A 576,716-nucleotide genomic window follows, 5' to 3' on the forward strand; every position below is an offset into this window, starting at 1 on the left:
TTGGCGTGGAGAAACAAAGGTCTTTCCTGGAGGAGTCTGTCTGATGGAGGCAGGAGAAGTGGAGATCAGGCAGTCAGGTGGAATGATGTGTTGCGGAGGGAGATCAACTTCTGAGGCATCCGAGGAACGAGAGAGAGCATCGGCTCTAATGTTCTTATCGGCAGGACGAAAGTGAATCTCAAAATTAAATCGGGCAAAGAACAGAGACCACCGGGCCTGGCGAGGATTCAGCCGTTGGGCCGACTGGAGGTAGGAGAGGTTCTTGTGGTCGGTGTAGATAATAACAGGAAATCTTGATCCCTCCAGCAGATGCCTCCATTCCTCAAGTGCTAATTTAATGGCTAGAAGTTCCCGATCCCCGATGGAGTAGTTCCTCTCCGCTGGAGAGAAGGTCCTAGAGAAAAAACCACAAGTGACAGCATGCCCGGAAGGATTTTTTTGTAGAAGAACAGCTCCAGCTCCTACTGAGGAGGCATCAACCTCCAATAGGAAGGGTTTGGAAGGGTCAGGTCTGGAGAGCACGGGAGCCGAAGAAAAGGCAGACTTGAGTTGTTTAAAGGAGTCTTCTGCTTGAGGAGGCCAGGACTTGGGATCAGCATTTTTCTTGGTTAAAGCCACGATAGGAGCCACAATGGTAGAAAAATGTGGAATAAATTGCCTGTAATAATTGGCGAACCCCAAAAAGCGTTGGATAGCACGGAGTCCGGAGGGGCGTGGCCAATTTAAGACGGCAGAGAGTTTGTCTGGATCCATCTGTAGTCCCTGGCCAGAGACCAAATATCCTAGAAAAGGAAGAGATTGGCATTCAAACAGACATTTCTCAATTTTGGCATAGAGTTGGTTGTCACGAAGTCTCTGAAGAACCATACGGACATGCCGGCGGTGTTCCTCTAGATTGGCAGAAAAAATTAGGATATCGTCCAGATATACCACAACACAGGAGTATAATAGATCACGAAAAATTTCATTGACAAAGTCTTGGAAGACGGCAGGGGCATTGCACAGTCCAAAGGGCATGACCAGATACTCAAAGTGTCCATCTCTGGTGTTAAATGCCGTTTTCCACTCGTCCCCCTCTCTGATGCGGATGAGGTTATAGGCGCCTCTTAAGTCCAATTTAGTGAAGATGTGGGCACCTTGGAGGCGATCAAAGAGTTCAGAGATGAGGGGTAAGGGGTAGCGGTTCTTAACCGTGATTTTATTAAGACCGCGGTAGTCAATGCAAGGACGTAGGGAGCCATCTTTTTTGGAGACAAAGAAAAATCCGGCTCCGGCAGGAGAGGAGGATTTACGGATAAAGCCCCTTTTTAGATTCTCCTGGACGTATTCGGACATGGCAAGAGTCTCTGGGGCAGAGAGAGGATAAATTCTGCCCCGGGGTGGAGTAGTACCCGGGAGGAGGTCGATAGGGCAATCATAAGGCCTGTGAGGAGGTAGAGTCTCAGCTTGTTTTTTGCAGAAAACATCCGCGAAGTCCATATAGGCCTTGGGGAGACCGGTTACTGGAGGAACCACAGAGTTACGGCAAGGGTTACTGGGAACCGGTTTTAGACAGTTCTTGGAACAAGAGGACCCCCAACTCTTGATCTCCCCAGTGGACCAATCCAGGGTTGGGGAATGAAGTTGAAGCCAGGGAAGTCCAAGGAGAATCTCCGAGGTGCAATTGGGGAGGACCAAAAGTTCAATCCTCTCATGATGAGATCCGATGCTCATAAGAAGGGGCTCCGTGCGGAAACGTATGGTACAGTCCAATCTTTCATTATTTACACAATTGATGTAGAGGGGTCTGGCGAGACTGGTCACTGGGATGTTGAACCTGTTGACGAGAGAGGCCAAAATAAAATTTCCTGCAGAACCAGAGTCCAAGAAGGCCACTGTAGAGAAGGAGAAGGCAGAAGCAGACATCCGCACAGGCACAGTAAGACGTGGAGAAGCAGAGTAGACATCAAGGACTGTCTCACGTTTGTGCGGAGTCAGCGTACGTCTTTCCAGGCGGGGAGGACGGATAGGACAATCCCTCAGGAAGTGTTCGGTACTAGCACAGTACAGGCAGAGGTTCTCCATACGGCGTCGTGTCCTCTCTTGAGGTGTCAGGCGAGACCGGTCGACCTGCATAGCCTCCACGGCGGGAGGCACAGGAACAGATTGCAGGGGACCAGAGGAGAGAGGAGCCGAGGAGACGAAACGCCTCGTGCGAACAGAGTCCATATCTTGGCGGAGTTCCTGACGCCTTTCAGAAAAACGCATGTCAATGCGAGTGGCTAGGTGAATAAGTTCATGTAGATTAGCAGGAATTTCTCGTGCGGCCAGAACATCTTTAATGTTGCTGGATAGACCCTTTTTGAAGGTCGCGCAGAGGGCCTCATTATTCCAGGACAATTCTGAAGCAAGTGTACGGAATTGTACGGCATACTCGCCAACGGAAGAATTACCCTGGACCAGGTTCAACAGGGCAGTCTCAGCAGAAGAGGCTCGGGCAGGTTCCTCAAAGACACTTCGGATTTCCGAGAAGAAGGAGTGTACTGAGGCAGTGACGGGGTCATTGCGGTCCCAGAGCGGTGTGGCCCATGACAGGGCTTTTCCGGACAGAAGACTGACTACGAAAGCCACCTTAGACCTTTCAGTGGGAAACAGGTCCGACATCATCTCCAGATGCAGGGAACATTGGGAAAGGAAGCCACGGCAAAACTTAGAGTCCCCATCAAACTTATCCGGCAAGGATAAGCGTATCCCAGGAGCGGCCACTCGCTGCGGAGGAGGTGCAGGAGCTGGCGGAGGAGATGACTGCTGAAGCTGTGGTAGCAACTGTTGTAGCATAACGGTCAGTTGAGACAGCTGTTGGCCTTGTTGCGCAATCTGTTGTGACTGCTGGGCGACCACCGTGGTGAGGTCAGCGACAACTGGCAGAGGAACTTCAGCGGGATCCATGGCCGGATCTACTGTCACGATGCCGGCTGGCAGGTAGTGGACCCTCTGTGCCAGAGAGGGATTGGCGTGGACCGTGCTAGTGGACCGGTTCTAAGCCACTACTGGTTTTCACCAGAGCCCGCCGCAAAGCGGGATGGTCTTGCTGCGGCGGTAGTGACCAGGTCGTATCCACTAGCAACGGCTCACCTCTCTGGCTGCTGAAGATAGGCGCGGTACAAGGGAGTAGGCAGAAGCAAGGTCGGACGTAGCAGAAGGTCGGGGCAGGCAGCAAGGATCGTAGTCAGGGGCAACGGCAGAAGGTCTGGAAACACTGGCAAGGGACACTCAAGGAACGCTTTCACTGGCACTAAGGCAACAAGATCCGGCAAGGGAGTGCAAGGGAAGTGAGGTAATATAGGGAGTGCACAGGTGATAACTCTAATTGGAACCACTGCGCCAATCAGCGGCGCAGTGGCCCTTTAAATCGCAGAGACCCGGCGCGCGCGCGCCCTAGGGAGCGGGGCCGCGCGCGCCGGGACAGAACAGACGGGGAGCGAGTCAGGTAGGAGAGCCGGGGTGCGCATCGCGAGCGGGCGCTACCCGCATCGCGAATCGCATCCCGGCTAGCAGCAGGATCGCAGCGCCCCGGGTCAGAGGACGTGACCGGGGCGCTGCAGCGGAGGAGGTGAAGCGAGCGCTCCGGGGAGGAGCGGGAACCCGGAGCGCTCGGCGTAACATATACATTCTCATTATGCGGTATTGAGTGCAGAATGATGAACATTTTTAATGTTATCTTAGCACAAAGCCACAAAATAACAAAATGTGAATAAAGTAGAAGGGTTTAAAAAATTTCCAGGTGCATTTCATTATCTTCAGCTTGGCAGATAGGTTGAAAAAGAGTCAGAATAGCAATATATGGTGTTATTATAATGGGTACCTGAGGAAACCTGGCATCTATTTGCTCTGGTGTTCAGCTGCAAAATACCTAGATGTAAAGGGCTTCTTATGCAGTATACAGTAAACCCCATCACACTAATTTATTAAACAGCACAAGAAAGAAACAATGTTTAATGGCCACTTTTACAGCAGGCCCAAGGCTTATTCAGCCTAATGTTTCATCTCCATATTCTCAAGAGAGCAGAGCTTCACTGCTGAAATGGACTGATGGCATTGAGTGAATACAATCCAGCAAATGTAGAGTACTGGTGATCAGCTGGATAACATTAGAGCAGCATGCACCAATATATTACACAGATAAATGGAAAGTCAAGTCTTGCATCTTAGGCCCTGTAGATTCCCTAAATATAACGTTTGTGAGACAGTGATAGAAATGGATGTTAGGGATTGCTATATTTTCCCACCTGTTGTATGTGGATACCAGGTTTAAGGAAGTGCATATCTCATCCAGGTAAAGCTGGCTGAGAAATGAAAAATCCAGAAAGAGTTAAAGGAAAATGGTCATCCTGTTTACCCAGACTAAACCCAATATACCGGGTTATAGTGTGTGTGAACAGGAGCCCGTTGAGGGGTCACTTACTAACATACATACCTTATGTACCACTCAAATGCGCACTGGAGGCTGGCCCTGTTGGCTGTATTTGCATATTCATCGGCTCTGGTCTGCACGTCCTAGTGCTGGTCACGTGAGCGCATGTGCCGGCTGAGTGCTCACATGACCAGCACTAGAACGAGGAGACCAGCGCAGATGAATATGCAAATACAGCCGACGAGGCCTGCCTCCAGTGCGCAATTCAGTGAAGATAGAAGAGGATCTTGGGTGGGACATAACTCCGGACCTAAGGTACGTATGTTAGTAAGTGACCCCTCAACAGACTCCTGTTCACTCACACTATAACCCAGTGAATTAGGTGTAGTGTGGGTGAACAGGCTGACTGTTTTCCTTTAAATCCCTTGTAACATAGTAACATAGTTCATAAGGTTGAAAAAAGACCAGAGTCCATCAAGTTCAACTTATAACTCTAATGAGTCCCTACTGAGTTGTGAGACTTATTGAAAGAGTGTGGGTGACCATTCAGTCGTTATTACAAATCATACAATAAATTACAATCCTACATAGCATGACAGTGCAATATACAGCACAGGTTCCCTAAACTATACACTGTACCACATGCTGCACTAACATTCGGCTCCATCACTCATTATAAAAGAAACTAACAATAGATTACAGTCTGTGATCAGGGAGGGGCTTGGGATCTATAGGGAAAGGGAGGGGCAGATCAGAGGGACAAACATGTGGGGGTCCTGACGGTCCAAGATGGAATAGTCCCTAAGCAAGCTGTGGATCAGCCTGCAGCAGTCCCAGATGGACATGTCCTCCCTGTTGAAGATGAGGCGGTTCCTGGCCAGCCATATAGCGTCCTTAGTTCATAAGGTCAAAAATATAAAATTTTATTAGTGCATAAGTGCACAAAAGACAAACATCTAAAATCCATTTAAAATATGCAGAAGGTATATAATCTGAGATACAACTCAATAACCACAGAAGCAAGGAAAGGAGGGTCTGATGTAGGCTCAAGCTGCTACAGTGAAATATGGTTATGCAAAAATAAGAACAAGGATCCCCATAGATTGTTGCCCAAAGTAAATGTAAAGTATGTTGGGGGAAAAAAATACAAAAGCCCCCAATCTGTGTATAATAAAGTACAGTGCAGTAAGGGTATCCTAATAGCTAACAGTGAGATGCCATATACAGAGAGAGCCAACAAAATGCTTTGGAAGAAGCCTTCAGTGGTGAAACATTGGGTGACGGAGGTCTGGTGTACACTTTCACCTTGTCCACTTGGTAATTATGTTTATGCACTCCTATGGGGGGGGGGGGGCTTTTGTATTTTTTTTTTTCCCCCCAACATACTTTACATTAACTTTGGGCAACAATCGATAGGGATCCTTGTTCTTATTTTTCTATACCCATATTTCACTGTACCAGCTTGAGTCCACACCAGACCCCCCTCATTTCCTTGACTCTGTGGTCTGAGTTGTATCTAGGATTATTTACCTTCTGCATATTTTAAATGGATTTTAGATGTTTGCCTTTTGTGCATTTATGTACTAACACATTTTGATATTTTTGAATTGATGGATCTACATACGCTTCTTTTTCATGTTTATACTTCTTATTGGCATAGGATCATGTACACACTTCCTTAGGGGACTTGAGTGTATTAGTTCATAAGGTGCCAGGCCTCCTGGATGACCTCCACGTCGTAAACTTCAGGAAAAAGTCCATAAAGCACTGCATGGTACGATAGGTTGTTCCTTGGTACAGAATCTCTAAGTTCAAGTTCCAGGGAATTCAATTGACCCTGTGCAAAGGGGCACTGCCAAAAGACATTCATATGAAGTGAGGGTGTGATGGGGGCAGATGGAATTACTCTAGGGGCAGATGGCATTAACCCCTTGTGTTCATGACACCAGAGTGTGGTTTATCCTCTACACCACCCGAAGGAATACCGCTGGATCCTGGGCTAGGCATGGGGGCAATTAATGACTCCGACGCCAAGTTACGGAACAACAGCAGTTTTACTGAGTCAGACAGATATAACAGTCTATACAGTTTGGCTAGGCCCAAGGAAGTGACCAGTGACTTCAGAGACCTTAGGGCTTGCTGGGACTTATAGTGGACTTGGACAATTTGGATGCAGACCACGCTGACTTGAGAAAGGATGACTTGGACCGACTTGACTATGACAGACTATGACTGGCTTCACCCCTTCTGTAGTTTACCAGGCTTCTACTTGACCTGTGGGGCAATGGACTTGAGAATCCGTGGCTGCTTGATGGACTCTAGGCCTCCTCTGGACTCCAGACACACACTTAGGACTTGACCTTGCTGCACTCAGCTAAGCAGGAACTAAGAGCATAAGAGACTCTGGGAATTATAGACCTGTTAGTTTAACCTTGGTTGTATGTAAATTGTTTGAGGGTTTCCTAAGAGATGCTATTTTGGAATATCTTTATAAAAATAAATGTATAACTCCGTATTAGCATGGATTTATGAGGGATCTATTCTGTCAAACTAACCTGATCAGCTTTTATGCGGAGGTGAGCTCCAGACTGGACCAGGGGCAATCGCTGGATGTCGTATATCTGGATTTTTCCAAAGCATTTGATGCGGTTCCACATAAAAGGTTGGTGCATAAAATGAGAAGGTTTGGGCTGGGGGAGAATGTGTGCAAGTAACTGGCTCAATGATAGGAAACAGAGGGTGGTTATTAATGGTACTTATTCTGATTGGGTGACTATTACTAATGGGGTACCACAGGGGTCCGTCTTGGGTCCTGCCCTATTTAATATATTCATTAATGACCTTGCAGAGGGGTTGATAGTAAAGTAGCAATCTTTGCAGATGACACTGAACTCTGTAAAGCGGTAAACACTATAGAGGACAGTGCACTGTTACAAATGGATCTGGATAGGTTGGAGGTTTGGGCTGGGAAGTGGCAGATGAGGTTCAACACTGATAAATGTAAGGTAATGCACATGGGGAAGAAAAATCCGGCCTGGGATTATGTATTAAATGGGAGAACACTTGGGACGACTGACATGGAAAAGGACTTAGGAGTCTTAGTTAACACTAAATTTAGCTGTAGTGACCAGTGTCGGCAGCTGCTGCCAAGGCTAATAAAATCATGGGTTGCATCAATAGGGGCATAGATGCCCACGACAAGGAAATAATTCTACCGCTGTACAAATCACTAGTCAGACCACACATAGAATACTGTGTACAGTACTGGGCACCAGTGTACAAGAAATATATAGGGGAGCTGGAGAGGGTTCAAAGACCGGCAACCAGGGTAATACAGGGAATGGGAGGACTACAGTACCCAGAAAGATTATCAGAATTAGGGTTATTTAGTTTAGAAAAAAGAAGGCTTAGGGGAGACCTAATAACTATGTATAAATATATCAGGGGACAGTACAGAGATCTCTCCCATGATCTATTTATACCCAGGACTGTATCAATAACAAGGGGGCATCCTCTACGTCTAGAGGAAAGAAGGTTTCTACACCAGCACAGACGGGGGTTCTTTACTGTAAGAGCAGTGCGACTGTGGAATTCTCTCCCGGAGGAGATGGTCATGGTGAACTCTGAAATAGAGTTCAAAAAGGGTCTGGATGCATTTTTGGAGAGTAATAGCATTACTGGTTATGTATACTAGATTTATAGGGACAGAACGTTGATCCAGGGATTTATTCTGACTGCCATATTGGAGTCGGGAAGGAATTTTTACCTCTAGTATGAGGGTTTTTTGCCTTCCTCTGGATCAACTCAACTCAATAGGGACTTATTAGGTTATAGGTTGAACTTGATGGACTCTGGTCTTTTTTCAACCTTGTGAACTATGTAACTATGTAACTGTATATGTATATGTAAGACTAAGCTAGCTCCATCCAGGGCTTATATGGGGGAGATTAGGAACGGTCACATAGGTCACCCTTAGGTCACTGACACCTCACTGGGTTATAATCACATGTCAACTGTTCTTAAAGCTAGAACACATTTTATATACAATACACAGCATAACATAGGCATAGAAGTACAGGAACAAGGGGAACAGGTGCAAGCGGCCCAGGGGACACTGTATGGAGGCTGCCTGACAGGGCAGCAAGGGTACAGGGGTGCAACTCCTGTAATGGGTCACCACACATAGATGTATCCTCCACACAGGGGCACCTGGGACAGTATCTGGATCTGCTCAGGCCACGGGCATGCATGAATCACCTTAGAGACAGACCTCCCTTAATGGCCATCCACGACAAGTCCTTGTGTCCATTGGTTAGCCTTGTAGAAACCACATTGTCCCAAATAATCTTTGCAGTGGCCCTAGGGAGCCCTGGAAGGAGCTTTAGAAAGTTCTTAGCTCTGATGAGCTTGTAAACCGACTAAGCTTGCCAAGTCTTTTTATTGGGCCTAAATTTTTATGGGATGAAAGACAGGTTGGGGAGTGGGATCCTTTATCCCCTTCCTGGGCCACTCAAGGTTTTCAGACCAGCCAGATCAGCACAGGTGCTGAAGGCAGCTTGCCACTGACAGCCAGTTCACCTACATTAAACCCTATACACAAGGCTATAGTTCAGACATACCTGTGCTATTATCCTCCATTGCTAATAGTCGACTTTGCACAATGGAGAGGGGACTTGACATGCTGGGTATACCAGGTCCCGCCTCCACTGCACAAAGCTGGCTATTAGCAATGGAGTCTAATACAACAGATATCTTCAGAACTGGTGATATCTCATTGTAATCCAGTTCACCCGCACCATAACACTGAGTGCAGGTGAACTGGATGTCAGTTTCCTTTTAACAGTAAGTGACAAACAGTCTGCAACTGAGGCTGTAAAAAAAAAAACACAGAAAAAAGGGACATAAATCACTCAAAAAATTCACAGAAAAAAGGCCACACTTACTGATTAAAGGGCAGGTTAGGCTCCTATTCCCATTATGATGCAGATCAGCCACAATGCTATATAATGGGAGGTTGCACAGGTGTAAAATACTGATGAAAATTACACACGCCTCCTATTCATGAGGGGGTAATTGCCTATTATTACACAGATAAGGCATATATAGGGGTGGCAGTGACATGATAATGTGTAGTGCACCATACCGGCCTAAAACCATACTATTCGTTCAGGCAGGTTGCCCAGCATTTTCTATAGGTGCGGGTGAACTGGATTTCAGTTTCCTTTTAACAAAGTAAAAGAAAACTTGGCACTCAAGGTAGATGAAGTATAAGTGAATTTTTATTAGCAATCTTTTATATACAAGCTGATGTTTCGGTCCAAATTGCGGACATTCCTCAGAGTTCTGCGAAACTAACATATATACAAAAATGAGTGTGACAAAAAACATAATAAATAATACTAGAAATGCTGCTTATATATATCTCACAAATTGACTAAGTGAATATGGGCATTGCAGAGATGGGATGCCAACAGTAGGTAAAGAAATTGTTACGCCGAGCGCTCCGGGTCCCTCTCCTCCCCCAGAGCCCTTGCGGTGTTCGGCTCCTGTTCGCAGCGCCCCGGTCAGACTCGCTGACCGGGACCGCTGCTCTGATTCCCCCGGCGGGGATGCAATCCGCGCGGCGGGACGTGCCTGCCCGCGGGTCGCATCCCGTTCTACTCACCTGCCCTGTCCTCCGTCTGCTCAGTCCCGACACACGCGGTCCCGCTCTCTAGGGCGCGCGCGCGCCGAATCTCTCAGATTTAAAAGCCCAGTGCACCATTAATTGGTGTCTGGCCCAATCAGTTCCTAATCACTCCCTACACTTAAAAACCCACTTCCCCTTCCTGTCCTCGCCGGATCTTGTTGCCCTTGTGCCAATGAAAGCCTTTATTGTGAGCCTATTGCCTGTGTATCTAGACCCTTTGCTGTTGCCCCTGACTACAAACCGTTGCCACCTGCCCTGACCTTCTGCTACGTCTGACCTTGCCTTTTTCTTGTCCTTGTGTCCCGCACCTGTCTTAGCTGCCAGAGAGGTTGAGTCGCTACCGGGTGGAACGACCTAGGGGTTACCAGCCGCAGCAAGTCCATCCCACTTTGCGGCGGGCTCTGGTGAAAACCAGTAATCCCTTAGATTCCGTTCCCCTGGTACGGCCCACGCCATCGCCTGTCTGGCACAGAGGATCCACTACCCGTGTCCTCCCCGCATACCAGTCCAGATCCTGACAGAAATGTACATTTTATACCAGTATCAATCTATGTAAATAGGATCATATACCTCTGTATTTCTCATGGGCATAGGGTATATAGCATTGGTATAAGGTCTGCTGTAGAACAGACAGTGGTTTCCCAGAACACATACTTTAGAAATGTTTACAACTCCATACCCCTAAAAACAAGCACCTCAACAATAAACACATACCTTTCATACATACTTATCACCCATTTGCCTATCATGTCCATGGAATCATTCGCAAACACTGGCCTTTACTTATTTCAGCACATCCTGACATACCAGAGTTTCAACAACCTTTGATGCCTTGTTTCAAGAGACTGACAAACATACAAGACCAATTGATAAGGGCGGACATAGTCAGTGCTTCCCAATTGAGACAACGTACATTTAGTTCTCAGAAAAATTGTACTTTCCCTTGTTTTGCATGGCATTCAATGTAATTGTTACGCCGAGCGCTCCGGGTTCCCGCTCCTCCCCGGAGCGCTCGCTTCACCTCCTCCGCTGCAGCGCCCCGGTCACGTCCTCTGACCCGGGGCGCTGCGATCCTGCTGCTAGCCGGGATGCGATTCGCGATGCGGGTAGCGCCCGCTCGCGATGCGCACCCCGGCTCTCCTACCTGACTCGCTCCCCGTCTGTTCTGTCCCGGCGCGCGCGGCCCCGCTCCCTAGGGCGCGCGCGCGCCGGGTCTCTGCGATTTAAAGGGCCACTGCGCCGCTGATTGGCGCAGTGGTTCCAATTAGAGTTATCACCTGTGCACTCCCTATATTACCTCACTTCCCTTGCACTCCCTTGCCGGATCTTGTTGCCTTAGTGCCAGTGAAAGCGTTCCTTGTGTGTCCCTTGCCAGTGTTTCCAGACCTTCTGCCGTTGCCCCTGACTACGATCCTTGCTGCCTGCCCCGACCTTCTGCTACGTCCGACCTTGCTTCTGCCTACTCCCTTGTACCGCGCCTATCTTCAGCAGCCAGAGAGGTGAGCCGTTGCTAGTGGATACGACCTGGTCACTACCGCCGCAGCAAGACCATCCCGCTTTGCGGCGGGCTCTGGTGAAAACCAGTAGTGGCTTAGAACCGGTCCACTAGCACGGTCCACGCCAATCCCTCTCTGGCACAGAGGGTCCACTACCTGCCAGCCGGCATCGTGACAGTAGATCCGGCCATGGATCCCGCTGAAGTTCCTCTGCCAGTTGTCGCTGACCTCACCACGGTGGTCGCCCAGCAGTCACAACAGATTGCGCAACAAGGCCAACAGCTGTCTCAACTGACCGTTATGCTACAACAGTTGCTACCACAGCTTCAGCAGTCATCTCCTCCGCCAGCTCCTGCACCTCCTCCGCAGCGAGTGGCCGCTCCTGGGATACGCTTATCCTTGCCGGATAAGTTTGATGGGGACTCTAAGTTTTGCCGTGGCTTCCTTTCCCAATGTTCCCTGCATCTGGAGATGATGTCGGACCTGTTTCCCACTGAAAGGTCTAAGGTGGCGTTCGTAGTCAGTCTTCTGTCCGGAAAAGCCCTGTCATGGGCCACACCGCTCTGGGACCGCAATGACCCCGTCACTGCCTCAGTACACTCCTTCTTCTCGGAAATCCGAAGTATCTTTGAGGAACCTGCCCGAGCCTCTTCTGCTGAGACTGCCCTGTTGAACCTGGTCCAGGGTAATTCTTCCGTTGGCGAGTATGCCGTACAATTCCGTACACTTGCTTCAGAATTGTCCTGGAATAATGAGGCCCTCTGCGCGACCTTCAAAAAAGGCCTATCCAGCAACATTAAAGATGTTCTGGCCGCACGAGAAATTCCTGCTAATCTACATGAACTTATTCACCTAGCCACTCGCATTGACATGCGTTTTTCTGAAAGGCGTCAGGAACTCCGCCAAGATATGGACTCTGTTCGCACGAGGCGTTTCGTCTCCTCGGCTCCTCTCTCCTCTGGTCCCCTGCAATCTGTTCCTGTGCCTCCCGCCGTGGAGGCTATGCAGGTCGACCGGTCTCGCCTGACACCTCAAGAGAGGACACGATGCCGTATGGAGAACCTCTGCCTGTACTGTGCTAGTACCGAACACTTCCTGAGGGATTGTCCTATCCGTCCTCCCCGCCTGGAAAGACGTACGCTGACTCCGCACAAAGGTGAGACAGTCCTTGATGTCTACTCTGCTTCTCCACGTCTTACTGTGCCTGTGCGGATGTCTGCTTCTGCCTTCTCCTTCTCTACAGTGGCCTTCTTGGACTCTGGTTCTGCAGGAAATTTTATTTTGGCCTCTCTCGTCAACAGGTTCAACATCCCAGTGACCAGTCTCGCCAGACCCCTCTACATCAATTGTGTAAATAATGAAAGATTGGACTGTACCATACGTTTCCGCACGGAGCCCCTTCTTATGAGCATCGGATCTCATCATGAGAGGATTGAACTTTTGGTCCTCCCCAATTGCACCTCGGAGATTCTCCTTGGACTTCCCTGGCTTCAACTTCATTCCCCAACCCTGGATTGGTCCACTGGGGAGATCAAGAGTTGGGGGTCCTCTTGTTCCAAGAACTGTCTAAAACCGGTTCCCAGTAACCCTTGCCGTAACTCTGTGGTTCCTCCAGTAACCGGTCTCCCCAAGGCCTATATGGACTTCGCGGATGTTTTCTGCAAAAAACAAGCTGAGACTCTACCTCCTCACAGGCCTTATGATTGCCCTATCGACCTCCTCCCGGGTACTACTCCACCCCGGGGCAGAATTTATCCTCTCTCTGCCCCAGAGACTCTTGCCATGTCCGAATACGTCCAGGAGAATCTAAAAAGGGGCTTTATCCGTAAATCCTCCTCTCCTGCCGGAGCCGGATTTTTCTTTGTCTCCAAAAAAGATGGCTCCCTACGTCCTTGCATTGACTACCGCGGTCTTAATAAAATCACGGTTAAGAACCGCTACCCCTTACCCCTCATCTCTGAACTCTTTGATCGCCTCCAAGGTGCCCACATCTTCACTAAATTGGACTTAAGAGGCGCCTATAACCTCATCCGCATCAGAGAGGGGGACGAGTGGAAAACGGCATTTAACACCAGAGATGGACACTTTGAGTATCTGGTCATGCCCTTTGGACTGTGCAATGCCCCTGCCGTCTTCCAAGACTTTGTCAATGAAATTTTTCGTGATCTATTATACTCCTGTGTTGTGGTATATCTGGACGATATCCTAATTTTTTCTGCCAATCTAGAGGAACACCGCCGGCATGTCCGTATGGTTCTTCAGAGACTTCGTGACAACCAACTCTATGCCAAAATTGAGAAATGTCTGTTTGAATGCCAATCTCTTCCTTTTCTAGGATATTTGGTCTCTGGCCAGGGACTACAGATGGATCCAGACAAACTCTCTGCCGTCTTAAATTGGCCACGCCCCTCCGGACTCCGTGCTATCCAACGCTTTTTGGGGTTCGCCAATTATTACAGGCAATTTATTCCACATTTTTCTACCATTGTGGCTCCTATCGTGGCTTTAACCAAGAAAAATGCTGATCCCAAGTCCTGGCCTCCTCAAGCAGAAGACTCCTTTAAACAACTCAAGTCTGCCTTTTCTTCGGCTCCCGTGCTCTCCAGACCTGACCCTTCCAAACCCTTCCTATTGGAGGTTGATGCCTCCTCAGTAGGAGCTGGAGCTGTTCTTCTACAAAAAAATCCTTCCGGGCATGCTGTCACTTGTGGTTTTTTCTCTAGGACCTTCTCTCCAGCGGAGAGGAACTACTCCATCGGGGATCGAGAACTTCTAGCCATTAAATTAGCACTTGAGGAATGGAGGCATCTGCTGGAGGGATCAAGATTTCCTGTTATTATCTACACCGACCACAAGAACCTCTCCTACCTCCAGTCGGCCCAACGGCTGAATCCTCGCCAGGCCCGGTGGTCTCTGTTCTTTGCCCGATTTAATTTTGAGATCCACTTTCGTCCTGCCGATAAGAACATTAGAGCCGATGCTCTCTCTCGTTCCTCGGATGCCTCAGAAGTTGATCTCCCTCCGCAACACATCATTCCACCTGACTGCCTGATCTCCACTTCTCCTGCCTCCATCAGACAGACTCCTCCAGGAAAGACCTTTGTTTCTCCACGCCAACGCCTCGGAATCCTCAAATGGGGTCACTCCTCCCATCTCGCAGGTCATGCGGGCATCAAGAAATCTGTGCAACTCATCTCCCGCTTCTATTGGTGGCCAACTCTGGAGACGGATGTTGGGGACTTTGTGCGAGCCTGCACTATCTGTGCCCGGGATAAGACTCCTCGCCAGAAGCCCGCTGGTTTTCTTCATCCTCTGCCTGTCCCCGAACAGCCTTGGTCTCTGATTGGTATGGATTTTATTACTGATTTACCCCCTTCCCGTGGCAACACCGTTATTTGGGTGGTCGTTGATCGATTCTCCAAAATGGCACATTTCATTCCTCTTCCTGGTCTTCCTTCTGCGCCTCAGTTGGCTAAACAATTTTTTGTACACATTTTTCGTCTTCACGGGTTGCCTACGCAGATTGTCTCGGATAGAGGGGTCCAATTCGTGTCTAAATTCTGGAGAGCTCTCTGTAAACAACTCAAGATTAAATTAAATTTTTCCTCTGCATATCATCCCCAGTCCAATGGACAAGTAGAAAGAATTAACCAGATCCTGGGTGATTATTTGCGACATTTTGTTTCCTCCCGCCAGGATGACTGGGCAGATCTCCTTCCATGGGCCGAATTCTCGTATAACTTCAGGGTCTCTGAATCTTCCTCCAAATCCCCATTTTTCGTGGTGTACGGCCGTCACCCTCTTCCCCCCCTCCCTACCCCCTTGCCCTCTGGTCTGCCCGCTGTGGATGAAATTTCTCGTGACCTTTCCATTATATGGAGAGAGACCCAAAATTCTCTCTTACAGGCTTCTTCACGCATGAAGAGGTTCGCGGATAAGAAAAGAAGAGCTCCCCCCGTTTTTTCCCCTGGAGACAAGGTATGGCTCTCCGCTAAATATGTCCGCTTCCGTGTCCCTAGCTACAAGTTGGGACCACGCTATCTTGGTCCTTTCAAAATTCTGTGTCAAATTAATCCTGTCTCTTATAAACTTCTTCTTCCTCCTTCTCTTCGTATCCCTAATGCCTTTCACGTCTCTCTTCTCAAACCACTCATCCTCAACCGTTTTTCTCCCAAATCTGTTCCTCCCACTCCTGTTTCCGGCTCCTCGGACGTCTTCTCGGTCAAGGAGATTTTGGCTGCCAAAAAGGTCAGAGGAAAAAATTTTTTTTTAGTAGACTGGGAGGGTTGTGGTCCTGAAGAGAGATCCTGGGAACCTGAGGACAACATCCTTGACAAAAGTCTGCTCCTCAGGTTCTCAGGCTCCAAGAAGAGGGGGAGACCCAAGGGGGGGGGTACTGTTACGCCGAGCGCTCCGGGTTCCCGCTCCTCCCCGGAGCGCTCGCTTCACCTCCTCCGCTGCAGCGCCCCGGTCACGTCCTCTGACCCGGGGCGCTGCGATCCTGCTGCTAGCCGGGATGCGATTCGCGATGCGGGTAGCGCCCGCTCGCGATGCGCACCCCGGCTCTCCTACCTGACTCGCTCCCCGTCTGTTCTGTCCCGGCGCGCGCGGCCCCGCTCCCTAGGGCGCGCGCGCGCCGGGTCTCTGCGATTTAAAGGGCCACTGCGCCGCTGATTGGCGCAGTGGTTCCAATTAGAGTTATCACCTGTGCACTCCCTATATTACCTCACTTCCCTTGCACTCCCTTGCCGGATCTTGTTGCCTTAGTGCCAGTGAAAGCGTTCCTTGTGTGTCCCTTGCCAGTGTTTCCAGACCTTCTGCCGTTGCCCCTGACTACGATCCTTGCTGCCTGCCCCGACCTTCTGCTACGTCCGACCTTGCTTCTGCCTACTCCCTTGTACCGCGCCTATCTTCAGCAGCCAGAGAGGTGAGCCGTTGCTAGTGGATACGACCTGGTCACTACCGCCGCAGCAAGACCATCCCGCTTTGCGGCGGGCTCTGGTGAAAACCAGTAGTGGCTTAGAACCGGTCCACTAGCACGGTCCACGCCAATCCCTCTCTGGCACAGAGGGTCCACTACCTGCCAGCCGGCATCGTGACAGTAATAATGTCACTAAAGGGGACAAAGTGTACCAGATATTGAATGGAAAACCGTATCCCATCAAAGGCTACCATACATGCAATTCATCATATGTGGAATACTGGATCAAGTGCCCCTGTGGTCTCGCATATGTAGGTGAGACCCCCCATCATGTGCGAGACCGCATCTCACAACATAAGTCCATAATCCGGAGAAAGAATGACCTTATACCAATTACCCACCACTTTTTGAAAGCAGGACATACCATAGCACAATTGAGGTTTGTGGTACTGGAATATATACCCAGACCCAGACGAGGGGGCGACAGGATTAAGACTCTTAAGACACGTGAGGCGTACTAGATACACACTCTCCAAACTCTCGAGAGGACTGAAAATGACATCATGCAACTGTAAAAATTATGCTGTACTTTAATCTAATTTGATGTTCTCTTTTATGTCAACTGACCAGCGGATTCACTGTGGAGGTCTTATTTTCGACACATGTATCATTTTTGTATTCACCTATACCCACTTCTGTTAGCTCCTCTCCCTTTCTTTCACTATTTATTTCATAACTTATTCCTTCATCTAAACTTTCTCCCTTTTTCTGGTCCTGGCTTCCCCTTCCCGAAACGTCAGCTTGTATATAAAAGATTGCTAAAAAAAAAATTCACCTATACTTCATCTACCTTGAGTGCCAAGTTTTCTTCTACTTTGATACAACAGTTTGGGAACCTACTTGAGCGCCAAGAAATTGGAGAGTGCCATATTTCTCTCTTAAGGCTACTTTTACACTGCCGTTGTGCCTTGTCCAGAACGTCCGATAAGCCCTATTTTTTTCCTATAACAGCCGTTATCTGGACAGGGCACAACGGGCAAAAAACGGGTCCCAATGTATCCCATTATAGTCAATGAGGTCCGTGGGGCGACTGTTGTTTTGAAGTGGGAGTAGCTTGCAGTATTTTTTCTCCTGCAATTCTCCCCGGGTTCCCTGACAGCCGTCACACTACCGTGTGACAGACAGTCTGCAACTGAGGCTGGGGGGGGGACCTGCACCACTGATCTGAGTTTGAATCCGGAGGTTTGCAGCCTCCATAATGGGACATTGTAACTTGTATGAGTTACACATTTGATATTTATTTTAGGGGACGTGAACGGTAATTATTTTGATCGTCAGTATTTCAGTTCATTTTCCACTCCTCCAGTGCATACTGCAAACGTCTATTATTAAAATTGATTAGGAGCAAGTTATATTGATCAGTGGACTGTGATCTGTGGTTTTAACTATTTGAGGAACCAATTTTAATGCATATCAATAAATCTTATTTATTGTTTCACAATATACACAAGTAGGTTTAAAGGACATCGTTAGCAAAATACAACAGGATAGGGGAGAATCGTTTGATCGCGAGGGGGGTATGACCATTGGGACCTCCCGCAATCTCCTGCACGGGAGCCACTTCTCTGCCATAGCTCTCCCATGCAGTAGGCGTGCCGGCCACAGCGTGACATCGCGGACGACACATCTCCTCCATGTATTTCTATGGGAGAGATGGCATGAACACTGTCTCCCCCCCCCCCCTCCCATAGAACTGTATGGGGAGGGGGCATACTGTCGACCTCAGAGAGGTCGACGCTACGCACATTAGCCGCGCACATACAGCGGCAATGCTGGGCCCCGTGCAGAAGATCGTGGAGGGTCCCAGCAGTCGGATCCCCCGCGATCAGACACTTATCCCCTATCCCCTAGGGGATAAGTTGTATTTTGACGCAGATGTCCTTTAAAGATAAGGGCTTTTATACCTCGTAATCCGAGAGAGTCAGTCTCTCTGTAAGACTCAGGGATATATATATATAACGTTATTTATCCCAGTCCTACCCTGGGGCACTGTTGTGTTTATATTAACACATTTGTTGACTGCTCTGTTGGGTGGCTGGTAGTAAGCCACCTGTATAGACAGGCATTTTTTTTGTAAAGTCTGTGCTGGACAAGCAGGGTTAATTTTGTGCATTTTTATGCCTGAGTGTAAAAAGGCTGTATTTTTTGTTTGCTGGAAAATAAATAAATAAATAAAAAAATAAAACAGGAGAAGCCCTATTTAAACTTTACTTTCATGTCCCTGTCTCTGACTACTATTTTGCCAATATTTGTCTGACTCAAAGGAACTAATCTCGCATACTATAAATTCCTGCTGTTTGCTCATCACTGGTCCAAATATATTCAGGTCCACATTTTGAAAGGAAGGGAGCAGCATGCAGAAAATATATCTAGATCCCCGTTTTAGGGTATTTTAACACTTTAAATACTGATTATTAGAAAGGAGTTGGCACTGTACATGTATCATGTATATCTCCTTCATTGTGAACACCCCATATTATCATTATGAAGATGACACTATACATGTATGTTTATCTTCTTCATTGTGAACACCCCATAGGATCATTTAGAAGATGAAACTGTACATGTATCATGTATATCTCATTCATTGTGAACATCCTATAGGATCATTATAAAGGAGATAACATTGTACATGTATCATGTATATATCCTCCATTGTGATGTCCCCCATTGGATGATTATGAAAGAGATGACACTGTACATGTTTCATGTATACCTCCTCCATTGTAATCACCCCTTTGGATCATTATGAAAAAGATCTCACTGTACATGTATCATGTATATCTCCTCCATTGTCATCACTCCATAGGATCATTATAAAGTAGATGGCACTGTACATGTATCATGTATATCTCCTCCATTGTTATCACCCCCTTTGGATCATTATAAAGTAGACGGCACTGTACATGTATCATGTATATCTCCTCCATTGTCATCACCTCCGTTGGATCATTATAAAGTAGACGGCACTGTACATGTATCATGTATATCTCCTCCATTGTCATCACCCCCTTTAGATCATTATAAAGTAGACGGCACTGTACATGTATCATGTATATCTCCTCCATTGTGATCATCCCCTTTGGATCATTATAAAGTAGACGGCACTGTACATGTATCATGTATATCTCCTCCATTGTGATCACCCCCTTTGGATCATTATAAAGTAGACGGCACTGTACATGTATCATGTATATCTCCTCCATTGTGATCACCCCCTTTGGGTCATTATAAAGTAGACGGCACTGTACATGTATCATGTATATCTCCTCCATTGTGATCATCCCCTTTGGATCATTATAAAGTAGACGGCACTGTACATGTATCATGTATATCTCCTCCATTGTGATCACCCCCTTTGGGTCATTATAAAGTAGACGGCACTGTACATGTATCATGTATACCTCCTCCATTGTCATCACCCCCGTTGGATCATTATAAAGTAGACGGCACTGTACATGTATCATATATATATATATATATATCTCCTTTATTGTGATCACCCCATAGAATCATTATAAAGTAGACAGCACTGTGCATGTATCATGTATACCTCCTCCATTGTCATCACCTCCGTTGGATCATTATAAAGTAGACGGCACTGTACATGTATCATATATATATATATATATATATATATATATATCTCCTTTATTGTGATCACCCCATAGAATCATTATAAAGTAGACGGCACTGTACATGTATCATATATATATCTCCTCCATTGTGATCACCCCCTTTGGATCATTATAAAGTAGACGGCACTGTACATGTATCATGTATATCTCCTCCATTGTCATCACCTCCGTTGGATCATTATAAAGTAGACGGCACTGTACATGTATCATGTATATCTCCTCCATTGTCATCACCCCCTTTGGATCATTATAAAGTAGACGGCACTGTACATGTATCATGTATATCTCCTCCATTGTGATCACCCCCTTTGGATCATTATAAAGTAGACGGCACTGTACATGTATCATGTATATCTCCTCCATTGTGATCACCCCCTTTGGATCATTATAAAGTAGACGGCACTGTACATGTATCACGTATATCTCCTCCATTGTGATCACCCCCGTTGGATCATTATAAAGTAGATGGCACTGTACATGATCTCCTCCATTGTGATCACCCCATAGGATCATTATAAAGTAGATGGCACTGTACATGTATCATGTATATCTCCTCCATTGTGATCACCCCATAGGATCATTATAAAGTAGATGGCACTGTACATGTATCATGTATGCCTCCTCCATTGTGATCACCCCATAGGATCATTATAAAGTAGATGGCACTGTACATGTATCATGTATGCCTCCTCCATTGTGATCACCCCCGTTGGATCATTATAAAGTAGATGGCACTGTACATGTATATCTCCTCCATTGTGATCACCCCATAGGATCATTATAAAGTAGACGGCACTGTACATGGATCATGTATATCTCCTCCATTGTGATCACCCCCGTTGGATCATTATAAAGTAGATGGCACTGTACATGTATATCTCCTCCATTGTGATCACCCCCGTTGGATCATTATAAAGTAGATGGCACTGTACATGGATCATGTATATCTCCTCCATTGTCATCACCTCCGTTGGATCATTATAAAGTAGACGGCACTGTACATGTATCATGTATATCTCCTCCATTGTCATCACCCCCTTTGGATCATTATAAAGTAGATGGCACTGTACATGTATCATGTATATCTCCTCCATTGTGATCATCCCCTTTGGATCATTATAAAGTAGACGGCACTGTACATGTATCATGTATATCTCCTCCATTGTGATCACCCCCTTTGGATCATTATAAAGTAGACGGCACTGTACATGTATCATGTATATCTCCTCCATTGTGATCACCCCCTTTGGGTCATTATAAAGTAGACGGCACTGTACATGTATCATGTATATCTCCTCCATTGTGATCACCCCCTTTGGATCATTATAAAGTAGACGGCACTGTACATGTATCATGTATATCTCCTCCATTGTGATCATCCCCTTTGGATCATTATAAAGTAGACGGCACTGTACATGTATCATGTATATCTCCTCCATTGTGATCACCCCCTTTGGGTCATTATAAAGTAGACGGCACTGTACATGTATCATGTATACCTCCTCCATTGTCATCACCCCCGTTGGATCATTATAAAGTAGACGGCACTGTACATGTATCATATATATATATATCTCCTTTATTGTGATCACCCCATAGAATCATTATAAAGTAGACGGCACTGTGCATGTATCATGTATACCTCCTCCATTGTCATCACCTCCGTTGGATCATTATAAAGTAGACGGCACTGTACATGTATCATATATATATATATATATATATATATATCTCCTTTATTGTGATCACCCCATAGAATCATTATAAAGTAGACGGAACTGTACATGTATCATATATATATATCTCCTTTATTGTGATAACCCCATAGAATCATTATAAAGTAGATGGCACTGTACATGTATCATGTATATCTCCTCCATTGTCATCACTCCATAGGATCATTATAAAGTAGACGGCACTGTACATGTATCATGTATATCTCCTCCATTGTGATCACCCCCTTTGGATCATTATAAAGTAGACGGCACTGTACATGTATCATGTATATCTCCTCCATTGTCATCACCTCCGTTGGATCATTATAAAGTAGACGGCACTGTACATGTATCATGTATATCTCCTCCATTGTGATCACCCCCGTTGGATCATTATAAAGTAGATGGCACTGTACATGTATATCTCCTCCATTGTGATCACCCCATAGGATCATTATAAAGTAGATGGCACTGTACATGTATCATGTATATCTCCTCCATTGTGATCACCCCATAGGATCATTATAAAGTAGATGGCACTGTACATGTATCATGTATGCCTCCTCCATTGTGATCACCCCATAGGATCATTATAAAGTAGATGGCACTGTACATGTATCATGTATGCCTCCTCCATTGTGATCACCCCCGTTGGATCATTATAAAGTAGATGGCACTGTACATGTATATCTCCTCCATTGTGATCACCCCATAGGATCATTATAAAGTAGACGGCACTGTACATGGATCATGTATATCTCCTCCATTGTGATCACCCCCGTTGGATCATTATAAAGTAGATGGCACTGTACATGTATATCTCCTCCATTGTGATCACCCCCGTTGGATCATTATAAAGTAGATGGCACTGTACATGGATCATGTATATCTCCTCCATTGTCATCACCTCCGTTGGATCATTATAAAGTAGACGGCACTGTACATGTATCATGTATATCTCCTCCATTGTCATCACCCCCTTTGGATCATTATAAAGTAGACGGCACTGTACATGTATCATGTATATCTCCTCCATTGTGATCATCCCCTTTGGATCATTATAAAGTAGACGGCACTGTACATGTATCATGTATATCTCCTCCATTGTGATCACCCCCTTTGGATCATTATAAAGTAGACGGCACTGTACATGTATCATGTATATCTCCTCCATTGTGATCACCCCCTTTGGGTCATTATAAAGTAGACGGCACTGTACATGTATCATGTATATCTCCTCCATTGTGATCACCCCCTTTGGATCATTATAAAGTAGACGGCACTGTACATGTATCATGTATATCTCCTCCATTGTGATCATCCCCTTTGGATCATTATAAAGTAGACGGCACTGTACATGTATCATGTATATCTCCTCCATTGTGATCACCCCCTTTGGGTCATTATAAAGTAGACGGCACTGTACATGTATCATGTATACCTCCTCCATTGTCATCACCCCCGTTGGATCATTATAAAGTAGACGGCACTGTACATGTATCATATATATATATATCTCTTTATTGTGATCACCCCATAGAATCATTATAAAGTAGACGGCACTGTGCATGTATCATGTATACCTCCTCCATTGTCATCACCTCCGTTGGATCATTATAAAGTAGACGGCACTGTACATGTATCATATATATATATATATATATATATATATCTCCTTTATTGTGATCACCCCATAGAATCATTATAAAGTAGACGGAACTGTACATGTATCATATATATATATCTCCTTTATTGTGATAACCCCATAGAATCATTATAAAGTAGATGGCACTGTACATGTATCATGTATATCTCCTCCATTGTGATCACCCCCGTTGGATCATTATAAAGTAGACGGCACTGTACATGTATCATGTATGCCTCCTCCATTGTGATCACCCCCGTTGGATCATTATAAAGTAGATGGCACTGTACATGTATATCTCCTCCATTGTGATCACCCCATAGGATCATTATAAAGTAGACGGCACTGTACATGGATCATGTATATCTCCTCCATTGTGATCACCCCCGTTGGATCATTATAAAGTAGATGGCACTGTACATGTATATCTCCTCCATTGTGATCACCCCCGTTGGATCATTATAAAGTAGATGGCACTGTACATGTATATCTCCTCCATTGTGATCACCCCATAGGATCATTATAAAGTAGATGGCACTGTACATGTATCATGTATGCCTCCTCCATTGTGATCACCCCATAGGATCATTATAAAGTAGATGGCACTGTACATGTATCATGTATGCCTCCTCCATTGTGATCACCCCCGTTGGATCATTATAAAGTAGATGGCACTGTACATGTATATCTCCTCCATTGTGATCACCCCATAGGATCATTATAAAGTAGACGGCACTGTACATGGATCATGTATATCTCCTCCATTGTGATCACCCCCGTTGGATCATTATAAAGTAGATGGCACTGTACATGTATATCTCCTCCATTGTGATCACCCCATAGGATCATTATAAAGTAGATGGCACTGTACATGTATCATGTATATCTCCTCCATTGTCATCACCCCATAGGATCATTATAAAGTAGATGGCACTGTACATGTATCATGTATATCTCCTCCATTGTGATCACCCCATAGGATCATTAAAAAGTAGATGGCACTGTACATGTATATCTCCTCCATTGTGATCACCCCATAGGATCATTATAAAGTAGATGGCACTGTACATGTATATCTCCTCCATTGTGATCACCCCATAGGATAATTATAAAGTAGATGGCACTGTACATGTATCATGTATGCCTCCTCCATTGTGATCACCCCATAGGATCATTATAAAGTAGATGGCACTGTACATGTATCATGTATGCCTCCTCCATTGTGATCACCCCATAGGATCATTATAAAGTAGACGGCACTGTACATGTATCATGTATGCCTCCCTCATTGTGATCACCCCATAGGATCATTATAAAGTAGATGGCACTGTACATGTATATCTCCTCCATTGTGATCACCCCATAGGATCATTATAAAGTAGATGGCACTGTACATGTATATCTCCTCCATTGTGATCACCCCATAGGATCATTATAAAGTAGACGACACTGTACATGGATCATGTATATCTCCTCCATTGTGATCACCCCATAGGATCATTATAAAGTAGACGGCACTGTACATGTATCATGTATGCCTCCTCCATTGTGATCACCCCATTGGATCATTATAAAGTAGATGGCACTGTACATGTATCATGTATATCTCCTCCATTGTGATCACCCCATAGGATCATTATAAAGTAGATGGCACTGTACATGTATCATGTATATCTCCTCTATTGTGATCACCCCATAGGATCATTATAAAGTAGATGGCACTGTACATGTATCATGTATGCCTCCTCCATTGTGATCACCCCATAGGATCATTATAAAGTAGACGGCACTGTACATGTATCATGTATGCCTCCTCCATTGTGATCACCCCATAGGATCATTATAAAGTAGACGGCACTGTACATGTATCATGTATATCTCCTCCATTGTGATCACCCCATAGGATCATTATAAAGTAGATGGCACTGTACATGTATCATGTATGCCTCCTCCATTGTGATCACCTCCGTTGGATCATTATAAAGTAGATGGCACTGTACATGTATCATGTATATCTCCTCTATTGTGATCACCCCATAGGATCATTATAAAGTAGATGGCACTGTACATGTATCATGTATATCTCCTCTATTGTGATCACCCCATAGGATCATTATAAAGTAGATGGCACTGTACATGTATCATGTATGCCTCCTCCATTGTGATCACCCCATAGGATCATTATAAAGTAGACGGCACTGTACATGTATCATGTATGCCTCCTCCATTGTGATCACCCCATAGGATCATTATAAAGTAGACGGCACTGTACATGTATCATGTATATCTCCTCCATTGTGATCACCCCATAGGATCATTATAAAGTAGATGGCACTGTACATGTATCATGTATGCCTCCTCCATTGTGATCACCTCCGTTGGATCATTATAAAGTAGATGGCACTGTACATGTATCATGTATATCTCCTCTATTGTGATCACCCCATAGGATCATTATAAAGTAGATGGCACTGTACATGTATCATGTATATCTCCTCTATTGTGATCACCCCATAGGATCATTATAAAGTAGATGGCACTGTACATGGCATGCCTCCTCCATTGTGATCACTCTTAGGGGGTCTCCAGGACAGAGCACCAGTATGTGTTATCACTCCTATCCCTTGTTGCATGTCTAATGTTAGTGGAGAGGCAGAAGCCCACCAGTGGGTGTCTGGGGCTATGAAGGTGGTGTGAGGGGAGGAGACAAGAGGTGCCCTCCCTCCCCTAGAGCAGCTGCTGTTGTGTTGTAGCTCGCCACACTAGCCTCACAGACCTGGCATGTGCCACCTTGCAGCGCTGATCCCTGGGAGGAGTGGTGCCTATGGGGTGTGAGCTGCAGCCTGCACTGCACTAGGAGGAGGAGGAGAGAAGGAAGGAAGAAGTGAGGGAGGAGGAGGTGGGATTGTGCGGGATGCCAGATGCTGCTGCCTTGTGTTGTTGATCTGCTGCTGCTGCTGTGATCCCTGGATATACTCGGGTGGCACCTCCATGTAAACCCATTACAATGTGGCAGATCCCCGAGCAGTGCTGCTGCCCTCTAGACCCGCTCCCGTCCCGACACTGAGGCATCTTCTGCAGCACAAGCCTGGCACAGATGGTGAGGAGCCTGAGGTGGGTACAGTGTTGTCAGCTGTGGTAGATCGGTGTGTGGGTACAGGGCAGACATGTACATACAGATCTGTTATTATTCTCCGCTATAACCACGCCTTGCATGCTACTGGTGTGCGATCGCAGCTCAGAGCAGAGCGGCTCCCAGCAGACTAGTGGGAGGGGCCGGCAGGTGGGCGGGGCTTTACTGTGTGCAGCGCAGATGAGGGGAGATCTATAGGCTCCAGCTGTTGTGGAGGATGTCTTCATGGGATGTCACGGGAATTATTGGGACACTAGGTGCTAGGTTATGGGGTCCACACATCCCTCTGGACCCAGTGTATTATTACGTCTGATGCCCATCTGCTTTATGACTAAATAACTTACAGTAAGGGCTCAGGGAGGTGACGTCACTAGTGCTAGTAATCTTTAATAAATTATGATCACTTAGTGCAGTGTTTCCAAACCAGAGCGCCTCCAGCTGTTGCAAAACTACAACTCTCAGCATGCCCGGACAGCCAAAGGCTGTCCGTGCACGCTGGGAGTTGTAGTTTTGCAACAGCTGAAGGCACCGTGGTTGGGAAACACTGACTTAGGCTGCATTCACATCTCATTTTGGCAATACGGTTCCCGTATCCGATTTCAGTGAAAAAAAACGTGTAGGAACCATATTGCAAACCGTATGTATAGACATTTCATAGAAAACCGTATGCTAACCGTAGCATCCGGCCGTGTACGTTTTGCATCATTTACGGTTTTATCCGTTTGTTTCCTGTCTCCAAAACCGTAGTCAACTACGGTTTTATGTCCGGGTGAAAAACCGGATACAACCCGTATACGTTTTTGTTGTTTTTGATGGGGGTCTTTTAATGGGGGTCTATGGGAACCGCACTGAACCGTATGTGCGTACGGTTCTATCCGGTTGCACAATATGATTTTGCAGTTTGCACATGTGAAAGTTCTTCCCACAAATAGAACAAGAAGAACTTTATTTAATTAAAAACAAACATAAAACCGTATCTGTTTTAAAAAAACAAAAACTTATTAAACCTTATGCAACCGGACATCCGTTTTCAAACTGTATACTAGGGATCGACCGATATCGATTTTTTAGGGCCGATACCGATAATCTGTGGAGCTTAAGGCCGATAGCCCATAACTTATACCGATATTCTGGTATAAAATATCGTCTATTTCTCTCTAACACCCCCCCCCCCCCCAGAAGCCGCTGTAGATCATTGATTTAAAGCGGGTGCTTTAAATCTTTAAATCAATGAACTGCAGTGGCTTTTGCGGTGCCAGAGACCGCCGCCGCCACCCACTTCTCTAACCCTGCCTGTATAATGCCCCCCTGACTTATAATACCACCTGTCCTGTGCCCTTCATATATAATGCCCCATGTCCTGTGCCCCTCACATATAATGCCCCCTGAGGGGGCAGAACAGGGGGCATTATATGTGAGGGGCACAGAAAATGGGGCATTATATGTGGGAGCACATGACGGGGGCATTATATGTGAGGAAGACAAGACATGGGGCATTATATGTGGGGGTCACAGGACGGGGGTATTATATATGAGGGGCACATGACAGGGGGGGGGGATTATATGTGGGGGCACATGACGGGGGATTATATGTGGGGGCACATGACAGCCCCCCCCCCCTATATGTGCCCATATAATGCTCCCCTGACTTATACCCCATGTCCTGTGCCCCTCACATATATTGCCCCATGTCCTGTGCCCCTCACATACTGTGCCTTTCACATATAATGCCCCTTGTCCTGCCCCCTCAGGGGGCATTATATGTGAGGGGCACAGGACATGGGGCATTCTATGTGAGGGGCACAGGACATGGGGCATTATATGTGAGGGGCACAGGACATGGTGCATTATATGTAAGGGGCACAGGACAGGGGCTATTATAAGTCAGGGAAGCATTATATGGGCACATGACAGGGGGGGGGGCTGTCATGTGCCCCCCATATAATGCCCCATGTCCTGTGTTCCTCACATATAATACCCCACTGACGCATGCCCCTCACTTATATTTGCCCCCCTCACTTATAATTTGCCCGTCCATCCATACAGCGCCCGAGCAGTGCTCACCTTTCTCACACGCTGCTAAATTCTTGTACTGTGAGTGAGAGCTGCAGGGACGTGATCTCCGGGCGCCAGCGCGATGATGTGATGTCATCACGCCGGCCTGCCGTGGATGGCGTCCCTGCGGCTCTCACTGACAGTACAAGAATGAAGCAGCGTGAGAAAGGTGAGGGAGTGGAGGAGCGGGACAGCTGACAGCTCCCGCTCCACCATGCTGTCAGCTGTCAGGCAAAGGTCAGCTGTCGTATTTGCAAAGGGTTAATCTAAACTAGATTGCTCTGCACGGCAAAACAAGGCGTGCGCACGAATCGCGGGACTTCAGTCCCGGCCTGAAGTTCAGGGCCGGGACTGAAGTCCCGCGATTCGTGCGCACGCCTTGTTTTGCGCATTATCTGCATTATCGGCAGGTTAGAAGCCGATTCCGATAACGGCAAAAAATCGATAATCGGTCGATCCCTACGGTATACGGTTTAAAACCGTAGAGAGGTCTATACGGTTGTACACGGTTCGGTCCGGTTTTGAGACATACTTTTTTTTACAAAAAACTGATACGGGAACCGTATTGCAAAAACGAGATGTGAATGCAGCCGTAGCGAGAACATTTTGTATTACAAGACCAGGGAGGTGACATTTGAATGCATCTCCAGGTGTATATAGGATGCTATTATGTATCTAAGACGTGATGACTTATTGAGATCATTAGGGTGCATGCATACCACGTTTTTCCAATGCAGTTCCCGTATCAGGTTTTTGATGAAAAACGGATTCCTCAAAACAGGACTAAACTGTATCAAAACGTGTGTAAACATTTTAACCCACATACGGTTGAAAACCGTATACGGTTTGAAAAATTATGTCCGGTTGCATCCGTTTATTTAAGAAAAAAACGTATACGTTTTTAACTTTTCACTCCATTTTGAATAAAGTTTCACTTGTTTGATTGAAATTCCAAGAGAAAAAACTGTGCAAAGTCAAAAACCGGATGGTGAAAACCGGATGGAACCGTACGCGCAGACAGTTCTGTACGGTTCCCATTGACTCCCATGTTTAAAAAAAACATACGGTTTAATACAGTTTTTCACCTGGACCAAAAAACGTGGTAGACTATGATTTTGGGTATAGGTAAAAAAAAAATGGACAAAACCGTATAAGACGCAAAACGGACTTAAACAGATGATGCGTTTGACATATATGGTTTACAATGTTAAGTCAATGCATACGGTTTTCTATACAGTTCCATACGGTTTTTAACTTGAATCCGTATACGGGAACTGTATAGCAAAAACGTGTGCATGCACCCTTGTGCAGCCCTGCGTAGGACTGTTGTTTTGTTTTTTTAAGTCTGGCTCCTGCCCGCTCCCAGATGGATTTCTGACCACTACCGTCCACTCCCGCAAGATATGTTCTGCTCCCACAAACATTTTGTCACAGCTTTTAGAATTAGCAACCCCCCCCTAATTCCATTTCATTACTCCCTGGGCCATTTTTCTTCCACAAAAACTTTCAAACGGCTAAAGATATTAACATGAAACTTGCCACACATGTTACTTATATGTCAGCAACAAACATAGGATAGGTGATTTAACCCTTACTCACCCCCATTTGCCAGGGGCGGGGCTTATGTTTAAAGTCCCATGCAAGTCAATGGGAAATATATGTTACTGCATAACTTCCAAATGGCTGGAGATATTTCGATAATAATTGGTCACATGTTACTTATATGTCCACTTAAAATGCAGGATAGTTAATTTAACCCTTAACTACCCCCATTTGTGAGGGTCGGGTTTTTGTTTAAAGTCCCATGCAAATCAATGGAAAATGTATCTTCCCCCATAACTTCCGTACGGCTGGAGATATTTCAATACCTGGTACACATATTACGGGTCGGGATATGAGTACGGGATGGGAGGTCAGGTAGGAGGTCGGGATAGGAGGACGGGATATGAGGACGGGATAGGAGGTCTGGATAGGAGATCGAGATATGAGGACGGGAAAGGAGGATGGGAAAGGAGGACGGGATAGGAGGTTGAGATAGGAGGTCGAGAAAGGAGGACGGTATTGGAGGTCGGGATGGGAGCTCGAGATTGGAGGACAGGATAGGAGGTGGGGATAGGAGGACGGGATAGGAGGTCGGGATAGGAGGACGGGATAGGAGGTCGAGATAGGAGGATGGGATAGGAGGACGGGATAGGAGGACGTGATAGGAGATCGGGATAGGAGGTCGGGATTGGAGGACGGGATAGGAGGATGGTATAGGAGGTCAGGACAGGAGGTTGAGATAGGAGGACGGAATAGGAGGTACAGGTCGGGATATGAGGACGGGATGGGAGGTCGGGATAGGAGGTCAGGTAGGAGGACGGCATATGAGGACGGGATAGGAGGTCTGGATAGGAGGTCGAGATAGGAGGACGGGAAAGAAGGATGGGATAGGAGGACGGGATAGGAGGTTGACATAGGAGGTCGAGAAAGGAGGACGGGATAGGGGGTCGGGATAGGATCTCGAGATTGGAGGACGGGATAGGAGGACGGGATAGGAGGACGGGATAGGAGATCGGGATAGGAGGTCGGGATGTGGGGTTGGGATATGACAACAATATATGTTGTTGTCACAGCTGTCAATCAAGGAAGTGTGTCCATGACATAGGTGATGATGCATGGACACAGCAGGACTAGGATGTGTCCAAGCAGGCGGGGGGGGGGGGGGGGCAGTTGGTTGACTGGCTTTTTCAGTATGAAATAATGAAAATCTTCTAATGAAAGCAATTGCAAAACCTATTGGTTATACATGCTTTACAACATATCAAAAGTTTTTGTATCTTACAGTGCCCATTTAAGGTGAAAATGGGCAGAGTCCCTAAGAGGTTAAATACTGTACTAGGATCAGGGGTCAAGTGTGGGAACTCACCCAAGATTTCCTCTCAAGGGCTGGTCCTGCAGGACCCTTGCTAATGGGAACGGTGTTTCAGCTGTAGAAAAAGTGCAGAAACTCAGTTCCCAAGCATTCCTGCAGGACTTGAGCCCTGACTATGATGTTTTATTATAGGACAAGGCCAATAATTCAAATCAAAGGGCCTTTCCTGAAAGGGGTCTTTTTCCGTGTAAGAGTTGTAATGTACGCAGGAGCCTAAGATGACCAAGACCATTAAATTCTTTAGTAGTATGGATAGCACCTTCAGGGTTCACATCAAGGACCTTATCACGTGACATATTAAGAGGGTACTTTATTACATTACATTGTCCTGAGGAAGAAGAGCCTTTTAGAAATGTGTTGGGAGGTATGCACTGAACATGGATCTGTAGACAAGGTAGGTGACATCACTGAGTGTATGATGTAAGAGTGAGCTCAACCAAACAACAGGAGCAAGGCCACGGGCGGGGTATGGTCTGGACTACTTTTGTTAATCAAAGCAAGTGCGACTCAAGCATCCATACACAAGGCCATGTAAGTGTGATCTGGATAATTTTTTTTCTAATTCAATATACTTTTTATGGGAAAAGATTAATCTGTACTATGCTGGACAATATCGTAGAACACTATGGTCCCCATCCCAAGGCAGGGTTTCCCAACCAAGGTGCTTGCAGCTGTTGCAAAACTACAACTTCCAGCTGTCCGGGAATGCTGAAAGTTGTAGTTTTGCAACAGCTGGAGTCACCCTGGTTGGGAAACACTGTCCTAAGGTGATACAAGGAGGTAACAAACTCACAGAAGGGAAATGATTAGGTGGTTAGGTTCTAGAAGAGTATTGAGGCATGGTAGCACTGATTTTTCGTATATAAAATCGTATATCAGTAGCATTACCACCACAACCCCCATTCTCCACTTGAGTGGGAAGATAGGGGTAGTAGTTTTTGGCGGTTTTTCGCTATTTCCATATCATATATATCGTTTGTATACATCTGTATAATCGCTCCCAAAGCGCTCAGGTTGTGTTGATATGTTGTGACTTCTTTTTGTACATGGGCAGCCTGCCAACCATGCCCCTCAAACAATAGTTTAGACAATGGCATAAGCTATAATAACAATGTTATAAAAGTGGTTGCTCCTCCTGTTGTTGACAGCAGATTGCCAGATGGTACCCACGCTAAACCAGTCTCTGAATGAGGGCGCATTACAAAACATAAGCACAACATGTAATCATATGTAGCTGGCATCAGAGATGTGGCACCATAAATAGCATATCTGTTTTCTTTCTAAGACCTATAGCTATCTCAGGATCTTATTCCTAACATGTTTATGACTTGTTCAGAAATGAAGAAATCTAAAAAAAAATCTGAAATCTTTGCCTTATACATAAGTACAACTGTCATAAAAGTAAAGATGCCCACGAATGTTATCTTCATGTTGTGAGATGTACTATCTATAGCCTGGGTTCTTAACCTGAGATACGCATACCCCTAGGGGTACGCCAGGGGCTGTCAGGGGGTACGCCAAAGCGCTGACAAATACTGGCCATGCATTGGCCAATATTTGTTAGCGTATAGCCGCGGCAGCTCACTGTACAGTAGCGTGGCCCGAGTTGCGGCCGTGGCTACTGTAAGTGAGCTGCGTGGTTGCCGGGGAGACGTGTGACTTCCCCTTACGTTGTGCGGAGTTGCCGCACAGCGCAGGGGGACGTCACACTTCAGTGCGGCCCCACCGAACATCCCGTGAAGGAGCAGGCAACGGGACCGCAGGACACCAGGTAAACAACTGTATGGGACGAAGGGGGGACTGTATCGGACGGAGGGGGGACTGTATGGTACGGAGGGGGGACTGTATGGGACGTAGGGGAGACTGTATGGGACGGAGGGGGGACTGTATGGGAAGGATTGGGGACTGTATTGGACGGAGGGGGGACTGTATAGGACGGAGGGGGGACTGTATGGGACGGAGGGGGGACTGTATGGGACGGAGGGGGGACTGTATGGGAAGGAGGGGGACTGTATGGGAAGGAGGGGGACTGTATGGGACGGAGGGAGGACTGTATGGGACGGAGGGGGACTGTATGGGACGGAGTTGGACTGTATGGGACGGAAGGGGACTGTATGGGATGGAGGGGGAACTGTATGGGACAGAGGGGGGACTGCATGGAATGGAGGGGGGACTGTATGGGACGGAGAGGGATAATGGCGGAGGGGGGGGGGTGGGGAGTAATAAAGCACAAGGCATTAAAATTTAATGACTTGTGCTTTATTACCCCCCCCCCCCCACTCCGCCATTATCCCTCTCCCCTTCCATCTTAATCCCCTTGCACCATTCCCCCTCCCTCTGATCCCCTTTTGCCATATCGGATAATAATGGCACAAGGGGATTGATATGGAGGGGGGCATATGGCAAAAGGGGATCAGATGGAGAGGGGGAATATTGACACAAGGGGATTAATATGGAGGGGGGGGGGTTGATTATCCCTCCCTCCATCTTAATCCCCTTGTGCCAATATTCCCCCCTCCCTCTGATCCCCTTTTGCCATTTCCCCTCCCCTCCATATTAATCCCCTTGTGTCATTATTCCCCCTCCTCCATATTAATCCCGTTGTGTCATTATTCCCCCTCCTCCATATTAATCCCCTTGTGTCATTATTCCCCCTCCTCCATATTAATCCCCTTGTGTCATTATTCTCCCTCCTCCATATTAATCCCTTTGTGTCATTATTCTCCCTCCTCCATATTAGTCCCCTTGTGTCATTATTCTCGCTCCTCCATATTAACCTTGTGTCATTATTCTCGCTCCTCCATATTAATCCCCTTGTGTCATTATTCCCCCTCCTCCATATTAGTCCCCTTGTGTCATTATTCTCGCTCCTCCATATTAATCCCCTTGTGTCATTATTCCCCCTCCTCCATATTAATTCCCTTGTGTGATTTTTTCCTCCCTCCCTCTGATCCCCTTTTGCCATTTCCCCCCCCCCCTCCATCTTAATCCCCTTGTGCCATTATTATCAGAGGAAGGGGAATGGTGTAAGGGGATTAAAATGTAAGGGGGAATAATGGCACAAGGGGATTAAGATGGAGCGGGGAATAATAACACAAGGGGATTAAGATAGAGGGGGGAATAATGGCACAAGGGGATTAAGATGGAGGGGGGAATAATGGGACAAGGGGATAAAGATGGAGGTGGGAAAATGGCACAAGAGGATCAGAGGGAGGGAGGAATAATGGCACAAGAGATTAAGATGGGGGGGGGAATAGTGGGACATGGGGATTAAGACGGAGGGGGAATAATGGCACAAGGGGATTAAGATGGAGGAGGAATAATGACACAAGGGGATTAAGATGGAGGGGGGGGGTGCATTAGTATAAAGGTAAGAACACACCTTTTGTCCGCGGGTACCCCTCACACGCAAGTTCCGCGTGAGGGGGTAGCCGCGGACATACTTTCAGGCCTTGGGGGTACAGTCGCCGAAAAGTTTGAAAACCACTGATTTATAGGGTTGTGCAGACCATTACCTGTAGGTTGGCATAATAGAAATATATGACAAGTTTAGACAAACTGGGCTTTAATATTGTTTACTCAGTAGAGGAGTGGCATCTGGCCTTTACTTTATTGACACATTGAGGGAAATAGAGATAAGATCTGTTGGCCAACAGCTGTCTAGTGCCCATAGTCATAATACATAGTAACATAGTTCATAAAGTTTAAAAAGTCCAACCTATATCTCTACTGTAACCCTACTGTGTTGATCCAGAGGAAGGCAAACCCTTATAAGGCTGATGCCAATTGCCCCATTCTAGGAGTAAACATTATTCCCAACTCCAAATATGGCATCAATATAAATCCCTGGATCAATGTTCTATATCCATAAATCTAATATCTATAACCTGTAAGGTTATCACTGCCCAGAAATGTGTCCAGGCTCCTTTTGAACTTTTTTATTTTGTTCACCATGACCACTTCCTCTGGCAGAGAGTTTTATAGTCTCACTGCTCTTACAGTAAAGAACCCCTGTCTGTGCTGGTGTAAAAACCTACTTTACTCTAGACGTAGAGGATGTCCCTTGTTGTATATACAGTCCTGTGTATAAATAGGTCATGGGAGATGTCACGCCCCACACCTTAGTCAGTCTTATATAATAAATGATAATAAATGATTTTGAGATAGTTTTTCTGCTTTTAAAAAATATATAAACAATTTTTTTTGCGCCATGACTATAAGTCACATTTACAATATGTATACTTTATATTCGCATTGTTTTGGATGTGTTTCAAGTGACCACTCTAGTTTGATGTCCTGAACCAAATTAGATAATACGTGCACGGAGAAAACAGGCTCATACCGCATCATTTGGTAAACTAGAGGGCTCAGAAGTTTAGCAGTACATGTTTTATTTTTTTATAAAATTGTTCAAAATACATTTTTTTCAAAACCGGTTCATTTATAAAGTGGATTTAAGCGGCCTGTAAGCTAGAAACCCCCTTTTTAAAAACTGACCCCCCTCAAAGAATCCAAAATTGGATTTAGGAATGTTGTTAAAGGGGTATTCCAGGTAAAACCTTTTTTTTATATATATCAACTGGCTCCGGAAAGTTAAACAGATTTGTAAATTACTTCTATTAAAAATCTTAATCCTTCCAATAGTTATTAGCTTCTGAAGTTTTCTGTCTAACTGCTCAATGATGATGTCACGTCCCGGGAGCTGTGCATGATGGGAGAATATCCCCATAGGAACTGCACAGCTCCCGGGACGTGAGTCATCAGAGAGCAGTTTGACAGAAAACAACTCAACTTCAGAAGCTAATAACTATTGGAAGGATTAAGATTTTTTAATAGAAGTAATTTACAAATCTGTTTAACTTTCCGGAGCCTGTTGATGTATAAAAAAAAGTTTTGGCCTGGAATACCCCTTTAACCCTTTAGGTGGTTTATAGGAATCAAAGCAAAGTGGAGGTGAAATTAAAAAAAACTTACATTTTTTTAACCAATTCTTAATTCTAATAATTTTTTCTGTTATAAAGCAGGTAATAACATAAAAAGTTTACTCTATATTTATTACAATGATTCTGCAGTTTTTACAAGTATCTCATATGTGGCCCTAGTGCGAAGCTTGCCTTGCACACACAACTAAAAAATAACGGAGCACCAAATGGATTTTTGGGACCTTATTATTAGGGTACGTTCACACGGGCGGATTTATTTCAAGGAAACCTTTCAGCAGGAAACCTGCAAATAAATCCTCCCGTGTGAACGTACCCTTAGGGTGTTTTCAGGCACCATATTAAGTTTGCAAAGGAGGTGCCAAAACATAAGAAACGTCTCCCAAAGGACCCCATTTTGTAAACTACACCCCTTAAGGAATTTATCTGGGTGTGTAGTGTACATTTGACCCCTATGGATGTTTCATAAATATTAGAATTCGGTTATCAAAATAAAAAAAAATAAAAACCAAAAAACAAACACTGCTTCTCCATTCCTAAAAGGGCATGCAGGAACCCCATTTTTGTGATCAGCCTTGGTCACAGTAGTCGGATCCCCACTAATCATTTATCATCTATTCTGTGGATATGACATTGTAATTGTAATCGTGGGATAATCTGGTAAAAAAAAAATCCTTTCAGTGTTGCCATATTCTGGCATAAATTTTGTATTTTTTGAACGATGAATTGAGGCTTTGCGGAGATTAGAAGAGAAAAAATAATAATTTTGTCATGCTTTTTTTTATGGTGCCCTTATGTGGTACAAATTACATATTATCTTTATTCTTTACAGCGATACCAAATTTATATAGTTTTACTACTTTTCACTACAAGTCACTCAAAACAAAAAACATTTTTGTATAGCCCTATTCTGAACACCCAATTCTAAACTTTTTATTTTTATTTTTAATGGACATGTGGGGCCCTGTTTTTTTGTGAAACAAGCTATAGTTTTTATTGGTACAGTTTTTGTGGTACTTCCCACCTTCTGATCAATTGTATTTTACCTTTGGAGGCAAGGTAACCAAAATCATCAATTTTGTAAGTTTTGTTTTTCCTACAGCCTTCACCATGCAGCGTAATGGGGGTCGTTACGAACAGGGTGAAACCCACTATGTTTTTTTAAATAATTTTGCTATTTAAAAAATAAATAATAAATAAAGGGCTGATTGCTTGTATAGCCCACAGCAGTGCAGCCGTCTGACAGTTATTCTGTGAGACCCATCTTGTGGCTTCCATAGCTGGCCGACTGAAGGCCATGATTCGTGCTCTGGCTGCCATGGCAATCATCGCAACCAATGGGCTATAGGGGTAGCCCCCTCTCCCTTTAAATCCTGTAGATGTAGTGGGCGCTACATCTACAGGGTTAGTAGACAGTTGTGGCTGGACCCCATGGGCTCAGATCCTAAGCCCATAAACACTCTGTGACAGAAATATCCGTCACAGAGCATTACATATATATGCGTCATGGATTAAAGAGGATTTCATCCCAAAACATAAAAATTGCTATGGACCATTAAAGGGGTATTCCAATCTTGCAAAATGATTGCATATTACTAGCAAGTGCCATCACTTTATAAAACAGAAGGCTGGACCTCTTGGGCCACTGTAGATCCTGAGAAGGTAAGGCCCACATCACTAGTTCAGCGCTGCATTACTTGCTAAGTTTTCCTAGCACGGTGGTGCCACCTCACTGTTCAGGATACTGTAGCCTGTAGCATTCACTTAAATGGGGTAGCACTGCACTGTGGGGGGCATTGCACTGGAGACACAGATCTCAATAAAGGCTGTGGCCTCCTTCATTCTCAGTTTTTTTAGACTCCACACCCCCCACCAGTTATACAGTAATGGTATATCCTAGACATAACATCACTTTATGAGATGTGAATACAAATGCTAGAGCAGCAGATGAAGCTATGTTTTTTGTACAGGTTTCAACTTAATGTCAAACATACGGGATATGCCTTCTGTGCGCGCACTGTCTCTGTGGATCTTAGTGCATTCAAGTAAATGAAGCCGAACTGCAGTGCTCAACCTACCACAAAGACAAAGAGAGTAGTGCTGTGTCTGTGAAGACAGTAGTGTTGTGTCCGGAAAAATCTCAGAATGGACAACTTTATTCAGGTGGACCTCCACTGATCAAAAGATCCTTAACATATGGCATCAGTATATATGGTCAAACAACTTGTTTAAAGATAGAGGCAATTCAAGAGTTTGGTGCCTGCCAGTTACTAACAAAGAAATGCCCCTATTTGTTTTTTTTAGTAAATATGGTAATAGACTTTTTTCTTGACATATGTATTAAAATACTTATATCTTCATTTTGGCATGTTTAGAATACCGACGCTTTGCTTTGTAGAAAGTACTCTGTACTTAATAGTACTTTTACATTTGAAAGGATACTCCAGCTTTTAACTTTTGTTTTAAAACCTGGCCAGTCTGCCGGCAGTAAAACAAAAAAACTCTTCTTACCTTCCCCAGTGTCTCTAGTACCACTGCTTAGGTCCATTGTATGATCCTCTTCCTAGTGTCTGGGGTCGCTGCATCAGACGTTAGCTCAGAGAATAGCTTGCTGCATCGCTTTCCCGTCACTGACTGGCTGAGTGGCAGTGTGAAATATTAGGCCCCAGCACCAGGAAGAAGACCAGTGCTGGGGCTTAATACGTCACACCAGCTCTCAGCCAATTACTGAGGCAGGATATCTCTGTGGCCATCAATTGGCTAGAGCGTCAGTCTGACACTTCCACCCCAGGAAGAGGATGGCACCAACACTGGAGGAGCAGCAGGAGGTAGGTAGAGTTTTTTTTGTTTTGTTTTCATGCCAGCATTTAGGTTTTAAATACAAAAAAATGATACGCCGGTGTACCACTTTAACATTATGTCTACAAGACATCTACCCTCATTACAACATATGTAATAGCTTTACATAAGAATATGACATCAAAGATAAAAGGAAAAAAAGATGAGTGTAAGGATATGGGAGAATTCCTAGAATCTAAGCTGGGTGGAAAGGATCCCATAGAGGAAATGGTGGGTAAAGTATGGGAACAAATGAAAAAAAGTAATGAAGGTGAAAGGTTCATTTGTATATAAAAGATTATTTAATAACTCAAGATTTAAAGAATTAGAGTGTCAGGAATGGCGATTTTGGTGTAAATATAATTTGAAATTTGTAACACAATTTTTTGAAGAAGAGATCTGAGTGCACAGTATAAAATTCCTAATAATATGATGTCACTATTTAGGGATGCACAGTTAAGGGAGGCAGTCAAAAAATAGATAAGAAAGAGGAATTGAGAATTAATGACTGCCCTATAATGAAGGTGTTAAGGGAAGGCACGGATAAAAAAAATTATTTCTAAGATGTACAAAATAATGGTAGATGTTAAAAATAAGGGAGAAAAGCACTTTAGTATAAAAGAATGGGAGAAGGATATAGGACAAATAACAGAAAGGGAATGGAGGGGGATTTGGGAAGAGAACCTGAATATTATCAATATAACACATAGGTTATATTACACACCGCAACTTCTGGGAAAAATAAATAAACGTAAAAAATATAAATGCCCAAGATGTGGGAAAGAAGGAATGGGGTTCTTCCATATGTACTATGAGTGTCCTGTGCTTAAAGGATTCTGGATGAAGGTGATAAGGATGACAGAAGGAAGGCTAGAGTTGAAGGAATAAGATAAATTGATGTCTTGGTTATTAGGGGGAGAAAGAACGGAAGGAAGAAAGATGGACAAGATTCTAAGAGGGGAAAGTGCAATTTGCAACAAGACTATTGGTGGCAAGAAAATGGATGTCTAAAGAAGCTCCAAATATTGATGAATTTAAGGCAACAGTATGTAAGAAGAGGAATTTTGAGTTCTGTTGGGCAGCTAAGGCTGGGTGCTTGGCTAAGTTCCATGTAATTTGGGATAGGTGGATTGAAGAGAGAGACAGATGGAGTTTGGTGGAGAGTCTTAGATAAAGGTATAAGGTGGGAATATTATATAAATATATTTTTTTCCTTCTCCCACTTCTGCCATGGGGTGGGATAAGGGGGGGGGGGGGGGATTATATATATATTTGTAAGGAGTGGTGTCCTGTCCGACCGAAGCCAGTAACAACTGTCACGAACCGGCAGGACAGGTAGTGGATCCGCTAGACTAGAGATATCTAGACCAGAGACCATACTGAGGGATCGGTTCTAAGCAGTTACTGGTCTTCACCAGAGCCCGCCGCAAAGCGGGATGGACTTGCTGCGGCGGTAACTACCAGGTTGTGTCCCCCAGTAACAACTCGACCTCTCTGGCAGCTGATATGGCGTGGTACACAGGGAGCAAGCAAGAGCGTATTCGGACGTAGCAGAGGTCAGGGCAGGCGGCAAGGGTTCAAAGGCGAGTAGACGGTAGCATCGGGTTCGGCAACAGGCAAGGCAATACTAGGCTACAGGGAACGCTTTCTCAGAGGCACAAGGGCACAAAGATCCGGCAAGGGCAGGAAGGGGCAGGGTACTTTTATAATTTGGCCCTTAATTAACCATTTGGGCCAGGCACCAATCATTGGTGCGCTGGCCCTTTAAACTTAACCTAGCTAGCGCGCGCACGCCCCAGAGAGCAGGGACGCGCGCGCCGGGACACGTGGCCGGTGTACACAGGAACAGGGAGAGGTAAATGAGACGGATGCGGATCGCGTGCGGGGACGAGCCGCGACGCGACCCGCATCCCCGCCGGAGACCACAGGGACACTGCGCCCCCGGTCAGGGTGAAGAACCGGGGCGCGCATGGCTGCAGCAGGAGGCGAGCGCTCCAGTCCAGAGGCAGAGACAGGAGCGCTCGTCATGACAACAACTATAAGATGGGTAGATATTATTGTATTTTTCTCTATTCTATCTTTCTTTCTTGTTTGTCTGTCTTCTTTTATGGTTTTCTCTTTCCTGTTTCTTGGCTCTCCTCCTCCGCTCCCCTTTTCTCCAAGTTGGAATGAAAATTGAATGATCAAGAGCCCTTGCACTGGATCAAGTGAATTAATTAAATATGAGTAGTTTCGATAAAACAAAAAGCAAATAGGTGAGAGAGAGTAAATGAGTAATGCGTGAAAGTTGGATTCTGAGGGGGAGAGGAGATAAATGTTACTCTCCCATTTTTTATTTTTTTTTGTTGGTTCCAACTATAGGAAGGTTTATTTAGGGGGGGGAGGTGGGTGGGGAGGAGAGGCAGTATTAGATAAAGCAAAAGGTAAATTTAGATGGCGGGGGTTGGACAGGGCACTGGAACTGGATTGGAGACATTTATGGGGGGGGGGAGGGCTAAAGAGAATTTTTTTTCTGAATGATTGATAATAGACATAGGATATGACATCTAAATATTTGTCTTTCTAATGCATTAATGGGAATTTTGTATGCTCTTATATTTTGTAAACTGTTCGCACAGGACTTCCTTCTTGTTCCTTATTCAATGTGCCATTGTTTGCTTATAACTTTACTTTGTATATGGTATATTCTAACATGTTTTGAAGATCATGGTTATTAGGGATCGACCGATTATCAGTTTGGCTGATATTATCGGACGATATTCAGGATTTTGGACGTTATCGGTATTGGCAAGTCCACAGATTATCGGTATCGGCCCTAAAAAATCGATATCGGACGATCCCTAATGGTTATGTCATAATTTGGATATCTAAACCTTGTTTTAAATAAAACTTCTGTGAGATCACACTGTCCCTTCATGAAACAACACTTATTGACAATCAATTTCACATGTTGTTGTGTAAATGGAACAGACAACAGGTGGAAATTATAGGCAATTAGCAAGACACTCCCAATAAAGGTTTGGTACTGCAGGTGGTGACCACAGACCACTTCTCAGTTCCTATGCTGGCTATGATGTTGGCTGATGTTTTGGTCACTTTTGAATGCTGGCAGTGCTTTTACTCTAGTGGTAGCATGAGACTGAGTCTACAAACCACACAAGTGGCTCAGGTAGTTCAGCTCATCCAGGATGGCACATCAATGTGGGCTGTGGCAAGAAGGTTTGCTGTGTCTGTCAGCGTAGTGTCCAGAGCATGGAGGCAGTACCAGAAAACAGGCCAGTACATCAGGAGACGTGAAGGAGGCCGTAGGAGGGCAACAACCAAGCAGCAGGACCGCAACCTCTGCCTTTGTGCACGGAGGAGCAGGAGGAGCACTGCCAGAACCCTGCAAAATGACCTCCAGCAAGCCACAAATGTGCATGTGTGCACTCGACCGGTCAGAAACAGACTCCATAAAGGGTGGCATGAGGGCCCGACATCCACAGGTAGGGGTTGTGCTTACAGTCCAACACCGTGCAGAACGTTTGGCATTTGCCAGAGAACACCAAGATTGGCAAATTCGCCACTGGTGCCCTGTGCTCTTCACAGATGAAAGCAGGTTCACACTGAGCACATGTTTGGAGACGCAGTGGAGAATGTTATGCTGCCTGCAACATCCTCCAGCATGACCGGATTGGCAGTGGGTCAGTAATGGTGTGGGGTGGCATTTCTTTGGGGGGCCGCACAGCCCTCCATGTGCTTGCCAGAGGTAGCCTGACTGCCATTAGGTACCAAGATGAGATCCTCAGACCCCCTGTGAGACCATATGGTGGTGCGGTTGGCCCTGGGTTCCTCCTAATGCAAGACAATGCTAGACCTCATGTGGCTGGAGTGTGTCAGCAGTTCCTGCAAAAGGAAGACATTGATGCTATGTACTGGCCCGCCCGTTCCCCAGACCTGAATCCGATTGAGCACATCTGGGACATCATGTCTCGCTCCATCCACCAATGCCACATTGCACCACAGACTGTCCAGGAGTTGGTGGATGCCTTAGTCCAGGTCTGGGAGGACATCCCTCAGGAGACCATCCGCCACCTCATCAGGAGCATGCCCAGGTGTTGTAGGGAGGTCATACGGGCACGTGGAGGCCACACACACTACTGAGCCTCATTTTGACTTGTTTTAAGGACAATACATCAAAGTTGGATCAGCCTGTAGTGTGGTTTTCCATTTTGATTTTGAGTGTGACTCCATATCCAGACCTCCACGGGTTGATAAATGTGATTTCCATTGATAATTCCATCAATTTTGTGTGATTTTGTTGTCAGCGCATTCAACTATGTAAAGATGAAAGTATTTCATACGATTAGTTCATTCATTCAGATCTAGGATGTGTTATCTTAGTGTTCCCTTTATTTTTTGAGCAGTATATTACCTGATTTGTTAATTGCACAGTCCTCCATTATTAAAAACTCTTAAATAAAACTAATAAGTCATGACTTGACCCCACAAAATCTTACTTACCTGGAGTTCCCTGGTTCCAACTGCTTGTTTTGAAGCATGAAATGCTAATAGTATTATCATAACCTGCACAGATATCTGTGTAAAGAAATTTGATTTGCCCTGCAGGGTAGAACTTGTCATATATATATATATATATATATATATATATATATATATATATATATATATATATATATATATATACAGAGCCTAATGGTGTCAAACATTAACAAAGAGGCCCTGGACAATCCCCCAAATTGGTGGACATCTGATCTTGTGGGTTGGTATATTTCCAGACTGCTGTTGGGATTAGTTATGATATGGACATTAATGTGGATTGTGATTATGATGCAGCCATTGTCTCTATGACATCACTGAACATCAGAACCTGATGACAAACTGAATATTCATCAGGACCAGAGGAGACCACTTCAGCATGCGATTTCTCTGGTTCAAAATAACCAAAAATGTCTCCACCACTGGAGAGCATTTCAAAATAGTTTTATGGTGCTATACATCCCTCATCATAAGCGTCCTATATGTTGTGCTATGCTTTGTGTAGAGATTGCTTGTTTGACTGTCTGACAGCTAGAAATTCTGTTTCCCACCCTATGAACTGAAGACATCCCAGATGACTAAGATGATGTTAAATAATGTATAACAAACATCATTAAGACTCTTCTCTATATAAACCAATGCATTGTAGCTTGGAATCTCCAACCGCAGTTAAAGGGGTACTCCGGTGCTCCAGCATTCTGAATATTTTGTTCAGAATGCTTGGAGCCGGAGGCCGTGATCGTGACATCACGCCACCTCCATTCATGTATAAGGGATGGGGCGTTTGTTTATCTTTCGGATAGGGGATGAGATGTCTAGTAGTGGAGTACTCCTTTAACCTCTTAAGGACGCAGGGCGTATGGATACGCCCTGCATTCCGAGTCCTTAAGGACGCAGGGCGTATCCATACGCCCGTGGGAATTCCGGTCCCCACCGCTAGCCGGTTAGGGACCGGAGCCGGATGCCTGCTGAAATCGTTCAGCAGGCATCCCGGCATATCGCCCAGGGGGGTCATTATGCCCCCCCATATCGGCGATGGCCGCAGATCGCTGGACAATTCAGTCCAGCGATCTGTGGCGATTCCGGGTCAATCGGGTCTCCAGTGACCCGGAGACCCGGAATTACTGGCTGATCGGGGCCGTCTCTGACGGCCCCGAACAGCCAGAGCCCGCAGGGGTGAGGTGGCACTGGTGCCACCTCACGATCGCCCTGATTCGTCGGCCGGTTTACTGGCCGGCCAATCAGGGCGCCTGCTGCGGGTGTCACTCCCGCACCCGCTCCGCCCCTCTTCCGGAGGACGTGAGCAGGTGCAGGACGTGGACCCCGGGGGCTGGGGACCCCGATCCCCGGCGTCCATGTTGGGATCGGGGCCCCAGGAGCGACGGCGGCGGCGAGGGACAGTCCTGCGATGGAGCAGCAGCAGGAGGTGAGTTACAGCCTCCTGCTTTTGCTTAGCAACAGCTCCCAGCATGCAAAAAGGGCATGCTGGGAGCTGTAGTTATGCAACAGCAGGAGGCAGACCACCACAACTCCCAGCATTCCCTTATGGGCATGCTGGGACTTATGGTTTTGCAACAGCTGGAGGCACATTTTTTCTATGGAAAAGTGTACCTTCAGATGTTGTATAACTACAACTCCCAGCTTGCACAAACAGCTAAAGTGCATGCTGGGAGTTGTAGTGGTGCATCTGCTGGTTGCATAACTACAACTCCCAGCATGCCCATTGGCTGTCGGTGACTGCTTAGAGTTGTAGTTTTGCAACAGCTGAAGGCACACTGGTTGTGAAACTCAGTTTTTTTTTACCTAACTCAGTGTTTCACGACCGGTGTGCCTCCAGCTGTTGCAAACTACAACTCCCAGCAGTCACCTTACACCATGCACCGTACATGCTGGGAGTTGTAGTTTTGCAACAGCTGGAGGCACACTGGTTTTAAAACACTGAGTAAGGTCACAAACTCAGTGATACATAACCAGTGTGCCTACAGCTGTTGCAAAACTAAACTCTCAGCTTGTACAGTCTGTCAGCGCATGCTGGGAGTTGTAGTTTTGCAACAGCTGGATGCCCTCCCCCCCCAATGTGAATGTACAGGGTACACTCACATGGGCGGAGGCTTACAGTAAGTATCGGGCTGCAAGTTTGAGCTGCGGCAAATTTTCAGCAACAGCTCAAACTTCCAGTGAGAAACTACTGGGAACCCCCGCCCGTGCGACTGTACCCTAAAAACACTACACTACCACAAAAAATAAAATAAAAAGTAAAAAACACTACATATACACATACCCCTACACAGCCCCCTCCCCAATAAAAATGAAAAACGTTTGGTACGCCACGGTTTCCAAAACGGAGCCTCCAGCTGTTGCAAAACAACTACACCCAGTATTGCCAGATAGCTACTGACTGTCTAGGCATGCTGGGAGTTTTACAACAGCTGGAGGCACCCTGTTTGGGAATCACTGGCGTAGAATTCTCCTATGTCCACCCCTATGCAATCCCTAATTTAGGCCTCAAATGCGCATGGCGCTCTCACTTTGGAGCCCTGTCGTATTTCAAGGCAACAGTTTAGGGCCACATATGGGGTATCGCCGTACTCCGGAGAAATTGTGTTACAAATTTTGGGGGGTATTTTCTGCTTTTACCCTTTTTAAAAATGTAAAATTTTTGGGAAAAGAAGCATTTTAGGTAAAATTTTTTTTTTTTTTTTTTACATATGCAATAGTCGTGAAACGCCTGTGGGGTATTAAGGATCACTTAACCCCTTGTTACATTCCCCGAGGGCTCTAGTTTCCAAAATAGTATGCCACGTGTTTTTTTTTTTGCTGTCCTGGCACCATAGGGGCTTCCTAAATGCGGCATGCCCCCAGAGCAAAATTTGCTTTCAAAAAGCCAAATGTGACTCCTTCTCTTCTGAGACCTGTAGTGCGCCAGCAGAGCACTTTTCACCCCCATATGGGGTGTTTTCTGAATCGGGAGAAATTGGGCTTCAAATTTTGGGGGGTATTTTCTGCTTTAACCCTTTGTATAAATGTAAATTTTTTGGGAAACCAAGCATTTTAGGCAAATTTTTTTATTTTTTTTTACATATGCAAAAGTCGTGAAACACCTGTAGGGTATTAAGGTTCACTTTACCCCTTGTTACGTTCCCCAAGGGGTCTAGTTTCCAAAATAGTATGCCATGTGTTTTTTTTTTCTGTCCTGGCACCATAGGGGCTTCCTAAATGTGGCATGCCCCCAGAGCAAAATTTCCTTCAAAAAAGCCAAATGTGACTCCTTCTCTTCTGAGACCTGTAGTGCGCCAGCAGAGCACTTTTCACCCCCATATGGGGTGTTTTCTGAATTGGGAGAAATTGGGCTTCAAATTTTGGGGGGTATTTTCTGCTATTACCCTTTTTAAAAATGGAAAACTTTTGGGAAACTAAGCATTTTAGGTAAATGTTTTTTTTTTTTTTTTACATATGCAAAAGTCATGAATCACCTGTGGGGTATTAAGGTTCACATTACCCCTTGTTTCTAGTTTCCAAAATGGTATGCCATGTGGGGTTTTTTGCTGTTCTGGCACCATAGGGGCTTCCTAAAGGTGACATGCCCCCCAAAAACCATTTGACGCTCCTTCCCTTCTGAGCCCTCTACTGCGCCCGCCGAACAATTAACATAGACATATGAGGTATGTGCTTACTCGAGAGAAATTGGGTTTCAAATACAAGTAAAAATTTTCTCCTTTTTACCCCTTGTAAATATTCAAAAATTGAGTCTACAAGAACATGCGAGTGTAAAAAATGAAGATTGTGAATTTTCTCCTTCACTTTGCTGCTATTCCTGTGAAACCCTAAAGGGTTAAAACGCTTACTGAATGTCATTTTGAATACTTTGGGGGGTGTAGTTTTTATAATGGGGTCATTTTTGGGGTATTTCTAATATGAAGACCCTTCAAATCCACTTCAAACCTGAACTGGTCCCTGCAAAAAAGCGAGTTTCAAAATTTTGTGAAAAATTGGTAAATTGCTGCTGAACTTTGAAGCCCTCTGGTGTCTTCCAAAAGTAAAAACTCATCAATTTTATGATGCAAACATAAAGTAGACATATTGTATATGTGAATAAAAAAAAAATTATTTGGAATATCCATTTTCCTTACAAGCAGAGAGCTTCAAAGTTAGAAAAATGCTAAATTTTCTAATTTTTCATCAAATTTTGGGATTTTTCACCAAGAAAGGATGCAAGTTACCAAAAAATTTTACCACTAAGAATATGTCATGAAAAAACAGTCTCGAAATCAGAATGATAAGTAAAAGCATTCCAGAGTTATTAATGTTTAAAGTGACAGTGGTCAGATTTGCAAAAAATGGCCGAGTCCTTAAGGTGAAAAAGGGCTCAGTCCTTAAGGGGTTAAAGGGCTACTCCGGTCGAAAACTTTTATTTTATTTTTTTTTAAATCAACTGGTGCCAGAAAGTTAAACAGATTTGTAAATTACTTCCATAAAAAATTCTTAATCCTTCCAGTACTTATTAGCGGCTGTATACTATAGAGGAATTTATTTTCTTTTGGGATTTCTTTTCTGTCTCGACCACAGTGCTCTCTGCTGACACCTCTGTTTATTTTAGGAACTGTCCAGAGCAGCATATGTTTGCTATGGTAATTTTTTTAATAGAAGTAAGTTACAAATGTGTTTCTGGCATCAGTTGATTTAAAAAAAAAAAAAAAGGGTTCCCACCGGAGTACCCCTTTAAGATCTAAGAATTAGAGAGCATGCATGGGAGCCTTGGACGTCCGTTATGGCTTGAATGCTTTATTCATAAACATAAAATTAAATAAATTTTATGGTACAATGAAGGTATTGACACAAGTGAATCACCTTCTGCATTCTTATAGGTAAAATAAGTTTTACCATAAAAAGAGGGTTCATGACATATTGAGCACATCCTGGCTGTGAAAGTTACTATGACGTCTGTATGTTCACCTTATAAATGCCAAATTAAAACAATGAATGTCATAAGAAAGAGAGAATAAAGTTGTATATGTCACCATGCAAAAGTTCTGTTAGTCACTGACAATTTCACTACAAATACTTAGGAAAGCTAAACTACAGAACAAGCAGACGGGGCTAAAGGGCAGTTCATGGTTATTTATTTTACATTACTCATTCTGACTCAAACTATTCAGACAATGTCAGGGTCAATGTAAATCTTAGAAAACTATTCTCGAGTTTGCATTGCTTTATATCTTTTCAGCTTCCTCATAAAAAGTTGTTTACCCTGGGGAAAAAAGGTTGTTTGTAATCGGAGCAAGTACTTTTTATCAGTGAATATCAGTGTTTTTTCCTGTGCTATAAAAGCAAAGATTTTTTTAACCCCTTAAGGACCCAGCCATTTTACACCTCAGGACCCGGCCATTTTTTGCAATTCTGACCACTGTCACTTTAAACATTATTAACTCTGGAATGCTTATAGTTATCATTCTGATTCCGAGATTGTTTTTTCGTGACATATTCTACTTTAACATAGTGGTAAAATTTTGTGGTAACTTGCATCCTTTCTTGGTGAAAAATCCCAACATTTTATGAAAAATTTGAAAATTTAGCATTTTTTTAACTTTGAAGCTCTCTGCTTGTAAGGAAAATGGATATTCCAAATAATTATTTTTTTTTATTCACATATACAATATGTCTATTTTATGTTTGCATCATAAAATTTATGAGTTTTTACTTTTGGAAGACACCAGAGGGCTTCAAAGTTCAGCAGCAATTTTCCAATTTTTCACAAAATTTCCAAACTCACAATTTTTCATGGACCAGTTCAGGTTTGAAGTGGATTTGAAGGGTCTTCATATTAGAAATACCCCACAAATTACCCCATTATAAAAACTGCACCCCCCAGAGTATTCAAAATGACATTCAGTCCGCGTTTTAACCCTTTAGGTGTTTCACAGGAATAACAGCAAAGTGAAGGAGAAAATTCACAATCTCCATTTTTTACACTCGCATGTTCTTGTAGACCCAATTTTTGAATTTTTACAAGGGGAAAAAGGAGAAAATGTATACTTATATTTGTAGCCCAATTTTTCTCGAGTAAGCACATACCTCATATGTCTATGTAAAGTGTAGAGGGCTCAGTAGAGCCCAGTAGAGGGCTCAGAAGCGAAGGAGCGACAAGGGGATTTTGGAGAGTACGTTTTTTGGAAATGGTTTTTGGGAGGCATGTTGCATTTAGGAAGCCCCTATGGTGCCAGAACAGCAAAAATCCCCCACATGGCATACCATTTTGGAAACTAGACCCCTTGAGGTACGTAACAAGGAATAAAGTGAGCCTTAATACCCCACAGGGGTTTCACGACTTTTGCATATGTAAAAAAATAAAAATAAAATTTCACTAAAATGTGTGTTTCCCCCCAAATTTCACATTTTTGCAAGGGTTAATAGCAGAAAATACCCCCCAAACATTGTAACCCCATCTCTTCTGAGTATGGAGGTATCCCATAAGATGACCTGAGGTGTACTATGAGTGAACTACAATGCTCAGAAGAGAAGGAGTCATATTTGGCTTTTTGAGAGCAAATTTTGCTCGGGGGCATGTCGCATTTAGGAAGCCACTATGGTGCCAGAACAGCAAAAAAAAAAAACACATGGCATACCATTTTGGAAACTAGACCCCTTGTGGAACGTAACAAGAAATAAAGTGAGCCTTAATACCCCACAGGGGTTTCACGACTTTTGCATACGTAAAAAAAAAAATAAAAAAAATCACTAAAATGTGTGTTTCCCCCCAAATTTCACATTTTTACAAGGGTTAATAGCAGAAAATACCCCCCAAAATTTGTAACCACATCTCTTCTGAGTATGGAGGTACCCCATAAGTTGACCTGAAGTGCACTACGGGCGAACTACAATGCTCAGAAGAGAAGGAGTCATATTTGGCTTTTTGAGAGCAAATTTTGCTCGGGGGGCATGTCGCATTTAGGAAGCCCATATGGTGCCAGGACAGCAAAATAACCCCCACATGGCATACCATTTTGGAAACTAGACCCCTTGATGAACGTAACAAGGCATAAAATGAGCATTTACCCCCCACTGGTGTCTGTCAAATCTTTGGAACAGTGGGCTGTACAACATTTTTAATTTGCACAGCCCACTGTTCCAAAGATCTGTCAGACACCAGTGGGGTGTAAATTCTCACTGCACCCCTCATTACATTCCGTGAGGGGTCTAGTTTCCGAAATGGGGTCACATGTGGGGTTTTGTTTTTTTTGCGTTTGTCAAAACCGCTGTAACAATCAGCCACCCCTGTGCAAATCACCTCAAATGTACATGGCGCACTCTCCCTTCTGGGCCTTGTTGTGCGCCCGCAGAGCACTTTGTGCCCACATATGGGGTATCTCCGTAGTCGGGAGAAATTGTGTTACAAATTTTGTGGGGCTTTTTTCCCCTTTACCTCTTGTCAAAATGAAAAGTATAGGGCAACACCAGCATGTTAGTGTAAAAAGTTTATTTTTTTTACACTAACATGCTGGTGTAGACCCCAACTTCACCTTTTCATAAGGGGTGAAAGGAGAAAAAGACCCCCAAGATTTGTAAGGCAATTTCTCCCGAGTACGGCGATACCCCATATGTGACCCTAAACTGTTGCCTTGAAATACGACAGGGCTCCAAAGTGAGAGCGCCATGCGCATTTGAGGCCTGAATTAGGGATTTGCATAGGGGTGGACATAGGGGTATTCTACGCCAGTGATTCCCAAACAGGGTGCCTCCAGCTGTTGTAAAACTCCCAGCATGCCTGGACAGTCAACGGCTGTCCAGCAATACTGGGAGTTGTTGTTTTGCAACAGCTGGAGGCTCCATTTTGGAAAGAGTGGCGTACCAGACGTTTTTCATTTTTATTGGGGAGGGAGGCTGTGTAGGGGTATGTGTATATGTAGTGTTTTTTACTTTTTATTTTATTTTGTGTTAGTGTAGTGTAGTGTTTTTAGGGTACAGTCACACGGGCGGGGGGGTTACAGCGAGTTTGAGCTGCCGCGCAAAATTTGCTGCATCGCAAACTTGCAGCCCGATACTCACTGTAAGCCCCCTGCCCATGTGAATGTACCCTGTACATTCACAGGGGGGGGACCTCCAGCTGTTGCAAAACTACAACTCCCAGCATGCCTGAGAATGTTTGGGAGTTGTGGTTTTGCAACAGCTGGAGGCACACGGGTTGGGAAACACTGAGTTAGGAAACAATGTTTCCCAACCAGTGTGCCTCCAGCTGTTGCAAAACCACAACTCCCAAACATTCTCAGGCATGCTGGGAGTAGTAGTTCGGCAACATCTTTAGAGCCAGATGTTGCCGAACTACAACTCCCAGCATGCTTGGAGTTGTAGTTTTGCAACATCTGGAGGACTACAGTTTGCAGACCACTAATACAGTGGTTCCCAATCTGTGCCCTTCCAGATGTTGCAAAACTACAACTCCCAGTATGCCAAAACTGTCCAGGCATGCTGGGAGTTGTAGTTCTGCAACATCTGAAGGGCCAGATGTTACAGAACTACAACTCCCAGCATGCCAGGACAGTAAGGGCATGCTGAGGATGTGTAGTTTTGCAACATCTGGAAGGGCACAGTGGTCTCCAAACTGTTTACCTCCAGATGTTGCAAAACTGCAACTCCCAGCATGCCCAGACGCCAAGGGCTGTCTGGGCATGCTGGGAGTTGTAGTTTACAGGGTCCTATTACAGCAATGCATGTCGCTTTACGGCGACGTGCATTGCTGTAAAGGGCCCGACCGCGGCTGAAGATCTACTCACCTGTCGCCGCCGCCGCCGTCTTCATCGTCTGGATCCGGGTCTTCAGGGACGAGGTAAGTACCGGGGCCGGTCCCCAGCACTCCCCCGTCCCCCGCCGCGTCCTCCGGTCTTCCTCCCGTCCTCTCCGGACTTTCAGGGGCCGGGCAGGACGGGAGGAAGTAACCGCCCCCCCTCCTGCGATTGGTCGGTTAACTAACCGACAGATCGCAGGGGATCGGAGGAGGTGGCCGGCTTGCCACCTCGCTCCGATACTCCAGCATGGTCCTGGCTGTCTGCGACAGCCGGGATCATGCGAAATTACCGGGCGGTCGGGTCCCAGAGACCCGATCAGCCCGGTATCGCCGCAGATCGCAAGGGCGATTTCCCTTGCGATTTGCGGCGATCGCCGACATGGGGGGCCTACATGGCCCCCCTCGGCGTTTGCCCTGGATGCCTGCTGAAGGATTTTAGCAGGCATCCAGTTCCGATCTCTGCCCGGCGAGCGGCAGAGACCGGAAAACGCCATGACGTATGCATACGTCATGGGTCCTTAAGACCCAGGGTGTGAAGACGTATGCATACGTCATGGGTCCTGAACAGGTTAAACTAATCAGTTAAAGGGGTATTCCAGGCAAAACCTTTTTTTTATATATATCAACTGGCTCCGGAAACGTGAACAGATTTGTAAATTACTTCTTTTAAAAAATCTTAATCCTTCCAATAGTTATTAGCTTCTGAAGTTTTCTGTCTAACTGCTCAATGATGATGTCACGTCCCGGGAGCTGTGCATGATGGGAGAATATCCCCATAGGAACTGCACAGCTCCCGGGACGTGAGTCATCAGTGAGCAGTTAGACAGAAAACAACAACTCAACTTCAGAAGCTAATAACTATTGGAAGGATTGAGATTTTTAATAGAAGTCATTTACAAATCTGTTTAACTTTCCGGAGCCAGTTGATCTATAAAAAAAAGTTTTGGCCTGGAATACCCCTTTAAGTTCTATGAGGGAGATTTATCAAAACCTGTGGAGAGTTAAAGTTGCTGAGTTGCCCATAGCAACCAATCAGGTTCTTTCTCACATTCTTAACAAGGCCTATGAAAAATGAAAGAAGCGCTCTGATTGGTTGCTTTGGGCAACTTTGCCTCTCCACAGATTTTGATAAATCTCCCCCTATATGTTTTTCGGAAATGAATATGACTAGGATTACAGTTCCCATTTAGAAACAGATGTCCGACAAGCAGGATGCAGTAAAAATATGAATACTTCATTGCATCAAAACCAACAAATGATGATGCTGCTGCCGAACAGGTTTATGTTCTGGACCGTATGGGGACTACATATAAAAATGCTCATTTAAGAAATATATCTGCATAGATTTATCCTCTTGGCCGTACTTGTGCAGATCTAGGGAGAGATTTATGAAAACCTGTCCAAAGGAAAAGTTGCTGAGTTGCCCATAGCAACCAATCAGATCGCTTCTTTCATTTATAACAAGGCCTCTGCAAAATGAAAGAAGCAATCTGATTGGTTGTTATGGGCAACTCAGCAACTTTTCCTCTGAACAGGTTTTGATAAATCTCTCCCCTAGTCTCTGTGATTTCCATTTATTAAAGGTTAATGATTTACAGTAAAGTAGTTATTTGGAAAGCGCACAACAATCCATCTCCTCAGTGGTGATATGATCTGATATATGAGAAATAGCGGAAAATCTGTACGATGATTTCTATAACCAGTTTTACCAGCATGCTTTTCATGGGAAATGCTTGTTTGCTTCATAAGCATGGGGGTGTTTCCTAAAGGAAGAACAAAAGTTAGATGCAACTGGCTAAAAATGTTCACTATGGTTACATATTTCATACTCTATATTGTAGTTTTTATATGATTTTCTTGTGTGTATATATATATATATATATATATATATATATATATATATATATCGTGTATGTGTGTATGTTCCAGCATCACGTCTAAATGGCTAAAGATATTAACATAAACACATGCTACTTATATGTCAACAACAAACATAGGATAGGTAATTTTACCCTTACCCACCCCCATTTGCCAGGGTCGGGGTTTTTGTTTAAAGTCCCATACAAGTCAATGGAAAATATATGTTACTACATAACTGGAGCTGGAGATATTTCGATAATACTTGGTCACATGTTACTTATATGTAAACTAAAAATAATTTAACCATTAACTACCCTCATTTGTGAGGGTCAGGGTTTTTGTTTAATGTCCCATGCAAATCAATGAGAAATGTATGTTCCCATATAACTTCCGTACGGCTGGAGATATTTTAATAATACCTGGTATGATAATTAAATTAACCCTTACCTACACCCTTATATAAAACCCATACCTACACCCTTATATAAAAGATGGGTTTTTGTTTCAAGTCCCATGCAAGTATATGGGACTTCCAGTACCTTACTCCACAAGCTCCACTCTGCATCTCCTGGTGAATGTGACAGTCCACATCCCATCTCACAAAGACATGCCCACATTTTAACCCCACCCCTTTTGTTATCTTCCCTTTTTGTGCATCTGTCTGGCTTGCAAATCACGCCCAGTCCCACAAAGCCACGTCCCCTTTTATTTTCAGCTTACGATATCTTCATCACAAATCAGTCCCACAGGATATGAGAACGGGATATGAGGTTGGGATATGAGGATGGGATTTAAGAACAGTATATGAGGTCCGGATATGAAGACGGAATGTGAGGATGGGATATGAGGATGGGATATGAGGTCGGGATATGAGGTCGAGATAGGGGGACTGGAAATGAGGTTGAGCTAGGAGGTCGGGATATGAGGATGAGATATGAGGACGGGATAGGAGTTCGGGATAGGAGGTCGGGATAAGAGGACAGGATAAGAGGACGGGATAAGAGGACGGGATAGGAGGTCAGGATAGGAGGACGGGATTGGAGGTCGAGATATGAGGACGGGATAGGAGGTCAGGATATGAGGACGGGATAGGAGGTCAGGATAGGAGGTTGAGATAGGAGTTTGAGATATGGGGATGGGATATGTGGTTGGGATATGACAACAATATATGAAGTCAAAAGCTTCCTCCCTTGTTGATTTTCCTCCCCAATAAGGATTAGGAAGGAAAAACTGGGCAACGCCGGGTACTCAGCTAGTGTATAATAAAATATATATGTACTCCTGTGAGATACAGTATGTATGTTCTGGCACCACTTCCAAACAGCTGGAGATATTTCAATGAAAATTGGTACACATGTTACTTATATGTCAACTAAAAATATAGGATAGTTAAATTAACCCTAACCTATGTTACTCTCAGGCTTCAGAGATTGCTCAGGACTTTTATACATCCTGGGGACAGTCCGCCATGCAGGTGCAGAGAATAGTTAGTGCGGGGGGATGGGATATGAGGTTGGATACAAGCACAGGGTATTAGTACTGATTATGAGGTCGGGATATGAGGACAAGAGCGGCACTGTTGCCTTTCCTCTCCTGCAAGGTTTAAGCAGAAAGACTGGGCAATGCCGGGTACTAAACATGCTTGTAAATAAATATTGGCACCAATGTAACTCAATAGATGCTCATGTCATGTCATCATTTCTTTTAACACCTCATTTCTTTGTACTTTAGGCTGCTTAAGGGTTGTGCATGTGTAAACAAGTGCAGAACATTTATTTGGCCATGATCGCCTTGATCTCAGCGGAGCTACGGCTTTCACTTTAAATAAATATGCAGCATGCCATTAAAAAGTTGGGTTATAGGTTGAACGTGATGGACTCTGGTCTTTTTGCAACCTTATGAACTATGTAACTATAACATTTACTGTGCAGCCTCTGTAAGACTCTGTAAATAGCTGGACTGGTTGTTACTTTCTCATTTCTTGCTGGAATCAGTTTCCATATCAAGGACTACAACATGTAACTCAAACAGAAGCTAGTTAATGTAAAAAAAAATGCTGGTTTAGGCTAGTTTCACACCGCGGTGGTTTCTTTTAGATGAAGGTGGGATTCCTCCACATTTACTTCTGACTTATCCCTATAATGGATGTGCCCATGTAAGAAATAAAAAAAAAAAAAAGAATGCTACATGATTTTTTAAATTACTGTAATCTGCATTATTTCATACAGCAAACTCCGATTCATACCATTTGAACATCATGTCTCCACATATGGTAAACCAGCACTGTGAGTATTGTGTGGAATGTGGAAAGCTCTATTGTAATGGGAGGCATGCCGGGATAAATGGGAAAACATCTTGTGTTGATTATTTAAACAGTATATAATAAATAAATAGTGTAAAATAAACAGTTATATACATATACATGATGCTCGTGTGTTACTAAACAGTTAAATGTACTGTTATGTCATTGTCTTGCACGGGGGAGGACATCTATGTGTGGGCACAGTGACTTGTGACAATATCTGTTATGGGATCACTCTGGCTATTTGTTATGTAGACAGTGTTGCTTTCCCTGTTATGAGGACAGTGTGTGCAGTTCATAGAAGTGTTCCTGTTTTCCATTTCGAAAAGCTGTGAGGTATGCACATATAGGGCCTCATTTACTAGTGTCGGGTTTTTACTAGGATTCCTCTCTATTTACTATCGGGAACATTTTCAGACCAGCTTTTTCTAGGTGGATATTTCCAGCCATTTATCCACAGGATTTTCTGTGAATTCAATAGTAAATCGGTCGGGTTGGGAAACCACACCCCTGTAACAAACAGCTATGCGCCGATCTGCGTGAAGTTTGTATGTCCTGGGTTTCCTCTGGGTACTCTGGGCTTCTCCTACACAAAAACAAAAACGTATGGATTTGTGAATTTAGATTGTGAGTCCCAATGGGGACAGGGACCAATTCGAGTGCACAGCGCTGCGGAATCTATGTGCACTAATAAATAATTATTATATTTTTTTTTTTTCCAGACTCCATAGTTATCAATCCCAGAGCAGATAAGTAAATATATTTAGATCCCCAGATCATACCAGGACAGGAGCCTAATAATCATCTATAGTCATCAAGGTCTAGTGCACTGAAGGGTATTGTCTGCATTCCTGGTGGTCTAGGGCGGTGAAGGGATTGACTTAAAATAGGGTCATTCAGATTCTGTGTCCTGTATTTTGACAGGAAGTATAACAGGAAGAAACAACAATACAAGCTGTGCTATTCTTGTCATCAAATTTGACAGAATCTGCCACTAAGGCTTATGACAGTAGTGGGACTAGAACCTTGACATGTCTCTATGTAGAGATTTTTTTGTGATCATTGATGTGAATTTATTCCTCCATTATTGTTTCTGTAAAGTGCCAATTACTGTCCCTTTGGTGCAGTTCTGTTCGGTGCCAATTTGCCACAGCTTTCATGGAAGATTGGAGGCCTCCAACATTGTGGTCCTGCCCTATCTTGTGTCCTGACTTTTAAATGTTGATACAGACCGGCATGAAGATTTCATTGTGGTCTGTTTCTATCTTAAAAAGACAAGACACTACTGGGAGATGAACCACAATGAATCTGTGGTGGTCAGTGGCACATACCTCTTGATATATCCAGAAATATTTTTTTAGGGCATTGCATCTTTCCCTGACTTCACAAAAAGGGATATTGTATCAGCTCACCACTTGTAGTTCTGATCGTTCCCGATGGTATCACACAACACACCTCTCCAGCGGAAGCTACGGAGGAAACTTATGGGCCGAGTCCCCAGGTGCAGCAATCACAGAAGAAGGAGGAGATTCCGGCTCCCGAACTGGATAAAATTCAAACTTTATTCCTTACATGTTAAAATCCAGTGCACGAAAAATGTAAAAACATGAAAAAAGCAGGACACAAACGCACGGACGCGTTTCGACTTAACAGTAAGTCTTAGTCTTTGCCATGACTTACTGTTAAGTTGAAACACGTCGGTGCATTTGTGTCCTGCTTTTTTCATGTTTTTACATTTTTCGTGCACTGGATTTTAACATGTAAGGAATAACGTTTGAATTTTGTCCAGTTCTGGAGCCGGAATTTCCTCCTTCTTCTGTCTTTCCCTGACTGTCAAATAAAGTAATGTGATAACTTTCTGACACGACTGCTTATTGGTTATAGATGCAGTTTGGGTCTGCATCTTTAAGGCCCCATTCACATGGTTGAATTTCCAAGAGAACTTCTGCTACAAAATTCTGTTATAGCAGACTTCCATTGTTTTCAATGGGATTTAGCTGCACCGTGCACATGGCGGAATTTCCGTGGTGGAAACATCTGCAACATCTACGATTCCGCACTCAGCAGAAAGAATTGACGTGCTGTATATTTCACTGCAACAAAGCGGACTGGTGTTAATGTTAAAACAGGACATGTTTCAAAACACTTTTGCCTGCAATATCTACAATAGAGAGAAACTGTTATACAATAACAGAGTTTGGCAGGAAAAGTGGAATGTTATAAGGGTCAGCAATAGTGCAGTGGAGTCTGAGCTCAGTTCCAAAATACCATTTTTTTTTAACCTTTTTCTTTAAAAATTTCACACAGCAGGGGGTGTGGCTTGACTATGGAGCTGTAAATACGTGTTTGGAGTGAGCTCCTGGCCAGCACGCTTCATTAACCTAATTAAGGGCACCTATCTATGGGGAGAACAGCCAAAAAGGCAAAGAAGAAGGCCTTCTCGGGTCCCCCATCCCCTCAGTGTTACCTGCCTTCTTATTTCACACACTCCCAGCCTGCACGGAGCGGGCCCACATGGTGGCCGCCATAACAGCTCGGCCTGCTCCTTCCACCCTGATAGCTGTGCAATCACTGCCCGCGGCTTCTTCCCTGCCACCGAGGCTTCCCTCACCTATCTCTGCCTCTCCTGGCCAAGGACACGGGCCCCCAGCCTCCAAGTAAGCAGGCGCTCCCAAGTAAGCGGTGCCCAAGATGGTGGGCACACCTCTGGGACTCCCTCTGTGTGTGCGGCGGCTGCTGCTTCCCCCGCCACACGCTACTCAACCTCTCTGCCTGGCTCCCAGGGATGACAACGGCTCCCAGCTGCTTGCTTTTCGGCTGCCCCCACAGACCAGCGCTGGAACCTCTGCACCACCAACGAACTGTGAGGTGAGCACAGGGCTGCAGCCGTGCCATCAATCCCGGGCTCCCTCTCCAGCCCCTGCTCATAGCATTTATGATCCTCCTGCTGAGGAGGATGGCTACAGGGACACATTAATTGCACAGCAGGCTCCCATGCTGGAGCTCCTGCTGGTGGGGGACTCTGACCATCTTGCAGGCCCCCTCAATTTGCTCCTGGACTGCAGCCTGTTAGCTCTGGGGCTCCATGCTCTCCCTCCCCACAGGCTTGGTACCAGTCCCCCTGCAGGGGCACCCAGCCTCTACTGAGTTCCGCCATACCCCTCTGCCTCCTCAAGAGCACTCTCGAGTTCCTGCATCCTCATCCCCTCCATGGACCTCAGGCTTCTCCATGGGCACACACAACCCCTCAGCTACCGGCTCAACCACATCTCCCGGGGGCACCCTTTCTGGTGGCTGCCCCACAGTTCTCTCCTGGCCTGCACTCCTCACTTCCCTCCTCTCCTCATTGCCCACTCAGCCTGATGGGCACTCTGCCGGTGTTCAAGCACCAGTCTCAAACGGTGGGCCTATCCATCCCTGGTTCTGCTGGCACCCTCCCACAGGTGTCACGATTCGGCTTACAGGTAGTGGATCCTCTGTGTCAGCGAGGGATTGGCGTGGACCGTGCTGGTGGACCGGTTCTAAGAGGCTACTGGTGTTCACCAGAGCCCGCCGCAAAGCGGGATGGTCATGCTGCGGCAGTAGCAACCAGGTCGTATCCACTAGCAACGGCTCAACCTCACTGACTGCTGAGAAGGCGTGGGACAGAAGGACTAGGCAGAGGCAAGGTCAGACGTAGCAGAAGGTCGGGGCAGGCGGCAAGGTTCGTAGTCAAGATGGATAGCAAGAGTTCAGGTAACACAGGCTTGGACAACACTAAACGCTTTCACTGGCACAATGGCAACAAGATCCGGCAAGGGAGTGCAGGGGCAGTGAGCAGATATAGCCAGGGAGCAGGTGGAAGCCAATTAAGCTAATTGGGCCAGGCACCAATCATTGGTGCACTGGCCCTTTAAGTCTCAGAGAGCCGGCGCGCGCGCGCCCTAGAGAGCGGAGCCGTGCGCGCCAGCACATGACAGCAGGGGACCGGGACGGGTAAGTGACTTGGGATGCGATTCGCGAGCGGGCGCGTCCCGCTGTGCGAATCGCATCCCCGACGGCCATGTCAGTACAGCGCTCCCGGTCAGCGGGAGTGACCGGGGCGCTGCAGGGAGAGAGACGCCGTGAGCGCTCCGGGGAGGAGCAGGGACCCGGAGCGCTCGGCGTAACAACAGGTCTCGGCTCCTGGCACTTCTCCACCTCCTTCGGACAGTCGCCTAGTGACCCTTGCCGACTTGCTATCCCTGGTTGTCTCCTTGCTCACTAAAGAGGACTTTTCTTCATTAGCTAAGCAAGTGGTTGCTGAGTGCAAGCAGGAATTTGCATCCCTCCACTCTGACCTCTCAACTTTATCTACCAGAGTGGAGACAGTGGAATCCACACAGGACTCAACCTCAGTTTCTCTTCAGGCTCTGCAGAAAGTGGTTCAACAACATTCTGACCAGCTCTTTACACAACAGCAACATTTGGATGATGTGGAGAATCGCAATGACTGGAACAACATCCGCATTCATTGACTTCAAGAGATGCTGGGCCCTGAGGAACTGACGCCTGCCCTGTTTACTATCTTTAATGACCTCCTAGATCGAACACCTGGTGCTCACATCGAGTTTGACCGTGCACACAGGACTCTCCGACCACCTTCCTCTGATGATCAGCACCCCAGGGACGTCATATGTAGAGTTCACTTTTACGCAGTCAAGGAGGACATTCTTCGGCAGGCAGATTCTGCATCCGCTGTCAGACTCTGTACAAAGATGTCCCGGGCCAGCTTTTCCATGATCTGTCTAGGAACACCCTCGAGGGCTGCACTGAAACCTGTTGTTGAAGTTCTAAGAGCTCAGACATTCCATACCGCTGGGGTTTCCCCTTTGCTCTAATAGTTCGGAAGGACGGCCGCACTATCTCCCTCCGTTCACGAGACGATCTCCCTGGTTTCCTGCAGGACTTGGACATGCCCCCTCTCACTCTCCCGGACTGACCCGCCCTGTCCTCAGTTGCTCCGAAGCGCCCCTTGCAGCACTCCCCCCTCCAACCCTCTAAAGCAGCTCGCCCGGGTCTCCCCCCTCAGAATGCCTGATGCCAACGCCTGGTGACTCGCTGGGAATCGGTGCACTCCTCATCAGCAGGCACATCCACTACAACCTGATGTACCTGTGCCTGAGTATCTTTGTCTTCATTGGCCATTTAATATGTGACCTATGGGGTAACTTAGTAGCATGTTGGAGGTGGTGGGTCCTGGGGTCTTATGTTTGTGTTTTTATGTGACATGATGATTTTTCTCTTATCTCTTACATGCCTGCCCAGGTTGCGGCTGTTTGATGGGCCCCTACCCCCCTCTCCCTTTTCCTCCTGCTCCCTCTGCTCCAGCTGTCTTCCCCCCTCCCTTGTCTAAGTTTGTTCTATACCTTCTTTGGTGCCCTGCGATTGCCTCTTCGTGTTTTTCTTCTTTCTCTCATCACTATGTATGTTCCGGGAGTTCCCTTCCCAGTTGCTTGCCTTCCACCTTCCCCACGTAGTTTGGAGTTACCTCCAAGGCTAGCCTTGGTGAGTGCGTCCTGGTTGGACTTTTGTCCGCCTTAGTGTCTGCTTCGGCAGTACCCCCCTGCTGCTTAGTGTTTTTTCTCGCACCCCCCCCCCCTTTTCTTTTTCTTTCCGTCCCCCTTTCTTTTTTTGTCTACTTGCTCTCCTAGTTTTTTGTCTTTGTCCTGTCAGGTCCTTTGCCCTTGATTTTCCTTCCCTTCTCCTGTCTCCTTTCCTTTACTATCCTCTCTTTCCTCTCTTGCTTCCAACCCGTCCCCTTCTCCCTTTTCTTTCACCTCTGGCCGGGTGTGCCTGCAAGCCTCAGCGCTTGTGCTCTACCTAACTCTCCTCCTTCCATGGTGGACCTCAACGTGGCTTACTTCAACGCCAAGGGGCTTAATGTCCCTTCCAAACGGGCTCAGATTCTGCTTCACTTCCATAGGCGTAGGACGCACATCGTATGTTTCCAAGAGACGCACATTAAGGTAGGACACTTACCCTCCCTAAAAAACAAATTCTACCCCATCTGATTCTACGCTGACAATCATGACTCCTGCTCTAAGGGGGTAGCCATTGCCCTAAACAAGTCTCTGATGCACCAAGTCTTCTCGGTAACAGCTGACCCAGCTGCCCGCTATCTCATCCTATCACTCATGATAGGGGGTAGGGAATTCACTGTCATCAACTCTATGCTCCCAATCAGGGTCAGGTCGATTTCCTAGTCTCCTTTATTGACACCGCCCTTCCCCTGGCCCAAGGAACCATGATGTTCTGCAGTGTTTTTAACCTGACCCTTGACCCCACTATGGACAATTCCTCAGGCCGCTCCATGCTCGTGTATTGTTCTCTCAATGTTCCCTTCTTAACCCGCTCTGTGTGGTCCTGGAGGTTGAATTAATCTCTGCTCTGGGATACTGTGTGCGTCGCTGATCTCTCCCAGACTGTGACCAATTTTGCCAGTTACCAGATCCCACTCCACCGTCCCGTTCTCAGGGGCGTTCTCATGAAGCACAGCGCTCACTTCAAACGCCAGAAAGCTCACACCCTACATGCTGCTCTTTCCAAAGTTTCTTCCCTCTAACTAGCCCACAAGAGATCACTCTCCACTCCGGTTCTTCGAGACTTTGAAATTGCCAGATTGGAAGTGCCTCCTGGGGCCGCCTCATACAAGTTGGCCGGAGCAAATTTTATGAGTAAGGCAATAAGAATGGCCGCATGTTGGCTAGGGCTTTACGTTCTCGGCTTGCGCAATCTCATATCCCTTGCATTAAATCCCACTCTGGGTCCCTGGTTCACACCACTCCAGATATTCTTTCTGTATTTCACACCTTTTTTCTGACCTTTACAATCTCCCTCCCCACCTCCCCTCCTCCTCCTACCCCCCCCCCCCTCTTTTTTCTCTCTTTCTCCGACTCAAATAGGCCCCTTTTTTGGCCGAGGAACTGTCTCGGGTGATAAAGGACCTTCCAGGAGGCAAAAGCCTGGGCCCAGATGGTTATACAGCCCGGTTCTACAAAGTCCTGGAATCTTCTCTCTCCTCTCATGCTACTGGCCTTAAACTCTATATCCTCTTCTTCACCTTTCCCATTCAAGTCTACCTTGGCGCACGTGGTTGTCCTCCCCGAACCTCCCCAATATTGTCCTTCCTTCTCTCATCCATTTGGACCCGGTGGTCTTTGTAGCGGGGAGGGAAGCTAGAGACAACACGCTTAAAACTTTAGATCTTCTCCACCATGCCTGTTCACAATTGATTCCAATGATGGTCCTTTCTCTAGACGCCGAGAAGGCCTTTGATCGCGTGTCTTGGCCCTTCCTGGCACAAACTCTCCAACGTATTGGTCTCAGCCCTGTCTTTATAGCTAAAGTCTTGGCACTGTATCCCCATCTGCCCGTCTGAAGATCAATGGCTCCTTGTCAACCCCCTTCAGCATTCATAATGGCACTAGACAGTAATTCCCCATCTCACCCTGCTTTATGTCCTGGTGATGGAACATCTGCTCGCCTCCATTCACCCTGATCCCGATATTCGTGGTCTTACCAGTGGCGACCATGAATGAAGTGTTCGGCCTTCGCAGATGATGTACTGGTTTACCTCACAAATCCGTTTGTGTCTCTCCCGACCCTGATGACCAGACTTTCTGAGTTTGGCCACTGGTCTAACTTCAAAATCAATTATTCCAAATCAGAGGTGCTTGGTGCTGGGTGTTTCATTGTCAGACCATGAGCAGTTTACCCTTCTCTCCTCCTTTCCCTTCACGTGGCCCTCCCGGGGTATCTCCTATCTGGGGACTGTCATCCCAGCTGATCTGCTAACCTTGTTCTCCCTCAACTTCTCGCCTTTGCTATCTTGCATCCGCTCTGACTTAGCCTCTTGGAATCATGGGGAGTTCTCCTGGTTCGGCCGGATTGCCATACTGAAGATGACGATCATTCTACGGTTACTGTACTTGCTTCAAACGCTTCCAATACATATACCCAAAGTGTTTTGGGTACAACTCCAGCAATGTTTTGGCACTTTTGTGTGGTTGTCCTCCCGTCCCAGGATTAAACGGCTCATGTTAACCCGACACAAACTTTCCGGTGGGTTTGGGCTCCCTGACGGTAGGCTGTACTATCTTGCTTGTGCTCATGTGAGGGTTCTGGACTGGTTCCACAACTCTGACCGTAAACTCTGGGTACGGCTAGCCCAAGCCTTGTTTGCTCGCTCTCTCCCCACACTCCCCTGGACATGGTCTCCTTCTCTCATTGACTCACTTCCACTTTCATTCTCTACCCGACATACCCTAGCTTCCCTGCATACTGCTGGCAGTGGGGGTTCCCTTGTTGACCGAACTGGCCCCCTGATACCCGTCTCGGACCATCCTGATATCACTCCTGGCTAGACCTCAGAGGGTGGTTTCATGAGCGCTTCTCTTTCTCGCCCTATGCGCTTTTGCCATATTCTTATTGGTGTTATTCTCAAACCCCTAGACGTCCTCAGGGAGTCTTGGCCAGTGTCCTCTAGAGCTCTGTTCGAATATCTCCAGCTGAACCACTTTCATTCCTCATTACATGGCCCCTTAAACTTGCATCACTCCCTTACCCCCTTTGAGCAGCTCTGCGTGTCCTCGTCCTGTCCTCAGTACTCCATTTCCTTCCTATATGCCCTACTACTCTTGCCTAGATCGCAAGCCCTTCCCTCCTTCTGTGTGGCGTGGGAGGCCGAGCTTGGCTGACAATACTCTCCTGAACAATGGTCCCGCTGCTTCTATTTGACTCACAAAGCGGTCATGGCTACTAAAGCCCCGGAGACTAGCTTCAAAATCCTCTCCTGCTTGTACCGTGTGCCGACGGTACTTCACCGCTGGTACCCATCGGTCCCGTATTCTTGTTGGAGATGTGGAGCTGCCGAGGGCACGACACTTATATGGTGGAGTTGCCCGGCCCTGTTTCCTTTTTGGAATTCTGTCCTTTCAATTGTCCAGACTGTGACCGGAGTATCTATCCCTCGTGACCCTGGCACTGTGCTGCTGTTTATGCTCCCCGTGGCCATCTCTAAATACAAATGCTCCCTGTTGCGGTATTATTCAAGCATCCAAGATGGTCATCCCCCGGCACTGGCGCTCCCAGATGCTCCCACTGTAGGAACGTGGGTCACTCAAGTGGCCTTGACTCAACATGTGGAAGAGCTCATGGTTGTTGCCCCGTCTGACCTAACACGCTACACTTCCACCTTGTTACCCTGGTCTAGTTTCTGTTTCCTGGCTACATATCGCATAATATCTTGAATCCCTGGGGCCGTCCTTGTGTGGTCTCCCTATCTTTCCTCTTTTTTCCATTCTTTCTGGTCCCCTCTTTTCTTTATTCTTATCTTTCTTCTCTCCTTTTTCTTTTTACCCTCCCCCCCCCAACCTTCTGTCCTCTTCCTTCTCTAGTTTGTCTGTTTGTTGCTGTTCCATGTTGCTTGCATATGGTGATGCTTTGTAATAGTTTTTTGTGTATTCATTTTCTCTCACGAGCTGTCTTATTCTCTACCCTGTTCTCTCTCTTTGTGTTTTGTCCTATCCCCATCAGTTCCTGTGCCTTTATCATGAGCCTTTCCCTTGTTTCCCTCCCTCCCTCCTGAGATGGTTATTTCATTGCATTCATTTGTTTCAATGTTTGAGCATTATTTATGTTAATTGAACCTATAAGGTCACTTTGGTTATCTCATTCTCTCCGCATTGAATGCTCTCTGTAATCCTTCTGTGTTGTTTATTCAATAAAAATGTTTTTGAATCGAAAAATTTCACTCAACAGAAAAAAAAGTCTGGAAACAACCCCCGACAAGAAATGTGTATATGACATTTATAGACAGTACAGATGTATAGATGTATAACATAGAAAAAGTTTTAGAATCTAATAGTGCCCATTTAAGTGTAAAGGGCTTACATTTAAACTACCATGCACATGACTATGTTACAGCTCTGTATTCATAGAGTAGTAATGGGGCATGAAATTACATAATTCATGAGCCCTAGACAGAGATCAGAAACATCACCATGATCCCTACTTCCATCCATGCAGGCCCGCATTGGGGGGGGGGGGGGGGGGGCAACCTGGGCAATTGCCCAGAGCCCCCATCCCTAAAGGGTCCCCCAGAACAACTGAAGGACCACAGACTTATTACTGCATTATGCTGAAATATTACTTCATTATGCCAAAATATTCTACTACAATTGCAGCCTATATGTCTGCGTCAGGAGTATCAGTTGATGGAAACCAAGATAGACAAGCAATTTTAGACAAGTAAGTCTTTGTCTGTTGTGGAGTTTGCACATTCAACAGACCAAAGTATAAAGAGCTCCTGCATCGCCTGGAAAACAATACTCTGGTGAACAATGCCCCTAGTGGGATTCCAGCATTCTCAAACAGTACATTGAACGTGATATGATCCCTTATGGGTTATGGTTGAGGAAGAAACCCGCCACTATGTTTTTACCACAGTTTCTTGTCAAATACTGCTTAATCCAAATGTTCCAAGGAATTTAAGCAAAAAAATTTTAACAGAGGAACTCAAATTGCCAACACTAAAGGAGGAGATATCAGACTTGTTTGGACAATAGCATATAATAAAATGAAAAAGAAAACCTACATAAATAAGGTGGATTATGCTGTTTCTCAAGTGTAACATTCAAAATGTTAAAGAGACATGAAAGACTATTCAGATTATGCAGTTTACACATGGAAACACAAGGCCATATCTATTCTTGAGAAAATCTCTAAGGGGAAAATATATCAAAACCTGGGCAGAGGAAAAGGTGACCAATTGCCAATAGCAACCAATCAAATCGCTTCTTTTATCTTTCAGAAGCCTTTTTAAAAATGAAAGAAGCAATCTGATTGGTTGCTATAGGCAACTGATCAACTTTTCCTCAGCACCAGTTTTTATAAATCTCCCCCTAAGAGAGGAGAACAACGAAGGGGATCTACTACATTAGTTATCAGGGCAGACACAGGAGGGCAAGAGACCACTTCTGTTTGATATTCTTTTGGGAAGGAGGTTTGTGAACAGAGAGTTTGTAGACATGGGAAGATGAATTAAGGGCTGTGGAAGGTGTGGAAGATGCTACTTCCCCTTTCCAACTAATTTTACATAATTTTTTTAAAATTAATTCACATATACAGTACTAATCGTTTACGTCGAATATATCATAACCATTGGTAAGATTTAATGCATAACACCATTTTATTTTTTAATCGGGTATATAGGTATAATTATTATTACTTATTATTATTATGATAAAAATAAATTTGTGCTGTATGTGTATAATAACTCACCAATATTTTTGAAGAAAGGTATAAAATTCCCCAATAGTTAAATGAAAAACTAATATGAAATGAGATAACGTTAGAAAGTTCTATTGAGCATTCAAATTATATTTTGTTAAAATTGGAATGAAAAAGCCCTCTTTTGCAATAATGAGCCACTTCTCCTTCCCCATTGCTCTGGTCATTCACTCTCAATTCACTAAAATGTCAAGACAGGCAAGTCAGGTATCAAGTGACATGCTACATTTAGAAGTTTATTGATGGGGGGAGGAGGCAAGTGGCTAGTGAGATGGCTGCATCTTGAAATACATCTCAACCCATTGCTGGATTCAAAGCATATTACTGGTGTATAATGTCCTCCATGCTGCTGCTGCTCCTGGTATGGTACAGAGCAGGATCTCTGTCAGCTGTGTATGGGTGACATCATAGCAGCTAGTCTCCACATACTCTGGAGCTAAGCTCTGGGAGAACTGACAGTTGCCCACAGAAGAGAAAACTGGTGAAAAATACCAGATTTTAGTTACAGAATGGTTTATTATGAAAAGTAATCTGGATGGCATCTGAATGGCTACTTATGTAATTTGATTTTAAGCTTTGCTAATAGCATGTAGAGGACTGACCCCCTTGAAATAATTGTTGTTAGGACACTGATAGCATTAAATGACTGTGTCATTGTTGAGTTTACATATAACAGTGTAGTGTCTGGTTTTGTTGGTCATTTCTAGACAATTGTAGTTTGTTAGTTGTATTGAGAAACCCAATGGCAGTGAATCAAATATGACATGTAACGTTTTGAGTTGTCTTAAATAATGCTTATGGAAACTTGTTTTACTGTACTTTGTAATGCTAGTTATGAGATTCACTGTGTGACCTTTAAGGCTTTAAGCTTGCACTATTAATCACAATTACAGTCTAGATAATTAAAGGATTTGTCCGATTTTTTGGGTGGGACAATTTACTTTTATTGAATTAGATAAGTGTCACAGTTTTTATTTGTATTTTTTAGGTTTTTAGATATAATAAAGTTGTTTTAAATCAATCAAAATGAATGGCTTGATGAAACAGTATTAAGCTTTTCTTTGTAGGCCATTTTAGACATTTCTATTGTGAATAGGTTAAAATCTAGACAGTAACTTAGAATAGCTAGAGCTCTCCAGCATATCTGCCTTTAGTGCATGAATATAGTATGTGATTGTCATGTTTACTACTCTTCTTGGTATCTCTGGAGTCAGCACAGGAGGATTTCTTATGCAGAATCCCAGACAACTTATAAAAATTACATTCCAAGGGAGATGAGCTGGAAAACAGCAAACATCTTCTTGGCAGGAATTTATACACAATGCATTCAGAAAGTTTTCACGTTTTGTTATGTTGAGGCCTTGTTCTAAAATAAAAAATAAAAACGTTTTCCACCTATCATTTCACCAAAATAGCCAATGATCTGCTGTCCACAAATTTTACACCAATACTCTATGCTCCTTCTACTTGAGCTTTCCTCTGCCTTTGGCACAGTTAACCACTCCCTCCTGCTACAATCTCATCCCTCACCGTCAATAATTTGGTACTCTTCTGGATCTCCTCATACCTCACCAAATGTACTTTCAGTGTCTCTTACTCACATGCCCCTTTCTATATCATCCTCTGACTGTTGGAGTCTCCTAAGGCTCTGTCCTGGGGCCCCTACGTTATACATTTGGTCTGGATAGCAAGTCTCTGCTATCCAGAATCCCAAAGTGTCTATCAGCTATATCTTCCTTCTTCTCTTCCCACTTTCTAAAGCTTATCATGGAGAAAACAGAATTCATTAACTTTTCCCCATTTTGCTCAAACCACCCTTCACCAATATTGTGGACCCGCTGCATAGGGCAGGTATGCAATTAGGCAGAGACAGAGGAAGCGGGAGAGATCAGGGCTGCACTCTATCCCTGCCCGACGTCACACTCTGATCCTATCTGACCACCAACTCATTTGTTTTGGTTCTCTTTATCTACCTCTATAATAAGCTGCATATTTTGCTTCCTGTTAAATTCAGTGGGTAGGAAAATATGCAGCAGCAAATATGCAGCAAAATATGGCATGTGTAACCGTACCCTAAAGGTGTAGTCAGTTGAAAAACAACACAGGATAGTGGATAAGTGTTGGACCTTCTGAACGGGGCCTGGCTGTCTGAGAGGAGTGCGTGCTGCAGACAGCATGTGTTCTATTCATTTTCTATAGGAGTGCCAAAGAGACCTGAGTGCTGTATGCGGGCATCTTCGACACTTAAAAATGAATGGAGCCAGGCCCCGTTCTGGCGATCGTTAGAGAGTCCCAGGGGTTTGACCTCTCCCCGCAATCAGACACTAATACACTATTCTGTGTAGAGAGAGAAGTTATTTTTTACTGGTCCACCACTTTAATGGCAAAACCTCCTTAAAGGGGTACTACGCTGAAAACATCTTATTCCATATCCAAAGGATAGGGGATAAGATGTTAGATCTTGGGGATCCTGTCACTGGGCACCCCCTCGATTCGGGGCCAGCAGCGGCGGCGTCCAGAAGACGGAAACTTGCAGCTTCCTCGTTCGTGGCGTTATGCCACGCCCCCTCCATTCATGTCTATGGAAGGGGGCGTGATGGCTATTACATAGCCATCACGCCTCCTCCCATAGACATGAATGAACGGGGTGTGGCGGCTGGCATCACCAGCCATCAGGCATGGAGCGGAGTTTGCTCTGTGCATCGAATGGCAGGGGTGCTGCAGCAAAGAACACGGGGGTCCTCAGCGGCAAGACCCTGCAATCTAACACCTTATCCCTATCTTTTGGATAGGGGATAAGATGTTTTCAGCTGAGTACTTCTTTAAGCTAAAGATTACTCCTTGGCAGTTATTCTCCATTAAAGTTTTTGGAAGTTATGAGAATAGCTGAGTGCAATAGTGCAACATAGACAATACAAATGTGTTGTACAGCTCACCTCCAATGTTCCCGTGCACGGGTCCGCACTTGGCTCTGTGCTAGTAGGATCGTAAGAGAAGCAAAAGATGATCCAGCACTGGGTAAAAGTTGCAGCTTTATTAGGATTCGAATCCAACATTCAAACTTGACACAATAAAACCGACACCCTCCCTCGTCATACGCGTTTCAAGCGCATGCGCGCTCTTCCTCAGTGACGTCATGGGTCTGTTGGGCAAGGACTTATATCGTACTGGCTCAGGTGAGAATTAATTAATCCTAATTGCACCCTCCTAAATTTTCCTACTTGCCCACTAGACCACACGACTTGCGCTTGAAACGCGTATGACGAGGGAGGGTGTCGGTTTTATCATGTCAAGTTTGTATGTTGGATTCGAATCCTAATAAATCTGCAACTTTTACCCAGTGCTGGATCATCTTTCGCTTCTCTTACAATAGTGCAACATCCCTTCTCACTATGTTCCCTCTAAATAAAGCTTGGGCCTATAAGGCGGTAATGGTATTTGGTAAGATGAATTGTTTTTACATTTACTGAACATGTTCAAGACAAGAAGACTCCTATCTGAAGAAACAATTTAGGCCACAGAGATCCTTAGCATTGTAAATGCTGGTGCCATGAGGAATGTTGATAATTCACTTTATTTGATCAGGGAATTGCTGTAATTAAACTGTCAATAAAAAACAGTTATATGTATTACATAAAGGATCTAATATTCTAATATAGCGTCAAAGTGTTTTTAAATAGAACCATAAATCTTGTTTTTAGGATTATGTAAACTGCACCATTAGGCTAAGTTTCCACTTGGTTTTTTTCTGGCAGTTTTTGGATATCTGCCACTGCAGTTTTTGAGCCAAAGCCAGAAGTGTATTCAAAAGGAATAGGACATGTAAAGGAAGAACTTACACTTCTCCACCCTTATGGATCCACTTCTGACTTTGGCTCAAAAACTGCAGTGGCAGCTATCCAAAAACTGCCAGAAAAAAAAACAAGTGGAAACGTAGCCTTACATCTATCTGAGGGCTAGCCTCTTCTGATCCTAGAGTACAGCTGGTAAATTTAGTGCTTTGCATTTTGTTCATAGTAATGAATGGCTATTGTCTTCTGAGTTGTTGTCAGCATTTGAACCGGTCCCAATGGGTGAATGGAGAACGTTTCAACTAACCTAATTTTTTTTTTTTATCTCTTCCTTCTCCTTCAAACTTCTCATTACATTGTACCCCTTTTAAATCTGCATGTTTGGGGTCTGGTCTATCCCGTTATTCTTTCTCAGATTTTTATACGCTTCTGATTTCCCCTCCAGACGACATGTCCTAAATTGCAAGGGTCCTGAGATGGGGTGCATGCGACCATGAATACTGTTCTTCAAAAGCAGACTCCTAATTTTCCAATCTGTTTCCCCTACATGTTTCAGATACTTCCTTTAGGGTAGGGTCACACGTGATGTATTTTGCTGCTGCCTATTTTCCTTCCCATCAAAGTCAATGGCCCTTATTTACTAAGAGTGTTGTGTAGGTTTCTTTGTGGGTTTTAATTCCCTACAATTTATTTCCCATGGTATTTACTAAGCTTTCCCTACATTTTCCACTTTTCCCTACACTTAGCTTTTTTTTTTTACACATGCTCTGATCTGTAGGGTTTTCCTCAGCTGAAATCCACCACATTTTCTATGAAAACTTAAGTAAATATGTTGGGATTTTGTGAAAATGTCGGGAACACGCCCCTTTTCTGTGATCACGCCCCTTCCCCCCCTTTTCAATTCAGGCACAATTTCAGGCGCAAAATCAGGCACAGGCAACCCGCCAGTTGTTGGGTTTGCAATAGTAAATGAGGGCCAATATGTAGCAAAATCAGCTGCATATTTTCCTACCCATTGACTTCAACGGGTATGAAAATACGCAGCAGCAAACGTGCAGCAAAATGCAGCACTTGGGACCCTACCCTTAATGTGTACAGGAAATTGATTCTTAAATTTCTGATTAATGTTGCCCGGGCTTGCATTCCAGCCCAATGGAATGTCTCAATCCCCCCCCCCCCCCCTTTCTTATAGCATTGTGTACATAAAGTTGGGGAGATGGAGGATAGAATGGAGAGCCTGACCACATCACTCCTAAGTAGGTCAGATCTCTATACGGATGTGGGGATTTTAAGTACTCTGAGGCGTATAAAGCCCTGTTTTCTTCCAAATATATTTCTGGCAGGGGTCCAGATTTACTATTGTGGTGGGATCTTCAACTGGAACTGGCTTTCCCCTTTCCTGTGACCCCTTTTCCACTACCTTCCTCTTCCATATCAATGTATGGACTGAAAATCCTTCTGTTAAATTGGAAGTCATTCACTTGTGCGTGGGCACCGTCACAGTCAAATCCAGTATCATCACAGTCAAATCATAGAATCATTGAGTCACATCTAGTGTGTAGTGTAATGTACCCACAGTATACAATGTTTCAGAACTGTCCCTGTGCCCAGAAGTTGGGAAACTAAGTCTGGTCCTAACCAGACTGCATATCATAGACATTGTAGCAAAAATTCTGACTATTGTGTGCATGTTTGTATATGCAGAGTTATGTTTTCCTCTTGGCACATTTAATTTGCCATGTGACCCATTTTATGTCATCAAACTTTATTGCACCTTCTCTCAGCAGATGCAGTTGATGTCTGATCACTTGGCGAGCAGGTTGTCTGTCAAGGCCCCTAAATATACTTCTTTGTGTTGTTAAAGGAGGAAGAACAGCTTTGAAAATGAATCAGTGAAAGGAAAATAAATTGTCTACGGACTCAGGAACTTACTGTGGCTGCTCGTAATATTCAGCATGGACAACAAGGAAGAAAAGAAAGAGAGAAGACCAGGCTACTTTGCAAGGTTGGTTCTTTTATTGATCTTGGTGCTATTAGAGTGTATGCACTTAGTAGACTAGGGGGGAGATTTATTAAAACCTGTCTAGAGGAAAAGTTGCTGAGTTGCCCATAGCACCCAATCAGATCGCTTCTTTCATTTTCAACAAGGCCTCTGCAAAATGAAAGAAGCGATCTGATTGGTTGCTATGGGCAACTTTTCCTTTGCACAGGTTTTGATAAATCTCCCCCTTAGTGCTTTCCCTGTGGACTCTCCTGGTAAGCAGCCTAAAAGGTAAGTGTATCCTACATAGAATGAGGTAGATACAATACCTTAGAACATTTCTTTTATATATCATGTTACATTTTATTCAGTCTAATAAACAATAATAACATATATTATGATAATTGTATAATAGTGAAGGCTTGTTCTAGGATCAAGAAACCTATTCCTAAGGTAAGTTTTATTTTGCTACTATTGCATCGTAAAGGAGGCTATACATATAAGACAGCTGCCAGATGCAATTGACAACTATAACTCCTGATAAACAGGCACACTCGGCTGCCAGACACTTATTTTCCAGAAGAGCAAAGAATCCAATATGCTGATTCATGTTTGCCTGGCTTTTTTTTGTGGGGGGCAGTCTGGATGACCACTTACACATTAGATCAGAGGTGCAAAATCTTTGTTAAAGAAAGTTATAAACCCTTAGGGGTTTATTCCCAAGTACAGTGTTTGTTGCTTGGCATCTATATAGTGGAATAGTGGAGTTGGCTGCTTAGCATAGTTTAAAGGATTGAAAGGTAAAATGAAAAAATTACACTCTGTTACAATGTAAAGTAGTGCGCAGCCTGTATAACAGTGGTTAATATTATGTCTCCTCAAAATAACTTAACACACAGTCATTAATGTCTAAACCTTGGCAACAAAAGGGACTACACCCCTTACTGGAAATGTCCATATTGGGTCCCGTAAGCCATTTTCCCTTCTTGGTGTCATGTGACTCGTAAGGGTTACAAGGTCTCAGGTCTCCATACAGATTTGTACATTCTATTAGTAGCCCATTGCATGCATTGTATTATGTGCTTTACAGCCTACAGTTTCTTTATTAGTCAGTTTAGATTAATTAAATTAAAATGATCATAAAATACAGCAATGGGAAGTCTCTGGAGTAAGACTGTACACGTAAAAGCTTTCTGTGAACTTACACCTGTCTGTGACTGATTTACATCCAATGCTGTTAACAACTAAGAGGGAGTAGAGTCAGTTCACCTTATAACCCTCAAACAATAGGAAGGGGAAACATTTCCTGAGTCTTCTGGAGTGCCAGGGTGCGATGTTGAACAACAACACAGAATCTATAAGATCTGTGAGTAGAATCTATAAGATCTGTGAGGGGGGGGATACCTTTTGTCAAACCGCCCACCAGAAATAAAGTGACAGGTGTCACACCCCCTTTTCTAACAGAGCCTCACTAGGACACGTCCCCTTCCCATTACTAGGCCACGCCCCCTTCCCTGCATAGCTTCGCCCGCCCCCTTTCTCCCACATTTACTGGCGTAGTCTCCTAAATGGATGTGAATGTTTATAGTGTGGGCCCCTCTCACCCTGAGTAATATGTACCCCCTTCCCTGCATAGCTTCGACACCCTTTCTCCCACATTCACTGACGTAGTCTCCTAAATGGATGTGAATGTTTAAAGTGTGGGGCCCCAGTGTAATTGTTACGCTATGTGCTCCGGCCTCACACGCTGGCCGTGAGCGCATGGTCCCCTTACCTTCTGCTGCCGACGGGGCTGGGACTCGCACTGCGGGACGCACCCGCATGCAAGCCCCAGTCCATCACACTCCGGTTGTTTCCCCTGCTTCTGCTTCCACCTCTCTGCTATGGCGCATGTGTCCCCGTCCCTTAGGGCATGCGCGTGCCGGAACTTTAAGATTTAAAGGGCCAGTACGCTCATTAGTGTAACCACTTGTGTCTTGTTGATAAATTCCTCCACCCTCCTCAGTTCTCTGCCGGATCTTTGTTGCCTTGTGCCCTAGAGAAAGCATTCCTTTGTATTGCCTTGCCGTGTACCAGATCTCCTGCTCTTGTGACCTTGACCTTGCTTCTCTGCCGCCGGCCTACTGAACTTCTGCTATGTCCCGACTACGCTACTGTGCTGCCTGCCCTGACCTACAGCTATCCTGACTACGAGTTGTCTCATCCCTTCTGTGCTTCGCATCTCCTCAGCCGCCTGTGTGGTCGAGCCGTTGCCGGGGGTTTACGACCTGGGTGTCGCCTGCAGCAGCAAGCCCATCCTGCTTTGCGGCGGGCTCTGGTGAAGGCCAGCGGCACCTTAGACTCCATTCCCTGGCACGGTCCGAGTCATCTGCCACACAGGTCCAGCAGATCCACATACACCGGAGTTCCTGTCTTCAGAAACGTGAGTGTTACAGTAATATTTGGACATGTCCAGCAGCAGACAAAATTGCTTCTACGGCAGCTGTTCTCGCTTCTGTCATTTTTCACAGTATATAATGAATGCTTGATGCTTTACTACACACCTTGTGCTATAATTAACAAACATCTGGTATGCATTTAGCTCTGTCATTTCTTACCATACATTTTACAATATGCTCCATTCCTAAAACTAGATAAAAAGTTAAAGGAGGTAAACATTGCATTTATACTATAGAGCCCTACACACCTAATTGAAAAAATAGATTTGTGGCGTGTTGCATCCCTTGATTTCTAGAATATGTTTAGCTATATAAATAATTATTCTATGAAATGTGCTTGAATATATGATTAGTTCTATTAATAAAGCTTTATAAACCCATCAGACATAACATTAATTCCACCACCTAATATTGTGTCCCATCATCCATAACAGTAATACCACCCTCTAATATTGTGTCCCAGCAGCCATAACATTAATACCACCACCTAATATGTTTCATCAGCCATAACCTAATTACCAACTCCTAATATTGTGTTCCATGAGCTATAATATTAATACCACTGCCTAATATTGTGTCTCTTGGTTGAACTTGACAGCCTCTTGTCTTTTTTCAACCTTACAAACTGTTACTATGTTTCCCTTTGGAGCATTCTGGGTTATGTTTTTCTTTCTTTGTAAACCATGATATTCTCAAAGTTCACAACTTAAAGTTACAGTTATTTTACACTGCTCTATAAGTGCTTTAGGAACAATAATATACATTGCAACCAGGTATTGTTTCGAATGTAAGGAAAAGAAATATATCCAAACCAAGCTGTATAAACAGAGTTTTCCTGCAGAAGCACATTTTTTCTGTACAGAAGCCACACATTCCACAGAGTAGTGAAACGGGGTACAGGCAGTTTTTTTCTATTATACCTTTAAAAACTGTGCAAAAGCAGCGTACATAGCCGTATCCATGAACAGCTGTATAAACAAAGCAGTTTCCAACAGGCAATCCCCCTATTTCTCACATTAGACACTCATAAAAGTAACATATCTGTGTATGTAGGGGCTATATCAATGAATAGAAATGCCTCTATGTAAGGGATCTTGAATTATTTTAGTTTATAGTATCTTACATTGCATAACATGAATACCACCTCCTAATATTGTGTCCCATCATCCATAACAGCAATACCACCCTCTAATATTGTGTCCCAGCATCCATAACATTAATACCACCGCCTAATATGTTTCATCAGCCATAACATAATTACTAGTTCCAATTATCGTGTCCCATGAGCTGTAATATTAATACCACTGACTAATATTGTGTCTCTAGGTTGAACTCAAAAGCCTCTTGTCTTTTTTCAACCTTACAAACTGTTACTATGTTTCCCTTTGGAGCATTCTGGGTTTCATTTTTCTCTCTTTGTAAACCACAATATTCTCAAAGTTCAGAACTTAAAGTTACAGTTATTTTATACCGCTCTATAAGTGCTTTAGGTACTGTATACATGATATTACCCCCAATAATATACATTGCAACCAGGTATTGTTCCAAATGTAAGGAAAAAAATATATCCAATCATACAAATATTACTAACATATAAACTAAAAGAAAATACTATATTGATGATGTTATATAATTATAATACATAAATAATGCCATTTATTATTATCAGTGACAGTAATAATAATAATAACAGGGCCTGGCAGTGCTGAAAATCATTGTATATTCTTAGGCTCCCAGCAACATGTAATGTTGTGATGAATTATAAGGTTTCACAGGTTCAGTGTAACTACTTATGTCATGCGTGTTCAATTCGAACATACAAGGACTGAGAGTGTATATTTTAAAGGTAGACCAAGTGAGCTACATTGCTAGTGTTTCTCATTTTACAGCTGTAGTTTTAAGCTCCAATAGTAGAGTTTAATTTCTAAAATAAACATCACACAAATTTGCGGGGGTTTAGCAATGAATCTATTATTTTGAGCATTTTTCTGTTTTGTTTGCTTTATTTGTAAATTACAGTCAGGCTAATTCCACTCCTAATTTTGGCTAAAATAATAACCAAAATTGCAAGAATATTCCTAGGTACCATTTGAAGTTTGTCCCTAACTAGCTGATAGGAAAATAATACGAGAACAAAAAGGAATAAATGAATTGAAAAATGCACACAACATTCCATTAGATATTCCATTAGAGGCCTTATGGTATATTCACACATGTAGATAAATCTGATAATCCATCAATACAGCTAAATAGTTTGTTTATACAATACGTGCATGGATTTAACCATCACAGAGACAAAGTTCTGCAACACATTTCAAATTTGGACATACCCAAAGGTAAATACTTTCAAAGTGCACAATTTACAGTTACATTTATCATGCACCAACTCCAATAGTGTTTCAGGTACTATATACATAACAAAGATTCATGAAAATATGGTGCCATCCAAGTAATATCCAGGGTAAATGGGCACTGTGCCTATTTTAAGAAAATACTATAATAAAAAATAATAATAATGATGTTATATATTTATAGCACATGATAAATAATGGCATTAATCATTGTCAGTGACAGTAATATTAATAGGACATGTATTAACACATAGTAAATACTAGAGTAAAAGTATTTCAGGTTTTGCCAATCATTCTCACATGAGCGAACATCACAGGACCCGCCATACACCTCCAGAGATGTGAAGCAATTTCCTTCTCGTCATTTACACTGTAGCACTGAATTGACTCTAAACACTGCACAATTCTTTGGTATTCTCACAAAGGCTGGCCTTATACTTACTGCACTTTCACTAATAAACAGGCTGCATTCTCTAGAGGTGCTGAGACACGTGACTGTAAGCTAGTGGCTTCTCCCTACACATATGTAGTGACCCTCACCTCTGTAGCAATGTATAGTGCAAGAAACTGCAAGCAGTGTAAAAGTGGCTCTATAGCATTCCATTCCTGAAATAACCAATACAAATCTGTTTCGTATCACATGGAAATGTATAACTTTCCCTTATTATTGATATTTAATATGTATTTATTCAGCTTTTCCATTATTTGTTGTTGAATGATTTGTAAACACAACCAACTGTTCAGGGTTAAATTGAAAACTTTAAAATAACAATCAGGTCACATTTAGTTGTGGGCGCTTTAAAAAAAAAAAAAAAAAATGGTAACAGTCAGACGGTTATTTAGTCTTACATTTCTAGTGAGAGTAACAGATGACTCGCACAACACAGAGCTACAAGAAAAGATAGAGAGGTATTTTACGCCGCACTGTAGCACTTGAGTACTACTGTTGAAGAAGTATGTTTATATAGTGTCTTAGTATTTGTTTTGTGTTGGTGGATAGGTATTTTGTTGTGCACTGTGGGACTGTGCTGCACTGTAATATTTGGTGCTGCTGAAGTGGTAAATTGTGCTGCACTGTAATATTTGGTGTTGCTGGAGTGGTATTTTGTGCTGTATTATCGTGTTTATTTAGCATTTAGGGGGAAATATTTTGTACTGCACTGTGGTATTTGATGTTGGGGGTATTATGTGTGTTGCTTGGTGCTATTTAGTTGGCACAGATGAGTGTAACATGGGTGGGCACTATAGAACTTATTTAGTGTTGTGTGGTATTTGTTATTTGTTCATATGAGGGCGAAACTGAGAAGTCCTGCTATATAGTACATTACAGTGTTTTGGTACAATATTTCACCATTTAGGGCATACTTTTAGTTTTGCACAGGGTCTAAAATCTGGCATGCCTTGAGTGTTGTAAAAGATGAGACTGAGAGGGATCCCTAGAGGCACAAGGTGCAATGTAAAGGAGCAAATCTGAAACATATTGGTTATCTACCAAGTTAGGGTTTTGGAGAGGTCATGAGTCCTTAATGTGGTTGTTCCGCTGATGCCTCAAAAGTGTTTTTAAAGCACCAACAACTACCGTATTTATCGGGGTATACCACGCACCGGCCTATAACACGCACCCTCATTTTTCCAAGGATATTTGGTTAAAAAAGTTTTTTACCCAAATATCCTTGGTAAAATGAGGGTGCGTGTGTATGCATGTGTATACCCTGATAGACTGTTTCTGACCCCGCAGAAGCGTGGCTTTTGCGGGGTCAGAGACTGCCGTCGCTGCCCGCTTCTCTCCCCCTGCCTTTCCTGGGGTCTAGAGTCATGCTGCCGCCGCTTCTCTCCCCCTGTCTATCCAGAGACTGCCGCCGCTGCCCCATTAACTCCCCCATCCCCAGTTCTATAATTACCTGTTCCCGGGGTCCACGCTGCTTCTGGCTCCGGAAGCGTCCTTAGCTGTCACTGTGCGCCGGGCCTCTGACGGCGACGTCACGTTGAAGACCTCACTCGTCATTGCGCAGTTCAAAGCAACAACACAGGAGACCACCAGAGCCAGAAGCTGCGCGGACCCCGGGAACAGGTAATTATAAAACCGGGGATGGGGGAGGCAAAGGGGCAGTGGCGGCGGTGGTCTCTGGATCCCAGGATAGGCAGGGGCAGAGAAGCGGGCAGCGACGGCAGGTCTCTGGACCTGCAAAAGCCGCTGCAGTTCATTGATTTAAAGCGCCCGCTTTAAATCATTGAACTGCAGCGGCTTATCGGCGTATAAGCGGTAAATAAATACGGTAAATGTGACCTGATTGTTATTTTAAAGTTTTCAATTTATCCCTGAATAGTTGGTTTTGTTTACAAATCATTCAACAACAAATAGAAAAAGATTAATAAATACATATTAAAAATAAAAATTAAGGGAAAGTTATACATTTTCATGTAATACGAAACAGATTTGTGTTGGTTATTTCAGGAATGGAATGCTATAGAGCCACTACTGTAAACTTTTTCACTGCCTGCAGTTTCTTCATGGTGTGGCCCTACACATTGCTACAGAGGTGAGGGTCACTACATATGTGTAGGGAGAAGCCATTAGCTTACAGTCACGTGTCTCAGCACCTCTAGAGAATGCAGCCTGTTGTTTATTAGTGAAAGTGCAGTAACTATTTGTGAAAATACCAAAGAATTGTGCAGTGTTTAGAGTCAATTCAGTGCTACAGTGTAAATGACGAGAAGGAAATTCCTTCACATCTGTGGAGGTGTATGGCGGGTCCCGTGATGTTCGTTCATATGAGAATGATTGGCAAAACCTGAAATTCTTTTACTCTAGTATTTACTATGTGTTCATACATGTCCTATTAATATTACTGTCACTGACAATGATTAATGCCATTATTTATCATGTGCTATAAATATATAACATAATTTTTATTTTTACTATAGTATTTTCTTTAAGTTTATATGTTACTAAATCTTCTACGATTGGACACATTTCATTTACTTACAATAGGCACAGTGCCCATTTGCCCTGGATATTACTTGGTTAGCATAATATTTTCATGAATCTTTGTTATGTATATAGTACCTGAAACACTTATGGAGTGGGTGCATAATAAATGTAACTATAAATTGTGCACTTTGAAAGTATTTACCTTTGGGTATGTCCAAACATTGCAAATTTGAAATGTGTTGCAGGACTTTGATGGTTAAATCCATGCACATATTGTATAAACAAACTATTCAGCTGTATTTATGGATTATCAGATTATATCTACATGTGTGAATATACCATAAGGCCTCAAATATCTAATGGAATATTGTGTGCATTTTTCAATTAATTTATTCCTTTTTGTTCTCATATTGTTTTCAAATGGCACCTAGGAATATTCTTGGAATTTTGGTCATTATTTTAGCCAAAATTAGGAGTGGAATTAGCCTGACTGTAATTTAGAAATAAAGCAAACAAAACAGAAAAATGCTCAAATAGACTTATTGCTAAACCCCCACAAATTTGTGTGATGTTTATTTTAGAAATTAAACTCTACTATTGGAGTTTAAAACTACAGCTGTAAAATGAGAAACACTTGCAATGTAGCTCACTTGGTCTACCACTAAAATATACGCTCTCAGGCCTTGTATGTTTGAATTGACCCCGCCTGACATAGATTGCTACATAGATTGAACATGTGTAACCTTACAGTTCATCAGAACATTACATGTTAGCGGGATCCTAAGAATATACCATGATTTTCAGCACTGCCAGGCAATTACATTGGTAGTGCCTTCATTATAGAATGTGAGCTTGTATAATTCTTAGAGATGAGATCCTTGCCTCAGATTTATTTTGTCTATGTTACTTACTATGTTAACCCTTTTATTGTATAAAATCAGGATTTATATTAAATGAATGGTAGCTGTTCATGTAAATACTTTGACTCAGAAGCTTAAAATACATCTACTCTAGTATTTATTGTGTTCATGCATGTCCTGTTATTATTATTACTGCCACTGATAATAATAAGTGGCATTATTTATGTATTATAATTATATAGCATAATCAATATAGTATTTTCTTTTAGTTTATATGTTAGTAATATTTGTATGATTGGATATATTTTTTTCCTTACATTTGGAACAATACCTGGTTGCGATGTATATTATTGGGGGTACTGTTTTTCTGAATCTTTGTCATGTATACAGTACCTAAAGCGCTTATAGAGTGGTTTAAAATAACTGTAACTGTAAGTTGTGAACTTTAAGAATGTCATGGTTTACTAAGAAAGAAAAAGAAAACCCAGAATGCTCCAAAGGGAAACATAGTAACAGTTTGTAAGGTTGAAAAAAGACAAGAGGCCGTCAAGTTCAACCTAGAGACACAATATAAGACAGTGGTATTAATATTATAGCTCATGGGACACAATATTAGGAGATGGTAATTACCGTATTTATCGGGGTATACCACGCACCGGCCTATAACACGCACCCTCATTTTACCAAGGATATTTGGGTAAAAAAAGTTTTTTACCCAAATATCCATGGTAAAATGAGGGTGCGTGTGTGCGCGTGTATACCCCGATACACCCCCAGGAAAGGCAGGGGGAGAGAGACCGTCGCTGCCCGCTTCTCTCCCCCTGCCTTTCCTGGGGTCTAGAGCCCTGCTGCCGGCCCTTCTCTCCCCCTGACTATCGGTGCCGGCGCCCCATTGCCGGCGCCGATAGCCAGGGGGAGAGAAGCGGCGCCGACAGCCAGGGGGAGAGAAGGGGCAGCGGCACCCATTGCAGCGCATAGCAACGACGAAGGGGACACACGCCGGAGGCCTGCAGCAGCGCGGACCCGACCCAGGTAATTATGCCACCGGGGATGGGGGGAGGCAACGGGGCAGCGGCGCCGGCAATGGGTGCCGTTGCCCGTTCTCTCCCCCTGGCTGTCGGCGCCGCTTCTCTCCCCCTGGCTTTCAGTGCCGGCAATGGGGCGCCGGTACCGATAGTCAGGGGGACAGAACGGGCAGCGGCGCCGATAGCCAGGGGGAGAGAAGGGCCGGCAGCAGGGCTCTAGACCCCAGGAAAGGCAGGGGGAGAGAGGCGGGCAGCGACAGCCTCTCTCCCCCTGCCTTTCCTGGGGGTGTATCGGCGTATAACACGCATATAGACTTTAGGCTAAAATTTTAGCCTAAAAAGTGCGTGTTATACGCCGATAAATACGGTATGTTATGGCTGATGAAATATATTAGGCGGTGGTGTTAATGTTATGACTGCTGGGACATAATATTAGAGGGTGGTATTGCTGTTATAGTACCATAATAACATAGTTCATGAGGTTGAAAAAAGACCAGAGTCCATCAAGTTCAACCTATATCCCTAATGAGTCCCTACTGAGTTGATCTAGAGGAAGGCAAAAAACCCTCATACTAGAGGTAAAAATTCCTTCCCAACTCCAAATATGGCAGTCAGAATAAATCCCTGGATCAACGTTCTGTCCCTATAAATCTAGTATACATAACCAGCGATGTTATTACTCTCCAGGAATGCATTCAGACCCATTTTGAACTCTTTTACAGAGTTCACCATGACCACCTCCTCAGGCAGAGAATTCCACAGTCTCTCTGCTCTTACAGTAAAGAACCCCTGCCTGTGCTGGTGTAGAAACCTTCTTTCCTCTAGACATAGAGCATGCCCCCTTGTTATAGATACAGTCCTGGTGCTTTATTTCAGACAAAACGACATACAGGAAGATAGCAGTGACGCGTTTCGATCGGCTAAGCGATCGCTTAGCCGATCGAAACGCGTCACTGCTATCTTCCTGTATGTCGTTTTGTCTGAAATAAAGCACCAAGTATTCGAGCATTTGGCTGCGCTGGACATCGTTTCTTCTTTCTCTGGATTTACATCAGCAGTGTCCGGGCTGAGTCTGTGCCGCGGCTGGCAGACGCAGGAGGGGTGAGCTGGATTTACTCTTTGAGATACAGTCCTGGGTATAAATAGATCATGGGAGAGATCTCTGTATGGTCCCCTGATATATTTATACATAGTTATTAGGTCTCCCCTAAGCCTTCTTTTTTCTAAACTACCGTATTTATCGGCGTATAACACGCACTTTTTAGGCAAAATTTTTTTTGCCTAAAGTCTATGTGCGTGTTATACGCCGATACACCCCCAGGAAAGGCAGGGGGAGAGAGGCCGTCGCTGCCCGCTTCTCTCCCCCTGCCTTTCCTGGGGTCTAGAGCCCTGCTGCCAGCCCTTCTCTCCCCCTGGCTATCGGCGCCGCTGCCCGTTCTGTCCCCCTGACTATCGGTGCCGGCGCCCCACTGCCGGCGTCGATAGCCAGGGGGAGAGAAGCGGCGCCGACAGCCAGGGGGAGAGAAGGGGCAGCGGCACCCATTGCCGGCGCCGCTGCCCTGTTGCCTCCCCCCATCCCCGATGGCATAATTACCTGGGTCCGCGCTGCTGCAGGCCTCCGGCGTGCGTCCCCTGCGTCGTTGCTATGCACGGCGCGGCGCACTGACGTCATGCGCCGCGCTGTGCAGCGCATAGCAACGACGCAGGGGACGCACGCTGGAGGCCTGCAGCAGCGCGGACCCAACCCAGGTAATTATGCCACCGGGGATGGGGGGAGGCAACGGGGCAGCGGCGCCGGCAATGGGTGCCGCTGCCCCTTCTCTCCCCCTGGCTGTCGGCGCCGCTTCTCTCCCCTTGGCTATCAGCGCCGGCAATGGGGCGCCGGCACCGATAGTCAGGGGGACAGAACGGGCAGCGGCGCCGATAGCCAGCGGGAGAGAAGGGCCGGCAGCAGGGCTCTAGACCCCAGGAAAGGCAGGGGGAGAGAAGCGGGCAGCAACGGCCTCTCTCCCCCTGCCTTTCCTGGGGGTATATCGGGGTATACACGCGCACACACGCACCCTCATTTTACCATGGATATTTGGGTAAAAAACTTTTTTTACCCAAATATCCTTGGTAAAATGAGGGTGCGTGTTATAGGCCGGTGCGTGGTATACCCCGATAAATACGGTAAATAACCCTAATTCTGATAATCTTTCTGGGTACTGTAGTCCTCCCATTCCCCGAATTATCTGGGTGCCCGTCTTTGAACCCTCTCCAGCTCCACTACATCTTTCTTGTCCAACCTATCCAGATCCATTTGTAACAGTGCACTGTCCTCTATAGTGTTTACCACTTTACAGAGTTTAGTATCATCTGCAAAGATTGTTACTTTACTATTCAACCCCTCTACAAGGTCATTAATAAATATATTAAACAGAACAGGACCCAAGACTGACCCCCGTGGTACCCCATTAGTAACAGTCACCCAATCAGAATAAGTACCATTAATAACCACCCTCTGTTTCCTATCACTGAGCCAGTTACTTACCCACTTACACACATTCTCACCCAGCCCTATCCTTCTCATTTTATGCACCAACCTTTTATGAGGCACCGTATCAAATGCTTTGGAAAAATCCAGATATACAACATCCAGCGATTGCCCCTGGTCCAGCCTGGAGCTCACCTCCTCATAGAAGCTGATCAGGTTAGTTTGGCAGGACCGATCCCTCATAAACCCATGCGCATAGCAGATATGGATATGGATGAAGGGACACAATATTAGGCAGTAGTATTAATGTTATGCCTGATGGGTTTATAAAGCTTTATTAATAGAACTAATCATATATTCAAGCATTTTCATAGAATAATTGTTTATATAGGTAAACATATTATAGTAATCAAGAGATGCAACACGCCGCAAATCTCTTTTTCAATTAGGTGTGTAGGGCTCTATAGTATAAATGCAACGTTTACCTCCTTTAACTTTTTATCTAGTTTTAGGAATGGGGCATATTGTAAAATGTAAGGTAAGAGCTAAATGCATACCAGATGTTTGTTAATTATAGCACAAGGCGCGTAGTAAAGCATCAACCATTCACTGTATACTGTGAAAAATGACAGAAGCGAGAACATCTCCCTTAGAAGCATTTTGGTCTGCTGCTGGACATGTCCACATATTACACTGGGGCCCCACACTATAAACATTCACATCCATTTAGGAGACTATGTCAGTGAATGTGGGAGAAAGGGGGGCAAAGCTATGCAGGGAAGAGGGTACATATTACTCGGGGTGAGGGGGGCCCCACACTATAAACATTCACATCCATTTAGGAGACTAAGTCAGTGAATGTGGGAGTAAGGGGGGTGAAGCTATGCGGGGGAAGGGGGTGTGGCCTAGTGAAGCTCTATTAGAAAAGGGGGCGTGGTACCTGTCACTTTACTTCTGGTGGGTGGTTTAACGAAAGGTATCCCCTAGAAAAGGGGGCGTGGCACCTGTCACTATATTTTCGGTGGGCGGTTTGACGAAAGGTACCCCCCCCCCTCACTACGTCTGTGCTTGTAAGCAGGATTTATTCCATATTCAAATCTCTCAGCACATTTCCCTGTGAGAAAACAAATGTTAGTCCTGATTTTCCTGTTACCTACTTCACAGCTTCTCTCTGTATGTAGCTGCTGTAACTGAACCATACTAAATTATACTGCATAATTTCACTACTCCGTGGTCACACTGCATACAGTTGTTATAAGCCCCAGGAAATTGACCTGATGCATGGCAAAAGAGTGTATTTTTGGCATCTTGTGATTAGTATACATTGGCCTACTTTTATTTACTAAGGAAAGAAAGGATGTCCAGCGCAGTAGCGCTAATGTAGATGCAATCTTTATTCCAAACAGCAATTCTCATAGACACAGTGACACGTTTCGATGGTCTCAGTGATCTTAGTCGTACGGTTCATATCGCAGATTGCATCTACTGTGCTGGACATCCTTACTTAACTTGGTTGTCATAAACAGTGAAGTTTGCACTGGTCCGAGACACTGTGGGCGAAAGGGGGTGAGCTGGACTTTTCCACTTGTTACTTTTTTTTACTGTATGAAATGCTTAGTTGACTAAATTATGCAATACAGCATAGTATACATCTGTTTAAATGGAAGCTATGGACAATGTCTGTCACTATACCTATATATATATATATATACACACACACAGCGGCATTCGTTAAGGCTTTCCTTTTGAAGTATATGTTGGGAAATACATAGAATATATCCCTGACAGAAGACTGAAATTCAATGTGAACAGAGCTTAAAGTGGTACTTAATGCAGAGATTAATGCTGCCCTATTAAACTAGCACAAAAAAGTTATTAAAATAATACATATACTACTTTTTTTTCAAAAGTACTAGTTTTTACATGTTTTTCTAAGACTTCCCCACTGGAAGTTCTTATTTCACTTATTTGAAGTTTTATTCTTTGCATTTTTCTCATTACAAGTCATGTGATTCATACATCATTGGAAAAAAGGAAAGCCAGCTTACATGCACACACATGGGGAGATTTATCAAAACCTGTGCAGAGGAAAAGTTGACCAGTTGTCCATAGTAACTAATCAGATCACTTCTTTAATTTTTAAAAAGGCCTCTGAAAATGTAAGAAACAATCTGATTTTGCTACTATGGGCAACTGGTCAACTTTCCTTTTGTACTGATTTTGATAAATCTCCCCAATAGATTTTTTTTTTTTGGCATTTTTTTTCCTACACATAAAGTCTATCGGATGAAAAACTGACACTCCTGCACTGAAGGGTACCCTCATCCTCTCAGGCCTGCAAAGTATTGCACCATAAAACTTACTCATGTCATGCACTGGAAAGTTCCAACTTTTTGTGCATAGATCTGCTTCCAGCCTCCAAAACTCCAAATCTCCGTGCAGGCATTTCGGAGAGTTGAGGCGCTGGCATAATATGCACAGCACAGTAGAATCCCATTGAAATCAAGGGTACTCTGCTACCCCGGATTCTCCGGCAAAATTCCAATGCAGAATTTCGTGTGTGTGTGAACATGGCCTTAGCCTAATCTGATAATGTCCCGCAAGACCTCGGATATTTGGGAGGTATGTAAAAATACTGACCAAAACACAATGTGGAAAATTTTTGTGCAAAGTAGCCCATAGCAGCCAATCATATTCAAGCATTAATTCTTAAAAAAAGGCCTCTGAAAAATAAAAGAAGCAATCTAATTGGTTGCTATTGGCAACTGCTGCATTGTTTTTTTTTTGCACAAAGTTTGATAAATAGGCCTATGGTTTAGCCCAGTTTCACCCTGTTTTTGAGAAAAAAGCAGGATTATTTTTGTAATCTTGGAGAACCCCTTTAACACCTTAAGGACCAAGGGCGTACAGGTACACCTTTGCTCCCTGGTACTTAAGGACCAAGGGCGTACCTGTACGCCCGTGGGAATTTCGGTCCCCGCCGCACGCCGGGCGGGGACCAGGCCGGGGTGACTGCTGATATCTATCAGCAGGCACCCCGCGCAAATGCCCACGGGGGTCATTAGACCCCCCCCATGTCGGCGATCGGCGCAAATCGCAAGTGAATTCACACTTGCGATTTGCGCTGATTCCGGGTCATTACGGGTCTATGGTGACCCGGTGACCCGGAATAGAAGGGGGATCGCGGATGTCCTAGACATCCACGATCCCCCTGTAGCGAAAGGAGTGAGGTGGCAGACGCAACCACCAATAGCAGATCGGGGGCGGAGGGGTTTACTTTCGGTTTCCCCGTTCTGCCCACCCACAATAGGCGGAGCAGGACGGGGAAACCGACAGGGACCGGCGCCGAAGATCCTCTTACCCATCGGCGACGGCAGCGGGCGACGATCAGCGGCGGCAGCGGGCGACGATCGGCGGAAGAAAAGGACCGCGACGCAGCTTCCTGGATCCGACGGAAGCCGGTGAGTTACTTAGCAACATCTGGAGGGCTACAGTCTGAGACCACTATAGTGGTCTCTAAACTGTAACCCTCCAGATGTTGCAAAACTACAACTCCCAGCATGCCCAGAGAGCTGTTTAGGCTTGCTGGGAGTTGCAGTTTTGCAACAGCTGGAGGTCTACAGTTTGAGACAACTGCAAAGTGATCTCTATACTGTGCACCTCCAGATCTTGCAAAACTACAACTCCCAGCATGCCCACACAGCAGTTTACTGTCTGGGCATGCTGGGAGTTGTAGTTTTGCAACATCTGGAGGTCCACAGTTTGAAGACCACTATGCAGTGGTCTCTAAACTATAGCTCTCCAGATGTTGCAAAACTGCAACTCCCAGCATGCCTAAACAGCAAACAGCTGTCTCTGCATGCTGGGAGTTGTAGTTGCGATCCCTCCAGCTGTTGCATAACTACATCTCCCAGCATTGAAATAATAAAGGGGATAAATCAAATAAAATCCCAGGGGAGGTGCATGTAATACTTAACTTTTAATTTTACAAAGTTAAAATCGTCACCAAAAAATTAGTGCTCAAATAACCCAAACGAATAAATATAAATGTTCTGGTTACGATATGGATCTTACTCCAGAAACAATATCAAGCATACAGGGTGTCGCTCTCAACGCGTTTCTGCCACTAATGATCTGGCGTCATCAGGAGAGACAAAAGACAAAGCTTGAAATACCTTAGAATTGTGGTACTAAGAGCACCCTATAAATAAATAAACCAATGTGACTAAGAGATCACGGCAAAGACTGTCTGTATCAGGCCACGTGCAAAGAAAGCACAACAGAAAGGTACCGGTGTCATTTATGTGCTCCAAGCATAATAAAACACATGAGCAATTCATGCAGAGCATACACTCACTGTGCCGTGGATATTTTCCAGAAAACCTAAAGAGGAAAGCACATAGAGAAAAGCCCCTATCAGTAACTGTCCAGCTGGTACCTGTAAAGAAGAAACACTCTTCCGCAGTATGCGGCTACTCACAGTTCCAGTCTGCCGATATCCGTGATCCCAGGACGGTGCGCTATTACCCGCAGTGGCGGGGAGCCTTGCAGTAAGTGTCGGCTGCTAATGTACTTCCATACCTGGGATCACGGCGTGTGACGTCTTATGTGCTGGCCGAGCCGCGCGTCACTTCCGCCGCGCCCCTGATTGACGTCATGGGGGCCGGCGATTATCGTGCAGCGCGCGGTCAGGTGACTGCCGCAATGAAAACAAAAGAATCATGTGATTACGGCTATGGTAAACACTCTTATAACCTGGTATATTCATAATGGCTAGATGTTTGAAGCAAATTAAGGAGGAACTAGCGGGATAGAGGTTAAGTATGTAACCTAAAACTATTCATAAATATATATTTAATAAGCAATACTACGGAGATGCCTTATGCATATATAACAGGTGCATAGAAAAACCTGCCCATGCTTAAATCAGACCATAGGAGTGCATACATACATAATGAGAAGTCTAGGTACCCTAAATGACTGGGCACTATTGCCATAATTCATTGGTAACTCCCATAATTTATTAATACAAACTGGTCCGAGGCAACATATCAGCATACATATAGAGTTTTAGCATAGCCAAAGGCAAAGGGCATGGGTATAGATACCCTGGATGCTCGGAAGAGGTTAGACTCCGCGGACGAGGCCTAAATCATTGAACCTTATATTAACTGAGGCTCAATTATAGTATAGTATAATCTAATGGGGTACCCCCCGAAAGGGGGACACTAGATAGGCTACATGTAGCCTACATTTAGTTAGTAGATAACTACAACTCCCAGCATGCTCTGATACAGCCTATGGTTGTGTGGGTGTTGCAGCATGTTGCACTGTATAGTAGTACAGTTAAGGTTATTGTGTAACATGCTGGGAGTTGTAGTTTTGGTTTGTGTCAGCTGCAGAGCCATAGTCTGTGTCAAGGAATACTGGGAATTACAGTTAGTAACTACAACTCCCAGCATGCCCTGATGCAGCCTATGGCTCTGCAGCTGACCCGAACCAAAACTACAACTCCCAGCATGTTGCACTTTATAGTTCTACAGATTAGGTTATTGTCTAACATGCTGGGAGTTGTAGTTTTGGTTCGGGCGTGTTTGTGTGCATCCGTGGGGCTCTTGGTCGGCGGGTGAGTATGAAGGGGAGGGGATTCTGGGGGTGCAATTTACTGCGGGTGACCAGAAGCCACTAAAAATAAAATTAGATGGCACAACTGGCGGCGGCGGCAGCAGTGCCCCCCCCCCCACATCATACATTACATACATACACACATCACACATACACTCACACCATTCATACACACATCCTACATACACCCGCTGCTGCCCCCCCACATCATATACATACACACATCACACTTAGACAGACATCACACACACATCATACATTACATACCCACATACACTCACACCATACATATACATCATACATATGCACACATCATACATACACCCACCGCTGCCCCCCCCACATCATACATCACATGCATACACACAAACTTAGACAGACATCATACACATATTATACATTACATAGACATCATACACACATCATACATTACACACACATCACACATAGACAGACATCATACACACATTATACATTACACACACATAGACAGACATCATACACACATTATACATTACACACACATAGACAGACATCATACACACATTATACATTACACACACATAGACAGACATCATACACACATTATACATTACATACACATCACACATAGACATCATACACACATTATACATTACATACACATCACACACAGACATTATACACATCATACATTACATACACATCACACACAGACATTATACACATCATACATTACATACACATCACACACAGACATTATACACATCATACATTACATACACATCACACACAGACATTATACACATCATACATTACATACACATCACACACAGACATTATACACATCATACATTACATACACATCACACACAGACATTATACACATCATACATTGCATACACATCACACACAGACATTATACACATCATACATTACATACACATCACACATACACTCACACCATACATATACAACCACCCTTCCTGCCGCCGCCTGTATTCTCTGCCTCCTCACCTGAGCCGCCATGAGTGGACATCAGAGCTGTAGTCCCGGCCGGTGTGAGGTGAGATTTCCGTCCTCCCCCTCACCCCTGCTCTGTGTTTTCCCTGTGCAAACATGCAGCCTCCCCGTGGTGGATTAGGTCCTGTGGAGACAGGGGAGGGGGAGGGATAGAGCTGTGTGCGGGGGATGGAGCTGTCTATGTCCTTTCTCTCACCCTGCTGTGTCTTCTGAGCTCCGTCCATCCTCCAGGAGGGGAGATAAGGGGGCTCTGCAGTCAGCTGGAGGCCGCCGCCCCCTCCATACACTCTGAGCGCCGGTGTGAGGTGGAGACTTGCATCGGCTCCTGCGCCTCACACCGGCATTAAAGAAAAATAAGGGGGAAGTCTGTCTTTCCCTGCTCGCACGATACAGGGCTAAATCTATAAACAATTCACCTGCCCTGCGCCCAAAACTACTTGTCCCGGGCGTCGGGCGATAGAATTTCCACACCCCTGTAACCTCTATCCCGCTAGTTCCTCCTTAATTTGCTTCAAACATCTAGCCATTATGAATATACCAGGTTATAAGAGTGTTTACCATAGCCGTAATCACATGATTCTTTTGTTTTCATTGCGGCCGTCACCTGACCGCGCGCTGCACGATAATCGCCGGCCCCCATGACGTCAATCAGGGGCGCGGCGGAAGTGACGCGCGGCTCGGCCAGCACATAAGACGTCACACGCCGTGATCCCAGGTACGGAAGTACATTAGCAGCCGACACTTACTGCAAGGCTCCCCGCCACTGCGGGTAATAGCGCACCGTCCTGGGATCACGGATATCGGCAGACTGGAACTGTGAGTAGCCGCATACTGCGGAAGAGTGTTTCTTCTTTACAGGTACCAACTGGACAGTTACTGATAGGGGCTTTTCTCTATGTGCTTTCCTCTTTAGGTTTTCTGGAAAATATCCACGGCACAGTGAGTGTATGCTCTGCATGAATTGCTCATGTGTTTTATTATGCTTGGAGCACATAAATGACGCCGGTACCTTTCTGTTGTGCTTTCTTTGCAGGTGGCCTGATACAGACAGTCTTTGCCGTGATCTCTTAGTCACATTGGTTTATTTATTTATAGGGTGCTCTTAGTACCACAATTCTAAGGTATTTCAAGCTTTGTCTTTTGTCTCTCCTGATGATGCCAGATCATTAGTGGCAGAAACGCGTTGAGAGCGACACCCTGTATGCTTGATATTGTTTCTGGAGTAAGATCCATATCGTAACCAGAACATTTATATTTATTCGTTTGGGTTATTTGAGCACTAATTTTTTGGTGACGATTTTAACTTTGTAAAATTAAAAGTTAAGTATTACATGCACCTCCCCTGGGATTTTATTTGATTTATCCCCTTTATTATTTCATATATTGCTGGGAGTCTATTCTTGCCCCTTGCAGGCATTGCATTCTAATAGCAAGCTCTATGGTACATCTCCCAGCATGCCTTTCGGCGATCAGTACATGCTGGGAGTTGAAGTTTTGCAACAGCTGGAGGCACACTGGTTGGAAAATACTGAGTTAGGTAACAGAACCTAACTGAAGGTTTTCCAACCAGTGTGCCTCCAGCTGTTGCAAAAGTACAACTCCCAGCATGCACGGTCTGTCAGTACATGCTGGGAGTTGTAGTTTTGAAACAGCTGGAGGTTTGCCCCCCCATGTGAACGTACAGGGTACATTCACACTGGCGGGTTTACAGTAAGTTTTCTGCTTCAAGTATGAGCTGCGGCAAATTTTTCGCCGCAGCGCAAACTCCTAGCGGTAAATTCACTATAAACCTCCGCCAGTGTGAACGTACCCTAAAAACACTACACTACACTTACACATAATAAAGGGTAAAACACTACATATACACCCCCTTACACTGCCCCCCCCCCCCAATAAAAATTAAAAACGTATTGTACGGCAGTGTTTCCAAAACGGAGCCTCCAGCTGTTGCAAAACAACAACTCACAGCATTTCCGGACAGCCACTGACTGTCCAGGCATGCTGGAAGTTTAGCAACAGCTGGAGGCACCCTGTTTGGGAATCACTGGCGTAGAATACCCCTATGTCCACCCCTGTGCAATCCCTAATTTAGTCCTCAAATGCGCATGGCGCTCTCTCACTTCAGAGCCCTGTCGTATTTCAAGGAAACAGTTTAGTGCCACATATGGGGTATCTCCGTACTCGGGAGAAATTGCACTACTAATTTTGGGGGCTTTTTTTTCCTTTTACCCCTTATGAAAACGAAAAGTTGGGGTCTACACCAGCCTGTTAGTGTAAAAAAAAAAAATTTTTTTCACTGTCATGCTGGTGTTGTCCTTTACTTTTTATTTTCATGGGAGGTAAAAGGAAAAAAAGACCCCCAAAATTTGTAACGCAATTTCTCCTAAGTTCGGAAATTCCCCATATGTGGGCGTAAAATGCTCTGCAGACGCACAAGGCTCAGGATTGAGAGCGCACCATGTGCACTTGAGGCCTAAATTGGTGATTTGCACAGGGGTGGCTGATTTTACAGCGGTTCTGACATAAACCCAAAAAAATAAATACCCACATGTGACCCCATTTTGGAAACGACACCCCTCACGGAACATAACAAGGGGTATAGTGAGCCTGAACACCCCACAGGTGTTTGACAAATTTTCATTAAAGTTGGATGGGAAAATGAAAAGAAATTTTTTTTTTCACTAAAATGCTGATGTCACCCTAAATTTTTCATTTTCACAAGGGAAAAAAAAAAAAAAAAAAGCCCCCCAAAATTTGTAACCCAATTTCTTCTGAGTAAGAACATATCCCATATGTGGATGTAAAGTGCTCTATGGGTGCACTACAATGCTCAGAAGAGAAGTAGCGCCATTGGGATTTTGAAGAGAAAATGTGTCCGGAATTGAAGGCCACTTGTGTTTACAAAGCCCCCATGGTACCAGAACAATGGACCCCCCCATATGTGACCCCATTTTGGAAACTACACCCCTCATGTAATGTAATAAGGGATACAGTGAGCATTTATGCCCCACAGGTGTCTGACAGATTTTTGGAACAGTGATCCGTGAAAATGAAAATTTTTATTTTCCATTTGCACAGCCCACTGTTCCAAAGATCTGTCAAACGCCAGTGGGGTGTAAATGCTCACTGCACCCCTTATTAAATTCTGTGAGGGGTATAGTTTCCAAAATAGGGTCACATGTGGGGGGGTCCACTGTTCTGGCACCACGGGGGGCTTTGTAAATGCACATGGCCCCTGACTACCATTCCAAACGAATTCTCTTTCCAAAAGCTAAATGGTGCTCCTCCTCTTCTGAGCATTGTAGTTCGCCCGTAGTGCACTTCAGGTCAACTTATGGGGTACCTCCATACTCAGAAGAGATGGGGTTACAAATTTTGGGGGCTATTTTCTGCTATTAACCCTTGCAAAAATGTGAAATTTGGGGGGAAACACACATTTTAGTGAAAATTATTTTTTTTTTTTTTTTTTACATATGCAAAAGTCGTGAAACCCCTGTGGGATATTAAGGCTCACTTTATTCCTTGTTACGTTCCTCAAGGGGTCTAGTTTCCAAAATGGTATGCCATTTGTTTTTGTTTTTTTGCTGTTCTGGCACCATAGGGGCTTCCTAAATGCGACATGCCCCCCGAGCAAAATTTGCTCTTAAAAAGCAAAATATCACTCCTTCTCTTCTGAGCATTGTAGTTCGCCCGCAGTGCACTTCAGGCCAACTTATGGGGTACCTCCATACTCAGAAGAGATGGGGTTACAAATTTTAGGGGGTATTTTCTGCTATTAACCCTTGCAAAAAATGTGAAATTTGGGGGGAAACACACATTTTAGTGAAAAATGTTTTTTTTTTTTTTTTACATATGCAAAAGTCGTGAAACACCTGTGGGGTATTAAGGCTCACTTTATTCCTTGTTACGTTCCCCAAGGGGTCTAGTTTCCAAAATGGTATGCCATGTGTTTTGTTTTTTTTGCTGTTCTGGCACCATAGGGGCTTCCTAAATGCAACATGCCCCCCAAAAACTATTTCTGAAAAACGTACTCTCCAAAATCCCCTTGTCGCTCCTTCGCTTCTGAGCCCTCTACTGCGCCCGCCGAACAATTTACATAGACATATGAGGTATGTCCTTACTCGAGGGAAATTGGGCTACAAATATAAGTATACATTTTCTCCTTTTACCCCTTGTAAAAATTCAAAAATTGGGTTTACAAGAACATGCGAGTGTAAAAAATGAAGATTGTGAATTTTCTCCTTCACTTTGCTGCTATTGTGAAACACCTAAAGGGTTAAAACACTTACTGATTGTCATTTTGAATACTTTGGGGGGTGTAGTTTTTATAATGGGGTCATTTGTGGGGTATTTCTAATATGAAGACCCTTCAAATCCACTTCAAACCTGAACTGGTCCCTGGAAAAAAAGTGAGGTTCAAAATTTTGTGAAAAATTTGAAAATTGCTGCTGAACTTTGAAGCCCTCTGGTGTCTTCCAAAAGTAAAAACTTGCAAGACAAAAAGAAAAAAGGACACGCGCCCCTAGTGTAATACTTCAAAAACTTGGGGTAAGGGAAGGGGTTGGTATTCCACTTACCAGATGGTGTTGCGCTATGGGCACAACACCTAGATGAGCTTGAGTAATGATGCAGTGTGCTGAATGCAGCCTGGATCCTCCGGTATCAGCGTGGCTGGCCGGCTTGCAGAGATATCAGGAACAGGAAAGGGGAAAAAAGATCCTCAATAGGCGCAATGGACAGCAGTGAAGGAGAATTCAATGGTCATCCATCATTGATATAAAGATATTTATTGAGCACACAATGGCAACGCGTTTCTTGCCCGGATCGGGCACTTCCTCAGGCAAATGTGCATGTACAAACATAAAAATGGCAGCAACTTAAATAGGCATAGATACGCAACTATTCAAAGGTCAAATCAATTAGGCTATTCAGGAACACTAGTAACTAGACCAGCCGTAGTAAAAAGCACACGTATCTTCTTACTGATCTAGATAATTTACATAAAACAAACTTTATCATAAGGGACATTTGTCTCTAAAGGAAAGGGGCATATACAGTAGTTGTATTTAGTAGGTTTGTGGCTTATTGCGCTATAGTAACCTGATAGGAAAATATGGTTCAGTATTTGAAGACATCTGCTGAAAACCCACAGAACCAGTTGGGTGAATGATCAGCAGGAGCCCTGTGTTAGGTATCAATAAGTAGATCGCTATTTTGTTGTATGGTGAGTTTCACTCACCACCGCTGTCTGGATCGGCTCCGCTATCAGCAGGAGTGCTATGTATATCGTAGCGGAATCAGAGAGGGGCGGGTGCTCCTTTTGACAGCAGAGCGCTCTCTGTGAAGCGCTGTCTATCATAGTTAAATTTGAGCACCCGCCCCTCTCTGATTCCGCTACGATATACATAGCGCTCCTGCTGATAGCGGAGCCGATCCAGACAGCGGTGGTGAGTGAAACTCACCATACAACAAAATAGCGATCTACTTATTGATACCTAACACAGGGCTCCTGCTGATCATTCACCCAACTGGTTCTGTGGGTTTTCAGCAGATGTCTTCAAATACTGAACCATATTTTCCTATCAGGTTACTATAGCGCAATAAGCCACAAACCTACTAAATACAACTACTGTATATGCCCCTTTCCTTTAGAGACAAATGTCCCTTATGATAAAGTTTGTTTTATGTAAATTATCTAGATCAGTAAGAAGATACGTGTGCTTTTTACTACGGCTGGTCTAGTTACTAGTGTTCCTGAATAGCCTAATTGATTTGACCTTTGAATAGTTGCGTATCTATGCCTATTTAAGTTGCTGCCATTTTTATGTTTGTACATGCACATTTGCCTGAGGAAGTGCCCGATCCGGGCAAGAAACGCGTTGCCATTGTGTGCTCAATAAATATCTTTATATCAATGATGGATGACCATTGAATTCTCCTTCACTGCTGTCCATTGCGCCTATTGAGGATCTTTTTTCCCCTTTCCTGTTCCTGAAAAGTAAAAACTTGTCAATTTTATGATGCAAACATAAAGTAGACATATTGGAAATGTGAATAATAAAAAAAATATTTGGAATATCCATTTTCCTTACAAGCAGAGAGCTTCAAAGTTAGAAAAATGCTAAATTTTCAAATTTTTCATCAAATTTGGGGATTTTTCACCAAGAAAGGATGCAAGTTTCCACAATATTTTACCACTTTGTTAAAGTAGAATATGTCACGAAAAAACAGTCTCAGAATCAGAATGATAACTAAAAGCATTCCAGAGTTATTAATGTTTAAAGTGATAGTAGTCAGATGGGCAAAAAACGCTCTGGTCCTAAAGTGTAAAATGGCCTGGTCCTTAAGGGGTTAAACTGGGTTAAACTGGGAACACCCATACATAACTTAGAGTCTACTCTGACTAATATACCACGCAGTTTTATATTATAATGTAGAGGAAAGTATAGTGTCCCTTTCTTTAAAATTTAGGATTTTCAGAAACACAGAAGTTGAGGCACGCCAGGAATAGTGCCCTGTGTGCCTGTTCTATAGCAAACAACGGAGAAAACAGTATTTTCCAAACGTATCAAGGAGCCAACTCGATCAGGGAAACCAATTAGCTGTAGGTTGTCTCTTCTGGGGTGGTTTTCTAAGTCATCAGATTTAGAGATCAGCAGAGACACATTATGTTCAACCCTCCTCAGGTCTTTCTGTCAAGCTGGAAAATGGTTTTCAAGGTCACTAACCTTGACCTTAAATTAAGTCATATGCTCATTAGTTATTTTCAGGTATTGCCTTTTTGGAGCCGATCTCTGGACCTAGCACCAGTACAGTGGTATAGACATCACTCAAAGTGGGCTCAGGGAGGTAGAATGCACTGCAACTGCACAAGCTTCCACAGGCTGTGATCCTGCAGCAGCCAGCCATTGTGGGCTAGAGGGTAGCCAGCTCAGCCCTGTAACCAGAGGCATCCAAAGACATCTCCCAAGCAGCCCCTGCTTCATAGTCGGCATCAGCAGCATAAGGGGAAGTAGTGCTGGCAAATTTCTCTAGCTGGTTCCCAGTGATGAACTTATCAGCATCATGTTGTCTCTGTGGGGTGTCTGTCTCGGCATACTTGCCGGACTTATCCCGTTCTGATCTTATATTTGCCATGGCCAGAAATAGAATCAGAGAGGGCAGCAGGATTGAAGAGTTCTAAGCAGTAAAATTGCAGGGGGCAGGAGAGCTTACAGGAAGTATGCGTAGGAGCTCTCCGCCATGTGTCCGCTCATGTCTCTGGCGAACCACGCCCCCTCTTCATAGTATAATGCAACACAACCAGTTTAATGCCAATAATAATTTACAAAAGTGTGAGGAAGTATAAAGTTTCTGCCATTGCCCTGTATTATTGCACTGCACCACTCACAGACAATAACTTCTTAACAGTTGCAGTAAAATAGCTTTAGCTTAGTAGGCTTTCAGTCTACTAAGGCTTCAAAGTGTAGATTATTGGAGCAGAACAAACTGACTCTTAATTCTAGATAACTACAGAAGGTGAACCACCCCTATATTGTGTGTACATTTAAAAAGAGTAAAAAAGGCCTGCAATATTTTTATGTATATATATTTACATATTTAATATTGCAGGCCTTATTTACTCTTTTTAAATGAATCTATTATATTGCTGTGTACTGTACTGTGTGCCAGGATTGTGTCCTTTAAAATAACACTGCTTCATTCACAGATAACAATGGCAGCCTCAGACTGTTCGGGTTGGTCTTGTTTGCTCACTATCTATTTCAGTCAACCGTTTTTGTTGCATTTGTCTAATGATTACACAAAACATGTGTAGGGCATACGGACAATATAGGTCAGCCGGGAGTAGTAGTCCCATAGCAGGGTGGTGTAGCTTACCTGTGAACCCAACTATCTTTTGTCAGTTGACTTGTTCTTGTCTTGCAAAGCTCTGAAGTGAGACATCTGGACACTGGGATACTGTGGAATAACTTTTAGGTTAAGTTTCCACTTGTTTTTTTTTCTGGCAGTTTTTAGAAAACTGCCACTGCAGTTTTTGAGCCAAATAGGACATATAAAGGAAGAACTTATACTTCTCCTCCTTTATTGATCCACTTCTGACTTTGGCTCAAAAACTGCAGTGGCAGTTTTCCAAAAACTGCCAGAAAAAAAAAGTGGAAACTTAGCCTAAAGGAATTGTTTAGAAATTGAAAAACTCCCTAAACAGCACCACTCTTGTCCTCATATTGTGTGTGGTATTGCAGCTCAGTTCCATTAAAGTAAATGGAGTCAAGTAATAGGTAATAAAATCAATGAACTTGGGTCAATAATGGCATCTGAGAATGTAGATTTAGTGGCTGTTACTGAGACATGGTTTAATGAAAGTAATGACTGGGACATAACCATACCAGGGTACTCTTTATACAGAAGAGACAGAGAAGGCAAGAAAGGAGGAGGAGTGGCCCTATATGTGAAAGACAGCATAAAATCTAACCTAATACAAGTTAATGAGGCCAACATAGAATCAGTTTGGGTTACGGTACAGTTTGGTAATCAGAAAGTAACTTGTGTAGGTGTGATATACAGACCACCTGGCCAAGTTAAAGAATTAGATAATCTACTAGTTGAAAAAATAGCTAAAATGACAATGAAAGGAGAAGTTATCATTATGGGAGACTTCAATCTTCCAGATATAAACTGGAAAACCAAAATAGCTAGTTCTGCCAGGAGTACAGATATTCTAAATTCCCTACTGGGATTATATCTACAACAAGAGGTTGAGGAGCCAACCCAGAGGGAGGCCATTTTGGAATTGGTATTCACAAATGGGGATTTGGTATATGATGTTATTGTAGACGAAAGGTTGGGATCTAGTGTTCAACAGTCAGTGAGGTTTAATATAAGAACAGTGAAGGAGTCACACCACACAAAAACAAAAGTTTTAGATTTTAGAAAAACAGACTTTTCAAAAATGAGATTAGTCATAAATGAGTCCCTGTCAGACTTGATTGGATTACATGGAGTCCAGGAGAAATGGGACTACTTAAAAGATGCATTATTGAAGGCAACAGAAAACTGCATTAGACTTGTCAGTAAAAGCAGGAAAAGGAAGAGACCACTGTGGTCCTCAGCAGAAGTGGCCAAAATCATAAAATTAATTTAATTTTTAATAAAAATTTTTTTATTTAACTAATTTAAATAACCAATTAACCAATTTTTTTTATTTAACCAATCACTGGTAACAAGAGTCGTCCCGGAAGATTGGAAATTAGCAAATTTTGTGCCCATTCACAAGAAAGGTAGTAGGGAGGAATCAAGCAGCTATAGGCCAGTAAGTCTGACATCAATAGTGGAGAAATTAATGGAAACCCTACTAAAGGATAGGATTGTGGAACATCTAAAATCCTATGGATTGCAAGATGAAAAACAACATGGGTTTACTTCAGGCGGATCATGTCAAACAAATCTTATAGATTTTTTGACTAGGTGACTAAAATAATAGATGGCAGAGGGGCAGTAGACATCCCATATCTAGATTTTAGTAAGGCTTTTGACACTGTCCCACATAGTAGATTTATCAATAAACTACAGTCATTGAGCTTGGACTCCAATATTGTTGAGTGGATTAGGCAGTGGCTGAATGACAGACAATGGAGTATATTCAGAGCAAGGTCTTGTTATCAGTGGGGTACCTCAGGGATCTTTACTGGGACCAATATTGTTTAATATCTTCATTAGCGATGTTGCAAAAGGTCTCGATGGTAAGGTGTCTTTTGGCTGATGATACAAAGATATGTAACAGGGTTGATGTTCCTGGAGGGATATGCCAAATGGAAAAGAATTTAGGAAAACTAGAAGAATGGTCAGTCTGAAATTTAATGTGGACAAGTGCAAGATAATGCACCTGGGCATAAAAACCCTTGGGCAGAATATAGAATATTTGACACAGTCCTGACCTCAGTATCTGAGGAGAGGGATTTAGGAGTAATTATTTCAGAAGACTTAAAGGGGTTCTCCGGTGCTTAAACATCTTATCCCCTATCCAAAGGATAGGGGATAAGATGCCTGATCGCGGGAGTCCCGCCGCTGGGGACCCCCGGGATCATGCACGAGGCACCCCATTTGTAATCAGTCCCCGGAGCGTGTTCGCTCCGGGTCTGATTACGGGTGGCTACAGGGCGGGCGGCATGTGACGTCACGCCTGCGCCGGCGTGTGACATCATGCCCCGCAATGCCCCCTCCCGTAGGCTTGCATTGAGGGGCGGAGCGTGACGTCACACGCCGGCGCAGGACTCCCGCAATCAGGCATCTTATCCTCTATCCTTTGGATAGGGGATAAGATGTTTAACACCGGAGAACCCCTTTAAAGGTAGGCAGACAATGTAATAGAGCAATATGAAATGCTAGCAGAATGCTTGGATGTATAGGGAGAGGTATAAGCAGTAGAAAGAGAGAAGTGCACATGCCGCTGTACAGAACACTGGTGAGATCTCATTTGGAGTATTGTGCGCAGTACTGGAGGCCGTATCTCCAAAAGGATATAGATTCTTTAGAGAGAGTTCAGAGAAGAGCTACTAAACTAGTCCACGGGTTGCAGGATAAATCTTACCAGGAAAGGTTAAAGGACCTTAACATGTATAGCTTGGAAGAAAGAAGAGACAGATGGAATATGATAGAGACTTTTAAATACATAAAGGGAATCAACACGATAAAGGAGGAGAGCAACTACCACAAGAGGACATTGTTTTAAATTAGAGGGGCAAAGGTTTATGCAGTAATATGAGGAAGTATTACTTTACTGAGAGAGTAGTGGATGCATGGAATAGCCTTCCTGCAGAAGTGGTCGCTGCAAATACAGTGAAGGAGTTTAAGCATGAATGGGATAAGCATAAGGCTATCCTTCATATAAGATAGGGCCAGGGACTATTCATAGTATTCAGATTATTGGGCAGACTAGATGGGCCAAATGGTTCTTATCTGCCACATTCTATGTTTCTATGTTTCTTATACCACACACAACCTGAGAATAGGAGTGGTGCTGTTTTTTTCAGAAGAAATTAGCTAAGTTTTTCTATTACTGAATAACCTCTTTACTAAAAAAAATAAAAAATCCAATATAATACTTTTAGCACATCTTGGAATGCTACAGCTTTTTAGTCAGATAAGTGATTGTTTTGTTACTGTTCCTTATTGCTTTAATTCTGGGAAATTGACAGTTGTCAGCCACAAGGTATGATGCAGGATTTTTTTTTTACTTTTTTCTGTTACTTATTTTAATAATCAATCGCCCCCCTAATAATCATCATGCTGTAAACAAGTATGTTATAAGCCCCCCATAGCTATGTACAGGTTACTGCCACTCGTTTTTTTCAAAGTGATCACACATTCACTTTAACCCCATAGATGTGTCCAGGTGGAAAGTGCTCTCTCTGTCACTACTATCAACTTGACAACAGGGTGTAGACTGGGTTGTTGAGGCAAACATGGGTCTAAAAAAGATCACAAACTTTTCCTTTGCTGTTTGCCTTTTCAGTTGTAAAATAGGCACTGCCTAATATACAGCCTGTCTGTATACTATTATAGATAATGCTTTGGTATCAAAAGATGAAAAAGAGTGAATAAATAGAAAACAAAAAGTCAACTCAAATTCTCAAATTGTACTAATAAAAATGTCAACTTGTCCAACAAAGCAGGTCCTTACAGAGCTTTGTGGATAGAAAAAAAATATGCCTCTAAGAGTAGCAATATTAAAACCCATTTTTATTTTAAAAAAAAAAAAAAGGTTTATTATTGAGTAACAGTAGTAAAACCTAAACTTTATAAATTTAGCATGTCACCTAAAAATCAATATTGCAAAATCCATGCTCCAAAACTCAAATTGAAGCTCTGTGGTATATCCATGTATATCAGACTGGAGAACATATAAGAACCCACTTAAAGGGAACCAATCAGCAGATTTTAGCATGTATAACGCTTAACAACGCGTTATATATGCTAAAATCATTCTCCTCACCTTCCCCGGGGGACATTTGTGCCCCCCAGGGATGGTGAAGATATTAAGTTATAAAGTCCCCCCGGCAGCCGCAAACTGTCAATCAAGGTGAGGGGGCAGGACCACGGCTGCAGTGAACGGGGCTGGATTATAAATTAATGGTCCTCATTTACTTAGAAAATCGGGTTGTAAGTCTATGTTGCTTTCTTACCCGACTGCTTTTTTCCCCTGGTATTTATTATTATGTCTCATCCTGTTTGTCGCATGTGCATCTTTTTGCCTTGGTTTCCAACTCCTCTTAGTTGTCGGGAAAAAATCCACAACAATTGAACAAATTCGGGTTGGAAAGCTTTATAAATACGTGGGAAAGCTCAGAAATGTCGGGTTACGCCCCTTTTTCGGGTTTGGGAGAATCCACATCGGGTCCGTCGGGAAAAAATGTTGCATTGTGTCGCAGACTGGCGCACGATGTCTGCGACATGTCGCAGACAAAGATGCAACAAAAAAAAATGACAAAACAAGTCGGGTTTAGAATAGGAAATGAGGGCCAATATATTCACCATCACTGGGGCACAAACGTCCCCCGGGGATGGTGAGAAGAGTGATTTTAGCATATATAACGCGTTGTCTTCTTGCAAGCCAGTTCCAGGCCATCCCCAGTAATACAGAGCTCAGTGACAGCATGCTGTGCCGACATAACTCTGGGCAGGGTTTAGCTAGAGGTGAGGGATTCCGACAGCCTTGGAGAGTACATTAGGGCTGCTGAGATGTAGTCTCCTCCAAGCATGCGGCTATAAGCTACACATTGGGAGCGGAGCGACAAAAGTACCCCACTGGCCTATCGGGAAGCAGCTAAATTAGCAAGATGGATGAGAGGGGGCAATAGTGAGCGGCATCCTCCACGAGATGTGGAATACTTTTTTATTTTACTGTGGACTATCCCCTTTAAGTAGTCATAATGCTCTATTTAACTGCCTTAATTCTGTTCTTTTTCATTTCAAATGTGTTCATCCACATGCATGAGATAAAAGAAGCCATAATAATAGTGGTTGTTGTCGCCTCAGTGAAGCATGCAGAAGTTGTTTCCTGCCTATTAAACAGGCAGTGCCAATATCCATGGCAACCCTTGTGTCTGTCAGCGAGTTAGCATTAGCAGCTTTGTGTGCTTATATATTAGTACCCCTGCCCTTGTAAAGGGCTTAATGACACATGGGTGGAAAAGCAGTCACTATTGTAGTTACATTGGCTAAGACTCACAAAGCTGTCATAAGCTGAGATCTATGGGTCTGGTGTAAAGTGATCTCATGGACCATACGTAGACTTCTACTAAAGGGGTAACAAAGATTCCTTCATGAATGTGCTCTAAGCAGCAGTATCTGTATATTTTGTTTTAGTATAATTACTGCATTATAAGATGTGATAACCTTGTGATATTTCAGGAAACTGCTGTAGCCTTGTGCCTCCCTAAATAGAAGGGAAAGGCGGCACTACATCTAGTCTCCCCAATTGTATAAATGGTATCTGGCTATGCTGGTCTACTCATCACGCAAAGCTACAGTGGTGGTGCTCAGTCCGTACAAGTAGTAAAGATCCATGGAAGTCCATGGAATTCCACACTGGAAAATCCATAAGCATAATTCAGCTGCTGGAAGCCTGGTGGGAATGTGCTACATGTGACTCTACACCAAAGGTGTATAATACCACATCGTGTTATTATTGAAGCACAGGATATCCATTATATTCATTATTTTGGGAATACATTACCACATTATGCCTACATGTCAAAATATCATGAGCTGCCAGTAAAAACGTACAGTTCTTAGTTGTGTTAGCCCAGGTGTACGACATTAGAAGAAATTAAAATCAAAGGAAAAGTGTGCTTACCCTATGACCACCGTTTGGCACCGGCACAGAGATGTACTCTGTTATCCCAACACAGCATTGTGTGCAGTAAATATGACCTCATTAAACAGCTTTTTTTTGTCCGCTTGAACTATTTCAACAAAAGGAGGGTATAAAAATCGACCTTTTCCAGTTAATGGAATTCCTAAAAAATAGAAACTTGAATGACCCTTACATGGTTTATCTTTTATTTGCTTCTTAGTGGCAATCCCAGTGTGCTATAATTCCTTTCTGTCTCATTTCATATTCATCCAACATAATAAACCTATGGATGCCTTATTACAGGTAAAGTGTGGTCTGTCTAGTCACCTGCCTATTCTATGCAACTTAGGCACGGATAGTTTGGTCCTGCAGTTTCATTTATACAGCAGGTGAAATAAGTATTGAATCCTTCCCAATTTTTCTCACTAAATATATTTTCAAAGATGCTATTGACATGAAATTTCACCATATGTTGGTAACAACCTAAGTAATCCATACATACAAAGAAACCAAAACAAATAAGCTCAGAAATGAAGTTATGTGTCATAATGTGAAATGACACAGGAAAAAGTATTTAACACGCTAAGGCTGGGTTCACACCACATTTTTGCAACACATAACGTGTGTACAAATTTTAATCCGTATACGGTTCAAAACCGTGTACGGTTTGAAGAATGATGTCCGTTTGCATCCGTTTATTATGTCCGGTTGCATCTGTTTTTTAAGAAAATAAACGTATACGTTTTTAATGTTTCATTCCATTATGAATAAAGTTTCACTTGAAAACTGTTCAAAGTCAAAAACTGTATGGGGAAAACCGGATGGAACGCACATACAGTTCTGTACGGTTCCCATTGACTCCCATGTTAAAAAATAAATAAAAAAGTATACGTTTCAATATGGTTTTCCACCCGGACCAAAAACCATGGTAGGCTACTGTTTTGGGTACGGGAAAATAATATGGACAAAACCGTACAGGATGCAAAACTGACACAACCTGATGCATCTTTTGGCATACTGTTTTCAATGGAGAGTCAAAGCATACGGTTTTCAATACGGTTCCGTATGGTTTTCAAATTGAAAACGTATACGGGAACTGTATTGCAAAAACGTGGTGTGAACCCAGCCTTACTGATATTTATCTTATTTAATACTTTGTACACGAGCCTTTGTTGGTAATGACCGCTTCAAGAGGCCTCCTATATGGAGAAACTAGTTACATTGCTCTGGTGTAATTTTGGCCCATTCTTCTACACGGTCTTCAAATCTTGAAGGTTCTGTTGGCCTCTTCTATGAATCATGATCTTCAGTTCTTTCCATAGATTTTCAATAGGATTTAAGTCAGGTGATTGGCTGGGCCATTCTAGCAGCTTTATTTTCTTTCTTTGAAACCATTTGAGAGGTTCCTTGGCTGTATGTTTGGGATATTTGTCTTGCTCCTCCCTTGTTTCATCTTCATCATCCTGGTAGATGGCAGCAGATTTTTGTCAAGAATGTCTCGGTAAATTTTCCCCTTTAGCCTTCCTTCAATTATGTAAAGTTTATCAGTACCATTTCCTGAAAAGCAGCCCCACACGATAACGTTCCTACCTCCAAGCTTCACTGTTGGGATTGTGTTTTAGGGTGATGTGCAGTGCCATTTCACCTCCAAACATGGTGTGTATTATGGCCAACCGTTCCAGTTTGCTCTCATCTGACCACACTATATTCTTCCATTATTTCACTGGCTTTTCTAAATGTTTTTTTTTCAGCAATGGAGTCCTGTGTAGTAAGAGTGCATTACTGTTTTCTTTGAGACAACAGTTACCTTTTTGAAGCTCTGTGGTCCTTGGCTTTTGGACAACTCTTCTGATTATTCTTTTCATTCCTCTGTCAGGACAAATTTAAGATGAAGGCAAATTTAAGTTGAAATAATTTTCTTTCCGCTTTCGTATTATGGCCCCAACAATGCTCACTGGAACATTCAGAAGCTTAGAACTGCACCTTTAACATTTCATTTACAAATCTGTTTAACTTTCTGGAGCCAGTTGAAATAAAATAAAAAAAGTTTTTTCCTGGAATACCCCTTTAATGTCAATATGCATATACAGAGAGTAGTAAGCAGTATGGGTGTATGGGGCCTGAGAGGGTGGTGCATGACACAGGGATTATCTCTTAGGTGTTCCTTGAATACCTGTGTCTTACATTGCTCACTTTAGTTCTTTACTAGGCCTAACAAAGTATATACATTTTGCCCAGCATGTTCCTTTAACTGGCTACAGAAAGTTAAACAGATTTGTAAATGACTTCTATTAAAAAATCTTAACCCTTCCAATAATTATCAGCTGCTGAAGTTGAGTTGTTCTTTTCTGTCTGGCAACAGTGCTCCCTGCTGACATCTATGCTTGTCTTGGGAATTGCACAGAGTAGAAGAGGTTTTGAATGGGAATTTGCTTCTACTCTGGAAATTTCCCGAGACAGGTGTCATCAGAGAGCACTTAGAAAAGAGCAACTCAACTTCAGCAGCTCATAAGTACTGAAAGGATTACAATTTTTTAATGGAAGTAATTTACAAATCTGTTTAACTTTCTGGAGCCAGTTGATATAAAGTTTTTTTTTTTCCCTGGATAACCCCTGTAAAGTCTGTATACTAACAGAATGTCTGCTAACATGGCCCTGACAATAAGAGGCAAAATATTCTGCTTTCCCCTTTTATTCTTGCACTTGAAATAACCTCTGTCAGAATATTACATTGCTGATGAAGTTGCATAATTAATTTAGATTTAGTGATTACCTGTTCTGGAATTCACCTCGGCAGATAGATTCAGACATGACCGGTTGGCACAATACTGTCTGTGTTTTCAGTGATGTCAAAAACCGGTTACCTTAGTGTTCTGGGACAATGCAAAATACTAATGTAAAAGTTCCCCAAAAAACAGGTTAAAGGAGTACTTTATCATTTTGAAACCTGCAGGACAGGGAAGTCTGACCTCTCAGACCACTACAATCTCCAAAACAGGGCCCTGTCTCTCCCTGTGCATGGAGCAGCATGTCAGCACGCGCTCCATGAATTTTCTATGCGAGTGCCGGAGATCTCAAGCACTGTAATCTGGCATCTCCAGTACTCCTATAGACAGTGCATGGAGCGTGTGCCGACATGCCGTTTTATTCACAGGAGACGGGGCCCTATTCTGGAGATTACAGAGGTTGGACTCCCCACGATCAGACACTTCTCCACTATCATGCAAATAGGGGATATGTTTTTTAAGTCGTGGAGTACCCATTTAAAGGGGTACTCCGGTGGAATACTATTTTTTTAAATCAATAGTTAAACAGATTTGTAAATTACCTCTATTTAAAAATCGTAATCCTTCCAGTATTTATCAGCCGCTGTATGCTCCACGGGAGGTTGCATTTCTTTCTGAAGTTCTTTTCAGTCTGACCACAGTGCTCTCTGCTGACACCTCTGTTCATATCAGGAACTGTCTAGAGCTGGAGATGTTTGCTATGGGAATTTGCTTGTACTCTGGGCAGTTCTTGACATGGACAGAGGTGTCAGCAGAGAGCACTGTGGTCAGACAGAAAATAACTACTCAACTTCCTCTGTAGTATACAGCAGCTAATAAGTACTGGAAGGATTAAGATTTTAAAATAGAAGTAATTTACAAATCCGTTTAACTTTCTGCCACCAGTTGATTTAAAAAAAAAAAATAGTTTTTTCTCCAGAGTACCCCTTTAAAGGGGTATTCCAGGCAAAAACTTTTTTTTATATATCAACTGGCTCCGGAAAGTTAAACAGATTTGTAAATTACTTCTATTAAAAAATCTTAATCCTTCCAATAGTTATTAGCTTCTGAAGTTGAGTTGCTGTTTTCTGTCTAACTGCTTTCTGATGACTCACGTGTCGGGAGCTGTCCAGCTCCTATGGGGATATTCTCCCATCATGCAAGGGATATTCTCCCATCATGCACAGCTCCCGTGACGTGACATCATCATTGAGCAGTTAGACAGAAAACTTCAGAAGCTAATAACTATTGGAGGGATTAAGATTTTTTAATAGAAGTAATTTACAAATCTGTTTAACTTTCCGGAGCCAGTTGATATATATAAAAAAAAGTTTTTGCCTGGAATACCCCTTTAACCCCTTCATGACCTGGGCATTTTTTGAAAATCTGACCACTGTCACTTTAAACATTAATAACTTTAGAATGCTTTTACTTATCATTCTGATTCCGAGATTGTTTTTTCGTGACATATTCTACTTTATGTTATTGGTTGAATTTCACTGATTTGTATCCTTTCTTGGTAAAAAATCTAAAAATTTCATGAAAATTTTGAAAATTTAGCATTTTTCTAACTTTGAAAGTCTCTGCTTGAAAGGAAAATGGATATTCCAAATAAATGACATATTGATTCACATATACAATATGTCTACTTTGTGTTTGCATTAAAAAATTGACAAGTTTTTACTTTTGGAAGACACCAGAGGGCTTCAAAGTTCCGCAGCAATTTTCCAATTTTTCCTCAAGATTTTCAAAATCGTAATTTTTCAGGGCCCAGTTCAGGTTGGAAGTGGATTTTAAGGGTCTTCATATTAGAAATACCCCATAAATGACCCCATTATAAAAACTGCACCCCCCAAAGTATTCAAAATGACATTCAGTAAGTGTTTTAACCCTTTAGGTGTTTCACAGGAATAGCAGCAAAGTGAAGGAGAAAATTCTAAATCTTCATTTTTTACACTCGCATTTTCTTGTAGACCCAATTTTTGAATTTTTACAAGGGGTAAAAGGAGAGAAATCACCCTAAAATTGGTAACCAAATTTCTCTCGAGTAAGGAAATACCTCATATGCGTATGTAAAGTGTTCGGCGGGCGCAGTAGAGGGCTCAGAAGGGAAGGAGCGACAATGGGATTTTGGAGAGTGAGTTTTTCTGAAAGGGTTTTTGGGGGGCATGTCCCATTTAGGAAGCCCCTATGGTGCCAGAACAGTGGACCCCCCCCCACATGTGACCCCATTTTGGAAACTATACCCCTCATGGAATTTAATAAGGGGTGCAGTGAGCATTTACACCCCACTGGCGTTTGACAGATATTTGAAACAGTGGACTGTGCAAATCAAAAATTTTATTTTTCATTTTCACAGACCACTGTTCCAAAAATCTCATACACCAGTGGGGTGTAAATGCTCACTGCACCCCTCATTACATTCCGTGAGGGGTGTAGTTTCCAAAATGGGGTCACATATGGATATTTATTGTTTTGCGTTTGTCAGAACTGCTGTAACAATCAGCCACCCCTGTGCAAATCGCCTCAAATGTACATGGTGCACTCTCCCTTCTGAGCCTTGTTGTGCGCCCCCAGAGCACTTTGCGCCCACATATGGGGTATCTCCGTACTCGGGAGAAATTGCGTTACAAATTTTGGGGGTCTTTTTTCCCTTTTACCTCTTGTGAAAATGAAAAGTATAGGGCAACATCAGCATGTTAGTGTAAAAAATTAATTTTTTTACACTAACATGCTGGTGTAGACCCCAACTTCACCTTTTCATAAGGGGTTAAAGAAGAAAAAGCCCCCCAAAATTTGTAAGGCAATTTCTCCCGAGTACGGCGATACCCCATATGTGTCCCAAAACTGTTGCCCTGAAATACGACAGGGCTCCAAAGTGAGAGAGCGCCATGTGCATTTGAGGCCTGAATTAGGGATTTGCATAGGGGTGGACATAGGGGTATTCTACGCCAATGATTCCCAAACAGGGTGCCTCCAGCTGTTGCAAAACTCCCAGCATGCCTGGACAGTCAATGGCTGTCCAGCAATACTGGGAGTTATTATTTTGCAACAGCTGGAGGCTCCGTTTTGGAAACAGTAGCGTACCAGACGTTTTTCATTTTTTGGGCGGAGGGGGGCTGTGTAGGGGTATGTGTATATGTAGTGTTTTTTACTTTTTATTTTAGGTTAGTGTTAGTGTAGTGTAGTGTTTTTAGGGTACAGTCACATGGGCAGAGGTTCACAGCAAGTTTGCCGCTGGAAGTTTGAGCTGCAGCGCAAAATTTGCGCCATCTCAAACTTGCAGCACTCACTGTAAACCTCCGCCCATGTGAGTGTACCCTGTACATTCACATTGGGGGGAGGGGGCTAACATCCAGCTGTTGCAAACTCCGAGCATGCCCTTTGGCTGTCCGTGCATGCTGGGAGTTGTAGTTTTGCAACAGCTGGAGGAACACTGGTTTGGAAACACTAAGTTAAGTAATAAACTTTCAAGTGTTTTGCAACCAAACTTAGTGTTTCCAAACCAGTGTGCCTCCAGCTGTTGCAAAACTACAACTCCCAGCATGCATGGTCTGTCAGTGCATGCTGGGAGTTATAGTTTTGCAACAATTGCAACAGCTGGAGGCACTGAGGTAGGAAACGGACAATGTTTCCCAACTAGTGTGCCTCCAATTGTTGCAAAACTACAACTCCCAGCATGCCCAGACTGCCCAGGCATGCTGGAAGTTGTAGTTCGGCAATATCTGAAGGATCAGATGTTGCCGAACTACAACTTTCAGCATGCTTGGGCAGTCTGGGCATGCTGGGAGTTGTAGTTTTACAACATCTGGAGGTCCACAGTTTGGAGACCACTGTATAATGGTCTCCAATCTGTGCTCTTCCAGATGTTAGAGAACTACAACTCCCAGCATGCCTGGACAGACTGAGCATGCTGAGATTTGTAGTTTTGCAACATCTGGAAGAGCACAGATTGGAGACCATTATACAGTGGTCTCCAAACTGTGGGCCTCCAGATGTTGCAAAACTACAACTCCCAGCATGCCCAGAAAGCCAAAGGCTGTCTGGGCATGCTGGGAGTTGCAGTTTTGAAACTCTCAGAGGCAGCAGTGAGATCGCTTTACGGCGATCTCACTGCTGCCAATGAAGATGCCGCACTGCTGCCGGAAACTCACCTCCGGGACGCAGCGCAGCTGGGACCGCATGGAGGACGCCGGGACCGCTCGGGACACCGCTCGGACGGGTAAGTGACGCTGGTGGACGGGTCAGGGACACTTAGCAGAGCGGTGTGTGTCCCGATCCCCGTGATCCCGACTCACACACCGCGCTGCTAAGTATTTTCATAGCGAAACGCTGCTATCAGCTAGTCAGATTTGACCAGCTGATAGCAGCGATCGCTGGGGGTGGGGGTGGGGGGTGGGGGATGAAACCCCCCGTGGTCGCACGGTAAGATGGCTGGCTATCAGTGATAGCCACCATCTTTCCGGGCGCTGCGGGATGCTGCGAGTAGCGGCAGTAATGTTCATGACGTACCTGTATGTCATGGGTCGGGAACACCTTGCCACCCATGACGTACAGGTATGTCATAGGTCGGGAAGGGGTTAAGGGCTTCAGACAGGCATATTATACCCTTATTTCAGTCTTTGTCAATGACAGCACACAGAATATGTGTCTTATATCCTTGATATAGACTTAAAGGGGTACTCCGGTGGAAAACACAAGCACAGTGCTCTCTGCTGACATCTCTGTCCATTTAAGGAACTGTCCAGAGCAGCATATGTTTGCTATGGGGATTTTATCCTACTCTGGACAGTTCTTAAAATGGACAGAGGTGTCAGCAGAGAGCACTGTGCTTGTGATGCCAGCAGAGAGCTCTGTGTTCCCAAAAAGAAAAGAATTTCCTCTGTAGTATTCAGCAGCTAATAAGTACTGGAAGGATTAAGATCTTTTTAATAGAAATAATTTACAAATCTGTTTAACTTTCTGGCACCAGTTGATTTAAAGAACCCCTTTAATGTACAACCATATGGCCATTTAAATTGGTTTTAATGTAAAAATCTGCAGAAATGGAAGCAGACAATATTTCTTTCATATTTGTTTATATGAAAAAAATATAAATAGTCATAGTTTGTATGCTTTGCATTTCGGCTGTTAATGCCATCACTTTTTTATTTAAATGCAATAAAGGAATAAAGCATACATATAGATATAGTCACATGGAGCAGTAATGGTGTGGCATCATCAGCCCTGAATAGTAGCAGCAATGATATAGATAAGGATATAGGTAAAACTGTTGGGGGAAAAAACAACCATACATATTCACATGCAGTTTTGCTAAAAAAAAAAATTGGAAGTTCAATATGTGAAGTAATAATATCAAATCCAATTTAGTGCATTGCAGATCAATATAACATGTAAAGGAGTGTTTCCCAACAATGTGCCCCCAGCTGTTGCACAACTACAACTTCCAGCATGCCCAGGGAACCTTTGGCTGAAGGCACGCTGGTTGGGAAACATAAAGTATATTTCGTGATACCTTTCCTGGTGTGTTGAATTGTCTGTATCACCCCTGTTCAGTGCCTATCATGTCAACTACAAGTCAAGCACTTTGTACCTCTACACCCATTGTTGCCATTGGCAATAACAGTGTATTTCATGTCATTGCATTTGTTGGATATTCTATAGTATTTTATTAGAAGTTTACTGGTCACTGTTCTATTGCTGCCCTCCTGGCATACCTATGTCACTTTTAACTCTTGAACAGTGAACAGCCATCATAATAATATTATTTTTATTATCACTACTACTACTATTTATAATAATAATAATAGTCATCATAATGAAAATCCCAGCATATTGTTATAAAGCATTACATTGCCTCTTTCTACTTCAGCTAACTGATAAAGATTACTATGAAATGAACTGATAAAATGCTGTACAATATTAACCCCTTAAGGACTCAGGGTTTTTCAGTTTTTGCACTTTCGTTTTTTACTCCTTACCTTTAAAAAATCATAAGCCTTTCAATTTTCCACCTAAAAATCCATATTATAGCTTATTTTTTGTGCCACCAATTCTACTTTCCAGTGACATTAGTCATTTTACCCAAAAATGCACGGCGAAACGGAAAGAAAAATCATTGTGCGACAAAATCGAAGAAAAAACGCAATTTTGTAATTTTTGGGGGCTTCCGTTTCTACGCAGTGCATATTTCGGTAAAAATTACACCTTATCATTATTCTGTAGGTCCATACAGTTAAAATGATACCCTACTTATATAGGTTTGATTTTGTCGCACTTCTGGAAAAAATCATAACTACATGCAGGAAAATTTATATGTTTAAAATTGTCATTTTCTGACACCTATAACTTTTTATTTTTCCATGTACAGGGCGGTATGAGGGCTCATTTTTTGCGCCGTGATCTGAAGTTTTTATCGGTATGATTTTTGTTTTGATCCGACTTTTTGATCACTTTTTATTCATTTTTTAATGGTATAAAAAGTGACCAAAAATGCACTTTTTTTGACTTTGGAATTTTTTTGGCGCGTACGCCATTGACCGTGCGGTTTAATTAATGATATATTTTTATAGTTCGGACATTTACGCACGCGGCGATACCACATATGTTTATTTATTTATTTTTTTACACTGTTTTATTTTTTTTATGGGAAAAGGGGGGTGATTCAAACTTTTATTAGGGAAGGGGTTAAATGACATTTATTAACACTTTTTTTTACTTTTTTTTTGCAGAGTTATAGGTCCCATAGAGACCTATAACACTGCACACACTGATCTTCTACACAGATCACAGGCGTGTATTAACACGCCTGTGATCAGTGTTATCGGTGCTTGACTGCTCCTGCCTGGATCTCAGGCACGGAGCAGTCATTCGCCGATCGGACACCGAGGAGGCAGGTAAGGGCCCTCCCGGTGTCCGGTCAGCTGTTCGGGACGCCGCGATTTCACTGCGGCGGTCCCGAACAGCCCGAATGAGCAGCCGGGTCACTTTCACTTTAGAAGCGGCGGTCAGCTTTGACTGCCGCTTCTAAAGGGTTAATACCGCACATCGCCACGATCGGCGATGTATGGTATTAGCCACGGGTCCCGGCCGTTGATGAGCGCCGGGACCGACGCGATATGATGCGGGATCGCGGCGCGATCCCGCTTCATATCGCGGGAGCCGGCGCAGGACGTAAATATATGTCCTGCGGATATTCCAGACAGAATTTTTTTATTTTTTTAAATCAACTGGTGACAGAAAGTTAAACAGATTTGTAAATTACTTCTGTTTAAAAATCTTAATCCTTCCAGTACTTATCAGCTGCTGTATTTTCCACAGGAAGTTCCTTTCTTTTTTTTTCTTTTCAGTCGGACCACACTGCTCTCTGCTGACACCTGTGAGGAACTGTCCAGAGCAGGAGGAAATCCCCATTGCGAACCTCTCCTGCTCTGAATAATTCCTGACACAGACAGAGGTGTCAGCAGAGAGAATTGTGGTCAGATTGGAAAGAACTATGCAACGTCCTCTGGAGAATAAAGCAGCTAAGTACTGGAAGAACATTTTTACTTAGAAGTAATTTACAAATCTTATAACTTTCTGGCACCAGTTAATTTAATTTTTTTTTCCTTTGAAGTATCCTTTTAATTACAAATGAGGGTACAAGCAGGACCTCAAGTGGTAGTGTGAGGGGTGTAATACAAATTATTAGGCCTTATAGCCTGATAAGGATTTACTATGTGAAAGTTAGGATGGAAAAATGACCAACTTCTGTGAAAGTACAATTCCCAACATGAACTTTTGATGATTGATTATCATCAGGCCCATCAAAACAACAAAAAAGTATTCTAACTGTTGTGAAATTACAACTCCTCTGAGCTGACTGACAGTAACTTATTGTATATGGGGACAATGGCACCATACACCCTCAGCTACTATAAAAGGATAAAAAAATAGGATAGCAGGAGCCAGGAGATGGATAGTGTTCATGTAGTACAGAATATGGCAGTATACTTGTGTTAAAGCTGTCCATTAGTAATGTCTGTAAGTGATTGCTTGTCCTCTGGAGGGAAACATGAAATAACAAAGTGTGAGTATGGTGGTGGAGGGGTGGGGGTTGAGAAATATAAAATAACTAAGGGTGACTACTGGTGGTGGGGGGTAAAGAAACTTGAAATTGCTTATTAATGAGATTTCAGACCTTAATGTGATTATTACTGAGGGAATGAGATGTGAGCCCTGAATGTGATTACTGCTGGGGAGGGATGAGATGTGTGTGTCCTCGTTGTGATTGCTGCTGAGGGGGGGGGGGGGGATGAGAGGTGAGCCCTGAATGTGATTACACACACAATTCAATAAATTCACCCCACATGCGCTTAGCTGCAGCACGTACTGGTATGGACATTCACCATGATTTTCAGAATGTGGTTACTACTAAGAGGAGAAGGTTGTGACATGTGTGGCCTGAGTATTATTACTGCCAGTAATTTTAACCAGATTGGTTACTGAAATATCAGAAAACAATCCAAAATAGCTGAAAGAGCAACCTAGTGGACCCTATTGCCCAGACAGGTGAGATGGGGCGAAGGGCCCATAAAAACTTGGGCACAGGCTGCCCTTATGAGTGATTTGCGTGTAATGACTCTTTAAAAGGCTGGAAGCCGTAGTATTCATGTGACACACAACCAGGTTGGCCTGACCGAACAGGTGTGCAACTGGCAAAGGACACCATCGCAGTTAAGCAGGCAGAGTTTGACCAAATCTGTGAGGAGTGCAAAAGTTTAAAGGAGTACTCCAGTATAAGAAAACGTATCCCCTATCCTATGCATAGGGGATAAGTTTCAGATCGCAGGGGGTCCGACTGCTGGGGCCCCCACCCCTGCGATCTCCTATACGGGGCCCTGACAGTCAGCGACCAGAGGCTGTGTCCGACCACCGCATGACGCAGCAGCCGACACGCACCCTCAATACATCTCTATGGGAGAGCCGGAATGCTGCAATCAGCAGCCTCCGCCTCTGTCATAGAAATGTATTGAGGGGGCGTGTGGGACGCCGCATCATGTGGTGGTCGAAATGAGCTATTTCGGCAAAGAGCCGAGAGCCCCGTACAGGAGATCACGGGGGGCCCCAGCGGTCAGACCCCCCCGCGATCTGAAACTCATCCCCTATCCTTAGGATAGGTGATAAGTTTTCTTATCCTGGAGTACTCCTTTAAGCTCTATTTGGAGACCTTGAAATCCCCAAATAGAGTCGGTGGCAGGGCTGGACTCTGACCAAAAATTGGCTTAGGCATTTTAGAATAAGCAGCCCATTTGTTTTGTGGGAGTCCAAATGCTTGAAGACCCACCAATTACCTAATTTCAAGTGACTCTACAGTTGCTAAGCTAGAATTCCCATCAAGTCTGGAGAGCCTCAGGTATTATGGGAGTTGTAGTTTTGTAACAGCTGAAGAGTCAGATGTTGGGGTTCAGTGTCACCCATCATAACTGCAGAACTTACAAGTGACTACAGCTGATGGGACAGTCAGGAGAAAACATAATAATATCAGTGACCTGAGTGACGTCTTCTCTGTTGGTCCAGGCACCAGGACTTCTTCCAGCTACATCTTTTTTGCAGAGTCTGAAGCCTGAACATCATATGTTTCTCCCTTTGTCAGCATATCCTTATCCTCTATATTAAAAAATAGATCATTATAATGCTGCCAGACACTGTGCCACCTGAATATATTCCTAACACATATTGTAATACAATACAGGAATTTAGGTGCACTACTGTGGTAGATGTATACAATGACATTGGCTTTCTCTCAACACTGATGTTAAAATTGAGACATTCGCCAGTGTATCCTTATATGAAGGACATACCAGAGCCCGCACATCAACGCCAAGGTTTCTCAAATGGCACGGGACCTAACGCTAAACCTACCTGTGCGTAATAAGCAAAAACCAGGGGCCAGTGGGCAATTACAGCAGCACTAGGCCGACATGCAGCCTGCTCCCAGTTACCTCCAGCGTGACTGAGCACACACACAATGGGAGGAGGGAGAGACTCTACAAGCCCCACCCAAGTTGGCTGATATAGGTGCATGGCCTCACAGGTGCAATCTTAATGCTGCCTGGAAAATGTTCAAGGCGCATTAAGATATGGAGTTTACACACCTCCAAGTATACATTTTTAAACAACAACAAAAAACGTGGTCTCAAATGGCTGGAGGTGCTCAACCCCAAATGCAGTTGTGCATTTATACTGGGGGAGCAGATCCTGCCCTTGTAGTCCATTGCTAGGGGTGATCCCCAGCATAAAAATGCCTGCAGTGGACTACAAGTGCCACAATAGAATCCTATTGTGGCACTTGTAGTCCACTGCAGGCATAGGTTAGCGTTAGGTCCCGTGCCATTTGAGAAACCTTGGCGTTGGTGTGCGGGCTCTGGTGTGTCCTTCATATAAGGATACACTGGCGAATGTCTCAATTTTGACATCAGTGTTGAGGGATAGCCAACGTCATTGTATACATCTACTATAGTAGTGCACCTAAATTTCTGTATTGTATTATTCTAATTGTTACACATCCACACCGTCTATCTGGTGTAGGATTCTATTGTGGCACTTGTAGTCCGCTGCAGGCATCCTCCATTGTATGCATTTTTATGCTGGGGATCGCCCCTAGCAATGGACTACAAGGGCAGGATCTGCTCCCCCAGTATAAATGCACAACTGCATTTGGGGTTGAACACCTCCAGCCATTTGAGACCACGTTTTTTGTTGTTGTTTTAACACACATTGTACCCATATTGCTAATACTGCCATACATTTTTTTCCTCAGTTTGGCTGAATTCTACCCCTGCAATGTTCTCCTTCATCTCCCTCCTCCAGACCCTCTGTCCTCCTCCACCAGACCCCTTCTCCAACAGACATCTTCTTCCTGCTCCATCAGACCCCTCTGTTCTCCTTCAGACCCCTCTGTCCCCCTCCTCCAGATCCCTTTGTCCCCCTTCATCAGACCCCACTGTCCTCCTCCATCCCCCTCCTCCAGACACCTCTGTCCTTCACCATCCTCCTCCAGACCCCTCTGTACTCCTCCATCCTCCTTCTCCAGACACCTGGACATTCCGCCATTTGAACATACCCTAAGTCTTCATCCCAGCTCCTCTCTTACACCCCCCACCCCAACCTAAATGTCTGCCAGGCTTTTCTGAACTCCTCACCCAAACCCCTAAGTCTTCTCCAAGCTCCTCTGTCACCCTCCCCAGACCCCTAAGTATTGTAGATGTGTATATGACTGGTGTATGTATGATAGATGTGTGTATGATATACACATGTATCATACATACACACATCTATCATATACACATCAATCATACATACATGCACACATATTTTGTATTCATGTCATACATAAATACACACACATCTTTCGTATACACATCTATCTTACATAGATACATCTATTATATATACACACACTTATCATTCACACATCTATCATACATACACTTATCTATCTTACATACATCTATCATACATACGCACACATCTATCATACACATATCTATCATGCATTCACACAACATACGTACGCTTATCTATCACACAGACACATCTTTCACACATACATAATACATACACGCATTAAACACATTATGGATTCCTATCGCCTGACACATGGGACATGCAGTTCTGGGCGTCAGGCAGGTGAACTTCTCTAACATGTAGCCCTGCTTTGGGCGAGTAGAGCTGGCCAGACAACCCGGCGGCGCTCAGGGTGTATGGAGCAGGCTCCTGACTCAAGCCCACTCCATACCCAGTGGCCACCAGCTGATTAATGTAGCTGGGGGCCGCTGCTAATAGCCCGGCATGTGGCGTTCACCGTGGCCGGCTTTTAACCCTTTAGATCGCTGCTGTCAAAGTTGACGGTGGCGTCTAAACGGACCTTTTAACCATCCCTGGTGGTCTAGTGGGGTGGAAACTAAACATATTTGGTATTGCTGTAATCAGGCCGACCTAAAATATCAAAATACCATGTAAGCGTAAAAAATAAAAACCCCAACTTTTGCAATTTTATGTCACAAATATTTTTTTATTTGTTTCAGAGCATATGTTATAGAAAAATTTAAAGTGTCATTACAAAGTACAATTGGTCCCGCAAAAAACAAGCCTCATATGGGTCTGCAGATGGAACAATAGGAGTTATAGCTATTATAGAGGAGGAGGCGAGGCGAGGTGCAAAAATAAAATAAAATAATAAAGACCTTATTTACCTTATTATTATTTACAAAATTATTTTGTGTACCAGGACAAGTGTATCGTCATGAGGTACAAGTAGATTTTGCACCATTTTAGTGGGTTTGTATTACATTTCCACACCCCTGCACATACATACACACATCATACATATATAATACATAAAAAAGTTATTTCAGCTACCGAGTTGGATGCTAGGTCATTGTTGTAGTAGTTTTTTGTATATTTGCTGGTAGAAAAGCATGGACGGCAGAGAGCGGGCCGTGTCTTCATCTAAGTCACAACAATAGACAATCACAGTCTGCTTAAACTAATAACACAAAGAATTCAATGTTACCATGTTTTTATTGAACACACCATGTAAACATTCACAGTGCAGGTGGAAAAAGTCTGTGAACCCTGGATTCAATAACTGGTTGAACCTCCTTTGGCAGCAATAACTTCAACCAAACGTTTCCTATAGTTGCAAATCAGACGTGCACAATGGTCAGGAGTAATTTTTGACCATTCCGCTTTACAGAACAGTTTCAGTTAAGCAATATTCTTGGGATGTCTGGTGTGAATCGCTTTCTTGAGGTCATACCACAGCATCTCAATTGGGTTGAGGTCAGGACTCTGACTGGGTGAATCCAGAAGGCGTTTTTTCCTTTGATGATAGCAATCCGTCCAGGCCCTGACTGTTACGCCGAGCGCTCCGGGTCCCCGCTCCTCCCCGGAGCGCTCGCTACACTCTCCTCACTGCAGCGCTCCGGTCAGATCCACTGACCCGGGGCGCTGCGATACCGCCTCCAGCCGGGATGCGATTCGCGATGCGGGTAGCGCCCGCTCGCGATGCGCACCCCGGCTCCCGTACCTGACTCGCTCTCCGTCGGTCCTGTCCCGGCGCGCGCGGCCCCGCTCCTTAGGGCGCGCGCGCGCCGGGTCTTTGCGATTTAAAGGGCCACTGCGCCGCTGATTGGCGCAGTGGTTCCAATTAGTCTGATCACCTGTGCACTTCCCTATATCACCTCACTTCCCCTGCACTTCCTTGCCGGATCTTGTTGCCATCGTGCCAGTGAAAGCGTTTCCTTGTGTGTTCCTAGCCTGTGTTCCAGACCTCCTGCCGTTGCCCCTGACTACGATCCTTGCTGCCTGCCCCGACCTTCTGCTACGTCCGACCTTGCTTCTGTCTACTCCCTTGTACCGCGCCTATCTTCAGCAGCCAGAGAGGTGAGCCGTTGCTAGTGGATACGACCTGGTCACTACCGCCGCAGCAAGACCATCCCGCTTTGCGGCGGGCTCTGGTGAAAACCAGTAGTGACTTAGAACCGATCCACTAGCACGGTCCACGCCAATCCCTCTCCGGCACAGAGGATCCACTACCTGCCAGCCGGCATCGTGACAGTAGATCCGGCCATGGATCCCGCTGAAGTTCCTCTGCCAGTTGTCGCTGACCTCACCACGGTGGTCGCCCAGCAGTCACAACAGATAGCGCAACAAGGCCAACAGCTGTCTCAACTGACCGTTATGCTACAGCAGTTACTACCACAGCTTCAGCAATCATCTCCTCCGCCAGCTCCTGCACCTCCTCCGCAGCGAGTGGCCGCTTCTGGTCTACGCCTATCCTTGCCGGATAAATTTGATGGGGACTCTAAGTTTTGCCGTGGCTTTCTTTCCCAATGTTCCCTGCACTTGGAGATGATGTCGGACCAGTTTCCCACTGAAAGGTCTAAGGTGGCTTTCGTAGTCAGCCTTCTGTCTGGAAAAGCCCTGTCTTGGGCCACACCGCTCTGGGACCGCAATGACCCCGTCACTGCCTCTGTACACTCCTTCTTCTCGGAAATCCGAAGTGTCTTTGAGGAACCTGCCCGAGCCTCTTCTGCTGAGACTGCCCTGTTGAACCTGGTCCAGGGTAATTCTTCCGTTGGCGAGTATGCCGTACAATTCCGTACTCTTGCTTCAGAATTATCCTGGAATAATGAGGCCCTCTGCGCGACCTTTAAAAAAGGCCTATCCAGCAACATTAAAGATGTTCTGGCCGCACGAGAAATCCCTGCTAATCTACATGAACTCATTCACCTAGCCACTCGCATTGACATGCGTTTTTCCGAAAGGCGTCAGGAGCTCCGCCAGGATATGGACTCTGTTCGCACGAGGCGTTTCTTCTCCTCGGCTCCTCTCTCCTCTGGTCCCCTGCAATCTGTTCCTGTGCCTCCCGCCGTGGAGGCTATGCAGGTCGACCGGTCTCGCCTGACACCTCAAGAGAGGACACGACGCCGCATGGAGAATCTCTGCCTGTACTGTGCTAGTACCGAACACTTCCTGAAGGATTGTCCTATCCGTCCTCCCCGCCTGGAAAGATGTACGCTGACTCCGCACAAAGGTGAGACAGTCCTTGATGTCTACTCTGCTTCTCCACGTCTTACTGTGCCTGTGCGGATATCTGCCTCTGCCTTCTCCCTCTCTACTATGGCCTTCTTGGACTCCGGATCTGCAGGAAATTTTATTTTGGCCTCTCTCGTCAACAGGTTCAACATCCCAGTGACCAGTCTCGCCAGACCCCTCTACATCAATTGTGTAAACAATGAAAGATTGGACTGTACCATACGTTTCCGCACGGAGCCCCTTCTAATGTGCATCGGATCTCATCACGAGAGGATTGAACTTTTGGTCCTCCCCAATTGCACTTCTGAAATTCTCCTTGGACTTCCCTGGCTTCAACTTCATTCCCCAACCCTGGATTGGTCCACTGGGGAGATCAAGAGTTGGGGGCCCTCTTGTTCCAAGGACTGCCTAAAACCGGTTCCCAGTAACCCTTGCCGTGACTCTGTGGTTCCTCCTGTAACCGGTCTCCCTAAGGCCTATATGGACTTTGCGGATGTTTTTTGCAAAAAACAAGCTGAGACTCTACCTCCTCACAGGCCTTATGATTGTCCTATCGACCTCCTCCCGGGCACTACTCCACCCCGGGGCAGAATTTATCCTCTGTCCGCCCCAGAGACTCTTGCCATGTCTGAATACGTCCAGGAAAATTTAAAAAAGGGCTTTATCCGTAAATCCTCCTCTCCTGCCGGAGCCGGATTTTTCTTTGTGTCCAAAAAAGATGGCACCCTACGTCCTTGCATTGACTACCGCGGTCTTAATAAAATCACGGTTAAGAACCGCTACCCCCTACCCCTCATCTCTGAACTCTTTGATCGCCTCCAAGGTGCCCACATCTTTACCAAACTGGACTTAAGAGGTGCTTATAATCTCATCCGCATCAGAGAGGGGGATGAATGGAAAACGGCATTTAACACCAGAGATGGACACTTTGAGTATCTGGTCATGCCCTTTGGCCTGTGCAACGCCCCTGCCGTCTTCCAAGACTTTGTTAATGAAATTTTTCGTGATCTTTTATACTCCTGTGTTGTTGTATATCTGGACGATATCCTGATTTTTTCTGCCAATCTAGAAGAACACCGCCAGCATGTCCGTATGGTTCTTCAGAGACTTCGTGACAATCAACTCTATGCCAAAATAGAGAAATGTCTGTTTGAATGCCAATCTCTTCCTTTCCTAGGATACTTGGTCTCTGGCCAGGGACTACAAATGGATCCAGACAAACTCTCTGCCGTCTTAGATTGGCCACGCCCCTCCGGACTCCGTGCTATCCAACGCTTTTTGGGGTTCGCCAATTATTACAGGCAATTTATTCCACATTTTTCTACCGTTGTGGCTCCTATCGTGGCTTTAACCAAAAAAAATGCAGATCCCAAGTCTTGGCCTCCTCAAGCGGAAGACGCCTTTAAACGGCTCAAGTCTGCCTTTTCTTCGGCTCCCGTGCTCTCCAGACCTGACCCATCCAAACCCTTCCTATTGGAGGTTGATGCCTCCTCAGTGGGAGCTGGAGCTGTCCTTCTACAAAAAAATTCTTCCGGGCATGCTGTTACTTGTGGTTTTTTTTCTAGGACCTTCTCTCCGGCGGAGAGGAACTACTCCATCGGGGATCGAGAGCTTCTAGCCATTAAATTAGCACTTGAGGAATGGAGGCATCTGCTGGAGGGATCAAGATTTCCAGTTATTATTTACACCAATCACAAGAACCTCTCCTACCTCCAGTCTGCCCAACGGCTGAATCCTCGCCAGGCCAGGTGGTCTCTGTTCTTTGCCCGATTTAATTTTGAAATTCACTTTCGGCCTGCCGATAAGAACATTAGGGCCGATGCTCTCTCTCGTTCCTCGGATGCTTCTGAAGTTGAACTCTCTCCGCAACACATCATTCCTCCTGACTGCCTGATTTCCACTTCTCCAGCCTCCATCAGGCAAACTCCTCCAGGAAAGACCTTTGTTTCTCCACGCCAACGCCTCGGAATCCTCAAATGGGGTCACTCCTCCCATCTCGCAGGTCATGCGGGCATCAAGAAATCTGTGCAACTCATCTCTCGCTTCTATTGGTGGCCGACTCTGGAGACGGATGTTGTGGACTTTGTGCGAGCCTGCACTATCTGTGCCCGGGATAAGACTCCTCGCCAGAAGCCCGCTGGTTTTCTTCATCCTCTGCCTGTCCCCGAACAGCCTTGGTCTCTGATTGGTATGGATTTTATTACTGATTTACCCCCTTCCCGTGGCAACACTGTTATTTGGGTGGTCGTTGATCGATTCTCCAAAATGGCACATTTCATCCCTCTTCCTGGTCTTCCTTCAGCGCCTCAGTTGGCTAAACAATTTTTTGTACACATTTTTCGTCTTCACGGGTTGCCTACGCAGATCGTCTCGGATAGAGGCGTCCAATTCGTGTCTAAATTCTGGAGGGCTCTCTGTAAACAACTCAAGATTAAATTAAATTTTTCTTCTGCATATCATCCTCAATCCAATGGACAAGTAGAAAGAATTAACCAGGTCTTGGGTGATTATTTACGACATTTTGTTTCCTCCCGCCAGGATGACTGGGCAGATCTTCTTCCATGGGCCGAATTCTCGTATAACTTCAGAGTCTCTGAATCTTCCTCCAAATCCCCATTTTTCGTGGTGTACGGCCGTCACCCTCTTCCCCCCCTCCCTACCCCCTTGCCCTCTGGTCTGCCCGCTGTGGATGAAATTTCTCGTGACCTTTCCATTATATGGAGAGAGACCCAAAATTCTCTCTTACAGGCTTCATCACGCATGAAGAAGTTCGCGGATAAGAAAAGAAGAGCTCCTCCCATTTTTTCCCCTGGAGACAAGGTATGGCTCTCCGCTAAATATGTCCGCTTCCGTGTCCCTAGCTACAAGTTGGGACCACGCTATCTTGGTCCTTTCAAAATTTTGTGCCAGATTAATCCTGTCTCTTACAAACTTCTTCTTCCTCCTTCTCTTCGTATTCCTAATGCCTTTCACGTTTCTCTTCTTAAACCACTTATCATCAACCGTTTCTCTCCCAAATCTGTTCCTCCCACTCCTGTTTCCGGCTCCTCGGACATCTTCTCCGTCAAAGAGATTCTGGCATCCAAAAAGGTCAGAGGGAAAACCTTTTTTTTAGTGGATTGGGAGGGTTGTGGTCCAGAAGAGAGATCCTGGGAACCTGAGGACAATATCCTAGACAAAAGTCTGCTCCTCAGGTTCTCAGGCTCTAAGAAGAGGGGGAGACCCAAGGGGGGGGGTACTGTTACGCCGAGCGCTCCGGGTCCCCGCTCCTCCCCGGAGCGCTCGCTACACTCTCCTCACTGCAGCGCTCCGGTCAGATCCACTGACCCGGGGCGCTGCGATACCGCCTCCAGCCGGGATGCGATTCGCGATGCGGGTAGCGCCCGCTCGCGATGCGCACCCCGGCTCCCGTACCTGACTCGCTCTCCGTCGGTCCTGTCCCGGCGCGCGCGGCCCCGCTCCTTAGGGCGCGCGCGCGCCGGGTCTTTGCGATTTAAAGGGCCACTGCGCCGCTGATTGGCGCAGTGGTTCCAATTAGTCTGATCACCTGTGCACTTCCCTATATCACCTCACTTCCCCTGCACTTCCTTGCCGGATCTTGTTGCCATCGTGCCAGTGAAAGCGTTTCCTTGTGTGTTCCTAGCCTGTGTTCCAGACCTCCTGCCGTTGCCCCTGACTACGATCCTTGCTGCCTGCCCCGACCTTCTGCTACGTCCGACCTTGCTTCTGTCTACTCCCTTGTACCGCGCCTATCTTCAGCAGCCAGAGAGGTGAGCCGTTGCTAGTGGATACGACCTGGTCACTACCGCCGCAGCAAGACCATCCCGCTTTGCGGCGGGCTCTGGTGAAAACCAGTAGTGACTTAGAACCGATCCACTAGCACGGTCCACGCCAATCCCTCTCCGGCACAGAGGATCCACTACCTGCCAGCCGGCATCGTGACACTGACGCAGCAAAGCAGCCCCAAACCATGATGCCCCCACCACCATACTTCACAGTTGGGATGAGGTTTTGATGTTGGTGTGCTGTGCCTCTTTTTCTCCACACATAGTGTTGTGTGTTTCTTCCAAACAACTCAACTTTGGTTTCATCTGTCCACAAAATATTTTACCAGTACTGCTGTGGAACATTCAGGTGCTCTTGTGCAAACTGTAAACGTGCAGCAATGTTATTTTTGGACAGCAGTGGCTTCCTCTGTGGTATCCTCCCAAGAAATCCATTCTTGTAGATTCGCTAACAGGGATGTTAGCATATGCCAGAGACTTTTGTAACCCTTTAGCAGACACTCTAGGATTCTTCTTTACCTCATTTAGCAGTCTGCGCTGTGCTCTTGCAGTTATCTTTACAGGACGGCCACTCCTATGGAGAGTTGCAGCAGTGCTGAACTTTTTCCATTTATAGACAATTTGTCTTACCATGGACTGATGAACCGCAAGGCTTTTGGAGATACTTTTATGACCCTTTCCAGCTTTATGCAATTCAACAATTCTTAATCGTAGGTCTTCTGAGAGCTCTTTTGTGCGAGGCATCACTCACATCAGGCAGTGCTTCTTGTGAAAAGCAAACCCAGATCTGGTGGGTGTTTTTTATAGGGCAGGGTAGCTGTAACCAACATCTCCAATCTCATCTCATTGATTGGACTCCAGTTGTATTACACCTCATTCCAATTAGCTCTTGGAGATGTCATTAGTCTAGGGGTTCACATACTTTTTCCACCTGCACTGTGAATGTTTACATAGTGTGTTCAATAAAAACATGGTAATATTTAATTATTTGTGTGTTATTAGTTTAAGCAGACTGTGATTGTCTATTGTGACTTAGATGAAGATCAGATCACATTATATGACCAATTTGTGCAGAAATCCGTATAATTCCAAAGGGTTCACATACTTTTTCTTGCAACTGTATACATACACACATCATACATAAATACGTCATACATACATAATAAATGCATACATAATACACGCCATACATACATATTACACACATCATACATACATAATACACACCATACATACATATTACACACATCATACATACATACATACGTACAACCCCCCCTCCCGTCCTCGGTCGCCTTTTCTTACCTGCGGCTGCCATGTTGGAGTCAGAGGCCGGGCGCTTCCACTCCGATCTGCCTCACACTTTGCACCATCGCCCACTTCTTCCTCACACCAAGGAATGGACACTCGGCACTAAGAGTTGTGGCCAGGATCATCTCAGGAGGTGGAAACAGACGTGCGCCCCTGCGCCTGCCATAAGCGCAGCAGTGTGTGCGTCCGGGGAAGTGGGGGCAGAGCGGCCCTGAGGAAGGGGGAAAGAGAGGCCGCAGGAAGGGGGATAGAGCTGCCAGAGGAAGGGAGATAGAGCGGTAGGAGGAAGGGGTAAGGAGCAGCCAAAGGAAGGGGGATAGAGCGGCCGGAGGAAGGGGGGATAGAGCAGCCAAAGGAAGGAGTAAAGAGCGGCCGGAGCCGCAAACTAATTTTTTTTTATACATTTTTAAACATTCCGCCAAGACAAATGGCCCACTGGATGGCACGGCCCACCGGGCATATGCCCGGTGTGCCTGATGGCCAGTCCGGCCCTGGTCAGTGGAGTCAGTGGTGGTAAGAGATCACAAACTCAGATGGTGGACTTGTCATTCGCATCTTTAATGTATCAAATCATTTTTATTGGATTTGCCCTTAAAGGGGTATTCCCCCCCTAGACATTTTATCCCCTATCCAAAGGATAGGGGATAAGATGTCAGATCGCCGCGGTCCCGCTGCTGGGGACCCCCGGGATCCCCGCTGCGGCACCGTGCTATCATTACAGCACAGAGCGAGTTCGCTCTGTGCGTAATGACGGGCGATACAGGGGACGGAGCCGCGTGACGTCATGGCGCCGCCCCTCGTGACATCACGGCCCGTCCCCTTAATGCAAGTCTATGGGAGGGGGCGTGACGACCGCCACGCCCCCTCCCATAGACTTGTATTGAAAGGGGCGGGCCGTGACATCACGAGGGGCAGAGCCGTGACGTAACGATGCTCCGGCCCCTGTACCGCCCATCATTACGTGCAGAGCGAACTCGCTCTGTGCTGTAATGATTGCGCGGTGCCGCAGCGGGGATCCCTGGGCTCCCCAGCAGCGGGACCGCGGCGATCTGACATCTTATCCCCTATCCAAAGGATAGGGGATAAAATGTCTAGGGGCGGAATACCCCTTTAAAAGGAGAATTTCTTATCTCTGTCTATCTGTAAAGAAATAGCTGCAGTCACTGTAAAAAATGAAAATGTGCTGCATTGTGTGTGAGAGGACCCTGCTCATTATATACAGAATAGTAATTCTAATTAAGACATGGGACCTGCGAGTGACACCGAAATGGAGGGGGCTGTCCGGTCAACATATTAGGATCTTGTGTTGTCAGGCAATCCTAACCAAAGAACAGAATTTCATTCCATCACCTAGATGCATTGATTAAATCTTCATGTTTCTTATAAATCTTTAATAGGTGCATTCTTATTGCATACTATTCATCTTTTTATAACTGTTCAATGGTGGAATGTTTCAAAATGACAACAGGATAGGTTACAGATTTCTTATTAAGCTTTAGAAGCTTCAGGTTTTGTCTCTGTACATAACTCTGCACAGTATTTAAATAATTGTTCCAACTGTTCTGTATTTATTAGGAAGTATCAGGAAATGTTCTGATTGTTACTGATAAAGACTTGACATTCCAATAACAGATGGAAATGCTATTAGTTTTTTTTCCTGCAAGTGAGTGTTCTGACAGTTGGTAAGCCTGATGTAGATGCACTAAGGGGCCTAAGCCTGTGTTCACACAGGGATGATACAGTAGACACTCCACCTGAAGCAAGGATGCATTTGTTTTTTGTTTAACTGTGTCACTTAAAGGGGTACTCTGCCCCTAGACATCTTATCCCCTATCCAAAGGATAGGGGATAAGATGTCAGATCGCCGCGGTCCCGCTGCTGGGGACCCCTGGGATCCCCGATGCGGCACGCGCTCTCATTACAGCGAGTTCGCTCTGTGCGTAATGACGGGCGATACGGGGGATGGAGCAGCGTGACGTCATGGCTCTGCCCCTCGTGACATCACGGCCCGTCCCCTTAATGCAAGTCTATGGGAGGGGGCGTGACGACCGCCACGCCCCCTCCCATAGACTTGTATTGAAAGGGGCGGGCCGTGACGTCACGAGGGGCGGAGCCGTGACTTAACGATGCTCCGGCCCCTGTACTGCCCGTCATTACGTGCAGAGCGAACGCGCTCTGTGCTGTAATGAGAGCGCGGTGCCGCAGCGGGGATCCCTGGGCTCCCCAGCAGAGATACCGCGGCGATCTGACATCTTATGCCCTATCCTTTGGATAGGGGATAAGATGTCTAGGGGCGGAGTAGTACTCCTTTAATGAATCTGTAAAAACACATTGTACAATGTAAATAATTTTTAGTGCTCAGTCAAATAAGCTTTATTTACCTATGTAATTCTGCTTTGGAGCATAGCTTTAGAATAAAGGAAATACAGTCATGGCCGTAAATGTTGGCATCCCTGAAATTTTTCTAGAAAATGAAGTATTTTTCACAGAAAATGATTGCAGTAACACGTGTTTTGCTATACGCATGTTTATTCCCTTTGTGTGTATTGGAACTAAACCAAAAAAGGGAGGACAAAAAGCAAATAGGACATAATGTCACACCAAACTTCAAAAATGGTCCGGACAAAATTATTGGCACCCTTAACTTAATATTTGGTTGCACACCCTTTGGAAAAAATAACTGAAATCAGTTGCTTTCTATAACCATTAATAAGCTTCTTACACCTCTCAGCCGGAATATTGGACCTTTCTTCCTTTGCAAACTGCTCCAGGTCTCTCTTATTGGAAGGGCGCCTTTTCCCAACAGCAATTTTAAGATCTCTCCACAGGTGTTCAATGGGATTTAGATCTGAACACATTGCTGAACACTTCAGAACTCTCCAGTGCATTGTTACCATCCATTTCTGGGTGCTTTTTGACATATGTTTGGGGTCACTGTCCTGCTGGAAGACCCAAGATCTCGGATGCAAACTCAGCTTTCTGACACTGGGCTATAAAGTGCGACCCAAAATCTGTTGGTGATCCTCAGATTTCATGATGCCTTGCACACATTCAAGGCACCCAGTGCCAGAGGCAGCAAAACAACCCCAAAACATCATTGAACCTCCAGCATATTTCACTGTAGGCACTGTGTTCTTTTCTTTGTAGGCCTCATTCCGTTTTCGGTAAACAGTAGAATGAAAGCTATGAGTAAGGATCGATAGATCGGAAACGTGTCAGCTACTGCTTGGGACCTTTTTCTACGTGCTGTTTTTGTATTTTTACATGTCCATGTTTGTCTGCCACCTGAAGGTTTTTTAATGGAAGAATCCTGAATAAAGTCAAATTCCTTATATGCTTCTATTTGCTGGCCTTTTTTCTTATTTTTTTCCTGATGTCTGGAGGTAGCCGTGCAAGTCCCAGGTGAGCTGAGATTTTTTCTATTTTTAGAAGAATGATGTGCTTTACTAAAAAGCTCTATCTTGGTCTCATCTATCCACAAGACATTTTCACAGAAGGATTTTGGCTTACTCAAGTTCTTTTTAGCAAAATGTTGTCTTGCTTTTTTATGTCAGCAGTGGGGACCTCTTGGGTCTCCTGCCATAGAATTTCGTTTCATTTAATTGTCGACGGACAGTTCGCGCAGACACTAATGCTCCCTGAGCCTGCAGGACAGCTTGGATATCTTTATAACTTGTTTGGTGCTGCTTATCCACCATCCGGACTATCCTGCGTTGACACCTTTCATCAATTTTTCTCTTCCGTCCAAGCCCAGGGAGATTAGCTACAGTGCTACGGGTTGCAAACTTCTTGATAATGTTGTGCACTGTGGACAAAGGCAAATCTAGATCTCTGGAGATGGACTTGTATCCTTGAGATTGTTGATATTTTTCCACAATTTTGGTTCTCAAGTCCTCAGACAGTTCTCTTCTCCTCTTTCTGTTGTCCATGCTTAGTGTGGCACACACAGACACACAATGCAAAGACTAAGTGAACTTCTCTCCTTTTTATCTGCTTTCAGGTGTGATTTTTATTCTGCCCACACCTGTTACTTGCCCCAGGTGAGTTTAATGGTCTATTCACATGTACAGTATTTGGTGCAGATTTGACGCGCAGGATTTTCTGCTGCAGATTTCAATGTAAACTGAACACAGCTGGAAATCCTGCGCATCAAATCCGTGCAGAATACTGTACGTGTGAATAGACCCTAAAGGAGCATCACATGCTTGAAACAATCTTTGCCCCCCTTCCTCCGGCCTCACTTTCCCTTTGCCAATAATTTTGTCCAGCCCATTTTTGGAGTTTGGTGTGACATTATGTCCAATTTGCTTTTTTTCCTCCCTTTTTTGGTATAGTTCCAATACACACAAAGGGAATAAACGTGTGTATAGCAAAACATGTGTTACTGCAATCCTGTGCGAAATACTTCATTTTCTAGAAAAATGTCATGGGTGCCAACATTTACGAACATGACTGTAGATACATTTTAGGTTGTAGATTGTCCTTCCTGCACTGGTTTGTATACAGTACATGTATGACCTAGGACAGGGGTCTGCAACCTTTAAGACAAAAAGAGCCACTTGGACCCGTTTCCGAAGAAAAAAAAAAACCTGGGAGCCGCAAAACCGTTGCGACATTTAAAACAAATATAACACTGCATATATTGTTTCTTACCTTAATGCTATATATACAGGATCGTGCAGTCAGCTGTCAATCTGAAGAAAAAAAGGACTTTCACTTAACAATGTAAAATATATTTTTGCTTGGGTGGGCTTTTTTTGGGCCCAGGCTTGGGGTGGGCTTTTTTTGGGCCCAGGCCTGGGGTGGGCTTTTTTTGGGCCCAGGCCTGAGGTGGGCTTTTTTGGGGCCCAGGCCTGGGGTGGGCTTTTTTGGGGCCCAGGCCTGGGGTGGCCTGGGGAGAGGGGGGTTAATGCTGCCGCGGGGTGAGGGGTTAACGCTACCACTGCCATGGGGTGAGGGTTAACTTAACTAAGATAACTCTGCCGCTGCCATGGGGTGAGGGGTTAAGTTACCCCTCACCCCATGGCAGCGGCAGCGTTAACCTCTCACCCCGCGGCAGCGATAACGCTGCCGCTGCCATGGGGTGAGGGGTTAAGTTACCCCTCACCCCATGGCAGCGGTAGCGTTAACCCCTCACCCCGCGGCAGCATTAACGCTGCCGCGGGGTGAGGGGTTAATGCCCCGCTTTCAAGTGAGTAATGTACTTAACATACTGACCAGCTCCTCGCGTGGCGTCTTCCTCTCCCGGCGGCGCTCCTCGACTGAGGCGCAGGACGGCGACGTCACTGTCATGTGACGTTACATTGTCACATGACAGTGAGGATCCGTGCGGCCCCGGAAGAAGAGACTCCGCTCCGATGGCACCAGGGCAGGTAAGTTAACCGACGACGCCGTGACGGCGGCTCACGGGCTCAGATCATTCCGGGACACTGAATTGTCCCGGAATGAGGGTGACCGGGACAGACTCGCGGAGCCGCAGCAAAGGAGTAAAAGAGCCGCATGCGGCTCCGGAGCCGCGGGTTGCCGACCCCTGACCTAGGATATCTTCCTCCATTACTGTATATGTAATATTTAAATGTGGTCTGAGTGCCAACAAATTAGCAAGTGCCTAGTAGTTATATATAGAGGGCAGTAATATTTTATTTTTATAGTATATTTTTTTAACCCTCAATAGGTATATACTTGGTATATATTCATATTTCCTGCATTTTTTGCTATATTTAACTCCACATATCCTAAATATAAACAGAATAATTACTTAAAATTCCTCCTACACAACCATCCATAACAGTGAAAGCCACAGGACCCTAAAATACAGTGCCAGCCACACAACCCCTAAAACAGTGCCAGCAAGATGACACCTAAATTCAGTACTTGCCACTGGTTTCCTATAATAGTGAGAGCTCCCATAACAGTGACAACACAAGGATACTTCAGATCTAGTACTGGCTATAACTATAGAGAGTTCCTTAACAGTGATAATAAAAGAATACCTACGGAGTTGCTGACCCTTGGTTGAAGGATGTAGCCACTGTGACTGCACAACATTCTCATTACACCCGTGAACCTGAATTCCAGTGTCTCATTAGCAAGAAAGAACTACATGGTTCAATAAAATGTGCAAGTGGGAGTTGGTGCAGTCACTTTTAATAAATGTTTGGTGTCTCAGCCACTCACAATGATCACCTGTACCACCTCTGGCATATGGCATGTGGTTGTCTTTAAGGCTACTTTAACACTGCCGTTGTGTCCCGTCGGAGATCGTCTGTCAGGCCCTTTTTTTTTTTTTAGTGCCTTTAACAGACGGTAATCCGGGTTGGGCACAACAAACAACAACGGCTCCCGACGGCTCCCATTTATTATTATGGTGTCCGTCAGGCGCCGTTGTTTATTGACTAAAAGACATTGCATGATGTATTTTTTCTCCTGCTATTCTCCCCGAGTTTCCCAATAGACGTCACACTGCCATGTCACAACGGCAGGGTGAAAGAAGTCTAAGTATTTTTTCTGTTCAATTCAGAGCCAGAACATGCTGCTGTACAAGGGACTAAAATCACAGTTGTATGACAAGCAATTCCTATTCACTGACATGTCACATTTGGTCTATGTAAAATGATATTATAACACGAGTGAGGATACAGCCAAGCATAGGGAGGAAGACTGTGTAGTGTAATTATTCTCTATGTACATTGGGATTGGCCTTTTATTTGTTGATTTAGGATATTTTAAAACCGCATGACAAGTTGTGGTGCTGGTTTGACCTTTTAATAATTGGAAAAGGGTTTGACAATGGAACATATCTGGGATTATTATTTTTATAATTTATCATTATGCTTCTAAGTGCATGCCCTTTGCCTTTCTGAAGACATGATGTCCCATATCTAATTTAATTAGAGATAATTAGAAGCATCAAGATAAGATGATAACATTTGAGAAGCAATTTAGTTTGGTCATTAGTTCGGGGTTTTACTTTTGGAAACCTTAAAGTGTTTTTCTACAGTTTATGATACATTGTAATCATTGGTGGCAGCGGGTAAATCATTTATATGAAGCTGCAGCCTAAGATCCGAGGCCCTGGGATCGATCTAACAAGCAGGCTGTTACGCCGAGCGCTCCGGGTTCCCGCTCCTCCCCGGAGCGCTCACGGCGTCTCTCTCCCTGCAGCGCCCCGGTCAGTCCCGCTGACCGGGAGCGCTGCACTGACATGGCCGTCGGGGATGCGATTCGCACAGCGGGACGCGCCCGCTCGCGAATCGCGTCCCAAGTCACTTACCTGTCCCGGTCCCCGGCTGTCATGCTCTGGCGCGCGCGGCTCCGCTCTCTAGGGCGCGCGCGCGCCAGCTCTCTAGATTTAAAGGGCCAGTGCACCAATGATGGTGCCTGGCCCAATCTTCCCAATTAGCTTCATTAGTTTCCACCTGTGCACTCCCTACTTATACCTCACTTCCCCTGCACTCCCTTGCCGGATCTTGTTGCCCTTGTGCCAGAGAAAGCCTTTCCTTGTGTGTTCCTAGCCTGTGTTCCAGACCTCCTGCCGTTGCCCCTGACTACGATCCTTGCTGCCTGCCCTGACCTTCTGCTACGTCCGACCTTGCTCTTGCCTTATCCCTTGTACCATGCCTATCTCAGCAGTCAGAGAGGTTGAGCCGTTGCCGGTGGATACGACCTGGTTGCTACCGCCGCTGCAAGACCATCCCGCTTTGCGGCGGGCTCTGGTGAAAACCAGTAGCTACTTAGAACCGGTCCACCGACACGGTCCACGCCAAACCCTCTCTGACAACGAGGATCCACCTCCAGCCTGCCGATCCGTGACAGTAGATCCGGCCATGGATTCCGCTGAGGTGCCGCTGTCAAGTCTTGCCGACATTTCCACGGTGATTGCCCAGCAATCCCTAATGATCACCCAACGTAATCACCAGCTGGCATACTTGACCACCGTGACACAGCAACTTCAGTCACAGATACAGCAGCTGCTGCCGCAGATACAGCAACTTCAGTCACAGACACAGCAGCTGCAACAGCAACAACCATCTCCTCCGCCGGCTCCTGCAACTCCTCCGCAGCGACCGGCCGCTCCTAACCCCTGCTTGTCCCTGCCGGACAAATTTGATGGGGACTCTAGACTCTGCCGTGGTCTCCTGCCTGGCAAGGCCCTGCCATGTGCCACACTGCTCGGAGCACCTCTCTCACAGTATCCTTTGCAATCCACCCCTGTGCCTCCCGCCGAGGAGGCTATGCAAGTGGATCGGTCTCGCCTGACCCCTGAAGAGAGGATTCGCCGCAGAAAGAAAGAAGATTTACTTCTATACTGCACTGTGCGTTACCGCACAGAACCCCTGCTCTTGAGCATGGAACTTTTTGTTTTGCCCAAATGCTCCTCTGAAGTCCTCCTCGGTCTGCCATGGCTCCAACGCCACTCCTCTACCCTTGTCTGGACCACCAGGGAGATCATGAGCTGGGGTGCTTCTTGCCACAGAAAATGCCTCACGTCTGCTCCCAGTCCCGTCAGTCAAACCTCTGTGTCTCCTCCTTTACCTGGTCTCCCCAAGGCCTATCTGGACTATGCTGTGTCTCCTCCTCACAGCCCCCGTCCTGTTAACACTCTGCCCCGTGCCAAGCTTGACCCTCTTCCCTCCCTCCCCACCCCCACGCCTTCTTGTGTGCCCGCTGTTGATGTGGTTTCCCGGGGCTTCGCCACCATCTGGAAAAAGACTCTAAAGTCCCTCATACTAGCCTCATCCCGGGTAAAGAAGCTTGCCGAAGAAAAAAGAAGAACTCCTCCTGTTTTTGTGTGGCTCTCCACCAAGTATATCCGCTTCCGTGTCCCCAGTTTTAATCTCGGACCACGTTATCTTGGACCCTTTGTACTTGAGTGCTCAGAGGAGAGATCTTGGGAACCTGAGGACAACATCCTGGACAAAAGTCTTATCCTCAGGTTCTCAGGCTCCAAGAAGAGGGGGAGACCCAAGGGGGGGGTACTGTTACGCCGAGCGCTCCGGGTTCCCGCTCCTCCCCGGAGCGCTCACGGCGTCTCTCTCCCTGCAGCGCCCCGGTCAGTCCCGCTGACCGGGAGCGATGCACTGACATGGCCGTCGGGGATGCGATTCGCACAGCGGGACGCGCCCGCTCGCGAATCGCGTCCCAAGTCACTTACCTGTCCCGGTCCCCGGCTGTCATGCTCTGGCGCGCGCGGCTCCGCTCTCTAGGGCGCGCGCGCGCCAGCTCTCTAGATTTAAAGGGCCAGTGCACCAATGATGGTGCCTGGCCCAATCTTCCCAATTAGCTTGATTAGTTTCCACCTGTGCACTCCCTACTTATACCTCACTTCCCCTGCACTCCCTTGCCGGATCTTGTTGCCCTTGTGCCAGAGAAAGCCTTTCCTTGTGTGTTCCTAGCCTGTGTTCCAGACCTCCTGCCGTTGCCCCTGACTACGATCCTTGCTGCCTGCCCATCAGGCTTGTCTATATGTTCATTTGCAAAGTTCAAACACTGATTTTTGTGGTGAGGACGTAGAAGAGGTTTCTTTCGATGACTCTTCCATGAAGACCATATTTGTACAAGTATCTCTTTAGAGTGGAATAGTGAACCACAACTCCAGTGTCTGCCAGATCTTTCTTTAGGGGATTGTGCAGTTAAACATAGGTTTTGAATAGTTTTTTTCACAATCCTGCGAGCTGTTCTGTCTGATATTTTTCTTGGTCTTCCAGATCTTGCTTTAACTTCCACTGTTCCTGATGACTGCCATTTCTTAATTACATTCCGAACAGAGGATATTGACATCTGAAAACATTTTGCTATCTTCTTATATCCTTCTCCAGCTTTGTGAGCATCAACTATTTTCAGTTTCAGATTTCTAGACAGCTGCTTAGAAGAACCCATGGTTGTTACGCCGAGCGCTCCGGGTCCCCGCTCCTCCCCGGAGCGCTCGCTACACTCTCGCTACTGCAGCGCTCCGGTCAGATCCACTGACCCGGTGCGCTGCGATACCGCCTCCAGCCGGGATGCGATTCGCGATGCGGGTGGCGCCCGCTCGCGATGCGCACCCCGGCTCCCGTACCTGACTCGCTCTCCGTCGGTCCTGTCCCGGCGCGCGCGGCCCCGCTCCCTAGGGCGCGCGCGCGCCGGGTCTCTGCGATTTAAAGGGCCACTGCGCCGCTGATTGGCGCAAGTGGTTCTAATTAGTGTGTTCACCTGTGCACTCCCTATGTATACCTCACTTCCCCTGCACTCCCTCGCCGGATCTTGTTGCCATTGTGCCAGTGAAAGCGTTTCCTTGTGTGTTCCTAGCCTGTGTTCCAGACCTCCTGCCGTTGCCCCTGACTACGATCCTTGCTGCCTGCCCCGACCTTCTGCTACGTCCGACCTTGCTTCTGCCTACTCCCTTGTACCGCGCCTATCTTCAGCAGTCAGAGAGGTTGAGCCGTTGCTAGTGGATACGACCTGGTCACTACCGCCGCAGCAAGACCATCCCGCTTTGCGGCGGGCTCTGGTGAAAACCAGTAGTGACTTAGAACCGGTCCACTAGCACGGTCCACGCCAATCCCTCTCTGGCACAGAGGATCCACCTCCTGCCAGCCGGCATCGTGACAGTAGATCCGGCCATGGATCCCGCTGAAGTCCCTCTGCCAGTTGTCGCCGACCTCACCACGGTGGTCGCCCAGCAGTCACAACAGATAGCGCAACAAGGCCACCAGCTGTCTCAACTGACCGTGATGCTACAGCAGCTACTACCACAGCTTCAGCAATCATCTCCTCCGCCAGCTCCTGCACCTCCTCCGCAGCGAGTGGCCGCTTCAGGCCTACGACTATCCTTGCCGGATAAATTTGATGGGGACTCTAAATTTTGCCGTGGCTTTCTTTCTCAATGTTCCCTGCACTTGGAGATGATGTCGGACCAGTTTCCTACTGAAAGGTCTAAGGTGGCTTTCGTAGTCAGCCTTCTATCTGGAAAAGCTCTGTCATGGGCCACACCGCTCTGGGACCGCAATGACCCCGTCACTGCCTCTGTACACTCCTTCTTCTCGGAAATTCGAAGTGTCTTTGAGGAACCTGCCCGAGCCTCTTCTGCTGAGACTGCCCTGTTGAACCTGGTCCAGGGTAATTCTTCCGTTGGCGAGTACGCCGTACAATTCCGTACTCTTGCTTCTGAACTATCCTGGAATAATGAGGCCCTCTGCGCGACCTTTAAAAAAGGCCTATCCAGCAACATTAAAGATGTTCTGGCCGCACGAGAAATCCCTGCTAACCTACATGAACTCATTCATCTAGCCACTCGCATTGACATGCGTTTTTCCGAAAGGCGTCAGGAGCTCCGCCAGGATATGGACTTTGTTCGCACGAGGCGTTTTTTCTCCCCGGCTCCTCTCTCCTCTGGTCCCCTGCAATCCGTTCCTGTGCCTCCCGCCGTGGAGGCTATGCAGGTCGACCGGTCTCGCCTGACACCTCAAGAGAGGACACGACGCCGCATGGAGAATCTCTGCCTGTACTGTGCCGGTACCGAACACTTCCTGAAGGATTGTCCTATCCGTCCTCCCCGCCTGGAAAGATGTACGCTGACTCCGCACAAAGGTGAGACAGTCCTTGATGTCAACTCTGCTTCTCCACGTCTTACTGTGCCTGTGCGGATATCTGCCTCTACCTTCTCCTTCTCTACTATGGCCTTCTTGGATTCCGGATCTGCAGGAAATTTTATTTTAGCCTCTCTCATCAACAGGTTCAACATCCCGGTGACCAGTCTCGCCAGACCCCTCTACATCAATTGTGTTAACAATGAAAGATTGGACTGTACCATACGTTTCCGCACGGAGCCCCTCCTAATGTGCATCGGACCTCATCACGAGAAAATTGAGTTTTTGGTCCTCCCCAATTGCACTTCCGAAATTCTCCTCGGACTACCCTGGCTTCAACACCATTCCCCAACCCTGGATTGGTCCACTGGGGAGATCAAGAGTTGGGGTTCCTCTTGTTTCAAGGACTGCCTTAAACCGGTTCCCAGTTCTCCTTGCCGTGACCCTGTGGTTCCCCCTGTAACCGGTCTCCCTAAGGCCTATATGGACTTTGCGGATGTTTTTTGCAAAAAACAAGCTGAGACTCTACCTCCTCACAGGCCTTATGACTGTCCTATTGACCTCCTCCCGGGCACTACTCCACCCCGGGGCAGAATTTATCCTCTCTCTGCCCCAGAGACTCTTGCTATGTCTGAGTACATCCAGGAAAATTTAAAAAAGGGCTTTATCCGCAAATCCTCCTCTCCTGCCGGAGCCGGATTTTTCTTTGTGTCCAAAAAAGATGGCTCCCTACGTCCTTGCATTGACTACCGCGGTCTTAATAAAATCACGGTAAAGAACCGCTACCCCCTACCTCTCATCTCTGAACTCTTTGATCGCCTCCAAGGTGCCCACATCTTTACCAAACTGGACTTAAGAGGTGCTTATAATCTCATCCGCATCAGAGAGGGGGATGAATGGAAAACGGCATTTAACACTAGAGATGGACACTTTGAGTATCTGGTCATGCCCTTTGGCCTGTGCAACGCCCCTGCCGTCTTCCAAGACTTTGTTAATGAAATTTTTCGTGATCTCTTATATTCCTGTGTTGTTGTGTATCTGGACGATATCCTGATTTTTTCTGCCAACCTAGAAGAACACCGCCAGCATGTCCGCATGGTTCTTCAGAGACTTCGTGACAATCAACTTTATGCCAAAATGGAGAAATGTCTGTTTGAATGTCAATCTCTTCCTTTCCTAGGATACTTGGTCTCTGGCCAGGGACTACAAATGGATCCAGACAAACTCTCTGCCGTCTTAGATTGGCCACGCCCCTCCGGACTCCGTGCTATCCAACGTTTTTTGGGGTTCGCCAATTATTACAGACAATTTATTCCACATTTTTCTACCATTGTGGCTCCTATCGTGGCTTTAACCAAAAAGAATGCCAATCCTAAGTCATGGCCTCCTCAAGCGGAAGACGCCTTTAAACAGCTCAAGTCTGCCTTTTCTTCGGCTCCCGTGCTCTCCAGACCTGACCCATCTAAACCCTTCCTATTGGAGGTTGATGCCTCCTCAGTAGGAGCTGGAGCGGTCCTTCTACAAAAAAATTCTTCCGGGCATGCTGTTACTTGTGGTTTTTTTTCTAGGACCTTATCTCCGGCGGAGAGGAACTACTCCATCGGGGATCGAGAGCTACTAGCCATTAAATTAGCACTTGAGGAATGGAGGCATCTGCTGGAGGGATCAAGATTTCCAGTTATTATTTACACCGATCACAAGAACCTCTCCTATCTCCAGTCTGCCCAACGGCTGAATCCTCGCCAGGCCAGGTGGTCTCTGTTCTTTGCCCGATTTAATTTTGAAATTCACTTTCGGCCTGCCGATAAGAACATTAGGGCCGATGCTCTCTCTCGTTCCTCGGATGCCTCGGAAGTAGAGCTCTCTCCGCAACACATCATTCCTCCTGACTGCCTGATCTCCACTTCTCCAGCCTCCATCAGGCAAACTCCTCCAGGGAAGACCTTCGTCTCTCCACGCCAATGCCTCGGAATCCTCAAATGGGGTCACTCCTCCCATCTCGCAGGTCATGCGGGCATCAAGAAATCCGTGCAACTCATCTCTCGTTTCTATTGGTGGCCGACTCTGGAGACGGATGTTGTGGATTTTGTGCGAGCCTGCACTGTCTGTGCCCGGGATAAGACTCCTCGCCAGAAGCCCGCTGGTCTTCTTCATCCTCTGCCTGTCCCCGAACAGCCTTGGTCTCTGATTGGTATGGACTTTATTACAGACTTACCCCCATCCCGTGGCAACACTGTTGTTTGGGTGGTCGTTGATCGATTCTCCAAGATGGCACATTTCATCCCTCTTCCTGGTCTTCCTTCAGCGCCTCAGTTGGCAAAACAATTTTTTGTACACATTTTTCGTCTTCACGGGTTGCCCACGCAGATCGTCTCGGACAGAGGCGTCCAATTCGTGTCAAAATTCTGGAGGGCTCTCTGTAAACAACTCAAGATTAAATTAAACTTTTCTTCTGCCTATCATCCTCAATCCAATGGGCAAGTAGAAAGAATTAACCAGGTCCTGGGTGATTATTTACGGCATTTTGTTTCCTCCCGCCAGGATGACTGGGCAGATCTTCTACCATGGGCCGAATTCTCGTATAACTTCAGAGTCTCTGAATCTTCCTCCAAATCCCCATTTTTCGTGGTGTACGGCCGTCACCCTCTTCCCCCCCTCCCTACTCCCTTGCCCTCTGGTTTGCCCGCTGTGGATGAAATATCTCGTGATCTTTCCACCATTTGGAAAGAGACCCAAAATTCTCTCTTACAGGCTTCATCACGCATGAAGAAGTTTGCTGATAAGAAAAGAAGAGCTCCCCCCATTTTTTCTCCTGGAGACAAGGTATGGCTCTCCGCTAAATATGTCCGCTTCCGTGTCCCTAGCTACAAATTGGGACCACGCTATCTTGGTCCTTTCAAAATTTTGTGCCAGATTAATCCTGTCTCTTACAAACTTCTTCTTCCTCCTTCTCTTCGTATTCCTAATGCCTTTCACGTTTCTCTTCTTAAACCACTCATCATCAACCGTTTCTCTCCCAAACTTGTTTCTCCCACTCCTGTTTCCGGCTCCTCGGACATCTTCTCCGTAAAGGAGATACTGGCCTCCAAGAAGGTCAGAGGGAAAACTTTTTTTTTGGTCGATTGGGAGGGTTGTGGTCCTGAAGAGAGATCCTGGGAACCTGAGGACAATATCCTAGACAAAAGTCTGCTCCTCAGGTTCTCAGGCTCTAAGAAGAGGGGGAGACCCAAGGCGGGGGGTACTGTTATGCCGAGCGCTCCGGGTCCCCGCTCCTCCCCGGAGCGCTCGCTACACTCTCACTGACCCGGTGCGCTGCGATACCGCCTCCAGCCGGGATGCGATTCGCGATGCGGGTGGCGCCCGCTCGCGATGCGCACCCCGGCTCCCGTACCTGACTCGCTCTCCGTCGGTCCTGTCCCGGCGCGCGCGGCCCCGCTCCCTAGGGCGCGCGCGCGCCTGGTCTCTGCGATTTAAAGGGCCACTGCGCCGCTGATTGGCGCAAGTGGTTCTAATTAGTGTGTTCACCTGTGCACTCCCTATGTATACCTCACTTCCCCTGCACTCCCTCGCCGGATCTTGTTGCCATTGTGCCAGTGAAAGCGTTTCCTTGTGTGTTCCTAGCCTGTGTTCCAGACCTCCTGCCGTTGCCCCTGACTACGATCCTTGCTGCCTGCCCCGACCTTCTGCTACGTCCGACCTTGCTTCTGCCTACTCCCTTGTACCGCGCCTATCTTCAGCAGTCAGAGAGGTTGAGCCGTTGCTAGTGGATACGACCTGGTCACTACCGCCGCAGCAAGACCATCCCGCTTTGCGGCGGGCTCTGGTGAAAACCAGTAGTGACTTAGAACCGGTCCACTAGCACGGTCCACGCCAATCCCTCTCTGGCACAGAGGATCCACCTCCTGCCAGCCGGCATCGTGACAATGGTGCTGATTGTTGGGGCAAGGTCAGATGAGTCTGGGCATTTAAAACCTTTGAGATTGACATCACCTGGTCTTCCCAGATGATGATTGAGAACAATCCATGACACTGGCAGGTCTCAGCTTTGCAAAGGGGGCAGTGCATGCTATAAATTCTGCAGGGTGCCCAAACTTTTGCAGATGCCATTTTTTTGTTTTCTGTTATTTTGAAAGTGTAAATGATGGAAATAAAATCTAACTTTTGTTGACATATTATAAGAATGTCTAATCTGTAATTTGATGCCTTTTGGAGATTTTTCCATCTTTCCTTGGCTTCTTTATGCACATTAATACACATTTTTACCTGGGAGCCCAAACTTTTGATCCCCGCTGTACCTCTTCCTCATACACTACTTTCCTCTTGCATTTCTCTGACTCACACCCATTATGGATACACATCACTTAGTCTTTGGTTTTTCACAATTTGTGTTATTATCTTTATTGCGCATGCGTTGAAGGAGCCGGCCCTGGGGGTAATATGACTTCGCTTGGGCGAAGTACTGAGTTCAACGCAGTGCACGTGCGCCAGCCCTCGGCCCACGTGATTCCAGGTACACAGCGTCATGTGATCCGGTCAGCCGACAGGCCTGTGACATGGTACCCGGAAGTCAGTGTGCCAGGATGTGCGGCAATCAATAAAGTGATGTAGCACTACATGATTGGCCTGTGGGAACATAAATAGTAATGCCTACTGGAATCCTGTGCCTGTTTACTACCGGCTAAGTATATGATTCCCACCTTGATTTTTGCACTATATTCACCGTATTTATCGGGGTATACCACGCACCGGCCTATAACACGCACCCTCATTTTACCAAGGATATTTGGGTAAAAAAAGTTTTTTACCCAAATATCCATGGTAAAATAAGGGTGCGTGTATACCCTGATACACCCCCAGGAAAGGCAGGGGGAGACAGGCCGTCGCTGCCAGCTTCTCTCCCCCTTCCTTTCCTGGGGTCTAGAGCCCTGCTGCCGGCCCTTCTCTCCCCCTGGCTATCGGCACCGCTGCCCGTTCTGTCCCCCTGACTATCGGTGCCGGCACCCCATTGCCGGCGCCGCTGCCCCGTTGCCTCCCCCCATCCCCAGTTGCATAATTACCTGTTGCCGGGGTCGGGTCCGCGCTGCTTCAGGCCTCCGGTGTGCGTCCCCTGCGTCGTTGCTATGCACTGCACGGCGCGGCGCACTGACGTCATGCGCCGTGCAGCGCATAGCAACGACGCAGGGGACGCACACCGGAGGCCTGAAGCAGCGCGGACCAGACCCCGGCAACAGGTAATTATGCAACTGGGGATGGGGGGAGGCAACGGGGCAGCGGCGCCGGCAATGGGTGCCGCTGCTCCTTCTCTCCCCTTGGCTGTCGGCGCCGCTGCCCCATTGCCGGCACCGATAGTCAGGGGGACAGAACGGGCAGCGGCGCCGATAGCGAGGGGAGAGAAGGGCCGGCAGCAGGGCTCTAGACCCCAGGAAAGCAGGGGGAGAGAAGCGGGCAGCGACAGCCTCTTTCCCCCTGCCTTTCCTGGGGGTGTATCGGCATATAACACGCACATAGACTTTAGGCAAAAAAATTTAGCCTAAAAAGTGCGTGTTATACGCCGATAAATACGGTACGTTTACATTTATTTGCTGCTATTACTTTGCTGCATGTTAGCTCTGTTTCATACTATGCACTAAGGAACTTTTGTATGATATCTGAGTGATACCTGTATTTTATCATCATCCCCCTCCTGGGTGGATATCCTCCTATTTTAATGAAACTATATGTTAATAAAAATTATGTATTATCCTTTACAAAATGATAAATGACTCCAGTTTTTCTTTGTATGCCCATGTCCTATTTAAAGTATAGTTTTGCTTTTAACAACTCTGTTTACCACAGAAACATCATGCTGTCATGTGACATACAAGCTTTCTACTAACTGTGAACATTACAAATGTCTTGAATAACCCCCCCCCCCCAAAAAAAAAAAAAATTAATAAATGCATACAAGATTGTATGTATTAGAGCACAGCAGATTAATAATACATTACAAAAAACAAAAGGGCTTGGTAATTGCTTTTGTTTGGTATGTAGACACAATCAATGTTATCAGATTTCTCAGGCTTTATGTTCACTACTTGCCCTCACTGAGAAACGGGTGAAAGGGGACACAGTGACAAGAATGACATCCACCCGCGTATTGTTTGTGTATCTAGAGAAACTATTCTTTACCATTTTTATATTGTCAGCATTACACATTTTCCGACACTTTCCTGGCCAAATATTTTTGTTTGTCAGTCATTACACAACTTGGGTTTATTGTTCTCTGCTACTTTTCTGTGATGTTCCACCACTGAAAAATGATTATGAGTAGTATCATTCGGGCAGTAATGAAAGGTAAGCATACAGTATGTTTAGCTGTGGTTTAAAATTAACCTGGAATATGTCAGATAACCAACCCCCTATAAATATCCACACTCATTATGAAAAATGATGTATCAAGAGTTTTGATCGGTGGGGTCAGAGTGTCCAGACCTCTGCCGATCAGGAGAATAAGTCGGGAGAAATCTGTGCTGCCACGCACTCCTCTTCTTGCCTCCCACCTTGCGTGTGTCATGTGATCCAGACATGTTCATAGACTTACCATGACTATTTTGTCTTGATCACGTGACACAGAGCCGGGAGAGAACATGAATGAACTTTCACTTTACTGTTAAAGAGGGCCAAACTGTATGGAGAATGACAAACCAAATTCTATTTTTAGAAAGGCATAAGTCAAGAGCTCTTTCAAAGATTGTTGTGTCTCATTTAAGACTTTTTCTGTTGTTATAACGATACCGTAATGTAATCTGATGGACCCTATTATACAGCCCTGTTATATGTCAATGGGGTCCATCAGGCACTGGTGATATCAGGCATGCAACTGATCTGACTTTTGCTTGTAGTTTCCATAATAAGTGTATGGCCTTTTTTCATATAATTAATTTGCATAAAGGTTTATTAACTCTAATGGTATAATCTAGAACAGAGTCTATGGATATATTTCAAAAGAGCATGAAATGTGAGGTTAAGGAAAACTGTCATCTGTTCACCCACACTAAACCCAATACACTGGGTTATTGTGTGGCTGAACAGGAGACCGATGAGGGGGTTAATGGGTTAAATACATACCGGCACTCCGGAGATCTGTCCCTCTCAAGATCGGGCCTGCGTGCTGCAGGCGGGCCCAGCGCCTCAACTTGAATATTCATAGTCGCGAGTCACATGAGCGCTCAGTCGGCGCAGCGTTCACATGACCGGCAACAATGAACATTCATATTGAGCCAGCGGGCCCGCCTCCAGTGCGCAATTTTCTGAAGATGGATGCCAATCTTCGGAGGGACAGTGGAGTACCCCTTTAATACATCGCAGAAACAATAACTCATTGCCATTGATATTAAAATATATTCATTGTTGGTTCCCTGCTATATTCTATATGTAGGCTGATGTCTACAGTTACTCTGGTAACTGGAATGCGATGTATATCATAAGCAGCACCCTGCAGTTACTGGTAACACAGCAGCTTTAATATATGTCTTTTGCCTTCTCCTGTAGCTCAGTCTACTGTGTCTTCTGTTTCTTAGGTAACAAGAATTCAGCTTAATGTTAAATGCGCAGCCACAATTTAGGGCTAGTTTTATTACAATAGTTATTTGCTTGTTTTATTATTGTAATGAGTCACGGCAGGTGGTGGATCCTCTGGGCCTGTGTAGATGATGATGTGAGCTGTGCCAAGGAGCGGAGTCTAAGGTGCCACTGGTTTTCACCAGAGCCCACCACAAAGCGGGATGGTGTTGCTGCAGCAGGCAGCACCCAGGTCGCTACCCCTGGCACGACTCGTCCACACAGGTAGCTGGGATGTGGCAGGAAGCAGTAGGTTAGGGCAGGCTGCACAGGTGCAGGGTAAGGTAATGGAACTAGGATCAGGAACACAGATATCAGGAACACAGAAGCTTTCTCTAGGGCACAAAGGCAACAAAGATCCATCCAGGAAACAAGGGAGGAGCTGATATTTAAGGACAGGGGACCGTTGTAGACACTTGATTAATAGAGCACTGGTCCTTTAAGTAAAAGAGCTCTGGCGCGCGCGCTCCCTAGGAGGCGGGGGCACTCGCGCTGGGGCTGCGAGGACACAGAGAGGTGGAAGATGAGGGAGGTGAATGACGGGCTGGGATTCCCATGTAGGCGCATCCTGCGATACGAATCCCAGTCCCACCGTGGGGAAATAAGAAGATAGCGCTCCCGGCCGGCGTGTCCAGCCGGAGCGCAGGTATTAGTTATTTTAATATTAACCATAGAAGTTTGACAGTTAACTTTCTGGCACCAGTTGATTTATTTTTTTTTTTCCACCGGAGTACCCCTTATAGTATATAAGGTCTCACAGCTGACAATGCATTTCTGATCAAAAACCACTCGTTTAAGGGACAAATAACTGCCTGTACAACTCAGACAGGATAATGTGGATTTCCAAAAATTTTTTAACTAGGAACCCCCACCTAAAAAAAAAATCAAAAAAAAAAATCATTGGTATAGAGAACAATTGTTCAATTCAAAGCATACTACAGTAGATACACCGCTACTAGACAAACATTGTATGCCACATAACTATGCTTTAATCAAATTCTCTGTGCATGTATCTGGAAATTATACTGGACATTTTGGTTCCAATTGTGCATCAATAAATTGGAGGCTGGTCACCCTTATTCCAACTGAAAATATCAACAAAAAAGAGAACAGCGCATATATGAATCAAATAATAGCTTTATTAGTACATAAATGCAAAAAAACATACATTTTAAATATGTATCTTAAAAAAGAAAGGAAAACTCACTACTGAAACAATACAGACAAGGAGTAAGGGATGCCAAAGTGGAATAGACTAAAGATGAGGGCTCACCCAAATGACCAAAATATAGAATAGTAGGGAAAAGTTGCTTATGTAATACCTCAGAAAATGTACATAGTAGCACTAGCAGCAATTGCTGCTCAGCATTTAAACATGACCTAACCCATAGGAATAATGAAATCAAGTATAAAAAACACAATAATATTACCAAGTGGTAGAGAGGTAATCTGGTGAGCCGTCACCACCCAACGTTTCGCACAGAATGGCTTCTTCCAGGGCCTCAGACTGTAAGAAAGAAGATTCTCTTGTGTGATGAAACTGAGATTTATGGCCTAAATTCTAACCGTCATTTCTGTCCCAGTGGCTGGAACAGGAGTACTGGTCAGGGTTGAGGAAAAGCTGAATGGAGCAAAGTACAGAGATATTTTTAATAAAGACCTGACCTCAGACTGAGATGAAAGTTCACCTTCAAACAAGACAATGACCCTAAGCACACATGGCCAAAAGGACACCAGAGTAGCTTGCGGATAATTCTGTTAAAGGAGTATCTCCTGTCCGCACTTTGGGGGGGGGGGGGGGGTTGGGGCTGGTTCTCTGCTCGCTAGGGCCCCCATGTGATCTCCTGTATAGTACAGAGCCCCGGCTCACCCATATATCTCAATGAGAAAGCCGTTCCGCAGTCTTCAGCTCTCCCATAGAGATATATGGAGGTGGTGTGGCAGTATAGTTATTACATTACCTGTATCCTGGCTGTTCCCTATAAGCTTAATACACCAGATAAAGTCCCTCTCTTTTATGTTATGTTATGTTTCTATGTATAGAAATGCACTGTAGCAAATAAAAAATATCAAATATTTTGTATAGTATCTTAATAGTGTGGGTCCAAGAACAGATTCACTAAAATCCTGTAACCAGCATGATAGGACGAAGAAAGAAGAAAGCATGAAGAGTTTTTCTAAAGCTCTTACATTTAGATAAAATTGGATTTTCATAAATTGCTTCATAAGAGCGGAACTAATTCAGTTCTGCATTGCTGCAGGCACTTGGTGTTAGACATGGATTGTATGACATTAAAAAACACGTATTAGTGTACTCAATTCTTTAGTTTGGAAGCATTCACAGAATTTCACATTTTCATGTACAGTGTCTGTATATAAAACACTTCTGACCAATTCCTACTTTATTTATACAGTAATGGTTAATAAGGTTGAAAAAATGCCCATCTAATCCAACCTATAATACTATCGTGTTGATCCAATGAATGGTAAAAACCCAAAGAGGCATTTGCCAATTGCACCATAGCAGGGAAACATTTCCTCCCCGACTCAAAATATACTCAAAATATGGTAATAAGAATAACTCAGTGTCTTATCTCCAGAATCTAGAAACCCTAAAAGATTGGCAGAGAGTTCCATAGTCTCACTTCTCTTAAAGTACCCATACACACAAGCTTTTGACTGACAGCTATACTCTCCTGCTCACTCCATACACATGAACACTGAGTGTTCATACATTCTGAAAGGTGAGAGAAGGGTAAGCCACCATGCCTGATCTTTCTCTTCCCTCATGTCATCTGTCAAGGAAGAATCCCATTAGTCAGCTGGTCCAGGTTTGGCTCACTTTAGTCTAATATGTATGGTGGTGTGTGTGTGGTGGGGTCTATACAGTAAAGAATCCCCGTCTATGACCAGGCCTAGGTATAAAAGGACCACTAGAAATCTATGTACTGACAAAACTGATGTGCATCAAAAAAGAAGTTATACCTGCCCGATCCCCCGCTGCTGTTGTCCGATGATGACAGGCTGCTCTTGGCTGAGCAGTGCTTTCTGCTTTTGTTTCTCAGAAAATACTCATTCAGCCAATCACTGGCCAGGGCGGGTGCTCAGCGGTCAAAATGAAAGCAGATGGTGCTGCTCAGTTTCTAATGGAAGCCATGATGTTGTGATGACCCTATTGTCTGACATAACCAAACAGTCACCAACATTCCCACTGTTATAATGGCTCCTTTTGGAGTTCCAGTTTTTACTTGTAAAAACTGCATTAGTTATGGGATCAGCACTTGTTTACAGGGCCTTCACAAGGCTCCATCAGTTGTGCGTGCCATTCTTCCTGCACAATAATGCTCCACCATTCGGCACAGTTGGGACAAGCTTTTGGTGTGTAGCCTTCTTTTTCATCTCCAAATACAGAGTTGCACATTTGTGCTATAAAGTTACATTTTATCTGTTTGAAGAACATTTTTCCAGAAGCAATGTGGAACATCCAGGTGATCTCTGGCAAACTGGCCACAATGTTCTGTTTGGACAGCAGCACCTTTTTTGTAATGTCATTATATGAATATCATTCGAAGGTCTTTAGACCTTACCCTTGGGTTTCTTGTCACGTTTTTCAGGATTGGTGGTTGTACTACTGGAGTGATTTTGACAGGACATCAATTCCTAGGGAGAGCCATGTTCTCTCCAGTTGTAGACAGCTTGCCTAACCTTGGCTTCATGTACACACGGGTCTTTAGCAATGGTTTTATAGACCTGTATTGCTGTAACATATCTTCGGAAAGTTGTTTACAACAAAGCATAGCCCACACTATTCAATATTTATTGAGAAGAACAAATTTATCACTAACCAGGCTTTGTGTGCCTATATTTATTGAACAAAATACCTGTGATACCAACATTTCCAATCTGATCACCTTCACTTAAAGCCTGTCATATCACAGAAACAAATAATGGTTATATGTGTTATTCACTAGGTCATGCAAATGCTATACATGTCTTTTATATGTGTCTAGCTTCTGTATTTGGCTCACAAATCCCTCTTTTCTGCTGCTCACTCATTCTGACATCCACTTCTCAGGAAGGGGCGTATCCAAAATAAGCACTGAACTTGCCCTCACATGCATTCACTTCCTAGCTGAGTCTTTTCTGCTAGGTCTCTTCACTGTTATCAGTTAGAAGTCTGATAGGACAGGAGTACAAAGGAGTAATAGTCCCACCCTCACTTTTTGGACTTTGTCCCTGCCTGTGCTTTAGCTGGGACAAAGTTGATGCTGTAGCCAGACAGAATTATGTTCTGGATGGTATGGGGACCCAAAGTGCAATGATTACTATAACAAGGAGATACACATTTGGTTAAAGGGGTTATCCAGATTTTTTTTTTTACATTTTTGTATTCTGCCCAGGCTGCCATAATAAAAATTATAAACTTCAAATTACCTTCCACCGCTGGAATCGGTCTCCTGTCCTCCAGCCCCAGTCTTCTTTCGGCTTTTGCTGCCTGACACCTAACACTGCGTTGAGCTAATCAGCGACCACTGGTTTGGCCGGTGATAGACTGAGCGGCAGTGTCATGTAATGGGCTAATAATTGTAATAATGAAATTGTAAGATTGTTTCTGTTAGTCATTTAGTTTCATTGTTTTCATTGTGTTTGTTTTTAATTGTGTGTTAAATAATAAGACCACATTTTATTAGTAATCAATGCAAAAAAATTCTGATAATTTCAGGGGTTTATTCAATTATTCTTGTGCTGCCTCTTTACATCGGTGTTTATTAACTCTTTCTTTCTGCTTGTTTAGGTTGAAAAAGCGAAAGTCTGTGAAGCAGAATCCAGAGCTCACAGCCAGTAATTCACATGTTGACCCTCCACCCAGCAAAGACAGTAGTCTGAAGGTGATTCTAGGACAAGCTCCTCAGAAAGCACTCAGTCTTGAAGAAGAAAAGAAAAAGAAAAAAGGTCAAGGGAAGCAGCTTTGTCGTAATGAACATAAAAGACACAGCACAGGTATAAAAACTCATTGTGACATGTTTATCTTTTTTTTTTTTTTTTTTTTCACACCTTAAAGAGTTACTCCAGTGGGGAAAAAAATTCTAATCAACTGGTGCCAGAAAGTTAAACAGATTTGTAAATCACTTCTATTTAAAAATATTAATCCTTCCAGTACTTTTCAGCTGCTGTATGCTCCACAGGAAGTATTTTTTTTCTGGAGTTCTTTTCAGTCTGACCACAGTGCTCTCTGCTGACCATGTCAGGAACTGTCTAGAGAAGGAGAGGTTTGCTATGGTGATTTGCTTGTACTCTGGACAGTTCCTGACATGGGCAGAGGTGTCAGCAGAGAGCATTGTGGTCAGATAGAAAATAATTCCAGTAAGAAAAGAACTTCCTCTGTAGTATACAGCAGCTGATAAGTACTGGAAGGATTATGATGTTTAAATAGTAGTAATTTACAAATCTGTTTAACTTTCTGGCACCAGTTGATTAAAAAAAAAAAAAGTGTTTTCCACCTGTACCCCTTTAAGGGCAATAGGCATTTATGTCCTGTACATGAAGCGATCGCAGGACGTAGATTGCAGATTATACTGATTAGTGCTATGCCTATGCATAGCACTGAACAGTATTAGCAACCAAATATGGGGACATTAAAAGTATAAAATAAATAGTAAAAAAAAGTAAAACATTTTTTTTGTTAAATGTGAATAAACCCCTTCCCTAATAAAAATGTAAATCCTTTTTCATATTTGACAAAAAAAATTATTAAAAAGAAAATGCATAAATGGCTGAACTATTAAAATATAATGTTAATGATCCCGTATGGTGAATGGCGTAAACTAAGAAAAAGTCCAAAATTGCTGCTTTTTGGTCACATCACATCCCCCAAAAATTCAATAAAATATGATTAAAAAGTTACATGCAAAAGTGGTACCAATAAAAACTACAGATCATGGTTCAGAAATTGAGTCCTCATACAGCCCTGTATACTGTATAAGTTATAGGGGTCAGAGTAAGGCAATTTTAAACATACTTATTTTGTTTAAAAATATTTTTAAACAATCCCACCGGCTCAATTTGAATCAAAATTGTCGTGGGTTATGTGAGCGCTCAGTCGGCGCACCGCTCACATGATCCGTGACAATTGAGCCGGCAAGCCCGCCTCCAGCGCGCAATTCACTGAAGATGGATGCAGATCTTCGGGGGACAGCACTCCGGAGTGCAGGTACGTATTTAACCCGGTCATTGGTCTCCTGTTCACCCACACTATAACCCAGTGTATTGGATTTAGTTTGGGTGAACTGATGACGGTTTTCCTTTAAAAGAGTTTTACAGTATCAAGGAACTTATCCCCCTTCCAATCAAAGTTCTCCTACCTGTGGTCATGTAATGACATGTATCTTCTGTGGGAGAACTCCTTTAGGCTGTGTTCAGATGGTAGAATGTCCGGGGGGAAAAATTTTGTGCGGACATTCCACAGACAGAGTGCTAGGACTGCTAGGACTGCTCAGAAATGCGCCATCTCATAGATGCGTTTTGTTGTGGAATCCGCAGAAAGAATAGACATGACTATTCTTTCTGCAGATGCCAGAATCTGAATTACAGAAATATCTGGCATGTAAATTCTGCCATGTGAAGAGTGTAGCAGAATCCCATTGCAATCAAGGGGACTTTGCTGCTGCTGTACACACGGAAATTACATCATGTGAACATAGCCTTTGGGTAACATTAGAACTGGCACATTTGCATATCTCAGAATTCTGCAACGTCTTGATACTTTTAGCTTTTATGTGTAATTTGATCAAAACATCACATAAACAGCACCACAAAAGTACATAGTTGTGTCTGGTATTGCAGCTCAGTTCCATTGACGTGAATGAGTTGCAATTCTATAAACAACCTATAGAGAGTTATGGCATTGGTTTTAAAAGAAACCAGCTATGTGTTCCTTATCCTGGACAATGATAAAGAACTGCTCTCTCATGAAATATCATAAAATCTCCCACAATAAGGGGGATCCACTTATTGAATACAGGAAGGAAGTTCCCTGCTGAATTTCCGTAGTGTGCATTCAGCTTTTCCTCATTATTTTTCCTTGTCATTTCCTCAGTATGCAAGGAAGAAGGGAGGAAGGTGACCTATCAACCCAGGTGCTGCGGATGCTTATCTCAAGGATGGATGGAGACAGATTGGTACTATCACAGATCCCTCGGCAGGGACCACTTTATTGTTTTAAAAAAATAATAAAAATAAGCAGAGTACAGATTCATCAGATCTGATCAAGAGGGTGCTTCCCTTGAAACGCATAATCTGTACTCTGCTCATTTTTTATAATTTTTTCAAAACAATAAAGTGGTCCCTGCCGAGGGATCTGTTATAGTACCAATCTGTCTCCATCCATCCTTGGGATAAGCATCCGCAGCGCCTGGGTTGATAGGTCTCCTTCCTCCCCTCTTCCTTGCTACTTCACCAGGACTGGAACCTGCCTCCTGTAACCTCCTGGCTTCAGCAGCGGTTCTCATCGGATTGTACCCTATACATTAGGGTGATATGCGCATGTCCTATTGCTTTGAGGTGAGCGGCCACCCAGTAGACGTGTCGGTAGCCCCAACATCTAGTATTGTTCTTATTTGCTTGGGGTAATAGACGAGGCCAAACTCGTGCGGTCTCTATTTTTTTTCTCTACATTTCCTCAGTATGAACAGATTGCCAATCCACAAAGAAAATTCAGCTAGGAATTTCCTCGCTGAATTTCCTCAGTGTGCACGAGCCCTTAGGGATATCTTCCAGGTTCATGGCAGAGATAGGCTCTTGTAAATCTGCTGGTAGTTGCCACTAGGGGGAGCTTGAGCATGTGTATTGCTCCAAAAATATAGGATAGAAAATGAGAAAATCACAAGGTGCAAATATTCCTCCACACTTCAGTAACTTGCAACAGCTGGAGAGTCACAGATTAGGATAAAATGATTAAGAGCATAGTGGCACAGTTCATTTGGGTGGCATCGTAGTAAGGTTAATTAAGGGAGCAGTGGCACAGCTTATTAAGAGGGGCAGTGGCACAGTTTATTAGGAGGGCAGCATCATCCATTGTTTGAGGGGACCCAGAAACATCACTTACGGTTTCAACAAGGGGCACAGGATTGGCAATTTTATATTGGGGGGCAGTATTCAGGGTACAGCATGTGGCAGTATTATATTCATAGTGTGTGGTAGTATTATATTTAGGGGAACAGTGTGTGGCAGCATTCTTTTCAGGGGCACCGTATGTGGCAATGTTCAGGTCATACTAGATGCAACAGGCAGCACCTCTTTCTTGCATTGCAGTGTGGCTGCTAGGTGTGAAACAGGCTCTAGTGCTCAACTCAGACTTTTATTTCATGGCAGACCTAGATAAGCAGACCCTAACTATAAGTAGATGAGTACCACACTAATGAACTGTGCCACTATGTACTTATTCATTTTATCCCAGCCTATGACTCTCCAGCTGTTGCAAGCTACAACTCCCATCATGCACTGACAGAAAATAATCTATATATTTATATATCTTTATCTATATATCTTTTAACTGACTCCAGTTTTCTATAGTTTTTTCTGTGTAGTTTGGTTAGGAGTTCACTCATAGGCTTGTATGCATTGAGTGTTATATTGTGGGACCTAAGTCATTTAATTTGGTTAACATAGTAGGCACTTTAAAGTAAAAAGCCATTTAGTATCTTGTTTGCCATTATTGCTAATTTTCGATAGTACCTCTACACAGTAGTTACTCCATAGTAGTGTCCTGACAAAGTAGATACCCTCAATAGTACACCCACAAAGCAGTAAGCTGCCTTAATCGTACTGCACACAGTAGCTGGCCCCCAATAGTGTCACCACAGAAGTTCACCCCCTAACATTGCCAGCACACAGTAGTCACCTCTTTATGATGTCCCAACACAGTAGTTACCCGTATAGTGCCCCACACAGTAATTAGCCCCTTCTAATATTGCACCTTCACAGTAGTTTGTCCCCAGCAAAAAAGGTATCCTCCATAAAATAGTTAATTGTCACCTAATAGTGCTTCCCAAACAGTAGTTAGCCCTTATTAGTGCCCCACACAATATTTAGCCCCCACCAGTACCCCTACAAAGTAGTTAGAACCCTTTAAATCCCTACACAGTAGTTAGTCCCTCAAAAATGATCTGAAACGTAAATGCCCCACACAATATCGCCCCTTCCCACCTAACAGAGTCCCCTTTGTGCCAATTGAATGAAATAAATAAAAAAGTAACTTACCTTTTCCAACTTCCAACTTTACCTGCAGGTCGCGTCCCCTGTGCAGGCAGCTGGCATGATGATGTCACCAACCATACTGCCTGTGCTGGGGTGCGACATCTTTCTTCCGTCAAGGCCACAGGCATAAAGCTGCCTGCAGTTTAGAAAAGAGCAGCGGTGAGCCCATGGCCAATCAGAGGGAAGCCTTGGATCATAGCATTCATGTGGATGGAACTTTGAGGCATGCCACCTATCAAAATATTCTTGTAGACCAAGTACACAACTTCATTACGATAGTATTTCCGAATGGCAGTCGACTCTTTTAGTAGGTTAATGTGGCCTGCCATGGTGCAAAATTCTTCAATAATGGCTTGAGAAATATGGCAAACAGTTCATGTCAGGATACAATATCTGTACAATTTTAGCTTTCAGTATCTCTGGACACCAGTGTTATACCAATGTAAATGTTGTACAAAGGAAAGAAACAAGACCTGGCGGCACTACAAGTCCTCAGTTATCACCTAGATGCAATGTAATCCCCTGTAATACAGCATTGGGTATGAACATCCTGCTCTACTGTTATTATCTTTGTTGGATTAACGTGGCAAAGTGCAGAGTACAGATTTTATGCTGTGTAAACACACCTACAGAAATATTTGCTTTGTATTATTATATAATAAAAGAAATTAGTCTGCTTGTGATTATATGTTTGCTATCTGTTTATTAATCTTAATAACTTTTTGTCTGTTCCTGTAAAAAATATTGGAGTCAGAATTTCATTTTTTTCAACGTAACAATTGGACTGTATATATGTCATCTACAATACTGCCAATATGTGTAATCTACAATACTACTGCTAGTAAACCTTAAACATTCTTTGCCTGGATATAATGGTGAGTTACTCCATAAGGCTTGTGGAACACACAAACTTTTTTTATTTTTTTTAAGAAAACTACCACTGCAGTTTTTAATGCAGTTCTTTGAGCCAAAGAAAGAAGTGGCTGTAGGAGAAAGGAAAGGTATAACACCATCATTTATATTTCTTTTGAATTCACACCTGGTTCTGACTCAAAAAATGTACAAAACCCTGCAACAAAAACTACATTTTTTGTCTGAACAACGGTGTTGGTTCAGGGCCGGTGCCAACAATAGGCGAGGTAGGCGCTGGCCTAGAGTGCCCTGAGGATTCATGGCGCACATTCTGGACAAACCAAACTTTAAGTATGCCCTTAAGACACACACAGAGTTTAAAGAATACTGTGGCAGTAACTGGATGGAGCCTCGCGGCTCGCCCTGTCACTTCAGGCAATGCTTCCTGTGTGTGCAGCATCTCTGTATGCCACTGCCTGCACGAAAAAAATAGGAGCGGTGGGAGGGGAGCACCTGGAGCTTCAGGAGAACGATGGAGAGGTGAGTGGTGTTTTTCTTTCTTTATTGGGCAGTGTGAGTGAATAAGGGGGTACTGTGAGGAATATGGGGGCAATGTTAGGAATACGGGGGGGGGGGCAATGTGAGGAAAATGGGGGTAAAGTGAGGAATATGCGGGCAATGTGAGGAATATATTGGGGCACTATAAAAAATATGGGGGGGCAATGTTAGCAAGGTGGTGGGGCAATGTAAGGAATATAGGGGGCAAGCTGAGGAATATGGGGGGATGTGAGTATATATGGGGCAATGTAAGGAATATAGGGGGCAATATGAGAAACATGGGGGGAATGTGAGTGAATATGGGGGGCAATGTGAGGGAATATGGGGGGCAATGTGAGTGAATATGGGGGGCAATGTGAGTGAATACGGTGGGCAATGTGAGTGAGTGTGGGGAAATGTGCAGAAAATGTAATCGCAATGTATTGGCAATGTGAGAGGCCTGTTATATGGGGGGAAATGAGAAGCCTAATATATGGGGGTAATGTAAAGGGCCAGCAAAATGGGGGCAGAAAGTGGGCACTATTACTGTGTGGAGCAATACACATGGATAGTTTGTATAGAAGTGAGAATTGCGCTGGAATGAGGAGTCTAAAATGTTTGGCAGATTCCGTGAAGACAAGTCAAGCCTGGAGAATTCTTCATAATGGTTTGAGCCAGATGAAGAAGTAAAAGAAAAATGAATGACTCCGATCAGAGAAGACATCACTTGTGAGTCACTACATATAGTTGTAATAACTTATCCGGTCTGAAGCTGGTATCTACCACTATATGGTCTCTGTTTGTGAAAATGTTGATCTCTGTATAGATTTACTTTATTCAGTAACAGTATAGTGCAAAAAAAGGTGCAACCAAGGGGTAGGGCCAAAGGGTGACAAAATAAGGTTTGACCTAGGGTGGCAAATACCTGCACTAGCCCTGGTTAGTATTATATAGTATATGGTGGGCAACCTGTCTAAAGTTTATTATAGGGAATCTGTTAGGTCTATGTTATGCTCAGAACTCAAGTGTCAAGGAGGTGGTGCCAAGCTGCAGCATACATGCTCCAACCTCCCCCATCTGCCCTTGCTTTTACTGATTGACATACAAGGCTCAGTGCTGGAAAATGAGCCCTGTAAGCATTATATCTAGGACAGAATAACTCCTTACATGGGGATAAAATGGAATGCATAAGAGGTATAGTAAAGGTGCTTTGCACCAAACTGTACTGTAATATGGTCATGTGTATGAGGCTTTAGGCTGGATTCACATATGCAGTTTCTAGTGCATTTCTTTTCAAACAATTGAGTGAATGTAAAAAGAAAGGAATGTATGGATGCACTTTTTTTTGTAGTAATTCCTTAGTTTGGCTTAAAAAAAGGCAACATTAAAAAAAACTGCATGTGTGAAACTACCCTTATGCCATTTCATGCAGCATTTTATCAAAATTTTTGGGGGGTTTCATAGCTAACAACTCTGAAGCCAGATGCCTTTAAACTCTGAAAACATGCCTTATAGACTTCAGTGGGCTTCTTAAAAACCCTCAAAAACGCATATACAAAAAGATGCTAAAGTTTGTAGGTGTTATTCTAACAGCTTTAAATTAACCAAGAAACATGAAATTAACATTAAGAAATTTTAGATCGATATGGCTGGCCCCCAATCTGTATCGATATGTCTTGCCCATTATAGTCTAGCAAATGAAAGATAAAAAGACCCAAGCACATCCCCGAGACTTGTATCCTATGAATAAAGTATGCCATGCATATAACACAGATCCGCCATAGCATTTACCCCTTTCTGACATCCACCATACATGTTTGGTACCATTGGGAAGTATTAAAAATGCACAGATATTGATGCAAAAATACCCATGGTGTCAAAATCTACAAGGTTTTTACCTTGTGTAAACATACCGTATTTTTCGTCGTATAAGACGCACTTTTTCTTCCCCAAAAATGGGGGGAAAGAGTCGGTGCGTCTTATATGGCGAATACACCCCTATCGTGGCGGTCCCTGCAGCCATCAATGGCCGGGACCCGCGGCTAATACAGGACATCACCGATCGCTGTGATGCCCTGTATTAACCCTTCAGACGCGGCGATCAAAGCTGACCGCGGCGTCTGAAGGGAAAGTGACACTAACCCGGCTGTTCAGTTGGGCTGTTCGGGACCGCCGCGATTTCACTGCGGCGGTCCCGAACAGCCCGACTGAATAGCCGGGTTAGTTCTTACAGGACACCGGGAGGGACCTTACCTGCCTCCTCGGTGTCTTCTCCGTTCAGGGATCCCCTGTATCGCCGGCGCTCTCCTTCCTCGTCATCACATTGTCGCGTACATGCGTCGGCGTGAGTAACGACGTGATGGCGGCGACGGAGAGCGAGGATACCCGGCCAGCAGCAGAGACGTTCCGGAGCGATGGGGACAGCGATGGAGCGACATCCAGGGCAGCGGTGACGGGTCCGGAGCGGCGGGGACACGTGAATATTACCTCCTATACAGTGGTCTTCAATCTGCGGACCTCAAGATGTTGCAAAACTACAACTCCCAGCATGCCCTGACAGCCAACGGCTGTCCGGGCATGCTGGGAGTTGTAGTTTAGCAACATCTGGAGGTCCACAGGTTGAAGACCACTATTGGGTTCAAAATCTTTATTTTTCTAGATTTTGCACCTATAAATTGGGTGCGTCCTATAGGGCGAAAAATACGGTAATCTCAGACAGAAGGAGGGGGCAACCACTGTCAGCCCACTGCCATCATGGTTGCAGAGTTCTAAAACCTTGTCAAAGCAGCTAAAGATCAGGTAAAGCCCCAGTTCTGCCATCTCTGTATACCTATTAGGGCCTACCCTGATGTTTGTCAGTGTTATACAGAAGTATTGTACACCCATGGTGTAGTTCCCTAGTGGGACTAAAAATGCAAAGCAAAAATTATATACAATGTATGAAAAAACAAACCCCCATAAACTATTGTCTAATGCTTTCATTTATCAAAAATGTAAAAAAAAATGTATAGAAAGTATAAAGAAGGTTTATTTATTTATTTATATAGCGCCTACAGATTCCGCAGCGCTTACAATTATGGGGTACAAACAAAGACAACTATCAGACATAATATTACACAATAACTATTCAAACAAGAGGTGTGGGGATATATTGAGGATATGTTGGGGATATGTTGAGGCCAATTAGAGACTGTTATAGGCCTGTCTGAAGAGATGTGTTTTTAGGCCACGTTTGAAACTGTGGATGTTGTTGTTGAGTCTGAGGGATTGAGGGATAGCATTCCAGAGAACCGGTGCAGCACGAGTGAAGTCTTGGAGACGGGAGTGAGAAGTTCGGATTATAGAAGATGTTAGTGTGAGATTATTAGCAGATCGGAGAGAACAAGATGAGAGAGGAGATGTAGGGAGGTGCAGCATTGTGGAGAGCTTTGTGTGTGAGACTGAGGATTTTGTACTGTATTCTGGACTGAATTGGTAACCAGTGTAGTGACTGGCACAGGGAGGAGGCGTCGGTGTAGCGGCTGGAGAGGAAGATGAGTCTGGCTGCGGCATTAAGGATGGACTGGAGAGGAGAGAGTTTGGAGAAAGGAAGGCCTATTAGTAAAGAGTTACAGTAGTCGAGGTGGGAGTGAATCAAAGCAATAATGAGAGTTTTAGCAGTTTCAATAGTGAGAAACGGGCGGATTCTTGAAATGTTTTTGAGATGCACGTGACAAGAACGTGAAAGAGACTGAATATGGGGAGTGAAAGACAGATCAGAGTCAAGTATAACTCCAAGACAGCGAACCTGCTGCCCGGGAGTTATGGTAGTACCACATACCGAGATGGAAATGTCAGGGTTAGGTACAGTATCAGTTGATGGAGAAAAGACAAGAAGTTCTGTTTTCGAAAGATTTAGTTTCAGATATAAAGAGGACATGATGTCTGAGACGGCAGAGAGACAGTCACTGGTATTCTGTAGGAGTGCAGGGGTGATGTTGGAGGAAGAGGTATAGAGTTGGGTGTCATCAGCATAGAGGTGGTACTGGAAACCAAATCTACTGATTGTTTTTCCAATGGGGGATGTGTAGAGTGAAAAGAGTAGAGGACCCAGGACCGATCCCTGGGGAACCCCGACAGCAAGGGGAAGAGGAGAAGAAGAAGAGCCAGAAAACGAGACGCTAAAGAAGCGGCCAGAGAGATAGGAGGAAAACCAGGCGAGAGCAGAGTCCTTGAGACCGATGGAGCGGAGACTACTGAGGAGGAGTTGGTGATCCACAGTGTCAAAAGCCGCAGACAGGTCCAAGAGAATCAGTAAAGAGAAATTGCCATTTGATTTGGCCGTCAGAAGATCGTTAGTGACTTTGGTTAGGGACGTTTCTGTGGAGTGAAGGGAGCGGAAACCAGACTGTAAGGGGTCAAGGAAAGAGTTCTCGGAGAGATAGCGGATAAGGTGGGAGTAGACCAAGCGTTCCAGGAGTTTGGAGATAAAGGGGAGATTTGAGACTGGTCGATAGTTGGCTGCACAGGACGGGTCCAAAGATGGTTTTTTCAATAGTGGGGTTATGATAGAGTGTTTGAAGGAGGAGGGAAAGACCCCAGAAGAGAGGGAGAGGTTAAAGATTTTAGTTAGGTGACAGCTGATAGCTGGAGAGAGAGACTGGATGAGGTGTGAAGGCATGGGGTCACTAGAGCAGGTAGTGGGGCGTGCGGAGGAGAGGAGCCTGGAAACCTCATCCTCCGTTACAGGCTCAAAAACTGAGAGTGATGAAGAGGAGACGTGGCTGGGAATTGAATCAGAACTACATATTACTGATTAAAATGCAATCAAAAAGCTGTTTGTACCCCAATGGTACCAGTTATTTCACACCCTGCAAAAAAGAGAAACCCTTTGATGGAAAAGTAAACACATTTAGGCTCTCATGTACCTTTTTTTTTTTATAATGTAACTCAATGGAAATGGATGGCATACTGCAGTATCTGTTTTTAGCATCCATTAACCAAATGCATATATTAGAAATGATAACGTAGTGTGAACACACCCTAACAATTTTACTATTGTGGGAGAACGCATTATACTGCTGAAAGAGGCTACTATCATAAGACAAAACATTTGCCATTAAAGGGGTACTCCGATGCTCAGTGTTTGGAACAAAATGTTACGAATGCTTAGAGCCGGCGCTGGGAGCTCGTGATGTCGTAGCCCTGCCCCCTCATGATGTCACACCCCGCCCCCTCAATGCAAGTCTATGGTAGGGGGTGTGACGGCTGCGGATATACACAGGAAGCGGCACATGTGCAGTGGAGTCACATACCGAGCGGGGAGGAGAGGGAGAGCATGAATATTCATAAGCCGGCGGCGCTGCAGATGAGCGTCGCTGATATCACAGTGCCAGATGGATCCTTGTCAAGAATAATGAAGATAACGGGCGAACGGCATTACGGATCCGGGCATGGTAGGCAGCATATTGATCAATGTCCCCCGCACTACCAGCCAGTACCTCTGGTTAGTGCTGGGGCAGTTTAGTGACAGTTTTCCTTTAAAGGAGTACTCCAGGATCTAAAAACTTATCCCCTATCCTAAGGATAGAAGATAAGTGTCAGATCGGGCGTCCGACAGCTGGGACCCCTGCGATCCCCCTTCCAGCCTTGCCAGTCCACACGAAGCGGCGACCGACATGCCACCTCAATGCAGCACTGTGGCAGAGCCGGAGATTGCCGAATGCAGCTTGCCGGATCTCCCATAGTGTTGTATTGAGGGGACGTGTCAGCTCCCGCTTCGTGCGGTGTTTGACACGTGCCCTTTGTGCAGACTGCCAGGGCCCTGTACGGGGGGATCGCAGGGGACCCAGCAGTTGGACCCCCTTCGATTTGACACTTATATCCTATCCTTAGGACAGGGGATAAGTTTTTAGTTCCTGGAGTACTCCTTTAAAATGAGTAACCAAAAAAAATAAATGTAAGGAAAAAAAATGCTCTTGGACAGCAATACGTATGCCACTCCTGTCAAGGTATGTGCTGCCAGTGTCCAATGGACCCAGAGGGATCCATGGTAGAGCTGGCCCTGTTCGAGTGTTCGATAGTTTTTGTAAATAAGCATGAATAAATATTTGCTTATTTCTCCTGAAGGGCTGGACGGATTTACATAAGGTAAACATTGTTAGAAAGAGGGTCATATGGGCTCTGTATTTTCAGGTTAGGCTGCATTCACACTGTGGTTGGAGCATACAGCTGCCGGCTGGGGGAGTGGAAAACTGTGCGCTCCCGTACCCCAGGACTGGCGCCAAACTCTATTGACTTTAATGAGCTGACCGGAGTCAAACAATGACTCTAGTCGGCTCATTTCTGGCCCATATCCGGTTTTGTGACCCGGACCTAAAACCACAGTAAACTACGGTTTTAGGTCCGGTCACAAAAACGGATACGGGGCAAAAATGAGCTGACCAGAGTCACTGTTTGACTCGTTCGACTAATTTAAGTCAATGGAGTTTGGCGCTGGTCCGGCTGGGGTACTGGAGCGCACGGTTTTCCCCTCCCACAGCCGGATCCGGCAGCCGTACGCTCCAAACCGCAGTGTGAATGCAGCCTTAGTGTGGGTGACCCTCCTGTAAGGTTCCATTTAACCCCTTAAGGACCCAGACAATTTTCACTGTAGGACCCGGCCATTTTTTGCACATCTGACCACTGTCACTTTAAGCATTAATAACTCTGGGATGCTTTTACCTTTCATTCTGATTCCGAGATTGTTTTTTCGTGACATATTCTACTTTACGTTAGTGGTAAAATTTTGTTGATACTTGCATCATTTCTTGGTGAAAAATTCCAAAATGTTATGAAAAAATTGAAAATTTTGCAATTTTTTTTTTTTACTTTGAAGCTCTCTGCTTATAAGGAAAATGAATATTCCAAATAAATTATATATTGATTCACATATACAATATGTCTACTTTATGTTTGCATCATAAAGTTGACATGTTTTTACTTTTGGAAGAGATCAGAGGGCTTCAAAGTATAGCAGCAATTTTCCACAAAATTTTCTAAATCGAAATTTTTCAGGGACCAGTTCTGTTTTGAAGTGGATTTGAAGGGCCTTCATATTAGAAATACCCCATAAATGACCGCATTATAAAAACTGCACCCCTTAAAGTATTCAAAATGACATTCAAAAGGTTTGTTAACCCTTTAGGTGTTTCACAGAAATAGCAGCAAATTGAAGGAGAAAATTCAAAATCTTCATTTTTTACAATGGCATGTTTTTGTAGACCCAGTTTTTGAATTTTTACAAGGGGTAAAAGGAGAGAAATCTTCCTAAAATTTGTAACCCAATTTCTCTCGAGTAAGGAAATACCTCATATGTGTATGTCAAGTGTTCAGCGGGTGCACTAGAGGGCTCAGAAGGGAAGAAGCGACAGTGGGATTTTGGAGAGTGAGTTTTTCTGAAATGGTTTTTGGGGGGCATGTCACATTTAGGAAGCCCCTATGGTGCCAGAACAGCAAAAACACCCCACATAACATACCATTTTGGAAACTACACCCCTCAAGGCACGTAACAAGGGGTACAGTGAGCCTTAACACCCCACAGGTGTTTCACGACTTTTTGTTAAATTTGGATGTGTAAATAATTTTATTTATTTTTTCACTAAAATGCTAGTTTTCCACCAAATTTTACATTTTTACAAGGGGTAATAGGAGAAAAAGCCCCCCAAAATTTGTAACCCCATTTCTTCTGAGAAGGGAAACACCACATATGTGTACGCACTGCGGGCGCACTATAATGCTCAGAAGAGAAGGAGTCACATTTGGCTTTTGCAAAGCAAATTTTGCTGAAATGGTTTTTGGGGGACATGTCCCATTAAGGAAGCCCCTATGGTGCCAGGACAGAAAAAAAAATCCCCACATGGCATACTATTTTGGAAACTACACCCCTCAAGGAACGTAACAGTGGGTACAGTGAGCCTTAACACCCCACAGGTGTTTGACGACTTTGGATGTGTAAATGATTTTTTATTCTTATTTTCCACTAAAATACAGTTTTTTCCCCAAATTTTACATTTTTACAAGGGGCAATAGGAGCACTACAATGCTCAGAAGAGAAGGAGCCACATTTGCAAATTTTGCTGAAATGGGGGGGGGGGGGGGCATATCGCATTTAGGAAGCCCCTATGGTGCCAGAACAGCAACAAAAAAAAAAAAAGCCACATGGCATACTATTTTGGAAACTACACCCCTCAAGGAACGTTACAAGGGGTACGGTGAGCCTTAACACCCCACAGGTGATTGATAAATGTTCATTAAGCGGGATGTGGAAAGGAAATTTTTTATTTTTTTTACACTAAAGTGCTGGGAATACCCCAAATTTTTCATTTTCACAAGTGGTATTAGGAGAAAATGTCATTGTAAATTTGTAAATACATTTCTTTGGAGTAAGGACATACCTCATATCTTGGCGTAAACAGCGTGCACGCTGGTCTCAGAGGTGCTGGAGATCAGTCAGGGTCCTTGAGCTTTGCATTGCTGCCTATGGAGCCAAAACAGCGCCCCCCCCCCTCAAGGGGCATTACATGGGGTAAATAACTGGGGTACATTAAATAACTAACATGGGGTACAATGGGATATAAAATTATAAAACAGGTTATGTTCCCAGAATGATAACCCAGAGCATAGCCAAAACTAAAAAATATGCCCGCCCCAAACCCTATGCTCTGAATCATCATTCTGGAATGTGATGTGTGTGGCCGTCCCTAACCTCTTACCTCAAATGCGCACCACGCTTAGGTGGAGAGAGAGCGCTGCGCATTTGAGGCAACATAAAAAGTCTCCGATGTTAGTGACTCAGTTACCTATGACCCATTTTCTTGAAAAAATACCCCCAGAGGTCTTATGTTTTTTTTTTTTTTTTTTTGATGAAACATTATTTTGGGCAATTTAGTGGTTTATGGGGTTAAAACTTGGAATGTACTCTGGACTTGGTACATTGGGGTCAAATTATGGAAAATTAAAATGAGAAGGGAAAATGTAGTACTCCATGTAAGTGTGATACTCCCTGAAGCAGTTTTTAATGCAGAGGCCCAGATGATCGGGGCAAGTGTCACTTTGAGTGGTGGTGTCCTTCCGAATCCCCCTCCTGTGACACACTCTGCATCTTTTCTGGGTTCGTCCCTTCTTTCCAGTGTGGGGGACCTCACCTGGAAAGTGTTGGCCTGGGACGATCCTGGCACCTATATTTCCAGTTCCTTGGGAAGTCTGACCCGCTCTTTCCTGGTCGCCAAAGATCAGGACCTTTAGGACTTCTTCTTGGAACTGAAGGAATGTCCCTGTGTTGCCAGCGTAATGGGACAGTACAAAAGAGTTGTACATGGCAACCTGTACCAAGTAGACCCCAACTTTTTTGTCCCATACCCGTGTTTTCCGCATGGCCATGTATGGATTGAGGACTTGTTCAGAAAGATCAACTCCCTCCATATACCGATTGTAGTCCAGAATACAATCGGGCTTGAGGACCGGTGTTGTGGTACCTCGCACAGGGACAGGGGTGCTGCCGTTACCATGAATTGTGGTCAGCATAAGGACATTCCTCTTATCCTTATACCTGACAAGCAACAGGTTATCATGGGTAAGAGCACGGGACTCACCCTTGGGCATAGGCGTCTTAACAAAATTTAGAGGGAGGCCTCTCTGGTTTTTCTGCACAGTCCCACAAGCGGACGTGGATCTGGCGGCAAGGGATGTGAAAAGAGGGATGCTGGTATAAAAGTTGTCCACGTACACGTGGTAACCCTTATCCAGCAATGGGTGCACAAGCTCCCAAACGATTTTCCTGCTAACACAGAGTGGGGGAACAATCTGGGGGTTCAATACGGGAATCTCGTCCCTCATACACCCTAAACTTGCAAGTGTACCCGGAGGTACTCTCACAAAGTTTATAGAGCTTCACGCCATACCGCGCCCGCTTCGAGGGAATATACTGCCGGAAGATGAGTCTCCCCTTAAAACTGATGAGAGACTCATCAACCGAGAGCTCCCTGAGCGGTACATAGGCCTCCAAAAATTTGGCCCCAAAGTGATCGATGACCGGCCTCACTTTGTAAAGCCGGTCATAGGCGGGATCACCTCGGGGTGGACATGCCGCATTATCAGCGTAATGAAGGCATTTCCGAATGGCCTCGAACCGCTTCCGTGTCTTCGCCATACTGTAAAGTGGGGTCTTGTATAGGATGTCCCCGCTCCAGTACTGCCTGACACTTGGCTTTTTGACCAGGCCCATATGCAGCAAGAGGCCCCAAAATGTCTTCATTTCTGCTTCATCAATGGCGCACCATTCATTGGGCCTGGCCAAAACAGAATCAGGGTGGTGGGCGATGAACTGCCTGGCGTACAGATTCGTCTGCTCCACCATGTGATTGACAAAACTGTCACTGAAAAAATAACTGAAATAGTCAATTTCAGTGAACCCGGCCGTGTCAATCCGGATTCCGGAGTCGCCAACAAACTCCGGAACCCGTGGATGATAAGCCTCTGGGGGTCTCCAGACAGGTTCACTGGAAGGGGGCTCTGGTAAACTTGTCTGGGGGTCGGACTCCTAGCACCAGCGGCATTGTCGCTCGTACTAGTACTGGCCACTGGGCCACTATCATGGGGGGTGCGTGGCCTCGCCTGGCGGCGTCTCCGCCGCCGTATAGGTGACTCATCATCAGTACTAGATGATGAGGAGGACGAGGAAGAACACATGAATGTAGGATCTTCCTCGTCCTCACTGACAGATTCGGAGTCGGAGTCAAGAAAAGAGTATGCCTCCGCTGCCGAAAATGCCTGGCCATCGCCATCGCCTTTTTTCTACGGTGGTGCGGGGGGTGTTTGAGTATGTAGTGTATGTGCTTGGTGTGACTGTAAATGTATGGGGGGGGGGGGAAATTGCTGCGGCCAGTAAAAAATGGGCGGCCAAATGCAGCGCCCTGAACCCCTAATAGGGCCCGGGTCACGCTGAAAAATTGCGGCGGACCCTTGGGGACCTATTAGGGGGCCAGGGGGGGAACATTTTTTTAAACTTTTTTTTCACTTTTTACTCCTACCTTTCCCTGGGCTTTATTCTGTCCCTGCTCTATGGGGGCTTCTTCTCTTCTGAGGGGGCTCCGATCTCGGCAGAGGGGGGGGGTCAACGGCTCCTTCTCGCAGCTCTGAACTCAGCCAGCTGTCAGAGCTGCGATAAGATGCTGTTAACCCCTCCCCTGCCGGCTGCTATTGGCTGGACGATCGTTCAGCCAATAGCAGCGCTCCTGGGGAGGGGTGTCAAAGTCGCCATCTCCCCATAGATGCAGTGGGTGATTGGGGGTGTATCCTACACCCCCGATCACCATGTATCTCTGGGTCAGTGGGCCACATGTGACCCGCATCACCAGAATCGCAGCTAATCGCAGGTGTGAATTCGCCTGCGATTTGCGGCGATAGCCGACATGGGGGAGTCTGATGACCCCCCTAGGCATTTGAAATCATTCAGCAGGCATCCCGGTCCGATCCATGCCAAGCGCGTGGCTGGTACCGGAATTCTCGTTTACGTCATGGGTCCTTAAGTACCAGGATGTCATGACGTACGCGTACGTCAAGGGTCCTTAAGGGGTTAAAGGGGAACTATTTTTTTCAAATCAACAGGTGCCAGAAAGTTTAACAGATTTGTAAATTACTTCTATTAAAAAATCATAATCCTTCCAGTACTTATTAGCTGTTGAATACTACAGAGGAATCTGTATTTCTTTCTGGAGTTCTTTTCTGTCTGACCACAGTGCTCTCTGCTGACACCTTTGTCCATATCAGGACTTGTCCAGAGCAGGAGAGGTTTGGTGGGGATTTGCTTGAACTCTAGACAGTTCCTGATATGAACAGAGGTGTCAGCAGAGAGCACTGTGGTCAGACTGAAAAGAACTTCAGAAAGAAATACAACTTCCTGTTGAGCATACAGCAGCTGATAAGTACTGAAATGATTAAGGGGGAGATTTATCAAAACCTGTGCAGAGGAAAAGTTGCTGAGTTTCCCATAACAACCAATCAGATCGCTTCTTTCATTTTTTTTTTAAAAGGCCTGTGAAAAATGAAAGAAGCGATCTGATTGGTTGCTATGGGCAACTACACCACTCATTCTCTACACAAGCTTTGATAAATCTCCCCCTAAGATTTTTATATAGAAGTAATTTATATATCTGTAGAACTTTCTGGCACGTTGATTTGAAATTATTTCCCCCCCCCCCCCCCCCCCCCCCGCCGGAAGACCCCTTTAAGGTAACCTATGCCAAGAAGGGGTTAAACATTTTGTAATAAAAAAAAGCAGAGGACATGTATTTATGATGGGTATGGGCTCTGCTTTATGTATGACAATAAGTAGAGAGAATAGAGTAGTCCTATGTGTATTTGTACACAGTACTGTAGACATGTATCCATCCATCCATAGTGACCGGACATAATGGTTACCGATATGTAGGAGTTTTCCAGCCATAGTGACCGGACATCATAGTGACCGACATGTTCATTGTTGTCTCCATTCAATAAAGTTTTATGGTTTATAAAAAAAAAACATGTATGCCCCGGAGAAGAGCTCTGCTCGCCTGTGCCCCCTGTGTGGGGGAGGGGAGGGATAAGTGCAGGCCCGGTCTCCTGGTCTGTGTGTGAGGAAACAATGCGCTAGTGCAGCGCTCTCCATGAAGGAAGGAGCCGGCATGTCCTGGAGCAGCATTAATGTACCTGCCTGCACACAACCAGCGCCTTCTCCTCTATAGCAGGGGTCACCATGTTCGCCGTGGAGTGTATGCATGGCACTGACTACTGTGCACTATGCCCTGAGGGAGAGCTGCCCTGTGCCACGGGAGATGAGGAACAGCGGGCACCAGAGGCAAGTGAGCTCCCTGCAGCCAAAGCCCTGCCCTGCCACGGAGCCCCTCTGGGTGCCCCCTTATCCAACAGGTCCTACTGCTGGACTATTGACTGCAGCCAGCTTCCCTGCGGTGCCATTGGTAGGTGTGCTGGTAACTGTGGTACATGTATTGTGTGCTGCCATTCCTATGGGTCACTGGTCTCCAAACTGTGGGATGTCCAGGCATGCCAAGAGTTGTAGTTTTACAACAGCTGGGGGCACACATAAATAAAAAAAAAAACTTCTCAGTGTTGGCAACTATTTATAGAGATTCTCTTAACCCCTTGGGGACCGAGCCCATTTTGACCTTATGGACCAGAGCATTTTTTTTTACAATTCTGACCACTGTCACTTTAAGCATTAATAACTCTGGGATGCTTGTACTTATGAATTTGAATCTGAGAGTTTTTTCGTGATATTCTTCTTTTTGTTAGTGGTAAATTTTCGTCTATACTTGCATCATTTGTTGGTGAAAAATTCCAAAATTTCATGAAGAATTTGAAAATTTAGCTTTTTTTCTAGCTTTGAAGCTCTCTGCTTATAAGCAAAATGGATATTCCAAATAAATTTATATCTTGATTCACATGTACAATATGTCCACTTTATGTTTGCATCATAAAATTGAGATGTTTTTACTTTTTGAACACATCAGAGGGCTTCAAAGTTCAACAGCAATTTTCAAATTTTTAATTTAAAAATTTAAATTTTTTCAGGGACCAGTCCAGTTTTGAAGTGAATTTGAGGGTCTTTATATTATAAATACCCCATAATGGACCCTATTTTGAAAACTAAGCCCCTCAACTGATTCAAAATGACATTTAGAAAGTGTGTTAACCCTTTAGGTGTTTCACAGGAATAGCAGCAAAATTGAGGCTCAAATTCAAAATCTTCATTTTTTTTACACTAAGGGTATGTTCACACACCATTGACGGCTATGCAGTGCTCGCAGACTTCCACGCAAAGAATGAACATGTTCTTTCTTTGCGCGGTACAATTTCAGCGGCGGAATTGTCCACGGCTGAAATTCCGCAGTGTGAACGGGTCTCACGGAAGACCCATTCACACTAATGGTAACGTTCACTGTGCGGACTTTTACTCGCGGAATTCCGCGGGGATTCCGCAGTGTGAACATACCCTTACATGTTCTTGTAGACCCATATTTTAATTTTTACAAGGGGTATAAGGAGAAAAAGCCCCCAAAATCTCAAGTAAGGAAATACCTCATATGTGGATGTCAAGTGCTCTGTGGGTGCACTACAAGGCTCAGAAGGGAAGGAGCGACAATGTGATTTTGGAGAGCAAATTTTGCTGAAATGGTTTTTGCGGGGCAGGTCTCATTTAGGAAGCCCCTATGGTGCCAGAACAGCAAAAAAACACCCCACATGGCATACTATTTGGGAAACTACACCTCTCAAGGAATGTAACTAGGGGTACAGTGAGCCTTAACACCCCACAGGTGTTTGACAATTTTTTTAAAATAAAGTTGGACGTGAAAATGAAAAAAAAAAATTTGCAATAAAATGCTTGTGTTACCCCAAATTTTTCATTTTCACAAGGGGTAACAGGTGAAAATGTCCCCAAAAATTTGTAATCCCATTTCTCTCAAGTAAGGAAATACCTCATGTGGATGTAAAGTGATCTGCGGGTGCACAAGAGGGCTCAGAAGAGAAGGAGCGACAGTGGGATTCTGGAGGGAGTATTTATTTGGTTGGAATAGAAGTCAGGGGCCATGTGCATTTACAAAGCCCCCATGGTGCCAGAACAGTGGACCCCTCCCCATGTGACCCCATTTTGGAATCTACACCCCTCATGGAACTTAACAAGGGGTATATTGAGTATTTACACCCCACTGGCGTTTGACTGATCTTTGTAACAGTGGGCTGTGCAAATGAAAAATTTCATTTTTACGGACCACTGTTCCAAAAATCCGTCAGACACCTGTGGGGTGTTAAAGGGAATGTGCGCTGCCCTGCCTTTCGGAGCTCCGCACGCAGCGTCCGGAAGTTCATTACTCCGAACGCTGTGTGCGGGCTTCCGTGTTCGCGGCCGCCGGGCGTGACATCAGGCCCGGCCCCCTCGTGACAGCGGTCGCGCCCCCTTCCCATAGACTTTCGTTGAGGGGGCGGGCGGGCGTGACGTCACGAGGGGGCCGGGCGTGATGTCACGACCGGCGGCCGCGAACACGGAATCCCGCACACAGCGTGAGGGGTGTAGTTTCCAAAATGGGGTCACATGTGGGTATTTCTTTTTTAGCGTTTGTCAGAACCGCTCTAACCGTCAGCCACCCCTGTGCAAATCACCAGTTTAGGCCTCAAATGTACATAGTGCGCTCTCTGTCCTGAGCCTTGATGTGCGTCCGCAGAACATTTTACGTCCACATATGGGGTATTTCCTTACTTAGGGGAAATTGTGTAACAAATTTTGGGGGTCTTTTTTTTCCCTTTTACCTCTTATGAAAATGAAAAGTATGGGACACCACCAGCATGTTAGGGTAAAAAAAAATTTTTTTTTACGCTAACATGCTGGTGTAGACCCCCAACTTTACCTTTTCATAAGGGGTAAAAGGAAAAAAAAGCCACAAAAAATACCCCATGTGTAGTCCTAAACTGTTGCCTTGAAATACGACTGTGAGAGCGCCATGGCCTAATTTAGGGATTTTCTTAGGGGTGTACCCAGATGAAAGCGTTACACTTGCTTCCTCCACCAAAAATACTGTATGTCAGTTTTCCCCAAACATGGTACCTCCAGCTGTTGCGAAACTCCCAAAATGCCTGGACAGTCAATGGCTGTCCGGCAATACTGGGAGTTGTTTTGGAAAAAATAACGTACAAGACGTTTAACATTTTTATTGGGGGGGGGGGGGTGACAGTGTAAGAGTATAGTGTATATGTAGTGTTTTACTCTTTTATTTATTTAGGGTTAGTGTAGTGTTTTTAGGGTACATTTACACGGGCGGAGGTTTACAGTGAGGGGAAAATTTGCTGCATCTCAAACTTGAAGTGGGAAACTTGCTGTAAACCCCGCCCATTTGAATGTACACAGCGCATACTGGGAGTTGTAGTTATGCAACAGCTAGAGGCACACTGGTTGGGATTGGTAAAAACCGAGTTACGTAACAGACTACTGCAGTGTTTCCGCACCAATGTCTGTTTCCTAACTCAGTCTTTCCCAACCCCTGTGCCTTCAGCTGTTGCAAAACTACAACTCCCAGCATGCATGGTCTGTCAGTGCATGCTGGAAGTTATAGTTTTGCAATAGCGGGAGGCACAGGGTTTGAGAAACACTGAGTTAGGAAACAGGCAATGTTTCCCAACCAGTGTGCCTCCAGTTGTTGCAAAACTACAACTTCCAGCATGCCTAGACAGCTAAAGGGCATGTTGGGAGTTGTAGTTATGCAACATCTGGAGGAGAACAGTTTGGAGCCCACTGTGTAGTGGTCTCCAAACTGTAGCCCTCCAGATGTTGCCAAACTTCAACTCCACGCATGCCTAGGCATGCTGGGAGTTGTAGTTTGGCAACATCTGAAGGGCCAGATGTTACAGAACTACAACTCCCAGCATGCCTGGACAGTCAGTGGCTGTTGTTTGCAACAGCTGGAGGCTCCGTTTTGGAAACACTGCCGTATGATACGTTTTCCTTTTTATTGGGGGAACAGTGTAAGGGGGTGTATATGTAGTGTTTTACCGTTTATTATGTGTTAGTGTAGTGTTTTTAGGGTACATTCACACAGGTGGAGCTTTACAGTGAGTTTCCCGCTAGGAGTTTGCGCTGCACCGGAAAGTTTGCCGCAGCCCAAACTTGAAGCAGGAAACTCACTGTAAACCCTGTACATTCACATGGGGGGGGGGGGAACCTCCAGCTGTTTCAAAACTGCAACTCCCAGCATGTACTGACAGACCGTGCATGCTGGGAGTTGTACGTTTGCAACTGCTGGAGGCACACTGGTTGGAAAATCTTCAGTTAGGTTCTGTTACCTAATTCAGTATTTTCCAACCAGTGTGCCTCCAGCTGTTGCAAAACTACAACTCCCAGCATGTTCTGATCGCCAAAGGGCATGCTGGCAGATGTAGTTATGCAACAGCTGGAGATGCGTAACTGCAACTCCCATTATGCAGAGACTGCTGTTTGGGCATGCTGGGAGTTGCAGTTTTGCAAGATCTAGAGGGCCACAGTTTAGAGATCACTGCACAGTGATCTCCAAACTGTAGCCCTCCAGCTGTTGCAAAACTACAAATCCAAGCATGCCTGAACAGCAAATAGCAGTCTGGGCATGCTGGGAGTTGTAGTTTTGCAACATCTGGAGGACTACAGTTTAGAGACCACTGTATAGTGGTCTCAAACTGTAGCCCTCCAGATGTTGCTAGGCAACTCACCGGCTTCCATTGTTTGCACCAGGGAGCCGCATGTAAACGCCATCTGCTGCTGCCGCCGCCGCCGATCGTAGGTGACCTCTACTCGTAGGCAGTTCCCCTACTCTGCCCAGACAACACCAAACTTTAACCCCTCGCCCCCCGATCTGCTATTGGTCGGTCAACCGACCAATAGCAGGGATAGGAGGGGTGGCACCCCTGCCACCTCACTCCTATCCCTTCAGGGGAACCAGGGATGTCCAAGACCCCCCCCCCCCCCCCCCTTTATTTTCCGGGTCACTGGAGACCTGTATGACCTGAAATCGCCGGTGTGAATTCACCGGCGATTTGCTGCGACATGGGGGGGGGGGATAGATCTATCCGAAGTCATCCCGGTCCCCGTCCAGTGCGCGGCGGGTACCGAAATTCCCAGGTACACCCTTAGTCCTTAAGTGTAAGGGTGGTCCCCAACAGGTTAATAGACTGATTGATTTCTTCAAAAATCAGCACAACACCTGTCCTCAGGTATTGTGTGGAATTACTGCTTGGTTCCATTCGCTTCAATAGAACTGAGCTGCAGTACTACACACAATCTGTAAACAAATGTGGTGCTGTTTTTGGAAGAAATCTGCTCTTTTATTTTATTTTGTTTTAAACCCTGGATAACCCCTTAGGGTAGGGTCACATGTAGCGCATCCGCAGCAGGGATCTGCGAGTCGCAGTGTACTCAGACATTGCGGTCATTTCCCCTGCTCCCTGAGTAGCTGCGATGTCTGTGAGTAACGTGTGTGACTGGACTACTGATATAGTAAAATTGTACTAATAGTGCATGAAAGGCACACATCACTTGATTCTCGGCCTTCTGGCTAGGATTGGAGACATTTTATAGATCCGGCCGGATGTCCGGGCAGTATACCTGCGCTCATTCACTTATTTACTTTTTGTTCACTGTGTCACTTTTTGTGTGTTGTGTGTCCACAGGATTGTTAGGATGCGGTAGCCCCTCTGGGTGTCCCTCCTAGCAGTCTAGGGGAGGTGTGTCATTAGGTTCTGCACCACCCTGCAATAACCCCGGGTACTCCTGCATGGGCAGGGTACTGACCGTTAACGGCTCTATGGGCAGATATTTTGGCTAACGCCAAGGGGGATGCCAGGAGCATTTATGGTCCCTTAGTAGCTTCGGCAAAAAGGGACATTGAACCTGGAACCTCGCAGGTGCCTTTTGGTCTGGAGGTGAAGGGTAAGGTTTGTTGGGGGGCCTCTCTCCTATCGGAGAAGGGCTTGCGATAGACCGCATCCTTTGTGCACATTTTTTTTTTTAGTGTAACACGTTTGCACTTTTTCTTCCACTTTGGGTGATTCGAGAGCACGTTCCTCGGCCCTTTTAAAGGGGTACTCCAATATTATGTTATCAGAATGATACAGGCCTGCAGTGACTGCCTGGTCAGTTCATGTTACAACTAATAGTTTGTATGTAGACAGTACCAGACAGTTTTTTTCCTTGGACAGATTGATAAATCTACTCCAATGTGTGTTTTATGCTAGGAAGACTCTGCATTACTTTAGAGTGTCTGTCAGTGATATACAATTTTTACATTATCCAGACATCAACTATTTCACTATTTTTGATGCTGTCAGTGTTGCTCTTTTTTTGGATGTCGTCCAGACATGTCAAAAGTTTAGATGGCATTGGTTTCCGTCCTGAGACCCACTGCAATCATAAGTAATAACTGGGTGAAGCTTGTGGCAGTGTGCTTCACTCCCCCGCTGGCCATCAGATTTGTCTGATCCGCTCCATCATATTCCATGGAGCACATTAACTGGATCTGGCAGCCACTGTGATCTTAACTTTTAACATGTCTGAATGACAGATCAAAGTTTGTATAAATGACAGTAATGCTTCAGAAAACCCCTTTTAATTGTGCATTATTGCATTCAAGTTTAATGTATTTAAAGCAAAAAGATTAGAAGCTAAATTTATGTTTCTCTTTTTTTATTTTTTTTATATTTCAGGGGATATACAAAATAACAAAAATGAGAAGAGAGAGAAAAAAATGGTCACGAAAAAACCTCTGGGGACCATTGAATATACAGTAAGTCGCATGTTGTCAGTGAACAAACTCTATGGAGCAAATTTATTTTTGCAAGTAATGCAGTTTGCTCCAAAATATGGCTTGTATAACTTGGGCCACATTTGTTACAAGTTTTAGACACCTTTAAGAAAATTTTTGACCCTCGTTCTCTGAGTAGTTTTGCTTTCTTGGGAAAGGTGGCATGGCATGTGTGCGATTGTGACATGATTTGGCGTAACATAAGCCAAATGATATTTTGTGACCTAAACCAGACAATGTAAATCTGCAACAGATATACTAACTTCATGGTCTACTGATAAATCTGGCACATTCATAGACTGTCTAGTCCGTGTACACATTTATTTTTTTATTTTTTATTTCTAAAACATTGTCTATTGTTTAGTTTTTGTATCTATTTATTGATTTTGGTATAAGATTGTGGAGTTCCTGTGAGTTGTAAGGCTACTTTCACACTATAAAATTCATCCGTTTTAAAGATCCGTTTGATGTTCCGTTATGAAAACCCTGAAAATCGGCCATTAAACGTCCGTTAGAAAATCCCATACGTCCGTTAGAAAATCCCATTATAGTCTATGGGATTTTTACATTATCCGTTTTAACCCGTTATCGCCCGTTATTAATAACGGACGTTATTTTGTGACGGGAGAATGAACGGAAGAAATAGTGCATGTGCTGTTTCTCCCGTTACTATCTTCCATCACAAAATAACGGACTATAACGGATTAAAACAGATAATGTAAAAATCCCATAGACTATAATGGGATTTTCTAACGGACGTATGGGATTTTCTAACGGATGTTTAATGGCCGATTTTCAGGGTTTTCATAACGGAACATCAAACAGAACTTTAAAACAGATGAATTTTATAGTGTGAAAGCAGCCAAAAACAACTTCCCTTTGGGCAACAAAAAGAATAAATCACCAAGACCTGTTCTATATCGTAGTGCTTGTTCTCCTTCACTCATTATCCATTTAGGGCACATCACTTGTCAATGGCTGCCCCTACTCTTGCCATATTGTTAAAGGGGTATTACAGAGATTTTATCTGTTATCTATTTAACTGTGCTCAAGCACAGTTAAATAGAAAAAAACACCTATACCTTCAGCCTTTGCTTTGCATTTCCGTGTCAGTCCCCCACCGTGCTGTACTTTCATATGTCCCACCTTGGCCACTGATTGGATGAGTGGGAAGGTCCATGTGCGACACAGACACAAGGAAGTGCAGGATGGCAGGGGGCCAACACAGAGATTGGGGAAGGGAGTAAGTATATCGCTGTGCCCTGATTGGTTATTATATAGTAAAGGAACTATTGTAATTCAGATTCTCTGACTGTCAGCCAGTTAGTATACTATATGTTGCCTGCCTATTCACACTTTAGGTGACGTTATGCTGCAGCCTATAATCCATTGGGGATATACCCCCCGTATTGCTTTCCAGTAATAACATATTAAAGTATTACTGTCATTTCCCAGTGCTGAGACCCCCACAAATCCCTAAGTATATCCAGGAGAAACCTGGGGGCACCATAGATTATAACAGAGCCTGGCTATATCTAGGGATTGGAGGGTTCTTGGGACAGAGACCACAACCAATGGAATCTTTTGATGTGTCTGCATGACATGTCAAAAGTTTTTAGATATTACAGTAATGCTTTTAAGGAATTGTTGATAATGTGTTTTATCAGAGGTACATGCATACCAGAATAGCTTTTCCGATCTAGTCTACATACCCTGGGCTGTAATCACACCCATTTATTCTGTAATCCAGCCTATTTAAGTATGATTGACTGAATTTTCACACCAATGCTGTGCAAAAGAGATGTTGAACAGCGTCTGGACTTTCAGTGAGAAAAGCAGTGACATTGGTCTGATTTAAAGTATTCTAATGCCCCAATGATTAGTTAAGGTTAAATGATTTCTGTAGTGAAAGATGACCATTGGAACCCCCTGCGATCTCCTGAACGGGGCCCCAGTAGTCTGCTGGAAGGGGGCGTGCCGACACCCACACAGAGCGGCAGCCGACATTCCCCCTCCATGTATCCCATGGAGATCAGCCGCAGATTCGGAATCGGATAGTAATCTATCGGAATGGCCGCTTCCGGCAGACTGCCGGGACCCCGTTCAGGAGATCGCGGGAGTCGCAGTGGTCGGACCCCCCCCCCCCCCTGTGATATATAAACTATCTTTGTATAGGGGATAAGTTATTTATTCAATGCCCTACTCCTTTAATTTACATATGACATATTTACATATATATTTTTTTTTTTTTTTAAACACAGGATTTTCTAAGTAAAATGGAGAGCTGGTGTTTTCTTTATTTTTATTTTTTTCAGAATCTGGCACACAACCCGACCAAAACAGGTCAGGTTTACAATAGTAAATCAGGGCCATTGAGGAGGGAATCTATAAGACTGGTGTTTCACGCCCTGATCGTTAGTGCTGTCAGATTCTTATGCTAGTGATTTTTCTTTTACTTCAAGCCGAGACCACATTGCAAACAGTTTATGTACAAATCAACTTTGTATAAACATAAAGATAAAGCCCCCAATTATCTATGTTTCCATGCTGTCCCCGGAAACATATTACTGATAACAATAAGATCATTATATGATGGTTAACCGTGATCTGCTTACACAGATATGCAATGAAAAGTCTCCTTGTGATATCTCTGCATGTGTCCAAGAATAAAGAGCTCTGCTATCTTCCTCAGTCTAATAACACATTGAATGGAGCGACAATGTACATGTTGAATTGCTCCATTCATACAGTCATAATTGTGTGAAAGTCCCTTAAATGACATAAGCAGGTTCTCTAGGAAAGCCCTACTGTAGGTATTCTCTCTTCTGCTTTTAGCAAGTACTCCGTATGACAGTCTGATCCAGCGCCATATCCAAAATCGCACAGTGCCATCCTGTCTCCATTTAAAATAACTGATTCTTTGCACATAGATTTCTAACATTTTAGTAAATCAAATCTTCTAAGAAATCTCCTAATGAAATGATGTCCATCATGCATTATGGAAAAAAAGCCAATAAACATATAAGATAGGTCTGGGTATGCAGAGCAATACATTGTTGATTCTTGTAATATCATTATGAAGCTCCCCTATCTTCTTTACTGCTGCCTGTCAGTGATCTGTTGATCTGCAGTGGGGAGGTGAAGAAGCAGCCCCAGTACTGACAAACATCACTAAAGTGCAGTCTAGTCCATAGAGCAAAAAGGGGACATGGAATAGAAATGTAATGTAAAAATACGGTATTTATTTAAAATAAAACTGATAATAAAAAGAAAAGTTGGGCACAGTTCAATATTGCTTTTATGATTTAAAGTGCAACTGTCCTGAAGTTTGGGGCATATAAACCAACCATAGTCTGTGTATTGTGTGTAGACTATTAATTACTTTTACCTTCTTTATTCCAGTTGTAATTACCACAAAAAACACTTTTCTTTGCAGTCACTGACAGTCTGATAGGCGTGGCCAGGGGTTCACTATGCCCTCTTGCCACCACGCCTATCCCCTATACCTCAGCGCTGGGACTACTGTGTGATTGACACACAGGTCCCAGCGCATGCGCCCCCTTTGATTTTTATGTTTGCGCCGACCGACAGGAATTTACACAGCAAGCACAGGCTCCCCCGGCCAGCACTCGCTCCTGCTGTCTGACATCGCTGCCAGTACAATGCTAGAGCAGGGAGCGAGTGAGCTCTCTAGCACTGCACAGGCGCACAGAGATGTGAAACAGTGGGAGCAGGTACTTGGTGGGGAAGCGATAACAGCGCCCGTTCTCTGTGTGCCTGGATTCACTAGAGGCTGAGAGCTCACTCGCTCCCTGCTCTAGCATTGTACTGGCAGCGATGTCAGACAGCAGGAGCGAGTGCTGGCCGGGGGAGCCTGCGCTTGCTGTGTAAATTCCTGTCAGTTGGCGCAAACATAAAAATCAAAGGGGGCGCATGCGCTGGGACCTGTGTGTCAATCATACAGCAGTCCCAGCACTGTGGTATAGGGGATAGGCGTGGTGGCAGGAGGGCATAGCGAGCCCCTGGCCACGCCTATCAGACTGTCAGTGACTGCAAAGAAAAGTGTTTTCCATGGTAATTACAACTGGAATAAAGAAGGTAAAAGTAATGCTGGCTTAATAGTCCACACACAATACACAGACTATGGTTCGTTTACATGCCCCAAACTTCATGACAGTTGCGCTTTAATGACTTGTTGCTTTGAGTGACAGTGGTGTTATATTAGAACATTTTGCAAGGGAGAGAGACATTTTTAATGCAATTTACAGGTGTATGTATTGTTGTATTCATACCTACAAGTTTTTCTTTTTATTTAACTGGGATGTTATGCTTTTAGTATACATTTTTTTTTTTTTTTGGTCCTTTAGAGTTTAATGCAGTCTTCCCAGGACTGTAAAAAGCTGTACACCTAATACAGCCTAAGCTGTAGATTAAAGAATGTGTTTATTTGAGACCAAAGCTGTTCTCGGATTTATTCTTCTGTCAAGGCAGCTTTGTTTTCTGGTTCAGTGGCTAAAGATCCATTTTTCCTCTGTGGGGCATTCACAAGTAGTAAACAACATGGACATGTGCTGTTCACTGTTTGTACTGTTTCGCACCTGAACACCAATATGCTTTTTGATGTGGTCATTTAGGACCCTTTTATCTAGAGTGTGAAGCCTTGTTTTTCTGTTTTTGTTTTTGTCAGGGACAGCTTAATTCACAAGAGAGAAGACCAAAAAAACAATAATACACTGTTTTTGCCTTTTTGATCACTACAACCCTTTTAAAACCCCTGAACCACCATTGACAGATGTATCCATCATGTTTCATTAAGGGTGTATGAAGAGGGCTGACAGCCACCACTGTTGGTGGTATTTCTGAATTGCTGATTTCCAGTCACATCATATATCCGAAAAAATTTTGCAGGGAAAAAGTGTTCAGACCCCCAACCAACCATTAGAACAAACCAGGGGAACTGTGTGGCTCCATAGACTTCTCATTGAGGCAATCTTGATAGACTTATACTGGAACCTGCCTTGTGCCTTTGATCGTTTATGCAAAACATTGGAAATGTCTCTAAGACATATCAAGTGTTGTTTTTTTTTTTTTTTTTTTTTTTTTTTTGTAAAACGGAAACTCCGGTGGGAAAAAAGTTTTCAAATCAACTGGTGCCAGGAAGTCCTTTTTTCTTTTTTAATTTCTTTCCAGTCTGACCACAGTGCTCTCTGCTGACACCTCTGTCCATTTTAGGAACTGTGCAGGGTAGGAGCAAATTCCCATAGTAAACCTCTCCTGCTCTGGTCAGTTCCTAGAATGGACAGAGGTGTCAGCAGAGAGCCCTGTGGTCAGATAGAAAGGAAATTCAAAAAGAAAATAACTTCCTGTGGAGCATACAGCAGTGGATAAGTACTGGAAGGATTAAGATTTTTAAATAGAAGTAATTTACAAATCTGTTTAACTTTCTGGCATCAGTTGATAAAAAAAAAATTTTTTCCAGCGGAATACCTCTTTAAAAGTTTAGTTTGGTGACAGGTACTCTTTAAGCTCTTTAACCCCTTAACGACAATGGACGTAAATGTACGTCATGGTGACGTGGTACTTAACGCACCATGACGTACATTTACGTGCCACCAGCTATCAGCAGCCAGGGACCCGCCTGTGATGGCGGACATACGCGATCGTGCGGATGGCCGCCATTAACCTCTCAGATGCCATGATCAATACAGATCACGGCATGTGCGGCATGAAGATGAATGGATGATCAGATCGCCCGCAGCGCTGTCGCTGGGATCCGATCATCCAGCATGGCAGCCGGAGGTCCCCTCACCTGGCTCCGGCCGTCACCCAGGGTCATCTGCTCTGATCTGAGATCAAGTAGACTAGAGCAGAAGATCACTGATAATACTGAGCAGTGCTGTGTCCTATACATAGCACTGAACAGTATTAGCAATCAACAAATTGCTATGAATAGTCCCCTATGGGGACATAAAAAAGTGTTTAAAAAAAGTAAAAAAAAATGTGAAAAATCCCCTCCCAATAAAAAAGTAAAACGTCCATTTTCCCCCCAAAAAAGTGTAAAAAAAAATCTAATACACATTTGGTATCGCCGCGTGCGTAAAAGTCTGAACTATTGGAATATAGTGTTAATTATCACGTACGGTGAACAGCGTAAACGTTAAAAAAAGTCAAAAATTGCTGCTTTTTTGTCACATTTTATTCCAAAAAAAAATTTATAAAAAAATTATAAAAAGTAAAACCTAAGCAAAAGTGGTACTGATAAAAACTACAGATCATGGCGCAAAAAATGAGCCCTCATACCGCCCCATATACGGAAAAAGGAGAACGTTTATAGGTGGTCAAAATAGGCCAATTTCAAACATACTAATTTTGTTAAAATGGTTTGAGATTTTTTTTTTTAAGCGGTACAATTATAAAAAGGCATATAACATGGGTATAATTTTAATTGTATTGATCCACAGAATAAAGAAAACAGGTCATTTTGACCGTAAAGTGTACAGCGTGAGAACAAAACCTTCTAAAATTTGCTAAATTGCGGTTTTCTTTTCAATTTTCCCACATAAATAATTAATATTTGTTTGGTTGCGCCGTACATTTTATGGTAAAATAAGTGATGTAATTACAAAGTACAATTGGTAACGCAAAAAACAAGTCCTCATATGGGTCTGTGGATGGAAATAAAAGAGAGTTATGATTTTTAGAAGGCGAGGAGGAAAAAACGGAAATGCAAAAATAAAATTGGTCTGGTCCTTTAATGGGTTAAGTAGTCTTGGAGCCAGGGAAGACGCCAAGGACCAGGTCAGATTACATCTCGGGTGGGGGGGGCGATGGGACCTCTAGACACCAGGGAATAGCAGCATTTAATCTTTAAATGCTGTGATCTGTACAGATCACGGTATTTAACCAGTTAAATGATGGACATTTGAGCGATCTCTGATGTCTGTCATTACCGGCAGATGTCAGCTGCTAATAGCAGTGGGCATCTCCCAGTTATGACGCGGCCCCACGAATCGCTCGCCTGACCCATGACAAGGGGTTTAACTTCTGGCACCAGTTGATTTGAAAACACCTGGGGGAGATTTATCAAAACCTGTGTAGAGGAAAAGTGGTGCAGTTGTTCATAGCAACCAATCAGCTTGCTGCTTTCATTTTTAGAGAGGCCTGTGAAATATGAAAGAAGCGATCGGATTGGTTGCTATGGGTAACTGCACCACTCTTCCTCTACACAGATTTTGATAAATCTCCCCCTTGTTTTCCACCAGAGTACCCCTTTAAGATCTGAGTTTTCAGACCAATCAGTAGCATGAGCCTGGAGTGCACACTTAGCATGTGACCAAGATGGACTCATATTATAAGCCTGTGGGGATGCTTGCTCACATGTTTAGAGAGCGCTCTTTTTGCTCATTCTCCTAAACCTTAATATAAGTACACTTTAAAGGGAATCTGACCGCAAGATCATTCTAACTAACCAACCTATACAGGTTAGTGCTGGTGACCCTGATTCTAATGCTTTTTACCTTGTGAAAACCTGTGCAGCCATACCTAAGAAATTCTTATTGTTTTAACATGCTAATTACTTTGTGTGATATGGAGGCGGTCTCTGTCTGTGTTATCAATGCTTCTCCCGTCTGCTCCGGCCTGATATCCCCTCCCCCATCAGATGTGGGAGTGAAGCTAAAATGAATATTTATGATGAGGAAGGTGATCTCGGGCCACAGAAGATGCATGAAGCATTGCGAACACAGCTGGAGACCGCCTCCTATGCACAGAAAAGGATTAGCATATTATTAATAAGGGCTCATTCACACTATAAGAGAGTTATTCCTGGCAGAGACTACATCTGTAGCGGGCGCTGGTAGAACAAGCCATTGCCATATCCATAAATTGCAATGCTTTTCCGAGCATATTTGAGCAAAAGAATCAACATGTTCATTCTTTCAGTGGAATCTGGGGTCAGGAATTATGACTGCAAAACGTACATTGCAGAAATGCTGTAGTGTGAACAGTGCAGCCGAATCCCACTGAAACAATGGGAGGCTGCTGCACCATATTTTCCGCAGCAGAATTCCGCTCGGAAAACACGTAGTGTGAATGGGCTTTCTCGGTATAGCTGTATATGCAGGTTAGTGCAAAAGATCCTGCTGCCAGATTTCCTTTATCTATCTATCTAGATCATGGGGGTCTGAACAATCAGACTACGACTGATAAAAACTGCAACATGTCAAAAGGACAGGGACACTTTAAAAGAAGTTGATTGTATTCGGACATCCATTCATAATTCTACAAAAAATGGTGAAAGTGATGTTAGGCCTACCCATATAGGCGTATTACCAGAGATGGCTTTAGATAAACTATCAAATTTATCCAAATGTATTTGTTTTTCTAGGCCTCTAACACAGACACCTTAAACTGCATAGCACTGAGATTCAATGTTACTCCGAACAAACTGGTGGAACTGAACAGACTCTTCACACAAACCATTGTGCCGGGACAGGTAAACCCCTCTAGAATGCCTTCCTTGTTTATTTTAGCATTTATGATCTTATCTTCATTACCGTATCTTTTGTGATTTCCACTACCTCATGGTTATTGGGATTTTTCCCCTGAACAATAATGCTCGATTTCACAAATTAACAATGCTACCTATGTAGGACTACAACAGTATTGTTTGCACATCATTCATAAGCTTTGCAGAAGTTATTCATTGTTTAACTATTTTGGAAAAAAGGATGCAACTTAAAGGGGTATTCCAGGCAAAACCTTTTTTTATATATATCAACTGGCTCCGGAAAGTTAAACAGATTTGTAAATTACTTCTATTAAAAAATCTTAATCCTTCCAATAGTTATTAACTTCTGAAGTTCTCTGTCTAACTGCTCAATGATGATGTCACGTCCCGGGAGAATATCCCCATAGGAACTGCACAGCTCCCAGGACGTGAGTCATTAGAGAGCAGTTAGACAGAAAACAACAACTCAACTTCAGAAGCTAATAACTATTGGAAGGATTAAGATTTTTTAATAGAAGTAATTTACAAATCTGTTTAACTTTCCGGAGCCAGTTGATATATATAAAAAAAAATTGGCCTGGAATACCCCTTTAAAGCTCATTCTGTATGGTCTACTTTTTTTTTTTTTTTTTTTTTTTAAAGAAATTTATCAAAAGAAAATTACTTGTTATGCTTAAAATCTGTTCTGTAATAAAGTGTATATGTTTATTTAAAATAGAAAAAAAAAATATATGTATATGACCACAAAAGCATACACAATAAGCTGACATTTCTGGTAATGCAGCTCCGTTGTCAGCTTTGGTCTTTAGAATGGGACCGGTCTGGAAGAAGGCTTTAGCACATTGCGGTTTTATTCCAGCAATTTTTCTTTTTAATTTGGGCCAAAAAACCAAGTGGAAACCTAGCCTTATGGCAATTTTGCGGTTACCTGCACACTTTATTTGGCATTAAACTATTTAACATATTTATGAGGTTAAAGTTACAATGTAAACTAAGTTTTAATTGTACTAACAATGTTTTAACAGGTACTTTATGTTCCAGTCTGTGAACCTCATTCTAGTGTAAAAGATGCAAATACTGGCATTCTAGCGTCTCCATTGTCTTCAGATGCAGAGTATGATAAACTACCAGTGAGTATATTTTTAGTTCTACAAAAGCCCATGTAGATTTATTTAAATTTTTAATTTTTTTATTTTTTTTAAGGTAGTAAAAATGTAGTTGTTTGTCTTAAGTGGCCAAGTGTCTGTGTGGATCACTTGTTATAGGAAATTCTACCACCATTCATGAATAGTGATTTCAGAATCTTGTGATCACCCCTATTATCCATCATGAAAAGGCTTCACATAACACTGAAATCCCTTTGGCACTGTGCAGAGATTCTTTTACTGGCAGCTTTCCATAATGTTCTGAGCAAAGGATCACTGATTTCAATGAGTTGAATCATAGAGGTAATAGACTTTCTTCTCACTTGTATGTTCACCTTCAAGCAGTAACAACATAAACCTCAAATAGCTGGGAAAAAACCACGCCAACCTGATTGATGTTCGGCAGGCTTGTGCGCAAAGCCTGACCTCTCTTTAAGCAACCATCTGAGCTTGTGGTTGTTATTGGTTTAAGAAAGTAGGTGTTCTATATTTTTTGTTCCTTGAGTAAAATGCACGGAATTTCCATCTATTTGTACCTATATCATAGTGTGGGTGGTGTTCTTTTCCATTGAACAACTTGCCACCTCCCCTTACTGCATCATATACTGTATGAAGCAATTACCAAAAGAACTGTCATAATCTGAGACCATTTTTTTATTTATTTAAAATACTTTGGAAAAATGTTCTGCTAAGATAAAATCTTAAACTTCTCTGGGGGAGAATCTTTTTTTTTCAATTGTCATCTAAAAAAACCGCTTTTGACATGTCCTAGAGGCCTGTCAAAGTTTTGGTCAGTCTGTGTCTGGGTATTCAGTGCCTCACCAATCTCTAGAACCAGTGGGAAGGAGTCTGCGTCTGAGCGTTCTCTCCCCATTTAACTGTCTTGGAGTCCTATAGAACTCCTATGGAAGTCTGTCTCCTTTCTTAAAGGGGTACTCCGCCCCTAGATATCTTTATTCCCTAGCCAAAGTATAGACGATAAGATGTCTGATCACAGGGGGTCCAGCCGCTGGGACCGTCTGCTAGCTTTGGGCCAGCACCGCAGCATTCTGAACACAGGAGTTTGGAGCTTATGTGTTTGAGGTCACGCCACACCCTCTCCGTTCATGTCTGTGGGTGTCACTGCTAGTACATGGGTGGGACGGCTGTGGTCGCCCGTCATCCGGCATGGAGCGGAGTCTATGACTAGACTGTGATTCCACTCCGGAGATTGGCGGGGGGTCCCAACAGCCGGACCCCCGCAATTAGACATCTTATCCTCTATCCTTTGGAGAGAGGATAAGATGTTTAGTGGCGGAGAACCTCTTTAAGTACCAAGAGGGGAGAGAACACACTTGACGAGCACTTCAGTAAACACTCAAACCCCGAATGAACATAACTTTGACATGTCTGTAGGACGTGTGTGTTTTTTGTTTTTATAACTGACAGTGCCCATATAAAAGGTTATTCACAGTTTATGAAATAATATATCACTAGGATAAGCCGTCACTTTACAATCTCTGGGGGGTCTTACCTTTGGTTCCACACTAATCTTGAGAATAAAGAGGGCACAGCAGTGATTTATTTCTGCGTTCCCTTCACTGTTTTTGCCTGTTCAGTGGTGCCCTGGCCACTTGGAGTCCAGGTGTCTGCAGTTGACCGGCTCCAAGCTTAGACGGGGACGCACCACTAAATATACACCTCATTTCTTTTAAGTTTCAAATTGGGGGTGCCACAGATCGCACAGCATTCAATGAAAATGATCATATCCTAGCAATAAAATATATTTGATTCTGTATGTCTGAAAAGTCCAGAAGGTAAAGTAATAATAAAACTACTTTGGAGGACTGTTTGATTCAGTATTATAATGTGAAAAGTCATATAAATATTGTCTGCATTCACACTGGACTTTTGGCTTCCTGTTTCCCATATCTATAGAGTTAGTTCACAGCTTTTCCTTTTTATGGAAGCCCAATATATACAAGGTGTCTGTTCATATGCGGGAAGCTGGACTTACTCTATAACCATCATCTACATTAGCACTCCAAGCCAGGAGCTGTCCAGCACAGCTCCATTCAAATCCTGGGGAATCTTCAATGGAAGCAGTTAGAATGTGTTACAAAGTGGACCAATATACTTTACTACCCCTCATGTTAAGAATCCCTTTCACTTAGTAGGTCTGTTTATTTATTTTATTATAAAGGATGCAGACATTGCAAGAAAAGCTACAAAACCCATAGAAAGAGTTTTGTCATCTACATCTGAAGAGGAAGAACCCATTGTCGTGAAGTTTTTGAAAATGAACTGTAGATACATCACAGATGGGAAGGTGGGTTATGCCCCCGGTAGATATATATCTAAATCTCTATCTCTCAATGTGTGTGTGTGTGTGTGTGTGTGTGTATGTATGTATGTATGTATGTATGTGTGTATGTTCCAGCATAATGTCCAAACGGCTATAGGTGATTTAACCCTTACTCAACCCCATTTGCCAGAGTCGGGGTTTATGTTTAAAGTCCCATACAAGTCTATGGGAAATATATGTTACTGCATAACTTCCAAATGGCTGGAGATATTTCAATAATACTTGGTCACATGTTACTTATATGTCCACTTAAAATATAGTATAGTTAATCTACCCCCATTTGTGAGGGTCTGGGTTTTTGTTTAAAGTCCCATGCAAATCAATGGGAAATGTATGTTCCCACATAACTTCCCTACAGCTGGAGATATTTCATTCCTGGTACACATATTACTGGTTGGGATATGACAACAATATATGAGGATGGGATATGAAGTCAAAAGCTTCGTCCTTTGTTTATTTTCCTCCCCTACAAGGATTAGGAAGGAAAAACCGGGCAACGCTGGGTACCCAGCTAGTAAGTTTATAAATAGTGATAGCCCTCATCAGTTCTGTTAGATGCAGGTTTTGTAGTTCCACGTGAAGGGTTTTTGTTGTATAATGTTGCATTTTATAGGAACAGATGTCTATCTTTTGTAGATCAATTATATGGCTTTTACCTCCGTATACTTTTGACCCAAGTACCAAGTTCTAGTAATGATATAACATGGTGCCACTAGTACACAAAAGCTTGGGAGCCACATGCAGGTGGTGGTGTCACTTTGTAGCAGAGTTTAATAACCTCTTTTTTGTAAACTGTTTGCTGGGAAACCTAGTGATGTTGGCACATGTGATAAATTTGCATATAATGATGAATTCTATTCTGTATGTAATTTCTCCTTTTTGTACACAGGGTGTTGTTGGTGGAGTCATGATAGTCACTCCCAACAATGTCATGTTTGATCCCCATAAATCTGATCCACTGGTTATCGAGAATGGCTGTGAAGAATATGGACTTATTTGTCCCATGGAAGAAGTAATGTCTGTTGCACTTTATAGTGACATTTCACACATGAAGATTAAAGATGCATTGCCATCGTAAGTTGCAACTACAGTCGTGTAATATATTCAACACTATCTCTATCTAACTTATGTTCTGTGTTTTTTTTAATGCTACCACCATATTTAAATCAGTAGGAATGATTTTTTGTAAAATGCAGCAAACATCGGACATATATTATCGGACCTATACTCTTCTTTTTTTAACTTGTTTTTTTTACAGGAATCTGTCCGCTTTATTGGTTATTAAGAACTAAAAAGGAAAACTGTTCCTTTCCTAGAGCTGATGGTGGTTCCCAAACTTATACAATCACCTTTTTTTATTTTTCAGTCAAGGAAGCAAGCCTGAGCTGTTTGTGTCACAGCCTGGCACTTTCTTCTCACTTGCCCTCACCTTCCAACCCATTGTTAAATACATGGCTTTATACTTCATTCAAAGAAGGGTTAAGAGGTGAGGATGCATGCCAAGCCCCACCTTCTGCACACATGGTGAAAAAATTTAAAGATTTTATAAGTTTAGCAACAACAGTCAACCCCAGGAAAGGTTCAGTTTGTTTTCATACTTTAACAGGTATTATATGATGTCTGCTGACCGTAGCAGCAAATATAGCTGACTGATTCCCTTTAACCACAGGATCATGATCACCAACTTTATTAACAGATTATATAGATAAATAAATAAAAATCGACAACCCCTTTAAGGCTTTGCACCATAACCTCTGAGTTATAACTAATGATAAAAAAATGTCACTTTTTTTGCTCACAGTTATATTTATTACAGCAAAAGCTCCAGCAAATCCATATATGCATTTGAATGCAGCTGCCGGATTGTAATATGGTGTTTAGAGAGCTTTGCTAAATGGTACCTGTTATAATGTCTGACGATTTCTGTTTTAAAACCTTTGGGCAATCTCATAACCTGAGACTTGCCTTAGATGACATGGTCTGAAGACATAATGCTTGGAATTCCCATGCAATTATATGGAAATTCCAATCATATGTACAGTGTTAATTTTGTTGACTAATCATTTTTGTTATACTTTTAGTCAACAGCACTTTTTCAGTGAATAAAAACTAAATTAAAAAAAACTTTTTGATGTCTACAACTATAATTAAAATCTATTGAAGTTTAAGTCCGCTGACTAAATCATTACCTAGAGAAGATTACCGAATAGATCCCATCAGAACTAATCTTTTTGTCTGTAATTAATATTCAAACTTTAATTCCATAAATAACAGGTTAATAGCTATTTAACCTGTGATCTCCTGTACGGGGACCCGGCATTGCCGAGGTTGACGACACTCCCCCTCCATACAGCTCTATAAGAGAGGCGGGGATGCACAAATGCTGCATCTCCGACTCTCCCATAGAGACACATGGAGGGGGAGTGTCGGCCACGGCATCACGCTGTGGCCTACTTGCCTCCTGCACGGGAGAGCCGCGGCAATGCGTAACCGCACGGGAGATCGCGGGGGATCCCAGCATTTGGACACCCTAAGGCTGCAGATCTCCTTTAAACTACAATTCAGATGACTAAAATGGGACTTAAACTAAATGTCGTTTTTGTCAAAAAGACTGTGACTAAAACTCAATCATTTTGTTGTTAAAATTAACACTGCATAGGTCTCATAAACATGTCAAGTTCTGGGCTACAAGATTGCTCAGGAGTTTAACCCCTTAAGGACCAAGCCCATTTTAAGCTTAAGGACCAGGCCAATTTTATTTGAGCGTTTTCGTTTTTTTCACCTCGCCTTCTAAAATCCATAACTCTTTTATATTTCCATCTACAGACCCATATAAGGGCTTGTTTTTTGAGTGACTTTTGTAATGAAACCTCTCATTTTACCATAAAATGTACAGCGAACCCAAAAAAAATATTTTTTTAGGGAGGAAATTAAAATGAAAACCACAATTTTGCTAATTTTGGAAAGTTTTGTTTTCACACTGTACAATTTACGATAAAAATGACATGTGTTCTTTATTCTGTGGGTCAATATGATTAAAATGATACCCATGGCTAGATACTTATATTTTTGTACTGCTTAGAAAAATCTAAAACTTTTTGTACAAAATCAATCATCTAAAATCGCCCTATTTTGACCACCTATAACTTTTTCATTTTTCCGTATATAGGGCGGTATGAGGGCTCATTTTTTTGCGCCGTCATCTGTACTTTTCATCGATACCACATTTGCATATATAAAACTTTTAGATCATTTTTTTATAAATGTTTTTTGGAATAAAATGTGACAAAAAAAAGCAGCATTTTTTGAATTTTTACATTTACGCCATTCACCGTACGGGATCATTAACACTATATTTTGATAGTTTGGATATTTACGCACGCAGCAATACCAAATATGTTTATTAAAAAAAAAACATTTTACGCTTTTTGGGGGTAAAATGGGAAAAACTGACAATTTAAATTTTTATTGGGGAAGGGAATTTTTTACAATTTTTATGTCCCCATAGGGGACTATCTATAGCAATAATTTGATTGCTAATACTGTTCAGTGCTATGCATTGGACATAGCACTGATCAGTATTGTCGGTGATCTTCTGCTCTGGTCTGCTCGATCTCAGACCAGAGCAGAAGACCCCGGGAGACGACCGGAGCCAGGTGAGGGGACCTCCGGCCGCCATGCTGGATGATTGGATCGCCGCGGCAGCGCTGCAGGCGATCCAATCATCCATTCAATGTACCGTACTGCCGCAGATGACGTGATCTGTATTGATCATGGCACCTGAGGGGTTAATGGCGGACATCCGCACAGACATCCGCTGCTGTTAGCAGCATGAACCTGCCGTGTATGACGCAAGCACTGTTCCGATGCTCGCGGTCATACACAGGACGTAAATGTACATCCTGGTGCGCGTAGTTCCGCCAAACCATGACGTACATTTACGTCCATGGTCGTTAGGGGTTAAAACATATCCCGGTGCCAGACATCATGACAGGTGGTAAAAACTCCCTCTCCATGCATCTCTATGGGAGAGCCGAAGATACAACGCTCATGTATCTCTGGCTTTCCCATAGAGATTACATGGAGAGGGGCGTGTTGGGCACCACTTTGTTCAGTGGTTGGCAGTAATGCGTGCATGAAGCGGAGGTCACTCCTGTGGATAGGGGATAAGAACTTGTGTACCGGAGTTCCCCTTTCACATCTTTATTCAGTTTTAAACACTTGACCATTTATTTACCATTTAGTATTAATTACATGTACCATTTAGTATTAGTTGATTTAAAAAGATGTGTAGCTTTGTGACTACATTGTACTGGTGTAATACAGTGGCATTCCAGACTATGCAGGCTTCAGAACTGAAATCTGAAAGCAGAATTCTTTATTGTCTTGGTATCTGCCAATGAAGTAAAGTAAACCAATATAATGAAACTGAACTCTTCCCTACCATAATGGGTGTAAAATGCTGGGCTTTATTCACAGTCATGAAACTGTTGATTTTACAGTTTAACAGTGACTACAGTGATTTGTTCAACATTTTTCAATGTCAACTGTAATTCATTTTTGATGACTGACTTGGGACCCGATTTGCAAATCAGTAGAACTCAAATCTAGCGGAAATTTTTTTTTCTTATCGCTTAACATATTGTGTAACTTTTTGCGTGTTAAGTTATATTGTTGTGATCTGAATTTCTAAGGACACATTGACATCCTTTACAGTTTTGTTGGGTGTTTTACTGCGGCTTTTCCCCAACACAGTATTTGTTATGCAACCATGATTGATTTGCAGTTGTACTTTAAAGTTATCATCTGTACTTTATTACCACCAACCATGTCATTCACTACACATTTACCATATTTTCCTTTTTGACATTATTTGCATTTATATTTTTAATGTTGATATCATTTTACACTTGTGTACCGTTTTTATTTTAAAGTATCAGTATATTTTAGTTACATTTTAGTTTGTGCTTTTTGTTGTTTTTATTTTTTATTTTTAATTTGTATTTTCATTTCTACCATTCCACACCCATCCAACATTTTCCGTCAACAGCGATATACCCAAGGATCTTTGTCCTTTGTACAGGCCTGGAGAATGGGAAGATCTTTCATCTGAAAAAGACATCAATCCATTCAGCAAGTTCAAATCCCTCAACAAAGAAAAAAAGCAAAATGGGGTTACAGGTGTAGACCCCAAAGAGCAGAAAAAGACTGCAGAAGTAGCTACTGAACAAAAGCTGGATACAACACTAGATAACCTATCCAATGTGCATTTAAATATTGATAATACTGTCACAAAAGAAACTGAACAAAAATCCACTGACATTATTTTGGATTCTGAAACAAAAAAACCTTGTCATTCTCTAGGAGATGAGGACTTCATAGAGTTAGTAGATTCTTTATCACTACACAATGGTAATGATGTCTGTGAAGACTCAGAGGGACATACAGTAACTCTTCTGGTCAAAGATTCCAGGACTTCAAACTCTACTTCTCCTAGGGCAGATCTGAATTGCAATGGGACAGTAGAAATAACTTGTGAGACCCTAACCTCTGATTTGCTAGCTAGAGTAAATATTGGTGATATGAGTAGTGAAAAAGAAATTGATGAAGCCAAAAACATCGAAATTTGCTTGAGTCCTACTGCAGTGAATACTGAATGTGTCACTGGTAGTGATAAACCACGAGAAAAAGACTCCACTTGCATCCAGCTAAAATCTAAAGAGAAGAATAAGGAACCCACCCTGGTATCTTTAAATAATGAGAACGTGAAGCAGCAGTTAGGCCATGCTCCTGAGGAATCTCCTGATTCTCTGTCCCCTTGCTCTACTGAAGAGAACAGCCAAAAAGAAGCCCAAATGGACAGTGAATCTGAACTAAAACTGTGGCTTTTGAAAAGAATTCAGGGACCAATAGAAGGTGAGATTCTTGTATTCATGTCTTATCTGCTGTGATTGTATTAAAGGAAATTAATGAATTTAAAGGGGTACTCCGGTGGAAAACTTTTTTTTTTTTTTTTTTTTTTTATCAACTGGTGGCAGAAAGTTAGAGATTTTTATATTACTTCTATTAAAAAATATTAATCCTTCCAGTACTTATTAGCTGCTGAATACTACAGAGGAAATTCTTTTCTTTTTGGAACATAGCACGAGCACAGTGCTCTCGAACAGTTCCTAAAATGGACAGAGATGTCAACAGAGAGCACTGTGCTCGTGCAGTGGCGTCGCTAGGGGGGGGCCAGAGGGGGCCATGGCCCCCCCTAGATAAGGCCGTGCCCCCCCTTGGGCCCCCCCAATTTAAAATAAATAGGGATGTCCCAATACATTGATGGCTCCGCCCCCAGCACAGGAGAGGACGGGCCGAGAGCTGACAGGTCACACAGCAGAGCGGCCGCTTCATATGAGGTGAGTGATGTCCCGTGTCCTCCCTCTCTCCCCCTGATCAGCAGTCTATCCTGGGGCTGGGTGATGTGTATAGTAGCAGTCCAGTGGGGTCACTTTCCCTCCTCCAGTGTCCACAGGTCATCAACAGGCCACATTATCACAAAATTTTTTAGGAAAAATCGCGGCAAAAATTGCGCGATTTTACCGCGATTTTTCGTAAATCGCGGTAAAACAGCGCAATTTTTGCCGCGATTTTTACATAAATTGTTCTGGTAATGTGGCCTGTTGGTGACCTATGGACACTGGAGGAGGGAAAGTGACCCCTCTGGAAGGACAACATGTGAACACATTAACCCCTCATTAACCCCTCAAGGGTACATTCCCATGTACAGGATCTGCTGCATATTTTTGCTGCATATTTTTGCTGCATATTTTGTGCAGCTGATTTTGCAACCCATTAGCTTCAATAGGTAGCAAAATCAGCTGCAGAAAATATACAGCAGATCCTGTACGTGTGAACGTACCCTAAGGGCTCATTCAGGGGTGGATCCACAGTGTATTTTACACTGCGGATCCCCCGACAATGGACCCTACAGTGCTGCCTCCATCTGTGCCTGATCATAACGGCAATCCTCCGCTACGAGCAGACACACTTTGATGTGTATACTCGCACACATCATGGCCGCTCCTGCTCTCTGAGCTAGGCCGAGAACAGCCGCGATGTGTGCGAGTATACACTTAAAAGTGTGTCTGCTCGTAGTGGTGGATTGCCGTTTTGAGCAGGCACAGATGGAGGCAGCACTGTAGGGTCCATTGACGGGGGATCCGCAGCGTAAAATATGCTGGGGATCCATCCGTGTACATGAGCCCTAAGGACACAAGGCGTATGTGTACGCACAGTGCCTGCTCCCACTGTGTTGTATAAATCATTAGCTAGAACCCTCAGCTAATGCCAGACATCACCAATCAGGCTGATGTCTGACATTAACACTTTAGATGCCGCTATCAAAGTTGATGGTAGTGTCCAAAAGTTTTAACTCCTTAAGGACAGAGCTTTTTTCCATTTTTGCACTTTTGTTTTTTCCTCCTCATCTTTTAAAAATCCTAACCCTTTCAATTTTGCACCTAAAAGTCCATATGATGGCTTATTTTTTGCGCCACCAATTCTACTTTATAATGACATCAGTCATTTTACCCAAAAATCTATGGCAAAAATGGAAAAAAAAATCATTGTGTGTGTGTAATATATATATATATATATATATATATATATATATATATATATATATATATATATATATATATATATATATATAAATATCCAATAAGAACAGCACCTCCAGAAATGTCAAGAAAAAAAGAAATTGGGGTGTCCGCATATTCTGAACCTCGGTCCACTGGTTCCTCAATGCATACAAAAATATAGAAGCAGCACACCACAGGTAGAGTTCAAAGGAACGGTGAATTTATTCCATGATGTGAGAGACTACGTTTCTCCAGCCTCACGCTGGCTTTCTCACATATGTATATGTGTGTGTGTATATATATATATATATATATACACGCACACACGTTTTAAAATTGCCCCCCCACTTTTGTCACTGGCCCCCCATGTGCCCCCCCTAAATATGAATGCTGGAGACGCCACTGTGCTCGTGATGTCAGTCGAGAGCTCTGTGTTCCAAAAAGAAAAGAATTTCCTCTGTAGTATTCAGCAGCTAATAAGTACTGGAAGAATTCATTTTTTTTTTTTTAATAGAAGTAATTTACAAACTTGTTTAACTTTCTGGCACCAGTTGATTTTAAAAACAAAAAATAAGTTTTCCACTGGAGTACCCCTTTAGTGCCACCCCACAGTCAGCCTAGTGTTATAGCCATATGCACTGGCCAAATGGTTATGAGGGAGTCTTAGGTACAGTACAGTTTGTGATGCACTACATCACCAAATAACATGGTTCAAGCATGTAAATATTGTAAAAAAAAAAAAAAAGTGTGACGTAGTGTGCTTATGGCAAAGATTAGATACAGCAACAGAACCAAGCTTACTACTGTGTAAGAAAACAGTGCCATGCTCAATACATAGAGTACTTAAACCAAACTTGCTGTATGATGATGATGATGATGTGACACGTTTTTCAATAGGTGTGCATGCTTCTGGCAGTTTCTGGCAATTATATTACCAGCTTGTGAGCACACTTCAAATGCTGGTAACGGGACCAGGGTGTACAGATACGCCCTTGGTCCTTAAGTACCAGGATGTAGGCCCTTGATCCTTAACAGGTTAACAATTTTAAACTTGAAAAAGAAAAAAAAACTGTTAATTGCCGTGTTTTGACCCCTCTAACTTGATATTTTCACCTACAGAGCTATGTTAGGGTTTAATTTTTGCACGATGAGCTGTAGTTTTTAACTGTTCAACTTTTTTCTAGCTTTTTGATCACTTTTTATTCCATTATTTCTGGGATGTGATGTGACCAAAAATCAGCAATTTCGGTGTTTCGCTGTTATCGGAGCATGATGAGGAATGTAATATTCTAATAGTTTGACATTTACACATGCAGCGATACCAAATATGTTGTTTTTTTTTTCTTTTTGTTTGTTTACAAAGTTTTATTGGAAAATGGGAAAAGGTTGTGATTAAAATTTTTATTGGGTTTATATTTTTAAAAACATTTTTAAAACATGGCCCTCTCTAGGGGCCTATCATACATAGATCAATGTAATACTATTGCATTACATTGTTGAAGGCTGTTTTAGGCAGATTACATGGATCAGTCACCAAGCCAGCTAAGACTCAGAGGACCAGGTAAGGTAGCTATTGGACCTTAAGAAAAAATCCTGCGCATCAAATTTGCGTATGTGTGTGAACTAGGGATCGACCGATATCGTTTTTTTAGGGCCGATACCGATAATCGGTGCAGGTTAGGGCCGATAGCCGATAACTTATACCGATATTCCGGTATAAGTAATCGGCTATTTAACCCCCTGCGACACCGCTGCAGATCATTGATTTAAAGCGGGCGCTTTAAATCAATGATCTGCAGTGGCTTTTGCGGGGCCATAGGCCGCCGCCGCCACCACCCGCTTCTCTCCCCCTACCTGTCAGGGTGGTCCGGGCCATCCATCCATCGTTCATGTAGTGTCCGGGGGCGTTCCGGGTGGAGGGTGAACCGGTCCGGGCTGTCCTTCTTCTCGGGGGTCCTCTTCTCCACTCCGGGCAGGCTCCGGCCTAGTACGCTGCATAGACGCCGCTGCGCAGTGACGCCCGTGCGCAGCGACGCACCTGACGTCACGGCGTAGCGGCGTCTATGCAGTGTACTAGGCCGGAGCCTGCCCAGAGTGGAGAAGATGACCGCCGGAGAAGGACAGCCCGGACCGGTTCACTCTTCACCCGGAACGCCCCCGGACACTACAGGAAGGAACGATGGATGTCCCAGACCACGCCCATTACGGGTAAGTTTAATTTTTTTATTGACTCGGAGGGTGGGGGAGGGGCCCGACCGGTATAGCGGTATGGGCAAAAATCCATACCGGTATACCGCCCAGCATCACGGTGGGGGGTGCGACGCGGTGCGGCGGGTCGGGGGGGTGGCGGTCGCGGTGCGGGGGGCGGGGCATTATCGGCAAGATAATTGCCGATAATGCCCAAAATCGTGATTACCGGCCGATAATATCGGCCATACCAATAATCGGTCGATCCCTAGTGTGAACGTTCCATAATACTTATTTCTACCACTTGTATATACAGATCCACTATAAGGCTCCCAGTGTATACACCAGATTAGAAACCTTATGGCAGAGTGCAGTAAAAAAATTATTTCTTTCTCACCCAGATATGTTGCCATCTAAAGAAGAAAAAAGCAAGATCCCTCCCATGTTCTTATGTATCAAGGTGGGGAAACCTATGAGGAAGTCCTTTGCCACCCAAACTGCAGCAATGGTGCAACAGTATGCAAGGAAGAGAAAACAGCCTGAATACTGGTTTGCAGTTCCACAGGAGAGGTTAGTATTTTATGTACTAGGCTACTTACATAGACTTTTTATGTTTTAAAGGAAATTAGAAAAATCATTGAAAGGGAACGTGGTCACTCAAATGCGGATTCCTGCTAAGCACATTGAACATATAGATGCTGATGCTTACTGCTCTATTCATACGTACAGTATTCTGCGCAGATTTGATGTGCAGGATTTTCTGTTGCAGATTTCAATGTAAACTGAATCACTGAACACAGCTTGAAATTCTGTGCAGAATACTGTACGTGTGAATAGACCCTAAAAGTGAAATTGTCAGTAGACAAGATATTGAATACTATGTATAGTGTGAAGGGCCCCAATTGAAATTTGATTTTTAGTAGCTCATTTACATCAGTGAAATAGGATCTCTGTGAAGCAACATGAACTATGATGTAGTATATCAGTTTGTAAGGAAGAATGTTTGTCCAGCGCAAGGTATGCAGATAAAGTCTTGCTTAATTGAAATAGTCCAACAGAAGTCACTTACAGAGAACAGTGACGCGTTTTGCACCTAGGTGCTTAATTGTAAACTGACACAAAGTACAAACCACACAAGTTAAAATGCATGAAGCAGGGTCACATGACCCATTACGTCATTAATTGTAAAACACGCAAGGCCGCCTTTCAAAAACACGGAATGGAAATGTTCATTGAGTCCATCAGGATGATATTGCAACTTAACGAATTCTGTAGAGAAAATATTTTATTTTATTCTGTTCCAAGAAGTCACCTATTGGACGCAATGTTAACATCTTTACAATTTTATTGCATGGACCTTTCCGGAGCTAAGGGAACAAGAACCACAAATTTATGAATGATGAAGCAGGGCAAAGAAACCTACACATGGATATTTTCAAACCACAACTGTTTTGCTGCTGATGTCAATTATAATGGAGTAAAGAGATAAGAGATCACTCAGGGTGTCCGGTATAGAAAAAGTTAAATTGGGTCCCAGAGGAGGTGATCACAGGAGGAAATTATACAACCGAGAAACATTTTGTATATTTCTCCTTGAAACAAGATATCTGCGAGGCTTAAATAAAAGATTGGATTTATTTCTAACATGTCCATAAATTTTTGGTATATTTTGTTTCCCGTGTAAAAAAAACAGTTGTGGTTTGAAAATATCCATGTGTAGGTTTCTTTGCCCTGCTTCATCATTCATAAATTTGTGGTTCTTGTTCCCTTAGCTCCGGAAAGGTCCATGCAATAAAATTGTAAAGATGTTAACATTGCGTCCAATAGGTGGTAACCCGTAGCAACGGAAACAAGAAATGGGAGTTTGTCTGAAGTGCATTGGTGACCAGTTAAATTCCTATGAAGTTATCGCTGAGAATACCGGGGTGTCATGGTCTGTAGCCCTAAATCTTAAGCACAAACCATAAGGAATAAAATAAAATATTTTCTCTACAGAATTCGTTAAGTTGCAATATCATCCTGATGGACGCAAAGAACATTTCCATTCCGGGTTTTTGAAAGGCTGCCTTGCGTGTTTTACAATTAATGACGTAATGGGTCATGTGACCCTGCTTCATGTATTTTAACTTGTGTGGTTTGTACTTTGTGTCAGTCTACGATTAAGCACCTAGGTGCGAAACGCGTTAGACACTGTTCTCTGTAAGTGACTTCTGTTGGATTATTTCAGTTAAGCAAGACTTTATCTGCATACCTTACGCTGGACGAACTTTCTTCCTTATAAGCTTGCATACAGAGCCGAGGGCGGGACCGGTGCGTCCCTGCGCAGGTGTTCCAGTAATTGGCTGGGAGAGTGAGCGGTACTAGCTTTTACACTATGATGTATATCCTGCAAGTGCATACACATACAAAAAGTGGCTGTTTTGTATATTTCTTTCAACTGCATCCTGGTTGCATAGTAGTTATATTGGGGGAGATTTATCAAAAACTGTCAAGAGGAAAAGTTGTTGAGTTGCCCATAGCAACCAATCAGATTGCTTCTTTCATTTTTTTTTTTTAAACCTTTGAAAAATGAAAGATTGGTTGCTATGTGATTGGTTGCTGTGGACAACTTAGCAACTTTTCCTCTTGACAGATTTTGGTAAGTCTCCCCCTATACTGTTAGTGTTTTATAAGCAAGCATGTAGTCACTGTCTTGTGCATGCAATGGCTGAACAGTCGCAAATACAATTCCACTGAATGCTCAGGAGCAAACATGCCTTTACCTTTATGATGTTCATGTGCTGGCCTGTCGCATAATAGATAACTGATCCTAGCAGCAGTATTTTATAATGTGTTAAATGGAATGGTAAATCAGACTCTACACTAGTTTAGCTTTGATATAAGTTGAGAGGAACTAATCTAATGCTACAACACCACTAGTGCATGATTTCCACCCTGTATATTCTCTTTATAAGGTTATAAGTCTAAATGTACCTTGTTATATATAGGCACATTAACAGTCCAGTTAATATATAAACCTGAGTGTTCCCCATTCAGGTTACTAGCTTTGATCTGGTTTCTGGATTGGTTGATTGAAACAAAGTTAATACATAACTTTTAAAGTAGGTTGTACATATCAAGTTAATTCTGAAAACCTGGATACCATTGTATACTATTGTTATTCATATGTGTGTAGTGGGTCCATGGACTGACAAATTCATAGGTAACACCTTTTGGCTTCATGGTATAAGCTAAGCTTCTCTAGCTAAGGTTGATTTTAGCATTTCAAAAGTTATCTCATGTCTTTTAACCCCTTAAGGACGCAGCTCATTTTCACCTTAAAGGGGTACTCCAGTGAAAACCTTTTTTCTTTTAAATCAACTGGTGCCAGAAAGTTGAACATATTTATAAATTACTTCTATTTAAAAAATCTTAATCCTTCGTGTACTTATTAGCTGCTGAATACTACAGAGGAAATTCTTTTCTTTTTGGAATGCTCTCTGATGACATCACGAGCACAGTTCTCTCTGCTGACATTATTATAATAATAATAACTCATTATTTATTGTTGTCCTTAGTGGGATTTGAACCCAAGTCCCCAGCACTGCAAGGCAGCAGTGCTAACCACTGAGCCACCATGCTGCCCTTAACATACATCTGCTATGCATCTGCTATGCATGGTTGCTAAAATGGACAGAGATGTCAGCAAAGAGCACTGTGCTCGTGATGTCATCAGTGTTCCAAAAAGAAAGGAATTCCCTCTGTAGCATTCAGCAGCTTATAAGTACTGGAAGAATTAATATTTTTTAATAGAAGTAATTTACAAATATGTTTAACTTTCTGCTACCAGTTGATTTAAAAGAAAAAAGGTTTTCACCGGAGTACCCCTTTAGGACGGAGCCATTTTTTGCAATTCTGACCACTGTCACTTCAAGCATTAATAACTCTAAGATGCTTTAACCGATTATTCTGATTCTGAGATTTGTTTTTTCGTGACATATTCTACTTTATTTTAGTGGTAAATTTTCGTCGTTACTTGCATCCTTTCTTCATGAAAATTTAGCATTTTTCTAACTTTGAAACTCTCTGCTTGTAAGGAAAATGGATATTCCAAAGAAATTTTATATTGATTCACAAATACAATATGTCTACTTTATGTTGGCATCATAAAATTGACATATTTTTACTTTTTGAAAAAATTAGAGGGCTTCAAAGTATAGCAGCAATTTTCAACATTTTCATGAAAATTGCAAAATCTGAAGGGACAGATGTTACAGAACTTCAACTCCCAGCAATGCCATGGCAAAATGATTTCAGCAGGCATCCGGGTCCGGTCCCCAACCGGCTAGCGGCGGGGACCGGAATTCCCATGGGCGTATCCATACACCCTACGTCCTTAAGGACTCAGGATGCAGGGTGTATGCATACGCCCTGGGTCCTGAACAGGTTAATCCAGCTGAGTTTAGAGACACATGATCAGAGAAACTTTGGTAAATGTGTGAACAGTTCTCCATTTGGGGTAGTTAACATATCTGTGTTACTAAAAAGATGCATCTTTGCTGGGGTGGCAAATCAACACCTCTGTAGTCAGAAAGGCACCCACTAGAGCTTTTACTATCTAGAGATAATATGACTAGTTGTACCACCCCCCTGTGGAAAATAATAATAAATTTAAATGTACACTGCTAAAAAAAATAAAGGGAACACTTAAACAACACAATGTAACTCCAAGTCAATCACACTGTCCACTCAGGAAGCAACACTGATTGACAATCAATTTCACATGCTGTTGTGCAAATGGAACAGACAACAGGTGGAAATTAAAGGCAATTAGCAAGACATCCCCAATAAAAGAGTTGTTCTGCAGGTGGTGACCACAGACCTATTCTCAGTTCCTATGCTTCCTGGCTGATGTTTTGGTCACACTTGAATTATGGCAGTGTTTTCACTCTAGTGGTAGCATGAGACGGAGTCTACAACCCACACAAGTGGCTCAGGTAGTGCAGCTCATCCAGGATGGCACATCAATGCGAGCTGTGGCAAGAAGGTTTACTGTGTCTCAGTTTAGTGTCCAGAGCATGGAGGCACTACCAGGAGACAGGCCAGTACATCAGGAGACGTGGAGGAGGCTGTAGGAGGGCAACAACCCAGCAGCAGGACTACTACCTCCGCCTTTGTGCAAGGAGGAGCAGAAGAACTGCCAGAGCCCTGCAAAATGACCTCCAGCAGGCCACAAATGATGATGTGTCCACTCAAACGATCAGAAACAGGTTCCATGAGGGTGGTATGAGGGCCCGACGTCCACAGGTGGGGGTTGTGCTTACAGCTCAACACCATGCAGGACGTTTGGCATTTGCCAGAGAACACCAAGAAAGGAAATTTGCCACTGGCGCCTGTGCTCTTCAAAGATGAAAGCAGGTTCACACTGAGCACATGTGACAAAATCTGGAGACACTGTGGAGAATATTTCGGCCTGCAACATCCTCCAGCATGACCGGATTGGCAGTGGGTCAGTAATGGTGTGGGGTGGCATTTCTTTGGGGGGGCTGCACAGCCCTACATGTGCTTGCTAGAGGTAGCCTGACTGCCATTAGGTACCGAGATGAGATACTCAGACCCCTTGTGAGACCATATGCTGGTGCGGTTGGCAATGGGTTCCTCCTAATGCAATACATAGCTAGACCTCATGTGGCTGGAGTGTGTCAGCAGCTCCTGCAAGAGGAAGGCATTGATGCTATGGACTGGCCCGCCTTTTCCCCAAACCTGAATCCGATTGAGCACATCTAGGACATCATGTCTCGCTCCATCCACCAACGCCACATTGCACCACAGACTGTCCAGGAGTTGGCAGATACTTTAGTCCAGATCTGAGAGGACATCCCTCAGGAGACCATCCGCCACCTCATCAGGAGCATGCCCAGGCATTGTAGGGAGGTCATATGGGCACGTGGAGGCCACACACATTACTGAGCCTCATTTTGACTTGTTTTAAGGACATTACATCAAAGTTGGATCAGCCTGTAGTGTGGTTTTCTATTTTGATTTTGAGTGTGACTCCATATCCAGACCTTGATAGGTTGATAAATTTGATTTCCATTGATAATTTTTGTGTGATTTTGTTGTCAGCACATTCAACTATGTAAAGACTAAAGTATTTCATACGATTAGTTCATTCATTCAGATCTAGGATGTGTTATTTTAGTGTTCACTTTATTTTTTTGAGCAGTGTAGATTCAAGGAGGCATACCTGCAACTCCTGTCATATTTGGGTGGACTCCTCACCCTACTCCATTTAAAATGAGCCTACAAGCCTACACATGCCTTTTCTGTCTAGGCGTCCATACCCAGTTAAGCCTTGTACCAGATGGGCAAAACTAATTTCCCTTATGCAATAGGTGGATCATGACAGGTATCCATAGATAGGGCAATCAATGTGAACCCAAAAATAAAATAAATATTTGGGTATCTGATTCATAGTGGAAGATATAGATCTTTCCCATTTCCAAAAAAAGGTGTAAAAGAGAGGGGGCATCCACCTGAGAGCTCATATGCCCCTCCTATTCTTCTGCCTTACCCATCCTAGAGGCTGGCCTGGAATTCTGACCTGCAGTCAGAAGGTATTAAATATGCTGCCCTGGAAAGGCAATTCCTTCAACTTTATTTAATACCTAAAGATACATAAGCAACAAGCAGATGGGGCAACAGCTGCACAAAAATGCTGCAGCATAAAATTAGTGTAGGCAGTGTGATTCCAGGACACTATATGAATTTCTCTGATATGGTTATGCGTAATATAAAATAGTGTTTTAATAGTTTTAATTCATTTTAATCCTAGTTTTAAAATGCTGCACGGACCCAGTCATTGGGGTGGGTTCCTGAGGCGGGAGGCGGCTTCCCGCTTGGGCAGCCTGAATTATGAGTGTTTCTCTCTGTGTATAGATAGGTACCGGAGTCCCAGCAGAATTTTTAACCTCTTTACTACTTGGCCGGTTTTGACCTTAATGACCAAGCTCCATTTTTCAAATCTGATATGTGTCTCTGAAAATAGTAATAACTTTTAACTCCTTAAAGGGGTACTCCGCACCTAGACATCTTATCCCTCTATCCAATGGACAGTATGATTATGGCGATACCTAATTTATATACTTTTTATACTTTAGGTTTATTACATTTACACTATAAAATGTATTTAATTTTATTTTTTTATTCCAGGACGCATTGAGTTGACGAATTAAGGGGGACAATTTTTGGACACATGATATGTATATGTCAAAATATATATAATTTTTTTTTTTTTGACGTTTTTATTATATTATATTATATTATTTATTTATTTTTTTACACTTTTTTTTTTTAACTGATCACACATGAGTGCAGTAAACATTTCTATTGCACTGTTCTATGCCTATTCTTGTCAGTGTTACACTGACAGGCATAGTACGGCGAGGCAGGCTCTGCCTTAGATCGGCTTATGTAGCCATGACAATGGAGGCCATTGTTAGGTCTGTGGTTGCCATGGCTACCATCAGTGCTTTGTGACTGCATTGCTGCGAGGCGCCGATGAGGAACCAAGGGAGCCCTCCTTCTGTAACTCTTATAGATGCTGCGATCACAGTGACCGGAGCTTCTATAAGGTCAACTCAGGATTGGATTACAGCTCCGATCCTGATTGCTGCGGCTGGTCTCCTCTGACTGGGCCCCTCCTCTCCTCTGATTGCTTCACCTGCTGAGGCTCCGGAGTAGGGGAGGAGGAGGAGGAGACCTGGCGAAAGTCACTCCTATTGATCTGTCAGTACTGACGGTCCGCTGAGACAGTTTAGTGAGCTCGGCTGTACAGCACAGCCAAGCATCCCTAAAGCCGATCAGGGATAAATCGCAGTGGTCCCCGGCCAGCGACTGCTCCTATTGGTCCAATAGGAGCAGTCGCTGGCCGGGGACCACTGCGATTTATCCCTGATCGGCTTTAGGGATGCTTGGCTGTGCTGTACAGCCGAGCTCACTAAACTGTCTCAGCGCCCGGTGGCACTGTGACAGTTTAAAATCATCAGGTACTTGTATGTGGTGATGCTGTAAGTCATCCTTAATCACCACGTACATGTACCTGATTATGTGTTAAGGGGTTAAACTATGATTTAAACTCTGAAACACCCAAGCGTATTAGAGTAATTCATAGTGGAGTCCCAGTATAGCGCTGCCTACCCCAGTTTTATGCTGCATGAGGTTTGGGCAACATAAAACTGATGACAGGCTTCCTTTAACTTTCCTTTAAGGTATTGTTCCATGGAGAATATTTATTTCTAGCTAAATCCAGCCCCAAATTATGACCATTTTTGTTTTAGGAATAGTGTTTGCAAAGTGCCACCAACTAATTCTTTCCAATAGACTTACGGTGTCCAGTTAAAGCGCAACTGTCATGACATTTTGGTGCAATAACCTGCACACAGCCTTTGTACTGTGTGCAGGTGGTGGGTATAACAATGTTTTTACCTGAAATTTGGCGGCTTTCATGACTGCAAAAAAGGCTTTTATTCAAAGCCACTGACGGTCGGATAGGCGTGGTGCGAGGTACGCGATGCCCCGCCACCGCCACCCCCACGCCTACCCCGTATGTCGGCGCTGGGACCTCTGTGTGATTGACACACAGGTCCCAGCGCAGCACGCAATCAGGTTAGTTCTCAATACTAGTCAGAGAGGAAGCGCGCTCTCTGCACCTAGCACTGCGCAGGCTAACTGAGGAGGAAGACGGCGGCGGGAGCTAGAGTTTGCTGGATGACACACAGCAGATTTGCTGAAGCGCATGCGCTGGGACCTGTGTGTCAATCACACAGAGGTCCCACCGCGGACATATGGGGTAGGCGTGGCGACGGCGGGGCATCGCGTACCTCGCACCACGCCTATCCGACAGTCAGTGGCTTTGAATAAAAGCCTTTTTTGCAGTCATGAAAGCCGCCAAATTTCAGGTAAAAACATTGCTATACCCACCACCTGCACACAGTACAAAGGCTGTGTGCAGGTTATTGCACCAAAATGTCATGACAGTTGCACTTTAATTAAATGTACTAAGGTTGCCTTGCATTCTTAATCTTGCTTTTCTCTTTTCCCCTCCTGGTATGCATAGGGTGTGGTGAGGCAGATGCCTCTGAAGCTACTACATCTGTAAATGGTGGTCTAAGTATTCTAAAAGGGAGACTTTTATAGATGTCAAAGGGGACCCAGCTCCACATTAATGACCAATGGTCTTGAAATGAGCTGTCTAACAAGTTCATATAGATGGTCAGGTGTTGGCATTTTTGTTATATAGTATATTGTTTGAGCAAATATAAAAAGGTTTCCACATTTTATTTTGTGCACTTAGATTTTGGGGTGCTCAGAAAACTTTCTGAACGCCCGCTCACCCTGCATTTCAATATGCATTTTGAGACCAGGCTTCCCACTCTTGCTCCATAGTACCTGTCTCCAGAGCCAGATCCAGTGTAATGTAATTCTCCACGCTGGCTCTTGCACTGAGGATGGGCACCATAGATATGGAGCGTGAAGCTCCATCTCCTAATGCAGGTGAGAACAGGCACTCTATAGTGCAGCACTGTTTGATATAGCATTCAAACGTCATTCTGTCAAAGAAGTGAAGGAAGTATTGGAGGTACACTTTAAGCAATGCAGACTTTACGTTGAGGCAAAATCCCTGAGCACTGTGCAGTGAGATGGAACGTATTGTCTGAGACTAATTTTGATTAAGCCAGCAGAAATATTGGTATGCCAGACAGCTACCACTCTACTGCTTGCACAACTGTAAAATTGGCACAGTTAAGCTGCTAACCATCTGCTGAATAGACTAATAAAATATAAGTGGAATCTCATCTTTTTAATTATTGATAGTACTCTGGATAACAAGATCTTTGCGCATTCGGTTTCTTAACCCAACAATGACTAATCTCATGGATCTACAGCACTATAATAACTTTATTTTATATTCTACACAGTTTTATCTTACAAAAACCTTGTTTTAAGGGAATATCTCAGCTACAATTCATGCAGGGACAGTCCGGTGGGGAGGATTTGTCGTTGCGGGCTGTCCATTTTCACCGGGGGGCCTCTTCTCCGCGCCCGGCCCCAGACTACTGACGTCTCCTTGACGACGACGCACAGGGACGTTCATGCGCAATGTCCCTGTGCGTCGTCGTCAAGGCAATATCACTAGTCAGGGGTCGGGCCCGAAGTGCGGAGAAGAGGCCCCCCCCCCCCCCCCCCGGTGAAAATGGACAGCCCGATGGCTGTCCGGGCATGCTGGGAGTTGTAATTTTGCAACATCTGGAGGTCCGCAGGTTGAAGACCACTGATGAAGGGATTGACAGGCGGTGATGATGAGGGGGGTAGGGGGGGATAATGATGAAGGCCGCAGTGGTTTTCAACCTGCAGACCTCCAGAGGTTTCAAAACTACAAATCCCAGCATGCCTGGAAAGCCGATGGCTGTCCAGGCATGCTGGGAGTTGTAGTTTTGCAAAATCTGGAGGTCCGCAGGTCAAAGACCACTGATGAAGGGATTGAGGGGGGATAATGACGGGGTCTGGATGATTACATGGGGGGATGATGTATTTCCCACCCTAGGCTTATAGTCGAGTCAATAACTTTTCCTGGGTTTTTGGGGTAAAATTAGGGGCCTCGGCTTATATTCGGGTCGGCTTATACGCGAGTATATACGGTATATTGTTCCTTATGTAATTATAGGAGACTTATTTACTTGCTGTTAAAAATCTCAACCTTTATATGTGTTTAACCCCTTAAGGACTGAGCCCATTTTCACCTCTAGGACGAAGCCCTTTTTTGCAAATCTGACCACTGTCGCTTTAAACATTAATAACTCTGGAATGCTTTTACTTATCATTCTGATTCTGATAGTTTTTTCGTGACATATTCTACTTTAACATAGTGGTAAATTTTTCTGGTAACTTGCATCCTTTCTTGGTGAAAAATCCCCAAATTTGATGAAAAAAATAAACATTTTGCATTTTGCTAACTTAGAAGCTCTCTGCTTGTAAGGAAAATGGATATTCCCCCCCAAAAATTTTTTGGGGATTCACATATACAATATGTCTACTTTATGATTGCATCATAAAATTGACGAGTTTTTACTTTTGGAAGACACCAGAGGGCTTCAAAGTTCAGCAGCAATTTTCCAATTTTTCACAAAATTTTAAAACTCACAATTTTTCAGGGACCAGTTCAGATTTGAAGTGGATTTGAAGGGTCTTCATATTAGAAATACCCCATAAATTACCCCATTATAAAAACTGCACCCCCCAAAGTATTCAAAATGACATTCAGTAAATGTTTTAACCCTTTAGGTGTTTCACAGGAAAAGCAGCAAAGTGAAGGAGAAAATTCAAAATCTTCATTTTTTTTACACTCGCATGTTCTTGTAGACCCAATTTTTGAATTTTTACAAGGGGTAAAAGGAGAAAATGTATACTTGTATGTGTAACCCAATTTCTCTCGAGTAAGGACCTACCTCATATGTCTATGTAAAGTGTTCGGCGGCCGCAGTAGAGGGCTCAGAAGCGAAGGAGCGACAAGGGGATTTTAGAGAGTACGTTTTTCTGAAATGATTTTTGGGTGGCATGTCGCATTTAGGAAGCCCCTATGGTGCCAGAACAGCAAAAAAAAAAAACACATGGCATACCATTTTGGAAACTAGACCCCTTGAGGAACATAACAAGGAATAAAGTGAGCCTTAATACCCCACAGGTGTTTCACGACTTTTGCATATGTAAAAAAAAAAAAAAACTAAAATGTTGGTTTTCCCCCAAATTTCAAATTTTTTAAAGGGTTAATAGCAGAAAAGACCCCCAAAATTTGTAACCCCATCTCTTCTGAGTATGGAGATACCCCATAAGTGGACCTGAAGTGCACTGCGGACGAACTACAATGCTCAGAAGAGAAGGCGTCATATTTGGCTTTTTGAGAGCAAATTTTGCTCTGGGGGCATGTTGCATTTAGGAAGCCCCTATGGTGCCAGGACAGCAAAAAAAAAACACATGGCATGGAAATGATGTGATCCGCGGCAGCCTGTATCCTTCCGTTTCTCGAGATAGTCGAGGCGGTTCAGTCAAGATGCGTGTTCTGTGCCCATGGCAGAGGTCACAGAATGGAAAAATCAGATACTCCTCTGGCGCTCGCAGGATCCGTGTTGGTGGTCAATTAGGTGAGAGACTTCAGGTGTGGTAAAGAATTCAGTCTTTATTGCTTCATAAAGGACAGACAGGACAGACAACGCGTTTCGAGGGATCACCCCTCTTCCTCAGGTCATGGGTCTAAATTTGTAACCTCATTTCTTCTGAGTATGGAGGTACCCCATAAATGGACCTGAAGTGCACTGCGGGCGAACTACAATGCTCAGAAGAGAAGGCGTCATATTTGGGTTTTTGAGAGCAAATTTTGCTCGGGGGGGCATGTCGCATTTAGGAAGCCCCTATGGTGCCAGGACAGCAACAAAAAAAAAAAACACATGGCATGCCATTTTGGAAACTAGACCCCTCACAGAATGTAATGAGGGGTACAGTGAGCATTTACCCCCCCACTAGTGTCTGACAGATCTTTGGAACAGTGGGCTGTGCAAAATTTTTCATTTTCACGGACCACTGTTCCAAAGATCCGTCAGACACCTGTGGGGTGTAAATTCTCACTGCACCCCTTATTACATTCCGTTAGGGGTGTCGTTTCCAAAATGGGGTCACATGTGGGTGTGTGTTTTTTTTTTGCGTTTGTCAGAACCGCTGTAACAATCACCCACCCCTGTGCAAATCACCTCAAATGTACATGGCGCACACTCTCCCTTCTGAGCCTTGTTGTGCGCCCCCAGAGCACTTTGCGCCCACATATGGGGTATCTCCGTACTCGGGAGAAATTGCGTTACAAATTTTGGGGGGCGTTTTTCCCTTTTACCTCTTGTGAAAATGAAAAGTATAGGGCAACACCAGCATGTTAGTGTAAAAATGTTTATTTTTTTACATTAACATGCTGGTGTAGACCCCAACTGTTCCTTTTCATAAGGGGTAAAAGGAGAAAAAGCCCCCCAAAATTTGTTAGGCAATTTCTCCCGAGTACGGCGATACCCTATATGTGACCCTATTCTGTTGCCTTGAAATACGACAGGGCTCCAAAGTGAGAGCGCCATGCGCATTTGAGGCCTGAATTAGGGACTTGCATAGGGGTGGACATAGGGGTATTCTATGCCAGTGATTCCCAAACAGGGTGCCTCCAGCTGTTGCAAAACTCCCAGCGTGCTTGGACAGTCAATTGCTGTCCAGAAATGCTGGGAGTATTTGTTTTGCAACAGCTGGAGGCTCCATCTTAGAAACACTGCCATACAATACGTTTTTCATTTTTATTGGGGGGGGGGGGGGGGGGGGGGGCGGCAGTGTACGTGTGTGTATATGTAGTGTTTTACTCTTTATTTTATGTTAGTGTAGTGTAGTGTTTTTAGGTTACATTCACACTGACGACGGATTACACTGAGTCTCCCGCTAGGAGTTTGAGCTGCGGCGGAAAATTTGCGGCAGCTCAAATTTGTAGCGGGGAACTCGCTGTAATCTGCCGCCAGTGTGAATGTAGCCTGTACATTCACATGGGAGGGGGGGGGGGGTCAAAACTACAACTCCCAGCATGCACTGACAGACCATGCATGCTGGGAGTTGTAGTTTTGCAACAGCTGGAGGCACACTGGTTGGAAAACCTTGAGTTAGGTTCTATGACCTAACTCAGTATTTTTCAACCAGTGTGCCTCCAGCTGTTGCAAAACTACAACTCCCAGCATGTACTGATTGCTGAAGGGCATGCTGGGAAATGTAGTTATGCAATGGCTGGAGGCATGCAAGTACAACTCCCAGCATGCCAAGGCAGCCTTATGCTGTTCCTGAATGCTGGGAGTTGTAGTTTTGCAAGATTTAGAGGGGTTCAGGTTGTAAATCACTGTCCAGTGGTCTCAAAACTGTGGCCCTCCAGATGTTGCAAAACTACAACTCTCAGCATGCCCAGACAGCAAACTGCTGTCTGGGCATGCTGAGAGTTGTAGTTTTGCAACATCTGGAGGGCTACAGTTTGAGACCACTTAGTGATCTACAACCTGAACCCCTCTAAATATTGCAAAACTACAAGTCCCAGCATGCCCACACAGCAAACAGCTGTCTGGGCATGCTGGGAGTTGTAGTTTTGCAACATCTGGAGGGCCACGATGTAGAGACCACTGTAAACTGTGGCCCTCCGGATGCTGCTAGGCAACAACTCACCTAGCAGGACCCGGAAGTATTGCTGCCGCCGCACGTGGGGGAGGATCGCGATCCGGGATCCAGGTAAGGGACCTTTAGCGCCGACCTTCCCTGGACGGTTCCCCCGTTTTGCCCGGACACCGATAGGTGGGCAAAGCGGGGGAACCGAACTTTAACCCCCCCCCCCCCCCCCCCTCCCCCGGTCTGCTATCGGTCGGTCGCTGACCAATAGCAGGAATAGGAGAGGCGGCAACTCCTATCCCTTCAGGGGGATCGAGGGTGTCTCGGACACCCCCGATCCCTCTTATTTTCCGGGTCACCAGTGACCCGTATGACCCGGAATCGCGCAGATCGCAGGTCTGAATTGACCTGCGATTTGCGCGCATCGCGGTCATGGGGGGGTCTCGGGACCCCCCTCGGCGATGTGCCGGGATGCCTGCTGTTAGATAACAGCAGTCATCCTGGCCCGATCACCGCTATCGGTGACGCGGCGCTCCCGGAACCCTGCGACGTACATGTATGTCGCCGCGCGCCAAGTGACACTTCGCGGCGCCGTACATGTACGTCACTCGTCGTGAAGGGGTTAATGTAATTGAAAATAACGGGCAGTAGGTAGCGCTGTACTGTATGACATAGAGCTTTTTTAAAGCTTGGAGAAAAATTTAAGGGCAGGAGGGGTGTTAGGAGTAGTTAGGGAATATAATCTAAGTTAGTTTAGAAAATATGGTTTGATGACAGGTACTTTTCAGGGAATGTGAGTAAAGTTTGGATTATGGAAGATGTTACCCTTAGATCATTAGCAGAATGTTCACACAATCTTATATCAATATGTACAGAGCATAAACCTACCCAAAGAATGCCAGCCTTGGTCTAACAAAGATATTATAGCATACTATAGTGAAAAAACCTCTCTTCACACACCTCAATGGAGTGAAAAAGCTCTTATTTGATTTATTGGGCATTTTACACAACTTTTATAGCGATCCATTCAAAGTCAGTAACTTGAAAAATACATATAAAAAAGGGTTGTCCAGTGACATTTTTATTTAAATAAGTGCCAAGGCTGCCTAATAAAACTCTCCTTCCTCGTAGCCTGGGCACCCTGTCTGGGGACATGACTCTGCGCTTACCTGAGCTGCATATTGTAGCGTCTGCAGCTGAGGTAACTAACAGTGCCATTCACTGGCTGAGGCAGGACACCGCTGCGGCTGGTGATTGGCTGATCAAGGCTGTGAATTCCCATCTACAGCTCTGGGCAAGAAGTTCAGCTGAGACGGGCCGCAGACGGGGAACCCTAACACTGGAGGCTATGAGGGAATGTTTTATTGTTTTATCAGGCAGTCTGGGCACGTTGGTTAAATAAGTTTCACTCGACAACCATATTTAATGCATGATGTGTGAATAATATTATTACACATGACTATATTTCAGTTAGTATTAACTGCTATACATTCCACAGTGTTGCAGAAACGAAACAATGCCATCTATTAAAGCTAGAACCTGGATATATTCCCAAGCAGTAAGTTTCATTTCTGGTAAACCAGATACCAGAAGCTAAATAGAAACTTAACTCCTGTGTGTGCAAACAAGATGGAGACAAACATGTTTTATTGAGTAAACAACAAATATATTTAAAGCATTCCTGTCATAAGACAGAAAAAAAGAGAGCCTATAGGTGTTACTTACTAGGTCTTGTGGGTGCTTAAAAGCTCTTTTATATGTGTCTAGCTTCTGTATTTGGCTCACAAATTCCTCAATTCTGCTGCTCACTCATTCTGGCATCCACTGCTCAGGAAGGGTCATGTCTGAGGCAAGCACTGAGCCCGCCTTTCCTCACTATGCATTCACTTCCTCCCTAAGTCTGCTGTGCTGTGCTGAGTCTCATCATCCAATCACGGCAGATTGCTCTGTAACCCCTTCCTCTCTGTTACCATGCTGCAGTCTGATAGGACAGGACTGAACACAGAGGAGTGCTAGTCTTGTCCTCACTTACTGAACTTTGTCCCAGCCTGTGCTTCAGCTTGGACAAAGATGATGCTGCAGCCAGACATGATTATGTTCTGGATGTTCTGAGGACCCCACGATTTCTATAAAAAAGATGATAAAAAAAATGTATGAAATGTTTTCCCAAGATTTATAACATATAAAAAGTTTTAGATTCTGACAGTTTTTTTTTTTTTTTTATTAAGAGCCGAGGCGCATGCTCTCTATCACCCAAAGTGCAAGAAAAAGTGCAAAGGTGTCACACTAAAAAAAACGTGCACAAAGGATGCGGTCTATCACTAAGCCCTTCTCCAACAGGAGAGAGGCCCCCCACCAAACCTACCCTTCACCTCCGGGTCAAAAGGCACCTGCAAGGATCCAGGTTCAATGCCCCTTTTTCGCAGAAGCTACTAAGGGGCCGAAAATGCTCCTGGCTTAAACCTAGGCGCTAACCAAGGTATCAGCCGAGTAGCCGTAAACTGATGGCATCTTGACCGAAGCCAAGATGCCCAGGGGTTGCAGGGAGGGGAGGAACCTAATGGCCACACACGCCTCCCCTAGACTGCCAGGAGGGACACCCAGAAGGGGGACAGTGCCCATTTAATACCTACTTTAACAGGGAAAACAGAGCAAGGGTGAGATGATAGACAGAGATGTGGGAGAAGATGTAGGGAGGAGCAGCATTGTGGAGAGCTCTGCATAGATGACTAGCACACAGTGAAATCATTAGTGTTGCGGCTGGACATAAAGATTAGACTGCTGCTGCATTCAGGATGCACAGGAGAGGGGAGAGTCTGGAGAAGGAAAGACCGGTTAGTAAAGAATTATAGCAAGACATTTGAGTTTTCTGAGCTTGCTCTGTGACGTGAGCTATAAAGAAGAAAAAGGAAATTTGATGGTGGGGCCTGTGTTGTTTGTACTGTGATCCTGTACTTCCCCATGCTTAGTGTGAAAATGTATAAAATATTTCATGTTATTTTTTTTGTATAAATTGTGACATGGAAATCATTTATTTTAGCATGATTACCTTTTTAGCTGTACAGAGAAATGTCTCTATATTTAAAGAAACATCAAAGTCCTTTTACCCTGGTTTCATTTTTTAGTTCTTATTACTCTAGCAGAGTTTCCAATTGACCTACTTCTCTATTAACCAGTCTTTCTGCAGCTTAAGCGGATGCAATATTTTGAGTTTTCTGTAATTTAAGATCTGTAATAATTAACTACGTTCAGGACAGAACCCTGTATAAGTAGTTGTGCTGGTCCTGCGACCAGTGTGCAGGATCCAATTGGGATTAGTCTCCTCTCTCTTAACATGGGGGTATCCTACAGCATTCAGGAGTGAGTAATATGCAGATGGACAGAAATAATATTGTAGAAGTGATTTATTTCAATTTCCAGAGATGCTACAGTACAGCACTTCAGTCTCTTCAGCGCTCCCATAGAGAATTAACAGAGTACGTGCATGTGCTCTTCTCATAGAACCTGGTCCCGTTCAGGAGATCGTGTGATTGTGCAATCAGTCATTTATCCTGTGTCCTGTGGTCCTATCCACTTGACCACCCCCCCCCCCTTTAATGTTATGCTGTGAGGAGATTGCATCAATTTAGGGAGACCCAGGTGAACATTTTGCAGCCATTGATATCTTATTATTATGCTACAGATTTTGGTTATAATTATTGAATGTTTTATAGTTCCCTATATATTTGAATATATGTGTTCTGCTTGACCCCTATTTAAGAATACCTGATATTGATATGCAAGATGCTCTAATTTATGAGTGTCTACTATGAGGCTGTCTGAGTTTCAAATAAGTTTATATATTTCAAACATTTTAAATCTGCATTGTAATAAAGATTTTATACAATGTAGATAATATATGTATATTTGTAATATACATTTGTTAGAAAATGTGTGTATTTTGGGTAAAAAAATAAATAAATGCTCCATACCTCTTACTACTAGGGGTCCTTCCGCTGTATTGTCCCTGCAGCTATTGCCTGTGTGTCTTTTGTGCTGAGACAAAATACAGGAAGTTTAGGTGGCACAAGCAGGGCTCTGTACATGCTTCAGGCTTGTCAATCAGCCTGCTCTGTGAGCCGGGGCATGTCACAGAGCCTCAGTGCACAGCTAGTGGTCAACTCAGAGAAGTAAGGAAAAAAGTTCCCACATCAGATGTGAGAGGAAGCAGGGGAAATTCCCCTTCTCTTCAGTGAACTGCATGGAGTGTAAGCAACAGAAGCAAGGGAATTAGGAAACATTAGGTGAAAACCAGGATGTAAGCACACACAGGATCAGCACAGTTAGGGTATGTTCACATGTGCATATTTTTGTTGCAGATTTGCTCCTGCAGATTTTGTTGCCCATTGACAGCTGAACCAAATCTGCAGCAGAAAATGCACACGTGTGAATTGACCCTTAAAGAGTAACTCTGGAGCATTTTTTTTCTCTTGAGACACGTACACTTTAAGCATAACAAAAACTATAAAATGCTGTAAGAAGATAGGGGGAGATAAAACCAAAAATCGCTGCAGTGGCAAGAGTTAAAGGGGTACTGCAGCCAAACTTAACTTATCCCCTATCCACAGAATAGGGGATAAGTAGCTGATCAAGGAGGGGTCTGACTGGTGGGATCCCCCGTAATCTCCGGAACGTAACCCGGTTCTGAGTGGGGAGCGCGTGCTCCGAAGAGACCAGAGTCCAGCACTCTGGCATCATCGACGCTCTGATAGACTTCACGCGCTCCATTTATTTCTATTGGTAGATGACACACGCTCCTCATTGATTGAGATGGGGTCCCGTTCCGGAGATTGTGGAACGTCCCAGCTACTTTAGGTTAATTAAGGCTGTAGTACCCCTTTAATGGTTAATTCATTTTGATATGTATCTGAAATACCTACATCTGTACGTAGTGTATTCCTGACCCATTCTTTTCATACTTTATTTTGCAGAGTGGATCATCTGTACACTTTTTTTGTTCAATGGTCTCCTGAAGTTTATGGAAAAGATGCAAAAGAGCAAGGATTCGTGGTGGTGGAGAAAGATGAACTTGACATGATTGACAACTTCTTCAGTGAACCCTCTACTAAAAGCTGGGAGGTAAGACTATCAAGTCTTTGGAACTTTTAGCGACTCTTCTCCCAGCAAATGTGTACAAAAAATATGCATTAATATCAGAATTTCTATCAATAAGTAAAGATTCAAATTAATGTAGTGGGGAGTACAGATAATAAAAATTATTGGGTGCTGCGGAACAATCGTAACAATTAAAAAGTTCTTTGTGTTGGTTTTTTTAAATTTTTATTTTTATGTATGAGAACGTTCTTGCAGCGGGTAAGTTCCCACCACAGATAGTACATAAAAGTCCTACCTATTTCTTGCCCTGCGGGACACGCTGCAGGCAGAGACCAGCAATGGGAACCAGCTGTCATCCTGGAATGACAGCCGGCATCCTGCTGCAACTGGGGAATTCCAGATTGCAGCAGTTTTAACCCCATAGATTCTGTGGTCAGTACTGACCACTGCTTCTAAAGGATTTCCAGGGGGAGGGGGTTCCCCCTGTCCCCCATCAACAACCCTGTTATGCAGTTGAGGGGTCCCGATGAATGGCATGTCAGCAGGAGGCCAGATGATTGCTTTCTTCAGGCCAAGTGGACACCATATATCTGTACTGCAATATAGTGGAATAACGATCAGAAGTAAAAAGTGTCAAAATAACAAAATAAATGTTTTTTTTTTTCAATAAATTAAATAAATAAACAAAAATACCCCTTTCCAAATGAAGCCCTATATTCTCCTTAAAAAATATGTGATGGGTATTGCCACATTCGCAATGGTGAACGCTGTTAAAAAAGAAAAAAAAAATTTTGCTCGTTTTGGTCAACTTGTCTCTATAAATAATAAAAAATGATAAAAAGGTAGCATGTATTGGTGGTAACACTAAAAAGTACAGCTCGATATGCAAAAAAATAAACTCTCACACAATACAGTTGGACGAAAAAATAGTTATGGCTGTCAGAACATGGCAACACACAAATGGGGGGGAAAAATTCTGTTGTGAAAAGGGAAAAAAAAAAACCACACACTGTAAATTGGGTATAGCCATAATCTTACTGACCCACCAAATAAAGATAACATCATTTTTACAATGAACGCCATAAACATCATGTAGTTAATTTTAAATCTAGAAAAAATGCTAATCTAATTCCAATTTTTTCACAATATTTTGGAGTTTATCGCACAAACTGCTGCATGTATGATGATGTATCAACAAAAAATTATCGCAAATATAAAGTAGAATATATCACGAATAAACTGTTTCAGAATCTCTTTGATCAGTAAAAACATTCCAAATTCATTACCACATAAAGAGACATATGTCAGATAAAAAAAAAAAAAAAGCCTTTGTAGTCAAGTAGATTGCATACAGAATTATCTATATACCTTATAACAGCAGCTATACCACAGTAGAAAATCTCTGCAGTGCAGGACTTACCATATGTGGTGAAAAAAACATGGCACACATTAAGGTATTAAAGGGGTTATGTCAAGCTTAATATATATTCTCTCTCCACCAGATAAGCATCTGATCGATGTAAGTCAGACTACTGAAGGTAGCCAGTAGTGCCAGTCCTAAGTGAGTGGCGTGCTGCGGCTCCATTCATTCAGGGCATTGGGACCGTGTGATCTCTGCCAGTCAGAAAGTTAACATCTATCCTGTGGATAACCCCTTTAAGATTGTCTCCTTTTATTGTAAATGAAAATTAGGGTAACTTTGCATTGCATTACTTCTTTTGATTTGATGCAGAGTTACAGACAGTGTCATTGTGTACAATTTTTCTTTCTTTTCAATTCAGTTTTATTGAAAATGAAACATGTGATATCACGTAATGACAGTTTAAATGACATTTTAAGAACATATGAACATAAGGAAAAATGTCAAGGATACGAGTAATTTGACAGACCTGACATGTCAATGTTGCAAAGGGGTTAGTTGTTCATTTGGGATATAATGATACAATTTTTCTGTTCGTCATTGGAGGCAGTCCTCAAACTTGTCATCAGACAGGTCTATTAAAGATTTTTGGAGTTGCTGCAATATAGTGGGAATGTTCTCCAGGCACCAAGAGGCGATTATAAAATGAGTTTTTCTTAATCTAGACAACCCCCCCATAAGACTATACTTTTAGCAGGAGACTGCCCATGTACCGTAATGCTCTCTGCAGACATTATAAGCCACCAAGGAATGCTGGATAATTTCAGCTCTGAATTATATAGTGGACTGTAACACTGGATCAGTAATGTATTTTCAAAAAACATTTTTTGTTTTTGTTTTGTTTCAAACATATGGCAACCAACTATATGTTAGGCTGCAGTCAAACAAAGAAACAATGCCCTGCACTACTCACAGCCAAATGAAGTCCTGGATGTATAGCAGAGTTGATTCCAGCAGTCCCGTGCTCAGCAGAAGAAACAGCAGCGTTTAAAAATCTCAGAAAAGAAACAGACCGCGGAACTGGGTATATGATGCAAATAAAAAGGGTTCCTTTATTGCGGCATCGCAGGTAACAGGAGTGAACAGTCAGGCAGCCTCACTGTTCACTCCTGTTACCTGCAATGCCGCAATAAAGGAACCCTTTTTATTTGCATCATATACCCAGTTCCGTGGTCTGTTTCTTTTCTGAGATATGTTAGGCAGCATTCACATCACAATTTCTCCACCCGACTTGAGTACACTATTTTTATAGCTTAAAATCGTATGAAATCGCATATAAAGTCGGATCCATTGACCTCCATTAAAAAATCGAATAAATTACACACATCTGATTTGATCCGCATCCGATTTCACACTATTTTTGTTCGGGTCTGAAATCGGGGGTTGACCAAAAAAGAAAATAATTTCCTCTGTAGTATTCAGCAGCTAATAAGGAAGGATTTAGATTTTTTAATAGCAGTAATTTACAAATATGTTTAGCTTTCTGCCACCAGAAAGAAAAGAAAAAAAAAGGTTTTCCACTGGAGTACCCCTTTAACCTCCACAGCTCCTGAACAGATTTATGAATCTTTTTGGTTGTAATTTAGAGACCCAGCATGCAATGTTATCATACAGATTCATGTTATTGTCATCTACTTAATGGGAAACGGTCATCAGTGTCACCCACACTAACCTGTTGGTACAGGCGTGTAGTGCGAGTAACACTGATGATAACCATACTTGCCTATCCCTGATCTGTATTCTTGTTTGTCCATAATCTTCTTCGCTTGGGCAGCACTCCAGGAGCATGCTGACATCAGGTGCAGTGGTGGTGTCAGCATGCTCCTGGAGCTCGAACAAGGAGCATAACAAATGAATGGGACCACTGATTGGGGATAGATAAGTATCATTATCAGGGTTACCTGCACTACAGGCCTGTACTGTACTAAGGTTAGTTCGGGTGACACTGATGACAGCTTCCCTTTTAAAGTAGTATAGATTGAAGGACCAAATAAGACTTTTTATAGCAACTGAGCAATGAAAAAAAACACAATATGAAATACCCTAAAATAATTTAGGAACTGGTAGCAATTGTTCGGTGATACAGGAGCTGGAGCTGGTAATTTTCCCCCTATTAATTAGGTGCCCCTGGTAGGCAGGTAATTCTCCCCATTAAGTGGTTGCCCCTGGTAGGTAGATAATTTCCATTATTAGATAGATCCCCTATCACCAAAGGGGAACAAAAAATCTTCTCCCAGCTCCCACACAGCCGCTCGGTGAAGCCCTTCTCCCTTCTTTGCTCCACTTGGGGAAGACCACAATGAAAGAGGCTGGGAGCAAGTGGCAGAGTGAAATGTTAATGGCTCTCTGCTTCATCACACCTTCTAACTGCATTGCAGTTAACTTTACATACTTAGGGGCACAAGATTTTGCGTTCTTGATAGTTTTGCACCTGGGGCAACTGCCCCCTTTTTTCCCCCTCGCACTACAACACTGTCCCATTCCCAGCTCCCCTTTAAGGGGGTACTCCATTGGAAAACAATTTTTTTTTAAATCAACTGGTGCCAGAATGTTAAACAGATTTGTAAATTACTTCTATATGAAAATTTTAATCCTTCCAGTACTTATCAGCAGTATAGTTGGAAGTTGTATAATTATTTTCTGTCTGACCACAGTGCTCTCTGCTGACACCTCTGTACATGTAAGGAACTATCCATGTCAGGAACTGTCCAGAATAGATGCATATCCCCATAGCAAACCTATCCTGCTCTGGAGAGAGGTGTCAGCAGAGAGCATTGTGGTCAGACTGAAAAGAAATTCAAAAAGAAAAGAACTTCCTCTGTAGTATACAACAGCTGATAAGTACTGGAAGGATTACAATTTTACAATTTGTAATTAACGTTCAACTTTCTGGCACCAATTGATAAAAAGAAAAAAAAAAAATGTAATAAATAAAAATTTCCAGCGGAGTACCCCTTTAACCCCTTAAGGACCCAGGGCGTACCTGTAATCATTCATTCAGCAGGCACCCTGTGCAAAACCCCCCCAATGTGGATCAACTCAGATTGGCGATTTGTGGCGATTCCGGGTCAATCGGGTCCCCGGTGACCCAGAAAAAAAGGGTGATAGGTGCTGTGTTGGACGGCACCTATGACCCTTTAGCAACAGGAGAGAGGTGGCACTGGTGCCACCTCAGGATTGTCCTGATTCGTTGTCCGGAATCAGGATGCCTGCTGTGGGGGTGTCCCTAACAGCACCTGCTCCACCCCTACTCCGGAGGACGATAGCGGGTGCCAGGAGTGTGTACCTGTAGTGAAGGCCCCTGATCCCCGGCATCGGCAGCAGGTTTGGGGCCCCCGGAGCAGTGACAGCAGCGGCGGCAGGATGTTGGGCAGGACGTAAGACCGTGCCTCCTGCTGTTGCCTAGAAACAACTCCCAGCATGCACAAAAGGGCATGCCGGGGGTTGTTGTTATGCAACAGCAGAACGCACAACTACAACTCCCAGCATGCCCTTTGGTATTTTGTGCATGCTGGGGGTTGTAGTTATGCAACAGCTGGAGGCACATTTTTTCTATGAAAACCAAAGGGCATGATGGGATTTGCAGTCGTGTGCCTCCACCTGTTGCATAACTACAAGTCCCAGCATGCCCTTTGGCTGTAAGTGCATTCTGAGAGTTGTAGTTTTGCAACAGCTGAAGGCACACTGGTTGTGAAACACAGTTTACCTAACTCAGTTTCGCAACCTCCAGCTGTTGAAAATTACAACTCCCAGCATGCACTGGTAGACCGTACATGCTGGGAGTTATAGTTTAGCAACAGCTGGAGGCACACTGGTTGCGAAACACTGAGTTAAGTAACATACTCTGTTTTTCAACCAGTGTGCCTCCAGCTGTTGTATAACTACAACCCCCAGCATGCAGGGACAGCCAAAGATCATGCTGGGAGTTGTCGTTTTGCAACAGCTGGAGGCACCCTGCCGTAGGGTAATTTTGGTATCGGAGGCAAGTCTAATTCTTGTATCATGGTCTGTCCCTATGCAAATCCCTAATTTAGGCCTCAAATTGGCGCATGGCGCCCTGTCGTATTTCAAGGCAACAGTTTAGAGTACAGTTTCTGTACTTGGGAGAAATTGCCTAATAAATTTTTTATATATTTTTTTTCTCCTTTCACCCCTTATGAAAAGGTAAAGTTGGGGTCTACTCCAGCATGTTATTGTACATTTTTAAAAATGTTTACGCTAACATGCTGGTGTTGCCCCATACTTTTCATTTTCACATGAGGTAAAAGGAAAAAAAGACCCCCAAAATTTGTAACGCAATTTCTTCTGAGTACGGAAATACTCAATATGTGGACATAAAATGCTCTGCGAGCGCATAATAAGGCTCAGAAGTGAGAGCACCATGTACATTTGAGGTGATTTGCACAGGGGTGGCTGATCGTTACAGCAATTCTGACATAAACGCAAAAAAAAAAAACACCCACATGTGACCCCATTTTGGAAACAACACCCCTTACAAAACATAACAAGGGGTATAGTGAGCCTTAACACCCCACAGGTGTTTGAAGAATTTTCGTTAAAGTGGGATGTGAAAATGAGAAGAAAAAAAAAAATCACAAAAATGCTGGTGTTATCCCAAATTTTTCATTTTCACAAGGGGAAATAGGAAAAAAGCCCCCCATAATTTGTAACCCCAATTCTTCTAAATATATAAATACCTTATATGACGATGTAAAGTGCTCTGCAGGCGAACTACAATGCTCAGAAGAGAAGGAGTGCCAATGGGCTTTTGGAGAGAGAATGTGTCTTGCATTAAAGGCCATGTGCTTTTACAAAGCCCCCATGGTGCCAGAACAGTGGACCCCCCCCCCACATGTGACCCCATTTTGGAAACTACACCCCTCAAGGGGTGCAGTGAGCATTTACACCCCACTGGTTCAAAAACATTTTGAACAGTGGTCCATGAAAATAAAAATTTTTATATTTCATTTGCACAGCCCACTGTTCCAAAGATCTGTCAAAAGCCAGTGGGGTGTAAATGCTCACTGCACCCCTAATTACATTCTGTGAGGGGTGTAGTTTCTGAAATAGGGTCACATGTGGGGGGTCCACTGTTCTGGCAGCATGGGGGCTTTGTAAACACACATGGCCCCCGACTTCCATTCCAAGCAAATTCTCTCTCCAAAAGCCCAATGGCACTCCTCCTGTTCTGAACATTGTAGTTTGCCCACAGAGCACTTTACATCCACATATTGGGTATTTCCATACTCAGAAGAAATGGGCTTAAACATTTTGGGAGGCTTTTTCTCCTATTACCCCTTGTGAAAATGAAAAATTTGGGGTAACAACAGCATTTTAGTGAAAAAAATCTAATTTTTCATTCACGTCCAACTTTGGCGGAAATTTGTCAAACACCTGTGGGGTGTACCGCTTGTTACGTTCCTTGAGGGGTGTAGTTTTCCAAATAGTTTGCCATGTTTTCTGCTCTTCTGGCACCATAGGGGCTTCCTAAATGCAACATGCCCCCCAAAAACAATTTCAGCAAAATTTGCTTTCAAAAATCCAAATGTGACTCCTCCTCTTCTGAGCATTGTAGTTCGCCCGCAGTGCACTTGACGTTCACACATGGGGTATTTCCATACTCAGAAGAAATGGGGTTACAACTTTTGGGGGGCATTTTCTCCTATTACCTCTTGTAAAAATGGTTAATTTGGGGGGAAAACTGCATTTTAGTAAAAAAAAAAAAAAAAAAATATATATATATATATATATATATATATATATATATATAATAATTTATTTATTTATTTTTTTTTTTCATGTACACATCCGAAAAGTCATGTACACATCCGAAAAGTCAACAAACACCTGTGGGGTGTAGGCTCACCTGTGGGGTTAAGGCTCACTGTTTCAAAACAGTATTAACACTGTGATGTTAAAATATAATTCTCATGTTTCGTCGTAATCTTAATCTTCGTAATTCATAATACGTTATATGCACTCTGCCACTTCACTTGTTTTATCCTTTGTTTGTTTTGGGGCTCTCAGTCTGTGCAGTTTTCAGTCTGTGCAGCTTTCAATGAAGCTCTGTGCAACTTTACGTGAGGCTCTGTGCATATGTCATTCAAGCTCAGTGGAGCCAGAAGAAGCACTTCCTGAGTTTGGTCTCCTGCCAGGCCGGGAGGAGACCAAACTCACTGTATTAATTGCAGCAGGGACCAGAACAGCGAACCTAGGGCAGTAATGTTAAGGAGGGTGGAGAATGATAAATACTTTAGATTTATCTCTTGCCGGGAAATTTACCTGTAGATTTGCAGCCAAAGGACGCTCCTTATGTTGAGGCTTTGTAACTGACTGCACTAGTTTCTGTACATAGGGGTGAGATAAGGGGTGAGATTCACAAAGAGTCTGCAACAAAATCTGCACATAGCGCATGTGGTTTTTGCCGAGTATTTGTGACATATTTGCATGAAAAGTTTTGAGGCATGTAAAAATGCCTTAATGCGTCAACATACAGTAGGATAAATTAAGGGGTATACTATATGCTGGAGCGTGCATATGATACGTTGTAGTTTATGTTCACTGCATATGAAGGGGTTTTCCTATTTTTTTTATAATTTGTATATTGCTGCAGTTTGTTTTGAAATATCTGTGCAAGTATCTGAACAAATTCTGCAGCATGTGAAATGGTTTTGGATTTTTGGCTTCCTTTTTAAAAGTGATGAAGTTTAGAAAGTGATGGACATTCTAATAGAGAATAATGACTCTGTGCTAAGTGATTAACTATTGGATTGGGTGTGTGAGTATACCTGATTTACTACCCTTACACAGCTCTTCAGCAGCTGTAGGAGAAGAGTGGCAAGGGTTACAACATGGAAACATGGTTGGGAAGTCTGTAGATGAGTATCTCCTGTCCAAAGTAATTTATTCTAGTGTGGCTAGGACTTTATAAAGTCATAAAGTTCTTTTTTTTTTTTATGGTGAGTGCTCGGTAGAGGGCACAGTGTAGGGGTACTCACGGGCTGAAAGAGCCTCGCCAACCAATTGCATCAGAGCATCCACTTTTTGTAAATCCTGGTGGAAGTTGTTCCTTACCATTGCTTGTGACCCTGAGGGTCCATTGAGAGGTATTTCTGAGGACTGGATGATATGGATCAGAGATCTATCTGAGTAATCTTCACTAGAGAAGTTTGATTCAAAAACTTACCTAGAATACTATCAACACTACTTTTAACTCAGCCTGGGTAGTGAATTACCTTTTTATATATAAATTTGTATTTAATATGTGAATACCAGTAAGCCCTAGCCCTAAAGTGAATGTGTTGTCAGAAAATGATCTATTGTATTTATATGAAGTTTTTATTTTATTTATATGAAGTTTTATTAACTACAGTATATTTTTTTTTATGTTGTGATTGTTTTTGTTTTTCTGTTTTTTTGTTTTTGTTTTTTTTTTCTTTCTAATTTCCCATTGTTCTATATTTTAAATTAGGCTGGAATCTTGCAGTTTCAATTGATAACTGACAAAACGCTTAGATTTCCTGTTCTGTACAGATAACTTCCCAGTGTCCTCCTTATCACATTCAAGAGTACAGTGGAAGGTGACACCAGTGAATAGATAACAGAGGTACACACAATAGCTGTTGCTCACAGATCAGCCTCCCCTTCCTCTATGACCTCTGCAAAGGTCACCAAGCACACCTGACACCTTTTCAATTATTGCTAATGATAATAAATAAATATATATATATATATATATATATATATATATATATATATATATACACACACACACACACCAGTAAATCACTGGCTGCTGCAATTTCCCTATATTACTGTGAGTTGAACCATACGGTCACTTTATATACCATTAAAAAAAAAATTATAAAAAGCAAAAATGATACCGATAAACTACAGACCACGGTGCAAATAATTCACCCTCAAATAGCCCCATATGAGGAAAAATAAGTTATAGGGGTCAGAAGATGACAAATTTAAAAATACTCATTTTGGTATTAGTAAAGTAGTAAAATAAAATAAAACCTACATAAATTGAGTATCTTTGTAGCCGTATGGACCTACAGAATAAAGATAAGTATTCATTTTTACTGAAAAGTGCACTGTGTAGAAACAAAAGTCCCCAAAAGTTACAAAATGGCTTTTTTGTTTCTTTTTATTTCACCCCACGAGTAAATGTTCTCTTTGTTTTGCTGCAGATTTTGTTATAAAATAAGTAATGTCATTACAAAGTACAATTGGTAACGCAAAAAAAAAAAAAAAAAAAAACCTTATATGGGTCTGTAGGTGCAAAATTAAAAGCGTTATGATTTTTAGAAGGGGAGGAGGAAAAAACGAAACTTTGCTGGGTCCTTAAGGCCAAAATGGGCTGAGTCCTTTATGTGGTTCTAAGGACCTAACCTTCATATATAAACCTGGAAAATTTACATATTTTGCAAAATTTACCATGAATTTCACATTTTTTTCCAGGTATAGCAGAGCTCCATGTGGTGATCTAAAGGGTTGCCTGTATGCTGAAGAATTTGCACTGCTTGAATAACCCTACCTTTTGCTTTTACTGGCTGTATCTGTAAGAAAAAATACAAAGTCAGTTTTGCCTTTGGGTCTAGTATATGTTCCATTCACTATGCTCATTGGCTAGACCCGCCTCTGATGCTGCTCTGCAGAACAAAATAGGCCATACAAGAACAGACAGTAACTTGTGTGGGTAAAGTTCTCACTGTCTGCAAACACACTATTACATGTTCTGTGCTGCTGCCTCCTAAGCCCCTGTGTGGAAAGATTAAAAAAAAAAATCCCATTCCATGTGCCTTCAGAACTAAAGGTATCTTGGTAGATGGGTGGGCATCCCAATTTTGTCTTTGGAGTATGTTTCAAGAGTAAACTACCCTTATTTACACTATGGATTTGCCAAGCAGATTCTGCTCCGGAATTCTTAGAAAATATGGTACAGCAGCCTCCCATTTTTTTTCAATGAGATTCTGTTGCACCATTCACACTATGGAATTTCCACACTACAGGTGTTCTGCCGCGGAAATTGTGGACCCCGGACTTTGCCGTAAGAATGAACATGTTCATTCTTTAGGTGGAATCTCCTCTGAAATGCATGGTCGTCTATTGAGACGGCGCATTCCTGATCGGTCCTAGCGCCAGCTTGTTTTGCCAGTGCCAAGGGGCGGAGATTCCATAGTGTAAATGAGTAGTACTAGTAGCTGTAGTGGTAACAGATAGCTGGCTAAAAGTAGTGGTAAATAGTGTAAGAAATCAATATACTAGTAGTTATGTTTTACTAAATTTATACTTACCGTATATACTCGAGTATAAGCCGAGTTTTTCTGCACGATTTTTCGTGCTGAAAACACCCCCCTCGGCTTATACTCGAGTGAACTCTCCGCCCTCAGTGGTCTTCAACCTGCAGACCTCCAGATGTTTCAAAACTACAACTCCCAGCAAGCCCGGAAAGCCATCGGCTGTCCGGGCATCCTGGGAGTTTTAGTTTTGAAACATCTGGAGGTCCGCAGGTTGTAGACCACTGCCCGGGCCTTCGTCGTCATCCAGACCCCCTCCGGAAGGGGGGGATGATGACAGGTAATGAGGATGAAGGGGGGATGATGACAGGGTAATGATGATGAAGGGGGGATGATGACAGGTGATGATGATGAGGGTGTTAATGACGGGGGTCTGGATGATAACAGGGGGGGATGATGTATTTCGCACCCTAGGCTTATACTCGAGTCAATAACTTCCTGGGTTTTTGGGGTGAAATTAGGGGCCTCGGCTTATATTCGGGTCGGCTTATACTCGAGTATATACGGTAGTTATCCTTGACTTTAACAAAAAGTTGTAAAATAAATAAGGGGGATTCAAGGAGGAGAGATGTGGGGTACTGTACACAATCATATTTTATGATGTGGGAAGACCACCTTATACAGACCAAATTTCGGATGACTGACTTCAGTCCGTGTATTTTTACTGGCATATTGTGCCATCCAAGTAGTTTGTAAGTGTATGATCACATGTTACGAATATGCTGCAGTTATTATGATGTGTGAACATACCCTAAACGTTTTGTTTTTGATTATCTTGTTGGTAAGCTGGAGTATAATGCGGTTGCTGTACCTGATGATAAATCTGCATTCCAGAGATAAGGGACACGCTGTGGTGGTTAGAGGTGTCATCCGTGTGAGTTTCAGCTAGTATTTCTGCATCTAGGTGTTTTGGATACAAAGGGAAATAGATGGCAATGAACTTAACTGCAGCTCAATAGTCTAAACTTCAGAAGCCTGAAAATCAGGTGGGTCCACTGCCAGATCTAGTGAAGCCTTTTCCTGTAACACGCTAAACGTTGTGTTTGTAATATTCATTCCCCTTGTGTTCTTCACACAAGCACTAACTGAGGCAAGCTGCTTCCTGCACAGCTCCTCCTTTTCAGCAGGAAATAGAAACTTCATTTCATCAAGCTAAAGTGAAACCCCTGTGTGGTTTTAGGCTGGTCCTTCCTAGACTCTGCATGCTTGCCACGAGCATATAAAGGTCCCACATGGCTTCAGGTTTTCAGAGATCTTAAACGGCTACAATGCGGAGTACTAACAAACCACTGAACATCAAAATCCTCTACATTGCAAATGGGGTTCAAGAGCCTTATGTGCAGGTAGATTGCTTACATTTTATTCTACAGGTATTTTTGTGTGTTCTGCATTTTTATTGGAGACAAGGGTTAGGTACGGTGTTAAACATTTTGGGGACTTTTTATGCAAAATGTTATAGACTCAATTGATTGAGTATAATAGAACGAGTTTGAAAGGTAAGTACCGGTAGATATTTTGTTCCATATTATTTATGGAAGAATCTTCGGTTTGACAGCTGCAGAATTGAATTCCCTCCATCTGTGACTATTTATTAAGTAACCACTTCTATGATTATCAAGCATCTCTGACTTTATCATGCGCAAAAATAGAGTGCCACAGTAGTGTATGTTGATGTCAAGGGCCTTGTGGTGGAGGTTTTACATTCTTAAGCTCAGGAGTAAGTTTTCTTATTTGTCATTTATGTTCTCACGCTATGCTGTCAGCTAGTGTCATTTGAAGAACTTAAAAACCTCTGTTTCTTAGATCATCACCGTACAAGAGGCAAAACGTCGGAAAAGTAATTGCAGTTATGATGATGAGGAGGAAGAAGAGGCACATGAGGATTTTCTGCCTGATTTGAAACAAAAAAGCGATTTGCTGGATGATACACACATTGAGAAGGTAAAAACCGTAGACTTATAGCTGTCTCGCTGAATCTATTAATTGCACACTGTTGTGTAATACCATAAAAATCATAAGCTGTCATTTGTAGTAAAAGTGTATTTGCATCTGAAGGTTTTTCAGTAAGTTGGTAAGCTCTATATTACTATGGGACTGTCATTATTACTTAATAAGTATTGCATGCATTTTTCAAAGCCTTAAAGACAATCAATCAGCATTCCTGATCAGAAAGGCTGCTGCAATATTCATAACATGTGGATTCTATTTTTGAAATAAATCAGAATTGTGGATTCATTCCCCGATCCATCACGCTCATTCTAATGATCGGTGGTGGTCTAAGCACGGAGACTCAGACGGAACAAAACTTTTGACAGGTCTCTGACAGACTTAATGACAGATGCATTTAACACCTCTACTTTTAACTATTGTAGACAACATTAAATACGTTAAATGGTTTTGGGAACATTTATCCAGACTCTGGATATCAGCTTGAATCTCATAGGTTTTCTGCACAGTACGATAAAATATAGGTGCAGTTATTTATCATTCGTATACATCATTTGTATCTCCAGTGTGCCCTCAGTCAGCTTCTAGTGCATGTTACTACAAACCAGTTAGTCTGTTCCTGATGTCTTGGGATACAGGAAAGTTTTCTAAGATTTCTCTAAAGGAATTTTTCACACGATCCCTTACACCTGCATGCTATGTGGACATTATTTTCAATTGTTAAGAAACTGACATTGCGTTAGAGGTCACAATAGTTCTGGATATATCTTTACATTCTGTATTCGGACAAAGTAATGCCATGTTTACTCTACACATTAAACCTCTTTTTCTTCATGTTTCTACACATACTGCTTATTAGCAATCATAGCCTTACAGTGAACTTTTTGTTTTCTTCTAGTTAGCCCACAGACTGCCTGCAAGGGTTCAAGGATATCCTTGGCATCTGGTTTACAGTACACAACAGCATGGAACTAGCCTAAAGACCTTGTACAGGAATTTATGTTCTCTGGACAGTCCAGTACTCTTGGTAGTCAAAGACATGGACAACCAGGTGTGTGAATGATAAGTTTGTTCTGTTGTGCAGGAGATGTACAATACCACATTGGGGATCAGTATGATAGCAGCAAAGGAGTTTAAAAAAAAAAATAATAATTATCGCCAAATGCCATTTTCATGGTCCACATATTTTTGTCTACCTGTCCATAAACTGAAATGCTGCAGACCTCCTAGGGCACAATGGTAATGGTAATAATATTTATGCAGGTATGTAGAATGAGCGCTTTTTGTTTTGTCCTCACTGTCCTGATATTTTGATGTCCTGCACCGCAATTTTGTAATAAAACCTCCATGTTTGCACCGGTCATCAGGTGAGTGCTACGTTCATTCTACATACCTGCTTGTACAGTTTTGGTTTCACCACGGGAGCACCTCCACATCTGACCATAGCGATTCATCCTGCTGTTTCCAGTTTACCCCAGTGATACCTATGATATTTCATCATCAAGTGAAGCCTTGTTGATGCATGTATGAAGTTCGTCTATAAACCTTTGCAATAAAAAAAAAAAAAAAAAAAAAGGTTTTAGTTCGTTATTGTTGTAGAAAACAGCATAAGAAAATGTTTCAATAAGCATTCTCTTGTCAGTGGTCTGGACTGGTGTGACAACTGACACAGTGAATTCTAGGAACAACCCTATTGACAGCAATGTGGTTGGTTTTGACATAATTTTCAATCTGGTATTTTTGTGGCATATGGGAAAGAGCCCTAAGGGTCTTTTTACACTAAGGAATTGAAAAGGCTTTTACGTGAGTAATTCCGTGCCAATATTCAGCTCCAATTCCGCTTCCACTTTATTGGTCTTTCCGCCACTCTGTTTACAATTCCGATGCTGAATTGTATTCCATGAGAAGATTCACATATGAAGTAGCATTTTTTTTCTTGGAATTTTTAAAGGAGAATTGAGAAGGAGCCCATTGGTGGTTGTAGTACTGATCCTCCTCCAGATTTCCTCTTAAAAATTCAGTGTCAAATTAATTTTCAAATTCTGCACCAATTTCGCTCCAAGCTGAAGATAACAGATTGGCAAAATTTCCTGAACAAAATGATTCCTCGTCAATTCCTTACCAATTCCTCAGTGTGAACATACTCTCAGTGTAATTTAAAGGGTGTGGTTATGCAAAGGGAGATCATGGAAATATATTGCCTGATTTCTGTCATGTGCAGGTACAGGGATGTCTTGGTGTCAGGGCAGCCATTTTATGTTCTGAGTATGGACTGAATGGAAAGGTCGTAGGTGCCCAATAAACTTTATTTATTTTATTTTTTTGTATAGTAACATTTAAAAAAAAAAAAAAACCACATCAGAAACATGGCAACCCTACATTAACACTTCTGATTTTCTAAATCAATTAAACAATTTAGTTTTCTGTCTCTTTTGTACTTTTTGTTCTCATCCCCTTGATGCTACTTTTATGTATTGAGCTGAAGTCCAATTTAATTTTTTTCTTTTCTCGCAGTATTGCATTGTATTTACCTTGAATATTATTAAGTCTTGTTCCCATCTTTCCCTCTGCAAGAGGATAATTTTTCTATCTTTTCCTATGATGTTGTAACACATACCTATTTGGTTGTCAAGGAAACTTTTTTTTGTGGAAGAGCCACGATAAGTGCCAGGACAATGCCCTGGCAGCATGACCCTTCTGACCACAATTCTAAATAATCACAGTGTGATTTATATTTTCCCAGTTAATGCTTCCGTGAGTGTTACTTAGTAGAACATCTTATATCTCTGCACAATGTCTCTGTCTTTATTATGAAAATGACGGGTGTATATCTATCTGTAACTAAAATGATGAAGTTTAAAGTACATCTGTATGATCTTTTTTGCAACATTTAAAACAGGTATTTGGGGCATATGCAACACACCCTTTCAGACTCAGTGATCATTATTATGGCACAGGGGAAACGTTCCTGTTCACCTTCAATCCTGATTTTAAGGTAAGTGATTTCTTTTTCTTCCCTCTCCTTCCATTTTAGGATTATCAGAACTAAAGATATATTAGGTAGGACTGGAAATACCCCCAATAAAAATGCCTACCAGCAAGCGATCCTGCATGGATACACAATGCATGAAAAAACTGCCCCTAAAGCTACATAGTTTGATATAAGGCTTCTTTCACACTGCCGTTAGGACGTGGCAGTGTGACGGCTGTCAGGGGAGCCGGGGAGAGTAGCGGGAGAAAAAGTACTGCATGTGCCGTCTGTTTCCCCACTACAAAATAACAGCGCCCGATGGACCCCATTATAGTAAATGGGATCCATCGGGACCTGTTATTCCCCTTTTGTTCCCGTCTTAAAAATGTCCGTTAAAGGCTAAAAAAGAAAAGTGAGAAAGTAGCTTAAGCCAAAAGTATAGAATGATATTTAATGCATTAAAATTAAGTAATAACACCAGACTACAAAATGTCAGCTCATTGGGATGCATGGCAGCTTGTAGCATGTTTCTAAGTTGCACAACTTTAAAATGGCAAAGGCAGATTTCAGCATGACTGTATTATGTTAAATATCCAAGTGTGAATATTTGGCATAAACTATATAACTGGAAATTTACTCTTTAAGGGAAAAGGTCCCATGTGCCGTATTTTCCTGAAGTCAATGGGTAGCAAACTAAGCTGCAGAAAATACGCTGCAATATACGGCACGTGTGATCCTACCCTAACAGCATTTTTTATTTCGTCTTGTGTTTAGTTGCTGTCAAATGAGATATCTTGTGGTTTTCACCAGAATACTTTCTAATTGTTGTAGGCATTTAAATGGAGTGGAGATAATTCTTACTTCATCAATGGAGACACCACTTCCTTGCAGCTTGGTGGTGGAGGGTTAGTATTCAGTTTACTTGGTATTACTGATTACTTTTGGCAGTAATTGGTGTTGCATGTGCTATCACAAAAGCAGACAAAAACATATATATTGATATATATTGAATTCAAGTAATGTATATTAACTTTCTAAATCTCACGGGAAACCGTAAGTAGCTTTTTAACAAAAGTCTCATATGGTAAATTCATGACCCCTGCCGAAAAACAACTTTATTTTGACATACCTACACAATCACGAGAAAATAGCCTTTGCAAAAAGTCACAAAAAACTGCGCCAAACTTAAAGCAAGAATATAGACTACATATATTGATGATACATTTTCCACAATGTGTAGCACAAGTTATTGCACTTAATGCCCAAACAGTTAGAGAACATCTTAGTGTAATTGTGTCCTCATCACAGGACCCAGTAGACACGGCATTCAATAATAACATTCAGTTCTAGTTCTTTACCCTAATGTTTGTATTTTCTTCAGTGGTCGATTTGGACTGTGGCTGGACTCTGATCTATATCATGGACACAGTAACCCCTGCAGCACTTTCAACAATGATATCTTATCCAAGAAAGAAGACTTCATTGTGCAAGATCTAGAAGTGTGGGCCTTTGAGTAAAGGGATACTGGAGAATATAAGATGTACATTTCAGACATTTCAGGGGAGCAGATCCAGACAAGACGGGAAGTGGTCAAACACATGGCCCAATTATGGGTGCACTGAAGAATCTGCGTTTTTCCATGAATGCAATACTGTTATGGACACGTCATAACTGCTTCACACTGTTGGTGCAGGACTAGACATAGAACTTCAAATTTGTTAAAGGATTTTATTATTGAAGCTTTGTATGAAATGCTAATATCTATGGCTTGAGCATTCACATGATAATAGAGGGAACACAAGACAAAATGTCACATTCATACAGTAAGATTAAGAGGCTGCGTAATGAAGCAAATATTTAAGCAACGGCCTCAGTTATGTAAGATTATAAGGGAACTGCGTTACTATATATTGTCAAGTTTATTTTCCGAAAACTACTGTTGACCACACATTTCTAGACCTCCATTCAGAGCACTTTTTCCAAGGATTGTACTTCTAAAGTACATATTCACATATATTTACACTACAGTGACCAATCTATGATATAGTACTAAAGTCGGTGGATTAAGCCAAGCAGTGCTCCGCGCTATGGAGCATTGCTGCTCAACCATCATAGTCGGTGTGAACTGCTGTCTTGCTTAATAGCATAAGACCACAATATGGCGCAGAAAGCATTGCCATTTTTATATGTATATCTGGTTTTAGCTGAGCGAATGTGGACAGAAAAGCTTCCTGTGAAAAAGATTATATGGCATTTGACTTTGTTGTTGCAGGGATGAGTATTGTATTGAGGAACGCAGGTCGTTTCTGAAAGCTGCTTATTTTATTTTTGTAACTTTTAATTTTATCTCCTACAGATTTTTATTTGTTTTGCCTTGAAATGCAAAGTTTTAGCTGATCTAGTGTTTCATCCACTCTAGTGCGGGTGGGTTGTGCTGTACTTGATATGATTGTTAGTGTAATTGCCTGCCACTTATCAGAAATGCTGGGAGAATTCTTATAATAAAGTGGATATCCAGAATTACTGACTACAATCACTGCCTAACATATTTCATTTGGTACAAAGAATGCAAACTTAGAATATGAACATTCCTCAAAGGCTTGTTATTGGCCTGTAACACAAATATAACATTTTTATTACCTTATAACTAAAATTCTAGATGACCTAATATCATTGACACTTTTTATTCATAAACCTTGTATACACATACACACTGCAAATATTAGCCTGGGCTTATACTGTACAATGTACATATATCACAATGAGTAACCCACACTTGTGGTCTCTGTTCACATTAGTGTCATGCTTTCTATGCCACATTTGTTTTTGGACTGTTTGAGTGAATCCTTTTGACTATGCTTTACTTGGTGTCAAAAGTTTTTACTGAAATATGTAGGCATGTTTCTGCTAAAGGGGTTATTCAGGATTAGAAAACAGCTAATCTCCTCAGGTAGTGTGTAGTATTGCAGCTCAATTCCAATGAAGTGAAGTGAATGGAGCCAAGTTGTAATAATACAGACAACCTGAGGATGTGTGTGGTGCTGTCTTTGGAAGAAATTAGCTCTGATTTTCTATTCCTGGATAACCCTTTTAATACCCTGAATACCTTCCTCATGATTTGTTTTTCTAATGGCAAATGCCAATGAATGTTGCATAATAACAATGCACAATCTATCATTTATTCATTCATCAATGCAAAAAGTAAAATCTGCTTTGAAAACCAATTTCACTGTCCCCTAATATTATAATGAAATTGTGTGCAGCAGGGTATCAAACCGATTTTAAAAACAGGACAAAAAGAATTTTAGTTCCGTGCTGGACAGTGAGGGATAGCTTGGCACAAAGTAATAGCTTGGCCTAAAAGTTAGGCTAGAAAGTTATAAATACTGGCATTTTTTGTGGCAAATGTGTAATTCAGCTTTTTATTAAACAGGATTAATTGTTTGATATGAAATATATACACTATTATTGAACAGTACATTATACACATGAGCCTTATTTACCAAAACTGTGGAAATGAAAAACTCTGTTTTCCAAAGGAAACAATAAGAGCTCAGCTGTTATTCCTTAAAGACTTCTATAAGAGTTATTGTATCTGAAAAGAAACCAGGAAAATGTTAAACTTCAATTACCTTTTTGGTTTCTGTTGCTCGTTCTGCTTGTTTTGTCCATAGAACATCCCCAAGATGCCTTCTTCTGGAGCATCATATGACCTCTTCGTCCTTCAGAGAGATCTCTTGGTGCTTCTAGTCCCTGTGTCTCAGTGCTTCATGTTTCCTACCATGCATGGACTAGACTGTAATACATATCTTTTTGTAGGTTTTGTGGACGCTGTAGTGACATTCTGCACATTAGAAGATGGCAGGTATATCACTGCTGCTGATGCTTGGAAGGGCATTAACACCCCCTGACTTTATAATCCCACCCATCACCTTATATTCATTCCCATTATGAAAATAAGGTCACACCTATCTGACTGATTCCCTGAATTTTATAAACCCACATATCTTGGGAACGGAAAAGTATATCACGAAACTGTAAAAAGGGGTGCGTGATGTCAATGTCAAAAGTTTTGATCTGGGGGACATTTATCAAAACCTGTGCAGAGGAAAACTTGCCCAGTTCCCCATAGCAACCAATCAGCTGCTTTTATTTTTAAAAGGGCCTGTGCAAAATGAAAGCAGTGATCTGATTGGTTGCTATGGGCAACTGGGCAAGGTTTCCTTTGCACAAGTTTTGATAAATCTCCCCCTAAGTGTTCAGACCTCCACTGATCAGAAGAACGAGCCGGGGTACAGACTGCACCAATGCTCTGTCATGTGATTGAGACATGCTTCATAGACTTACAGTGTGAGTATGTGTCGATCATGGTAAAATAGAGCTGGTAGAGAATGCTTTGAGCGGACTTCTCCCAGCTCGTTCTTCTGATTGGTGGAGGTCTGAACATTCAGACTTCCAACAAATAAAACTTTTGACATGTCTCTAGGACTGAAAGCCAAGCGTGCGGTGTATGGACGCAGCGAACGTTTCATAGGTAAACAGGAGAATGGTTTGGGGATTCAAAAGTGGAAAGCTTCAAAAGAAATGAAAGATCTGACATAGTATAGTCATTTTGATCTTTTTATACCAAATTTTTAGGCATTCAGCAAAGTATCCATTTTTTTTTCTTTTTTTTGAAGGAAACCAGTCAAATACTTGAAAACAAGACTTGTATGTTAAATGGTAACAAAAAAAAACACTCCATTTGATATCATCCAGCACAGTCTGTCTTAGGCCATGTTCACACAATTAAATATCCGCATGGAGAATCTTAGTGTGGACATTCCGCAAACTGCAAATTAATCATTCCAAAAAATAACTACAGGTTATCATGTTACTGCCACCCCGTATATGCCTCAATTTAAAGGAAATCTGCAGCCCTTGACACTTATCCCCTACCTTGCGGATAAGGGCTAAGTGTCTGATTGCTTTGCCAACATGCCCCCTCCATGAATCTCTATGGGAGAGGTGGAGATGCGGCGTTCATGATTCCCAGCCTCTCCCATTGAGCTGTATGGAGGGGGCATGTCGTTGACCTCAGTGATGCCTTTTTTCTGTGATTTTATTTTATGACTGATTGTAACAGAAAGCAATGCATCCAGTTTATAGCTATTTTCCCTATCCTAAAAAAAAAAAAAAGTATTGAAAAATTGTACAGAGACATTATGGCCACACACTTTCTCGTGAAAGTCTATGCATTAATTAAATTAATATGTCACAATGGCCTTTATACTCCTGTAATGTATCTGCCCATGGAACAATGAATGAGAACACAGTATCCTCGGCTCACCTCCTCATCTGTAGAATTCTCAGATCTGCGTTAAGCTCAGCGCCCGTTATGACTGCAACAAGACAAAAGTCCTCTCAATCCAGCTCTTCAGTAAAACTTGTCCTTTATTGAATATGCATTAAAACACAATTCCATTCTATAGAAAGCTTCTCTGCTCACACAAAGTGCCCCATCCCATACACCCCAATGCATTTCCTGCGCATGCGCACTTTGTCAAAGATCGAGAGGACTTAATTATTGATGCAATCTGTTCATGGTTCCAGAATAACAGAATTTTCAAGCAGAATCTGGTAGTTCCGCTCGGAAATTTCATTGCAGCATAATCACATTAGGAGTTATTTAGTAATGTGTCGAATTTGTGCCTGATAACACCCTCAAACCTGACCATCACTCCATTTCTCAGGAAAAAAAACAATGAAAAAGGCGTGTGTCCCATATTTACTAAGGTTTACTAAGGAAATTCTGATTACATCCTTAGCAGAAAGAATTGACATGTCAATTCTTTTTGCGGAATCTGCTTGGAAATGCATTGCCGTCTAAACAGTCAGAATTTGGCACAATAACATGAAAAAATACTTTGTGTCAACTGTTTAGGCCAGTGGTGTAATGGTGTGGGGGGACATTTTCTTGGGGCACTTTAAGCCCCTTAGTACCAACTGAGAATTGTTTCAATGCAACAGCTTACCTGGGTATTGTTGTTGACCATGTTCATCCTTTTATGACTACAATGTATCCATCTACTAATGGCTACTTCCAGCAGGGTAATGCACCATGTCACAAGCCTTACATCATTTCTAACCTGTTTCTTGAACGAGGCAATGACTTTCACAGATTCACATCCCGGATGTGCGGCCGACAAATCTGCAGCAAGTGAGTGATGTCATCGTGTCCCTATGGACCAAAATCTCTGAGGAATGTTTCCAGCACATTGCAGTAAGTGTGCCACAAAAATGTACTAGCAAAGTATATGGAAAGCAAAAATGTCCGCTCACCCCTCCACAGTAATGTTGACGGAGGACTTATGACCAATTATGTGCTTAGGGCATGCAGCCGGTATGCAAGAATGACAACACAGAGTAAAATCCCAGCACATCCGATCCAGGCACAGAGAAATTCTTAAAATGCAACAGCTTTATTTAGGTCATTTTAAAAAATATAAAGAGACCATAAAATATGAACAATTTCTGACACATTTTTGGTAAAACACCTTTATCTAGCAAAGTATACCTAATAAAGTGGCCAGTAAGTGTATGCCCGAGTGGAGGAGAACTTAAAATACAGCCAACACTGAAAGAATTAAACACAGCCAAGCATTATCCCAAAAATAAATGTATACTATATGGACAAGTATTCAGACACATTAAAGGGGGGCGGAGTACAGATGTCCCTATGGACCAAAATCTCTGAGGAATGTTTCACCTGTACGGCTTCCACCTCACACCGGCAACGCTGGAGGCTTCGGAGCCCGATCACAATGGCGGACGAGCGTAATGTCACGACTCCGCCCCCGTGTGACATCACGCCCCGCCCCCTCAATGCAAGTCTATGGGAGGTCCGTCACACCCTCTCCCATAGACTTGCATTGAGAGGGCGGGGCGTGACGTCACGCTCGTCCGCCATTGTGGTCGGGCTCCGAAGCCTCCAGCGTTGCCGGTGTGAGGTGGAAGCCATACAGGTGGGTGCAGCAACCGAGATCCCGGGGGCCCACAGCAGCGGGACCCCGGCGATCTGACATCTTATCCCCTATCCTTTGGATATGGGATAAGAGGTCTAGGGGTGCAGAGTACCCTTTTAAACATTGAATTACGGTGTTTCCCATCAGTGCATAACATTGAGCCCTATTTTTTGACAGATGCAGTGGACATTTATTCATCAACTGTGACTTTTTTATTTATTTATTTGCATAATAGGGAAAATGTTTGTGCAAAGCTTCACCACCGAAGGACTACACTTACACACTTGTCTATTTCACAGGCACTTCTTTACCTAAACAGGCCCTGATTTACTAAGAGTGTAGGTTTCTGGCTGTCTTTTTTTTTTTTTTTTTTTCTCCTCTTCTTTTTTCATGTGTTATTTACTAAGATGTCCTTTTTTTGGCGCACAAGGGTTGTTGTTTTTTGTCCACACCAGAAAGTACACAAAAAATGTGGGAATAAACAACATTGGCTCTTCAGGTCTATGAAAATCAGAGGCAAGAGACAACACCCCAACAACCAGCCATGCAAAAGCAGGAAATTTCCAAAGCATTTGCCGAATTCCTGAGAAATTGAGTAGGGAGTAAAATCTGTTCTGTGAACTATAACGATTTTATTTAAGAAATAACACACTTTCACAATTTGGGAATACCATTTAAGCATGCATTTTGACACTGAGGCTGCGAACCATAGCGGCAATATTCTACAGACCATATGGAAGAAAAGGCTGAAAGTGGATTATGTTAGCAATCCTACAAATAAAGTTGTGCAATAGATATTGAATAAATCACAGATAAAGTTTAAAAGTACTACCATGCAACAATGCAAACATCAAAGTAAATAGTAAAATTTCCACACATTTAAGGTATGAAAATGTAATATTTGTCCGTCCATATATCTTTGTCCGTCCATATTTAACCCCCGCTGTGCCCATTCTCCGGTCCCGGTCTCTTCCACTTCCTGCGGGTCGGTGACTTCACTCTGCGCTCAGCCTATCAGCGGCCGCAGCAATGTCCCGTCGCGGCCGCTGATAGGCTGAGCGCAGAGTGAAGTCACCAAACCGCAGGAAGTGGAAGAGACCGGAGAACGGGACGGCGATATCGGAACAACGGGGGATCGTAGGCAGGTAAGTGAAAGTTTATTATGTATAGTTTTACAGCCCGGGCACAGTGGGGGTTAAAAGTTTTAGCTTAGAGAACTCCTTTAAGGCTGTTTGGTCCTTTATGCGTACCTACAAAAGTCACACAAAAAAGTGCTTAGCGTACACGCGTCAGCCAAAAAAAAGCTCAAAATGCAATGATAAATCTCCCCCATAGTGCACCTGTTTGATAAATTTGAGGAAAGTACATCAAATTCACCACAAAGAAAAACCGTACCAAAAAGCATCCACACAGCACACGCATTAGTAAATTCCCCCCATTGTGGCTGTGATGTGGTAATGCTTTTAAAAGGAAATCTAATCTGTCTGCCGAAACTGTTAGCTTGTTAACTGATAGTTGTTAGGGCAAGGAGACACATGGAACTTATATATCTGTCTGTTCTTCTATATGTAGAAAAATGCTTCTATTCTCTAGTTCCAAGTGTCAAAGGCTAAAATGCTTTCTCTCCCTGTACCTGCTTGATTGACAGTCAACTGAAAGCCAAGCCCTGTTTCCAAATCCCACACCTAAGCACAATTTGTATTCACAGTGAAGGAACAGATTTGCAATGGAAGTGACTGCCCGTCAGGGATGGTAGGGGGAGAGAAGTGGCATTCCAGCCCTCCGCACTTTCAGGGCTTGGAAATGCTGCTTTGACTGTGCAACAGACAATAGAACATTTTCCTGCAAACACATGGTTCTGTGTATCACAAAGGTACTATGTATCTCCCTGGCCTATATATTATTTAAAAATGACAGCAGTTTGTAGCATGAAATGCAGCTGAAAGATTCCCTTTTTAACCCCATAAGGACCCAGCCATTTTACACCTTAGGAACCGGCCATTTTTTGCAAATCTGACCACTGTCACTTTAAACATTAATAACTCTGGAATGCTTTTAGTTATCATTCTGATTCCGAGATTGTTTTTTCGTGACATATTCTACTTTATGTTAGTGGTAATATTTTGTGGTAACTTGCATTGGTGAAAAATCCCAAAATTTGATAAAAAATTTGAAAATTTTGCATTTTTCTAACTTTGAAGCTCTCTGCTTGTAAGGAAAATGGATATTCCAAATACATTTTTTTTATTCACATATACAATATGTATACTTTATGTTTGCATCATAAAATTGGCAAGTTTTTACTTTTGGAAGACACCAGAGGGCTTCAAAGAGGGCAGCAATTTTCCAAATTTTCACAAAATTTTCAAACTCACTATTTTTCAGGGACCAGTTCAGGTTTGAAGTGGATTTGAAGGGTCTTTATCTTAGAAATACCCCACAAATGACCCCATTTTAAAAACTGCACCCCCCAAAGTATTCAAAATTCAACATTCAGTCAGCGTTTTAACCTTTTAGGTGTTTCACAGGAATAGCAGCAAAGAGAAGGAGAAAATTCACAATCTTCATTTTTTGCACTCGCATGTTCTTGTAGACCCAATTTTTGAATTTTTACAAGGGGTAAAAGGAGAAAATTTATACTTATATTTGTTGCCCAATTTCTCTCAAGTATGCACATACCTCATATGTCTATGTAAAGTGTTCGGCGGGCGCAGTAGAGGACTCAGAAGCGAAGGAGCGACAAGGGGATTATGGAGAGTACGTTTTCCTGAAATGGTTTTTGGGGGGCATGTTGCATTTAGGAAGCCCCTATGGTGCCAGAACAGCAAAAAAAAACACATGCCATCACATTTTGGAAACTAGACCCCTTGAGGAACGTAACAAGGAATAAAGTGAGCCTTAATACCCCACAGGTGTTTCACGACTTCTGCATATGTAAAAAAAAAAAATTATGTTTCACTAAAATGTGTTTCCCCCCAAATTTCACATTTTTGCAAGGGTTAATAGCAGAAAAGACCCCCCAAAATTTGTAACCCCATCTCTTCTGAGTATGAAGGTACCCCATAAGTGGACCTGAAGTGCACTACGGGCGAACTACAATGCTCAGAAGAGAAGGAGTCACATTTGGCTTTTGGAGAGCAAATTTTGCTCTAGGGGCATGTCGCATTTAGGAAGCCCCTATGGTGCCAGAACAGCAAAATAACCCCCACATGGCATACCATTTTGGAAACTAGACCCCTTGAGGAACGTAACAAGGGGTACAGTGAGCATTTACCCCCCCCCCCCCCCCCCCACTGGTGTCTGTCAGATCTTTGGAACAGTGGGCTGTACAAAATTTTTAATTTGCACAGCCCACTGTTCCAAAGATCTGTCAGACACCAGTGGGGTGTAAATTCTCACTGCACCCCTCATTACATTCCGTGAAGGGTGTAGTTTCCGAAATGGGGTCACATGTGGGTTTTTTTTTTTTTGCGTTTTTCAAAACCGCTGTAACAATCAGCCACCCCTGTGCAAATCACCTCAAATGTACATGGTGCACTCTCCCTTCTGGGCCTTGTTGTGCGCCCCCAGAGCACTTTGCGCCCACATATGGGGTATCTCCGTAGTTGGGAGAAATTGCATTACAAATTTTGGGGGGCTTTTTTTTTCCCTTTTACCTCTTGTCAAAATGAAAAGTATAGGGCAACACCAGCATATTAGTGTAGACCCCAACTTCACCTTTTCATAAGGGGTGAAAGGAGGGAAAAAAAACACAAAATTTGTTAGGCAATTTCTCCCGAGTACGGCGATACCCCATATGTGGCCCTAAACTGTTGCCTTGAAACACGACAGGGCTCCAAAGTGAGAGCGCCATGTGCATTTGAGGCCTGAATTAGGGATTTGCATAGGGGTGGACATAGGGGTATTCTAAGCCAGTGATTCCCAAACAGGGTGCCTCCAGCTGTTGCAAAACTCCCAGCATGCTTGGACAGTCAACGGCTGTCCGGCAATGCTGGGAGTTGTTGTTTTGCAGCAGCTGGAGGCTCCATTTTGGAAAAACAGTGGCGTACCAGACGTTTTTAATTTTTATTGGGGAAGGGAGGGGAGCTGTGTAGGGGTATGTGTATATGTAGTGTTTTTTTACTTTTTATTTTATTTTGTGTTAGTGTAGTGTAGTGTTTTTAGGGTACAGTCACACGGGCGGGGGATAACAGCGAGTTTCCCGCTGAGCGTTTGAGCTGCCACGCAAAATTTGCTGCATCGCAAACTTGCAGCCTTACAGTGAGTATCAGGCTGCAAGTTTGCAAGTTTACATACCCTGTACATTCACAGGGGGGGGGGGGGGGGGGACCACCAGCTGTTGCAAAACTACAACTCCCAGCATGCACGGTCTATCAGTGCATGCTAGTAGTTATAGTTTTGCAACAGCTGGGGGCACACGGGTTGGGAAACACTGAGTTAGGAAACAGACAATGTTTCCCAACCAGTGTGCCTCCAGTTGTTGCAAGACCACAACTCCCAGCATGCCCAGACAGCCGAAGGGCATATTGGGAGTAGTAGTTCCGCAACAGCTGGAGGGGAACAGTTTGGGGACCACTGTGTAGTGGTGTCCAAGCTGTAGCCCTCCAGATGTTGCAAAACTACAACTCCCAGTATGCCAAAACTGTCCAGGCATGCTGGGAGTTGTTGTTCTGCAACATCTGAAGGGCCAGATGTTACAGAACTACAACTCCCAGCATGCCTGGACAGTAAGGGCATGCTGAGGATGTGTAGTTTTGCAACATCTGGAAGGGCACAGTGGTCTCCAAACTGTGGACCTCCAGATGTTGCAAAACTGCAACTCCCAGCATGCCCAGACGCCAAGGGCTGTCTGGGCATGCTGGGAGTTGTAGTGTAAGGGGACCAGATGGAGCAGTCCAGATCGCTTTACGGCAGTCTGGACTGCTGCAAAGGTCCCGCAACGCCGCCGAAGATCCACTCACCCGTCGCCACCGCTGCCATCTACGCCGCCGGGATCCGGGTCTTCAGGGACAAGGTAAGTACCGGGGCCGGGCCCCAGCACTCCCCCGTCCCCCGCCGTGTCCTCCGGTCTTCCTCCCGTTCTCTCCGGACTTCCAGGGGCCGGGCAGGGCGGGAGGAAGTAACCGCCCCCCCCCTGAGATTGGTGGTTAGTTCTAACAGAGGAATTGCAGGCTTGCCACCTCGCTCCTATACTTCAGCATGGTCCTGGCTGTCTGTGACAAACGAGATCATGCAAAATTACCGGGCGGTCGGGTCCCAGAGACCCGATCAGCCCGGTAACGCCGCAGATCGCAGGGGAGATTTCCCTCACGATTTGTGACGATCTCCGACATGGGGCCCCCCTTAGCGTTTGCCCTGGATTCCTGCTGAAGCATTTCAGCAGGCATCCGCTTCCGATCTCTGCCCGGCGCGGCAGGGACTGGAAAACGCCAGGACGTCCGGGGATGTCCTGGGTCCTAAAGCCCAGGGTGCCAGGATGTCCCCGGACGTCCTGGGTCCTTAAGGGGTTAAAAGGGAGGTGTCCCAATATTAATTACTTGTTGTCTACACAGCTGAAATAAAGACCAACAGTAATATAGAATTTAGATAGTCTTAGGTATGGCTTGTATCTTCTAGGTTGACAACTTGATACAATATGCAGGAATCACCATTGACTATTTCCAAACTGCTGCCAATTGTTTAATGACATCGTAGAATAGTTAATATATGCAATACAGTGATATTGTGTTTTCCAATAAATTAACAACACCATGCACCACTTGTACTAGGATTATGTTGTCAATCTAAATACTTAGAAAAAAGTATTCCCAGTATTCCTCTAATGGATGTAAAGTCCGTGTGTTTATTTTCTAGAATTCTGGGTGCCTTATTGCATCCTTAGTAATGGCACTGAGACAGCACTTAAACAGTAGGTGGGTGGTACGCGAAGCGATAAGCCCCTGCCCAGCACACATACATCACTGCTTTCTCTCTTTTGCAGTTCCTTGTAAACTGCTGTTCCTGGCTGTTATTCAGTTTCATCCCTGCCAATCTAAAAGATGCCCCTATAATAGGTATAATTCTTTATTTACATAGAGCATACAGATTGGGGATAAGTATCTAAAAGTTCAGCTCACTGGTCTACCACATAAATGTGATCTTAGGCTGGGTTCACATATATCAGGCGTCCGGCACAGTTTCCCTCTGGTGTGCACCGGAGGGAAACTGATGCTAGTACTGATCCCATTTATTTGAATGAAACAGTTCACAGTCATTCAGTGTCTCAATTTTGACGCCGGATGGTTGGACATGCCGGAGGGCACCGGACAGGGGAACACAGCTTGCTGCGTTCCCCTGTCCACTACCCAGAAACAATGGGTGCCGTATGCCATAAAACTGATGACAAGTTGTGGCATCAGTTGCGTTGAGATTTAGGCTGAGCTCACCTATGTCAGATGCCAGACATATGCAAACCCAGCCTTACATGGACCATTGCGGCTTTGATTTAGTGTTGTTTGCCAGGCAGCAAGTGGACTTGCAGCTCAAAACAATGGCAGGTCCACGTGCTAACCACCAATATGTGCTAAATCGTAAGGCAGTGTATGCTGTAACTACAGCCCTGAATACAATACATTTACAATTGAACCTTACTGATCACTATTATGTTGTATGACTTTTCTCCCCGCAGACATAGTTTACCTTGGAATACAATTTATGATATTATTTGTATTTACTTTAGCACTGCAGAGTTGTTCTCTCTTACATGAAGATAAACACTTCTACGTAGGAGGACATAGGTACAGCCTCTCCCATACTAAGTAAATCTCTATATATAGTAATGTAATCTGGGGGATGGAATAAAGCAGAGATTGGCTATACTGAGTCACATGACTGGTAATATCTGCTGCGAGTCAAGTGAGATAATAGCAGATCCTGCGCTGCAGCTGCAAAGGTTTCTGGTATGTTTAGCCAGTCTGTTCACTGTACTACTATTATTATTACTACTGTTATGATTTCTTTGTTACATTTACACATTCACATAAGCCTAGTAAGGACACAATATTCAGGGACTTTGAGTGAGTGGTCAGATTTATCTGATATGAAAGTCTGAAGGGCACAAAGTATGCTATATATGCATGGATGTAACAGAGCTGAATTCATTAACTCTTAAGACTGTACTGTGCATTATGAATTATAGAGATTATGCATGATTAAAATAGTGCAGCAGGTTTATTTGCAGTCCAGCTCAAAAAACGCCCCAAAGGGGGAATGAGGGGTCCTGAAACACAATCACTACAAACCCCAGGAGTCACTAACTCCCCTCTTAATTAATCCCCTAAAATATAACTTTTATTGGTATGATAAAATATTCCCACTCAATTGGTTAAAAATAAGTGTCAGAGTGTTGCTTGAACAATGAAAAGTAACCAGTGGGGGACCCCCTGTCTGATAATGTAACTGTTTTAGCGGCGCTGCAGCCTGCCGCAATGGCAACACTGTGACGTGCAACTTAAAATATAAGCACAGCCACCCCCAGGGGGTGGCTGTGCTTATATTTTAAGTTGCACGTCACAGCATTTATTTGCAGTCCCACACATTATACCACAATAAGCTGTGCCACAGTCCGGCTTTGCTGCAACTTGCTACGTATATTTACAGTTACTGGTTTGAAAGGAAAACAATGCCATGTTGCATTCCATAATACTCTTCTGCAGCATTACTACCTATTTATTTGCTGTATAAAGCCTTGTGATATATAAAGCATATGATGTCCACTCACGTGTCTATACACTGCCTCCTCATCAGATCTGTGAAATCTGGTTTTGCAAAGATGGTTGTGGTTGAAATACGCATTTGCGTTGAGATAGTTTTTTTTTTTTTTGCACATTTTTATCAGGTATACCATTAATGTCTCATGAATAGGATTAGAACCCCCTGGACCAGTACCCATGCCAAAGGGGCTGTATCTTAGTCTGTGGCAGAGTTGCTGGTGCCTCCATCAGGAGAATGATCATCATATTCCACACTTTACTTTTTGGGGTGGGTTAACACACAGCATTTCAGTCAGTATTTGGAAACAAATTTTGGTCAGTAGTTTTATCAAAACCAGGAGCAGCCTGATGCCGGAAAACACAATGGAACGATTTGTACCTTTTTCTGGTTTTGGTAAGAATACTGATCAAATACTGATGGAAACGGGGACCAAATACTGACCCAAAATACTTTGGCCCAAATGTATGAAGTCTGAGCCAGAGGCAAACCTGGCAACAAGTCTTCGATTTATGCACATACATATCGCTCGAGACAGTCTTCAATTTAGAATTGTCAATTTCTTCCTTTGCAACAATGGTACCCAACATCCATGTTCACATACACATCGATTGAATTTTCATGGGATTTTTCTAAACACTAAGGGGAAGATTTATCATTGTTTTGCGCAAGGACTTTAATAAATATTGAATAAATATTGCGCAAATTTTATTTCACCCCCGCAAAAGGCTGTGAGCTGCCAAATTGGAAGTTTGTTTTCGTTTTACATCAGACTGAGTTGCCTGTGCTCCGGAGACCTGTGTGCTCCGTACAGAAGGTGCTGTCATAGCAGGTCGCCCTACTTGTAAGTCTTTAATGTTAAAAAGTGTTTCTGCCGGTCTTATTTTTGAACAAAGCTAAAATAAAAGCTACAAAGAAGGCCAGATATTACCAGGGTAGAGACGGCCTTTTTTTTAAATGACAAAATTGTCATACAGAAAGTTCTTAATAGTCTGGCAACAGCTGGAGACACTACTACTGGTATTGGTTTTAACCCCTCAAAGCTGTAGATAATATGTAGGCATTTTGGTTGCTTCTGGTGCTTAATCACCAAAATTGATAAATAACATAACAACCTGGCAGGCACAACAGAATTTGTGTGCCCCAATTGGAATTACAGCTATCTTTCGCTATCTTATCGCTTCTGTCTGGTAAGGCACATGTACCAACCTTCAGACTAAACGCAGCTTACCTGTTACCGAGCTGTCTCCCCTGCAGCGTTTTCAACACCGAGGCCATTGTGACTAGGCTTGTCATAGCTCCCTGGTCTCAAAGCTTGGGGCTCTCACTTTACGCTCTCCAGTTTATTAGGAGAGTGACAATTTAAGGCGATTTGGCTCATGGAGCAACCCAAATGCTGGAATACTCTCTCCACCTGGTTGTCAGAAAGTACAAGGCCAGCAGTGGTGTCTCCAGCTGTTGCCAAATGGGCAATATAATGCAGCATGATAATACTAGCTTATCTGGCATGTCCAAATTGTATGTACTAATCTGTCCAAATATATTGCTCTTCATAATAATGTATTGCTTTTAAAAAAAAAACAATTCTGTCACACAACCCCGCTTGCTTAGTTGTTAGCTAATTTGTAGGGATGTCCCGATACCATTTTTTTAAGACCGAGTACCGATACTTTTATTTTAAAGGGAATCTGACAGCATGGTGACCCGGTTTCCGGTGCTGCTTACCGTGCTGAAATGTAGGTTCCTTGTTGTGTACAATGGAGGCGGCTGCTGTAGTATGAGCCAAGATTCCTCTCTTCTCCATTAGACAGAACAGAGAATTTGCATTGGCGGCGAAACCGATTACCACATGGTGCGCAGCGGTAGAAACCGGGTCACCTGCACTTTCTACCTAGAGCCTCAGGAGAGCCTCAGGCATTATGGAAGTTGTAGTTTTGCAACAGATGGAGAGCCACAGATTAGGGTACAGCGTCACCCATCATCTCTGCAGAACTTACAAGTGACTCCAGCTGATAGGACTGTCAGGAGAATACACAATATCTGTGACCTGAGTGATGTCTTCTCTGTTGTCTTTTCTTTTCTTCTTCATCTGGTCCAGACGTCAGGACATCTTCCAGCTCCATCTTCTCTGCAGAGTCTGACGCCCGGACATCATAGGCACTCACTTTGTCAGTAGATCCTCATCCTTTGTATGAAGACAATAATCATTATTATTCTGCTAAATACTGTACCCCCTGAATATAATACTGCCACACACTTTATCCCCTGAATATAAAACTATCATCCACTGTACCTCATGCATATAATACTGCCACCCACTGTACCCCCTGAATATAATACTGCCACCTACTGTACCCCCTGAATATAATACTGCCGACTACTGTACACCCTGAATATAATACTGCCGCCTAATGTACCCCCTGAAAATAATACTGCCACCCACTATACCCCTGAAAATACTTCCACCTACGGTACCCCCTGAATATAATACTGCCTCCTACTGTACCCCCTGAATATTATACTTCCACACACTGTATCCCCTGAATATAAAACTACCACCCACTGTACCACCTGAATATAATACTGCCACCTACTGTACCCCCTAAATATAATACTGCCACCTACTGTACACCCTGAATATAATACTGCCGCCTAATGTACCCCCTGAAAATAACTGCCACCCACTATACCCCCTGAAAATATTTCCACCTACGGTACCCCCTGAATATAATACTGCCTCCTACTGTACCCCCTGAATATTATACTTCCACACACTGTATCCCCTGAATATAAAACTACCACCCACTGTACCCCCTGAATATAATACTGCCACCCACTGTACCCCCTGAATATACATACGCCACATACAGTACATACACACACACCATTCATACATACAGTACATACACACATCATAGACACGCGGCCTCTGCCCCCCCCCACATATGTATAATACATACATACACACACATCATGTATACACAAATCATACATACACCCGCCGCCTCCAGATCCCCCCGCATAATACATCTCAACTCATCATACATCTTATTTACACACATCTATCATTCATACAGTACATACACACACATCATACATACAGTACACACACATTATTCATACATACACACATCATACATACAGTACATACACACATCATTCATACATACACACACATCATTCATACATACACACACATCATACATACACACGCTGCCTCCGAACCCCAAATTCTATGATCACCCCATGAACAAGCAGATACCATTCTTCAGGATGGCTGAACATGTGCAGCCCACAAATCCCCCCCCCCCCCCGCCCCGCCGATTCAATAAAAGTTCTGCTGCAGATTTGCTGTGGTAGATTTTGCTACCCATTGAAGTCAATGGGCAGCAAAATCTGCCGAAGCAAATCTGCAGCAAAAAAACGCACATGTGAATGCACCCTTAGGGTAGGGCCACATGTAACAGATCAGTAGTGTATGTTACTCTGCTGATCCATCAATGACCTGACCCTATAGTGTGCCTCCAGCTGTTTTCCCCCCGTGTCTTGCTTACAGCAGCAATCTGCCACTACTATCCGCCACACGATGTCTCAGAGTACACTGCATGTGCCCACGTGACTCGCAGGTCCCTGTGTTGCTGCTTGTTAGTGGCAGATTGCTGTTGAGAGCAGCACACAGGGGGGGGAAACAGCAGGAGGCACTCTATAGAGTACAGTCATCGGCGGATCCGCAGCGTAAAATACGCTACGGATCTGTTGCATGTAACCCTACCCTAATGTTAATCTGTACAGGATGATTTATGATAAGAAAGGTTTCCACAATATATATTTTTTTCTCTAACTTAAAGGAGTACTCCAGGATGCAAAAATAATCATTCAGACTGCCGGCAGTAAAATAATAAATATATATACTAGAGGTACACCGAAATGGAAATTTCAGAACCAAAACGAAACAAAAAAAAAAAATGTCCGGCCGAAACCGATACCGAAAATGACTTCTCCCTGTCTTCTGGTAAAATGCAGCGCTCCGCTCATTAGATTAGATTGGATTCCCCCACATTAGATTGCCAGCTCCCCCACATTAGGTCGGGAGTTCCCCCACATTAATAGGCAGCTCCCCCACAATAGTAGGCAGCTCCCCCACATTAATAGGCAGCTCCCCAACAATAGAAGGCAGCTCCCCCACAATAGTAGGCAGCTTCCCCACAATAGTAGGCAGCTCCCCCACAATAGTAGGCAGCTCCCCCACAATAGTAGGCAGCTCCCCCACATTAGGTCAGCAGTTCCCCCACAATAGTAGGCAGGTTCCCCACAATAGTAGGCAGTTCCCCCACAATATTAGGCAGCTCCCCCCAACAATATTAGGCAGCTCCCCCCACATTTGTAGGCAGTTTCCCCACAATATTAGGCAGCTCCCCCCCACAATATTAGGCAGCTCCCCCCCACATTAGGTCAGCAGTTCCCCCACAATAGTAGGCAGCTTCCCCCCACCCCACAGACATACAGCTTCCAGCCATATACAGTGTATGGCTGGAGGCTGTATGTCTGTACTGCTGCCCCCACAGTGTTCCGGTCACCGCTCCTCCGGCCCGGGGTCACATCTACTGCTATGGCCTATGGACCATAGCAGTAGGTGCTAGGACCGGAGGAGCGGTGACCGGAACACTCAAGAAGATGACGCGCTGCCGGTCACTTACCAGGCCCCGGCCAGCGCGCGTTCTCCTGCGACGATCCTGCGGTCCACCTGCGTCTCTATGGTTGTACGCACGGGACGTCAGTGACGTCCCGTGCATACTACCATAGAGGCGGAGAAGCAAGGGACCGAAGGAGGATCGCAGGAGGACGCCGGGGAATGGTGAGTGACCGGCGGACATCCTTCGGGACACAGGGATGTCCGGGATAGGAATACTTCTTTTAATGTGCCCGGGCCGGTTCCCGTGTGTGGCTGCAGGCGGGGGCCGACCAGAGCATATAAAAACTAATACTGTATACTAAAAACAGGGGGGCCTCCAGCTGTTGTGAAACTACAACTCCCAGCATGCCCGGACAGACTTTGCCAGTCCGGGCATGCTGGGAGTTGTAGTTTCACAACAGCTGGAGACCCCCTGGTTTTTAGTATACAGTATTAGGTTTTATATGCTCTGGCTGGCCCCCGCCTGCAGCCACACACGGGAGCCGGACCGGGCACATAAAAAGAAGTATTCCTATCCCGGAGAGCGCGCCCCCCAAGATGTTGCGCCTGGCCCCCCCCGGCACCCCCCACGCTATGCCTCTGCCACTGGCAGTGTTTGTAACTTGTGCTGTGGGCGGGCAGGGGAGGTGGGTCATTATGGGCACATTTTTTGTTGTTTCGGCATTTCCCCGAAATAGCTATTTTTGGCCGATATGTATCGGCCGCCGATATATCAGTGCATCCCTAATATATACCCGTTGTCGCTCCCCAGATGCCTCCAGTAACCCTCACTGGCCTCCGCCGCGATCTTCTTCCTGGTTGCCGGTGTTCGGTGATTCACATTGCCGGCCAAGGTGGGACTTCGCTGCGGCCGGCGATTGGCTGAGTGCAGTATGACTCACCGACCGCCACAACCAGGAAAAGGATCGCGGTGGAGGCCGGAGCGGGTTACTGGAGGCACCTGGGGAGCGACAACAGGTATGTATATTTATTATTTTACTGCCGGCAGTCTGAATGACAATTTTTGCATCCTGGAGTACTCCTTTAAGACATTTACTGTAAGCCAGTGTTTTCCAACCAGGGCACCTCCAGCTGTTGCAAAACTACAACTCCCAGCATGCCCAGACATACTTTGGCTTTCCGGGCATGCTGGGAGTTTTAGTTTTACATCAGCTGAAGGCACCATGGTTGGAAAACACTGGCTCCTGACGTCAGAGGATGTCACTATGCGCAACTACTATGAAGTGAGCGCAGGAGTGCAACATTTATAATGCACAGGGTTTACTCATACCGGGCGGGATGGCGGGGTCCGCTAGCCGGCTGGAAGGGAAGCGTCCTGCGGGCACCCGTGCATAAGGGTCCTTCGGGACGGAGCCCGTGCATAAGGGTCCTGCGGGTGGGCGGCCGAGCATATGGATAAGCGGGCAGTCACTGCAGAAGGAGAGAGGCAAGGCTTCCTGTTAGCGCCGTACGTGCCCTGCCCCTCCTCCTCCTCCACTCACTCAATGCGGCGGAAAGGCAGGGGTGGGATAGTTACTCAGGTCCCACCCCTGGTCCTCCTCATGTTGACTCCGCTGCTGCCGGACGGACAGGTTAATTAACTGATTACTTAACTTATTAATTAACATGATGGCGGTGACGGTCATCATGTGATTGTGGCAAGGACCCTGCGGGCCCCCTGGCTAAGGGGCCCGGTCGCCATGGCGACCGTTGCGACCTCTATAGCTACGCCACTGGCAGCCCCCCTTTAGACAGCCCCCCCTGTAGATATTAGTAGCAGCCCCTCCTTGCAGACAGCTCACCTATGGCTGTCCTCTGCCGGGTGCTGCCGCTCCACTGCCCCATTCTCCCGTCCGCATCATGGCGTCCTATGGAGGAGCATGTGACATATACGTCACTCTGCTTCCTCTGTAGCGTTACGCTGGGCGCAGGGGAGGAGGTGGACTGACGTGTGTGTCACATGCTCCTCCATGGAACACTATGATGCGGACGGGAGGAGGGGAGAACGGGGCAGCGGAGCGGCAGCAGGTATCGGATATGGTATCAGGGACATTAAACGAGTCCCCGATACCATGCAAATCGCTAGTATCGGCCCCGATACCGATACTAGTATCTGTATCGGGACATCCCTACTAATTTGGATTACTCTATTCTAAAAGATGACTCTTTTCTAAATAAGTGTTTCCCCATGCTTGAAAGTCTTTTTACTGTGGTCTGTCTTTTTTTTAAGCCAAGTTGGTCATGGTCTACATTTGCAGGTTTTTTAACATTTGAGCAAAAATGTTGCCCCTTTTTAACAAAGTGCAGTTGATAAATACTGTCCACTGCATGGGCAACTGCACAGCCCTGCAACTCACAGCCAGTTTTTCCAAAAATCACAAAACTGCGCCTTTTTACAGCCAATGATGGGAACAGCTTGATAAATCTCCCCCATAATGTTTAATGTACCCTAAAGGGATACAAATAAAACTACAGCTTTTCCCACAAAAACAAAAACAAAACTACAAGTCCTCACACAATTGTCAAAATTTTTTCGGAGTTCGGAGATTCAGAATTGTAGTTACACACAAGTTATTATTGTGCAAAAGTAGTAAAAAAGACCCCATAAATTTGGTTTTGCCTTATTCGTTCCAACCTGTAGAATAAAGCTAACATGTAATTTTTTTTACTACATGGTGAAAGCAATCATTTTATTTAATTTATTTTTTTTATACTTTTTCCAGGGTCTCACGTGCCATAATCACTCCCCCTTCCCCCACATTTATCCCCGAAACCATGACAACCTTTCATAGAACCTTTTAACTTTCCAACTCTGCCACAATATCAGATCTTCGATGACTTTACAATTCTTGTTCTTTTATTCTTATTTTTTCACCAGCATCGATCTCTCCAACTTTTTCATGATCAAACCCAGGATGTATATATTATCCAATCTGAGGATCCATGAGTGTGAGGATTACCAGGAAATTACTTTCTCTCCTCTTTAACTACAGGTTGGATCTTATCGTCCAATGTTGATCATCCTTCAGGACCAGAAATAGTTAACTAACCAACATATTTATTTTTATATCAAAGGATGTCCACCAAGAACTTGCATACCTAGACACTGTCATACCAGAAAAATGGAGGAGAGAGAGAGAGAGAGAGAGAGAGAGAGAGAGAAAGCCATACATTCTTTATAAATGTTATATTATTTTTTTCACCATGCCTTCCTAAAAAAATAAAAAATATACAGCTTATCTTGCAAAAAACAAGCCCTTACACAGCGCCATCGACGGAAAAATAATACTCTTGGCTGTCAGAATATGCCAACACAAAAAAACAGAAGAGAATAGGGGTCCTTAGTGATCCTTTTTAATGAAGCAACTGTCCAGTAAATATCCTGCTTCTACATTAACACTATAAGACTGTTTGAGATAGCTGATATTCTATGATCTCTGACAGTCACATAGAGTTTGAATGAGAAGGCATAGAGGGCATATATAACTACTTTTTTTTATTTTTTATTATTATTACTACTACTTTATTCAAACAGCACTCAGGACTTCCTTTCTTGTGATCGGTGGGATTCCAGCAGTTGAACCCTCCCTGATCACTAACCATCTATCTTGTGGATAGGTGGTAAGTTGTATCCTAAAAACACCTTTTAGCTCATAAAAAGGGCAGATGAAAAAAAAAAAAAGCAGAACCCACATTCAGATTGTCAAGGTACATGGCATAATCAGGTTATAGATTGATGATTTTGGCATCAAGTTTTTCCAAGCAATAAAAGGCTTAAATGTATTAGTGTTTGTCTCTGGTGGCACAAGTTGGCCACATGTACACTCAAATGGCATATCTAAGGAAAAATAGCTACTTTAATTTTTAATTATTTAACATTGATGTGGTGTCAAAATGCTCACTACACCCCTAAAAAAATTCTTCAAGGGATATGATTTTCAAAATGGGGTCACTTGTCAGGGGTTCCCACTATACTGGTACCTTTAGGGTTGTGCATATTCAACAATACACCCTAAAAGCATTCCAGAAAAATCTGCAATAACATTGTGCCCCTTTCATTCTAAGCCCTGCTGTTTGCCCATACAACAGATTATGGTCACATATGGTGTACTGCCACATATCACATTTTGGGGTGTTTATTCTATTATGTTCCTTGTGAAAATGGAAGCAAAATGTACATATTATTAGAAAAAAAGTCAATGTTCCTTATCCTGAGCAAATGCTACAAAACTTTCCTCAAACACTGGTGGGGTTTAAATGCTCACGTGAATTGCTTACATGAATTCTTTCAGTGGTGTATTTTCCAAATGGGGTAATTTCTGTGGGGTTTAAACTGTACTGGTACCACAGGGCCACTCCAAATGAGCAGGGTGCCCAAATACCACTCCAGTAAAATCTGTGCTAAAAATACAAAATGGCTATCTGAACCCTGCAGTATGTCCAAACAACAATGTATGGTCACATATGGGGCACTGCTGTACACAGAAAAAAATGTAAAACACATTTTGGGGTACTTTTATGTTCCATGTGAAAGTAAGACGTTTTATGAAGACATTATTTATTTTTGAGAATTTTTGTTTTTGTTTTCATTTTTATGGCCTAATTCAAATAGGTTCTAAGACACATCTATAGGGGTCAACCCCTTGATTTGGGTCTTTAGGGGGGTGTTTATCATGTTTTGGTATGTTAGTTCCAATTGCAAACCCAATATTTCCAGGATGAGCTGTCTAAACACCTAGACCTAGCATTTACTTTTTTTTTTCTTATAAATTATATTAACACATTAAGGATAAGCAAACATGAAACCCCCTGAGAATCCTAATAAACCATATACTTTAATACAACTGCTGTAGGTTATTTTATATTGCTTCAAATTCCTTTCTTACTCTATGGGTGAATAGGCAACAGACATTGCACTAGTGCCCTCTAGTGTTTTTTTTATATTATATTTTTTCTGTTCTATTTAAACCAGGGGTCTCAAACTCAAATTATGTGGGGGCCACTGGAGGTAGCGGCTGGATGAGGCTTGGCCGCATGCGCCCCTCACATAATGCCCCCATCATGTGCCCCTCACATATTATGCCCCATCATCATCCACCAGCAACAGCCCCCTATTCCCCCTACCCTGGTAATAGCATGAGCTGATGGGGGGTGCTACTGCTGGGGGGGGGGGGAGCATTAGGCAGGCAGCAGTCTCCCCACATTAGGAAGCATAGATTCCCCACATTAGGTAGCATGTTCCCCACATTAGGTAGCATAGTTTCCCCACATTAGGTAACATAGTTTCCCCACATTAAGTAGCATGTTCCCCACATTAGGTAGCAGTTTCCCCATAGTAGGTGGCATTGTTTCCCCACATTAGGTAGCATGCTCCCCACATTAGGTAGCATGTTCCCCATATTAGGTAGCATGTTCCCCACATTAGGTAGCAGTGTCCCCACAGTAGGTAGCATAGTTTCCCCACATTATGTAGCATGTTCCTGTTACGCCGAGCGCTCCGGGTCCCCGCTCCTCCCCGGAGCGCTCGCAACATCCTCGCAACTGCAGCGCCCCGGTCAGATCTGCTGACCGGGTGCGCTGCGATTCCTCTCCCAGCCGGGATGCGATTCGCGATGCGGGTGGCGCCCGCTCGCGATGCGCACCCCGGCTCCCGTACCTGACTCGCTCTCCGTCGGTCCTGTCCCGGCGCGCGCGGCCCCGCTCCCTAGGGCGCGCGCGCGCCGGGTCTCTGCGATTTAAAGGGCCACTGCGCCGCTGATTGGCGCAGTTGGTTCAATCAGTGTGTTCACCTGTGCACTCCCTATTTATACCTCACTTCCCCTGCACTCCCTCGCCGGATCTTGTTGCCATCGTGCCAGTGAAAGCGTTTCCTTGTGTGTTCCTAGCCTGTGTTCCAGACCTCCTGCCGTTGCCCCTGACTACGATCCTTGCTGCCTGCCCCGACCTTCTGCTACGTCCGACCTTGCTCTAGTCTACTCCCTTGTACCGCGCCTATCTTCAGCAGTCAGAGAGGTTGAGCCGTTGCTAGTGGATACGACCTGGTTACTACCGCCGCTGCAAGACCATCCCGCTTTGCGGCGGGCTCTGGTGAAAACCAGTAGTAACCGGTCCACTAGCACGGTCCACGCCAATCCCTCTCTGGCACAGAGGATCCACCTCCTGCCAGCCGAATCGTGACAGTAGATCCGGCCATGGATCCCGCTGAAGTTCCACTGCCAGTTGTCGCCGACCTCACCACGGTGGTCGCCCAGCAGTCGCAACAGATAGCGCAACAAGGCCACCAGCTGTCTCAACTGACCGTGATGCTACAGCAGCTACTACCACAGCTTCAGCAATCATCTCCTCCGCCAGCTCCTGCACCTCCTTCGCAGCGAGTGGCCGCGTCCGGCCTACGACTATCCTTGCCGGATAAATTTGATGGGGACTAAGTTTTGCCGTGGCTTTCTTTCACAATGTTCCCTGCACTTGGAGATGATGTCGGACCAGTTTCCTACTGAAAGGTCTAAGGTGGCTTTCGTAGTCAGCCTTCTGTCTGGGAAAGCTCTGTCATGGGCCACACCGCTCTGGGACCGCAATGACCCCGTCACTGCCTCTGTACACTCCTTCTTCTCGGAAATTCGAAGTGTCTTTGAGGAACCTGCCCGAGCCTCTTCTGCTGAGACTGCCCTGCTGAACCTGGTCCAGGGTAATTCTTCCGTTGGCGAGTACGCCATCCAATTCCGTACTCTTGCTTTCGAATTATCCTGGAATAATGAGGCCCTCTGCGCGACCTTTAAAAAAGGCCTATCCAGCAACATTAAAGATGTTCTGGCCGCACGAGAAATTCCTGCTAACCTGCATGAACTTATTCATCTAGCCACTCGCATTGACATGCGTTTTTCCGAAAGGCGTCAGGAGCTCCGCCAGGATATGGACTTTGTTCGCACGAGGCGTTTTTTCTCCCCGGCTCCTCTCTCCTCTGGTCCTCTGCAATCCGTTCCTGTGCCTCCCGCCGTGGAGGCTATGCAAGTTGACCGGTCTCGCTTGACACCTCAAGAGAGGACACGACGCCGCATGGAGAATCTTTGCCTGTACTGTGCCGGTACCGAACACTTCCTGAAGGATTGTCCTATCCGTCCTCCCCGCCTGGAAAGACGTACGCTGACTCCGCACAAGGGTGAGACAGTTCTTGGTGTCAACTCTGCTTCTCCACGCCTTACTGTGCCTGTACGGATATCTGCCTCTACCTTCTCCTTCTCTACTATGGCCTTCTTGGATTCCGGATCTGCAGGAAACTTTATTTTGGCCTCTCTCATCAACAGGTTCAACATCCCGGTGACCAGTCTCGCCAGACCCCTCTACATCAATTGTGTTAACAATGAAAGATTGGACTGTACCGTGCGTTACCGCACGGAACCCCTCCTAATGTGCATCGGACCTCATCACGAAAAAATTGAGTTTTTGGTCCTCTCCAATTGCACTTCCGAAATTCTCCTTGGATTACCGTGGCTTCAACGCCATTCCCCAACCCTTGATTGGTCCACAGGAGAGATCAAGAGCTGGGGTACTTCTTGTTTCAAGGACTGTCTTAAACCGGTTCCCAGTACTCCCTGCCGTGACCCTGTGGTTCCCCCTGCAACCGGTCTCCCTAAGGCTTATATGGACTATGCTGACGTGTTTTGCAAAAAGCAAGCTGAGACTTTACCTCCTCACAGGCCTTATGACTGTCCTATTGACCTCCTCCCGGGCACTACTCCACCCCGGGGCAGAATTTATCCTCTGTCCGCCCCAGAGACTCTTGCTATGTCTGAATACATCCAGGAAAATTTAAAAAAGGGGTTTATCCGCAAATCCTCCTCTCCTGCCGGAGCTGGATTTTTTTTTGTGTCCAAAAAAGATGGCTCCCTACGTCCTTGCATTGATTACCGCGGACTTAATAAAATCACGGTAAAGAACCGCTACCCCCTACCTCTTATCTCAGAACTCTTTGATCGCCTTCAAGGTGCCCACATCTTTACCAAACTGGACTTAAGAGGTGCTTATAATCTCATCCGCATCAGGGAGGGGGATGAATGGAAAACGGCATTTAACACCAGAGATGGCCACTTTGAGTATCTGGTCATGCCCTTTGGCCTGTGCAACGCCCCTGCCGTCTTCCAAGACTTTGTTAATGAAATTTTTTGTGATCTCTTATATTCCTGTGTTGTTGTGTATCTGGACGATATTCTGATTTTTTCTGCCAACTTAGAAGAACACCGCCAGCATGTCCGCATGGTTCTTCAGAGACTTCGAGACAATCAACTTTATGCCAAAATGGAGAAATGTCTGTTTGAATGTCAATCTCTTCCTTTCCTAGGATACTTGGTCTCTGGCCAGGGATTACAAATGGACCCGGATAAACTCTCTGCCGTCTTAGATTGGCCACGCCCCTCCGGACTCCGTGCTATCCAACGTTTTTTGGGGTTCGCCAATTATTACAGACAATTTATTCCACACTTTTCCACTATTGTGGCTCCTATCGTGGCTTTAACCAAGAAGAATGCCAATCCCAAGTCCTGGTCTCCCCAAGCGGAAGACGCATTTAAACGGCTCAAGTCTGCCTTTTCTTCTGCTCCCGTGCTCTCCAGACCTGACCCATCTAAACCCTTCCTATTGGAGGTTGATGCCTCCTCAGTGGGAGCTGGAGCGGTCCTTCTACAAAAAAATTCTTCCGGGCATGCTGTTACTTGTGGTTTTTTTTCTAGGACCTTCTCTCCGGCGGAGAGAAACTACTCCATCGGGGATCGAGAACTACTGGCCATTAAATTGGCACTTGAGGAATGGAGGCATCTGCTGGAGGGATCAAAATTTCCAGTTATCATTTACACCGATCACAAGAATCTCTCCTATCTCCAGTCTGCCCAACGGCTGAACCCTCGCCAGGCCAGGTGGTCGATGTTTTTTGCCTGTTTCAACTTTGAAATTCATTTTCGCCCTGCCGACAAGAACATTAGGGCCGATGCTCTCTCTCGTTCCTCGGATGCCTCGGAAGTAGAGGTCTCTCCGCAACACATCATTCCTCCTGACTGTCTGATCTCCACTTCTCCAGCCTCCATCAGGCAAACTCCTCCAGGGAAGACCTTCGTTTCTCCACGCCAACGTCTCGGGATTCTCAAATGGGGTCACTCCTCCCACCTCGCAGGCCATGTGGGCATCAAAAAGTCCCTGCAACTCATCTCTCGCTTCTATTGGTGGCCGACCCTGGAGACGGATGTTGTTGATTTTGTGCGGGCCTGCACTGTCTGTGCCCGGGATAAGACTCCTCGCCAGAAGCCTGCTGGTCTCCTTCATCCTCTGCCTGTCCCCGAACAGCCTTGGTCTCTGATTGGTATGGACTTTATTACAGACCTACCCCCTTCCCGTGGCAACACTGTTGTTTGGGTGGTCGTTGATCGATTTTCCAAGATGGCACATTTTATTCCTCTTCCTGGTCTTCCTTCAGCGCCTCAGTTGGCAAAACAATTTTTTGTACACATTTTTCGTCTTCACGGTTTGCCCACGCAGATCGTCTCGGATAGAGGCGTCCAATTCGTGTCAAAATTCTGGAGGGCTCTCTGTAAACAACTCAAGATTAAATTAAACTTCTCTTCTGCTTATCATCCTCAATCCAATGGGCAAGTAGAAAGAATTAACCAGGTCCTGGGTGACTATTTACGGCATTTTGTTTCCTCCCGCCAGGATGACTGGGCAGATCTTCTACCGTGGGCCGAATTCTCATACAACTTCAGAGTCTCTGAATCTTCTGCTAAATCCCCATTTTTTGTGGTGTACGGCCGTCACCCTCTTCCCCCCCTCCCTACTCCCTTGCCCTCTGGTTTGCCCGCTGTGGATGAAGTGACTCGTGATCTTTCCACCATATGGAAAGAGACCCAAAATTCTCTTCTACAGGCTTTATCTCGCATGAAAAGGTTTGCCGATAAGAAAAGAAGAACTCCCCCCATTTTTGCTCCCGGAGACAAGGTATGGCTCTCCGCTAAATATGTCCGCTTTCGTGTCCCCAGTTACAAACTGGGACCACGCTATCTTGGTCCTTTCAAAGTCTTGTGCCAGATCAATCCTGTCTCTTACAAACTCCTTCTTCCTCCTTCTCTTCGTATTCCCAATGCCTTCCATGTCTCTCTCCTCAAACCTCTCATCATCAACCGTTTCTCTCCCAAACTTGTTTCTCCCACTCCTGTTTCCGGCTCTTCTGACATCTTTTCCGTGAAGGAGATACTGGCCTCCAAGACGGTCAGAGGGAAAAAAATTTTTTGGGTTGATTGGGAGGGCTGTGGTCCAGAAGAGAGATCCTGGGAACCTGAGGACAACATCCTAGACAAAAGTCTGGTCCTCAGGTTCTCAGGCTCCAAGAAGAGGGGGAGACCCAAGGGGGGGGGGGGGTACTGTTACGCCGAGCGCTCCGGGTCCCCGCTCCTCCCCGGAGCGCTCGCAACATCCTCGCAACTGCAGCGCCCCGGTCAGATCTGCTGACCGGGTGCGCTGCGATTCCTCTCCCAGCCGGGATGCGATTCGCGATGCGGGTGGCGCCCGCTCGCGATGCGCACCCCGGCTCCCGTACCTGACTCGCTCTCCGTCGGTCCTGTCCCGGCGCGCGCGGCCCCGCTCCCTAGGGTGCGCGCGCGCCGGGTCTCTGTGATTTAAAGGGCCACTGCGCCGCTGATTGGCGCAGTTGGTTCAATCAGTGTGTTCACCTGTGCACTCCTTATTTATACCTCACTTCCCCTGCACTCCCTCGCCGGATCTTGTTGCCATCGTGCCAGTGAAAGCGTTTCCTTGTGTGTTCCTAGCCTGTGTTCCAGACCTCCTGCCGTTGCCCCTGACTACGATCCTTGCTGCCTGCCCCGACCTTCTGCTACGTCCGACCTTGCTCTAGTCTACTCCCTTGTACCGCGACTATCTTCAGCAGTCAGAGAGGTTGAGCCGTTGCTAGTGGATACGACCTGGTTACTACCGCGGCTGCAAGACCATCCCGCTTTGCGGCGGGCTCTGGTGAAAACCAGTAGTAACTTAGAACCGGTCCACTAGCACGGTCCACGCCAATCCCTCTCTGGCACAGAGGATCCACCTCCTGCCAGCCGAATTGTGACAGTTCCCAACATTAGGTAGCAGTTTCCCAACATTAGGTAGCACTGTGTCGCGCCAACCCCAGACAAACAGACACACACACAGACAGACACACTTACCTGTCCTGTAGAGCTTCTCCTCTTCGGCAGCGGCCTGACTAGTGACGTCACTGACATCCTCCTGCATGGGTCTGCCGAGGGACGTCACATGCGCGATGTCCCTCATCAGACTCAGGGCAGCCGACTATAGAGGAGGGGGGCTGAGTAACTTAAGGTAATGGGCTCTATTGGACGGGGCGGGTTTTGATCGCGGACGCAGATGAAGACCGGGAGGAGGGGTGTACTGTTGGCAGCGCGGATGCAGATGAAGACCGACCAGACACACACACAGGGGACGGAGATGCGCCCCCATCAAGTCTTGTGTGAAATCTTCCGGCATTTAGCGCTGCTTGGCCGAAGCAGGGCTAAATGCCTGAAGAAATCACCTGCCCGGCGCCCGGAACTGCATATCCCGGGTGTCGACAATACCACAAATGGCCCGCGGGCTGGGAGTTTGAGACCCCTGATTTAAATTAAGTTAAATCTTTGCATAATGAACAGCTACAAAAACTCAGAGATCTAATACTTCTCACAGCTGAAAGAGACACCCTAGAGCTAAAAAACATTGCTTCAAGTCAAGTACTTGTTTAAACATTGTTTAAAGTCAAGTGTGCTTTTGCTTTTTCACACAGAGTATCCAACATGTGTAAAGGCACCCTAAAGGGGTTGTCTGATATTATTAAAAAATGGTCTGCGCTACCCCTGTCCATGGTTGGTGTCCGATATTGCAGCTTTTCCTCATTCAAGTAAGCCCATGGACAAAAGTTGCAACTTTTTAGAGGGGACATACAGACTCTTCCTTCTAGCCCCTTGAGATGGCCTTTTTTGTTTTGTCTTTTTTTAATTCGACTTCAGTTATTGTGGCAATTTTCCATTACATTTTTTTTTGAGCCAGAAACAGATTCAGTAAGGAGGAGTGCATAGTATTGCCGCTGACTGATAAAGCGGAGCACTGGATGTCATGCTCCGGCAAGCGTGATGTACAGCTTTATTTATGCATAGGTTTGGATGTGGCATATCATAGTTAGATGGGAAATAGTACCATAGATAAATGGGATAAAGTCTTCAGGTGAGTGAATAAATACATGGAATGTAACGGAATAGACTACTATTAGTGCGGGACCTGACATAAAATAGACTACTGCTGTCGGAGCGGAGACTTGAATGTTCCGTTCCCGCATCTAGACATTCTGTAAAATGTGGGTATAAAATCCTGCATAAATCCAGATGTAGCTTCACACAATAATATAGTTTAGTTAAACGTTTATACAATGCAATGTGCATATTGGTTCAGCATAGATTGAAATGTAGCATTATTAAATTATCTGATGTAACATATCATAGAAAACATTTTGGGAGCACGCTTGCCGGAACATGACATCCAGCGCTCCGCTCTGTCAGTCAGCAGCAATACTATGTAACGTATCTTATGCTAGAATAACATATTGCATCCAGTGCTCCGAACTCACGGCTAGCGCTAATTTTATGTCACCTATGTTATTAATGTTCTTTTATCCATATATTCTATTTTATACAACTGAATAGTAGAATTAAAAAGGATGTTTTATTTGTATCTATGTTCAAAGCAGAGTCAGATCTGTATTTAAAGCAGCGTAAGATGCACATCATGCTATATACTGTTATCGGAGCGGGGTCATCCAGCACTCCGCTATGACAGTCAGCATCAATAGTATGCTACGTATCTTGTAAGATATTATATCCAACAAGATAGTTACGGACATCTGCCAATGACACGGACTGTCAATATGTGCATACGTCAAGTTGACAGCTACTATATCTATGTGTGTCCATGCCAACCATAGAACGATCTCTAGAACACATCACTTCCGCTAAAGTGACGTCACTGACTTTTTACCTGTGCAGATTCAAACTCCTCTATTTGTTTGTCTATATATACAGTCATGGCCGTAAATGTTGGCAGCCCTGAAATTTTTCAAGAAAATTAAGTATTTCTCACAATAATAAAAGGATTGCAGTAACACGTTTTGCTATACACGTTTATTCCCTTTGTGTGTATTGGAACTAAACTAAAAAAGGGAGGAAAAAAGCTAATTGGACATAATGTCACATCAAACTCCAAAAATGGGCTGGACAAAATTATTGGCACCCTTAACTTAATATTTGGTTGCAAACCCTTTGGAAAAAATAACTGAAATCAGTCGCATCCTATAACAATTAATAAGCTTCTCACACCTCTCAGCCGGAATGTTGGACCACACTTCCTTTGCAAACTGCTCCAGGTCTCTCTAATTGGAAGGGTGCCTTTTCCCAACAGCAATTTTAAGATCTCTCCACAGGTGTTCAATGGGATTTAGATCTGGACTCATTGCTGGCCACTTCAGAACTCTCCAGCGCTTTGTTGCCATCCATTTCTGGGTGCTTTTTGATGTTTGGGGTAATTTTCCTGCTGGAAGACCCAAGATCTCGGACACAAACCCAGCTTTCTGACACTGGGCTGTACAGTGCAACCCAAAATCTGTTGGTAATCCTCAGATTTCATGATACCTTGCATACATTCAAGGCACACAGAGCCAGAGGCTGCAAAACAACCCCAAAATATCATTGAACCTCCACCACCTTTCACTGTAGGTACTGTATTCTTTTCTTTGTAGGCCTCATTCCGTTTCCGGTAAGCAGTAGAATAATGTGATTTACCAAAAAGCTCTATCTTGGTCTCATCTGTCCACAAGACGTTTTCCCAGAAGGATTTTGGCTTACTCTAGTTCATTTTGCCAAAATGTAGTCTTGCTTGTTTATGTCTCTGTGTCAGCAGTGGGGTCCTCCTGGGTCTCCTGCCATAGCGTTTCAGTTCATTTAAATGTTGATGGATAGTGCGTGCTGACATTGATGCTCCCTGAGCCTTCAGGACATCTTGAATATCTTTGGAACTTGTTTGGGGCTGCTTATCCACCATCCGGACTATCCTGCATTGACACCTTTCATCAATTTTTCTCTTCCGTCCACGCCCAGGGAGGTCAGCTACAGTGCCATGGGTTGCAAACTGCACTGTGGACAAAGGCAAATGTAGATCTCTGGAGATGGACTTGTAACCTTGAGATTGTTGATATTTTTCCATAATTTTGGTTCTCAAGTCCTCAGACAGTTCTCTTCTCCTCTTTCTGTTGTCCATGCATAGTGTGGAGCACACAGACACACAATGCAAAGACTAAGTGAATTTCTCTCCTTTTTTTAAATCTGTTTTCAGGTGTGATTTTTACATTGTCCACACCTGTTACTTTCCCCAGGTGAGTTTAAAGGAGCATCACATGCTTGAAACAATCTTATTTTTCCACTATTTTGAAAGGGTGCCAATAATTTTGTCCAGACCATTCTTGGAGTTTGGTGTGATATTATGTCCAATTTGCTTTTCTCCTCCCTTTTTTGGTTTAGTTTCAATACACACAATAAACATGTATACACTATAAACATGTGTATAGCAAAACATGTGTTACTACAATCCTTTTCTGTGAGAAATACTTAATTTTCTAGAAAAAATTCAAGGGTGTCAACATTTAAGGCCAGGACTGTATACTAGATGTGCATACCCTCACTGTACTTGCCTGACGAAGCTGGGGTTACCTCACGAAACATGTTTTTTTTTATCCACAATAAACAAGTATCCGACAACAGCAGGACACTTGCATCATAGCCTCAAGGCGTCGCAGATACCATCCTTTTTTTTCTCTTGGAAACTACTGGAGCAGCCATCTCTGGGACCACTCTTTCCGATTGCAAAGACCGACACAAATTGATGATTGGGTTGGATGCTGGGCTGCCAGAGGATCGTTTAGAGCATAAAATACTCAGTACATGCGCTCAACAATGTTGTGCCTGTAGCGCAACACTAATAGGCGAGTGAGATACCCCCTTCCATTTATCACCTTTTCCACCTAATTCTTACCTTAAATCCCTCAAATGTGCAAATAGCGGCATATATAATATAATTTATAGTACTGTATATACTGTTTTACCATCATTTACAGCACTTGGATAGCGCCACCATATTCTGTTCCTCTTTTTTTCTGCATACAAAACTACATTTAAATTACAACCCAACCCACTTTACTGTGACCTATAAAATGGCTCCACTTTACCAGACTCTACATACAAGCTGCTGAGGAAGGGGTCAAGAGAACCCTGAAACATGTCCAGCTCTTTTTTTATTAATCACAATAAATATGATTGAATATAAACTCTGATACACACCATATTTGCAATCTCCTTGTTGAGGTCCTTGTACTCCAAATACATAGCCTATCCCACAGGAGTTACCTAGCTGATTGGAAGTATCAGAAGTGCAAGTTCCCACTAGAGACCCACTAGTAATTAGTATCTCCCCGGAGAGACAGTGCAGGTGTGTGCACCACCCTTAAGTGCAATACAGTGTAACTACCAACCAAAGGCAGCTTACACACATTGAATACCAAAGGGGTAAGAGATGTTTATGCACCAACCACTCGCACTTTATAAACTTTCTGTGAAATCAGTAAGCGATATAACTGATTTTTCAGTCTAAGCCGTTATTATAAAAGTGTTTTATGATGCCTATGTATACCCCATAGTTTGAAATTAATATACCCTTATTGTTTGTGAACATTCTTTTTGGCCCAATATCTAAATCTTCTCTTGTTGTAATCAGTTTGGACTTATTGGGTGCTTTCCCCATACTTCGTTATATCTATTTTATATTTGGTGGTACCATTTCTATGATATCATGAGTTTAGGATTTTATAGATTTTATGTATTTTAAAGGTCACATAGTTTCTTTTTAAATAAGAACAATCTAGATAGAATATTCGCAAGGGCCCTACAATATTGTTTGGTGTAATATGTTGTACAATTTTAATATAATCAAAGATGTTATCTAAAAGAACAATGTTGAACTCACATTAGTGGTTACATTAACTACTGTATATCCTAAATGATTTCTGAGGACTGTTTATTTATCATCATATTCATATTGACAAATCATACTTAAAAGGGTACTCCACCGCTAGACATGTTATCCCCTCGTCCAAAGGATCTGGCCACTGGAGACCCCTGCGATCTTTGCCTCAGTACCCCACTTTGGTACACAGAGCGAACTCCACTCCATGCCAGATGACTGGCGATCACAACCGGCACGTCCCCTCCATTCATATCTATGGGAGGAGGTGTGACGGCTGTTAATTAGCCGTCACGCCCCTCCCATAGACATGAATGGTAGGGGCGTGACATTTCCGTGACCACAATGCCACAGCACTGGCATGGAGATCATGAGGGATTCCAGCATCCGGGCCCTCCGTTATCAGACATGTTATCCCCTATCCTTTGGATAGGGGCTAACATGTCTAGGGGCGGAGTACCCCTTTAAATTGACATAGCATTTACACAGTATACAACCATTTAAATAGCCAACAGTTATTTGAATTAGGTATGTACACCAGCTATGATCTTGTGTATCCTTCCACTATAATTTATGCCAATTTCTGGTGACAATTGTAATAAATGTAATAATAGAAGAATGAATGGGCCGCACTGACCAGTCCCCCAACCCCCGAAACGATAGGTCTACCTGGGGTCAAGGTCTTGTGAACCTTTGGCAAGAAGTACCAGTGCAGGAAGGTAGGAAAAGGGGGAATTAATCTCTCTCCTTTCATTTTGGAAATAACGCCTTTTTCTACTGATTGTCTTAGCAATGTTTGCAGATTGGCCATGATCTTCTCCACTGGGTTACCCTGCAATCTCATAAGTGTTAGTATCACTTAATTGTGCTTCACTTTCATAGTATTTGCTTGTCATAACTACTATATTACCACCCTTATCGGACTTCTTAATTACAATATGGTTCCTCTTTTTTTTATTCATCTAAAGCGAATTGTTCATCTCTAGTAAGATTGCGGGGGTCAGTGGGGAAAGTCAGGGCTCTTACTTCCTCGACCACCTTTGTCTAAAATAGATCCAAATTCCCACCGGGTGTTATTGGTGGAAAAAAGGATGACTTCACCCCCCCACCCCCCCCCCCCCCCCGGTATATTCTTGTACCAGCAATAAATAACTATCAATGGACCCACTGGGGCAGGGATCTCTGTCCTCCAATAGATCCATTAGGTTATCCAAACATTCAAGTTCTCTCTCTGAGGCATTACTAAGCACACTGAAGCCTAGGGGACCAATACACACTGGTACCTCACCCTCCTGTCTCATTTGTGCGGTTTTTACACTACTCTTGTTTGCAAACATTTTCTTCAGATTGAGCTTACGTACAGCTTTAAAAACTTTAGTGCCCAGGGGGGAACGGGGTTAAATAAACCAAGAAAAACCTCCAAACCCCAGTCACCGGAGTGACGGGGTAAAAAACCCCTATTGAAAATTCCCTCCCTAATTATAATATATAAAACTTCACTTTTATTTCACTATTATTAAAAAGTCCCCTGTAGTGAATAAAATTAGCAGGCTATTCCCTCAACTAGTGTAACTTCTATCTGGAGTTCACAGTAATATGTACTTGACAGTGGCTGCAGACCACTGTCGATTGGGGAAAGTGCTGCAAATAAAATGTAATCAATCTGTCTCCCCTACATGTTTCGTGGTATGACCCACGTCCTCAGGGGTTAAGAGACAAATGGCCACGTGTATATGCAAGTGCTTCCTTTTATAATGTCCTCTGGACACTCCCCATACCTTAGAACCAATCATGATCACACATAAACTTACCTGTTCCTATGCCACCTATCACTTCACCGTTTATTGCAGGTAACTGGGGTTAAAGGATAACTTCCGGCGCTTGTTAATGACATACATCAGTCGCCGCACTTACCCGTGTTTTCCTTTTGTTTACATGTTCCGTTACGTAGATCGCGCATGCGCCCTATCTCCGGGCTCGCCGTTCAATGCGCGATCAGCGCTATGAGGACTCGCGCATGCGCGCGGACTTAGACCCAGGTCCGTAACTAAGAATGTCAATGCGCATCTGCACGGACTTAGAATCTGGCTGATAGAACGTTATCTGCCCAATAAAGGTGACATATATAGATCACTAGGATCTCTTACTCTATATGTTAGGGTTAAGGTATCAGATAGAGTAGACTTATAGGGATCTATAATAGACAACCCATATAATCATTAGCTGTACACTCTAATCTCTATTGTTGTATATCTAACAAGTGTATTCCACTATTGATGAAGCGGTGGTATAGTTTAATCCTAGATGGCTTAAAATTAATTATTTATTTATTTATTTATTAATCTATACACTTGCACTAAAAACAATCTATTTAGTTGTCTTCTATCTTTTTATGGGTTAGTTCTATGTCTATCCATATATACACGTTTTATGCCAAAACCAATGAAAAAATGGGGGAACGCATTAGTTGTATATCAATCAGAAAAAATATTAAATATGATAGTTAAATTTGCCCAGAATAATACCATTGCCAACTATAAATGAAAAAGATTTTTTTATATTATTATTAGAATTGTACCATTTCTACTCATAAAAATGCCGCGAAGGAGAAGCCTTCATTAAGGCCATAGGGACTACGTGTTCCCAGTCTGTAGATCCATCTGGATTCTTCTTGTAGCAATATTTTATCTATATTGCCTCTACGTGGGCCCAGTTGTTTCTGACAAATACCCCAAAATTCGATCTCAAATAAATTCTGACCATGAACTCCCCTCATTTGTCTAGCAAGTGGCGTATCACTGTTTGTACGTATAGTACTCAGGTGTTTGGAGATTCTCCTCCTAAATTCTTGTGTTGTCTTACCGACATAGAGTTTGTGACAATTACAGCGAGCTGCATAAATTATGTTTTTACTTGAGCAGTTAATGAATTGTCTAATCTGATATTGACGTCCATCAAGTGGATTAGAGAACTCTTGAGTCTTGGGTAAGTATTTGCAGAAACTACAATGGCCACATGGAAAAGATCCTGTAACCCCCATCCGAGGTCTATTATGGATCTCCTCCAATGAGGGTAAATGACTCCGGACTAGAATGTCCTTAATATTGGATCCTCTCCTAAAGGTTACTTGTGGTCTAACCCCTACTACTCCTCTCAGATCTGGATCTGAATATAGAATCGGCCAGAATCTGCGTAAGATATTGAAGATCCTAGTACTATATGCATCATATGTACCAATGCATCTGATTTTGTGTTCTGTAGCTACTCTATTTGAAGTTAGTAGTTGTCTCCTATCACTGTTGTTCGCTCTCCTGTGTGCCTTCTTGACATGGGCTAGAGGGTAACCCCTTGCTCTAAACCTCCTGGATAACTCTCCAGATTCTGCCTCAAAGGTTTCTTGAGTAGAGCAGTTACGCTTCGCCCTTAGGAACTGCCCTACAGGAATGCTTCTTCTCAGGGTGACAGGGTGACAGCTTTGCCAGTGTAATAGATTATTCGTCGATGTAGGTTTACGAAAAACTTTTGTTTGAATCGTGTTAGTCTCATCAATCATAATAGTAAGGTCTAAAAAGTTAATTAGTCTACCCCCAAACTCTGAAGTGAAATGCATACCAATATCATTGTGATTAAGAGCTTCTAAGAAGGATGTGAATAAGGTGCTCCCCCCATCCCACAAAATCAACACATCATCAATAAATCTACCCCAAAATATAATGTGACTAGTGTAGTGCTCAAAATCATCAGAGAAAACAAACTCACTCTCCCACCACCCTAAAAAAAGATTAGCATAATTTGGTGCACAAGTGGACCCCATAGCGGTGCCTTGTGTCTGGAAGAAGAAAGTATCATCAAATAAGAAATAGTTATGTGTCAAAACAAATGTGAGTAAATCAATGACAAATTCATTATGTGTCTTAAAGTGAATACTGCGTGTATTAAGAAATTTCTTTACCGCCCTGATCCCCAAATCGTGCCTAATATTAGTGTAAAGACTTTCAACGTCTATACTCGCTAACATGGTGGAATCAGTGACTGTTAAATCTTGTAGTTTAGTGACAGTGTCCTTAGTGTCCTTGAGATAAGATGGTAGAGAGGTGACTAGTGGTGCTAAAAACTGGTCTACATAGATGCTGGCACCCTGTGTGAGATTATCATTCCCCGAGATTATCGGTCGTCCTCTGAGTGGCTGTGTATTCTTATGCGTCTTCGGCAAAGAATAGAAGGTCGCAATTGTAGGATTTGAATTATATATAAAATTATATTCATCCATAGAAATTAGACTACTCTCTTTCGCTGAGGTCAAGAGGAATTTCAATTCCCTGAGGAAAGGAACTGTGGGGTCTGTTTTTAGTCTCCGATATTTAGTGTGATCCTCTAGCAAAGCCAGACACATACGGATGTATTCACTCCTATCCAAAAGAACCACATTACCGCCTTTGTCCGAGGCTTTTATTATAATGTCAGTGTTTGTTCTTAGATTTTCTAAAGCCTCTCTTTCACCTGCGGTTAGATTGGTGTGTACCATCTTCTGTGTTGGTCTAATTTTTTCAATTTCCTTCACTACTAGGTTTACAAATGTATCAATGCTGCCGTATTGTGAAAGAGATGGAGTCAATCTACTTTTCGGCTTAAGGTTAGTTAGGGGTCCTTCGCAACCTCTAGGTCCCTCTATATTCTCCAGAAGAAGATCCTCCAAGACCTCAATAGCCCTCAGTTCATTACTCTGTGGTCAGAATTTATTTGAGATCGAATTTTGGGGTATTTGTCAGAAACAACTGGGCCCACGTAGAGGCAATATAGATAAAATATTGCTACAAGAAGAATCCAGATGGATCTACAGACTGGGAACACGTAGTCCCTATGGCCTTAATGAAGGCTTCTCCTTCGCGGCATTTTTATGAGTAGAAATGGTACAATTCTAATAATAATATAAAAAAATCTTTTTCATTTATAGTTGGCAATGGTATTATTCTGGGCAAATTTAACTATCATATTTAATATTTTTTCTGATTGATATACAACTAATGCGTTCCCCCATTTTTTCATTGGTTTTGGCAGAAAACGTGTATATATGGATAGACATAGAACTAACCCATAAAAAGATAGAAGACAACTAAATAGATTGTTTTTAGTGCAAGTGTATAGATTAATAAATAAATAAATAATTAATTTTAAGCCATCTAGGATTAAACTATACCACCGCTTCATCAATAGTGGAATACACTTGTTAGATATACAACAATAGAGATTAGAGTGTACAGCTAATGATTATATGGGTTGTCTATTATAGATCCCTATAAGTCTACTCTATCTGATACCTTAACCCTAACATATAGAGTAAGAGATCCTAGTGATCTATATATGTCACCTTTATTGGGCAGATAACGTTCTATCAGCCAGATTCTAAGTCCGTGCAGATGCGCATTGACATTCTGAGTTACGGACCTGGGTCTAAGTCCGCGCGCATGCGCGAGTCCTCATAGCGCTGATCGCGCATTGAACGGCGAGCCCGGAGATAGGGCGCATGCGCGATCTACGTAACGGAACATGTAAACAAAAGGAAAACACGGGTAAGTGCGGCGACTGATGTATGTCATTAACAAGCGCCGGAAGTTATTCTTTAACCCCAGTTACCTGCAATAAACGGTGAAGTGATAGGTGGCATAGGAACAGGTAAGTTTATGTGTGATCATGATTGGTTCTAAGGTATGGGGAGTGTCCAGAGGACATTATAAAAGGAAGCACTTGCATATACACGTGGCCATTTGTCTCTTAACCCCTGAGGACGTGGGTCATACCACGAAACATGTAGGGGAGACAGATTGATTACATTTTATTTGCAGCACTTTCCCCAATCGACAGTGGTCTGCAGCCACTGTCAAGTACATATTACTGTGAACTCCAGATAGGAGAAGTTACACTAGTTGAGGGAATAGCCTGCTAATTTTATTCACTACAGGGGACTTTTTAATAATAGTGAAATAAAAGTGAAGTTTTATATATTATAATTAGGGAGGGAATTTTCAATAGGGGTTTTTTACCCCGTCACTCTGGTGACTGGGGTTTGGAGGTTTTTCTTGGTTTATTTAACCCCGTTCCCCCCTGGGCACTAAAGTTTTTGTTGTTTTCTAGGGCTCTCGCCCTTTTTTTTGCCCGTTTAGGTCTCATGACACTGCATGATGGCAGGTTTCTTATCACAAAAATTTAGCCTAGATCAATTTAATACTGAAGCCACTCATGTTTTTTCTACTCAACATCTTCCATTAAACCAGATTGACATTCAGCAAGCGTTTCGCAATCTAACAAAGACCTATAAAAACTGTGTTAGGTCCTGGTGGGAAGTCACCAGTTTTGAAACATATTTGCAACAAAAGATCGTGTATAGAGGCTTGAGAATACCTATTACACCTAACTCACACAGGGACGACTCAGCGTTCCTACAAGGCTGGGAACAACTCCTAACCGAAAATTCATTGCGTATGATAAATTATCTGTGTGAATACGAAAAAAGACATCTGGAATCTACGAATATCCAACTAGAAAAGGAAATTAAAGAAATTCAGGCCTTTATTAATAATCCAGAATACGCATCTCTGGAAGTAAAACTCCAAAAAAACTTGGAAAGTTTAAAAAACGAATTAAAAGAAAAGAAACACAGCAAATATATAAGGGACTACACAGATTTTGCAAACGGCAAGGCATATACATACAGAGGTGAGAGGAAGGGTCATTTTACTCATTACAAGTCACAACCATATAGGTCACATCAGGACACTGATACTTCAGGCACAGAAGAATATCTCTCAGATAATAGCAGCTCACGTGGGAGCACCAAAAGGAAATATAAAGGAGGCAAAAATAAGACATACGTTCCTCAATACAAAAAGCCTCCGTATACGAACAACCCTAGAAGTAGTCAAACATGGTCGGAGTCATCCAGACCAGTACCCAATGGTTCTGGATCGTCTATGGTCTCCTGTGTGCCGTATCCCCCCCCAATACAGGGAAATATGGGCACTATACAAGGAACAAATCCTCAATTCCCCAATACATCACAGGCGAATATGACATACCATCCTGTGGCATCAGGCAATACAGTGAGACAATTGGGTCCTCAGTCCATGTCACAAACAACAATTACGCGTTTTTTAGGCCCAACAGTGCCTCAGGCACTTCCAACATTTTTGGGCAACACAGGGAGTGTATCAACTCTGAATACCCCAGTGACTGCACATATGTAGGATTGGGAAGAGTAGAGGAGAATTCTGATCATGGGGATGATATAGGAATCGGAGATATAGATGAATTACAAATCATCAATCTCTCCTCTTACTCCTTATCCACTAATGAGATGTCATTACTCAAAAGGGGTTTGTCCTTCACCCCGACACCAAGATTTGACACCTTTACATGGGTGAAGGACATTAATCTTTTTGCCCGTAAGTTATGTCTCCATAAATGGCACCAGCTACATAATGATCCAGTACTTACTGCACAGAGTAATGAACTGAGGGCTATTGAGGTCTTGGAGGATCTTCTTCTGGAGAATATAGAGGGACCTAGAGGTTGCGAAGGACCCCTAACTAACCTTAAGCCGAAAAGTAGATTGACTCCATCTCTTTCACAATACGGCAGCATTGATACATTTGTAAACCTAGTAGTGAAGGAAATTGAAAAAATTAGACCAACACAGAAGATGGTACACACCAATCTAACCGCAGGTGAAAGAGAGGCTTTAGAAAATCTAAGAACAAACACTGACATTATAATAAAAGCCTCGGACAAAGGCGGTAATGTGGTTCTTTTGGATAGGAGTGAATACATCCGTATGTGTCTGGCTTTGCTAGAGGATCACACTAAATATTGGAGACTAAAAACAGACCCCACAGTTCCTTTCCTCAGGGAATTGAAATCCCTCTTGACCTCAGCGAAAGAGAGTAGTCTAATTTCTATGGATGAATATAATTTTATATATAATTCAAATCCTACAATTGCGACCTTCTATTCTTAGCCGAAGACGCATAAGAATACACAGCCACTCAGAGGACGACCGATAATCTCGGGGAATGATAATCTCACACAGGGTGCCAGCATCTATGTAGACCAGTTTTTAGCACCACTAGTCACCTCTCTACCATCTTATCTCAAGGACACTAAGGACACTGTCACTAAACTACAAGATTTAACAGTCACTGATTCCACCATGTTAGCGAGTATAGACGTTGAAAGTCTTTACACTAATATTAGGCACGATTTGGGGATCACGGCGGTAAAGAAATTTCTTAATACACGCAGTATTCACTTTAAGACACATAATGAATTTGTCATTGATTTACTCACATTTGTTTTGACACATAACTATTTCTTATTTGATGATACTTTCTTCTTCCAGACACAAGGCACCGCTATGGGGTCCACTTGTGCACCAAATTATGCTAATCTTTTTTTAGGGTGGTGGGAGAGTGAGTTTGTTTTCTCTGATGATTTTGAGCACTACACTAGTCACATTATATTTTTGGGTAGATTTATTGATGATGTGTTGATTTTGTGGGATGGGGGGAGAACCTTATTCACATCCTTCTTAGAAGCTCTTAATCACAATGATATTGGTATGCATTTCACTTCAGAGTTTGGGGGTAGACTAATTAACTTTTTAGACCTTACTATTATGATTGATGAGACTAACACGATTCAAACAAAAGTTTTTCGTAAACCTACATCGACGAATAATCTCTTACACTGGCAAAGCTGGCACCCTGTCACCCTGAGAAGAAGCATTCCTGTAGGGCAGTTCCTAAGGGCGAAGCGTAACTGCTCTACTCAAGAAACCTTTGAGGCGGAATCTGGAGAGTTATCCAGGAGGTTTAGAGCAAGGGGTTACCCTCTAGCCCATGTCAAGAAGGCACACAGGAGAGCGAACAACAGTGATAGGAGACAACTACTAACTTCAAATAGAGTAGCTACAGAACACAAAATCAGATGCATTGGTACATATGATGCATATAGTACTAGGATCTTCAATATCTTACGCAGATTCTGGCCGATTCTATATTCAGATCCAGATCTGAGAGGAGTAGTAGGGGTTAGACCACAAGTAACCTTTAGGAGAGGATCCAATATTAAGGACATTCTAGTCCGGAGTCATTTACCCTCATTGGAGGAGATCCATAATAGACCTCGGATGGGGGTTACAGGATCTTTTCCATGTGGCCATTGTAGTTTCTGCAAATACTTACCCAAGACTCAAGAGTTCTCTAATCCACTTGATGGACGTCAATATCAGATTAGACAATTCATTAACTGCTCAAGTAAAAACATAATTTATGCAGCTCGCTGTAATTGTCACAAACTCTATGTCGGTAAGACAACACAAGAATTTAGGAGGAGAATCTCCAAACACCTGAGTACTATACGTACAAACAGTGATACGCCACTTGCTAGACACATGAGGGCAGTTCATGGTCAGAATTTATTTGAGATCGAATTTTGGGGTATTTGTCAGAAACAACTGGGCCCACGTAGAGGCAATATAGATAAAATATTGCTACAAGAAGAATCCAGATGGATCTACAGACTGGGAACACGTAGTCCCTATGGCCTTAATGAAGGCTTCTCCTTCGCGGCATTTTTATGAGTAGAAATGGTACAATTCTAATAATAATATAAAAAAATCTTTTTCATTTATAGTTGGCAATGGTATTATTCTGGGCAAATTTAACTATCATATTTAATATTTTTTCTGATTGATATACAACTAATGCGTTCCCCCATTTTTTCATTGGTTTTGGCAGAAAACGTGTATATATGGATAGACATAGAACTAACCCATAAAAAGATAGAAGACAACTAAATAGATTGTTTTTAGTGCAAGTGTATAGATTAATAAATAAATAAATAATTAATTTTAAGCCATCTAGGATTAAACTATACCACCGCTTCATCAATAGTGGAATACACTTGTTAGATATACAACAATAGAGATTAGAGTGTACAGCTAATGATTATATGGGTTGTCTATTATAGATCCCTATAAGTCTACTCTATCTGATACCTTAACCCTAACATATAGAGTAAGAGATCCTAGTGATCTATATATGTCACCTTTATTGGGCAGATAACGTTCTATCAGCCAGATTCTAAGTCCGTGCAGATGCGCATTGACATTCTGAGTTACGGACCTGGGTCTAAGTCCGCGCGCATGCGCGAGTCCTCATAGCGCTGATCGCGCATTGAACGGCGAGCCCGGAGATAGGGCGCATGCGCGATCTACGTAACGGAACATGTAAACAAAAGGAAAACACGGGTAAGTGCGGCGACTGATGTATGTCATTAACAAGCGCCGGAAGTTATCCTTTAACCCCAGTTACCTGCAATAAACGGTGAAGTGATAGGTGGCATAGGAACAGGTAAGTTTATGTGTGATCATGATTGGTTCTAAGGTATGGGGAGTGTCCAGAGGACATTATAAAAGGAAGCACTTGCATATACACGTGGCCATTTGTCTCTTAACCCCTGAGGACGTGGGTCATACCACGAAACATGTAGGGGAGACAGATTGATTACATTTTATTTGCAGCACTTTCCCCAATCGACAGTGGTCTGCAGCCACTGTCAAGTACATATTACTGTGAACTCCAGATAGGAGAAGTTACACTAGTTGAGGGAATAGCCTGCTAATTTTATTCACTACAGGGGACTTTTTAATAATAGTGAAATAAAAGTGAAGTTTTATATATTATAATTAGGGAGGGAATTTTCAATAGGGGTTTTTTACCCCGTCACTCCGGTGACTGGGGTTTGGAGGTTTTTCTACGTACAGCTTTAAACATATCTATTTCTCAATCAACTACATCAAAGTTTTCTACCACACAAAAATGTAATCCTTTCTTCAGCACAGATATAGAAGCACTATCCAAACGTGAATGGGTCAGGTTAATAACAGTAATGTCTTCAGAATAAGTAGTTACTCCTGCCACGTGACTTTTGTCCTTTTGAATTGCTCCTTCTTTCTGTAGTGCTCTATATTTCTTCCTCCTTGACCCCCTCATATTCCTTCTCCTAAAGGGACACACCCTGAACTTAATGTATTTACAGTAGCAGACATTTTGATATTATCAATGGCCTCACCTTTGGGGCTATGACTACCTTTTTTCACATTACTGATACGGACTCTTCTGTCCCACTTGACTTGGAATCTGAAGTCCAGTAATCTGAACTTTTTTTCTTGCCTTTAAAGCACCTACGGTGCTGCTGTCTTTTACTACTATTAACAGAAAAATCATGGTTAAAATCATAGTCCATTTTGTCGCTTATGAATTTGTCCTTTTTCTGATCTTTGACGATAGACTGGATAGCTCCTAAGTTTTTATCAAACAAAGAAAAATTGTTCCACAGTCATATGGGCACGTAACACCGTTTTAGTCTTTAACAGTTCCTTTGCGATAGTATTGTATTCCTGTTTGTTGCGTTTGATGATAGCATGTAAGATGTTCACAGAGTACTCTTGGTGGATTTCTTGCCATGTATTCAAGAACACCGGATCCTCGGTAAATTGAGACAGCTCTTTAAAGTTCCTGAGACCTCTTGGCACCCATTCACATTAGTGTTATACGATTTTAATGAACTAAAAGTCCAAAACAGACGGGTTTCTATTTCTGCCAATGAGGTTACTTTGAACTCTAGATTTTTGATACTTAAAATTTGTAAAGTGTCTCTTGCTTTGCATTAAAAAAAAAGCCTCTGCATTTTTTCGTCCAGCACTTATTGCACCGTCTGTTCCCTCCATTGTAGATACCGCGGAGTTGGAAGACTCCATATTGGCTGCTCCATTGTTCATCCTGGCTCAAGGGGCGTGCTCTGACTAACCACAAAGAAAGTTAATGCTGTTACTCAATTCATGTGCCGAGGAGTGTTTGAATCGTCTTGCTTGTGATGTGATTGTATGCACCGTTGAAGTAAAGTGACAGCACTGCTTTGCGCCCTTAAGACCGGTGAGTGTGGCTCATTCATTCTTCTATAATTACATATGTGAGACATCTACCTTTTCCTGGGCTTTTTTGCACCACGGCAGTGGTATTGCATGTGGACCACGATCCCCGCTTGTATGACTGCTAGTGCTGGCTCGGTGTCCGGTCAGAACAAGATATAAGGGGTTGGAGTGCCGACTTCTGTCTCTTTTGGATTATAATTGTAATAAATGTGTTGGACTGTGGCAACTTCAACCCCTTAAACACTAAACCCCAACCAATAGAACAGCATGAAAAAAGTTGCATATTTTTGTGGAAACGTGATTTGTGTAAACATTTGTTACTTTTGTAGGCCAAAAAACTGGAACTTTGCCTCTGTGAGAAAATACCCTTCAGGTTACATTTGGATGGCCCTATTTTACAATTTTGCATAGTATAGAAGACCCTATCAAAGGCAAAAAAAAAAAAAAAAAAGTTTTAAAAAAATACATTTCCCTGCTTTCCCCTGATAGGACACAACCTTGTCTGTGACAAAAAAAAGATAGAAAGCTATTATATAAAATGAAGTGCTATGTACCCATTTGTGTCCATTATCTATTTGTTGCAGCGTACATAAAACAAGACTAGAGTGAATGATGGGTGAAACTGGACAAAAAAGCAGAGAAGAGAATCAAGTGAAGAGTTCTGTGGGTGATCTAAAGAAGACATGGCAAATCTGGGCCAAACAGCATGTGGATTATCAGAAACAGAACCCTTTCAGCAATGTTATACAGCCAGGTGCTGCCAGCCCTGACACTAAGGATCCGGAGTATGGCAGGCCTAAAGCTGGTACCCGTACAGAGAAGAGAGGTAAAGATGCTCACAGGCACCTTATAAAAGAAGTGCAGGAACTGTGTCTGGTCATAAGAACTATAGGGGTAACTGCTGAAGATGGACTAACTAGAGTCACCTTTGGGAAGCTGTTTGATGCTTACGTGACTATTTCTAATAAATTAGTAGGGGTTCTGTTAAGAGCCAGAAAACATGGGTTACTGCACTTTGAAGGAGAGATACTTTGGCAAGGAAGAGATGACCATGTAGTTATTACACTACAAGAAGGGAATGAGTAATTCTATTGTAACAATGTAGGATTAAGTGATCGAGCCCGTAAGTTAATGTGTTAAAGGTTAAAACAAAGGTAAACAATCACCATCTTACAAGGAATACTAGTTAGGTTCCACGGGGGTGTCCATTGGTTCGAAAGGAAAAATAGAACTGCATGCAACACTGTTTTTGCTGTAAAAGAAATTAACCGATCTAGATTGGAGACTTAAAATGTGAACAGAGTCTAAAAGTGAGAATATACATTTAGGGTCTATTCACACGTACAGTATTCTGTGCAGATTTGACGCGCAGGATTTTCTGCTGCAGATTTCAATGTAAACAGAACACAGCTTGAAATCCTGCGCATCAAATCTGCACAGAATACTGTACGTGTGAATAGACCCTTAAAGAGGATCCAACACCTCCTGGAAAACCTTAGAAATGAACAGGAGCTGGATGAGTTTATTGTGAGGGGAGAAGACTTTATACTGCATGTAAGCACAAGGGAGTTAAGTGACATCACTACAACATTCAGCATGGATTCTGCTTGCAGCAGCCTTCCATGGATCCTAAATGGGAGGTTACTCCTTTGTGAACACTACGGACGTTCTGCCTACGTAACTTCTGTAGAGGAATGGCTGTTGCTCTGCGCACATTGTGGAAGTTCGGCTTACGGCATTTCTGCCCATAATAACACTATAGTCTATAGGGCGGTGCCTAAAGGGGTACTTTGTGGAAAACATTTTTTTTTTTTTCAAATTAACTAGTGCCAAAAAGTTAAACAGATTTGTAAATTACTTCCATTTAAAAATCTTAATCCTTCCAGTACTTATCAGCTTCTGTATGCTCCAGAGGAAGTTGAGTAGCTCTTTTCAGTCTGACCACAGTGCTCTCTGTTGACAATTCTCCGGAACAGCAGAGGTTTGCTATGAGGATTTGCTTGTACTCTGGACAGTTCCTGACACGGACAGCGGTGTCAGTAGAGCGCATTGTGGTCAGACAGAAAAGAACAACTCAACTTTCTATGTAATCTACAGCAGCTCATAAGTACTGGAAGGATTAATATTTTATTATAGAAGTCATTTACAAATCTGTTTAACTTTCTGGAGCCAGTTCATATGAATTTTTTTTCCCACCAAGCCCACTTTCCCCTTAAGGACCAGGCCAATTTTATTTTTGCGTTTTCGTTTTTTCCTCCTCGCCTTCTAAAATCCATAACTCCTTTATATTTCCATCTACAGACCCATATAAGGGCTTGTTTTTTGCATGACCAATTGTACTTTGTAATAAAACCTCTCATTTTACCATAAAATGTACGGCGAACCCCAGAAATTTTTTTTTTAGGGAGGAAATTTAAATGAAAACCACAATTTTGCACATTTTGGAGGGGTTTGTTTTAACACTGTACAATTAACGGTAAAAATGACATGTGTTCTTTATTCTGTGGGTCAATATGAATAAAATGATACCCATGGCTAGATACTTTTATATTTTTGTACCGCTTAAAAAAAAAATCTAAAACTTTTTGTACAAAATCAGTAATCTAAAAATCGCCCTATTTTGACCACCTATAACTTTTTCATTTTTACGTATATAGGGCGGTATGAGGGCTCATTTTTTGTGCCGTCATCTGTACTTTTTATCGATACCACATTTGCATATATAAAACTTTTAGATAATTTTTTATTAATTTTGTTTCAATAAAATGTGACAAAAAAGCAGCATTTTTGGACTTTTTTTTATTTTTTACGTTTACGCAATTCACCGTACGGGGTCATTAACATTATATTTTGATAGTTCGGACATTTACGCATGCGGCAATACCAAATATGTTTATAAAAAAAAAATTACACTTTTTAGGGGTAAAATGGGAAAAACGGACAATTTTCATTTTTATTGGGGGAGGGGATTTTTACATATTTATTCAACTTTTATTCAACTTTTTATTTTATTTTTTTACACTTTTTATGTCCCCATAGGGAACTATATATAGCAACCCTTTGATTGCTAATACTGTGCAGTGCTATGCATAGGACACAGCACTGCTCAGTATTATTGGTGATCTTCTGCTCTGGTCTGTTCGATCTCAGACCAGAGCAGAAGACCCCCGGAGATGGCCGAAGCCAGGTGAGGGGACCTCTGGCCGCCATGCTGGATGATCGGATCGCCGTGGCACCGCAATGCCGTGATCTGTATTGATCACGGCATCTGAGGGGTTAATGGCGGACATCCGCGCAATCGCGGATGTCGGCCATTATGGGCGGGTCCCCGGCTGCTGCTAGCAGCCAGGACCTGCCGTCTATGACACGAGCACCGTTCCAATGCTCGCAGTCATAAACAGGACGTAAATGTACGTCCTGGTGCGGGAAGATGTGAATTAAACTTTGGACTTTTAACCACACTTTTTTTGGGAGCTGGATCCTGTTTCTTTTTGTCAAGTATTGTCCGCTCCAAGAATGCGGTTGGATGTTAATCTGTGCTTCCTTCAAACACCTGCAGTCTGGTTTTTTTCTATTTTGACTTTTTTTTTGCTTACAGATTCTAGAGGACACTGCTAAATGCAGAATCCGTCTCAGTTTCCTAGTGGAAATTCAGCGCTGAATTTCTGTAGTTTGAACATATCGAAGAAGGATTTATGTGTATTATGAAGCAAGAGGTGGAGGAGGATTATCTGATGCTCAAACAGAACAAAGAAATAGAAACCAGGAAAAAAAGCTATCGTAGGAGTAAACCTAGTAAAACAATAGTCATGAATGACAGGAGACGACCAGGCGGTAGGTGGCTAGGTAAGAAACATTTGGCCGCCATTTTAACTCATCGAACCCCCACAATGAGGGGACGCAAAGTCTATGAAGGGAGCACAGCTCTGTCACTGGCTTTATAGATCTAAACACGTTGCGATATACATGTACATCGCTGTATGCTAATTACCATACTGCAGCGAAGTACATGTATGTCACGTGTCCTCTAGGGGTTAACAGAATACACAGAAATACATCTCTATAAAAATCCTCAAAAAAGTACACACAGAGGGGAAAGATTTATCAAAACCTTAGCACAGGAAAAGTTGACCAGTTGCCCATAGCAACCAGATTGCTTCTTTCATTTCAAAAACGCCTCTAAAAGAACCCATCTGACTGGTTGCTATGGCCAACTTTTCCTCTGCACAGGTTTTGAAAAATCTCCCTGTGTCTTCCTTAACTTAGACATCTGATGGGTTTAGAGTAGACCTAAGGAGTAAGTAAATTATTTAGTTTAATTGTTCAACATTTTACTTACGTCCTTTTAAATGAGGTGGTTATTAAAAAAGACAGCACAGCAAAACATTCATGTATATATTGAAAATTTATTAGTTTTAGTACCAATTCTGGTTACAAATTTGTGTCTAGCAAGGTGGCTCCCTCCCATGTAGAAAACTGTTGAACTTTAGCTGTCCTGCCAATAAAATTATTTTAAACATTTTTCTATGGCAGTCAGTTCAGTTGTATGTATAATAATTCAATATAGTGTTCATTCTATCCTCCATGCTACTGTCACACCATACTGCCTTTTCTTTGCATGGGCAAGACTTCTTTTACAGTGACAGATTACAGTCAGATATTAGCACATCGAGTTGTTTGGTACATCAAGTTTAACCTATAACCCTACTATGTTGATCCAGGAATAGGCAAAAAACATTTATGGAAGCAGATGCCAATTGCCCCATACCAAGTGGAAAAAATCCCTCCCAACTCCAAATATGGCAATTAGAATAAATCCCTATATCAAAGCACTACAACTAGAAATCTAATTTCCATAGCTTGTAATATTTTATTTTTCAAGAAAGGCATCCAGGTCCCTCTTGAACTTGTTTAATGAATTAAAAAGCGTTTCATCGTCTCACTGCTCTAACAGTAAAGAATCCCTATCTGTGATGATGGTAAAACCTTTTTCCTGTAGAGCAGTGGTTCCCAACCCAATATACATGTACCCCCAGGTGTTCTGTGGAGACAAGTCTTGGCCAAGATAAATCCTAATGGTGGTCTAGGCCAGATAAACGAAAAAAGGAAAAGTGAACGACTGACGAGAGAAGATGTCACTTGTGAGTAAGGCTAGGTTTCCACATAGGTTTTTCCCTGATGTTTTTTTTTCTTCTTTTTTTTAAACTGCAGTTTTTGGGCCAAAACAAAAAGTGGATTAAGCTGGAAGTATAAGTCCTTCCTTCATATTTCCCATTCCTTTTGAATACACTTCTGGTTTTAGCTCAAAAACTGCAGTGACAGTTTTCCAAAAAACACCAGAAAAAAACCTGTGGGGAAACGTAGTCTCGGGGGGCCTGGGGAGGGAAAGGATATAAGTAAAAAAATAAAAATACAAATTTTAATTAATAGCAAATTAATTACATGTCACTAATATGGGACGGTACAATTTTTGGAAATGGGCTGCCATGAGGTACTCAGGAAAAAAGGTTGGGAACCACTGCTCTAGAGAATGCCTCTTATCATGGTTACAGGCTTTGGTATAGAAAGATCTCTGTACTGTCCCTTCATATCTGTACATTATGATCAAGTCGCCTGTGTCATCTTTCTCCAAAATAAATAACCCTAAGCTAAGATAACCGGTCTTGGGACTGCAATCCACCTATTCCCTTAATAACCTTGGTCACCTTCCTCTACACCTGCTCCAGTTTTGATTTGTATAGAGGCAAAACTATGTTTTAGTCATTAGTCTTTAAGCCTCATGTTGCATCCCATAATTTTATTCACTTTGGCAGCAGCTGCCTGGCACTGGGCCCTAAAGCTGTCCACAAGTACCCCAAGTCCCCTTCAGTAGTAGTTTCACCCAGTGTTTTACTATTTACCATAAAGCCAGATATCTTTTTACCTCAGTTAATAACCTTACATTAATTCACATTAAACCTCATTTGCATTTTTTTCTGCACAAACCTCCAGGTTACCCAGATCCCTCTGTAATATTAGGTTATCCTCCTCTGTTTAGTGTCATATGCAAATATTGAAACTTTGTAATCTCTCTACAAGGTCATTTACAAACATACTAAAGAGGACCCAACACACATGAAATAAGCTGTCTGGCATGAAGGAAGGACTGCAGGTACCTATGTCCTATATGGTAGCAATGGTACAAGAGAAATGCAGAATTACATGGTACTCAATGAAATTACTGGGCCATTCCTGCAATCCTTAGGCAAGATGGATTCTCCAGATGAAAAGCTGCTCTCTATTAGATAATTATACTCTAACAGGAGATAGGAACAGGGGTTGGAGGTAGATAACAACTTAAACTATAGTTTAAACCTATATGTCCTCAATAATTTATTACTATAGGAAATCTCACATGCTCCATGGCACAACTTGAAGTATATTACAGGCAGTTCATATTTCTTAAGTTACGTCTTACATGTACTATAAGATTACTTTCTAATACTTCACAACCTTAATTTCAATCATATAATACATATGTAGTATTCATTAATAATATACTATACAACCACTCTCTTTTTATGAACTGGTACCACTGCACCCAGCCAACTGGAATGAAACCGGAGAACAACAAGGTGCTCGAAATTCAACTGGCAGGTCCATTTGATTGAAGACGCTCGATAAGCTGATCAGCCTGAACAGAAGAAGCAAACATTTTATAGGGCATTTGTCACATGTCATTCAGTATTTGAGTAAATTTCAAATAACCACCACCAACATAAAGACCATATGAACTCATAATTCTTATGATTAACTCTTTGTTGTAGACTGTAGTTTAGACTCCATAGCATGTGAGGGGTTAAAGGAAAATTATTTTCTTCAACAGAATAACAGCACAGCCCTTGGAAAATATTTTGGACTCAACACACACACAGAGGATGTTCACCCAGAAAGTCACAGATATGATACAAAAGAGTGTTTAAAGAGCAGGAAGCATTCCTAAAGCAAATAAAAGCAAACTGGTGGCATATGTTTATTTCAGGTCATGGAGAGGAAAAATTATGGAATTATCTTGTAATCTGAACCTCTAAAACAAATGCTGGCACTAAACTAAAAATGCTGCTTACAAAATAAGCTGGTAAATTTGGCTCGCTGAAAGAAAACATGGCTCCAATAAGAAAGGGAAGAATTATAAAACTAACCTGTCGGTACAGACAGGTAGTGCAGGTGACACTGATGACTACGATACTTACCTGGTCCTGCTCCATGCTGTGGTTTTCCAACTATTCTCTCCGGCTATCTTCAGCTCCAGGCCCCACTTGGAGCATGGGCAGAGCTTAATGACGTCACCGCTGCCGTTAGCCAATTGTTCCTAGTCGGCTATGTGTAAAATTTGATGTAAGTAAGAAAATGGGAAGGTAACATAAGGAAAATCTGCAGCTTCAAATACTGCAAATATACAAATCAAATACTGTACGTGTGAATAGACCCTAAAAGTGTAAAACCAACAATGAGTGTCTAAAAGGCATTGCTTGTTCCCAGTCGGCTAAGTGTAAAATTTTGTGTAAGTATAAAGAAAATTGGATGGTTACATAAGGAAAACATATGAGTAGACCACCGGGGTACCACTTTAAGACAAACCAACTGGCCAATGAAATGGACTTAATGAACTTATGGTTGCAATTAAATAAAAAAAACGGCCTATTACAAGGTTCTATTACAAGCTGATCGGTCAGCTGCTCTTTGGGAAAGTTAGAACCAGCTTAGAGAGAAACTTACAGCCTGTTCGTCCACACTAAACCCAATATATTGGGTTACATAATGGGTGAACAGCTTTAAAAACAGTTGTCACTTTGATCTGTGTAGTAGTTGCTGAGTTTCGCTGTTTATTCACTCACTGCTATTGCGCTGCTGTTTGCTATGGAGGCAGGGAGCCGGCTCATTGAGCTCCCCTCCCTCCTCAATATTCACCACCCACCCTGCCCCTATTCACTCATACTAAACCCAATATACAGGATTACATAACAGATGAACAGCTTTAAAAATAGTCGTCACTTTATTTGTGTAGTAGTTGCTGAGTTACGCTGTTTATTCACTCATTGCTTTTGCGCTGCTGTGTGCAATGCAGGCAGGGAGCCAGCTCAATGAGCTCCCTTCCATCCTCAATATTTACCACCCACCCTGCCCCTGTGATGAATATGGAAATATCTTCACTAGGCTTCCGGGGGCGAGTGCTCTGCCTCGCTACACCTGGAAGGCAGCGACTGTTTACCCCCGGCAGTCTAGTGAAAACATTTGCATCACGGGGGGAGGTTGAGTGGTGAATTTTAAGGCAGGGGAGCTTAATGAGCTGGCTCCCCGCCTCCATTGCGCACAGCAGTGCAATAGGAATGAGTGAATAAACAGTTTATCTCAGCTACTACACAGATGAAAGTAAATGACGATGTATATTGGGTTTATTGCGGGTAAACAGGCTGTCAGTTTCTATTTAATGTAAAATATTATTTATAAATGAGTGAAATTCAGGAATAATAAAAAGCTGAGGAGAAAATGTACTAACTGGGATTTTATTTGTTGAGGATTCCTTATGTTTACTCAACACTGAGGATTCCTTATGTTTACTCAACATTGAGGAAATGTTGAGAAATCCATTTTTTGCTCCTACCTGATCTAGCGAAACATACAGCATTGTTTAACCCCTTAAGGATGCAGGGTTTTTCGGTTTTTGCACTTTAGTTTTTTCCTCCTCACCTATTAAAAATCATAACCCTTTCAATTATGCACCTAAAAATTCATATGATGGCTTATTTTTTGCACCACCAATTCTACTTTGCAGGGATAGCAGTCATTTTACCCAAAAATCTACAGCGAAACGGAAAAAAAAAAATCATTGTGCGACAAAATTGAAAAAAAACAAAAAAACGCTATTTTGTAAATTTTGGGGGCTTCCGTTTCTACGCAGTGCATTTTTCAGTAAAAATGACACCTGATCTTTATTCTGTAGGTCCATACGATTAAAATGATACCCTACTTATATTGGTTTGATTTTGTCATACTTCTGGAAAAAATCATAACTACATGCACGGAAATTTATACGTTTAAAATGGTCATTTTCTGACCCCTATAACTTTTTTATTTTTCTGCGTATGGGGTGGAATGAGGGCTAATTTTTTGCGCCGTGACCTGAAGTTTTTAGCGGTACCATTTGTATTGATCGGACTTTTTGATCGCTTTTTATTCATTTTTCCATTATATAAAAAGCGACCAAAAATACGTTAATTTGGCCTTTGGATTTTTTTTCCGCGTACGCCATTGACCGTGCGGTTTAATTAATGATATCCTTTTATAGTTCGGACATTTACGCACGCGGCAATACCACATGTTTACATTTATTTTTATTTACATGGTGTTTTTTTTTATGGGAAAAGGGGGGTGACTTGAACTTTTATTAAGGAAAGGGTTAAATCACATTTATTAACTTTTTTTTGCAGTGTTATAGGGACCTATAGCACTGCACACACTGATTGCCAGCATAGCTTTGCATTGATCAGTGTTATCGGCGGTCGATTGCTCAAGCTTGCATCTCAGGTTTGGAGCAATCAATCGCCGAAGGGACATGCTGGAGGAAGGTAAGAGGACCTCCGCCCGCTTCCCAGCTGATCGGGACACAGCATTTTCACTGCGGTGGTCCCGATCAGCCGAGAAGGTTTTACTTTCGTTTTAGACGTGGTGTTCAACTTTGAACGCCACTTCTAAAGGGTTAATAGCGCGCGGCACCGCTATCGCTGCCGCGTGCTATTAGCCCCTAGTCCCGGCTTCAGATACATGCAGGGGCCGACCCGATATGACGCGGGGTCACCGCGTGACCCCACGTTATATCGCGGGAGTCGGCCAAGGACGTAAATATACGTATAAAATAGTATAATTTTCATATATCTGAGGTATAAAGTTAATGTTTACTTATTAGACAAACATTGTTTTGTATCACATATCTTTGACTTATGTATTTGCGATGAACCATGTTGGGTGAACATCCTTGAAGGTTGGGGATTCCATAATATTTGCCATAGGTTGTAGTTGGGCTACTTGAGAAAACCACAGAATATATAGATGCTTGGCAGCCAATGGAGGGAAGTGAAATATGCTGTACTGTTTGCTTTCTGTAGCAAAATATTCTTTATACCCCTTCAGACAGTGACCTGAATGTTATATTTAATTTAGTATATTTTAGAAAATATGGTTAATATTACAACCTAAGGAAAGAAATACTGTGATCTGATTGCTGCCAGTCCCCTTTCCAGGTGTCAGCTTTGTTCCAATACAGCTTGGAGCTGGACAACACAACGGATATGCCGTATGTATCAGCGTATATACGCACTGGCGTATAACACGCACCCTCATTTTAACAGGAAAATCTGAGTAAAAAAAAATAAATGTAAATTAATGACTTAAAGCTCTGAACTAAATGCCTCATCATCCCCCAACTTTGAATCCCCCTGCTCCTCAGTTTGGTCCCCCCAGTGCCACATCATCCCTCCCCCTTTATCAGCCCTTGTGCCACATTTAACCCCCCTGATGTGTGACTTATTATTTTCCCTTTGTGTCTCCTTTCCCCTGCGATTCCCCCTGCCTCATCATTCCCCCCATTATCCTCCCTGCTCATTATTCTCCACCACTCCCTGCTTTTTATATTTCTTTTATATTCCGTTAGCTGGCCGCGCTACGGCAGGCTCAGGTCAGACGACCGGGTCCTCGGGCTGTGCAGCCAGTAAAGAATGACGACTGATGTCTCCTGCCGGCTACTCTGCACAGAGTCAGGGACGTCACTCATCATTACCTGCAGCCGCCACTGATCAGAGTGGCCGCAGCGCTGGCTGCTTGTTAGAGTCCAGCAGTCCGGCCGCGGCCACTTTAGAACAATCACCAGCGGCAGCTGCAGGGAATGATGAGTGAGGTCCTTGACGCCGCACAGTTTTTGCCTCAAATTTAAGTTTTAAAAGTGCGTGTTATACGCCAATAAATACGGTACTACCTAAGGACTGCAGTCTTGTATATGTAGTTGCTTCTGATTCCTTAGTTGGAATTTTACACATAGCTATTTCTTTTGCAAAGAAAACACATTGGAGCACCACTACTAAACTGGCCAGCAGTATACCCCATGGAGTTTTAATGCAGGTTTGTAACCTGCTTAGATTAAATTCATTTTACTGTATAAACCCATTGGACAGTCAATACACATATACACTCTAACATCAAAATAATGTACAGGTGTGGTATTTACCGTGATAAACCAGTATGAATTCAGTCTGTAAACCGCTCGAGAGAGAAATCCCAGCTGGCTGGCTGGAGCCAGAACATGAAGATGTAGATGGGATATTGAGCAGAATGGAGGCCAGTGGAAACCCATCCTGACAATAAAAAGGGGAAAAATCAATATGCATTTGACCACAGCAAAGACTGAGACGCTGCACTTAGAAAGGAATGCAGGGAATAGCAGATGATTTCCAGCACAACCCTACTTAAAGGGGTACTCCGGTGGAAAACTGGTGCCAGAAAGTTAAACAGATTTGTAAATTACTTCTATTAAAAAATCTCAATCCAGTACTTATTAGCTACTGAATACTACAGAGGAAATTATTTTCATTTGGAACACAGTGCTCTCTGCTGACATCTCTGTCCATTTTAAGAACTGTCCAGAGTAGGAGAAAATCCCCATAGCAAACATATGCTGTTCTGGACAGTTCCTAAAATGTACAGAGATGTCAGCAGAGAGCACTGGGCTTGTGATGTCAGCAGACAGCTCTGTGTTCCAAATGAAAAGAATTTCCTCTGTAGTATTAAGCAGCTAATACGTACTGGAAGGATTAAGATTTTTTAATAAAAGTCATTTACAAATCCGTTCAACTTTCTAGCACCAGTTGATTTAAAGAAAAAAAGTTTTCCACCCGAGTACCCCTTTAACCCTTATGTAGAAAAGTAGTAATATTGGTCCAGCCCGTGTGTTAGGTAGTTTAGCACATGATCAAAAAGCATTGCAGGCATTCTGTTCATGTGCAGTCCTAATGGCTAGGAAGAATTCCAGCAATACAGTTACTTTTATCGATCTACATGGTGCGTGCTGTTTCAATAAACCTTAATGAGCAAGCAATATTTATACAAAGAAGTAAACCTCAAATTACCTTATATCCTCCAGATCTGTTACATTGTTTTTCTGAAGCACATTCTTTCCTACTTCCATCATATTTTGAACTACATGAAAAAGATAAGAAGAAGCAGCTAGATCTCATGTAAGGAAACACATTAGATACTATTGAGCCCATCTGGTACTGCACTGAGGCTCCATTAGGTGCTGTAATGATAGAGCTATTCTACTCTAGAAACAAAAGGCTCCATACAAACATCATCACATGTAGTGTGTCCCATCTGTACTTAAATGGGCACTGTCATATGCAAAAAATGTTATGTTGTACACCTTGACAAAACATTAACCTTTCTTATATACTTCATAAGAAAATGTTATTTCCTTTTTACAGAATTCATGGCTTATAAAATCATGGCTTTGTCCAAGCTAAAGCACAGGCATGAACAAAGTCCAGCACTCTTCTGTGTCTGATAGCACTCCTCTGTGCTCTCTCTCCTGTCTGATAGCACTCCTCTGTGCTCTCTCTCCTGTCTGATAGCACTCCTCTGTGCTCTCTCTCCTGTCTGATAGCACTCCTCTGTGCTCTCTCTCCTGTCTGATAGCACTCCTCTGTGCTCTCTCTCCTGTCTGATAGCACTCCTCTGTGCTCTCTCTCCTGTCTGATAGCACTCCTCTGTGCTCTCTCTCCTGTCTGATAGCACTCCTCTGTGCTCTCTCTCCTGTCTGATAGCACTCCTCTGTGCTCTCTCTCCTGTCTGATAGCACTCCTCTGTGCTCTCTCTCCTGTCTGATAGCACTCCTCTGTGCTCTCTCTCCTGTCTGATAGCACTCCTCTGTGCTCTCTCTCCTGTCTGATAGCACTCCTCTGTGCTCTCTCTCCTGTCTGATAGCACTCCTCTGTGCTCTCTCTCCTGTCTGATAGCACTCCTCTGTGCTCTCTCTCCTGTCTGATAGCACTCCTCTGTGCTCTCTCTCCTGTCTGATAGCACTCCTCTGTGCTCTCTCTCCTGTCTGATAGCACTCCTCTGTGCTCTCTCTCCTGTCTGATAGCACTCCTCTGTGCTCTCTCTCCTGTCTGATAGCACTCCTCTGTGCTCTCTCTCCTGTCTGATAGCACTCCTCTGTGCTCTCTCTCCTGTCTGATAGCACTCCTCTGTGCTCTCTTTCCTGTCTGATAGCACTCCTCTGTGCTCTCTCTCCTGTCTGATAATACTCCTCTGTGCTCTCTCTTCTGTCTGATAATACTCCTCTGTGCTCTCTCTCCTGTCTGATAGTACTCCTCTGTGCTCTCTCCTTTCTGATAGTACTCCTCTGTGCTCTCTCCTGTCTGATAGTACTCCTCTGTGCTCTCTCTCCTGTCTGATAGCACTCCTCTGTGCTCTCTCCTGTCTGATTGGACTCCTCTGTGCTCTCTCCGGTCTGATAGTACTCCTCTGTGCTCTCTCCTTTCTGATAGTACTCCTCTGTGCTCTCTCTCCTGTCTGATAGCACTCCTCTGTGCTCTCTCTCCTGTCTGATAATACTCCTCTGTGCTCTCTCTTCTGTCTGATAATACTCCTCTGTGCTCTCTCTCCTGTCTGATAGTACTCCTCTGTGCTCTCTCCTTTCTGATAGTACTCCTCTGTGCTCTCTCCTGTCTGATAGTACTCCTCTGTGCTCTCTCTCCTGTCTGATAGCACTCCTCTGTGCTCTCTCCTGTCTGATTGGACTCCTCTGTGCTCTCTCCGGTCTGATAGTACTCCTCTGGGCTCTCTCCTGTCTGATAGGACTCCTCTGTGCTCTCTCCTGTCTGATAGCACTCCTCTGTGCTCTCTCTCCTGTCTGACAGCACTCCTCTGTGCTCTCTCCTGTCTGACAGCACTCCTCTGTGCTCTCTCCTGTCTGACAGCACTCCTCTGTGCTCTCTCTCCTGTCTGACAGGACTCCTCCGTGCTCTCTCTCCTGTCTGACAGCACTCCTCCGTGCTCTCTCTCCTGTCCTATCAGACACAGAGGAGAGCACAGAGGAGTGCTGGTCCACCCTCATTTACTGGACTTTGTCCATTCAGCTTGGACAAAGCCGTGATTTTATAAGCCATGATTTCTATAAAAAGGAAATAAAATTTAGGTTAATGTTTTGCAAAGATGTACATTATATAAAAAGTTTTTCAATCTGATAGTGTCCATTTAAATAACCCATGTAAAATTACAAGCATACAGATAAACAAGGAAAGTATCATACACTAGAATGCAATTAGAACAGAGCAATAATACTGTGGTGTGTCAGCTATGGGACACTTGCCTATATAATCTTTTGGCCAACTGTTCCGTTATTTTTTATAGAGTAATGGTCACACTAGCTTAATATGTATTCAGGATGCATCAGAGATACTATGATCATTTTGGCAATACACTTGATATGACTTAACATATTTCAGTGTCCACTTTTAGCTGACTGTCCAGACTAAAGTGTCCATACATAGGTCAAACATTTCTCTCTGCCAATTCCCACCATGTACATGCACTCAAAGTACTGTGACTTGGAGAAGGGTGTTAACCCGATAACGACCATGGACGAGTATAGACGTCCAGGTTGGCGGGCGTTCCCGCACCTGGACGTCTATACTCGTCCATTCTTCTCGTGGGTGCTGCCCAGTGCACCCACGAGATCGCGGCAGGGACTCGGCTGTAACACACAGCCGGGACCCTGCTGCACTGCCAGGACCGAAGTAAACTTCAGACCCGGCAGTTTTAAGCCTTACAGCCGCGGTCGGAAGTGACCGCGGGCTGTAAGTGTTATGACAGAGGGAGGGAGCTCCCTCTGTCTCCTCTGCAGCACCCCGCATCGCGATCGCGGGGTGCTGCGTGTAATACACGGCTGGCCGGGGCCTGCCGCACTGCCGGGAGTGAAGTTCACTTCACTCCCGACAGTTTAACCCTTACAGCCGCGGTCAGAAGTGACCGCGCGCTGTAAGGAGTTTTGACAGAGGGAGGGGGCTCCCTCTGTCTCTCCTGCAGCACCCCGGAGCATCGCGGGGTGCTGCTGCATACCTGGGCAGCCGGGGGTCCTACAAAGACCCCCAGGTCTGCCCTGGGTATTGCCTGCTAGTGAAATATGCTGCCTGCTAGTGAAAACTGGCAGGCAGCATATAACTGCAATGCTTTGGAATACTAAGTATTCCAAAGCATTAAAAAGTAAAAAAATAAATAAATAAAATAAAAGTGTAAAAATAAATAAAAATGTAATAAAAGTGTAAAAAAAATATATATATTAAAAATACATTTATTAAATGAATGTAATAAAAAAAAGCATAATGTGTAGGATCGCATTGGCGGACATCCGCAGCATGTAATATGCTGCGGATGTCCACCACGTGATCCTACACATTATGCAGCAGTCACGGTAATGAGCTCGCTGCTGCGGCTGGGTAGCTTTGTGCGTCCACTCATAGCGGCGGATTTTCCGCCAGCAGTCATGAGCGGACACACTGAGCTACCCAGCCGCAGCAGTAATGGATATATTCGCCATGAGCGGGTGCTTATTCCCACAACATGGCGGATATATCCATCAGGAGCCTTAACTGTCACAGACAGACGCGTTATACTGCCAGCCGACCAAGGACCAATCAGAGAGGTCCCTGGTCCAGCCAATAACTTGTAGGGGTGCGGTATATAAATGGGGTCACTTGTGGGGGTGGGGGTACTTTTCTGCCCTGAAAGCCAAATGGCGCTCCTCTCCTTCTGAGTCCTACCACGCGGCCAAGGAACCATATATGGCCAAAGCGGGGGTATTTTCGAACATGGGACAAGCAGCTAAATAAAATATAGGGTGAATTTCTTTCAATATCAGAAGTGATGTACAAAAAATATGCCCCCCAAATGATGCATTTGTGAAAAATTGCAATTTTCGAATTTTTAACACTGACTTTGTAATAATTCCTGCCAAAAAACTATGGTGTTAAAATACTCACTGTACCCCCTAGCGAATACCTTGAGGGGTCTAGTTTTTAAAATGGGGTCATTTGGGGGGTGTTCCTATGTTCTACTACCTTTTAATTTCTGCAAACCTTGCATAGCACATAAAAAAAGATGTACTTTTCATATTTTCAAAATTTCAAGTTAAATTGTTAGGGTTCTAACTAATTTAAAATGTTAATTAAAAACTAAAAAATGACATCAAAATAAAGTAGACATCTGAAAGTATAAGTTTCATAAACTATTTGGTCAGTAAGTATAAATATATGCAACCAATTAGTGTTAAAATAGCAAAAAATCTTAATTTTTTGTAAAAATTTCATGATTTTTTGCATTGTAAAAAAAAACTCCAAATGATATCGGCTTACTTTTACTATGTACATGAAGGACAACTTGTGACAAAAAAACAATGTCAGAATTATCGTGATTGGCAAAACCTTACCAGAGTTATTCTCTAAAAAAGACAGACTTCCCCGATTTGAAAAAACAGGCCTGGTCTTTCAGGGGCGTACAGGTTTATTTGCATTGGTCCTTAAGGGGTTAAGCTATCACCATAAGAGCCTGTCAGCAGGTTATCTCTCCAAGAAAAAAAGAATCAGGCAGTTTAAATCCAACATGCCCCCATACACCTTAGATTGTCGCTAGTTTTGTCTAACACATATGATGATGTTGCGTCTATGGAGGACAATGGTCTTACCAGACTGGAATTGTCCTCTAACTGACAGAATGTCACTTTCACAAATCATTACATATCTCCATCTAGAGCTGAGCGGTATGACCAAATATGTGTATCACAGTATTTTTGTAACTTATGGCGGTTCCACGGTATATAACGGTATTTCTTTCACCACCACCCCCCCCAATCATGTTACCCGCCAGCGCTGTTCTGCTCCCCCCCAATCATGTTACCCGCCAGCGCTGTTCTGCTCCCCCCCCCAATCATGTTACCCGCCAGCGCTGTTCTGCTCCCCCCCAATCATGTGACCCGCCAGCGCTGTTCTGCTACCCCCCCAATCATGTTATCCGCCAGCGCTGTTCTGCTACCCCCCCCCAATCATGTTACCCGCCAGCGCTGTTCTGCTCCCCCCCAATCATGTGACCCGCCAGCACTGTTCTGCTACCCCCCCAATCATGTTACCCGCCAGCGCTGTTCTGCTCCCCCCCAATCATGTGACCCGCCAGCGCTGTTCTGCTACCCCCCCAATCATGTTATCCGCCAGCGCTGTTCTGCTACACTCCCCCCAATCATGTTACTCGCCAGAGGTGTTCTGCTCCCCCCCCAATTAATTATCAGCCCAGCAGGGTACTACTCACATGTGTCACCCGCAAGCACTGCCCTCCTCCTCCTTGTTGGGGGCTGCCGGCGCTGGAACTCTATACTGTACGCCAGTGGTCTCCAACCTGTGGACCTCCAGATGTTGCAAAACTACAACTCCCAGCATGCCCGGACAGCCAGCGGCTGTCCGGGCATGCTGGGAGTTATAGTTTTGCAACAGCTGGAGGTCTGCAGGTTTGAGACCACTGCTGTACGCTGTATCCCTATGCCTGGGATGCAAAAGATAAAGAAAATAAACTTTAACTTACCTGTCCGGAACCAGGAAGATTGAAAAAAAGTTTTGGGTGAGATTATTGGCAAAGAACAGAGGGGATTATTGATGGGGAGGAGCACGTTTGGAAACATACACAGGACATTTCTTAATATTCAAACACATGGGGGGGATCCCCGCTCCATCCTGTCTTTGAACGCTTACAAAGCGTTTGACAGGGTGGAGTGGGGATTCCTGTTTGGGGTGTTGGAGAAGTTTAATTTGGGCACTGGGCTGATAATTAATTGGGGGGGAGCAGAACAGCGCTGGCGGGTCACATATGATTAGTTCCCCGATGTGGGGACAGCGCTGCGCTGGGCTGATATTTCATTCCCGAGGGGGGAGGGGCCCAACCGGAATTGCGGTATGGGAAAAATTCATATAATGCAGCCCGAAAATTTCGGCATTCGGTATGAACCGGTATACCGCCCAGCCCCATCTCCATCCAACCCATCTGCCTCACCTAACTGCACATGATCACTTGTTAAGGTTTTGCAGTTTCCTATGTGTTTCTTGGGTACAACCAGGTAGTGAAAAGGTGCTCCAGGTCTTATGTCTTTAAAGCAGGCCAGCTCCTCCTGTGAACAAAAACAAGGTTATTGTTATACACTGCCCAGAAAATATGCGTTTGCACAGTCATCATCACTGTTAGTTTACTGCACATCCAGTCTGACTCGAGGTCTCCCATTACGCCTGCGCCATCATCTGGATACACCAGGTGTTTAATATCCATTCTATTCTATTCCTCTTGTCATATCAATTCACTTTGTCCTTGATTGTATTGTTTCCAAAATTCGCCTAGTTTGGCTTATTTTATGGTGTTTTATTTTATTTTACTTTTCCCCCAACTCTGTTTGTATCCATTGGTTCTGGTTCGACTGGTACAGTGTTTGAACCCGGAAGCATATCAGTTTGATGTTATAAAACTACACGTGCTGTCTATTTTATTATTGCCTGAGGAAGAGCCCGGTCTGGGCTAGAAACGCTTATTTTAATATTGTGTCGCATCTTTTAAGATACACATTTTACCAAGTCCAGAGGTCTGCCCCCCCCATGGATGTTCCATTTTTCAAGGTTATCCCGACCCTACTTCATTCCTACTTTACACTGGACTCTCCTGCAGAATATCTGGAGGAACCGGGAGGCTGCGACCGATCACCACCTACTACAAGTCATCATAGATGTTATGCTCTCAGCATAACATCCCAAGGTAAGGGTCCAACCTGTTGGCCCTGTTATGCAATATACTTTCTTATACTGCTGGTTTTATCTGCACGAGGTGCGCACCGGCCTTTTCTCCCCTTTTTGTTTCTACTTCAAAAAAATAACGGGAACACTTAAACAACACAATGTAACTCCAAGTCAATCACACTTCTGTGAGATCACACTGTCCACTCAGGAAGCAACACTGATTGATAATCAATTTCACATGTTGTTGTGCAAATGGAACAGACAACAGGTGGAAATTCTAGGCTATTAGCAAGACACCCCAATAAAGGAGTGATTCTGCAGGTGGTGACCACAGACCACTTCTCAGTTCCTATGCTTCCTGGCTGATGTTTTGGTCACTTTTGAATGCTGGCGGTGCTTTCACTCTAGTGGTAGCATGAGATTGAGTCTACAACCCACACAAGTGGCTCAGGTAGTGCAGCTCATCCAGGATGGCACATCAATGCGAGCTGTGGCAAGAAGGTTTGCTGTGTTTGTCAGCATAGTGTCCAGAGCATGGAGGCGCTACCAGGAGACAGGCCAGTACATCAGGAGACGTGGAGGAGGCCGTAGGAGGGCAACAACCCAGCAGCAGGACCGCTACCTCTGCCTTTTTGCAAGGAGGAGGAGCAGGAGGAGCACTGTCAGAGCCCTGCAAAATGACCTCCAGCGGGCCACAAATGTGCATGTGTCCACTCAAACGGTCAGAAACAGGCTCCATGAGGGTGGTATGAGGGCCCGACGTCCACAGGTGGGGGTTGTGCTTACAGCCCAACACCGTGCAGGATGTTTGGCATTTGCCTGATAACAACAAGATTGGCAAATTCGCCACTGGCGCCCTGTGCTCTTTACAGGTGAAAGCAGGTTCACACTGAGCACATGTGAGAGACGTGACAGAGTCTGGAGACGCTGTGGAGAACGTTCTGCTGCCTGCAACATCCTCCAGCATGACCGGTTTGGTGGTGGGTCAGTAATGGTGTGGGGTGGCACAGCCCTCCATATGCTTGCCATAGGTAGCCTGACTGCCATTAGGTACCGAGATGAGATCCCTAGACCCCTTGTGAGACCATATGCTGGTGCAGTTTTCTCTGGGTTCCTCCTAATGCAAGACAATGCTACCTCATCAGGAGCATTCCCAGGTATTTTAAGGAGGTCCTACGGGCATGTGGAGGCTACACACACTACTGAGCCTCGTTTTGACTTGTTTTAAGGATAATACATCAAAGTTGGATCAGCCTGTAGTGTGGTTTTCCACTTTGATTTTGAGTGTGACTCCATATCCAAACCTCCATGGGTTGATAAATTAGATTTCCATTCAAGTCTTCAAGTCCATTCCAATCCAAGATTTGTGTGATTTTGTTGTCAGCGCAATCATCTATGTAAAGACGAAAGTATTTCATACCATTAGTTCATTCATTTAGATCTAGGATGTGTTATCTTAGTGTTCCCTTTATTTTTTTGAGCAGCGTATTTAGTCTCTGTGCTGCATAATTCATCAGGGATTTTAACCAAGGATGTAATGGGGTTGGATTTCAGGAGTCTAATGTTCTACTTCAGAAACTGTGCCACAATTGTGCATGGGTAGTGTATGGTACTGCAGCTCAGTTCAAGTTAAGGGGGTTATCCAGGATAAAAAAAAAAAAAAAACATCTTTCTTCCAGAAACAGCACCGCTGGTCTTGTCAGTGGCACTGCAATGCTTTTTTGTAAGAGCAATTATATTTTTCTAACCATGGATATCACCTTTATGAGACCCAGCCTATGGGTGAAATAAATGATAAATTCCAAATACCATGTATGGGTGGGTTCCTCTGGGTACTCTGGTTTCCTCCACAAAAAATATTGATCTTAGATTGTGTGTCCCAAAACCTAGACAGCACACACCTGCAAAAACATTTCCATTACAACACTGGGGCTTCAGGCAACAGGTAAAGGCAAAAAGCAGTGAACTCCACCAGAAGTAGGTAAGCGGCAAGCAGTGTCACTATTCGGCTTGGATTTTACTTTTGGAGACCTGCCACTGCAGTTGAGCCAAAGCCAGAAGTGGATCCATGAGAAAGGAGAAGCCCTTCTTGTATATTTCACATTCCTCTTGAATACACTTCTGGTTCTGGCTTAGAAAAGAAAAAAAACCTGCAAGGTGGAATCTCAGCTTCATGATGTAAGGTTGGCATGGTTGATGGATAAAGCAGCTGCATTCACATCTGTTCTGTGCATCCCGCAGCCAGGACCAAAACTCCCTCCTGCCGTATCCCTGCCATACCCCATTCATTTCAATAAATCAACCAGTCAGCTAGTGACTCCGGTCGACCAATTTTCCGACCATATCGTTTTTTTGAATCGGACTGAAAAATGCAGAAGATAACTGTTTTCAGTCATGGTCAAAAGCCGGATGTGGTCAGAAAATGAGTTGACTGGAGTCACTAGCTGACTGGTTGACTTACTGAAATGAATGGGGTATGGCTAGGGTCTGGCAGGAGGTTTTTTTTTTTTTTTAACTCTTGCGCCATATCCTGTTGAACAAAAAGAGGCGTAAATACACCCTTAACCCCTTAAGGACCAAGGATGTACCGGTACGTCCTGAGTCCTCTCCCTTACTAGAAAGCAGGGGCCACAGCGCTATTAACCCTTTAGACGCGGCGTTCAAAGTTGAACGCTGTGTCTAAAGTGAAAGTAAACCAATGTCGGTTAGCTCAGGGAGCTGTTCAGGATCGCTGCGGTGAAATCGCGGCATCCCGAACAGCTGTAGGACAGCAGGAGGGTCCCTTTACCTGCCTCCTGTTGTCCAATCGCCGAATGACTGCTCAGTGCCTGAGATCCAGGCATGAGCAGTCACGCGGCAGAATCATTGATCAATGGTTTCCTATGAGAAACCATTGATCAATGTAAAAGATCAGTGTATGCAGTGTTATAGCCCCCTATGGGAGCTATAACATTGCATAAAGAAGTGAAAAAAAAATTGTGTTTTTCTTCAATTTTGTCGCACAATGATTTTTTTTTTTCCGTTTCATCGTAGATTTTTGGGTAAAATGACTGATTTCATTACAAAGTAGAATTGGTGGTGCAAAAAATAAGCCATCATATGGATTTTTAGGTGCAAAACTTAAAGTTATGATTTTTTAAAAGGTAAGGAGGAAAAAATGAAAGTGCAAAAATGGAAAAACCCCTGGTACTTAAGGGGTTAAGGAGAAGTATTGAGTAGAAAAAAAAAAAAAGGATCTCCTATCCAAAGGATAGGGGATAAGTGTTAGTTAGCAGGGAAGGGTGGTGGTGGGGGTGTCCGACCACCGGAACCCCTGCGATCTCCTGCACGGAACGAGATGACCCCAGCAAGAAGCGTCGATGACATGTCCCCTTCATGTACCACTTTTCCCAGAGATATACAAGGAGGGGACACGTCATCGCCGCTTCTTGCGGGGGTCATCACGTTCCGTGCAGGAGATCTCCGACTCTCCTATAAAGATACTTTCCCATAGAGATACATGGACCCATTTCCAGGGAGAGCCGGGGTCCCATGCAGGAGCGATTGGACCCCCGCAATCTAAAACTTATCTCCTACCCTTTGGATAGGATGTAGGTTTTTTCTGCATGATAGTTCTGTCATTAGTTTTATGCTGCTAGCTGTTATTCTGATATGTCCCAGATCCCACCTCTGCTTGCTGTGATGTGTGGACCCTGCAGAATCTAGCCTCCTGTCACAGGAACCAGAGGTGGGGGCCATGAGATTTTGGAACGACAGCTGCAGGGGACTGGGGCAGGTGAGTATAGATTTTGTTTTACGCTTATTCATTTATTTTTCTAGTGCTGGAATAACCCTTAACAGCCCTTACCCTGGATCTAGTAACAGCTCCCCTATTCTCTATTATGTAGTGACCCCTTTTTTAGGCTGTGTTCACACGTGTTTTTTTGAGGTACATTTTGGGGCATAAAATGCTCATCTTATGAATCAAAATACTATTTTACATCCAAAAGTTTTTTCCTCATTTTTATGGCTGTAAGAAAACACGGCATATGCATTTTGGACGCAATACGTTCGCTTTACGCATGTTTGACACATTTTTGTAGAAACATACTAAACGATTGCTACCACAGACCTGATTTTTTATTTTTTTTTTAACCCCTTAAGGACCAAGGACGTACCGGTACGTCCTTGGTCCTGCTCTTCTGATATAACGCGGGGTTACACAGTAACCCCGCGTCATATCATGGCGGGCCCGGCGTCATAGTGAAGCCGGGACCCGCCTCTAATAGCGTGCAGCGCCGATCACGGCGCCGCGCGCTATTAACCCTTTAGCCGCACGGCTCAGCTTTGAGCGCGCGGCTAAAGGGTTAATAGCGCGCGGCGCCGCGCGCTATTAGAGGCGGGTCCCGGCTTCACTATGACGTGAAAGTGAAAGTTCCCGGCTAGCTCAGTCGGGCTGTTCGGGATAGCCGCGGCTAATCGCGGCATCCCGAACAGCTGACAGGACAGTGGGAGGTCCCCTTCCTGCCTCCTCGCTGTCCGATCGCCGAATGACTGCTCAGTGCCTGAGATCCAGGCATGAGCAGTCATGCGGCAGAATCATTGATCACTGGTTTCTTATGAGAAACCAGTGATCAGCATAGAAGATCAGTGTGTGCAGTGTTATAGGTCCCTATGGGACCTATAACACTGCAAAAAAAAAAAGTGAAAAAAAAAAGTGAATAAAGATCATTTAACTCCTCCCCTATTAAAAGTTTGAATCACCCCCCTTTTCCAATAAAAAAAAAAACACAGTGTAAATAAAAATAAACATATGTGGTATCACCGCGTGCGGAAATGTCCGAATTATAAAAATATATAATTAATTAAATCGCTCGGTCAATGGCGTGCGCACAAAAAAATTCCAAAGTCCAAAATAGTGCATTTTTGGTCACTTTTTATATCATTTAAAAATGAATAAAAAGTGATCAATAAGTCCTATCAATGCAAAAATGGTACCGTTAAAAACTTCAGATCACGGCGCAAAAATGAGCCCTCATACCGCCCCATACACGGAAAAATAAAAAAGTTATAGGGGTCAGAAGATGACAATTTTAAACGTATTAATTTTCCTGCAAGTAGTTATGATTTTTTCCAGAAGTCCGACAAAATCAAACCTATATAAGTAGGGTATCATTTTAATCGTATGGACCTACAGAATACATATCAGGTGTCATTTTTACCGAAAAATGTACTACGTAGAAACGGAAGCCCCCAAAAGTTACAAAACAGCGTTTTTTTTTTCAATTTTGTCGCACAATGATTTTTTTTCCCGCTTCACCATAGATTTTTGGGCAAAATGACTGACGTCATTACAAAGTAGAATTGGTGGCGCAAAAAATAAGCCATCATATGGATTTTTAGGTGTAAATTTGAAAGAGTTATGATTTTTTAAAGGCAAGGAGCAAAAAACGAAAATGCAAAAACGGAAAAACCTCCGGTCCTTAAGGGGTTAATAGCCAAAAAACACTCTAGAAAATAAATGTGCAAATAAGCAATAAAACAATGCTGAGGCTGCTGGTAACTGTGTGAACACAGTCCTAGTCCAAGTGATTCATGACAAGCAGCATATTGTGTGCAGTTCATCCGTTATGGACTATAGTGTCTACCTCAGGGCATTCAGGCTATGGGACTAGGTTCTGGTGACGTCACTCCTGGCCCACTTACGTCAGAGTGCAGTAGCTCGGCGTCATTCTCCTGGTTGTTGGAGATCCTGCAGAAGATGCACTTCCCGTCATAGCTGTCCTCATCCAGCGCAGACATCTCCCCCGGTACACACTGACAGCCACAGCCGCTCCCACCCGCAGCTCAGACCCCAGGCTCCACCCATTTCCCGCCCTCAGTCAGCACTTCCGGCTCCTCCTTTGACGTCACGAAAAAAGATGGCGCTGTCCTGCAGGAGCGGTGCTGCCCTGAAGAAGTACCTGCTGCTCCTGGCCCAGGAGAACTGCGAGTTCAGGCTACCGGTGAGGAGTGGGCACCTGTAGGAGACACTGGCATCAAGGGGTGCCCCGCACATTGAGCTCAGTCATTTCACATCACAATGCAGTGTTTCCCAAGTAGGGTGCCTCCAGCTGTTGCAGAACTACAACTCCCAGCATGCCAGGACAGCCGAAGGCTGTCCGGGCATGCTGGGAGTTGTAGTTTTGCAACAGCTGTAGACACCCTGGTTGGGAAACACTGTCATAATGTATCAGGCAGCTGTCTAATAGGGATTGGATTTCGTTTCCGCTACATTTTCAAGATCTCTTCTTGCTGTCAGTGAATATTAATTCTATGTTACACGCCTATGCAAAAAACCCTGTCAATCCTGATGACTTCTGACAGAGAGTTTGTTACAGTCTAACCCAGTTCATGTAATCCACTGGAAGGATAAGTTCACACTGCGTTACATTTCCCAATGTATTTTCATCCATAATCCACATTGTCATGCAACTTTTTTTCTTTGACAATTTAGCGAAATGCTGGTGTAAAATACATTGGGCATCCTCGCTGGCTGCTCGGACAAAAGGGCAGATGTATTGAGTAGATTTGTGAGGTCTCAGCAGTTGTCACCCCCAGACATGTCTCATTTACATATCTACATCCCTCCTGTCAGGACAGGAGCCGGGCTGTGCACATCTAAGTCCCTCCTGTCATGACAGGAGCAGGGCTGTGCACATCTACATCCCTCCTGTCATGACAGGACCGGGGCTGTGCACATCTACGTCCCTCCTGTCATGACAGGAGCAGGGCTGTGCACATCTACATCCCTCCTGTCATGACAGGACCGGGGCTGTGCACATCTACGTCCCTCCTGTCATAACAGGAGCGGGGCTGTGCATATCTACGTCCCTCCTGTCATGACAGGAGCGGGGCTGTGCACATCTACGTCCCTCCTGTCATGACAGGAGCGGGGCTGTGCACATCTACGTCCCTCCTGTCATGACAGGAGCGGGGCTGTGCACATCTATGTCCCTCCTGTCATGACAGGACCGGGGCTGTACACATCTATGTCCCTCCTGTAGTGACAGGATCGGGCTGTGCACATCTACGTCCCTCCTGTCATAACAGGACTGGGGCTGTGCACAGCAAGTCCCTCCTGTCATGAAAGGACCGGGGCTGTGCACATCTACGTCCCTCCTGTCATGACTGGATCGGGCTGTGCACATCTACGTCCCTCCTGTCATGACAGGAGCGGGGCTGTGCACATCTACGTCCCTCCTGTCATGACAGGACCAGGGCTGTACACATCTACGTCCCTCCTGTAGTGACAGGATCGGGCTGTGCACATCTATGTCCCTCCTTTCACGTATTTTCATCCATAATCCACATTGTCATGCAACTTTTTTTCTTTGACAATTTAGCGAAATGCTGGTGTAAAATACATCGGGCATCCTCGCTGGCTGCTCGGACAAAAGGGCAGATGTATTGAGTAGATTTGTGAGGTCTCAGCAGTTGTCACCCCCAGACATGTCTCATTTACATATCTACATCCCTCCTGTCAGGACAGGAGCGGGGCTGTGCACATCTACGTCCCTCCTGTCATGACAGGAGCAGGGCTGTGCACATCTACATCCCTCCTGTCATGACAGGACCGGGGCTGTGCACATCTACGTCCCTCCTGTCATGACAGGAGCGGGGCTGTGCACATCTACGTCCCTCCTGTCATGACAGGAGCGGGGCTGTGCATATCTACGTCCCTCCTGTCATGACAGGAGCGGGGCTGTGCACATCTACGTCCCTCCTGTCATGACAGGAGCGGGGCTGTGCACATCTACGTCCCTCCTGTCATGACAGGAGCGGGGCTGTGCACATCTATGTCCCTCCTGTCATGACAGGACCGGGGCTGTACACATCTATGTCCCTCCTGTAGTGACAGGATCGGGCTGTGCACATCTACGTCCCTCCTGTCATAACAGGACTGGGGCTGTGCACAGCAAGTCCCTCCTGTCATGAAAGGACCGGGGCTGTGCACATCTACATCCCTCCTGTCATGACTGGATCGGGCTGTGCACATCTACGTCCCTCCTGTCATGACAGGAGCGGGGCTGTGCACATCTACGTCCCTCCTGTCATGACAGGACCAGGGCTGTACACATCTACGTCCCTCCTGTAGTGACAGGATCGGGCTGTGCACATCTATGTCCCTCCTTTCACGTATTTTCATCCATAATCCACATTGTCATGCAACTTTTTTTCTTTGACAATTTAGCGAAATGCTGGTGTAAAATACATCGGGCATCCTCGCTGGCTGCTCGGACAAAAGGGCAGATGTATTGAGTAGATTTGTGAGGTCTCAGCAGTTGTCACCCCCAGACATGTCTCATTTACATATCTACATCCCTCCTGTCAGGACAGGAGCGGGGCTGTGCACATCTAGGTCCCTCCTGTCATGACAGGATCAGGGCTGTGCACATCTACGTCCCTCCTGTCATGACAGGAGCAGGGCTGTGCACATCTACATCCCTCCTGTCATGACAGGACCGGGGCTGTGCACATCTACGTCCCTCCTGTCATGACAGGAGCGGGGCTGTGCACATCTACGTCCCTCCTGTCATGACAGGAGTGGGGCTGTGCACATCTACGTCCCTCCTGTCATGACAGGAGCGGGGCTGTGCACATCTACGTCCCTCCTGTCATGACAGGAGCGGGGCTGTGCACATCTACGTCCCTCCTGTCATGACAGGATCGGGCTGTGCACATCTACGTCCCTCCTGTCATGACAGGAGCGGGGCTGTGCACATCTACGTCCCTCCTGTCATGACAGGAGCGGGGCTGTGCACATCTATGTCCCTCCTGTCATGACAGGACCGGGGCTGTACACATCTATGTCCCTCCTGTAGTGACAGGATCGGGCTGTGCACATCTACGTCCCTCCTGTCATAACAGGACTGGGGCTGTGCACAGCAAGTCCCTCCTGTCATGACAGGAGCGGGGCTGTGCACATCTACGTCCCTCCTGTCATGACTGGATCGGGCTGTGCACATCTACGTCCCTCCTGTCATGACAGGAGCGGGGCTGTGCACATCTACGTCCCTCCTGTAGTGACAGGATCGGGCTGTGCACATCTATGTCCCTCCTTTCACGTATTTTCATCCATAATCCACATTGTCATGCAACTTTATTCTTTGACAATTTTGCAAAATGCTGGTGTAAAATACATCGGGCATCCTCGCTGGCTGCTCGGACAAAAGGGCAGATGTATTGAGTAGATTTGTGAGGTCTCAGCAGTTGTCACCCCCAGACATGTCTCATTTACATATCTACATCCCTCCTGTCATGACAGGAGCGGGGCTGTGCACATCTACGTCCCTCCTGTCATGACAGGAGCAGGGCTGTGCACATCTACATCCCTCCTGTCATGACAGGACCGGGGCTGTGCACATCTACGTCCCTCCTGTCATGACAGGAGCGGGGCTGTGCACATCTACGTCCCTCCTGTCATAACAGGAGCGGGGCTGTGCATATCTACGTCCCTCCTGTCATGACAGGAGCGGGGCTGTGCACATCTACGTCCCTCCTGTCATGACAGGAGCGGGGCTGTGCACATCTACGTCCCTCCTGTCATGACAGGAGCGGGGCTGTGCACATCTATGTCCCTCCTGTAGTGACAGGATCGGGCTGTGCACATCTACGTCCCTCCTGTCATAACAGGACTGGGGCTGTGCACAGCAAGTCCCTCCTGTCATGACAGGAGCGGGGCTGTGCACATCTACGTCCCTCCTGTCATGACTGGATCGGGCTGTGCACATCTACGTCCCTCCTGTCATGACAGGAGCGGGGCTGTGCACATCTACGTCCCTCCTGTCATGACAGGACCGGGGCTGTACACATCTACGTCCCTCCTGTAGTGACAGGATCGGGCTGTGCACATCTATGTCCCTCCTTTCACGTATTTTCATCCATAATCCACATTGTCATGCAACTTTATTCTTTGACAATTTTGCAAAATGCTGGTGTAAAATACATCGGGCATCCTCGCTGGCTGCTCGGACAAAAGGGCAGATGTATTGAGTAGATTTGTGAGGTCTCAGCAGTTGTCACCCCCAGACATGTCTCATTTACATATCTACATCCCTCCTGTCAGGACAGGAGCCGGGCTGTGCACATCTAAGTCCCTCCTGTCATGACAGGAGCAGGGCTGTGCACATCTACATCCCTCCTGTCATGACAGGACCGGGGCTGTGCACATCTACGTCCCTCCTGTCATGACAGGAGCGGGGCTGTGCACATCTACGTCCCTCCTGTCATAACAGGAGCGGGGCTGTGCATATCTACGTCCCTCCTGTCATGACAGGAGCGGGGCTGTGCACATCTACGTCCCTCCTGTCATGACAGGAGCGGGGCTGTGCACATCTACGTCCCTCCTGTCATGACAGGAGCGGGGCTGTGCACATCTATGTCCCTCCTGTCATGACAGGACCGGGGCTGTACACATCTATGTCCCTCCTGTAGTGACAGGATCGGGCTGTGCACATCTACGTCCCTCCTGTCATAACAGGACTGGGGCTGTGCACAGCAAGTCCCTCCTGTCATGAAAGGACCGGGGCTGTGCACATCTACGTCCCTCCTGTCATGACTGGATCGGGCTGTGCACATCTACGTCCCTCCTGTCATGACAGGAGCGGGGCTGTGCACATCTACGTCCCTCCTGTCATGACAGGACCAGGGCTGTACACATCTACGTCCCTCCTGTAGTGACAGGATCGGGCTGTGCACATCTATGTCCCTCCTTTCACGTATTTTCATCCATAATCCACATTGTCATGCAACTTTTTTTCTTTGACAATTTAGCGAAATGCTGGTGTAAAATACATCGGGCATCCTCGCTGGCTGCTCGGACAAAAGGGCAGATGTATTGAGTAGATTTGTGAGGTCTCAGCAGTTGTCACCCCCAGACATGTCTCATTTACATATCTACATCCCTCCTGTCAGGACAGGAGCGGGGCTGTGCACATCTACGTCCCTCCTGTCATGACAGGAGCAGGGCTGTGCACATCTACATCCCTCCTGTCATGACAGGACCGGGGCTGTGCACATCTACGTCCCTCCTGTCATGACAGGAGCGGGGCTGTGCACATCTACGTCCCTCCTGTCATGACAGGAGCGGGGCTGTGCATATCTACGTCCCTCCTGTCATGACAGGAGCGGGGCTGTGCACATCTACGTCCCTCCTGTCATGACAGGAGCGGGGCTGTGCACATCTACGTCCCTCCTGTCATGACAGGAGCGGGGCTGTGCACATCTATGTCCCTCCTGTCATGACAGGACCGGGGCTGTACACATCTATGTCCCTCCTGTAGTGACAGGATCGGGCTGTGCACATCTACGTCCCTCCTGTCATAACAGGACTGGGGCTGTGCACAGCAAGTCCCTCCTGTCATGAAAGGACCGGGGCTGTGCACATCTACATCCCTCCTGTCATGACTGGATCGGGCTGTGCACATCTACGTCCCTCCTGTCATGACAGGAGCGGGGCTGTGCACATCTACGTCCCTCCTGTCATGACAGGACCAGGGCTGTACACATCTACGTCCCTCCTGTAGTGACAGGATCGGGCTGTGCACATCTATGTCCCTCCTTTCACGTATTTTCATCCATAATCCACATTGTCATGCAACTTTTTTTCTTTGACAATTTAGCGAAATGCTGGTGTAAAATACATCGGGCATCCTCGCTGGCTGCTCGGACAAAAGGGCAGATGTATTGAGTAGATTTGTGAGGTCTCAGCAGTTGTCACCCCCAGACATGTCTCATTTACATATCTACATCCCTCCTGTCAGGACAGGAGCGGGGCTGTGCACATCTAGGTCCCTCCTGTCATGACAGGATCAGGGCTGTGCACATCTACGTCCCTCCTGTCATGACAGGAGCAGGGCTGTGCACATCTACATCCCTCCTGTCATGACAGGATCGGGGCTGTGCACATCTACGTCCCTCCTGTCATGACAGGAGCGGGGCTGTGCACATCTACGTCCCTCCTGTCATGACAGGAGTGGGGCTGTGCACATCTACGTCCCTCCTGTCATGACAGGAGCGGGGCTGTGCACATCTACGTCCCTCCTGTCATGACAGGAGCGGGGCTGTGCACATCTACGTCCCTCCTGTCATGACAGGATCGGGCTGTGCACATCTACGTCCCTCCTGTCATGACAGGAGCGGGGCTGTGCACATCTACGTCCCTCCTGTCATGACAGGAGCGGGGCTGTGCACATCTATGTCCCTCCTGTCATGACAGGACCGGGGCTGTACACATCTATGTCCCTCCTGTAGTGACAGGATCGGGCTGTGCACATCTACGTCCCTCCTGTCATAACAGGACTGGGGCTGTGCACAGCAAGTCCCTCCTGTCATGACAGGAGCGGGGCTGTGCACATCTACGTCCCTCCTGTCATGACTGGATCGGGCTGTGCACATCTACGTCCCTCCTGTCATGACAGGAGCGGGGCTGTGCACATCTACGTCCCTCCTGTAGTGACAGGATCGGGCTGTGCACATCTATGTCCCTCCTTTCACGTATTTTCATCCATAATCCACATTGTCATGCAACTTTATTCTTTGACAATTTTGCAAAATGCTGGTGTAAAATACATCGGGCATCCTCGCTGGCTGCTCGGACAAAAGGGCAGATGTATTGAGTAGATTTGTGAGGTCTCAGCAGTTGTCACCCCCAGACATGTCTCATTTACATATCTACATCCCTCCTGTCATGACAGGAGCGGGGCTGTGCACATCTACGTCCCTCCTGTCATGACAGGAGCAGGGCTGTGCACATCTACATCCCTCCTGTCATGACAGGACCGGGGCTGTGCACATCTACGTCCCTCCTGTCATGACAGGAGCGGGGCTGTGCACATCTACGTCCCTCCTGTCATAACAGGAGCGGGGCTGTGCATATCTACGTCCCTCCTGTCATGACAGGAGCGGGGCTGTGCACATCTACGTCCCTCCTGTCATGACAGGAGCGGGGCTGTGCACATCTACGTCCCTCCTGTCATGACAGGAGCGGGGCTGTGCACATCTATGTCCCTCCTGTCATGACAGGACCGGGGCTGTACACATCTATGTCCCTCCTGTAGTGACAGGATCGGGCTGTGCACATCTACGTCCCTCCTGTCATAACAGGACTGGGGCTGTGCACAGCAAGTCCCTCCTGTCATGAAAGGACCGGGGCTGTGCACATCTACGTCCCTCCTGTCATGACTGGATCGGGCTGTGCACATCTACGTCCCTCCTGTCATGACAGGAGCGGGGCTGTGCACATCTACGTCCCTCCTGTCATGACAGGAGCGGGGCTGTGCACATCTACGTCCCTCCTGTCATGACAGGACCAGGGCTGTACACATCTACGTCCCTCCTGTAGTGACAGGATCGGGCTGTGCACATCTATGTCCCTCCTTTCACGTATTTTCATCCATAATCCACATTGTCATGCAACTTTTTTTCTTTGACAATTTAGCGAAATGCTGGTGTAAAATACATCGGGCATCCTCGCTGGCTGCTCGGACAAAAGGGCAGATGTATTGAGTAGATTTGTGAGGTCTCAGCAGTTGTCACCCCCAGACATGTCTCATTTACATATCTACATCCCTCCTGTCAGGACAGGAGCGGGGCTGTGCACATCTACGTCCCTCCTGTCATGACAGGAGCAGGGCTGTGCACATCTACATCCCTCCTGTCATGACAGGACCGGGGCTGTGCACATCTACGTCCCTCCTGTCATGACAGGAGCGGGGCTGTGCACATCTACGTCCCTCCTGTCATGACAGGAGCGGGGCTGTGCATATCTACGTCCCTCCTGTCATGACAGGAGCGGGGCTGTGCACATCTACGTCCCTCCTGTCATGACAGGAGCGGGGCTGTGCACATCTACGTCCCTCCTGTCATGACAGGAGCGGGGCTGTGCACATCTATGTCCCTCCTGTCATGACAGGACCGGGGCTGTACACATCTATGTCCCTCCTGTAGTGACAGGATCGGGCTGTGCACATCTACGTCCCTCCTGTCATAACAGGACTGGGGCTGTGCACAGCAAGTCCCTCCTGTCATGAAAGGACCGGGGCTGTGCACATCTACGTCCCTCCTGTCATGACAGGAGTGGGGCTGTGCACATCTACGTCCCTCCTGTCATGACAGGAGCGGGGCTGTGCACATCTACGTCCCTCCTGTCATGACAGGATCGGGCTGTGCACATCTACGTCCCTCCTGTCATGACAGGAGCGGGGCTGTGCACATCTACGTCCCTCCTGTCATGACAGGACCGGGGCTGTACACATCTATGTCCCTCCTCTAGTGACAGGATCGGGCTGTGCACATCTACGTCCCTCCTGTCATAACAGGACTGGGGCTGTGCACAGCAAGTCCCTCCTGTCATGACAGGAGCGGGGCTGTGCACATCTACGTCCCTCCTGTCATGACTGGATCGGGCTGTGCACATCTACGTCCCTCCTGTCATGACAGGAGCGGGGCTGTGCACATCTACGTCCCTCCTGTCATGACAGGACCGGGGCTGTACACATCTACGTCCCTCCTGTAGTGACAGGATCGGGCTGTGCACATCTATGTCCCTCCTTTCACGTATTTTCATCCATAATCCACATTGTCATGCAACTTTATTCTTTGACAATTTTGCAAAATGCTGGTGTAAAATACATCGGGCATCCTCGCTGGCTGCTCGGACAAAAGGGCAGATGTATTGAGTAGATTTGTGAGGTCTCAGCAGTTGTCACCCCCAAACATGTCTCATTTACATATCTACATCCCTCCTGTCATGACAGGAGCGGGGTTGTGCACATCTACGTACTTCCTGTTATGACAGGAGCAGGGCTGTGCACATCTAGGTCCCTCCTGTCATGACAGGAGCGGGGCTGTGCACATCTACGTCCCTCCTGTCATGACAGGAGCGGGGCTGTGCACATCTACGTCCCTCCTGTCATGACAGGAGCGGGGCTGTGCACATCTACGTCCCTCCTGTCATGACAGGAGCGGGGCTGTGCACATCTACATCCCTCCTGTCATGACAGGATCGGGCTGTGCACATCTACGTCCCTCCTGTCATGACAGGACCGGGGCTGTACAGATCTACGTCCCTCCTGTCATGACAGGAGCGGGGCTGTGCACATCTACGTCCCTCCTGTCTTGACAGGAGCGGGGCTGTGCACATCTACATCCCTCCTGTCATGAAATGGACTGGGGCTGTGCACATCTACGTCCCTCCTGTCATGACAGGAGCGGGGCTGTGCACATCTACGTCCCTCCTGTCATGACAGGACCAGGGCTGTACACATCTACGTCACTCCTGTGGTGACAGGATCGGGCTGTGCACATCTATGTCCCTCCTTTCCCGTATTTTCATCCATAATCCACATTATCATGCAACTTTTTTTCTTTGACAATTTTGCAAAATGCTGGTGTAAAATACATCGGGCATCCTCGCTGGCTGCTCGGACAAAAGGGCAGATGTATTGAGTAGATTCGTGAGGTCTCAGCAGTTGTCACCCCACAAACATGTCTCATTTACATATCTACGTCCCTCCTGTTATGGCAGGAGCGGGGCTGTGCACATCTACGTCCCTCCTGTCATGACAGGAGTGGGGCTGTGCACATCTACGTCCCTCCTGTCATGACAGAACCGGGGCTGTACAGATCTACGTCCCTCCTGTCATGACAGGAGCGGAGCTGTGCACATCTACATCCCCCCTGTCATGACAGGAGCAGGGCTGTGCACATCTAAGTCCCTCCTGTCATGACAGGAGCGGGGCTGTGCACATCTAAGTCCCTCCTGTCATGACAGGAGCGGGGCTGTCCACATCTACGTTCCTCTTGTCATGACAGGAGCGGGGCTGTGCACATCTACATCACTCCTGTCATGACAGGACCGGGGCTGTGCACATCTACGTCACTCCTGTCATGACGGGACCGGGGCTGTACACATCTACGTCCCTCCTGTCATGACAGGATCGGGCTGTGCACGTCTACGTCCCTCCTGTCATGACAGGACCGGGGCTGTGCACATCTACGTTCCTCTTGTCATGACAGGAGCGGGGCTGTGCACATCTACGTCCCTCCTGTCATGACAGGACTGGGGCTTTACACATCTACGTCCCTCCTGTCATGACAGGATCGGGCTGTGCACATCTATGTCCCTCCTTTCACGTATTTTCATCCATAATCCACATTGTCATGCAACTTTTTTTCTTTGACAATTTTGCAAAATGCTGGTGTAAAATACATCGGCATCCTCGCTGGCTGCTCGGACAAAAGGGCAGATGTATTGAGTAGATTCGTGAGGTCTCAGCAGTTGTCACCCCCCAAACATGTCTCATTTACATATCTATGTCCCTCCTGTCATGACAGAACCGGGGCTGTACAGATCTACGTCCCTCCTGTCATGACAGGAGCGGGGCTGTGCACATCTACATCCCCCCTGTCATGACAGGAGCAGGGCTGTGCACATCTACGTCCCTCCTGTCATGACAGGAGCGGGGCTGTGCACATCTAAGTTCCTCCTGTCATGACAGGAGCGGGGCTGTGCACATCTACATCCCTTCTGTCATGACAGGATCGGGCTGTGCACATCTACGTCCCTCCTGTCATGACAGAACCGGGGCTGTACAGATCTACGTCCCTCCTGTCATGACAGGAGCGGGGCTGTCCACATCTACATACCCCCTGTCATGACAGGAGCGGGGCTGTGCACATCTACGTCCCTCCTGTCATGACAGGAGAAAGGCTGTGCACATCTAAGTCCCTCCTGTCATGACAGGAGCGGGGCTGTCCACATCTACGTCCCTCCTGTCATGACAGGATCGGGCTGTGCACATCTACGTCCCTCCTGTCATGACAGGACCGGGGCTGTGCCCCTCTACGTCCCTCCTGTCATGACAGGAGCTGGGCTGTGCACATCTACGTCCCTCCTCTCATGACAGGAGCGGGGCTGTGCACATCTAGGTCCCTCCTGTCATGACAGGACCGGGGCTGTACAGATCTACGTACCTCCTGTCATGACAGAACCGGGGCTGTACAGATCTACGTCCCTCCTGTCATGACAGGAGCGGGGCTGTGCACATCTACACCCCCCCTGTCATGACAGGAGCAGGGCTGTGCACATCTACGTCCCTCCTGTCATGACGAGCGGGGCTGTGCACATCTACATCCCTCCTGTCATGACAGGAGCGGGGCTGTGCACATCTATGTCCCTCCTGTCATGACAGGACGGGGCTGTGCACATCTACGTCCCTCCTGTCATGACAGGACCGGGGCGGTGCACAGCTACGTCCCTCCTGTCATGACAGGACCGGGGCTGTGCACATCTACGTCCCTCCTGTCATGACAGGATCGGGCTGTGCACATCTACGTCCCTCCTGTCATGACAGGACCGGGGCTGTACAGATCTACGTCCCTCCTGTCATGACAGGAGCGAGGCTGTGCACATCTACGTCCCTCCTGTCATGACAGGACCAGGGCTGTACACATCTACGTCACTCCTGTGGTGACAGGATCGGGCTGTGCACATCTATGTCCCTCCTTTCACGTATTTTCATCCATAATCCACATTATCATGCAACTTTTTTTCTTTGACAATTTTGCAAAATGCTGGTGTAAAATACATCGGGCATCCTCGCTGGCTGCTCGGACAAAAGGGCAGATGTATTGAGTAGATTCGTGAGGTCTCAGCAGTTGTCACCCCCCAAACATGTCTCATTTACAGATCTATGTCCCTCCTGTTATGACAGGAGCAGGGCTGTGCACATCTTCGTCCCTCCTGTCATGACAGGAGCGGGGCTGTGCACATCTACGTCCCTCCTGTCATGACAGGAGCGGGGCTGTGCACATCTACGTCCCTCCTGTCATGACAGGAGCGGGGCTGTGCACATCTACATCCCTCCTGTCATGACAGGATCGGGCTGTGCACATCTACGTCCCTCCTGTCATGACAGAACCGGGGCTGTACAGATCTACGTCCCTCCTGTCATGACAGGAGCGGGGCTGTGCACATCTACATCTCCCCTCCTGTCATGACAGGAGCGGGGCTGTGCACATCTACATCCCCCCTGTCATGACAGGAGCATGTCTGTGCACATCTACGTCCCTCCTGTCATGACAGGATCGGGCTGTGCACATCTACGTCCCTCCTGTCATGACAGGACCAGGGCTGTGCACATCTACGTCCCTCCTGTCATGACAGGAGCTGGGCTGTGCACATCTACGTCCCTCCTGTCATGACAGGAGCGGGGCTGTGCACATCTACGTCCCTCCTGTCATGACAGGACCGGGGCTGTACAGATCTACGTCCCTCCTGTCATGACAGGAGCGGGGCTGTGCACATCTACATCCCCCCTGTCATGACAGGAGCGGGGCTGTGCACATCTACGTCCCTCCTGTCATGACAGGAGCGGGGCTGTGCACATCTACATCCCTCCTGTCATGACAGGATCGAGCTGTGCACATCTATGTCCCTCCTGTCATGACAGAACCGGGGCTGTACAGATCTACATCCCTCCTGTCATGACAGGAGCGGGGCTGTGCACATCTACATACCCCCTGTCATGACAGGAGCAGGGCTGTGCACATCTAAGTCCCTCCTGTCATGACAGGAGCGGGGCTGTGCACATCGAAGTCCCTCCTGTCATGACAGGAGCGGGGCTGTCCACATCTACGTTCCTCTTGTCATGACTGGAGCGGGGCTGTGCACATCTACTTCACTCCTGTCATGACAGGACCGGGGCTGTGCACATCTATGTCCCTCCTGTCATGACAGGACCGGGGCTGTGCACATCTATGTCCCTCCTGTCATGACAGGACCGGGGCTGTGCACAGCTACGTCCCTCCTGTCATGACAGGACCGGGGCTGTGCACATCTACGTCCCTCCTGTCATGACAGGATCGGGCTGTGCACATCTATGTCCCTCCTTTCACGTATTTTCATCCATAATCCACATTGTCATGCAACTTTTTTTCTTTGACAATTTTGCAAAATGCTGGTGTAAAATACATCGGGCATCCTCGCTGGCTGCTCGGACAAAAGGGCAGATGTATTGAGTAGATTTGTGAGGTCTCAGCAGTTGTCACCCCCAAACATGTCTCATTTACATATCTACGTCCCTCCTGTCATGACAGGAGCGGGGTTGTGCATATCTACGTCCCTCCTGTCATGACAGGATCGGGCTGTGCACATCTACATCCCTCCTTTCACGTATTTTCATCCATAATCCACATTGTCATGCAACTTTTTTTCTTTGACAATTTTGCAAAATGCTGGTGTAAAATACATCGGGCATCCTCGCTGGCTGCTCGGACAAAAGGGCAGATGTATTGAGTAGATTCGTGAGGTCTCAGCAGTTGTCACCCCCCAAACATGTCTCATTTACATATCTATGTCCCTCCTGTTATGACAGGAGCGGGGCTGTGCACATCTACGTCCCTCCTGTCATGACAGGAGCGGGGCTGTGCACATCTACGTCCCTCCTATCATGACAGGAGCGGGGCTGTGCACATCTACATCCCTCCTGTCATGACAGGATCGGGCTGTGCACATCTACGTCCCTCCTGTCATGACAGAACCGGGGCTGTACAGATCTACGTCCCTCCTGTCATGACAGGAGCGGGGCTGTGCACATCTACATCCCCCCTGTCATGACAGGAGCATGGCTGTGCACATCTACGTCCCTCCTGTCATGACAGGATCGGGCTGTGCACATCTACGTCCCTCCTGTCATGACAGGGCCAGGGCTGTGCACATCTACGTCCCTCCTGTCATGACAGGAGCTGGGCTGTGCACATCTACGTCCCTCCTGTCATGACAGGAGCGGGGCTGTGCACATCTACGTCCCTCCTGTCATGACAGGACCGGGGCTGTACAGATCTACGTCCCTCCTGTCATGACAGGAGCGGGGCTGTGCACATCTACATCCCCCCTGTCATGACAGGAGCAGGGCTGTGCACATCTACGTCCCTCCTATCATGACGAGCGGGGCTGTGCACATCTACATCCCTCCTGTCATGACAGGAGCGGGGCTGTGCACATCTACGTCCCTCCTGTCATGACAGGAGCGGGGCTGTCCACATCTACGTTCCTCCTGTCATGACAGAAGCGGGGCTGTGCACATCTACGTCACTCCTGTCATGACAGGACCGGGGCTGTGCACATCTACGTCACTCCTGTCATGACTGGACCGGGGCTGTACACATCTACGTCCCTCCTGTCATGACAGGATCGGGCTGTGCACATCTACGTCCCTCCTGTCATGACAGGAGCGGGGCTGTGCACATCTATGTCCCTCCTTTCATGACAGGACCGGGGCTGTGCACATCTACGTCCCTCCTGTCATGACAGGACCGGGGCGGTGCACATTGTCATGCAACTTTTTTTCTTTGACAATTTTGCAAAATGCTGGTGTAAAATACATCGGGCATCTTCGCTGGCTGCTCGGACAAAAGGGCAGATGTATTGAGTAGATTCGTGAGGTCTCAGCAGTTGTCACCCCCCAAACATGTCTCATTTACATATCTATGTCCCTCCTGTTATGACAGGAGCGGGGCTGTGCACATCTATGTCCCTCCTGTCATGACAGGACCGGGGCTGTGCACATCTATGTCCCTCCTGTCATGACAGGACCGGGGCTGTGCACAGCTACGTCCCTCCTGTCATGACAGGACCGGGGCTGTGCACATCTACGTCCCTCCTGTCATGACAGGATCGGGCTGTGCACATCTATGTCCCTCCTTTCACGTATTTTCATCCATAATCCACATTGTCATGCAACTTTTTTTCTTTGACAATTTTGCAAAATGCTGGTGTAAAATACATCGGGCATCCTCGCTGGCTGCTCGGACAAAAGGGCAGATGTATTGAGTAGATTTGTGAGGTCTCAGCAGTTGTCACCCCCAAACATGTCTCATTTACATATCTACGTCCCTCCTGTCATGACAGGAGCGGGGTTGTGCATATCTACGTCCCTCCTGTCATGACAGGATCGGGCTGTGCACATCTACATCCCTCCTTTCACGTATTTTCATCCATAATCCACATTGTCATGCAACTTTTTTTCTTTGACAATTTTGCAAAATGCTGGTGTAAAATACATCGGGCATCCTCGCTGGCTGCTCGGACAAAAGGGCAGATGTATTGAGTAGATTCGTGAGGTCTCAGCAGTTGTCACCCCCCAAACATGTCTCATTTACATATCTATGTCCCTCCTGTTATGACAGGAGCGGGGCTGTGCACATCTACGTCCCTCCTGTCATGACAGGAGCGGGGCTGTGCACATCTACGTCCCTCCTATCATGACAGGAGCGGGGCTGTGCACATCTACATCCCTCCTGTCATGACAGGATCGGGCTGTGCACATCTACGTCCCTCCTGTCATGACAGAACCGGGGCTGTACAGATCTACGTCCCTCCTGTCATGACAGGAGCGGGGCTGTGCACATCTACATCCCCCCTGTCATGACAGGAGCATGGCTGTGCACATCTACGTCCCTCCTGTCATGACAGGATCGGGCTGTGCACATCTACGTCCCTCCTGTCATGACAGGGCCAGGGCTGTGCACATCTACGTCCCTCCTGTCATGACAGGAGCTGGGCTGTGCACATCTACGTCCCTCCTGTCATGACAGGAGCGGGGCTGTGCACATCTACGTCCCTCCTGTCATGACAGGACCGGGGCTGTACAGATCTACGTCCCTCCTGTCATGACAGGAGCGGGGCTGTGCACATCTACATCCCCCCTGTCATGACAGGAGCAGGGCTGTGCACATCTACGTCCCTCCTATCATGACGAGCGGGGCTGTGCACATCTACATCCCTCCTGTCATGACAGGAGCGGGGCTGTGCACATCTACGTCCCTCCTGTCATGACAGGAGCGGGGCTGTCCACATCTACGTTCCTCCTGTCATGACAGAAGCGGGGCTGTGCACATCTACGTCACTCCTGTCATGACAGGACCGGGGCTGTGCACATCTACGTCACTCCTGTCATGACTGGACCGGGGCTGTACACATCTACGTCCCTCCTGTCATGACAGGATCGGGCTGTGCACATCTACGTCCCTCCTGTCATGACAGGAGCGGGGCTGTGCACATCTATGTCCCTCCTTTCATGACAGGACCGGGGCTGTGCACATCTACGTCCCTCCTGTCATGACAGGACCGGGGCGGTGCACATTGTCATGCAACTTTTTTTCTTTGACAATTTTGCAAAATGCTGGTGTAAAATACATCGGGCATCTTCGCTGGCTGCTCGGACAAAAGGGCAGATGTATTGAGTAGATTCGTGAGGTCTCAGCAGTTGTCACCCCCCAAACATGTCTCATTTACATATCTATGTCCCTCCTGTTATGACAGGAGCGGGGCTGTGCACATCTACGTCCCTCCTGTCATGACAGGAGCGGGGCTGTGCACATCTACGTCCCTCCTGTCATGACAAGAGCGGGGCTGTGCACATCTACGTCCCTCCTGTCATGACAGGACTGGGGCTATACACATCTACGTCCCTCCTGTCATGACAGGATCGGGCTGTGCACATCTATGTCCCTCCTTTCACGTATTTTCATCCATAATCCACATTGTCATGCAACTTTTTTTCTTTGACGATTTTGCAAAATGCTGGTGTAAAATACATTGGGCATCCACGCTGGCTGCTCGGACAAAAGGGCAGATGTATTGAGTAGATTTGTGAGGTCTCAGCAGTTGTCACCCCCAGACATGTCTCATTGACAGCTGATTTTTCCCCATTCTGCCTCATCATAGGGGTAGAACTATGTAAAAAATGGCAGTACCACACCTGACGCATGCCAGACGCTAAAGTCTTGATTCCGCCTTGCATCACAGGTCCATTGACTACCACAGGAAGATCGCAATCCCACAGGGGAATTTATTGAGGGAATTTTCTTTGCTGAATTTTCTCAGTGTTAATGTGCCCTTAGGTCAGTGTGTGGCGCAGAACAGCGTCCTATGCAATCCTAGGCTATGTTGGGCAAGACGCAACTCTGCACCTCCCTCCTTGCAACTCCCACAGCAAGAGAGACATAGATCTGCACACAGCCCCGCTCCTGTCATGGGGACGTAGATGTGCTCAGCCCCGCTCTTGTCATGGGGACCTCCCATGCAAATCTACATCCCTCCTGTCGTGACAGGAGTCAGGCTGTTTGAAGATCTACATCCCTCCTGCTAAAGGAGGTGCGAGGAAGTAGCTGAGGGAGGTGAAGAGTTGCGTCCTGCCCATCTCTGCCTTCCCTTCCCCCACTGTATCTTCGTCAATCTCCGGACAGCTGAGGGGAGGAGAGAACACAGAACTGCATAGGACGCAAATCTGCACCTCACACCGGCTTCATGCTTATGAAGCTCTGGATAGTAAACTTCCATCATAATTTTCAAGCAGAATTTCAAAACTGAATTCAAAGCAGAAATTCCACAGTAGGATCCCGGCCTCAAGGCCCATTCACACTACGGAATGTGCCCCAATGGACCTTTCACACTACACTGTTTTTTAGAAAGGAGAGCTGTGAAAGCAACAAGTCTCTCTAGTATTCTACTGATTATAGTCCAGACAATGGTTCTTGTCCCTTATAAATCAATGGGTCAATTTCAACTCCCAATTCTCCTACGGCACTAGAAGATGACATGTACACTTAGCCGGAGACACCACCCGTGTCATAAATGTGAAATTTTTAGTGACTTATGTATTAAATGGATTCACATACTGTATAGTGCTTTAGGTCATTGTTATTAATAATAATAAAGTGTATATTGTATTAATATTCTTTATCATTTTTCACCACGCAGGAAATTCAGTCTCTTCTCTCACTTTATGGGGGCAACGTGAATAATATTCAAGAAAACCATGGAACGGTTTGTAGATACATATGTGTACCTTCCTATAGGGCATGATATAGATTAACCAAAAAGAAAAACAGCCTGCCTTTTCATTTACTACTGATATATGCAGGGGTATTTGTATGCTAGTAAGTAATAGCAAATAACTTTGAATAACTGTCATCAGATTGATGTTTTACAAAGTCCAGTAAATGAGGGTGGGCTAGCACTCCTCTGTGCTATCTGATAGGACAGAGCACAGAGGAGTCCTGTCAGACAGGAGAAAGCACAGAGGAGTCCTATCAGACAGGAAAGAGCACAGAGAAGTGCTGTCAGACAGGAGAGAGCACAGAGGAGTGCTGTCAGACAGGAGAGAGCACAGAGGAGTACTATCAGACAGGAGAGAGCACAGAGGAGTGCTGTCAGACAGGAGAGAGCACAGAGGAGTACTATCAGACAGGAAAGAGCACAGAGGAGTGCTATCAGACAGGAGAGAGCACAGAGGAGTGCTATCAGACAGGAGAGGGCACAGAGGAGTGCTATCAGACAGGAGAGGGCACAGAGGAGTGCTATCAGACAGGAGAGGGCACAGAGGAGTGCTATCAGACAGGAGAGGGCACAGAGGAGTGCTATCAGACAGGAGAGGGCACAGAGGAGTGCTATCAGACAGGAGAGGGCACAGAGGAGTGCTATCAGACAGGAGAGAGCACAGAGGAGTGCTATCAGACAGGAGAGAGCACAGAGGAGTGCTATCAGACAGGAGAGAGCACAGAGGAGTACTATCAGACAGGAGAGAGCACAGAGCGCTAGCCCACCCTCACTTATTGAAATTTGTCCATGCCTGTGCATCAACTTGGCCAAAGCAATGATTTCTATAAAATGGAAATAAAGATTTCTTATGAAGTATATTAGAAAGGTTAATCTTTTGCCAAAATGTATAACATATAAAAAGTTTTTATATCTGACAGTGCCCATTAAAGCCTGGGTTCACACCACGTTTTTGCAATACAGTTCCCGTATCAGGTTTTTTAATTAAATTCAGATTCCTCAAAACTGACTAAACTGTATCAAAACGTGTGTACAAATTGTAATCCGTATACGGTTTGAAAAATGATGTCCGGTTACATCCATTTTTAAAGAAAAATGTATACGTTTTTAACTTTTCACTCCATTATGAATAAAGTTTCACTTGTTTGATAGAAATTCCAAGAAAAAAAACTGTGCAAAGTCAAAAACCTATGGTGAAAACCAGATGGAACCGTACACACATATGGTTCTGCACGGTTCCCATTGACTCCCATGTTAAAAAAAAAAAGAAAGTAGTATACGTTTCAATGCGGTTTTTCACCCAGACCAAAAACAGTGATAGGCTACAGTTTTGGGTACAGGGAAAAAACTAACAAAACCGTACAGGATGCAAAATGGACACAACCTGATGCATCTTTTGGCATAAGGGTTTTCAATGGAGAGTCAATGCATACGGTTTTCAAATTGAAAACGTATACGGGAACTGTATTGCAAAGAACGTGGTGTGAACCCAGCCTAAGCTCAAAACTGTCACCAGATGGAAAGCAATGTTTAAATTATAAGTAGCGTTAATTCATATTTTCTTTTCTTTTTCTTCTAGCAAGGGACCACCACTTTAGTAATGTATACAAAAAGCTACAGTGCATTTCCAACGTTTTTAGACCCTCTTACATTTTTCACATTGTTTGCTAAAATTAACAAAATTCCAGTTTCTCCCCTTGCATTCTGCACTCAGTACCACATACTTCCTTGGTTATGATGCCATAAGGGTTTACGCTCCTTGATTTGAGAATTTTCTTTTCTCATTAGATTCTCTCAAATTCTGTCAGGTTGTATGGGGACTGTCAGTGGACAGACATTTTCAGGTCTCTTGTGAAATGTTTATTTGGGTTCAAGTCAGGGCTCTGGCTGGGCCATTCATGGAATTTCACAGTGGTCCCTAAGCCACTCCTGTGTTGTCTTGTCTACGTGCTTAGGGTTATTATGTTGGAAGGTGAGCCTTCGGCCCAGTCTGAGGTCCAGAGCACTCTGGATCAGGTTTTCTTTAAGAATATCTCTGTACTTTTGTTCTCTGGTCCAGCCAAGACACCTGAAGAACATAATGTTGCCTCATTTTAGGAATGGTATTGGGTAGACAATGAGCAGTACCTCATTAGAATGCTTAGAATTGAGGCTAAAAACTTCAGTCTTGGCTTCATCAGACCGGAGAGTCTTGTTTTCGAGAGTCCTGCCATAAAGTCCAGACTGGTAAAGTACTGCAATAATGGTTAACATTCTGGAATTTTTCTCATCTGCACTCAGGACCTTTGGAGCTCAGCCACAGTGAGACCAGGTCCACACCACGGAATTTCAGTGCGGAATTCTGTCCACTGACATTCTGCAGCAGCAGAGTCCCATTGATTTCAATAGGATTCTGCCCCACTGTTCACTTGGCAGATTTTCCACCCCAGAGGCTTCAGATTCTGGCGTCCACAGAAAGAATAGTCATGTCTGTTCTTTCTGCAGAGTCCGCAAGGAAATGCATTGCCATCTATGAGATGGCGCATCTCCCAGCAGTTCTAGCGCCGGCATGCTCTGCCAGCGCTCCACTATCGTTGGAGTGTCCGCACATAGATTTTCCATGCGGACATTCCACCGTATGAATATAGCCTGACCATTACGTTCTATGTCAACACTCTTTTTTTTTTTTTTTTTTTTTTTTTTTTTTTTAAGTCCCCTTTTTTCCACAATTACTTAGTTTGGGTAGGGAAGCCACACTAGGAAAAGTCATGGTTGTTCCAAACTTCTACCATTTAAGAACCATGGAGACCACTGTGCTTTTTGGAACTTTCAGCGCAGACACTTTCCTCCTCATGGCATCGTTTTTGGTCAATAAAGGAACAGAAACATAAAAAATGGGAGGCCCCCAGAGCTAAATTTTAAGTGGCACAGCAAAGCGTCTGAATACTTTTGTCCATGTGAAAAATATATTTTTCCTTTTTAATAAATTAGCAAAAACTTCTAAACTTCTGTTTTCACTTTGTCATCAAAGGGTATTGAGTGCAAAATGATGGAAAAACATATATATATATATATATATATATATATAATATATATAACGTAACAAAATATGAACAAAGAGCCAGGGCCTAAAATTTTTGGATGCATTGTACTTGACCAACAATGATATGCAACAGTATATTTCAATACCACATATGGAGTTTCCTGTAAAGGTCATAATTATTTCTAATTGTTTTATTCTAACTTTGTTCACATTTGTTTGGATTCACAGTCTCCTTTCTGTGTTCTTAATATCCCATGTGAAGACCTGGCAAGAAAAATAATGTGCAGGACTGTATGTGCAAAGTAAGGCTTGATAAATAACTATTTGTCCTGCAGAATTAGATTAGTCTTTTTTATATAATACTGTAGTTTGATACATAGAAGTAATGGTTTCTATTTATCCAGATATGTTTAGGGAATTTTAACCCTCAGAGGACACAAGATGAACCTAGCCTAAAAGGAAATATCCACTCTGCTGGTTGATATTACCCCCCCCCCCCCCCCTGAGCTATATAAGTTTTGTATTGTCATTTCACAGAAAATTGGCGGGGGGGGGGGGGAGGGGAGACCTCTGGGTTTCTGGGACTGGAGACGTGACATAATGCCACGCCCTCTTGTGACGCCACTCCCCCAGGTGGGTATAAATCTGTGTGCTACTCCACCTGGGACAAATAACTAATAAGAATGAGGAGGAATGGAGCAAGTTACCCACTCCAGCTTCCACCCTCAAGGTATATATGTGTCAATCGGGTGTTCTGGACGAGGGGACAATATGAGGGAAGCAGTACCAGTATTGTAGTCAGCATCCGTGGGTATTGTTGACCTTGATGCACTCTTTTGGGACAGTGCTGTGAGACTACACCTGCTTCCTCCCATAGACATGAATGGAATGGGCGTGGCGTGATGTCACATCCAGAGTCCCGGAAACCCGGTGGTTTCCGAAACTGGAGACGCAGCTCCCGCATAGAATACGGGTACTGCAGGGAGATCGCGGGGGCCCCCCGCGATCAGACATCTTATCCCCTATCCTTTGGATAGAGGATAAAATGTTTTTGCCCGGAATACCCCTTTAAAGCAGAGTATTTACAAAAGGACACCTACTGCTTAGCTAGGAGACTCTGCCACGGCAGGGTCTGACCCTGAGGTATTCTGCCATTGTGAACATCGGTACAGGGAATAGCCAGCAGCCATGGGCGTATCTTTTCCATGAGTAGTGAATCTTGGTCATATTTGTAGTATTACCATTGTATATAGAATTTTGGTTTGCACATCAATGGTTTAAACTTTCATTTGAATTTTCTGTCTAAGGAACCCACTGGATGTGGGGGAAACGCCTTGTGTGACTCAGGGGTATGATACACCATTAGGGATTTCTAGGGTGAGACCATGAGGTAGACCAGGGCAGGGGCTTCCCTTTTTAGGGTGAGTGCCCCGACAGTCCCAGAGGGAGCATGGGTAGTCCCACACCACTGTCCCAATAGGACGCATCAGGGTCTTCAATACTCACAGTTGCTGACTGCAATACTGGTACTGCTTCCCTTGTATTGTCCTCTTGCCCAGAACACCCAATTGGTGTGTGTGAGTGTGTGTGTGTGTGTGTGTGTGTGTATATATTGGTGGGGTCGGCAATGACAATATTCACACAGGCAGCTGGTTTCATACATCCAAGAGAATGTTTATTTAAATGATTTTAGGTACAAAGCACAGTGCAAACAAAACAACAAAAACCTAAGCCTGTCCGGCTCTAACTAAACATCAGGATACCTCACTATCCTACAGTGGGCCTAATGTCTGGCCACAAGTAAACTCACACAATGTCCATAGAGGAAGGTTCAGACCTGGTGAGTTTGAGCTGCAGTGCTGGCTGTGGCTGCTTCTTATCGAAGTCTCTACAGCACTCAAACCTGAACAGCCCTTTGCTATAGGGTTTCTTCCTTAGCAATCAGCACAGGAAGCCTCACCTGAGAACACCTTGGAGTAGGGAAAACCGTAGTGGGCTGGAGCACTCCCAATTCCAACCTATCCTCCAGTCGAAGAAATCCAGCCCATGTAACTTAAAGGTGTACTCCGCCCCTAGACATTTTATCCCCTATACAAGTCTATGGGAGGGGGCGTGATGACCGTAGACTTGCATTAAGGGGACGGGCCGTGATGTTACGAGGGGCGGAGCCATGAAGTCACGCTGCTCCGGCCCCTGTATCGCCCGTCATTACGCACAGAGCAAACTCGCTCTGTGCAGTAATGATGGTGGGGTGCCGCAGCGGCGATCCCCGGGGGTCCCCAGCAGCGGGACCGCAGCGATCTGACATCTTATCCCCTATCCTTTGGATAGGGGATAAGATGCCAGGGGCGGAGTACCCCTTTAAACAAAAGAGCCCTAGCAGACTATGCTCTGCTAAAGCAGCATATAACCTTCTGGATTTCCTTTATCATCCCTGGCTGAGGAAACCTGGCAAAATATACACCCTATCCACCACTTTCCCGTACACTTTACCCCAATATATATATACCTTGAGGGGGAAGCTGGAGCAGGCAGCTGGCTTCATTACCCTCTATTCTTATTAGTTGTTTTTTCCCCGGGTGGAGTAGTACACATATTTATACCCACCTGTGAATTGTCCTGACTTTTTGTATTGGTGTAGTGGGGTTAATTTTTTTATACTGTCTTGCATTGCGCACGTTTCATCATGGCTCTATGACAAAGTGCACATAGTGTAAAACAGCTTTTGAACAGTCATACATCTGCTATGCCTTGTTGATGCCCGCTTGAATGTGGACTGCTTTCACTTAAATAAGTAAATATGTTGGTGAATGCCACATTTTCTTATCTATATAGTGCAGTACAGTGACGTGTGTTAGGGACTTATAAATTCAGTTTAGCCCTTGCTTCTCATGGATCTGAAAAATGTGCATCCAATAAAATTCTTATAATACTGGCAAATTTTAATCCTTATTTTTCTGTTCTTTAGATCACTCTTTGAGTTGTGGGGTCATGGAAAATGCCTGAACGAGCTCAAGCTATCGATCCAGAGTTATCCGTTGGAAAAGATGGTATGAAAGAATCAGGCTAAGACTATAATAAATTGTCATTGTAGTTTCTAACAACTTCTGTGTGATTCCTAACATATGTATAAATAACTTAACTTACTAAAAGTGATTCCTTATCCCAGAAAAAAAAACTGCTCTGAAGCTTGGCCACTAGGTCACTTTCCTGCTAATATCCTGTGCCAGTTATTAGGGGAATTCTGTCTCTAGCAGTAGAGAGACAATGATGGAACAAAGGAAGTTTTGGCGGGCTCAGCGAGTGCTATGCAGAGGAGAACGCTTGGGCTGTGTGTTCAGCCTCTCAGACTCCTTTGAAAGTTGTATGGTGTGCTCCACAGAATCCGTACTGCCTGAAAGTTTCTTTCATTCTGCTCACAGACCACCTTGCTAACCCCCTTGTCCCTGCTTGTGCCATCTGTAGTAGTCTACTGTGTAAATTGTCTACCAGTACAGTGCCAGCCTATTAGCAGCACTTTGTCATGCCATAGCAGAGAGGAGTGTGTACTGGGACTGGCTAGACAACTTAGGGAAAGGAAGTCCATGTGGTACAATGGCAAACATCACAGAATTGGAAATAGCTGTGCACCATGAAAGGGACTCACAGTGACCTTGGTATCACTCTGAAGAGTTAATTTAACAAAACCAGGCAGTTTTTTCATTTAAAAGAATAGGTGCGCTTTGAGTTTTATAATGATAGTGGGGGAGATTTATCAAAACCTGCGCAGAGGAAGAGTGGTGCAGTTGCCCATAGCAACCAATCAGATTGCTTCTTTCATTTTCCACAGGCCTCTAAAGAGGCCTGTGGAAAATGAAAGAAGCAATCTGATTGGTTGCTATGGGCAACTGCACCACTCTTCCTCTGCGCAGGTTTTGATAAATCTCCCCCAGTGTGAGCATTATAAATACTATGTAATGTTCTGCATAAAGCTACCCATGCACATTAAATTTGATGAAAATTGACAGTGGCAAAAGATTGTTCTTTGAGTGAAATATATTAATTAATTTACTAATTTCAGATACTCGGATTAAAAATCTTTTGTTCAGGAAAGAAAGATTTTTTTTTTTTTAAGGATGATCGTTCCATCTTTGCCTTTTGTTTTGGTTATGTTTGGCCTGTTTAAAAAAAACTGAAATGGCCAATATGGACCGTGTATGACAGTCTGCAGACCATTCATTTAATCATTGGTTGTTGAAACATTCACCTACTTCTGTCTCATGTGTATCCCCACCTTTACTTTATGTAGAACCACTTACATACTTCTTATTTATTCACTATTAATTCTTTCTTTTGTTTAGGTCCCCTATCTACAGCCCAACTCAACATACAAGATATGCATCAACAGTTTTAATAAAACTTTGACTCAGAAAGAAAAAGTTGCAAAGATAGACGTGAGTAGACATTCCATTGCTAAAGCCATTTAGTGCATATCCGTTTTCTTCAAAGGATTTCTGTGTTTCTCATTTATATTACATCAAACGCTATGATCATGTATTGGATAGTTATTACGGCTCATGAATATTTATGCATTGTGCCACACATAGGAGTCTGTGGGGCTATACTGTACCTCCATATGCCTCCAACATATTACAGAGGCATATGAAGGTTTTGAATTTTGAGGTATTTGACAGCAAATAAATTGTGCCATGTTTCACCAGATGGCGTATTGTGAAGGGGTTTCCTATATCAGGGAACTATAATGGCCTAATTTCTGTGCTTTTACAACGAGCAACTATTTCTTTGGGGAACTCTGTGGGAAAAGACTAGTCGGGAGCTTCATCATATGGGGATAATGGCTGCTTTTTGAGGTCCCAACAGCTTCTCTCTAGGGGATTTGTATGCTAGAGTTGTCCAAAATGACAACCTTTATACCTTTGGGTAAGAAAAGAGGCACCTCCCATTAACAAAGCACCATTTAAAAAAAAAATAATCTTTCATTTTTGCTTTCTTAATATTTAATCACAGGCAATGGAGTTCATGCCATTTAAAGGGAAAGTCAGTTTACAAAATGCAGAACATATATTCTACTTACTAGAGGATTATGGACCAGACCCAAATACTGCCCCCCAAGATCCTCTGCAGATCTACTTTGGCCGGTGGGTGAGTACTAAAAAGCACTGAAGGAATCATTCTAACATTATTATATTATATAAGTCAGTAGAGATGAGCGAACTTACAGTAAATTCGATTCGTCACAAACTTCTCAGCTCAGCAGTTGATGACTTTTCATGCATAAATTAGTTCAGCTTTCCGGTGCTCCAGTGGGCTGGAAAAGGTGGATACAGTCCTAGGAGACTCTTTCCTAGGAATGTATCCACCTTTTCCAGCCCACCTGAGCACCTCAAGGCTGAACTAATTTACGCAGTAAAAGTCATCAACTGCCGAGCCGAGAAGTTCGTGACGAATCGAATTTACTGTAAGTTCGCTCATGTCTATAAGTCAGCTTTCATTTTATGGTTTGACAACATACTCATATCACATTTATTGATGGCTGGAAACAAAGCATTAAATGTTGCAGCGATATCACGGAGCAATTGGACATTACATGCGGCCGTGGATTCACCCACACATAATAATTGCACGACAGCATTTTTTCATTGAAAAATATACACATTTTTTAACCAATGTATGTTAGACATATACATATGCTTTTCTGCATTATATAAAAAGTTTGCGCAAGTGACAGTGCCCATTTAAAGAAAAACTGACAGGTGGATCACCCGCACTAACTTAAATATACAGAATTTTTGTGTGGGTGACTCTCTCTTTCTAACAATGTTCATTACATCCAAATCCATTCAGAAGATATGCACAAAAATGTATTTATACCTATTTGTAGAGACTAGCAATGGAGGCTTTATTGTTGTGGTGTTATGGTGTTAAACATAATTTGAAACAAGGTCACCTGCACTATAATCCTATATATTCAGTATATTCAGGTTAGTGCATGTGACCTTCTTGTCAGTTTCCCTATACGATTCTCCAAACCTAGTCTCCTATTTGCCCTGAAAAAGTTGAAACATAAGGGAGAACAAGAGACCCAAATTCTCCTACTTGATGGATCTTTTGTCAGCTTGTGTCATTTGGGGGTACCATTGGTATAGGCTGCTGCCACCAGGAGGCGATGCTAAGCAAAGAAAAAGTTTGCTCCTCCCGCACAGGCTGCACCCCTCCTGCAGGCACTGAGCTCTTCAGTTTTAGCTTAGTGTCAGAAGGATACAGATACTTCTGGATGTTTCTTCTCTTTTTTTATTTTTGTTTATTTTGTTCTTTCTTGCTCTCACTAGGTGGGTAACATGGAGAACACTCTCTCCTTGGTTTCCTAACCTAAGCAGAGCAGATGGGGCCAACTGAGGGCACTGTTAAAACTCTGGCTCTAATAAGGTAAGAGGGACAAGAGCACCTGGGGCTCCTCTTTCACCACCAGCCCAAGAGTCACCCAGGTAACTAATTAATTACTCTTCACCAGTAATCCCTCTCTGCAGAGAGCGGTACACTGAAGGGATGACCCTGCTGGTCTCACCTGGTAGCCGAAGAGAAGAGGAGCAAGAGAGGTGAGTATAACGGGAATAGGTGAGTATTCCACATTTCTGCTCCCTTTCACTCCACATCCTGCACCCTGGGGCCTGCTTTACTTCATTAATGCCTTCAGCCTTTTCAGCTGTCCTGCAGGTCCCCAGTGTCTTTTGTCCAGGTGAACCCTTTCACTTCCTTATGCTTGGGGGAGGGGCTGCTTTTGCAGTGGCGCTAGGTGCGGCTTTGTTGGTTGGCCATTAGATGGGGATGTGAGTGGGCCGAAATGAGGGATTACTACACAGCAGTCGGCTTTTCTCTGTTCAGGCTCCTCTGCACAGTGAACACCCTCTAGTGTGTCCATTTCATGTTGCAGGCTCCTGCTTCCAAGGATCCTTTTTGCTTCCCCTGCCGCAACACAAGCATTAGAGTGGCCTAGACGCCCTCCACAGTACTGTATCCTGATCTCACGCTTGGCACAGCAAACGGTTTCTTCTCCACCCAACCGTGGGCACAGCATGCTTGGCAGTTTGCCCTCTTCTGCTACCTAAATAATCATATTACCTTCTACCATAGGCGATATTGTATTGTTTTGTAGAACGTAGTCTACCACCATACACCTAATTTCCATAAGTGTGTCTCTCCGTTACCTGTAGCACCAGCATTGGTCACAAAGGCTGGTGCATCCCATGGGTGTTGTTATGCACCTTACCTTATACTAGCACATGGACATTACTACACACGTGGACACATTACCCCCTTCCACAGGTGGAGTAACAAGTGTTCCGCAGTTGTCCTTCCTTCTTATGGGGCCCCCAACCCCATCACTACACAAATGGACACATTGCTCCCACACAACAGAGGTCATGATGTTACACAATTGTCTCTTTTTGCTACATGAGGCATTGTACATCACTACGCAGATAAACGCCTTACTCCCCTTATGTAGGTGGATTGTAGTGTTCTGTTTGTTAGGGGGGTGCACAGTAGAGGTTTTTTTTTGTACTCCACATTCTCATCTTGCTAGCTCTTTATTGTTCCATTTTCCCTTGGCTTTGGACACCCCTTATGTTGAGTTTGCTTTCTATACATGGTCTTTTGGTAGTCTCCAGTACTGGATCTTCTCGGTCTTCCCATCTTGTGCGGTTGACCTTCTGGTGACTGCATCCATTATGGTAGTGTTTCTCAAGTGCGGTCTTCAAGGACCTCCAACAGGTCATGTTTTCTGGATTTCCTTAGTCTTTCACAGGTGATATAATTTTGGTCAGTGAATCGGGCATCACCACAGTTATATCACCTGTGAAAGACTAAGGAAATCCTGAAAACATGACCTGTTGGGGGTACTTGAGGACTGCACTTGAGAAACTCTGCTTTATGGCCTTGCGGTGACAGCATTACCTTTTACCTTTAACATTGATGTTCTCCTTTATATCCTCCAGGGTTTCCTGACCCATTTCCCTCGTGGTCCTCCTCCAGGGTGGCTTTTTTTCCCGCAGGATGCCTCTGGTCAGCCATTAAAACTCTTCGGTCTCACAGTTTAGTTTTTTCCTCCTCCTCCGCTTGTGGAATCACTTCTTCCTCACTGACCTTTCCCTGTTTCATTTTCCCTGTTTGTCCACACCGCTGTTTCTCTGATTGTGGGTTTTCAGGGTGAGGCTTCACAATCAGCACATAGCTTGATATCCTTCCTCACATTGCTCCAGATTCTTGACATATATTGCCATCCAAAGGAACAAAGTGGTCTTATTTGCCAGCACTTGGTTGTGAAATTTTTAGCCTTGCTGTCCTTGTCCCCTTGTTGATTTAGTTTTTTTCTTTTATGTATTACATGCCCGAGCCTACGTGGTCCTAGCTTCCGCAGTAGCCCTATTCTCTGGATGTCTAAGTTGACTGTTCTTCCACCCGTTATCCATCCTGTTCACCTTCCTTCACTGTTTGCTTCCTCCCACTTGTCCTGCCCCTTCAATTGTACTTATGGCATCCAGAGTGTCTCTAGACTGCCTTGCACGGCCTGTTGCACTTATCTTAGTGCTCTCTCTTTTTTTGTTCCACAGCTCCTTATCCTGTGTGCTGTCGGACCGTTTGCCACTGGTCCAGGACTGTGCAGCAGTTGCTGTGCTTCTTAACTTCCCCAATTCTGTAAGGTGCACATTGTGACATCCATGATTGGTTATTTTCCAGGTTGTAAGCTTCTGCAGGCTGCAGTGGCTTTGCCAACTTGTCCTTTTTGCCATTTTTCTTCCCTCCCTTGGGGACAGCTTTAGAATGTCCCATGGTCTCCTGTGTCCCCCAATGAGATGAATGAGAAAGCAGGATTTTGGGAGTGCTCACCGTAAAAACCTTTTCTTGTCAAGTTCATTCAGGGACACAGCTACTACCCAGTTCTTTGGTCTGTGTCTAGACTTTGCCGAATTTCTTTGGAGGGCTTCTCTAGTTTATTATGACTTTTTCTTGTTTACCTTCTGTGTTGGCGTCTCCTGTTGTTCCTACTGCTTCTGTACAAACTGATAAGCTCAGTGCCTGCAAGAGCAATAAAGACTGTGCTTTAAGAGCTAATGCTTTTTGTATTTATTTTTGGCTTAGTGTCTCTTTCGAATGGCAGCAGCCTATACCCATGGTTTCCTGTGTTCCCCAATAAACTAGACTAGAAAAGGATTTTACAGTGAGTTCTCACAAAATTCCGTTTTCACAAATGCTTACATATTCCATAACAGTCTTAGAAACGCTTTTTTAATGGTTTGCCCACTCAATTATTTGAAAATATGGAAATGAAATTACCTGATAAATAACTGGTATATATAACTATGTATTTTCTATTAAGATTGCAGATGGACAAAGGGATCTTATCAATTCATACAGTGTGAAAAAGAGGCACTTTATTGGGAACACAAGCATGGACGCGGGACTTTCTTTCATCATGGCAAACCATGCAGGAGTTAGGCCCAATGATTTAGTGTTCGATCCTTTTGTTGGCACTGGTAAGGTCCACCTGCACTTTCTCTGGTTGCAGTGACATTTTGCCAGGCTGCATAAACATCACGATTAGGGGATACGACACTGTGCTGCACCCAATTCATTTCAATTAGCCAAATGCAGTCAGCTGGTAACTCCAGTTGGATCATTTTTGGACTTTATCAGTTTTTGTTGCCAGACTGAAAACTGCGGTCTGCTGCGGATTTAGCCCGGCGTCAAAAATAGATACAGTCCAAAAATTAGCCAACTGGAGTCACTAGCTCACTGTGTCTGGCTCATTGAAATGAATGAGATATGGCAGCAGCTGGATTTCAATCTCTCTTGCTACAGCCCAGAATCGTGATGTGAATGCAGCCTGTCCTGCCACTTAGTGTGCCTCCAGCTGCCCCCCCCCCCCCGCTCGCAGCCCTGTGTGACTGCTCGGAGCAGTGGATTGCCATTGCGAGCAAGGGGGAACAGCTGGAGGCACACAAGGGTCGGGTCACCAGCAGATCCACACCATAAAATACGCTTCGGATCTGTGTCGTGTCACCCTACCCTTAAAGTCTTTTGTTGTGTGCTGACATGGTATATATTCTGTACTGGGTATGTACAATGATTTTTTTTCTTGCTGTGATGTAGACATTTTGTTATTTAAAAATCTGTTTTATTTTTATTATACTTTTTTCCTTGTACATTTTATGACCCACTCTGGGGTCCTAGGAGGCATGACTTGACACATTTATACTTCCACTAGGGTCTGTCAATAAAAATTATCGTTTGGAATTGACAAATGCCCGTTTCACCTGAAGGCTGGGTTCACGCGTAGTATTTTGACCACATACCAGTACCCTCTAGGGAGTAAAGATAAGAAGAGCAGGTATTATACCACAGTGGCATTTCAGTAATAATGTTAAAGTAGGAAGTCGCCTTAGCAATCTTCCAAATCAGTGCCACAAGTTTCTGATGGGGGAAGACTATGGTGGAAATGCCTGTGGAATTATCTCTAAGATAGGCCACAGGAATGACAGATTTGAAAGAAAAAACAAAATTCTCGTGTTATTTTTGTCAGTATTTTAGCCCAAACCAGAAATGGGACAGAGGAGGAACTGTAGGAAACATGGCTGTCAGCAGTTGGAATGACAGTAAACAGATGGCTGTGACTTACAAGAACACCCATAAATGTCATCTCTATCCATACAAACTGTTTTTGTGCACTTTCTTGCACTTTTAAGCAGGTGGGGGATGGTTATCTATAAAAGGGAGAATGTAAATGGTTTTCAGACGTGAAGCTAAATTTAGAAAATATGCTTGTATATATGCATGGATTGTGTCTATGAACTGTGTCTAAGTCCACAATACATTTACTGTTATTTTTTGACATGATATCAAACAGGAGCATTATTGGTGTACTGTGGAGGGGGAAAAAAGTCATCAAAGAAAATGGTGCCGGAAAATTATACAGATTTATAAATTACTTCAATTTAAATATCTTAATCCTTCCAGTACTTATCAGCTAATGTATGCTTCAGCGGAGGTTGTGAAGTTCTTTCCAGTCTGAAAACAGTGCTCTCTGCTGCCACCTCTGTCCATGTCAGGAACTATCCAGAGCAGGATAGGTTCGCTATGGGGTTTGCTTCTTCTCTGGACAGTTTCTGACATGGTCTGAAGTGGCAGCAGAGAGCACTGTGGTCAGACTGGAAAGAACTACACAAATTCCTCTGTAGTATACAGCAGCTGATAAGTACTAGAAAGATTAAGATTTTTAAATAGAAGTAATTTATAAATCTGTATAACTTTCCAGCACCAGTTCATATGACAACATGTCTTTTCCTTCTGGAGTACCCCTTTTAAAGGAGTACTCCGGTGGAAAACTTTTTTTGTTTAAATGAACTGGTGCTAGAAAGTTAAACATTTGTAAATTACTTCTATAAAAATCTTAATCATTTCAGTACTTATTAGCAGCTGTATGCTACAGAGGAAATTCTATTCTTTTTTTTGAATTTCTTTTTTGTCTTGTCCACGGTGCTCTCTGCTGACATCTCTGTCCGTGTCAGGAACTGTCCAGAGTAGCATAGGTTTGCTATGGGGATTTTCTCCTGCTCTGGACAGTTCCTGATACGGGCATCAGGTGTCAGCAGAGAGCACTGTGGACGAGACAAAACAAATTTAAAAAGAAAAGAATTTTCTCTGTTGCATACAGCTGCTAATGAGTACTGGAAGGGTAAAGATTTTTTTAATAGAAGTAATTTACAAATCTGTTTTAACTTACTGGCACCAGTTGATTAAAAAAATAAAATATGTTTTCCACTGGAGTACCCCATTAAAATATCTTCCGTCTTGGTCGCCCTAGTTATTGTCTTCCTTTATCTTAACACAGACACTTTGTAAATCTCTCTCATTTGTAAGTCTGTGCCCACTTTGTCCTTTTTGCAGCACTCCAGAGTCGACACTTCTTGTCATAGGCATCACAGGAAGAGTACTTACGGCAGAGTGAACTACAGTAGTCCGACGAGTCTGTCACCACCATAGTGATTCCCACTTTGAGATTATTGCTAGATATGATCAGAGGAAGTCAGAGCAAAAATGCAACTTCTTTTGCCTGGTGTAAGAAAAGTGTAGTCTGTAGTAGCAGAAGGACTGCCCCCCGGCACAATGCTACAGCCTATGTCTGTATGCTTTCTATGGAGCTACAGGATGTTGCATATCAACAGGGTTCTGGCGCTGTATGTTGCCTATTGTTATGCAGTTGTGGTAAATTTAGGTTTAATTTACTGACCACTTTGTATGTCTCACTTCGTCAGAGGAAAAACCAAGATGTCTAGAACAGAAAAGTTGGTTACTATGAAACTGTCACTAGAGGGCAGTGTTGTATAGGATAAGAAGTCCCACAGTCAGTATTTTTGGCTACCTTAAGAAAAAAAAGGCAAAGTTAGAGAATTCCTTTTTTCAGTACCTTTTTATAGTATATATGTCTAGTCCAGCTCCCTTTGCCATAAATATTATCAAGACTGGGTTTTGTTAATGGAGCCAGGGGAATTACATTTTTATATATTAGGATCAGTATAAAGGGCCTGCGCTAACCCTGAAAGCTTCTAAGCTTCTTTAGGTCTGTATTTACTTGTTATTACACTGTTTCCCAACCGGGGTGCCTCCAGCTGTTGCAAAACTACAACTCCCAGCATGCCCGGACAGCCGTTGGCTGTCCGGGCATGCTGGGAGTTGTAGTTTTGCAACAGCTGGAGCCACACTGGTTGGGAAACACTGTATTAGTATGAGAAAAGCTTAATGTCTCCTTGTGCTGTATCTCCCATCACCGGATTATTGAAAGCATGCCTTTTATTGAAAGCATGAAACTAAAACTCCCAGCATGCTGGGAGTTGTAGTTTTGCAACAGCTGGAGCCACACTGGTTGGGAAACACTGTATTAGTATGAGAAAAGCTTAATGTCTCCTTGTGCTGTATCTCCCATCACCGGATTATTGAAAGCATGCCTTTTATTGAAAGCATGAAACTAAAACTCCCAGCATGCTGGGAGTTGTAGTTTTGCAACAGCTGGAGGCACACTGGTTGGGAAACACTGTATTAGTATGTGGAAAGCTTAATGTCTCCTTGTGCTGTGTCTCCCATCACCGGATTATTGAAAATAACCATAACTTGTATTTTGTGAATTTTGGCTCAAGCTGGATTTTCTCTTCTCAAGGAGATTTCCTGTCTGTATGTATGTGTATATATATATATATATATATGTATGTGTATATATATATATATATATATATATATATATATATAGCATCAAGTAAAGAAAAACGCTGCAACTCACCACCTTCAAGCTTTGCTTTAATTGTCATCCCAATCGTCAGTACAGGTGCAACTTGCGGTGAATCGACATCGGGGCTGGATACAGGGGAGAGAGGGTAGAGTGGACCCTGCGGGGAGGTCCCTAGACGACCAGCTAGTTTCGCATCAAATGATGCTTCTTCCGGTCTGAATCCAGCCCCGATGTCGATTCACCGCAAGTTGCACCTGTACTGACGATTGTGACGACAATTAAAGCAAAGCTTGAAGGTGGTGAGTTGCAGCGTTATTCTTTACTTGATGCTCTATACAAGTTGTCTGCTGTTCCACGCTTTGCACCCCACCTAGCTACGGGACTGTTTGAGCACCGGCCCGATAGGGTTAATTCCGAAGGATACGCTGTGCCTGGCCTGTCCTCTTTTGCTTATTCAGATATATATATTTCAATTTCTTAATTTTTTTTTTTTTTTTTGAAAAGCCAGTAAAATATCAGTCGATTTTTAAATTTTAGTAACCTTATTTTTAAGCACCATTCATAAGGCTGGTGCGGCAGAACAATTCTCCTCAGAAATTCCGTTGCAGCAGACTTCCATTGTTTTCAGTGGGATTCTGCTGCAGCATGCGCTTGGCAGAAATTCTGATTTCAGAGTCCGCACGGAAATGCATTGCTGTCTATGGAGATGGCGCATTTCTGAGCGGTACTAGCGCCGACTTGTTCTGCTGGTGTCTGCTGCTTGCAAAATGCCCGTCCGGAGATTATTCAGATCGACATTCCGAATAGGGCCGAAGGCTTTCAGACAGCTTCTTTTCATAGGAATACTTAAATGTTTGTGAATGAAAGGCTAACCATGGGAAGTTTATTCTTGGCTTTGTGTCTTTCAAGTGCTGTTTTCATCAGCCTTGTGTAGCCCTTTATTTCCTTATATAACAAATCCTTACAAACCTATCAGTCTGCACCTTTGTATATTAACACAGACAGTATATCTGGGTGGGCCTCTCTCTTTTTTTCGTTTGTACTATGAGACTTTAGACTTGAGTCATTTTGCAGTTAAAAACAGACTTTTTTTATGCTGCCATGTAATTTTTTTTTTGTAAATGGTGTTTTTCTTTAGGCTGCATGTTTTATTTATTTATTTATTTATTTTTGTAACAAATTGTGATCACACAGATTCCTATTTTAATCAAAAGGTTACCATACAGAAGAGTTTTTTTAAACAATGTAGACTAAAGGGGTACTCCGCTGCTCAGCGTCTGGAACAAACTGTTCCAAACGCTGGAGCCGGTGGCGGGAGCTTGTGACGTCATAGCCCCGCCCCCTCATGGTGTTATGACCCGCCCCCTCAACGCAAGTGTATGGCAGCCGTCACGCCCTCTTCCATAGACTTGCATTGAGGGGGCGGACGTGATGTCATGTGTGGGCGGGGCTATGACGTCACAAGCTCCCGGCTCCAGCGTTTGGAACAGTTTGTTCCAGACGCTGAGCAGCGGAGTACCCCTTTTAATCCATTCTAGTCTATCAGTGGGTTACATTATAGAGCCCTGATGAATATCTAATGATAGGAAGGTGAATGGCTACTCTAAACAAACATTACAATGCAACATAAAAAAATATTCATCTTTTAAATATTTTAGACATTTCAGCACTGACCTTGTACATAGCAGGACTGCCAGCACACATAGGGCAAGACAAGTATTTTGCCCCCTAACAGCGCAGGGCACTAGTCCAGTGGATGTCTTGTAATAGATTACAATGGAAGGCTGTGGTCTGGTGCAGTCGCCTAGAGGTCATATTGTCTGAATTTTGTAGTAAAACACTTGCTATAAAACTAAGAGTTGGGTAAGGAGAGCCGCTTCCTTTTGTCAATTTTACATTGTTTTGGCAAGCTGGCTTTATTGGCGATTCGATAGGCTATTCAAATATAGCATTTGCCTACGTGATTGTACAACGCACAACAAGAGGATAGTTGTCGGGCTGTTTAAAAAAAAAAAAAAAAAAAAAAAAAGCTTTATATATACAATTATACTTTTTTAAAATCCTGGATAACCCCTTGCTGTTATCAGATTACAGTGTCATGTATGCTTTCTCTGTGATAGTACACCTACTTGGTCCCAACATCTTTTGTTACAGTACCCTATCAGTATTTAGACATGCTTATGTTCATGTAGATGACTGTGGCTGATTCCTCCTGTAGGGGGTCTTTTGGTACCATGTGCACACTTTGGGGCTTATGTATGCGGCACAGAGATTGATTACAACACAGTCCATGGACGGGGTGAGTAAACAACTATTTTTGTCTATATCTAAATAATATTTCCACCTATGATGTCTTTGAACTGTATATGTCACACTGAAGCAATAGTAAATGTTATTTTAAGACTTTTTTGGAATACACAATTTTTACCAGAATTCTGGTGCATTTGAAATAATAAATCTGGGCAATGTGCTCCACAGCTAAAGATAAATCTCACATGAAACAACCTTTTTTCCAGGACTAGTCATAGCAGATTAGCTATGTTCTGTTAATATCACTTTAGCATGAAATATCCCAGCGCTTCAAAGCTTTAATGTAACAAATGTTTCCCAATGTTCTGGCAATAATTATTGTGTATGGTTCATGACAAACACTTAGGACTGAAAGCTGCACAGTATAGAAGGTTTTATCCATGCAAACAGTAAAAAAGACTATTATAACCTCATAAAGAATCATGAGCCCAATACAATTTATAGCTATATATTTGGACATTAAAAAGGAGATTCCCTGCACACCATCAGACATGGCAATGTACTGTACTTTACATGTCACAGAGACATTTCAGAAAGAACAGGGAGAAGCCCTTCACTGTCTGCTCACAGTGATCTCTGTTCTGTGCCCCCACAGATTTAGAATGGAGAGCCAGTAATGGAGCGCTTCTACTAAGTGGTGCGGGTCTCGGCACGGAGACCTCAAATGAGCAAAAATGTTGACATGTCACTATGATGGGGACCCTTCAATATAAAGACATAGGTCTCCATTCTTCAGTAATTTAGGATTATGAGTTTTAGACACTTTTCTGCCAAGTTCAATAAAGGGATATGGGGGTGTGCATGTGGCTAAGGGTTAAAGGGAGCTTGTCCTAAAGGTTAAAGGCAGCTTGTCCTAAATGTGGCAAAAATGCTACAACATTTTAGCATGATTCTAGTTTGATGTAAGCCAACTAATGCGTGGTCTAAACTTAGACTAGACAGTCTACAGGTATACTAGATTTATCAATCTGCCTAATAGATTAATCCTAGTGCATTTGAAGACTGTTAGGGCTGTGACTAATGATTACTTTCATAATCAATTAGTTGGCCAATTAATGTTTTGATCGACTAATCGGATGAAAAAACCATAGTGGAGAAGATAATTTGTGATTTTGATTAGGGAGGGAAGTAATGAGGGGAGCGGATCGGACTGAGGGTCTTCTGTGTGTTTTGAGGTAAGGGATGGATTGTGTGGTTAGAAATAATTTGTGGGGTCGGCTAGATGCTGAGGTTTGTGGAGGCTGAGAGGATTAGCTTTTAATTATATCTAGATTCACATAATAATTCTGTTAAATATACCTGTGGCCAGATAGAAGGGGCAGCACATTCCCTGGTTGTCCATCCTACATTAAGTGAAGAGGGGGTCAGCACACGTAATCTTCCACTTCCTGCATCTTCTCTCTGAAATTATTGCGAGTCTGGCTTTAAGCACAGAGCCTGACAACCGGGGACTCCCGATAGCTGCAGGAAGCAGATGATGATGTGTGCTGGGCCCCCTCTTCACTAAGGCTGCCGAGGACCACAGTTGCACATACACATAGTGATAATTGCTAAGTATATGTGATATTAAGAAATTTGCTCAACCACCCGATTTAATCGGTTATGAAAATAGCTGACACCTATTTTCAAAATCGATTAGTTGCCGATTAATTGTTTCTGTCCTAATCAAAATTTTCAATGTATTAGAATTAGACTGAATTAGTTTTAGTAAATCTGAGCCTCTGATGCCATCAGCTAATGTAATATCTAGAATCTTTGTAATCGATCTTTATTACCTTCATTAAGTCACGACAATTATCTATGTAAAATTACCTGCTGCATATAAAATTATATTGCCGTGCATAGTCTTGTCGGACCTTGGCTATGTTCACATGGCAGAATGTCCTGCAGAATTCCGCATGAATCTTCCATATGGACATTCTGCGGCAGAGTCCTATTGATTTCAATGGGATTCTGCTGCTCTGTTTACACGGCAACATTTCTGCCACAGAGATCCTGAGTTCGGCGTCCTCAAAAACATGTTCCATGTTTTTGAAGATTCTGCAAGTAAATACATTGCTGTCTCTAAGACGGAGCATTTATGATCAGTCCTATCGCCAGCATGTTCTGCCAGTGCCCCACTGTCTGTGGAATGTCCGCACGGAAATTTTCCACCATGAGAACATAGCCTTGCTGTCTCAGTACTACCTCAGTACCTGCAGGCTTCACACTGGCATATCCAGTAGAGGTTTTGATTATAGGTAATCATAGATACCAGGTATTTATCACTATATGGTAGAAATGTCCTAATGGGATCCACCACAATCCATTTCCTGCTTGATGATGGTTTACCGGTAGCAGAGGATTTTCTATGTAGCGGTGAAAGTAACAAACTAAATTATGTAAATGTAAATATACTTTACATTTTCTTGATCTATTATCAGTTGGGGTGACTTATCAAAACTTGAATCAGTTATTCAATCAGATTGTAGGTTTCATTTTCCAAAGTCCCTTTTAGAAAAAGAAAGCTGCAGTCTGATTAGTTCCTATGGACAACTGCTCCACAAAGTTTGATAAATCCCCCAATGTTAATGAAAATGGAGTTGATTTTTTTTAAAATTTATTTATTATTTTATTTTTTTGCACAATTTAGTTCCTTAGTTTTTTTTTTTTTTTTAATCTGCCTTTCTGCCAGGTAAAGCAACTCGAATGAACCAGAAGTGGAGAGGGCCAGACGAGAACATCAGGGCCAATTTACGCCAGTACGGGTTAGAGAAGCACTATCTTGATATCCTTGTGTCTGATGCGTCAAAGCCCATCTGGAGAAAAGGGCCATTGTTTGATGCAATCATTACAGACCGTAAGTTACCAAGATATAGGGGAGGTGGTGACTGCTCATACACATAACATTTGGTCCAGGCAGATTTGGGGTCTGCTGTTAAACAGAAAGTTAAATTATAAATGTTGTATTTTTATGTTTTTAACATGCTCCAAATGCAAGTGCCACAGGTCTGAGGGTACACAGCAGATCATCAGTGTTGCGTTACACGTCATCGCACTTTTCTAAAACCCCAAAAGGGTAGCTTGTGTGAAGCTACCCTTTTAGATATAGAAAATAGATGGAACATGCATAACAAGGTGAAGAATTTATATTAAAAACTGTACATTAAAGTCCCTGGAATGCACCGTGAGACAAGGCCCATGCACTTAAAGGGGTGCACCCTTTAACATTATTTATATATTTATATATATAATTTTTATTTATTTTATTAAACACATCTGTTTAACTATTATCCCAGAAAGTTAAACAGATGTGTAAATGACTTCTATTTAAAAATCTAAATCCTTCCAGTACTTACCAGCTGCTGTATACTACAGAGGAAGTTGTATTTTTTTTCTGGAGTTCTTTTCAGTATGACCACAGTGCTCTCTGCTGACACCTCTGTCCATGTCAGTAACTGTTAAGAGCACAAGCAAATCTCCATAGCAAACCTCTCCTGCTCCGGGCAGTTCCTGACATGGACAGAGGTGTCAGCAGAGAGAAGAACTCCAGAAAGAGAAACAACTTCCTCTGTAGTATACAGCAGCTGATAAGTACTGGAAGGATTAAGATTTTTAAATAGAAGTAATTTGCAAATCTGTTTAACTTTCTGGCACCAGTTGATTTGAAAAATATATATATGTTTTCCACCAGAGTACCCCTTTAAAAATAAATAAAAATGCTGTATTGCAGTACACGAAAGAAGTGTTGCTGTACTATATTATTATTTTTCAATAAGAAAAGAATGCTCTTTGGTATGAACTACATGGTGCGCACACAACATATAGGAACTCTCTTATAAATATTATCACACAGTCAATAAACACACACATATATATATATATATATATATATATATATATATATACACATACATACATACATATATATATATATATATATATATATATATATATATATATATATATACACACACACTACACAAGTGCACATTGCAGTTGAATAGTTTTTAGCCACCAAACTAATTTTGTGTGCTTTTAGGGTACGTTCACACTAGCGGACCCACAGCGTATTTTACGCTGCGGATCCACCGTTGAAGGATACCTGCATGGTGGCTTTACATGTGCCTGCTTGGAGTGGTAAAATGCCACTATGTGCAGACACACTGTAATATGTGAATCGCAGCGCGCATGCGCAGTATACTCGCACATTGCAAGTGCTCTCTGCCTAGCTCATAGAGCACGGGGAGCGGCCACGATGTGTGCGAGTATACCACGCATGCGTGGCGACTCGAACATGGCTTCAGTGTGTCTGCTTGTATCGGCGTATTGCCACTCCTCCGAGCGGGCACACGTAAAGCCCCCATGCAGCGGTCCTTCAGTGGCGGATCTGCAGCGTATCATACGCTGTGGGTCCGCTCGTGTGAACGTACACTTAAGCAAGGTTGGTTTGTAAGGATAAAACCACACAAGCCACAGAGGATGAATACAAAACCAAGCCTTTTAATCCTGTAGATTATCGAAATCGAAGATGCAAATCTATCTATTATAGGTTTTATACTATTTACATACATTATGAACCTAATGTCTTTATATGAAGTCACCTGCTGGCTTACCATTCAGATTGTATTCCTTCATCATAACTGCTTGCTTTCCTTTTCCACCATATCCTATACATTGTCGAATTAATAAATGAAGTTTTTCTACAAGTTTAGATAAACGTACAACTTCTGTTAAAACTGTGCAGTGTCCCGTTTGCTTTCAATAAAGTGTCCAGAGCTTACCTGGTCGTGATCTTCTGACTGGCTGTAGGATTGGTGACATACCTTGATCTCACACCACAGCTTGTCAGGGATGACGTCAATAAGAGGCACATGTGAGCCGATTCCTGGCTCTAAGGCCACATTCAATGGGATTCTGCTGTCCCATTCACACATCAGAATTTCTGCTGCAGAAATACCATTGAAGTGTATTGGCTATAAATTCATGCAGAATTCAGTGCAGAAATTCTGCCGTGTGAAACCGGCCTAAGGGTGTTAGGTTAGCAGATATTATTTTTTTTATTCACAGCAAAAGGTGTCACAGTTAAGCACCTAACCCTCTTGTAAAGCAAAGCTGCACAGATAAGTCCTGTGCACACCTGTACTGAGCCAAGTCTTTAGTGGGTGACGTATTTGTCTTGTGAAATCCCATATATTAAATGGTGCTGGGGGAGATATAATAAGGATAGAAGTCTACATCACAGCTGGAGCTGTTTACTGTTGTTAATTCTAGTTGAGGGCTGTTTGCTGGCCTAGCCCTGACCTTGTCTTCACATGCTGACAGAGAATCAAAGCCATTACATGCATTCTAACAATGGAAGAAAAGGAAGTCAGGGTCTGACTGAGACCAATGTTTTGCTGTATTTTTTTATTTTTTGGCTTACTGATGTTTTATTTCTCCATCTTCAGCCCCATATGGCATTCGGGAGTCGACTAGAAAGACTGGCACACAGAAAGAAATGATAAAGACAGACCAATTGTAAGTTGTGTATCTATGCACTTGTCTGCGGTCGCTTGCTGTGTTAGGATGTTTTTACATGATGCCAGGCAGGAATTCAAGAACGCTTAGTAGTTTTCTTCCATTGTGATCTACACCTGGTTTTAGCTTCAACACCACATCGTAAAACCTGAACATGTAAGAGCACCCTTAGTGTGATGGACATAGTAGTATGTGTAATAAAGGGAAAGGAAACTAGCAGGGACACTTATGTCTAAAAATGGATACATGAGTGTGCATTTACCCATAATATTTGGAAACCTCACCACTTTAATGTTACATCAAAGGAGAAAAACAGCCATGATCACACTTCTACATCTTGCTCAAAGATCCTGTGCGTCTCAGCATACATTTATGGACCCATAGGGGGAACGGCCCAGTGGCACAGCATCCCCAATTCTGCCCGACCACTTGAATGTGTTTGCCATTTGTTAAAGTGAGAGAGTTTAAGATGATAAGGTTATGTATCTCTGAGAGGTCCTCTTTTGCCAAGATAATAAAAATAGTGTTCCATCACTTTCTAGATGGATCGACATGGCTGTCAGTACAGTTCTTTTTAGGCAATTGGCCCAGCTTCCTCAGACCTCCTAGAACAAGTCTGTGTAGTTATGCTTTTGCTACATCCCCGATCCTGTGCCTTTGCTTGAACAAACGTGCTCTCTAGGAATACTGGAAATCAGTCTTTTAGGTGTTGTAATGTAGAATCTATTAATTTTATATGACAGTGATAAAACCCCTTAAAATTATACGTTGTGTTTTACTTGTGAGTTTACTTGAAACTTCTATAAAGTAAAATACTTCACTTCAGCTATATATGATATATAGGGAGACCTGATGCATGCCTGTCTGATGCAAAAATTTGTACCTTTTTCATTTTTACCCCAACTTCAAGAGTGAGGCTGAAGTGTAAATTATTTGGGAAATCTAGGGCAGCTCATATGTGCTTTGTAGATTTCAGTCCCCATTTATGGAAACCATTTCCATTAGAAAGAAGTGTCTACAATCCAAAAGAAATGCCAGCACTAGAGTCCCATTGTTCCGCATGGGACCAAGAAGAGTAGCTGCCCTAAATCATAAATAGTAGAAGGAGGAGATCATAGCGTAGCCAGGGATTCGCAGACATGTTTCATGGCTTTTATTTAATTCACCTTCTTATTACAGTGCAGCATTTCAACAAAGAAGCCGTCTTTAAAAATACAGAGCTAGTGAATTGAATAAAAGCAGTAAAACATTCATGTGAACTGACTACTCTGTGATCTGCTTCTTCTACTATGCGTTAGATAGAAGCAGGTTGATGGGTGAACAGCTGTCAGACACAGCCATACACAGTTTATTATTTATTGGATATTACAGTTGTTCAAACTGTATCAAAGACACCAGGTGAAGGACAAAAAATTATTCTGGGAACGTTTCAAATATTTTTTTTTTCCCAGAAGACAGACTACCATTGGTCAGCTCAAATGATCATGCGTCATTAGATGGTTAGTTGTCACCCAACAAACCATTGTCCATTTTCATTAACTTTAATCCAATGTGCATGGGCACCCTCCATGCACTTTTCATTACTAATCCCCGTTTTTAGTTTTCTGGTTTGAATTTACTTTGTCCTGAATAATGTTTCAATAAATTATTGTATTATGGCAATTTGGTTTGAAATATGCAGAATTTACCATTTTTCTTCTCCTTTCAGTCCAGAAAATCATGTGCCTGTGCAGCTGACCTATCACTTAAGTGATATATTCTTGGACCTGTTGAACTTCGCAGCGGAGTTCCTTGTAGTAGGAGGGAGGTTGGTCTACTGGTTACCTGTGTACAGGCCTGAGTAAGTGTTTAAACATTCTCTTGTGATACATCCTTATGTGCAGTCTTTCAAAGGTTACTTACGGATAATACATCTTCCATTTTGTGTATGCATTTTACTGTTACTTGCTGCAAATATAAACATGTTAACATTTCGAATTTTAGCTAAATTTGCCGCAAAAATAAATGGCAAAATTGATAATAGGCTTTTTGGAGTGGATTATGCCAAAACAACGAACATGTCAATTCTTTCAATTCCTCGCAGAAATTTCCTTGTGGAAATTGTGTGTGGAGTCTCTGTAGTGTGAACAAGCCCTTATTTTATATGAGCAGGAGTGCTTCCATAATGTGGACCATATAGCAACTGGTTTGGTGCTTATTCCAGTCTTGGCATGGTCCTTTTAGCAGACATTTTCCCCCATGGGCATATTTACTAAAAAACTGTATTTTCAAACCTGCCTTTGGCTAAAGCCTGTGGAGTTAGTTGCCACAGGGTCACATGATTCTTAAAGGGGTACTCCGCTCTAAACATCTCATACCCTATCCAAAGAATAGGGGATAAGATATTAGATCGTGGAGATTCTGTTGCTGGGGACCCCCGTGATCTAACATCTTATCCCCTATCCTTTGCTTAGGGGATAAGATTTTTTTCAGCGGAGTACCCCTTTAAACAATTGGTGGCTGTCTATGCGCCACAGTTTAAGATCTAAACCCCACCCACTTTTACCAAAAGTGGCAAGTAGAGATGAGCGACGTTACAGTGATTCGATTTGTCACGAACTTCTCGGCTCGGCAGTTGCTGACTTTAGCCTGCGTACATTAGTTCAGCTTTCAGGTGCTCCGGTGGGCTGGAGACTTTCTCCTAGGACTGTATCCACCTTTTCCAGCCCACAGGAGCACTTGAAAGCTGAACTAATTTATGCAGGCTAAAGTTAGCAACTGCCGAGCCGCGAGGTTCGTGACGAATCGAATTACTGTAACTTGCTCATCTCTAGTGGCAAGTATGGCACAAACACACTAAAATTTCACAAATGTCAATGCAGATGCAGCTTGTGCAAAAATGTGCAACTTACATATTCTGGCATACAGAGTATAATACATTCCCTCCATAGTTCTTTGTATTGAGAAAGCCCATTTGTGTTTCATGCTGCCCGTAGTTAGCGCAGAACGAATCTGCTAACATGATGCATATGCTGACAAAGCGTGTCCTTTGATCTGTTTTATACATATTCCTTTAAAAGAAATACATTTGTTAGCTGTAAATGTCATAGAAAAGGGATCCTTTCTGCATCAGCCTTTTTTTTATTTATTTTTTGCTTATTCTTTTTGTAAGCTTTAGTCCCATTTTGTAAATTTTCATTCCATCCAGACAAAGCTTATTACTGTATTTGTGGAGAATATTGTAGAAAGCAGTGGTGAGTGACAGGCGGTGTTGTAATGAGAAGCAATAACCATTTCTGTGTGACAGATAACATCAAGCTTAAAAGAACATTATTTGTGTAATCTCACATTGACATCATTGTTGTGTCTGAATTGTTAACATTCTTCTAGTTGTAACCCTTGTGCAGTGTGTGCGGCCACAACTACTGAGCTCTCGCACACACAGTCATCATGTTGTGCGCCGTGCCTTGTGGTTTATGTTTTGTCTACAGCAAGGAAAGTTTTACATAGCCACTGTTCTGCCAGTAGTACAGTAGAGCAACTTGTTAAACCTTTACTAATCTGTATATACTGCAAACATCGGGAAGGACAACCACACCCAGTTCAGGAGTAACATGATTTAAAGAGGAAATGCTGTTGTGATGCTGATCTTGTATGTCATAGGTACATGTGAGGAGATTCATCTTTAGTCCTTGGAAACTTTACTGACATCACCGAAGAAAGAGGATTCTTTGCCCTATTCTGCATACAAACATTTAATGTGTATGGCCTACGGACTCCCTGAAAGCAAGCATTGGGAGAGAAAATAGTCAGGAATATCCTATTGGATATAAGCATGTCTGATCCGTTTTTTGCTCAGAGACTAGCGGAGGCTTTCTCCCCTCTCGCTGCCTTACGAGAAACCTACACACTCCAAGCATCCTATAAGTCAAAAGAAAGCTCAGTCGACACTGCTACACCTATCACAGTCTCTCACTCCTTTCTGGATCGACCCTCGATGTGATGGTAACAACAAAATATAAGCTTGACTTATACCGGTGTTCAGTGAGCAGAAACAAGTACAGTGACCCCCCCGACCTACGATGGCCCCAACATACGATCATTTCAACATGCGATGGTCTCTCAGAGGCATCGCATGTTGAAGGCAGCATCAACATACGATGCTTTTGTATGTCGGGGCCATCGCATAAACAGCTATCCGACAGTGCAGACTGCTTCAGCAGCCACCGGATAGCCGTTTACGGTGCCCCGTGTGGTCCGCTGACGATCACTTACCTGTCCTCGGGGCTCCAGCGCGTCCTCTTCGGGATCCCCTGCATCGTCGGCGCTCTCCATCATTGTCATCACGTTGCTGCGCACGCCGTCCTGTCATCCAATAGGAGCGGCGTGCGTAACGATGTGATGGCGGCGACGGAGAGCGAAGATGCCGGGGAAGCAGAGGCCTTGCCAGAGCGTCGGGGACACCCCGGGGACGCGGCGACAGCGATGGAGTGCAACATCCAGGGCAGCGGTGACGGTCCGGAGCGGCGGGGACACGCGAGTATAACCTCCAATACCAGTGGTCTTCAACCTGCGGACCTCCAGATGTTGCAAAACTACAACTCCCAGCATGCCCGGACAGCCGTTGGCTGTCCGGGCATGCTGGGTGTTGTAGTTTTACAACATCTGGAGGTCCGCAGGTTGTAGACCACTGTCCTATACTTTACATTGCACAGATCCCTCAACATACAATGGTTTCAACAAACGATGGTTCATTTGGAACGGATTACCATCGTATGTTGAGGGAACGGAAGAAGCGGCTTGTAGCCACAAAACGAACGCTCGTCGTCCCATTTCACTCCTACCCCCTCCCGACATGTGAAGCTACCTCTCGTGGAATAAACGTAAGAAGCATGACCAGCGAGTGCCCCGAGTCATTTTCTTTCTTGTACTACCATCACTCCAAGCATCGATTGTTTGAGGGGATCAGCAGAGATGGCTGTTGGCTAAATGAGTGTTTGACCAGCAGATATCCGAAATGTCGGGCCAGTTTAAAAAATACCTAGGTAGATTTTGTAACAGCTTGGCAGATGGGAACAACTGAAAGAACTACACGTTATTTATTATTGTATTATCATTTGCTGTTGTTTTTTTCTTTTAGGTGCAATTTACTCTTTATATGTTTGCATTTTGAAGGATGAGAACAGCGGGGGTTGCACTCTTAGCACAGGACTTTTTTCAGTGTTGAAAACAACTGTTGTAGTCATGTCAACACCAGGTTTCCTTTTTATCTTATGCCTTTGATCACCTTAGATGTCCTATTATTAGTTTACATCCTGAAGGGTAAACATAAACAAACGTTGACACATACACATGCTTTTCTTCTAAAAAAAAAACAAATAAAAATGAAATGCATAGATCTTCCTGTGTTAAATAGTGCGGAAAGTAGAGTTATGAGCAAACATCCAATGGTTTACATATAAACTTTTTCCATGGCTGACCTATAAAAAGCCAAAAGTTTTATTACATTTTTTTTTTTTTTTTTTTTTTTTTTTTGAGTGAAACCTCAACCATAAGCTGATCCTGTAAAGGGCACAAAAACAGAAGATCACATTGGTGGACTTTGTCAGTACTCATGAGTTCCCCATCTATTACTCTATTCCATAGTACCCTGCTGAGAATGTTGTCCATTCTTTCCAATAACTGAAGTCCTGAAGTTTTATGGCACCACAAATTCTGTAGTTTTATGGTGTTCCAAAACATCTTTCTTTTGGAAACCAGTTTGGTATGAACTCTCACATGCTTACTCATGATACATAATTTTAACGCCCATTGAAGGCTATCACTGACATGGGTAAATTTTACTTTTTAGAAGATTTAATGATAAAAAAAATCTGATTTCTAAAGCAGAGCAAGCATTTTATTGGCTCGTAGTAAGACCTTATGAAAAAAGGCCCCGAAAACCCCTAAAACTACCTTACATCATTACCAGTCTGGGGAATAGCTATCACTCTTGGCAGAGTGGTGTGGTGCTGGTTCCTCTTCCTACTCCTGGTGCAGCAACATAGAGGTCTGATTGCATTGCTGCCTGCTTCCACAGTATGCCACTGCCTGTGACTTCCAGGGCCTCCTACTTCCTGGGGTGTCCTCCTTCTGTTAATTGGTCCTCTAAAGCTCTTCAGGCGTTATCATGCAGTGGTGTGCAGCCTTTGACCCTGGCCCTGTGCTCCTCATCCCCTACTGCTGCAGGCAGTTTATGACAACTCCATCTGTGCCTATATTGTCCAACTGGAATTTACCATCTCTACGCATTTGAAAGCTTTGTGCGCTATGCAGCTCCATATTGAAGATCTTGACATCCAGGGTCAGTAGACTTTAGAGGCTATTTTTAAATTAATCCTGGGGAAGCCACAGTTGGATGACTTGGACAGAGCCTTGAAACTGAATAGTGCCTTTGTGGCTCCAAGAGATGTTATTTGCTGTGTGCATAATTTTGTCCTTTCCAGATCTCTTCTGGCTTACACTTGCACTTGAGAAGCAATGCCATCTTCATCCTCACCTAACCATCCTGACGGACCACCATGCCATGTATGGATCTTTCCGTTGGCTAGGCAATCTGCCACAGTACACTCAGTCTCAGATCTTTCCCAATTATGTGCCTCCTTGGGTATTTAGCTTCTGCAAGTCCTGATTGATGTCTTGCCCAGCTGCCACCAACCCTGCTGCTGGTGTGGCAACCTTCTTCCCCCCAAAAAAAGCAGGCAAAGATCACAGGACTCTTCCTCAGGACTGAGGGGTTCCCGCAGGCACTCGTCCTGAGCACCTAATTGTTGGACTGTTGCTCACTATGCTCGCCATATGTTTCTAATTGTTAAAGGGGTACTTCGGTGGAAACCTTTTTTTATTTTTTAATTTTATTTTTTTAATTTTTTAAGCATACCCCCCGACAGATCCAAAAAAAAAGTAAAAAAAATAAAAATATATATATATATATTTTATATATATAAATATATATATATATATCACTCAGTACCTAATCCTGACCATATGCATCAAATTTTTCTGTGTCTAGCATCTTTTATTTCTTTTTTTACTAGCTGAGTACCCAGCGTTGCCCGTTTTTTCCTTCTTAATCCTTGTTGGGGAGGAAAATAAACAAAGGAGGAAGTTTTTGACTTCATATACCGTCCTCATATATTGTTGTCATATCCCAACCCCATATCCCGTCCTAATATCCTGACCTCCTATCCCGTCATCACATCTCGACCTCATAGCCCATCCTCACATCCCGTCCTCCTATCCTGACCTCCTATCCCATCCTCCTGTCTCGACCTCCTATCCCGTCCTCCTGTCTCGTCCTCAAATCTCGACCTCCTATCCTGACCTCCTATCCTGACCTCCTATCCTGACCTCCTATCCTGGCCTCCTATCCCGTCCTCCTATCTCGTCCTCCTATCACGACCTCCTATCCTGACCTCCTATTCCGTCCTTCTATCTCAACCTCCTATCCCGTCTTCCTATCCCGTCTTCCTATCCCGACCTTCTATCCCGACCTCCTATCTCGACCTCCTATCCTGTCCTCCTGTCTCGACCTCGTATCCCCACCTCCTATCCCCACCTTCTATCCTGACCTCCTATCCCGTCCTATCCCGTCCTCCTATCTCGACCTCCTATCTCGACCTCCTATCTCGTCCTCCTATCCCGTCCTCCCATCCAGTCCTCCCATCGCGTCCTCCTATCCCCGTCCTCCTATCCCCGTCCTCCTATCCCCGTCCTCCTATCCCCGTCCTCCTATCCCCGTCCTCCTATCCCCGTCCTCCTATCCCCGTCCTCCTATCCCCGTCCTCCTATCCCAGTCCTCCTATCCCAGTCCTCCTATCCCAGTCCTCCTATCCCAGTCCTCCTATCCCAGTCCTCCTATCCCAGTCCTCCTATCCCTGTCCTCCTATCCCTGTCCTCCTATCCCCGTCCTCCTATCCCCGTCCTCCTATCCCCGTCCTCCTATCCCCGTCCTCCTATCCCCGTCCTCCTATCCCCGTCCTCCTATCCCCGTCCTCCTATCCCCGTCCTCCTATCCCCGTCCTCCTATCCCCGTCCTCCTATCCCCGTCCTCCTATCCCCGTCCTCCTATCCCAACCCGTAATATGTGCACCAGGTATTGAAATATGTCCAGCGATACGGAAGTTATGTGGGAACATACATTTCCTATTGATTTGCGTGGGAGTTAAAACAAAAACCCCGACCCTCACAAATGGGGGTAATGAAGGGTTAAATGAACTATCCTATATTTTAAGTGGACATATAAATAACGTGACAAAGTATTATCAAAATATTTCCAGCCGTTTGGAAGTTATGCAGTAACATATATTTCCCATTGACTTGTATGGGACTTGTAAGGGTTAAATCACCTATCCTATGTTTGTTGTTGACATATTAGTAATGTGTGCCAAGATTCATGTTAATATCTTTAGCCGTTTGGACGTGATGCTGGAACATACACACATACATACACACACATTGAGATATATATATATATATATATATATATATATATATTACACTTTTAATTTACATCACTAGTCTGAATTCCTCTTAAAGGGAGGGGGCGTGGCCTCACTGTGCAGGTCTCCGCCCCCTCCCTAAGTATACTGTCTGCTCACATCTTCCCTAGCATTAGCTAACTACAACTCTCAGCTTGTCCTCACTGACAGTAGCGGGACACAAGCTGACAGTGGGAGGATTTTTCCTCCAGCTGTGAGCCCTGCGCTCACAGCTGTCAATCAAGGAAGTGTGTCCATGACGCATGGACACAGCAGGACTAGTATGTGTCCAAGCAGGCAAGGGGGAGCAGTTGTTTGACTGGCTTTTTCAGTATGAAATACTAAAAATTTTCTTATGAAAGCTATGGCAAAACCTATTGGTTCTGCATGCTTTACAACATATCAAAAGTTTTTGTATCTGACAGTGCCCATTTAATCAACTGATGCCATAAAGTTAAACAGGTTTGTAAATTACTTCTATTAAAAAATCTTAATCCTTCCAGTAGTTATTACCGGCTATATACTACAGAGGAAATTATTTTCTTTTGGGATTTCTTTTCTATCATGACCACAGTGCTCTCTGCTGACACCTCTGTCCATGTCAGGAACTGTCCAGAGCAGGAGAAAATCCCCATAGCAAACATATGCTTCTCTGGACAGTTCCTATAATGGACAGCAGAGGTCAGCAGAGAGCACTATGGTCGTGACAGTAAAGAAATCCCGAAAGAAAATAATTTCCTCTGTAGTATACAGCCGCTAATAAGTACTGGAAGGATTAAGAATTTTTAATAGAAGTAATTTACAAATCTGGTTAACTTTCTGGCACCAGTTGATTTAAAATAAATAAATAAATAATTTCCCACCGGAGTCCCCCTTTAACCTATCTTTCCCCTCCTTTTACTAGGGCCTGATAACTTTGTAGTGCTTTTGTTACATCACTGTTTGAAACTGCTCGTCTTACTATTGTTTACAATTTTTCAACTAGCCTTGGTCTTGTTCAATTTCATCATGGGGTATTTTTTTTCTGGTTCCTAGGTTGGGTCAGTAATGCCTTCTGTTACCTTCTTTTGTGTATGCCCCTTCCCAGGCTTTGGTAGCTTGGGTTTTTTGACCTTGGCCACACCTGGCTGGCTATTCCAAACTTGTGAAATCTTATTGTGCAACTTATCTCCACCATATTCCCTAATGATCTCCATATTATACATATAATAAATGGACACAAATTTTGGTAGGCCTCGATGCGTCCCAACTCTTTTTTTATGGTAATGCTCCCCTCCAAACTTTACCCCTTTTACCTTTTTAAATCCGATCGGTTTAACCAGATATATCTGGTCCACATGCTTTGCTAATCTTGCACTATGCCCACTAGCTTCACTTTTGATTTTGTTTCCCTTGACTTTGTTTCCCTTTTTCATCGGGCAACAGGCTCCTCATTTCTTACTTTTTGGTTTTGTCCAGTCATCAGGTTGGGAGCTTAGCATATTCTATGCTCGTGGTTATTTTTTCTTTGGATCGCTTTGTTGACCATTTAAATCTAACTCCCACATTTTTGAGAGAATATCCTACTAAATATTTTCTTTGAATGATTACAGTGACAAAGATGCTTCTAGCCCATAGTTGGAAACAACTTCTTCTGCCCTCTTCTGCCCTCTGCCCTTGATGACAAGGGGTCCTTTAGGTTCTTTAAATATCTTACTGCTTTGCTTAATAGCAAAGTTGACTTGTTTGAGGTGGTGACAGCCCCTTGGGACCATTATTGTGTTCTGCTGGGACATTTATTATCATGGGATTTATGTGTGTGATATATATATATATATATATATATATATATATATATATATTAAAAAAATTTTTTGGATACATATTTTTCTCTTCCCTACTCCTACCTGCTGGTATTTTCTTTGTGTCTTGTGTGTTTTGACCTATCTTCTTTTGGTTGTTTGTAGTTTGTGCCACTTTTTTTGGCCTCTGACATGAAAGCCCTTTTCCTTTAAAGGGGTTCTCCGGTGGAAAACTTTTTTTTTTTTCTTAGATCAACTGGTGCCAGAAAGTTAAACAGATTTGTAAATTACTTCTATTTAAAAAAAACTTAATCCTTCCAGTACGTGTTAGCTGCTGAATACTACAGAGGAAATTCTTTTCTTTTTGGAACACAGAGCTTTCTGCTGATCTCATGAGCACAGTGCTCTCTGCTGACAGAAAATTCCCATAGCAAACATATATGTTGCTCTGGACAGTTCCTAAAATGGACAGAGATGTCAGCAGAGAGCACTGTGTTCCAAAAAGAAAAGAATTTCCTCTGTAGAATTCAGCAGCTAAAAAGCACTGGAAGGATTAAGATTTTTTAATAGAAACAATTTACAAATCTGTTTAACTTTCTGGCACCAGTTGATTTAAAATAAAGTTTTTCACCAGAGTACCTCTTTAAAGGGGTACTCCGCCTCTAGACATCTTATCCCCTATCCAAAGGATAGGGGATAAGATGTTAGATCGCTGTGGTCGCTGCTGCAGCACCCCGTTATCAATACTGCGCAGAGCGAGATCGCTCTGCACGTAATGACGGGCGATACAGGGGCCGGAGCAGCGTGATGTCATGGCTCCGCCCCTCGTGACGTCACGGCCCGCCCCCATCAATACAAATCTATGGGAGGGGGCGTGGCGGTCGCCACGCCCCCTGCCATAGACTTGCATTAAGGGGACAGGCCATGATGTCATGAGGGGCGGAGCCATGACATCACGCTGCTCCGGCCCCTGTATCGCCCGTCATTACGCACAGAGCGAACTCGCGCTGCGCAGTAATGATGGGGGGGTGCCGCAGTGGCGATCCCCGGGGTCCCCAGCAGCGGGACCGCGGCGATCTAACATCTTATCCCCTATCCTTTGGATAGGGGATAAGATGCCAGGGGCGGAGTACCCCTTTAAGTCTTGTACCTTGTATGGGAATTTTATTCTAGTTTGCATAAGGCTTGTCACAAGCTTACATTACTCTATGTACAGGTTTAGTTCTCAAAAGTTCTTATGCATGGTGCATGTCTATGGATGTGGAGTGCCTACACAGGGCCCTTTTAGTAGTTATTGATTAGGACAATGCCTGCTCTCCTCACTGCTTCCAATGTATAGCTGAGTGCAGTGGCTTCTGCAACTAATCTGAGGGAACCTTTATGGAAATATGCTTTGTTCACAACTTACCTGGTGGTGCACTATTGATTTGTGGCTTTGTTAGAATGTAGCCTAAATTCCTAATATAAATCTATCACTTCCCACAGGGTGGTGGATTTGGGGATCGTATATAGGACGAAGACCAATAGCCATTATTCAGGAGACGTGTCACTGTTATACTATTTATAAACCTTGGCAGCGGTTGTATTATTTTCCGTGAAGTCTCCTAGAAAAGTTGCCATATTTTGAACCAAAACACAAATTTTCAACAGCTTTTTAGAAGTTAATATTGTTTGACAGACCTGGATAAAGGGATTAGGTGCTTGTTCTGGTTTATTGCTGAGAGTAAGGAATCAGTCTGGATTAGGGACGCTCGGAACATGGAGGGAACAAGTCTAGAGAGCAAACAGTTCAGTGGAGGGAAGAAAGGACACAAACATGGCAGCTTCTGATGCATCTTTTACATTCTGTGAACAGAAAGTCTCACTGTTAACAAGCGACATTCAAAGTATTTTTGTTTGTTTAGATTCTAAGAGAAAAAATTGGTCTATTGGGGTCTTTTGTACAAAAGTTTTGGAATTTGTCCAGTAGTAAAAGTTAAAACATCACTGCGTCTACGCCTGAATATTTTCTAGGTTATATTGCATATAAGGTAGATCCAGTGCATGGTGAACAACATATGTATTTATTTATCGTCATAGTTCTCTGGTACCAGTGTCAATTTTTACACATAGGAAGAACCCCAAATTACTGAATTGTTTTGTCGAAAATCATTTTACATAATTCTACATACAGTGGTTCAACCAATATGATTGCCCTTCCTAAATGGAGAAGTAGCAAGATCTATGTAAATAATACATGATGACCAAACTGATTTACTAGGTTATGGTCAACTTTATGTTCTAGATGGAAATTCGCTACTTGAAAAGCTCTACTTTTCCCAAGACACCTATAACATGACTTTAAAGTGTATACACATAGACCATCATTATGTTAATGTATGCAATTTTTACTTTTATTTCGGTTTAGTTCTTTTTTACTCTGTAACCATATGACCTGCCGTATATGTTTTTGCCTAGCTTTTTGTTTTGCTAATGGTATTGGCAGAAGTAAATCTTCCTTAGGGTTAACAATGCACAATTGAACATTAGTGATCTAAATGTGAAATGTTCTTGAAAAGCTAATTCTTTATGGTTCATTGCTGATTTTACCAGCTCTGCTTTCTTTCTTTTAGATATACGGATGAGGTTGTACCCCGGCACCCGTGCCTGAAACTTATTAGTAACTGTGAACAGATGCTTTCCAGCCACACGTCTCGCCGCCTGATAACAATGGAAAAGGTGAAGGAGTTTGAGGTGAGAGCACTTAGAGAGGGCATGCACAGGGAGGGGACATATTTTCACATTATTTTTCCATGTTGCATCAGAATGTAATTTCTTTAAACAGGTGAGAAAAACTTTTAATATTTGTGGTAGTGCTTATAGTCAGTGAGTGTTCGGATTTCACTTTACTTCCTTTATAGCATGTGCAGCATGACTTTTTCATCATTCAGTCTGATTCTAGTAAACATGACCTGTCTATATTACATCACCATATACAATGATTCAGTACAGTCAGGTATGCAATTCTTGTGGTGAAAGTGAAATGCTTTTATATTCTTGGTGCCACAGTGCAAAAGAATAACATTTGGGGTAAATTCATATTGACAAATTGTTGAATGGAGCTTGCTGAAAACCATGCACAAGAGAGCCCCACTCAGATACATCATGTCCATGGGCTTGGCCTGGTATTAAAGCTCTTATTTTATTTAGTCTGATATTTCCCAGTGGTGGGGGTGACATGGATGGTTTTGTTTGTTTCACTTAGGCTTCTTGAACAAAACAATTGTGTGCAAGGAACTATATTGTACGTCACTAAACAGACTTTTTACTACAGTTCCATTATACTGGTCCGTATTTTGCTTTGTGTGACAAACCTAATTTGTTTAAAATCAGGGATACACAAAGAACTATAGGCACAAAGAACTCTATGGATACCACACAAACATATTTGTAATTATTTTTAATTAAAGCCATAAAAATATGTGTATTTTTGTGTATGTATATATATATATATATATATATATATATATATGTATGTATGTATATATATTTGACTTACACACATTATGCTCTGTAAATTTTAACAATCCTGGAACATCTTTTTATATAGCTTTTCGTGGTGTCATTCATCTGTTAGTCCTACAACAAATGTATGACTAAATAACCAACTGGGTGTTACCAGATTGGGGGGGGGGGGGGGGCATGTACCTGCACCATCTACACGGTCAGCTCTGAATGGAGCCAGATTGTGTAGGAACCCCAGTTGACTATTCAGTCATTGACTATTTCTAGTAGGAATAACAAAGGGACAGCATACCACAGAGCTAAGTGGTACATAAATACAGTCATGGCCATAAATGTTGGCACCCCTGAAACTTTTCAAGAAAATGAAGTATTTCTCCCAGAAAAGGATTGCAGTAACACATGTTTTGCTATACACATGTTTATTCCCTTTGTGTGTATTGGAACTAAACCAAAAAAGGGAGGAAAAAAAAGCAAATTGGACATAATGTCACACCAAACTCCAAAAATGGGCTGGACAAAATTATTGGAACCCTTTCAAAATTGTGGAAAAATAAGATTGTTTAAAGCATGTGATGCTCCTTTAAACTCACCTGGGGCAAGTAACACAAGTGTGGGCAATATAAAAATCACACCTGAAAGCTAATCATGGACAACAGAAAGAGGACAAGAGAACTGTCCGAGACCTTGGGAACCAAAATTGTGGAAAAATCTCAACAATCTCAAGGTTACAAGACCATCTTTAGAGATCTAGATTTGCCTTTGTCCACAGTGCGCAACATTATCAAGAAGTTTGCAACCCATGGCAGTGTAGCTAATTTCCCTGGGTGTGGATGGAAGAGGAAAATTGATGAAAGGTGTCAACGCAGGATAGTCCGGATGGTGGATAAGCAGCCCCAAACAAGTTCCAAAGATATTCAAGCTGTCCTGCAGGCTCAGGGAGCATCAGTGTCAGCACAAACTTTCCGTTGACATTTAAGTGAAATGAAATGCTATGGCAGGAGACCCAGGAGGACACCACTGCTGACACAGAGACATAAAAAAAGCCAGACTACATTTTGCCAAAATGAACTTGAGTAAGCCAAAATCATTCTGGGAAAATGGCTTGTGGACAGATGAGATAAAGATAGAGCTTTTTGATAAAGCACATCATTCTACTGTGATTTGTGTGTGTGTGTGTGTGTGTGTGTGTGTGGTTTACTGAAAACGGAATGAGGCCTACAAAGAAAAGAACACAGTACCTACAGTGAAATATGGTGGAGTTTCAATGATGTTTTGGGGTTGTTTTGCTGCCTCTGGTACTGGGTGCCTTGAATGTGTGAAATCTGAGGATTACCAACAGATTTTGGGTACAGCCCAGTGTCAGAAAGCTGGGTTTGTGTCCGAGATCAGCAGGACAGTGACCCCAAACATACGTCAAAAAGCACCCAGAAATGGATGGTAACAAAGTGCTGGAGAGTTCTGAAGTGGCCAGCAATGAGTCCAGATCTAAATCCCGTTGAACACCTGTGGAGAGATCTTAAAATTGCTGTTGGGAACAGGCGCCCTTCCAATAAGAGAAACCTGGAGCAGTTTGCAAATGAAGAGTGGTCCAACATTCCGGCTAAGAGGTGTAAGAAGCTTATTGATGGTTATAGGAAGCGACTGATTTCAGTAATTTTTTTCCAAAGGGTGTGCAACCAAATATTAATCTAAGGGTGCCAATAATTTTGTCCAGACCATTTTTGGAGTTTGGTGTGACATTATGTCCAATTTGCTTTTTTTCCTCCCTTTTTTGGTTTAGTTCCAATACACACAAAGGGAATAAACATGTGTATAGCAAAGCATGTGTTACTGCAATCCTTTTCTGTGAGAAATACTTCATTTTCTTGAAAAGTTTCAGGTGTGCCAACATTTACGCCCATGACTGTATATACTAAAACAGGACAGTCAGGATATATCTAAGGTCCTTTTTAACAGCAAATGCTGTAAACTAAAAAACGTTGCATAGACATGTCAAAAGTTTAGATTGGTCAGGGTCTCAGTCCTGAAACCCCCCTTTTATTGTTAAATATAGCTGTATCAAGTGTTTTACTCCTCGGTACCGCACACTGTCTAGTTGCAGGAGACCGGCTCCTTATACCGAGAACCCTGACTTATCTAAACTTTTGACATGTCTGTGCGACAAATCAAAAGATTTTTGTTATTTGACAGTAACTCCCTAAGAATGATGGCTGATGGAATGAGAGATCTCCTGTTTTCTAGAGATAAGCCATGTCTTATGTCTTTGCCAGCCACTTATTTCCTGTTCCTTTCGAAATAAACATAAATGTAGGGGTGATCCACTTGTTGGATAAAGTATTAGAAACCAATCTGAATACTGTAGGGTTTCAACTTTTAGAATACAAATTTTTAATATCTGTGATCGTGTATGGTTCTTTTTATATGTGGAATTATTGGCTTAACTGGACCATTCCTACCATCTTAGCTATATGCTTTAGTGAAATATAAGAATTTTTTTCTTACATCAAATTATTAATTAGTTTCTGATGTAAAAATGATGTTTCCCAGAATGCAAACTACTTTGAGTAAACTTTATACAGACAGTGACCCAGCAGGTCAGACTGTAGCTCTGGGATGTAATACACTCTGTAAGTTGGTAATAACATAAGTGATGGTCCTTGCAATCACCTCACAGGTCCATTGAAGTATATGTAGAGGATTTGGGTTATTATGCTTAGTAAAGATTTTTGCCCCGACTGCACCTGCTTGTCTCCGCAGATTGCTTTATTCCATCTCTGCACATTTTCTTATTAAAACAAGACATGTGATGGGATCTTGAGAGATCCAATTATGAGCTGCTGACAAGTGGAGATGGAAGTGATATGAGGTTGGCTGAGCAGGGCACCAACATGGAATGTGTTCTACTTTATCTCTGAAATGACTGCGTTCTTAACCTGTTCACTATGCTTGACCATCTGTAGTTTATACTTGGTTTGTCAAAACATCACAGCTTGAGGAAACCCAATGCAAGGTCACCCAGCATTTATGATATGCACAGCTAGCGACATCTCGCCCTGTACGAGGATAAAACAAGAGCGGGAATGATAAACAACCCCAACATTACCATAACAAATTGTGCTTGTTACTCCTCGGATCAACTGTGTTGACTTTGGCACAAACAAAAAAATTGCCGCCTTTTCCTTCTCTTTAAACCCTTGGCACTTGTTTATTTTCTCTCCGTTTCTGTTTGTAATCCGTGGGCAGGTCTTACATCAAGTCTTTTTTTTTTCGAACCGCACCATTCAGTAGTTTTTTCCTTGTTAACCCCTTACAGACCCCCCGTGATTGGTTTCTTCACTCTCCTCTAATATTCTGTGCGGCATTTGTTTTTATTGTTTTGTTATTTTATTATTGGGTGTTTAGCTAAGCATCTCTTTGTGGTTTTAAATGTTTGTATTACAGCACCTGATTGGAGCTCAGAGACAAATGACTTACTGCTCTTTGGCAGGCGAACAGGCAGGTGCTTCTAATTCACAGGCCAGATGGTTTGCAGATACTTTGCACATTCACACCAGGACTTTACATTGCACGCTCTGCTCTAGGGTACTCAGAACTATGAATGACTTCCTCTTCATCATGAATGTCTTCTTGCTTTGCTAGGATGAAGCTTTGTTCTGGAATATTTCAACACTGGATTTCTTCTCTGTAGAGACAGTTCATTTTCTTTTAGAAAACCTCATCCACCACAGCAAAGAATTCTTTTTTTCCCCCTCACATAAAAACCACTGACAGACAAAGTTAATAACACTGTCATGTTGATGCACATATTAAAGGTTAAAATAAAAAATGTTGTTTAACTTTGCTCGAGTTGCAATTTAAATAATAAACCGTGAATTAGCTTCCACAAACTTTTTGCTTTTGGGCCTCACATGAGACTCTACTCTCAGCTTATCGGCCGAAGTGATGTCCAGCCTCAGTCGTGATAGGCTGAGTGGCAATGGGATGTATTGGGCCTGAGCACCTGGAAAAAGGATGGCCCCAGGCCCAATACATCGTACTGCTGCTTAGCCTATGACCGGCCTAGTGGGGGACATCACTGCGGCCAGCGATTAACTGAGCGCAATGTGATGTGTCAGGCCCAAAAACAATAAGAGGACCAGTTCCATAGGGCGGCAGAACGATACCCAGGGGACTGGCAGAGGGGGAATTAAGGTTTATTATATTATATATTAGGCAGTAAGTTAAAGGGGTACTCCCGTGGAACTAAACCCATAGCCCATCCTTTCCCTCTCATTAACCTATTTAATGGTCTAAATATCATTCAGTAGCTATATAGAGCTGTTTCCTCTCTTTGGTTGTCACTCAAGTGAGGGAATGTCATCATCAAGCTATCTACACGGTATTTGTTGAAGTCCCTCTCTGAAAGCAGCCTCCATTCTCCTGAGAGACACAGACCATATGTTTTTCACCATGCACTGATGAGTCATGTTCCCTTTAGTGCTGAGAATTGGGAGGTGTTTAAAGCCTTAGCCAATCACACACTGAACTTCTCTATGCTGCTCAGAGCAGGAGGGTGGGGCTGCAGTGATTGCTGGGATATGTAGGCAAGAGGAGGGAAGTATGGCAAATATGAAGAAAGAGGATCCAGTGCAGATTTGTGCAAACAAACGATCATACGAAGAGTGCATACTATCACTTGAAACGGGTCCCTTTTCCTGTGATATGCTTACTTTTAAATAATAAAGTCCGGATCGTTTGCACAAATTTACACTGGATATTCCCTTTCTTTGTATCCTTTTTTTTTGGTGCTGCCTAACACTGACCCCAGCTGCTGAATGGGTTTACACGGTGAGCTGGAGAGGAACCTTATCTATGTGCAAATAATATGAAGCAGCCAGAGAAGACAACAAGGGCCACAGGAGCCATGCATATCAGCCAGGGTGGTTTACAGGGAACATATCCAGGTTGTGTGGTGGCTTTGGAGCTTATAAGTAAGTGTCCCCACTTCTGCAAACAATTCACTAAACATTTTGGTGGCCATGGATATTTAGGTATGTTGGGAGACATTTTTGCAAGCCTAGAGCAAGTAAAAAGTGGAGGATTTACCCTAATACTCTCTTTACCTTAAGGCTCTTGTGAAAATTAAAGCAGCAATGTGATTTCTTTCTGTATATCCATACAGTACTCATATAGTCATCCTGCTCACAGAATTTATATAATAAATCATATAATAGCTAAATTGTTAAAACTTTAACAGAAATACATGCACCCTTTGTGCTGGGCAATTTGCCTAAAGGGGTACGCCGCCTCTAGACATGTTATCCCCTATCCTAGTGGGGGTCCCGCCGCTAGTTTCGAGTGTTGGGTTCAGCATCGGAGGCTTGCGATGTCACGGCTGCGCACCGCTCGTGACGTCATGACAGCGCCCCCTTAATGCTAGTCTTAATGAATGTCCATCACGCCCCCTCCCATAGACTTACATTGAGGGAGCATGGCCGTGATGTTACGAGCGAGGTGTGGCCGTGACGTCCCTAGCTTCCGCCCCGCATCGCCAGTCATCCGGTGCGGAGCGAAGTTCGCTCCGTGCACTGGATATCTGGGGTGCTGCATCAGAGATTGTGGGGGTCCCCACGATCAGACAGATTTGGATAGGGGATAAGATGTCTAGGGGCGGAGTCTAGGGGCCCCACAAGCCAACCATGGTTGAGTTGCTAAGTATATTATAGCCAGCAAGTTCTTATAATATATAGAACATTAAGTCTCAATACCAATTTGTTGAATTTAACAAATACTGGATACTTTTATTGCATGTGGCTCATCATGCTGTTTAAGGCAGCCCTAACCACTGGGACATGGATATACTGGTCAAAAGACAGATGCATCCTTTTAATCCACAGAATGAAGTCTCTCTTTAGTTTTTATTACATTTAAGGAAGTTTTACAGGTACCTAATACACCCTAGAACATCCAACTTTAAACATAAATGAGGACAAAAAAGTAAGGTTATACTGTAAAGTACTTTTGTCCAGTTTGTCTGTATAAGGTCCACATGCTCTTGTCCCACCGCAAGGTCTGTGGGAGGGGTCCATCGATGGAAATGTAGACCAAAATGCAGGTAAATTCTAGGAGATAAAACAAAACAAATCCAGGGCCCAAAGGAACCAGCAAAGGTATCTGTAAAAGAAGCATAGGGGAAAAGGGAAAGAGAAAGGGATAGTCCACCAGGCACAGCAGCGCAGGGGTAGCCAATAAAGCAAGGTAGATTGTTGTTGGTAGGAAATCCATCAGTACCAGATCGACTGGAATCTATCCTGTTTATCCATTAACAGTTGTCTTTGGACATCTAAAAGGGTGGAGTGTTACTTTTCCAGCTGTGGGCAATAGTTTGTTTGACAGACAACAATCTGAAGGAGGAATTAACCCTTTACAGGGGGGGGGGATGTCCTGGTAATTATTAGTTATCACCTATACACTAGATAGGTAAAACCAGCTAGATTGGTGGGTCCTGTATAAGTAAATTATGCAGTAGTCTTAACATGCGTGCTGCCACTCCATTCTAAGTCTGAGACAAGGGTTTTATGTTATGTAATCTTGATAGATCCAGAATTCTGTGCCGATTAATTTTAATACAGCTTTAGGCTGCCATTACACAGAAGTGGATTCAGCAGGAAGAAGTAGAAGTCCTTCCTTTATATTTTTCAGTCCATTGGGAATCCACTGGTAGTTCTGGCTCAAAAACTGCAGAGGTAGTCTTCCCAAAAAAAAAAAGAACCGAAAACACCTTGTGAACCACCCATAGGGGCTCTATTTATAAGGCTCTGCTATGTCCATAAGGCTGCAGGGATATGAGAAGTAATGTTAGTTATTGCAGTTTTATTATGTGTGCAGAGCATGTCTGTGTGTTACTTGCTTGTTTTCTGGATATATTGCAGTGTAGCTCATAAATCATCCTGGTAAAGTAATGTAATTGTATGGGGTGATTTTTTCTTCTGGTGGGGTTTGCTTTTGTGACTTGCATCTTAATGATCTGTCTATTATAGCAGATTGGGTAAGGCATTCTTTTCTATGAACCTTGAGCCATTGTATCTACCATAATCCTGTAATATTGCTCTTATTATCTCTTATACCACGGAGTTCCTTGGCACTGCAGATATGCTTTGTGGAGCCAGTATGCTTGGAGGCATTAACCCTCTTTATGTTGCCAGAGCCTAATTTGGCTGTGAAAGGAGTGAGATTTGTATGACCCTCTTGGTAATTGACTGCACTACTTAACTGCAGTAGATTTAAGCATTTGTTTGCACCACATTGTTTGGAAACCATTCACTTAGTATAGAAACCCTCTCTTCTGCTTTATGTCAAGATGGGAATCTTTAGACACACTTTGGAATTGGCTCCCAGCAGCGATCCTCCCTCACACTCTCTAATTTCACAGTTGTTGATTTGACTGCAGGATAAAGTTGTTATTCAGGACTTCATTTCCAGCTCTCCTCCTAATCCACTAAACAGGGAATTATGTCAGCTGGCTTCCATGAAGCGCGTTTTAATCTAAAGCAATGAAAATCTCTTCTCGTGAATGCGTTTGTTTTGGACCGTTCGGCGACTGTTTGCTCCCAATTATACAAAGTTTAAACAAGGGATCTTGTATATTTCTGTCTGCTTTAGATTGTTAGCTGAAGTGGTTCCTGTCTCCTCGCACCTGGTACTTATTTTCCATCCACAAGGCTTAGATTATTATCTTACTTGCTAAGCACCAAACGTACAGTTGGTAGATTGATCGTCAAAGTGTCCAAAAAGAGTAACTTGCATGCTTGAACATATTAATGCCAATTACAACCGATTCGATGTAACAAAGTTCCTTCCGCTTTAAGAAAACCTTTTTAATACTGTTCAAGGCCACCCACATATAACCCCCATATTTCACTCCTCTTGCATTTGAATTCACTTTTCTTTTCACACCCAAGAAGGGACTTTCCAGTTAATAAATACTTGTATACTTGAGTCCTATACATGGGAGATCCTAAACATCCACCTTATTGTAGTGTGACTATCCCACATCTGTATTTCAGATATGCAGCGTGTCCGTGTATCTGTTTTCTTCTTGTATTTTTCCTGTTAATAGATTCTGACAAAATATGGTGCTTCCTGTGTTTAATCCGTACATGCAGCAGTACTTGTTTTTTTCATCCTTCTGATATCAATCTGCATTATTAGAGACAATTCAGATGAAGGATTCAGTGACACAACAAAGTTTAAACACAATTCAGATAAACATGGATTAAGAAAATGTGTATTTCCTTTTGATTGTTGTATATTATTAAAAAAAAAAAGATCTGTATTAATGTACACATTTAATTAGTTACCGTATATACTCGAGTATAAGCCGACCCGAATATAAGCCGAGGCCCCTAATTTCACCCCAAAATCCCAGGAAACGTTATTGACTCGAGTATAAGCCTAGGGTGGGAAATACATCATCCCCCCTGTCATCATCCCCCCTCCCCGTCATCATCCAGACCCCCGTCATTAACACCCTCATCATCATCATCAAGGCCTGTCATCATCCCCCCTTCATCATCACCGCCTGTCATCATCCCCCCTTTATCATCACCGCCTGTCATCATCCCCTTGTCATCATCCCACACCCCCCATTCATCATCCCCCTGTCATCATCCCACACCCCCCCCTTCATCATCCCCTTGTCATCATTCCACACCCCACCTTCATCATCCCCTTGTCATCACCACCACATGTCATCAGCACCCCCCCCCCCTTCATCATCACCGCTTGTCAATGTCTGATACAGTGGTCTTCAACCTGCGGACCTCCAGATGTTTCAAAACTAGCCGATAGCTACCCGGGCTTGCTGGGAGTTGTAGTTTTGAAACATCTGGAAGTCCGCAGGTTGAAGACCACTGCGGCCTTCGACATCATCCAGCCCCCCCCCACCCTCTCACCCCCTTTAGTTTTGTACTCACCTCCGCTCGGCGGGACGTTAGGGTGCGCTGGTCCGGTGCTGCAGGACTGTCTGGTGGGGAGGTCGTCCGGTGGGATAGTCGTTCCGGGCTGTCCATCTTCACCGGGGGGGCCTCTTTTCCGCGCTTCGGGCCCGGAATAGAGGCGTTGCCTTGACGACGACGTAGAGGGACGTTGCTAATGAACGTCCCTGTGCATCGTCGTCAAGGCAACGTGACTATTCCGGGGCCGGGCCCGAAGTGCGGAGAAGAGGCCCCCCCCGGTGAAGATGGACAGCCCGGAACAACTATCCCACCGGACGACCTCCCCACCGGACAGTCCTGCAGCACCGGACCAGCGCACCCTAACGTCCCGCCGAGCGGAGGTGAGTACAGAACTAAAGGGGGTGGGGGGTTTGGATGATGTCGAAGGCCGGAGTGGTCTTCAACCTGTGGACCTACAGAAGTTTCAAAACTACAACTCCCAGCAAGCCCGGACAGCTGATGGCTGTCCGGGCTTGCTGGGAGTTGTAGTTTTGAAACATCTGGAGGTCCGCAGGTTGAAGACCACTGAGGGCGGAGAGTTCACTTGAGTATAAGCCGAGGGGGGTGTTTTCAGCACGAAAAATCGTGCTGAAAAACTCTGCTTATACTCGAGTATATACGATATGTGAAGAAAACCTAAGGGCTTGTTCACATGGGCAGAAACCATTCCAAAACCTGCATAAAAAAAACTGTGGCTGTACCTAAAAAAAATAATGACCGAGGGTTTTTCCGTTTTTGCATTTTCGTTTTTTCCTCCTTGCCTTTAAAAAATCATAATTCTTTCAATTTTCCAACTAAAAATCCATATGATTGCTTATTTTTTGCGGCACCAATTCTACTTTGTAATGACGTCAGTCATTTTGCCCAAAAATCTACGGCGAAACGGAAAAAAAAATCATTATGAGACAAAATTTTAAAAAAACGCTGTTTTGTAACTTTTGGGGGCTTCCGTTTCTACGTAGTAAATTTTTCAGTAAAAACGACACCTTATCTTTATTCTGTAGGTCCATACGATTAAAATGATACCCTACTTATATAGGTTTGATTTTGTCGTACTTCTGGAAAAAATCATAACTACATGCAGGAAAATTTATACATTTAAAATTGTCATCTTCTGACCCCTATAACTTTTTAATTTTTCCGCGTATGGGGCGGTGTGAGGGCTCCTTTTTTGCGCAGTGATCTGAAGTTTTTGCATTGATAGGACTTATTGATCGTTTTTTATTCATTTTTTCATGATATAAAAAGTGACCAAAAATGCACTATTTTGGACTTTGAAATTTTTTTGCGCGTACGCCATTGACCGTGCGGTTTAATTAATGATACATTTTTATAATTCGGACATTTCCGCACGCAGCGATACCATATATGTTTATTTTTATTTTTATTTACACAGATTTTTTTTTTTATGGGAAAAGGGGGGTGATTCAAACTTTTAATAGGGGAGGGGTTAAATGATCTTTATTCGCTTTTTTTTTTCCACTTTTTTTTGCAGTGTTATGGCTCCCATAGGGACCTATAACACTGCACACACTGATCTATTACATTGATCACTGGTTTCTCATAGGAAACCAGTGATCGATGATTCTGCCGCTTGACTGCTCATGTCTGGATCTCAGGCACTGAGCAGTCATTCGGCGATCGGACAACGAGTAGGCAGGTAGGGATCCTCCAGCTGTCCTGTAAGCTGTTTGGGATGTCGCGATTTCGCCGCTGCTATCCCGAACAGCTCCCTGAGCTAACCGGCATGCTTTCACTTTCACTTTAGACGCGGCGTTCAACTTTGAACGCCGCGTCTAAAGGGTTAATAGCGCGCGGCACCGCGATCAATGCCGCGCACTATTAGCCACGGGTCCCGGCCGTTGTTAGAGGTCGGGCCCGACCCGCTATGCCGTGGCCTCGCGTTATAGATCGGGAGCGGACACATGACGTACCAGTACGTCATGTGTCCTTAAGGGGTTAAAAAAAAAAAATAACTCAAGTAAATAGTGACATCATCTTTAATGCATGCTCCCATTGAAATAAGTGGTAGCTTTAGGGTACTTTCACGCTTTTTTTTTGCTACCTATTGAAGAAAGTTTCAATTTGTTTTGTTTTATCTGGCAATTTTTGGAAAACTGCCATTGCAGTTTTTGAGTCAAAGCAAGTAGTGTATTCATAAGGAATAGGACATATAAAGGAAGAACTTATACTTCTCCTCCCTTATGGATCCACTTCTGAGTTTGGCTCAAAAATTGCAGTGGCAGCTATCCAAAAACTGCCTGAAAAAAAACTTGTGGAAACTTAGCCTCAGCAGAAAAATACGCACAGGTGAATGTACCCATAAAGGGGTACTCCGGTGGAATAAAACATTTTTAAATCAGACTGGAAAGAAATTCAAAAAGAAAAGAACTTCCTCTTTAGTATACAGTAGCTGATAAGTACTGGAAAGATTAAGATTTTGAAATAGAAATAATTTACAAATCTGCTTAACTTTCTGGCACCAGTTGATTTAAAAAAAAAAAAAGTTTTTCACTGGAGTACCCCTTTAAAAAACACATTAAAATCTGTGCAAAATGTCCACACTGCAGATTTGGAACATTTATTGATCATGTGAACATACCAATACACCTGTGCTCCCCAACTAGCTTCTTGGAAAACAGATGTGGCTGTCAGCCCCACTGTATTTGACTCTTTAGATGTTGAGGGCTGCAAATACACTGCTCAAACAACATACTTAAAGGGGTACTCCCACCCTAGACATCTTATCCCCTATCCAAAGGATAGGGGATAAGATGTCTGATCGCAGGGGGTCCCGCCGCTGGGGACCCCCGCATTATTGCATGCGGCACCCACCTGTTTTTTCACCGGAACCTCTGGAGGGTCTGAGTCGCGACTACGGGAACGGAAGTCCCGTAGTCGCGACCCTCGCGATCAGACATCTTATCCCCTATCCTTTGGATAGGGAATAAGATGTCTAGGGTGGGAGTACCCCTTTAAACAATACAATGTAACTCCAAGTCAATCGGACTTCTGAAATTACACTGTCCACTCAGGAAGCCAAACTGATTGACAATCAATTTCACATGCTCTTGTGCAAATGGAACAGACAACAGGTGGAAATTATAAGCCATTAGCAAGACCCCCCCCCCCCAATAAAGGAGTGGTTATGCAGGTGGTGACCACAGACCATTTCTCAGTTCCTATGCTTCCTGGCTGATGTTTTGGTGACTTTTGAATGCTGGTAGTGCTTTCACTCTAGTGGTAGCATGAGACTGAGTCTACAACCCACACAAGGCTCAGGTAGTGCAGCTCATCCAGAACAGAAAAGGATTGCAGTAACGCATGTTTTGCTATACACATGTTTATTCCCTTTTTGTATTGGAACTAAACCAAAAAAAGAAGGAAAAAAGCAAATTGGACATAATGTCACACCAAACTCCAAAAATGGGCTGGACAAAATTATTGTCATCTTTAGATTAATATTTGGTTGCACAGTCTGTGGAAAAAATAACTGAAATCAGTCACTTCTTCTAACCATCAATAAGCTTCTTACACCTCTCAGCCGGAATGTTGGACCACTCTTCCTTTGCAAACTGCTCCAGGTCTCTCTTATTGGAAGGGCACCCTTTCCATACAGCAATTTTAAGATCTCTCCACAGGTGTTCAATGGGATTAAGATCTGGACTCATTTCTGGCCACTTCAGAACTCTCCAGCGCTTTGTTGCCATCCATTTCTGGGTGCTTTTTGACGTATGTTTGGGGTCATTGTCCTGCTGGAAGCCCCAAGATCTCGGATGCAAACCCAGCTTTTTTGACACTGGGCTGTACAGTGTGACCCCAAATCTGTTTGGAATCCCCAGATTTCATGATGCCTTGCACACATTCAAGCCACCCAGTGCCAGAGGCAGCAAAACAACCCCAAAACATCATTGAACCTCCACCATATTTCACTGTAGGTACTGTGTTCCTTTCTTTTTAGGCCTCATTCTGTTTTCGGTAAACAGCAGAATGATGTGCGTTACCAAAAAGCTCTATCTTGGTCCCATCTGTCCACAAGACTTTTCCCAGAAGGATTTTGGCTTACTCAAGTTCATTTTGGCAAAATGTAGTCTTGTTTTTTTATGTCTCTGTGTCAGCAGTGGGGTCCTCCTGGGTCTCCTGCCATAGCATTTAATTTAAATGTCGACAATTTGCGCTGACACTGATGCTCCCTGAGCCTGCAGGACAGCTTGAATATCTTTGGAACTTGTTTGGGGCTGCTTATCCACCATCCGGACTATCCTGCATTGACACCTTTCATCAATTTTTCTCCTCTGTCCACGGCCAGGGAGATTAGCTACAGTGCCATGGGTTGCAAACTTCTTGATAATGTTGGGCACTGTGGACAAAGGCAAATCTAGATCTCTAGAGAAGGTCTTGTAACCTTGAGATTGTTGATATTTTTCCACAATTTTGGTTCTCAAGTCCTCAGACAGTTCTCTTCTCTTTCTGTTGTCCATGGTTAGTGTGGCACACACAGACACACAATGCAAAGACTAAGTGAACTTCTCCCCTTTTTATCTGCTTTCAGGTGTGATTTTTATATTGCCCACACCTGTTACTTGCCCCAGGTGAGTTTAAAGGAGCATCACATGCTTGAAAAAATCTTATTTTTCCTCAATTTTGTAAGGGTGCCAATAATTTTGTCCAGCCCATTTTTGGAGTTTGGTGTGACATTATGTCCAATTTGCTTTTTTTCCTCCCTTTTTTTTGGTTTAGTTCCAATACACAAAAAGGGAATAAACATGTGTATAGCAAAAGAGGTGTTACTACAATCCTTTTCTGTGAGAAATACTTCATTTTCTTGAAAAAGTTCAGGGGTGCCAACATTTACTGCCATGACTGTATAGCCTGTGGAGTTATGTTTTTTTTCGAGCATCTCTATTTTATGCACATTGCACATTTATATGCACTTTATTATGTGATGAAAAAGATGTATTTATATGAATAATGTAAATTATTTTATATTTTTATATTTGTGTGTTGATTGATATTGGATTTGCATGATTTGTCATGATTTGGTTTGTTGGGTATTTATTCCCCTTATGATGTGTGTATCAATAGGCTTGAAAATGGCTCCATAGGAGCAGAAACGTTGTTGTATTGAGACATGATTGAATAAATGCACCTTGTTTATTTGAGTGCTGTGCCATTGGAACCTTTTGTCTGGAGGAACCCTGATCAGGTTCGGGGCACTGGCACCACAACTACAGATCTGGCTGAGTAGTGCTGCAACTTTTTACTATTTTTTTAATATTATATGCCAATCATAGTCTTCGAGGCCTGATTGACAAATTTTTAGGCTCATGTCTTTAAGCAATGTCATCCATTGTCCGCTTACTAAAAAAACCACCTAAAATAAAAGATTAAAAAACTTCATATGATAAGAGAACTCTGGGAATTGTATGTAATAAAAGTCATGCTATGTTATAGTTATTGTATTTGCAGACTTGTGGTAACTTGATGTTTTGTGTGCATTTTCTTGACCAGGACAAGGACCAGTATGCACACCTGAAGGATGGGCAGCATGCGCTGTATGAAGGTCACAACTCGTTCCGTGAGAAGTATTTTAGCGGCTTAACAAAGAGAATTGCAAGAGGAGAACGAGCCAGAGCCAGAGATCAGAACTGCAGTGATTATAGTTCTACCAATGAGCGCCAGGTTGTCTGACGTCCAGTGCTTCGTGTTATTTTACAGATGGTGCATCTTATGGATGCGGCTGAGATGGCAGTCTACCTTTCTCAAGTGAATATGAAAACCTCTCCACACTTTCAACGTGTAACACGCCATCTTCCTTCATACTTTTCCTTAACAGGTCTCGGTCAATCTCAGTTCTAAATTACTGACAGGTGTGTGGGAGCCACACAGCTAACGCACATGCTCCACTCTGTTTTACTGATGTCTAGTTGATCCCGAGGATCGGGTGGAAATAAGCATGTTCACTGTGTTATACATATATATGGATACAGACTGTTGAAGGAATGAAACAACATGACTGATGTTGCTCGCCAAGCGTTTTTATTAGAATCTACAAAATGACTTTTCACCTGCCTCTGACCTTGTGTTTTTGTGTCCACCACCCTGAAGGTTTATGAAGGGGTTAAGCTAACATAGAACGGTTTCATATTCATTTGGAGGATTGCAAGGTCTCTGGTTTACATTCTCGTATTTTATTGTATATAAACCTGCGCTCTGTATTTATAGTCTTTTTAATGGGAATTAGCACGGCTAAGTGGCCACAGAGCTGGAGCTCACTGGCTGCTCCGTCTGTCTTTCACAGAGGGAAGTTGCACTGTTTTCTTTTCAGTCTCCAACCTCTGGAATCTGTTCTTAACATGTAAGGGTGATGAAGTGTCCCTCATTAGGGAGATTGCTTTCATTTGTTATTGTTTGTAATTGATACATATTAAACACACACAATCTTGCTTTGTCTTGTTACAGCAGCGTTGTATGCAGAGGCCCTTTGTGGTTTGTTATTGGTCTGACCCTGGCCAGTTATGTTAAGCCCAGAGGACTTGACTGAGACTTTGGAAGGCGATGGCATTTTGTTGAGCCTGTCCACATCTGAAGCTCATCTGTTCTTTTTCATTTGTTTTTACATTCCTACAATCCGACTTTCTCTTAAGACAGCTGACTTTATGTTGTTTTTTTTCCTTTCTTTTATTACTCACAACCTAAAAGACTTTTTTTTGTGGAGCCATAACAAGTAGGTGTGTGGCTCTTCTTATGTCTGCACTGAGATATTCTCTTTTGAAATTGAAGCTGTGTTTAGACTTTTATGTTTCTTTATTTTTATTCGGTGCTAACACTTTGCTGATTTTACCTTGTCACCCTTGGGAAGATAACTGTAAAGATGAATCACTAATAATTGTGGTCAGCAAGACCTTTTCTCCTTCCACATTAACCCTAGTTTACCGGAGGTGAAAAGGACAGGAAGGGCTCTAGCACAACCTAAACTATTGTGCCATGATGTATTGTGGGTAGACATGGGAACAAGGCAAAAAACAACATAAAGAATGAAGTGTTCCTGAGAACCGTACTCTACATCAAGCAACCAACAATTTTCTATGTGATATGTATGCATAGCTTTATGGGTGGAATCTATACAGATTTTTACATTGGTCTTCCTGTCTGTCTATACAATGTTTTGTTTTTAAACAAGGGCTCATCCCAAAGCTTCATGTAAATAAAGTTCCCTGATAATTAGTTGTGGCTGTCAAAACGTTGTTATTATTATAGGTGGATAACAACACCTTTAGTGAAAACTATAGTATTTTGTTCTTTATTAATTTCATTGAAACCACAAAGTGTTTAGTTTCCTTAATTTGACATCAGAAGGTGCTATTATGTGGATCTGACTCTTAGTGATAGCCTAAAGGAGTTATGCAGTCAGTTTTTTTTTCTTTTTGTCAGATATAAAAAAATAAAAATAAACCCCTAATCCCCTCCAGTGCTCCTGCAGTGCCTCCAGTATCACTTCTCTGGTCTCCTGTACAATCCTCTTCTGCCTCTGGGGCCCAGAACGCCACGCTGCAGCTCAGCTAATCACTGGCCGCAGCAGTGTCCCACCTTGGCCAAGGATTGGCTGAGCAGTAATGACATATTGGGCTCGGGCATCATGAAAATTATCGTGGCAGGGGCTTGATACGTCACATTGCCACTTAGCCAAACACTGGCTAAGGCAGGACACCGGCCAGCAATCTGCTGAACTGCAGCGCAATGTATTGGGCCCCAGAAACAGGAAGAGTATGACACTGGGGATTGGAGCAGGATGCCGGAGGCACCACAGGAGTGCTAGAGGTGAGTAGAGGTTTATTTTTTTTTTACCTGACAGTATGGGCATATCTTTTTTTTTTTTTTAAACATAATCTCGCTGCATAACTCCTTTATCTGCAACTGAATTAATTTTACTGCTCCTGAAAGCAACTAAAACAGTGCCCAATTTTAAAATCCACCATATAGCTCCTATAACTGTATTTCAGAAGTTATAAAATAAAGTTTGTATCATGGGAGTGTCATATAGGCAAGGCTGAGCTGGTGAAGTTCCCACCTCTTGGCTCTCCCTTCCCTCTCTCTACCCTGCTTGATTGATTGACATACAGGACAGTGCAAAGCCATGTCTATCCATCGAGTGCCTGCACCATGCTTCCTAATGACGGTAAAACGCCCCCCAAAAATAGCATACAGACAGGAAAATAATCAAAAGGCAAACATTTTATTCGTACAAAAAATAGAATAAAACAATTAAAAAGGAGACTTATTACACAAAAGAGGACTTCAAAAGTCTTAGTTAAAGTTACCAACCGATGAGAAATATCCATATAGGGTCCGCATCTTAATAGGGAGCAGACACAACACCTGTCTCGTGAACAAATTTAATAGGTACAAAAAATAAGCCAGATAATATAGCAGTGTTTCTACAAGAGAAAGCTAATTACACCCTCTACTGTGATTATGTTATGCATGCAAGGCCACCCTTACACCTAGGATATTAATATGAGAGGAACAGAGATTATTCACATGTCCTAGTGTATTATAGACTTGCATAGAGAAAGTCACTTCTGCTTTACACACACACACACCCCTGTGTGAATTGGCTGGTCATAAAACAGGTGAATCACAGAGGAACGGAGCTGTGCGGTGAGATGGCGAGCAGGGCCGCTGTTTAGCCTTACCCTGTTAATGCCCCTGATATAATATTTTCATCCAGAGTTTCCCTTAAATTTATAAAAGACTAGTTGCATCATCCTTAGCAGCTATAATTGCAGCCAAACTAAACTCCTCATTTAAACTGAGTAACTTCTTTGTCCTATAGTTATATTTGGCTCCCAGTAAACTATTTGGGATCTTTTCTAATTTCAAGGCCCTACATCACTGAACTGAGTCTATTGCATATCAGTTGACAATGTGGAGAGCTTGGAGACAATCAGATATTACAGCCAAATCAATGTCAAGCCTGAATCTTGTAAACAATGTCTGGCTGTGCACATCCATAGCTGGTTTAAATTAGCAGACCTTGTTTATTTCACTTTTGCAACTTCTATTTTGCAAGAATACAAGCCATTTTAGTTCAATACAAGACTCCTGTCAAATATTTGTTTTAATACATATATAGTGTGCACTGTGAAGAATCAAAATGAAAGCCTTATACTTACCTCACTGGTCAACACTACTTTTATTTATAATTTTAGGGTCATAATAATAACCGAAGAAGAAAGTAACTTATTGTAAAATAGAAAACCTTTGTACAATCTAAAATCTTTGATGTGGGGGAAAGGAAACAGCATCACAAAAAATACAGCAGCATCACCGGCATCTCTGCCAATCAAGATGGTATTAGGTGGGCATATATTTCATTAAATTGCACATAATATGAATAGCAGCAATATGGGACAAGATATAGTGCAGTGGTTAAACACAATATAGTATTGTGATGAAAAGTGCCATATGCATAAAGTGCTATAAGAGGAGACCACATCAGTGCAATAAGGTAAAACATGAACAATACCCACACAGGAAAGTGCCAGGCAGAGACTGGGATGGCACTACTTCTACACGCGTTTCGGCACGCTGACCTTCCTGATGGTTGTTTTAATGTATACCAATAAATATTATATTTTATATTAAAGGAAAGCTGTCACATGTTTTCTCCTGCACTATCCACAGGCACTGATGGATAGTGCTGGAGACACTGATTAAAATAAGCCCTACCTTGTCCGGATCTGCGCTGCCGTTCTCCCGCAATTATAGTTTTACTATCTGTTGAAATCTTCCTGTAACTGGCACGGGCAGGGCTTCGGCGCTTAACTGGCACTGACATCAGCGCCGCTTATGAATATTCATCGCCCCCTCCCTCCAGTTCTCCCTCTCTTTGCCGCTCCTAACTGGGGGGAGGGGGTATGAATATTCATAAGCGGTGCTGATGTCAGTGCCAGTTAAGTGCCGAAGCCCTGCCCGTGCCAGTTACAGGAAGATTTCAACAGATAGTAAAACTACAATTGCGGGAGAACGGCGGCGCAGATCCGGACAAGGTAGGGCTCATTTTAATATATTCATATGCTGCTCTGGACAGTTCCTAAAATGGACAGAGATGTCAGCAGAGAGTATTGTGGTCATGATGTCAGCAGAGAGCACTGTGTTCCAAAAAGAAAATAATTTCCTCTGTAATATTGAGCAGCTAATAAGTAATGGAAGGATTAAGATTTTTTTATAGAAGTAATTTAGAAATCTGTTTAACTTTCTGGCACCAGTTGATTTAAAACATTTTTTTCCACCAGAGTACCCCTTTAACTGATAACTGAAACATAACTGCACCAGACAGAAACTTTAACAGAGTGGTTAGTACTGTTTAATGGATACCAGTGATAGATAGGTACAAAGTCCATATTGCCATTAGAATGCACTGAGCTTGACTTTCAGGTGATCATAGTAGGCCTCTGTGCTTGCATCCTATATTAAAAGGGGTATTTCCATATCCTAATCCTAAGTGTGAATTGTTCCCAGGATTGTTCCAAAGAACCACAAATCTAGGCTAAACTAGCATTTATCAACTTATCCCATTCCATCAAAATGATGGCTTATCCTTAGGATTAGCCATTAAAGCGCAACTGTCATAATTTTTTAACCCCCCCCAGACTACTACAATGTTGTTACTTATTATCATAAAGTGAATGTAGCCATACCTTTTTAATGCAGTTTTTCCTTCTTTTATAAGTTATAAAATCATGTTATCCAGCAGTCAGGCACAGTGGGATAGGCGTGCCTTGGGGTTCGCAGAGCCCCTCCGCTGCCATGCCTATCCTCTCTTTCAGCGCTGGGACCACTGTGCGGTAAGACACAGCAGTCCACATTGCATGCGACCCTCCCTGCAGGCTTTGATGTGCGTGCACTGCTGCTAATTGACAGCACTCGCTCCCGCCATCTAAGTTCTTAGTGCACATTTGCAGTACTAGAGGGAGCTAGTGCTCGCTCTGTCAATTCACAGCAATGTGCGTATATCAGAGCCTGCAGGGAGGAGTGCATGCGCAGTGGACCGCTGTCTTACTACACAGCCGTCCCAGCGCTGAAAGAGAGGATAGGCGTGGCGGCAGAGGGGCTTTGCGAACCCCAAGGCACGCCTATCCCACTGTGCCTGACCACTGAATAACATGATTTTTTAACTTATAAAAAAAGGAAAAGCGGCGATAAAGGTATGGCTACATTCACTTTATGGTCATCAGTAACAACATTGTAGTAGTCTGGGGGGTTAAAAAATTATGAAAGTTGTGCTTTAATGGCTTATCCTAAGGATAAGCGATCATTTTGGTAGAATGAGATAAGTTGATAAATGCTAGTTTAGTATTTAAATACTAGAAATAAATGACAATTCAGGATAGGTGCATCAACTGCTTCTAATCTGTTCACTTCTCCTTAAAACTTCACATCATATACTGACTTCAGCTGTCAAGTTTTGAGCTTTGGTTCACTCTATTAAACCTAAACAGTCAGCACAGAAACTCACCATGAACCTGACACATTGTTTCTATTGCTTTGTAGAAATGACCTGCCAAAAATTCAGTTTGACATCCATGATCAAAGGTTTCCTTCCAAAGGCAAAATGTCCTTATTTGACCAGTTGCAAACAAACATTCTCTTGTAATGGCATATGTACAGTATTTCAGTCAATTATCTCATGAATGTAAAACGGCCATCAATGTAGACCAAAGTCAATGAAATAGCTCCAAATTAAGTTGGCAAATCAATCAATTTAAGAGACAAAAAATGTAATCCCTACCGTTTAAAGGAAACTTTCATCTACAATCCAGCAAAAATGTTTAGTGCTTAGGTAAAAATAACATAAGCAGTTCACTTGTGGTACACCTGCCTGCTATATTACAAAATGTCATAAACATATTTTGCCTTATATATTTAACTTTGTCTTTACAAAGATTTTATGACAGTCTGTTACTATCTACTGTAGACAGACAGGACTACAAGGCCTGGTTGAAACTACCAGCAGCAGGGGTGAAGGAGGACTGGAGGGATTTGTAGTAGCCAGAGTACAACAGGAGAAGGTGGACTGGTAAGAGTTGTAGAAGCCTTCGAACAGCAAGAGGTTGAAATTATTTTTTTTTATTAGGCCAGGCGGCCCAGGTCTGGCTGGAGGCAGCAGCAAGGTTGATGGTGGACAAGTGGGACTAGTAGTAGTCAGCATACAGTAGTAAGAGGTGGACAGCAGGAAGTAAAAAAATGTTTTGTTTTTTGCCAGGTGGCGTGAACCGAACCAGTAAAAGTTCTAAAGTTCAGCAAGCCAAACAAAAACCTGAAGTTTGGGTCGAATCCGGATTTACTAGGCTCAGCTCGCTCAACACTAGTCAGGATCTTGGTGTTCAGATTGCCACCAGTTTCTGGAATTAGTTCAGATAAGTGCTTGGCTTATTGCTCACTTACTACACCCTGTTCAAAATTATTATGCAAATTCTATTTGTGTTACAAAGATTAAATATTTTGTTTTTCAGTTTAACTCATGGATGGCATCACGCACACCTGTGATAATTAGACTACCAGGTGAGCCCAATTTAAGGAAAAACTACTAAAAGTGGTTGTTCCACATTATTAAGCAGAGCACCATTTTCAAGCAATATGGGGAAGAAAAAGGATCTCTCTGCTACCAAAAAGAGTGAAATAGTTCAATACCTTGGACGAGGTATGAAAACATTAGATATTTTACGATAACTTAAGCGTGATCATTGTACTATTAAGAGATTTTGTGGCTGATTCAGAGCACAGACGGGTTTGTGCAGCTAAAAGCACATTGAGGAAGATTTCTGCCAGATCCATGCATCGGATCAAGAGAGCAGCTGCTAAAATACCATTACATAGCAGCAAACAGATATTTGAAGCTATTGGTGCCGCTTGAGTCCTAGTTGTAGAGTCCTCCTAGTTGTAGAGTCCTCCAGAGTCTTGCAACTATGCATAAACCTATTCGGCCACCACTAACCGATGCTCACAAGCAGAAACCGCTGCATTGGGCAGAAAAATACATCAAGACTAATTTTCAAACAGTCTTATTCACAGATGAGTGCCGTGTAACCCTGGATGGTCCAGATGGATGGAGTAGTAAATGGTTGTTGGACTGCCACCCTGTTCCAACAAGACTGCAATGTGTCAGCAAGCCGGTGGTGGAGTCATATTTTGGCCTGGAATCATTGGAAGAGAGCTGGTCGGCCCCTTTAGGGTCCCCGAAGGTGTAAATAAGACCTCTGCAAAGTATGTGGTGTTTCTGACTGAACACTTTCTTCCCTGGTACAGAAGGAAGAACTTCTTTCTGTAATAAAATCATCTTCATGCATGACAATGCATCATCTCATGCTGCAAATAATACCTCTGCATCAATGTATGCTATGGGGATAAAAGGAGAGAAAGTCATGGTGTGGCCTCCATCCTCCCCTGACCTCAATCCTATTGTGAACCTTTTGAGCATCCTCAAGCAAAAGATCTATGAGGGTGGGAGGCAGTTTACATCCAAACAGCAGCTCTGGGAGGCTATTCTGACATCTTGCAAACAAATTCAAGCAGAAACTGTCCAAAAACTCACAAGTTCAATGGATGCAAGACTTGTGAAGCTGCTATCAAATAAGGATTCCTATATTAAAATGTAATGTGACCTGTTAAAATGTTTAAAAAGTTAAAATATTGTTAAAAGTTTGACTGAAATAGCGTGTTGTTTGCAGCGTATTTACTGAAATCAAAAATGAAAATTTTCAATTCTTTACAACCTATAAAGTGTTTTGAAACTTACTGTCATGACCAACTGGGGGGACAGGGAGAGTGAGCCCTAAATTGACCCTAAAATCACTCTCCCTGCCTACCTGCCTATCCATCCTAAACGATGGATCGACAACTGGGCGCCGGTCCCTTTGTGCGCTAAAGTGCAGTGGCGTAAAAACACATAATATACATTGTCGGTCACAGGCCAGAACAGTTAACTACTCGACAACCAGATATACCAAACAGGATACAAATACTAACAGGACAGAATATAAACAGGCAAACTGATCAGAAACATAAGACACTGTTCACAAACAGGTGCAAGTAAAAAGGACAAAGATCAGATCAACCTGGACACCCCACTCCACAAAAGGAGTAGCTATTAATAATAAAGACAAATAGGCTACTGGCCAGCGGATACACTCCACCGTGTGGACAAGATGCTGACCCAGTAGGAAACAGAAATATAATACATGAAACACTAGACTAGAACCGGATGAGTCTGAATAGGCTCCAGGAAACAGGAATATAACAAGCAAGACTCAGACATAGTGTGAACAGATACATAACAGAAATGTACAAATCCTAAAACCGACAAATGTAACAGACTAAAATCTACAAGGAACAAGACTATTTAACCATGGCTAACACTCAGATAAATACAAGGTAAATGCTCAAGCAGACTTGAAAGTGTATTGCACAATAACCAGCACCAGAATGCAGGAGAACTCTGGTTAAAGGGGTTCTCCCATGGTTAGGCATCTTATCCCCTATCCAAAGGATAGGGGATAAGTAGCCTGATCGCGGGAGTCCCGCCGCTGGGGACCCCCGGGATCTTGCATGCGGCACCCCGTTTGTAATCAGTCCCTGGAGCGTGTTCGCTCCGGGTCTGATTACGGACGACCACAAGGCCGGCGGCATGTGACGTCACGCTCCACCCCTCAATGCAAGCCCACGGGAGGGGGCGTGACAGCTATCACACCCCCTCCTGTAGGCTTGCATTGAGGGGTGGAGCGTGACGTCACACGGGGCGGAGGTGTGACGTCACACGCCGCCGGCCTTGTGGTCGTCCGTAATCAGACCCGGAGCGAACACGCTCCGGGGACTGATTACAAACGGGGTGCCGCGTGCAAGATCCCGGGGGTCCCCAGCGGCGGGACTCCCGCGATCAGGCATCTTATCCCCTATCCTTTGGATAGGGGATAAGATGTCTAAGCACCAGAGAACCCTTTTAACCCCTTAAGGACGCAGCCCTTTTTCACCTTAAGGACTGAGCCCATTTTCGCAATTATGACCACTGTCACTTTACGAATTAATAATGCGAAAACACTTTTACCGAATATTCTGATTCTGAGATTGTTTTTTCGTGACATATTCTACTTTATTTTGGTGGTAAATTTTCGGCGTTAATTGCATCCTTTTTTGGTGAAAAATCCCAAAATGTCATGAAAATTTTTAAAATGTTGCATTTTTCTAACTTTGAAGCTCTCTAATTATAAGGAAAATGGATATTCCAAATACATTTTATTTTTCTTCACAAATACAATATGTCCACTTTATGTTGGCATCATAAAATGGACATACTTTTGCTTTTTGAAAAAATTAGAGGGCTTCAAAGTAGAGCAGCAATTTTCAAAAAATTGCTAAATCTGAAGGGACAGATGTTACAGAACTACAACTCCCAGCATGCCTGGGCAGTCGAGGCATGCTGAGAGTTGTAGTTTGGCAACATCTGGAGGGCTACTGTTTGGGCACCACTGTAACAGTGGTCTCCAAACTGTGAGCCTCCAGATGTTGCAAAACTACAACTCCCAGCATGCCCAGACAGCCTTTGGCTGTCTGGGCATGCTGGGAGTTGCAGTGGTTGCCACAGTAAAGATCGATTTACTTTCACTTTCAATTCCCCCCCACTGTCGATTCCCTACCTGAGCAAAGATCCAGCAGGCTCCAGCGAAGATCCCAGGTCCCCAGGCATCTTCTCCTGCAGGTATGGCCTCCATCTTCTTCCCAGAGCCCCTCGACATCCACGGGCGGGCAGAATGGGGGGTTGCCATGGCAACCCCCTGTCCTGCGCTGCCATTGGTCAGAACTCCGTTCTGAGTAATGGCAGGGGATAGGAGGAGATCGCAGCTTTGCAACCTCACTCCTATCCTTTAGGCTGATCGGGGCTGTTGCTGACAGCTCCGATCAGCCCTATTTTCCGGGTGATCGGGTCACCAGAGACCCGATCAGCCCGGAATTGGAGAAAATCGCATGTCTGAATTGACATGCGATTTTCTCCGATCGCCAACATGGGGGGGGGGTCTCAGGACCCCCCTGGGCGATGTGCCAGGGTGCCTGCTGAATGATTTCAGCAGGCATCCGGCTCCGGTCCCCAGCCGGGTAGCGGTGGGGACCGGATTTCCCACGGGCGTATGGATACGCCCTCGGTCCTTAAGGACTCGGAATGCAGGGCGTATCCATACGCCCTGTGTCCTGAAGAGGTTAAATAACCGCACCGAGTTCTCATTTGTTCAGAGCATTAACTATTTCCTATCCAGGTAGAATAGCAAACTGCTCTGAACAAACTAGTGTGTGAATACACACCTAAATAGAAAAATAGAAAAACAAATGAACGGACATTACACTTACTGTGCATAATATTTTGGAGCAGTGCATTGTGAGTTTTTTATGTTTAAAAAAATACTGTTATTAAGAGATTTGTTCAATAAAATTTTAATTGTACTCTTAACAGTTGATAACATGAGAATTATGCTGACTGTTATTTACATAAATTATTTAGGTAAATGAGAAAAATATCATTTGCATAATAATTTGGAACATAGTGTATATAACCTGTCTCCTGCAGTGAGACTGGGAGAGGAGAAATTGTGTTTAAAATTGTGTAGCAAAGTGACCATCTAAGGCACCCAGATCAGTCATAAGAGGCAAGGAGGACATTTTACAAAGAGGTGCAATCACTATGCTCCACCCTGCTAAATACACTTGTCTTCAATGTCCCTGGCCCAGACTAGCTACTAGTCTGTTATAACTGTAGCTGACAGGTTTCCTGCCTTGCACTGACCTCTGACAGAGTGTCAGAGTTCAACAGAGAACAGAAAAAATAATCACACCCAGTAGGTTGTCAGCACCTTTAAAGAGAATCAGCAGGAGAGAGTGGTCATGACCCATCATATACATCAGGGCTGGTGGATGTATCCTTACCCTTTAATAAGATGATTAAAGAGCGTTTAAGTTCTTGAGTTGCCAAATTGTTTAAAAATCCAGTTTAGCCATTTTATTTATACATTTCTGTGCTAAAATTTAAAGAAATGTAAAAAGTGAACAATAATGTAAGTATATCTAAAATACAAACATAATGTTTAAAAAAAAATATATGTTTTCCTGAATGGAAATTTTAAATCTGGTTACATTCTCTCTTTAAAAAAATAAAATAAAAAAAAAATAAAAAAAAAACACCTCATATGCTGTGGAATACTGTAACACAGTAAAATAACATGTTATTTAGCATTGCACATATTTTTCTATTAATATTTATGCAATATTGTACAGAAATCCCTTTCATAACCTGCCCATGGTAATACAGCCACTGGATTATTGCCTGAACTGAGTATTAAAAAACAACAAAAAAAAGGAAATTATGTGGTTTTTTGGTAGGATGTGGGTATGATTCAGGACACATACACTTGTCAGCTAAGATCATCACCTCTGTATGACATTTTGCTTTATTTGTTTTACAGAAAGTGTCTTAAGTTTAAAATGATATTTGGATAACTCCCTAAAATATTTATCTTAACCCTCCACAGACGCGGCTTATGTTAGACTTTAGGATGCAGCCCTATTTTTCATATCTAGCATGTTGGCGCTATGTGGTAATAATTTTGTAATACTTTTATCCAAGTGATCGGACAATGCATAAGTTCTTTTCATCACCCCTTTTATAAGAAGAGCGATTGCCGGATCAGCAGGAGTTAGCATTAAAGAGGCTAGGCACTCCCACAAGTACCACAACCTTTTAAAATACAGTATCCCACATAAGTGTGTACACCCCTCACATTTTCTAAAATATTTTATTATATGTTTTCATGTGACAACACCCACACAGTGTAAAGTGGACAGTGAAAATATCCAAATTGTGCCCAAAGTGTCAATATTTGGTGGGGCCACCATTATTTTCCTGCACTGCCTTAAGCCTCTTGGGCCTGGAGTTTATCAGAGATTCACAGGTTGTCACTGGAGTCCTCTTCCACTCCACCAGGAGGACGTCACAAGCTGATGAATGTTAGAGATCTTGTACTCCCTCGCCTTCCGTTTGAGGATGCCCCACAGACGCTCAATAGGGTTTAGGTCTGGGGACATGCTTGGCCAGTCCATCACCTTTACCCTCAGCTTCTTTAGCAAGGCAGTGGTCATCTTGGAGGTGTGTTTGGGGTCCATATCATATTGGAATACTGCCCTGTGGCCCAGTCTCTGAAGGGTGTCATGCTCTGCTTCAGTATGTCACAGTACGTTTATATTCAGAATTCCCTCAATGAACTGTATTTTCCCAGTGCCGGAAGCATCATGCAGCCCCAGCCATGACACTCCCGTCACTATGCTTGACAGGTACTCTTCACCTAGTTGACACCACACAAGCTTGACACCACCAAATACGTCTATCATGGTCTTATCAGACCACGGGACATGATTCAATTAATCCAGTCTTCAGCAAACTGTTTGCCGGCTTTCTTGTGGTTCACCTTTAGAATAGGCTTTCTTTTGGGATGACCGCCACACAGACCAATTTGATGCAGTGTATGGTCTGAGCCCTGACAGGCTGACCCCCCTCCCAACCTCTGCAGCAATGTTGGCAGCACTGATACATCTATTTCCTGCTGATTAACCTCAGGATATTATGCTGAGCATGTGCACTCAACTTCTTTTGTTTACCACGGGGATGCCTATTCCGAGTGAAACCTGTCCTGTCAAACTCTGTATGGTCTTACCTACCGTGATGCAGCTCAGTTTCAGGCTCTTAGCCAAGACCATCTTTATTTAGAGCAACAATACTTTTTTCAGATCCTCAGAGAGTTATTTGCGATGAGGTGTCATGTTCAACTTCCAGTGATCAGTATAAGAGAGTGTGAGAGCAATAACAGCAAATTTAAGACAACTGCTTCCCATTCACACCTGAGATCTTGTAACACTAACGAGTCACATGACACCGGGAAGGGTAAATAGCTTATTGGGCCAAATTTGGACATTTTCACTAAATGTGTTCTCACTTTTGTTAGAATTTCCATTCACATTAACGGCATAGATTTAATTATTGTAATGTTTTAAAAAGAGAAACTAACAGACCTGTTTGGTTCTCTTCCTTTCTTGTTTATTTATTCCTTTCTTATTACATTGTTCTTACAAGTTATAGGAGCCTGGAGATGATTCCTACAGAACAGGAACCTGAGTCTCCCATTAGACTGGAGGCAGGATACACATGCGTGTTGACACTCCATTTATTCTCTATGAAAGCCATGGAAACATCCAAGTGCAGTGTTTGGCTGTTTCTGTGGCCCCTGTCCAGGACACAGACTGAGCAGCCAATATTGAGAGCTCAATTACCTGTTAAGGTAAAGGGAAATGCTTTTAGGGAAAAGGAATTCCCTGAGATTGTGCTGTCCTAAGAGGATATCTCTCTTAACTCATAATAATATTGTTCTTAAGAAGAATCTTTTTCACCATTTTCTATTTGAAAACCCTCACTTGATACATGAGCCTACAGCTATTTATCTTGCTGTACACTACAAGGAAGTCATGTCAGATAATCATACATATGTTGGTAAGGAATTTACAATGCTTGAGAGCTTTCTTATAAAATACGTATGTTTGGCTATAAACCTAAATCATTGCTGTGGTATTCTGTTGAAAAGCTGTCACTGACTGCACATGTTTCTTTCATTTAATGTTTGGTTGGTCCGGTTTTTGTGTTACTTTACGAGGTAACAGAAGGACGCTCCTCTCCAGTTTCAGATTTTGGCTATAGCATTTGCAACCACTTGCCTGGTTCCTAGATAACTTGAGCATCCGTTTGTACTTTAATACATTTCCTATAGTGGTTGAATGAGTAATAGGGAACATCTTTGGCAGATTCCTGAATGCACTGGTTTTTCGTTATATTTGTATTTGCCTTTATCGCTCTTACCTGACATCATATACAACATAAAACGAGTTTTCAAAGGTATCTTTATAACATAAATATAAACCGACTATCTAATTATAGCTCAGCCGTGAGACTGATGAATAGTTCAAGAATGCTATCATCCTCCAGATCATTAGTCTAACCCAATGTTTTCCAGACTAGCTTCTGTAAGCTTTAGGCGTGATAATGGCGGAAATTCCTTTCTGAGACCTCACCAGAGAAATATACTGAGTTGATGCTCCAAACGCTGCCTTGTTTGCATTGATGCCAGTAGCAACCTTGCCTCTTTTGCTGCTCCCCCTTCTTTATAATAAGGGCCTACAAATGATTCCTACATTACCCTCTTGGCGATGGAACTACATATATACAAGAGACCTGTGTACCGAGGCTCCCCTTCCTGAATGATGACTACTCCTGAAAACCAGTCGTGTCTAGCTACTTTAAATGATGGAATTAAGTTATACTGCCCACCCACACACCACCTACACAAACATTCAACATTGGGGCAAACTGTAAAATTATGAAACATTGTTTAAAGAAAAAATTTAAACAAATGGTAAAAAAAATTAAATGCTGCCTTTATTGCTGCCTGCTGGATGTCCCTAGAATATACATACCCATTGCAAACATATCTTTAGCCCAACTGTAGATGGTGATCCAATCTAATGCCACATTTTATCCAACAGACAGGTAGATTATAGAGTCTATACAAGGAAAAAACTACTGGTGCTGTTTGTGAATAAAAATATACATGCTGACATATAGGCCAACATTTATCATTGCCTACAAAAGGCGCAAGCAGGGTTTATTTGCACCTTTTTTGCGCCTTTTGGTTTACACATTTCTGCTGATTTTGAGTTGCAATCCACTGATTTTGGCAATACACATGATATAGAAGGGTTTTATCAACTGCGCCTTTTTGTCAAAAGGCGCAAAGAAAGGCGCAAAGCCACTGAAAAGTCTCTAGAACGACACCAGCCCAGACTTAGCTTAGCTTTTTGGTGTATGTGAAGAGAGAAATTTAAAAAATGTGACCTGCACAAAATGTATCAAATGCTCTGTGACCATATAATAAATGTGGTGCTCGTACACATCACCGGCACACAAAAAAAAAATGGTGTAGAAAATGCTTCACTTACACCTACAATGATAAATGCTGGCCATAAAGCCTACTGGAGACCATGTTGTCCATCTGAGTTGAAGTGGACCTTCATTAGGGAATGGCTCAGGAATTGTGTGGACTTTTCCACCAGGAATCCAGAGGTTGCTCCATGTGAAACAGATGAGGCATGCATAGACTGAAGACTCCCATTCACTGTCAGTGGGAAGGAAACACGATCAGCCAGGCTCAAGTCACAGCAAATGGAGTTTAGTCGCTAGGAAGAGGTAAGAAGAGGTCAGGATGGCAGCAGACAATTGACATATTCAGATAACTAGCCGGGCTAATGTCAATAAAACAAAAAAAAAAAAAAACCACCTATGTCCAAATGAACTTTATTGTTCAGGCATACAGCAATGGGAATCATCATTTATAACACTCAGCTCCAAGGTGATAAAAGGATGACAAGAAATCTGCTGGTACTGCCCATTAAGATTCTGAGAGAGTCATATTTACACACCTAACAGGGGAGAGACATGAGCGAACTTGAGATGAGCGAACTTTAAAAAAATTTGATTCGGCCGATTCGAATTTGGTTGGTCCAAATTTATTTGCGGCGAATCTATATTAAAAATGGCTATTTCTGGCCTACAGAGAGCCTCAATAGGGGTGTATAACACTTTGCTTTGTTCTAACATGCATATGTAGTGTGCTGGGGTAGTGAAATAATACTGTTATTCAGAATGACATGCAGATTACAGGTATTGCTTTTAGAATCACTGCCGCAGAATGGCACAATGGCAGAGCCTGGAGGTGGCATCAGTATGAAGAAAACATATAGTGGCTGAATGACAGAGCCTGGAGGTGGCATCAGTATGAAGAGACCATATAGTGGCTGAATGACACAGCGTGGAGGTGTTGGCAGCATGAGGAGACCATATAGTGGCTGAATGACACAGCTAGGATGAGGCTGAAGCATGGGGAGACCATATAGTGGCTGAATGACACAGCGTGGAGGTGTTGGCAGCATGAGGAGACCATATAGTGGCTGAATGACACAGATTGGATGAGGCTGAAGCATGAGGAGACCATATAGTGGCTGAATGACACAGCGTAAAGGTGTTGGCAGCATGAGGAGACCATATAGTGGCTGAATGACACAGCCAGGAGTTGGCAACAACATGAGTAGACATTAGGACTTCACAATTCCTAAGATTACAAGATGAATTCTGAAATTAAAACTGAAGATTTTGGGTAACTAGTGCTACCATAACAACATTTTTATTCCCAGACCCAGGCCCAGCAGCATCACTAAACCATATATTGCCTGAATGATACAGCCCAGAGTTGGCAGAAGCATGAGGAGACCATTGAAATGTATGATTTTTTTAATTTAAATTTAAGATTTTGAAATTGAAATTAAGGATTTTGAAATTGAACTTTTAACTCCCAAGTTTTAGTGTCCTGGGCCCCCGGCATGTGGGCACAAAGGATCAAATCTAACAAGGAGTCACATATCACATGGCAGCACAATGACAGAGCCTGGAGGTGGTAATAGTAGGAGGAGACCACAGCCTGGAGTTTGTGGCAGCATGAAGAGACCATAAAGTGGCTGAATGGCACAGCCTGGAGGCTGCTGACGCATGAGGAGACCATATAGTGTCTGAATGGCACAGCCTGAAGTTGGCAGAAGCATGAGGAGACCATTGAAATTTAAGAATGAAATTGAGGATTTTGAAATTGAACTTTTAACTCCCAAGTTTTAGTGTCCCGGGCCCCGGCGTGTGGATACAAAGGACCAAATCTAACAAGGAGTCACATGTCAAATGGCAGGGCCTGGAGGTGGCATCAGTATGAGGAGACCATTTTGTCCTCCCTCTCAGTGGGTGTAAAAAAAGGCCCCTATTTTTTGGCGGTAGCGAGGGTCCAATAAGGTGGAGATCCAGAAGTCATGCCACAGCCGAATGGTGACAATTTGGCTGTCACTACGTAAGCAAGTGAGCATACATCGTGCCATTTGTGCAAGTGATTCGGAGGGACTCCCTGCCTCCATCTCCACTGCATACTGCCATGGTGTGTCTTGGTCCTCTGTCTCGCCTTCTTTATAACCCTCTAGCTCATCTGGCTGCTCCTGCTCCTCCTCTCCTGTCAGATTACTAGAAAAACTGGCCATTTGGCGAAACCTAAACTGCACGCCACTGTGCCCCTCCTCCTCCTCCAGTTCAGCCCCCACAGGGCTCATGTGGCCGTGAGATGTAGGCGCCACGTCTCAAGTGCCCTGACCAGCCACCGTTTCCAACACATGTTGTAAGAAATGAAGCAGTGAAATGATGTCATTCATCTCATAATCCTGGTGATTTACTAATAATGTGGCTTCCTCAAAGGGCCTGAGCAAACAGAAGGTGTCACGTATGAACTGCCACTGGTTCGCATTGAAGTTACACAGGGGAGTACCCCTATCCACTTGGATCATCAAGAAATCGGTGATGGCTTTTCTCTGTTTGTACAGTCAGTCCAACATATGGAGGGTGGAATTCCAACGTGTGGCAACATCACAAATCAGACTATGTTGGGGGATACCGTTCTGACGCTGCAGCTCAAGGAGGGTGTGCTTTGCGGTGTACGAGTGGCTGAAGTGCATGCAAAATTTCTTTCCCATTGTTAGGATGTCTTGCAAATGGGGAGGTCACTTCAGAAACTGCTTCACAACCAGATTGAACACATGTGCCATGCAGGACGCATGGCTCAGCCTTCCCAGTCGCAGCGCATGCAAGATGTTCTTCCCATGGTCAGTCACCATGGTTCCCATTTCCAGTTTTCGTGGAGTAAGCCATGCTCCGATTGCTTTAAGAATGACTTTAAGCAGTTCCTCCTCTGTGTGACTCTTTTTGCCAAGGCAAACCATGTGAAGAACAGCGTGACACTGCATGCCTGCACACATGCTATGCTGAAGGACCACTGAGACTTGTCTGGGCAGTGGAGGCTGAGGACATGGTGGAGGATGAGGAGGCGGAGTCGCACACTGTCACAGGACCAACGATCTGAGAGCATGGAGGAGGAAGCGGCATGACCTGTCCAAGTTGGTGTTGTGGCTGTGCAGGTACCACATTCACCCAGTGAGCCGTAATGTATTGTCCCTGACTGTAGTTACAGCTCCAGACATCGGCACTGCCGTGCACTTTGGTACACACCGACAGGCTCAAGGACTGGACCACCTTCTCTTCCACAAAATTGTGCAGGGCTGGTACTGCCCTCTTTGCAAAGAAATAACGGCTTGACACTCTCCACCTCGGCTCGGCACAAGCCATCAGTTCTCTGAAAGGTGCAGAGTCCACCCCTTGAAAAGGGAGGGACTGCAGCACCAGCAAATTAGACAGGAGCACATTCAGCTTCTGCGCCGTTGGATGAGTTGGCGCATACTGTTGTCTCTTGGACATGGCTTCGTCGATGGATTGTTGGCGGAATGGCTGACTAAAAGAAGGAGGAGCATCTGGAACGACAGAAGGAGGGTATGACATACAGCTCCCTTTGGCTAAGGTGGTGGAGCCTTGGCTGGCTGAAAGAGGGAGCAGCGTGCCACTGGGTAATGCAGCAGGCTGGACCACTGCATTGGAGCCACGGTTCTCCCAGGCCGCTTTATGGTGGCAAAGCATATTTCGACGCAGGGCCTTGGTGCCATCATTGGGACCCTGGCCACGCTTCACCTTATGCCGACATATCTTGCATGTGGCTATGTGAACCTCCTCCGGATGCTTGATGAAAAACTGCCACACCACAGAGTAGCAGATTTTCCCACCAACAGTCCGCACTAATTGACTGCTACTGCCTCCAGGAAACCCTGTTCCACTACCTCCCGGGAAGGTAGGCTGCCACGAAGCAGGTGGTCTCTCCCGGGCACATTTGGCTCCAGCATTTCCACTTCTGCCACCATGCTGACTGCCAGCCATGCGACCACCTTGCTGGCTCAGCTGCTGCCTCACGGGCAACCTGCAACTCTCTTCTCCTGATGATGATGAAGCCCCTTCTGCACCCGGCTCCAAATTGCGATCGGCTTCATCATCATCAACAAGTGTCTGCACGTCACTGATGTCCTCCTCAGATTCCTCAACAGTGTCTTCTTCAGGACCCTGAACACTGGCAAAACCGGCTCACTCTCCTCATCACTACTTGGCCGCCTAACTGGGGAAGCGGCAGATGTCTCCTCCACTTCTTGGCTGGACAGTACCTGCTGACTGTCCTCTATTAGATCGTCCTCACTGAATAGTGGAGCTTAACCCACAGCATAAGATACTTCTTTAGGGGAGGGAACAGCATAGGACAGAGGCAATGAGAGGACAGAGACTGCTCTTGGGCCATGCCAACTGAGGGTTGTGTCTGAGGAACCCACCGACTGTTGACTGGGGGTGTCAGATGTCACTTGTGATCTACTAGTCTCCTGCGACCTCTGCCTTAAGGATTTAGGCCTCTGCCACTCCTCTGTGCACGTCCTGGCACTTCTCTGCCTGACATACTTAGTACGTATATGAGGGGAGTATAATACGCTTCACTACGCTTAAAACAGTATTTGTCTAGAACAGCAGCAGGTGTGCACTTTTGGCTGGCCTTTCACAGTATCTAGGCCCTTGACAGATTAACAGGTACAAAATAGTACACTACTTAGATGTATGTATGTGGTATGCACTGATGAGGGCAGAAAAATGCTCTACAGTACACTTAAAAAAGTATCTGAGTACAACACCAGCCGGTGAGTACTTTTGCTTGGACTTTCACAGTATGTAGGCCCATGACAGATTTACAGGTACAAAATAGTACACTACTTAGATGTAGGTATGTGGTATGCACTGATGAGGGCAGAAAAATGCTCTACAGTACACTTAAAAATGTATCTGAGTACAACACCAGCCGGTGAGTTCTTTTGCCTGGACTTTCACAGTATGTAGGCCCTTGACAGATTAACAGGTAAAAATCAGTACACTACTTAGATGTAGGGATTTGGTATACGGTATTCACTTATGAGGGCAGAAAAATGTGGTACAGTACGCATAAAAAATATCTGAGTACAACACTAACCGGTGAGTACTTTTGCCTGGACTTTCACAGTATGTAGGCCCTTGACAGATTATCAGGTACAGAATAGTACACTACTTAGATTTACGTATCTGGTATGCACTTATGAGGGCAGAAAAATGCAGTACAGTACGCTTAAAATAACGTATTTCTGTAAAACACCAGTCAGTGATTACTTCGACCTGAACTTTCACAATAGGTAGGCCCTTGACAGATTAACAGGTTCAAAATAGTACACTACTTAGATGTATGTATGCGGTATGCACTTATGAGGGCAGAAAAATGTGCTACAGTACGCCTAAAAACTCAGTATTTTTGTAAAACACCAGCCGGTGATTACTTTTGTCTGTTCTTTCACAGTATGTAGGCCCTTGACAGATTAACAGGTACAAAATAGTAAACTACTTAGATGTACGTATGCGGTATGCACTTATGAGGGCAGAAAACTGCGCTACAGTATGCCTAAAAACTCTGTATTTTTGTAAAACACCAACTGGTGATTACGTTTGTCTGTCCTTTCACAGTGTGTATACCCTTGACAGATTAACAGATACAGAATAGTACACTTCTTAGATGTACGTATGCGGTATGCACTTATTAGGGCAGAAAAATGCACTACAGTACCCTTAAAAGAAACATATTTGTGTAAAACAACAGCAGTACACAACAGTGCTGCAGCCAAAAAAAAGCTGTGTACTAAACACAAAATTGCACTCTGTCAAAGACTATTAGGAATTGACTGCTGGGTATTATACCATCTACAGACTAGTAAAACCAGCAGATGATTTTTTGTGGAACAAAGACACTGAATTGCGCTGAAAAATTATTCCTGCCTCCTCTGCTAAGATTTAGGCAAAGTTTCTACTTGTTTTTTTTTTTTTGTGGCCCAAAAAAACGCAATAAAAGAAAGCCAGAAAAAACGCCACAGCATTTTCCTGTGTTTGGCGTTTTTTTCGGCTGTTTTTCCTGGCGTTTTTTGCATTTGAGTGGAAATTGCATTTTTGGCCCCTTCGGCGGTTTTTTTTTTTGGTACCCAAAATTTGTTGGGTACCAAAAAAAAAAAAGATGCAGTAGTGATGGAAATTTTTTTATTTAAATGGGCACTGTCTGATAGGAAAACTTTTGATATGTTGTAAAGCATGCAAAACCAATAGGTTTTGCAATTGCTTTCATTAGAAAATTTTCAGTATTTCATACTGAAGAAGCTGGTCAAACAACTGCCCCCCCTCCCTGCTTGGACACATACTAGTCCTGCTGTGTCCATGCATCATAACCTATGTCATGGACACACTTCCTTGATTGACAGCTGTGAGCACAGGGCTCACAGCTGGAGGAAAAATCATCCCACTGTCAGCTTGTGTCCCGCTACTGTCAGTGAGGACAAGCTGGGAGTTGTAGTTTTGCTAATGCTAGGGGAGATGTGAGCAGACAGCATACTGAGCGAGGGGGCGGAGACCTGCACAGTGAGGCCACGCCCCCTCCATTTGAGAGGAATTCAGACCAGTGAGCTAAATTAAAAGTGTAATAAAAAAAATTAATAAGGGTGCTAGACACATAAAAATTAGATGTGCATGGTCATTAGATGTGCATGGTGATTAGGTACTGAGTGATCTATTAAAAAAAGTATTTTTTGTTGGATCTTACGGGTACGCTTTAACAAAATGTATATATTTTTATAACAAAATTTTAATTAATTTTTAATAAAGTGTGTGTTTCACTTTTTTTTCTCAATTTTTTTTTTAAATTTTTTAGGTAGTATTACTACTCCCAGCATGGAACATACTGTTCCATGATGGGAGTAGTAGTACCTGTAATAATAGACTTATCACCCTGGGTGTCAGTTGTGACACCCGATGCAATCAACACCAACAACAAAAGCGTCAGCAACAACGATGTATGAAACATTACAAAAGTTTATTTATTAAGAATAAAGAAATGCATCATAGCAATTAAAAAGCACAGTGTACACAGCTGGAAGAAAAGGCAGAAACATACAGGCTCAAGGTGAGGGGTATATGAATGCAAAGAACACTGACAAACGTTGCATAAACAAGGGACTCACATGCAAAGATGCAGACCATGCAATAAGGTTCAATATTTGAGTACAGATGCAACAGCAGTCAGAAAGAATTACAGAGGTATATTACCACAACCGAGCCATGTAGTTACCTGCACCTACCCCAACGCACGTTTCACACCAATGCGCTTCGTCAGGGGGCGTGGTCCACGCCCCCTGACGAAGCGCATTGGCGTGAAACGTGCGTTGGGGTAGGTGCAGGTAACTACATGGCTCGGTTGTGGTAATATACCTCTGTAATTCTTTCTGACTGCTGTTGCATCTGTACTCAAATATTGAACCTTATTGCATGGTCTGCATCTTTGCATGTGAGTCCCTTGTTTATGCAACGTTTGTCAGTGTTCTTTGCATTCATATACCCCTCACCTTGAGCCTGTATGTTTCTGCCTTTTCTTCCAGCTGTGTACACTGTGCTTTTTAATTGCTATGATGCATTTCTTTATTCTTAATAAATAAACTTTTGTAATGTTTCATACATCGTTGTTGCTGACGCTTTTGTTGTTGGTGTTGAATTTTCCCAGAGGGTGGCCTCGGCAACATATTCTTTGTTATATTGCCTTATAGGTGACACCCGATGCAATCATCCATAATATAGCAGAGATGTGGAGCGGTTCTATACAGCGCTCGCATCTCTGCACTATACTCCGGGCCGGCCAGTGATGTGAATAGAACATAACTCATTCATATTTTCCACCCAGAGTGGGGATTGGCCGGATGGTTGCAGCCAATCACAGCTCTCAGCAGTAAATATGAATGAGTGATGTTCTATTCACATCACTGACTGGAGTATAGCGCAAAGATGCGAGTGCTGCATAGAGCCGCTCCGCATCTCTGCAATAGATAGGACGATCGCATCGGATGTCAGGAGTGATACCCGCTGTGATCTGTTCTTAACTGCAGGCCCTACTACTCCCAACATGGAGCACACTCTGCTCCATGTTGGGAGCTGTAGTACCTGCATTAATAGACAGATCACAGCAAGTGTAACTTCTGACACCTGTTGCGATCTGTCTATTAATTCAGGTACTACTCCTCCCATCATGGAGCAGAGTGTACTCCATTTGGGGAGCAGTAGTACCTGCAGTTAAGGAAAGATCACAGCGAATGTCACTCCTGACACCCGCTGTGATCCTCCTGTATAATGTATAGATGCAGCCGGCCGCTCTTCTATGTTCCCTGCACTGACGTATATATACACCTATTCATATTTCCCACAGAGAGTGATTGGCTGGAACCATCTGGCCAATCACAGCTCTCTGTGGGAAATATGAATAGGTGTATATATACAGCAGTGCAGGGGACCATAGAAGAGCGGCCACCCACATCTATACATTATACAGGAGGATTGCAATGGTCCCAGGTGATCTGTCAATTAGTACAGGTACTACTACTCCCTCCCATCATGTGTTCCATGCTGGGAGTAGTAGTACTACCTTAAAAAATTTAAAAAATAAAGAAAAAAAAGTGAAAAACACACACACACTAAATTTTTATTATTGTCGGCTATATTTTTAGTGCCCTGCCCGCACACATAAATTGATCCCTGTTTAAAAATTAATAAAAATTTTGTTATAAAAAAATAAAAATTTTCTTGGATACAATTTTTTCCATCACTACTGTATCTTTTTTTTTTTAATGGTACACTACGAAATTTTATTAAAAAAGGTCACTGCAAAAATGGCAAAGTTAAAACCCACATGTCGTTTTTCTTGCCGTTTTTTCACTCCCATAGAGTTCTATGGGAGAAAAACGCCACGATTTCAGGGAAAAAAACGCCATTGGCTCAACATGCTGTGACTTTGCAAAACCACCAAGGAGCTAAAAAAAAAGAGAGAAAAAATGCCAAAAAGATAAAAAAAAAATGCCAAACTGAAAAACGGCAAGTGGAAAAAGAATTTAGCAGTTTTCATTGATTTACAGCTAACATCTGGCTAACATCTGGCCGAAAAAACGGCATGCGGCAGAATTGGCGTTTTTCTCGGCACCCCCCCCCCCCCAAAAAAGAGGAAACACACAGCTATCTGCCCCTCTATGTAATACAAGTGAAGAAAGTGACTGACCGGATTCAACACTTGGAGACTGAAAGTTGAACGCTGCATTACACATGTTAGTGGATCCAACATGTCACCCAGCCTGAGGTAGGTGAGTGTTTAGGGACCCATCCGATAAGAGGCCACCTCCGCGTGGTGGATGGGGGACACGTTTTGATCAAAAAGTGCGCTAAGAGCCTCCATTTTGTTGACCAAGTGTGCTGCTGCCATTTTCTTTTTTTACATGTTTTGTACTTGTCACAGCAGCGTGCACCCGTGTATTGGGTTTTGGTGCTGGCTACATTTTCATTTTTTTTTCTTTGCTGTGCAAATTTGGGGGGAGTGGCTCCCTCTGTAGCCGTGCATCCCCTCCCCTATTTTCACAGGAGGTGGTTTGGATCGTTAGTGGATCCAACATGTCACCCAGCCTGAGGTAGGTGAGTGTTTAGGGACCCATCCGATAAGAGGCCACCTCCGCGTGGTGGATGGGGGACACGTTTTGATCAAAAAGTGCGCTAAGAGCCTCCATTTTGTTGACCAAGTGTGCTGCTGCCATTTTCTTTTTTTACATGTTTTGTACTTGCCACAGCAGCGTGCACCCGTGTATTGGGTTTAGGTGCTGGCTACATTTTCATTTTTTTTTCTTTGCTGTGCATTACACAAGCCCTTTAAAGGGGTACTCCGGCGCTTAGATATCTTATCCCCTATCCAAAGGATTGGGGATAAGATGCCTGATCGCGGGGGTCCCGCCGCTGGGGACCCCAGTGATCGTGATCTTGACAGCTGCCACTCCCCCTCCCATAGGCTTGCATTGAGGGGGTGGAGCGTGATGTCACATGGGGGCGGAGCTGTGATGTCATAATGCTCCGTCCCTGTGATCGACAGTAATCAGACCCGGAGCGAACACGCTCCAGGGACTGATTCTAACGGGGTGCAGCGTGCAAAATCACGGGGGTCCCCAGCGGCGGGACCCCTGTGATCAGGCATCTTATCCTCCTTTGGATAGGGAATAAGATGTTTAAGCGCCGGAGTACCTCTTTAAGTGTACAAGGCCCAACGGCCCAAAACAGGACCTTACGGCAGATGACCTACAAGACTACCATCTAAAGATTATCTTAGGGGCAACTCAGACAATGAATAAGTGAAAATACTGAAAGAAGTATATTGAATTTATACTCTGGACTTGTTGAATCCTTATGGTCTATATAAAAAATGTAGATTCTGTGGGGGAGATTTAGCAAAACATGTGTAGATGAAGAGGGGTTAAGTTGTCCCTTAGCAAGTCACAGGCCTCTTTAAAAATTAAAGAAGCAATCTGATTGGTTGCCATGGGCGACTGCACTATTCTTCCTCTACACAGGTTTTGATAAAGCTCCCCCTGTATGTTTACATAGGATCCTGTATAAATATGTGTGGTGCCGCCCATGCACAATGGACTGCTGTTTAGTAGGTTAGGGGACATATTATTTGTGTAGTAAAGATTTAGCATAAAAAACAAATTACTGTATAAATGTAAGATATAGCAGGGGGTTTCCCATTCTCTAAGGATACAGAATATGCCATGGTAACAATGTTTTTTTTAAATGTTATTTAGGTGTAATTGTTTTGACACAATGGGGGAGATTTATCAAAGGATTTAGACTGTTTTTTCCTGTCTAAATTTGTCGCACAGAAAGTCGCAGTCTAAATATGTGCGACTTTTCTGCGACTTTTGCTGTAGAGGATTTTTAGAACATGATGCATGCAAGTCTATTTTAGACGGAAATGCATTGGAAAATGCATTGGTGCTGAATTTATCAAGTGCGACTTTTGTGCGACAAGTCGCATCTGCCCAAAATACGCTGAAATGTCAGACCATGTTGGAGCAGGTCTAAATGCAGTTTAAGCTGTAGACCCTGAAGTCTGAGCACAGAATTTATCAAGGGCTGTGAGACCTTTGATAAATTAGGAGCACAATAGACAGGAGACTACCGCATACGCTGGTCTATAAGCATACCCAGGATAGACTAGATTAGTAAATGTCCCCCAATGTTTTAAGGATGCGTTATGGTTATATGTTCAGATTGTATGTAATGTAACCTATTTAGCCTGGTTATGGTACAACCTCACACATTCTTAAAGGGGTACTCCGGTGGAAAACTTTATTTTTTTTTAATCAACTGGGGCCAGAAAGTTAAACAGATTACTTCTATTAAAAAATCTTAATCCTTCCAGTACTTATTAGCTGCTGAATACTACAGAGGAAATTCTTAACTTTTTCGTACACAGAGCTATCTGCTGACATCATGACCACAGTGCTCTCTGCTTACATTTTAAGAACTGTCCCCATAGAAAACATATGCTGCTCTGGACAGTTCCTAAAATGGACAGAGATGTCAGCAGAGAACACTGTGGTCATGATGTCAGCAGAGAGCTCTGTGTTCCAAAAAGAAAAGAATTTCCTTGTCACAGCAAGCGCTCCGGTCATCACCTCCGGACCGGAGTGCCCGCTGCCGCAAACCTCCGTCCCGGGGTCCCGGCGTCTCTCGGTCAGACGCACTGACCGGGAGCACGGGTCCCACAGTGGCAGAGACGCGGCTGGCGTGGCGGCTGGTCCCCGCTCACGCGCCGCGTCCCTGTTCAGCTTATCTGCTCCTCGCATGGCTCTCTGCACTCCTGCATCCCCGCGTGCACGGCCCCTCTCTCTAGGGCGCGCGCGTGCCGGCTTCAGTAAATTTAAAGGGCCAGCGTACCAGTAATTTGTGCGCTGGTTCCTCACCCCACCACTGTGTCCTTCCCAATAAAAGGCACCTGCCCCTTCCTGTCCTCGCTGGATCTTTGTGCCTTGTGCCTCTGAGAAAGCGTTCCCTTCTGTGATAGTTGCCTTGCCAGTTGCCGAAACCGTTGCTACCGTATTCTCGCCTGTGAACCCTTGCCGCCTGCCCTGACCTCTGCTATGTCCGACTACGCATTTGCCTGCTCCCTTTGTACTTCGCTATATCAGCTGCCAGAAAGGTCGAGCCGCTATTGGGGGAACGACCTGGGGACTACCTGCCGCAGCAAGTCCATCCCGCTTTGCGGCGGGCCCTGGTGAAGACCAGTAGTCCCTTAGACTCCGTTCCCCTGGTATGGCCCGTGCCATCGCCTCTCTGGTCTGGAGGATCCACTACCAGCCCTGCCGGTTCGTGACAGTAAGATCCGGCCATGGATCCCGCTGATGTTTCCCTGCCAAGTCTAGCGGACCTCACCTCCATTGTTGCCCAGCAAGGTCAGCAGCTGGCCCAGTTGACCGCTATGATGCAACAACTCCTGCCTGCTCAGCAACAGCCTGTTCCTCCGTCTGCACCTGCTGCATCACCTCCGCCTGCAGTTGCCACTGGATCCAGAATCCGTTTGTCCCTACTAGACAAATACAACGGAGATCCTAGACTATGCCGAGGGTTCCTGTCTCAGTGCTCTCTTCACCTTGAGCTACTGTCGGACCAGTTTCCGTCTGAGCGAGCCAAGGTAGCCTTCATCCTCAGTCTACTCTCCGTAGTGTTTTTGGGGAACCTGCCCGGGTTATCTCCGCAGAGACTGCTTTGTTAAACTTGTCCCAAGGAAATTCTACCGTGGGTGACTATGCCATCCAGTTCCACACCCTTGCTTCCGAGCTGAACTGGAACAATGAAGCTCTTTGCTGCACGTGACCTGCCTACCACCCTGAGTGACCTCATCTTGTTAGCCACAAGGATCGATAAACGTTTCTCCGAGAGACAAGAGGAACTCCATCTTGAGAAGGAAAAAGCTCTTCCTAAACGCTGCCCTCGTCTGGCTCCTGTGTTCCAGCGTCCACCTCTACCTGTCTCTGGGTCTTCCGCTGTGGAGGCCATGCAGGTGGACCGGTCTCGCCTGACCCCGCAAGAACGGAGCCGCCGTAGAGACGAGAACCTGTGTTTGTCCTGCGCTAGTACCGAGCACTTCCTTAAGGACTGTCCTCTTCGTCCTCCACGTTCGGGAAATGCTCGCACCTAGTGGATGTGGGAGAGGCATTACTAGGGGCGGATTCTTCCTCTCCACGTCTCATGATATCCATGCAGTTTTTCCTTTCGTCCAAGTCCTTCTTCTCTGCTGCTGCCTTCTTGGATTCCGGTTCTTCATCCACGGCAACTTCATCCACGCCTCCTTGGTCGACAAGTATCAAATTCCTATAACCCGTCTGCCCAAGCCGTTCCTTATTTCTACGGTCAACGGGGAGAGACTCTCTGCTACAGTACAATACCGCACCCAGCCCCTGCGGATGGACATTGGGATATTTCATACCGAGACTCTGGAATTTCTTGTTCTTCCCTTCTGCTCTTCTGAACTCCTGCTGGGTTTACCGTGGTTGCAAAGCCATTGTCCTGTCTTGAATTGGTCCACCGGTGAGATTCTGCATTGGGGTTCCTCCTGTTCTGACCGGTGCTTCAAACCTGCTCCTATCAAACGGGTCCCGCCAGTTCCTCCGCCACCAGGTCTCCCCAAGCCTTACCACCAATTTGCGGATGTCTTCTGTAAAAAACAAGCCGAGACTCTTCCTCCTCACAGGCCTCATGATTGTCCTATTGACCTGTTACCGGGCTCTACTCCTCCTCGGGGCAGAATTTATCCTCTCTCACCTCTAGAGGCTCAGGCCATGTCTGACTATGTACGTGAGAATTTACAGAGAGGCTTTATTAGGAAGTCTTCTTCTCCTGCTGGAGCCGTTTTTTACTTCATGTCTAAAAAGGATGGTTCTCTCCGCCCCTGCATCGATTATAGAGGCCTCAATAAAATTACCATTAAAAAACGTTACCCTCTGCCTCTAATCTCTGAGCTGTTTGACCGTCTCAGAGGAGCCAAGATCTTCACCAAGTTGGATCTCCACAGGGCCTACAATTTGATCCGCATTCGAAAAGGAGACGAGTGGAAGACCGCTGTTAACACTAGGGACGGTCACTTTGAGTACTTAGTGATGCCTTTTGGACTTTGTAAGGCACCTGCAGTCTTCCAGGAGTTCGTTAACGACATCTTCCGGGACCTTCTCTACACTTGTGTAGTAGTATATCTGGATGATATCCTTATTTTTTCATCTAATCTGGATCAACATCGAGTCCATGTTGGACAAGTTCTCAGCCGTCTCAGAAGTAACCGCCTCTACGCCAAAATTGAGAAATATCTGTTTGAGCGTACCTCCTTGCCATTCCTGGAGTATATCATCTCTGCCCAAGGTCTGCAAATGGATCCTGCTAAGCTATCTGCGGTTCTGGACTGGCCACGCCCCTCTGGTCTCCGAGCTATACAGAGATTCTTGGGTTTTGCCAATTACTACAGACAGTTTATTACTCATTATTCCACCCTGGTGGCTCCTCTTGTGGCTTTGACTAGAAAGGGTGCCAATCCCAAGACCTGGCCTCCTCACACTGAAAAGGCCTTTCAGTCCCTAAAAGCCGCCTTTGCTTCTGCACCTGTCCTTTCCCGGCCAGATTTTTCCAAGCCATTCTATCTTGAAGTGGATGCATCCTCAGTGGGAGCTGGAGCTGTATTAACTCAGAGGTCTTCCAGAGGCAAGACCATAACTTGTGGTTTCTTCTCTAAAACCTTTTCTTTCGCCAAGAAGAATTACACTATTGGGGACAGAGAACTGTTGGCAATTAAATTAGCCTTGGAGGAGTGGAGACATCTTCTCGAGGGTGCTCCTCACCCTGTGACCATTTTCTCGGATCATAAGAAACTAGTCTACCTCCAGTCTGCTCAGAGACTAAATCCCAGACAAGCCCGTTGGTCCTTCTTCTTCGCCCGCTTCAATTTCCAGATTCACTTCCACTTCCAGGGCAGATGCCTTTTCTCGCTCTTCAGATGTGGTGGGCGACGTACCCACTCCTCAACACATTATCCCACGAGAATGTCTCATCTCGGTTGCACCTGTGGACTTGCGGCTTCTTCCTGCGGGTAAGACCTATGTTCCTCCTCGTCAGCTGTTACAAGTTCTCAAGTGGGGTCACGCTTCCCTCCTTGCCGGTCATCCTGGGATTAAGAAGTCTCTTCAGTTAATTTCTCAAAGATATTGGTGGTCCTCGCTAGAAAGAGACGTCACAGAATTCGTCCAGTCCTGTGCGCCCGTGACAAGACTCCTCGTCAGAAACCTGCGGGCCTTCTTCTGCCCCTTCCTGTTCCGGAGACCCCATGGTCACACATCGCCATGGACTTTATCACTGATCTTCCCTCCTCCCATGGCATGACAGTCATTTAGGTCGTGGCTGTCCGATTTTCGAAGATGACTCATTTTGTGTCCCTGCCTGGTCTCCTGTCTGCGCCTCAGTTGGCCAAACAGTTTTTTCTACCGTGGTAGTTTTTTCCCACGGTAGTTTTTTCTACCGTGGGGTGCAGTTCGTTTCCAAGTTTTGGAGGGCTCTCTGTGGTCAACTCGGAGTCATGCTGGATTTCTCTTCCTCGTATCACCCTCAGTCCAACAGCCAAGTAGAACGGGTGAACCAGACTCTGGGAGATTATCTACACCATTTTGTGTCCTCCCGCCAAGATGATTGGTCGGACTTACTCCCTTGGGCAGAGTTCTCTTATAATTACAAACAATCTTCCGCCACCAATAAGTCTCCCTTTTTTGTGTGGTTTATAGCCGTCATCCTCTGCCTAGGACCTCCGCACCCTCCTCTGTACCAGCTGTAGAGGAACTCCTTCTGGACTTCACTTCTATTTGGCGAGAGACCCACTCAGCCCTCCTCAAGGCCTCTGCCCGTATGAAGCTCCAGGCCGACAAAAGTCGTAGAGCTTCTCCGGAATTCAGTCCCGGTGACAAGGTGTGGCTCTCCTCGAAGTACATCACATTTAAGGTACCAAGTTACAAGCTGGGCCCTCGTTACTTGGGTCCCTTCAGAGTCAAGAGCCGTATTAATCCGGTGTCCTACCAGCTCCATCTTCCTCCCTCCCTCAGAATTCATAACTCTTTCTATGTCTCCCTTCTCAAACCTGCTATCTTTAATCACTTCTCTCCTAAACTTCCTTCTCCCACCCCTGTCAATGGTACCTCAAATATTTTTAGAGTTAAAGAAATCCTAGCCACCAAGCTTGTTCGGGGGAAAATATTTTTTTGGGTCGACCTGGAGGGCTGCGGTCCTGAAGAGAGGTCTTGGGAGCCTGAAAATAACATCTTGGACCGCAGTCTCATCCTCAACTTTCTTGGTGCAAAAAAGAGAGGGAGACCTAAGGGGGGGGGGGGGGGGTACTGTCACAGCGAGCGCTCTGGTCATCACCTCCGGACCGCAGAGCCCGCTGCCACAACCCTCCGTCCCGGGGTCCCGGCGTCTCTTGGTCAGATGCACTGACCAGGAGCACGGGTCCCACAGCGGCAGAGAAAGCGTTCCCTTCTGTGATAGTTGCCTTGACAGTTTCCGAACCCGTTGCTACCGTATTCTTGCCTGTGAACCCTTGCCGCCTGCCCTGACCTCTGCTATATCCGACTACGCCTTTGCCTGCTCCCTGTGTACTTCGCTATATCAGCTGCCAGAGAGGTCGAGCCGATATTGGGGGAACGACCTGGGGACTACCTGCCGCGGCAAGTCCATCCCGCTTTGCAGCGGGCCCTGGTAAAGACCAGTAGTCCCTTAGACTCCGTTCCCCTGGTACGGCCCGGGCCATCGCCTCTCTGGTCTGGAGGGTCCACTACCAGCCCTGCCGGTTCGTGACATTCCTCTGTAGTATTCAGCAGCTACTAAGTACTGGAAGGATTACGATTTTTTAATAGAAGTAATTTACAAATCTGTTTAACTTTCTGGCACCAGTTGATTTAAAAAAAATTAAAAATTAAAAGTTTTCCACCAGAGTACACCTGAGTGTAAAGAGAGTGGTCCCCTGAAATGTTGCAGTGTGTATCATCCATCATTCTTCTGCAGTAGCATCTTCATGTGGTTTCATCAGAATAAAGTGCCATACCTGGAGCATCCTTTGTTTAATAGAAATGCCACTGATCAGAAAAATGCTACAAAAAGATAGTACAAAATGTTGTGTATGTAGGCTTTACAACAGTTCACTATACAATTTAAAGCAGCACTGTTAACAAAATAGACAAGCAGAAAAGCCACAACAAGATGACAAAAATGTGGCCCAGATTTATCAACCTGTCCCAGGCCAAAGGTGGAGTGACTTTCCTATAACAACCAATCACAGCTCAGCTTCCATTTTATTGTAGCTCATAACATATGAAAGCTGAGCTGTGATTGGTTGTTATAGGAAAGTCACTCCAGCATTGTCTCCAACAGATTGGTAATTTTGGGCAGACTAACATAAACCAGCCTAACATAATTCATAAGAAAACCAGTATTTGAAATGGTTACATATACAAAAAAAAAAAAAAAAAAAAATCTAGCCCCTAAGTGACCAAAACATTTGACACATACTATAGCCACAGCGCCCAATCTGATCATTCTTTCCCAGTGTACATTGGTTGTCAGACATGGAAGTAAGTTAATAATCTGAGGTTTTGGTTTCAAATAGAAAGTCAGCAAGGAGTGAACAAGCTGTGTGTAGTAGAAGTGTTTGTACAGCGAAGCTTTGTCGCCTGTGGAAGCCTTACCACACAAACACTTCTGCTACACCGTCCACTCACCCCTTACTGGCAATGCATTTATCTACCTAACTAAACAAATTCATACTGGACTTCTTATCCATCAGACTCCTTGATAAAGGAGATTATTTACTTCCTTCCACGTCTGTGATATATGAAAAGTATCTACAATAATTCTGTTGACCTTATTTGTAAGCACTACTCATCTCTCCATGTTCCCTAATGCAGTGGATTATTAATATCAGTATTATTAATATTAATTATTATTAATATAATTATTTCCCCTAAATATACAGATGCAAAATCCGTTCTTCTAAATACTAAGGACATATCTATCTCATATCTATCTATCTCTCATATCTATCTATCTATCTATCTATCTATCTATCTATTTAGTATCTATCTCATATCTATCTAATCTATCTATCTATCTTATATCTATCTATCTCATATCTATCTATCCATCTCATATCTATATATTTATCTATCTATCTCATATCTATTATCTATCTATCTATCTATCTATCTATCTATCTCATATCTATCTCGTATCTACAGTGAGGATCAAAAGTTTGGGCTCCCCAGGTAAAAATTTGTATTAATGTGCATAAAGAAGCCAAGGAAAGATGGAAAAATCTACAAAAGGCATCAAATTACAGATTAGACATTCTTATAATATGTTAACAAAAGTTAGATTTTATTTCCATCATTTCCCCTACAAAATAACAGAAAACAAAAAAATGGCGTCTGCAAACGTTTGGGCACCCTGCAGAGTTAATATCTTGTACTGCCCCCTTTGGCAAGTATCAGAGCATGTAAACGCTTTTATTAGCCAGCCAAGAGTCTTTCAATTCTTGTTTGAGGTATCTTTTCCCATTCTTCCTTACAAAAGTCTTCCAATTCTTTGAGATTTCTGGGCTGTCTGTCACTCACTGCTCTTTTAAGGTCTAGCCATAGATTTTCAATTATGTTGAGGTCAGGAGATTGTTAAGGCCATGGCAAAACCTTCAGTTTACGCCTCTTGATGTAATCCCCCGTGGATTTTGAGGTGTGTTTAGGATCATTATCCATTTGTAGAAGCCATCCTCTCTTTAACTTCAGCTTTTTCACAGATGGCATCAAGTTAGCATCCAAAATTTGCTGAAATTTTATTGAATTCATTTTTCCTTCTACTCGTGAGATGTTCCCTGTGCCACTGGCTGCAATACAACCCCAAAGCATGATTGATCCACCCCCCATGCTTAACAGTTGGACAGAGGTTCTTTTCATTAAATTCTGTTCCCCTTCTTCTCCAAACGTACATTTGCTCATTCCTGCCAAAAGTTCAATTTTAACCTCATCGGTCCACAGAACTTGTTTCCAAAATACATCAGGCTTGGCTATATGTTCATTTGCAAAGTTCAAACGCTGATTTTTGTGGTGAGGACGTACTGTAGAAGAAGTTTTCTTCTGATGACTTTTCCATGAAGACCATATTTGTACAAGTATCTCTTTATAGTGGAATAGTGTACCACGACTCCAGTGTCTGCCAGATCTTTCTGGAGGGATTGTGCAGTCAAACGTTGGTTTTGAATTGCTTTTCTCACAATCCTGCGAGCTGTTCTGTCTGATATTTTCTTGGTCTTCCAGTTCTTGCTTTAACTTCCACTGTTCCTGATGACTGCCATGTCTTAATTACATTCCGAACAGAGGATATTGACATCTGAAAACGTTTTGCTATTTTCTTGTAGCCTTCTCCAGCTTTGTGAGCGTCAACTATTTTCAGTTTCAGATTTCTAGACAACTGCTTAGAAGAACCCATGGTGCTGATTGTTGGGGCAAGGTCAGATGAGTCTGGGCATTTAAAACCTTTGAGATTGACATCACCTGGTCTTCCCAGATGATGATTGAGAACAATCCATGACACTGGCAGGTCTCAGCTTTGCAAAGGGGGCAGTGCATGCTATAAATTTTGCAGACGCCATTTTTTGTTTTCTGTTACTTTGAAAGTATAAATGATGGAAATAAAATCTAACTTTTGTTGACATATTATAAGAATGTCTAATCTGTAATTTAATGCCTTTTGGAGATATTTCCATTTTTCCTTGGCTTATTTATGCACATTAATACAAATTTTTACCTGGGGTGCCCAAACTTTTGATCCCCACTGTATCTCATATCTATCTATCTATCTATCTATCTATCTATCTCGTATCTATCTATCTCTTATCTATCGATCTATCTCGTATCTATCTATCTATCTATCTCATATCTATCTATCTATCTCATATCTATCTCATATCTATCTATCTATCTCTCATATCTATCTATCCATCTATTTCATATCTATTTCTTATCTATCTATCTATCTATCTATCTCATATCTATCTATCTATCTATCTATCTATCTATCTATATATCTCATATCTATCTATCTATCTATCTATCTATCTCATATCTATCTATCTCATATCTATCTATCTATCTATCTATCTCATATCTATCTATATCATATCTATCTATCTATCTCTCATATCTATCTATCTATCTATCTATCTATCTATCTATCTATCTATCTATCTATCTATCTATCTCATATCTATCTACAGTTTGCAATGCTGCATTTATTTTACCAGAAACAGGAATCAATTACAGAAGGAGGCAGTCAGGAGACAGGAAAAAAGCAGCCTTTATACATGCACTACAGTGCTTCAATGGTGGTCCAATGATGACATCGGTGAAACAGAGGTTCAGCAGACTTTCAGGTATGCTGAACAGGTAGATTTAATTCAACTATGATAAAAATGGTCCAATGACGAGTTTGGAGGAAAGGGTTACCTAATACCCATCTGCATGGGATTGAACATTGACTTACGAGGTAGTGTTCTATAGGGGAATTAGGAAAAAAGTTTGCCTTCTAGAATAGAGCTAATTTATATTGTTTCTTAGAGAATATTGCCTTAAAAACTGTACCAGCTCTGCTTGGAGAATCAGTACCTTCCAAGAGCATACAAGCATTCCTCCATATCCTTCCTTTTTTCACCCACCCTTTTTCCCTTTGGCATTACTTTTTGTCTTTTCCTTTTGAGAGGTCTCCTTTCATCCCACCACTGCCTTTCCTTTTCTTTACATTCTGCCTTATTTTCCACATCTTAAATCCTTTCTGTGGCTTGGAAAAGATATCGGGAACCAGTGGTGATACATTCAGTTAGCTTTGTGTTGAACGTGAAATAATCGGAATATTTTAACATCTGTGCTAATGCGTCGCTGAGTCATAAGAAGTGAAGTCAGTTTTGCTTTGTGAATATAAATTCTAGAACAAGTGAGGAGAGGTTTTAGTTTAATAAAACAGTTTTATAGCAGCTGGGAGCTGTTAAAATGGACCGCCCTGAATCGGAGCTTTCTTTTTACAAGCAGGAACCACCTGGAAATCTGTAAAGCTTAGCCCAAAAAAGAACTCATGTTTACAACGTGGAACGCTGCTGATAAGTCGGGCTGTTTTACAAACCTCTGGGGGTGTCATCAACGACTCCAATGACTTGTTTTGTCTAAGGACAATGTTTACGAAAGTAGCCAAATAAAGGATTGCCATCCATCCATGGTAGAATTTTTGCGTAAGCATTGTTATATTAAAATGTCATTGTAGGGTGCAGCATTATTGAGGTTCTGACAAACTTTTGGATAACCCTCACATGGCAAGTCCTCGCTCTGGGCACGTGACCTAATTTCCATTGATTGTGTTTTCATGAAAGAAGCTTCCAAAGTCTGTAATGATTTTCACTGACTTTCTTCATGGTTCAAATAAAGGATGAATGGCCATAAAAGAAATATGTGATATTCGGGAAGTTGATTGTTTCATACACTTTGTTACTATGTGAGTGTATAAGTCCACAGTCTGCAATTGGCTGATACATATGGAAGAAATGAGACTGGGTAAAGTCAGTTGTACACTAGATTATGAGCCCTGTTGATATTTCTTAAGGGAAAAGACCCCAAAATCTACCCAGGACTTTTAATTTAGAAGATTATTTCCTTTCTAGTGTTTGGCTGATAGATGATGTGACAGAATGGACTATATGTACAGGGATATATTTGTACGTAAAATAAGCATTGTGAATAGGGTTTATTAAGTTGTAACATGAGCTTGGGGAGATATTATGTAATATATATAGTCTGTATTTTATTTGGTGCTTAGCTACACCTTATTGCAGTTGTAAGGAACAAATGAGCTGAATATATTGGGTCATCTTTCTTTTTCCAGAGCCTTGGTTGGGGAATTTATCATTGTTGGTGTAGGCGAATTATTTTTGTTCACCTTTTTGTTTTGTGTGGTGCTAATAGGTGCGTGTGCCAAATTTATTAAATGGTCACAGGGCATTTTATAAAATTTGCGTAGGTACACATTTCCTAAAATTTCACTTCAGTACACCATGTACAATGGTTGGCTTTTTATTCTGTTTGGTAAAAAAATTTAACTTTTATACAAACACCAAAAAGCTAAGCTGGGTCCAGGCCCATGTATGTTGGCTACTTTTTAGAGGTATTCGCACAAAAATTTGTGACTATTTTTGAAAAGACGCAGTTGATATACAGTACAGACCAAAAGTTTGGACACACCTTCTCATTCAGAGTTTTCTTTATTTTCATGACTATGAAAATTGTAGATTCACACTGAAGGCATCAAAGTTATGAATGAACACGTGGAATTATAGATATAACAAAAAAGTTGGAAACAACTGAAAATATGTCATATTCTAGGTTCTTCAAAGTAGCCACCTTTTGCTTTGATTACTGCTTTACACACTCTAGGCATTCTCTTGTTGAGCTTCAATGGGTAGTCACCTGAAATGGTTTTCACTTCACAGGTGTGCTGGTGTGGAAGAGGAGGTGTGATGGTGTGGGGGTGCTTTGCTGGTGACACTGTTGGGGATTTATTCAAAATTGAAGGCATACTGAACCAGCATGGCTACCACAGCATCTTGCAGCGGCATGCTATTCCATCCGGTTTGCGTTAAGTTGCACCATCATTTATTTTTCAACAGGACAATGACCCCAAACACACCTCCAGGCGGTGTAAGGGCTATTTGACCAAGAAGGAGAGTGATGGGGTACTGCGCCAGATGACCTGGCCTCCACAGTCACCAGACCTGAACCCAATCGAGAGGGTTTGGGGTGAGCTGGACCGCAGAGTGAAGGCAAAAGGGCCAACAAGTGCTAAGCTGGGAACTCCTTCAAGACTGTTGGAAGACCATTTCAGGTGACTACCTCTTGAAGCTCATCAAGAGAATGAGTGTGCAAAGCAGTAATCAAAGCAAAAGGTGGCTACTTAGAACCTAGAATATGACATATTTTCTCTAGTGGTGAGATGAGACTTAGACGGAAGTTAAATGCCATGAAGCAGGACCTGATATACCTGATATAGAGGGGGGTCCCCACTTGAAACACATTGTCTGTTCATTAATTCATAAGTGATTGTCAAAAAATATTCATTTTTATATTGTTTTTTTTGTCTGAATCAGGATTCTTTTAATATTGACTATCACCACAGTGCCACAAAGTTCTTAGATTTCCCGAGCACTGCTGGCCGCTACATTCCTCATTATCCAGTAGAGCAGGGACAGGTAATATCATTTCTGCTCCCTGGATAACCACTTTTATGCAACTCCTGTTGGCAAGCCCTAGTGCACACAAGTATCAGAGAACTAAGGGTTATAAGATATTGCTGCTAGGTTACAGTATGTATTAAAGTTGCTGTCCAGTGAGAAATGATTTTAAACCTATTTGCCAGGCTACTTAATAAAGCAAAAAATTCTCATCTCCCTCATACCTTAATGGCCCCGCTGCACTACGGAGCTGCAGACACAGAAAAAACAATACCGCTCAGTCAAATACTGGCCGGCGAGGTCCTGCCCCAGTTGGTGAATGGCGTGGCGTGGCGTGGCATTGCATCTGCAGCTTCGTGATATACTACAGCACTGAGCAGGGAACCAATACAGGAGGCTACAATTGAGGTGAGTAGAAGCTTTTTTTTATTTTGCAGTCTGGGTACATATAATAAACCCTTTTAAGTGATTGAAATACATTCCTGCAATGAGTAGCTTAAAGAGAAGCTCCCACCATCCTTTTTTTTTCTGTCCCTGCCTATTACCCATCTATCCCTAATCCCCTGCCTTTATTTATTTTTTTACTATATTAAAAATGCCTTTTTGTCTGCCTGGTAGTGTGCTCACTTACCAGGCAGACTTCCCCAGCAGACGTGACATTACTTATTCCTGCAAGGGGCCGACTTCCGCCCTTAGTTCACCTATACAGTGTACCTCCAGCTGTTTCACCACTACAACTCACAGCTTGCCCTGACATCTATTGGCTGTCAGGGCATGCTGGGAGTTGTAGTGGGGAAACAACTGGAAGCACACTGTGGTGAAAACAGTATCTGTGTTACGACGATGGCCGCAGCTGCCGCACATCCTGCTCCCGAGAACCCCGCTGCGCAACCCGCTCCCTTTCCCCTCCGCTCGCCCGAAAAAGACTAAAGTGCAGAGCAGTACTAGCGCAGCACTGCTTAGCAGCAGCGGCGCATGAAATTCCACTTCACACCATGAGCCAGCGTGCGAGGCCAGGGAGCCTGCGCGCATCCTCTTTGTTCAAATCGCTCGCTCCCGTCTGTCTGATTGAGCACAGCCTGACTGAATTCGGACCGATGCCCGGCCGGGATAGGTCCGAATTCATCTGTGACGTCACAGCAGGCTGCAGCCGGCCACTAGGAGGGAGACCCCTAGTGGCCGGATTTCAAAATAAAGTGTTTTAATTACAAAAAAAATAATTAAAATATATTACAAATATGTTGTAGTACATCAGTACTACAACATATAAAAAATGACAGTGCCCATTTAAAGCTTCAAGAAAAAAAAACTTCTATTCCATCATTTGCCAGTTATAAAGCTGATTAGTATGGGGTAATGGCATTAGCCTCATACATGTTTTTTCCATTCCACTGGATCAACACAGTAGGGACACAATAGAGATATAGGTTGAACTTGATGGACTCTTTTTTTCAACGATATGAACAATGTAATTATTTAATTACGTCCTTTATATGTGGCAGAGGGGCCTTTAGGCCCCCATACAGATAAGACATGTGTCGGTTGAACCTACCAATTTATGTGATTCTTGTGGGCCATGTAATGTGTATGGCGGCCTTGAGAATCTATTTTTAAAACAAGAGAATGATCAGACATATTGAATTTTATTGTCTCAGGAAGCAGCTTCTCTTCCCCTTTATTCAGATAATGTGAAAGCTTGTCTGACTAAAGTCTTATATATAGTAATGCCATAATATGTCTATTTCGCCATATGTGTTCATAAAATGAAAGTGTTTGAAGACTGAGTGTCACAAATGTTAATACTGTATAAAATATTTTGCTAGCAAGTCCAGCCAAATGTTAAATCTAGAAACATGTTGACACTACAATGGTGTAGAGATAACGGACTATTCACAGCCTGCCCTGTCACTCAGTGGATCCATGACAAGGTGCGGATAAAGGAGTCACAACATTTCAAGCATGCTGCTAAGCTGTCCTTGTAGGATGCTCCTTTACAGCGTGGGAAATGAATGGCGATGTATGGGAAGTCTTCTGCATGGGGCCAGCAGGATTCTTTCAGTATCACCTTCTTCTTTTCTAAAGATAAATGTCCTCTTCTTGTTGAGAAAATGTTTCAGTTGCTTTAATAGTAAAAGGTCATGTTCTGTATCGGATTCCTAGCTCCTTATTTTGAAGAGACACTGCCATGTCTACATACAATAACTTCACAGTATCTGACCAATTGTTAAAATCACAAATAGATAGAATGAAAGGTATATATGTGTTAACGTATTGGGGGAATAATAAAGTATTATAAATCAGAATATCAAGAATAACTATGCAAATATTAAATAAAAAATGCCCAGGCTACCTTCCTTTGGTCCACCAGCAGCCTCCATTATCACAGCTTCAGGTCCCCGACAAACTTCCTAGTGCGGAGGGTCAATACGTAGCATTGCCGCTTGCCCAATCACTTTTTTGGAGAGTTCAGACAGCAGTATGATCCCAAATATCTTAAAGGGGTACTCCACTGGAAAACATATTTTTTTTAATTAACTGGTTCCAGAAAGTTAAACAAATTTGTAAACTACTTCTATTTTAAAAATCTTGATCCTTCCGGTACTTATCAGCTGCTATATGCTCCACAGGAAGTTATTTTCTTCTTGAATGTCCTTTCTGTCTGACAACAGTGCTCTCTGGGTGACCCCAACAGCTGGGACTTCCGCTTACCGAGACAGGCACCATTGCTGTGTTAGTGCAGAGTGCTGTATGCAGGAAGAAACAACACATTATTACCCTTTCTTAATATTCCCACCCTAAAACTTAACTTTTATTTGTGTTTTAGAAACAGTACCAGTATAGCAAAAAATTGAAAAAAAAACTGTGTCGGCAGTCACTGATAGCTATGTAATATCACTGTATTTTCTATCACTTGGGCTTACGGCATAAAGACATATAAATGTGCTTTTACATCATATGGGTAGGGTCACACATATGCGGATGCACTACTGCCCATACCTAGAGTGTGCCTCCAGCTGTTTTCCCTGTGTCCTGCTAGCAGCAACAATCAGTGCTACGAGCAGACACAGAAGGAGCTGCGAGTCCAACTCACATGTGCAGTGTATTCCAGACATTGCACCCGCACCGGGTGACACCAACCCTAGCAACGCCACTGCTCTCGGCCTAGCTCAAGGAGCAGGGAGAGCTATGCATCACGTGCAACTTGCAGCTTCCTCTGTGTCCGCTCGCAGCGGCGGATTGCTGTTGTGAGCAGGACACAGAGGAAAAAAAGCTGGAGCCACTCTCTTGGGACAGGCAGAAGCGCATCTGCAGTGTCAAATACACAGCGGATGTGCTACGTGTGACCCTACCCTCTATCACTGCGGGCGCATATGTGTTTTTTTTCCACACACGCTAATTCGTTTTTGGGGTGGTGGGAGTATGAGCACATTTTCAATGATGATTTGCTGTTTTTCACTAGTCACATTTTATTTTTGGGGCTGTACATCAATGACATTTTCATTTTCTTCAATAGGGATGCTGCACTTTTTGAGGATTTTGAACACTAATACTTTTGGGATAAAGTACACTCATAAACTTCAGGAAAAGGAGATCAGCTTCCTAGACATTACCATCTACACTGCTCAAAAAAAAATAAAGGGAACACTAAGATAACACATCCTAGATCTGAATGAATGAACTAATCGTATGAAATACTTTCCTCTTTACATAGTTGAATGTGCTGACAGCAAAATCACACAAAACTTATCAATGGAAATCAAATTTATCAATCCATGGAGGTTACACTCAAAATCAAAGTGGAAAACCACACTACAGGCTGATCCAACTTTGATGTAATGTCCTTAAAACAAGTCAAAATGAAGCTCAGTAGTGTGCGTGGCCTCCACGTGCCCGTATGACCTCCCTACAATGCCTGGGCATGCTCCTGATGAGGTGGTGGATGGTCTCCTGAGAGATGTCCTCCCAGACCTGGACTAAAGCATCTGCCAACTCCTGGACCGTATGTGGTGCAATGTGGTGTTGGTGGATGGAGCGAGACATGATGTCCCAGATGTGCTCAATCAGATTCAGGTCTGGGGAATGGGTGGGCCAGTCCATAGCATCAATGCATTCCTCTTTCAGGAACTGCTTACACACTCCAGCCACATGAGGTTCAGCATTGTCTTGCATTAGGAAAAACCCAGGGCCAACTGCACCAGCATATGGTCTCACAAGGGGTCTGAGGATCTCATCTCGGTGCCTAATGGCAGTCAGGCTACCTCTGGCAAGCACATGGCAAGCCACATTCTGTGCGGCCCCCCAAAGAAATGCCACCCCACTCCATTACTGACCAACCACCAAACCGGTCATGCTGGAGGATGTTGCAGGCAGCAGAACGTTCTCCACGGCATCTCCAGACTCTGTCACGTCTGTCACATGTGCTCAGTGTGAACCTGTTTTCATCTGTGAAGAGCACAGCGTGCCAGTGGTGAATTTGCCAGTCTTGGTGTTCTCTGGCAAAAGTCCAAAATGTCCTGCATAGTGTTGGGCTGTAAGCACAACCCCCACCTGTGGACATCAGGCCCTCATACCACCCTCATGGAGTCTGTTTCTGACCGTCAGAGTGGACACATACACATTTGTGGCCTGCTGGAGGTCATTTTGCAGGGCTCTGGCTCTAGCTCCTCTTGCTCCTCCTTGCACAAAGGCGGAGGTAGCGGTCCTGCTGCTGGATTGTTGCCCTCCTACGGCCTCCTTCACGTCTCCTGAAGTACTGGCCTGTCTCCTGGTAGCGCCTCCATGCTCTGGACACTACGCTGACAGACACAGCAAACCTTCTTGCTACAGCTCGCATTGATGTGCCATCCTGGATGAGCTGCACTACATGAGCCTGCAGAACCACTCCTTTATTGAGGGTGTCTTGCCAATTGTCTATAATTTCCACCTGTTGTCTGTTCCATTTGCACAACAGCATGTGAAATTAATTGTCAATCAGTGTTGCTTCCTGAGTGGACGTGTGATTTCACAGAAGTGTGATTGACTTGGAGTTACATTGTGTTGTTTACGTGTTCCCTTTATTTTATTTTTTTTAGCAGTGTATATTGATAAGAGGCTAAACATGCAGACTAATAGTTTTTAGGAAACCTACTTTTACCAACAGCTTATTACACTGGACTAGCCATCATCCAAAGCCCATAAGTAGTAATATTCCCACAGGTCATTAGATCAGGGCATGCAGGAATTGTTCAGACGAGTCTACCTTTCGGCCGGAAAGCCATAATTTGTTAGATAGATTTCTAGCAAGGGGATATCCTAGAAACTTTTTAGGAAGAGAGCAACCTGCACAACCAGGAAGAGGAAGACTTCCCCCACCCACCGTGGATGCCGGTCCTGAACTAGGACATTGAGAAGGAAAGTTAGAAAGTCACTTGAAGGGGGGGGGGGGGGGGTTGGATGGGGGGTTTGGGGGTCAGTGGGAGTGAATGGGCACTATGTGTAGGTGGGATTGTTGGGTAGGCAGTATATCATACACTTCCTACCCAAAACCTTGCCACCTAGACTCCCCACAGACAAGGGAAGGCATGCTGCAAGACTGATGACTCAAACTTAAAGAAGTCAGTTCAGGTCATCAAACCAATGGTCAGTCTGGAAATTTTGTCCATAATACATGATACAGATGCCAAACTGCGCATGACATACGCTCATCTGTGGGGAGCCTTAGAGTACATTCTCATGTAGCAAATTTGCAGTGGATTTAGCAAATTTGCAGGTTCTACACTTGAGTCAAGTACAGAGTGTCTGGACTGTGAAGCATAAAGAGCTCTTACCTAACAGTGCTTCGCTGTTGACTTTATAGGAACTGGACTCTCTATTTTTTAGGGCAGCAGTCCCTGCACTGAACACAGTTTTTCCGCTCAAGACGAGAAAATGCAACAAATGTATGCCTCTTGCTCAGTCAGCCAGAAAGTAGTTAAGTGTAAATCATTTACACTGCTGTTAAAAATGCATCCACACTTTTATGTATTGTGTGCACAGACAACCACTTTCCCATAGACTTACATAGAGCACAAAAGAAACATTTTGAACACTTCAATACCACCACAAGAAGATTAACCTCTTAAGGACGCAGGACGTACCTGTACACCCTGCGCCCGGTCCCAGTCTATAACGTGGGGTCACATCATAGCGGGTAGGTCCTGGGGGCTAATGAAAGCCAGGACCCTGGGCTAATAGAGTGTGGCACCGATCGTTGTCCCACGCGCTATTAACCCTTTAGACGCGACATTCAAAGTTGATTGCCGCATCTAAGTAACAAAAATACACTCCCGGCAGCTCAGTCGGGCTGATTGGGACCATCGCGGGGAAATTGTGATGTCCCGATCAGCTAGAACGCGAGCGGAGTGTCCGTTACCTGCCTCCGGCGCGTCTGATCAGCGATTGATTGTTCCAAGCCTGAAATCCTTGAGCAATCGACCGCCGATAACACTGATCATTGCCATGTTAATGCATGCCAGTGATCTGTGTAGAAGATCAGTGTGTGCAGTTTTATAGTCCCTAAAAGATAATAATACAGATCATTTAACCCCTTCCCTTACAAAAGTAAAAATCACCCCCCCCCCCTTTTCCCATTTAAAAGAAAACTGTGTAAATAAAAATAAATATTTGTGGTATTGCCACATGCAGAAATGTCCGAACTATAAAAATGTATTGTAAATTAAACCTCATGGTCAATGGCATATGCGCAAAAAAATTCCATATTTTTATATAATGAAAACATTGATAAAAAGCGATCAAAAAGTCCGATCACTACATATATGGTACCCCTAAAAACTTCAGATCATGGCGCAAAAAATTAGCCTTTATACCACTCTGTATGTGGAAAAATAAAAAAGTTATAGGGGTCAAAATATGACAATTTTAAACGTATTTGTTTTTCCTGCATGTAGTTATGATTTTTTTCCAGAAGTACGACAAAATAAAACCTATATAAGGGTATAATTTTAATCGTATGGATCTACAGAATAAAGAAATGGTGTAATTTTTACCAAAAATTGCACTGCGTAGAAACAGAAGCCCCCAAAATTACAAAATTGCTGTTTCGCCGTGGAGTTTTTGGTAAAATGACTAATGTCACTACAAAGTAGAATTGGTGGCGCAAAACATAATTCATAATATGGAAATTTGGTGCAAAATTGAAAGGGTTATGATTTTTAAAAGGTAAGGAGGAAAAAATGAAAGTGCAAAAATGGAAAAACCCTGAGTCTTTAAGCGGTTAAAAATGAATGGAGTTATATGATTTCTGTCCAATTATGACCATCTGTAAGTTGTGGCAGAGTTTAGTCTGTTTTCAGTTGTATGACAAAAAGAAAAATGCTGGAAAAAGGTTAAGCTATACTTACTGTCATCTTCATGTTAACTGAAACCAGGCCATCAATTCTCATTAGCCCTCTAAGACCATGTTCATACACAGTAAAAAAAAAAAAAAAGTAAAATGACATTTTTATGGTTAAATGATTTTCTTAAAATAATGTGTTCCATTGTCGTCAAAGAAAAATTTTAGGTTCTAAAAAAAATTAGGGGAAAATTGTTGTTAAGTTAATCTGCATGTCTTTTTTTTTTCCAATTTGTGTAAAAAAAAAAAAAAAAAAAAAAAAAACATTGAAAAACAAAATCATTTGTGAAATGAAAAAAAATTTGAAAAAGTTTAAAAAAAAGCAAAGATTTTAACAGATTTGTGCAAAACATTTTACGGTCCGCGCTCCTGCCCGTCTCCCTGGCCATGAGAGTTCCCCTCCTTTACCTGCTGGCGGTGCTGGAATTCTTATTGCGGGACATCCCCGCATGCAAATCCCAGCCCGTCACACCCCTCTGCCCTCCTATGTTCCCTCTGTCTTCCTGCAGTACCAGCACGCGTGCACCCATCTCCTAGCACGTGCGTGCGCCCACACTCTAAAATTTTAAGGGCCAGTATACCCTTAATTAGTATATGCAACTGCACTGTTTTTTTTTATTTTTTTTATAAATATCTGCACCTCCCATCACTCCCTACTGGATCTTTGTTGCCCCAGAGCCTTAGAGAAAAAGTGTTGTTGTATAGCCTTGCCATGTTCCTGACCCTTGCATTCCGTGACCTGGCCTTGCTCCTTGCCGCCTGCCTATTGACCTCCTGCTATGTCCCCATCTACGCACCTGTGCCACCAGTCCTGACCTCCTGCTTCCCAGACCACGTCTTGCCTATCCCTCCTATACCTTGCATCACCTCAGCCGCCTGTGTGGTAGAGCCATGCCAGGGGTAGCAACCTGGGTGCCGCCTGCCGCAGCAAGACCATCCCGCTTTGCGGCGGGCTCTGGTGAAAACCAGTGGCACCTTAAACTCCACTCCCTGGCATGGCCCATGTCATCTGCCACACAGGTCCAGCGGATCCACTGCCTCCTGAGTGTCCTGCCTACAGCCGTGAGTCTTACAGTAAGATCCGGCAATGGATCCCGCTGAAGTACCTCTGCCTGAAGTCTTGGATCTTCCCTCCATCGTGGTTTGTCAGTCACAGCAGTTATCCCGTCAGACGCAACAACTGAGTCAATTTTCAGCCATGATGCAACAGTTTCTAGCCATGCAGCAATAGCAGCAGCAGCCGCAATTTGCTCCAGTCTCTCCACCTGTTCCTGCAGCTCCTTCTGGATCTAAGCTTCATTTATCCTTACCTGAGAAGTATTATGGGGATCCAAAGATGTGTCGAGGCTTTGTGACTCAGTGTTCCATGCATCTGGAGCTCATGGTGGATCAGTTACCGATGGAACGAGCTATGATGGTGTTTGTAGTCAGTCTTTTGTCCGGAAAAGCCCTTGCCTGGGCTACACCTCTCTGGGATCGTAATGATCCAGTTTCCTCTAACTTGACAGCCTTCCCTGCTGTATTCTGCAGTGTTTATGAAGAACCCGACCGAGCCTCCTATGCCGAGACAGCTCTTTTATACCTCTGCCAAGGGAATTCCTCCATTGGTGACTACGCGGTTCAGTTTCGCACTCTTGCTTCTGAACTGGCTTGGAATGATGAAGCCTTGTGTGCTACATTTAAAAAAGCACTGTCCAGCAGAATTAAGGATGCTCCCTCTACACGAGACCCTCCATCTACCCTGTGTGAACTAATCCATTTAGCCAAATGTATTGATGTGCGTTTTGCTGAGAGGCAAGAAGAACTCCGTCTGGAAAGAGAACCTGCCCGAACATGGCATTTTCCTCGTTTGGCACATGTTTTCCAATGATCACCTCTACAGTCTTCTTTGCCTCTTGCCGAAGAGGCTATGCAAGTGGACCGTACTCAATTAACACAGCTGAAAAGATCCCGTCGATGCAATGAGAATATGTGCCTATTTTGTGGCAGTCCATAGCACTTTCTCAAAGACTGTTGTATACGTCCACAGCGTCCCTGAAAACGCTTGCACCTAGGACACGTGGGAGAGGCGTCCCTAGGTGTGAATACTACCTCTCCGCGTTTGACCATTTCTGTTCAAATCTACATTTCTGCCAAGTCTTCATTTATTGCTTCTGCATTTTTGGACTCTGGTTTTGCTGGCGACTTCAGTTAATGGACAGAGACTGGACTGTAACGTTCTTTTCTGCACAGAGCCTCTCGTCATGCAAGTGGGACTCTTGCATAAGGAAAAAATTTAATTCTATGTGCTTCCTCATTGTACTTCGGAGCTTCTTCTTGGTCTTCCTTGGCTCCAATGGCATTCTCCGCAACTTGACTGGAGATCGAGTGAAATCTCACGCTGGGGACACTGTCTTGTGCCAGTTCTGCCAAAAGCTGTCACTTCTCATCCTCCTAAGCCAGGTCTGCCTCTCCCATATCTGGATTATTCAGATGTATTCTGCGAAAAGCAGACCGAGACCTTACATCCACATCGTCCGTACGACTGCCCCATTGACTTGCAGCCTGCAACTGTGCCTCCTCATGGAAGAATCTATCCATTATCTGTTCCAGAGACTCAAGCCATGGCAAAATATAGAGAACCTCAAAAAGGGATTTATCCAGAAGTCCTCTTCTTCTGCCGGAGCGGGTTTCTTCTTTGTAGGGAAGAAGGATGGTTCTCTTCGTCCATGTATAGACTACAGGGGCTTTAACAATATCACGATCAAAATGATGACCTGACCTTGCTCCTTGCCGCCTTCCTATTGACCTCCTGCTACGTCCCTGTCTAGGCACCTTTGCCACCAGTCCTGACCTCCTGCTTCCCAGACCATGTCTTGCCTACCCTCCTGTACCTTGCATCACATCATCCGTCTGTGTGGTCTAGTCATGCCAGGGGTAGAGACCTGGGTGTCACCTGCCGCCGCAAGACCATCCCGCTTTGCGGCGTGCTCTGGTGAAAACTAGTGGTACCCTAGATACCGCTCCCTGGCACGGCCCATGTCATCTGCTGCAAGCAAGTTATCGGGAAGGACTGATGGGAAATTCCGACACGCCCCCAGTCCAAAATTTCATTAACTTGACAGAGAGCACCTTACCTAATGATTGCATCATTTCACTTCTGTCCAAAGGACTCAACTACTGTCTGGCAAAGCCCTTTGATGCCGTGGATCTCCAAATCGACATCTTTAAGGCTGTGAGAAAGATTAATCTGGACCGCTCGGTTTTAGCGCCTGTACATATCTATCCAGGGACATTGTGGCAGGGGCTCAATTATTGGTGGACTTAACCATGGAGGGAGAAAGTGATCATCATGTTGACACCCTTGCATCTCAGATATTTACGGGGGGAATGCATCCACCTTTTGCCCACCCCTGCAACCGGGAGGGAGGTAGTCTTGAAGTATTCACCCAAATGGTTACCAATGAGGTTGAATCTATTATGTATCCCACAATAAATAGCAATCTTTCAAAAACAGAAGAACGTGCACTTAAGTGGTTGAAGAACAGAAAAGATCTTATTTTTAGGAAAGCTGACAAAGGAGGGAATATAGTGGTCCTTACTACAGAGGCCCTTAGATTACTCGGTGATAAAAACATCTACACCCCTCTTATGGAAGATCCCTCCAACAAATACTGTAGTCAGTTACAGTCTTTGATTTGAAAATTTGTTGAAAAAGGAGTGATATCATTCAAAACAGCTGAAAAATTAATACCCAGATTTCCTAAATAGCCTTACTGGCACTACTTAACAAAGGTCCACAAGTCACTGACCCATCCCCCGGGGCGGCCTATCGTCTCAGGGATTGGGTCAATGACGGAGGGGTTATCAAAATATGTGGATTGGCAACTTAGGCCAATCTTAGCAGATCTCCCTACATACCTGAAAGACACATTTCTGCGGGCATTGGAGAAGGTTTCATGGTAGGATGGTTGCAGCCTTGCCTCTGTGGACGTGGAGAGCCTCTACACCCGGATCCCCCAGCAGTTTGGGGTCCGGGTGGTGGGGTTGCTCCTCGTCGACATGTGCAAGGACCCCACCTTGGTTGAGTTTATTTGTGAGTCCCTCAATTTTATTTTGTCCCATAATGTCTTTAGATTTGACAGTAAATGGTACAGGCAGGACTCTGGTACATCCATGGGGACACCTGTGGCTTGGACGTTTGCTAATTTATTTTTGGCAGCTTTTGAAAAATATTTAATTTTTTCGGATAGGAATCCTTTTGTCCTGTTCATCAGTACATTCATCAGGTACATGGATGATATTTTTGTGGTCTGAAGGAGCAGTGAGTCCCATTTTAGTCAATTTGTAGAGTTTCTCAATAACAACGGAGATTTTGAAATGCGCTTTACTTATGTGTTTGGCGGCAAGGAGTTGGAATTTCTGGATGTAAAAGTGGAAATTGAAAATGATAAAATTAAAACTTCTAATTTTAGAAAATTAACAGCCACTAATTCGTTGCTCCAGTTCCAGAGCTTCCATCCCCCCGCACGTCAAAAAGGCCATCCCCTATGGTCAGTTAATTCGTATAAAACGAATAAACAGTGATGACAATACCTTTGAACAGCAGGCCAAACAATTGGCAGGCCGATTAAAGGAACAAGGCTACCCACTTAAAGTGATCCAGAACGCCTACGAAAAAGCTAAAACCCTGAGATGGGAAGATTTGTTGAGGGAGAAGAGAAAAAGAAAAACTGAAAAAAGATTTGTCTTCTCCTTCAAGCATACAAACATGGATACTATTATCCAAAATGTGATTCGTAAGCACTGGTGCATCATAGAAAATTACCCTGACTTAAAAGAAGTAGTGAAAAGACGTCCCCTGTTTAGTTATCGGAGAAACAAAAGCTTGGGCAGTTTTTTGGGTACTAATCAATTCAAGGAGGATAGAAAAAGTTCCTGGTTGGAAGGCGCTGTTCCACAGGGAAATTTCAAATGTAAACAATGTTCCTATTGAGCTTTCAATCTTGAAACAAAATTCCTAAGGCTTGAATGAATAGAACACAGGGTTAGAAATTTCATAACCTGTAAGAGCAAATATGTGGTTTACGTGATCCTATGCCCCTGTGGACGATTTTACATAGGTAAGACCATTCGTAGTCTTTACCATAGAATCCGTGAGCACTTTAAGTCTGTCCGCACGGGCATCGGATCACCTCGTTTAACCCCTTAAGGACGCAGGACGTAAATGTACGTCCTGGTGAGGTGGTACTTAACGCACCAGGACGCGATGCCCGTGTCATGCGCGGCTGATCCCGGCTGCTGATCGCAGCCAGGGACCCGCCGGCAATGGCCGACGCCCGCGATCTCGCGGGCGTCCACCATTAACCCCTCAGGTGCCGGGATCAATACAGATCCCGGCATCTGCGGCAGTTCGCGATTTAAATGAACGATCGGATCGCCCGCAGCGCTGCTGCGGGGATCCGATCATTCAGAACGCCGGACGGAGGTCCCCTCTCCTTCCTCCGTCCTGCTCCCGGCGTCTCCTGCTCTGGTCTGTGATCGAGCAGACCAGAGCAGGAGATGACCGATAACACTGATCTGTTCTATGTCCTATACATAGAACAGATCAGTATTAGCAATCATGGTATTGCTATAAATAGTCCCCTATGGGGACTATTCAAGTGTAAAAAAAAATGTTAAAAAATGTAAAAGTAAAAGTAAAAAAAAGTGAAAAATCCCCTCCCCCAATAAAAAAGTAAAACGTCCGTTTTTTCCTATTTTACCCCCAAAAAGCGTAAAAAACATTTTTATAGACATATTTGGTATCGCCGCGTGCGTAAATGTCCGAACTATTAAAATAAAATGTTAATGATCCCGTACGGTGAACGGCGTGAACGAAAAAAAAAAAAAGTCCAAAATTCCTACTTTTTTAATACATTTTATTTAAAAAAAAATTATAAAAAAATGTATTAAAAGTTTTTTATATGCAAATGTGGTATCAAAAAAAAGTACAGATCATGGCGCAAAAAATGAGCCCCCATACCGCCACTTATACGGAAAAATAAAAAAGTTAGAGGTCATCAAAATAAAGGGATTATAAACGTACTAATTTGGTTAAAAAGTTTATGATTTTTTTTAAGCGCAACAATAATATAAAAGTATATAATAATGGGTATCATTTTAATCGTATTGACCCTAAGAATAAAGATCACATGTCATTTTTACCATAAATTGTACGGTGTGAAAACAAAACCTTCCAAAATTAGCAAAATTGCGTTTTTCGTTTTAATTTCCCCACAAAAATAGTGTTTTTTGGTTGCGCCATACATTTTATGATATAATGAGTGATGTCATTACAAAGGAAAACTGGTTGCGCAAAAAACAAGCCCTCATACTAGTCTGTGGATGAAAATATAAAAGAGTTATGATTTTTAGAAGGCGAGGAGGAAAAAATTAAAACGTAAAAATGTAATTGTCTGAGTCCTTAAGGCCAAAATGGGCTGAGTCCTTAAGGGGTTAATTGAACACGTGAAGATTACCCATGGGGGTGATCCCAACGTTTTAAGGTTCACAGGTTTAGAAGTGGTTAACTGGCCCTATAATGAGGTGACAGAAATAAGTTACTACTTCAGCAAGAAGCGAAGTGGATCTTATGCACTAACGCGATGGGCCCCCCAAGTCTGAATGATAAAACTGATATGTCAGTCTTTCTCTAGTGGTCTAACAGTCTCGTCCCCTTTCTTTTATGTAAAGAATTTCTTTCCATTGATTGTATTCTTGTTATTTATTTATCCTTCACTTAGTTTGTATTGCACTTTAATCTTCAGACTGCCAGGGTTAAGTATTTGCGTGCTCCCTTGATAGGCATAACCGCTGGACAAAGTGGCGTCCCTGGTCGCTAAGCGCCCCGGTCACGTGTTCAGTACTTTAGTGGCGCCGACGCTGCCTTTCTGCATGGGGAGTTTTCCTCCCTGTGCGGGGGGGCGGAGCGGCAGTCACATGAGTCGGATCACGTGATCCGGCGAGCGCGGCGACTTCAGGACTCTCCTCTCGGTTCCTGATGAGGGTGCATAGGGACGGAAGAAGAGCACAAATAACCTGGAACAGCAATCATCTATTCAGGTGAGCATTAATTGTGTCTGTGTATTTATACAGCAATGTTCTGAAGGTTTATTTGAGAGCCAGTTGATGCGCTGATCGGCGCGAAACATATGTTGCTCAAGTTCTATGAAAGCACCCGCAATGTGTATCCCCACTATGCAAAAATAAAGCACTGAAGAAAACGGATCTGTGAGTGCAGCCTATTCTTTCCTACAATTTGGTATTTTCCAATTAACTCACTAAATGTTTTGTTTTTTCAGACCATTATTTTATAGATGAAAAATTAGATATGGGGTGGGGATATGAGGATGGGATATGAGGACGAGATATAAGGAAGGGATATGAGGTCAGGATTTGAGAATGGTTTATGATGACGGGATATGAGGATGCGATAGGAGGATTGGATGTGAGGTTGGGATATAAAGATGGGACATAAGGACAGGATATGAGGTCAAGTATAAGGTTAGGATATAAGGACAAGAGCAAGGCCAGACTAAGCATCCCATTACGGTCATGGAAGTGGCTATGTGAAGGCAGAGCCACAAAGGGAAGAATGAAGTGTCAATCATAGTTGGGCATAATATGGTACACAATAGAAAAATATATATATGACAATTCCCCATGATAAACACATGAACCTCTATATAAATCTTATATTTATCAAATAACACCTGTATGTATGGAGGAATACATATTACACCATACATATTACCATCATACTGTTACTGACCAAATCCTGTATACTGAAGACAATACTACCTTTAATACCAGTATACAAGGAAGAATATTATCACCATACATATTACAATCATACTGTTACTGACCAATATTACCAATAATACCAGTATACAAGGAGGAATATTATCACCATACATCTCACCACAATACTGTTACTGATCAAGTCCTGTATATTGAGACTAATATTACCAATAATACCAGTATACAAGGAGGAATATTATCATCATACATATCACCACAATAGCGTTACTCACCAAATCCTGTATACTGACCAATATTACCAATAATACCAGTATACAAGGAGGAATATAATCACCATACATCTCACCACAATACTGTTACCCACCAAATCCTGTATACTGACCAATATTACCAATAATACCAGTATACAAGGAAGAATATTATCACCATACATATCAACACCATACTGTTACTGACCAAATCCTGTATACTGAGGCTAATATTACCACAATTACCAGTATACAAGGAAGAATATTATCACCATACATATCAACACCATACTGTTAATGACCAAATCCTGTGTACTGAGACTAATATTACCAAAATTACCAGTATACAAGGAGGAATATTATCACCATACATATTACCATTATACTGTTACTTATCAAATCCTGTATACTGAGACTAATATTACTAATAACACCAGTATACAAGAAGGAAATGTTATCACCATATATATTACCATCATACAGTTACTGACTAAATTCTGTATACTGAGACTAATATTACCAAAAGTCACAGTATACAAGGAGGAAATCCCCCTCCCCCCCTACAGTGACCATTTAGTTGTAGATATCAGCTTTACACTGCTCTGCAACCATATAAGGGATTACATACGGTTAAATCCGGTGACTCACATGTGACGTCTTCTCTGATTGGAGTCATTCACTTTCCTTTTTCTTCTCCATTCGGCCCAGACCGTCATGATGATTTTTTCTTTTAGCCACAACTCATCTACACAGAACCTGACAAACATTTTAGGATCTGCACTTTTCCAAACAGTAGAAATAAGCCTCTTAGTGTCCTACTGTAAAGTTCGTTTATTTGTATTTTGTATTTTCTGCTTTGGGTCCTGTTCAGACATTGTTTATATATATATAAGACCTCTTCAGGTGCTGCTCTATGCTGGTGATTAGACCTGTATTCTGGCATGTTGGCATTATGTTCACTATGTCTGTCTGTGCACATATCCTGAGTTTTAACCATGGTCATCTGTCCTGTTTGATTTATAGATTTGAGCCTGCTTTGTTTTAGTACATTAGTCAGGTTTTAGTATTCTTGCATGTTCGCTTTGTGATGCCTTAGTCTGTATTCACATTGTGCGTTTTGTCAGTCCTGTTTTGTGATGCCTTTGATCCTGCAAATGCGAGGATAGAATCCTGTTCTGAGCCTTGTGCTGATCTGCCTATCTAGGGGTGAGTGAGTCTTGTGCCTGTACCCGTGTTTGCTTGTTTTTAGTATTCTTGTTTCCTCCTAGGCCAGTATCCTGATCACTTGGTGGAGAGTGCCAGCTGGCTAGGAGCCTATTTGGCTTTGGTATTGATGTCCCCCCCATGCCTTGAATGGGGTGTCTAGGTGTTCCTTGTTCTGAGTCCAGTGTGAACAGTGCTCTTTATTACCTGACCCGTTTAGTGTTCTGATATTCAGTTAACCTGTTCATCCCCTGCATTTCCTGGTATTGTCTGCTGTAAACTTATCCCCATATCTAGTCTTGTTCATATTATCATATTTCTGCCATTTATCTTGATTCCGTTATGTTTCTGACTTTGTACAGTTCTGTTTGTTTTGTTGACTTTGATGCACAGTAGAAAGGGAAAATAAGTGGGTTGGGAAAAAATAGGTAGGTTCCCCCCCCCCTGAAGTAATTAGGTCACTCCAGTAGGTATACAGGTCCCTTCACGTGGTTTCCCCATTATGTAGGTGCCCTGAGTAGGTAGGTTCCCCTGTAGGTAGGTGTCACCTGTAAGTAGCTACCCCTGTAAATAGTTACTCCCTTTAGGTAATAGCATCCCCCTATAAGTAGGGTTTACACCCTGTCGGTAGGTCCCCTTGTAGATAGTAGCCCCCTGTATATAGTAGCAGCCCTTTTTAGGTAGTTGTAGTGCAGCAGTCCACTTTAAGTAGTTGTAATGCAGCAGCCTGCTTTAGGTAATTATAGGTGAAGCAGCCCCCTTTAGGTAATTATAGGTGCAGCAGTCCCCTTCAAGTAGTTGTAGGTGTAGCAGCCCCCTTTAGGTAAATGTAGTTGCAGCAGCCTCCTTTAGGTAAACGTAGTTGCGGCTGCCCCCTTTAGGTAAATGTAGGAGCGGCAGCCCCCTTTAGGTAAATGTAGGTGCAGAAGCACCCTTTAGGTAGTTGTAGTGCAGCAGCCCCCTTTAAAGCAGCAGCCTCCTTTAGTGCAGCTGGCCCCCTTTAGACCACTTTAGTGCAGAAGCCCTCTTTAGAGCACCAGCACCTAATGTTAAGTAAAAAAAAAAAAAGAAAACAAAACCCATACTCACCTGGTTCACCCGTAGTCCTCAGCAGCGTGGCCTCTCTCCCCTTCTTTTCTTCTCCTCCTGTCTGTGCTCTTGCACATGATGATTACGTCACTCATGTACAGGAGCATAGAGCGCAGAGGATGCTTGGGCCTCTTGTGGGCTGTCTGCATATCATGGGCGGCTGCAAGAGTGATTGACAGGATGAGGAGCCAATGGCATTTAACTATAGGTGCGTCTATTAGACGTGCTTATAGTTAAACTTGTCCTGGACCGGCCGGCCCTGGACAAGAGTGTCTTTGTTGCTTTTCCTCTCTTAAAAAATTTAGGTAGGAAGACCGGATAACGCAGGGTACCCTTCTGTTCATCAATAAAATGTAGAGGCTATTGTGTGTACAAATCCCTGAAATCAGCAGTTTCTAAGATACACCAGCCCAGGGGTGGACACAGACAACAGAGGGCCCCTGTGCAAAGAATATGCCTGCCCCCCCCCCCACACCCAGGTAATATGTTTGCTAGGTAAGCAGGTAGTACGTTTGCAAGTAGTAAATTAGGTAAGTAGAACATTCTCTAAGTAGGTAGGCAAGTAGTAAGTTTGCAAGTTATTTAGGCAGGTAGTAAGTTCAGTTGGTAAGAAGGCAAGTAAAAGGTTTGCCGCTAGGTAGGTAGGTTACCGTATATACTCGAGTATAAGCCGACCCGAATATAAGCCGAGGCCCCTAATTTCACCCCAAAATCCCAGGAAAAGTTATTGACTCGAGTATAAGCCTAGGGTGGGAAATACATCATCCCCCCCTGTCATCATCCAGACCCCCGTCATTAACACCCTCATCATCATCACCCTGTCATCATCACCCTGTCATCATCCCCCTTCATCATCACCGCCTGTCATCATCCCCCTTCATAATCCCACACCCCCCCTTCATCATCCCCTTGTCATCATCCCCTTGTCATCATCCCACCCCCCCCTTCATCATCCCCTTGTCATCATCCCCACCCTCCTTCATCATCCCCTTGTCATCATCCTCTTGTCATCATCCCACACCCCCCCTTCAACATCCCCCTGTCATCATCCCCTTGTCATAATCCCACACCCCCCCCTCATCATCCCCTTGTCATCATCACCACGTCATCATCATCACCGCTTGTCAAAGTCTGATACAGTGGTCTTCAACCTGCGGACCTCCAGATGTTTCAAAACTACAACTCCCAGCAAGCCCGGGCAGCCATCGGCTGTCCGGGCTTGCTGGGAGTTGTAGTTTTGAAACCTCTGGAGGTCCGCAGGTTGAAGACCACTGTGGCCTTCGACATCATCCAGCCCCCTCTCACCCCCTTTAGTTCTGTACTCGCCTCCGCTCGGCGCTGGTCCGGTGCTGCAGGACTGTCCGGTGGGGAGGTCGTCCGGTGGGATAGTGGTTCCGGGCTGCCATCTTCACCGGGGGGCCTCTTCTCCGTGCTTCGGGCCCGGAATAGAGGCGTTGCCTTGACGATGACGCAGAGGGACGTTGGTAATGAACGTACCTCTGCGTTGTCGTCAAGGCAACGTGACTATTCCGGGCCCGAAGTGCGGAGAAGAGGCCCCCCCGATGAAGATGGCAGCCCGGAACCACTATCCCACCTGACGACCTCCCCACCGGACAGTCCTGCAGCACCGGACCAGCGCCGAGCGGAGATGAGTACAGAACTAAAGGGGGTGAGAGGGGCTGGGTGATGTCGAAGGCCGCAGTGGTCTTCAACCTGCGGACCTCCAGAGGTTTCAAAACTACAACTCCCAGCAAGTCCGGACAGCCGATGGCAAAACTCTAACTTCCAGCTTAAGACTGTCCGAGCATGCTGGGAGTTGTAGTTTTGCAACAGATGGAGAGACAATGTTTCGAAAACACTGCCGTAGTTAGTGTTTCCCACCCTGGGGGCCTCCAGCTGTTGCAAAACTACAACTCCCAGCATGCCCGGACAGTCTTAAGCTGGGAGTTAGAGTTTTTCAACAGCTGGAGGCACCCAGGTTGGAAAACAATGGACTAAGGACCTACCTACCAAACCTGAGTGTCTCAGCTGTTGCAGAACTATAACTCCCAGCATGCCTGGACAGCTAAAGACTGTCAGGGGAATGCTGGGAGTTGTAGTTTTGCAACAGCTGGAAGTCCCCAGGTTGGAAAATACTGACTAAGGCAGTGTTTTCAAAACAGTGTCTCTCCAGGTGGTCCAAAACTACAACTCCCAGCATTCCCGGACAGTCTCTAGCTGTCAAGGCATGCTGGAAGTTATAGTTTTGCAACAGCTGGAGGCACACTTATTTGTAAACACTGGTGTAACACTGGAGGCACACTGATTTGTAAAACTGGTGCTGAAACAATGATGACACTGAGCGCACCGTGATTCACTGACCTGCAGGAAAAGCAGAAGGTGGCGAACAGAGAACGGGACACCAATATTGGAGCAACGGGGGAACATAGACAGTTGAGTTAGTTTCTTTTGGAATCATTTTCATCCCTGGCACAGTGGATAAAACTAAAATAAAATACTAAAAAAGCCAGCAAGTAGAAGTAAAACGTCCGTCTTTATTCAGGGTTCTTCCTTAAAAGCCTTCACGGTGGCAGACAAACCGTGAACATATCAAAAATATGAAATATTGCACAAACAGAGGGGGTCCCAAGCATGGCTGACGCGTTTCTGATCTATCGATCCTTACTCATAGCCTGTAGATCCTCAAATGAGGCACCCATATATACTCCAGGGCATATTCCCCATTCCCACAGGAAGGGGAGGGACAGGTCCACATCACATGTGCGCGTGATTAAAACAAAAAGATGGGACCAAACACAGATAAATTATTCGTAGACATATCAGTAATGTAATATTAAATCTGTTTTGCTATTTAGACCATGGGGTTGAATGCAATTCAAAAGATAAATCCACATGATTTCCCTATTGTGGAGGGATCGAATATGGTCACCTCCCCTTTTATTTAGGTTCACCTTCTCAATGCCTGAGAACCTGAGGGAAGTGGTGTCTGAATTATGACATATTAGAAAATGTTTAGATACGTTAGAAATGTTCGAGCTTAAAGGGCCAGCAGCATGTCTAATGTGCTCTTGCATGCGTTTTTTAAGGGACCTTTTGGTGGAACCCACATATGTTAAGTGACATTGTGTGCACATGATTTTATATAAAACAAAAGTGCTATCACAGTTTATAAAGTTGTGAATGACATGGCATTTGCCATCCACCGTACCTTCTATTTTCTGGCATTTTTCGGCAAAGGGACATACCACACACCGCAATTTACCGCACTTGTGGAAGCCCTTGGTGCTAATCCACTGGGTGGTAACACTAGCCGTGTCCACCATACTGGGAACAAGGAGATTGGATAGAGTAGGTGCCCGCCTCGCTGCCAATCTCCCACCTGACTTTATAATCTCCCCTACCGTGGGATCTCTTGATTGCAAAGGTAAGTGTTTAATTACAATGCATTTGATGTCATTAAATTCTGGACTGCACGTGGTGACAAATGTAGGACAATCTTGTGATTCAGTTGGTTGCTTACTTGTAAAAAGGGATTTTCGATCCATAGGATCCACTCTCGACCAAGCTTTTTTCAAGAGCCATTCAGGGTAACCTCGAGCCGCCAGGCGTGTGCATGCTGCATCAGCTTCCCTGCGGTACACCTCGGTGGAAGAACTGATCCGCTTAATTCGTATAAGTTCACCTACTGGTATGGCTCTTACCGTTTGTTTGGAATGGCATGAATTCGCCCTTAGGATGGTATTGCCTGATATCTTTATTCTGTAAGGATCAACCTCAATTTTATTTGTATCAGGGTTGCCACGTAATATGACATCCAAAAAGGGGGTTTCACTTTTACACCATGTGTGGGTAAACGTAAGATTGAACCGATTATTATTGATATATGTCATGAATGCATCAACGGTCAGATGGTCAGACGACCAAATGATGAACACATCGTCTACATACCTACCATACCATGCGAGGCATGTGGAAAATGGATTGGTGTCAGAAAAAATAAACTGCTCCTCCCACCAAAAAACAAAAAGCTTAGCCCGAGCTGGTGATGACTTTGCTCCCATTGAAGCACCCGTGCGCTGCAAATAAAAATTGTTACCAAACATAAAATAATTGTGTTTTAACACAAAATCTACCACCTCAATAATGTAATGTCTCAAATCCACAGAATATTTAGAAAATCTCATCAGTATATCCGAGATAGCTGATAATGCCAGGTTTTGCGGAATACTGGAATAGAGCGATTCAATGTCGCAAGTAAGCCACGACAGAGAATCGCTCCATGTGAATTCATCCATGATTTTTAGCAAGTGCTTAGTGTCCTTGATATAACTTGGGCATTGCATAACCAGAGGTTGCAGTACTGAGTCCAACCACTCGCATAGGTGCTCGTTAAGGGATCCGATCCCCGCCATGATCGGACGCATCGGCGGTGGGAATCGGTCCTTATGCAGCTTGGGTAGCGAGTGGAAGATAGGAATAATTGGAGCAGGCACGAAAATATAATCCACTTCTTTTTGGGTCAAAATAGATCTGGCTTTCCCCTCTTCCAACAGAGTCAACAGTTCTTTTTTAAAAGGTTCAGTGGGATCCCCACAAAGTTTAAGGTAAGTTTTATCATCAGATAATAGATTTTCATTTAAATTGATATACAGTCCCGTGTCCATACATACTACCGAGCCGCCTTTATTGGCGGATCGGATCGTCAAATTTTTGTTTTTCTTTAATTTCTTTATGGCAGCAGCCTCCTTTTTATTCAAATTAGGACATTACTTTTGATTGTAGATTAACCAAATCTTTCATGATAAGGTCCTGGAACCAATCAAAAATTGCTGGTCTGGTCTGTATGGGGTAAAAATTTAGGTTTTAGTGGAGAAGGTATGTGCAGTATTCACTTCATCACAAATAGATATCCCACTATTTTCAAGGAGACAGAGATCTCTAAAAGCAATTTGTTCTGCTAACGTATGCATTAGTGGTAAATCAGGGTTTATAGAAAGTTGAGGTGGGTCCGATGGTTCATCAGCATTTTCCACAAAAAAATGTTTCTTAACTGTTAAAGTTCTTACAAATTTATTTATATCCAAAATTGTCCGATAAACATCAAAATGATGTGTAGGAGAGAAACCCAGTCCTTTCCACAGGACCGAGGTTTCTTCATCTGTAATGATTTGTGCAGAAATGTTAATGACTTGAAAATCCTCTTTTATTACTTTTTCCGCTTGTCCTTGTTACGCTCCGAAGCTCTTCTTCCTATGTTTTCTGCCACCGCGCCTTCCTCGTTTTTTGACTGTCTTCTCACATTGCGATTCTTGTGAGTGTTCACATATTGCGGTTCTGAGTCCCCGCTAGTGTCTGTGATATCTGAACAATCTGAATTTTCAGTAAACTCCTGGTCAGAAGAACTAAATTCACATGGAGCGATTCTCTGTCGTGGCTTACTTGCGACATTGAATCGCTCTATTCCAGTATTCCTCAAAACCTGGCATTATCAGCTATCTCGGATATACTGATGAGATTTTCTAAATATTCTGTGGATTTGAGACATTACATTATTGAGGTGGTAGATTTTGTGTTAAAACACAATTATTTTATGTTTGGAAACAATTTTTATTTGCAGCGCACGGGTGCTTCAATGGGAGCAAAGTCATCACCAGCTCGGGCTAACCTTTTTGTTTTTTGGTGGGAGGAGCAGTTTATTTTTTCTGACACCAATCCATTTTCCCCATGCCTCGCATGGTATGGGAGGTATGTAGACGATGTGTTCATCATTTGGTCGTCCGACCATCTGACCGTTGATGCATTCATGACATATATCAATAATAATCGGTTCAATCTTAAAGGGGTATTCCAGGCAAAAACTTTTATATATATATCAACTGGCTCCAGAAAGTTAAACAGATTTGTAAATTACTTCTATTAAAAAATCTTAACCCTTTCAGTACTTATGAGCTTCTGAAGTTAAGGTTGTTATTTTCTGTCTAAGTGCTCTCTGATGACACCTGTCTCGGGAAACGCCCAGTTTAGGAGAGGTTTGCTATGGGGGTATGCTTCTAAACTGGGCTTTGCCCGAGACAGGTGTAATCAGAGAGGACTTAGACAGAAAAGAACAACCTTAACTTCAGAAGGTCATAAGTACTGAAAGGATTAAGATTTTTTAATAGAAGTAATTTACAAATCTGTTTAACTTTCTGGAGCCAGTTGATATATATAAAAAAGTTTTGGCCTGGAATACCCCTTTAAGTCGCAGGATGCCCTTGGTCCTAGTGGGGTTAAAAGGTCAAAAGATTAAAATATATAAACTAAGAAGACACTGTGAAGTACGGGGATATACTCGGCAGGCCTGGAGAAATATTTTTCTAAAAGATGTTTTTATGTACTTGATGTATTTCTAGGTGTATATTAATATATATATATATATATATATATATATATATATATATATATATATATATATATATATATGTCAAAGAAGAAAGCAGCACTCCTAAAGCGTGAGTAGGTGCCTCCAGCTAGGATCCGGGTCCAGGATCCTGCATACGTAGTTCCAAGGAAAATGCTGTGGCACTCAAGGTATGGTGAAAAAATGAAAACTATTTATTCATCCCAAATGTGCAAAGAGCAACGTTTCAATGGTCTCACACCATCATTATCAAGTGGCTTGATAATGATGGTGTGAGACCATTGAAACATTGCTCTTTGCACATTTGGGATGAATAAATAGTTTTCATTTTTTCACCATACCTTGAGTGCCACAGCATTTTCCTTGGAAATATATATATATATATATATATATATATATATATATATATATACACACAAATAAAAAAAAATTTTGCAGTCTCTTGTAATACCGTTTTTATTGGACTAACAGAATTTTGTAGAGACAAGCTTTCAGGATTCCTCCCTTTATCAAGTCCAATAGTCAAGGACTAATGATCAAAGGACTTTATAAATTATCAGGGAGGAATCCTAAAAGTTTGTCTCTACAAAATTCTGTTAGTCCAATAAAAAAGGTATTACAATCTGCATCACTGGACTAATACGGCTCCTCACATTTACTATACAGATATACACATACCTGAAGATGGTTTAGAACCCTGTGATGTCACACATGCTTGTGATGATGTCACCGTAAGCTGTACAAGGAGGTGCGCGCCGGCTGCAGTCTCTTCAGTGTGTTTTGCATTCACAACCTGTGGTGCAAAGTGTTAGAGAGTTTCTATTTGCGATAGAGAATTCAAGATTTTGACCGTTCCTTGTCTGAAGAGAGAACCACAAGGTAAGTCTCAGCCTCTTCTATTCATACATACACAGGGCTTTTTGTTTGACAGTTTTTTTTTATTGCTGTTGCTTTTTTTTTTAGCAAAAAAAACCAAGAAATTAATTTCCAAAAGAAACAACAAAAGTTATATTTCTCATAGCATTGTGACAATACTTGGCTTAGGCATTAAACATAATAAAACGCACAGATAGTATCATGACCAGAGCTTTTTCTTGCAAAACTGCTAAAATGCAATTATGCCCAAAAAAGCCCCCAAGAAAAAGAGTCCTAATTCATGAAGTTCTATGAGAAAGATTTGGTGGTGTAGTAAAAGAATAACAGAAAGATTAGGGCAGAAATATAATATTATATAATAGAATTCTGTGTGTACTAACAATAGAAATACTCTGGGTACTCCGAAAGGGAACATTTTCAAATCAACTAGTGGCAGAAAGTCATATAGGGGACGGATAGATCCCAATGAGGTGGGGTAGGTTCATTATTAGTAAATGTATATAGCAGGATAGCCCAATTATATCTACAGTATGAAGTTCACATGGCCCAGTGACCATACAGCCAAGCCCTTATAATCCGCCATTACTAGGACAGATTCAGGGTTATCAGATATGACCGGAGAGGTTCAGGTTTATCAGATATTACAAGGACCGGACAGGTTCAGGGTTATCAGATATTACTAGGACCGGACAGGTTCAGGGTTATCAGATATTACTAGGACTGAACAGGTTCAGGGTTATCAGATATTACTAGGACCGGACAGGTTCAGGGTTATCAGATATTACTAGGCCCGGACAGAATCAGGGTTGTCAGATATTACTAGGACCGGACAGGTTCAGGGTTATCAGATATTACTAGGAACGGAGAGGTTCAGGGTTATCAGATATTACTAGGACTGGACAGGTTCAGGGTTATCAGATATTACTAGGACCGGACAGGTTCAGGGTTATCAGATATTACTAGGACTGGACAGGTTCAGGGTTATCAGATATTACTAGGACCGGACAGGTTCAGGGTTATCAGATATTACTAGGACCGGACAGGTTCAGGGTTATCAGATATTACTAGGACCGGACAGGTTCAGGGTTATCAGATATTACTAGGACCGGACAGGTTCAGGGTTATCAGATATTACTATGACCGGACAGGTGCAGGGTTATCAGATATTACTAGGACCGGACAGGTTCAGGGTTATCAGATATTACTAGGACCGGACAGGTTCAGGGTTATCAGACATTGGTAACCTCAGGGAAGACGTCTCCATATAAAAGACTTATAGAGAAGCGTCTTCTTCTGAGGCTGCGATGGTCTTAGTGTTATCTTGTGGTTCTGTGCTGGACATTTCTGCTCTGTATGAAGGATCTATTGTATAATGACAGGAATGATGACATGTTGTCTAATGTGTTCACTTATCTCTCTCTCTCTAGTGTTTTCAGGCTCTGACCTGTGACCATGGCCTCTCCACAAGACCCATTGCTGAAGAAGGAGGAAGAAGCAATGGAGGACCATAGTGATGTGGATGTAGAAAAGGGCGATATCCCTGAGAGGCAGAACCTGCCATCTCTAAGCGTGATGTCCACCGCACGTTCCATCATCACCGTAGTGATCCTCGCCTTTGTTAATTTGCTCATCTATGCAAATCGCTCCAGCGTGGCGGGGGTGCTGCCTTATATACAGAAAGCATATGACACCAATGCTAGTCTGTCCGGCTTATTGAATACATTGTTCATTGGAAGCTACGTGCTGGTCGCACCAATTGCCGGATATTTGGGCGACCACTGTAATAAGAAATATACTGTTTGCGCAGGAGTCGTTTGGCTGAGCATGACACTTACCCTGTCATTCATCCCTGACGGGTACTTCCTGCTCTTCCTGCTGACGAGTGGACTGGTTGGAGCCGGAGAGGCGACTTTCTGCACCATCGCCCCCTCCATCATTGCAGACCTTTTTACAAGTGACCAGCGGACCCGTATGCTGAACGTGTTTTACTCCGTCATACCTGTAGGCTGCGGACTAGGATACATCATCGGGCCCAAAGTGACTGATGCAGCAAGGGGCGATTGGCACTGGGCATTTCGGGTCACCCCTGGCCTGGGCCTCATAGCTGTGGCTTTGATGATTTTGGTCACAAAGGAGCTTCCAAGAACGACTACAAACGGGAAGAAGAACAACAAATCCCAGAAGTTTGCCAAATGGGCGACAGATCTGAAAAAACTATTTAAAAATCGAAGCTTCATGTTAACCACCATGGGATCGACGGCTGTATCCTTCATAGTGGGAGCCATAGGTGTATGGGGTCCGTCATACCTGACCCACGCACGAACACTCCTACAAGAGAAGGACCCTTGCCGTGCTGAACCGTGTGACTATCACGACATCCTAATATTTGGTGTGGTTACAGTTGTTTCCGGCATTCTGGGAGTTGTAGCAGGGACGGAGATAAGTAAAAGATATCGCAAATCCAACCCACGGGCGGACCCGCTTGTGTGTGGATGCGCGATGATGCTCTCTGCCCCTTTTCTTCTGTTGGCATTGACTTTTGGCAACATCAGCCTCGTTGCCACCAACATCTTCATCTTCATCGGAGAGACGCTTCTGTCAGTAAATTTCACCCTCATATCTGACATTATACTAAAAGTAGTAACTCCATGGAGGAGATCTTCAGCCCTGGCCGTGCAGATGACAATCTATCACCTCCTAGGTGACGCCGGCAGCCCATACCTCATCGGCCTGATATCTGACACCTACGAACGAGGATATGCCAAATCCCCTCTTCTGAAATACCGCAGCCTGGAGTATGCCCTCATGACCTGCACCATAATGGCAGTCATCGGAGGGGCCTTCTTCATGGCCACGGCCCTATATATAGAGAGGGACGAAAAAGAAGCAGAGATGGAATCAGAACCTCCATCATCCTCCTCCTCCTCACTGCTTCCTGCCGATGAGGACCGCGCTTCAGACTGAGGAAAAGTCATTGCTTACCTTTATCTCGTTTACTTCATTAAAAAAAAATTAAGCAAAAATTAACTGCATTTGTTCTATGTTCCACTTTACCCCTTATTCTCTACCCAGGGGCGGACACAGACAGCAGAGGGCCCTTGTGCAAAGAATGTGCCTGTGCCCCCCCCCCCAAAACATCAATTGTTCAGCACCCCCCCCTCCATGTGTCACTTACTCAGGTGGACCCCCATATGTCACTTGCTGTATAAGTTTCTAATTATTTATTAAGGCCTCCCATATGCCGCAGCTCATTCAAGCCCCCCACATTAGGTAGCATAGATTCCCAACAAAAAGTAGCATAGATTCCCCACATTAGGAAGCATAGTTTCCTCACATTAGGCAGCAGTTTCCCCACATTAGGTAGCATAGATTCCCTACATTAGGTAGCAGTTTCCCCACATTAGGTAGCATAGTTTGCCCACATTAGGTAGCATAGTTTCCCCACATTAGGTAGCAGTTTCCCCACAATAGGTAGCACAGATTCCTCACATTAGGTAACATAGTTTCCCCACATTAGGTAGCATAGTTTCCCCACATTAGGTAGCACAGATTCCCCACATTAGGTAACATAGTTTCCCCACATTAGGTAGAATAGCTTCCCCACATTAAGTAGCATACTTTCCCCACATTAGGTAGCATAGTTTCCCCACATTAGGTAGCACAGATTCCCCACATTAGGTAACATAGTTTCCCCACATTAGGTAGCATAGATTCCTCACATTATGTAGCCATAGCCCCCCCCCAAACACACAGACAGACACACACAGAGACACACTTACCTGCCCTGCACAGCGCTTCTCCTCTCCGGCAGCGGCCTGATGAGTGACATCACTGACGTCCTCCTGAGCGGGTCTGCAGAAGTACGTCACTTGTGCGACGTCCCTCGTCTGACCCCGGTCGGCCGGAGGCAGACTCACTGTCTAAAGTGCCGGCTGCGCTATTATACCCCGCAGCTGCTTTAGAACAGTGAGCAGCGGCGGCGCCAACCCTACCATGAACCTACTAGGCACACAAAAAAAAAAAAAAAGGGGGCAATAAAATGCCGCCCCTGAAAAGTGCCACCTGGGACTTATGGTCCCACCGGGTCCCATGGTAGGGCCGACCAGAGGCGGCTCTAGACTTTGTGTGGCCATAGGCGAAACTTGAACATGAGGCCCTGCTTTATTTTCTGCTGAAATTACATGGTGGTCCGGCTGTGAGCTGGTTATACTGTGACAACACTGTGTATTATCCCTGTACTGTGACATCACTGTGTATTATCTCTGTACTGTGCCATCACTCTGTGTATTATCCCTGTAATGTGACATCACTGTGTATTAACTCTGTACTGTGCCATCACTGTGTATTATCCCTGTACTGTGACGTCACTGTGTATTATCTCTGTACTGTGCCATCACTGTGTGTATTATCCCTGTACTGTGACATCACTGTGTGTATTATCCCTGTACTGTGACATCACTGTGTATTATCCCTGTACTGTGACATCACTGTGTATTATCTCTGTACTGTGACATCACTGTGCATTGTCCCTGTACTGTGACATCACTGTGTGTATTATCCCTGTAATGTGACATCACTGTGTGTATTATCCCTGCACTGTGACATCACTCTGTATATTATCCCTGTACTGTGACATCACTCTGTATATTATCCCTGTACTGTGACATCACTCTGTATATTATCCCTGTACTGTGACATCACTGTGTGTATTATCCCTGTACTGTGACATCACTGTGTATTATCCCTGTACTGTGACATCACTGTGTATTATCCCTGTACTGTGACATCACTGTGTATCATCCCTGTACTGTGACATCACTCTGTATATTATCCCTGTACTGTGACATCACTCTGTATATTATCCCTGTACTGTGACATCACTGTGTATTATCCCTGTACTGTGACATCACTGTGTATTATTCCTGTACTGTGACATCACTGTGTATTATTCCTGTACTGTGACATCACTGTGTATTATTCCTGTACTGTGACATCACTGTGTATTATTCCTGTACTGTGAAATCACTGTGTGTATTATATCTGTACTGTGACATCACTGTGTATTATCCCTGTACTGTGACATCACTGTGTATTATCTCTGTACTATGACATCACTGTGTATATTATCCCTCCCTGTACTGTGACATCACTGTGTGTATTATCTCTGTACTGTGACATCACTGTGTATTATCCCTGTACTGTGACGTCACTGTGTATTATCCCTGTACTGTGACATCACTGTGTATTATCTCTGTACTATGACATCACTGTGTATATTATCCCTCCCTGTACTGTGACATCACTGTGTGTATTATCTCTGTACTGTGACATCACTGTGTATTATCCCTGTACAGTGGTCCCTCAACATACGATGGTAATTCGTTCCAAACGACCCATCGTTTGTCGAATCCATCGTATGTTGAGGGATCCGTGCAATGTAAAGTATAGGAAGCTGTACTCACCTGTCCCCGTCGCTCCGGACCAGGTCCTCACCGCTCCTGATGCTGTCCCAGGGGCTCCCGAATGCGATGGCCCCGACATATAAAAGCCTGAGAGGCCATCGTATGTCGATTTTATCATATGTCGGGGCCATCGTAGGTCGGGGGTTACTGTACTGTGACATCGCTGTGTGTATTATCTCTGTACTGTGACATCACTGTGTATTATCCCTGTACTGTGACATCACTGTGTGTATTATCTCTGTACTGTGACAACACTGTGTGTATTATCCCTGTACTGTGACATCACTGTGTGTATTATCCCTGTACTGTGACATCACTGTGTGTATTATCCCTGTACTGTGACATCACTGTGTATTATCCCTGTACTGTGACATCACTGTGTATTATCCCTGTACTGTGACATCACTGTGTATTATCCCTGTACTGTGACATCACTGTGTATTATCCCTGTACTGTGACATCACTGTGTATTATCCCTGTAATGTGACATCACTGTGTGTATTATCCCTGCACTGTGACATCACTGTGTGTATTATCCCTGCACTGTGACATCACTCTGTGTATTATCCATGCACTGTGACATCACTCTGTGTATTATCCCTGTACTGTGACATCACTGTGTGTATTATCCCTGTACTGTGACATCACTGTGTGTATTATCCCTGTACTCTGACATCACTGTGTGTATTATCCCTGTACTCTGACCTCACTGTGTATTATCCCTGTACTGTGACATCACTGTGTATTATCCCTGTACTGTGACATCACTCTGTATATTATCCCTGTACTGTGACATCACTGTGTATTATTCCTGTACTGTGACATCACTGTGTATTATTCCTGTACTGTGACATCACTGTGTATTATTCCTGTACTGTGACATCACTGTGTATTATTCCTGTACTGTGACATCACTGTGTGTATTATCTCTGTACTGTGACATCACTGTGTGTATTATCTCTGTACTGTGACATCACTGTGTGTATTATCTCTGTACTGTGACATCACTGTGTGTATTATCTCTGTACTGTGACATCACTGTATGTATTATCTCTGTACTTTGACATCACTGTGTATTATCCCTGTACTGTGACATCACTGTGTATATTATCCCTGTACTGTGACATCACTGTGTGTATTATCCCCGTACTGTGACATCACTGTGTATATTATCTCTGAACTATAACATCACTGTGTGTTATCTCTATACTGCAACATCACTGTTGATACTTACACTGCACTGTGACATCACTGTGTATATTAAGCCTGTATACCCTAATGTCACTGTACATATTTACCTTGCACTGCGAGTGACAATACAGGGTAAATATGCACAGTGACATCACAGTTCAGAGTTAATATAAACAGTAATGTCTCTGTACAGGGACAATAAACAGTTTTGCCACTACAGGGTTAATAAACGCAGTGTTGTCACAGTAGAGGGTAACTATACAGTGATGTCATTGTATCGGGAAAATATACACAGTGAAGTCAGCATTCAAGAATAATAAACTGTGATGTCACTACAGGGTTGTTATACACAGTGACATCAAATTACAGGATGAAGCGCAGTGATGTCACAGTTTATTACAAAGCACAGTGAGGTCACAGTTTATTACGAAGCACAGTGAGGTCACAGTTTATTACGAAGCACAGTGAGGTCACAGTTTATTACGAAGCACAGTGAGGTCACAGTTTATTACGAAGCACAGTGAGGTCACAGTTTATTACGAAGCACAGTGAGGTCACAGTTTATTACGAAGCACAGTGAGGTCACAGTTTATTACGAAGCACAGTGAGGTCACAGTTTATTACGAAGCACAGTGAGGTCACAGTTTATTACGAAGCACAGTGAGGTCACAGTTTATTACGAAGCACAGTGAGGTCACAGTTTATTACGAAGCACAGTGAGGTCACAGTTTATTACGAAGCACAGTGAGGTCACAGTTTATTACGAAGCACAGTGAGGTCACAGTTTATTACGAAGCACAGTGAGGTCACAGTTTATTACGAAGCACAGTGAGGTCACAGTTTATTACGAAGCACAGTGAGGTCACAGTTTATTACGAAGCACAGTGAGGTCACAGAGACTACAGAATGTACAACTCTACGTATGATAAAGATGTTTTTGTTTTTGCACCTTATCTGGGAGTGCCGCTGGATCTTTAGTTTTGTAGATACAACGTAGAAAGCAGCAGCACTCAATTCCGTGGAAAAAATGTGTGGCTTTATTCAACCAAACATACAGGAGGCGACGTTTCAGCTGTCTCACACAGCCTTTGTCAAGCTGAAACGTCGCCTCCTGTATGTTTGGTTGAATAAAGCCACACATTTTTTCCACGGAATTGAGTGCTGCTGCTTTCTACGTTGGATTTACTGGACCTGTGACCGGGTTTACCTGCAGCACCAGCATACACTTAACAGTGCTGCCCACCTTTCTATAATCTCTAGTTTTGTAGATAGATAGATAGATGATAGATATGAGATATGAGATAGATAGATATGAGATAGATAGATCAGTGTATCCCAACCAGGGGGCCTCTAGCTATTCCAAAACGACAACTCCCAGCATGTCTTTGGCTTTATGAGCATACTGGGAGTTGTAGTTTTGCAACAGCTGGAGGCCCCCTGGTTGGGAAACACTGCTGTATCTATCTATCAATCAATCATCTATCTATCCATCTATCTCCTATCTATCTATATCATATCTATCTATCTATCTATCTATCATATCTATCATCTATCTATATCATATCTATCATCTATCTATCTATAATCTATTAATCTATCTTTCTATCTTTCTCATATCTATCTATATATCTATATATCATCTATCTATCTCTCATACCTATCTATCTTTCATCTATCTCTCATCTATCTGAGATAGAGATGAGATAGATAGATAAATAGAAAGATAGATACATAAATAGATGGATATAGATAGATGGATAGATAGATATGATATAGATAGATAGATATGATATAGATAGATAGATATGATATAGATAGATATGATATAGATAGATAGATATGATATAGATAGATAGATAGGAGATAGATAGATAGGAGATAGATAGATAGGAGATAGATAGATAGGAGATAGATAGATAGGAGATAGATAGATAGGAGATAGATAGATAGATAGGAGATAGATAGATAGATAGATAGGAGATAGATAGATAGATAGGAGATAGATAGATAGGAGATAGATAGATAGATAGGAGATAGATAGATAGGAGATAGATAGATAGGAGATAGATAGATAGGAGATAGATAGATAGGAGATAGATAGATAGGAGATAGATAGATAGATATGAGATAGATAGATATGAGATAGATAGGAGATAGATAGATATGAGATAGATAGATAGGAGATAGATAGATAGATAGATAGGAGATAGATAGATAGGAGATAGATAGATAGATAGGAGATAGATAGATAGGAGATAGATAGATAGATAGATAGGAGATAGATAGATAGGAGATAGATAGATAGATAGGAGATAGATAGATAGGAGATAGATAGATAGGAGATAGATAGATAGGAGATAGATATGAGATTGAGATAGATAGATAGATATGAGATAGATAGAAAGATACGAGATAGATAGATAGGATATAGATAGATATGAGATAGATAGATGAGATAGATAGATAGATAGATAGATCAGTGTATCCCAACCAGCGGGCCTCTAGCTATTCCAAAATGACAACTCCCAGCATGTCTTTGGCTTTATGAGCATACTGGGAGTTGTAGTTTTGCAACAGCTGGAGGCCCCCTGGTTGGGAAACACTGCTGTATCTATCTATCTATCAATCAATCATCTATCTATCCATCTATCTCCTATCTATCTATATCATATCTATCTATCTATCTATCATCTATCTATATCATATCTATCATCTATCTATCTATCATCTATTAATCTATCTTTCTATCTATCTCATCTCTATCTATATATCTATATATCATCTATCTCTCATATCTATCTATCTTTCATCCATCTCTCATCTATCTGAGATAGAGATGAAAACTCCAAGAGAGCAGCACTCCTAGGGTCAATGCAGTAATGATAGGGTGCGTCCAGTTGCTACAGATCCTGGTTACGAATCCCTCCACATAGAAAACGAACGGCAACCGCACTCCCATATGTTGCAAAAAAAGTGGTCTTTATTCACACAAACGTGAAGATGGCGACGTTTCGGCTAGCTCACCTAGCCATTATCAAGCAATACAATGTGCAAACTGGTGAGTATATATGGCCGCGCAGGGCCAGTCAATTAATGACGTCATATTACAAAATACATTCAACTCAATACATCAAACATAATAAATAATGATCAAAGTGCAGTAAGTGTATCAATAGGGCCTCCCATGTCGGGATGCTAAAGTGTCCAATAGTTAAAAACTGTATAAAAAACACTGTACGTTATAAAACATGTGCGTGTGTCCATGTGCAGGTGCGCATTCTTGATTGTCTGGGCGGGGGCACGGGCACATTTTCTGAGATAGAGAGGAGATAGATAGATAAATAGAAAGATAGATAGATACATAAATAGATGGATATAGATAGATGGATAGATAGATATGATATAGATAGATATGAGATAGATAGATAGATACGAGATAGATAGATAGATAGATAGATACGAGATAGATAGATAGATAGATAGATATGAGATAGATAGATAGATAGATAGATAGATAGATATGAGATAGATAGATAGATAGATATGAGATAGATAGATAGATATGAGATAGATAGATAGATCAGTGTATCCCAACCAGGGGGCCTCTAGCTATTCCAAAACGACAACTCCCAGCATGTCTTTGGCTTTATGAGCATACTGGGAGTTGTAGTTTTGAAACAGCTGGAGGCCCCCTGGTTGGGAAACACTGCTGTATCTATCTATCAATCATCTATCTATCCATCTATCTCCTATCTATCTATCTATATCATATCTATCTATCTATCATCTAGCTATCTATATCATATCTATCATCTATTAATCTATCTTTCTATCTATCTCATATCTAGCTATATATCTATATATCATCTATCTATCTATCTATCTATCTATCTCTCATATCTATCTATCTTTCATATCTATCTATCATCTATCTGAGATAGATATGAGATAGATAAATAGATACATAAATAGATGGATATAGATAGATATGAGATAGATAGATATGAGATAGATAGATGGATATGAGATAGATAGATAGATGATAGATAGATATGAGATAGATAGATGGATATGAGATAGATAGATAGATGATAGATAGATATGAGATAGATAGATGGATAGGAGATAGATAGATAGATATGAGATAGATAGATAGATATGAGATAGATAGATAGATATGAGATAGATAGATAGATGATAGATAGATATGAGATAGATAGATGGATAGGAGATAGATGGATAGATAGATAAATAAAAAAAACTCCCGAAGAGCAGCACAACAAAATGAAGAAAACCAATGCAATGGTGCACGCTGGGTGTGGACCTTGGTGAGAGCTTCACTTGTACTAGAAAAAAGCAAGAGACCAGCAGCACACAGAACAATTAGTGCAAAAAAGGTGGAGATTTATTGCATTATCCCAGTGTACAAGCTCCTTGAGAACGGCGACGAGAGGTCGCTGAAACGTCGCTTCTTTTGTACTCTGGGATAATGCAATAAATCTCCACCTTTTTTGCACTAATTTTTCTGTGTGCTGCTGGTCTCTTGATTTTTTATTTTTTTTGGATAGATAGATAGATAATAGATAGATGATTGATATAGATCAGTGTTTCCCAACTAGGGGGGCCTCCAGCTGTTGCAAAACTACAACTCCCAGTATGCTTATAAAGCCAAAGGAATGCTGGGAGTTGTAGTTTTGCAACAGCTGGAGGCCCCCTGGTTGGGAAACTGATCTATCTATCTATATCATATAAATGTATCTATATCAAATCCATCTATCTATATCATATCCATCTATCTCCTATCTATCTATCTATCTAATCTATCTATCTGTCTATATCATATCTATCTATCATCTATCTATATCATATCTATGTATCTATCATCTATCTATCGATCTGTCTATCATCTATCTATCCATTTATTTATGTATCTTTCTATATATCATCTCTCTATCTATATATCATCTATTTATCTATCTTTCTATCTATCTCACATCTATAGCTATCTATCTATCTATATATCATCCATCTACCTATCTATCTCGCATATCTATTTATCTATCTATCTCTCATTTATCTGAGTTAGATAGATAGATATGAGATAGATAGATATGAGATAGATAGATAGATATAAGATAGATAGATAGATATGAAATAGATAGATATGAGATAGATATATAGATATAAGATAGATAGATAGATATGAGATAGATATGAGATAGATAGATATGAGATAGATAGATATGAGATAGATAGATATGAGATAGATAGATATGAGATAGATAGATATGAGATAGATAGATATGAGATAGATAGATATGAGATAGATAGATAGATAGATATGAGATAGATAGATAGATAGATATGAGGATAGATAGATAGATATGAGAAAGATAGATAGATAGATAGATATGAGGATAGATAGATAGATGCATAAATAGATGGATATAGATAGATGGATGGATGGATAGATATGAGATAGATAGATAGATAGATAGTATGAGTGGTAGCGGGGAAAAGGAATCCGATCCTGGCGCTCACTTTTCTCCTCCACAGCTTATCCAGACATACCAGTATCCATCATAAGGACATCCCTAACCCAATTACCATCACACCAATTGAGCAGATCCCCATTGGTGCGGACAACAGATCTGCAATACTGAACAAAAAAGAGATGTTCTGGATTTACTCCCTCCAGACACTTCACCCTAGGGGTCTGAATGAGGCAACTGAGCTCATTTGCTAATATCAAGCTATAGACATTACCACCCCCCTTAGGTCTGCCAGCCTATTTTCTGCCTAAACCATGTACCCACCTCAAATCATCTGGATTCAATGGAAGGGCTTGGATTGCCAGTTCCTATGTCTCCCATCCAGAGGTTTGTCCCTGCCATGGCTGAACAGCGACTAAGCATGCCGTCTGTCCATGGCCCCATACGACTGGGACTTCCTGTGCACCATGTCGCATAGTATCACTGCCCAATACTTGGTGCATGAAACTATACTAAATATAGAACGTATCCTATCTTTTGTTTTCACATGGGGCCTTTGTAACATTCTGTGCCCCACATGTTTGTATCGCTCACGATCCTTATATATTATGTATTTGTCTGCTATTTTTTGCATTATTGTGTATTCTGTGATTATGAGCACCTAAATTCGTGGGCTTTTTCCCTTTAAAACACAAGCCCTACCCCCTAGCCCTTATGATTGGACCTGAGGAAGAGGGGAGCCTGTCCCCTCGCAACGCGTAGTCCCTGCTTTATCCAAAATAAAGTGCATCTTTTACCTCATCACGGCTCCTGACATCATTTCCTCAGCTGCCGCACGGGTGAGCGCCAGGATCGGATTCCTTTTCCCCGCTACCACTCATACTCTCAGGCCGGACGGGTGGATCCGGGCAGCACACCGTGGATTTCCACTTACCCACACCAGTTGGGCCCCTTCAAGCTGCAACAGGTGTTATGCTCTCAGCATAACACCACCAGGTGAGAGCATTCCTTACGCTTCCTCACCTGTCACTTGTAATAAGGATAACGGCACATAGATAGGCGCATTGTCCCTTTTTGTCTTTCATACTTCTCAGATAGATAGATAGGAGATAGATATACAATAGATTGATAGATAGATAGATCAGTGTTTCCCAATCTGGGGGCCTCCAGCTGTTGCAAAACTACAACTCCCAGTATGCTCATAAAGCCAAAGGAATGCTGGGAGTTGTAGTTTTGCAACAGCTGGAGGCCCCCTGGTTGGGAAACACTGAACTACCTCCCACTGTCTCCTACAACTTTCCCCTCTCCCCCAAGCAAGTTACTTACTTTAAAAGGGCAGCATGAGAAGTGGGCACTGGGCAGGTAAGTCTTCCATACTGGTGGTGTCCGGGCCTGTATACACACAGCGGGCCTGCTCCACAAGGTCCAGTATACAGGGGAGTGAGAGAGGGGGAGGAGCTTCATACAGGGGAGTGAGAGAGGGGGAGGAGCTTCATACAGGGGAGCGAGAGAGGGGGAGGAGCTTCCTGTCTGCTCTTCCCAGTCTGCATAGCGCGGCCCCTGCGTGGTGACAGGGCTGCAGGCTGAAGGTTTATTTAAAAAAAAGGATGGCGGAGTAGATGGCTCCGGGGGGCGGGGGGTGCAGCGGGGGCTCGGGCCCCTTACTGGTGGCCATGAGAGCTGCTAGTGACCTACTGCTGCTAGGGGGGCACAAGGGGGGGGGGGCAATCATGATGTAGGGGGGGCGGTGGCCCCCTCTGGCCCCCCTAACCCTGCCCCCCCAGAGACGCCACTGGCTGCAGGGGTGGTTGAACGCAGCGTCCTTCCGGGTGCTGTCAAACTTGCTGTGGTCGGGGAGTATGCGGTGGTATGTGGCCTAATGCTCGCCTCTGGGGCCGGACCTGGAGAGGGCAGCGGCCCCCTCTCACGCTGGGCCCCTGTGCAGCTGAACCGGCTGCACAGGCGATATGTCCGCCCCTGCACCAGCCTCTCCACATTAACGAATACAAGAAAAAAAGGCAGACAACTAGACATACATTGCTTATACGCAGAAAATATAAAGTTGCCTCTACAAATTTCTGCAATGATAAGGTGTCTGGTCCAGACACTGTAGGCAGAACACATGCAAAGATGCTGCATGGATATTTCCCCCACCCATAGCTCATCTGTGCTATGATGTGCATGAGATTAATGGCATGTGCATTTTTAATTGACTGTTTTTCTGTAGGCAAAGATTGTTTCACAGAACGTGGTGTGGAATGTTCTGCTATTTATAGGTGCTCAGATGTATTGCGGGATTGCAATAAATATTTGGAAGCTATTGCCTTGTTTGACTGTATAATTTAGGTAATGTTAAAAAGCATAACATCCCCTCCTTGTGTCCCTTTCATCTAGTCTTAGCCTTTCATCATGTAGGTGTTGGTTGTTTACTACTTTTATTATTTAACTGCAGTGTTTTCCAACCAGGGTGCCTTCAACTGTTGCAAAACTACAACTTCCAGCATGCCCGGACAGCCAGGGTATGCTGAGAGTTGTAGTTTTGCAACATCTGGAGGCACCCTGGTTGGTAAACACTGTTTTACAGGTTAAAGTTGTTAGCAGCCTATTAGGACCTGTGATTGCTTTATTCATTTGTGATAAATGGGCACTGTTGTTAGGCCCTTAAATATGATCTTTATATACTGAGAATACCTCTATACTACAAATTATCTCTTGTTGTGCCTTCTTCTTCTTATATATAAAAAGCCCAACTTATTTCAGATATGTTTAAGAGCTGTATATTGCTTCATACTTCACCTAATGGCGTTGTCTTTTTCAGAATCCTTTTGTATGCTGTATTCTGTATACTGTATTTAGTATGTCAAAAATAGGGTATTGGTGAAGATCTGCATTAAAGGGGTACTCCGGTGAGAAACAATTTTTTTTTAAATCAACTGGTGCCAGAGCATTAAACAGATTTGTAAATGACTTCTATTTAAAAATCTTAACCCTTCCAGTACTTATCAGCTGCTGTATGCTCCACAGGAATTTATTTTCTTTTTACATTTATTTTCTGTCTGGCCACTGTGCTCTCTGCTGACATCTCTGTCTGTCTCAGGAACTGTCAAGAGCAGGAGCAAATCCCCATAGCAAACCTCTCCTGCACTTGACAGTTCCTGAGACAGACAGAGGTGTCAGCAGAGAGCACTGTGGTCAGACAGAAAAGACATTTAAAAATAAAAGAACTTCCTCTGGAGCATACAGCAGCTGATAAGTACTGGAAGGATTAATATTTTTTAAATAGAAGCAATTTACAAATCTGTTTAACTTTCTGGCACCAGTTTATTTAAAAAAATGTTTTTTCACCGGAGTACCCCTGTAAACAGAAGCTCTTGATCTAGCAGATGTAGTTAGACTTCAGATTCCCAGGACTTTCCTTGGACCTCCACAGATCTTAAAAATAAAGGCTGGTGTATTGCTCCATCCCCTTCACTGAATTTTACCGGCCCCTCACCACATTGAACTCTCAGGAGAACAGTTACAGTTCCCTGCACAGCCAGGTTGCCCAGAAGCCTTGTTGTACAGGGAAAAACTTAAAAGGGAACACGGCACTACTCTAGTGCTGCATCCCCTAAAATTCTCACAATTGGTAGGGATTCCAGAGATTGGGACCACATTGATGATAAAATGATGGTATATCCTAGCGCTATGCCATCACATTGTGAGAAAAAGCCTTTAGGCTAGATCTCCACTTGTTTTATTTTATGTTTCTGCAAAAACGACCAACTGCCACACTGCTTTTTTTGGTAAATAAAAATAATAATAAAAAAAGGCACTTCCAGATGTTAGCTGAAAGTTAATAGGGATTTATGAAACCCAACTTGGTGTATTTTCCCATGGCGTTTTATTTTTATTTTTTTCTTCAGTCACAGCATGTTCAGACTATGGCATTTTTTTTATGGGAGCAAAAAAGCCATAAAAAACAGCATGTGGTTTAGCACTGGCTTTCCCCCCCCCCATTTTTTCAATAGAAATCCTTGCATCACATGATGAAATCATCACATCACTTGTCATAATAAAAATGCAGGTGGGAAAACGCCAAGACAAAAAAACCTACGTCAAATAAATGCCAGAAAAACCTAAAAGGAAACTTATCCTTAAAGGGGTATTCCAGGAAAAAACTTACAGAATAAAGATCTGCATCAAACAAAAGCTCTTGCCCCAGCAGATATTGGGAGATCTGCTCAGAAATGCATTACCATCTATGGGAACAGCAATGTAGTCTGCGTGATCCTAGTGCCGCCGGCTCAATCTCCAGCAGAAATTCTGCCCAAAAATTCCACAGTGTGAACCCAGCCTAACTGTTCTCCTGAGAGATCAATGCACAGCCAGGTGGTGAGGGGCCGGTAATATTCAGTGAAAAGGATGGAGCAATACACCAGCCTTTAAGATCTGTGGAGGTCCAAGGAAAGTCCTGGGAATCTGAAGTCTAACTACATCTGCTAGAACAAGAGCTTCTGTTTAAAGGGGTACTCCGGTGAAAAACATTTTTTTAAATCAACTGGCTCCAGAAATTTAAACAGATTAGTAAATTACTCCTATTAAAAAATCTTAATCCTTCAAGTAGTTATCAGCTGCTGAAGTTGAGTTGTCCTTTTCTGTCTGACAACAGTGCTCTCTGCTGACACCTCTGCTTGTCTCAAGAACTGTCTGAAGCAGTTTGCTATGGGGATTTGCTCCTACTTTGGACAGTTCCTGAGACAAGCAGAGGTATCAGCAGAGAGCACTGTTGTCAGACAGAAAAGAACAACTCAACTTCAGCAGCTGATAACTAATTGAAGGATTAACATTTTTTAATAGAAGTAATTTTAAAATCTGTTTAACTTTCTGGAGCCAGTTGATAAAAAAAATGTTTTTCCCCTAGAATACCCCTTTAAGCTGGCCATAGACATGGGTTTCAGTTTAAACATTGGCATATCCATCTAAATGGGTTACAATTTGATGTCTGTGGTGAGCATACACGTAAGATGGACAGCAGAGGCTACCAAAACAAACTGGATTGGCCAATGAACTGCAGAAAATTCTGGGGAACTCATTCCTTCACAAAAAATGTTCCTAAGAGTGTGTACAAAAATGAGAAACACACACATATATATATATATATATATATAGTGAAAATGATACCTAAAGGAGTTGTCCAGCTAGCCATCCCCTGTCCATATGTACTTTGTGGCAGCTGTTTTCTGCTCTGGACCCAGAGCAGAAAACAGCTGCAAGAATTTTTGGCATGACCATATACAGTGGTCCCTCAACATACGATGGTAATCCGTTCCAAATGGACCATCGTTTGTTGAAACCATCGTATGTTGAGGGATCCGTGCAATGTAAAGTATAGGACAGTGGTCTACAACCTGCAGACCTCCAGATGTTGCAAAACTACAACACCCAGCATGCCCGGACAGCCGTTGGCTGTCCGGGCATGCTGGGAGTTGTAGTTTTGCAACATCTGGTGGTCCGCATGTTGAAGACCACTGGCATTGGAGGTTACACTCACGTGTCCCCGCCGCTCCCGACCGTCACCGCTGCCCTGGATGTCGCCGTCCATCGCTGTCCCCGACGCTCCGGCAAGGCCTCTGCTTCCCCGGCATCCTCGCTGTCACGTCGCCGCCATCACGTCACTACGCACACCGCTCTTATTGGATGACAGGACGGCGTGCACAGCGCCGTGATGACGATGATGGAGAGCGCCAATGATGCAGGGGATCCCGAAGAGGACGCGCCGAAGCCCTGAGGACAGGTAAGTGATCGTCAGCGGACCACACGGGGCACCGTAAACTGCTATCCGGTGTCAGCTGAAGCAGTCAGCGCTTCCGGATAGCCGTTTATGCGATGGCCCCGACATACAAAAGCATCGTATGTTGATGCTGCCTTCAACATGCGATGGCCTCTGGGAGGCCATCCTATCTTGAAATGATCGTATGTCAGGGCCATCGTAGGTCAGGGGGTCACTGTATAACATTATCACTTGTTAAATGTAATGTTACAATTTATTATAGGGGCAATGTGTGACTTCTTGTAGCATCCGTGGCCATGAACATCTGGGGCATTCACCAACAGGACCTTCAAGGATTGATTAATACCTAGGGGAGCTGCTTTCTTAGGCTAAGTTTTCTCTGACACATTTTATTCTGTGGGTGCAATTTCGGCAGTATATGGTAAAAAGGCTACAAAAATGTGTCCTTTTTTTTCAGTATATGGACGAAAATGTGCAAGTAGAATAAAATACATTGGGAAATTTAACGAGGTCTGAACTTTGCTTTATAGGGAAAAGAGGGTGTCCGTTCGGGGCAACTCTCTTTAATATATATGGCCTTTAATAAAGAAGTAAAAGGGAACTTAAAATGTTTAAATATGCAAAAAAGAGTTACATAAATGAAATACAGTACACAAATAACAGAAAACACGTAAAAAGAGCATAAAAATAATTTCTTGCCTCTCAGTTGTGTTTTTTCAATATTTTAGACAATAAAGTAAGCCGAGTTGATTATCAATAACACCATAAATAAAATCACATATTGGTGCAGTAATTGCCCTTATGTACATTTTTTATGGAAAATGTGATATTAAGATAACTTGACTTCTATTTGCTGGATAGGTGGCTGCTTCTTATGAATACGGGAATACCTAATCGCAATCTGGAATAACCGTGAAGATCAAATATGCTCATGGTTTGTTGTATCATCACTATTACATGGATATGGAAATTCTACAGTAATATATGTTTATAGCCTGTGCTAGATGTATTTTTGAAAGAAACCCTTAATATAATAAATAAACACAGTTGTGACCTATTACTTTTATTTCAGATGTGAGAAATGTCCAATGAAAAATGCCATGAGTAACAAGTGATCCGTGTTTCCGGTTGTGATTCATAATGAACTGCAGGTTAGCTATGAATCACCCTCCTCATACAGCTGGTCCATCATGCCCTAATTCCCAATCAGGGTCCTCAAAGCCGCATGGTTACAGTGGTACATTAGATGACATCCATACAACATGCGGTAATTATAGGTCGGAGTTATAAGCTTCAGTTGTCTTTGATTATATATTATGGAAACTAATTCGGCACTTACCAATGTTAAATGGCTATGAGATTTTGCAATGTATTCCCTCTTACTCATTATGAATAACCAATTACACTGTAATTCCCTGCTAAATTGTTACATTTAGTGGTTTTAGCTAATTATGTCATCATGTAAGATCATTGTTTATAGAGCATTATATAAGAGAAGGTTGGGTAAAAGCCAGGTGGGTGAATTGGATTGAAACCACCCAGGCCTATGAATGTGTTCTCTTCTGTTATATTGTGTTGTAGTTATTTGCAGGGTTGTAGTTATTTGTACATTATTATAGTGACTGCCATGTTGCCTGAGCTGTTTTACCAGCATTTAGTGATATGTTTTACAACAGGACCCATGGACACAGACAACAAGGGTCAGGACCTATCCATTAACATGAATTGGCAATAGCACTGGGTATTCTCTGTGACCTTTTCAGAGGTAATTCTACAGGGTGGGGAGGCTGAGGTCTGAGCACAGCAATAGCTGTAGACAGGGTCAGACACAGACAGCAGAGGGCCCCTGTGCAAAGAATGTGCCTGGGCCCCCCCTATTCATCATTTGTTCAGGAACCCCCCCTGTCACTTGCTCTAGGTGGCCCCCACCCATATCAGTTGCTCAGGAGGACCCCCCAATATCAGTTGTTAATTATTAAGACCCCCCCCATATTCTGCAGCTCATTCAGGCCCCCCAACATTAGGTAGCATAGTTTTCCACACATTATGTAGCATAGTTTCCCCACATTAGGTAGCAGTTTCCCCACATTAGGTAGCATAGTTTCCCCACATTAAGTAGCATAGATTCCCTACATTAGGTAGCACTTTCCCCACATTAGGTAGCATAGTTTCCCCACATTAGGTAGCAGTTCCCCATGACACATTCTCCCCCATGTCTAATCCCCCCCATCATGTCCCATTCCCCCCATGTCTCATTCTCCCCCCATGTCTCATTCTCCCCCCCATGTCTCATTCTCCCCCCAGGTCTCATTCTCCCCCCCAGGTCTCATTCTCCCTCCCCCCCATGTCTCATTCTCCCCATGACTCATTCTCCCCCATGTCTTATTCCCCCCATTTCTCATTCCCCCCCATGTCTCATTCAACCCCCATGTCTCACTCAACCCCCCCCCCCCTTGTCTCATTCTCCCCCCCATGTCTTATCTCCTATTAGTTAGGTTGGAAGGTGTGTAGCCAAATATTCCCCTCAGACTAGACCCCCCCTCCTCCTGTAGGCAGATAGTATCCCCAGATTAATCCCAACCCCCAGTAGACAGGTAGTACCCCCAGATTACCCCCCCCCCCCAGTAGGCAGGTAGTATTCCCCAGATTATCCCCCCAGTAGGCAGGTAGTAACCCCAGATTACCCCCAGTAGACAGGTAGTACTTCAAGATTACCTCCCAGTAGGCAGATAGTACCCCCGGATTAGACCCCACAGTAGACAGGTAGTACCCCCAGATTAACCCTCTCCCCCCCAGTAGACAGGTAGTACCCCCAGATTAACCCCACTCCCCAGTAGGCAGGTAGTACCCCCAGATTAGACCCCCCCCCAGTAGACAGGTAGTACCCCAGATTAACCCCCTCCCCCCAGTAGGCAGGTAGTACCACCAGATTAGACCCCCCCAGTAGGCAGGTAGTACCTCCAGACTAGACCCCCCCCAGTAGGCAGGTAGTACCCCCAGATTAGACCCCCCCAGCAGACACGTAGTACTTCCAGATCACCTACCCCTGTAGATTGGTAGTACCCCCAGATCGACCCCCCCAGTAAGCAGGTAGCACCCCCAGATTAGACACCCTCTCTCTCCCCCGGCTGGTACCTTTGTAGTTGCTGGGGATTCAGGGCAGCACCTTCCCCCAGATAAGGGCCGGCCGCTGCGTAATGACATTCGCTCACGTCATGTTCTCAGAATACCTAGGTCGTGACTTGAGCATGTGTCAATACACGGCGGCCGGCCCTTATCTGGGGGAAGGTGTACGACACTTAACTGGGGGCGGGGCCGCCCTGAGTCCCCAGCAATTACAGGTAAGCGTTTTTACTCTCTTCCTCCCACTCCAGGGCGAGGTGCCGACCCAGCCCGTGTCACTGTACAGGGCAGGAGGATGGCCCGGCCCAGTGGGCAAATGCCCGATGGCCAGTCCGGCCCTGGTGTTGTGTGAGGGGGCCCGCTGGCCTTTCAAAGGGCAGCAGGCCCCCTCAACATGCTGGGCCCCTGTGCAGCTGAACCAGCTGCACAGGCGAAATGTCTGCCTCTGGCTGTATATCTATATTACTGATGTCACCTTTCACTGTACTCCTGGCTGTGCTCAAAAGAAAGACATTACTGTAAAGTTATCTGTACAGAACAGCTTAGTTACAGTATCAGCTTAGTTTTAGACCAAGTGGCCAGAATGGAAAGATTTCAGAATAATAATAAAATATATTTATATCGTATAATGGAAAATGGAGATGAAACAAAAACTTCACTAAACTCCTTTAATCCTTGAAAACCCCTTTGAGCACATGTTGTGAAAATCTTGCTCATGCCTCTGGTCCCCAAAATGAAAAGTTATGGTCTACAGATAAAGGGAAATATTAATCTAGTGCTTTTAAGGTAGGGTGACACTGGGCGGATACGCAACATATTTAACTCTGCAAGAAATCTGCTGAGGAGCGCGGAATGCGCTTTGTATGCGTTAGGAGCAGACACAGCGCTTTTCCCGCTACAGCCCTGTTTCTGTAATAAGGTTTGGAGGTTGGCCGCTCGCACCAGCGTAACTGTGAGGCACGACCGGCTCCCCAACCTTATTGCAGACACAGGACTGTAGCGGGGAAAGCCCTGTGGCTGCTCCTAGCTCATACACAAGATATTTCCCGCTGCTCAGCAGATTTCTCACAGCATCAAATATGCTGCTTATCTGCCCAGTGTAACCCTACCCTTAAGGGGGGGGGGGGGGGGGGAGGGGGGGGAAATGTGTGCCGGAATTTTGGTGAAAAATCCGTTACTCATAAGATTTTTTAAAAGCAATCTGACAAAAAGGATAGAGTTTTGCACTCTGTCCAACAAATAGGCAGATACTAGCAAAACGTGGGTGTGGTTTTTGAAAAAGGGTGTGTGCTGCTCAAATGTGCCAAAAATGGGCAGAGAATGCAGCAAAAACTAAGCCAAACTTAAAGGACATCTGCAGCCTAAATACACTGTGGATAGGGGATAAGTGTTTGATCGCGGGGGTCCGAACGCTTGGATCCCCCGCGATCTCCTGCACTGGGCTGCGGCTTTCCCGTGCAGGAGGCGTGCCTCCTCCACGTAGTTCTATAAAAGAGGTGGGGATGCAGCGCTCGTGCCTCCCCCATAAAGCTGTATGGGGAGGGGGCGTACCGTCGACTTCAGTGAGGTCAATGCTACGCGCATTAGCCGCAGCACAGCGTAGCAATGCTGGGGCCCCATTCGGAAGATCGCAGGGGGTCCCAGCAGTCGGACCCCTGCGATCAAACACTTAACTCCCATCCTGTGGATAGGGGATAAGTGTATTTAGGCTGCAGATGTCCTTTAAGATGTTGAAATTTTAAACCGGACAGTCTAACGGATGCCCAGATATGCACTTGTAGAATATGGTGCACTTGTAGAATATCTAGTCTAAGCCAAGAATTTTAATTCCCCCAATGTATGCATACAGTAATCTTTACAGAGGTGGCTACACTGGAGCTTACACTGTTTTGCAATTTTAATGTGCTCATTGCTATTTATCTTATCTATAGATAATGTATCCTATTCTGACACATTTGTACTCACTGTTAGATTTAAGGACAGTGTTATTAGTTGTTATTTTGCTACTTATAAGTTATTTGAGACCATGATTATATCTATTAGTACTTGTGTAGACAAGTGCTACTGCCATTTCTGAATTATTTTGCAATTGGAGGTTGTGTCACTGGGTCCTTGGCTACTGGGCTATATGTTTGTAGGTAAAAGGACCTAGCACTATACTCTTGTGCTTGTATATATAGAAATCTAAGTATACATATCTTGGCCTGCATGCGTTCTATGTAAACTATGTGGACCACATCTTCAGCAAAATAAAAAATGTGGAGGCAAATTTACAATTAGGATTGAATAGCAACCTAAAACCAGGCTTTTTGCCCAATGAGAAACAAGACTGACCTATTCTTATCTTCTCCAGAGTATCCCTAAGAACTGGCTGAAACATGTTGGATGTTTTACCTGTCTGCACTGATGTTCTAATATGATTCTATCTTGCAATCAATAAAGAAGGATTTTTTACCTGGAAGTTGTTGCTGGAGAACCTTTTTCCTGTTGCACATGTGTGGTCAGATTGGCCAGCAGAGTGGCTCACTGAGTTCTGTGCATCGACCCAGGTATTGCAGCGAGAGGTCTGGTTGCATTTTTCACCTTACGGTGTAGACATGTTATTCTTTAGAGGGTTATTAATATTTGGCAGCCGGCTGGCACCATTCAATAGAATAGATTATTAGGGTACATTTACATGTGCGTATTTTGCTGCAAATTCTAAGCAGTTGACTTTGCTACCTATTGATTTCAACGGCTGAAAATCTGCAGCTAAATAGGCACATGTAAACGTACCCTGACATAGTTATATAGTTCATAAGGTTGAAAAAAAAGAGAGTTTATCAAGTTACATTTCTACTGTGTCCCTACTGTGTGAATCCAGGCGAGGGCAAAGAACTCTTATGAGGCTGATGCCAATTGCTTCATACTAGGGGAAAAACTCCTTCCCTATGCCTAATATGGCAGAATAAATCCCTGGATCAATGTCTTTCCCCATAAATCTAGTGTCCATAATATGTAATGTTACTCCATAATATGTAATATTAATTAATCCATCCATAATATGTAATATGTAATCCATAATATGTAATATTACTCTCCACAAACACGTCCAGGCCTCTTTTGAACTCTTTTATTGTGTTTACCATGACCTCTTCCTCTGGCAGAGAGTTCCATAGTCTTATTGCTCTTATCATAAAGAAACCTTGTCTGTTCTGGTATAGAAACTTTTTTTCCTCTAGTAAAGGATGTCCCCTTGTTATAGATACCATCCTGGTTATAAATACAGTGAAAGAAAAAAATATGCATTTATTTATGATTTTGTACATTTGCCCACTGACAAAGAAATGATCAGTCTTTAACTTTAATGATAAGTTTATTTGAATAGTGAGAGACAAAATAACTACAAAAAAATCCAGAAAAAAACCATTTCAAGTTATGAATTAATTTGCATTTTAAGTATTTGATTCCCTTTCAATCAGCAAGATTTCTGGCTTCCAGGTGTCTTATATTTAAAGGGACAACTTCACCGCATCAAAGAGTCGATTAACGGGGCCATGTACCATCAAATCTTGGGTAATAACCTCCTTCCCTCATGCAGGGTATTAAAAGTGGATCATGGATGGGTATTCCAGCATGACAATGATTCAAAACACATGGCCAAGATGACAAAGGAGTGGCTTAAGCAGGAGCACATTAAGGTTTTGGAGTGGCCTAGCCAGTATCCAGACCTTAAAGGGGTACTCCGCCCCTAGCATCTTATCCCTTATCCAAAGGATAGGGGATAAGATGTCAGATGGCGGGGATCCAGTCGCTGGGGACCCCTGGGATCTCCGCTGCAGCACCCCGCTATCATTACTGCACAGAGCAAACTCACTCTGTGCGTAATGACTGGCGATACAGGGGCCGGAGCATCGTGACATCACGGCTCTGCCCCCTCGTGCCGTCACGTCCCGCCTCCGCAATACAAGTCTATGGGAGGGGGCGTGGCGGCCATCACACTCCCTCCCATAGACTTATATTGAGTTTGCTCTGTGCAGTAATGATAGCTGGGCGCTGCAGCGGAGATCTCTGGGGTCCCCATGATCTGACATCTTACCTTCTGTTCTTTGGAGAGGGGATAAGATGCTAGGGGCAGAGTACCCCTTTAATCCCATAGAAAATCTGTGGATGGAGATGAAGGTTTGAGTTGCCAAATGTCAGCCACAAAACCTGAAAGGGGTACTCCGGCACTTGGACATCTTATCCCCTATCCAAAGGATAGGGGATAAGATGTCTGATCACGGGGGTCCCGCCCCCTCCCATAGGCTTGCATTGAGGGGTGGAGCTTGACGTCACACGGGGGTGGAGGCGTTACGCCACACGCCGCCTGCCCCCTGGTCGCCGGTAATCAGACCCGGAGCGAACATGCTCCGGGGACTGATTTTAACTGGTGTGCTGCGTGCAAGATCATGGGGGTCTCCAGCGGCGGGACCCCCGCGATCAGGCATCTTATCCCCTTTCCTTTTGATAGGGGATAAGATGTCTAAGCGCCGGAGAACCCCTTTAATGACCTGGAGAGCATCTGCAAAGATGAGTTTGACAATCTCTCCCCTGAGATGTCCGCAATCCTAGTAGGCAACTGCAAGAAATGTCTGAGCTCTGTAATTGCCAACAAAGGTTTTGCCACCAAGTACTAAGTCATGTTTAGCAACTTTGCAATTTATAACTTATTTGATATGCCTTTTTCTGCATCTATTGTTGTTATTTTGTCTGTAACTGTTCCAATAAACCTTCCAATTAAAATGATGGACAAATGAACGAGACCAGCAGGGGATGAAATACTTTTTTTTTTCCTGCACTAAAGATCATTGTACTACCCCCTGCTATATTAGTTATTTTAGTTATTAGGTCCCCCCTTAGCCGTCTTTTTTCTAAACTAAGCAACCCTAATTTTGATAATCTTTCTGTGTGCTGTAGTGCTCCCATTCCTTGTAATACTGCTGTAAAACATGTAAGACTTATGACATTTACTTATCTAAAAACTTAGCGGGGAATTTATAATTTATTCAGTTCCTTTTGCTACGCACATGTTGCTACAGCTATTGATAGACTAGTTTTCCCAATGTGTAACTATCATTATTTGGATGCCTCTTCATGGCCTGTGCGCCAGTAGTACATAAACCTTAAGCTTGAAAATAAACCGCCCAATGTATGGTGTCAGCACATAATATAGACCCTGTTAAAAAACGTGCTTATATTGTGGGCTGCACAAAACTTTGTGACAATTCAACCCAAAATACACACTGTATATCAATGATAAATTTTCCCCTAAATACCCAAATAAAATGTCGCCATACATGATTTAGCAACCAGCCTACACGTATACATACAGTAATTCAGCTATCCGATCTGACAATTAGATTGTCCTTTATTAAACCCTTACCCAACACTTTAAAACTAATGGGAATTTTAGCATATTAATTGCCTACTTGGCAGAAATTCTAGACTGTGCCTTGAACATTTGTATTTAGGAGAATGGGGAAATGATTGTGGGAAAATGATTTAAACAAAACTGGTTGGAAAACTTCAGCAATGTGAGTAAAAGAAATAAAAAAAAAGACAAAGAAAACATTTATACAAGCTCAATTTCCAGCCTATATACTTAAACCATTCCTCCACTGAAAGGTATGATTTTAGCCAGAAGGGTGTGGAGGCACCGGGAATGATTAAACGCTCGATGTAACTCATTTTCATGGAATATTATGTTTTTAAACTGAAGAAAAGATTAATTACTGCTGATGTGTTCCAATTATAATTCATCCCAGAAGTATGGTTTTCAAGCCTCAAACTAAACCGGGCAAACAGATCTCCGTCTTGAGATGAAGTGCCCGTAATTGCTTTCTATTTTTGTAAGAACACTAGTTTATTCCTGGGGGAGCCACGTTGGCAAAGAGCGCAATAAATTATGGCACTTGGGTTGGTTACTGCTTTGCACCGTTCACGTGTCCTGCAGGTTACTGGGTAATTATACTTGACATTACTGTTAATGGCCAGCATAGGTTATTTACCTTATGTTGAAAATGTACACATTGCTTGTGTTAAAGAAATACATGTAATATTACTTAGAGCTTTCCCATATGCAATTCATAAATCACCCAATTATCGTTCTACTCATATCATAGTGACTAATAGCAGACAACATACAGCAGACAACATCACATATCGTCTTTAGAAAATTAAACAAAGAAAGAAAAGAAACACTTTGTTCATAGAAGTGGATATTTCTAATGACCAAGAAAAGGATGGGTGCCCCAGTGCTTCCAGCAAATCCTTTCTGATAAATGAGATCCAGACTGTTGTAATTGCAACCAGCTCTCTTGGCCAGCTGTTCTACGAGGGCAACTATTTACATCTATCAGAGGGCTTTGATCATGGATAAACAGACATCAAGGAAGAGAGTGTCCAGCTTACTGTACATCCTTAAGATGAATCTGTATAGACATTAATGAAAATTATACCCGTTAGTGGATCAGAGATGCCCTAACAGTCTAGAAACAGAACGCAGGTCAGTTCACATATCAATTGGCAGCCATTTAGCCTGATTACAAAGGTGAACTGAAGGGATACCTGTATTGAGTATTTTACTAATCAGCTTCATACAACGTGACGCAAATGGGTGCGGACAGCAGAGAACCTTGCTTAGCAGATATTAACTACCTTCAAAGTAGGTAGGAGCTAGTAGGAGGTTTGCATTAGTGCTCTTGGTGAATACAACCTTTGTCTACAGCTGTAGTGGAGCCATATGTTCATTTCCTAGTCTGTTATCAGTAATATCTGTTTCTTGGAAAAATAAGACTTTCTAGTTAGTAAATCTGGTAGACACTGAGATGGAGAATGATAAGAGGTTGAGTTCATCTCACCAGGTCTTGAACCACAAGGTTCCCTTAATTAAGTGTCCAAACATCTCAGATGACCTAAGGTGGCCATACAGATTAGGCCAAGAAGATTATGCTTTACTTCCTCTCCCAAAAATTTTTTTTATATATATATTCCTAGCAAAAAATATACATTTCTTTCTAAGAGCTACAAACCATTAAATAAATGAATGAATGACTGGAAATAGCTTCCTGCATTCTTGATGTGTTGTAGACGTTTATATTTTTCATATATCAAGAAAGACACTTTATGTTGGGGATAACTCATAAGGGAGCATAGGATCCGATCTTGTTCCACCATTATCGGTTCCTTATGTCAAGATTCAATTATTAGGAGGCATTTATTTAAAATGCATGTCTGCTAATTAGGGCAAACTGATGCTACAGTAATGGGATACATGTCTGTCCAAAAAGCCCTGTTATTTTAACTGCACATGGACACCACAAGTTGGAAAAGAACTATATATATTTTTTTCAAGTAGTCACACATAAATGCATTGTTGCAGGGCCGCAGTGAAGGATGATGAACAAAAAGAAGTCTAGCCCTACTTCTGCAATGGAAAGAATATGCTGTATTCAGTATGTCTGCAGGAACCTCTTAGTCTGGCACATCTTCTGCATAGTTGTATCCATCACATAACAAGAGAAATGCAAGCACAACATTGAGTAGCTGAGTCTGACACAACTTTTTGCAAATCTTGTCACAAATTTGGTGCCAATAAAGATACAAGTTTTTAAAATGTGCTATTTTCGACAAAAGCAGGGATAAGCTAAAGAATTATATAAGGCCGAAGTGTGGCAACTGTCAGTATGTATTGCATCACATAATAGGTTTTCTGTTGTCAATAACAATAAAATTGCAGGTCATAGCATACCTACACAAAATTTTGGCTTATTTTTGAACTGTAAAATTGCTGTTTTACAGTTTAAGAAACAGCTGTACTTTTTACTATTGAGTTCTACTGAACTTACTAGTAAAATGGGTAGCTTGCACTCGTGTATTCATTTTATGGCTGTAAGTTTTGCAAAGAAAAACAGTCCTAAAGAAAGAAAGAGTCCCAAAGAAAAAGAATAGTCCTAAAATTAAGTATTGGGCTATATTTTGACACGTATTGAGGCCAGAAAATGGGCCAAATGTGTCCCAATGGTCAACAGATTTATTTTTTTAGCTATAACTTTTGCTATAGCCCAAAGAAGTGGCTAATAATATGGCAAAAATTTTGAAAACATGGGCCAATAAGGTCCCAAAAGCAAATATTGTCTGACAATCAATGTGTAATTTAAGCTGTTAAAACTGCAATTTTTTCACTCGTTAAATTATGGTTCAAAAATGGTGTGTGAACAAAACCTTAAAGTCCCCCTTGATTTCCAAAGAATTTTGACATGTTTTTATTCATCGCCACTCTACACCCTGGGCACCTTTAAATATATTAAATCACCTACTGATTAAGTGTACCTGCTTGTTTGGTTCTCCATGGGTCAAAAGACCCTGTTTGGTTACTTATCAGGCATATACTGTACTTTACTTTTCAATAAAGCTTCTTTGTTTGATGGTTAAATATATAAAATCATGGTATTATTAGCTAGCTGTACATGTAGATGTACAAATGTATGAAAGGTGATAAAGGTCTTGCGGGTGGTATCTTAGAAGCAGTAGAGATCAGCACTGCAGCTCTGCTGGGGCACCACATTTAGTTTTACCCAGGACCACACAGTCAAAAAACAAACAAAAAAAAAAACAACTATATATATATATATATATATATATATATATATATATATATATATATATGACAAATTCAGCAGCACTCTTGAGTAGAAAAATCCATAAAGTACAGGTGCCAGTACAGAGCAGAGCCCAGGTCCTAAACAGTCCTTCTTAAAAAAAAAAAGGTAAAAATCCAATGCAGCACTCCATAATTGTGAAAAAAGTGAAAACATTTGAATCCATTAACAATGTGTACAGCAGCAACGTTTTGACTCACGCCTGAATCTTTTTCAAGCTTTGAGCTTGAAAAAGATTCAAGAGTGTGTCGAAACGTTGCTGCAGTACACATTGGCCCTTGTTGCTGTACACATTGGCCCTTGGAGTGTAGGTTTCTTTGTGGGTTTTTCCCAACAATTTTTCAGGGTATTTACTAAGGTTTCCCTACATTTTCCATTTTCCCTACATTTTGCTTTTTTACACATGCTCTGATCTGTAGGGTTTTCCTTAGCAGAAATCCCCCACATTTTTTGTATAAAACTTAGTAAATATGTTGTTTTTTTGTGAAAATGTTGGGAACCCGCCCTTATTGGTGACCACGCTCCCTTTTCCCACCGACCACGCCCCTTTTTTCAGAGTTTCTTAGTAAAATGGGAGAGTTAGTCGGGTTTTCTTCAATTCTGGCACAAATTCTGGCACAGACAGAATCTGGCACACAACACGACAAGACATGTCGAGTTTGCAATAGTAACTGAGGGCCATTGTTGATGGATTAAAACTTTTTCACTTTTTTTTTACAATTATGGAGTGCCGCATTGGATCTTTACCTTTTATATATTTAAATATATATGGGGATATGCAAAGCAGCTCTTCACATTCCCTGGACACCAGCATTAGCTCAACTTACAGAATCTCAGAAACTGATTGGGATTTAATGCCAAGACAGTCTTCTCCCTAGAAGGGAAGAGGAGGGCCCTTCTGCAGACAGAGCTGTTTCGGAGTATTTTGCTCCTCGTCAGTGCAGAGTAGGGTGTTCTGGCTTGGCTAGTGAGAGGCCTGTTGACTTGGTGTTGAAAGTGATGAAACTGCCAACTAAGATGCTGACATGAACCCAAAACAGTAGAGTGAATCATAGCAAGTCCATGCATGCACACACATGTACATATAGATGGATTGAAGGACGGACAGATTTTTTACCTGCATTCTTTTTCTTTGCAGATGTTACCTCGTAGTCAACAGGGAAATAAAAAACGCTTTACCCGAAACGTTTTTTTCTTTTCTATCGTGTTTTTAGGGTTGGTGGCAATTTTTCAAAACCACAGCATGTTCTAGGTCTCCATTGTTTTATTTTCAGCTTAAAAAAAATGCACGTGTAAATGTGTGCTATGCACATACAACCAAAAACACTGTAGTTTACAAAAATACCACAAAAACCTGTTTAAAGAAAAAAAAGCATGGCCTGTAAAAATGATCAGGTCTTACTTTCTTTAAAAAGCCATAAAAAAGCCATAAAAAAGAGTGTGTGAAGGAGGCTTAAGTGAAACTCTCTGAGCTTTGGCAATACCTGAGCTGCTATGACCTAATAATATACGGTATGTAAACTAACAAACCCATGTGTGGCTGTGACCTCCACCTAATTAGTAGGTTACCGGAAAGCAGTAGCAGAAACCACATTGAATTGCCATTGCATGCCTGACCCGTGTGTGTGTGGTATAACTACTTTAACATGAATTTATCTGGGGGGGAATCATTTCTAAGATATCCGTCATCACTGTATGTGTACATTACATCATAAGACGATTAGTCTTCCTAACATAGTCTGCACGTTTTCTTGCTGACAATAAGGAAATCCTATTATGAATCTATTAATCTTATATACAATCTAAGTATTGCAGAAAATAAACTGATTTCTTGGTCATCAATTATTACACTCCTTGAGCCACAAATATTGGGCCGATTCTTTCATTTTTTTTAGCAAAATAGCTCTTTTTGTGGGAAGTACATTAATCTTTAACCATCGATGTTCTATGGACAATTTAGTGGGTCATATAAAGTTTCCAGGAAGCAAAGAAAACTATGATTTCCTCTAGTAATACTTTGGCAAATAGAAGCCAGAATTCAAGGCGATTCATCACCATCATTCAGCTAAAGACTGGAAAAGACTAATATCTGTATTATGATAAATATAATTCTATTCTTAGATAACCAGAACAATTTCCCTTACACTCTCTAAGAAAAGTCTCAATGTCCCTCATTTATTTGTACTCAGACTTGTGTTTCGAAAGGTCTAAATTTCAAATCACATAAAGCAATATTATTTTTGTCTACTATTACTGTGACCTTTATTACGGTATTTGCTAAGTTATATTCTAGCACAGGGAAAGATAAATCAGTCCTTACCACTATAATTGGGACTGAATGTATACTTTTTTATTTCCAGGAAAGTGTAGACTATTTTAGAGGGAACGTTTATGTTTTCCATATGATGTATGATGCATATGCCCTTGCAGAGATGAGCTAAAATGCTACCATAAAAGATCTGCAGATAAGATTAAATAAACGGTCTGTTCTTATCCACAGAGAAAAGAATGAGAGGAATTCTGTGAACTATATTGCCACCAGTAAGAGTTAGTAGCTGTCTAAAGCCAGAGCTTACACCTGGCCAGCTAATTAAAATCACCAAGTCAGTAACACTGCGCACTGTTTATCAGCCAGGACCCAGTGCTCAAGTCCTGCAGGAACGCATGGGAACTGAGTTCCTGCACCTTTTTCCCAGCAGGAATAACGTTGCCATTAAGAGGAGTCCTGCAGGACCAGCCCTTGAGTGACAATCCCTAGGATTTGACCCCTGCCATGACCCTTTATTGCTTGGACAGGTGAGTGATATGTAAGATCACTACCAGAGTTCTGGTGTATGGATATATATTGATTCCATCCATTATTTCCAAAGATAAAAAGAGAAAAAAAGGAACACAATAGCGCCCCTGGTGAAGTATGTTAGGCACAGGTAGGGAGATGCTGGTAATAACACTCACCCTGTGGTGTTGCGCTCAGAGCACAACATCTGATATCGCATATATCATAGAATGGGATCCTGCAGCTTGATTCCCCCGATCCCAGGCAGCGCCTGGTCCGGTAATGGTATAGGCAGCAGAAGAAACAAAAATGGAACTTATTCCAAGCACCAGATCCCTTGAGGTAGTCAGTCTAACAAAGTAGACCAATTTCAATAAAATATAACATTTATTCCAAGCATAGATCAATGCGTTTCAGACCCGAAACGGGCCCTTGATCAGGACAGAATGCTGAACTATTATTATGATTATGAACTATGATTATTTCCAAAGCATTCTTGCAGTTATCTAAAAAAAAAGAAAATAGTAACAATAATATGTATATGAGCTATAGTTTTGGAGGTCAACAGTTTGGAGATCACTGCTCTTGAGGAAACAGAACATTGCAGCTCGATCAACAATATGGCAAATGCTTCTCTCTGGCCAAGCTCTCCATTAACACTCAACACTTTCCTACAAGATACGTTTTTATGGGTTTTTGTGTGTATTTTATTGGCTTAAAACACTGTAGAGAGATGCTGAATTCTTTTGTGAAATATTAAAACACTACACACAGAGCATGTTGGTTTGTGGCATTTCTGTAACCTTCTTTTTTGATCAGTGGCATTTTTTAACTTGGAAAAAGCATAAATAATATTTTTTACTTGGAAAAAGCTTAAAATGACATTTTTACAAGCCTTTAAATCACTAGAATAAAATGTACATGTCACAGTAACCATTTTATAAATGGGAATTAATGCAAACAATAATAAACGATTTTCATATGAAATAAATGCAAAATATTTAATATGTAGTGCGTCATAAAGATTGGCACTGTCATTTTTATTTTCTGTTTAATGAATGTTCACCTTTCAGGAACACATATAGAACAATGTGAGGAGATTTGTGGAAATGTAGAGACTTGTTGTCCTCACAATTGTCATGATCTAGGTTTCTATGGTCATAGTGGGAAAAGGACTTCTACAGGGACTCCTCATGCTCCTTACGCTGTCACAGTGAAATGGGGTTGCACTGAAGATGGCAGTATCTGTAGTTCCCCTGGAGCACATTCTGCATAATTGTCTTGGATTATGGAGCTGATGGTTGTGTGCAAAAAGAGAGCCAGACACAGGTTTAAGTTGAAAACAACCTAGTTCAGTTTACTAGTAGCCAGAAGAAATCCTCCAAATTTGGAGGCAGAGTAATTAGGCTAAGATGTGGCCGAAGCATGAAAACCTATGGTGTGTGTCTTATCTTAAGGTTGATGGAGCTAGTCTTCTTTAATTTGGCCCCATAGGTCACTATGGCTTTCTCCCAGAGGCAGGGTGAAGTAGCAGTAACTTGATTATGGCAGAAAACATGAACACTTGTCTAACAAGTATTTCAATTCCCATAGGTGGGGTGCAGATCTTGAAGATTTGTGAATTAAAATACATACTGCACTAGACATGGGTGGAAGCCCACCTAGATTCTAGTATCGGAATGGTGAGGCTCCCAATGGAGTAGAAATCACAACCAAGTGTACCTCTACTGGAGAACTCAATTTTTGACTCCCTTTCCTTCTGCACTCAAATAATAGCTAGATTATTATAGCTCTAGGCTTCCTCTCCTAAGAAAAGCCTGAATTCTCAACAAGGAACAAGCAGGTCTCCAGAGCATTGGCTCCCTGCACTGACATATATGGCAATCCTCACCAAAAGGAGCCTGTTTTGAGCTGAGAAAGCTCCACACATCTTGCTGAGCATTTTGAGGGAAATATAAGTGAATTCTGGTAGTCGTTTTCAGCTGTGGCTTACTACATGACTGAAAAGGTGCCTAAAAGGTCAAGCCAGCATCTAAATCATGGGGCCTCCTACCTTTTAACATGGCTAGCATGTGGCTCTAATATGCCAGCAACAACCACATCATTCCTGGCAGATCCTGCATCTAACAATGGGAAGGCCTGACTACTTGAACATATTAGAATGCAGAGTTTTCCCCAGCCATGCAGCCTAGAAGCTACTGTTGCTTTTCCCCACTGCCCCTTAGGGGCAAAAAAAAAAAAACATTTTAGTTGAAAACTAGGCATTACTTATTATTACCAGGCCAGTTCTCTTGCATTCCTAGGGCAAGGAGACCTTGAGGACTGGTCTCAGAACCTTCTAAGACCTGTGTAATGTCTGTTTTTGTGTTCTTCTGTTTTAGGTGTCTATTCAGACACTGGGCACCGTTCAGACCTTGTTTGTGTGTATTATCAGTTTCTGTGCTATTCCCCTTGGTTGGGGAATAGTTAATGCTCTCAGCCAATGACAGCTCGGGTGTGGCTATTTAAACCAGAGCTTTCCTGAACTCTGTGCTATTTATTTGTGCAATAATGCCACTCTGATGTCTGTTTTATTATGCACCTTGCTTTGTCTGTCTTAGTATTTATCTTAGTTTTAACCATGGTTATGCCTGTTTAATTTAGATTTCAGTTGGCTCGGTTTTTAGGTATTGTCTGATTTTAGGATTTTTATGTCTGTCCTGCTTTGCTTAGTCTGTGTTCCCACTGTCAGAATCCTGTCTTGTCCCTCCACATAGTGGAGTTTGGTTTTGAATTTATCCTGTCTTGTATCTTGAAATATATCCTGTTTTGTATCTTGAAAAATATCCTGTCTAGTATCCTGACCAGTGTTCCTCTATGTTGTAGAGTTTGGTTTTCTTGTATAAGATTTTATGAAGTTCATGTTAGTTATCTTAGTCCAGTGTGAACAGTGTTCTATGTTCCTGATCAGTTTGGTGTTTAACATTAAGTTCTTCTGTTCATCCCCTGCAATTCTTGGTATCTGCTGTTTACTCATTCTTTACCTTGTATAGTTCATTTATTCATATCTGCTGTTTATCTGGATTCTGGTTTTTGAACTGTTTGTTAATACACTATATTCTGCCCTGTTAGTATTTGTATCCTGTTTATTCTGGTTTATCTGTTCTGGTTCTGTTTCTGTCTTATCTTTTGTTTTACGCCCATTGCACTTTAGCGCAGGGATGGACCAGCTCCAAGTTGGCGATCCACCGTTTAGGGTGGATGAGCAAGTAGACAGGAAGAGTGTTACTAGGGACAGCTTAGGGCTCACTCTCCCTGTCCCCCCAGTCGGTCATGATAACCTGACTCCTCCAGAGAAAACAGTTTTTCTCTCTCTCTCTCTTTATGACTCTCCAAAAACACTGAGGGACAAGACAATAGGACACCACTCCACTCTACCAACTCAAGTCAGTCTCACTATAAATATCACATTCTAAGAAACTTTAACCATAACAAGCCCCTTCCCACATCTCTTTTTGGGTGTCTTGTCTCTACACTCTTTAAAGGGACATACCTTTACTCTGTAGAAGGGTCCCTAAGAGACAAGCACTTAAAATGGTAACAAATGCCCTGAGGAACCAATGCATTCTCTTCAGATGGTTCTTCCCATTTGAAATTACCTTAAAAGTTGACATTTCACTATGATTTCTTCCATCCCTTGATGATCATAGAACAACAATGCTTTTCATCCTTGATAGGACTAAAGTCCAGGACCTGTCATCCCTTCCTTCATTCCACTAATTTAAATTTTGGTAAGTTGTATGCCAAAGCACAGTGGTCAAGTCCTTTAAGAGGTTTGGAAAGTTAAAGGGGTATTCCAGACACAGACATTCAGTGTCCAATTCATTTAAAATTAAAAGTTATAGAAATCCTCAATAAACTTTTGGCTCACTCCTCCCTTCACCGGAAGTTCTTTAATAACAAAAGTCTTGTCTTTTCATATAGCCTTTACTCAGAGAGAAGCAGTTCATTTACATATTCACTGGGGGGTTAAGGCTTGAGTGCCATGACATAAATCCGAGGGCTGGCTTGAATGCAGAGGCTAATACAAAGGGAGCAAGAGGGAATTGATGAGACAAGAGGGAGTTCATATCATTGGCATTGCAGAGCTTCTGGGGGGGATCCCACAAAAACAGTGTAAGCATTAATTTTCCAAAACAAGTATGTAGAGGATATCTACAACTTTTAATGCTAGATTAAGTAGGCATCAAATGGGCTTTTTTGTTATATGGTGGCCTTGTGCTAAAAGAAAATAAAAATTGTAGTTTTTCCCCAAAAAATCTACACTTAACACCCCATAATAACAAAGTGAAAGCAGAATGTAAGTAATTTTTGCTATTTTATTACAGAGGAAAAACTAAAATATTACATTGACATATGTATTCAGACCCTGTACTCAGTACTTAGAAGAGGCACCTTTGGCAGAGATTACAACCTCCAGTCTTCTTGGGTATGATGTCACATGGTTTGCACACCTGGATTTGAGGATTTTCTGCCATTCTTTTAACCCCTTAAGGACCGGAGGTTTTTCCGTTTTTGCATTTTCGTTTTTTGCTCCTTGCCTTTAAAAAATCATAACTCTTTCAAATTTACACCTAAAAATCCATATGATGGCTTATTTTTTGCGCCACCAATTCTACTTTGTAATGACGTCAGTCATTTTGCCCAAAAATCTATGGTGAAGCGGAAAAAAAAATCATTGTGCGACAAAATTTAAAAAAAAACGCTGTTTTGTAACTTTTGGGGGCTTCCGTTTCTACGTAGTACATTTTTCGGTAAAAATGACACCTGATATGTATTCTGTAGGTCCATACGATTAAAATGATACCCTACTTATATAGGTTTGATTTTGTCGGACTTCTGGAAAAAATCATAACTACATGCAGGAAAATTAATACGTTTAAAATTGTCATCTTCTGACCCCTATAACTTTTTTATTTTTCCGTGTATGGGGCGGTATGAGGGCTCATTTTTTGCGCCGTGATCTGAGGTTTTTAACGGTACCATTTTTGCATTGATAGGACTTATTGATCGCTTTTTATTCATTTTTTCATGATATAAAAAGTGACCAAAAATGCACTATTTTGGACTTTGGAATTTTTTTGCACGCACGCCATTGACCGTGCGGTTTAATTAACGATATATTTTTATAATTCGGACATTTCCGCACGCGGCGATACCATTTATGTTTATTTTTATTTTTATTTACACTGTGTTTTTTCTTTTATGGGAAAAGGGGGGTGATTCAAACTTTTAATAGGGAAGGGGTTAAATGATGTTTATTCACTTTTTTTTTGCAGTGTTATAGGTCCCATAGGGACCTATAACACTGCACACACTGATCTTCTATGTTGATCACTGGTTTCTCATAAGAAACCAGTGATCAACGATTCTGCCGCATGACTGCTCATGCCTGGATCTCAGGCACTGAGCAGTCATTCGGCGATCGGACAGCGAGGAGGCAGGTAGGGGCCCTCCCGCTGTCCTGTCAGCTGTTCGGGATGCCGCGATTTCACCGCGGCTATCCCGAACAGCCCACTGAGCTAGCCGGCATGCTTTCGGTTTCACTTTAGACGCGGCGTTCAACTTTGAACGCCGCGTCTAAAGGGTTAATAGCGCGCGGCACAGCGATCAATGCCGCGCGCTATTAGCCACGGGTCCCGGACGTTGTTAGAGGCCGGGCCCGACCCGCTATGACGCGGGGCCACGCCGTGGCCCCGCGTTATAGATCGGGAGTGGACACATGACGTTCCAGTACGTCATGTGTCCTTAAGGGGTTAAGGATAGAAGATCTTCTTAACCCCTTAAGTACTCAGCGTTTTTCCATTTTTGCATTTTTTTTCTTTTCCTCATCACCTTCTAAAAATCATAACGCTTTCAATTTTGCACATAAAATTCCATATTATGGCTTATTTTTTGCGCCACCAATTCTACGTTGCAGTGACAGTCATATTACCAAAAAATTCATGGTGAAACGGAAAAAAAATTCATTGTGCGACAGAATTTAAGCAAAAATGTCAATTTGTAACTTTTGGGTGCTTCGGTTTCTACGCAGTGCATTTTTTGGTAAAAATTACACCTTATCTTTATTCTTTAGGTCCATATGGTTAAAATGATACCCTACTTATATAGGTTTGATTTTGTCATACTTCTGAAAAAAATCATAACTACATGCAGGAAAATTTACACATTAAAAATTCCCATCTTCTGACCCCTATAATTTTTTTTTTTCTGCGTATGGGCCGGTATGAGGGCTCATTTTTTGTGGCATGTCCTAAAGTTTTTATCAGTACCATTTTTGTATTGATTGGACTTTTTGATCACCTTTTATTCGTTTTTTCATGATATAAAAAGTGACCAAAAATACGCTATTTTGGACTTTGGAATTTTTTTGCGCGTAGGCCATTGACCTTGCGGTAGAATTAATTATATATTTTTATAATAGGACATTTACGCACATGGCGATACCACATATGTTTATTTTTATTTACACAGTTTTTTTTATGGGAAAAGGGGGTGATTCAAACTTTTATTAGGGAAGGGGTTAAATTACCTTTATAAACTTTTTTTTCCCACTTTTTTTTTGCAGTGTTATAACTCCCATATGGGGCTATAACACTGCAAATTGATCTTTTACCCTGATCCCTGCAAAGCTATAGCTTTGCATGGATGAGTGTTCTAGGGGCTCGATTGCTCAAGGCTGTAGCTCAGCGCTGAGCAATCAAACGCAGATCGGACGCGACGGAGCAAGGTAAGGGGACCTCCGTTCGCGTCCTAGCTGATCGGGACATCGCAATTTTATCGCCATAGTCCCGATCAGCCCGACTGAGCTGCCGGGAAGCTTTTACTTTCGGTATGATACAGTATTATCCTTAAGAGGATAAAAGCTGTCAGGTTGGATGGGGATGGTGGAAGCCATTGTCAGGTTTATCCAGAGATGTTAGATTGTGTTCAAGTCAGGGCGGTGCCTTGGCCACACAAGGACATTCACAGAGTTGTCCCTAAGCAACTCCTGTCTTGTTTTTGGCTGTACATTATTAATGTATGGGGGCACATCGGAGGCATTACTACCGAGTGAGGGGACACTTGGGGCATTTTTAGTGAGTGTGGGGCACCGTTAGGGGAATTTTTCATGAGTAAGAGCACAGTTTTCATGAGTGGAAGCACAGTTGCTGGTCAGACTGGAAATACACAACTTCCTCTGCTGTATGCTCCAGAGAAAGTTGTGTATTTCTTTCCAGTCTGACCAGAGTGCTCTCTGCTGACACCTCTGTCTATGTCAGGAACTGTCCAGAGCAGGAACAAATCCCCATAGCAAACCTCTCCTGCTTCAGACTGTTCCTGACACGGACAAAGGTGTCAGCAGAGAGCACTGTGGTCAGACTGGAAAGAACTACACAACTTCCTCAGGAGAATACAGCAGCAGATAAGTACTGGAAGACTTATTTCTAAATAGAAGGACTTCACAAATCTGTATAACTTTCTGGCACCAGGTGATTTTAAAACTTTTTTTTCCACCGGAGAACCCCTTTAAGCTCTTTGTCACAACAATTTGACAATCGCCCAAACAACCATATTACAGTGACACTCAATAAAGTGGACAAGCACAATGCTTTGTTCTGCATAATATATTTATTATACAAAGTGAATTTTCCCTGGAAGAAGCTGTTGAGGGCAAAACCCCAGGTTTGGGCTGATGATCTGTGGCATGCCGCATGTCTGATTTTATTTTAATACGTAAATTTATTTATCGCTTCTGTGAGTATAGCAAAGCCTTGTGTTTGTTCACCTTATTAAGCGTTAATGCCAATGTTTGCAGTCCTAATCTGGAGAACAGAATTAGTATGAATTTTATTGTGGCTGGGCCGCTATGGAAGCAATCTGGTGGATATTATGGATGGTACAGTTATTGGTTGGCACACATTATAGAGGCACTATGGGAGCCATAGTTGTAGGGAAACTGTGACTGGTTTGCCTTGTATCATCTAGAAAAAAAAAATTCACAGCATGAAGTATACTTCTATCTTTTAATCTCTAAAAGTTTAAAGCTATGATCTCACAGCATCTAAAGAGACATTCACATATACGTGATAATAATTTACACATTATGTAGAAGTAGAATGTGTGAGAATGTTCATAAGATATTGATACATGGTGCATCTCTTTCACTTTCATTTTTTGCTTTTCAGTTTTACCTTGGGAGATGTATGTTAACCTATTAATGGAAAAAACAAGGTGCCAAAATACTTGTTTGTACCAAAAACAGGGTCATCATGACCAGAAGTTTACAATTTGTTCTGTTGCTTGCTAGATGCTGTGATAAAAATGCAATATTTAATTTCTTTTACAGCTAGGGGGCACTCTAACACTTTGCATTTACATTAATAAGCAGACATCCTATGTTCTCTTAAGGTTTCATCCCACTGAAGCAGAGACCTTCACTAAAATTGTTATTCAAACCTTATTATGTTTCATATATTGTATAAGTTCTAAACTGAGCTGTTTTGTGTAAAGGGATTGCTACAACACAATCTCCAAAAAAATCATTTTACATCAGCTCACTAACAGGCATGTGTATCCATCCCCATCTAAAGCATCAGCAGTTACTATAAACTTAAACTAGTCAGCGTTTAGCCAGAGCCCAATCTGCTATAAAGGTGAAAGATTGTGGACTATATATACTAAAATTGACAAACGACCACACTGTCATCAGTCATTAGCCAATGGCCAACAATTTTTTCTCTGGTCAAAATGACCCGTTTGCTCGTTCATCGACAGATGACTGGCCCTACTACACATTATTAGTCCACACAATATTAGTCCATTCAGCTGAAAATTACCCTGTGCAATAGGGCTCTCATACAAAGAAAACTTAGGCTGCGTTCACATACTGTATGTCCGTCATAGGTGAACTTAGCCTAATTCTCGACATAACTTATGACAACGTGCATCAGTTGTCATCAGTTGTGTAGCATATGGCGACCATTATTTCTGGCACCGGAAAACTGCGCTCCCCTGCCGCTGCGCCAGCCGCAGTGGGTAGACAGTGACGTGCACGGGTTAGGCCAGCCCCGCACCTGATTGGCTCGCAAGGTGTTGAGCGATCGGAGGCGGATATGACGTGGTCATGGGCGTGATAATCCTTTGACGCATGCGCAGATGCTTTGTTTACAAACATCTACATTAATTGAATGTGGCAGCGATGGTTGCGATCGGCTGGCAGACGAAGCGACCACGATGGTTAAATGGCTGAAAGTGAAGGTACCTTCCTAATCTTATGTATTTACACAGGTTTTTATGACACAGATCAGTATCTATGCACATTGATTGTTTTGTATATGTAATGTTGCTATGACAACTGAGTTCTTACTATGATTGACATGATGGATTCCCAATGGGATCTGAAAGGAGGTGTGGTGTTGGATAACTACACATTCACAACACATGAGTTGTATCCAATGAAATGCACTTGCTGTATATATATATGTGCACTTTTAATAATGATGTTATGCTTGATAAAGGCTATTGTTGCCGAAACGTTGTAACTTTTGGGGTGAATAAAGAAACCAGCTTATGAAGATCCTTGACCTATTGGTGCTGTGATTCCTGGACTTTGCATACACTAACACCAGGCTGGCTGCCTGGGTGTTTCACTTGCACGGAGGTTGGTCCCCGGTGCTGTCTCACGCCAATTCTTGTATATATATATATATATATATATATATATATATATATATAGTATCTGTACAAATACGGTAACCTCGACAAAGCCTGTACATTGATCGTGCATCGGTGATATGCTAACCGCAAAATGTTTTCTAACTACATAATATATAAATAGCAAAAAGGTTAAAAATGTAAGTGTTGGCCCTTTAAAAAAATGATGAGGAAGAAATTATAAACGGGGATCAGGAAAAGGCAAATATATTAAACGAATTCTTCTCCACTGTATTCACCAAGAAAAATGAAATGCCAGGTGAAATACAGCGAGATAAGGTAAACTCCCCAGTACAGGTCACCTGTCTAACCCAGGAAGAAGTACAGTGCCGCCTACAAAAAATCAAAATAGACAAATTGCCAAGTCCAGATGGCATTCACCCCCGTTGTTTTAAAGGAATTAAGTAATGTAATAGACAGACCCCTATTCAGGGACTCTATAGCAACAGGGACTGTTAACCAGGACTGGCGCATGGCAAATGTGGTGCCAATATTTAAAAAGGGGTTAAAAGGTAACCCCAGGAATTATAGGCCTGTTAGTTTAACCTCGGTTGTACGTAAATTGTTTGAGGGTTTTCTAAGGGATGCTATTTCGAGTATCTTGATAAAAGTAAATGTACGACTCCATATCAGCATGGCTTTATGAGGGATCGGTCCTGTCAAACTAACCTGATCAGCTTTTATGAGGAGATGAGCTCCAGACTGGACCAGGGGCAATCGCTGGATGTCGTATATCTGGATTTTTCCAAAGCATTTTATACGGTGCCACATAAAAGGTTGGTGCATAAAATGAGAATGGCTGGACTAGGGGAAAATGTTTGCAAGTGGGTAAGTAACTGGCTGGTTATTAATGGTACTTATTTCCATTTGGTCACTGTTACTAGTGGAGTACCACAGGGGTCAGTCTTGGGTACTGTTCTATTTAATATATTCATTAATGACCTTGTAGATGGGTTGAATAGTAAAGTTACAATCTTTGCAGATGATACAAAACTCTGTAAAGCTGTAAACACTATAGAGGACAGTGCACTGTTACGAATGGATCTGGATAGGTTGGAGGTTTGGGCTGGGAAGTGGCAGATGAGGTTCAACACTGATAAATGTAAGGTAATGCACATGGGCAAGACAAATCCGGGCTGGGATTATGTATTAAATGGGAGCACACTTGGGACGACTGATGTGGAAAAGGACTTGGAAGTCTTAGTTAACAGTAAGTTTAGCTGTAGTGACCAGTGTCGCAAGGTAAATAAAATCATGGGGTGCATCAATAGGGGCATAGATGCCCACGGCAAGGAAATCATTCTACCACTGTACAAATCACTAGTCAGACCACACATAGAATACTGTGTACAGTACTGGGCACCAGTGTACAAGAAAGATATAGTGGAGCTGTAGAGGGTTCAAAGACGGGCAACCAGAGTAATACGGGGAATGGGAGAACTTGATGGACTCTGGTCTTTTTTCGACCTTATGAACTTACTATGGTACTATGTTACTATATGTTCATTGCACTAGCACTTTAGTATCCAGGTTTTTATTGCTGCCTTGTAGTATTATGTGTTTATGTAGTGAGGATTCTTTCCTCTGTGCTGATATATATTTACCTTGTTAGGGTAAGGTTACATGTTTCCTATTTTGCTGCATATGTGCTGCTGCGTATTTTCCTACCCATTGAAGTCAATGGGTAGCAAAATACGTAACTGATTTTGCTACCCTTTGACTTCAATGGGTAGGAAAATATGCAGCCGCAAATAGGCAGCAAGATACGGCACGTGTGACCGTACCGTTAAGATGCATATTATACTTGTACAGTCCCACTATATTTCAGTAGGCCAGTCATTTTGTGACCTGTGTGTACTGCCTGCATACTTGTATAATTATGTGATATATGTGTACTTTAATGTCCACCCTCCAAGTTTTCTCAGGTGTGTTACATCATCTCTTTTTTTTGATTTGATAATTTTATATATTGTTTGTACATTTACCAATAAAATATATATATATATATATATATATATATATATATATATATAGTGTATGTACATATTATATATATATATTTAGACCAGTGTTCCCCAACCAGGATGCCTCCAGCTGTTGTAAAACTACAACTCCTAGCATGCCCGGACAGCCACTAGTCTATGGATATGCAAACCACTTCATGACCATCATTTAGGAACGAGAGGAAAGAGTAAAGGGGTATTGTTTCCTACCACCCCATATGAATCTAACTACCCAGAACTGTTCTTTAAATACACTTCTCAAAAACATAAAGGTAACGCTAAGATAACACATCCTAGATCTGAATGAATGAACTAATTGTATGAAATACTTTTGTCTTTACATAGTTGAATGTGCTGACAGCAAAATCAAACAAAAATTATCAATGGAAATCAAATGTATCAACCCATGGAGGTCTGGATATGGAGTCACACTCAAAATCAAAGTGGAAAACCACACTACAGGCTGATCCAACTTTAATGTAATATCCTTAAAACAAGTCAAAATGAGGATCAGTAGTGTGTGTGGCCTCCACGTGCCCGTATGACCTCCCTACAACACCTGGGCATGCTCCTGATGAGGTGGTGGATGGTCTCCTGAGGGATGTCCTCCCAGACCTGGACTAAAGCATCCGCCAACTCCTGGACAGTCTATGGTGCAACGTGGCGTTGGTGGATGGAGCGAGACATGATGTCCCAGATATGCTCAATTGGATTAAAGTCTGGGGAACGGGCGCGCCAGTCCATAGCATCAATGCTTTCCTCTTGCAGGAACTGCTGACACACTCCAGCCACATGAGGTCTAGCATTGTCTTACATTAGGAGGCACCCAGGGCCAACCGCACCAGCATATGGTCTCACAAGGGGTCTGAGGATCAAATCTCAGTACCTAATGGCAGTCAGGCTACCTCTGGCAAGCACATGGAGGGCTGTGCGGCCCCCCCAAAGAAATGCCACCCCACACCATTACTGAACCATCGCCAAACCGGTCATGCTGGAGGATGTTGCAGGCAGCAGAATGTTCTCCACGGCATCTCCAGACTCTGCCACGTCTGTCGCATGTGCTCAGTGTGAACCTGCTTTCATCTGTGAAGAGCACAGGGCACCAGTGGTGAATTTGCCAATCTTGGTGTTCTCTGGCAAATGCCAAACGTCCTGCATGGTGTTGGGCTGTAAGCAAAACCCGCACCTGTGGAGGTCGGACCCTCATACCACCCTCATGGAGTCTGTTTCTGCCCGTTTGAGTGGACACATGCACATTTGTGGCCTGCTGGAGGTCATTTTGCAGGGCTCTGGCAGTGCTCCTCCTTGCACAAAGGCAGAGGTAGTGGTCCTGCTGCTGGGTTGTTGGCCTTCTATGGCCTCCTCCACGTCTCCTGATGTACTGGCCTGGTACCCCCTCCATGCTCTGGACACTATGCTGACAGACACAGCAAACCTTCTTGCCACAGCTCGCATTGATGTGCCATCCTGGATGAGCTGCACTACCTGAGCCACTTGTGTGGGTTGTAGACTCCATCTCATGCTACCACTAGAGTGAAAGCACCGCCAGCATTCAAAAGTGACCAAAATATCAGCCAGGAAGCATAAGAACTGAGAACCGCTCCTTTATTGAGGGTGTCTTGCTAATATCCTATAATTTCCACCTGTTGTCTGTTCCATTTGCACCACAGCATGTGAAATTGATTGTCAATCAGTGTTGCTTCCTGAGTGGACAGTGTGATTTCACAGAAGTGTCATTGACTTGGAGTTACATTGTGTTTAAGTGTTCCCTTTATTTTTTTGAGCAGTGTAGTACTGTACGTAGATGCTTAGGCTCAGCTGAACAGTACCATATAGCAAATGGTAATTGATTGTTACACGGCCCATGCTGAGTTCTGTGAATGGTTAAATAAATCTCCCCCTGGAGAGAGTTATAAATGCATGTCTAAGACATTCCACAAGAACAGCTCCCTTCCTTGCTGAAATCCCACCTTTTCGCTTTGTAATAGGCAGCCAATTTCAGCAGAGGGATTTAGGTCTCTCCATTGCTCTGTCTTTTTTTTCTACGTATAATTTGCTAGCAAATTAAAATGAGTTACATGCATTGGATATTCTGCATGTTTCACAAGCAATAAAAACAGATTTTTTGCTTTTACTTTTTCATTAGATTTTGGCAAGCGGATAATGAAAATGAGCTTATTCTCCATTTAATTTTATGAGAATGATTTTTTCCAAGCAGTGCACTGTGCACATGTGTGTGTGTGTTGGATGCTGTTCTTTTGGACTGCTGCCTTGTAAAGCAGTAGTGGCAAGTAAATGGCAGAACAAGTGAAAAGGATAATATTGGTAACACTTTAGTGGAAACTCATTGAGGGAGTATCAGATTCCACACTTAACCGGGGTTGGTAAACTGCAATGTATGGGAAAACATGACAAAACCTTTCCATTACAATGGATGGTTAGAGACAATTTATCATTTCTGGTCTTGTACAAAGAAAACGTATTTAATGGAATTCTCTGCCTTTCCTAATAACTGATTAGACAAGGTTATGATAATTGTGTTATAACTGCACACACAAGGACAAATGATGTCTATGCATTAGATAGACACGTGGGGGGATCTACTAAGACTGATGTCAGTCTTATTCTTCGGCTGGTTTATTAAGAGGCAAGAAGTTTCATAATTGCTGGTCATATTAGATGGCGCAAAATATTGAACATTGAGGAAGTGAAAGCATACCTGTCATATCCCCCAAAAAGTTATATGTTACTCAGTATCTAAACCTGATCATATACATATAATTTTCAAGTGTCTAGCAACTATATTTTTTTTACAAATACCTTCTATCTGTTGCTCACTTGCTTTGTCATTCTGCGCTTTGGAGGGGTTGTGTCCTCACTCTGCATGACTAATCTTCCTCCCTTAGTGGTGGGTCTCTTCATCCAATCACTGCAGACTGCACTGCCACCCCTCCTCCCTTTTTTACATGCTGAAGTCTGATAGGACAGAAGTGAGCACAGAGGATTGCTAGGCCCACCCTCATTTACTGGACTTTGTCCATGCCTGTGCTTCAGCTTGGACAAATATGATGCTGCAGCCAGACAGGATTGTGTTTTTTATAAGCCATGATTTCGATAAAAAGTAAATAAAATGTTCTTATGAAGTATATTAGAAAGGTTAATGTTTTGCAAAGATGTACAACATATCAAAAGTTTTTTAATCTGATAGTGCCCATTTAACATTTTATTCATTTTGAGCCATCCCTATGGCCGTACGCAGTCACTTCACTTTGCCATAGAAGTGAGCGGATCTACCCTTAGAACTGAAAGAATTGAAGAGTCATGCATATTCATTATTCTTTACTTGAAGTTAAGTGAAGAACAGTGAAGAATAATGAATATCCATAAGATGGAAGTCCGTATTGATCACAGATTCTGTAGGGTTAATGGGGACAGCAGCATGATCCCTGACGTCCACTATAGTGCAACTCCTGTGCTTGCTTCATTGCTGTGCCGTAAATGTATGGCGCTATGTGCAAAGTTACTTGCTGCAGTGCTGTACATTTACTGCGTATGTCCTTAAAGGGGTACTCCAGTGGAAAATATATTTTTTTTAAATCAACTGGGGCCAGAAAGTTAAACAGATTTGTAAATTACTTCTATATAAACATCTCAATCTTTCCAGTACTTATCAGCCACTGTATGTTCCACAGGAAGTTCTTTTCTTTTTTAATTTCTTTCCAGTTTGACCACATTGTTCCCTGCTGACACCTCTTCTATCCATGTCAGGAACTGTCCAGGATTGGTTTGGTATGGGGATTTTCTCCTGCACTGGACAGTTCCTGAAATGGACAGAGGTGGCAGCAGAGAGCATTGTGGTCAGACAGACAAGAAATTAAAAAAGAAAAGAAGTTCCTGTTCTGATAAGAACTGGAAGGATTAAGATTTTTAAATAGAAGTAATTTACAAATATGTTTAACTTTCTGGCACCAGTTGATTTAAGAATTTTTTTTTCCCACTGGAGTAGCCCTTTAAGGAATTAAAGTGATTTACATAAAGTATTTTTATTAACCCCTTAAGGACCCAGCCAATTTTCACCTTAAAGGGGTATTCCACCTCTAGACATCTTATCCCCTATCCAAAGAATAGGGGATAAGATGTCAAATCGCCGCGGTCCCGCTGCTGGGGACCCCTGGGATCCCCGCTGCGGCACCGCGCTATCATTACAGCACAGAGCGAGTTCCCTCTGTGCGTAATGACGGGCGATACGGGGGACGGAGCAGCGTGACGTCATGGCGCCGCCCCTTGTGACATCACGGCCCATCCCCTTAATGCAAGTCTATGGGAGGGGCGTGATGACCACCATGCCCCCTCCCATAGACTTGTATTGAAAGGGGCGGGCCGTGACATCACGAGGGGCGGAGCCGCGACGTAACGATGTTCCGGCCCCTGTACTGCCCATCATTACGTGCAGAGCGAACTCGCTATGTGCTGTAATGATAGCGCGGTTCCGCAGCGGGGATCCCAGGTGTCCCCAGCAACGGGACCACGGCGATCTGACATCTCATCCCCTATCCTTTCGATAGGGGATAAGATGTCTAGGGGTGGAATACCCCTTTAAGGACCCGAGCATTTTTTGCACATCCGACCACTGTCACTTTTAGCATTAGTAACTCTAGAATACTTTTACTTTTCAGTCTGATCCTGAGATTGTTTTTTCATGACATATTCTACTTTATGTTAGTGGTATATTTTTGTCAATACTAGCATCATTTCATGGTGAAAAATTCCAAAATTTTATGAAATATTAGAAAATTTTGCATTTTTTTTTACTTTGAAACTCTCTGCTTATAAGGAAAATGGACATCTCAAATAAATTATATATTGATTCACATTTACAATGGGGGAGATTTATCAAAGGATTTAGACTGGTTTTTCTTGTCTAAATTTGTCGCACAGAAAGTCGCAGTCTAAATATGTGCGACTTTTCTGCGACTTTTGCTCTAGAGGATTTTTAGAACATGATGCATTCTAGTCTATTTTAGACTGAAATGCATTGAAAAATGCATTGGTGCTGAATTTATCAAAAGCGACTTTTCAGCGACAAGTCGCATAGGCTGAAAGTACGCCGAAATGTCAGACCATGTTGGAGCAGGTTTAAATATAGACTAAAGCATAGATCACAAAGTCTGTGCGCAGAATTTATCAAGAGCCGTGCGCCTTTTGATAAATTAGGCGCCCAATAGACCAGACTAACCCTCTGTAGTTTGGTCTATATTGATGCGGAACATAGACAGCTTTGATAAATATCCCCCAATATGTCTACTTTATGTTGGCATCATAAAGTTGACATGTTTTTACTTTTGGAAGACACCAGAGGGCTTCAAAGTTCAGCAGCAATTTTCTAATTTTTCACAAAATTTTCTAAATCGGAATTTTTCAGGGACCAGTTCAGTTTTGAAGTGGATTTGAAGGGCCTTCATATTAGAAATACCCCATAAATGACCCCATTATAAAAACTGCACCCATCAAAGTATTCAAAATGACATTCAGAAAGTATGTTAACCCTTTAGGTGTTTCACAGGAAAAGCAGCAAATTGAAGGAGGAAATCAAAATCTTCATTTTTTACACTCACATATTCCTGCAGACCCAGTTTTTGAATTTTTACAAAAGGGTAAAAGGAGAGAAATCTCCCTAAAGTTGGTAACCCAATTTCTCTTGAGTAAGAAAATACCTAATATGTGGATGTTAAGTGCTCTGTGAGTGCACTAGAACGGAAGGCTCAGAAGGGAAGGAGCGACAATAGAATTTTTGAGAGAGTTTTTCTGATGTGGTTTTGGTGGGGGGGGGGGGGCATGTCACATTTAGGAAGCCTCTAAAAAAAACAAAAAAAAAACAAAAGGCATACTATTTTGGAAACTACACTCCTCAAGGAACGTATCAAGGGGTACAGTGAGCCTTTAGCTCCCACAGGTGTTTGACGACTTTTCGTTAAATTTGGATGTGTAAATAAAAAAAAATTTCCGCTTAAATGCTGGTTTTCCCCAAATTTTACATTTTTACAAGGGGTAATAGGAGAAAATGCCCCCAGAATTTGTAACCCCATCTCTTCTGAGTATGGAAATACCCCGTGTGTGGACGCACTACAATGCTCATAAGAGAAGGAGTCACATTTGGCTTTTAGAAAGCAAGTTTTGCTGAAATAAAGTTTTTTCGGGTATGTCGCATTTAGGAAGCCCCAATGGTGCCAGAACAGCAAAAAAACTAAAAAAACAAACAAAACACATGGCATACTATTTTGGAAACTACGCCCCTCAAGGCACCTAACAAAAGGGAACAGTGAGCCTTTACACCCCACAGGTGTTTGACATATTTCTGTACTTAGGAAAAATTGCGTTACAAATTTTGGAGGTCTTTTTTTTCCTTTCACCGCTTGTGAAAATTAAAAGTATGGGGCAACACCAGCATGTTAGTGTAAAAAAAAAAAATTACACTAACATGCTGGTGTAGACCCCAACTTTACCTTTTCATAAGGGGTAAAAGGAGGGAAATAAAAAATTCCAACACAATTTCTCCCGAGTACGGAGATACCTCATATGTGGCACTAAACTGTTGCCTTGAAATACGACAGGGCTCCAAAGGGAGAGAGCGCCATGCGCATTTGAGGCCTAAATTGGGGATTTGCATCCGCCACCAAAATACCCTACGGCAGTGTTTCCCAAACAGGGTCTCGCCAGCTGTTGCAAAACTCCCAGCATGCCTTGACAGTCAGTGGCTGCCTGGCAATACTGGGAGTTGTTGATTTTGAACAGCTGGAGGCTCCGTTTTGGAAACAGTGCTGTACAAGACTTTTTTTTTTTTATTGGGGGGGGGGGGGTTAATTGTGCAGGGGTATGTGTATATGTAGTGTTTTACTTTTTATTGTGTAGGTGTAGTGTAGTGTTTTTAGAGTACATTCACACAGGCGGGGGTTTACAGCGGGTTACCCCCTTGGAATTTGAGCCGCGGCGAAAACTTTGCCACAGCTCAAACTTGCAGCAGGAAACTCACTGTAAACCACCGCCCATGTGAATGTACCCTGTACCCCTGTACATTCATATAGGGGGGGTCAAACCTCCAGCTGTTGCAAAAATACCCTTTGGCTGTCCGTGCATCCTGGGAGTTGCAGTTATGCAACAACTGGAGGCACACTGGTTGCAAGACACAGTTTGTTACTTAACTCAGTGTTTCGCAACCAGTGTGCCTACAGCTGTTGGAAAACTACAACTCCCAGCATGTACGGTCTGTCAGTGCATGCTGGGAGCTGTAGTTATGCAACAGCTGGAGGCACACTACCACATCGCCCAGCATGCCCTTTGGCTGTTTGTGGATGCTGGTTGTTGCAGTTATGCAACAACTGGAGGCACACGTTTTCATAGAAAAAAGTGCCTCCAGCTGTTGCATAACTACAAGCCCCAGCATGCACAAACAGCCAAAGGGCATGCTGGGAGTTGTAGTTTTGCCACTAGCTGTTGCTTAGGAACAGCAGGAGGCAAACAACTCCCCTCCTGCTGTACCCTGCTGCCACCACTGAGGACGCTGCTGCCGCCACCACCGCCCGGGGACGTCCCCTGCCGCCGCCGACTCCAGGGACCCTCCACGTCGATGCCAGGGACCCCCACCTGGCCCGATGGACAGGTAAGGGATCCCCGACTTGCCCGATCACCTCTCAGCAGGCTTGATGATTGATTGGTCATCTGTACCGATTAATCACACGATTGTGAGGTGGCACCTCACCCCTGCTGTTATAGGGTGATAGGTGGCGTGCCACCTCACTATTGCTAGTAAAGGGTGATAGGTGGCGTCTCGGACACCACCTATCACCCTTTTTTTTCCAGCTCACCGGCGACCTGATTGACTCGGAATCGCCGTTAATCGCCGATCTCAATTGACATGGGTTTGCATGGGGTGCCTACTGAACGATTTCAGCAGGCATCCCGGTCCGGTCCCCACCTGGCGAGCGGCGGCAACCAGAATTCCCACGGGCGTACAGGTACGCCCTGGGTCCTTAAGTACCAGGGCGTCAGGGCATACCTGTACACCCTGGGTCCTTAAGTGGTTTGAGGGGGTGCATGTGGCTTACTCTTCCCCTTAACAAGCTGTGTGATCTCCCCTTAAGATCATTAACATAATTTATTCAAAGTTGACTATGACACACATACCTGGTCTTCCTTGACCACAGAAAATGCTGGCCCTGTTCGCCCTATAAGTGCCCCATGTAATAGAGCCCTAACAAACCTAACTGTCATGGTCATAGACAAGAGTGCATTTGGGGTCTTTGGAGAAAACAGGGAGCTTCTACCCATGAACACATAAACACTTATGGAAGATTGCTTCCGAGTCTCAGGAGCACACATGCTTGAACTTGGTATTAGACTAAAGATAAGTAGGGAAAAAAAAGAGGTAATATGCATAGAGCTAGGGGTGTAGTTAAATTTCTAAAGGCTACGGACATTACATTTTAATTCTTTATGTATTCCAGTAATGTGAACAACTATTTTCTCTTCGCAATATTCCAGGAAATTGCTCCAAAGTCTGTGGATTAGGTTTCTGATGCATGGTAACTATAAAGCACACTTTGTGTGTGTCTGTGATGGGGAAAGTACAATATATAAAGGCTTATTGGCTGAGCCTTTGGCAGATTTTGAATATTGTGGTTGTCTAGATGTCCAGTGATTTCAAGCAAGCAGATTGTCCAAGTAAGCAACATTTATGTGCTACGGCATATAAAGTATGATTTTATGTATATTTTTCCCTAAAATTACCAATTGCGGTTCTATTCTTCCAATGACCTTTTATTTCTTTTCTTTTCATATTCCAATCAACTGAAAACAACACATGGTCCAACTTTTAACTTTATCAGATTTATCCGAATATTAGTGTAATGTGCAGGAACCGGAGCCTGTACAGTTCTAGCAAGCGGTCAAAAAATAGCTTCATTGGGTTCACATAAATCAGATTAATGCCTGGCAATGGGTAAGACAAAACTATAAATAGGAAACTCGCCAAAAACTTTATGTGTTTAATAGTTAGTATCTTATTATTTTCCCCATTGCAAGTGCAATATTGACCCTATAAGCGAGGTAGACATTAAAAGACATTGTTTGTTCTGATGATAAAAACACTATTAAAATTTTAATTTTCTTTTAATAAAACGCTAGGTTTATTATAGATGTGGTTTGTGCCTTCTGCACATACTATGGTCTTTTATAATAAAACTAATTATAATATGCCTTTTTTTAATCCCTTACAATGGAATATTTATGTCAACATATTTTGAACTGTGAGAATGTTATTTTAGATACTTTTAAGGATTATGTTTATTACTCTTGGCCTGTGCTCTAAAAACTAGTAGCTCTCACTAACATTAAGACTGAAAAATATTAGAAGCCTTGTTCTATGAATATTTCATTATTTTACTGATTAATAGAAAAGCCAGAAATCTTTTATGTAATACCGCTAATGGAAAATACATAGAATTCTACACTCTTCACAAATTTCCACTCTGCTCAGCTTTTTTAGCTTGAGTGGAAAAACTCTTGAAAAGACATGATAGAAAAAGGAAGGCCACTGGTTAAGGTTGGGGTTAAACGTGAAAAGATTTCTTTAAGTCAGAAATCCCAATAATTATTGAGATAGATGGTGAAAGCTAACAGATCCACAGTCTAGTTTTTCAGATGTCCAGGGTATAGAGATTTATACCCAGTATTTTGGTCAGTATTTTGAGTGAGAATTTGGAAGCCAAAATCAAGAGTGAAACAAACACAGGAAAATGGATCATGGAAAGTTTTGCAGAGTTTAGGTTCCACTCGTGGTTTTGGCTTTTAAATATTGATGCAAAATTCTGACCAAAATAGTGCTGTCTGTAAGGGATAGGGGAACTTTTTTTTAGTTGACTATGCTACTGGGGCTATAAAGTAAGTGTAGTTAATAATATAGTGTCTGTACCTGTGTGTGACGGTGGTCTTGCAGTTATTCTTTGATTTTTGCCCCAATATTTATTTTTAACAGCATACAAAATTACTCAGGTTTCGGATTTTCCCAGGTTGCAGTGCATCGAGACGTGACATCACTAGTCAGGTGTGCAAAGGGAGCTGTCCTGCTTCAGTGGGTGGAGCAACTGCTGGGTGTGAGGGAGACCAATTTTCGACAGCTGAAGGCACCCTGGTTAGAAAACACTGGTCTTTTGAATGAAATGCAACTCATTTGTGTTTCAATGGGTGGGGTGGCTGATATGTGGGAGGGAGAAAAGTGACCTCACACTTACAAACATGGAACTATGGGATGTGTAGTTTAAGAGACCGAACTTCAACAGGAAATATCCAGTTCACAAAAAGATGGTAATCTCACAACATAGCCATTTAGCCCCAAAACAAGCACAGATCCTTCCTAAGCATGTCCATTACTGTCTGGCAGGTACGTACTGAAATCCCCTTATGGTGGATAATCCCTTTAAGCTGACCAAGAAAAGGTTTACCTAACTACTCCTGAGCAACAAAAGAAAGAGGGAGAAAGAGCAAGACAAAAGAGGACAGAAGATACAATTTCAACAATTGGACTCTTGGTTTGGCCAATATCTAATGGGCTCTTGTCCTTTTTCTTCACATATTCTCACTGGGACAAAACATCACTGAAACATTGGGGTGAATACCTGAGCATATGCTGGCTAGTGTCTGAACAGAACTGGACTACCACCTAGACATCTGCCATGTTACCAATGCAAATCATTTTGAACATTTGTAGTGTATAGCTAAGACTTGGATACATATTGTGTCTTTTCATGTTAATGAATTTGTGTTACGTTCTCTATACTATGAATGCGGAGGCTGTCATTTTACACCATCCTTTTTGAATCATCAACTAGAATCAAATTGAGCCTGACTGATGTTTATCGCTTTCAGCCCAGGCCGTTCTCATAGTGCTGGCAGGGAGCTGCTGGACTCCATTAGCTAAATCTAACTCAAATCATACCTGGGACCACATGGGCCCCAGGCAGGGCTGGACTGGGACCAAAAATAGGTCTGGGCATTTTAGACTAAGCAGACCATTTTTATTTTTTAACAAAGTTTCAAAAAATTTACAAATATGATACACTGATTTCACATTGTCTGTTATATTTATATTTAGCATGTTAGCCACTGTAATTTATTATATTGGAGAATAATACAGGATGTAACTCTTAACTCTGAATATGGTTAGAATGAGGATGGACAGGAAGATGCTTTGAAGGATATTTATGGATTAATATGGACTTTTTTTATATTTTTGTATATATGTAATAGGTGTGTGTTTTTTGTATTATTGTTTTATATTTTTAAATAAAAGATCTACAAGATATAACTCAGGATTAGTACAGGAGAAATAATATAATGTATGTACACAGTGACCACACCAGCAGAATAGGTGTACAACTCTGGAGTATAATACAGGATATAACTCAGGATTAGTACAGGATAAGTAATGTAATGTATGTACACAGTGACCACACCAGCAGAATAGTGAGTACGACTCTGGAGTATAATACAGAATACAACTCAGGATCAGTACAGGATAAGTAATGTAATTGTAACACTCACGTTTCTGAAGACAGGAACTCCGGTGTATGTGGATCCACTGGACCTGTGTGGCAGATGACTCGGACCGTGCCAGGGAACGGAGTCTAAGGTGTCGCTGGTCTTCACCAGAGCCCACTGCAAAGCAGGATGGGCTTGCTGCTGCAGGCGACACCCAGGTCGTAACCCCCGGCAACGGCTCGACCACACAGGCGGCTGAGGAGATGAGAAGCACAGAAGGGATGAGACAACTCGTAGTCAGGATAGCCGTAGGTCAGGGCAGGCAGCGCAGTAGCATAGTCGGGACGTAGTAGAAGTTCAGTAGGCAGGCGGCAGAGAAGCAAGGTCAAGGTCACAAGAGCAGGAGATCTACTACACAGCAGGGCAATACAAAGGAACGCTTTCTCTAGGGCACAAGGCAACAAAGATGTGGCAGAGAACTGAGGAGGGTGGAGGAATTTATCAACAAGACACAGGTGGTTACACTAATGAGCGTACTGGCCCTTTAAATCTTAAAGCTCCAGCGCGTGCACGCCCTAAGGGACGGGGACACGTGCGCCGGAGCAGAGAGGTGGAAGCAGAGGCAGGGGAAACACCCAGAGAGTGACGGACTGGGGCTCGCATGCGGGTGCGTCCCACAGTGCGAGTCCCAGCCCTGTCGGCAGCAGAAGGTAAGGGGACCATGCGCTCACGGCCGGCATGTGAGGCCGCAGCGCATAGCATAACAGTACCCCCCCTTTGGTCTCCCCCTCCTTTTACGAGAGAGGAAACTCTTGAGAAGGTCACGGTCCAGGATATTCTCCTCAGGTTCCCAAGATCTCTCCTCAGGACCGTAACCCTCCCAGTCGACCAAAAAAATTGTTTACCTCTCACAGTTTTTGCAGAAAGGATCTGCTTAACTTTGTAGACATCTGATGAGCCAGAGACAGGTGTTGGGGGATGATTCTTCTGAGAAAATCGGTTTACAACAAGAGGCTTGAGGAGAGAGAAGTGGAAGGAATTGGGAATACATAATGAAGCAGGTAGACGGCGTTTGTAGGAAACAGGATTGATCTTTTGTTGAATCTGGAAGGGACCAAGGTAGCGGGGACCGAGCTTGTAACAGGGGATCTTGAAGTGGATGTATTTGGATGAAAGCCACACCATGTCACCAGGAGAGAAGGACGGAGGAGGTCTTCTACCTTTATCCGCTTGCGCCTTCATGCGTGAAGAATCCTGGGACAATGACTGTCAGGTCTGTTGCCAGATGGTGGAGAAGTCACGGACCAGCTCATCAACAGCAGGCACACCGGAGGAGACTGGGAGAGGAAGAGGAGGACAGAGATGGAGTCCATAGACAACAAAAAAGGGAGACTAGGTGTGGAGTCCAAACCAATGACATCAGAGGACCTGGAGAGTGCATCAGCCCTGATGTTCTCGTCTGCAGGACGGAAGTGAATAAAGAAGTTGAAACAGGAAAAGAACAGTGACCATCTTGCCTGGTGGGGGTGCAAACGCTGAGCAGATTGAAGGTATAGAAGATTTTTATGATCAGAGTAGATGCTGACCGGATGAGAAGAACCTTCCAGTGAATGTCACCATTCCTCCAAAGCTAGCTTAATAACAAGGAGTTCACGATCTCCAATGGAGTAATTCCTCTCAGCATGAGAGAAAGTCTTGGAGAGAAACCCACAAGTTACACTCTTGCCCTTGGCATTTTTCTGTGTGAGGACGGCTCCTGCTCCAATAGATGAGGCATCAACCTCCAACGCAAAGGGCCTCTCTGGATCAGGTCTTGTAAGCACGGGAGCAGAGGCAAACGCTGACTTTAAACGGGAGAAGGCCTCTTCAGCCTCTCGAGGCCAAGACTTAGGATTGGATGCTTTTTTTGTGAGTGCTACAATAGGAGCAACCAAGGATGAAAAATGTGGGATAAACTGACGATAATAGTTAGCAAATCCCAGAAAGTGTTGAATTGCACGCAGGCTCGAGGGACGAGGCCAATCCAAAACTGCAGATAACTTATCTGGATCCATCTGCAGGCCATGATGGGAGACAATGTAGCCAAGAAACGGAAGACTAGACTTTTCGAACAGGCATTTCTCCAATTTGGCGTAGAGATGATTCTTCCGTAGTCTCTGAAGAACCAGACGAACATGAGCACGATGCTCCACTAAGTTGGAAGAAAAGATTAGGATGTCATCAAGGTATACGACAACACAGGTGTAAAGAAGATCACGGAAGATATCATTAACGAATTCCTGGAAAATGGCTGGAGCATTGCAGAGACCAAATGGCATAACAAGATACTCAAAATGTCCGTCACGAGTATTGAAGGCCATTTTCCATTCATCTCCCTTGTGGATACGAATGAGATTATACGCACCGCGTAAGTCCAGCTTGGAGAAGACCTTGGCACCACATAAACGGTCAAAAAGTTCTTAGATAAGAGGTAAAGGGTAACGGTTCTTGACCGTGATTTTGTTAAGTCCCCTGTAGTCAATGCATGGATTGAGTGAGCCATCCTTCTTCCCTACAAAGAAGAAACCTGCTCCTGCAGGAGAAGAGGACTTACGGATAAATCCCTTTTGGAGATTCTCCTGGATATACTCAGCCATGGCTTTGGTCTCAGGAACTGAAAGAGGATATATCCTCCAACGAGGAGGAGTGGTACCAGGCAGAAGATCAATAGGGCAGTCGTAAGGACGATGTGGAGCCAGAAACTCAGCCTGTTTCTTGCAGAAGACATCCGAGAAATCTTGGTAAGGTGGCGGCAGGCCAGGTAAAGGTGGAGGATGAGAAACAACTTTACACAGAGCAGATTGGAGGCAAAAATTTTGACAGGATTGTCCCCAGCAAATTATTTCTCCAGTTCTCCAATCCAGTTGCGGGGAATGGCGTTGCAGCCAAGTAAGACCAAGAAGAATCTCAGAAGTACAGTGTGGAAGAACATATAATTCAATCTTCTCTTTATGCAATACTCCCACTTGCATGACAAGAGATTCAGTACGGAAGTGAAGCTTACAGTCCAGATTTTGTCCATTTACAGAGGAGATGAACAAGGTCTTGGCAAGCCGAGTAAGAGGAAGATGATACTTGTGGACTAAAGCCGCATCAATAAAGTCACCTGCAGATCCGGAGTCCAAAAATGCTGTAGTGCTGAAGGAAGACTTGGCTGAAGCGAAGACTTGTACAGGAATAGTTAAGCATGGAGAGGTAGTATTCACACCCAGGGATGCCTCTCCCACATACCCTAGGTGCGGACGAACAGTACAGTCCTTGAGAAAGTGCTCCGGGCTAGCACAGTACAAACACAAATTCTCATTGCGTCGTCGTGACCTCTCCTGCTGCGTAAGACGAGGATGATCTCCTTGTATAACCTCTTTGGCAGGAGGCGCAAGAGACAGAAGAGGAGAACGTTGGGACACAAGTGTCAGGTGGGCAGATTCCCTCTCAAAGCGCAATTCCTCCTGTCTTTTGGCAAAACGCACATCAATGCGTGTGGCCAAGTGGATAAGTTCAGACAAAGAAGATGGAGGATCTCGTGCTGCAAGGGCATCTTTAATCCTGCTTGACAGTTCTTTTTTAAATGTGGCACACAAGGCCTCTTCATTCCAGGCAAGTTCAGAGGCTAGAATGCGGAACTGAACCGCGTAGTCACCAACAGTAAAATCTCCTTGACATAGATTCAGCAACGCCGTCTCGGCTGAAGAGGCACGTGCGGGTTCCTCAAAGACACTGCGAAATTCGGCCAAGAATACCGAAAAATTGAAGGATACTGGATCACCACGGTCCCGAAGGGGTGTAGCCCAAGCAAAGGCTTTTCCAGAAAGTAGACTAATGACAAAGGCCACCTTACTACGTTCAGTCGGAAACAGTTCAGACATGAGCTCCAAATGCATGGAGCACTGTGTAACAAAGCCTCTGCATGACTTGGAATCCCCATCATATTGGAAGGCAAAGGCAGGTGCAGCTGCGAGCCAGGAGAGACTGCAGGAGCTGGAGGAGGGAGTGGGTCAGATTGTGGTACTTGCTGATGTTGAAAGGCTAAAAGCTGTTGCATCATGGCTGCAAGTTGAGAAAATTGCTGCGCCTGTCGGGACAACTGCTGTGAGTGACGTATCACAACGGAGGAAAGATCCGCAACTTCAGGCAGGGGTTCCTCAGTGGGATCCATGGCCGGATCTTACTGTAACACTCACGTTTCTGAAGACAGGAACTCCGGTGTATGTGGATCCGCTGGACCTGTGTGGCAGATGACTCGGACCGTGCCAGGGAACAGAATGTAAGGTGCCGCTGGTCTTCACCATAGCCCGCCGCAAAGCAGGATGGGTTTGCTGCTGCAGGCGACACCCAGGTCGTAACCCCCGGCAACTGCTCGACCACACAGGCGGATGAGGAGATGCGAAGCACAGAAGGGATGAGACAACTCGTAGTCAGGATAGTTGTAGGTCAGGGCAGGCAGCACAGTAGCGTAGTCGGGACGTAGCAGAAGTTCAGTAGGCAGGCGGCAGAGAAGCAAAGTCAAGGTCACAAGAGCAGGAGATCTGGTACACGGCAGGGCAATACATAGGAACGCTTTCTCTAGGGGACAAGGCAACAAAGATCCGGCAGAGAACTGAGGAGGGTGTAGGAATTTATCAACAAAACACAGGTGGTTACACAAATGAGCGTACTGGCCCTTTAAATCTTAAAGCTCCGGAGCGTGCAAACCCTAAGGGACGGGGACACGTGCGCCGGAGCAGAGAGGTGGAGGCAGAGGAAGGGGAAACACCCGGAGAGTGACGGACTGAGGCTCGCATTCGGGTGCGTCCCGTAGTGCGAGTCCCAGCCCCGTCGGCAGCAGAAGGTAAGGGGACCATGCGCTCACGGCCAGTGTGTGAGGCCGGAGCGCATAGCGTAACAGTAATGTATGTACACAGTGATCTCAACAGCAGAATAGTGAGTACAGCTCTGGAGTATAATACAGGATATAACTCAGGATCAGTACAGGATAAGTAATGTAATGTATGTACACAGTGACTGCACTAGCAGAATAGTGAGTAGTGCTCTGGACTGAGAGCATCAGTTACCTCTTGATTGAAGTCAAATTGTACAGTTGCTTACAGTACCACGTCAGGTGGCATATGGACATGATTTTACATCAAATTCACATGCTTTCTTAAAACCTGACTTGTGGTTTGTGAACTGTGAAAGGTTTGACTCGCCACGCTGCCTGCGCCAGACCACACTATAGTGTAGCAGCTGCTGTGGTGCTATCCTCTGCTGGCTCTGCTTCTTTCTGGCCGAGGCATCTTTAAAGGTATTGTCCCATTAAGAAAAATAGGTCTAAACTGATGCAATATGTAAAATTAAACATATTTCAAGTGTACAAACACTTCTTAAAATATCCTGTTTGAGAGATATAAGGTCACTAATCCCTCATGTGCCTGCATTGTTTTAATAACTGTTGCCCCTGGTTACGACCCCCTGAGATGGGTCACACATGCTCCGTACAACTGCAGTCTCTTGAAGGTAATGACAGTTGGTCTCCACTGCACATGCAAGCAAAGCATTTGTCCTCTTTTTTATATATGTATGTGGGACACGTCTGCTTTAACCAACTTTGCTTCATGAGACAACTTTAACCCCTTAAAGACTCAGCCCATTTTCACCTTAAAGAAGATATCCCATGCAGCAAAGAAAAAAAAAATACCTAGCCATTCCATAGTATATTCACCTACCACCTCTCTGACATGTTTGTGATTTTTTTTTCGGCCCCCATTCACCGGCTATTCAGCTCATAAATTCCAGTTACTTCCTGGTTATGGTGGCTATCCCTGTGATCTCAAAGACTACATTTCCCTGCATGCACTGCTCACATTTCCTGCTCTCAGCTGCCTGAGCAGAGAGCTTGTTACCACCCCTAACTTTTGTTAGTCACTCCCACAGCTCTGCTAGCCACTCCCACATAACACTGAGCTCCAATCATAGCCCTATACAGCAGGGTGGCCACGAGGAAACAAAATTTAATCTCAGTGCTCAGAGAGAAGGACCCTGGAGTTAAAGCTGCAGTTTTACACTGTAAAATCCTTCCCTCCGCCTCCTCCTCTCAGTGAAATAGCTTTACACTGGCACAATCACCTCCCCCCTTCTCTGCCCTGCACTCCTCTCTCTCCAGTGCTCAGTGTGACAGCTCCCTCCCCTCCCCCTCTCCTCCGTTATCAGTGTATAAACATTAGCAAGGAGAGGGGAGAGAATCAGCCTGTTTGCTGGGGCTGCTATGATCTGAATCAGCCAATCACTGCAGAACAGAGGGAGGACAGTGTGAATATTCATCAGATGGGAGGGGCTAAGGCCGAGCACAGGGAGCTCTCTGCAGCACAGGGGTTTTCTGGGTAATTGTCACGTCACGGCCCCGGGATGCTGCTGATAGCCTGAATAGGGGGTCGAAAGTCATGAAAACCTGGAACAGCTGAATTTCCTGTCAGACAGAAGAATGCAGAAAAAGCTTGTTTCTAAGCAGCATTGGTAATGGAAGTGATTTACAAACCTATATAACTTTACCTTCTGCACCAAAAGCTGAACAATTTTTTTACTGTGAGACTTGTCCTTTAACCCCTTAAGGACTCAGGGTTTTTCCGTTTTTGCACTTTCGTTTTTTCCTCCTTACCTTTTAAAAATCATAACCCTTTCAATTTTCCACCTAAAAATCCATATTATGGCTTATTTTTTGCGTCGCCAATTCTACTTTGCAGTGACATTAGTCATTTTACCCAAAAATGCACGGCGAAACGGGAAAAAAAATCATTGTGCGACAAAATCGAAAAAACCCCGCCATTTTGTAACTTTTGGGGGCTTTCGTTTCTACGCAGTGCATATTTCGGTAAAAATTACACCTTATCATTATTCTGTAGGTCCATATGGTTAAAATGATACCCTACTTATATAGGTTTGATTTTGTCGCACTTCTGGAAAAAATCATAACTACATGCAGGAAAATTTATACGTTTAAAAATGTAATCTTCTGACCCCTATAACTTTTTTATTTTTCCACGTATGGGGCGGTATGAGGACTCATTTTTTGCGACGTGATCTGAAGTTTTTATCGGTATGATTTTTGTTTTTATCGGACTTTTTGATCACTTTTTATTCATTTTTTAATGGTATAAAAAGTGACCAAAATACGCTTTTTTGGACTTTGGAATTTTTTTGCGCGTACGCCATTGACCGTACGGCTTAATTAATTATATATTTTTATAGTTCGGACATTTACGCACGTGGCGATACCACATATGTTTATTTTATTTTTTTTTTTACACTGTTTTATTTTTTTTATGGGAAAAGTGGGGTGATTCAAACTTTTATTAGGGAAGGGGTTAAATGACCTTTATTAACACTTTTTTTTTTAAATTTTTTTTGCAGTGTTATAGGTCCCATAGGGACCTATAACACTGCACACACTGATCTCCTATGCTGATCACTGGCGTGCATTAACACGCCTGTGATCAGCATTATCGGCGCTTGACTGCTCCTGCCTGGATCTCAGGCACGGAGCAGTCATTCGTCGATCGGACACCGGGGAGGCAGGTAAGAGCCCTCCCGGTGTCCGATCAGCTGTTCCGAACAGCCCAACTGAGCAGCCGGGTCACTTTCACTTTCACTTTAGAAGCGGCGGTCAGCTTTGACCGCCGCTTCTAAAGGGTTAATACCGCACATCGCCGCGATCGGCGATGTGTGGTATTAGCCGCGGGTCCCGGCCGTTGATTAGCGCCGGGACCACGCGATATGATGCGGGATCGCGGCGCGATCCCGCTTCATATCGCGGGAGCCGGCGCAGGACGTAAATATACGTCCTGCGTCGTTAAGGGGTTAAGGACTCAATACGATCTTCCTTTTTGCACTTTTGTTTTTTCCTCCTCTCTTCATAACGTGTTCAATTTTGCACCTACAGACCCATATAAGGGCTTGTTTTTGATTCACCAATTGTACTTTGTAATGACATTACTTATTTTACAACATAATCTGCGGGGGAACAAAAAAAAAATTATTTGTGGCGTGAAATGAAAAAAAAAAATGTTGCAAATTTTTAGGGCTTCTGTTTCTACGCAGTGCACTTTTCGGTAAAAATGACACATTATCTTTATTCTGTAGGCCCATACGGTTAAAGTGATACCCGATTTATGTAGGTTTTATTTATTTTACTACTTATAACTTATAAAATTATAACTACATGCACCAAAATTAGTATGTGTCACGCCGAGCGCTCCGGGTCCCGCTCCTCCCCCGGAGCGCTCGCGGTGTTTGGCTCCTGTTTGCAGCGACCCGGTCAGACTAGCTGACCGGGAGTGCTGCTCTGTGTCGCCCGGCGGGGATGCGATCCGCACGGCGGGACGTGCCTGCCCGCGGGTCGCATCCCGTTCAGTTCACCTGCCCCGTCCTCCTGCTCAGTCCCGGTGTGAGGTGGTTTTCTGCGTCCCCGTAGATCCATGCGTCCGCTCCTCCCCCAGCTCTCCGAACATTTCCGAAGCTAGAACTGGGGGGAGGGTGTTACGCCGAGCGCTCCGGGTCCCTGCTCCTCCCCGAAGCGCTCGCGGCGTTTCTCTCCCTGCAGCGCCCCGGTCAGACCCGCTGACCGGGAGCGCTGCACTGACATGGCCGGCGGGGATGCGATTCGCATAGCGGGACGCTCCCGCCCGCGAATCTCACCCCAGGTCACTTACCTGTCCCGGTCCCCGGCTGTCATGCTCTGGCGCGCGCGGCTCCGCTCTCTAGGGCGCGCGCGCGCCAGCGCTCTGAGATTTAAAGGGCCAGTGCACCAATGATGGTGCCTGGCCCAATCACCTTGATTAGCAGCACCTGTTCCTTGCCCTACTTATGCTCACTTCCCCTGCACTCCCTTGCCGGATCTTTTTGTCTTAGTGCCTAGAGAAAGCTATTACTGTGTTTGTCCATACTGTGTTCCTGACCTCCTGCTATTGCCATATTGACTACGAACCTTGCCGCCTGCCCCGACCTTCTGCTACGTCTGACCTTGTCTCTGCCTAGTCCCTCTGTCCCACGCCTTCTCAGCAGTCAGCGAGGTTGAGCCGTTGCCAGTGGATACGACCTGGTTGCTACCGCCGCAGCAAGACCATCCCGCTTTGCGGCGGGCCCTGGTGAATACCAGTAGCATCTTAGAACCGGTCCACCGGCACGGTCCACGCCAATCCCTCGCTGACACAGAGGATCCACTACCTGTAAGCCGAATCGTGACAGTAGATCCGGCCATGGATCCCGCTGACGTGCCGCTGCCAAGTATCGCTGATATATCCACGCTGGTCGCCCAGCAATCCCGACTGATCGCCCAACAAGAAAACTAGTTGTCGTACTTGACCACCATGACACAGCAACTTCAGTCACAGCTTCAGCAACTTCAGCCACAGCTACAGCAACTTCAGTCTCAGCTACAGCAGCTGCAACAGCAACAACCTTCTCCTCTGCCGGCTCCTGCACCTCCTCCGCAGCGAGCGGCCGCTCCTAACCTCCGCTTGTCCCTGCCGGACAAATTTGATGGGGACTCTAGACTCTGCCGTGGTTTTCTGTCACAATGTTCCCTACATTTGGAGATGTCCTCGGACCAATTCCCTACAGAACGGTCGAAGGTGGCTTTCGTGGTCAGTCTCCTGTCTGGGAAGGCTTTGTCTTGGGCCACACCGCTCTGGGACTGTGATGACCCTGTCACCGCCTCTGTACACTCCTTCTTCTCCGAGGTTCGCAGTGTCTTCGAGGAACCAGCCCGAGCTTCTTCTGCCGAGACTGCCCTGCTGAACCTGGTCCAGGGTAATTCTTCAGTAGGCGAATACGTCATCCGATTTCGTACTCTCGCTTCCGAATTATCTTGGAACAACGAGGCTCTCTGCGCGACCTTTAAAAAAGGCCTATCCAGTAACATCAAAGATGTGCTGGCCGCACGAGAGATTCCTGCCAACCTGCATGAACTTATCCATTTGGCCACCCGCATTGACATGCGTTTTTCGGAAAGACACCAGGAACTCCGCCAGGAAAAAGACTTTAATCCCTGGGCACCTCTCTCTCAGTATCCCTTGCAATCTACCCCTGTGCCTCCCGCCGAGGAGCCTATGCAAGTAGATCGGTCTCGCCTGACTATTGAAGAGAGGTCTCGCCGTAGGGATAAAAATCTATGTCTGTACTGCGCTAGTACCGAACATTTCTTGGTGAATTGCCCTATTCGTCCTCCACGTCTGGAAAATGCACGCACGCAACCTGCTCATGTGGGCCTGGCGTCTCTGGGTACGGAGTCTGCTCCTCCATCTCTCTCTGTGCCCGTACGGATTTCTCCTTCTGCCAACTCCTCCTTCTCTGCTGTGGCTGTCTTGGACTCTGGTTCTTCTGGAAATTTTATTCTGGCCTCTTTGCTTGATACGTACTGCATCCCGGTGACCCGTCTCATCAAGCCGCTCTATATTTCTTCGGTCAACGGGGTCAAGCTGCATTGCACTGTGCGTTATCGCACAGTGCCCCTGCTTATGAACATTGGACCGCATCTCGAGGAAATTGAATTTTTGGTTTTGCCCGGCTGTACCTCTGAAATTCTCCTCGGTCTGCCATGGCTCCAGCACCATTCTCCCACCCTTGACTGGACCACCGGGGAGATCAAGAATTGGGGTCCTGCTTGCCGCAAGGAGTGCCTCACGTCTGCTCCCAGCCCCGTCTGTCGGTCCTCAGTGTCCCCTCCTGTGCCTGTTCTCCCCAAGGCCTGTCAGGACCGTGCCGTGCCCCCTCATAGTCCCCGTCCTGGTGACACTCTGCCCCGTGTCAAGCCTCACCCTCTGCCCCCCCTCCCCATTCCCACTCCTTCTGGACTATCTGCCATGCATGGGCATACCCAGGACTTCGCTGTCCCCCGGAGGGAGACTCTACAGTCGCTCCCGATGTCCTCGTCCTCTATGGAGCGACATCCCGACAAAAAGAGGGGGAGACCTAAGGGGGGGGGGGTACTGTTACGCCGAGCGCTCCGGGTCCCTGCTCCTCCCCGAAGCGCTCGCGGCGTTTCTCTCCCTGCAGCGCCCCGGTCAGACCCGCTGACCGGGAGCGCTGCACTGACATGGCCGGCGGGGATGCGATTCGCATAGCGGGACGCTCCCGCCCGCGAATCGCACCCCAGGTCACTTACCTGTCCCGGTCCCCGGCTGTCATGCTCTGGCGCGCGCGGCTCCGCTCTCTAGGGCGCGCGCGCGCCAGCGCTCTGAGATTTAAAGGGCCAGTGCACCAATGATGGTGCCTGGCCCAATCACCTTGATTAGCAGCACCTGTTCCTTGCCCTACTTATGCTCACTTCCCCTGCACTCCCTTGCCGGATCTTGTTGCCTTAGTGCCTAGAGAAAGCTATTACTGTGTTTGTCCATACTGTGTTCCTGACCTCCTGCTATTGCCATATTGACTACGAACCTTGCCGCCTGCCCCGACCTTCTGCTACGTCTGACCTTGTCTCTGCCTAGTCCTTCTGTCCCACGCCTTCTCAGCAGTCAGCGAGGTTGAGCCGTTGCCAGTGGATACGACCTGGTTGCTACCGCCGCAGCAAGACCATCCCGCTTTGCGGCGGGCCCTGGTGAATACCAGTAGCATCTTAGAACCGGTCCACCGGCACGGTCCACGCCAATCCCTCGCTGACACAGAGGATCCACTACCTGTAAGCCGAATCGTGACAGAGGGCAGAGCAAGGGGAGAGAGAAGGTCCACGCCCCCTCCCTCATCTCCCCTCTCTGAGCTCGGCTGGACGCAGATCTCTACGGCACGCCCCCTCCCTGAGGACATAAATCTCCACGGCAGGCCCCTCCCTCATCTCCCCGAGCTGAGGACGTAAATCTCCACGGCAGGTCCCCTCCCTCATCTCCCCTCCCTGAGGACGTAGAACAGTGCTCCCAATGAGCTCTATGTGTAAAGGGGGACATACTGCACGGGCTATAGGGGGACATACTGCACGGGCTAAAGGGGGACATACTGCACGGGCTAAAGGGGGACATACTGCAGGTGCTAAAGGGGGACATACTGCACGGGCTAAATGTCCCCCTTTAGCCCGTACAGTATGTCCCCCTTTACACATAGAGCTCATTGGGAGCACTGCTCTATGTCCTCAGGGAGGAGAGATGAGGGAGGGACCTGCCGTGGAGATCTATGTCCTCAGCTCGGGGAGATGAGGGAGGGACCTGCTGTGGAGATTTATGTCCTCAGGGAGGGGGCGTGCCGTAGAGATCTGTGTCCAGCCGAGCTCAGGGAGGGGAGATGAGGGAGGGGGCGTGCACTTCTCTCTCCCCTTGCTCTGCCCTCCCCCAGTTCTAGCTTCGGAAATGTTCGGAGAGCTGGGGGAGGAGCGGACGCATGGATCTACGGGGGCGCAAAAAAACACCTCACACCGGCGTGCGCGGTCCCGCTCTCTAGGGCGCGCGCACGCCGGGTCTCTCAGATTTAAAGGGCCAGCGCACCATTAATTGGTGCCTGGTCCAATCAGTTCCCAATCACTCCCTACACATATAAACCCACTTCCCCTTCCTGTCCTTGCCGGATCTTGTTGCCTTTGTGCCAGCGAAAGCATTCCCGTGTGCCTATTGCCTGTGTATCCAGACCCTTGCCGTTGTCCCTGACTACGAACCGTTGCCGCCTGCCCTGACCTTCTGCTATGTCCGACCTTGCCTTTGCCTTGTCCTTGTGTCCCGCGCCTGTCTCAGCTGTCAGTGAGGTTGAGTCGCTATCAGGTGGAATGACCTGGGGGTTACCTGCCACAGCAAGTCCATCCCGCGTTGAGGCGGGCTCTGGTGAAAACCAGTAACCCCTTAGATTCCGTTCCCCTGGTACGGCCCACGCCATCGCCTCACTGACACAGAGGATCGACTACCCGTGTCCTCCCCGCATACCAGTCCAGATCCTGACAGTATGTTTAAAATTGTCCTCTTCTGACCCCTATAACTTTTTTTTCTGTATATTGGGCCATATGATGGCTTATTTTTTTGTGCCGTGGTCTGTAGTTTTTATCGGTACCATTTTTTGTTTTAATGGGACTTTTTGATCTCTTTTTATTAATATTTTTATGGTATATGAAGTGACCAAAAATTTTCAATTTCGGACCTTGGTATTTTTTTTTACGTGTACGCCATCGACCATGCGGTTTAGCTAACCTTATATTTTAATAGTTCGGACATTTACAAATACGGTGGCAGGATGGGCTTGCTGCGGCAGGCGACACCCAGGTCGCTACCCTCGACATGGCACGACCACACAGGTAACTGGGCAAGGCGAGGTACTGAAGGAGAAGGCTGTAGCGTAGTAAACGTAGCAGAAGGTCAAGGCAGGCGGCAAAGGTTCGTAGTAAAAAACGTAGCAGGAAGGTCTGGATACACGGGTATGACAAAACAGGCAATAGGGAACGCTTTCTCTCAGGCAATAGGCACTTAAGATCCGGCAGGGGTGTGTGGGAGGTGAATCCCGGCCCAGCCGGCAGTCGGGGACACTGCGCTCACGGCTGGTGCTTGCGGCCAGAGCGCAGTGTGTAACAGTACCCCCCCTTTGGTCTCTCCCTCTTTTTAAGGTTCAAGAACCTTTTGAGAAGATAGTGATCTAGGATGTTATCCTGTGGTTCCCAAGACCTCTCCTCTGGTCCAAAACCCCTCTCAATCGACAATAAAGAAACGTTTTCCTCTGATGAGTTTGGAGTCCAGAATTTATTTGACCGAATATACATCCGAGGTACCCGAGATGGGAGTAGGAGAAACATCCTTTTTAGAGAAGCGGTTATAGATGACATGTTTCAGGAGGGAGACGTGAAAAGAATTTGGGATCCGAAGGGAGGAAGGGAGATGAAGAGAATAAGCAACTGGATTTAGGCGATTCTTGACTTTGTAAGGACCCAAATAGCTTGGACCCAGTTTGTAACAGGGTACTTTGAAGCGGATGTATTTAGATGATAACCACACTTTGTCCCCGGATGAGTATTCAGGAGGAGAACGCCTTTTCTTGTCCGCTTGAAATTTCATACGGGTCATGGCATCCTGTGGATTCGGTATCCTTATGGTTGTACAAAAACTCTGCCCAGGGTAGTAGTTCAGCCTAGTCGTCTTGGCGGGCAGAAACAAAGTGGCGAAGGTAATCCCAAGATCTTATTCACCCTCTCAACTTGACCATTGGATTGGGGATGATAGGCAGAGGAGAAATCCAGCTGAACTTGAAGATGTGAGCAGAGTGCCCTCCAGAATTTAGAAACGAACTGGACTCCCTGGTCAAAAACAATATGTCCCGTAGCAAGTAATCCACAGTACTGCGACCGTATTAGGTAATGCCACAGATAGTACAAAGTGAAACAAGGTTATGTAAATAGTGGTGCTGCGACCGTAGAGACAATCTCGTCCCGTAGAAACAATGTATCCAATGTGGCAATATTGTGGCTGTAATGTGGGTGAGGTACAGGCCTGCAGTGATATAGCTGTTGGCGGTGCTGCGACCGCGCTGGATACAGCAGTGCGGGGAGGCCACAGGGTATATCATACGGTCCCGCAGTGGGCCAAACAGAGGAGGCTCCAGCGGTCCCATTTCAGAGTGGGCCACCAATATCGTCGGGATATTAGTTGCAAGGATTTACGGATACTGGCATGAACAGCCATCAGAGAGGAATGACCCCATTTCAAGATTCAGAGTCTCATACGAGGAGAAACATAAGTCTTATCAGGGGCCAGATGTGAAATACTTACTGGTGCTGCAAAAATAAGACGATAAGGAGGAACAATATGTTGAAGGTGTGATTCCAGGTCTTGTACTTCAGAAGATCTTGATAGAGCGTCAGCCCGAAGATTCTTCTCTGCTGTACGGAAATGAATAAAAAAGTTAAACCTGGAGAAGAATAGGGAACAGCGAGCCTGTTGAGGGTTGAGATGATGAGCAGACTGAAGATAGAATACATTTTTGTGAACCTTGTAGATGGTTATTGGATGCACTGAGCCCTCTAAGAGATGTTGCCATTCTGCCAAGGCCAACTTAATAGCCAGAAGTTCACCATCTCCTATACTATAATTTCTCTCCGCTCCTGCCCTTGGAAGAGCTTTGTGTCAAGACTGCTCCTGCACCAACTAAAGATGCATCCACCTCCAAAGAAAACGGCTTGTCCGGATCCGGTCTTGACAACACCGGAGCAGAAGCGAAGGCAGACTTTAAGTGCTTGAAGGCTTCCTCTGCCTCTGGAGTCCAGACCTTCGGATTGGCGGTTTTCTTGGTAAGAGACACGATGGGGGCAACCAAGGTGGAATGGTAGGAAATAAACTGCCGGTGATAATTGGCAAAGCCAAGGAAGCGCTGAATCGCTTTCAGACCAGAAGGTTGAGGCCACTCCAGTACAGCGGATAATTTGTTAGGATCCATTTGAAGTCCTTGACTGGTAACAATATACCCTAGAAACGGTAGACTGGTCTTTTCAAAAGTACAGTTTTCATGTTTTGCATAGAGTTGGTTGTCTCAGAGATGCTGTAAAACTTGACGGAGAGGGAGACGATGAGTGTGGATATTGGGCGAATAGATGAGAATGTCATCCAAATAGACAACAACACAGGAGTAGAGAAGGTCCCAAAAAATTTCAAACTCCTGGAAGACTGCTGGAGCATTACATAGTCAGAATGGCATTACAAGGTACTCAAAATGTCCTTCTCGAGTATTAAACACAGTCTTCCACTCTCTTATACGAATCAAATTATAGGCACCACGAAGATCCAGTTTGTAGAAAATCCTGGCACCTCGCAGCCGATCAAACAACTCCGAGATGAATACTGTAATTTTATTCAGTCCTCGGTAGTCGATGCAAGGACGCAACGACCCATCTTTTTTTTCCTCGAAGAAGATCCCGGCTCCATCAGGAAAAGAGGATTTCCTGATGAGCCGCTTCTAAAGATTTTCCTGGATGTAAATTGACATGGCCTGGGCTTCAGGAACTGACAAGGGGTAGATTCGGGTCTGGTGTGGTGCTAGGCAGTAAATCAATGGGACAATTGTAAGGACAATGTGGAGGCAAGACTTCAGCTTGCTTTTCACTGAAGACATCAGCAAAGTCCTGGAGGAATGAAGGTAAACCTGGCAGAGGACTAGACAAAGATTTCAACTTGGTCACACGTATATGTATACAGTAGTGGTTGCAGTACGGGCCCCAGCGAAGAACTCCAGTTTTCCAATCAAGCTGCAGAGCATGGAGTTGCAACCATGGCAGGCCTAGCAATAGAGGAGAAGTACAATGTGGGGGAACCTAGAAAGACAAGTTCTCCCTATGGGAGACTCCGACTTGCATAGATAATGGTTCTATGCGATATAGCACGGTACTTTCCAGTCTTTCTCCATTGACCGTAGAGATATACAGTGGTTTTAAGAGGTGGGACACCGGCAGATGATACCTATGGGCTAGGGAGGCATCAATAGAGTTTCCCGCTGAGCCAGAGTCAAGGAAAGCCAGAACGGAGATGATCTCTTTAGAAGGCAGAAAAAGCTGGACCATTAGATTTAAGCGTGGAGGGTAGTGTTGCTCGCGAATATTCGCAATTCGAATATTATTCGCGAATATCGCATATTCGCGAATTCGCGAATTTCGCGAATATAGCGCTATATATTCGTAATTACGAATATTCTTTTTTTTTTTTTTTTTTCCACAGTACACATCACAGTGATCATCCCTCTCTGCTTCCAGCTTGTGTGGTGTAAAGAAGACTGTAATACTACTGTGTGAGACTGGCGTGCGAAAATTCGCATATGCGAAAATTAGCATATGCTAATTTTCGCATATGCGAATTTACGCATGTGTTAATTTTCGCATACGCGAACTTTGCATATGCGAAAATGAAGCGAGGAGATAACGAATATGCGAATATTCGCGAATATATGACGAATATTCGACCATATATTCGCGAATATTCGCGAATTCGAATATGGCCTATGCCGCTCAACACTAGTGGAGGGGTGGAACTCACACCTAGGGAGGCCTCTCCCACGAACCTTAGGTGCGAGTGTTTCACTGTGGCTGTGGACGCAGATGACAATCCTTAAGGAAGTGGTCTGCACTGGCGCAGTATAGGCAGAGATTTTTGGTTCGTCGGCAAGTTGAAGTAGAAGGTTGCGGTGGTTGCTGGAAAACTGGTGCCAGACGAGTAAAGCGCCGAGGTCGTGCAGATTCCCTTTCTTGTCACAGTTCCTCTCGTTGCTCAGAGAAACGGATATCAATACGGGATGCCAATTGTATAAGTTCATTCAGTTTAGATGGCAATTCCTGGGCAGCGAGGACATCCTTAATTTGGCTTGATAATCCTCTTTTGAAAGTAGCGCAGAGAGCTTCATTATTCCAAGACAACTCCGACGTCAGGGTCCGGAACCGGATGGCATACACGCCCACAGTGGAGTTGCCCTGGGAAAGAATCAGCAAAGCTGTCTCAGCGGAGGAAGCTTGGGCAGTTTCTTCAAAGACAGTGCGAAATTCCATCAGGAACGCCTGGAGATTGGTAGTGATAGCATCTATGCGATCCCACAGTGGAGTTGCCCAGGCCAAGGCCCTACCAGATAGGAGACTAATGACAAAGGCTACCTTTGCTCGTTCCGTGGAGAACTGGTCCGCCATGAGTTCAATGTGCATGGAGCACTGCGTCACGAAACCATGACAGGACTTGGGATCCACCTCAAACTTCTCTGGAAGTGACAAACGGAGTTTGGTTCTGGAGGAGACTGCAGCAGCGGGAGGCTGTACTGGAGCTGGCGGAGGCTGTGACTGTGGCGCGTGCTGCTGGTTAAGCTGGTTAAGCTGCTGTGCTTGCTGGGCACACTGCTGTGACTGAAGCACCCCGATAGACGCAAGATCCATGTTGTCAGGCAGAGGAACCCCAGTGGGATCCATGGCCGGATCTTACTATAATGGAACTGGATGTGGATCCTCTACCTGTTTGGCTGATGACTCAGACCGTATTGGGGAGCGGAGTCTAAGGTGCCGCTGGTCTTCACCAGAGCCCGCCGCAAGGCAGGATGGGCTTGCTGTGGCAGGCGACACCCAGGTCGCTACCCCCGACACGGCTCGACCACACAGGTAACTGGGCAAGGCGAAGTACCGAAGGAGGAGACTGTAGCGTAGTCAACGTGGCAGAAGGTCAAGGCAGGCGGCAAAGGTTCTTAGTCAAAAAAAGTAGCAGGAAAGTTTGGATACACGGGTATGGCAAAACAGGCAATAGGGAACGCTTTCTCTCAGGCAATAGGCACTGAAGATCCGGCAGGGGTGTGTGGGAGGTGCAACAACGTATAATGTGCTGTCAAGTGCTTTTACTAATTATGGGCCTACTGGTCCTTTAAATTTCAAAGTTTCGGCGCGCGAATGCCCTAAGGGATGGGGACGCGCACGCCGGAGCTGAGAGAAGTGAAAGAGCTGCAGGAGCAGGACGAGGTGAGTGATGGGCCGGGACTCGCATGCAAGCGAGTCCAGCGATGCAAATCACTGCCCCGACGGCGGTCAGGGACACGGGGACACTGCGCTCACGACTGGTGCTTGCGGTCGGAGCGCAGTGTGTAACATGCTGCTCTAGCCTGCTGCACAGGCATGGATCAGTAGATCGCAGATCGGACAACGAGGAGACAGGTGAGGACCCTCCCGTCGTCCAGTAAGCTGATCGGGACATCACACTTCTGTAGCGATAATCCTGATCAGCTCTGCTGAGCTTCCAGGATAGTTTTACTTTCAGTTTAGACGCTGCGATCAACTTTGATCGTGGAGTCTAAGGGGTTAATGCTGGGTCTCGGCCCGATCGATGGTGCCCGGCATTAACCTTGTTTCCTGGCTGCCCGTAGCAACCGGGACCCATGGGGTTTAACCCCTTCTCTGCTCGTGAGAAAGGTTTAAATCCCCTTAGCGGGATCATTGCTTAAGGACTTGGGAACAGGGGCACACCCGTACGCCCTGCATCCTTAAGTAGTTAAATATACTGAGTGGTTGGGAGAAACCAATACTGTATACCACCCCCAAAGTAATAGCAGAGCTGACTGATGAAGTTCTCCATTTTGTTGTACCATTTGGATGAACCTCATAGAAAAATCCCACAGGTATCTTTCTTGGATTTCAGCCAATCAGAGAGCAGCATTGCCCAAATAGACCTCCCAGGAGGTCATAGAGTGTCATATCTGTGATGTCATGATCCTTTTCCACCAGAGGGCAGCACTGAGTATACATAGCTGTGCACGGCTGCTCCTGCTTATTCTTCATCACAGAGGGAGGAGCAGCATCCACAGCCAGGAGCAGCATCCAAGGGGAACTGCATTTTTGTTGTAGTTCTCTGTAAAGCAGTGTTTCCCAGCCAGTGTGCCTCTATCTTAACCTTCTTTAGTGTGCCCAGAGGAAGGGCAATAAAGCAGCCATGGTTTCCATACAGGTTTCCTCCACTGGAGTTTTTCCTGTCCTCAGTGTTACTGTACGCTCTTTGAGGTTCATGGGAGGTTATTACACACACACATTATAATAAACTTCACTTTTTTTTTTATCTTTCTTAGACTTGCCCAAGTCATTTGTTTTATTTCTGTTTGTGAAAAATAGTGTAAGCCAAATGTGGATGACATGAGATTCGTTAAAGTGTCCAAAGCTGCTCTTCTGCCCAATCTGCACATTTTGGTGCAGAGAGAGGCAGCTGATGTTGGGTGGTACAGTTGCCAAGGCAACGGTATGACACCCAGTGAGTTCCGTGCACAAGCCTTTTTCTGATGAACAGGACTCATGCAGGGAACTTGCTGGGGGTCATATGGTTACAGAGGATCAGGCAAAGATGGAGTCAGGAACACTTTATATTGCACACTAAAAATAAAAAGTAAAAAACACTACATATACACATACCCCTACACAGCCCCCCTCCCCAATAAAAATGAAAAACGTCTGGTACGCCACTGTTTCCTAAACAGAGCCTCCAGCTGTTGCAAAACAACTACTCCCAGTATTGCCAGATAGCCACTGACTGTCCAGGCATGCTTTGTCCAGGGAGTTTTACAACAGCTGGAGGCACCCTGTTTGGGAATCACTGGCGTAGAATACCCCTATGTCCACCCCTATGCAAGTCCCTAATTTAGGCCCCAAATGCGCATGGCGCTCTCACTTTGGAGCCCTGTCGTATTTCAAGGCAACAGTTTAAGGCCACATATGGGGTATCGCCATACTCGGGAGAAATTGTGTTACAAATTTTTGAGGGTATTTTCTGCTATTACCCTTTTTAAAAATGTTAAATTTTTGGGAAACCAGGCATTTTAGGTAATAAAACATTTTTTTTTTACATATGCAAAAGTCGTGAAACACCTGTGGGGTATAAAGGTTCACATTACCCCTTGTTACGTTCCCCGAGGGGTCTAGTTTCCAAAATGGTATGCCATGTGTTTTTTTTTTTGCTGTTCTGGCACCCTAGGGGCTTCCTAAATGCGGCATGCCCCCAGAGCAAAATTTGCTTTCAAAAAGCCAAATGTGACTCCTTCTCCTCTGAGACCTGTAGTGCGCCAGCAGAGTAATTTTCACCACCATTTGGGGTGTTTTCTGAATTGGGAGAAATTGGGCTTCAAATTTTGGGGGGTATTTTCTGCTATCACCCTTTTTAAAAATGTAAAATTTTTGGGAAACCAAGCATTTTAGGTAAAAAAAAAATATATATTTTTTTTACATATGCAAAAGGCGTGAATCACCTGTGGGGTATTAAGGTTCACTTTACCCCTTGTTACGTTCCCCGAGGGGTCTAGTTTCCAAAATGGTATGTCATGTGGTTTTTTTTGCTGTCCTGGCACCATAGGGGCTTCCTAAAGGTGACATGCCCCCCAAAAACCATTTGTCGCTCCTTCCCTTCTGAGCCCTCTACTGCCCCGCCGAACAATTTACATAGACATATGAGATATGTGCTTATTTGAGAGAAATTGGGTTTCAAATACAAGTAAAAATTTTCTCAATTTTACCCCTTACAAAAATTGGGTCTACAAGAACATGCAAGTGTAAAAAATGAAGATTTTGAATTTTCTCCTTCACTTTGCTGCTATTCCTGTGAAACACCTAAAGGGTTAAAACACTGACTGAATGTCATTTTGAATACTTTGAGGGGTGCAGTTTTTATAATGGGGTCATTTATGGGGTATTTCTAAGATGAAGACCCTTCAAATCCACTTCAAAACTGAACTGGTCAATGAAAAATAGTGAGTTTGAAAATTTTGTGAAAAATTTCAAAATTGCTGCGGAACTTTGAAGCCCTCTGATGTCTTCCAAAAGTAAAAACTCATAAATTTTATGATGCAAACATAAAGTAAACATATTGTATATGTGAACCAAAATTTTTTTTATTTTGAATATCAATTTTCCTTACAAGCAGAGAGCTTCAAAGTTAGAAAAATGCAAAATTTTCATTTTTTTCATCAAATTTGGGGATTTTTCACCAAGAAAGGATGCAAGTTACCATAAAATTTTACCACTATGTTAAAGTAGAATATGTCACAAAAAAACAATCTCGGAATCAGAATTATCAATCTCGGAATCAGAAAGCATTCCAGAGTTATTAATGTTTAAAGTGACAGTGGTCAGATTTGCAAAAAACGCTCTGGTCCTTAAGGTGTAAAATGGCCTGGTCCTTAAGGGGTTAAAGAAAATGTTGCACAAATGTGGTTGGCTTGGTGAAAGGCTTTGGGTATGTACAATGGCCCTTTAAAGAGTTGTCCCATTAAGAAACATAGGGCTAAATTGATACATCATGTGAAATACAACATATTTTAAATGTTCAAGCATGTCTGAAAATGTCCTGTTTGAGAGCTATAATCTTCCTAATCCCCCATGTGCCTGCATTGTTTTAACCCTTTAACGACCAAGGACGTATATTTACGTCCTTGGCCGGCTCCCGCGATATAACATATATATATATGATATAATATATGAGGGCTCATTTTTTGCGCCATGTTCTGAAGGTTTTATTGGTACCATTTTTGTATTTATCAGACTTTTTGATCGCTTTTTATTCATTTTTTTATGATATAAAAAGTGACCAAAAATACGCCATTTTGGACTTTGCGCGTACGCCATTGACCATGCGCTTTAATTAATTATATATTTTTATAGATCGGACATTTACGCACACGGTGATACCACATATGTTTATGTTTATTTACACAGTTTTTTTTATGGGAAAAGGGGGGTGATTCAAACTTTTAATAGGGAAGGGGTAAAATGACCTTTGTTAACTTTTTTTCCCCCCTTTTTTTTGCAGTTTTATAGCTCCCATAGGGACCTATAACACTGCACACACTGATCTCCTATGCTGATCCCTGCAGAGGCATAGCTCTGCATGGATCAGCGAGATAGGGGCTCGATTGCTCAAGCCTGTAGCTCAGACTTGGAGCAATCAAACCCCGATCGGACGCCATGGATACAGGTAAGGAGACCTCCGTCTGTGTCCCAGCTGATCCGAACATCGCGATTTTATCGCGATGTCCCGATCAGCCCGGAAGCGTTTAGTTTCACTTTCAGACGCGGCGGTCTTTGATCGCTGCATCTGAAGGGTTAACAGCGCGCGGCACAATGATCGGTGCCGCGCACTGTTAGCCCAGGGTCCCGGCTATGATTAGCAGCCGGGACCGACCCGGTGTGATGTGGGGTCACGGCATGACCCCGTTTTAAACACCGGGAGCAGGGCTCATGACGTACCGGTATGTCCTGAGTCCTTAAGGAGTTAGAGGTGATAGAGTATTCTTGGTAAACTGGTACATTTCCTGGGACCAGGGCCGGACTGGCCATTGGACACACTGGGCAAATGCTTGGTGGGCCGGCCGGCCCCAGGACCGTCTGCCTGCTATGCACACAGGAGCCACAGCTGCTGTGCACACACAGGCGCCACGGCTGCTGCTTAAAGAATAAAAATAAAAAGTTATTGGGGTCAGAACATGACAATTTTAAAGGTATACATTTTTATGCATGTAGTTATGCTTTTTTCAGACGTGCGACAAAATCAAACCTATATAAGTAGGGTATCATATTAATCATATGGACCTACAGAATAAAGAGAATTTTTTACCAAATAATGCACTGCGTAGAAACAGAAGCCCCCAAAAGTTACAAAATGAAATTTTTTCTTCAATTTTGTCGCACAATGATTTTTTTTTCCGTTTCGCCCTGGATTTTTTGGTAAAATGACTAATGTCACTGCAAAGTAGAATTGGTGGCGCAAAAAATAAGCCATCATTTGAAATTTCATGTGCAAAATTGAAAGGGTTATGATTTTTAGAAGGTGATGAGGAAAAAATGAAAATGCAAAAACGGAAAAACGCTGAGTCCTTAAGGGGCTAAGAAATAGTGATACATACTGTCACCTCAGAGATTGAATGTTTGCCCATTCAGACAGGATAAGCTTCTTTGTTTCTCTTTATACCTAAAGTACCTCAGGCTGGGACCAGTGCTTATGGCTTCCATGCTACAGCTTGGCCAGACCTGCATCCTTCAATAGGACTCTCAACCCTGATGAGTACCGCGCCCTTACAAACTTCACCCACTGGAAGCCTATGAGTAAATATCCCATTGTGTAGCATTTCAGAACTGTTTTTCTAACATAGGCTAGAGTAGAGATTTGGCTTATTGATGTCCTACACACATACCAGCCTAGACTTTGGCTAGAAATGGGTATCTCTTCACATGTATCATTGTTACCAAAGCTTGGAAGGATTTGTACTTTCAACTTTATCCAAATAAAACTGATCATTTGTTGTATTAAATCTGTGTCTGGCCACATTTTTGCACATAGATCAGCATGGACACCTCATTTGCAATCTACCACACAGGTTACACAGGGTGTACACAAGGGGGAAGAGACTTTTACAACCAGTGCACCCTTCCTTTATTACTGCTATGAAAAGTAGGAAAGTGCCCCAGGGCCTAAGGTCCCAATTCTGCTGCTGTGATAAAATTCAACTAAACTTGGTGACTGCAAGTACCACATGTCCCAGATGATGATATCAGCTAGGAGAAAAGAAAAAAAGGCCTCTTAGGGTGAAAAGTTAGTTGTATTGGCACACAGGTTGTCACACTGCCCAACTCTATTAGACAGAGGCTCACCTGGTTGGGTTGTGCGAACCAGAGCTGTAGCTAGCTCCTTTTGCACCCGTGGCAATAACTGAAGATTGTGCCCCCTCCCCCATTTGGGCTCTGGGCACCACACAACTTTTTTTTCATTGCCCACCCCTACCGAATTTTTTTTTTCATATGTTTCTTATGTAGATTACAGTACTGCTAAATGCAACAACTCACAAATGACATACAGTCATAAATGTTGTAAATGTTGGCACCCCTGAAAATTTTCAATATAAATAAGTATCTCTCACAGACAAGAATGGCAGTAACACATGTTTTGCTACACACGTTTATTCTCTTTGTGTGTTTTGGAACTAAACCAAAAAAGGGAGGAAAAAAAGCAAATTGGACATAATGTCACACCAAACTCCAAAAATGGGCTGGACAAAAGTATTGCCACCCTTAAATTAATATTTGGTTGCACACCCTTTGGAAAAAATAACTGAAATCAGTCGCTTCCTATAACCATCAATAAGCTTCTTACACCTCCCAGCCACAATGTTGGACCACTCTTCCTACTCCAGGTCTCTCTTATTAGAAGGGCACCTTTTCCCAACAGCAATTGGGATTTAGATCTGACTCATTGCTGGCCACTTCAGAACTCTCCAGCGCTTTGTTGCCATCCATTTCTGGATGCTTTTTGATATATGTTTGACATATGTTTGGGGTCATTGTCCTGCTGGAAGACCCAAGATCTCGGATGCAAACTCAGCTTTCTGACACTGGGCTATAAAGTGCGACCCAAAATCTGTTGGTAATCCACAGATTTCATGATGCCTTGCACACATTCAAGGCACCCAGTGCCAGAGGCAGCAAAACAACCCTAAAACATAATTGAACCTCCAGCATATTTCACTGTAGATACTGTGTTCTTTTCTTTGTAGGCCTCATTCTGTTTTCGGTAAACTGTAGAATGATGGGCTTTACCAAAAAGCTATAACTTGGTCTCATCTGTCCACAAGACGTTTTCCCAGAAGGATTTTGGCTTACTGTACTCAAGTTCATTTTGGCAAAATGTAGTCTTGCTTTTTATGTCTCTGTGAATGCAGTGGGGTCCTCCTGGGTCTCCTGCTATAGCGTTTTATTTCAATTAAATGTCGACAGATAGTTTGCGCTGACAATGATGCTCCCTGAGCCTGCAGGACAGCTTGAATATCTTTGGAACTTGTTTGGGGCTGCTTATCCACCTTCCAGAATATCCTGCATTGACACATTTCATAAATTTTTCTCTTCTGTCCACGCCCAGGGAGATTAGCTACAGTACCATGGGTTGCAAACTTCTTGATAATGTTGCACGATGTGGACAAAGGCAAATCTAGATCTCTGGAGATGGACTTGTAACCTTGAGATTGTTGATATTTTTCCACAATGTTGGTTCTCAAGTCCTCAGACATTTCTCTTCTCCTCTTTCTGTTGTCCATGCTTAGTGTGGGCACACACAGACACACAATGCAAAAACTTAAGTGAACTTCTCTCCTTTTCATCTGCTTTCAGGTGGGATTTATATTGCCAACACCTGTTACTTGCCCCAGGTGAGTTTAAAGAAGCATGTTATTTTTCCACAATTTTTAAAGGGTGCCAATAATTTTGTCCAGTCCATTTTTGGAGTTTGGTGTTACCTTATGTCCAATTTTTTTCCTCCCTTTTTTGTTTTAGTTCCAATACACACAAAGGGAACAAACATATGTATAGCAAAACATGTGTTACTGAAATCCTTTTCTGTGAGAAATACTTCATTTTTTTGAAAAATTTCAGGGGTGCCAACATTTATGGCCATGACTATAGTCATTGATCAGAGTCATTCTCTTTTTTTTTCTTCCTCATCTGGCCCAGGACATCATGATTATTTCTTCCATCCAAAACTCTTCAGGGAAGAACCTGCAACACAAACACATTAGGCTCTGCCCTTTTCCAGCATTATCCTCTCCTTTTCCCCACAAATGCCTTCAGCCTCCTCCAAACACAATGCCACCAGCCGTCCCACAACGCAGAATGTTTCCAGCTCTCACTCAGAATGGTGTAGAGGGGTGTATGGGAAAACAGAGGAGTGCCAGGGGTGAAAGAGAGGTGTAGAGGGGTGAAAGAAGGGTGGGGTGCACTACCTGAAGCTTAGTAGTCAGTCAGTGCTGCCCCTGCTCCTCCCTCCATCCCCATCATTCTGGGGATCATTCTCGGGACCAGGAAGAATCCAGAGTTCACAGGTGATTCACAGAAGAAGGAGGATACATGGAGATCAGAGCTTCAGCATCCCGTCCCAGGCTCTTCCACCTGGCCTGCGAGCTTCTGCCTCACTCACAGCGCTGCAGGCCCTGCCATGCCGTGAGTCACAGGTGCGCAGGCCGGGATGGAAAATTTTACATTTTTGTGTCATCTTTCCCACTGGAGTGTCCCGGCACCCCTGCTGGGCACCCTGGTTGGGAATCACTGCCAAGTGTAATGTGTGCTGGACTCCCTGCGCGGGACATGCTTAGCCGTTGTTCCCGCTTTCAGCAGCAGACCTGAGGCGATCACCTCAGTCGCCTTATGGGAGCTACTGCCCTGGTGTGAACACACAACAACTTAAACACTTGTATAAATCAGTAATAATGCTCAGATGAATTGCGTACTAGCACACCAAGAGGGATGCAACTGAGTATCTAGCTCTACTACACAATAATAGAGAATGCAGACAAACTTGGAAAATATTCCTGGAAGAGATACATTCCTGGAAGAAGAATGCTTATGTCCTTAAGTCTGAGGAAGGGGCACCCAAAAAACCCTGAAATGCGTTATTGTTTGGACCTATAAAAAGAGATTGACAGTTTGTAGAAGCATTTTTCTACCAGTAAGGCATTTGTTCCTGGAATATATTCCAAGCTAATTTTAGTGTCTCCAATGCATGTTCTTGGTTGCTCACAGCAAAGGCTTATTTGGGCAAATGCTACAAATATGGTAAATGTTGGATTTGACATTTTATTTACTATTTTGCTTGGTATTCTTAAGGTAGCAATACACTTTAGACAAAAATCAGCCGATCCCTCCAATGTTGTCAAGATCCGACGACCATCCTATGTCTCGATTTCTCCATGATGACAGATGTTGGGGAAAAGAAGAATCAGGCATGCTCCATACCAATATGTCTGATCTCTTGAAATAAGATGCTGTCACATGTGTTTGACCAGGGCCTATTCCCCACCTCCTATTGAGAACACATGCACACTTTGGCTGAGCCTGCATGTGAATGAGCTGTCAGCCTTTACTTTACAGTTCAAAAGAAGATGTTAAAGTGATAACAGTGACATTTCAGGCACCAGTTTTTGCCATGGGACAAATGGTCTTAATTTGATGCAGAAAAAAATACATGGGAATTCATACATTGTATTAATGTCAGTAATTCTCAGATGCACTATTTCTTTCTGAGCATCATAACACGTAAACCTAGACTTAGGCCTTCTCCACAGATATGGAAGTCTCCTTTATAGAAGTACAATAACTGTATCACTATTGCGCAAAGTAAAACACACTACAGTCGCAAATAAATGCCAGTGGCTTCCAAATGTAGAACTGTAGGGACTCTGTGTCCCCCTTATAGACACCACAGACACAACATGGACATGTGTATGAGGCCTTACATCCATCCCTGTTGACGTAAACAGAGACTGACAGGAGATAAGAGGAGGCTCGGCATGGGAGTGGCAGGGAATTGGTAACATGAAATAAATCCAAGGCAAGATTATGGCCACTCTAGCAATAAAAAGTTGTAAGTACCACAGGTCATTATTTCATATAATTTTCCAGGTGTTTTACACAGCATGCAGTTCTATATATGAGCCAGAAATAAAGTATACAACAAGTAATTTGTGTAATATATTATTATTACTACTCCTATGTAGTCAAGCAGAAAAGACATAAGGGGAGATTTATCAAAACCTGTCCAGACGAAAAGTTGCCCAGAAGCCTATAGCAACCAATCAGATCGCTTCTTTCATTTTTAACAAGACCTCTGCAAAATGAAAGAAGCAATCTGATTGGTTGCTATGGGCAACTGGGCAACTTTTCCTTTGCACAGGTTTTGATAAATCTCCCCCATTGAGATTATGTATTCATTTCACATGACAAAGAAACTAAGGGTAGCATGAAAGGGCAATAAATGTAAAGAACACACAGTAATTATAAATACACCATTTCTAATAGGAATCTTTCCGAATAGTGCCAGAACAAATACACAATTACCGGCCAATGTAACATAAAAAGGGATTTATGCTTTAATTCATCTGAAGTCAATTTCATATGCTTTTTCTTCTCAAATGAGTTTTTCATTTGGGGCCTGCCCAGGTTTCCTTTAGTCTGGAGTAATAAGCCAACTTTAACAGGCTAAGTATATTTATTTCAGATATTACAGACTGCACACAACCAGCTGCTTGTGAAACAATAAAAAAAAAAAATGGGAACTAGTGTAATCTGGAAAGTCTGGAAAGTTAATACTTTTAAATGCTCAGACACACTGGAACAATGATGGATGGCCTACAGAGGTACTCGATGCCCTCTGTTCAGCTGCCACTCTTCCCGGGTGTCATAGCATTCTGGCTGTGGGACACATACATGCTGCCCCTCTTGGCCCTTTTAAACGGCCTCTTTGCACAAAAAAACATTGACCATAGCCAATGAAGAAGTGTTAGTGACTATTTAAGGATTACTTCCCATCATCTGTGACTAAGCAATACGGTCTTTTAGGTTTCTGAGTTTGCTAAGGTGCATTTGTTCCAGTTATGTTTGATCCAGCCTGTTTTCTTGTTTGCTATCCATTTGCTCTCATTTTTGTTATGATTGGAAAGATTTTTGTGATAGGACATTTTAAGAATGTAGCAAAGCAAGATGAGAATAAGAGAAAATTGATCTACATTTTAACTATGTACTTTTGGTTTTCTGACTTATTGTGTATATTACTGCATTGTGCATATTTCTCTATGTTCAGAATTATTTATATTTATAATTTATTATATTTGGGGATATTTGCAGAGTCAGTATTTACACTACATGATCCAAATCATGGTTTGCTGGCAAAAACATGTTCCGTTTATTTATAGTTATACAAAACAAAACTGCCTCAGTACGTAAGTGTCCATCTTTATAATGTTACTCTATTCCTACTCTGCCTACACTGTGAGAAAACTGGATTATGAAACTTTTCCCCTTTTTACAACCAGTTTATGTACTCGCCCTGCATCTTAGAGGTTACGCAAGCATAGATGTTTATCATAGAGCATAGAGATTTATCAAACCAAGCCTGCATGTAATGGCCAATGTTGCCATGATTTTGTTGATAATACCAGCAAATGTGAACATAGGGATTTATCAAAACCTGTGCAGGGGAAAAGTTGCCCAGTTGCCCATAGCAACCAATCAGATCACTTCTTTCATTTTTCAGAGGCCTTTTAAAAAATAAAAGAAGCAATCTGGTTGGTTGCAATAGGCAATTGGCCAACTTTTCCTCTGCACAGGTTTTGATAAATCTTCCCCTATGTTCACATTTGCTGGTATTATCATCAAAATCATGCCAACATTGGCCACTGCATGCAGACATGGTTTTGTATGCATGTGGCGAGATCAATATCAGAACATACTCTAAGGGGAAGATTTATCAAAACCTGTCCAGATGAAAAGTTGCTGAGTTGCCCATAGCAACCAATCCGAAATTTTCAGAGGCCTTTTCAAAAATGAAAGAAGCAATCTGATTGCTTGCTATGGGCATCTCAGCAACTTTTTCCCTCGACAGGATTTGATAAATCTCCCCCTAAGAGTAGAGGGGAGGGCAATAGAATATACCATGTTCTGTGTTATGTAATATTGATTGCACACCTGAGCAAATGTCATGGTCCACTGAAGGGCCCATAGTGGTCTAAGTAAACATGATCTATGCTTATAAGAGTAAAGGTAGTTTGGTTGGGGAGGGTCCTGTTTGTGACTTTCTAGCCCCAAAGGCCCAAATAGATCTGGAGCTCACTTCACTATCGCTATTGTTAACAGGTTTGTCCTCTGTATGAATGCAAAATAGAATTTTATTGAAAGTTTTTAAGAAATAGATTAATGGCAATAGAATGATGTACAGTATCAATGAAAATGAATCCAAGTCAAAGCACCATAATAAGGAAAGGACCGAGAAAATAACCAAACCACAAATCACAGCCATATAAATGTGACACATATATTGTGACACTGTGGCAACGGAAGGGTGTATTTCCCTAACTAACCCTGGAGAAACCTCCACCTGTGGCTTAATTAATGAGGTAGCAGAAAGGGGAAGTGTGTTGAAAAGTAAGTCAAACAGAGTAGTCTGGGCTCTCCCCAGAAGACAGCAAGGTGGCTGTGGGTGGAGGCAGGGGTCCTGGTGAGGAGCACACAGCCCAAGCTGTGAGTGGCCCCATCAGTCAAGTGTGGATGAGACACACAGAAAAACGTTGCAAACGCTGTGTGTGAACAGTGAGTAGAAGGTTGCAGGAGGCATAAGTTTAACTGGCCCACCAGTTGATAGATGGGGTATGCTGGATTGTTTAGTTAGTGACTGGACAGTCTAGGGTTTTGTTTTGTTCCTGTGTTATGTTTTTATTTATCCTGCAACCTGTCCAATAAAGCTGGCGAGGGGCCGGACTTGCATAAAGTACTTTTGTTTGCCTGCTGATTGAAGTGGAAATGTGTCCTGTGGCGGTGTCAAGGACGATCCCAGAGCTATCCCCAGGGAGAAATCCTTGCAATATATATATTAATAACCTTTTCTAACGGGAACCTTTAAAACATCATTTTTATTATTTACTTTTAATTTTTGACATCGGCCGCCACCAGTGTTTATTACCACAGTCTATTGGGTAGTGCCAAGCTGTACCATTCCACAATATAAAGATGCAGTTCATCACTCAGCATATAGGAAGAGTGCCTTTAAGTCCACTGTTTCTGATGTATACCTGCTGTCGGCACTGTGTGTGAACTAAAGTGCTATCAAGTTGCTCATATGTTATGGAGATTGCACATTGTCCCAATACAGCATAAATATTATGTTCTCTATACAGCCTGGAAATCTACAGCCTGGAAAACTATCTAAATAATAGAATTGTCCAGAGAGGTCTACGTATTCCCTTACCCCCTTATCTAGGATACAGACACCACGCATAAAGGAGAGATGGGAAAAGGTGGCAACTGAAAGCTCTCTCAGAATAATGCAGATTCTGGAGGAAGAAAAGATACAACTTGAAACCGTGACTGGTAATCTAAATAAAGCAATAGAACAGATCAACACATTTAAAGGTGACCCAAGTTTTGAGAAGAAGGAACAAGCCCTTGAAGAGACAGTGTCAACATGTGTGGCATATTTAAAGGAGAGAGAGCACCAACAATTTAAGAGAGACCTATCAGATTTCAAAAGCAAACAGTAGTATGATATACTAAAACAGGCAACAATGAGCATACCAGAAACGGATCCATCATCATCCAAATGTGAAGAGGGTGACACAGAGAGGACAAGGTCATATAGAAGCTTTCAAAACTATAGAGGGACTAGAGGAAGGGGTTCAAAAAGAGAAAGGGGTAGAAGCTCCCGGAAAGGACAGAGAGGTTTTTTAGACAACACACCAGGGATGTCCAACTACCTCCTGAGAAGTGTCAAATAATTAAGAGTACAGGAGACAATGTAGAAACACATACACAGAGAGAACTAGGGAAAGAAAATTTACAGATAATAAATCTCACGTGTAAAAACTTGAGGTCTGCAGAAATGAGTAATCTAGCAAGGGGTTTGTCGTATGTTCCTACTGTTCAATTCTATTCTTTCTTCGGGGTTCGTGACTTAAACCTCTATGCTAGAAAACTCAAGTGGAGGAAATATTTCAAAACACAAGACATGAAATTGGGACATAGCCTAGGATTGGAGACTGAAGATATGATATTATTCAGAGACATGGAAACACTATCTAGGGAGAGTGGTGAAGGAATAGAAGGTCAGGGACCCTTCAACAGCTTAACCCCTTAATGACGCCAGACGTAAATGTACATCCTGGTGAGCTGGTACTTAACGCACCAGGATGTACATTTACGTTTTATTCATAACGGCGAGCATCGGAGCGATGCTGGGGTCATGCGCGGCAGGTCCCGGCTGCTGATACAGCCAGGGACCCGCCGGTAATGGCGGGCATCCGGGATTGCATGGATGTCCACCATTAACCCCTCAGATGCCGTGATCAATACAGATCACGGCATCTGCAGCATCGCGGTCACTAAAATGGATGATCGGATCGCCTGCAGCTCTGCCACACCCATCCGATCATCCAGAACGGCAGATGGAGGTCCCTTCACCTGCCTTCGCTGCCTTCCACGGGTCTTCTGCTCTGGTCTGCGATCGAGCAGACCAGAGCAGAAGATGACCGATAACACTGATTAGTGCTATGTCCTATGAATAGCACTGAACAGTATTAACAATCGAATGATTGCTATAAATAAATAGTCCTCTATGGGGACTATTAAAGTGTAAAAGTAAAAAAAAAAAAAGTAAAAAAAATTTGAAAAACGTAAATTGTCCCATTTTCCCTATTTCACCCCCAAAAAGAGTAAAAAAAATATTTTTTATATACATATTTGGTATCGCTGCATGCGTAAATATCTGAACTATTAAAATAGTAATGATACCGTACGGTGAACGGCGTGAACATAAAAAAAAAAAGTCCAAAATAGCTGCTTTTTTTTAGAACAAAAATTTATAAAAATGTATTAAAAGTTTTCTATAAGCAAACATGGTATCAATAAAAAGTACAGATCACGGCGCAAAAAATGAGCCCTCATACCGCCGCTTATATGGAAAAATGAAAAAGTTATAGGTCTTCAAAATAGGGGGATTTTAAACGTACTAATTTGGTTAAAAAGTTTGCAATTTTTTTAAGGGCAACAGTAATAGAATGTATGTTATCATGGGTATCATTTAAATTTTATTGACCCAAAGAATAAAGAACACATGTCATTTTTACCATAAATTGTACGGCGTGAAAACGAAACCTTCCAAAATTTGCAAAATTGCGGTTTTCTTTTTAATTTCCCCACACATATAGTATTTTATTGGTTGCACCATACATTGGTAAAGTGAGTGTTGGCATTACAACGGACAACTGGTCACGCAAAAAACAAGCCCTCATACTAGTCTGTGGATGAAAATAAGGGGTTAATGAAAAAAGCAAACCCCACACCACCACCACCCCAGTAGGAGACTACTCAAATGTAGACATGTTCGTAGAAGTAGTGAATAAAGAACTTAGAAAGTAAGCAGAACCTCACTCATGCTGAACGTGAAGTATTGAGAACCCTAGAAAATGATACCTCTCTGGAAGCCCTCTGATAAGGGGGCAAAATCTTCTTTATGACATGGGAGGAATACAGATGTATGTTTCTGAACATCTTAGATGACAAACAGTGCTATCGCAGATTAAGGAAGGACCCCACACAAGAGTTTGTTAAAGAACTAACAACCATCCTTGAGGAGGGGAAACAGGCTAATCTCATCAGTAAGACAGAGTTTGACTACATGAGACCAGTCACACCTAGGATAGCATGCTTTTACTCGGTCCCTAAAATCCACAAGGGGTACCCCCCATTGCGGGGGAGACTGATAGTACTGAGTTTAGGTAATGTGACTGAAGCATATAGTCAATACATTAACCAAGTACTCAGTCCATTTGTATATGCCTTGCCATCATATGTGCAAGACATGACCGATGTCCTAAAGAGAATAGAGGACCTGAGATTAGAAGAAGGTATGATGCTGGTGTCCCTGGATGTAGAGTCGCTATATTCCTCCATCCTCCACGAAAAGGAGCTGGAGGCAGTGGAGTCCTTCCTAGGGACGAGAGGAACACAGTACACTTTACATAATCAGTTTGTACTCAAATTGCTGTCTTTCGTTCTGACGAAAAACTATTATTTTTGTGCGGCAGTCCTTCCTCCAATGCCGAGGTACAGCCCCCAGTTACGCAAATCTGTACCTCGGCAGGTGGGAGGACCAACAGGTATTTGGTTAGAGCATGTCGTCTTGGACCTCACACATTTTAATGTGGCTGAAGTTCATCGATGACGTGTTCTTAATATGGACATCCACAGAGGTGGAGTTTGCAAAATTTGTGGAGGCACTGAATCACAATGACGTAGGACTGCAATTTACCAGCACAATCCCCGTGGGGCGTGACAAACATTCTCAAGCGTCACAAGTAAACTAGATGAATTTTGACCTCTGTGGAAGTGACATGTGTAAGCTAGATAACTTTGACCTTTGTAGAAACAGTTTGAGTAATTTCGTTATAACTAGTTTTCTTTACTTTAAACCAGTTTTAACTGACATTCGGTTTTTGATTAGCAGTAAATTCTAGTTTGTACGAAGGCATTCAGTAAATAATGTAGTTTGTACAAAGGCGTTCAGTAAATATTCTAGTTTGTACGAAGGCGTTCAGTAAATATTCTAGTTTTTACAAAGGTGTTCAGGAAAAACTGGTGTACGAATGCGTTCAGTAAATATTCTAGTTTGTACAAAGGCATTCAGTAAATATTCAAGTTTGTATGAAAGCGTTCAGGAAAACTGGTGTTTCAACAAAGGCGTTCAGTAAAAACTGGTTTCAACTGGGAAAAACTGTAAATTCTAGTTTTCACAAAGGTGTTCAGTCAAAACTAGTTTTCACTAGGGAAGTTTTAATATATATATATATATATATATATATATATATATATATATATATATATATCAGATTTATAGGAATGGCCCAGAGTGGATGTTAGCAGCTTCAAATCGACTTTATGTGCCTATTGGCTAAGAAGCAAATAATGCTAGAAAAAAGTGAAAGAATATAAGTTTAGGAGGGTCATGTAAAGCCAATTTTTGTAATTTGCACTAATAATGCCTGGGGCTCAAAAAAGGGACCTTGCATTAGTAAACAGGTACAGGTAAACAAAAAGACAAACCGGCATATAGGAAAATAAATAAAAGCTATGGGGGACATTTATCAAAGGTGGTGAGGTTTATGTGTACATGTACCAAATGCATTAAATAGAGTAGGGCATGTGCTAAATATTGTGCTTATACAGATTTGTTTGAAATTACACTTCAGTATACCACTGATTCTGCAACTTTTTTTTTACTTTTTGAAGGCTATGCGACAAATCGGTGACTTCATAAATCAACAACCACTGCAAAGTGAAAAAGCAAAAAAGTGTTTACTAAAGTAATTTAAGTCAAAATTACTTCAGCAAAAAGTCACACAAATATAGCACAACAGACATTTCTGCTAATTTACTACACCACAAAAGAATCTAAATTTGTTGATAAATTCCCCCAATGTGTTTGGGGAATGTGCAGGAATGCCACTGAGCTATAAAACATCATAACCTCTGCCCATGGCAGCTATTTTCCTATTATTTATTAATTACTCCGAGTTTACTGTATGGCTAGCAGCATTCTAAGTCATCATCTCCCATGCCAACTGTACTGCTATTAATCACTCACCACATAATGCTACGCCCGCCATTTTCCCTTTGTGGACATCTTCAACATCCAGGAGTTTCACCTAACCCCCTACTTAGGTTTCTATGTTATTGATGAGTTTCTCAATTTTGTACGTTGTTTACATTATAAGTATCTATTTTTATTTTGTGTCTAGATGTCACAGCTACCGGTTGGGAAGCTGGTCCGGATATAATTAATTACCCGCTGATCATACAGAACATAGCGACTGCCTTGCATATTAGTGATTTTTGTGTATTTCTGTAAAACCTTTGTGTACCTAGGCCAGTTCCCATGGTTCCCTTTTTGTTAATAAAGCTGTGGCCATCCTCCACAATTTGGATAGAAGTCTACAACCACAAAGGGCCTCTGCCTGGGCTCATTTTCTACCATTCGTACAGTTAGCGGTGATCACTGTTTGTTTTTTACTTTTCAAACTGTTTAATTCTTTGAGTATGTTGTCAATTTAGACCTTATGGGCACAGAAATTTCTTGTATTTGTTTTATTTTAGGAGCTATAACTTTTTTTTAAATGTCCTTGGGTCTGCAGACTTTTATTTTAGGAATATGTTATATTTTGTACACTTATGAGGTTCATTTAACTTACTAGATCAATAAAGAAATTCTTTATGTCCCATATGAAATTGGAGGCATATGGAATTGCAGTATGGTCTCATAAAAGTTTATGGCTGCTGTATTATGTCTATTACAACTTAGAGAGTATATATAGAGATGTACACTAATATGGTCATAATGTGGGTTTTCTGGATAGAAGTGGCTGTTCTAATATTCTGACCGGTTGATGCTTTTGCTGTAATTATCTAGCCTGTGGGTGTCTGGTTGGAAATATTACTGTAAGCCTTTAAAGGGATTTGTTTTTGTGGTTACCAATTCCTTTATAATGAGGCCAAAGTTTTCAAGGAAATAAGTACAAAGAAGAAACTTATAAGACTGGCAAATCATATTATAGACGTGATAGTGTCTTTATGTGGTCTGCTTAGGCTACATATGGACATAATGACTTCCATCTATAATAGAAGTCATAATGCTGTAATTGACACCTGATGGACCTATGTGGATTTATAAAGGGGCGCTGTCATTCTTCTGTGGTGTTGATGGCAAGAATTCCACTGCATGCCATTCCTACCCTGTAAGTGTTAAATCCACAGTACAAAACATGTTGCCTTTTGATAATACCTTTATTGTTATACTTAAAATAAAACCTGTGTTATTCAACACCTGCCTGTGTCTGTGATCACTGCACGGACTTCTAATAAGATAGAAGCTGCTCTACTCTAGGCAAAGATGCATATGCTTTGAAACCTTGGAATATGGACACTGAATCCTAACCATTAGATTTGGCATAGTAGTGCTGGAACAAGTAAAAATTTCTCACTTTTCCTGGATCTGCTAATATGGCCTGCATAGCAACGGTTGCACTTAAAGGGAATATGTGTTCAGAAAATGACAAGAGCCTCTACACTAAACTAAGTGATGGGGCATCGAAGAGTCTTAAAGTCCGGGGGGCATGGCCTACATTCCGTGCTGAGAGGACACGTGGACCAGAACTCCTGCTCCCTCAGCTTCTATTACCCTGGCAGGGAGCTCTGTTGATCGGTGGGTGCTGTCGGCAGTCAGCTGCGGCCGGTGGCGCTGAGGACTGCTGTGCCGAAGGCTGTTTCTGCACTGTGTCAGGCTGCAGGGGACTCCGGAGGTGATCTGATGCGTGGAAGAGTGTCCGGAGATGCACGGGCTTGCTGCTGGAGGCTTCTATAAGAGCCCTCAAGTCTGGATGTAAAGATGCCATTATCGCCTTCATGGGCGGGCCTCTCCTGTTTTCTTGACGACTCTCACCGGCACCACTGTGAGGCACGCTGTGCTGGTCCTCCCTGCTCACCCCTCCTCTTGCTACTTGCTAGGGTCTGGCTGGGTATATGGCTGCTCATGTGCCTGCTGGTGGTGACCTTTTTGTGGTGCCTATTATGTCCTGGCTGGAGGAGACCCTGTAGCCAATGCTGGGGACTGCCTGCTATATCTGTGCTCTGCTTTATTAGCTTTGCAGGGACTTGTGGTTCCTACTCTGCATCGCCTGCTATTTCTGAGATCTACGCACCAAGTCTTACTGGGACTTTGGTTACTGCTCTGCACTGCCTGCCTCTTCTGATATCTACACTCTGAGTCTGCTGGAACTCGTGGTTCCTGTTCTACACGGCCTGCTACTTCTGAGATCTACACAGTGAGTTTTGCTGAGACATGTTGTGCCTGCTGCCTGCCACCTCTGATTTTCCTGCAGCATGCCTTACTGGGACTTGTGTTATCTGTTGTGCACCTCCAGCTATCTCTGTGGTCTCTCTGGGACAGATTGCTGGGACTTGTAGTACGTGCAGTATGCTATCTGCTGTCTCTAAAATATACACAGTGTGGTTTGCCGGGATCTCTAGCCCCTGTTCTGGACTGCCTGTTGCTCCTAAGATCTACCCTAGTGTGCCTTGCTGGGATTTGTGGTGCCTGCTGTGCCCTATCTGGTGCTTCGGAGATCTACACTGTGACTGGACTCTCTTTTCCATGCTGCTATCTCCTGTTGGATACCATGGGAGGCTCTCGCAATAAAGCCAAGAAGTCTAAGGTGGCAGCTGAGGCTGCCCGGCACTCCTCAGAAGAGGACAACTCCTCTGATGATGTCTCTCTCCATCTGGGGGGTCTGTCCGACGGGACTCCTGTGCTCCGACTCCTATGGCGTCCAAGGTGTGTGCTACTGCTGCCAAGTTGCTCAGCCAGTTTTCCAGGGCACGGCATTGTCCGGACAGTGAATCTCCTGACCCCTCACTGCCATTGTTTGAGGGCCCACCTAGTCCCCTACAAGTCGCCTCTGCTACCCGGTCACAGTATAATGCTGCGGATATTGACCTGAAGTTTGCAAAGGTGCTGGCGACTATCACTACTTGTCAGACCATCATGGTCTCTAAGGTGGATGAGTTAAAACAAGATATTGTTATCCTTCGGCACAAGACTCAAAAGCTGCGGGAACGTACTACTGAAGTTGAACGCAGGGTCTCTACGGCTGGGGACACCGTGATACCTATCCCCCAGCAGATTTCTACCCTGCAGAGTCAGGTGAAGGGAGTGGTGGACAGAAATGATGACCTGGAGAATCACCTGCGCAGGAATAACATCCGGCTGATGGGTCTTCCCGAGAAGGCGGAGGGAACTGAGGTGGCTGCCTTTCTGGAGGCCTGGCTAAAAGAAATCCTTCCTGCCGATATGTTTACTCCTTATTTCTCAGTGGAGAGGGCGCATAGGTTCCTTGCTCGACCTCCTTCCCCAGGAGGACCGCCAAGGCCTTTCCTGGCCAAGCTGTTGCACTTTAAGAACAGAGACACTATCCTGAGAGTAGTACGCGTCAAAGGTGAAAGTCTTTTCAATGATTGCAGAGTGGCCTTCTACCCGGACTTTTCCATTGAGCTCCGCAAGCAGAGGACACAGTTCACCGCAGTCTGGCATCGTCTTCACTCTAAGGGTTACAAGTATGCCATGCTCTTTCCGGCACTTCTGCGAGTGGTGAATGGGGCTACAACCAAGTTCTTTACCTCACTGTCTGAAGCCTTGCAGTGGGTGGATGCTGCACCTCCTGCTTGCCCTCTGGACTGAACTCCTATGATTATGGACTTATAGTAACTCCTCATTGCAGATTGTCCAGGGAGTTAGGGGGTTCCTTGTTTAGGGCAATCCTCAGGTTCCTGTTTCCCTAGGGCTCTCTGTTTAGGGGGTGTTGTCCTTAGGTGAGTTGGTTGTTCCCTCTAGTTGTATGGTTGGGGGGCAGTGGTGGTGGGGCTCTAAGCTATCTCTCTAACTTGTTAGTGTTTGGTGTCTAGGTCTACACTCAGTTCCTTTAGTGTTAGACAGGGTATTGTTTTGAATGTACAGGGTGGGACATTTATATGGATACACCTTAATAAAATGGGAATGGTTGTTGATATTAACTTCCTGTTTGTGGCACATTAGTATATGTGAGGGGGGGGGAAACTTTTCAAGATGGGTGGTGACCATGGCGACCATTTTGAGGTCTGCCATTTTGAATCCAACTTTTGTTTTTTCAATAGGATGAGGGTCATGTGACACATCAAACATAATGTGGTGGTGCACCATCTTGCTGGAAAAACTCAGGGAACGTGCCAGCTTCAGTGCATAAAGAGGGAACCACATCATCATGTAGCAATTTCGCATATCCAGTGGCCTACATGATGATGTGTTTCCCTCTTTATGCACCGAAGCTGGCACGTTCCCTGAGTTTTTCCAGCAAGATGGTGCACCACCACATTATGGGTGTCAGGTCCGAGCATTCCTAGATGAACAGTTTCCTGGAAAGTGGATTGGTCGTCATGGGCCAGTTGAATGGCCCCCAAGGTCTCCCTATCTGACCCCATTAGACTTTTATCTTTGGGGTCATCTGAAGGCAATTGTCTATGCTGTGAAGATACGAGATGTGCAGCACCTGAAACTACGGATACTGGAAGCCTGTGCTAGCATTTCTCCTGTGGTGTTGCTATCAGTGTGTGAAGAGTGGGAGAAGAGGGTTGCATTGACAATCCAACACAATGGGCAGCACATTGAACACATTTTATAAGTGGTCAGAAACTTGTAAATAACTTATGAAAGAATAAAGTTACAAATACAAGCACATCATTGTTTTTCTTGTTAAATTCCCAATAAGTTTGATGTGTTACGTGACCGTCTTCCTATTGAAAAAACTAAAGTTGGATTCAAAATGGCCAACTTCAAAATGGTCGCCATGCTCACCACCCATCTTGAAAAGTTTCCCCCCTCACATTTACTAATGTGCCACAAACAGGAAGTTAATATCACCAACCATTCCCATTTTATTAAGGTGTATCCATATAAATGGCCCACCCTGTATTATGTTTATGTGTTTCTTGTTCTTGTGTAAGTCCTGTTTGTCTGTGTGGCTGTGGGTTGTATGGTCTAGATCTCAGACCACTCTGCCATTGTTCTCACCCTTTCTCTTGGTCCCTGTACTTACTCTTAAGTCTGGAAAATGCAACCTGACTGGCTCCAATCTGAGGCTGTAACTGCTGCTGTTGGGGCTGCCCATGACAACTATTGTGTTCATAATGCTGCTCAGCCTGATGTATTGGTTCAATGGGATGCCTACAAAGATACGGTTCATGGGACCTTTATTGCAGAGGTAGTGGGGCAGAGGGCGATCTTTCAGGCTAGGGAGCAGTAGCTGCAGACTGAGATTTCTCAGTTGGAGGTGGTCCGTGACCCCTCGCCAGATGAGGAGCGAGATTGGGCGAAGGCACAGAGGGCATTGTTAGTGCTACAACAGGATAGGGCTAAGAAAAAGCTGGTGGACAGGGAGGCTGCTCTTTTTGAATTTGGTTATAAGTATGGGAAATTGCTTGCTTATTTAGCGAGAGAAAGTCGTCTGGTAGCCTTGATTCCCTGTATTAGGGGTGCGGATGGGGTGCTTGTGTCTGACCTTGTAGCTATTAATAGGGTGTTTTGGGACTTTTATAGTGACCTCTATGCTTCCCGCTCTCCTTCTGTCCCTGAAGGGCTTTTTCCTTTCCTTAGGGATCTTTCTCTCCCACCTCTTACTTTGTCTCAGCGTTCTGCTCTGGATGTTCCTTTTTCTGCTGGGGAAGTCAGGACTATTAAGTACTTACCTCCTGGCAAGACACCGAGATTGGATGGTATGGTTGGGGACTGGTATAGGATGAACAAGGAGAAGTTAGTTCCCCTTCTGCTTAAATTGTATCATGCAGCTACTGAAACAGGTATCCTGCCCAACTCTATGAGGGAGGCCCTAATTGTAGTTCTCTCCTGGCAAGGACCCCACTAGACCCGATTCCTATAGGCCTATTTCCTTGCTTAATGTGGATATCAAAATCATGGCCAAGATTTTGGCTAATAGACTTAATGGAGTTGTCTCCTCTCTCGTTCATCCTGACCAGTCTGGTTTCATGCCGGCCAGAGCGAGGGATGTTAATGTCCGTTGGCTTCAGCTCAACATTGCTGAGGCGGAGGGGAATGTCTCTCCTGGTTTTGTAACCAGTCTAGACATTTATAAGGCATTTGACACTGTGGAATGGCAATATCTGTGGTCCCTGTTGAGGGTTGTCCACTTTGGACCTGTATTTCGCTCCTGGGTTCATTATCTCTATGATGCTCCTCAGGCTAGGATTCGCACAAACCTAGATGTGTCAGCCCTTTCTCGTTGGGTAGGGGGTACTCCTCAGGGTTGCCTGCTATCCCCTCTCCTGTTTGCCCTAGCGGTGGAGCCTCTTGCGGGGGGGCCATTTGTGCATCTCCTGACATTCATGGTATTACCTGGGGCTCCTTGGTTGAGAAGGTACCCATGTATGCGGATGATACTCTGTTCTGTCACGCTGATGTTGATTAGAAAGATAAAAACAACAATAATTCTTCATTTCATTAAGGTCTTAAGGATTTTCCCTATATAACCTTGCTGTTTAGCCCCATCCTACACAAGGAAACGGATTTTCTGCAAAACGAGTTTCAATGTGGATAATAAAATTCCCTTACCTTATCCTGGTCTCAGCACCCTTTCATCTCGCCGTGTGTTTGGAGGAGTAAGCTTTTGTTCATGTTCGTTGATGTTAAGACATCTCTTAGCTCCTTGTTTGACCTCCTTGACCGCTTTGGCTCTTTTTTGGGCCTGCGGGTCAATTGGGCCAAATCCTCTCTTATGCCGCTCACTAAGGGGGTGGTTCTTCTGCCTGTTTTTCCGGTATCGTTGCAAGTTGTGGATGAGTTTCATTATCTGGGGGTGCAGGTCTCTGCCTTGCTAACTGACTACTTTTCCCTTAATTTTGAGCCTCTTTCCTTGACTAAATCTAAGCTCCTCTCCTGGTCTTCTCTCCCTCTGTCTCTCTCGGGCAGGATTAATATCTTTAAAATGATTTTCTTCCCTAAGTTTCTTCCATCTTTCCCCTACTATTCCTCCTAAATGGTTTTTCCAACGGCTCAGTGCGGCTTTTGAGAGCCTTATATTGGCAGGTTAAGCCTCCTAGGCTGAGTCAATCTCTCCTCCAGGCACCAAAGCAGTGTGTGTGGGGGGGGGACGGGGGGGGGGGGACTGGACACTGGCGGCTCCTAATCTGCATGACTATTTTCTTGCTTCTCAGCTGTTTTACGCAGCTTGGTTAATCAATCTGGACCTCTCTAATGTAGTTACAGTGCTGCCAGGTGCATTGATGGGTTTGTATGAGTCTCTCACTAACACTCTTTATAGGCCTGTGGTTTCCTCTTCCCTTCCGCATCCTTTTCCCATGGTGGCGGTGGTTTGGTCATCTCTACTCGAGCATCCCTGTGGGTGAACGAGAATTTCCCTCACCTCCAGGGTTTGGAGTCTGCTGGGTTTTGGAGCTCCTATGGAGTCAAGTTTGCCATTCAATTGTTTGGGGAGTCTCCTTCGTTCCCCTCTTTCTCTCATATGCAAGACTGTTTTAATGTCCCTGGCAGTGGCTTTTTTAGGTATCTACAGCTGCGACATGCGGTACAGGCACAATTTGGCTCCTTGAAGGTAACCCCTGCTTTTTCGGATGTAGAGTTGCTTATGGGCACCACTGACATTACCAAGTCACTCACCCAGGCATTTGCTCTCCTTAGATCGGTGCGCCCTAGACCCTTTGACCTTGTGTATGAGAAATGGGTGGTTGATATCCCTACGTTGTCTGAGGACCAGTGGAAAGAGGTGGTTGGGACTTGCTATTCTACGGTAGTTAGTGCGTGGGACTTGCTGATACAGTTTTGTTTTATTCTTCATTTGTAATATACCCCTGTTCAGTTGAAGCGGATTGGTGTTTCTCACTCTGATGTTTGTTTCAGGTGCCAGTCTGAGGTGGGTACCCTGTTGCATGTGATGTGGGATTGTGTGTGTGTGGCCGCGTTTTTGAGAGAGGTGGTGAGCTTTCTGGTCGAATATTTGGAATTCCCATTTGCCTTGTCCCCTGAAGCCTGTCTCTTGGGTCTCATTAATGGTGTGGAATCGGGCTCCCATGGGCACCTGCTGATTTGGTTTCTGCTGTTTTGTGCCCGTAAAGTTCTTAATATGTCCTGGAAAGATACTGAGGCCCCTCCTTTGTCTCGCTGGAAATCATTGGTGAATAAATATGTTCGGTAAAAATCTTGTACCGTACCATACCCTGTATAATCATAGGAAATGCCCCATGAAATTCAACAAGGTCTGGGTGCCTTGGTTGCTCTTGGGGGCCTCGGTGGATACTCCAGTTCAGTCATCTCAACCAGTTTAATGTGTCCTGGTGTTTTCCCAGTGAGTTTATGTGGAGTGAGGGAGGTGGAATCCAGAGTGTGAATGTCGTATGTTTGGATGTGTCTGTCTTGTTGTGGTTTTGTTTTGATTGGATGTTTTTGCTGTGTATTGGAGTGATTAATTCATTTTATTGTTATTGCTAAAAAACTTAAACACTTTTAAAACAACAAAAAAAAAAGAGTCTTAAAGTCCAGGTCTAAACCACACAGGCAAATACAGCACCAAACCAGCAGACAAAGAATAAACATGAACAAGCCAGAAGTCAAGACCAGGAGCACAGCAAAGTGCTAAATCAGAAAAAAAGTCAGCATTAAATAGAATAATCACAAGCAGAGGTCTCCTCAGGTAAAAGAATAGCATAGACAAGAAACACTGCTGAAGGGATGAATCTAAAATCACAATCACTGCAGCAGCTGCCCAGTATAAATTTCCCACCATGAGGAGATGCCAGTGTGGCAGTTGATTAGCCCAGCACCTCCATCTCCCGGTTGGTTGGAAGGGCTGTCAATATTATGACACAGAGCTCTGAACGGAGCAAAGCTGGCCATCATAAAGACCCTGGGATTCTGTTAGCGATGTCCTGCAGGGATGGACGTGTCGTGCTACAGGAGCAAAGATGGGTATATTTATGACACACTATCTGGTTTTAAGTAGTAAAAAAAAAACTATAGGCAATAAATATGTTAAACCCTAAAGCACTGCAGCATTTAAAGGGGTACTCCGCCCCTAGACATCTTATCCCCTATCCAAAGGATAGGGGATAAGATGTCAGATCGCCGGGGTCCCGCTGCTGGGGACCCCGGGGATCGCTGCTGCAGCACCCCGCTATCATTACTACGCAGAGCGAGTTCGCTCTGCACATAATGACGGACAATACAGGGGCCGGAGCATCGTTACATCACGGCTCCACCCCTCGTGACATCACGGCACGCCCCCGTCAATACAAGTCTATGGGAGGGGGCGTGGTGGTCCTCACGCCCCCTGCCATAGACTTGCATTAAGGGGACGGGCTGTGTCATGAGGGACGGAGCCATGACGTCATGCTGCTCCGGCCCCTGTATCTCCCGTCATTACGCACAGAGCGAACTCGCTCTGCACAGTAATGATGGCGGGGTGCAGCAGTGGCGATCCCCGGGGTCCCCAGCAGCAGGACCGCGGCAATCTAACATCTTATCCCCTATCTTTTGGATAGGGGATAAGATGCCAGGGGCGGAGTACCCCTTTAAGAAAGATCACAGTTCTAATGCTTCCATTTGGCTTTTGCCAGTTGGCTCAGCTTGATTCATAGGTCTCTCCATAAATGTCAATCAAGTTTGGTGGAAAGTCTAAAGGGGAGCTGCTGAATCACTTCTCATTGTGTACAGCATTTTTTAACTTTCACAAGCCAATGTACTGGTCTGCAGCTTATATGGGATGTGAGCTGCATCAGCTGCAGATAATATGAACCACAATTTCAAAATACAAAGTGTCAGCAGCTGCAGACAGGAATCCTGATATCAGAGCTGGAGCAAGGGAGCAATGTATAGGCTTTTAAAAAAATGTTTTTGTTTACCAAGCCTGGGCACATACCGTAAAGGAGTTAAACAGTATCCGACTGCTAGAACCCCCTGATCTCCCATACCGCAAATGCTCTCCTCATGAATTGAGGTGTACAGCGTTCAGGTATCTCCGGGTCTCCCATAGAGATGTATGGAGGGGGTTGTCGGCCACAGCATCATGCGTGGTCGACACACTGCATTCATGCAAAGAGCCAGGACGCTGGGCGGGAGATCGCGGAAGGTCCCAGCGTTCGGACATCCTGCAATATGACACTTATCCCATATCCTGCAGAGAATGGATACTTTTTTTGATACTGGACAACCTCTTTAAAAAAAAAAAAAAAAAAGTATTATCAGATAACCCCTTTAAGACCAAAAAGGGTCTTGTCATGAAGGGATTCAAGTTTGGTGATTCCATGACTTGCCAGTGGTTGTGGTATCAGGATATCAGCTTTGTACAGATAAATTAAACTTTGTAGGTAAGCAGGTCTCGACTAAAGGTTAAATTTCATGTCTTCCCTTAAGATAGATATAGTGAAAATAAAACATCTTGGCAGAAATGTGAAGGTTAAACAATCTTATTTTCCAAAAGGAACATTCAGAAATAGCTTTTGACCCATTTTGAACCATGTTAGTCCTTAGTTAGTCCTAGGCTGACTGGAGCAACGAGGCACCGATCGGACAGTGAGGAGGCAGGAAAGGGCCCTCCCGCTGTCCTCTCTGCTGTTCAGTATGCCGCAATTTCACCACGGCAGTCTAGAACAGCCCACTAAGCTAGCCAGGATAACTTTTCTCCTGTTTTAGATGCCAAAATCAACTTTGATTGCGGTGTCTAAAGGGTTAATACCAGATATCATTCCGATGGGCAATTTCTGAATATAGTCATGGGTCCTGGATGCTGATAGCAACCGGGACCCCACAGGGTATGAAGAGCCCTCAGCTCCTCAGTGCGCTTCATACAATGGGAGCGTGAAATGTAGTTCCCACATAAAATGTAGTGGATATAAGCTTTGGAAAACCCTACAGCTCAGAGCAGATGTAAAAAAAAAAAAAGCAAAATGTAAGGAAAAATTGGCAACTTTGTAAATACCATGGAAAAATACCTGTTGGGAAAAAACCACAAAGAAAACTCCACTCTTAGTAAATCAGAGCCAATGTATTATCTACATTGTAGACATTTTGCTTTAAATATCTGCCATGTTTAAACAAAGAAGGACATGTTATGTTGTGCATATAAGATCAACAGTTTTTCCCATTTAACTCTCTGTCCATTACTTTTAACCAATTATACTTTTATACATTCACAACATTGCTAGGAGCAAAATCCAGTGAATTAGCATTCATTTTATATTCCGAGAAACCCACTGTCCTCAGGAGAAATATTAGTGAGAGATCTCATTTCAAGGTTTTTAAAGTAAACATATTTGATTTCTCCATTTGCTCTAAAGCACTGTAGGTTACAGTTGAACCTTATAAATTAGGTTTTCTTGGCCCTTAGACACCCAAAACCAAAAGTGTATTTTCTGTGAAGTCTGTTCAGTTACAGGCCCCAGTTGCCAAAAATGCTTTATAAGTGTTTATAATAGAAGAAAAAAATACTTGTTTTGTGCTAGAAATGTGAAATGTTCTTATAATTGCCTTGTAAGATTGGCTTTAATGTGTAGCCTGCCTGGCAAAAATATAGCGGTCATGTTATTGCAATGGCCTTGAAATTATATCCCCCGTCTGGAAATGTGATCTTCAAAATTGCAAAAGAGTGATGATAAACATAAGTCAAGGTACTAAGAGTAACAACATCCTGAGAATTCTTGCATGTTAACAAGCTTTAGTGCCATAGTCCAAGAAAATCAAGTATTTCACTTTTCTTCACACCCAAGTTTATAATTCCCTAAATGATGACTACAAGCATGGTCTAAGAGTCAAGTAAGTTGTTGTATGTGTTTCTATATGTGGGTTTGGAAATGCAAGATATCAGCTAACTCATTATAATATCTGGGCAACCCATCGGTAATTTATAATGTGCCAAAAGTTAATGTTAACAAGCAATGTACAGTGCGGAACGGCATGGATGTGGCAGATGCCCAAGGTATCATTAGATGTGTGAAAACTGACGCTTCTTATAAGACGCAACTGGATAACTTTCTGTATATGTCTTTATATTCACTAATGTATTTAGATTCAATATACGCCAAAGAGGTGCTTACGCGACTTCTTGAAATACCTCACCTAAAAATATTACATTAGCTGGTATTATTAGACAGCTAATTATTCTTGCACTTGGCAAGTAAAATTCACACATTGGAAAATACATTTTATTTTAAATGCGTATTTTCGTTCATAATAAGCAAAAAAAAAAAAAAAAAAAACACCACAATTTTTTACCAGACTTCTTTTTACTAATTACAGGTGAAATTTTCATTATATTTTATTTCAACAACATGATAACATGAATTCGCAAACTGTTTTAATAACATTTCAATAGTTTGGATAATTTTTAACCCTTACTGCCAACAGTAATTTTTGGGGCATTTTTAACTCCTCACCTTCTTCGAGAAATTAAGGGAAGCTGTTATCAGTGTCACCTGCACTGTGGGCTTAAAGAAACCTTAATTAAGCAACTTTTAACCCCTTAAGGACCGGGTATTTTTCGGTTTTTGCTCTTTCGTTTTTTCCTCCTTACCTTTAAAAAATCGTAACTCAAAATTTGCACCTAAAAATCTGTATTACGGCTTATTCTTTGCGCCACTAATTCTACTTTGGGCCATTTTTTTTTGTTTTTGGGGCATTTTTAACTTCTCACCTTCTTCGAGCCTTTAAGGGAAGCTGTTATCAGTGTCACCTGCACTGTAGGCTTAAAGAAACCTTAATTTAGCAGCTTTTAAATGGGCACTAACATAAAAAAAATGTTTGCATATATAATACAGCAGGTAAAATAAATTAATTAATAAATAAGATTTATCTGGCCACTAGTTGTCTCCCTTCTGGTCCAGGCTTCATTTTGTCTGCTCAAAAGCACAGACTTTGCTCTCCTGGCAGGAGACCAAACTCAGGAAGTGCTGTCTGGTCATAGGCAGTGAATAGCACTCACTCTCTGCCTGTGTATGAAACAGCGCAGAGAGCACGCAGCTCCAATAATTTTAATAACAGTGCTCATTTAAGGGATATCATCTTTATGTTTTTCATTTGGGGTAAAACTGATGTGTTATCATAATTTGCCCTGATATTATGCACTATCCCTTTAACTAAGGTGCAATTCTGGTTAATTTTACTGAATCCAGTTCCACCTTGGAAGTTCCGCTGTGTAACTTCTGCAGTGTGCACAGAGCAGCAACCCATTGAAAACAATGGGAGGCTGCTGCAAGTGAAATTCAACTCAGCATAGCTAGAGGGGAATTTCCATAGTGTGCATTGTCCTTCATTATTCATGCAAAGATAAAATAAGCAAATCCCAGCTTAAAGAGTACCTTAAAGAGTAAGGATGTTTAATAAATGATGGGAACATAAAGTAGACATATTGTAGATGTGAATTAACACCTTAAGGACATGCGCCATAAATGTACGGCGCTGCATAGCATCGCTTAGCGCACAGCGCCATACATTTACGGCGCAGCTGTGATGCGAGCACAGGAGCTGCGCTCGCTTCATTTCCGGCAGGTCCCGATGGCTGTCAGCAGCCGCCGACCTGCCGATAATGTCAGACATTAGCGATCGCGCTGATGTCTTCAATTGAAGGGGTACTCCAGTGAAGTTATGAAAAATAAAATGCCCCAAAGCCACCACAATACCTGTTCTGTGTCCCCTGTAGTTATTCATGTGGTTTTGGCAGCTCCTTTGGCCCCTGATGTCTCCTAAATACTTGTTAGGATTCGGCAGGCTGGATGTGGATCCTCTGTGTCAGCGAGGGATTGGCGTGGACCGTGTCGGTGGACCAGTTCTAGGGTTGCTACTGGTATTCACCAGAGCCTGCTGCAAAGCGGGATGGTCTTGCTGCGGCGGTAGCAACTAGGTCATATCCACCGGCAATGGCTCAACCTCGCTGACTGCTGAGAAGGCGTGGGACAGAAGGACTAGACAGAGGCAAGGTCAGACGTAGCAGAATGTCGGGGCAGGCGGCAAGGTTTGTAGTCAATAACAACAGCAAGAGGTCAGGTACACTGGTAAGGCAAACACTGTAACGCTTTCTCTGGCACAAGGCAACAAGATCCGGCAAGGAAGTGCAGGGAAAGTGAGGTAATATACACAGGGAGCAGGTGGAAGCTAATTAGACTGATTGGGCCAGGCACCAATCATTGGTGCACTGGCCCTTTAGATCTTAGAGAGCTGGCGCGCGCGCGCCCTAAGGAGCAGAGCCGCGCGCGCCAGGACGTGACAGCCGGGGACCGGGACAGGTGAGTGACTTGGGATGCGATTCGCGAGCGGGCGCGTCCCGCTATGCGAATCGCATCCCCGCCGGCAGGGTCAGTGCAGCGCTCCCGGTCAGCGGGTCTGACCGGGGCGCTGCAGAGAGAGGAACGCCACGAGCGCTCCGGGGAGGAGCAGGGACCCGGAGCGCTCGGTGTAACAGTACCCCCCCCCCCTTAGGTCTCCCCTTCTTTTTGTCTGGTTGTCGCTCCACCAGGGACGAGGACTTTGGGAGCAATTGTAGAGTCTCCTTCTGGAGGACAGAGAAGTCCTGGGTATACATATCAACGGCAGGCAGTACAGAAGGAGTGGGAATGGAGAGGGGGGGCAGAGGGTGAAGCTTGGTACGGGGCAGAGTGTTACCAGGACGGAGGCTATAAGGAGGCAAAGCATAGTCCTGATAGGCCTTGGGGAGACCAGGTGTAGGAGGAGGCACTGAGGCTTGCCTGACGGGACTGGGAGCAGACGTGAGGCATTTTTTGTGGCAAGAAGCACCCCAGCACTTGATTTCCCCGGTGGTCCAATCAAGGGTAGGAGAGTGGCGTTGGAGCCATGGCAGACCGAGGAGGACTTCAGAGGTGCAGTTGGGCAAAACAAAAAGTTAAATTTTTTCGTGATGCAGTCCAATGCTCATGAGCAGGGGTTCTGTGCGGTAACGCACAGTGCAGTCCAATTTCACTCCGTTGACCGAGGAAATGTAGAGCGGCTTGGCGAGACGGGTCACAGGGATGTTGAACTTATTAACAAAAGAGGCCAAAATGAAATTTCCCGCAGAACCAGAGTCCAAGAAGGCCATAGCTGATAAGGAGGAGTTGGCAGAAGGAGAAATCCATACGGGCACAGTGAGACATGGAGAAGCAGACTTCAGACCAAGAGACGCCACACCCACGTGAGCTGGGTGCGTGCGTGCGTTTCCCAGACATGGAGGACGAATAGGGCAATCCACCAAGAAATGTTCGGTACTAGCGAAGTACAGACATAAATTTTTATCCCTACGGCGAGTCCTCTCTTCATGGGTCAGGCGAGACCGATCCACTTGCATAGCCTTTCTCGGCGGGAGGCACAGGGGTAGATTGCAAAGGATACTGTGAGAGAGGTGCCCAGAGATCAAGGTATTTTTCCTGGCGGAGCTCCTGGTGTCTTTCAGAAAAACGCATGTCAATGCGGGTGGCCAAATGGATAAGTTCATGCAGGTTGGCAGGAATCTCTTGTGCGGCCAGCACATCCTTGATGTTACTGGATAGGCCTTTTTTAAAGGTCGCGCAGAGGGCCTCGTTATTCCAAGACAATTCGGAGGCGAGAGTACAAATTGGATGGCGTACTCGCCTACTGAAGAATTACCCTGGACCAGGTTCAGCAGGGCAGTCTCGGCAGAAGAAGCTCGGGCTGGTTCCTCGAAGACACTTCGAATCTCAGCGAAAAAGGACTATACGGAGGCAGTGACAGGATCATTGCGGTCCCAGAGCGGTGTGGCCCATGACAGGGCCTTCCCAGAGAGGAGACTGACCACGAAATTGGTCCGACAACATCTCCAAATGTAGGGAACATTGTGACAGGAAACCTCGGCAAAGTCTAGAGTCCCCATCAAATTTGTCCGGCAGAGACAAGCGGAGGCCAGGAGCGGGCACTCGCTGCGGAGGAGATGCAGGAGCTGGCAGAGGAGATGGTTGCTGCTGTAGCTGCGACAGCTGCTTTACTTGTTGGGCGAACTGTTGTCCAAGTTGCTCAATCTGTTGGGACTGCTGGGCGACCACCGTGGTAAGGTCAGCGACAACTGGCAGTGGGACCTCAGCGGGATCCATGGCCGGATCTACTGTTAGGATTCGGCAGGCTGGATGTGGATCCTCTGTGTCAGCGAGGGATTGGCGTGGACCGTGTCGGTGGACCGATCCTAGGATTGCTACTGGTATTCACCAGAGCCCGCCGCAAAGCGGGATGGTCTTGCTGCGGCGGTAGCAACCAGGTCGTATCCACCGGCAATGGCACAACCTCGCTGACTGCTGAGAAGGCGTGGGACAGAAGGACTAGGCAGAGGCAAGGTCAGACGTAGCAGAAGGTCGGGGCAGGCGGCAAGGTTCGTAGTCAATAACAACAGCAAGAGGTCAGGTACACTGGTAAGGCAAACACTGTAACGCTTTCTCTGGCACAAGGCAACAAGATCCAGCAAGGAAGTGCAGGGGAAGTGAGGTAATATACACAGGGAGCAGGTGGAAGCTAATTAGACTGATTGGGCCAGGCACCAATCATTGGTGCACTGGCCCTTTAAATCTTAGAGAGCTGGCGCGCGCTCGCCCTAAGGAGCTGAGCCGCGCGCGCCAGGACGTGACAGCCAGGGACCAGGACAGGTGAGTGACTTGGGATGCGATTCGCGAGCGGGCGCGTCCCGCTATGCGAATCGCATCCCCGCCGGCAGGGTCAGTGCAGCGCTCCCGGTCAGCGGGTCTGACCGGGGCGCTGCAGAGAGAGGAACGCCGCGATCGCTCCGGGGAGGAGCAGGGACCCGGAGCGCTCGGCGTTACAATACTTTTTCCTTGTTTGCAGCACAGACTACAACTCCCAGAAGTCAGTGCAGCTCTGTGTAATGGCTGCCAGTCAACTGCTTTCACTATATGTGTGCATGCTTACACTGACGCTGACACACACTGTATTTGTCTTTTCTTTCAGGCTATCCTTCCTCCAGCAATAAATCACCCTGTACTCTGAATAGCAGAAGTCAGTGATTAGAAAAACAGCAGCTATGTGCTCAGTTGTGACTAAGAATCTTCATTGCTTTTCGCTCACAAGCTCTCACACAGGGAGGGGAGAGGGTGGGGAGGTGTGGCCGTACAGCTAGGGCTCTAGACCAAACATAAATCAGACAGAAATCATGTGGTGTTGTCCTGAAGGGTGGGGGCTAGTCTCAGTAAGGGTTTTTCACCAAGACAAGGTGGATTTAAGAATTAAATTTTTCTCTCATTCCCTGCATGTAAGTGACAGCTGAAAGAGGGCAACTGCTGTATAATGCTAATGACTGATATTTAGACAAATACATAAGTTGGTGAAAGGAAAGGATGGGCTATGGGTTTAGTTTCCCAAAGTACCCCTTTAAGGTGAAAATGGGCTTGCTCTTTAAGGGGTTCAAAATTTGCCTCGGTCATTGAGGTCAAAGCAGGTTAAGGACTGAAGGGGTTAATCAAACACATTACAAAAAAAGCAACTGCTTCTAAGGTACATTTAAGCTCTTAAGGACCCATGACGTATGGGTATGTCCTGGGTCCCGGTCCTGCGATATAACGCGGGGTCACACGGTGACCCTGCTTCATATCGCGGCAGGCCCAGTGTCATAGGGAAGCCGGGACCCACCTCTAATGGTGCGCAGCACTGATCGCGGTGCCACGCACTATTAACCCTTAAGCCGCGCACTCAAAGCTGAGCCGCGTGGCTAAAAACTAAAGTAAAGGTGCCCGGCTAGCTCAGGGAGCTGTTCGGGATCGCCGCGGTATAATCGCGGCATCCCGAACAGCTGTAGCACAGGAGGAGGTCTTCTTTAGTGTTGCTCGCGAATATTCGCAATTCGAATATTATTCGCGAATATCGCATATTCGCGAATTCGCGAATTTCGCGAATATAGCGCTATATATTCGTAATTACGAATATTCGTTTTTTTGTTTTTTTTTCTTCACAATACACATCACAGTGATCATCCCTCTCTGCTTCCAGCTTGTGTGGTGTAAAGAAGGCTGTAATACTACTGTGTGAGACTACCGTGCGCAAATTCGCATATGCGAAAAGTAGCATATGCTAATTTTCGCATGTGCGAATTTTTGCGTGTGCTAATTTTGTATATGCAAATTTTCACATATGTTAATTTTCGCATACGCGACTTTTCGCATATGCGAAAATAAAACGAGGGGATAACGAATATGCGAATATCCGCGAATATATGACGAATATTCGTCCATATATTCGCGAATATTCGCGAATTCGAATATGGCCTATGCCGCTCAACACTAGTCTTCTTACCTTCTCCTGCGCTGTCCGATCGCCGAATGAATGCTTCAAGCCTGAGATCCAGGCTTGAGCATTCAATTGCCGAAAACACGGATTGATCCATTCCTATGGAGATGGATCAATCAGTGTAAAAGATCAGTTAATGCAATGTTATAGCCCCCTATAGGAGCTATAATATTGCATAAGAAAAGTGTAAAAAAATCATTAACCCTTTCAATTATCCCTTCCCCTAATAAAAGTTTGAATCACCCGGCATTTCCAAGAATAAAAAAAACACAGTGTAAATAAAAATAAACATATGTGGTATAGCCGCGTGCAGAAATGTCCGAATGATAAAAATATATTGCTTTTTAAACCACACGTTCAATGGCGTACACGCAAAAAAATTCCAAAGTCCAAAATAGCGCATTTTTGAATAAAAAGTGATCAAAAAGTCTGATCAGAACAAAAATGGTACCGCTAAAAACTTCAGATCACGGCGCAAAAAATGAGCCCTCATAGTGCCCTGAACACAGAAAAATAAAAAAAAGTTATAGGGGTCAGAAAATGACAATTTTAAACGTATAAATTTTCCTGCATGTATTCATGATTTTTTTCTGAAGTGATACAAAATCAAACCTATACAAGTAGGGTATCATTTTAACCGTATGGACCTACAGAATAAATATAAGGTATAATTTTTGCCGAAAAACTTACTGCATAAAAACGGAATTCCCCAAAACTTACAAAATAGTGTTTTTTCATCAATTTTGTCTCACATAGATTTTTTTCCCCGTTTCACCGTAGATTTTTCGGTAAAATGACTAATGTCATTACAAAGTAGAATTAGTGATGCAAAAAATAAGCCATCATATAGAATTTTAGGTGAAAATGTTAAATAGTTATGATTTTTTAAAGTTAAGGAGGAAAAATTGAAAATGAAAAAACGGAAAAAGCCCGGGTCCTTAAGGGGTTAACTTGTACCTTATATTTCATTGCCACAGACAGAGAATTAAAATCTATAGACTACAGCTTCCAGCGCCATGGGGTGAAGACTCCTGCCCGCAGAGTTCCGTGAATGGCCATTAGTTGTCAACCCGCCACACCGCATTCATATCTGACCATTCCCCATTTCTTTTACTTTTAGATTATATAGTTCTCAGGAGCACCAATTTTCTGTGGCGATTCCCACTGGGACTGGCCCAGGATGATCAATTCCAAACTCGGCTAAAAGGGTGGTAGTTGGAATATTCCTTTGACAATGCCGGCCATCTATCTATGCCACAACTATACTAGGACACTGCTAAGGCAATGTTCTGAGGTCGAATAATAGCCTATGTCTCTTCTCTGACAATAGAAAATATCACACCAATTGCAGGAAACAGGTACAGCTTAAAGGGGTTATCACCATGGGGTAATTTTAGTATGTACCTTCCAGACAGTAATGGAAATGCTTAGGAAGGATCTGTGCTTATCTTGAGGCTAAATGGCTATGTTGTGAGATTAAAGAGATTTTTTAAAGAAGTGTATCTAAACTGAGTGATAATTTCTAAATAATTTGTATGATTCTGTTCTATTTTTTTCTGTATTGTTCTTTTGGCCGTGTTTCTTATCCATTAGCCAATTCTGTTTTGTGAAAAAAAAATTCTTGAAAAATTCAATAAAAAATGTTTTTAACCATAAAGCTGAGGCTATCTTTTTGTGAACTGGATATTTCCTGTTGGAAATCTCTCCCTTGAACTACAAGTCCCATAATTCACACCAAGAAAAACAAAACAATGAGCAGTTGCTACTGAATCATAAACAAATTTTATTATTACACCTTCAGATTAAAAAGTCACAAAGGACTATATGAAGTGAGGACAAAGCAGTATTTTACAAAGCGATAAAAACTAGATGAAAAACAGATTCAACCACTATACGTGGGTGAGACAGGTAGAAGGGACGGTGCAGACAGGCATCTATCATGGGTAAGTGAGGGTTTTTACTCATCTCCATTATGTACCTCGTATGTATTGGCGTTCCTATGATGTAGCGGGCAGCACTAGACCAGATTAGGGGAGGGTCATTTTGACCCCATGTCACGCCACATAGCACATTATATTGAGCCTCTTACCACCTACTTCCCCTTACTTAATACATTCAAACTTATTGTGATTTATCCTTCTACCTGTCTCGCCCACGTATAGTGGTTGAATCTGTTTTTCATCTCGTTTTTATCGCTTTGTAAAATACTGCTTTGTCCTCACTTCACTTAAGTTGTGATAATAAAATTTGTTTATGATTCAGTAGCAACTGCTCATTGTTTTGTTCTTCTTGGTGTAAATAGTTATGGAGCTATACTGACTTAATTGGCCATAGACCCCCAGCACATAATATACACAATATGTTGATTACAACACAACAAATAAATATTGGGTGCTGTATTCTCTTATGTCTAAGTCCTATAATTCCTTGTTTGTAAGTGTGAGGTCATTTTTCTCTCTCCCTCTCATCAGCCACCCATTGAAACACACCTGTGCCTCCTTCGATGCAACAGACCAGTGTTTTCCAACCAGGGTGCCTCCATCTGTTGCAAAACTACAATTCACTGCAAAATGATGAAAACCCAGTCTTGGGCTGCACCTGAGACGACAGTCATTTCGTACGTTTTTGAAAATAAACATTGGGCCATAAATCACAGAAGAATTGCGAGATCACCATGAAGCACAGGTACAGACCCCATATTATGAACTACACTTAATTTTCAGCCGCTGTAGCATAATAATTTTAATCAATCCCAAAGGATCTTTTTAGGAGAGCATAGTAGTGAGCAACAACTTGTTATCAGGCTTAGTTGGAGCACAGGGAAACCCTCCATCAATCTCATTATAAAGCACTACTATTGAGCCATGGAAATAAGCCAGGTCGCTTATTACCAAAATTTGCTAAATTTTACAACAAAGGAAATGAGCTGAGACAATCCCACCGACATTAGTTCAGCATGGCAAGATAATAATGACAGATTGAATGCCGTAATCACAAAAACCACAGAACCAAGGAAGCTGACCCTCCCTTCTTTCATAATAAGGAATCAATAAAGAGAAGCAGGGTATGTATAAAGCTGACCAAAAGTGTGAGCAGAGGAACATGAAGGAAAACGGGTATATATATATATATATATATATATATATATATATATATATACATAAATAAGAAGAATTCAGATACAAACGGCAAAAGGCTCCTCTCCCTTATACCCCATTTATGCTACCGGTCACCCATCTGACCCATCTGATGCACTTGCAACTGTTCTAAGGAGCTCGCCAAGCCACATGTCAAGTACCATGCCATGTGCTCAAAGGGTGCCACCATCTGAGCTATCTCAGAGTCAGTCAAAAAAGGAGATGTCTTCCACTTCCTGAAAAAGAATTTGGAAGATTTCTCCCTGGTGCTGCCAAACTCTGTTAGGGTGCGTTCCCACGCTTGTAACTAGCAGCGGGTTTCCCGCTGCGGGAAACCCACTGCGAGTTACACTACCATTCATTTGACACTATTGTGGACTGTCTGTGGACCCATTTAAATCAATGGTAGCGTAACTCGCAGCGGGAAACCCACTGCTAGTAATAGCGTGTGAATGCACCCTTAGATCTAAGAAAAGATACATTTTTATTTGCTGGACTACCTCCCCAGAAGCGGGCATGTCAGGGGTCAACCTATGTGCCAACAGGCCACCAAGGAGAATGAGTGCATTAACAGAGTAACTTCCAGAGCATCAGGAGCAACATGTAAAACTTTAAGGAGAGGATCCATAGGCAACATTTGCCCAATTTATGGTCCAGTAGGGAAAACAATTTATTCCAATAGTGCTGAGTCTTTCGGCAGCGGATTAGGCCATGCAGTAAATCAGTATCCCACTTCCCACAAGTAGAATTTTTTCCCCCTTAAGGACATAGCCCATTTTGGCCTTGAAAGGTACTCCAAAGGATAGGAGATAAGATGTCTGATCCCGGAGTCATATATAAAAAAGAGATGCGCTCCTAGTGGAGAATCATAAGGTGGGTTGACGTGTGGGCGTGTCTTTTGCACCTTACCGTGTAGCATTGTGCTGAGGGCACAACACCTTCATGAGCTTGTAGACTCGCTGGGGTTTGTAGTTGAAAATACGGGCGGCAGCCTGGGCGTCCTTCACCGTGACCTCCAGGCCGTGGTGTAGCTTTAGTATGAGAAGAACCAAAAAAATAGGACTTGCTTAGCCCTTGGCACCTATTCCCCAAGTATCGATTCCAGCCGGTAGTAGTCCATTAAACAACTGGCTTTTTTTGGTAAAAAAGAAGGGTGTAGCACATTGGTTTCGAACCCGGACCGGGTTCTTCATCAGGCAGTGGTTGTTACAAGAGCATATTCCCGCTCATTTAAATATACACCTGTGGACCGGCATAGAACTGCTGCCGGGTCACCGGGTCATTGTAATTAACACATTTTGGCAACAAGTTTTTTTACACATAAGGAAATTAACAAACATGAAAACTTAAAGTATGTAAAGCAGAATTATAGATTTGGTATCACACCTTTATATTGGTTAAATTAGCACTTATACCCTCGTCACTCCTAGGAGGCACTGAGGTCTCCCTTAGAAGGTGCCCACTGCTGTTGGGCTGCGAATATTAACAAGATGAGGAACTCTCCGCAGGTTGGTGCGCCAGGTTTGTGATATTCATATTAGGTATTGGAACCTTGTAAATTCTAGGAGGCGCTGAGGTCTCATACCAATGTGTTGCACACTTCTTTTTTACCAATAAAAGCCAGTTGTTTAATGGACTACTACCGGCTGGAATCGATACTTGGGGAATAGGCGCCAAGGGCTAGGCAAGTCCTATTTTTTTGGTTCTCCTCATACTAAAGCTACACCACGGCCTGGAGGTCACAGTGAAGGACGCCCAGGCTGCCGCCCGTATTTTCAACTACAAACCACAGCGAGTCTACAAGCTCATCAAGGTGTTGTGCCCTCAGCACAATGCTACACGGTAAGGTGCAAAAGACACGCCCTTTTCATAGTGGATAAGATCTCTAGGGACAGAGTATCCCTTTAAAGGGGTACTCTGGTGAAAAAAAAATTCAAATCAACTGGTGCCAAAAAGTTAAACAGATTTGTAAATGACTTCTATTTTAAAATCTTAATTCTAAGAGGAGCCAATCCCTATAGAAAACCTCTCCTACTCTGGACAGTTCCTGACACAGACAGAGTTGTCAGTAGAAAGCACTGTGGTCAGACAAAAAAAAAAGAACTATACAACTTCCTGTGGAGCACACAGCAGCTGATAAGTACTGAAAGGATTAACATTTTTAAATAGAAGTAATTTACAAATCTGTTTAACCTTCTGGCACCAGTTGATTTAAGAAAAAAATGTTTTCCACCGGAGTACCCCTTTAAGGCCAATTTTCATTTCTGTGTTTTCTTTTTTTCCCCTCCTCTCTACTTCACTGCTAGGCATCTTATCCCATATCCAAAGGATAGGAGATAAGAGGTCTGATCTTGGGGGCCCCGCCAGTACCTGGCGTTCTGAGTGAAAGCCGGGTTTTGGTGGAAGTGGTCATGACGTCCCACCACGCCCCCTGGAGAGCATCTCTAAAAAGGAAGAGGTGACTCCAAAGGGAAGATAGCATGCAACCTTGTTAAAAGTAGATGAACCGTATGCAAAATCTCAAAGGGATACTCCGGGAAAACTTATTTATTTATCTTTTTAAATCAACTGGTGCCAGAAAGTTAAACAGATTTGTAAATGACTTCTATTAAAAATCTTAATCCTCCCAGTACTTATTAGCTGCTGAATATTACAGAGGAAATTATTTTCTTTTTGGATCACAGTGCTCTCTACTGACATCTATGTCCATTTTAGGAACTGTCCAGAGCAGCATATGTTTGCTATGGGGATTTTCTCCTACTCTGGACAGTTCTTAAAATGAACAGAGATGGCAGCAGAAAGCACTGTGTTCATGATGTCAGCAGAGTGCTCTGTGTTCCAAAAAGAATTTCCTCTGTAGTATTCAGCAGCTAATAAGTACTGGGAGGATTAAGATTTTTTAATAGAAGTAATTTACAAATCTGTTTAACTTTCTGGAACCAGTTGATTAAAAAAAAAAAAAAAAAGTTTTCCACTGGAGTACCCCTTTAAGGGATGTTTCTGCTAAAGAGAATTGCCAGATTAATTTCCTGACCACTATGCAGCAGTCCTGCCACTTGGGAAGGAAAAGGGAGGAATGGATGTCCTCCTCCCCACTTGAATAAAGGGACATTTTGTATCTTTACTGTATGACTGTACAGTAACGATAGAAGTCCTCTATCACTAGGACTATATAAGTTGCAAGCTTCTTATAAAGTAGATGGCAATTCAGCATTTATAGTCACCTTAGACATAAAAAAGGAAAAACTCAAAAAAAATTTCTTCAAGGGATATTATGTTGGGAGCTAAACGCATCTAATGACATCTATTTCTTGCCACTAATAAAGTCCTGCAGTCTAGACAGCCTATTGTCAGACCACCATACAAATATATCCTGGTCTCAGCCTGGCAAGAACTCAAGGTTGAAGAATAAAGGCAAAAGGGGGGAAACAGGGGGACTGCAGTAAAAATTTAAGCCGCATTAATTTCCACAGGGTGAGAGAGAGAGTAAGTCATCTGGGCTCAAGAGTGCATTAAAGATGTAAGAGGACAAGAGGTCCATATATGGGCGGGAAGGGAATAAGGAACAATCAATCTAGCCTCCATTCTCAACCACCTAGGAGCATTAGTGGTCAAATTGAAGACAATAAGTTGGGGTACCAGAGCAGCATGCTAATATTTAGCAAAACATTGTTCAGATTTGATTCTATTTACTCACAGCCCTGGGACCAATGCAACAAAATCACAAGATTGCATACACTATTGAATTTCATTATTCTCGCTTTTCCATCTTTAAAATAAAATTATGTAAACAAAAATAAACATGTGTTGTATAACTGCGTGTGTAAATGTCTGAACTATTAAAATATAATGTTAATAAACTGACAAAAAAATTGCTGATTTGTGGTCACTTCATGTAGCAGACAAAAACATAATAAAGGGTACCAATAAAATACAAAAATGGTACCAATAAAAACTATAGATTATGGCGCAAACAACTAGCCCTCATACATCATAACTAATAAGGGGTCATAAAAGTCAATTTTGAGCATGCTAACTTTAGTACAAAAAATTCTAATTTTTTTTAACAAAGTCAGAAGGAAAGGCAAGCCCTAAACGACGTCCTGTGCTGTGCAGGTGACTAGCCAGCATGCCAAGACTTGGACAGCAGTACAAAAAGGCAAAGAAAGTCACAGCACAACTCCAAGGATCTGATGTTCAAAGTTTAAATTAAATTGAAGAGTTTAAATATATTAACATTTTAATGTGCCAACAGCATGAGGAGACCATATAGTGGCAGAATGACCCAGCCTGGAGGTGGCAGCAGCCTGAAGAGACCATAGGGCCTCACAATTGAAAAGATTAAATATATATTTTTTTAATTTAAATTGAAGATTTCACATAGATTAACTTAAAAAGTTTTATTTAATGTGCCAGCAGCATAAGGAGACCACATGGCGGCATATTGACACAGCCTGGAGGTGGCAGCAGCATGAGGAGATCATAATGTGGCAGAATGACACAGCCTGGAGTTAGCGGCAGCAAGAGAAGACCATATAGTAGCAGAATGACACAGCCTGGAGGTGGTGGCAGCCTGACGAGACCATAGGGCAACACAATTGAAAAGATTTTTTTTTTTAATATAAATTGAAAATTTTAAATAGATTAACATAACATTTTTTATTTAATTTGCCAGCAGCATGAGGTGTGTCTGGGTCCTCTGTCTCGTCTTCCTCATCACCTTGTAGCTTTACAGGCTGCTCCTCCCTGTCAGAAGACTATAAAAACCACCCAATTTGCGAAACCTAAACTGTGCTCCACTGTCCCCCTCCCCCTCCTCTTTCAGTTCAGCCCCCACAGGGCTCATATAGCCGTGAGATGTAGGCAGCATGTCTCCATTGCCCCGACCAGCCATCGTTTCCACCATCTGTTGTAGGAAATTAAGCAGTGGAATTATGTCATTCTTCTCGTAATCCTAGCGACTTACTAATAATGTGGCCTCCTCACAGTGCATGAGCAAAAGGCAGGTGTCATGAAATGCCACTGGTTGACATAGAAGTTACACAGGGGAGTCCCTTCCCATTGTTCGGATGTCTTGCAAATGGGGGGAACACTTCAGGAACCGCTTGACAACCAGACTGAACACGTGTGCCATACAGGGCACATGGCTCAGGCTTCCTTGACGCAGTGCAGACAAGATGTTCTTCCATTGTCGGTCACCATGGTTCTCATTTCCAGCTCTCGTGGAGTAAGCCATGATTCGATTTCTTGATGAATCACTTTTAGCAGTTCCTCCCCTGTGTGACTCCGTACACCAAGGCAAACCATGTGAAGAACAGCGTGACACCGCCGTGCCCTGCACATATGGTATGCTGGAGGGGCACTGAGACTTGTCCGTGCAGTGGAGGCTGAGGGCATGGTGGAGGATGGGGAGGCGGAGTTGCACACTGTCACAGGACCAACGGCCTGAGACAGTGGAGGCCAAAGCGGTGTGACCTGTCCAAGTTTCTGTTGTGGCTGTGCAGGAACCACATTCACCCAGTGGGCCATAAAGGACATGTAATGTCTCTGACCATAGTTACTGCTCCACACATCGGTGCTGCCGTGCACTTTGGTACAAACTGACAGGCTGAAGGACTGGCCCCCCTTCTGTTCCACATAATGCTGTTCAATGCTGGTACTGCCTTTTTCTCAAAGAAATTACAGTTTTGGACTCTCCACCTTGGCTCGGCACATGCCATCAGTTTTCTGAAATGGGCAGAGTCCACCACTTGAATAGGGAGGGACTGTAGCACCAGAAAATTGGACAGGAGCACATTCAGCTTCTGCGACATTGGATGAGTAGGTGCATACAGCTGTCTCTTGGACATGGCTTTGCTGATGGATTGCTGGCGGAATGACTGACTCGAAGTAGGACTGCAGGAGCATCTGGACCAACAGAAGATGGGTATGATAGACAGCTTCCTTCGGCTGAGGTGGTGGAGCCTTGGCTGGTTGAAACAGGGAGCGGCGTGCCACTGTGTGATGCAGCAGGCTGGACCATTGCATCGGAGCCATGGTTCTCCCAGGCCACTTTATGGTGGTGCTGCATATGTTGATGCAGGGCCGTGGTGCTAACATTGGGATCCTGGCCACGCTTCACCTTCTGCCGACGCATCTTGGATGTGGCCATGTTAATCTCCTCCGGATGCTTTATGAAAAACTGCCACACCGCCGAGTAGCTGATTTTCCCACCAACAGTCCGCACTGACTGACTGCTTCTACCGCCAACTCAAGGAACCCCTGTTCCACTTCCTCCCAGGAAGGTAGGCTGCCGCAAAGCAGGTGGTCTACTCTGAGCACGTTTGGCTCCAGACTTCCCACTTCTGGCGCCATGCTGACTCCATACCGTGCTACCACCTTGCTGGCTCAGCTGCTGCCTCACAGGCAACCTGCAACCCTCCTCTCCTGATGACGATGAAGCCACTTCTGCACCCGGTTTCCAAGTGCGATCAGCTTCATCATCATCAAGTTGTGTCTGCACGTCACTGATGTCCTCCTCAAGTTCCTCAACAGTGTCTGCTTCAGGAGCCTGAACACTTACAACACCACCTCCCAGGCCACACTCCTCATCATTACTTGGCCTCCTAGCGGAGGAAGTGACGGATGTCTTCTCCACTTATTTGCTGGGCAGTAGCTGCTGACTGTCCTCTAGTAGATTGTCCTCACTAAATAGTGGAGCTGAACCCACAGCATATGATACTTCTGTGGGGGAGGGAACAGCATAGGACAGAGGCAATTGGAGGACAGGGACTGCTCCTGGGCCATGCCAACTGAGGGTTGTGTCTGAGGAACCCACCGAATGTTAACTGGGGGTATCAGATGTCAATGATGGCAGATTGGTTGCTGGTCAAGATATGACCACTAGCTGATACCAGAAGCTCAGGCCTCTCGCTGCGACTTCTGTTGCCACTCGCCCCTAGTCCGCTGCGACATCTACTTGCGCCTGATGAATTTAGGCCTCTGCGACTCCTCTGTGCACGTCCTGCCACTTCTCTGCCTGATGTACTTATACACCAGCTGAGTGCGTATATGTTACACTTATGAAAGGAGGACAATTTCAGAGTAACTAGGCCCTTAGGACTTTAACAGGAACAAAATTGTACTGCATTGTACTGTAGGTGTACATACAGTATACACTTATGAGAGGAGGACAATATGCTTCACTACGCTTAAAACTGTATTTGGCTACTAAAACAGGTGTGTAGTTTTGGCTGGCCTTTCAGTGTAACTAGGCACAAATTAGTTTAACAGTAGTGTTGAGCGGCATAGGCCATATTCGAATTTGCGATATTTGGCGAATATATGGACGAATATTCGTCATATATTCGCTAAATTCGCATATTCATAATATTCACGTTTTATTTTTGCATATGCGAAAATTAGCATATACGAAAATTCGCATAAGCGAAAGATTCTCATATGCGAAAATTTGCATATGCGAAAATTAACCTAAGCGAAAATTCGCATATGCGAAAATTTGTACGCCAGTCTCACACAGTAGTATTAAAGCCTTCTTTACACCACACAAGCTGGAAGCAGAGAGGGATGATCACTGTGATGTGTACAGTGGTCCCTCAACATATGATGGTAATTCGAGCCATCGTTTGTCGAATCCATCGTATGTTGACGGATTTGTGCAATGTAAAGTATAGGAAGCTGTACTCACCTGTCCCCGCCGCTCGCTGCCTGACCCTGGGCCTCCGCTGGGCTCTCCTGGTCATCTCCGGTCCTCTGCTGGGCTCTCCTGGTCTTCTCTGGTCCTCCGCTTTCTTCTCCGGTCCTCCGCTGTCTTCCGCAAGGCCTTACTGGGCCTGCATAGCGACGTCATTACGCCGCTACGTACGCTATTCCTATTGGATGATGTACGCAGCAGCGTATTGACGTCACCGGAGAGGGCCGAGAAGACACCGGAAGACAAGCGCTGGACCCGGAGGGCACCCGGAGCATCGTGGAGGGGTAAGTAATACTTACCGCACCACACGGGCAACAATAAGCTGCTATCCGGCAGCAGCTTAAGCATTTTGCGCTGCCGGATAGCACTTGATGCGATGGTCCCGACATTAAAAAGCATCATATGTCGATGCTGACATCGACATGCGATGGCCTCTGAGAGGCCATCGTATGTCAATTTGATCATATGTCGGGGCCATCGTAGGTCGAGGGGGTCACTGTACTGTGAAAAACAAAACAAAAAAAAAAAAGAATATTCGTAATTTCGAATAAATAGTGCTATATTCGCGAATATTCATGAATAAAATTCGCATTGCGAGTATTCGCAAGCAACACTATTTAATGGGAATAATATAAAGGACACGATTAGGGATGAGTGAATTGAATCTAACGAATCCGAATTCGTTACGAATTTCAGGAAAAATTTGATTCGCAACGAATGCGAATATCGCCGCAATTCAGTTGCGCCAATCGCTTCATTAAACTCCATTTAGTGTGGTCTGGGCATCTAAAATGGCAGATCCACATGGGAGAACATGGGGCAAGGAATCCTGGGAAGGCGGGAACAAGGGTAGTCGGGATGCAGCACTGGTGTGTACAACAACTGAAACGTTAATAGTAGCCAGCCAGTTAGGGTGAGCAGAGCACTAAAAGCGTATTGTCCTCTATTAAGTGTAACCTGTGCGTACATCTTAGTGGTGTACCATTTTGTTCCTGATTTTGGGCCTAGATACTGTGAAAGGCCAGCCAAAAGTACACCTCTGCTGGTGTTGTAGACAAATACTATTTTAATAGTAATTGAGTGTATTGTACTCATATGTGCACTAAGTATGTCAGGCAGAGAAGTCCCAGGACGTGCACAGAGGAGTGGCAGAGGACTAAATTCATCAGGCAGAGGTCACAGCAGTCTAGGGGAGAGTGGCCGCAGGAGTCACAGCGAGAGGCCTGAGCTCCCAGTATCAGCTAGGGTCATGTCTCGACCAGCAACCCATCTGCCATCATCGATTGGTTAACACGGTCATCCACTTCATCAAAAGTGACATCTGACAACCCCGGTCAACAGTCGGTGGGTTCCTCAGACACAACCCTCAGTTGGCATGGCCCGGGAGCAGTCCCTGTCTTCTAATTTCCTCTGTCCTATGTTGTTCCCTCCCCCTCAGAAGTATCTTATGCTGTGGCTTCAGCTCCACTGTTTAGTGAGGATGATCTTCTGGAGGACAGTCAGCAGCTACTGCCCTGCCAAGAAGTGGAGGAGACATCCGCTGCTTCCTCCGCTAGGTGGGTAAGTAGTGATGAGGAGAGTGTCATGGAAGGGGGTGTTGCTAGCTTTCAGTCTCCTGAATCAGACACTCTTGAGGAACCTGAGGAGGACATCAGTGTTGTGCAGACACAACTAATCATCATGAGAAGAGGGTTGCAGGTTGCCTGTGTGGCAGCAGCTGAGCCAGCAAGGTGGTAGCATGGTTGGCAGTCAGCATGGTGGCAGAAGTGGGAAGTCTGGAGCCAAATGTGACCGAGGTAGACCACCTGCTTTGCAGCAGCCTACCTTCCCGGGAGGTAGTGGAACAGTGGTTCCTGGAGTCAGTGGCAGTAGCAGTTAATCAGTGTGGACTGTTGGAGGGAAAATCAGCTACTCAGCGGTGTGGCAGTTTTTCATCAAGCATCCGGAGGATGTTAACCTGGCCACATGCAAGATGTGTCAGCAGAAGGTAAAGTGTGGCCAGGGTCCCAATGTTGGCACCACGGCCCTGCGTAAACATATGCAGTGTCACCATAAAGTGGCCTGGGAGAACCGTGGCTCCGATGTGGTGGTCCAGCCTGCTGCATCAACCAGTGGCACGCTGCTCCTTGTTTCAGCCAGCCAAGGCTCCACCACCTCAGCCGAATGTAGCTGTGTGTCATACCCATCTTCGTCGATCCAGATCGTCCTGCTCCTCTTACTTACTTCAGTCATTCTGCCAGCAATCCATCGGCGAAGCCATGTCCAAGAGACAACAGTATGCGCCCACTCATCCAATGACGCAGAAGCTGAATGTGCTGCAGTCCCTCCGTTTTTAAGTGGTGGACTCTACACCTTTGAGAGAACTGATGGCTTGTGCCGAAGCTTGTGCCGAGCCGAGGTGGAGAGTCCCAAGTCGTCATTTCTTTGCGAAGAAGGCAGTACCAGCCCTGCACAATTTTGTGGAACAGAAGGGGGGCCAGTCCTTGAGCTGTAACTACGGTCAGGGACAATATCCTTTACGGCCCACTGGGTGAATGTGGTTCCTGCACAGCCACAACAGCTACTTGGAAGGGTCACGCCACTTCCGCCTCCACGCTCTCAGGCCGTTGGTCCTGTGACAGTGTGCGACCCCGCCTCCTAATCCTCCACTGTGTCCTTACCTCCACTGCCTCCACTGCACGGACAAGTCTCAGTGCCCCTCCAGCATACCATGTGTGCAGGGCACAGCGGTGTCACACTGTTCTTCACATGGTTTGCCTTGGCAACGGAGTCACACAGGGGAGAAACTGCTAAAAGTGATTCATCAAGAAATTGAATCACGGCTTACTCCACGAAAACTGGAAATGGGAACCATGGTGACCAACAACGGGAAGAACATCTTGTCTGCGCTGCGACAAGGAATCCTGAGGCATACACCCTGCATGGTACACGTGATCAATCTGGTTGTCAACCGGTTCCTGAAGTGTTCCCCCCATCTGCAAGACATCCTAACAATGGGAAGGAAACTTTGCATGCACTTCAGCCACTCGTACACGGCAAAGCACACCATCCTTGAGCCGCAGCGTCAGAATGGTATCCCCCAACATAGTCTGATTTGCGACGTTTCCACACATTGAAACTCCACCCTCCATATGTTCGACCGACTATACGAACAGAGAAAAGCCATCACCGATTTCTTGATGACCCAAGCGGATGGGGGACTCCCCTGTGTAACTTCAATGTCAACCATTGGCAGCTCATACGTGACACCTGCCGTTTGCTCAGGCCCTTTGAGGAAGCCACATTATTATTCAGTCGCCAGGATTACGGAATGAACAACGTCAATCCACTGCTTCATCTACTACAACATGTGTTGGAAACGATGGCTGGTCAGGGCACTGGAGACATGTCGCCTATTTCTCACGGCCACATGAGCCTTGTGGGGGGCCGAATTGGAGGAGGAGGGGGACGGGCACAGTGGAGCACAGTTTAGGTTACATGAGATGGGCATTTTTTCTAGTCATCTGACAGGAGAGGAGGAGCAGGAGCAGCCAGAGGAGTTAGAGGGTTATTGTTACGCCGAGCGCTCCGGGTCCCCGCTCCTCCTCGGAGCGCTCGCAACTTCCTCGCATTTGCAGCGCCCCGGTCAGACCTGCTGACCGGGTGCGCTGCAATGTCTCTCTCAGCCGGGATGCGATTCGCGATGCGGGAGGCGCCCGCTCGCGATGTGCATCCCGGCTCCCGTACCTGACTCGCTCCCCGTCGGTCTTGTCCCGGCGCGCGCGGCCCCGCCGGGTCTCTGCAATTTAAAGGGCCACTGCGCCACTGATTGGCGCAGCAGGCTTGATTAGTGTGTTCACCTGTGCACTCCCTATTTATACATCACTTCCCCTGCACTCCCTTGCCGGATCTTGTTGCCATTGTGCCAGTGAAAGCATTCCCTTGTGTGTTCCTAGCCTGTGTTCCAGACCTCCTGCCGTTGCCCCTGACTACGATCCTTGCTGCCTGCCCTGACCTTCTGCTACGTCCGACCTTGCTCTTGTCTACTCCCTTGTACCGCGCCTATCTTCAGCAGTCAGAGAGGTTGAGCCGTTGCTGGTGGATACGACCTGGTTGCTACCGCCGCTGCAAGACCATCCCGCTTTGCGGCGGGCTCTGGTGAATACCAGTAGCAACTTAGAACCGGTCCACCAACACGGTCCACGCCAATCCCTCTCTGGCACAGAGGATCCACCTCCAGCCAGCCGAATCGTGACAGTTATGAGGAAGGCACGACAGAGGACCCAGACACACTGTGGCAATATGCTATGGAGATGGAGGCAGGGAGTCCCTCCGAGTCACTTGCACAAATGGCACGAATTGTCACAGCGGGATGACTTCTGGCTCTCCACGTTATTGAACCCTCGATACCAGCACAAAAGGGGGGCCTTTTTTACACCCACTGAGAGGGAGGAAAACCGACCTACTACAGAGAAATCCTACGTAGTCAGTTGGCCGATGCCATCGTCCATCCACTCACAGGTCTTACTCGGGGGGCCCTCTGGGTAGGGGTGGCAGGAGCAGTATCAGCTCCATCAGCAGCAGCCTGAGTCTACAGTCGCTGATGAGTACCTTTCTTCACCCGTATGGTGAAGCAAGTCATCAGCAGCAGGTAGACCTGGAGCAGGACCTGAAGCAGCAGGTGGTGGCATACCTTGACATGACCATGCCAACACACCTTGAAGATCTGCTGGACTTCTGGGCAGGTAAACTTGATTTGTGGCCACAAATAGCAGAGTTTGCCCTGAAAAAGCTGTCCTGCCAAGCCAGTAGTGTGCCATCAGAGCGAGTGTTTAGTGCGGCGGGGGCCATAGTAACCCCAAGGAGAACTCGTGGAGAAACTGATCTTTGTGAAGATGAATCAGACATGGATCATCCAGGATTTCCACCCACCAATGTCTGATGCATCAGAGTAGATTGACCATGGTGCCACACCAACACTTGACAAATAGATAGAGCTAAACATATTTAAGGTGCTGCTCTCCAGTTACAGACATTCCTCTGCATCCGACCACAAGTAAGTATTGAGGATATGCATTAGCTAAAACTTAACTTTTCTTAGGATAAAATATATATACCCAAATTTTTTGTGCCACCTACACCGCCAAGTATTGATGTGATGCAAAGAGCAAAGGTGGAAGGGAACAACATATGGTTCATTGTAACCAGTGGGGGTAAAAACTTCCCCTGTAAGGCCCTACTCTCGCATTATTAATTCCCTTCTTGACAAGTGTTACTTGCCCTAAAAAGGGTGGCCCCACACAGGAACCTCTCCCTATTTCCATGTAAAAACACTGCCATTTCATAGTGTTTTTAGTTGGAAATAGGGACAGTTTCCTGTGTGGGGCTGCCCTTTTTAGGGCGAGTAACATTTGCCAAGAAGGGAATTAATAATGCGAGAGTAGGGCATTACAGGGGAAGATTTTACCGCCACCGGTTACAATGAACCATATGTTGTTCCCTTCCACCTTTTAGAGGTCTTTGCATCACATCAATACTTGGTGGTGTAGGTGGCACATGGTGTTTTTGCACACCTTTCGTTTTGTTTAATTAAAAAATTTTTGGGGGTATGTATATTTTATCCTAAGAATATTAAAAGTTAAGTTTTATGTAATGCATATCACCAATACTTACCGTATTTATCGGCGTATAACACGCACTTTTTAGGCTAAAATTTTTAGCCTAAAGTCTGTGTGCGTGTTATACGCCGATACACCCCCAGGAAAGGCAGGGGGAGAGAGGCCGTCGCTGCCCGCTTCTCTCCCCCTGCCTTTCCTGGGGTCTAGAGCGCTGCTGTCGGCCCTTCTCACCCCTTGGTTATCGGCGCCGCTGCCCATTCTGTCCCCCTGACTATCGGTGCCGGCGCCGATAGCCAGGGGGAGAGAAGCGGCGCCGACAGCCAGGGGGAGAGAAGGGGCAGCGGCACCCATTGCCGGCGCCGCTGCCCCGTTGCCTCCCCCCATCCCCGGTGGCATAAATACCTGAGCCCGGTCCGCGCTGCTCCAGGCCTCCGTCGTGCGTCCCCGGCGTCATTGCTATGCGCTGAACGGCGCGGCGCATGACGTCAGAGCGCCGCGCCGTGCATAGCAACGACGCTGGGGACGCACGACGGAGGCCTGGAGCAGCGCGGACCGGACTCAGGTAATTATGCCACCGGGGATGGGGGGAGGCAACGGGGCAGCGGCGCCGGCAATGGGTGCCGCTGCCCCTTCTCTCCCCCTGGCTGTCGGCGCCGCTTCTCTCCCCCTGGCTATCGGCGCCGGCACCGATAGTCAGGGGGACAGAACGGGCAGCGGCGCCGATAACCAGGGGGTGAAAAGGGCCGACAGCAGCGCTCTAGACCCCAGGAAAGGCAGGGGGAGAGAAGCGGGCAGCGACGGCCTCTCTCCCCCTGCCTTTCCTGGGGGTATATCGGGGTATACACGCGCACACACGCACCCTCATTTTTTCATGGATATTTGGGTAAAAAACTTTTTTTACCCAAACATCCTTGGTAAAATGAGGGTGCGTGTTATAGGCCGGTGCGTGGTATACCCCGATAAATACGGTACTTGTGCACACCAACACTTTTACAAAAGAGACCATTTTCTTCTGCCTACCTGCCTCAACTACTATTCTGATCCTGCCACCCGCCTGTTGCCACACATATGATGCCAAGTTCTCCTTTTTTCACCCACCTTTGTCACCGGGTACTGGTATTGCCACCCACCGCCCCACTATGTCAATGGGTCATTTTCAGGACTCCTGAGGCTGCTGATGCCACCTCCAGGCTGTCTCATACAGCCACCATATGTTCTCCTCATGCTGATACCAGCTCCAGGCTGTCTCATTCTGCCACCATATGTTTTCCACATGCTGTTGCCACCTCCAGGCTGTGTCATTCAGCCACTATATGGTCTCCTCATGCTGCCGGCAACTCCGGGCTGTGTCATTCAGCCACTATATGGTCTCCTCATGCTGCCGCCAACTACAGGCTGTGTCATTCAGCCACTATTTGGTCTCCTCATGCTTCCGCCATCTCCAGGCTGTGTCACTGTACCACCATGTGGTCTCCTCATGCTGCCGGCACATTAAATAAAACTTTTTCGGTTCATCTATTTGAAATCTTCAATTGAAATGTTAAAAAATATCTTAAATCTTCAATTGTGAGGCCCTATGGTCTCGTCAGGCTGTTGCCACCTCCAGGCTGGGTCATTCAGCCACTATATGGTCTTCTAATGCTGCTGCCACCTCCACGCTGTGTCATTCAGCCACTATATGAACTCCTCATGCTGCTGCATCCTCCACTCTGTGTCATTCAGCCACTATATGGTCTCCTCATGCTGCCGCCACCTCCACGCTGTGTCATTCAGACAGTATATGGTCTTTTCATGCTGTTGCCACCTCCAGGCTGTGTAATTCAGCCACTATATGGTCTCCTCATGCTGCCACCACCTACACGCTGTGTCATTGAGCCAATATATGGTCTCCTCATACTGATGCCACCTCCAGGTTCTGTAATTGTGCCCCTCTGCGACAGTGATTCTAATAGCAACGCCTCGAATCTTCATGTCATACTGAATAACAGTATTATTTCACTAACCCAGCACACACCCTATTGCTGTGTTACACCAAGGCAAAGTGTTCTACGCCCCTAATGAGGCTCTCTGTGGGCCAAAAATAGCCATTTTTAATACAGATTTGCCGCAAATAAATTTGGACCAAACCAAATTTTGGGGAAAATTTGGCGAATCGTCCGAATTGAATTTCTCAAAAAATGTGCTCATCTCTAGACACCACGTTGGTGTACGTACAGTTTACACTTATGAGAAGAGGGCAATACGCTCTGCTACAAACTGTATTAGGCTACAAAACAAGTGTGTACCTTTGCTGGCCTTTCACAGTAACTAAGCCCAAATTAGTTTAACAGGAAAAATATAAAGGACACCACGTAGGTGTAAGTAGAGTTTACACTTATGAGAGGAGGACAAAACTCTCCTCTACAAACTGTATTAGGCTACAAAAGCAAGTGTGTAGCTTTGGCTGGCCTTTCAAATTAGTTTGACAGGGGAAAAAAAAAAGCATACACCACCTGTGTATATAACTTTAAGTGCTCCCCCTAACTGGCCCCTATTAGCTATAGAGTTGTAGTACACACTAGTGCTGCAGCACAGAGTCGCTGTGTAGTACAGCCCAGTACAGTATTATTATGCACTAATTACAGGTGACTATGGCTAATAGTGCTCACCCTGACTGACCCCTATTATCTTTAGAGTTGTTTTACACCCCACTGCAGAAGTACAGAGTCGCTGTGTAGTACACACAAAAGTATACTTTCTCTCTCTCCCTTTCCTATCAGTGCTTTTCTGCAGTGATTTGGGCTTGTGGTGAATCGCTGCTGTAAAGATGTTTTTCTGTGCAACACACACACACTGCTTTATCTCTCTCTGCAATAAAACGCTCTCTCTGAACTAAACGCTGAAATGGCTGGCTGCAAGATGGCTGCCGATTATATAGGGCTGTGACATCACAGGACTGGCTGACTGCTCATAGGCTGCATGCTGCATGTGATTCAGGGTGATCCTGCCTACCCATCTTCCCAGAGTTCCTTGCCCCATGTCCTCACATGTGGAGCCGCCATTTTAGATGTCCTTAGGATAAAAGGAGTGTAATGAAACAATTCTTTTTATCGAATCGCGGCGATATTCGGATTTGTTACAAATCTAATTTACCATGAAATTCGTAAAGAATTCGGATTCGTCAGATTTGATTCACTCATCCCTAGTCGTGGTATTTAGCTGTCTATATAATATTTTATGTTTCAGGCATAATTTGTCTCTCCATTTCCATGTTTTTGAATTTGTACAATTCTCATGACCATCAAACAAGAGAATGTTCTCCAGTTCTTTGTTTTTGTAAAATTGTGAAAATTTATAAAAACTATATTAAAAATATATAATGTAAAGTAATTCTTGCCTCTTATTAAGACCTTGTGGTATTCTGGAGGCAAGTTTTATGATCTAAAATACTTCTCTTTTCAGAAGCTTTTGGCTTGGTTCATACTACAGAATTCAATTGTACTGTCAATGGAATTCTATTGCACAGTGCACAATACAAAACTTTGAGCAGCAGTTATTTAACCCCTTAACGACGCAGGACGTATATTTACGTCCTGCGCCGGCTCCCGCGATATGAAGCGGGATCGCGCCGCGATCCCGCATCATATCGCGTGGGTCCCGGCGCTAATCAACGGCCGGGACCCGCGGCTAATACCACACATCGCCGATCGCGGCGATGTGCGGTATTAACCCTTTAGAAGCGGCGGTCAAAGCTGACCGCCGCTTCTAAAGTGAAACTGAAAGTATCCCGGCTGCTCAGTCGGGCTGTTCGGGACCGCCGCGGTGAAATCGCGGCGTCCCGAACAGCTGATCGGACACCGGGAGGGCTCTTACCTGCCTCCTCGGTGTCCGATCGACGAATGACTGCTCCGTGCCTGAGATCCAGGCAGGAGCAGTCAAGCGCCGATAATGCTGATCACAGGCGTGTTAATACACGCCTGTGATCAGGATGAGAGATCAGTGTGTGCAGTGTTATAGGTCCCTATGGGACCTATAACACTGCAAAAAAAAGTAAAAAAAAAGTGTTAATAAAGGTCATTTAACCCCTTCCCTAATAAAAGTTTGAATTACCCCCCTTTTCCCATAAAAAAAATAACAGTGTAAAAAAAAAAATAAATAAACATATGTGGTATCGCCGCGTGCGTAAATGTCCGAACTATAAAAATATATCATTAATTAAGCCGTACGGTCAATGGCGTACGCGCAAAAAAATTCCAAAGTCCAAAAAAGCGTATTTTGGTAACTTTTTATAACATTAAAAAATGAATAAAAAGTGATCAAAATGTCATATCAAAACAAAAATCATACCAATAAAAACTTCAGATTACGGCGCAAAAAATGAGTCCTCATACCGCCCCGTACGTCGAAAAATAAGAAAGTTATAGGGGTCAGAAGATGACATTTTTAAACGTATAAATTTTCCTGCATGTAGTTATGATTTTTTCCAGAAGTGCGACAAAATCAAACCTATATAAGTAGGGTATCATTTTAACCGTATGGACCTACAGAATAATGATAAGGTGTAATTTTTACCGAAATATGCACTGCGTAGAAACGGAAGCCCCCAAAAGTTACAAAATGGCGTTTTTTTTTCGATTTTGTCGCACAATTATTTTTTTTTCCGTTTCGCCGTGCATTTTTCGGTAAAATGACTAATGTCACTGCAAAGTAGAATTGGAGACGCAAAAAATAAGCCATAATATGGATTTTTAGGTGGAAAATTGAAAGGGTTATGATTTTTAAAAGGTAAGGAGGAAAAAACGAAAGTGCAAAAACGGAAAAACCCTGAGTCCTTAAGGGGTTAAACACACATATAATGCTTTAAAATGCAGGAGTGGGCCAAAACACAGGCAAATAATTTTTTTCATTTTATTTGACTACTGATCAAAATGAGACCCAAAATACTCCGTGTAAACCCAGCCATACACTAACAGACAAACTAATAGGCCATGCCTTTGACCTAATAGGTAGAGACTTATTTCAGATCTGGGCCATCTTCTTGTATTACTTTACAATCAACTAAATCAATTAAACTCTGCAAAAAAAAATACAAAATAAACATTCTTAAAAAACATGATATACCCTCTGGATTTATGTGGAGAAGAGCTCATATGGCCCATGACAAAGCTCTGCTTACGGTCAAAGAAGACCTCAACTCTATCCAAGATTTAGGGTTCTTAAATAATGATCAGCATTCAGAAACCTACCCAAAGATGTACATGCCATGAAGCCAGCCTATGTACAGGTCACTTAGAGAGAGGGGGCCTATTTGAGCCTCGTATCATACCCATTTTAATGGGTAATGAAAATAAAAATATAGCCATGCAATTCATACAAGTGGAAAATGTACTTCAGCACCAGGTTTTCCCGACAAGGGTGGTAAGAAAGAGTGTTGTCAAGTATCCCTTTCACACCAGCTCAAGTGTACACTGGCTTAAAAGGAAAGAAAACATCAAATTCTCAAAAATTATGAATTTATGTACACAGGTGTACTTTTCACTAAAGTTACTACTCTAATATCATAATTTGGATAAAAATCTATATAATTTTATATATTGGCCCTGATTTACTAAGAGCGGAGTGTAGTTTTTAATTCCCTACAATTTATTTTTCCCGGTATTTACTAAGGTTTCCCTACATTTTCCACTTTCCCTACACTTTGCTTTTTTTACACATGCTCTGATCTGTAGGGTTTTCCTCAGCTCAAATCCACCACATTTTATGTGGAAACCTTAGTAAATATGTAGAGTTTTTGTAAAAATGTTGGTAACACACCCCTTTATGGTGGCCATGCCCCCTTTTCCAGATGAACATGCCCCTTTTTTGGGTTTTCTCTGTAAAATGGAGAGTTAGTCAGGTTTTTTTCAATTCTGGCGCAAATTCTGGCACACATTCTGCCGCAAACAGAATTTCTGGTGCAATGTGCCAGAATCTGGCACACAACCCGACAAAACATGTCGAGTTTGCAATAGTAAATGAGGCCCATTATGTGTATAGATGGCACATACTATGGGTAATTTACTCATTCAGTGCAGTATATATTTATATTTAATTCTAATTTTTCTTTGACTTTAATAGACTTACACAAATGCTGTAAATCACAATTAGTGAACTAAAGTGTCAGAAAAGGGAGTGAGAATTTCAGGATAATGTGTGTCCTATATCCAGAACAACAATTAAGTCTCTATCTCAATTCTCTTACTCTCTGGGCCAGTCTAGTGTGGTTTATTGTCTTGCGTGGGGTTGAGAGTAAAACTGCTGCATGGTTTCATTTTGTTGTTCCCTGTACAAAACCTATCCAAAAATGTGTCTTTAAGTCCATTTTTTCTAAATGCAAGATAAATAAAAACAGTTTAATGTGTATGATAAGGATGAACTCCTCTCTCCCACGTAATGTTCTCAGTTTAGAGAATTCTCCAAAGGGATGCTACAAAGCATAAATAACTGCAAGGGAGTTATTTACAATAATTGAATAGACATTTAGCAAGCATAATGGAATTTTTTTGATACATTCCAGGGTATTTCTTTAAACCTCTGTCCCAAAACAGATATAAATTGTCACAAGATGAAATGTGCACTAAATTATGGAGATGATACTACAATTTTTTGTTCACCTCTGAGGAAGTAAGTCGGTTATAGGCGATTGCCTGTTATTGTTCTTTTAAACTCTTAAAGTTTCACACTTCTCTGACTCTTGGCTATACTGGACCCACAGAGGCATGCTTAATCATGAAGACAATCATGTGAAAATGGTATACTAGAATATTTCTTTTTAATTATAACTAGATACAAACACAGAAAATGTTTTCTATGTAACACAACGGTAAACTGGATTATCAAATTTTCCCTCAAAAGAAGATTAAACATGTGTTATCAAACAGCTGAAAATGTATGAAATACAGGACATTTTACTAACTGCAAAAGAAGTTGTCTCACTTTGTCTGAAAAATGCATGTCTCACAAATATGGCAAGATAACATAATAACAGAATGATTTATAAATGAATGACCAATGTGCTATACAGTGTAAGGGGCCACAATTACTGTCCAGTAAGAAAAAAAAGTTCTAATTTACTCTGAAAGGCTCTGGTGTTTCAGTAAAATCATAGGTTTAAACCTCACTATAACTGAACTGTGCCCCCAAGTTTCTTTCCCTAAGTGTGTTTAAGGAGGGGCATGTCTCTTTAAAGAGTACCTGCCATCTCAAAAACCTTGTATTTTGTTAATCAATGTATTAGAAACAACTTTCTAATACCATGTGTTTAACAAAAATGTATATTTATGTATTTCATGTCAGGCCCAAGGCCTGATTATTAAAATCCTATATGTGTATTATAATTATAACTGTTTTGTTTTCTGAACTTGCCTTGCTAGACTCTTTTATATATTTTTGTAACTGTATGTCATTTGTTTCTGTAATTTTATATAGTCAGCACTGTGCTACCTTTTATCAGATTAAATGTTTAATTAATCAGCTCTGGTCTTTGATCTCTAAATATATGAGCTCACCTTTCTGAAGGAGGCTCTGGTAAAACACGTTTATCTAAGGGTTAATTTGGTGACTTGCTGGGACTAGTAGTGGATACCCAGAGGTCTGGCGGCTTTAACCCTTGCACCATCACACTCTCTCTAGTGTCTTAGCTGGACCGATAGGGTGTGATCGTGACAACTGGTGGCAGTGTCGGGATATACTTAGAGATTTTTAGTGCTTGCTGGATTTTACCTGTAAGGAAATCTTAGCACTAAAAAGAAATTGCATACATCTTCTTGTGTGTAAATTCCAAAGACAGAGCTCAGTGCTGGTTTAAAATACATGCAAAAGAGTGCAAGACAGTTCTGCCCTCCCCATCTCCTGTTTTACCTCCTCTGTCTCATCTCGGAAATATGGAGGCATATCGCAAGCAGTCCAAGCCTGCACTGGAGCTAATGTGCCAAGAAAAGGACATCCCTACTGCAGGAAAGAACAAGGAACAACTTATTGCTGATCTTGTGGAGTATGATGCCCGTGCAGAAGAGCTGAGTGACATGAGACAAAGTCCTACAGCTGGAACTGCCATCCAAGGAATGATATCTCCTGGGGAATACAACATTACTCCCCATCAGGACAATACTCCACATGAGGCCTTGGACTCTTACATGCGGACTGCCTTACAACATCTTGGGAATGTGGATGCCAATATGAAACTCCAACTGCTTCTAAGGCACGAGCGGCAGAGAGAGAGAGGCCCAGGCACGAGCCGCAGAGAGAGAGGCACAGATACAAGCTGCAGGGAGGGAAGCATGAGCCGCAGAGAGAGAGAGAGAGGCGGCAGAAAGAGAGGCCCAGCGAAGGCATGAACTGGAGGTTCTGAGGCTGAGAGGGGATGCTTTATCTGCACGCAGTGATGTGCAGGATGAAGGAGACCACAAACCCCGCTTGGAACATTTCCCCATGTTGAAGAAAGATGGTGATCTGGATGTGTTCCTGAGGGGATTTGAAAAGGTTTGCCGGCAGTTCCATCTACCTAAGGAACAGTGGAGACGATATCTAACCCCACGGTTGCGAGGAAAAGCTCTGGATGTGTTTGCTTCTCTTTCCTCTGAGAGTGACCAGGACTATGAGGCAATAAAATCTGCCCTGCTCAAAAGTTTTAATCTGACTTCAGAGACTTATCGGAAAAAGTTTCGGACTTTGCAACAAATTGCCACAGAAAGCTGCACTCAACATGCAGGTCAGCTAAGGACTGCATTCAGGCTATGGACTGGGGGCCTACAAGTCACTACCTATGAGGCCCTGGAGGACTTGATGGTCCTGGATCAGTTTCTCCAAACACGGAGTTTTGAAGCCAGAGAGTGGATTTTGGACCGCAAGCCCAAGACAGCCATGGAAGCAGCAGAACTAGGAGATGACTTTGCCAACAAACGGGCGCCAGCAGCAAAGCGTGGATCTGCACAAGCTGGAGCAAGTACCTGGAGGGGAGCCACACAACCACAAAGCACCACCAGGTCAGCCAGGAAATTCTTGCCATCATTACCAAAAGCAACAGGAGCCACATTGGGTCAGGGGGACACCCGCCGATATTACAGATGCAACAATATTTGGCACCTGAGTGCCACTTGCCCCAACAAAAAGAATTATCCACCAGTAGCTGGAGGACACACAGCCGTTCTTCTGGTGTCCGGAGCGGTGGAGAAAAGAGCGGATAACCTTCAGAGTGTAACTGTGGGTGACCGGGTGACAGTGGGTTTGCGGGATTCTGGAGCCTCCTTTACCTTGGTGCGGCCTGAAGTGGTGGATACAGAGGACATCATCCCTGGAAGAACATGGCTTTAAAAGGAATTGGAGGTGTGC

At 43.8% G+C, this 576,716-nt stretch overlaps 4 protein-coding genes across 10 annotated transcripts; 3 read left to right on the plus strand and 1 right to left on the minus strand.

Annotated features, from left to right (window-relative positions):
* The first annotated feature begins 26,300 nt into the window (after positions 1–26,300).
* Positions 26,301–237,420, plus strand: NCOA7 (nuclear receptor coactivator 7). 5 transcript variants are annotated; one of them, XM_056566476.1, is made up of 16 exons: positions 26,301–26,671; positions 73,883–74,023; positions 152,966–153,171; positions 178,054–178,133; positions 186,538–186,645; positions 187,686–187,790; positions 189,988–190,113; positions 191,039–191,223; positions 195,200–196,065; positions 200,363–200,531; positions 219,134–219,281; positions 231,786–231,923; positions 232,828–232,980; positions 234,829–234,924; positions 235,732–235,805; positions 236,282–237,420. In XM_056566476.1, the coding sequence occupies exons 2-16, from the start codon at positions 73,974–73,976 to the stop codon at positions 236,415–236,417; spliced, it is 2,640 nt and encodes an 879-aa protein (XP_056422451.1). In that variant the 5' UTR covers positions 26,301–26,671; positions 73,883–73,973; the 3' UTR covers positions 236,418–237,420. The 5 variants fall into 5 exon arrangements, with proteins under 5 accessions (XP_056422451.1, XP_056422455.1, XP_056422452.1 ...); XM_056566480.1 differs by having other exon boundaries at positions 195,233–196,065; XM_056566477.1 differs by lacking the exon at positions 26,301–26,671 and adding an exon at positions 54,014–54,033.
* A 49,366-nt stretch (positions 237,421–286,786) lies between these two features.
* Positions 286,787–307,170, minus strand: HINT3 (histidine triad nucleotide binding protein 3). 2 transcript variants are annotated; one of them, XM_056566485.1, is made up of 5 exons: positions 306,937–307,164; positions 300,524–300,638; positions 294,559–294,628; positions 293,661–293,787; positions 286,787–289,073 (listed from the first exon to the last, which is right to left on the minus strand). In XM_056566485.1, exons 1-5 carry the CDS (start codon positions 307,030–307,032, stop codon positions 289,026–289,028), a joined length of 456 nt encoding a protein of 151 aa, XP_056422460.1. In that variant the 5' UTR covers positions 307,033–307,164; the 3' UTR covers positions 286,787–289,025. The 2 variants fall into 2 exon arrangements, with proteins under 2 accessions (XP_056422460.1, XP_056422459.1); XM_056566484.1 differs by lacking the exon at positions 286,787–289,073 and adding an exon at positions 289,612–289,759 and having other exon boundaries at positions 306,937–307,170.
* On the plus strand, positions 307,016–379,203 carry TRMT11 (tRNA methyltransferase 11 homolog). Of its 2 annotated transcripts, XM_056566482.1 has the most exons (13): positions 307,016–307,235; positions 325,037–325,102; positions 328,365–328,438; positions 331,105–331,186; positions 332,477–332,569; positions 333,144–333,278; positions 337,513–337,669; positions 343,634–343,714; positions 346,400–346,564; positions 349,155–349,224; positions 350,933–351,064; positions 362,116–362,236; positions 377,494–379,203. In XM_056566482.1, exons 1-13 carry the CDS (start codon positions 307,152–307,154, stop codon positions 377,671–377,673), a joined length of 1,440 nt encoding a protein of 479 aa, XP_056422457.1. In that variant the 5' UTR covers positions 307,016–307,151; the 3' UTR covers positions 377,674–379,203. The 2 variants fall into 2 exon arrangements, with proteins under 2 accessions (XP_056422457.1, XP_056422458.1); XM_056566483.1 differs by lacking the exons at positions 307,016–307,235; positions 325,037–325,102; positions 328,365–328,438; positions 331,105–331,186; positions 332,477–332,569 and having other exon boundaries at positions 333,144–333,274.
* A 62,024-nt stretch (positions 379,204–441,227) lies between these two features.
* LOC130360736 (protein spinster homolog 1-like) lies at positions 441,228–444,311 on the plus strand. Its single transcript, XM_056563305.1, has 2 exons — positions 441,228–441,312; positions 442,737–444,311. The coding sequence occupies exon 2, from the start codon at positions 442,762–442,764 to the stop codon at positions 444,271–444,273; it is 1,512 nt and encodes a 503-aa protein (XP_056419280.1). The 5' UTR covers positions 441,228–441,312; positions 442,737–442,761; the 3' UTR covers positions 444,274–444,311.
* Positions 444,312–576,716: the final 132,405 nt, after the last annotated feature.

The sequence above is a fragment of the Hyla sarda genome, chromosome 3, assembly GCF_029499605.1.
Source record: "Hyla sarda isolate aHylSar1 chromosome 3, aHylSar1.hap1, whole genome shotgun sequence".
Classification (NCBI taxonomy): domain Eukaryota; kingdom Metazoa; phylum Chordata; class Amphibia; order Anura; family Hylidae; genus Hyla; species Hyla sarda.

What these genes read in the sequence shown, in the direction of transcription:
- HINT3 (XM_056566484.1), bottom strand. Translation starts at nt 307,032, where the DNA reads ATGTCTGCGCTGGATGAGGACAGCTATGACGGGAAGTGCATCTTCTGC. An exon ending in AAGTGATCATGTGCAGTTAG is followed by an intron (nt 294,629 to 300,523) that starts GTGAGGCAGATG and finishes TTTTTCATGTAG; the next exon opens with TTCAAAATATGATGGAAGTA. An exon ending in ATTCATACTGGTTTATCACG is followed by an intron (nt 289,760 to 293,660) that starts GTAAATACCACA and finishes TTTTACACATAG; the next exon opens with CCGACTAGGAACAATTGGCT.
- LOC130360736 (XM_056563305.1), top strand. Translation starts at nt 442,762, where the DNA reads ATGGCCTCTCCACAAGACCCATTGCTGAAGAAGGAGGAAGAAGCAATG.
- NCOA7 (XM_056566476.1), top strand. Translation starts at nt 73,974, where the DNA reads ATGGACAACAAGGAAGAAAAGAAAGAGAGAAGACCAGGCTACTTTGCA. An exon ending in AATTCAGGGACCAATAGAAG is followed by an intron (nt 196,066 to 200,362) that starts GTGAGATTCTTG and finishes TTTCTCACCCAG; the next exon opens with ATATGTTGCCATCTAAAGAA. An exon ending in CCTTCAATCCTGATTTTAAG is followed by an intron (nt 234,925 to 235,731) that starts GTAAGTGATTTC and finishes TAATTGTTGTAG; the next exon opens with GCATTTAAATGGAGTGGAGA.
- TRMT11 (XM_056566482.1), top strand. Translation starts at nt 307,152, where the DNA reads ATGGCGCTGTCCTGCAGGAGCGGTGCTGCCCTGAAGAAGTACCTGCTG. An exon ending in AGATCTACTTTGGCCGGTGG is followed by an intron (nt 333,279 to 337,512) that starts GTGAGTACTAAA and finishes TTTTCTATTAAG; the next exon opens with ATTGCAGATGGACAAAGGGA. An exon ending in CGATCCTTTTGTTGGCACTG is followed by an intron (nt 337,670 to 343,633) that starts GTAAGGTCCACC and finishes TTCCTCCTGTAG; the next exon opens with GGGGTCTTTTGGTACCATGT.